The sequence below is a fragment of the Salvelinus alpinus genome, chromosome 10 (genome assembly GCF_045679555.1).
Source record: "Salvelinus alpinus chromosome 10, SLU_Salpinus.1, whole genome shotgun sequence".
Taxonomy (NCBI): Eukaryota; Metazoa; Chordata; class Actinopteri; order Salmoniformes; family Salmonidae; genus Salvelinus; species Salvelinus alpinus.
Genome location: NC_092095.1, coordinates 48,946,946 through 49,451,405, shown reverse-complemented (window position 1 = coordinate 49,451,405; position 504,460 = coordinate 48,946,946). Strand labels below are relative to the sequence as shown.

General features: G+C 42.7%; 3 protein-coding genes and 1 pseudogene across 8 annotated transcripts in view; 2 read left to right on the top strand and 2 right to left on the bottom strand.

Moving 5' to 3' along the window:
* Positions 1-19,980, bottom strand: part of LOC139532192 (von Willebrand factor D and EGF domain-containing protein) — a 48,295-nt gene extending 28,315 nt beyond the window's left edge. For all 3 annotated transcript variants that reach the window (XM_071329494.1, XM_071329496.1, XM_071329495.1), the window contains exons 1-17: positions 19,655-19,980; positions 13,134-13,318; positions 12,292-12,520; positions 12,031-12,096; positions 11,673-11,908; positions 9,754-9,843; positions 9,414-9,555; positions 8,683-8,912; positions 7,910-7,983; positions 6,911-7,058; positions 4,823-4,981; positions 4,037-4,239; positions 3,308-3,767; positions 2,902-3,180; positions 2,396-2,651; positions 1,139-1,275; positions 1-88 (exon numbers count right to left, since the gene is read on the bottom strand). The exon at positions 1-88 is cut by the window's left edge and continues 77 nt beyond it. In XM_071329494.1, coding sequence (XP_071185595.1) covers positions 1-88; positions 1,139-1,275; positions 2,396-2,651; positions 2,902-3,180; positions 3,308-3,767; positions 4,037-4,239; positions 4,823-4,981; positions 6,911-7,058; positions 7,910-7,983; positions 8,683-8,912; positions 9,414-9,555; positions 9,754-9,843; positions 11,673-11,908; positions 12,031-12,096; positions 12,292-12,520; positions 13,134-13,318; positions 19,655-19,754 — 3,082 coding nt within the window. In that variant the 5' untranslated portion in view covers positions 19,755-19,980. The remainder of the gene's footprint in view (positions 89-1,138; positions 1,276-2,395; positions 2,652-2,901; positions 3,181-3,307; positions 3,768-4,036; positions 4,240-4,822; positions 4,982-6,910; positions 7,059-7,909; positions 7,984-8,682; positions 8,913-9,413; positions 9,556-9,753; positions 9,844-11,672; positions 11,909-12,030; positions 12,097-12,291; positions 12,521-13,133; positions 13,319-19,654) is intronic.
* Positions 19,981-33,148: 13,168 nt separating this feature from the next.
* LOC139532141 (low-density lipoprotein receptor-related protein 1B-like) lies at positions 33,149-241,488 on the bottom strand. The gene is made up of 89 exons (XM_071329354.1): positions 241,226-241,488; positions 196,813-196,950; positions 167,556-167,675; positions 166,609-166,737; positions 165,047-165,307; positions 164,757-164,919; positions 163,040-163,262; positions 157,109-157,295; positions 156,764-156,907; positions 155,984-156,220; positions 155,040-155,220; positions 153,679-153,898; positions 153,297-153,486; positions 152,049-152,171; positions 151,634-151,786; positions 151,097-151,222; positions 150,056-150,172; positions 148,366-148,446; positions 147,682-147,846; positions 147,178-147,363; positions 144,273-144,473; positions 143,317-143,562; positions 142,387-142,584; positions 141,958-142,162; positions 141,541-141,705; positions 141,105-141,349; positions 138,849-138,980; positions 138,213-138,440; positions 137,774-137,948; positions 137,506-137,600; positions 137,139-137,288; positions 134,963-135,103; positions 133,986-134,111; positions 133,599-133,730; positions 133,292-133,426; positions 131,248-131,377; positions 126,358-126,484; positions 125,389-125,549; positions 124,863-124,990; positions 124,173-124,277; positions 123,675-123,944; positions 112,584-112,773; positions 111,510-111,714; positions 110,791-110,983; positions 109,905-110,030; positions 109,524-109,652; positions 109,161-109,280; positions 108,768-108,881; positions 108,306-108,455; positions 108,014-108,139; positions 106,527-106,646; positions 105,562-105,690; positions 104,111-104,233; positions 103,825-103,965; positions 96,935-97,122; positions 95,965-96,148; positions 95,195-95,280; positions 94,822-94,950; positions 91,192-91,373; positions 90,498-90,697; positions 80,899-81,087; positions 80,414-80,562; positions 79,615-79,708; positions 78,999-79,115; positions 78,672-78,791; positions 76,380-76,499; positions 73,733-73,849; positions 73,057-73,299; positions 69,889-69,998; positions 68,989-69,121; positions 63,683-63,928; positions 63,170-63,310; positions 62,110-62,247; positions 61,561-61,680; positions 61,084-61,325; positions 50,331-50,554; positions 49,983-50,089; positions 49,617-49,733; positions 48,072-48,245; positions 47,157-47,282; positions 45,163-45,327; positions 43,313-43,474; positions 42,718-42,892; positions 41,731-41,835; positions 37,554-37,630; positions 36,792-36,882; positions 34,986-35,136; positions 34,645-34,740; positions 33,149-33,884 (listed from the first exon to the last, which is right to left on the bottom strand). The coding sequence occupies exons 1-89, from the start codon at positions 241,308-241,310 to the stop codon at positions 33,741-33,743; spliced, it is 13,752 nt and encodes a 4,583-aa protein (XP_071185455.1). The 5' UTR covers positions 241,311-241,488; the 3' UTR covers positions 33,149-33,740.
* LOC139531404 (piggyBac transposable element-derived protein 4-like) lies at positions 176,809-193,403 on the top strand (annotated as a pseudogene).
* Positions 241,489-246,616: 5,128 nt separating the features above from the next.
* Positions 246,617-261,881, top strand: LOC139532140 (kynureninase-like). 4 transcript variants are annotated; one of them, XM_071329351.1, is made up of 14 exons: positions 246,617-246,650; positions 247,161-247,331; positions 252,068-252,188; positions 252,402-252,484; positions 253,089-253,150; positions 253,255-253,326; positions 253,657-253,731; positions 253,931-254,077; positions 257,939-258,037; positions 258,316-258,389; positions 258,477-258,529; positions 258,779-258,864; positions 259,178-259,408; positions 261,490-261,881. In XM_071329351.1, exons 1-14 carry the CDS (start codon positions 246,632-246,634, stop codon positions 261,616-261,618), a joined length of 1,422 nt encoding a protein of 473 aa, XP_071185452.1. In that variant the 5' UTR covers positions 246,617-246,631; the 3' UTR covers positions 261,619-261,881. The 4 variants fall into 4 exon arrangements, 3 of the variants coding, with proteins under 3 accessions (XP_071185452.1, XP_071185453.1, XP_071185454.1); XM_071329352.1 differs by lacking the exon at positions 246,617-246,650 and adding an exon at positions 246,664-246,924; XM_071329353.1 differs by lacking the exon at positions 246,617-246,650 and adding an exon at positions 246,996-247,019.
* Positions 261,882-504,460: the final 242,579 nt, after the last annotated feature.

Below are 504,460 nucleotides of genomic sequence, written 5' to 3'. Positions count from 1 at the left end.
AGGGGACGGAACAGTCTAAAGCCTTGGAGCTCAGGAAGGTAGCTCTGGTCCTCTGCTTCTCTCTCGGAACCCGGTCACCATTCAGGTACTAGAGGAGATAGATAGATAGATCACCATCAGAGCATGTGAATACTGTGTGTCTAATGTGTAATTACAATGTTGATCATGACTGACTCCCAGTCCTGTGGAGCAGTAGTTTGTTCGACCAACACACTATCACAGCTTATTGTGAAATAGACACAAATGACTTATTCGAAATTCGTGACAGGCACACGGAAAAGTTTTTACACACAAAAAAAAGAGTATTGCACAATTTTCATCACAACGCATTTTGTGTGTACTACATGATTGTCTTTCTTCATAACGCATTGGTGTACATTACACAAATTCCATTTTTTTGTGGCTAATGTTAGGTAGTCTAGCTAGGTGGCTAATGTTAGCTAGGCTAGGGGTTAAGGGTTAGGGGGTTTAGGGGTTAAGGTTAGTTAGCATGCTAGCTAAGTAGTTAACAGGTTACATTTAGGAGTTAGGATAAAGGGTTAAGGTTAGGGGAAGGGTTAGCTAACATGAAAAGTAGTTGCAAAGTAGCTAATTAGCGAAAATGGCAAAGTTATCTGTGATCAGATTTGAACACACAACCTTTGGGTTGGAAGACGTTCACGTTTTATGCCAACCCATCCTCCCTGACCAACCTCCCTCCTACCATTTCTGTCTTAAGTAACCTGCTGTCTTTATCTGTGATCGTAAACTGCATACCAAAAAAATATACAGTCCAATAAGCAATTTATGTCTATTTCACAATAATCTGTGATACTGGGTTGGTTAGACAGACCCATTCTCCCACCACCTTCTGCCTATTTACATAGCTGACATTGGAGTCCTGTTGTAAACTAGCAGTTTACCAGTCTGTCTGAGGGATGATTATACGGCCTACTGCAATGAGCCCCCCTCCTATGATAGGAAAATGGAATCTAGAGCACCATAGTTTTGCTGAACTCTTTCAATTAAAAAAATACTGATTTGGAGAGATTTCAGCACCCTGTCTTCTTTTTGTGTGTTCCCCACTCTGTTTACTACAGCAACACTTTGGGGTATGTCCTAGTATGACCGTGACGATCGTCTGAGTTCTTTCTCTCACCATCAGTCGTGTGAGGTGGCAGCCCAGGTTGGGAGAGTCGATGAAGCCGAGGCCGAAGACCCGGACGCTGCGACAGTCGAACGCTCTGATGTCACACAGGCCACTGTTCTCCAGGTCTGTCAGCTCCACGGGCTGACCTGGGGGTAGAGGAGAAAGGGATGAGAGGGGAGAGGAGAAGAGAGATAGATCGTCAGAGTTGAGGAACGACGGAGTGTAATAGGTTTAAGTGAGGAAGCTCCAAATAGAAAGACTCAATATGCAAGTCTAGTGCAATTACAAGCCCACTCGCTGACAAACCAAAATGGAAGATTCACCAATCCAAGGGCCCTCATGTATACATTACGTACGATGTGACAAAAATGGCACGTTGTCCTTGACTACAACACAGTTAGTAAAATCACAGAGACGGTCGCAATAAATATATCCCCAGCCAGACACAAAGTCATAGAATTGGGAGGTCATGTTCAAGTACATTGTCATGAAGCAGCACACTGTTTCATAATACCTGCCAGAATGAGTTTGACATTTGGAAAGAGTCACTTTGACTCTGTCTGCATAAAGTACAGTACTAGTGCGTCTGCCTCCTTTGATTCTAGTTTGATTCTACTTTCTACAGAAAACAATGTCATAAGTGATATTCAACTCTTGAAGTCGGTGGCATTTGCTTGGATAAGGTAAGATGCTATCCCCACAGCATAACAACAAACAATCAACGCAAAAGAGGAGACAATTCCCCTTCAATGTCCCCTCCTTGATCTGTGCTCTGGCCCAGGGGCAGACTTGATGCTCGCCTGTGATCAGTCGAGCTATTAGCTGGATTTATTGGCGCGCCCTGCCATATTCCCCTAGGACCCTGATCCCAGATCAGCTGCTATAAATCACACAACACACAGAGAGAGGTCACGGATGGATGCCCGGACCTCTACCTGGTGATAAACAGCATCCTACTATCTCCCATCTCTCAAGCAGGGTCTATGTTCCTACCAGAATAGGAGTACTGATCTAGGGTCAGTTTTGTCTTTTAGATTATAATTATATGGACCATAGGGACCTGATCCTAAATCAGCACTCCTTTGTGGATGTGGATTAGGATTACTCACTGTATCCAATATTAAAAATAACTTGAGAGTGCAGTAGTCTAATGTTGCAGACTTAACAACAACATGACCAATACGCTGATGAAATCCAATTTTAAGATAAGATGTTTTGACGCAAAATTATGCCCAATCTCTGAGCAGTTTGCAAGTGAATACTCACTGATAGCCAGACTGCAGTCGTAGAAGCTGTGGCCAGGATAGCATTGACAACCCCACTCAGTGCACTGGCCGTTCCCATTGCAGAAGTTGGGGCAGCGCAGTGCGGTGAGTACCGTCCCAATGATCCCCTCAACCCCCTCCATCCCAGCCCTGGACTCCCCCAGCTCCAGAACCCTCTGGGTCCGGTTCTCCAATAGCCTCCTCTCACACTCGTTCTCCAGGTAGTGCACCAGAGCCTCCTCCCAGGCCAGGTCATCCTACAACATCAAGTTCAGGAAGTTCAAGGTTAACTGCACTCACATTGCAGTCAATGGAAACTGAAATCCATGAGCATACTGTACAATTGGCTTAACAAAAGGGACCTAGCCAAGACCTATACTAACAAGTTACAAAATCAACAACGGTAGTGTCCGAAATGACACCATATTTCCTAGCCCTGTGGGCTCTGGTCAAAAGTAGTGAACTATATAAGGAATAGAGCGTCATTTCAGACACAAACAGAAATACCTTGAGCTGCAGGTCCAGGATGCACAGGTCCACTGCCTCATCCAGCCTCCGGCCAAGCAGCCCTCTACACACTGTCCCCACTGTGGAGTTCCCCAGGGCTAGCTGGCACACCTCCAGGGCCTTGACCGAGGTAAGCCCACTCGGGGTGGGCCACACAGGCTGGGCCACTGGTCGCTCTGCAGACAGGTGGTGGTCCTCAGGGAAGAAATAGGCTAAGCTCTCCAGGTCCGCTTGGCTCAGGGACTGAGAGGTGAAGATGGGCTGGAACTCATACAGCGCCTAATAATGACAATAGTAATAATAGCAATAATGACAATAATAACAATAAAGGGCCATTCAAATAAACTCAAGGACACTATACAACAAGAAAAACAGAAATAGAAGAAAAGATTCAAAGAATGAGCACCTGTCTCTTTGTCTTGGGCCTGTTGTCGTCTACGGGAACCAGGAAGTCTCTTCTGAGCTCCCTGTCAATATCTCTCTCACTCTTATCACCGTGGTCCCCAAAACCACCGTAGTCCACCATCTGGGAACTCGGCTGTTTGTGTATCTCCATAGGCAGAGCTGGCCCGTTCAGGATGGACACTCCCTGGTGGTCACTTTGTTCTGGCTCAGAGCTCCTAATGTACTCAGAGGTAGTGTCCACCCAGGGGAAGACAGAGGTGTAATCCACGTTGTCGTGAGACTGGCACTGGGCCTGGTGCTGGGGCGACGAGGGGTTAAAGTTATAGTGGCGATCGCCGGTGTGGCCCGTGGTGAAATGCAGAGACATGCTGTAGCCCTCCTGACACCGACAGAAAGGCCGTAGTTCCTCCACCTCCATTACAGGGGGCATGGTGTCAAATAAGCTCTCCCCCGCGGCTAGCCTGACACAAAGAAGAAACAGAGGGATACGGATCAGACAACGAGCTATCTCATCAGACTCTGAATTAGAGTAAGCCTTGGGGATAACACAGGATTTGAACAAGGCTTTATTTTCTCATGCCAGGTAAAATAGAAAAGGTAACCCAAGGTTGTTACGGAACAACAAAACAAACTAAATGACCAAAAGGAAAGGGGTGGGGGGGAATGTACACTGAACAGTTAGAAGCTCAGGGGACCCCTCTCAGATCTATATAGAATCATTAATAGTTACCTCCATTCCTCCACAAAGCGTTCTTGTTCAGTGCTCCCATAGGTGGTGCCATCAGGTCCATGGAAGTCGTTGTGACCGTTCCGGTCGAACGTCCCACAGAGTCCCGTGGTACTGCTGTAGTCCACACTGGGAGCTCTGATTGACAGGCTCATCCCCCAATCACTGATGTCCGCCCTCACAAAGGCCCCAGACGGAAAGATCAACTACAAAAAGGCATAAAAAGGGATAAACACGTCTGCTAAATGGCATATATTATTATATATTATAAAAGTAAGAGTTAACCTTTATTACACCCGATCTAACAGATCTTAATGCAAACTGCATATTATAGAAAGAGTTCAAGCATTGTTTTCTTGTGTGGATCAGTGTAGTACATAGCGGGACTCATCCAAACGACAACATCAAACTCCAAATCTTTCTATCTGGAGTCCTAATGTTGGACATTACATTACATCAATCGTAGAGTGTTGCAGATTGCCCCGAGCAGAAATGTGTTTTTCCATGACTTGTAAAAGTCGTTTCATTCAATATTGGGCTCAGTGGGCTCACAAACTCACACATCCCCAAACCTGTCTAGACAGTGAGGGAGGAAACAGCCCATAAAAGTGGCGTTAATGACTTTAGTAAATAGCTGACGCATACACAAAAATGCTTGTAGAGGTGCTGACTACCTGAGAAAAAACTGTACAAAAAGAAAGAAAGTCGCACAAGTGATATATGCTCCCAACAATTGAATGGGTAAACCTACTTGGTAAAAGTAATCACTTTAAATGAACCAATACCTACTGTAATTTTCTTTCCCTGGTGAGATTCATGGATCTTGATCCGATGCTGACTGGAGCCGCTGGTCCCTCTGGACCCACTGTTATATCCTCCCAGGTTCTTCAGAGAGAGCTGGGGCCTGGTCTCCTGAAGCTGACCGTTACACATGTCCAGCATGACCACCTTAAGGACCACAAAATAAAATAAGTAATTGACTGTATTGTGTTATCCTTATAGTTTTCTACTGTATTTACAAGCTGTATATATATATATATATATATATATATATATATATGCATTTCTTTAACCATAAAAGCGGCAACATATTTTTTGCTTAAAAGTGCCAATTGTAGTAATTTTTTTTACGCCAAATTGGTAATGATTGCAAAGAGACACTGTCTGCCAGAAAGTACCACAAGTAAACAGTTAAAATTCCCCAAAATAAGCATATATATAAAAAAAGTCATACATTTAGTCAAAATGTGATATTTCAAAATATACGTTTTGAATGTTTTTCATGTTTTAAGAGATATTTTGATACATTTTATCCATAGCCACTTGCTATGAACATTTGTCTGTTATTCATTCAAAGTGTTTCTGTGGTACAAATTGCCGATTGAGCCACCAAAATGGGTGATATAGGCGATATGGGCACCGGTGCCCATAAGACTTTTAGCTCTAACTCTGGAATGCTATGGGCTATCAACTCAGTTCAATTTGCATATCAAAGATGAGACTCTCAAATTGGTATCGAGATATTGAATGAAAGCTCATTTACGTTTTATTTATACTGGCTGCCACGCCCTCCCAGGGTACAAATCTGGGGTGGCTCCATAGCAAATCAAATCAAAAATGTATTATTAGTCACATGCGCCGAATACAACAGTGAAATGCCTACTTACGAGCCCCTAACGAACAGCGCAGTTTCAAAAAATACAGATAAGAATAAGAGATAAAAGTAAGACGTAATTAAAGAGCAGCAGTAAAAAATTACAATATATACAGGGGGCTGCCGGTACAGAGTCAATGTGCAGGGGCACAGGTTAGTTGAGGTAGTATGTACATGTACAGTAGGTAGAGTTAATTAAAGTGACTATGCATAGATGACAACAGAGATTGGCAGTGGTGTGGAGAGGGGAGGCGGGAGGGGCAATGCAAATATTCTGGGTAGCCATTTGACTAGATGTTCAGGATTCTTATGGCTTGGGGGTAGAAGCTGTTAAGAAGCCTTTTGGACCTAGACTTTGCGCTCCGGTACTGCTCGCCGTGTGGTAGCAGAGAGAACAGTCTATGACTAGGGTGGCCGGAGTCTTTGACAATTTTTAGGGCCTTCCTCTGACACCACCTAGTATAGAGGTCCTGGATGGCAGGAAGCTTGGCCCCAGTGATGCACTGGAACATTTGCTCTACCCTCTGTAGTGCCTTGCGGTCGGAGGCTGAGCAGTTGCCATACCGGGCAGTGATGCAACCAGTCAGGATGCTCTCGATGGTGCAGCTGTAGAACCTTTTGAGGATCTGAGGACCCATGCCAAATCTTTCTCCTGAGGGGGAATAGGTTTTGTCCTGCCCGCTTCACGGATGTCAAGGTGTGCTTAGACCATGTTAGTTTGTTGTTGATGTGGACACCAAGGAACTTGAAGCTCTCAACCTGCTCCACTGCAGCCCCTTTGATGAGAATGAGAATATCTATATATTTTCAGGGTACATGCATCTACCTCTGTGCCAAATTTGGTGCTTTTGTCACAAAGTTTACTATTGAGACATTTACAGCTTAGCCACGCACCACTAGTATACAAAAGAGTGATTATGTTTCATTCCTCCATTTGACCTCTGTTAGCACTTTTAGGGTTAATTTTCAAATAAATGAAATTAATCTATGAATCATTCATTCAATCAATAAGTGATTTCCTCAAAGCATCTTGCCTGATCAATGTGTAAATTGACGTGTTAAACTGTAGTGCTTTGTGTTTTATGTTGTAAATGTGTCTTTTTTATTAAACTTTTTGCACTGCTGTTTTGGACAGGTCTCTCTTGTAAAATAGATGTTTAATCTCAGTGAGACAAACTTGGTAAAATAAAGGTAAAATAAAAATAACAATTGAATCAATCAACCTCGTTTCCCTCCCTGGCCGCCACTCCACAGTTACAGGACACAGCGTAATGGCGGCTGCCACAGTCCCACTGACGAGCCTGGACCTCGAACGCTCGGTGGAGGCTCTTGTAGAGGATGAAGGTACCCGTCTGCTGGTTCTCATAGCGTCTGATGGGGAGAAACATGTCTTAAAACAGTGATGATAAATTGGACTGATATCACAGCTGTGATGTTCTTACTTAAAATACCAAAACAACATTTATGTATTGTGCATCTTGCTTGTGAAAATGTTTGTGACAATTTGTTAGAATTGAACATGCGCATCAAATAAGTTCAATTAAAGTTATTTTACTGGCAAGTTCAAATAAATGGTGAGACCAGACCTAGTTTCAAATAATTAGCGTATAAAAAACACTTTTCAATCTAATCAAGCAAAAAGGGTATTTCGATTATGGGATCTAGAGCTTGCATAAGTACGATGAAGGTGAAGCAATTATTTAAAAAATAATTAGAATTTAAAATGTTCTATCTATTTAGAAGGTTATGGACTGGTCCCCTTCGGACCTGTTCGGTCTGAAAAACATTTTTAACATATTTATCTCTGATTAGTGGGTGTTTTTTGCAATGTTTTCAAGTACCAGCTTTGACCAAACTCTCATGTAGTGACCTGTGAGAGGATAGTAAATAATAATAATTACAGTAAAGAACTTAATCAGTTAGCAGGAGGTGGAGTGGTGATTTAAATAGCTCTTCTTGATCATTAAAATCGGCCAAAAGAAGTGATGTGGGGGAAAATGCATAGTAAATGAGAACAATTTTTGAAACACACTGTATTTCAATGTACAAGAAGGTCTATTGTGGGGGACAAGAATGGGGATGTGAAATCGGAAGTCGGTACTCGTCTCCAAGTCTATATGTAACACACTAATATATAATAATAATATATGCCATTTAGCAGATGCTTTTATTCTGAGCAACAGAGGACACAGCATGCTAACCACCATGCCCCAGTTACCTACCTGCCATCCAATGTGATGATGTGTGGATCAGTCAGAGAGTAGCAGCTTGCAGTGGGAACATCTTGAACTGTGACCTGTAGAGGTATGAGGAACAAAGCTTAGCGTGACCCACTCTGGTCCTGCTGATTAAAGTGTCGGCAACAGCACAGGGCTTTCAAGTGTGTGTGTGTGTGTGTGTGTGTGTGTGTGTGTGTGTGTGTGTGTGTGTGTGTGTGTGTGTGTGTGTGTGTGTGTGTGTGTGTGTGTGTGTGTGTGTGTGTGTGTGTGTGTGTGTGTGTGTGTGTGTCTGAAAAACAGGCCGAAATGCTTTCATATCTCACTGGCTTAAACACAAAACACAGATGTGGCTAGCCTGTCTGCATGACTGGGTGATGACACAACAAAGGGGAAGTCGGGAGGTTTAGGAGGACACAACGGTTTTGCTACATGAGTAATGTTCAGACTTAGTTTAAAGGAAAGAGTGGAAGCCCACGTAGAAAAGCAGTGTGAGTGATTTGTCGTTGGTTCATAACAGTCTTCTCTTTAACCATGTAAACACTGTGGTGCTATGTCATGCAGACATTTACTGCAGTTCTGTTAGTGTTATAAGCAGCTGTTCTGAGGCTTACAGCTACATTATCTCTCGCTCTTTCGGACCTTGAGTGGGGTGGGGCTATAGCCCATCCGGACGCGGGGTTTGCGAAGAAAAGTGAATTAGAATATTCCAAAGTTCTAATTCCATTGTAGTGTTGTAATGTGCTCTAATTATATTTCTATGGGTCTCCCGGTCGGACCTTGAGGGGTGTGGGGCTGTATCCCCTCCAGAGGCGCGGTGCATCAGAGCGTGGCGTGGCGCTGAGTAGGCTGGGGCGGTTGCCGTCGCGGGTGAAGTCTGTGACGGCGGTGAGGGTGAGGCTGGCCCAGGCACACCCCTGGCTCCGGCTGCAGGCTGCAGTAGGCTGCAGCTCCACTTGGCAGGTAGACAGGGCCATGTTGGGGGCCTCCACGCTGGGATCCAGGCTGTCTGGGAGGGCAACAGGACACATAACAGTCTCTGGTTAGTAAATACCCCCACTGAGCTGCAAGACAGATAGCCTGAATATGAAATCAACCCCTAGCCACTAGATCTGAGAAAGGATTGGATGGGTGTAAACAAACAGGAAGTAATCACATGTTGAGTCTTTTGGTTTTAAACCTCTCTGGCACTAGTACAGTAAGCACTGGCTCACACAGTGGAGCTCCCGAGTGGTCTAAGGCACTGCATCTCAGTGCTAGAGGCGTCACTACAGACCCTGGTTTGATTCCAGGCTGTATAACAACCGGCCGTGATTGGGAGTCCCATAGGGCAGCGCACAATTGGCCCAGTGTCGTCCGGGTTAGGGTTTGGCCAGGTTAGGCCGTCATTGTAAATAAGAACTTGTTCTTAACTGACTTTCCTAGTTAAATAAAGGTTAAATAAAAGAAAGAAAGAAAAACAAACACAGAGATGTCATGTTTATGGAAATTAGGCTATTCTAATTCTCACCTGAGTCACGGACACTCAGAGTGAGAGTGACTCCACATGGTCGGCCGTGCTCTGTCCCGTAACAGGGGATAGGCAGTGTACTGTGGATGGTTACAGCATGCTCTTTACCATCCTCCGCAATGTGCAGCACATCTGGAACAAACTGCAGAGAGAGAGAGAGAGAGTACAGACACAGGTTCCTGGACAGACTGGGCTCAATGTTCATTTAATTTACAGCTCGCGGTGCAGTTCAGGAGGAGTTTAATGCTCAACAATGGATTATACACAATTTAGAGGTCAACCAACAACCATCCCAGCTTCAAACACATTCAGAGCGATTGCATCAGTCATGATGGTTTACCTTAATTCCAGCGTAGAAGCTCTCACTCTCTTTGGCCAGAGATTGTGTCCGGCTGGAGTTACCCAGGAACGTGGAAACACTGCAGGAGAACTGTAAAATAATCAGACGTTAATAATGACACAAGTAGCTACTATCAAGTGTTCACCTGGCAAGTCAGTGACAAAGCTATCTATAACACAAATGAAACAGCATTTTCAATATTTTCCCTTCAAAAAAGCACAAGGCATTAGGGTCATAAAAATGGTCGTTCTATTTTGTGTTGGCTTGTATGTGTAATTCATCCAAACATTTCACTGAGTCATATGGCGTGTAAACTACATGAGCAATGTGCTAGGGCTGGAGCCGTTGTGTGTTTAACTCAATCCCCAGTAAAGTAGTCACCCCTGATCTAGCCCAGCTGTGACATCAGCATGTGTGGAACAGAGCCTGATGAGTGAGGCCAGGCCTGCCTTGTACTGCACAGCTTGTCATGGATACACACAACTAGTATCGCACGCAGTATCCATCCACACATGGCTTCAAATGGCAGGGATATATGGTAATTTAGCAGACAAAGCGCTAACACAGTAATTGCTATCTGAAGTTTCAAGTTGTATTAGTCGTATACAGGATACACGTGGTATACACCGTCCAATGAAATGCTTACTTGCAGGTTCCTTCTCGACAATGCAACAACAATAAGAAATAAGAAAATATAAGAATACGAACATAAAGTAAATGGCTGAGTAGAATAGAATAAACATTTAAGCATAAGTATAATACAGGAAGGCACAATTTATAGTCCAATATTTACACGTGTATTGGGGAGGGGTGGATTTGGGGGCAACTGTTTAAACTGTGCAGTGTTAGCAATAGTATATAACAGTCTGGTAGCAGCAGTTGTGATGTGTGTGCAGGATAACAGCTGGAGGTCAGGAGTCTGAACCCTTTGGAGTTGGCACTAGTGTGAGGCAAAGGTGTGTGCTTGCGGTGGTCCTATTCATTGTCTTCCTCCTGTGTGTCACAACACTCCTGCACGGGCCAAATTTCTTAAGCCGCCTTGGGAAGTAGAGGCGTTGTTACACCCTCTTGACAACAGTGGTGATGTTGTTGCCAATCCTCACAGCCTGTGGTCTGCCGTTCAGGAAGTCCAGGATCCAGTTGCAGAGGGTAGTGTCCAGACCAAGGGCTCTGAGCTTGGTGACGAACTTGGAGGGAAGAATAGTGGTGAATGCTGAACTGTAGTCACGGAACAGCATTCTCACATACTTTAGGTGTTCCTCTAGTCCAGATGCCTTAGGGCCGTGTGAATAGCGATGGAAATGGCATCTTCCGTGGATCTGTTGGAGCGGTAGGATAATTGGAGTGGGTGCAGTGTGCCTGGCATGCTGGCCTTGACGTGGGCCATGACCAGCCTTTCGAAGCACTTTACGATTACAGGGGTGAGTGTGACAGGGCAATAGTCTTGGTTTTCTTGGGCACTGGGACTATGGTGGTCTCCTTGAAGCAAGTGGGGACTACAGCCCGTGACAGGGAGAGGTTGAAGATATCTAATATCTGTGTTAGAAGAAGAGCCTCAATGCCACATACCAGTTGCAAAGAAAGCATTTGATGGGAATCATGTGAAAGAGTCCTCGCAGCAATTAAAAGTAAGAAAGACCAACCCTAAACTGAGTCTGATGTATTCCTCTACCCTTCCTGACCTCCTTTCTCTTCCCTGACAATCTGACATACCTTCTTCTATTCTTTTTTTCTACATGTTGAACCCCAGTCAGAAAGGTCAAAAGGTCAACAGGATCCATCCATTGGTTAAGCCACCAAAGATGGTCAACACCCAATCCCCCATCACACAAACGCACGCACGTAAGCTCACTCACACACACACACACACGCACGTACACACACACATCCACATACACACGTCTGGTAGGCATTATTACCGTCTCCCCCAGTCTGAAGTGGACTCCGTCCATCTCCACCAATGAGAAGGTCTCCATGATAAAATCTTTCCTGATCTCCACCTTCATATTGGATGCCAGGTGTCGGGCCCAGACCACCAGATAACCCAAGGGGAGTCCCGAGGTCTTCACCCCACTGAAGGTGCATCGCAGGTGGACACTGCTGCCCACCAGCTCTGGGATGATCACAGGCTTGTAGGATAATGCAGGGAGACTTGCTGAGCAAGGGAAAGACGAGGGATGAACAAGAAGCTGATATCAAGGACCAACCAGACATGATTAAATAAAGAATCACAATAAATGTGAATAACATTTCTATGAGCTTGTTGTGGTTGTTTACCTTTGCATTGCCCATTGACTTCCACCTCACCCGTGGGGCATAATTTAGGTCCAAATTCTGATATGACTAAAAACAAAACAAATACAGTTGATTTTTTTTATTTCCTCAATTCCACTATGTACTTAAAGGCTTTAGACCAGAGTGAACAAATAGATCAACAGACATATCTTAAGGCTAATAACAAATTCCAAATTCCAGCGAAGCAGTCACCCATACATCCCATCACACCAAACCGACAGTGATTCTGTAATTCTAATTCACCTTTGGCACAATATCCCATACACCCCTGGGTGGGCTGCAGGTAGTACAGGAGAAACTCCCCACAGTTGCGTACTGAGATGGGGATGCGGAAGAGGCAGCAGTCCTTGGTGCTCCCGTGGAAGAACTGCCAGGTGGCACAGGCCGAGAGCTGGCGGACCTCCCCTGGGCGGGGCAACGAGCTATCAGTGAGAGACAGCCACACAGGCGCCTGGGTGCCACATCTGTTCATCTGGAGAGAAGACAATGACCCGTATTTACAAAGCATCTCAGAGTAAGTGCTGATCGAGGATCAGTTTTGCCTTTTAAATTGTAATGGATATGAGGGGGGACCTGATCCTAGATCAGCATTCCTACTTTGAGACGCTTTGTGAAAAAGCTTCCACCTGTTCTGTAGCTACTCATTATACAGTTTACACTCAACTTTTCACTGTCAACAAAAAGCAAACGCAAAAAGCAAAAAGCAAAAACCAAACACAGCTGTATTGAATGAGATCAGTTGTATGGGCTCATTTACATGGAAATGAACCATGTAATTCATGCCTTGCATTGGTAACTACAGTTTGGATGTTTATAAAGAATAATCCTTATAATTCTCATAATACACCACACTTTAAATATTGGATGCACAACATGTTCCATCATGAAAACCACTTGATTAAGTACAGTATCTCCTGTAGTGGACAACGTAATTCAAGAAAATCCCTTGCACTGTGAAGAGTTAATCATAGTTTTGCCTGTATCATTTATGCAAATGGTAAATAAAACAGGCCCTAAAATGGAGCCTTGTGGAACCGCTTTACACACTAGGGGCAAGACGGCATGGTTTAACAGCTGTAGCTTACTTCCACACAGCTGGTGGGCATCTCTGCAGGCTTGTTGTTAATGCTGAAGCGGTACCATCCTGGGGAGAGGGAGTGATCACAGATCAGGTCCTGTATGGCGGTGTTCTGCAGGTCACTGGAGTCAAAGTCCACGCTGCGATACGGGTTTCTCAACATGCGGTATCCTCCCGGGTAACACTCTGGAGCTGGGGGAGGCAGAAGGACAAAGTTAGTAAGAAAACACGTTACATTCACAGGATACATTTTAATTTTAAGATTAATATTTTTGTAATATAAGTCTTTCTGGGTAGTTACTGTGATGTCAACCTGGACTGTGGAGGGAGGAAGGGAGGGTTGGAGGGAGGGAGGGAGGGAGTGAGGAAGGGAGGGTTGGAGGAAGGGAGTGAGCAGGGCATGGTACCAAAAAAAGGTAGCAAAATATGTAATTCCAGTGGCTGTATAACTTCAGTCAGTTCCTTAAACTGTGGAACTAGAGTTAATTTACTGTAACGTTCAGAGGGAGAGATGAGGAGGGTATATTCAAACAGGTAAAAATAACACACATTCATTTACCTAATTCCCCTCCTTTCTAAACTCACCCCTGGAGGGTTAGACAATAAAGCCAGCGATCCATGACAGGGTCTGAACATAGCTCGCAGCTGAAGGCTAAAAATGGAGAGAAAATGACTTTAAAGTCAGACCTCTCACATCCCATGTCTATTCAAGTGTCAAAGAACCTGCACCAATATCACACTTCCCTGTCTGTAAATTGAAAATGGGTCAAAACGACTAGGACTTCAGGATATCAGTCAGAGCTATGACGGAGGAATAGGAAGGCCTTACTGCGTTTCTACCTAATGACGAGCATACTTTGGAAATCCTACCTTGGTGACTACATTATGAAATCTATGTTGAATGATCAATTACAAAACATGGCATGTAGCACATGTCTTACAGTATCCCCAAATGACGTGACATATTTCGCATCATTTGGATCCAGCAACAGTCTGCCCCCCTGGGCTAATGATGAAGGTTTGTCCTGGGGTGAGAGTTCTCTAGAGACTATTTATGAGGTTACCTCCCTACCGCGCTGTAAACTCTGTTAAAGGCCAATTTGACTAGGTTTACCCAACAGCAACAGCCTCTCCTTTCCTCTCCTCTGGAAAACATGGCTGTTTGGAAAACCTTTGACCTTAGTGCTTGGAGAGAATTAGTTCCCAGACACAGACACAGACACGGTGTAAAGCTTCCACACGAGGTGTGTGTATGCAGAGAGATAGAGGATTTGTAAATACAACACATTTGGACGGCAAGGAAATATAATACACATTTTCAGTGCGGCCCTCTGGACCTTGTTGAAGACTGAATGTGGCAAAATGAGTTAGACACCCCTACTATATGGAGTAACTTGGTTGGATGGAATTTGGTATTTGGTATTTTATTAGGATCCTCATTAGATATTGCAAAAGCAGCAGCTACTCTTCCTAGGGTACACACAAAACATGAAACATGACATAATACAGAACATCAATAGACAGCTCAAGGACAGAACTACATAAAAAATGTTTTAAAGCACATGTACTGTCACCTACATATCAATGCATACGCACAAACTATCTAGGTCAAATAGGGGAGAGGCGTTGTGCCGTGAGGTGTTGCTTTATCTGTTTTTTGAAACCAGGTTTGCTGTTTATTTTAGCAATATGAGATGGAAGGAAGTTCCATGCAATAAGGGCTCTATATAATACTGTACGCTTTCTTGATTTTGTTCTGGATTTGGGGGCTGTGAAAAGACCCCTAGTGGCATGTCTAGTAGGGTAAGTGTGTGTGTCAGAGCTGTGTGTAAGTTGACTATGCAAACAATTTGGGATTTCCAACACATTCATGTTTCTTATAAAAAGAAGTGATGCAGTCAGTCTCTCCTCAACTCTTAGCTAAGAGAGACTGGCATGCATAGTATTTATATCAGCCCTCTGACAATGAAGAGAAAAACGTGCCTCTCTCTTCTGTGCCAGTTGCAGCTTAACTAGGTCTTTCCTTGAAGCACTGGACCACATGACTGGACAATAATCAAGATTAGACAAAAATAGAGCCAGCAGAACTTGCTTTTTGGAGTGTGGTGTCAAAAAAGCAGAGCATCTCTTTATTACGGACAGACCTCCCCCCATCTTTCCAACCATTAAATCTATATGTTTTGACCATGAGACTTTACAATCTAAGATAATGCCAACTAATTTAGTCTCCTCAACTTGTTCAACAGCCACAATATTCATTACCAGATTAAGCTGAGGTCTAGAACTTAAGGAATGATTTGTACCAAATACAATGCTCATAGTTTTAGAGATGTTCAGGACCAGTTTATTACTGGCCACCCATTCCAAAACAGACTGCAACTCTTTGTTAAGGGTTTCAGTGACTTCATTAGCTGTGGTTGCTGATGCATATATGGTTGAATCATCATCATACATGGACACACATGCGTTGTTTAATACCAGTGGCAGGTCATTGGCCAAAATAGAATAGAGTAGAGGGCCTAGAGAGCTGCCCTGCGGTACACCACACTTTACATGTTTGACAATAGAGAAGCTTCCATAAAAGAAAACCCTTTGAGTTCTATTAGATACATAGCTCTGAATCTACGATATGGCAGAGGTTGAAAAGCCATAACACATAAGCTAAGACTTCATCCAAAATGGCACCCTTTTCCCTACATAGTGCAATACTTTTGACCAGAGCCCTACAGACACGTACATTATATAGAGAATAGGGTGCCATTTTAGACACAGAGTAGGTGACACACAACAACAGGCTCCCCATCATGATCTGACCTATGACCCCAACCATGGTGCTGCTAGTGAAAGAATGCTCTGTTGTCTCATGAGGAGATGGCCATCAGAGTCCATTCTCAGGGCAGTTGTTTAGTGGTTTAACTCTCTGGCTACACACACACACATGCACAAATGCACACACACATACAGGCGCACGCACACATGTACGCACTCACCAACACACACGCCGTGCTGTGGTGAACTGAAGGGTCAGGGCCCATTCTTTGATTGATTTGTTGTGACAACTCTGCTGAAGGAGCAAATTGGATGTGGGAGAGGAGAAACACCAAGGAACTAGTGCTTACTTCCCCTAATGGTATAACTACTAGTCCCCTGCACTGTATAACCCAATTACTCAAAACCTTTGAGTAAACCTGTTGCACTTAAAAGGATACTTCAGAATTTTGGCAATGTGGCCCTTTATTTACTTCCCCAGAGTCAGATTAACTCGTGGATACCATTTTCTTATGTCTCTGCGTACAGGCAGTTTGAAGGAAGTTGCTGACTTGCGGTAGTGCAATTGCTAACTAGCGTTAGCATACTTACTGGAAGTCTATGGTATCTGCTAGTTCATACTATTAGTTCATACGCCACTGTGATATACAATAAAGACATGACAACAAAAAGACAACAGTCAGTCAGTGGCGGAATAAGTTGAACTAAACATACAACACCGGAGAGCAACATCTGTCCGGTGAAGTCCACCAAGCAAATATTGCATGTAACAAACAGTTATATGAACTACAGAATGGTCAAGCAACTTCATGTTTTCGAAAGTTTACTGAACAGCTACTGATTTATAGCCGCGGAGTTTACCGCAAGTCAGCACAAAGACAACGGGAGCACTGCCTCTGCTATTCCAGCAACATTTCAACTTAAACACTTAAACATCATCAAATCAACAAGGCTATATATGCTTAGTTTAATACACTGAAAACAAACTTAAAGATACCAAAAATGACTTAGTCCAATCAATGTTGCTAAGTGTCATGTGGCTCTCCATGGTTCTCTTTCTCTCTCTCTGAGTGTGTGTGTGCAAGTAAAACACATTTTTGGGACTTACCCTACTTAGCTAATGCCGTCCTCTCTTTCATGTTGGCAAAACGGTCTATGGGCTCTGTATGCTTTTAGTTTTAGTTTTCAGAGGCTACCTAGCTGAAATGCTTGCTACCCTAACTACCTCGCATGGGCAACAATGAACCAGCTAAGTTAGTTAGCTAGTTAACGTGAGACTACTAGGCTACATCTATCCTATATATTGAACTTCAGTTGTGGCACAATATATGAATTTATGGTTAGATCAGAATTTCCGTCATAATAATTGGCCTGTACAGAGAATTAAGTCAAAACCACAAGTCCAAATTAGTGTGAAACCAAATCCAAACTGGCTCCCCTTGGGGGCAATTTGCTGCAGCAGGACAAACCACAGTTGAGGTCAGCTCAACGCTGATTGGCCAGTTATTATTTTTCATCAAGGGAGGATTCTCAAATGGGATCAATCAATCAAATGCTGTGGTGGCAACGTGTCATACTCTTTTGTTCCAGAAAGCATCAGATTCATGGGTAACACATACTGAGACTCAGGGGCGCAATTTCCCTCACTCTGATGATTTCTCTGATGAGATTCAGCCACATGCGAATTGATAGAAAATGATGAAAACACAGAGACTAAATATAAATATTTTTTATTTGTCAAATATTTTGGGAACCCTGGCTTCCCTTGGTAGCCATGAATACATGCCAGTGAAAACAGATAGAGTCACTGTGACCCTGTAGGGTGCCTCTTTGAGTTGTATCAGCTTGAACATTCTGAGTAATGCCCCCACAAAGCCACTTCTCAAATATAATTTCCCAGTGTGCCTTGCCTTTTTGAGTGAATTGTAGAGTTACCACCCATGACTGTATTTGTTAGTGACAGAGACATAGCTGCTGAATTCATTCATTTTCAGTCCTCTGGCCTTCACCGAGTGAGTTCCTAGGCGAATGTTATCATTATAATGAAACACTATTCAGTATAAATCTCATATGGCCTTATTTTTTATCACAATACAGTGCCCTGAAACTCATGGTTTAAAGGCCACATCAGGTCTGCAAGTAGGGTTGCAAAATTCCATACATTTTCCCAAAATTTCCAGATTTTCAAAAAATATGGATGAAGGATTTCCAGGAATCTCCCAACCGAAAGTTCTGGAAAACCTCTGAAATTTACCAGAGTTTTGCAACCCTACCTGCAGGTCACATTATGCTGGCTTGCAAAGTGACGTGTATTCACCCACAAACTGCATTCATAATGACTGCCAGGGTTAGGAACAGTGTGAGGGGACTACCTAAGCCATTTATATTGAAACAACCATTTCAGTAACGCGTGCAAAAAAATCGAACTAAATAGCATGTGTAGCATAAGTTATTTCATCAATCACTTAATGTACATGCAAAAACACAGATATTAAATACAATTCACAAAAATCTACCTGCAATAGCGCATGCTAGGAAAAAAAGTACATTTGTTGTCATAACTTAAAAATATAAGTACCACACAAACAACTTAAACAATAATGATTTTTTATTTACTTTGGGTTCAATTTACTAGAAGTTTTTGAGTAAAAAATGCCTTGGGGCTTACAGTGTTGGGGAGAAAACGTCCAACTCCGAGTCTACAATTGTCTAAGTTTAAAATGCCATTCATTACTTGATTCACAATCTAACAGCGGCATTCATGTATGTACTGTCTGTTCTGTACTGTCCCACATAGGCTATATTTATAATGCTGTATTGACATTGTTTTAATGTTGTATTACTGGTTACATAGTTACAATCCTGTAAAGCTGCCCCCGACAAAACTCCTTATGCATATCTACTTATCTACTTGTTGGCTGGTGGTGAGTGACAGGTATGCAAGGCTTTAGAACTAGACACCAAATGACACAGCCACACAACCTCTAATTGTGTCCTCCTCGGCAACTGGCTACAGTGCCAAGTTCTCCAGCAGCTTGCATTTCTAAAACACTTAGGCCTACAGTATTATGCATTATATACAACTTACATTATAGGCCTACTGTAAGAAAGAGACCTTAGCAACACAGTGCCAATTTCTCCAGCTGGTTTTATTTCTAGAACACTTATAATAATAGGGTCCAGTGCATTATTATGTAAGGTGTCAAAGCATAACAATAGCCATAGACCTATACAGAACTATACCATACTATACTATGATTGTTTAACAGTATTTAATTTAGAAGTAGAACAACAAAAGGCTGGTTTAGGTACCAAGGGAGACATTTGTTCCACCTCCCCCAAAAGCAATCCAGACTGTAACTGTATGGCTATAATGATTTTCAGCCCTGCTATATTGTCTGCGGATGTGTCCAATACACTGCTGCTTTCTTACCATATGGTCCATACCGCCATACCACACTGCCTTAAATCTGATGCAGCTGTCTGACAATGGAAAAGTTTGAGGAAATGTTCTGATCCTCTCAAGTCTTATCTATGAATTTTTGTTATGAAAAAGTATCTGGAGGAGTGAAAGAACACTGAAAATACACGTTGTATTATTCCCTCGATCATAATAAATAATCAAACTGCAAAGCTCTCATCAGTCAACAATTGTGCGCTAAACTAAATTGTGTTATCTTCCTTTTTTATTAAGGACAATAGTCGAGGCATTCACCTCTTACTGTACTTTTTTAAAACGTTATGATTTATTCGACTTACCTAACTGGGCAAGCGCTCTCAACTGCATCAAACAGAGAAACACAATGCGCAGATATCCCGGGACTGACGCATGTGAGAGGCTGCAAACTGCGCAATCCATAGTAGCGGTTCACAATTTCACCGAAGGAAAATATGCCACAAATCTTCACAGATGTTAGATCCCATTTGAGAATCCTCGAAAGTTTTCCAAATGTTCTTGAGTGACGGAATAGTTATCGTTTAGTTGTTTCAGAGCATCGGTTCAGAACCGTGGCTCCTCAGATTGTATTAAAGGTTGATCCGTGGGTAGTTCTAGAGCGTTCTTTTCTTTTCAACCAACTTTTCCAATCAAGACACAACAAGTTGCTCAGTCTTACTAGGAGGAGGGGGTACAGCACATCCCGCCTTCAAGTCCCCATACCCTTGGGGTGTAGGTGGACCCTCTTGAAGAATCCATACTGTAACAATAGTCTTTGGCAAATTCAACACCTCCTTGACCAACAGGGACAAAAGCCTCAAATATTTTTGTGGGATATCTACACTCTTTTTGTGAATAGAAAAGTTATTACGGTTATACTATAATATAGAAAATGATAATTTACCAATTTATGATATTAGCTCAATGATCATTCAAATAATGTAAATTGATTCCAGCTTGTTGGTTTGATCTCAAAACTGATTTAGCCCACTGAGCTAAAGTCTAGACATTCATTCTGGGAACTAACATGAGTCTTGGGAACTATTCCCACATGCTCATTTTTCCATCTGATTTAGAATGCTACAGCTATGTTGTTTATTCTCACTCTGACTGACCAGCCAATAACACTGTAATCCCCTAAATGTATGTGAGCAGAATAAGCCCTTTGCCGCCTGGAGAGAGAGATAGGTTCGTTGCACTGTCGATGCTGTGCCACAGAATGTGGCTCTGTCCCAATTTATAGTCATTGCTTTGTCCAGATGCCATCTATTAGACTTGGCTTGCCCTCATTCTAGCCTGCTCTGGAAGTAGAGCTGGGACTCTGCTGAATGGCATGGCCCTGCTACGACCCTGCAGTGGCTCTGGATTCTCCCAGCCTCCCCCAGACAGATGCCCTGGATTAATGGTTGGAGACAGTGGCCTGGGGTGGTCTAGCAGTCACTGTGCAGCCAACGAAGCACACATGTATGCCGGTGCCAGGATGGGTTCAGCTGTCCCACACGATCTCTGTCCAATAAACGTAGAACAAATACAGTATGGAGGGAAAGGGGTTGGAGACATACTGAAGGGCAGGTGCCTCCCTCTTCTTCCGTCTGCCTCAAATCCGATTCCACAGACAGACTACCATGAGTCTGAAGTTGTGTCCAGGCAGTCTCCCTTAGCCAGATGCTACATGCCCTGTCTTAAGGGTGACAAGCTGGAAGGCAGGTGCCAACTTCCCCTCCTGTCTGCCTCTGGATGACCCATCCTGGATGGAAACAGGACGAAAACATGCCTGGACTACCTGAATCAGAATTTCTTTTTTTGTTGCAAATTGGTTTGTTGGCACAGCGGTTTAAGGCGTTGTATTGCAGTGCTAGAGGCATCACTACAGACCCGGTTCGATCCCAGGCTGTCTCGCATCTGTCCGCGACCGGGAGACCCATGAGGCGGCGCACAGTTTTTGGCCGGCCAGGATGTCCTTGTCCCATCGCGCTTGAGCGACTCCTTGTGACTTTGGTCGCCAGCTGTACGGTGTTTCCTCCGACATATTGGTGTGGCATACAGGCTAAGCGAGCAGTGTGTCAAGAAGCAGTGCGGCTTGGCGGGGTCGTGTTTCGGAGGACGCATGGCTCTCGAGCTTCGCCTCTGCAGCGATGGGACAAGACTGTAACTACCAATTGGAAATTGAGGGGAAAAATGTTTGTTTGTTAAGAAATGTGACCCAGGAGCCACCCTCCTGTCTGCCTCACCCAGGCCTGGATTCAACAGCTCTACCATGAGTCAGACTATATACCTAACAGCCTATCTACCATGGGTCGTCCCAAATGGCACCCTATTCCCTACATAGTGCACAACTTTTGACCAGGGCACATAGGGCTCTGGTCAAAAGTAGTGCACTATATAGGAAATAAGAGGCCATTTGAGACACAAGCCTTGAGTCAGACGTTGTGTATTTCTTTATCCGTTATTTTACCAGGTAAGTTGACTGAGAACACGTTCTCATTTGCAGCAACGACCTGGGGAATAGTTACAGGGGAGAGGAGGGGGATGAATGAGCCAATTGTAAACTGGGGATTATTAGGTGCCCGTGATGGTTTGAGGGCCAGATTGGGAATTTAGCCAGGACACCGGGGTTAACACCCCTACTCTTACGATAAGTGCCATGGGATCTTTAATGACCTCAGAGAGTCAGGACACCCGTTTAACGTCCCACCCGAAAGACGGCACCCTACACAGGGCAGTGTCCCCAATCACTGCCCTGGGGCATTGGGATCTTTGTTTAGACCAGAGGAAAGAGTGCCTCCTACTGGCCCTCCAACACCACTTCCAGCAGCATCTGGTCTTCCATCCAGGGACTGACCAGGACCAACCCTGCTTAGCTTCAGAAGCAAGCCAGCAGTGGTATGCAGGGTGGTATGCTGCTGGCGATGTGACGCTGATGTGAGCAGGTCATTGGGTCAAAGACGAGATGAAGCCTAATAGAAAGTTGACTGTCCTGGAGCAGGCTTTACTGGGATTGCTGCTAATCTTTACTACTTTTGCTGAATGTGGACTTCACAAGTCTGGTAATACTCACTGCTGCTGTTGTGGACTTGAGTCAGCCAGTGAGGATGGAATAAATGGATGACAAACTGATGTTCTGAATAATGGGTTAATTGAAGCAGTGTTCAACATGGTCTGATACAGTGGTGGAAAAAGTACCCAATTGTCATACTTGAGTAACAGTAAAGATACCTTTAATAGAAAATGACTCAGGTGAAAGTGAAAATCAACCAGTAAAATACTACTTGAGTAAAAGTCTAAAAGTACTTGGTCTTAAATATACTTAAGTATCAAAAGTTTATATAATTGCGAAAATATAAGTATCAAAAGTAAAAGTATAAATCATTTCACTTGTATTAAGCAAACCAGATGGTACGATTTACTTGTTTTGTTTTATTTACGGATAGGCAGGGGCACACACCAACATTCATCATTTACAAACTAAGCATTTGTGTTTAGGGAGTCCGCCAGATAAGAGCTAGTAGGGATGACCAGGGATGGTCTCTTGATAAGTGTGTGAATTAGACCATTTTACTGTCTTGCTAAGCATTCGAAATGTAACAAGTATTTTTGGGTGTCAGGGAAAATGTATGGAGTAAAAAGTACATTATTTTCTTTCGGAATGTAGTGGAGTAAAAGTAAAAGTAGTCAAACATATTAATAGTAAAGTAAAGTACAGATACCCCCCAAAAACGACTTATTTTTACTTAAGCACTTTACACCACTGGTCTTATAGTAGGTTATATGGACTTATAGTAAAAGTAAATACTGTTCTTTCAATGACAAAGACTGATCAGTTGAATTCAAATAAAATACAATAAAGTGTATTTGTCACATACACGTGTTTAGCAGATGTTATTGTGGGTATAGCGAAATGCTGGTGTTTCTAGCCCCAACAGTGCAGTAATATCTAACAAGAAATATCTAACAATTTCACAACACAACACACAATACATACAACTCTAAAGTAAAGGAATGGAATTAAGAATATATAAACATTTGGGTGAGCAATGTCAGAGCAGCATAGTGTAAGATATAGTAGAATACCATAGAATACAGTATATACATATGAGATGAGTAATGCAAAATATGTAAACATTATTAAAAGTTACTAGTGTTCTATTATTTAAGTGGCCAGTGATTTCAAGTCTATGTGTATAGGGAAGCAGCCTCTAATGTGCAAGTGATGGCTATTTACCAGTCTGATGGCCTTGAGATATAAACTGTTTTACAGTCTCTTGGTCCCAGCGTTGATGCACCTGTACTGACCTCGCCTTCTGAATAATAGCGGGGTGAACAGGCAGTGGCTCGGTTAGTTGTTGTCCTTGATGATCTTTTTGACCTTCCTGTGACATCGTATGCTGTAGGTTGTCCTGGAGGGCAGGTAGTTGGGCAGACCGCACCACCCTCCGGAGAGCCCTGCGGTTGCGGGCGGTGCATTTGCCGTACCTGGCGGCCATACAGCCCATCAGGATGCTCTCAATTGTGCATCTGTAAAAGTTTGTGAGGGTTTTAGGTGCCAAGCCAAATTTCTTCAGCCGCCTGAGGTTGAAGAGGTGCTGTCGCGCCTTCTTCACCACACTGTCTGTGTGGGTGGACCATTTCAGAACTTGAAGCTTTCCACCTTCTCCAGAGCCCTCACCTCCTCCCTGTAGGCTGTCTTGTCATTGTTGGTAATCAGGCCTACTACTGTTGTGTTGTCTGCAAAGTTGATGATTGAGTTGGAGGCGTGTGTGGCCACGTAGTCATGGGGGAACCGGGAGTACAGGAGGGGGCTGAGCACGCATCCTTGTGGGTTACCCCAGTGTTGAGGATCAGCGAAGTGGAGGTGTTGTTACCTAATTTCACCAGCTGGGGGTGGCCCGTCAGGAAGTCCAGGACCCAGTTGAACAGGGCGGGGCACAGACCCAGGGCCTCGAGTTTAATGATGAGCTTGGAGGGATACTAGGGTGTTGAATGCTGAGCTATAGTCAATGAACAGCATTCTTACATAGGTATTCCTCTTGTCCAGATGGGGTAGGGCAGTGTGCAGTGCAATGGTAATTACATCATCTGTGGAACTAATGGGGAAGTAAGCAAATTGAAGTGGGTCTAGAGTGTCAGGTAAGATAGAGATGATATGATCCTTGACTAGTCTCAAAAGCACATGATGACAGAAGTGAGTGCTACGGGGCGATAGTCATTTAGTTCAGTTACCTTTGCTTCTTGGGTACAGGAACAATGATGTGGGGACAGCAGACTGGGATAGGGAGAAATTGAATATGTCCATTAACACTCCAGCCAGCTGGTCTGTGCGTGCTCTGAGGATGCGGCTAGGGATGCCATCTGGGTCGGCAGCCTTGCGAGAGTTAACCCGCTTAAATGTCTTATATCGGCCACAGAGGAGAGCCCACAGTCCTTGGTAGTGGGCCGCGTCGGTGGCTCTGTGTTATCCTCAAAGTGGGCGAAGAAGGTGTTTAACTTGTCCGGAAGCAAGACGTCATTGCTTCCGGACAACGTCGTTGCTGCCATCTATCCACATGGCTGGTTTTCCCTTTGTAGTCCGTGATTGTCTGTAGAGCCTGCCACATACGTCTCGTGTCTGAACTGTTGAATTGCGACTCCACTTTGTCTCTATACTGTCACTTTTGCCTGTTTGATTGCCTTATGGAGGGGATAACGACACTGTATTCGGCCATATTCTCAGTCACCTTGCCATTGTTAAATGTGATGGTTTGTGCTTTCAGTTTTGCGCGAATGCTGCCATCTATCCACGGTATCTGGTTAGCGTAGGTTTTAATAGTCACACTGGATACTACATCTCCTATACCCTTCCTGATAAACTCAGTCACCGTATCAGTGTATTCGTCAATGTTATTCTCAGAGGCTACTCAGAACATATCCCAGTCCGTGTGATCAAAACAATCTTGAAGCGTGGATTCCGATTCTGGTGAAAGCTATGATCCCTTATGGATATCACTTGTTAAATCCACTTCATTCTGTGTAGATGAAGGAGAGGAGACAGGTTAAATAAGGATTTTAAAGTCTTGAGATAATTAAAACATGGATGGTGTATGTGTGCCATTCAGAAGGTGAACGGGCAAGACAAAAGATTTAAGTACCTTTGAACGGGATATGGTAGTAGGTGCACACTGCTTTGCTCAACAGTTTCCCGTGTGTATCAAGAATGGTCTACCACCCAAAGGCAGTGGTGGGCCGTCAGGGCCTGCAAGGCCTTCTCTGCTGGCCTAAACATCATCAGAATATAATTTTTTTTTAAATATATTTTCCCACAAATATGTATTAAATTATTCCCCAGAGTAAGAGTTATACTCTTCATTTCATAGCTTTCCTCTTGGTTGCACTGCTTCCAGCCCCAGGTTGAGATTTGGAGGGCTGGTCTTTATGTTAGATCTTTTATCCAATCATATTCAGCCATCATGTGTTGCCAGGGGTCTAAAATCTGCTCTCAGGCCTTCAGAATCAACAGTGCGGGCGCTTGTAGCTTAAAGTGAATGGAAATTAAAATTTTGTGTCAACCAATCAGCTTTAGAGTTGGCTATTGTACGCCTGCTGGCTGGCTCCAGTGTTACACAGGAGCCAGCTAGCAGGCCTAGGGCGTCCACGTCTTTTGATTGGATTACCAATATTGAGAGGCAGGTCCTATGGGCAGGTCTATGCAGATCTAGGAAACTCTACTAAGCTGTTTTTTGAACCCACAATGGCGGAAGGAGGAGAAGATATCGATTTCGTCGAGGATATAATTATAACGCCATTCTCAAGACGAACTTTTCAAGAAAAGTTAGACATTTTAAGGAGAGGTCGCCCGACGCCACAAAGCCTGTCACAGGCGGGAAAGGGGTTCGTTCGCTCGCCACTTTCAAAGTTTCAACTACGAGCGCTGTCAATGGCTCAAAGGCTCCGAGAAGCACTGCAAACTGTACTGCTGGGAATGCCTATTATTTGCAAGTGATCGATTTGGTGTTTGGAGCCACACTGGCTTTGCAAACTTGAGTTGTCTGTTAAACACTGTTTACCCAAAAATTTCAATTTGTCAATTTCAAGGTGACGCAACGCCTGGTTATACTGCGTTTCTGTCTAAATGTATAGTGTCTAGACTCTAGAGCCATGGCATAATTGATGATAATAAGAGGTGGATTAATTCGGGTGGGACTGTGTAGTACCTCACTGAAGGCCTAGGCCCCAGGCCCACGGCACGCCACTGCCCAAAGGACATCCAGCCAACTTGACACAACTATGGAAAGCATTGGAATCAACATGGGCCAGCATCCCTGTAGAACGCTTTCGACACCTTGTAGAGTCCATGCCCTGCTCCTAATGTTTGGTACACTCATTGTACAGCAGTATTTAAGAAAAACATAATAATTTCTAACCTTGATAACATTGGGATACGATCACCCATGCATCTCTATTTATGCGTAGAAATACTTGGGAACAGATTTCCCGAATCAAAATCACTCTAAACTGATTTCCTGGTGATTTTACAGTCATTTATGTCCAACAACGAATCTATACGAAACTACAATGTAGAAAAAAGTAAACATGATTAAAAACCCTTGAATGAGTAGGTGTGTTCAAACTTTTGACTGGTACTGTATATTACAAAATATATATATATATATGCAGTATACAGTTGAAGTCGGAAGTTTACATACACTTAGGTTGGAGTAATTAAAACTACTTTTTCAACCACCCCACAAATCTCTTGTTGACAAACTATAGTTTTGGCAAGTCATTTAGGACATCTACTTTGTGCATGACACAAGTCATTTTTCCAACAATTGTTTACAGACAGATTATTTCACTTATAATTCACTGTATCACAATAACAGTGGGTCAGATGTTAACTACACTAAGTTGACTGTGCCTTTAAAAAGCTTGGACAATTCCAGAAAATTATGTCATGGCTTCTAAAGCTTCTGATAGGCTAATTGATATAATTTGAGTCAATTGGAGGTGTACCTGTGGATGTATTTCAAGGCCTACCTTCAAACTCAGTGCCTCTTTGCTTGACATCATGGGAAAATCAAAAGAAATCAGCCAAGACCTCAGAAAAAAGATTGTCGACTTCCACAAGTCTGGTTCATCCTTGGGAACAATTTCCAAATGCCTGAAGGTACCACGCTCATCTGTACAAACAATAGAACGCAAGTATAAACACCAGGGCACCACGCAGCCATCATACTGCTCAGGAAGGAGACGAGTTCTGTCTCCTAGAGATGAACGTACTCTGGTGCGAAAAGTGCAAATCAATCCTAGAACAACAGCAAAGGACCTTGTGAAAATGCTGGAGGAAACAGGTACAAAAGTATCGACAGTGGGGCAAAAAAGTATTTAGTCAGCCACCAATTGTGCAAGTTCTCCCACTTAAAAAGATGAGAGAGGCCTGTAATTTTCATCATAGGTACACTTCAACTATGACAGACAAAATGAGAAAAAAAAATCCAGAAAATCACATTGTAGGATTTGTAATGAATTTATTTGCAAATTATGGTGGAAAATAAGTATTTGGTCACCTACAAACAAGCAAGATTTCTGTCTCTCACAGACATGTAACTTCTTCTTTAAGAGGCTCCTCTGTCCTCCACTCGTTACCTGTATTAATGGCACCTGTTTGAACTTGTTATCAGTATAAAAGACACCTGTCCACAACCACAAACAGTCACACTCCAAACTCCACTATGGCCAAGACCAAAGAGCTGTCAAAGGACACCAGAAACAAAATTGTAGACCTGCACCAGGTTGGGAAGACTGAATCTGCAATAGGTAAGCAGCTTGGTTTGAAGAAATCAACTGTGGGAGCAATTATTAGGAAATGGAAGACATACAAGACCACTGATAATCTCCCTCGATCTGGGGCTCCACGCAAGATCTCACCCCGTGGGGTCAAAATGATCACAAGAACGGTGAGCAAAAATCCCAGAACCACACGGGGGGACCTAGTGAATGACCTGCAGAGAGCTGGGACCAAAGTAACAAAGCCTACCATCAGTAACACACTACGCCGCCAGGGACTCAAATCCTGCAGTGCCAGACGTGTCCCCCTGCTTAAGCCAGTACATGTCCAGGCCCGTCTGAAGTTTGCTAGAGAGCATTTGGATGATCCAGAAGAAGATTGGGAGAATGCCATATGGTCAGATGAAACCAAAATATAACTTTTTGGTAAAAACTCAACTCGTCGTGTTTGGAGGACAAAGAATGCTGAGTTGCATCCAAAGAACACCATACCTACTGTGAAGCATGGGGGTGGAAACATCATGCTTTGGGGCTGTTTTTCTGCAAAGGGACCAGGACGACTGATCCGTGTAAAGGAAAGAATGAATGGGGCCATGTATCATGAGATTTTGAGTGAAAACCTCCTTCCATCAGCAAGGGCATTGAAGATGAAACGTGGCTGGGTCTTTCAGCATGACAATGATCCCAAACACACAGCCCGGGCAACGAAGGAGTGGCTTCGTAAGAAGCATTTCAAGGTCCTGGAGTGGCCTAGCCAGTCTCCAGATCTCAACCCCATAGAAAATCTTTGGAGGGAGTTGAAAGTCCGTGTTGCCCAGCAACAGCCCCAAAACATTACTGCTCTAGAGGAGATCTGCATGGAGGAATGGGCCAAAATACCAGCAACAGTGTGTGAAAACCTTGTGAAGACTTACAGAAAACGTTTGACCTCTGTCATTGCCAACAAAGGGTATATAACAAAGTATTGAGATAAACTTTTGTTATTGACCAAATACTTATTTTCCACCATAATTTGCAAATATATTCATAAAAAATCCTACAATGTGATTTTCTGGATTTCTTTTTCTCATTTTGTCTGTCATAGTTGAAGTGTACCTATGATGAAAATTACAGGCCTCTCTCATCTGTTTAAGTGGGAGAACTTGCACAATTGGTGGCTGACTAAATACTTTTTTGCCCCACTGTATATCCATAGTAAAACGAGTCCTATAATCGACATAACCTGAAAGGCCGCTCAGCAAGGAAGAAGCCACTGCTCCAAAACCACCATAAAAAAGACAGACTACAGTTTGCAACTGCACATGGGGACAAAGATCGTACTTTTTGGAGAAATGTTCTCTGGTCTGATGAAACAAAAATAGAACTGTTTGGCCTTGATGACCATTATTATGTTTGGAGGAAAAAGGGGGAGGCTTGCAAGCCTAAGAACACCATCCCAACCATGAAGCACGGGGGTGGCAGCATCATGTTGTGGGGGTGCTTTGCTGCAGGAGGGTCTGGTGCACTTCACAAAATAGATGGCATCATGAGGCAGGAAAATGATGTGGATATATTGAAGCAACATCTCAAGACATCAGTCAGGAAGTTAAAGCTTGGTCGCAAATGAGTCTTCCAAATGGACAATGACCCCAAGCATACTTCCAAAGTTATGACAAAATAGCTTAATTACAACAAAGTCAAGGTATTGGAGTGGCCATCACAAAGCCCTGACCTCAATCCCATAGAACATTTGTGGGCAGAACTGAAAAAGCGTGTGCGAGCAAGGAGGCCGACAAACCTGACTCAGTTACACCAGCTCTGTCAGGAGGAATGGGCCAAAATTCACCCAACTTATTGTGGGAAGCTTGTGGAAGGCTACCCGAAATGTTTGACCCAAGTTAAACAATTTAAAGGCAATGCTACCAAATACTTATTGAGTGTATGTACACTTCTGACCCACTGGGAATGTGATGAAATAAATAAAAGCTGAAATAAATCATTCTCTCTACTATTATTCTGACATTTCACATTCTTAAAATAAAGTGGTGATCCTAACTGACCTAGGACAGGGAATTTTTACTAGGATTAAATGTCAGGAATTGTGATAAACTAAGTTTAAATGTATTTGGCTAAGGTGTATGTAAACTTCTGACTTCAACTGTATATTTTGCTTAGAACACTTCTGGGGCCAAATAATATCACCAGTAGGCTGCCTATTGGGGGAACCCTGATATACTGCCTAACCACGGATTCTACTGATGTCTAGCTAAAGTGAAATTAGACCCTTGTCTGTCGGAAATCCATACATCTCCGAAGATATTGCTTTGCATTTCCATGAGAAGAAATAGCAAAGAAGGTGTCTGATGTCCAGAAGATTTCCTCCTGTAGCCTACTGTGTGGGTCTTCCTACCTTATGGCGAAGCTACTTCTCACTAGAATGAGCAACAGAACAAGAAGGTTGTGGCAGGTTTTACACAGTGCCCACCCTGTGCCTACTTCCTTTCAAAGTGTCGGCTCCTGCAGTGCTCAAAGAAATGAACGTACCCTCCTCATTAGTTCACTTGTGAGGTCCGTTCTTGAGTGTTTGTTTAGACAGTTACCTTTCCTGTTACATAGCCTAAGTAGGGGAGACTGGGGAAGTTGTAACACTTTTGGGCTTTCTACAACTTGGTACTGTCTAATAGTGTATCTTCACTAACTGTAACCTATACAATATTTACAAGCCGTGTCAATTTACACTCCAAGTATTACATTATAACAGGGAACTCAAATATTATTGCAAAGAACATGGCGTACTGTAACTGTATTTTACTCACCGTCTGCATAATCTCCCGTGGACAGATTCTGCGCAGCTGACCAAATTGCACAAGATTTTACTTCTGGGTTAAGATTTTACAGTCTGCATACCAGCAGCCAATTAACACAGCAAGGGCGGATGTTTCCATAATACACTAGAGCACATTCCTGGAGACGGTCTTCTGAAACAGGATCGGAAAGCAGAGCAGCATATCCACCCCATATGATCTGAGGTGTTCGACGAAGGCAGATATCGGAGATCTTTTTTTTTTTTAAGTATTTATTTTTTGTGTGTTTCTTGTATTCCTAAGGTTATATTCAAGATAATCTTTGAAAGACTGCAACTTTAGTTTTAGCTGGCCAGGTTCTCTGTTCCCGAGAATATATTCCAGAGGAGGTTCTGGCTCTGTCTTTTTTAATCCACATTTGTGATCAAAATGAAGTTATAGACTGGAGAGACGAATTCTCAAAACAAGTATTATCACTTAACGGGAAAATAGTGATTGTAGGCTTCCTGCTTAGCTGAGGAGAATAGCACTAAGTACAAGGTGTGTTGTGGGTGGTTTAGAAAAGAGATGTCTTTAGTCTAAATATAGGGCCCATGACAAAACCCAGGTGTTTCTAGCCTTTTAATTCAAACTTTTAGCTCCATGTTTGTGTGATAGTAGCTTATTAATTTCAGACTGACTAAAAGTAGGTAGGTAAGGTTTTTCATTAAAGAGATACTTTATAAGAAAACGTTGAAATATAATTTACCATTTAATGGCAATCGTGTTCCTGTCTTCGAACAATACCTCTGTCTCTCCCTCAACCCTTCTCTCTGCCTCTCATCAGAAAGCAAAATCAATGTGTCCTTCAGTGCTGATATCTTTTGAAGCCGTACACTATTGTGGTCAAGCACTAGTAATACCATGTTTCATCGCATTGTTCAAATCCTTTTTGGTTGCACCTAAACATAGCTGCCTAAAGAAGGAGGAAAGGCTGTTAACAAGCTTAATTGGGGATAGACCCGGTCAATGAGAAGTCATGTATCATCATACTTAACTTCCCTCTCTGCGCCTTTGAAAACGTTGTTCCTCTCGACTGTGGCACTTAAAGTAGTAGCCTACTCATGGTAGTTAAAGCTAACTTTGCAGGGGAGAAGGCATTATCTAGAAGCCAATTGATGTCCTCTCGCTCCCTGAGAACAACATAGGAGCTCCCAGGCCTAACGTTAGACCTCGAACAATACCAGATGTCACACAGCTTTTTACTGTGAGAAAACATGGGACTGAAGAATGGAATGTCAATAACAGCATTTTGCAACATATTGGATGCCAATTGTGCATGTGTTGTTGTTTTGAGTGACTTACAAAGTGGCATGGGTGGATTGAGAGATGAATCCACGTTGATGGATTTCTTGTTAGTTAGAAAGGAAGGGACGAGCCTATCTATCTATGATTGAAAGTTTTCAAGTAGTGTTGACTACCGTGAGAGTCACCAACCAATGAAAAGACAATGAAGACATCATTCAAGAGTAGCATTCCATACAGCAATGCAGGGCTCCCAGCAAATAAGCTACTTTCAATATATATTATATAATAAGGTGTCTGCTAGCCATGAGTTTCTCTCACCTTTTCAATCTGGATACTCTGCGTGGCCCTTGGTTAGAGAGGTTGGGGAAAATCACAGGGAGGCTGACAACACAACCAACCCTCTGCAGTGTGTGCGGGCAGGTGTGCTTTCAGATAAGGAGCAGCTAGTGGAATTAAACTGTGCCTAGTAGAAGACAGAGGAGCTGTGAGACTCAATCCCCGAAGGAAAACACAATCAATGTGCATGTAGAGCCTGAAAATCATTCGGATCGCAAGGATACAGTACATTGAATATAGCAGTGCCCCACACACTCTCATGAGTGATCATATCGTTTAAGTCATTTACTTTTCTCCGTTGCTTTTGAAGATATCTGGTCATGGAAATATATCCCAAAATGTGATAATGTACAACAGGTCCCTGGTTTTGGTGCTGTGGCTTAACTGAGAAAGATAGGACATTAGCAAGAATTCAGTGATGCAAAACAACTTAGGGGACATATAGTGCCCCCTACTGACCCAACAATTACCACCCCCAAAGACAATCAACAGGTAAGGGAACAGTCCTGGGCCCAGATGCTATCGTTCTAATGATTAACTTAGCCTTAAGATGCTTTCGGGAAACTGGGCCCAGACATGTTTACTCAGTTGCAATGTTTTTAAGTCTGAGCAAAAGGCCCTGTTTGCAATCAAATTTGGGAACCAGAGGCATACAACAAAACATTTTTATATACAAAACAGCAACACAATATACATATGAGCAGCAGTATACTTGAAAGGTCAAGAGAACCCCCCATTTATTACATAGCGATGCACTGTACAGTTTTGTATAAAAGTACTACACGTAATATCTCGTCAGAAAATCCAAGCCAAACTGGACATATATAAATCATATATAAAATTATAAAACTTCTGTTACATCTTTTATCGTCATTTGAGAAGGTAAATACCGTATACATGAATGTAGGCTGTGACACCATAGTACACTTTTTTTTGTTGTCCTATCCTTGCGACACATTGATTAGCGATTGATTAGTGATCGGCTGGTAACAGTTGCGAGCTCAAAGCCTCATAGCAGGGACTACTTCAGTTGAAGGAAAGTGTTGAAAGGAAGGTCATTTTCAGGTGCTGTTTTTCAGTGCAATGCAAAAGATACACATCGCAGTGTTGCCTGATGCTGCCTCAGACATGACATGAAAACAGACAATTCTAGTGTGATATGGACATATAAAAATCCTCCTTTTCATTTTGTACATTTATACAGCTCATATAAAATATTATACCAATAGCGTACTGTAAAAGGCTATGTAACTGTCTCTCGTATAGTTGCCTCCAGTTTCTTTGGGAGTGGCTCTCTTCTCTCTTCAATGTTGATGACGGGCGTTCGACAGTTCTGTCCCTGATCAAGGTATAACTTAGCGTATACTGGGTTGGAGTAGTTCATGGCCTGGGAAAAAAAGCACAACAACACACGGAGAGTATTACTTTTACACTAAACATGGCCAGGATGAGCTAATAACCATTTCATAAGCCAACATGACTTAAATTAGATTCATTCGTTATTAAAGTATCTCGTATCTTTCAGATGCCCAGCCTATTTGGGTATAAACAACAATCGACCGTGTTAATTAATGTGATAAAGCATTTTGCAGCACGTCCAGAGCCTATTGTTGCTTAACAAGCAAGACAAGGACACTGTCGCTGACATCCCACCAGGTGACTGTAGACAAGCTCTAGCCATGTGGAACAACAGCAGATGGGTTCCTTTCAATTGTAAAACTGGGTGGTTCGAGCCCTGAATGCCGATTGGCTGACAGCAGTGGCATATCAGACCATATACATTTACATTTACATTAAAGTCATTTAGCAGACGCTCTTATCCAGAGCGACTTACAAGTTACCATGGGTATGACAAAACATGTATTTTTACTGCACTAATTACGTTGGTAATGAGTTTATAACAGCAATAAGGCACCTCGGGGGTTTGTGGTATACGGTCTACATACAGTACCACACCCCATCGGGCCATATTGCTTAATTATAACACATATTACACACATTCTGGAGGAAGCCTTTACCGTAGCTTTCATGAATACAACATGAGATCCTGGATTGGAGCCCAATGGCCTTGGCTTTGTATCAACATACAGCAGGCTTTTACACAGCATCTCTCCCAGAGAGGACAGTAAAATTCACAAGGAGTTTACCTGTCCAGGAAGGATCTCCTTCGGGAGATGACGAACTCCGTCAGGGTGAACTGACAGAGTGTGCAGGTGACTAGACCTCACACCAACACACCAACCCTACAACACATAATGACCACGTTAACATCACACACCAACCCAACAACACAACCGTTACAGTTTTACCTTCCAGAATAGAATAAAATACATCTTTGTCTATTGGCTACATGCCAATATCCACACTGGCATACCACTGAATCAATGTATCGGGCATGCGTTCTATGTAGTGCGCTAGTGTGGGTATTGCGTAGCCCTTGTTAGTAACTCAGGGAAAAGGGAGGATACAGGAGTAAGCGTTTCCAAACCTTGTGTGGGTCCAGGGTGAAGCTTGGCTGAAGGTGATTCCCAGCATCAGAGTGATTGTCGTGGTCCACCTCGTACATGTTGTACGAGGGGTTACCGATCTCTACGTTTAGCCCACCATTCACCATGGGCTGCCGCTGGACTATTTTCCCCCTGTGAATGATAATATTGACGAGGTTAGGAGAGCATTATAAACCTTCCTGACTGCTTACTATGATACGCATGACCAATAATCACACAACACACAAATGTACAGTGTCTTCGGGAAAGTATTCAGACCCCTTGACTTTTTCTACATTTTGTTACGTTAGTCTTATTCTACAATGGATTAAATAAATACAAATCTTCAGCAATCTACACACAATACCCCATAATGACAAAGCGAAAACAAGTTGGTAAAAAACAGAAATACCTTATTTACATAAGTATTCAGACCCTTTGCTATGAGACACGAGATTGAGGGCAGGTGCATCCTGTTTCCATTGATCATCCTTGAGATGTTTCTACAACTTGACTGGAGTCTACCTGTGGTAAATTCAATTGATTGGACATGATTTGGAAAGGCACACACCTGTCTATATAAGGTCCCACAGTTGACAGTGCATGTCAGAGCAATAACCAAGCCATGAGGTCGAAGGAATTGTCCGTAGAGCTCAAAGACAGGATTGTGTCGAGGCGCAGATCTGGGGAAGGGTAACAAATCATTTCTGCAGCATTGAAGGTCTCCAAGAACACAGTGACCACCATCATTCTTAAATGGAAGAAGTGGCCGCCCGACCAAACTGAGCAATTGGGGGTGAAGGGCCTTGGTCAGTGAGGTGACCAAGAACCCGATGGTCACTCTGACAGAGCTCTAGAGTTCCTCTGTGGAGATGGGAGAACCTTCCAGAATGTCAACCATCTCTGCAGCACTCCACCAATCAGGCCTTTATGGTAGAGTGGCCAGACGGGCACATGACAGCCTGCTTGGAGTTTGTCAAAAGGAACCTAAAGACTCTCAGACCATGAGAAACAAGATTCTCTGGTCTGATGAAACCAAGATTGAACTCTTTGGCCTGAATGACAAGTGTCACGTCTGGAGGAAACCTGGCACCATCCCTACGGTGAAACATGGTGGTGGCAGCATCATGCTGTGTGGATGTTTTTCAGCGGCAGGGACTGGGAGACTAGTCAGGATCGAGGCAAAGATGAACAGAGCAAAGTACAGAGAGATCCTTGATGAAAACCTGCTCCAGAGCGCTCAGGACCTCAGACTGGGGTGAAGGTTCACCTTCCATCAGGGCAACGACCCTAAGCACACAGCCAAGACAACACAGGAGTGGCTTTGGGACAAGTCTCTGAATGTCCTTGTGTGGCCCAGCCAGAGCCAGGACTATAACCTGATCGAACAACTCTGGAGAGACCTGAAAATAGCTGTGCAGCAACACTCCCAAAAATACAAATGTTCCAAGCTTGTAGCGTCATGCCCAAGAAGACTCGAGGTTGTAATCGCTGCCAAAGATGCTTCAACAAAGTACTGAGTAAAGGGTCTGAATACTTAAGTAAATGTGATATTTCAGTTTTACATTTTTTTAAAATTAATTAGCAAACACTTGTTTGCAAACACTAAAAAACTGTTTTTACTTCATCATTATGGGGTATTGTGTGTAGATTGATGAGGGGGAAAAAACGACTTAATCAATTTAAGGCTGTAACCTAACAAAACGTGGAAAAAGTCAAGGGGTCTGAATACTTTCCGAAGGCACTGTATGTAGTATGAAGTGACTGGGTATCTTTTGGAATCTGTCTACTTAGAAGTAAAGACATACCTTTGCTTCCTCTTGCATATGAAAACCCCCAAGGCCATGGTAGTGATGAGAATCACCAGCAGAACCAGTGGGACAATGATGGCCATGCTTCCTGTAACACACAGACCAAACTATTAGAGTTAAACATGTTCAATACGTAACATACTTCCCTCCTCTCTGTAGTGAAACAATACAATATGTTAACATCCAACATAAAAATAACTTTCCAACAAGGTTCTTCATATGGGGACTGCATTTCTATGGCTCTGCTAAAGTTAAAGTCAGTCTATGGAGGTAAAAGGCTCAGTCTGCACAGTTAAGCCCTGAGAGCAAGTCGACAGTGACATTTCAGACTGCAGACCAAGATCAAATACCAATCTCTGGGAGGGTAGGGTGGTTCAAAGAGCCTGAAAAGGTCTCCAAATCCAGACAATAGCACTTTTAGAACTGAAAATAGACTGTCTTTTTCTTGTAGGATTGTGTGTCTATGTTTGTGTGTGTGAATGTGTGTGTGTCTGTACAGATGCAGGATCTTAATTTGAGCCAGTTTGCTACAACAGGAAAATAATCCTGCAGCAACAGGAAATATGAATTATCACCTGGATTATAATTAATGGACATTTTTGTAGGGGTTGATACATTTTCCGTAATGGACATCAAACTTTAGAAGCCTTTTTAAACTCTAGTTTGCACATTCTAAGCAACAAAAGAGTGATCAAATTAAGATCTTACATCTGTATGTTTCTGTGTGTTTGTGAGAGAGAGCGAGCGATAACTACTCACCCCCGCTGATGTTGCCAGACAGGCTGTTCTTGGGGGCAGGTCTCTCACACTGTGTACCTGACCAATCAGCTGGACACCTAGAAAAGTCACAATGAGTATGAATGTCTCTTGGTCAAACCAAGTCTCTTTAACAAGAAGGCTATGGTGTACACACACTATAGCCATCTTAATTAGGGAGGACGGGCTCGTGGTAATGACTGTATCAAATACATCAACAAACACATGGTTTCCAGGTGCGCCGTTCCGGCCCTTATTATGAGCCATCCTCCCCTCAGCAGTCTCCTGTGACACGCACACACATCTCTTAATTTCATCTCCTCATTTGGTAAAGTCTCAGGGAACATGCATGCATAATTCATTCCCTCATCGAGTTAAAGAAAATAAGCATAATCTCACACGAAGTCTGCATCCCAAATGGGACCCCTTTTTCCTTTATTTTGCACTACTTTTGATCTGGTCAAAAGTGGTGCACTATGTAGGGAATAGGGTGCCATATGGGATTCATCAAGGTTTGGATGTAATCCAGAGACAGTGATCCATTACTACTTCTCTCTTTCCCCTCCCTTGCCCAGAGGATAGGAAGACATGCAATTACGCTATATGTAATCTGACAAGGGGGACCGCATGATGATGAAATGATATTAGCTAATATTAAATAGACTGTAAGCAGCATTTAATCAAACTTTCATTAGAGGGACTGTGGCTCGCTGCAGGTACCACATGAATCATAGTCCTGAAGGGAATGACAGCTTGTAGCTGACCTATATAAATCACACCATTTGTTGCTTGGGAATATGCTTAGCTGCAGAGAGTTGTTCTCGATCACTTAGCGACTGGGTTATTATCCTGTTTTCACGACATGTATTGAGAGGCTAGGGCAAAGAGAGAACCGTAAGGTGTGCTTGTGCTGCGAATGAGGGGACGAGGAACATGTGCTGTAAGGGGTTCTATCGTACAATATGTTAGACAACAGACAGAGACAGAGGTACTGGTGAGAGTCTGAGTTGGGGAGTGATGTACAGAGTGGATGCTGCTGGATAGTGAGACAGTGAGGGCTGGTCTCGGGAAATGGCAGGAGAGGAGGAGGGAAGGAGATGAGGAAGGAGGGTCAGAGAGGAGGGGTAAAAGTCAGACCTACTTGCACTGGGGTTTGTTTAAGGCAGTTAACGTGCAAATCCCTTTATTCTGACAGTAGTTATCACACGGATTGGCCCGCTGGTCACAGCGCTGGTTCAAGAACCCAGGCGTGCAGCTGCAGCACAGAGAAATTATCGCCACATGAACGAATCATATATTGAGGAACACAGAGACAAAGTCTGCGTCTGAAATGGCACCCTATTCTTTATATAATGCACTCCTTTTGACCAGGGTCCACATATGGAATAGGGTGCCATTTTGGACACATAGATAAAAGTAGATAGAGCACAATACATTCTCACAGTCCACCAGCTCGGACGTATTGGAGGATACGGAGTATGAAATCGAACAGATGGAGCTAGGCCCTATTCCATCGTAGTGTTTCCATAGGATGTGTGCGTGTTCAGGTGAGAAAGCAAAGCATTATGGCAAGCAATCCATCCAATGTCACGCCAAGTGGGAGCAAAATAAGTTCAACTGCAGGAATAGCCCACAGATTGTTGTTTGAGATCTATGGAATGACACATACACTACCGGTCAAACGTTTAAGAACACCTACTCATTCAAGGGTTTTTCCTTCTTTTTTTACTAATTTCTACATTGTAGAATACTAGTGAATACATCAAAACTATCAAATAACACATATGGAATCATGTAGTAACCAAATTATTTTTAAACAAATCAAAATATATTTTATATATAAATATATTTTACACTTCAAATAGCCACCATTTGCCTTGATGACAGCTTTGCACACTCTTGGCATTCTCTCAACCAGCTTAATGAGGTAGTCACCTGGAATGCATTTCACTTAACAGGTGTGCCTTGATAAAAGTTAATTTGTGGAATTTCTTTCCTTCTTAATGCGTTTGAGCCAATCAGTTGTGTTTTGACAAGGTAGGGGGGTATACAGAAGATAGCCCTATTTGGTAAAAGACCAAGTCCATATTATGGCAAGAACGGATCAAATAAGCAAAGAGAAATGACAGTCCATTACTTTAAGACATGAAGGTCAGTCAATACGGAACATTTCAAGAACTTTGAAAGTTTCTTCAAGTGTAGTCACAAAAACCATCAAGCGCTATGATGAAACTGGCTCTCTTGAGGACCACCGCAGGAAAGGAAGACCCAGAGTTACCTCTGCTGCAGAGGATACGTTCAATAGAGTTACCAGTCTCAGAAATTGCAGCCCAAATAAATGCTTCACAGAGTTCAAGTATCAGAAACATCTCAACATCAACTGTTCAGAGGAGACTGTGTGAATCAGGCTTTCATGGTCTAATTGCTGCAAAGAAACCACTACTAAATGACACCAATAAGAAGAAGACACTTTCTTGGGCCAAGAAACACGAGCAATCGACGTTAGACAGGTGGAAATTTGTCCTTTGGTCTGATGAGTCCAAATTTGACATTTTTGGTTCCAACAGCCATATCTTTGTGAGACGCGGTGTAGGTAAATGGATGATCTCCGCATGTGTATTTCCCACCGTAAAGCATGGAGGAGGAGGTGTGATGGTGTGGGGGTGCTTTGCTGGTGACACTGTCTGTGATTTATTTAGAATTCAAGGCACACTTAACCAGCATGGCTACCACAGCATTCTGCAGCGATTCGCCATCCCTTCTTGAAAGGCTTAGTGGGAATATCATTTGTTTTTCAACAGGACAATGACCCAACAGACCTCCAGTCTGTGTAAGGGCTATTTTACCAAGAAGAAGAGTGATGGAGTGACCTGGCCTCCACAATCACCCGCCCTCAACCCAATTGAAGTGGTTTGGTAAGAGTCGGACCGCAGAGTGAAGGAAAAGCAGCCAACACGTGCTCAGCATATATGGGAACTCCTTCAAGACTGTTGGAAAAATCATTCCTCATGAAGCTGGTTGAGAGAATATCAAGAATGTGCAAAGCTGTCATCAATGCAAAGGGTGGCTATTTGAAGAATCTCAAATATATTTTGATTAATTTAACACTTTTTTTGGTTACTACATGATTCCATATATGTTATTTCAGAGTTTTGATGTCTTCGCTATTATTCTACAATGTAGAAAATAGTCCAAATAAAGAAAAACCCTTGAATGAGTAGGTGTTCTCACATTTTTGACCGGTAGTGTAAAGCCCTCTAGGTACGTGTTGTCTTTCTCCACTACCAACCCAATACAACAAGCAATTGGATGACAAGGATAAAAGCAAAAAACGAACTAAACAAAAAAAAAACGCCTCTGTTTTGGTAATAGGCTGAGGGATGGGCCTGGAGAAATGTAACCACTCTCAAATTGATAGCCAGAGCTATGGATGCAAGGGCTGACCGTTCATGATTTCACAATTATAGTTTAACAATGTTTTAAGGATATACAGTGTTTGTTTACATTTACATTGTTTACAAACATTGGAGTAAAATAAGATTATATTTTGGGTTCTGATGGGGTAGGACAGTTGAACTATGCTCATGAGGCATTTATACGTTATATTATTCAAGAATCAATGGGTATATATTATTAATTTGGCTATACAGACTGTATAATACTGAATATGAGTAATTTCAAAAGAAAAAAAAAATGGATGATGCAACTAAGGATTGATCAACTTTGAAAAGCCTCTTGTGAGTGATGCAAGCCCCAGAAACAAACACAACCAAAAGCCTCTGTATACTTTAATATAGGAGATCATATAATTTGCAAGAGAGGAAGGAAACCTGAAACCCTTTTCTCTTGGAAAAACGTGGAAATAAGCCACCTCAGTGTGAGACCTCATTGTTTTCTACTACGTTCCCATTTTAGTATCCAGTCTCTACTACAGCACCTGCTCTGTCTCTCACAGCAAAACCACACAACCACTTTCAATACCACTAATTGTACTGTATCAGTGCTGTGTGTGTGTGATACAACTGAAAGCAGAATGAAGACAAACACAATGGCCGCGTTTACACCGGCAGCCCAATTCTGATCTTTTGCCACTAGTTGATGACGACAACTGACGATGACAACCTACTCAATTGAAAGAAATATAATCAATAGAGAAATACAAACAATTGTGCTGACTTACTGGCAGAACGGCAGGCTGGTCTCAGGGTCTTGGTGACAGGTTCCTCCGTTGTAACAGTATCCATCACACAGTTGACAGGTGGCTGCCACTCTGCCGTTACTGCAGCTGTAAGGACAGGAAAGGAACATGGCAACGACTTCATGAAGCATTACAAAGCACATTTATAAGGCATTTATAAAACCTTGTGCATTTGTCTGATGACGCAAGCCCTGAACCATGGAGACAGGAGAATGCTGACATGTGGCAGCATCCACAGAAATATAATTACTAGAACGGATATTCCTTTCAAGTGAATGTTCTGTGATGGGTATCAGTCAAATGTTCCATTCTAGTAATTCTATATCACTTTATTTAGATATCGCTAGAGTATCAGTAACATTTCAACTAACTATCAAACCCTAACCCTAAAACAACCCTTACTCTAACCCCTGTTCTAATCCTAAACTAACCCTTACCCTAACATCTGTTCTAACCCTAACCTTATCCTTACCCTAACACCTGTTCTAACCCTAACCTTATCCTTACCCTAACACCTGTTCTAACCCTAACCTTATCCTTACCCTAACACCTGTTCTAACCCTAACCTTATCCTTACCCTAACCCCTGTTCTAACCCTAACCTTATCCTTACCCTAACCCCTGTCTAACCCTAACCTTACCCTAACACCTGTTCTAACCCTAACCTTACCTTACCCTAACACCTGTTCTAACCCTAACCTTATCCTTACCCTAACACCTGTTCTAACCCTAACCTTATCCTTACCCTAACCCCTGTTCTAACCCTAACCTTATCCTTACCCTAACCCCTGTTCTAACCCTAACCTTATCCTTACCCTAACACCTGTTCTAACCCTAACCTTATCCTTACCCTAACACCTGTTCTAACCCTAACCTTAGCAAGCAGTTGCTTATCAACAGATAGTATGACCATCTGACTATTTGGACTATCCAAATCAAGTGTGACCTATTGTACTCAGACGATACTTACTTGCAGGACACGTTGTCTGTCTCCGAGTTGACAATACACTGTGCCCCTCGACACTGGAGACATCGGTCCACTTCACACTTCACTCCCTCATACCTGGTTGAGCACACACACTCCACGTGGCTCTTGCTTGACAGAGTACAAGCCTTCGAATTGGTACAGTAGTGATGGCAGATATCTGGAACCAAGGTGGAGAAAAATAAGCTTATGTATTTCATGTGTTACATTCCTGGTCTTCCACTGTGTCAGTCAGTGCAACATCCATTTGTTCAGCCCTTGATACTGAGCCGTTGCAAGCAAGCAGCTTTTGAAGGGATGTTCCTATCAAACTTATTTTAAACCGCCAGATATGAGGAGACTGACAAAATATTCCAACTCATTTTTAGTGTTGTGGTAAATGTGGAAACCACAAACCCCTCTCTTCTCATTGCGGAGACTGAATGCAACACGAAATATTGATCGATTGCTTTCAGGCCAATCTTAGTGTGTGTGTGTGTGTGTGTGTGTGTGTGTGTGTGTGTGTGTGTGTGTGTGTGTGTGTGTGTGTGTGTGTGTGTGTGTGTGTGTGTGTGTGTGTGTGTGTGTGTATCTGACTCACGGTAGAGACAGCGCTCCCCAGTGAACTCAGCCATACAGCGACACACTGGCTGGTTCCCCCTGCTGACGTCACAGGTTCCCCCATTCAGACAGTAGTTATCACACACCTTCCTCTCACAGACCGGCCCTGTGAACCCCACAGCACAACGACATGTAGGCCGCCCTGAGAGATATCGAGAGAGAGAGAGAGACATAGATGGATGGAGGCAGGGAGAGAAAGAGAGAGAGAGAGAGAGACATAGATGGATGGAGGCAGGGAGATAAAGAGAGAGGGAGGGAGAGAGAAATGGGAAGGAGGGAGGGAGAGGGAAATAAGAGAGGGGAGAGAGAGGGAAAGAGAGAGAATGGGGAGGAGGGAGGAAGAGAGAGAGAGAGAGAGAGAGATAGAGGGGGGTGTAGTTTGATTTATTTGACATTCTATTGAAATTGGCTCCAAATTGCTTAGCTGATATAAATATAATCACAAGCATGTCCACTGTCCAACGTCATAATGGGAAAGCAAGCAAACACAAGGCAGATGTGATTTCTCTCACATTTCATATTGGAGATTGAAAACCATTTCCCATCCAAGGGGATGTCCACAAAGAGACCCCCAAGGTCCAATGTTTTCTAAACAGCCATGTCTATTTGCACTGGAAGGATTTCAACTGGTTTCACACTGGTTTCACACTGGTCCTATGACCGCTTGGAGAGCTTACATCTGAAATACCACATCTGTTGCCCGCTCCTGACTGGGATGAATAGAAACGTACTGTGTGTGCTCTCTCTCCTGATGTTCCATCTGTCAGCCAAGAGGTAAGTTGTTACTGATGTCGCCATGCCAACACTAACATTTAACTGTTATTTCACGCGTTCATATTTGACCGCCTCATTTCCTCGCTTCAAACTCCTCCCCCCCAAAAAATGTCCTCGGAAGAGAAAGAAAAGAGAGAAGCTTGATCAACGCCGTTTATTTATATCTCCACTCTCAATTATTTATTCTGAAGAGAAAAGAAAAAAAAACCTGGAACGGAACCTGGACTTTGGGGACTTTAATGTGTTTTAACAACTGTTCAAAAATAGATAGCTATGCCACACATGAAGCGTGCCGTGCATAGTCATGGTGGTACTGACGTCTCCGCTAATGCAATACCAAAGTGGGGCCATACATGCTGTATTTTCAGATACATCTCTCAGGGGTAGTCAAACTAAGGGATGTTTAACTGCACTTTCCTATGGCTCCCTGACACCGGGAGACACTGGCACAAATGCTCACTAATGTCCAATCAACAACTACATAAAGCAGGAGATTCAAACTCATTCCATGGAGTGTCTGCTGGTTTGAGTTATTTCCATTAGATCGGTGTCCAATTAAGAGCTAGACAACCAGGTGTGGGGAGTTCCTAACTAATCAGTGACCTTAATTGATCCATCGAGTACGGCGGAGGAGTGAACCTGCAGACACTCTGCCCTCCATGGAATAAGTTTGACACGTGATGCAGAGCGATAGTTATTTAGAAGCAGATTATCAATCATGAAGCCAGAAGTTGTCACAGCAGAACTGGCATCTGTGGGAAGGATCTCATTGGCTGACAGGACAGGGGCCTTGGTCCCAACCAGGTCCCAACGCTCATTTCCCATAGTCATGGATGGATGAGCGCCCTCTCCTGTCCTGGAGGTCCCAGTGGAAGAGCAGGGAGCACACACACACACACACACACACACACACACACACACACACACACACACACACACACACACACACACACACACACACACACACACACACACACACACACACACACACACACACACACACACACACACACACACACACACACACACACCACACAAGTAGCAGAAGAGGCTTACCTATGGAAGAGCCTGAGCATGTGCCCCCGTTCTGACAGTAGTCTTTACAGTGGTCGACTTCACAGCGCTCCCCGGAGAAATTTGGCCAGCAGTAACATCGCAGCTCCCCCTTCTCGTTGGTGATGCATCGCCCTCCGTTCTCGCAGGCGGGGCGACACATTTTACCTGAAAGCAAATGATGTATGCCCACGTGTTAAGATTAAAACCATGGCAACCTTGACCTGCTCCCATTAATATCTAACGAGTAGATTAACCCACCTTTCTAAAAGGCTGGAACTCAAATGGGCCGTACTGACTGTTCTATGCAGGACTGCTTGCGTGGTACCTTCACTTTCACTCCAATTTACTCAGCATAGGAAAGATATATATGAAAGATCCAGACTCAGTTGGAGGTGGATCAAATGAAAGTATTGCAGGGTGACCAGGCCTACTGTACTGAGATGTTAGTGTCCCTGCAGCCTACTGTACTGAGATGTTAGTGTCCCTGCAGCCTACTGTACTGAGATGTTAGTGTCCCTGCAGCCTACTGTACTGAGATGTTAGTGTCCCTGCAGCCTACTGTACTGAGATGTTAGTGTCCCTGCAGCCTACTGTACTGAGATGTTAGTGTCCCTGCCGCCTACTGTACTGAGATGTTAGTGTACCTGCAGCCTACTGTACTGAGATGTTAGTGTCCCTGCAGCCTACTGTACTGAGATGTTAGTGTCCATGCAGCCTACTGTACTGAGATGTTAGTGTCCCTGCAGCCTACTGTACTGAGATGTTAGTGTCCCTGCAGCCTACTGTACTGAGATGTTAGTGTCCCTGCAGCCTACTGTACTGAGATGTTAGTGTCCCTGCAGCCTACTGTACTGAGATGTTAGTGTCCCTGCAGCCTACTGTACTGAGATGTTAGTGTCCCTGCCGCCTACTGTACTGAGATGTTAGTGTCCCTGCCGCCTACTGTACTGAGATGTTAGTGTCCCTGCCGCCTACTGTACTGAGATGTTAGTGTCCCTGCAGCCTACTGTACTGAGATGTTAGTGTCCCTGCAGCCTACTGTACTGAGATGTTAGTGTCCCTGCAGCCTACTGTACTGAGATGTTAGTGTCCCTGCAGCCTACTGTACTGAGATGTTAGTGTCCCTGCAGCCTACTGTACTGAGATGTTAGTGTCCCTGCAGTCTACTGTACTGAGATGTTAGTGTCCCTGCAGCCTACTGTACTGAGATGTTAGTGTCCCTGCAGCCTACTGTACTGAGATGTTAGTGTCCCTGCAGCCTACTGTACTGAGATGTTAGTGTCCCTGCCGCCTACTGTACTGAGATGTTAGTGTCCCTGCCGCCTACTGTACTGAGATGTTAGTGTCCCTGCAGCCTACTGTACTGAGATGTTAGTGTCCCTGCAGCCTACTGTACTGAGATGTTAGTGTCCCTGCAGCCTACTGTACTGAGATGTTAGTGTCCCTGCAGCCTACTGTACTGAGATGTTAGTGTCCCTGCAGCCTACTGTACTGAGATGTTAGTGTCCCTTAAGCCTACTGTACTGAGATGTTAGTGTCCCTGCCGCCTACTGTACTGAGATGTTAGTGTCCCTGCAGCCTACTGTACTGAGATGTTAGTGTCCCTGCAGCCTACTGTACTGCGATGTTAGTGTCCCTGCAGCCTACTGTACTGAGATGTTAGTGTCCCTGCAGCCTACTGTACTGAGATGTTAGTGTCCCTGCAGCCTACTGTACTGAGATGTTAGTGTCCCTGCCGCCTACTGTACTGAGATGTTAGTGTCCCTGCAGCCTACTGTACTGAGATGTTAGTGTCCCTGCCGCCTACTGTACTGAGATGTTAGTGTCCCTGCAGCCTACTGTACTGAGATGTTAGTGTCCCTGCAGCCTACTGTACTGAGATGTTAGTGTCCCTGCAGCCTACTGTATTGAGATGTTAGTGTCCCTTCTCATTGCATAGCTAGCTGGTTGACAGGTAGGCGTACTATACCGAACACATTGGTGTCTTAATGTACCTGATGTGTTGGTGTCCCTGCAAGTCCTGTTTATTAGCGTGGTCCCCTCAGGACAGAAACAGCTGGCTCCGGCAGGGTTGAGCAGACACAGGAAATCACAGTCCATCCTTGGGCACGGATTGGACACTGACACGTCCAATGGGATAAAGGTTAGAAAGGAGGATGTGTGAGTTTGTAGAGTGTAGTACATAGACGACTGTAATCTGTACCACTGTGTCGTTTGAGTGGACCTGGCTGGTTGCAGTTAGTGTAAAATGCACAGACAGCACCGAATGCACTATGTAACCCAGACAAAAATAATGAATATCAAGATGACACACACTAAGAGAAAGTCATATTCTGTCATATGAAAGGCTCAAACTTTTCAAAGTCAAACATGAGATCCTTTATTATTGTGTTTAACTGAGAGAGAGAACAACAGTGTGATCCGCTGGGCTGGAGCTAGGGATAATGATGCATCAGGGAGGGCTTCAACTGGCCCTTAGAAGTGGCATACAGAGGCATGCAGTACAGTTCCCACCAAACAGATGACCACATTGTCATTCAACTCTCACAGAACACCCACAGAACCAGACGACAGTAAACAAACAACTGCCAGCAGTCATTGGAGAGAGGGAATAGGAGAGGAAAGGGAGAGGGAGCCAGGGATATTGAGAGAGACAAAGAGAGAAACAAAGAGAGAGAGAGACAAAGATAGAGACAAAAAGAGAGAGAGAGAGAGAGAGAGAGAGAGAGAGAGAGAGAGAGAGAGAGAGAGAGAGAGAGAGAGAGAGAGAGAGAGAGAGAGAGAGAGAGAGAGAGAGAGAGAGAGAGAGAGAGAGAGAGCGAGAGACACAGACAGACAGACTTAGAGTGAGAGTGAGAGAGACAGAAAGAGAGAAAATAGGGAAAGAGAAAGTGATTGATAAAGCCTACCGTCTTGCTGTTTGAATCGATGGAGGACCAAGATAATGGAGGGTCTCTCTACTCCCAGATGGAGCCGTTCCATTGGCTGTTTTCCATACTTATGGACCCGGAAGACATCATTCCTCGTCCCGATCCCATAGATATAGTCCTCAAAGATATCAATCCTTACAGGCTGGGAAAGACCTTGGGACAGAACAAGTGGTAACAACTGTAACACTAGACTAGTAAGTGAGAAAATGGGTCCTTCAATAATTCATCTAAATTCCAAATAATATAAAATAATATTTAACAAAATGTTTTATTGCTCTACCCTCCACCCTTGAAGGGATGAGCCGAGCGCATTTGATAAGAATGACAACAACTTGAGGGAATGGACAATTAAAGAAGATGCAACCTGCAACGTAGGCCTTTCCTCTCGTACCTGTATAAGGGTTGAAAATGGCAGATTTGGACGCTGATAAGCGCCCACATTGGAAAGAAGTGGCTGTACAGTAACAGTAACATGCTATACAGGCTGTACAGTAACATGCTATGCAGTACATGACATCAGAGCTCTGTATGGGGGTTGACTGACAGCAACTCTGAACTTGAGCACCACACGCGATATTTCACCCCCATCCCTCCCGCTAACTTTAGCACATTCTTGGCTGTCTGAGCGAGGGAAAGGCCATACATTAAGATGACTCGATGTATTTTGAAAGACAAGATGTTGAGGATTATAAAAAAAAAAAAAAATACTGCTTTGATGCCAAACACCCGCGAGTCCAAAATGCGCGCTTCACATTTCCATATGATGACCTGCCTCTCTGAATTGCCTTGGAGAAAGCCTAACACTGTAAGATCGTATTTTATCATTTAGCTAGTCATGTTGGCAATAGAACAAGCTTTCAACCAGCCATGCCCACCTGACTCGGATTACAATTTATAAAATGGACCATTTTTGGATTGTGCAAACAACAACAGTACTTGTGTAAAGGTGGGGATGCAGGGCTGTGTTCCAAACAAAACAACTGCAAGTGTGCTTGCTCTAATTCCTCAACGGCACAGCTAGCACAGCTCAAAAACATGACCTTATAGTTGAAGACGTTATTTGACTTCATTGAAATGACTTAGGATCTGTGCAAACTTTGGAGAGGTGTGTGACCACTTGGAAACACCAGTAAGACCTCTCACTCAAACCCGTCATTTTTTTGTCTTATGTTGCACCTACCCCAAATTTCCCAAGAATATTCTTATCATGTTACTGAATGTATCCAATCTGAATGCATTTTCAGATTTAGTTATCAACAAAAAATGTAAAATGCACATCAATTCAACAGTGTAATGGATTCAGTCTTGTGTTAGGTGAACTGTTGTGTCATCATCTTTAGTCTAATCATTTTCCCATAATCCCCAAACGGTTCCCTTTTAATTGCTACCATGGTCATGCATATGCTTTCCATATTTCTTCTGTCGGAAACATTTACATTCAGCCCTGTCCACATAGGCCAATTTCAACGAGTGTAAAGGGTTAAGGACATGCATGTCTTCTGTGTTCGTCTGTGCTTTGCTCACCATGAGTGCTGCTCACCACCACCACAGAATCCGATCCATCGAACCGAACGCTCCCAATCACAGACAACTCTGTGTCAGCCCAGTACAAACGCTGGTTGAAATAATCAATGGCAAGTCCTGTGAAGATTTAAAACATACCGGTCGCTCTATATGAACTGTTGTAAAGTGCGGCAAACGTTCCTTCTGACAAGTGCTGCATTCCATCAAAATGTATCACTCTACGCTAAAAGGAACAGGATGTTGATCAGAACAGATATGATATGTAGAAAATGAACATACAAGTACACCGCTCCATACATCCTGCTTATGGGTGCTTCCTGGAGGTATTGTTATATGTCACATGACCAGAAGTTCGAGAGCACCTACCACTGGGTCTCCTGAGGTTCTTCTCCACTAAGATTCTCCTCATAGACCCATCCATGGCAGCCTCCTCGATGTGGGAGTGGTCTCCTACCACTGTCCAGTACATCATCCTATAGGAAGTACAGGAAGTAAGTAAAGGAAGAACAGGTTGTTATAGCAGGTAATAAGGACAGGGCAGAGGGCCAGGCATAATTTGTTGTGTATCTGCCCAAAGAGAAAATATAGTCCAAAAATTGGCAATCTGATATGTGGTTGTTTTACCTAGCAACTTTAGTTGATTGCACTAATTGGCAATTGCTAAGAACATCTGCTAAATGACTCAAATGTAATTAATGTAAGGATTAATCTTACCCTTGAGCTGGGTTAACAGTGATAGAGTAAGGCTCCCCGGCGATGTCTGTGATGAGACGAGAGCAGTTTGGCCCTCCCAGCTGGCCCACGTTGATGGAATATCTGAGCCTCCTCCAGTGGGCGTTGTAGTAGCTGAACCAATGCATCCTGGAGTGGTCTGTCCAGTAAATGTTGCCAGTCACCCAATCTGCAGATATATCCCTGGGCCTTCTGAAGTCAGGACACTGAAGAAGAAGAATGTGTTTACACATTTACTGACATGACTTTCATACTCCTTACCTGGAAATTGATTTACAAACTTAGAGCATGTAGGCACACACATTCTCTCTCCCTTTCTCTCTCTCGCTCTCTCTCTCCCTTTCTCTCCCTCTCTGTCAAAATACACTACATGATCAAAAGTATGTGGACATCTGCTTGTCAAACATCTCATTCTAAAATCATGGGCATTAATATAGAGTTGGCCCCCCCTTTGCTGCTATAACAGCCTCCACTCTTCTGGGAAGGCTTTCCACTAGATGTTGGAACATTGTTGCGGGGACTTGCTTCCATTCAGCCACAAGAGCATTAGTGAGGTTGGGCACTGATGTTGGACAATTAGGCTTGGCTCACAGCCAGCCTTTCAATTCATCCCAAAGGTGTTTGATGGGGTTGAGGTCAGGGCTCTGTGCAGGCTAGTCAAGTTCTTCCACACCGATCTCAACAAAACATGTATTTATGGACTGGACCTTGCTTTGTGCACAAGGGCATTGTCATGCTGAAACAGAAAAGGGCCTTCCCCATTCTGTTGCCGCAAAGTTGGAAGCACAGAATCGTCTGGTATGTATGCTGTAGCATTAAGATTTCCCTTCACTGGAACTAAGGGTCCTAGCCCGAACCATGAAAAACAGTCCCAGACCATTATTCCTCCTTCACCATACTTTACAGTTGGCACTGTGCATTTGGGCAGGTAGCATCCTCCTGGCGTCCGCCAAACCCAGATTCGTCTGTCGGACTGTCAGATGGTGAAGCGTGATTCATCACACCAGAGAATGCGTTTCCACTGCTCCAGAGTCCAAAGGAGGCAATCTTTACACCACTCCAGCTGACGCTTGGCATTGCGCATGGTGAGACAAACAGTTATTGTGCTGACGTTGGTTCCAGAGGCAGTTTGGAACTCGGTAGTGAGTGTTGCAAACGAGGACAGATGGTTTTTACCCACTACGCGCTTCAGCACTCGCCGGTCCCATTCTGTGAGCTGGTGTGGCCCACGACTTTGCGGCTAAGCCGTTGTTGCCCCTAGATGTTTCCACTTCACAATAACAGCATCTACAGTTGACTGGGGCAACTCTCGGAGGGAAGAAATCTGATGAACTGACTTGTTAGAAAGGTGGCATCCTATGACAGTGCCACGTTGAAGGTCACTGAGCTCTTCAGTAAGGCCATTCTACTGCCAATACTTGTCTATGGCGATTGCATGGCTGTGTGCTCAGTTTTATACACCGGTCAGCAATGGGTGTGGCTGAAATAGCCAAATCCACTCATGTTAAGGGGTGTCCACATACTTTTGTATATATAGTGTAATTTCAGTTCAAGTGTCAAATCAGTGCTACAGTGCTCTTTGAAGTCACACAGTGTGGTCTTTAGGGGCTTTCTGTCCCCTTCACTCCCTTTCCCAGGGCTCAAATCAAACCAATTAATGTCAGAGATATTGAGTGGCTGTTAGATCCTGTTCTGTTCTGGTCTGGTCTCATAGGCAGAGCAGTTAAGGAGTATAGAGACCCACTGAGTAAATCGTCTCGCTTTGCTACACTTATGGCTGTCGTATGACAGTGTGGAACTTGGAATTGCTACCATCAAAACGAATGTAATATATTCAAGGTTGTCAATGTGCGGGGGTACAGGTTAGTCGAGGTCATTTGTACATGTAGGTGGGAGTAAAGTGACTATGCATAGATAATAAACACAGAGTAGCAGCAGTGTAAAAACAAAGGTGGGTGGGGGGGGTCAATATAAATAGTCTGGGTGGCCATTTGATTAATTGTTCCGCAGTCTTGGCTTGGTGGTAGAAACTGTTAAGGAGCTGTTTGGTCCTAGACTTGGGCGCTCCGGTACCAATCACGGTGTGGTAGCAGGGAGAACAGTCTATGACTTGGGTGACTGGAATCTATGACAATATATTTAAGTTTGCCTGCATGAAAGTCCCCGGCCACTAAGATCGCCGCTTCTGGAGGATCATTTTCTTGTTTGCTTATGGCCTTATACAGCTCGACGAGTGCGGTCTTCGTGCCATCATCGGTTTGTGTTAGTAAATAGACGGCTACGAATAATATAGATGAGAACTCTCTTGGTAGATAGTGTGGTATACAACTTAACATGAGGTATTTTACCACAGGCGAGCAATACCTCGTGACTTCTTTAATATTTGACATTGCGCACCAGCAGTTATTGACAAATAGACACACACACCCGCCCCTTGTCTTACCAGACGTAGCTGCTCTGTCATGCCAATGTACGGAGAAGCTAGCCAGCTCTATATTATCCATATCGTTGTTCAGCCACGTCTCGGTGAAATATAAGATAGTACAGTTAATGTACCGTTGGCAGGATTGTCTTAATCGTAGATCGTCCAGTTTGTTTTCCAATGATTGCACGTTCGCCAATAATACATCTCTATGGGTCCGTGTAGCCTATGTGCGGTCTATAACCAGAAGTGGCGACTCGAGAGAAAGATTTTGAATGAAAAGATAGGAAATCTTCACAAATGTTTGGCTTAAAGTATATATGGATAATTAAGCAGCCCATATGATAGCGCAACACTTGTAGACTAGCACAGGGAAGGTTTGCATGGCGTCGACACATTGTGTCAGCATCCAAGGGACTGCCAACTCAGGTCTGCGGTCCGTCGCATTGTATGCATTCACAATTGTAGTCTGCACGATCAATTTGGGGTTTTATGTTATGTTTTTATTTTACGTGTCTCTCTAAACAGTATTACTATCTGTTTTCAAATCACAGGCTCTTGGATATATTTACATCTCAAGCTAACTCATGGATAGACTAAACTGTGCCCCTGCACATTGACTCTGTACCGGTACCCCCTGTATATAGCCTCGCTACTGTTATTTTGTTTGTTTTTTTACTCAACACTTATTTTTCTTAAAACTGCATTGTTGGATAAGGGCTTGTAAGTAAGCATTTCACTGTAAGGTTTACACCTGTTGTATTCGGAGCATTTGACAAATACATTTTGATTTGATTTGATTTGTCTTAACTTGTTTAGAGTACTTACAATGTAAAAATATTGATATCGGCTACCTACAGTAGAGCCATTTGAAAGCCACTGATATAAAATATGTTCTGAAGTCTATTGATAATATAATAGCCTACTCTTGTGCCCCAAACAAAACCGAAGGTGCTATGATTGTAATTAAGTGGAATCTTAATATGAAGGTGGGGGTCTGTGGGGGAGACACTGATAGACAGAATTGTTATACCTCTGTTACTATTAATGGCACTACATTATGTTTGTCCTCCCTTTACGCACCCAATGCTTTTGATAAATCCTTTTTTGAAGACCTGAAGCTTAAATTGTTAGACTTCCCAGACTCAGTGACCATCCTTGGGGGAGATTTGAACTAGACTCTAGATCCTACTATTAATACCACCAGTGATAATATCTTGGCACTCTGGGCACCATCAAATTATATTAAGACCTTTTTAGATGACATGAACACCGTGGATGCCTGGCCCCTAGGAAATCCTTGTACTAGAGATGATCTTATTTTCTCCCCATCATCAGTCTTTCTCACCAATTGATTATGTCTTCACCTCCCCTGTTTTTCTGAAATGTACATCCCATGCAGAGATTTTAACTATGCTGTTATCTGACCATTCTCCATTATTGATTTATTTTGAGATTTCTCCAGGATTCACAAGTTTTAAGAAATGGTGGTAGGGAATTCTTAAACTACATTTTGACTGCCATGAATGATTTCTTACATGTCAATGCACAACCAGGGGTAGGCCCACATACATTATGGGAAGTAACAAAGATGGGCAGCGATAACTCACCACATTTAAAACTGAGAAAAAGATGGTGACTAGTTCTAGGGCTGAATTTATTCATTTGAAAGCGAGACAGAATGACTATGAGAACGCGAATAGACTGAGTAGGCACTTGGCAATGAAACTGAAGCAAACTGAACATTTGTTATCTATTGATGTCATTAGGGACAATAAACAGTGAACTTTGTACCCTTCCCTCCCAAATTAATCAATCTTACTTTCACTACTTTTTATTCCAATATGTATACTTCTGAGTTTCCTAAAGACTGTAGGAAGATGTTGTCCTTTTAAATTCCTAGGAACTTCCTTCCCTTTCTCTTAAAAACCTCTTAAGGATCGGACCTTTTTTTTCTCAATTTTCGCCTAAAATGACATACCCAAATCTAACTGCCTGGAGCTCAGGACCTGAAGCAAAGATATGCATATTATTGATACCATTTGAAAGGAAACACTTTGTAGTTTAGTGGAAATGTGAAATTAATATAGGAGAATATAACACATTAGATCTGGTAAAAGATAATACAAAGAAAGAAACAAATGCGTTTTCTGTTTTTTGTTTTTGTTCCATCATCTTTGAAATGCAAGAGAAAAGCCATTATATCACTTCGGAGTCTAGGCGCAATTTAGATTTTGGACACTAGATGGCAGCAGTGTATTTCAAACATTTTAGACTGATCCAATGAACCATTGCATTACTGTTCGAAATGTTGTATCACGTCTGCCCAAATGTACCGAATTGGTCAATTGATACATTTTCAAGTACATAACTATAGAGAACATACAATAAAAAATGTCAGTTTACACACTCCCAGGAATGTCATAAATTATGGATAATTAGCTTCCCTACAGAAAAGACAGTAACCTTCACACATCTAGATGGGGGGGGGGGGACAGACACAGCAGGGGTTCAAACTGTAGAACCAAGTTCCTACATTTGAATTAAAAAATGTATTTTATCAAACAAAACTACGCAACATTTTATCTCTGAGACCCTCAGGATGACAAATCAGAGCAATATTACTGAATGTAAGTACATTATTTACCTTCAGATGTGAATGTATCAAACCAGTTGCCGTGATACGTTTTTTTGTTGTGCACTCTCAAACAATAGCATGGTATTTTTTCAATGTAATAGCTACTGTAAATTGGACAGTGCAGTTAGATTAACAAGAATTTAAGCTCATATAAGACATGTCTTTGTCCTGGGAAATGTTCTTGTTACTTACAATGTCATGCTAATCACATTAGCGCATGTTAGCTCAATCATCCCTCGGGGGGGGGGGGGCATCGATTCCATAGAGGTTAACTTCTTTGGGATAGGGGGTGGTATTTTGAAGTCCGGATGAAAAGCGTGCCCAAAGTAAACTGCCTGCTACTCAGGCCCAGAAGCTAGGGTATGTATATAATTGGTAGATCTGGATAGAAACCACTCTAAAGTTTCTAAAACTGTTAAAATAATGTCTGTGAGTATAACAGAACTGAAATGGCAGGCGAAACCCAGAGGACAAACCTTTTTTTATTTTTTTTCAGCATACCACTGATTTCAATGCCTGGCACTTTTATAATAGGGCGAAATCGTCCCCGATTGCAGTTCCTAGGGCTTCCACTAGATGTCAACAGTCTTTAGAAAGAGTTTCAGGCTGGTTTTTGGAAAAATTAGGGAGAAGTTGTAGTTTTTCTAAGTGGCTCCCATTTTGGCTGTAGTGTTTCCAAGCGCTTGGCCGAGAGAGCGCGTTCTTTTTGTTTATCTCCGGTAAAGACAATAACGATTCTCCGTCTTACATTTGATTGTATATTTGCGTATTATGGTACCTAAGGTTTGATTATAAATGTTGATTCACTTGTTTGGATAAGTTTATTGGTAACGTTTGTGATTAATTTTGTATGCATTTTGACGGAGGGAAACCGAGTGGATTATTGACTGAAGCGCGCCAGCTAAACTGAGTTTTTATGGATATAAAGAAGGAATTTATCGAACAAAAGGACCATTTGCAATGTAACTGGGACATTTTGGAGTGTCAACAGAATAAGATCTTCAAGGATAATGGATATATTATATCGCTATTTCTGACTTTCGTGTCGCAACTCCCTGGTTGAAAATGATTTGTTATGCATTTGTGTGCTGGACACTGTCCTCAGATAATCGCATGGTTTGCTTTCGCCGTAAAGCCTTTTTGAAATCTGACACCTTGGCTGGATTAACAACATGTTAAGTTTTATTTTGATGTATTGCACTTGTGATTTCATGAAAGTTTAATATTTATAGTAATTTAATTTGAATTTTGCGCTCTGCCATTTCACCGGATGTTGGCCCACGCTACCGTCCCACCTATCCATAATTAAGCCATTTTGCCACAACTTTGGAAATATGCTTTGGGTCATTGTCCATTTGGAAGGCCCATTTGCGACCAAGCTTTAACTTCCTGACTGTCTTGAGATGTTGCTTCAATATATCCACATAATTTTCCTGCCTCATGATGCCATCTATTTTGTGAAGAGCACCAGCCCCTCCTGTACCAAAACACCCCAACAACATGATGCTGCCAGCCTCGTGCTTCACATTTGGGATGGTGTTCTTCGACTTGCAAGCCTCCCCCTTTTTCCTCCAAACAAAACGATGGTCATAACGATGGCCAAACAGTTCTATTTTTGTTTCATCAGACCAGAGAATCTCCAAAAAGTACGATCTTTGTCCCTATGTGCAGTTGCAAACCATAGTCTGGCTTTTATGGTGGTTTTGGAGCAGTGGCCTCTTCCTTGCTGAGAGGCCTTTCAGGTTATGTCGATATAGGACTCGTTTTACTGTGGATATAGATACTTTTGTATCTGTTTCCTCCAGCATCTTCACAAGGTCGTTTGCTGTGGTTCTGGGATTGATTAGCACTTTTCGCACCAAAGTATGTTCATTTCTAGGAGACAGAACGTGTCTCTTTCCTGAGCGGTATGACGTCTGTGTGGTCCCACTGTGTTTTTACTTGCGTACGATTGTTTGTACAGATGAACGTGGTACCTTCAGGCATTTGGAAATTGTTCCCAAGGATGAACCAGACCTGTGAAGCTTTACACATTTTTTTCTGAGGTCTTGGCTGATATCTTTTGATTTTCCCATGATGTCAAACAAAGAGGCACCGAGTTTGAAGGTGGGCCTTGAAATACATCCACAGGTACACCTCCAACTTACTCAAATGATGTCAATTAGCCTATCAGAAGCTTCAAAAGGCATGACATCATTTTCTGGAATTGTCCAAGCTGTTTAAAGGCAAAGTCAACTTAGTGTATGTAAACTTCTGACCCATTGGAATTGTGATAATAGTGAATTATAAGTGAAATAATCTGTCTGTAAACAATTCTTGTAAAAATTACTTGTGTCATGCACAAAGTAGATGTCCAAACCGACTTGCCAAAACAATAGTTTGTTAACAAGACATTTGTGGAGTGGTTGAAAAACGAGATTTAATGACTCCAACCTAAGTGTATGTAAACTTCTGACTTCAACTGTATTAGGTCCCACAGTGGACAGTGCGTGTCAGAGCAAAAACCAAGCCATGAGGTCAAAGGAATTGTCTGTAGAGCTCCGAGACAAGATTGTTTCGAGTCACAGATCTGGTGAAGGTTACAAAAAAAGGTCCCCAAGAACACAGTGGCCTCCATCATTCTTAAATGGAAGAAGTTTGGCACCACCAAGACTCTTCCTAGAGCTGGCCGCCAGGCCAAACTGAGCAATCGGGGTAGAAGGGCCTTGGTCAGGGAGGTGACCAAGAACGCGATGGTCACTCTGATAGAGCTCCAGAGTTCCTCTGCTGTGATGGGAGAATCTTCTAGAATGACAACCATCTCTGCAGCACTTCACCAATCAGGCCTTTATGGTAGAGTAGCTAGATGGAAACCAATCCTCAGTAAAAGGCACATGACAGCCCGCTTGGAGTTTACCAAAAGGCACCTTAAGACTCCCAGACCATGATAAACAAGATTCTCTGGTCTGATGAAACCAAGATTGAACTCTTTGGCTTGAATGCCAAGTGTCACGTCTGGAGGAAACCTGGCACCATCCCTACGGTGAAGCATGGTGGTGGCAGCATGATGCTGTGGGGATGTTTTTCAGTGTCAAGCACTGAGGGACTAGTCAGGATTGAGGGAAAGATGAACGGAGAAAAGTACAGAGAGATCCTTGATGAAAACCTGCTCCAGAGCGCTCAGGACCTCAGACTTGGGCAAAGGTTCACCTTTCAACAGGACAACAACCCTAAGCACACAGCCAAGAAAACACAGGAGTGGCTTCGGGAAAGTCTCTGAATGTTCTTGAGGGGCCCAGCCAGAGCCCGACCGAACATCTCTGGAGAGACATGAAAATAGCTGACAGAACTTGAGAGGATCTGGAGAGAAGAACGGGAGAAACTGCCAAAATACAGATGTGCTAAGCTTGTAGTGTCATACCCAAGAAGACTTGATACTGTAATCACTGCCAAAAGTGCTTCAACAAAGTACTGAGTAAAGGGCCTGAATACTTATGTGTATGTGATATTTCAGTTTACATTATTTTATACAAAAATATATAAAAACCTGTTTTTGATTTGTCATTATGGAGTATTGTGTGTAGATTGATGAGGAATAAAAACTATTTAATACATTTTAGAATAATGCTGTTACGTAACAAAATGTGGAAAAAGTCAAGGGGTCTGAAATCTTTCTTAATGCACAGTATATCACCTGTACTTGACCTCTTTAAATAATTCAGCTCCTTCTCTGGCTATATGCCTCTAAAGACGACAGCCAAACAAGTCATATACCTATACCTCTGTACCTATCACTTTAGGGATTTACATAACTGGGCATTTCAATTCGATCCAATTTGAAAGTCATTGTTAATGAGAATTTTAGTGCAACATTAGAGAAAATAAAGCTCTAAGTAGATGGTGTCCATATCGTGTTACTCTTTATTTGAGGGTTTTGGTTATTTAAATGAATATACTCCCCAGTATTAATTAACTTCCTCCCCCAACTTCATTCTTTAAGGACATAGGAATACACTACTTGACCAAAAGTATGTGGACAGCTGCTCGTCGAATGCTAATTCCAAAATCATGGGCATTAATATTCTGGGATCCTTATTCTGGGATAAAGCAAAGCCTTTAACTTCCCTCCTTGGTCTAAGGAAGATAATCATGTTTTAAAGGATATCTTCAACCTGCAAGGGATTTGTTCAAGTAATATTCTCTCCCTGGTTCTTCCTATTTATTTAATATATTTTTGTTATTGTCTCAGACTCCCTACAGTGTTGAAAACCTACAGGACCATAAACCAGGCTACCACTCTTTATTTAAATCATTTATGTAATAAATGTACCCAATCTGAGGTGGGCAATTATATGCATATGTTTTGGAGCTGTGTACCAGTAAAGACTCTTTGGGTTCATGTTGTTAATATTATAAATGTTATTCAAGGCAGGAACATACAGTACCTGCAAGGCCCATCCCTCCTCTTGCTTGGTTGTAACCCTAGCATTTCGTTATCTTATCAAGAGATGCGGATTGTTATGGCTGCAATAACAGCAGGCAAAAAAAAACTATTCTAAGGAATTGGTTTGAACTGGGTATTGCCCTTTGCAGATTTTGGTTGCTTATGTACTTGGACATTGCACAGCTGGAAAGAGCCACTGTCAGACTGTGCGGGGCCAAGCCCGAAACTCTGGTCAATTGGTCACATGCTATGTCCCACTTGCAAGAGCTAATTTAACAACAATGTTTGGTCTTGCGGATGGGAGATAGCATTGTCCTGCTCTGTCTTTTTAAACAATCTGTTTTCCTATGTGGCTCTGGGTTGGTAGCCTTTGAGAATAACATTTGAATAGACTGACTGAATTTGTAAACACTGAGACATATGTCTTTAATCTGTTTTGTTCTTTTTTATTTGTACGTTTTATTATTATTATTTTTTATATCTTGTTTGTTTCTTTTCCCCCTGTACATATTGGTATGTACATATTAGTATGTATTGTATCTTGAAACTGTAATTGTCTAGGACTTGCAAGAAAAACAAAATAAATATTGTTCACAACAAAGAAGTAAAGCATCGCCATAGATGAAATGAGCAATTAGTGATCAAATCTGAGTTAGTAAGTAGCCTATCTTTGATAGAACGTGAATGGCTCGCCTTGCTCCCTCCGACTGTCAAACAAACTGCGAGAGTTAGAGATTTTTTTCATGAAAGTATCACAAAGTACTATAACGAGTAATATGATGCATTACTTTCCACAAAGTAATATATTACCTTTTCAAGTAACTAATCCCAACACTGTTAATATGTAACAGATGAATATGTTAATGCAAACCCAAAAATGTTTATAGAGGTGCTGACTGAGAGTAAACTGTATAAAATAATTAAGTCGCATACTAAATTATGCTCCCAACAATTTAACGGGTACAACTAAATTGTTGGGAGCATATTTAGAGTGTGAATTAACAGATACAAAAACAAAAACATTCAGATACAGTAATAACAATGATTACATTAAGTAATAACCCTCCACCTCCAGCCCACTCAAACCCTTTACTTACTATGATTCCGCTATTTGAATTGTTGGGAGCATATTTAGAGTGTATATGGTCTAATATACCACGGCTTTCAGCCAATCAGCATTCAAGGCTTGAACTACCTAGTTTATAATAAGTAATAACCCTCCACCTTCAGCCCACTCAAACCCTTTACTTACTATGATTCCGCTATTTGACTTAGTGAGACTTCTGTCTACGATGTCTTTGTAAAACATTCCACCAGGGTTAAACTGTGTGGCCCAGACAAACTTGTGTCGGTGAAAAAGAGCGTCCATCCCAATGATTTTAGCATTGTCCTCGATGCGAGGATGCAGTTTCTGTCCGTGGCTCTGCTTAAACGGATAGACAAAACTTCGGATTTCAGTGTCATTAGCAACGTAGAGCACCTGATCCTCTGGTCCTGCCCGTTGAGTTCATTAAGGTAGAAGAAAAAACACAAAGGAAATAATATAAATAAAGAGTGTACACAATTAGCATATTGTAATCAAAACAGATCGTAGCAATCAGAATAGTTGTGATGCATAATTGATCAAGCATAATTAAGTAGAATTTTGATGTGATGTGTGAATATCAAATTGTCATGCATCTGATTATGCACTGTATATGTAATCAAAATAGTGATGGCAAGCTCTTACCTTTGGTTATACATTCACCGTCGATTTCTTTAAAGTTACGGTCACATGTGCATTTGAAGGATCCTTTGGTATTGGTGCAGTAGTGAGAGCACATGCCAAACTGAAGGCATTCATTGATCTCTGAGAAAAAGATAAAGAATGAAGGCTATAATTCCCGTCAAGCCACAAATAATTAAGAGGTTTCGCCACAATTCTGTCTGAGCTCTGTCCTTCAATATACAGAGATAACCTCTTAGGAGTAGTACAAATTCTATCTTTGATAGTTCATATCTAAAACTTGCCCAACACATTTATCAAAAAGAAGGCAAAGGCAGAGTAGCTACGCTACGCATTGCCATTGTCCAGTGAACAGGAGCCATCAGAGCATTTCTGCAGTGATAAGCCCCGACTTGAAGCGATGGTGCATGGTACTGTAACGTGTGGCCTTCTTTGCTGTCTGATCTCTATTCGAAAGGCAACGTAACATTTCAAACTCTTAGCAGCAAGTGAATGCAAAAGAAAACCCTGAGACGGAGAAGATCAAAGGCGAAAATCTTCACTGTACTGTACCTTCACATTGCCTCGTCGTCTGGCTCCTCTGAAAGCCAGCCTTACACTGACAGAGTGAATCTGTTCCTGTATTATTGCAGAATGCGTCATCTCCACATAGACCCACTCTCTCTCCACATACTCCGTCCTTGGAAACCACTGTATAAAACACGGACATCACAATAACACATCATACATGGTGTAAGTTGGATGCTGTTTGTGCACTCTTAGAAAAAAGGGTCCCCGAAAAGAGCTCTTCGGCTGTCCCTATAGAAGAACCCTTATTGGTTCCAGGTATAACCGTTTTTGGTTTCTACATGGAACCCAAAAGGGTTCGACCTGGAGCCAATAAGGGTTCTCCTATGGGGACAGCCGAAGAACCCTTTCATATATTTTTCTCTAAGAGTGTGCATTGATTAATAAACTGAAAGTGTAACATGGTGATTTGAATAATAAAAACATCCATTAGCACAGCCCTTTTCTCTCTCATTCAGCTTTTGTAAATAGAGTACTCTACGTGCTGGGAATAAACATACCCTGAGTGCACAGATATTTTTTTATTTAACCAGGCAAGTTAGTTAAGAACAAATTCTTATTTACAACGACAGCCTACTGGGGAACAGTTAACTGCCTTGTTCAGAAGAACAGATTTTTGCCTTGTCAGCTCTGGGATTCGATCCAGCAACCTTTTGGTTACTGGCCCAATGCTCTAACAACTAGGCTACCTGCCGCCCCAAATGCTGACAGTGCCCAAAATCAGGGGCTAGAATGCATTATTTATGTTTTATTTCAGCTATGTTTTTATTTCAGAATGTTCGATCCAGGAGAGAGCATTTATTTGGAAGATTTTGTAGGACTTATCCTGCCTTCCTTCCTCTGTTCTTTCCTTATACAATCTTACAATCTTACAGACAGGCATAGAGAGAGAGAGAGATATACAGAGAGGGGGAGAGACAGAGACAGATACAGAGAGCGAGAGAGACAAAGACTGAGATCGAGATCGATATCGAGGGAGGGATATTTTGAAAGAAAGAGAGATAGAGAGACAAAGGAAGAGCGAGGAACTTTAGAGGCCACGTACCACCTTTGCAGTCCTGTTCATCCGAGCCCCCGTCTCCACAGTCATCGAACAGGTCACACTGCAGCTCCTGCGGGATGCAGCGATGGTTACTGCAGGTGAACTCCACCTTACCACAGGGCCTTGGGGTCCGCATCACATCTTCTGATCCAGGGTACAGGGCAAGCCAGAGGGAGAAGGAGAAGGTAACAGCCATGGGGCCAAAGACAGAACAGGCATGTTTTAACACCATAGCTAGGCTATTGCTATCTCTAGCTTTCATTTTTTACACCAACAATGATGGACGTGTGCGTGCGAATGGGATTGTTTCTCTTGAGTATGATTTGTAATCTTGTATGTTTGTATGATGTTATATTTGTAAATTGTGTATGTACAGGACTCCCTTGTAAAATAGATAATGGTCTTAATGGGACTCCCAGCTAAAATAAAGGTGAAATAAAACATCTGTGATTCTGGGTTATTTGTGATCATCTGAATGATTTAAGTTCAAAAGTTAACAGATACGATTGAACTCACCACAGTCCTCTTCATCGGAGATGTCCCCACAGTCGTTGACTCCGTTGCACACCTGCTCCGAGCGCAGACACACCCTGTCGTTCCTACAGCGGTAGGGTCTGCTCGGTGGACACGGCAGTTTAGCACACATGTCGGAGTCTTCATCAGAGTTATCTCCGCAGTCATCCTCTCCATCACACACCCAGATGTAAAGCTTACACAGTGTGTTGGTACAGATAAACTCATCCGCACGGCAAGTGTGGGCTGCTGCAAGAGAAACAATATAGTAGGAAACACATTTTTTTTCTCCCTAAATATGATTTTTCACCAAAATTTTGTTTTTCACCAAAAATAAGATTTGTCCCATACATATGATTGACATACCAAAAGACCAGTAGGCCTATTCTAGTAATTGTTGCTTGATGCACCATTGATGGTGTGCTTGCCAAATAAACAGTTAATATTCTCTATTATCAATTTTTTGGGGGGAGCTGCATATTTATTTATGGCAATCCTCTCCCCCTACAATTTGACACTGCGCTGCACCCGATCCTATAGCTGTACAGCAAATTAGCAATCTGTTCACTAGCTCATCCAACCTGTGTTGATTGACCGTTTGCTGGTCCAATCTGTGGACAGTGTGTGTGTTTCACTAGCCAATCGGTTCCAATTGGTTGATTTATTTTGAAAGTGCGATGCTGCGACTACTGTGTCTACCTGCGTGGAAAGTAATTCCACTAAGACTCTGTGACTCAAAATGATTGACAAACCTGGCCAGATAATTTAAAGTCATCAGTCTCTAGTCAGAGTTCCCGAATCTTGAGGCTCCAAGTCGAAGTCAAGTCTCAAGTTATTTTATTTTCTATCAAGTTGAGTCTCAAGTCATGAAATTTGTGACTAGAGTCAGACTCGAGTCAGAGTTATGTGACTTGAGTCCACACCTCTGCAATATGTTGAGCTTGAATGCTTTTCTGAGAAGATGAGGTAACAACGGTTTCTCATTATATTGATTAATACTGCAACCATCTTTCTACTTGCCTCACCCATCCAGTGGTGTAAAGTACTTACGTAAAAATACTTCAAAGTACTACTTAAGTCGTTTTTGGTGGTCTCTACTTTTTATATTTTTATAAAAAGTCTCTACTTTTTATATTTTAGATTTACATTTAAGTCATTTAGCAGACGCTCTTATCCAGAGCGACTTACAAGTTGGAAAGTTCATACATATTCATCCTGGTCCCCCCGTGGGGAATGAACCCACAACCCTGGCGTTGCACGCGCCATGCTCTACCAACTGAGCCACACGGGACTACAGGATCATCTTCACCATCATCCTCACTACCATCATCTTCACCACCATCATCATCTTTACCACCACCATCTTCACCACCATCATCTTCACCATCATCTTCACCATCATCCTCACCACCATCATCTTCACCATCATTTTCACCATCATCCTCACCACCATCATCTTCACCATCATCTTCACCACCATCTTCACCACCATCATCCTCACCACCATCATCCTCACCATCATCATCTTCACCACTATCATCTTCACCATCATTCTCAACACCATCATCCTCACCACCATCATCCTCACCACCATCATCCTCACCACCATCATCCTCACCACCATCATCCTCACCACCATCATCCTCACCACCATCATCCTCACCACCATCATTATGCAGCTGCACAATGATGACATCATCAGAACAAAGACACTGAAGAAGAACCAAAAGCCAAACGAAGGTCTTCATTTCAATGCTTCCACGACTGTGACCCCTTTAAATCGGACCAGTGACAAACACGGAACCGAGATAGATGTCTCACAGTGGAAGTTGAGTCTTTGAAGGCTGTGTAGTGTTCATCTGCACAGATGGGTTTTGTTCCTGATTATCTAATCTCTTCACATAAAAAATAAACAAAACATACAGTAGCTAGAATGTTAGTGGCCTTCAAGATTCACAGGTGGTATGGTTAGCCTACATTACAGTATATACAGTCTTCTCCAACAAATTGCTGGGCTGCTAGAAGGGAGGGCCTTGTACTGCAGTAGAATAAACAGACATGGTGCTGTTACAGCAGTTCTCCGGAATGACTGGAATCTGTGGGATATGGGGAGTGTTGGTGCAGTTAGAACCCGATAGAACTAGATAGAACTAGGGTTCAGAGCTTGATGAAAAACACTTGTAATCTATCCTGGAATCAGATCAGTAAAATCACTTGTAATCTATCCTGGAGTCAGATCAGTTTGTGCTGTATAACCATCTCCTGTGGTAGGTGTCATGCCCAACATATGCACGCGTTAAGCCAGGATGTTTGCATCACAACACTGAAGTGTAAGAGGTCTCCAAATGTTGGAATGGACTGGATCTTTATATATACCACTTGGGTCCTGTTTCAGTAATAACGATATCAGACCTTCTTGTTGCGTGTCTGATAATCTACCGTTTATTTAGGAGTGGTTAAAACATGCTAATAATGGTCCTGTGAGTATATCTAAAAAGGTTTTGTATACCTCCACTGGTATGCCATCCAGCCCTGGAGTTTGGTATACCTCCACTGGTATGTCATCCAGCCCTGGAGTTTGGTATACCTCTACTGGTATGCCATCCAGCCCTGGAGTTTGGTATACCTCCACTGGTATGCCATCCAGCCCTGGAGTTTGGTATACCTCCACTGGTATGTCATCCAACCTGGAGTTTGGTATACCTCCACTGGTATGCCATCCAGCCCTGGAGTTTGGTCTACCTCCACTGGTATGCCATCCAGCCCTGGAGTTTGGTATACCTCCACTGGTATGCCATCCAACCCTGGAGTTTGGTATACCTCCACTGGTATGTCATCCAACCTGGAGTTTGGTATACCTCCACTGGTATGCCATCCAGCCCTGGAGTTTGGTCTACCTCCACTGGTATGCCATCCAGCCCTGGAGTTTGGTATACCTCCACTGGTATGCCATCCAGCCCTGGAGTTTGGTATACCTCCACTGGTATGCCATCCAGCCCTGGAGTTTGGTTTACCTCCACTGGTATGCCACCCAGCCCTGGAGTTTGGTATACCTCCACTGGTATGCCATCCAGCCCTGGAGTTTGGAATACCTCCACTGGTATGCCATCCAGCCCTGGAGTTTGGTATACCTCCACTGGTATGCCATCCAGCCCTGGAGTTTGGTATACCTCCACTGGTATGCCATCTAGCCCTGGAGTTTGGTCTACCTCCACTGGTATGCCATCCAGCCCTGGAGTTTGGTATACCTCCACTGGTATGCCATCCAGCCCTGGAGTTTGGTATATCTCCACTGGTATGCCATCCAGCCCTGGAGTTTGGTATACCTCCACTGGTATGCCATCCAGCCCTGGAGTTTGGTCTACCTCCACTGGTATGCCATCCAGCCCTGGAGTTTGGTATACCTCCACTGGTATGCCATCCAGCCCTGGAGTTTGGTATACCTCCACTGGTATGTCATCCAGCCCTGGAGTTTGGTCTACCTCCACTGGTATGCCATCCAGCCCTGGAGTTTGGTATACCTCCACTGGTATGCCATCCAGCCCTGGAGTTTGGTATACCTCCACTGGTATGCCATCCAGCCCTGGAGTTTGGTTTACCTCCACTGGTATGCCACCCAGCCCTGGAGTTTGGTATACCTCCACTGGTATGCCATCCAGCCCTGGAGTTTGGTATACCTCCACTGGTATGCCACCCAGCCCTGGAGTTTGGTATGCCTCCACTGGTATGCCATCCAGCCCTGGAGTTTGGAATACCTCCACTGGTATGCCATCCAGCCCTGGAGTTTGGTATACCTCCACTGGTATGCCATCCAGCCCTGGAGTTTGGTATGCCTCCACTGGTATGCCATCCAGCCCTGGAGTTTGGTCTACCTCCACTGGTATGCCATCCAGCCCTGGAGTTTGGTATACCTCCACTGGTATGCCATCTAGCCCTGGAGTTTGGTATACCTCCACTGGTATACCATCTAGCCCTGGAGTTTGGTATACCTCCACTGGTATGCCACCCAGCCCTGGAGTTTGGTATACCTCCACTGGTATACCATCTAGCCCTGGAGTTTGGTATACCTCCACTGGTATGCCACCCAGCCCTGGAGTTTGGTATACCTCCACTGGTATGCCATCCAGCCCTGGAGTTTGGTATACCTCCACTGGTATACCATCTAGCCCTGGAGTTTGGTATACCTCCACTGGTATGCCACCCAGCCCTGGAGTTTGGTATACCTCCACTGGTATGCCATCTAGCCCTGGAGTTTGGTATACCTCCACTGGTATACCATCTAGCCCTGGAGTTTGGTATACCTCCACTGGTATGCCACCCAGCCCTGGAGTTTGGTATACCTCCACTGGTATGCCATCCAGCCCTGGAGTTTTCCCATCCTTAAAGGCCCCAATTGCATCAAGCAGTTCCTCCTCTGTAATTTGGCCTTCACATGAGTCTTTCTGTACAGATGGTAATTTTATATTATTATTAGGAAACAAATCCATACAATTAGCTTCGGTTAGTGGAGATGGAGGAGCCTGAAACGAAAACATATTCTTAAAGTACTTTACTTCCTCTTTCAAAATATAATTTGGTGAATCATGACTCCATCATTTGTAACAAGTTTTATAGATAACATGTACATTTACTTCGCTACATTCTTAAAGAAAATAATGTACTTTTTACTCCATATATTGTCTTTGACACCCCAAATTACTCATTTTGAATGCTTAGCAGAACAGGAAAATGGAAAGTTCATGCACTTATCAAGAGATAAGTGCATCTCTCCCTACTGCATCTGAACTGGCAGATTCACTAAACACATGTGCTCTGCTTGTAAATGTCTGAGTGTTGGAGTGTGCCCCTGGCTATCCATACATTTAAAAAAAGCAAGAAATCAGTACTGTCTGGTTTGCTTAATATAAAGTATTTGAAATTAATTATACTTTTGATATTTAAGTATATTTTAGCAATTATTTATTTTGATACTTAAGTATATTTAAAACCAAATTATTTTTGACTTTTACTCAATTAATATTTTACTGGGTGACTTTCACTTTAACTTGACTCATTTTCTATTAAGGTATCTTTACTTTCACTCAAGTACGACAATTGGGTACTTTTTACGCCACTGCACCCATCAACCTTTCCTCACAATTACAGAGAGCACTCTGACTGAAGGGAGACCGCAATGGACACACAGTTTTAACATAATACTGACTGAGTGAATAATACATCACACATGTTGTAAAGAACATTGTGTGTGTGTGTGTGTGTGTGTGTGTGGGATGAGCTTGTGCATGTATGCGTGTGTGTTCTAGGCTCACCCTGGACACAGTTATGCTCGTCACTGTGATCCACACAGTCAGGCAGGGCATCACAGTGCCAGCGGCTGGGGATGCAGTGAGCTCGGTTCAGGCACAGGAACTCATCCTCCCTGCACTCCCTCACACAGTCTACCTGTCGGCACAACACACACACACACCTCAAAAACAACAAACACATACACCCCTGTCTGCCACCAAGCCATTCCACTGCCAGATCTCGAAAAAGGCTTGTCCAAGCCTTAACATTACATTATGATGTATGCTTAGAAGAAGAAGACGAAGACGAAGAATGACCATCGTCATTTTCAGATCAAATGCGCATTTTATTTTGTACAAAACATGACAGAATGACGTGTTACAAACTGTGAGTTATAGGTTGAATTAATCAACATGTACTTGGCCTTTGGTGAAATTGCTTTTAATATATAATGCATGCGTCTAGGATGACGTCGCTCTCTCCAGGGGACTCTGTTGGCTGAGGAGAAAGACCTTATTAAAAGAGGTAGGCTGCCACGGCATGGACGTGAACTATTGACTCTGAACCAAGAGCATGGTTTTAATTACACTGAGATCCTAAAGGGACCCTGATGTTTGGAGGAAACAGGCAAAAATACCAAACTACCTGTATCCAGGTATTTGAGAGATAAGGATGTTGATTGCCAAAACGCAGACTTTACGTTTTACACAAAGATGAGTAGTCCTAGCAATCATTCAATACCATTTCAGGGGGATGAATCCCATGAAAATATGGTGCAAGATAATTAGGACACATTTTCCGATGTTGATGACCTTACGAACAAATGGCATACATTAAAGGCAAACAGACACGAAAGGTATCCTGCATTATCGCACAGATGAGGCTCAGCCACGACAATCAGGGCTTCATCAGAGAGCACTCACCTCATCAGATCCATCTGAGCAGTCTCTCTGGCCGTCACACCTCAGGCGGGCCGACACGCAGCCTCCCCCGACACACTCATACTCACTCAGGGCGCAGGACGGAAGGACCGCTGAAACAGATAACGTAGCACTTTCATTCGAAATGACTTTACAGTACAGTGAGTGCATACATTCGTATTATGTGTAGTTATTGAACCCACAGCCTTGATGATGCCAGCGCCACGCTCTTACCAACTGAACCACGCAGGACCACACTAGACAAAAGAATCTGACGACACAGACAATCCCCATTGATAAACCGGTGCTGAAAATACGTCTCAACTGGCCACGACACCACCAGGTATACAAGTGCAACACAATGGCTGCAGATACAGAAACAGAGCTTCTTCAGAGGGTCCATTCTGAGTGCTATTCCTAACGTGTTTTGGAGCACTTTGGACCAATCAAAGCCATTCAGTCTCACTCCCATCTGGACTCACTGGGAGAGAGGGGGGAAAGCTTTTTCATGCATGTCACGGTGTGGTCCTTCCATTACATTTACATTTTAGTCATTTAGCAGACGCCTTCCAATTGGAGGTATTTACAGTGCAAGTGCAGCCACGGCTGTCCACAGGTACTTTCCATATAAATATATAAAGAAAGTACTCAGCTGAAATATTAAAAAACAAGTTATTATGAGAGAAAGAGAGAGAGAGACACAGAGCAACAAACCTGCACATGCCTTCGTGTTATTTATTTTCTTAGTGATTTATATTTCTAATACAACCCCATCCACCACACCCTTGATTATTGTACTTAGTGATTTTCCTCTTTGTGACAATCTTGATGATTTTTGATGATGTCGTTAATGAATCATTCCATTTCCAAAGTATGCTTTGGCAATGTGTACATTGTTAAATCATGCCAATAAAGCACTTGAATTGACAGACAGACAGACAGACAGACAGACAGACAGACAGACAGACAGACAGACAGACAGACAGACAGACAGACAGACAGACAGACAGACAGACAGACAGACAGACAGACAGACAGAGAGAGAGAGAGAGCGCGAGAGAGGGAATAGACAGGGAGAGAAGACTCAGAGAGAGAAGAGTCAGAGAGAGACAGACCAATTCCCAGATCTCAGGGAATTACAGTAGACCAAAGTATATAGAGTACTGCACACACTACAATTACTTAGGTTTAAAAATAAGCTCAACTGGATACCTTCATGAGGCAGTGAATGAACTGAGAGAGAAAGCATGCAAGGCATTCCATGCCATTAAAAAACAAATTAAAATTGAAATACCTATTAAAATTAGGCTAAAACAAATTGAATGTGTCATTGAACCAATCACACTTTATGACAGCGAGGTGTGGTTTCCATTTGCAAAACAAGATTTCACCCAATGGGACAAAAACCCGATTGAAACCCTGCATGGAGAGTTCTGTAAGATTCTCCTCCAAAACTACAAACAAATCATGTAGGGCAGAATTAGGCCAATATTGACTAATAATAATGTTTTGAAAACATCTAAAATACAGTGACCCCCTCTCATATCATTACCAAGCCATGCAATATCAAGAGCTGAGAAAGTCCCCTCATCCAGCTGGTCCTGGGGCTGAGTTCACAAACCTGTTCTACTAATACACTGAAGCCTCAGGACCAGAACATCCAATCAATCAGAATAAACCAAATTACAACACGATCAAAACAAAACTACATTACTTACAGGGAAACACAAGCACAAAGCAAAATGCAGTGCTATCTGGCCCTAAATCGACACTACACCGTGGCAAACTATTTGACCATGGTTACTGATCAAAACCTTAGAAAAACCTTGACAAAGTACAGGCTCTTGGCATTGGGAAGGGTAGACACAGGAAAACCTGGCTCCCTGTAGGGGAAAGGCTGTGCAACCATTGCACCACAGCAGAACCCGAGACGGAGCTGCATTTCCTGACAAAATGTCAAAAATATCAAACATTTAGAGAGTCAGTTCCCCATATTTGAAATCCTTATTCAAGGTTTCAAAGACCTCTCTGATGAGAATAAGCTACCCGTCCTGTTGGGGGAGGACGCATAGAGCTATGGGTTGGCAGAACACTACATTGCTGCCTGCCATAGGGACAGTGTCTGACAGACCAACCAACCTGCACATGTCCTCTATGCTTATTGTTATTGTTCAATGTATGTTTATTTTGAACTTTGATTATTGTTGTTACTGTTATCCCGTTGACAAAATTGATTATTATTATTTAAATGATGTTAATATTGTAAATCTCCAAAGTAAGCTTTGGCAATATGTATAGTATATTGTTATGTCATGCCATTGAATTGACAGACAGACAGACAGACAGACAGACAGACAGACAGACAGACAGACAGACAGACAGACAGACAGACAGACAGACAGACAGACAGACAGACAGACAGACAGACAGACAGACAGACAGACAGACAGACAGACAGACAGACAGACAGACAGACAGACAGACAGACAGACAGACAGACAGACAGCGAGGCAGAGGCATCTCGGTGAGAGAGACAAAGCTCATTTTAATTTCACACCTTCGGTTAGCAGACAGGAGAGAAGACCAGCTTGCTGATATTGAACCATCTGCTCGAGATTTGAAGTGCCTCGAAGCTACTCTGGCCTTGCATCTATTTCTCCACAAGACTTCAAGTTTGGCATACATTCAATTCTTGCAATGAAGCACAAAGGGATTACAAATCTTAGAATAAACGTGAATGTCAGGATATACCACGGTGGAGTGAAATCTGTAACTGCTGTCAACGGAGAATTGGTCCACGTGTGGGAATACCTCAGTTTGTTTCTAAAGGTATTAAGGGTTATTTTCTAGCTGTCAATGCAAGACAGTAAGCCAACTGTATCTATGCTTACTGGTGACATCATAAAACGGCAACTGTTGCTGAACACAAACAAACACAAACGAACAAAGAGTCCCCCTATTACAAGATGTGTGACACACAAGCATGCTTTCCAACGGAGGGCAGTATTAACATGGTTGTTTTGAGTGAGACAGTGAAAGCAAGTCCCCACCTACAGCCGCAGCCAGCAACAGCTATCCAACATATATCCAACAGCTATACAGTAAGTAATCAAGTGTGAGTGTGCATGTGTGAGTGCGTGTGTCCGTGCGAGCGTGTCTGTGAGCTCATACCAGGTCCTTGACAGTTCCTCTCGTCCTCCCCCATCTTACAGTCCTCCTGGCCGTCACAGAGCCACTTGTTGGAGATGCAGAGGTGATTGAGACACTGGAACTGGTCCGCAGGGCACGAGCGCGTCTCACAGCCTTTTTCATCAGAGTTATCAGCACAGTCCCTGTCACCGTCACAATGGAAACGAGCAGAGATGCACTCTCCGTTGTCACACACAAAGTCCCTGGAGGGACAGGTGGCTGGCTCTGAGAGGTGTAAGGGAATAAGGAATGACAGTGATTTTAGGCGCATGACAGTGAGGCATGTTTCCCCAGGACATTCCCCGTCATACCAAGCAGAAGTATTTGTTGGTAGTTATATTAGGTCGCTGTATTTTGCGCAGTCATGTAACGTGACCCGGATTTTAACCTTTAAAGCGTTTTCATTTTGTGTCTTTTCTTTTTGTGTCAGATGATCCAGCGTCATACTCAGACAATCGCTTTCAATTTTGGTGCAATTATCATTTCTGGAGAAGGCTTCAAATACAGGATAGCATTGTGCTACGTCACATGATTGCGCAAAACACAATGCTCTAGTTATAGTAGTCAGGGAGTACGCAAGTTACATAGTGTTACACAAAAGTTCATTCCAAGTTCATTCCTTCCAGCGTAAACAACAGACCGAAGATGAGGGACTTACTGCAGTTCTGTTCGTCTGAGTTGTCTCCACAGTCACTCTGTCCATCACACCTCCAGTGTTCTGGGACACAGTTGTTGTTCTGGCACCGGAACTCATGAGGACCACATGTCTTCTCATCTAGGCACAGAAACAACAGTCCATAAAGGCGTAAAACAAGCAAAGTGTCTGAAACGGTATCCATGTTGATGTTTTGCATATTGCCAGGTGTGTGTGATGGTGAGCGTCAGTCCCTTGAGTTCTCTCTAAGGAAGACAAGACAATGATCAATAAAGACTAAGACATTACTTTACATACTGTATATAAAACGCCTGCTACTGTCAAGAAGAAAGACTAGAAGAACAGTAACTTTCCTGTTTCCTTTCTAAAATAACAATCTAATAATCCGTCTTTACATGGTGTCCCAACACTGTAAAATCTCCATGTCAGACTTTTAATCGAACTATGGGGAGAAAAGATAAATACATAACGCATTATTAATTGACAATCACACAGTACCATGTTTGAGAGCTAATTCCCAAACTTAGTATGGCATTAACAGAATTCAAACTTGACCTGAGCACACTGCGGCAGTTGAATACTAAATCCATTCCTTCCCATGCCTGAAAGATTTATATCACATTCTAAAAATACGACGCTGGGGATTCCATAACTCTATGTTGTTGCCTCTCGTCGATTAAGGTAAGTCAAAGCCAGTGGGTGTATACAATATGTTCTGTAAGTGTGTACGTCTCCTCTCATGCTTAATATCTGTCGGGTTATCATCGGTAAGAGAAGAAACCTTTTAAAATATGACCCATAGAGAAATTTAAAAAAATTGCACACTGACTGAAAACCAGAGAGAACGACTCAAATCATAGAGAGAACTTACTGTCATCCCCTCGATCCCCCGAAATGTCACCATTAAATGCACAGGCAGCAGTGGAAATGCCAAGGTCAAGCCCTAGCAGTCCAGTTGATGAGAGGAAGAGCCAGTAAGATGACTTAACCTCCTCCAGCTAATCTCTGGAGCTGGCCATATTAACAAGTGCTTTATGAGCATATCAAAGACCAGCCAGCATTAATGAGGTGGTCACCAATAAAAAATGTCAGTTGATGTCTGCATAACGTCGTCTATCACATTCAATTTAAGTCTACACATTTGCGTTTACCCGCTCAAAGCTTGCATATAGTACAATGAGACACAAAGTCAAGATACAAATGTCCCCGTAGAGTAGGCCATTCCATTGTGATCAAAAACCGCTACAAAAGACTAGACTAGACGACATTCTTAGAAAAAAAGTTGCTATCTAGAACCTAAAAAGGGTTCTGTCCCCATAGGAGAACCCTTTGAAGAAACCCTTTTGGTTCCAGGTAGAACCCTTTTGGGGATTCTACATGGAACCCAACAGGGTTCTTTCTACCTTGAACCAAAAAGGGTTCTCTTATGGGGACAACCGAATAACCCTTTCGGAACCCTTTTTTCTAAGACGGTAGACTAGAATATAATATAAGATAACATACATTGCCTTCAGAAAGTATTCATACCCCTTGACTTATTCCACATTTTGTTGTGTTGCGTTTTGTTAGAATCGCCATTGGCAGCGATTACAGCTGTGAGTCTTTCTGGGTAAGTCTCTAAGAGCATTGCACACATGGATTGTAAAATATTTGCACATTATTCTTTAAAAAAATCTTCAAGCTCTGTCAAGTTGCCATTTTTTCATGTCTTGCCATACTTTCTCATACCATTTTAAGTCAAAACTGTAACTAGGCCACTCAGGAACATTCAACGTCGTCTTGGTAAGCAATTCCAGTGTATTTCTGGCCTTGTGTTTTCGGTTATTGTCCTGCTGAAAGGTGATTTCCTCTCCCAGTGTCTGGTTTAAAGCAGAGTGAACCAGGTTTTCATCTTGGATTTTGCCTGTGCTTAGCTCAATTCTGTTTCTTTTTATCCTAAAAAAACTCCACAGTCCTTGCAGATGAGCATACCCATAACATGATGCAGTCACCACCATGATTGAATATATAAAGAGTGGTACTCAGTGATGTGTTGTGTTGGATTTGCCCAGAACATAACGCTTTGTATTCAGCACATGAAGTTAATTTATTTACCACATTTTATGCAGTATAACTTAACTGCCTTATTGCAAAAAGGATGAACGTTTTGGAATATTTTCCGTCTTTTCCCTCCGTCATTTAGATTAATGCTGTTAATCCAGCCTCAGTTTTCTCCTATCACAGCCATTAACATTCTGTAACTGTTTTAAAGTCACCATTGGCCTAACGGTGAAATCCCTGAGCGCCTTCATTCCTTTCCGGCAACTGAGTTAGGAAGGATGCCTATATCTATGTAGTGACTGGTGGTATTGATACATCCAAAGTGTAATCAATATAACTATATTGAATGTCTTCTTGTTTTATTTAGGCTTGCCATAGCAAAGGGGTTAAATACTTAATGACTCAAGCTGTTCATTTTTTAATTAATTTGTAAACATTTCAAAAAACATATTTCCACTTTGACATTATGGGGTATTGTGTGTAGGCCATTTACACAAAATCTCAATTTAAACCATTTTAAATTCAGGCTATAACAGAACAAAATGTGGAAAAGTCAAGGGGTGTGTGAATACTTTCTGAAGGTACAATAGCATAGAATAGTAGAACTCACCACAGTTGGCCTCGTCCGATCCATCGGCACAGTCCGGGTCCTCGTCACACACCCACAGGGCTGAGATACAGTGCATGGAGGTCTTACACTGGAACTGGTTGGCAGAACAGGTACTCTCAGCTGGGGATGGAGACCGATGGCACAGGAGATCAACAGGGAGGATAAAGACGAAAAGAGACGTCGTCACGAGCTATACAATAATGGCCAGTTATAAAATCGCAAAACTTGTCGGCTAATGCGACTGAAGGTACCAAAATGATAAAGACACTACCAAAACAATAGCAATACACATGTATTGTAGTTACATCAAATTCACCCAAATCATTTTATACGTGGCATACAAAACTAGGGTGTGGAGCAACAGAGAAAGTCAAATTCATTTTTCCTCTACACCCTCCTTATGCCACAGTACCTTGACACCCAGAGCACAGCTTAGTCTTTCCCAGCAAGAGGAGGATGGAGGTGGTTAGAGCTCCAGCTGCATCTCTAAACCCTCAGCCCTCCCAGCATGATTAGCCCTGTTTAAACCTCCCTGCGTCTCAGAAAGGCATCCCCTCAGACGCGGGCTAAACCACCTTCTGTCTGCCCTAATCTGCACCCAGGGTGAGACTCAGCTCCTGGAATACCCTCTCTGTATCTCTCTGCCGCTCACACGCGCGCACGCAAAAACACACGCGGTGCTCTATTTTCGGCTGGCGGGTAAGGAGGCGCAAGTGTCAAATGCACGCTAGTTGACATTATTTCGTCATGTTAAAAACTGGCATTTTCCTGCCCTAACGCCAGGTTTGTCCGTTTACCTGTCTAATGTCAGCTGGTTTGCGCTGAGGTGGGAGGGGTGGAAATATTTTAGGTGTGTCCTTAAGAACTTACGCCGGGTTCGGAATTCTAATGCCAATCATTGCAGAATCATATTTTTGCAGATAGAACCTTATAATCCCAAGCTCTTGATAACTTGAAGCAACCACATATTTAGCCATGGAGCATGTTCTGATTGGCCAGTAAGAGGTCAAGCCTTGATACACCTTCAACTTGTTTATTAATCGAAACCCAGCCCTTCTGCGCTACTGCCAGCTACTGCGCCCATAAATCTGGTTGCGAAAATAGCAACAAATATTTCTGACACACCCACCCAACCTACAGCTCTACCGCCAGCGCTTAGATTTACACTTGTGTTAGGTTTGTTAAAATAGACCCTACAGAGACACACTTTACCGGGTGCTGTACATTCCTCCAGACTCCCCATCCTTCCCCTCCCTCCCTCCAGCCTGCCAGCATGGCTCAACCCCCTGCTGGTGCAATTACCAGTGTCTTCCTCTCTGTTCCCACTCTGTTCCCAGTGGCCTCAGGGCAACACAGCTCAACCACTGAGCCAGGCTGGGGCTGGATGTGACTGCAGCCAGAGACAGGGGCTCAGGGGGTGCAGGGAGGGAGATTAGACTGCTTCAAGGGCTGGAGCTGTGAGATGAGTCGTTAACCCGCCACTGTGATCTAATAAGGTGTTCATGGATGGTGTGTATGTGTGTGTGTGTGTGTGTGTCTTGAGGCCTTGCTCCAGTGTATCTTAGAGCTGTCACTTTGATTTATGATGACAACCAGACAGGTGTGATTACAGGTATTTATGAAGACCCTCTTTCTGTCTCTCTCACACACGAGGAATTGTCTCAACCTTTACCTGGTACTGTACATTTCAGACAAGCGAAAGAAGCATCCAGAAGTTCAGAACTTTAAAATGTCAAGCTAGAGGGGTAACAAGCAGGGGATGAAACTCCAATCAAACTCCACAGCGAAGTCAAACTAGGTCAACTAAAAAGTATCACACATACTTTTCTTGTTATAACAAGGATATGTGGCTTTTATTAATAATGGACCTTCCTTGTGTCTTTGAGCAGAATTAACCAGGTATGGCAGTATGAACATAGAAGGCTGGGGGCTTTCTATAATCCAAAGAGAATTGTTAACAGGGTGAATCATTGACCAAGACTTAAAAATCAGAGGGGAAGTCACAGAGTCTGTCTGTTCAGGGTCTGAGTATCTCTTGACTGTTCCTTTCTTTTCTCTTTGTCACTCATCAAAAGGGTCGTCTCTCCCGCTAACGAAATGACCAGAGTGCTAACAACTAAAGCCTTTTCAATACTTCATTATCTATGTCTTGCGCAGGCTCATTTTTCATGGCCAAGTGAAATTGAAATCCCCCGACACAAAGTACGGAGCTGGCAAACTTTCATCACATAGTCAGCCTGTTCTTTAAGACCGCATCTATAGAGATCCATCTACAGACTATTTGATTCTTACGGCAGTCTGTCTCGTCCTCTCCGTCTCCACAGTCGTCCTGTCCGTTACAGCGCAGGTTCATTGGGATGCACTTCTGACGCTTCCTGCATTTGAACTGTCCAGATAGACAGATGTAGGATTCTGTAGATAGTATGAACAAAGGTGTTAGCCGTAGCCAAGGTAGTCTACAATGTAGTTTTTGTTAGTTGTGGGAAACGTTTGGGCGGATTCAGAATAGGATGGAGAGTGTCATATTTATTTCCTGTATTTTTCCAGGTAAGGAATGAGGATGCATTGTCTTTTACAATAATGACCAGAAATGTGAATGATATAATAAAAGGTCTTTACCACAGTTGGCTTCATCAGAGTTGTCCCCACAGTCGTTCTCCCCATCACAGATAAACGGAGGCAGAGCACAGAGACCAGTCCCACACTGGAACCTCCCTGGCTGGCATTTAAACTCAGCTGTGAGGAAGGAAACACACACACACACAGACATTGCACCGACTTTATAGAAACACAGCTAGTAAACAAGACGAGGAAAAAGGGTTGTAACATTTTCTTATTTAAAAAAAAAATATTTCTTTTTTAATTTTTATTATGAACACACACACAAAAAAAGAAATACAAACAAGAGTACATAAACCTAACAGACAGGGGTATTACATGTCAAGATAAATACTTTTATGGTGCGTATTGCTTTTTTGTTTTTACATTTACTGATCATTTCAAAAATAATATTGAAATTCGATCTTAAATAATGTGAAAAGGGGTTTGTTCTCTGCCCACTTCATTTTATGGATAAAGAACATTTTCTGTACTGTACTGTGCAGTTAGAGTCCTGCTCCACTAGGGGGCTGTGAATTGATTGAGTAATTGTGAATTGGTGTGTACAGAAAATGTTACAAGCCCTAAAGGGACCTTGTCAAGTGTCCTTGTCAAGTGTGTGTTGATGGTGACTCACGGCAGTCTGGAGGCTCGTCCGACCCGTCCCCACAGTCATCCACCGTGTCACACTTCCACCAGAAGGGGATGCACTCATCTGTCCCACAGCGGAACTATAGGACACAAAAACAGCAGAAAGCTTCAGATATCATCTCCATCATCTTCGTCATCATCATCATCATCATCATCGTCGTCATCATTGTCATCATCATCATCATTCAGGAAGATTTTGGGACACTAAAGTACCTTACTTGAAACTACAAATACTAATGTCAGAGCCCCTGCTGGTTCCTGCACGTCTTCCAAAAATATATTAAAAAGTACCTCTTAAAAATGTATGTTGAATTATCCCACAGCACCCCCCCACTCCCCTCCAACTAGCACGGACTTAGCTGGTAGCTGCTTTATTGGGTGGCAGATACAGTAGCCTTCGAGGTTAGAGCAAAGGGCCAGTAAACGAAAGGTCGTTGGTTTGAATTCCGAAGCCAACAAGGTGAAAAATCTGCCGCTGTGCCCTTAAGCAAGGCCCTTAACCCAATTAATCCAGGGGCGGTGGATAATGGTGACCCTGGCCCTGACCCGACTACCTATGGGTGTCTCAGGGGGAGTTGGATTAAGCAAGTGTGTAACAGGTCAAATATAAGCACTCCTCCAATTATTACTAAGCAAAGATTTACTTACTATGAATGTGAAATGTAGTTGTCCCACCTAGCTACCTTAAGATGAATTCACTAACTGTAAGTCACTCTGGATAACAGCGTCTGCTGAATGACTATGTCAAATGTTTTTGTAAGCAGTAGGAGAAAAGGGCCACTGACCTGGCTGGCTGTGCAGTTGGACAGGCAGGTCTTGTTGTCTGCAGCCAGGTAGAAGTGGGTGGGGCAGGCACACCTGTAACCTCCCCCGGGGGAGAGGAGGCACAGGTGGCTGCAGCCTCCGTTGGTCACCTGACACTGGTGTTTGGGCACTGCGGCGGAGAGAGGGAGAGGGAGGCTAAAACCAACATCCACAGCTAGAGCCCTTTCCCCTCTGCTGTCAGCATCATTAGTCTGAGGGCACATTTCCTCATTACAATTAAAAAGAAATCTCTCTCTCTCTCTCTCTCTCTCTCTCTCTCTCTCTCTCTCTCTCTCTCTCTCTCTCTCTCTCTCTCTCTCTCTCTCTCTCTCTCTCTCACACACACACACACACACACACACACACACACACACACACACACACACACACACACACACACACACACACACACACACACACACACACACACACACACACACACACACACACAGTCATAGATAATTACCGTCGGGCTGGCGGAGAGGGTGGTACACCTTGATGTTGTGGATGACTCTCCAGTATCTGAGCAGCTCTGTTCCCTGAGCCCCAGAGGTCTTGTGGGCCCGGTTCAGTGACTTGGACTTCTCATCGGTCCAATAGATGACATCCTCAAACAGAGTCAGCCCTGTCACCTCCCGGATGTCTTGACTAGGCACTGGAATGGAATAAACACTGATTAATCAGAGTCTGGAACACAGCCAGATCTCACACACACGCACACCTGAACGCACACACATGCAGGCGCGCACACAGCTCGTCCTGAGTAATTGCTGTGACAAGCTGCCAGGCTCTGGGGTGTTTTATTGCAGGTAAATGGGAGTAAAGCCGTGACTAAATGGACTGTCTGTCTGCCAGCATGGCTTAGTAGAGAAAGGAGTATACTATAATAAGTATGACAGCTAATCACAAACTGGCCGTTGAAGATGAAACACTGAAATTAAATTAACGATAAAAATACGTTGTGAATATTATGACTTCACTTCAAGCCTCGTTTACAGTTTTTTTTTCATGTCACAAATCTTTTCATGTCACACGATTTTTGAAACCTCTCACTCAAAGTGCAAAACTACACACCAAATATCCAAAACCATAAGCTATTTCTCAGCCTTTGACTCAGTTGTCAATTGCATAAAACACTTTTTTCAAAACACTACACACAATTCTCTACCTAAAACACAAAAATCTAACAGGAAGTGACTTGCTTTCCTTTTCCAAACACAACCAATCAAAATGCTACACTTATTCACCAGGTCACACACACACTCCTCACATGTGCAAACACTAATAGCTTAACTGATCACTAACCAATCACTGCTTTACTGTAGTATAGGCCTATAAATAGGTCAAAGGTCAGATTACCTGTTTTGAACAATGGACGCCAACAATGGACAGAGAGCAAGAGGAGTAGGAGGGAGAGGAAGAGGAAGAAGAGGACGAGGGCAAAGAAGAGAAGGAAGGAGAGCCATCTCTGATGAGATTAGGGCAACACTTGTTGATCATGTGATCTTGAGTCGATTTACAGTGGCGTCCATACTTCGAACCTTCAGAAATGAGAACAGGTATGCAACTATCTAATGACTATTTTAGCATTACGGTAATGTACTGTAAAATACGTATGACTGCATAGTATTGCATAAACATTTGTAACTCTAAGCCATCCATTTACTGCACTGCATTGAATGAATGAGGTTGGTTATCATGCTGTACTACCTTTTTTTGTACATTGTTTACAGTTCCTATGCGGAACACATACTGTGTTTGAATTCTGTACAGAGTGGAAAGGCAAAAACATCATGGAGGACGAGGACGCTTGTTTACAGATGTACAAGAGACTGCAATTATAAATATGGTTTTGGCCAACAATGCAATTAGGATTCGAGAGATAAGAGAGCATATCTTGAATAATGACACCATATTTAACAACATCAATGCTGTAAGCCTGTCGACCATACAACGCATCCTCCAACGGCACCGAGTGACGATGAAACAACTTTACAAGGTGCCATTTGAGAGAAACTTTGACAGAGTCAAGAATATGCGACATGACTTTGTAGAGGTATGTATGCAACACTACTTCCAGTACTTCAGACATACCATATTTACTCATCTGTATATCCTTTTGTCTGTTACAGAGAGTATTGGAGCTGGATGCCCATGTAATTCGCCATGAATTTATTCATGTGGATGAGGTTGGCTTCAACCTCACCAAAACCAGGCACCGCGGAAGAAATGTAATAGGACAGAGGGCAATTACCAATGTCCCTGGACAGCGTGGGGGTAAAATAACTATGTGTGCTGCCATCACTCAAAACGGGGTCCTCCATCACAATGCCACACCAGCCATATGCTCACTTTTCTGGATGCAATTTACACAATGCTTGTCCCTGATCCAGATCAGGAGCCTGCTAGATTTGTGGTTTTATGGGACAATGTTAGTTTTCACCGGGCTGTTCTGGTCCAAAACTGGTTTGCCACCCATCCACAATTTGTAGTTTTGTACCTACCCCCATATTCAACTTTTCTAAATCCCATAGAGGAATTCTTCTCAGCCTGGCGCTGGAAAGTGTATGATCGCCAACCCTATGCCCGCATGCCGCTTCTCCAGGCAATGGAGGACGCATGTGGGGACATAGAGGTTGCCTCTGTCCAAGGTTGGATACGCCATGCTAGGAGATACTTCCCTCGATGTATGGCAAGAGAAAACGTATCTTGTGATGTGGACGAAGTATTGTGGCCAGACCCAGGCCGGAGAAGAGATGAAGCGTAGCTTAGCACTGGTGACTGCCCCCCCCCCTACCAATTCCTGGACTGCCCCCCCGGGACCCCACACATACAATTGTGTTCTTTACTGTATTCTAAAGAATATACTTTTGGTTTACATATGTTTATGGTTTTGTTGTATGCTACTGTATACAACAGTAATGTTTGGCCTAATAAATATTTTCTGTTTCTACATTGCATTGGTGTTTACAGTGTACTTGTTACCCCTCTCAGCAGATTACTTTCACTGTAGAACATTGTATTAAAATGTAGATATAAGCCTATGAAAGACCAAAGAGCTTTAGATTTAGAACAACAGTGTTTACATGGTATATCCAAAAATGTACTATTATGAAAGCAGTGTTTGCCATTTGATGCAAATGCTTCATTCTGACATGTGTGTATGGCACTTTGAATGCAGTGTTACATTTTGAAGGAGATGTGAGGCATTTTGCATTTTGTGTGTGCAGTTTTGGGAATTGTGTGTAGAGTTTTGAAAAAAGGAGACAGTTTTGAAAAAGTGTGTAAGCAGTTGGAAAAAACTGTAATAACATAATGCTTTGTTTGTGAACCAAATAGTACTTGGGGTAAAATTGTGTTAAACCAAATGAATAAAAAAGGTGAGAAAAACATTTCTCTCATTTCTCAGAGGTTGAATGCCAGAGATGGACAGAGACTCACTTCAATAACACCTTGTTTTGAAGTGTATGGAACAGGCATAATAATGACTTGGCTCACACTCAGCTTCTATGGAGTTGAATCAATCACGAACAAACGTTTTCACAGTAAAGTCACGGCTTTTATCTAAAGTCTCAAAAGGTACAATCAATGACAAACGGACCTTAAATCTGCACCAACCATTATTTACAAAGCCAATTGAGCCATCACATTTTGAGAGTTGAGAGAGAGAGATAGATACAATGTAAAATGGTATAGAATCAGCTTGGACCTTCTTTTTTGATATTTTCCGTGGTATTGTTAAAAAACACGCCCCCATAAAGAAAATGAGAATTAAAATCAAGTTCAGCCCCTGGTTCGACCGTGGTCTTGAAGAGTTACTCCACCTCCACCTCAAGAATTGCATTTGGCGAAATGCTCGGCACACGCATACTCAGGCTGACTGCCTCTCGTTCAGGCAAATGAGAAATAAGTGCACTCAGGCTATCCCGGAAGGCCAAAGTTAGTTACTTTAAGGAGCAGTTCTCTCTCTGTGGGTCTAACCCCAAGAAGTTCGAAAACGGTTAAAGACCTGGAGAATAAACCCTCCTCCTCACAGCTGCCCATGTCCCTTAAAGTTGATGATGTGGTTGTTACTGACAAGAAGACTAAATTGAGAAGAGCGTGGGGCCTAGGATTGAGCCTTGGTGACAGGCTCAATCCTAGGCCCCACGCTCTTCTCAATGTACATCAACAACATAGCTCAGGCAGTAGGAAGCTCTCTCATCCATTTATACGCAGATGATACAGTCTTATACTCAGCTGGCCCCTCCGCGGATTTTGTTTTAAATGCTCTACAACAAAGCTTTCTTAGTGTCCAACAAGTTTTCTCTACCCTTAACCCTGTTCTGAACATCTCCAAAACAAAGGTCATGTGGTTTCGTAAGAAGAATGCCCCTCTCCCCACAGGTGTGATTACTACCTCTGAGGGTTTAGAGCTTGAGGTAGTCACTTCATACAAGTACTTGGGAGTATGTCTAGATGGTACACTGTCCTTCCCTCAGCACATATCAAAGCTGCAGGCTAAAGTTAAATCGAGTCTTGGTTTCCTCTATCGTAATCGCTCCTCTTTCACCCCAGCTGCCAAACTAACCCTGATTCAGATGATCCTTCCCATGCTCGATTATGGAGACATCATTTATAGATCATCAGGTAAGGGTGCTCTCGAGCGGCTAGGTGTTCTTTACCATTCGACCATCAGATTTGCCACCAATGCTCCTTATAGGACACATCGCTGCACTCTATACTCTGTAAACTGGTCATCTCTGTATACCTGTCGCAAGACCCACTGGTTGATGCTAATTTGTAAAACCCTCTAAGGCATCACTCCCCCCTATCTGAGATATCTACTGCAGCCCTCATCCTCCACCTGTTCTGCCAGTCACATTCTGTTAAAGGTCCCGAAAGCACACACGTCCCTGGGTTGCTTGTTTCATCAGTTCGCTGCAGCTAGCGACTGGAACGAGCTGCAACAAACACTCAAACTGGACAGTTTTATCTGAATCTCTTCATTCAAAGACTCAATCATGGACACTCTTACTGACAGTTGTGGCTGCTTTGCATGATGTATTGTTGTCTCTACCTTCTTGCCCTTTGTGCTGTTGTCTGTGCCCAATAATGTTTGTACCATGTTTTATGCTGCTACCATGTTGTGTTGGTACCATGATGTGCTGTCACACGATGGCGTAGCAGTGTAGACGTGTTTGTTCAGTCCTCTCGTGTACATTTGTATTTTTTTCGTATTTCTTGTATATATTTTTATTTTTTTTCTATCTCTTTTCGATTTTTAACTCGATTATACCTTCCGGTAACCTACCTCACCCAATGTGATACGGAATCGCTATTATTTTTTTAAACTTTGGAACACATTCAAGAACCCCCAGTAGCTAACCAGCTAATCAGCTACAAGCTACTTAGCCATTTTTAGCCGCTGCTAGCAGCTTTTACCTTCTGCACAGACACCAGCCCTGTTATTAGCCTGGATATTACTCACCAATTTACCAGCATCGGACTGTCTCTCGACAACAACGCCGGATTCCTGCCGTAATCCCTGAGCCACTACTTCTGATCCTCACAGCTAGCTTGCAGCTAGCGCCACTGCCACGAAGCTAGCATCAGTTAGCAAACACAATTCTACAATCACAACCTCTCTTTCGCCATCGCCATCCGGCTTGGATTCTCTGTCGACACGACCACGTCTGGTCTGCAGACGTATCCGCTGTGCTTTAAACACAGCGTGCTAGCTTAGTGGCGGCTCCCCTGCTCCATCTACGGCTGCCCCCTGGACACTATGATCACTTGGCTACATAGCTGATGCCTGCCGGACTGTCCATTAATTCACGGTACTCCATTCTGTTTATTTATGTTTTATCTGTCGGCTCTGTGTTTTAACTCAGGCTCTGTGTGTAGTCAATCCGACCCTCTCTGCCTAGTCGTCGCCATTTTTACCTGCTGTTGCTGTGTTAGCTGACTAGCTGCTGTTATCTCACCTGTTGTTTTAGCTAGCTCTCCCAATCAAGACCTGCAATCACTTTATGCCTTACTGTATGTCTCTCTCAAATATCAATATGCCTTGTATACTGTTGTTCAGGCTAGTTATCATTGTTTTGGTTTGCAATGGACCCCGTAGTTCCACTCTCCGTACCTCTGATACCTCCTTTGTCCCACCTCCCACACATGCGGTGACGTCACCCATTGAGACCAGCATGTCCAGAGATACAACCTCTCTTATCATCACCCAGTGCCTGGGCTTGCCTCCGCTGTACCCGTGCCCCACCATACCCCTGTCTGCACATTATGCCCAGAATCTATTCTACCACGGCCATAAATCTGCTCCTTTTATTCCTTGTCCCCAACGCTCTAGGCGACCAGTTTTGATAGCCTTTAGCCGCACCCTCATCCTACTACTCCTCTGTTCCTCGGGTGATGTGGAGGTAAACCCAGGCCCTGCATGTCCCCAGGCACCCTCTTTTGTTGACTTCTGTGATCGAAAAAGCCTTGGCCTCATGCATGTCAACATCAGAAGCCTCCTCCCTAAGTTTGTCTTACTCACCGCTTTAGCACACTCTGCCAACCCTGATGTCCTTGCCGTGTCTGAATCCTGGCTTAGGAAGGCCACCAAAAATTCTGAGATTTCCATACCCAACTATAACACTTTCCGTCAAGATAGAACTGCCAAAGGGGGAGGAGTTGCAATCTACTGCAGAGATAGCCTGCAAAGTTCTGTCATACTTTCCAGGTCTATGCCCAAACAGTTCGAACTTCTAATTTTAAAAATTAAGAAATAAGTCTCTCACTGTTGCCGCCTGCTACCGACCCCCCTCAGCTCCCAGCTGTGCCCTGGACACCATCTGTGAATTGATCGCTCCCCATCTAGCTTCAGAGTTTGTTCTGTTAGGTGACCTAAACTGGGATATGCTTAACACCCCGGCAGTCCTACAATCTAAGCTAGATGCCCTCAATCTCACACAAATCATCAAGGAACCGACCAGGTACAACCCTACATCCGTAAACATGGGCACCCTAATAGACATTATCCTGACCAACTTGCCCTCCAAATACACCTCTGCTGTCTTCAATCAAGATCTCAGCGATCACTGCCTCATTGCCTGTATCCGCTACGGGTCCGCGGTCAAACGACCACCCCTCATCACTGTTAAACGCTCCCTAAAACACTTCTGCGAGCAGGCCTTTCTAATCGACCTGGCCCGGGTACCCTGGAAGGATATTGACCTCATCCCGTCAGTTGAGGATGCCTGGTCATTCTTTAAAAGTTACTTCCTCACCATATTAGACAAGCATGCTCCGTTCAAAAAATGCAGAACTAAGAACAGATATAGCCCTTGGTTCACTCCAGACCTGACTGCCCTCGACCAGCACAAAAACATCCTGTGGCGAACTGCAATAGCATCGAAGAGCCCCCGCGATATGCAACTGTTCAGGGAAGTCAGGAACCAATACACGCAGTCAGTCAGGAAAGCAAAGGCCAGCTTTTTCAAGCAGAAATTTGCATCCTGTAGCTCTAACTCCAAAAAGTTCTGGGATACTGTAAAGTCCATGGAGAACAAGAGCACCTCCTCCCAGCTGCCCACTGCACTGAGGCTAGGTAACACGGTCACCACCGATAAATCCGTGATAATCGAAAACTTCAACAAGCATTTCTCAATGGCTGGCCATGCCTTCCTCCTGGCGACTCCAACCTTGGCCAACAGCCCCGCCCTCCCCGCTGCTACTCGCCCAAGCCTCCCCAGCTTCTCCTTTACCCAAATCCAGATAGCAGATGTTCTGAAAGAGCTGGAAAACCTGGACCCATACAAATCAGCTGGGCTTGACAATCTGGACCCCCTATTTCTGAAACTGTCCGCCGCCATTGTCGCACCCCCTATTACCAGCCTGTTCAACCTCTCCTTCGTATCATCTGAGATCCCCAAGGATTGGAAAGCTGCCGCGGTCATCCCCCTCTTCAAAGGGGGAGACACCCTGGACCCAAACTGTTACAGACCTATATCCATCCTGCCCTGCCTATCTAAGGTCTTCGAAAGCCAAGTCAACAAACAGATCACTGACCATCTCGAATCCCACCGTACCTTCTCCGCTGTGCAATCCGGTTTCCGAGCCGGTCACGGGTGCACCTCAGCCACGCTCAAGGTACTAAACGATATCATAACCGGCATCGATAAAAGACAGTACTGTGCAGCCGTCTTTATCGACCTGGCCAAGACTTTCGACTCTGTCAATCACCATATTCTTATCGGCAGACTCAGTAGCCTCGGTTTTTCTAATGACTGCCTTGCCTGGTTCACCAACTACTTTGCAGACAGAGTTCAGTGTGTCAAATCGGAGGGCATGTTGTCCGGTCCTCTGGCAGTCTCTATGGGGGTACCACAGGGTTCAATTCCCGGGTCGACTCTTTTCTCTGTATATATCAATGATGTTGCTCTTGCTGCGGACGATTCCCTGATCCACCTCTACGCAGACGACACCATTCTGTATACTTCTGGCCCTTCCTTGGACACTGTGCTATCTAACCTCCAAACGAGCTTCAATGCCATACAACACTCCTTCCGTGGCCTCCAACTGCTCTTAAACGCTAGTAAAACCAAATGCATGCTTTTCAACCGTTCGCTGCCTGCACCCGCACGCCCGACTAGCATCACCACCCTGGACGGTTCCGACCTAGAATATGTGGACATCTATAAGTACCTAGGTGTCTGGCTAGACTGCAAACTCTCCTTCCAGACTCATATCAAACATCTCCAATCCAAAATCAAATCTAGAGTCTGCTTTCTATTTCGCAACAAAGCCTCCTTCACTCACGCCGCCAAACTTACCCTAGTAAAACTGACTATCCTACCGATCCTCGACTTCGGCGATGTCATCTACAAAATAGCTTCCAATACTCTACTCAGCAAACTGGATGCAGTTTATCACAGTGCCATCCGTTTTGTTACTAAAGCACCTTATACGACCCACCACTGCGACCTGTATGCCCTAGTCGGCTGGCCCTCGCTACATGTTCGTCGTCAGACCCACTGGCTCCAGGTCATCTACAAGGCTATGCTAGGTAAAGTGCCGCCTTATCTCAGTTCACTGGTCACGATGGCTACACCCACCCGTAGCACGCGCTCCAGCAGGTGTATCTCACTGATCATCCCTAAAGCCAAAACCTCATTTGGACGCCTTTCCTTCCAGTTCTCTGCTGCCTGCGACTGGAACGAATTGCAAAAATCACTGAAGTTGGAGACTTTTATCTCCCTCAACAACTTTAAACATCTGCTATCCGAGCAGCTAACCGATCGCTGCAGCTGTACATAGTCCATCGGTATATAGCCCACCCAATTTACCTACCTCACCCCATACTGCTTTTATTTATTTACTTTTCTGCTCTTTTGCACACCAGTATCTCTACTTGCACATGATCATCTGATGATTTATCACTCCAGTGTTAATCTGCTAAATTGTAATTATTCGATTTATTGCCTACCTCCTCATGCCTTTTGCACACATTGTATATAGATTCTCTTTTTTTCTACCATGTTATTGACTTGTTTATTGTTTCCTTCATGTGTAACTCTGTGTTGTTGTCTGTTCACACTGCTATGCTTTATCTTGGCCAGGTCGCAGTTGCAAATGAGAACTTGTTCTCAACTAGCCTACCTGGTTAAATAAAGGTGAAATAAATAAAATAAAAATGTGTTGCTGCCTTGCTATGTTGTTGTCTTAGGGCTCTCTTTATGTAGTGTTGTGTTGTCTCTCTTGTCATGATGTGTGTTTGTCCTATATTTATATATATATTATTTTTTTTCTTATCCCAGCCCCCGTCCCCGCAGGAGGCCTTTTGCCTTTTGGTAGGCCGTCATTGTAAATAAGAATTTGTTCTTAACTGACTGGCCTAGTTAAATAAAGGTTAAATATAAAATGTAGACAGACAGACAGACAGACAGACAGACAGACAGACAGACAGACAGACAGACAGACAGACAGACAGACAGACAGACAGACAGACAGACAGACAGACAGACAGACAGACAGACAGACAGAGAGGAAGAGAGAGAGACCAATGGCAATCCTCAATTCACTGTCACTTACCTTTGCGTCTTTCTGAACCGTCCATGTTTGAGAAGAGAATATGACGCGAGTCAGCCCAGTAAAGTCTTTTTGCTGTGTAGTCGATGGTGAGAGCTGCAGGGCTGAATATGTCTGCATCGCTGATCACCGTCCGGCTACTGCCGTCCAAACCTATCCTCCCAATATGGGGATGCTCTCCACTGTCGATCCAGAACACATAACTACAGAGGAATGACACCGTTTTCAGCTAGATACCTTAAGCTCCACTTCTCCACTCCCTTGGTCAAATGGGTTATGTGAACTGTGAATTGTGGTTGTCTCACTTTGCTATCTTAAGTTTAATGCGCTAACTGTAAGTCGCTCTGGATAAGAGTGTCTGCTAAATGACAAAAATCATGTACATGTAACTGTGTTAACATTCCATTATGGAGTAGCTTATGTGAGATATCAAATTCAACATCAAAATGAGTACTAGACTTCAAAGCCTGAGCAGAAAGTTGGCTGCCTCAGAAACAAAATAGCATAGTTACACTTCCACAGTAACATACTGATTAGCTGGTATTTATTTTGACAGTCTGTGGTACTGTGAGTGGTCTCTCTCAACAGTCATAGCTAAATCTCGTTCTGGATTCATCCTCTCCAGATGATACTGTGGACAGATATAGAATCTAGCATGATGTAGAGACAGACGGAGAAGATGGAGTGTTGTACATGCCCAGTGTCTGCATCCAGAGCCAGGTCAGTAGGGTTGTCCAGACCAGTGCTGACCAATACCACAGGATAGAGGCCGTTAGCCTTGGACACCTCCAGACTCTTCTTCACTATGTCACACCAGTATAGGTTCTTTCCTATCCAGTCCACGGCTAGAGCACTGGGGGCAGACATCCTGTGGATTACCTGTGGGTCAGAGGAGAGGAAACAGGTAGGGGAATTTATATCTCAATGAAAAATAATTTCTGGGTAACAATTATGTACCTTACTGTGATTGTTTTCAATTAGATTTGTCAAAAAGGAAATTTAGCAAAGAGCAATTTCTCAAGCAAGAATTTTGCTAGGACTGTCTGGGAGCTGTCGAAGTGGGGAAGGGAAAACTGAGCTGTTATTGGCAGAAAGTTAGGAAATATATTTATTGGTCTATTAACCAATTTACTGCCTGGTGATGTCACCGGGCATGCCAAATCTTCATCCCACCAAAACAGACTGAAATGTCTGGCAGTCTTTTTAAACAGCTCTTACACTAAAAGGACATCATCGTTTTCACAATTTCACAGTGTGTAAGTATATATACAAATCAAATCAAACTTTGTCACATGCGCCGAATACAACATACCGTGAAATGCTTACTTACAAGCCTTTAAACAAAAAGCGCAGTTCAAGAAAGTCTTAAGAAAATATTTACCAAATAAACTAAAGTAAAAAATGATAAAAAGTAACAATAAAATAACAATAATGAGGCTATATACAGGGGGTACCGGTACCGAGTCAATGTGCGTGGGTACAGGTTAGTTGAGGTAATTTGTACATGTAGGTAGGGGGAAGTGACTACGCATAGATAATAAACAGCGAGTAGCAGCAGTGTAAAAAACAAATGGAGGAGGGGGACGGGAGGGGTGTCAATGTAAATAATCCAGTGGCCATTTGATTAATTGTTCAGCAGTATTATGGCTTGGGGGTAGAAGCTGTTAAGGAACCTTTTGGTCCTAGACTTGGCGCTCCGGTACCGCTTGCTGTGCGGTAGCAGAGTAAACAGTCTATGACTTGGGTTACTGGAGTCTGACAATTTTTGGGCTTTCCTCTGACACTGCCTAGTATATAGGTCCTGGATGGCAGGAAGCTTGGCCCAAGTGATGTACTGAGCCGTACGCACTACCCTCTGTAGCGCCTTACAGTCAGAGGCCGAGCAGTTACCATACCAGGCGGTGATGCAACCGGTCAAGATGCTCTTGTTGGTGCAGCTGTAGGATCTTTTGAGGATCTGCGGACCCATGCCAAATCTTTTCAGTCTCCTGAGGGGGGATAGGCATTGTTGTGCCCTCTTCACAACTGTCATGGTGCGTTTGGACTATTATAGTTCGTTGGTGATGTGGACACCAAGGAACTTTAAACTCTCGTCCCGCTCCACTACAGCCCCGTCGATGTTAATGGGGGCCTGTTCGGCCCACCTTTTCCTGAAATCCACGATTAGCTCCTTTGTCTTGCTCACATTGAGGGAGAGTTTGTTGTCTCTGACCTCCTCCCTATAGGCTGTCTCATCGTTGTCGGTGATCAGGCCTACTACTGTTGTGTTGTCAGCAAACTTAATGATGGTGTTGGAGTCGCGTTTGGCCACGCAGTCGTGGGTGAACAGGGAGTACAGGAGGAGACTAAGCACACACCCCTGAGGTGTCCCAGTGTTGAGTATCAGCGTAGCAGACGTGTTGTTGCCTACCCTTACCACCTGGGGGCGGCCCGTCAGGCAGTCCAGGATCCAGTTGCAGAGGGAGGTGTTTAGTCCCAGAGTCCTTAGCTTAGTCATAAGCATTGTGGGCACAATGGTGTTGAACACTGAGCTGTAGTTAATAAACAGCACTCTCACATAGGTGTTCCTTTTGTCCAGGTGGGAAAGGGCAGTGTGGAGTGCGATTGAGATTGCCTCATCTGTGGATCTGTTGGGGCAGTATGCGAATTGGAGTGGGTCTAGGGTATCCGGGAGGATGCTGTTAATGTGAGCCATGACCAGCCTTTCAAAGAACTTCATGGCTACCAACACAGGAAAATCAAGTTTGCGACTGCACTGGGCCTTTAAAGCAACTCAAGATGAATCAGAAAATCACTGTAACCGGTTATGTGGAGCCTTCGCATTCTACTCCAGACCGTTGGGTTCAGTTACCCCAGGGTTAACAATTGATCGTGTGAATGGAGGGTAAGCGAGCCCTGGTGTGATTTTAACCCCAAATTAAGAAGATACATTGTGAAAAGCCCTTACGATTCAGAACAGCCTTCTATGGGTCTGCACTGCAACAGTTCTAATATCGCCCTTTATAGTGATGACATTGGTCTAATAACTACAGAAGTGGTCTCTACTCTGAAGAGTTTTGGCAGCAGTGAGCTAAAGTACGAAACAGACGTGAGTGATCCTGGGTACAGTGAAGCTATAATGAGTCATTATCCCTGTATTAATGATAACGAGCCAAGGGGAGCACCCTTAGGTACTCAGGTTCTGTTGGCACTCTAACTTCACCCAGACTCTGGCTCTGGCCTTTGGAAAGCTAAATGGAGAGCCATGATAGGAGACCAGCCATGTTCAAGAAGCAAATACAAGCATATAAAACCACACTGCTACTGTATCCTGTGTCATCTTCCTCTGTGTGCCAATGTCACTGATTTTAGGAGTGGAAAATTGACCCAACCCCCCCAAAGAAAAAAGGAAGCCCATTCAGTACTGTACATTATCTATGGTGCATAACATGATCACAACAGGGTTCAGTAACACTTTATTTGAACTGTAGGACAAAAACAAAACATTTCATAAAATACAGCTGAACCTAAACCAACAGCCATTGTTCTGTGCCAAACACCATAAGCTAATACTCATGTAAGCCATCAACTACATAATGCTGTGCATTATTAGCAGGTGGTTTAGGTCCAAAACAATGAAGTGTTTCCAAGGTATAATGAAAACAAAGATTCACGAAGAAGCTGTGTGTCTAAGGAATTATCCACACACTCACATTCTACATTGTACATTTTATGACATAATGGAATGCATTAGGCACTACGTGGCCATAAACCCTCATATAGAATAAATGTCATTGTTTTATGTGCCTCGGCTCAACCTTCAGCCTGGGAAGACTGTCACCTTCAGTCACATTTAAACCGCTACAGTCATGGTGTTAAATTATAGATTTATAAAGCACCTATAAACCTCCTCAACATCTCATCTCTAGCAGTATAATCTTGCCAGGTGGGGGGGAGAGAAAAAAAAAAGAATAAAAAAAAGAAACAGTGAGAGAAAGAGTGAGAGAGCGAGAGTGCGCACGCGCGAGAGAGAAAATGTGTAAAGTGCATCCTTCCATCAGGGCCCATACATTAACCACTAACACCACTAGAACACTATCTCGCTACACACCTTCCTCAGGCTAATGTAGAACACGGTTGGGGTCAATTCAGGAAGTGATTCGAATAAATTACAAATGCAACAACTTTTGAAATAAACAGCTTTTCCTCGTCCGTTTTTTGAGAAGTCATTGAAAATAGATGCCCTTTTTTCAATTATTGAATTGGAACCTCTGTTCAGTTCCTGAATTGACTAACTTCAATTGGAATTTACCTCAACCCTGCTGTATAAGCTGCTGCTCTACTGTACCTTCAGGTCGCTCCCATTCAGTCGCATTCTGTTAATCCTCCGTTGGGTTAGAGCAGGAGAGCTCGAGTCTATCCAGTAAATCAACTCCTTCCTGTAGTCAAAGTCCACTGCTATAATGTTACTGAGGCCCTGTGGTACAAAATCATCAGGAACATGTTGTATTGTTGTTACAAAAAAAAAAACTCATAATATATTGAGAAATTGCTTTGCGTAATTGGTTGGGGAGAGACACACAGGCCATTTAAGGATGGACATTACAAAAAAAATATATATATATATTTTTTTTTAAATGATTCTGTGCATAAGAAACCTTCTCCATCCTTAAATATTGAGCTGGTTCAAAAAAAGGAACACTTCTCTTTGTGTGTCTTACCTGTTTTAGAGGAGTGTAATTGGATCCATCAGTGCTTATTTTCCTGATGTCATGATGGTCGGCCAGAATCAGGAAGGGCTCTTCAGCTGAAGAAAATACAAGAACAAAAAAAATACAGCAATTATAATACACATAGGCTACAATATAGTCAGAAAAAATTATCTGACAGTGATGGTCCTAAAGAGTCACATATGATTATGCAGGGGTGACTGTAGCAGTATGCTCTCAGATATAGCTCATCATTCCTCGTAAAGTCATTACTTTTAATGCATCGTCTCATTATCCTACTGCAGGTGCAGTAACGTTACAGTCAGAGGCTCTGGAGGTGTCAGTCTTATACAACCACTGATTTCCCCCCTAGCTCCAAGCCCTAGTATATATCACTGTCACAGGCTATTATTTGACTGGGCCCACTACAGGTACATTCCCATGGAGATAGAACAAGTAGTTCTACTTTAGACATATTCTAGTGTTCTCTTTTAACCAATCAGAACCCTCGTTCCGATTCAAGGTAATTCCCCTGTGATTTCCGGAAGTCCCTGATTTTTTTTTTTTAAATCAAGAGGAAGGTGGCTGACAGAGGAGTAGACACATGGGCAGATGGGTAAGAAGGAAGAGAGAGAAGGAAAGGACGAAAGAAGATGAGATGGAGAAAGGGGTACCTCAAGCAGCAGAGGCACAGATACAAGGACAGATGGGTAAGAAGAGAGAGCGAGAGAACAAGAAAAATAACAGAAGAGAAAATTATGGAGGTAGAGAAAGAGGTATACCTGAGAGAGACCTGCAGCTGTGCGAGTTCTTAGCTGGCGCCTCGTAGCCGTCTGCACACAGACACTTGTAAGATCCGTATGTGTTGATGCAGAGCTGGCTACAGGGGAAGTCGGATGAACATTCGTCAATGTCAACACACGTTTGGCCATCGTTCTTCAAGCGAAATCCCGGCCAACACTTGCACTGGATCGGACGTAAGGGAGAAATTGAGAGCCATTATTTTTCTGACAGAATCCATGTGTGGGCACTGAGGCACTGAATCAATCAATAGAAAAGTAATGGGGTACTGTCGCCATTGGGTTGGAGTGACTATGGACTATACAGGGATACAATGACACAAAGGGATTTAATAGGTTCTGAGTGCAAAATCTATGGTTTGTTTTGTTGGCGAACCACTCTTTGATGGTATGAACGTCTTACAGAGTATGGATTTAAATACATTTTTCTCTGACAACCTATGACTTACAGCAACCAGGCAGATCCCAACATACATACTGTACTGTATGTACCAGGGTCATGGTTATTAAGTATGAATAGCACAAACAAACACATATTGTAAGCCAGGAGCAAAATGTTCTGGAAAACAGAACCTTTTCCATTCTGAGAAATATCAAGTCCACATAGTATGTTGATTTAGGTTCTGTTTGTTTTATTGTTAAACATGATAATATATGGAATGTAATAACCCTGGTGCTATCACACAGAAATCCTATCATTATAGAGACATTTGCAAAACATCAATAAACAGTTAGCGGCTGAGCCTTAGTTTTATGTTGTAAGAGCTTAGTGGGCTTACCATACTTAGGGCTATACCGTGGATGTGTGTGTGTGTGTGTGTGTGTGATACTGAGAAAAATAACCTTGTACAGTTCATGACTTGTGATTATGTGTGTGTGTGTGTGTGTGTGTGCGCGCGTGTGTGTGTGCGCGCTTGCAATTCTGAGAAAGCAAGCAGGGGTACCTTCCTACCTTGTACCCTACAGGCAGGTCTTCACAGTCCTGTGTGCATCCACTGACTCGGCGGTTCAAACACTCGTTGATATGACAGTTCCTCTCGTCTGATGCGTCCCCACAGTCGTCCCTCCTGTTACACAGGCTGGCCAGCGAGACACAGCGGCCGTTGACACACATGAAGAAAGAGCCGTTGCACAAGCTTTCTACAGAACAAAGTGGCAAGTGTTAGATTTTCTGTGAAAGCCAGGAATGCAAGACTCCTGGATTCCCAGAACCAGATTAAGCCTAGTCCTAGATAAAAAAAATATCTATATATTTTGTTCTTGTCCAGTTCTAGGCTTAATCTGGGTCTGGGGAACCGGCCAACATAATTAAACAGTCAAATAAACATATTTCTATCAACCAGGAACGTGTACACATAGGGGTCTACCTGTGTCAGAGCACCTGCCCCATTGCCCTCCCTCTCAAAAACTGCCCTTTTGGGTGGTGGTATTTGTATATATTTTTGTACACAGTTTTTTGACATTGTTGTTCTGAACCCGCTGCTCGAAATTCGTTTTGATGTCATCAAATTCGCCACCCCCACCCCGTCAGTTGGTTGGTTGCGCCTGTTTGTCGGCACTGTATGGAGTTCGTACCCAGTATCCAAACATGTATGGTGTCATGATGTGGCCCTTTCTGGGTATAGATCATGGAATCCCTCTCTCTCTCTCTCTCTCTCTCTCTCTCTCTCTCTCTCTCTCTCTCTCTCTCTCTCTCTCTCTCCTACACTCAGGTTCTGTTATCTCAGGTCGTAAATTCCTGGAGGAGACGCTCTCCTCCTGGCCATGCAGTACAGAGAGAGAGAGTCCCACAGTAGAACAAAGGAACTTCTTCATCACAGAATTTGAGAACTGAACAATATGCATGTTTTGGAGGATGTGTAAATGGTCGGTGGAGAAGCCAGCTACGACCCGGTCCATTTTGTTTCATGTTTGTGACCTCATGAAAGACAATACAGCCACATTACCATAACTCTGTTTATACAGGTGCCTCCGTTATGAGGTTTGCGTCTAATTATTGTATAAAATGAATGAGTAACAATTAAACTATTTGTGAAATGATGTAAGGTGATGTTAAACCTTTAATGAAAGAGAATTGTATTCCCTTTAAAGTTTAACAAAGTCATTGGCCCACCCCCGTGAGCACAGACATGATCTGGCGTCATGGAACAGCCCTTTTCTACTGTTACAAATAAAAAACCCTCCTGAAGAAATCCTCTTTAGACCACGCATACCTCGGTCAGCTGAGGGGGCAAAGGATTGAGTAGAGACCACAAAAACCTCAGTTTAAGCTAAGGTTGTAATGGTTGTTGAATTCCTAACCGTACCACGTGGAGCATTGGCTACACGGCGGGTAATGGTTAAACTCTGAGACTATCGATCCTGAGAGAATAAGAGCAAATCTTAGATACTAATTACTAGTCTGCAGCTAGAAATTATGTCAATCTGGGATGCGAAGACCAACAACCGCCGAAACATCTATTCTATAAGAGCATTTCTGAATGGTACTCTGAAGTATCCATTCTAACCACAAAAGACTTCAGGGAAGCAGAGAGACGCTTGGATGAACTTTCCAACAGATGGACTGACGATTCCAACAAAGATCACGATGACACACTGGGTAAATACATATTGATTGCAATTATTCCCAAAATAAGTGAGCGTTCATGTGCAAAGGATTAGCATTTCAATTCATATAATTATCAACTGTGTAGTGACTCTTTTTGTCTTTCCCACTGTTCTCAGTCCACACCCACTTCCCTTTGTCCACCCAGCCGTCATATTGGCTTAGCCCACTAGGGAACCTCCCCTATTTCCTTGTAACCATATCTACTGTGTTGTTTGTTTATGCATTTCTGTGATTATTTAGTTAGTTAGTAAATAAATGATTAAGACAATTGATGTATGGATGATTCAAAGTAAAGGCTGGGTTCGTGCAGATAACTAACAATTTACGACGTTTGGAATGAGACTAACATGAGGTAAAGAATAATTCATTAAGTAGAATTGATCAGATATTAAAATATCTGAAGAGTTATATGAGGAAAATTATAACTTTGTAATCTGAAGATTTTCCTTGGTTCCCCGACTCCCTAGTTAATTACATTTACATGATTAGTTTAATCACATAATAATAATTACAGAGAATTTATTTTATAAAATAACAGTCTGTCACTTTCTTGAAAATGATCGGACCAAGGCGCAGCGTGAATTGAGTTCCACATCTTTAATTACAAAGTGAAACTAGAAACAAAATAACAAAACTTACAAAGACCGTGACGACGTAGTGCTCAAACACACTAACACAAACAATATCCCACAAATGCAGGTGGGGAAAAAGCCTACCTAAAAATGATCACCATTTACAGGCAATGATTACCAGCTGCCTCTAATTGGGAACCACACAAACCACCAACCTAGAAATCTATAAACTAGATAACCCCCCAAGTCACGCTCTGACCTAAACACCATAGAGAACCGAGGGCTCAGGGCGTGACAGTACCCCCCCCAAAGGTGCGGACTCCTGCCGCAAAACCTGAATCCAAATGGGGAGGGTAGGGGGGGTGACTAATGTCGGTGGCGGCTCCGGTGCGGGTCTTTGCCCTCGCCCAGACCACAGGTCCAGCCATGGAGCTGGGTAGAATACCGTGACTGGACTGGGCATCGGCGCAGAAGAGGACCCCGGCCATGAAGCTGGGTTGGACGCCGCACCCGGACTGGGCACCGGCGCCGAGGAAGGCTCCGGCCATGGAGCTGAGTTGGCCGCCGTGCCTGGACTGGGCATCGGCGCAGAGGAAGGCTCCGGCCTTGGAGCTAGACTGGACGCCGTGCCCGGACTGGGCCCCGACGCAGAGGAAGGCTCCGGCCTTGGAGCGGGACTGGACGTCGTGCTTGGATTGGGCACCGGCGCAGAGGAAGGCTCCTGCCATTGAGCGGGACTGGACGCCGTGCCTGGACTGGGTACCGGCGGGGAGAGGAAGGCTCCGGCCTTGGAGCGGGACTGGACGCCGTGCCTGGACATCGGCGCAGAGGAAGGCTCCTGCCATGGAGCGGGACTGGACGCCGTGCCTGGACTGGGCACTGGCGGAGAAGAAGGCTCCAGCCATGGAGCGGGACTGGACGTCGTGCTTGGACTGGGCACCGGCGCAGACGAAGGCTCCTGCCATGGAGCGGGACTGGACGCCGTGCCTGGACTGGGCACCGGCGGGGAGAGGAAGGCTACAGCCTTGGAGCGGGACTGGACGCCGTGCCTGGAATTGGTGCAGAGGAAGGCTCCTGCCATGGAGCGGGACTGGACGCCGTGCCTGGACTGGGCACCGGCGGAGAAGAAGGCTCCAGCCATGGAGCAGGACTGGACGCCGTGCCTGGACATCAGCGCAGAGGAAGACTCCCACCCTGGAACGGGACTGGACGCCTTGCCTGGAAGCTCCGGACCGTTGACCGTCGCTGGAGGTTCCGGACCGTTGACCGTCGCTGGAGGTTCCGGACCGTTGACCCTTGCTGGAGGTTCCGGACCGTTGCTGGAGGTTCCAGACCGTTGACCGTCGCTGGAGGTTCCGGACCGTGGACCGTCGCGGGAGGTTCCGGACCGTGGACCGTCACCGGGAGGTTCCGGACGTTGGACCGTCGCCGGGAGGTTCCGGACTGGGAAACGTCGCCGGGAGCGCTGGACTGTGAACCGTCGCCGGAAGCTCTGGACTGTGAACCGTCGCCGGAAGCTCTGGACTGTGAACCGTGGCCGGAAGCTCTGGACTGTGAACCGTCGCAGGAAGCTCTGGACTGTGAACCGTCGCAGGAAGCTCTGGACTGTGAACCGTTGCCGGAAGCTCTGGACTAGGGACCGTCGCCGGAAGCTCTGGACTGGGGACCGTCGCCGGAAGTTCTGGACTGGGGACCGTCACCGGAAGCTCTGGACTGGGGACCGTCGCCGGAAGCTCTGGACTGGGGAGGCGCACCGGAGGCCTGGTGCGTGGAGCCGGCACAGGTGGTACCGGACTGGTGACACGCACGTCAGGGCGAGTGCGAGGAGGAGGCACAGGACGTACCGGACTGGGGAGGCGCACTGGAGGCCTGATGCGTGGATCCGGAACAGGTGGCACCGGACTGGTGACACGCACTTCAGGGAGAGTGCGGGAAGCGGGCACAGGACGTACCGGACTGGGGAGGTGCACTGGAGGCCTGATGCATGGATCCGGCACAGGTGGCACCGGACTGGTGTCACGCTCTTCAGCACGCCTGTATGGCAGCATTCTCATCGCTACCACCTCTCTCCGGAATCTTTCATCAAATTCCTCATCCGACTCCCAAACAGGCTCTGGCACTCTCCACTGCTCGACCGCCAGCTCCATGTTCCCCCCCCCCAAACAATCTTGGGGTTTCTGTGGCCGTGGTCCCCGGTGTTGTCGCTGTCCTTCCATGCTCCTTGGCGGGAGAGGGTCTCGTGTCCTCTCATGTCCTCCCAAGTCCAAAACTTCCTTACCTAATTTTCACGCTGCTTGGTCCTTTGTTGGTGGGATATTCTGTCACGTTCTTGAAAATGATCGGACTAAGGCGCAGCGTGAATTGAGTTCCACATCTTTAATTACAAAGTGAAACTAGAAACAAAATAACAAAACTTACAAATACCATGACGACGTAGTGCTCAAATACACTAACACAAACAATATCCCACAAATGCAGGTGGGGAAAAAAGCCTACCTAAATATGATCCCCAATTAGAGGCAACGATTACCAGCTGCCTCTAATTGGTAACCACACAAACACCCAACCTAGAAATCTATAAACTAGATAACCCCCCCCCAGTCACGCTCTGACCTAAACACCATAGAGAACCGAGGGCTCTCTATGGTCAGGGCGTGACACAGTCTTCACTTTAATTTTGCAAAAGACACAACAACGGCTTGAGACGCAGTCACCGGTCGAGTGTGTGTAGCAAGCTACCAATTATTATTATTATTATTATAATTTTGTATACTTTTACCACTTTTTCTCCCTAATTTTGTGGTGTCCAATTGGTAGTTACAGTCTTGTCCCATCGCTGCAACTCCCGTATGGACTCGGGATAGATGAAGGTCGAGAGCCATGCGTCCTCCGATATACGACCCTGCCAAGCCAGCCACACCAATGTGTTGGAGGAAACACAATACAATTGGCGACCGAAGTCAGCTTGCAGGCACCCGGCCCGCCACAATGATTCGCTTGCGCGCAATGGGACAAGGGCATCCCGGCAGGTCAAACCCTCCCCTAACCCAGACGACGCTGGGCCAATTGTGCGCCGCCTCATGGGTCTCCCGGGCACAGCCAGTTGTGACACAGGCTGGGATCGAACCTGGGTCTGTAGTGACGCCTTAGACCGCTGCGCCACTTGGGAGGCTATGGTGGAGAAATTACAAGATTATGTTATAATGCTGTTATTGCATCAAATGGTTGTTTTTTGCAACAGAATAAGAGGTTGTTAGAACGCTTATCTGTGTATGTTCTACTGAGGATGGGCCTCTGGAAGATTTATGATGTCTTTGGGTGATACCGCATTCCAGAGCATGAGTTAATGTTTCTGTACTGGGGTACCAGGGGGAGATGGCTCCAGTATGGAGTTGGGGGGCCAGACCCTCATCTCTACACAATGAGGACAGTTTTTACAGCAGATACTGTCTGCTTTGAATTATACGTATCTTTCATACAAATCTTAACCTTGTGACCCATTCCATACATCTGTTGTTTGTCATGGAGACTGAAGGAGAATGGACTTTTCTAAAAAATGCCGTGGCTCAAACCAGCTTGTTGAGTTCTCAGTGATCACCCCCAGGGTTGATTACCGACCAGCTCCATTACTGCACTAATAAAATAATAAAGTTGGATTGTTTTGAAGAAATCTAAAAGTCTCTCCTTTTGATTACAATAATTCCACCACAAGGCGCAAGCTACAGTACCTAGTTTAAATATCAACAGTACTGCTACAGCAGCATAACATTTGATTAACACTTGATAACACTTGATTTACATCATCATCAATATTCGGCCTGGTTGGCTGTTAGCCTACGTGCAGCAGAGAGAGGCAGAAAGACAGAGAGGAGCGGCTGCATCTACGCCCCTCCGACCCAACTCCATCCCTTCTTCAGTCGGGAGTTGCACACGAGTGTCATGGCAGCAGCAACAGAGGTAGTCAAGACGTTCGTCCATGTTTCTCAGACGTCAAATTTCGAAGTTGTTCCAAACAACACATTTCGAAGAGTTTGATTACGTCTCCGTATCGTTCCAAGGTTAAGTTTAGGCATCAACTCCGAATTCGTAAAACAAAAATTTAAAAACAACATATCGGTGGATTTGAACATGCATCCTTTGGGCTCTTTGGAACCAGAGGAGGATGCTTACGCCCATCTGCCATCCGCGTCCAATATGCCTACTTGAAGGTAACAGCGCTCACTGTTGCCCCTAGTGACCAGTTTCCAAGGCAACTCCCGAAGTCCTCAGACATGGATGGACGTCGAATAATGACTTGTATCACAGGCGACCTGCCTGATATAACCACCATATACTAAAAATATCCACACAAGCTACTAGCCAGCCAGCCCATATATAATGAGTCAGAAGATTATGAATATTATATTGTAAAGAGCATTGAAGATAAATCACAATCAGTAAACCGGGAGCCGGTGGGTTCATTTTGAGCACCTGGCCCCTGAAAGGTCTGAGCACAGCCCTGCTAGCAACTCAATTTGTATCAGCCCTGTTCCCAGCAGGTCTATGAGCACAAAATGTGTTTGTAATAGGCTAAAACCAGCCGGGACATGGTGAGACTGGGACGGTCTGTACCTCGTCTGTTCTCTCACACACACACACATCTGTATCAGATGAAAGGCTTGCCTGCAGCCGAACACTTGGGGTTGTGTGGCAGCTCGTCTGATTGGTCGAGACAGTCGGGATGGCCGTCACACTCCCACTGGACTCTGGGTAAACAGCGGCCATCTGTGCAGCGGAACTCCCCCAGACTGCAGGACCCGTACTCTGTAGGACACAGGAGGCAAGAGGCGGGATGTGCAGCCAGAACACAACAAGAGGAAATACAAGACAGAGAGAGAGAGAGAGAGAGAGAGAGAGAGAAAGAGAGAGAGAGAGAGAGAGAGAGAGAGAGAGAGAGAGAGGTTCTTACCACACTCCAGGGTCTCATCGGAGCCGTCTCCACAGTCATCATCACGGTCACAAGCGAACCGCTGTGGGATGCAGATCTGATTACGACACTGGAACATTCCCTCCATGCACGTGTTGTTGGGGGCTGTGATAAGAAATATGTGGAGGGACAATTTGTTAAAGAAATACCTGAGATTTTTTCATATCATACACCTCTCTCAAGAAGGATCTGAACTTCTATAGGAATGTGGACATTATTAACAAGGTACACTATTTATACAAAAGTAGGTGGACACATTTTCAAATGAGCGGATTTGGCTGTTTCCTCCACACACGTTGCTGACAGGTGTATAAAAATCGAGCACACAGCCATGCAATCTCCATAGACAAACATTTGCAGAAGAATGGCCTTAATGATGAGCTCAGTGACTTTCAATGTGGCACCGTCATAGGATGCCACCTTTCCAACAAGTCAGTTCGTCAAATTTCTGACCTGCTAGAGCTGCCCCGGTCAACTGTAAGTGCTTTGGGATGAATTGGAATGCAGACTGCGAGTCAAGTCTAATCGCCCAACATCAGTGCCTGACCTCAATAATGCTCTTGTGGCTGAATGGAAGCAAGTCCCGGCAGCAATGTTTCAACATCTAGTGGAAAGCCTTCCCAGAAGAGTGGAGGCTGTAATAGCAGCAAAGGGGAACCAACTCCATATTAATGCCCATAATTTTGGAATGAGATGTTCGACGAGCAGGTGTCCACATACTTTTGGTAATGTAGAGTGTGTCAAGGTGAAATATGGTTTTACAGCACTGTAGAAGATGGAGTGCCGATTATTTTTCATTTTCTTTGTTATAACAGACACGTATTGAGTAATTTTTCCTTTACAATAGGGATTCTGAATACACAATGACAGAAATGTAATGAGACATTTTTGCTTTACAAATGGGACTGAGTCTGACTACGCTATGATTGTCTGCTGTTTGGTTTCTGTCTGGAGGCCTTCAGAAGGCAATACCCTTTGACGGACATGTATTGAGACATTTGTTCATTACAAAAGGGATTCCGAGTGACTAAAATATGACTGTGTGCTTTCGGTTCGGAAGCCTTCAGAGGACAATACACTATGACAAATATGTGTCGAGACATTTGAGCTTTAGAAAAAGGGTCTCCGAATACACTGTCAGACACATATTGAGATATTTGTGCTTTAAAAAAGGGACTGAGTGACTACACCATGACTGTGTACTTTCTGTCCAGAGGCCTTCAGAGGACAGTGTGTTTTCAGTTTGGATGCCTTCAGAGGACAATACACTATGACAAACGTGTATTGAGACATTTGTGTTTTACAAAAGGGACTTGGACTACACTGTTAGACACATGTCCTTATTATTATCATTATAATATGTGCTTTAGAAAAGGGAGTAACTACACTATGACTGTGATTTCTGTTGGAGAACTTCAGAACAATATTATTACCACAGCCAGCAGCAGAGAGCTCGTCACTCCCATCTGGACAGTCCCTCTCCCCATCACAAAGCCAGTGTTTGGGGACGCAGCCGTATGACTCTGGGCAACTAAACAACCCTGGGCCACAGGTAGCCGTACCTGGATATGTACAATAGGATTCGTGGTCAAAACATTATTTTACCGAACTGAAGAATCTTTAGCCTGAGTGGCAGTCTGTTTCAGCTCTCTTGCCAACTCCTTAAGGAATTGGCATGACAAACATGTTTGCTATGATAATGATTTGGCAAGACAGCAAAAACAGACTGGCAATCAGGCTACAGAATCTGCACAATTACAGTAATAGAAATACAGATATTTACAAGACTTTCTGAAGAGTCTGTGCAAATATTACTGAAAAACATGAAATCCACATCTCTGTCGCAAATTGCTCATCCATATATCTCCACCAAGGATGTATCTCGTAAAATTTCAAATATATTAAATGAATCTTTCCCTGTCCCTTTCTTTTTGTTGTACTTTTTACCCCTTTTTCTCCCCAATTTCATGATATCCAATTGGTAGTTACAGTCTTGTCCCATCGCTGCAACTCCCGTACGGACTCGTAGAGGCGAAGGTCGAGAGACATGTGTCCACCGAACCATGATCCCGCCAAGCCGCACTGCTTCTTGACACACTGCTCGCTTAACCCGGGAGCCAGCCGCACCAATGTGTCGGAGGAAACACTGTACAGCTGGTGACCGAAGTCAGCGTGCATGCGCCAGGCTGCCACAAGGAGTCTCTAGAGCGCAATGGAACAAGGATATCCCAGCTGGCCAAACCCTCCCCTAACCCGGACGATGCTGGGCCAAATGTGCGCCGCCTCATGGGTCTCCCGGGTGCAGCCAGCAGCGACACAGCCCGGGATCGAACCCGGATCTGTAGTTTGACACATTTGAGTCAACATAGTGTAAAGAAATTCAGGCGTGTTTTTTTACCACAGGTCTCTGCGCTCTCGTCCAGTCCATCCCCACAGTCGTCCTCTCCGTCACAAAGCCACTGCTTGGCTATGCACTTGTTCTTAGAGCAGGCAAACTGGTTCCACAGGCAGGACAAGTCTTGACAAAATAAAATATAACACATTATAATGGTATTTCATTGAGACAGGAAGCATGTAAATATCTTCACAATTAATCATGCAGAGAGCAGTGATAAATGAATGATTTAGTACGGTAGTGTGCAAAGTCCAAATGGGCCCAGGTTTCAACTGTTATAGAGTAATATGAAATTGCAGTCAAGTCACATACAATAAAGGTAGGTAGGTCTTTGTACAGAAAAGGTGAAGAAAATAATATCACATACGGAGGTGAAGGTAAACAATTTTGAAGGGAGTCTCTATTCTAATGCAGGTGGGAAATTATATCACTATATCAATGTCATCTGTGAAATTAGATACAAAAAAACATTCCCTCAGTCGTAAGCACTTTCAAAGTAATGCTTGTCTTACATTCAAACCATGTACAAAGGAGTGAAGGAGTGCCAAGTGAGGTAAAACTTATTCAGCCATAGCAAGCAGAGAGCGAGAGAGAGAGAGAGAGCGAGAAAGAGGGCAAGAGAGAGGAGGGAGGGAGATGAAAGAGGGAGAGATGAGAGATGAGAGAGGGAGAGACATAAAGAGAGAGAGAGAAAGAATTGTCCGTTTATTTGTTAGCATTTCACATCCATTTTATGATGACACTGTGGAGCTGCTTCCTTGGGCAGCCAGAGAACAACCATTAACAATAACTGTGTGTGGCTACATGGACAAGGTCAGTGTGAACTAGCCACACAAACAGCGGGCACCAACAACACGGTGTGTGCATCCAACCACTACTGGCTGGGACTCATTCAAATACACAGACGATGAGCAAATCCACAACAAATATAAATAGGATATTTGCTATTGCTATTCTGTTTGGGTTACAACAGTATAGTCTACTGCTCTGCCCTGAAGAACCAACAGCAGGAGTGAAGCATCTCCTCCCATCATTATTCCTCAGGAGAGGCTTTGAACAGTAATTGTGGGAGATTTCCACATAGGGATCAAATCAGGGATGGAAGCATTGGGCTCAGCAGGAGACACCCCTTCACTGCTTCCTTTAATGACCCACATGAACAAACCACCAACACTGGGTTATCTTATCTTCTTATCTGGCCGTATTGACCGAATGTATAGACCAGACACAACAGGGGATACAGGACAAGAGGAGAAATCGTTCAACCTAGAAATTCTCCATTATATTTGGCCACCTTGAGCTTTGTCAGCATTTCACGCAGGATGTACCCTACACCGTAATGATCCAACCGTTACTTTGAACAGAGTTATTTGAATAATTTAGACTCTCTCTCAAATCAGTGGCAGTGGCTACAAATCAGTGCAATGTGCTTGCTGAAATAAATGTAATGTAAATAAATATTAGATAAATAAATATGTCTGATATCATACCACACTGGAATTCATCTGCTCCGTCTTCACAGTCTTTCACTCCGTCACACAGCCAGACAGTGTGGATGCAGTTTCCATTGGGGCAAGCAAAATGGCCTTCCTCACATCTCTTTCTGAGGGAAGGAGCTGGGGAGAAACCAGAAGCCAAGATACATTCAGAACATCAACACATTTTCAAAATATCTTAAAATGCATTCCACTAGGCCTGGTGTCTGTCTGGTACACGGCCACATCAACAGTAGCCGACAGAACTAGTGTCACAGAAGAGAAAAAAAGCAAGGAAAAAACATACTTCGGCAGTTGGTTTCATCTGCATAATCCCCACAGTCGTTGGCTCCATCACATATCCAGGATGGGTGGACACAGAGGGAGGTAGAGTTGCAGCTGACGAACACTGTCTCCTTCACCCCCAGCATGTAGTAATCCAAGCAGCCTGTGTTGCCTAGAGAAAGTGGGCATTCGACCGGCATATCCAAAGCCTAAGGTTAGGGATTGATATTCCTGGCTATACATTGTTTTAACTATAATATTGTAGTGTCCTGATATAACAATGAAAAATAACTTCAAATCCAGAGGTGCGGACCTTCCTTCTTCTCTTTTATCTAACGTTAAAAACACACATGACCAGGCTAGGCTACAGACCAGCTATGTGGAAAAGCTACATGGGAAAGGCAATGTCGTAGCACCTTGGAAAGATACAGTGTGGCGCCTTAACACAGGTACGGTATGGCGCTTTAACAGAGGCTTATCTTACTGCAGTTCTTCTCATCTGAGGCGTCGGGACAGTCGATGATCTGATTGCAGCGGGCCGAGGCCGGAATACAAACCCCGTTCAGACAACGCCAGTCTGAGGGAGAGCATGTGGGATCTGGAGAGAAAATACAGGTCCGAAAAGAAAAAGATTTAAAAACGAGGGGTAGAAATATGTTGTATTTGAAATCCATCTCGTTGGTTCGTTGTCAGTTGAAGAGATAGATAAGAATAGATAATATTATCCTTGCTTGGAGAAATGCTCCTCTATGAAATCTAATAGGAGAGACAAGAGTTCACCCTAAAGCTATTTATTGGTTTATACAGTAATAATATAGTACAGATTATGTTGTCTGTCGGACTGGGCATGTAAATTCATCAGATTCTTATTACTCACTGTTACAATAAACCTCGTCGGAATCGTCTCCACAGTCGTTCACCCCGTCACAAACCCGCCTATTGACCACACAGCGCTGGTTATAGCAGCTCTTGAAGCCCCGTCTACAGTTTCTGTTATCTGTAAGAGAGGAAGAGGAGTAAAGAAAAAGGAAAGAGATACAAAGACACTTCAGGAAGAGATTCGACCAAAGGAATTACATGACATTCACTTGAATACTGTTTCTCTTCTCCTTCATGGATTTCAGGAAGTGAGCGAGTCTGAACTCATTCTACTGGACAAGAGCCCCGCGGGGGCTTGGTAGGGATTTTCATCTGAGGACTGGTGAACTAGTACAGTAACGCATATTGGGTGCGTACTTACCACAGTATTTCATTTTCTCATCAGACTTGTCTTTGCAGTGTGCTATTCCGTCACATGTCAGCTGATAGTCGATACACTCCCCGTTCCCACACTCAAACTCAGTGTGGATGTTGCAGGAGGAGTTTTCAGCTGTAAAAAGAAGAGAAAATTCATTTGGGGGATTCTTCGTCCAAACAGAAGGGTCTGCTTTCTGCTATATCCCTCCCAGACAGTCTCCAACCAACATACTTCTTCAATGCCCCACACATTGCTTCATCTGACAGTAACACTATCAGATGCCTATTGTCTATTTGTCTATTAGCAAGACATTCACATGGTCCTTCGAGCCGGATGCTGTTTACCAATGAATTAGAGGGAAAAAAGACAAGGTACTAGACTTACATACACATCTGTTATCTTCCAGTATTAGTCTCTCTCCTCTGCAGCTACAGTTGACTGTGCCGTGAGGGGTCAGAAGACAAAGGTCATGACATCCACCGTTCAGCATGGTGCAAGGGGACAGTTCACCTGGGAAAACAGATCATTATGGGAACTGTAGTACATCATCTTACGGAAAACACACATCAACCTCCAAATAAACAGGACAATATATTGTTCCGTTTTTATCATCCAAATGGCATGCTTTACTTCCTACTTGCAGTGCCTCCCATTAAGCGTTTCAACTTCCACATTTTTTAAAATCAAGCACTGAAAACATTTCAAGGGCAGTGTTGTGGTAGAAAGGTAGACTTCTCTGTTGGGGACCATCTTTGAACTCTGTTTGGCTTGGACAGTGGAATGGAGCAGTAAGCTATAAACCATGCCATCATGCTGCCCCCTTAGTACCCACACGTCTGCTCATTCCAGAGAGAGAGCGAGAGAGAGCAAGAGAGAGAGAGCGAGAGAGCGAGAGAGAATATATTTCTCTGCTCGAATGGTACAGATTCAGCTGAAGCACAGGACAGGCAACATGGGGTAGCCTGTGACACTGGAGGTTGGGATTTCTGGAGTTGTTTATTCAATAACAGATTTACATCGAGTGGTAATTAATCAGGGAGGGTAGCTGGGTCTATAGGAAGTATTGCATAATGTTCATGCCAAATGGTCAAACTCAGCTACACAGGGTTGTAACCACATGCAAACCATCACAGGCTGCAGTTACATTTTATCACACACAATTGCAAAATAGTCTACTCACAAAATACCACATTTTGTGTGTATATTTTAGACAATGTATAGAAGATTCCATGTGAGTTTTGCTTTGATGTACTGTATAGAATTCACTTACAATTGTTGGTATTGTTGGAAACTGCAACAATTCCCATTGGCTGGTGGGGGATGTCGGCTCTGAGGACCTTAATGTCGCCACCTGTGTACTTATTGGAGCGTACCACCGCCCTCCGTACCCAATCAGACCAGAACAGGAAGTTCCCATAGATAGCCAGGCCAAAGAAGGTTCCTGGACCTGACTTCATAATCACCTTCAGATTGAACGCAAGATGAAAATGGTGTTAAATTGGTTTTATGCTCATGTTTTAGTCATTCGTTTAGTCATATTAATTTAGGTTGAAATACATCAACAGAACCTTGGACGTCACGTACTCAAGCATGAGAAGAGGTATGAGACAGCTGGAATAATTTCAAAATCTGATGGTACACTTAGAAAAAAGGTTTCCAAAAGGGTTCTTCAGCTGTCCCCATAGGATAACCCTTTTTGGTTCCAGGTAGAACTGTCTGTACAAATGGTTATTCATGGCACCCAAAAGGGTTCTACCTGGAACAAAAAGGGTTCTACAAGCAACTGTAAAGGGTTCTTCAAGGGGGTTTCCTATTGGGACAGCCGAAGAACCCTTTTAGGTTCAAGATGGCACCTTTTTTTCTAAGAATGTACAAGATGTGACTTAATCATTCTATTCAGAATAACATATAGTATATATATATATATATATATATATATATATATATATATATATATATATATATATATATATATATATTTCTCCTTACATATCTGTGTGAGCCATCATATTCACATCGTTCAATCTTTCCCAGACTGCCATCGGAGAAGAAGAGTTTCTCAGCGGTGTGGTCGATGGTAAGTCCATTAGGTGTGAGGATGTCTGTGGTGATGACACTCTGGATATTGTTTCCTGACAGGGTGGATCTCATAATGCTGGGGTGCAGTTCATTCCAGTTAGTCCAGAACATCAGGCTGCATCAGCAGTGAAAACAAAAACACTATTGAGACTTTGTCATTACCACACACTATTTAGTTCAGTTCTTTGCACCCCATCACTGTGAGGTATTGTTTTGTGACACACGTCTTTCAGAGCTCTGGGTTTCCCTGTGATTTACTCCTCCCGTGTATGATAGTTTTTGCCTGCCTCACTAACAACACCTTTTGCCTATTCCCTGCCTGTACTTTAACCTATCGGATTTCCTGTTAGCTACCTATTGCCGGATCTCCCGGACTACCTTACTAGCCTTTTCCCTGCCTGTCCTTTTGCCCTTTTGGACCCCCTGTGACCTTCTGCCTGCCCCTGGACCCAGCTACCTGCCTCCTCCTGTGGTCCTTTGCAATAAACACCTGCTGCGCCCTGCACTTGAAACCAGCTCTGTCTCCCCTCGTGTTCATTACAAATGTATTGTATTGTAAACATCCATCAACGTCTACACTGAATGATTATTTCCATTCTCCAGGGAAACGCAAATCTACTTTTTCTATCTCTATTTTCTAAAGATATGAACATGTTTCCATCCTCACATTCTAAAGCAAAATAATTTTGTGACATTTTTAAGACTGCCTCATGTTCTTGTGAAGAAAAATAGGGGGTAAAAGGGAGAGAAAGAAAACATAAAAGAACCATCCACTGTAAGACATTAGGATCAGTAACGAATGATGATAGAACACTTCTGACACTCCCCCAGAGCAGTTATAAACCTCATTCCCCTGATAGCAGAAGTTTTCAATAGATTTGCTAACTGAGTACATAACACAACCCATATACCCAAGTGAGCATCTAATGTAGGCCACTAAGGTTCTGTGTAAGACATTAGGAGTATTGAAGGTTTAACACCTACTTCTGACACTCCTCCAGAGCCAGGTTATGTGGGTGGTCTTCCTCTGCCAGTGTGACCACAGCCTCTCTGGTGAAGGCCCCGGGGAGGCTCTGGTCCAGGCTGTGCCTGCTGACGGTGGCTGTGGTGGAGCTGGTCCAATAAAGCGAGTCCCAGGCTCCATGATACGCCAGGCCCTCTACTGACCCCACATCTACACGGCAACAATAACACTGATATAATTAAGCAATACGTCACGGGGGGTGTGATATATTGCCAATATATCATAGCTAAGAGCTGTTCTTACGCACGACGCAACACGGAGTAAGCCGTGGTTAGCCGTGATATATTGGCCATATACCAAAATCCCTCGAGGTGCCTTATTGCTATTATACACTGATTACCAACATAATTAAAACAGTTAAAAGTTATTTTTTTGTCATACCCGTAGTGTACGGTCTGATACACCACATCTTTCAGCCAATCAGAATTCAGGGCTCAAACCACCCAGTTTATAACACTGAAAATAACATTGACAAACACTGAATAACACTAATCTGACCTTTGCTTGAGTAAGAAGAGCTCAACAAACACACGTGATACAGTCAAACACAGTGAGCGGATTTGTCTTTTCTTTCATGGTAAAGTAAGAAAAAAATAATATACATATACTACCGTTCAAAAGTTTGGGGTCACTTACAAATGTCCTTGTTTTTGAAAGAAAAGCAACATTTTTGTCCATTAAAATACTATCAAATTGATAAGAAATACAGTGTAGACATTGTTAATGTTGCAAATGACTATTGTAGCTGGAAACTGCAGATTGCTTTATGGAATATCTACATAGGCGTAGAGGCCCATTATCAGCAACCATCACCCCTGTGTTCCAATGGCATGTTGTGTTAGCTAATCCAAGTTCAATCATTTTAAAAGGCTAATTTATCATTAGTAAACCATTTTGCAATTATGTTAGCATAGCTGAAAACTGTTGTCGTGATTAAAGAAGCAATAAAACTGTCCTTCTTTAGACTAGTTGAGTATCTGGAGCATCAGCATTTGTGGGTTCGATCACAGGCTCAAAATGGCCAGAAACAAAGATTGTCTTCTGAAACTCCTCAGTCTATTCTTGTTCTGAGAAATGAAGGCTATTCCATTCAAGAAATTGCCAAGAAACTGAAGATCTCATGCAACGCTGTGTACTACTCCCTTCTCAGAACAAACGTCAACAGTGAAGAGTTGACTCCGGGACGCTGGCCTAGGCAGAAAAAGCCATATTTCAGACTGGCCAATAAAAAGAAACGATTAAGGCCTCCTGGGTGGTGCAGTGGTCTAAGGCACTGCATTGCAGAACCTAGAGATTCTAGGTTCAAGACCAGGCTCTGTCGCAGCCGGCCGCGACCGGGAGGCCCATGGGGCGGCGCACAATTGGCCCAGCGTCGTCCGGGTTAGGGAGGGTTTGGCCGGCAGGGATATCCTTGTCTCATCGCGCACTAGTGACTCCTGTGGCGGGCTGGGCGCAGTGCACGCTGACACGGTCGCCAGGTGTATGGTGTTTCCTCCGACACATTGGTGCGGCTGGCTTCTGGGTTGGATGGGCATTTTGTCAAGAAGCAGTGCGGCTTGGTTGGGTTATGTTTCAGAGGACGCATGGCTCTCGACCTTTGCCTCTCCCGAGTCCGTACGAGAGTTGCAGCGATGAGACAAGACTGTAACTACTACCAATTGGATACCACGAAATTGATGAGAAAAAAGGGGTGAAAAAAATAACAAAAACAATAAACGATTAAGATGGGCAAAAGAACATAGACACTGGACAGAGGAAGATGGGAAAAAAGTGTTATGGACAGACCATTCTAGGTTTGAGGTTTTCCGATCACAAAGAAGAACATCCGTGAGACGCAGAAAAAATTAAAAGATGCTGGAGGAGTGCTTGATGCCATCTGTCAAGCATGGTGGAGGCAATGTGATGGTCTGGGGGTGCTTTGGTGATGGTAAAGTGGGAGATTTGTACAGGGTAAAAGGGATCTTGAAGAAGGAAGGCTATCAATCCTTTTTGCAACGCCATATCCTGTGGACGATGCTTAATTGGAGCCAATTTCCTCCTACAACAGGACAATGACCCAAAGCACAACTCCAAACTATGCAAGAACAATTTAGGGAAGAAGCAGTCAGCTGGTATTCTGTCTATAATGGAGTGGCCAGCCAGTCACCAGATCTCAACCCTATTGAGCTGTTGTGGGAGCAACTTGACCGTATGGTACGTAAGAAGTGCCCATCAAGCCATTCCAACTTGTGGGAGGTGCTTCAGGAAGCATGGGGTGAAATCACTTCAGATTACCTCAACAAATTGACAACTACTGTAGAATGCCAAAAGTCTGCAAGGCTGTAATTGCTTCAAATGGAGGATTATTTGATGAAGGCAGTTTGAAGGACAGAATTATTATTTCAATTAAAAAACATTGATATCCTTGTCAACGTCTTGACTATATTTCCTATTCATTTTACAACTAATTTCATGTACTATGTTTTCATGGAAAACAAGGACATTTCTAAGTGACCGCAAACTTTTGAATGGTAGTGTATATATAATGAGATATCATTGCACACCTTGTAAAAGTTGTCTCATGTGGTGGTGTCATGAAGGTTTCCACATAACGCATTTAGGCGTGAAAGAATCCAGTGGTCAGCTGTACTGGGTAGCGATCAACACTCTGAATACTTTGATTTCGAACTGGTTGGGTCTAATTGTGAATAACCTACATCGGGATACACCTAGATATCCCTGTGAATATATCCCATTATTTCATATTTTGCTGTACCGAACTGTAGAGTTTCTTCCTAAAAGATAAATCAATGCCAAACTCATTTGAATGGAACCTAACGAGCCTAGGCAGGTGTAAAAATGTCCCACTGTGCTAAGAGATTAACAATAGAAGACTGTGGTGCCGTGTTACAGCTGCTCACTGTTTCACATTCAGACGGGACAATAGCACAAACCAGGACATAAAAATCCACATTCACTACCAGTAAAAGTAAAGGAAAAGTAATACAAAGAATTGAGAATACAGCCAGTATACAAACAGGCAACACCACTATGAAATCTTTAAACAGAAAAATCATATTCTCTTCATCTGCCCAAATGTATTCAGAATCAATTCTGCAAATAGTGTAAAATCACACACTTGTTTGGACATGGGATAGGCCTATATGGATGACAAAAATAATATTTTAGGGTGATACTTAAATATCATATTCGTTAATCATTAAATAGCAATGGTGCTGGTGCTTTCTCCAGCCCCCTTTAAGCGCAACCATTATTCCCTTTCCTCTCCAACATCCAACCCCCTCAGTTATTTTGATGGATCTTCCTTCCCCGTTTCTGGTCAGTCAGATATATTTGAGCCAAGTCAGCATGGAGCCTAGCCTACCACAGAGAAGCTACAGGGGCTATGGGGTGATGGGGATCTGCTGTCTATGTGCATTAGGGAACTACAGACCTCTTTGTGTGTGTGTGTGTGTGTGTGTGTGTGTGTGTGTGTGTGTGTGTGTGTGTGTGTGTGTGTGTGTGTGTGTGTGTGTGTGTGTGTGTGTGTGTGTGTGTGTGTGTGTGTGTGTGTGTGTGTGTGTGTGTGTTCACCTGATTCCTCCTAAAACACTGTATCAGATGGACATACAGAAGAAATGTCATAGTCATCTATTGGCATTGATATTCACTGTATGTCTATCAGTGGAGGCTCCTCAGAGGAAATAGGGGAGGTCCATCCCTCCTCAGTGAATTTCATAAAATATTTTGGCAAAGGTTTACAGTTTGCAAAGGTTTACAGTAGCCTCAACAGCACCCTGTAGGATAACACTATGGTGTAGCCGGAGGACAGCTAGCTTTCGTCCTCCTCTGGGTACATTGACGTCAATACAAAACCTAGGAGGCTCATGGTTCTCACCCCCTTCCATAGACATAGAAATAAAGCCATGCTCATGAAAATAAAAATCGTCCTCCCTTATCTTAAAGGGCACTGACCGCCACTTATGTCTATATAGGATGAGAGTAAAGGCGTCCTCATGCTTCCCATCTGAAACAGTTCGTAACAGTTTGTGCATATATTATGATTACATTTTGTGACGATTTTGTTTGTTTTGGTCTTCGGCAAGTTTTTTTGGGGCTGTTCGTTCACATTTTTTCTCTCGAGGCAAGCTGAAGTCGGTAGCTGAAATCTACGCCCCTTCGTCGGTGATTGGTCAACAGTAGGGATTCTTCAATGAAGTGGTTGTTGTCATTCAACAACAAGTCATTCTTAACTTCCGGCGCCGAACAGGATGGCTGCCTCGCTTCGCGTTCCTTGGAAAATATGCAGTATTTTGTTTTTCTATGTGTTATTTCTTACATTGGTACCCCGGGTGATCTTAAGTTTCATTACATACAGCCGGGAGGAACTACTGAATATACGATTAACGTCAACTAACCACCCTTCCTACCAGGAATATGACTTTCCCGAAACGGATCCAGTGTCTTGCCTTCCACCCAATACAATGGACCTGATCCCAGCCGGCGAAGCTACACGACGCCGAAAAAGGGGCAAACGTAGCGGTCTCCTGGTCAGGCTTCGGAGACGAGCACATCGCGCTCCACTCCCTAGCATACTACTCGCCAATGTCCAGTCTCTTGAGAATAAGGTCGATGAAATCCGAGCACGGGTAACATTCGAGAGAGACATCAGGGATTGCAACGTGCTCTGCTTCACGGAAACATGGCTAACTGAAAAGACGCTAACGGAGTCGGTGCAGCCAGCTGGTTTCTTCACGCATCGCGCAGACAGAAACATACATCTTTCTGGTAAGAAGAGGGGCGGGGGGGTATGCCTCATGATTAACGAGACGTGGTGTGACCATCATAACAACACTCAGGAACTAAAGTCATTCTGTTCACCTGATCTAGAACTCCTCACAATCAAATGTAGACCGCATTATCTACCAAGGGAATTCACTTCGGTCATAATCACAGCCGTATATATTCCCCCCCAAGCAGACACATCGATGGCCCTGAACGAACTCTATCTGACTCTCTGTAAACTGGAAACCACACACCCTGAGGCTGCATTCATCGTAGCTGGGGATTTTAACAAGGCTAATCTAAAAACAAAACTCCCTAAATTCTATCAGCACATCGATTGTCCGACCAGGGCTGGCAGAACTCTGGACCATTGTTATACTAACTTCCGCGACGCATATAAGGCCCTCCCCCGCCCTCCTTTCGGAAAAGCTGACCACGACTCCATTTTGTTGATTCCAGCCTACAAACAGAAATTAAAACTACAAGCTCCCGCGCTCAGGTCTGTTCAACGCTGGTCCGACCAATCTGAATCCACGCTTCAAGACTGCTTTGATCACGCGGATTGGAATATGTTCCGCACGGCGTCCAACAACAACAATGATGAATATGCAGATTCGGTGAGCGAGTTCATTAGGAAGTGCATTGACGATGTCGTACCCAGAGCAACGATTAAAACATTCCCAAACCAGAAACCGTGGATTAACGGCAGCATTCGCGTGAAACTGAAAGCGCGAACCACTGCTTTTAACCAGGGCAAGGTGACCGGAAACATGACCGAATACACACAGTGTAGCTATTCTCTCCGCAAGGCTATCAAACAGGCTAAGTCCCAGTACAGAGACAAAATTGAATCGCAATTCAACAGCTCAGACACAAGGGGTATGTGGCAGGGTCTACAGTCTATCACGGATTACAAAAAGAAAAGCAGCCCCGTCGCGGATCAGGATGTCTTGCTCCCAGACAGGCTAAATACCTTTTTTGCCCGCTTTGAGGATAATACAGTGCCACTGACACGGCCCACTACCAAAACCTGCGGGCTCTCCTTCACTGCAGCCGAGGTGAGTAAAACATTTAAACGTGTTAACCCTCGCAAGGCTGCAGGCCCAGACGGCATTCCCAGCCGCGTCCTCAGAGCATGCGCAGACCAGCTGGCTGGTGTGTTTACGGACATATTCAATCAATCCTTAGCCCAGTCTGCTGTTCCCACATGCTTCAAGAGGGCCACCATTGTTCCTGTTCCCAAGAAAGCTAAGGTAACTGAGCTAAACGACTACCGCCCCGTAGCACTCACTTCCGTCATCATGAAGTGCTTTGAGAGACTAGTCAAGGACCATATCACCTCCACCCTACCGGACACCCTAGACCCACTCCAATTTGCTTACCGACCCAATAGGTCCACAGACGAGGCAATCGCAACCACACTGCACACTGCCCTAACCCATCTGGACAAGAGGAATACCTATGTGAGAATGCTGTTCATCGACTACAGCTCAGCATTCAACACCATAGTACCCTCCAAACTCGTCATCAAGCTCGAGACCCTGGGCCTCGACCCCGCCCTGTGCAACTGGGTCCTGGACTTCCTGACGGGCCGCCCCCAGGTGGTGAGGGTAGGTAACAACATCTCCACCCCGCTGATCCTCAACACTGGGGCCCCACAAGGGTGCGTTCTGAGCCCTCTCCTGTACTCCCTGTTCACCCACGACTGCGTGGCCATGCACGCCTCCAACTCAATCATCAAGTTTGCGGACGACACTACAGTGGTAGGCTTGATTACCAACAACGACGAGACGGCCTACAGGGAGGAGGTGAGGGCCCTCGGAGTGTGGTGTCAGGAAAATAACCTCACACTCAACGTCAACAAAACAAAGGAGATGATTGTGGACTTCAGGAAACAGCAGAGGGAGCTCCCCCCTATCCACATCGACGGGTCAGTAGTGGAGAAGGTGGAAAGTTTTAAGTTCCTCGGTGTACACATCACGGACAAACTGAATTGGTCCACCCACACAGACAGCGTTGTGAAGAAGGCGCAGCAGCGCCTCTTCAACCTCAGGAGGCTGAAGAAATTCGGCTTGTCACCAAAAGCACTCACAAACTTCTACAGATGCACAATCGAGAGCATCCTGTCGGGCTGTATCACCGCCTGGTACGGCAACTGCTCCGCACACAACCGTAAGGCTCTCCAGAGGGTAGTGAGGTCGGCAGAACGCATCACCCGGGGCAAACTACCTGCCCTCCAGGACACCTACACCACCCGATGTCACAGGAAGGCCATAAAGATCATCAAGGACAACAACCACCCAAGCCACTACCTGTTCACCCCGCTATCATCCAGAAGGCGAGGTCAGTACAGGTGCATCCAAGCAGGGACCGAGAGACTGAAAAACAGCTTCTATCTCAAGGCCATCAGACTGTTAAACAGCCACCACTAACATTTAGCGGCCGCTGCCAACAAACTGACTCAGCTCCAGCCACCTTAAAAATGGGAATTGATGGAAATTATGTAAAAATGTACCACCAGCCACTTTAAACAATGCCACCTAATATAATGTTTACATACCCTACATTACACATCTCTTATGTATATGTATATACTGTACTCTATATCATCTACTGCATCTTGCCATCTTATGTAATACATGGACCACTAGCCACTTTAAACTATGCCACTTTATGTTTACATACCCTACAGTACTCATCTCATAGGTATATACCGTACTCTATACCATCTACTGCACCTTGCCTATGTCGTCTGTACCATCACTCATTCATATATCTTTATGTACATATTCTTTATCCCTTTACACTTGCGTGTATAAGGTAGTAGTTGCGGAATTGTTAGGTTAGATTACTTGTTGTTATTACTGCATTGTCGGAACTAGAAGCACAAGCATTTCGCTACACTCGCATTAACATCTGCTAACCATGTGTATGTGACTAATAAATTTGATTTGATTTGATTTGACTTGTTTTCATGAAAACATTTTCATTGAGTAATACTGCAAAATTGCATGACTAACATCTCCTCTGAAAAAACGTCAAAATGAATGACATATTTTTTTTTGTTATCTTAGATTAATTCTGACTATGGCGTCTCAATATGGACAAACATTACAATTACTGTTTTTTTCTCGTTTTTCAAACGGAGGTCTTTTAACGGAGTATGCGAGCACACTCGTTCGGTTCGCCTATATGTAGGTGGTTTCACACTCCAAGTAACCGAAGCATACGGAAGTTTTAAGTCCCCACCATACGAGTCATGTTTTCAACGTAGCACAACATAGAATGCCACCTTTCCAACAAGTCAGTTCATCAAATTTCTGCCCGGCTACACCTGCACCCTGTTAACTGCAAGTGTTGTTATTGTAAAGTGGAAACGTCTAGGAGCAACAACGGCTCAGCCGCAAAGTGGTAGTCCACACAAGCTCACAGAACGGGACCGCCAAGTGCTGAAGCGCATACAGTATAAAAATGGTCTGTCCTCGGTTGCAACACTCACTACCGAGTTCCAAACTGCCTCTGGAAGCAACGTCAACACAATAACAATAACTGTTTGTCGGTAGATTCATGAAAGTGGTTTCCATGGCAGAGCAGCCGCATACAACGCTAACATCACCATGCACAATGCCAAGCGTCAGCTGGAGTGGTGTAAAGCTCGCCACAATTGGTCTCTGGAGCAGTGGAAACGCATTCTCTGGAGTGATAAATCACATGCCCCATCTGGCAGTCTGATGGATGATTCTGGTTTTAACGGATGCCAGGAGAACGCTACCTGCCCGAATGCCAACTGTAAGGTTTGGTGGAGGAGGAATAATGGTCTGGGGCTGTTTTTTCATGGTTCAGGCTAGGCCCCTTAGTTCTAATGAAGGGAAATCTTAATGCTACAGAATGCAATTACATTTAAAAATATTCTGTGCTTCCAACTTTGTGGTAACAGTTTGGGGAAGAGCCCTGACCTCAACTTCGAAAACCTTTGTGATGAATTGGAACACCGACTGCGAGCCAGCACTAATCGCCCAACATCAGTGCCTGACCTCTCTAATGCTCTTGTGGCTAAATGGAAGCAAGTCCCCGCATCAATGTTCCAATATCTAGCGGAAAGCCTTCCCAGAAGAGTTGAGGCTGTTATAGCAGAAAAGGGGGGGGACCAACTCCATATTAATGCTCATAATGTTTTAACGAGATTTTTCGACGAGTAGGTGTCCACATACTTATGGTCATGTAATGTATTTAATCACAGTATTTATCAGTCTGGGCTCAAAAATGTTATAGAATAATAAGACCATTTTCCTGTTGTTTTAGTTGCTGTCTATTAATATGCTATTCTCCTCTATTTGTGTTTATTTTTGTATGTAACCAGTGTGAAATGGCTAGCTAGTTAGCGGTGGTACGCGCTAATAGCGTTCCAATCGGTGACGTCACTAGCTCTGAGACCTTGAAGTAGTTGTTCCCCTTGCACTGCAAGGGCCGCGGCTTTGTGGCGCGATGGCTAATGATGCTTCGAGGGTGACTGTTGTCTGTGTGCAGAGGGTCCCTGGTTTGGGGCGAGGAGAGGAACGGAAGCTATACTGCTACATTGATGCTGTTGACCCGGATCACTGGTTTCTGCGGAAAAGGAGGAGGTCAAAAGGGGGGTGAGTGTAACCGATGTGAAATGGTGTGCGCTAATAGCGTTTCAATTGGTGACGTCACTCGCTCTGAGACCTTGAAGTAGTTGTTCCCCTTGCTCTGCAAGGGCCGGGGCTTTTGTGGAGCGATGGGTAACGAAGCTTCGAGGGCGGCTGTCGTCGATGTGTGCAGAGGGTCCCTGGTTCGAGCCCAGGTTGGGGCGAGGAGAGGGACGGAAGCGACACTGTTACATGTACATCAGAAAGAAACAGAAATGAAATACATATATTGTGAAGATTGTTGGACAGAATTTGAATTAGAAGGCCGAAAAAAAGTGAGAGGAAATGCCAGTAGTAGTCGGCTGTCCCTGACAGTGTGAAAAGACCAGGTAATATGTTACGGTGGAACTGATTTAACGTGTCTGTAGTGTTTGAAGTTTTTACGGAGTGATTTACAGTGGGGACAGAAGGGGTCATCACATCACTTCCTGTTTGCCATCCATCACCTATTACAGTTGGCTGCAAACGAAGATGGATTAGCCCCCCTGTATGAGCGAGGAAATGCCAATACCAGCTATCAACCACACTCCTCACCTGCTCTCAGCAAGTCTCAGGCCAACCCTTTTATACACCTACACCAAATTCTGGTCCTCTCTAGCACAGTTGGTAGAGCACGGCCCTTGCAACACCAGGATAGTGGGTTCAATTCCCCGGACTACTCGTACGTAAAATGTATGCATGTATGACTGTAAGTCTTTGGATAAAAGTGTCTGCTAAATGGCTTATACAATGTTAATACACCTACAGCTTCTCTATATAGCATTCCTTTCATCATATACAACTCCCGTAGAACTAGATAACATTTAATGTATCACTTCTAAAATCATTGCAACTGACATCTCATCTTGTTGTACAATGCAGTCTTTGATAGTTTTGGCACTTCTATCAGCAACAAAATGAAAGCAATAGAAATGGCAAAAGATCTGAGTTTCTGTCAGACGTACAAAAGAGGCTTGAGTCGGTCTCTAAATGTTGACATCAGTGGTACATGAAAGGCAGTCAGATTATGTGGGATCCCTCTGGTTTCACACTCCAAGTAACAGTTTGAGCTCTTGTCAATGGAGAGTTGAAGACCTTTGAAATTGGGGGGAAAGAAATGTTCACTACTTGAAACAGCAGCTTTACTTGCTCATCAGTCTTCTCTCTCATCTTTCTAAAGGCAGGGGGGAAGCTATGGCGCAGAAATAAAATAATGAACTCATTCAATGTGAAAGGAGGTGAGAAAAGAATGCAAGTACATTCTACAGGGATTTCCACTTCCCCGTTACTCTTTGCTACAGATGTAGGATCTTAATCACTCTTTTGTTGCTCAGAATTTTCCTGCACAGCAGTGTATTTGAGGTTTAAAAAGGCTTCTACAGTTTGTCATTTCCACTTTGAAATGTCAGACTTGATTTGCCCTCACAAAAAAATGGATATCAACCCCTACAAAAATGTCCATGAATTATAATCCACATAATTATTCACATTTCCTGCTGTTGCAGGATTATTTTTCTCCTGTAGCAAACTGGCTCATATTAAGATCCTTCATCTGTAGATTAACCAACTGTTTTCAGATTTTCAAACTGTTAGTAATTCATTTAGTAATGGATAAATTAGACAAACAAATACCACACTTACTCTCAACGATCACTCTCCGTCCAGTCCAGTCGTCATTGACAACCTGTATATTCCCAAAGTGAACGTCACTATAGAAAATCCGGTTGGTGCCTCCAGAGTTCTGTTGTCGGTGATGAAAGGCCAGTGCTATCACATTCTTGAAGTAGGCAGGGTTCTCATAGGGCCTGATGGGAGAGTTGAGGTCGCTGTCGTCTGATAGGTGGATGCTCCTCAGGATCGACCTCTCAGAGTAGAGAAGGTAGCCATCGTACTGGTGACAGCTGAGACCGTCTAATCAAATGACAATGATTATGTAATTGAACCCTTGAAACTGTGATTAATTGAAATAGTAAACATTTGATGTGAAAAAATACAAAAATAAGATCAAAATTGAAAGTGCATTTAAAATCTCTACACACTTAACAGTAAAACAAATATAATTTAAAGAATAAAAAGCAAACAAGAGGCTATAAAAGAGATGAATAAATGAACATAAAAACACAACAGATCACTGATTACCTTTAGCTAGGTAGCCGTGAGCACAGGAACACGTCCTCCTCCCACTGCCCTGGTGGAAACACAGCTGATGGCAACCTCCGTTGTTCTGGCCACACGGGTTGGTTCCTGTAAGGAAGTCAACAGCAGGGTCAAAAGTCAACACAGGGTCATAAGGAATAAGATTCCATTATGAATTTGCAGTGATATTGCAGTGTCAATGTTAGTCAAAATTCAGAAATTAGGTGTCTGTATTGCAAGAGCTTGCAAAACCTTCACATTAAAGGGGCAATCAGCAGTTGCTGCATCCATTTTTGGACTTATTAATTAATTATCTGTACCTTGATTCTTGAAAACTTCAAAATAAATACCTCATGAGCTTAGTTTAACAGAACCCCAAATATAAGCTTTTTTTTACTCCAATGTTTGTAAACAATATAAATGTAAACAAAACATGGTTAAACTCTAATTTTGATATCATGGATATCCTTGCATACGTAGCTCGGTTTATGAATTTGAAAGTGATGACATTTTCCCAGCCCCATTCCTCCGCTTTTTACTGAAACAGTGGTGGGAAGAACGTTGTTATTGTTTCAACTGCTGACTGGCCCTTTAATCTCAGGTCGATTCTAGAACACTTAACAACCGCAGGTACTGACAGCCTGGTAAGAACATTAAATAATACAGATGTGATAATGAAGTTGAAACCTCAACCTTTCTCCCGTCCTCGGTTAAAGACTTTGACATCGTTCAGGTTGACCCCCAGGCCACTCCTCAGAGTCATGGCTCCCTCCATTGCATAACTCTTGACACCTCGGCGAATGGAGCCATTGGCATGAGCCCTATACACACACACACACAACAGGAAGAGGAGGGAGTTTGACACCAGGTAACAGGAAGTTTGACACGGGGATAATGGCCCTTGACTAATTAAAACAGAAGAACTCATTAAAATACACTAGACAGAAGCTAAAATATGCTAGACAGCTGGTCTGACAGAAGGTGATGGGACCTAGCTACCCTTGTGGATGACATTGAAGTAGGTACGCACAATTTAAATAGAGAGAAGGTGTCTTTTCTAATTTTTCTGCCTTTTTCTCTGTCAATTAGATTGGTATTTCAAGTGACCTTGTGGTGCAGGTGGTTAATTCAACAAGGGTAGAGCAGCTGGCGAAGGCTTCTTTGGAGCCTGTTTGGAGAGACTGTAATATACTGTAACATTTACGGAATAATAAATTACCTGTCAGCCCAGTATATGTAAGGCCCATAGACGGCCATTGAAAACAGATCCGCTGCGTTGCTGGCTGAGGATGACAGTACTATCTCCCGGTCCTCTCCGCTCTCAAGGCTGATCCGCTCTATTTTGTCGGCGCGGGCGTCGCACCAATATAATTTATTTTCCTAGAATACAATGTTGAGAAAATAAACTTCAGGTATATGATGGTGGGAGAGTATCATTATAAAAAGATAACACAAAGCAGAGTGTAATGCCACTTCAGCCAAGAGGATCAGAGGGAGGCTAAAGTGCTGTGTGTACACTCTGGGGGACAAAAACACCTGGTCCTCCTGTTTTACTCAGTGGGTAAGAGTGTGGAGCCAGCAACATCAACATCATGGATTTGATTCCCGCTCGGATAACAAATACTACAATGTCTGCACCCACTGATTGCCAATAACTTTGACGGCAATTTTTTTGATTTTTTATTTACTTGTTCAACAAAATCTCTTTCTCTGAGCAATTGTATTACTTTGAAATAATATAATAATATTGTTTGCATATAATATAGCTCGGTATTTGTATTATTTATTTTCTACAGTCTTTTTTGCTCATCTTTATCAAGGGTGCCAATAACTTTGGAGATATACCGTATATAAGTTGTTTGGGATAAAAGCATCTGCTAAATGGCATTAATTAATCTATTATATAAACTGGGTGGTTCGAGCCTGAATGCTGATTGGCTGACAGGTATATCAGACCGTATACCACGGATATGACAAAAAAATACTGTTTACTGTTCTAATTACGTTGGTAGGCAGTTTATAATAGCAATACGGCACCTCGGGAGCTTGTGATACATGGCCAATATACAGTACCACGATTAAGGGCTGTATCCAGGTACTCTGCATTGTGTCGTGCTTAAGAACAGCCCTTAGCCATGGTTTATTGGCCATATACAACACCTCCTCAGGCCTTATTGCTTAAATATACCTCATAGTCTATGGAGATCCCATTGGGCCATGCTATTCCAGAGTTGACCAGAATTACTTGGTCTGATCCGTCCAGCCGGGCCCGACAGATGCAGGGGCTTTGGCCCCATTCTGTCCAGAACAGAAACCTGGCCAAGAGGACAACAGAAGGGTAAGAAGAGTCCACAGCCACCACCACCCTCAAACAATGTTCATACGTTACAGTCACCTCATACATTGACAGGAAATGATTTGGGTTGATCTAATGAGTATTGTTCATAATCGGTAGACCATTTTTTGTTGTTGTCTAGTTGCGATAAAGATCTCTTTTTCAAGATAGAACTGGACCAAGTCAGCAGCATCAACACATCAGTATTAGACAAACAGGCACCTGACGAAAAATTACATCAATACAATAAGCAGCACGTCAGTAACAAACATGTACACGGAACAAGCCAGAAAAACAGAGTGCAATACGTTAAGCATCAGAGCTTGCAAAAAATCGCAGGGCCATAACAGTATCAATTCATAATTCAAGGAGGCAGAACTCCATGCTGGTATGGATGGACAGTGGAGTAGACATTTTCAACTCCCTTTCAGAATACTAATATTGCAAATGTAACCGATGTGAAATGGCTAGCTAGGTAGCGGTGGTGCGCACTAGCAGCCTTTCAGTCGGGGGCGTCACTTGCTCTGAGACTTGAAGTAGTGGTTCCCCTTGCTCTGCAAGGGCCGCGGCCTTTGTGGAGCGATGGGTAACGACACTTCGTGGGTGTCAGTTGTTGATGTGTGCAGAGGGTCCCTGGTTCGCGCCCGTGTCGGGGCGAGGGGACGGTCTAAAGTTATACTGTTACACAAGCAGCTGATCAACGTTATGACTTACTAACTGTGAACGCACCAATTATAAATAATTAAAAATAACATGACAGTATGCACTGGTTGCAAATCCCCTCACACAAAATCTAATATCCATAGGGGGCCAGTTGTTGACACATTTCTATATTGGCTTTAATTTAAGCAATCAGCGTGATTGCCACATAAAGTTCTCTCTTTCTACATGAGACCTCAGGGTAATGCATGCATACAATGTTATGAATAATAGGGGTTAGAGGGAGACAACATTAATTAGCCCGGCGCAGGTGAGGCACAAGCTGTGACAGTAGACACACACAGTGCCAGTAGACTCATCTCTATTCTCCTCAGCTGCTTATCCTGGTTCATTAGCATCTCTCATCAGGGGAGGAATCAATAGGAAAGTGCCCTGCAGTCTAAGCTGATGTGGGAAAATGGACCCGTCCTTTCGTTTCCTGTTATTAATGATTGAGAAGCTGAACATGTGAGACAGTGTAATCAGTTATGAATGCAGAGTGGGGAAATACTACTGTATTTATACTTTATAGTTTGCTTTGGAGGAAGGGTGGAGAGTTTAGACTTTATTGGCTGGTAATTGCTTGATGTCGTATGTACATTTTGTCGTGTTACAGCCTGAATTTAAAATGGATCAAATGTATATTTTGTGTGACTGATCTACACAACAACAAAATATAAAACTGAAATATCAAGTCCACGAGTAAAAATGTGCTTAACAAATCACATAATAAGTTGCATGAACTGATTCTGTGCTCAATAATAGTGATTAACATGATTGTTTAATGACTACCCCATCACACGTACAATTAGCTGTAAGGTCCCTCAATTGAGCAGTGAATTTCAAGCACAGTTTCAACCACAAAGACCAGGGAGGTATTTCAATGCCTCGCAAAGAAGGGAATTTGTGGAATTCATTTTTATTTAACCTTTATTTAACTAGGAAAGTCAGATAAGGACAAATTCGTATTTACAATGACGGCCTACCGGGAAACAGTGGGATAACTGCCTTGTTCAGGGGCAGAATGACAGATTTTTACCTTGTCAGCTTGGGGATTCGACACAGCAACCTTTTGGTTACTGGCCAACGCTCTAACCAATAGCCTACCTGCTGCCGCAAGATGTGTAAAAATATAAAGAGGATACGCTGAATATCCATTTGAGCATGGTGAAGTTATTAATTAGGCTTTGGATGGTGTATCAATACAGTCACTACAAATATAGAGGCGTCCTTCCTAACACAGTTGCAGGAGAGGAAGGAAACTCCTCAGTGATTTCACCACAAGGCCAATGGTGATTTTCAAACAGTTACAGAGTTTGTGATATGAGACAACTGAGGATAGATCAACAGCATTGTACAGTTGAAATGCTTGGAATTATACTTCAGTATTCCATAGTAACATTTGACAAAAATATCTAAAGACACTGAAGCAGCAAACTTTGTAGAAATTAATATTTGTGTCATTCTCAAAACTTTTGGCCACGACTGTATATCAGTGTTTAATTATTCATGATTTTTATAAACGTTCAAATTAGTTTTTTCTTCCACTTTGACATGAGTATTTTGTGTAGATTGTTGACCAAAAATTACAATTAAATCAATTTATTCCCACTTTGTTAGATATCAAAAATGTAGTTTAAGAATTCCCTACCCTGCAAAAGACTGGAGAAATCTCAAAATAAATCAATAATGGAGAATGGTCAGATAACAGCATAGTTGAATCTTTGCATGGGATGTACTTTTCAGAAAAACAGGGGAGGTGAAGACAATCAATTGGTGAGAAAGACTGATGATGGGGAGAAAATAAGATCATCTCTAGTACAAGGATTTCTTAGGGGCCAGGCATCCACGGTGTTCATGTCATCTAAAAAGGTATAATATAATTTGAAGGTGCCCAGAGTGCCAAGATTTTATCACTGGTGGTATTAATAGTAGGATCTAGAGTCAAGTTAAAATCTCCCCCAAGGATGGTCACTGAGTCTGGGAAGTCTAACAGTTTAAGCTTCAGGTCTTCAAAAAAGGATTTATCAAAAGCTTTTGGTGAGTAAATGGAGGACAAACATAATGTAGTGCCATTAATAGTAACAGAGGTATAACAACTCTGTCTATCAGTGTCTCCCCCACAGACCCCCACCTTCATATTAAGATTCCTCTTAATTACAGTCATAGCACCTTCGGTTTTGTTTGGGGCACAAGAGTAGGCTATTATCTTATAAAATGTGTTCTGAAATCTATTGATATCAGTGGCTTTCAAATGGCTCTGCTGTAGGAAGGCGAAATCAATATGTTTACATTGTAAGTACTCTAAACATGTTAAAACTTCTTAAGACTAGGGGGCGCAGTTTTCGCTTTTGGCTAAAAAGGCGTACCCATTTGAAACGGCCTATTTCTCAGCCCCCGAAACTAGAATATGCATATAATAGTCAGATTAGGATAGAAAACACTCTGAAGTTTCCAAAACTGTAAATTTTTTGTCTGTGAGTTAAACAGAACTGATATTGCAGGCTAAAACCTGAGGAAAATCCAACCAGGAAGTGGCCCTGTTTTTGAGACCTCTCTGTTCCCATGCATACCTATTGCCCATTGAAAGGGATATCAACCAGACTTCTTTTTCTATGTCTTCCCTAAGATGTCAACAGCCTTTAGACATAGTTTCAGGCTTTTATTTTGAAGGATGAGCGTGAACGACCACATTGCGTAAGTGGAGAGGTGGGGGCTCTCCGAGTGATTTTTGCGCAAAAGTGAAAGGCAGCCATTGTTTCTCTCGGTCCTAGTGAACGATCCTGAAGATGGATTATAAACAACGTCTGACATGTTTCTGTGGACATTATGGACATAACTTGGAATTTTTCCCGGCGTTGTCGCGAACGCTCTTTCCGGTGGATTCCTGGGCATAACGCAGCAAACAAACGGAGGTATTTGGATATAAAAAATATCTTTATGGAACAAAAGGAACATTTGCTGTCTAACTGGGAGTCTCGTGAGTGAAACCATCCGAAGATCATCAAAGGTAAACGATTCATTTGATTGCTTTTCTGATTTTCGTGACCAAGTTACCTGACGCTAGGTGTTCTTATTGTTTTGTCGAGCGATCGATAAATTTACACAAATGCAAGTATTGCTTGCGCTGTAAAGCATAATTTCAAAATCTGAGACGACAGATGGATTAACAAAAGGCTAAGCTGTGTTTTGCAATATTGCACTTGTGATTTCATGAAATTATATTTTATTATATACCGTTCGCGCTAGGCTAGGCTATGCTAGTCAGCGTTTCTGATGACAATTATCCCGGATCCGGGATGGGTGGTTCAGAAAGGTTAAGAGGTTAAGACTATCCATGAGTCAGCTTGAGATGTAAATATATCCAAGAGCCAGAGATTTGAAAATACTTTGCACAGAGTTGAGATAGAAATACTGTTAAGACATACACATAAACCCCCAAATTGATCGTGCAGTCTACAATTGTGAATGCATATCAATTCTATAGCATTTAAACATGTAATTGAAATAACCAACAACAAAAATTCTTCATAGAAAAGGCCAGTATGCCAGGGGGAAAAAAGCGTTTATCCCCAAGAGTGCCACGGCCAGTAGACCTGAGTTGGCAGTCCCTTGGATGCTGACACAATGTGGGAAAAATCAAATCAAATCAAATGTATTTATATAGCCCTTCTTACATCAGCTGATATATCAAAGTGCTGTACAGAAACCCAGCTTAAAACCCCAAACAGCAAGCAATGCAGGTGTAGAAGCACGGGGTGTAGAATCACGGGGTGTAGAATCACGGGGTGTAGAAGCACGGGGTGTAGAAGCACGGGGTGTAGATACTTTCTAAAAGGCACTGTAATTATATAATCCTACTATATAATCATGCAAAGATCGTTTTATGATGTTCATTATTACTGGCAATCAACATTAATTAACACATTGGTTATTTGGTGGTCATTTCTAAGGAATACATTATGTAGCTACAGTAGGATGTGTTCATTACATACCAAGCAGGTGGACTTTAAAGTGTTGACTGAAATGAAAGACTGTACACACCCTTTCACCGGGTGCACAGCAATGGCTTTGGGCTGGTCAAGTCCTTCAGCTATCACCACGGCTCGGTACAAGCCACTGAGTCGAGCAACCTCGATGATGTTGAAGCCATGGTCCGTCCAATAGATATTACCTAGTAAACAACACAAACATGACTTTGTACAGTGTTCAACCATTGCATTACAAGTCAGTCAATTCATTACATTTTATGTATGTCTTACTTGAGAAGTATGTCCTATGGCTTTTCTCTCTCTGTATGTCCTACAGTTGCAGTCAAATATATTGGCACCCTTGCACTTTTACAATGGAGCAGAATGCTCTGTTGTCTTTTTTTATGGTTGAACTGCTATTTTTACTGTGTAGCCTCCCGCAACTTACCACAGGTAAGATGTTACACTGTAAACGAGAATCACCTGCCTCCAACCAAATTCATTTGAATTCTGAATCATTTAGTCCAGGCAAAGTGAAAAATATTATTTTGATATTTTTGTTGTAAATCAAACACATACGTGTGAACAATGTAAAAACTAAATAAACTTATTTTAGAAGAAATAGTGAATCGTGCAAGGGTGCCAATATACAGGGCCTTCGGAAAGTATTCAGATCCCTTGACTTTTTCCACATTATGTTATGTTACAGCTTTATTCTAAAATGAACAAAATAAAAATAATCCTGCGTAATCTACACACAATACCCTATAGTGACAAAGCGAAAACAGGTTTTTAGACATTTTTGCTAATTCAAAAAAATATATAATAATAACTTATTTACGTAAGTATTCAGACCCTTTGCTATGAGACTCAAAATTGAGCTCAGGTACATCCTGTTCCCATTGTTCATCCTTGAGATGCTTCTACAACTTGATTGGAGTCCACCTGTGGTAAATGCAATTGATTGGACATGATATGGAAAAGCACACATCTGTCTATATAAGGTCCCACAGTTGACAGTGCATGTCGGAGCAAAAACTAAGCCATGAGGTCGAAGGAATTGTCCGTAGAACGCCGAGACAGGATTGTGTCGAGGTACAGATCTGTGGAAGGGTACCAACACATCTCTGAAGCATTGAAGGTCTCCAAGAACAGTGGCCTCCATCATTCTTAAATGGAAGAAGTTTGGAACCCCCAAGACTCTTCCTAGAGCTGGCCGCTCTACCAAACTGAGCAATCGGGGGAGAAGTGCCTTGGTCAGGGAGGCCACTCCTCAGTAAAAGGCACATGACAGCCCACTTGGAGTTTGCCAACAGGCACCTAAAGACTCATAGAAACAAGATTATCTGGTCTGATGAAACCATGATTGAACTATTTGCCTTAATGCTAAGCGTCATGTCTGGAGGAAACCTGGCACCATCCCTACGGTGAATCATGGTGGTGGCAGCATCATGTGGGGATGTTTTTCAGCGGCAGGGACTGGGAGACTCGTCAGGATCGAGGCAAAGATGAACAGAGAAAAGCACACAGCCAAGCACACAGCCAAGACAACGCAGGAATGGCTTCAGGACAAGTCTCTGAATGTCCTTGAGTGGCCCAGCCAGAGCCCGGTCTTGAACCTGATCGAACATCTCTGGAGAGACCTGAAAATAGCTGTGCTGCAATGCTCCCCATCCAACCTGACAGAGCTTGAGAAGATATGCAGAGAATAATGGGAGAAACTACACAAATACAGGTGTGCCAAGCCTGTAGCGTCATACCGAAAACGCCAAGCTGTAATCGCTGCCAAAGGTGGTTCAACAAAGTACTGAGTAAAGGGTCTGAATACTTATGTACATGTGATATTTCAGTTGTTTATTTTTAATAAATTAGCCAAAATGTCTAAACCTGTTTTGGCTTTGTCATTATGGGGTATTGTGTGTAGATTGATGTGGGAAAAAAACAATTTAATCAATTTTAGAATAAAGCTATAAATTATCTAAAATGTGGAAAAAGTCAAGGTGTCTGAATACTTTCCGAAGGCACTGTTTTTGACCACAACTACTTCTATGTCCTACTTTGCACTTGACATTGTATTCCCTTAAGTAAAGGTTAACTTTGAGAGCTTGGCTACTTACCTCCAATCCAGTCCACTGCAATCCCCTCCACACGGCCGATACCACTAGTGACAATGTCCTCTCTCCACGTCTGATCTCGCTTGACTCTGGATATTCTGTTCAAGCCCATGTCTGTCCAATATAACGTGTCATTTCCTATTAGGGAGATCAATTAATTGAAAAGGATTAATGTTCTTCCCTTAATTAGTTTTTTTCAAACTATAATTAAAAATAACAATTAAAAAAGAAAAATGAGAATGATTCATTTGCAAACCGAAGCAGGAAGAATAGTCCAAATAATCACAAAAAACAACGCCAATACACTCACCAGCATGGAAGTCAATCCCCACAGCCATCATTGAGCCGGTCACCGGCATCAAGGCTTCACTGTTATCACTCGGATCCAGGGATATCCCCCTGATGCCCTCGTGAACTGAGTACATCAGGAAAGACCCTATGCCTTCAAGTTCAAACACAAAGCCAAACCAATCAACTATATGGCATCTACTGTACATGTAAAATGTCATTCTAACCCTTCATATCACATCAAAAAAGACCCTCGTCCTTCAAACACAAAAAAAGCAACACTCATAGACAACGCCATATTTCAATGCCACGATGGGATCTGCAGTACATGTCATATCAGATTGACATCATGGTTTTCATATGTTGTGTTCCCTGTTCAGTGTACTCCCATGAGAAGCCGGCACAGTACCTTCACATGACATGCGGTCGGAGTGGAGGTTGTAGCCCGCGGCACAGGAACAGCACCGTGTGCTCTCTGATGTTGGGAAGCAGAGCTGAGAGCAGCCACCATTGTTCTCCTGACAGAGATTCCTCCCTGCGCAGCAGTGGAACATGGCTAGGTTACATTGTACGCTACACTGTAAACAAACAGTGTACATTAGACATCACACTGTACAGTTAACACGTACGCATGGTCATTGCCCGTGTATTCATTCAGGAAGCAACACAGTAATGACACAGTGGGACAACATGCTTGTTATTTAACTGAGCGTTACGGTGGGAAAAAGCAGAGTTAGACGGAGTACATCTGCATTGCATTACGTTCCAATTATTTTCATGAGATTACAGTACTTCCAAGGCAGCATTAGCACTTCCAGTGTGTGAGAGTGAGTGGGTGAGAGAGAGAGAGAGAGAGAGAGGGAGGATGAGAGTGAGAGATAGAAAGAGAGAGAGAGAGCGAGGGAGGAGAAGGGGAGAGAGAGAAGACTAATGAGACATGACCATACTCCCATGTGGTCTGTGTCAAAAAGAGAAATGAAGTAGCTAATCGGTCAGAGGAAGCTTGAGGAGGAAGTTGAACGATTTACATTCAAGACACCTTAAATTGCCATTTTTAATACTGACGGAGATCGAGAGCAATCCTTCTATTGGACCTGTCAATAAAATGGATGATACTGCCAATGACTCACAAAACAGCAACACGGAATCCTTATTTCAATAAAGCTGTGTCTCAGTGAAGAACCATTCTTTTTGGCCAGTTGGATTAAAAAAGGACAATTTCTTCTGAAACATACATGAACCAATAAAAAGCAATGTTGGTGCATTCTCAATAGAGGATCAAAACACGTAGCAATTTCTAGTCAAAAGGCTACAACAAAGCTTTAAAAGGAGGTAGGACATGATCGGAGCAAAAGCATTGAGTAGCAGTCATACTCGTTACATTACCTGTCTGGCTGTCTTCGTCATACATCTTCATATGAACAATCCCTGTGGTCTTGTTGCGTAAAACCACCATGTCCAGCCCACCTCTCTTACTGACGGTCCCCAACTGGGCCAAGTTGTCATCGGCCCACCACAACTTGGCACCTGAAGACAGAAAAGCAATGATTGTTCATGACTAAATTGACAAGTGTATTGATAAAACAGAGCTATTCAAAAGACCATGAATACTGTACAGTAGCAATAGTGGTTCTATGCCGTATCTGCGAGTAACCCTTGAATAAAAAGATAACGGCCCATTTGCTCATGAATAGTAGGCTATACAGCATGTTCACAGAGCACTAAAAATATCACTGGACCCAAATAACACATTGAATGATTGCTTTCCTAGGAACTGTAACATACAATTGTAACTGAATCGAAGACATTATAGGAACTGTATAATACTATATTATCCATAAGGTATGTATAGCTCTCACTGTACAGTATTCCCTTGCTGATAAATACAGTAGGCCGGGGCTCACTCCCGGGATGCTTGTAAATGAAGGTACAAGGAGGGAGCTGTGTAAAGGAGGACTTTCAGGTTTCGTCCTCTGAGAATCGGGTGATACGAGACGGAGAGACAGGATCTTAAGTTCATTCCCCTACGCATAAATCTTAGGGGCACAGGTCCAGGGAGGAAATAGAGGAACTGGGCCATGTGACATATTTTTTTCTTATAATATGAGCCCATGTACTGTACTTGCACCCTTGACTGAAGAAAAAATGGGCATGAGGCCAGTTCCACCAAACAGGTAACGCTGAGGTACAGTCAGCCCGGCACAAAGGACATAGGACAGCGACTCAGCAGTCAGAAAACCTCTGAAGCTAGACCAATCCTGTGCCTGTAGACTGGGAACTTAACTTTCTCTTCTTTGTTTAACCTGTCTGCATACTTGAATGGGTTACAGTACAGTGGGTTTATGACATACCATTCTTGGCTTTTGGCCTGCTGGACTACAGCTATCAACAAAGGACATAATCTCCTCGAATGACGGGAGGATTGGAGAGCATACAAAAAGAGGCCGTGTTAAAACCACAGAGAAAAAAAACATGTCTTTCTATGGTTAAAACACGGTTAGGATTTATATTAACAACAGTCCCTCTACAGCTGAATTACATCAGAATCAAACAGTGTTCCCAACGGAATTACGGCAGACCATACTGTAGATAGGACTTTAATATCCCAGAGGCTATTACAATATCCCAAGCAGATAAGAGAGGTACTATAAACTAAGGAATCATAGCAAAACCAGAGCGAGAAGCCCATCAATAATGATGCATCTCCCCTGTCTCCCCTAACCCTACTCCCTGTAGGGATACTCATGGGGAATAACCACTAAAAGTAGGTTAATGCAGATCTGATATTAAACAAATTAACACAACCATCTCATCAATATGAAAAATAATTATTCCATCCTGTTAATAGTATCATGATCAACTTTCTTGTAGAGCGTGGAGAGACACTCAGTCTCAATGATCTGTACTACTGAAACATAATAGATGTACAGTATTAATACAATCACCATTATAGCTATAAGTAAACCTGGAACAGACAGTCAGTGAGCAGGACGGATCGAAAGCCCAGGTTGTCCATCACTGAGTCAGAAAGCCTGGTTACGGTTTTCTGTTTCTGTAGCGTGAGGCAGCTCTGTTGCCCATCACTGTAGAGGCTGAACAAGTCCTAGTGAAGCCAGAGAAAGTTCCCTAATGTATTCTGTCTGGATGAAGAATTTTATCAGATGGGATGCAATTTTAAACATGAATTGGAATAGTTTCAGAGACAGACATAAACAGAAATGTGGAAACGACAAATAATACAATGCAAGAAGACAGCAAAGGTTCATCACTGTCAAAACCCCTTTTACTCATGTACTCCAGATCAAAAACAACTCCAAATCAATGGACTAGTACTCAAAACAAAATACAATTTTAGGCCAGCAAATACTTTTATGAGCTGGAAGAGCACAACATATTTATATGAGGCACTTTCTAAGACAAAGAATATGCACAAAGAGTCTCACGGTGGTAGTGCTCATCCATAGAACCATGCTCTTAAAAGCGAAACGGAATCATAGTTCAGCACTCTGACTCTGAGACACTTTGTGAACACGGGCCCGTGCTCTGAGCTCTCGCCACTCACCCATAACAGCTAGGGCCGTGGCTTTAAGCAGCTCTTTCTTCATGGTCTCCAGCACTTCCAGACCACTACCGTCCAGACTACACCTGTTGATGGTGCCGTTGCCTCCACTGATCCAATACAGCTTGTCTGATGTGTAGTCTATCGACAGGCCTAGAGGAGACATCATCGATTAGAGTTATGATTGACATATTATGGGGTTGCTGTTCTACCAATCATCTCACTCAATATTGCAATATTGTTTGTTACCGGATAGTAGTACTACTGTTGTCATGCAACATACAATTGCAGAAGATAGCTGGTACTGGCCACTAAATATGGATGTTTTGTACGTAGAACAAATATTCAGAATTGTACATGTGACATTTACCAACTGGCTCTCTCTGGTTCTGGTGAATGATCTTGATATTGCTTCCATCCATGTTGGCCACGTTGATTGTGTTGCCATCTGTCCAATACATTTTCCTGGGAGGTAAAAACTCAATAGGAAAACAATATTTTCCATACAGAACACCAACACAAACGTGTATCATGTATCATATCACGTAACTAGCATTCACTTGACTATATCTTGTTATACCTAATCAATATCAGATATTGAACTGTATCGAAGTACATACAAAAAAATCGAACCTTACCCTTTAGACGGATGTACAGTGAGACACTTGGGCTTCTCAATCCCGTGGACCACAGAGGTTTTCAGGGACCCGTCTAGCCTCGCCACGTTGATCTGTGTCTCGTCGCTCTCCGAACTAATCCAATACAGGTTCCTGGAGAGCCAGTCCAGGGCCAGCCCTCTTACATTAACAATACCTGCAAAAGAAATCATATGCAGAAGACAACATCAATATGGCCATGTTCATCTCTTCAATGAAATAATGTCCTGAGCTTATCGCTTGAACTACCTGACAGGTGCACTATGAATATTAGAACGGGTACCTATGAAAAGGACATCAAAACGGACGCAAAACACTGTAACCGTCTGATAATACATTTACGACAAACATTTTGTTTCGTTAACATAAGTGTCAGAAAACCGATACATTTCAAGACACAGAGGTGAACATCTTTCTCTACCTCCGGATATTATCGTCTCTATTGCGGTTCCGTTGATGGAGGACCGTTTGATGGTTTGTGTTTTGACGTCAGCCCAGTAGATTCGTTCCTCTGATGCGTCGTAGTCCACTGCTGTGACATCGTCTATATCTGGGACCGTCAGGGCTGTGATGAGATTCAGGTAAGGGTTGTCAATGTCCACGCCACGGATCTCTGTTCGCCTCACATACAGAAGGAATCTCTTCAGTGCTGTTGAAGGACAAGAGAAAACTGGACATTGACATTGCTTTGTATAGCCTGCTTTCAAAGTTCAGAATCAAGCAGGTGTTATTGGTGGCCTTGCTATTCAACACTCAAACCACCTGGGGGGGATGTCTCTTTCAGGGTTTTGAGTTTAAAATTGCATGCTCTTTCAATGTCATTGTAGTGTGAACATAATCACAGTCTGTGTCAGATACCTTTTTCACCTTCTCAAAACAGTAGAAACCTGCCGTGTTTTGAAATGACTCACTTTTGATGGACATGCACTATAATGTATGAATGTGGAGGATTGTATGACTGAATGAATGGCTGGATAGATGGAGCGATGGATGGACGGAGAGACTGATGTAAGGACAGACCAACTGACAAACGGCTGAAGGGGTGAGGTTCACTCACTGAAGCAGGAAAAGTTGTCCGCAGATATCTTCATGAGGTGAGGGCAGGCACAGGACGCGGTGCGGTTGTAGTTGATAAGGCACAGATGGGAGCAGGGTCCACGACCGCCATTCGCCTCGCAGGGATTTGAGGCTATCGCCGAGAGAGGGAGAGAGGGGAAGTTGTTCAATAATCAATTAGTCTGGTTTATTTTAACCCTCCTGTTGTGTTTGTTTCACGTTAATTCATTCTGTGTTCCCGGACCACAATGACCGCCCCATTATAGATGATTATAAGTCCACAATAACACATATATTATCACCTAATGTTGTGTTAGATCTTTTATCAAACTTAGGTTCTTGTGAACATTACACGTTTTGAACTTGTATTTGCCATTTATGGCCTATAGGCCTCATTGACCTGAGCTCATACAACTCGCTTTTGAGTAAAGAAAACATAATGTATGCATTATTTTGACTGTAACAAATACTCAGATGAAACATATTGTGCTATGTATCACAGACTACTTTCTCCTCTAATGCATCTTCACTGTCCGTTTCCTGGCCTCTCTCCTCCTCACCAGTGTCATGATCAAAGATATGATCAAGAGCCTCACATACAGTATATCGTTTGGTCATTGTGCTGCCGCATAATGAATTGTGAGCAAGACCTCAGAAAAGCTTTATATACCAGAGCTGCGAGAAAAGCTCTATATATTATTGAAACAATGTTGCGATTGTTTGTGAGAATGCCAACAGGTGTGGTTCCCGTGAGGGAAAGATTCTATTGGGGAAAGGTTCCGGTGGGGGTTGCCATGGAAGCCAAGAAGGGGAGTGATGTGTGTGTGTGTGTGTGTGTGTGTGTGTGTGTGTGTGTGTGTGTGTGTGTGTGTGTGTGTGTGTGTGTGTGTGTGTGTGTGTGTGTGTGTGTGTGTGTGTGTTTGCTCAAACACACATGCATTTGGGGGTCTGGGAGAGGAAGTGTGTCCATCTGATGAATGGGCATGTGCCTGAACTCAATTTTATAAACTAATTGTAGTCTCACCCATTCATTTCTAATGACCGATCATTTTGGACCGGGAATACCACAGGTGTACAAAAGTGAAATAAAACACCCAAAATGTTATGAAAATATCAAAATGCATTGTGTGTATTCAGATGCCCTGTGTGGACAAAGCCATGGAACCTAATGTCAATCAGATTAAATTAACTACATTTTTCAGAGAACAAACGTGTAAACCGGAACACAGCAGGAGGGTTGATAAAAGATTCTGATACTCCTGGAAGGAAACATATTAGATTTAGAGTCCTGTAAGTGAACCCTACTGCCAAAAGTCCAGACAGAGAAAATGAAGCCAGATGAACCAATTCATGGGTTGCATGTTTCGTCACGATATTGTTTTGAACATTCATTTTTGGGCTGATGCCTGACTGAGCATTCTACTCAATGCATTGTCAATGAGCGCTGATGAAGAGTTCATCCAAAGTGCACGACAGTGGCTTGGAAATACAATGACATTCAAAAGGAGACACATAATCAGTAGGAAACCTGTTGTTATCATTTTGAAGTAGCCAGATTGACTTTAGACGCAGTATAATGTTAGCTAGCTAGCTAGCTAAGATTGAGGGGAGGCGAACAGATTTTAGCTAGCTAACATTAGCATTGCTAGCTATTTTTGACAAACGTTGCAAGCTAATGACAACATTGCCATCTTGTCTAAAGTAAATTTGACGACATGAAAAACGCTGGCAAAGTTGTTTCCTACTAAATATTTGACTACTTTAGCAACGTCATGGTATTTCCAGGCACTATAGTGTAATTTAGACTAAACAGTAGTCAGCCCCTGTCCAGAATGACTGGGCTTAACACCACCTTAGGGCAACACCGCCGATAGAGGGTTGCTTGAGAGCGTTCGTAACAGTGGCATGACGCAACCGAGTGATGGAGGTACAACCTACGAATAGTGACAGTTGTTATGATGTTCTGTTGCCAGCATTAAGACTTACAATGTCATTCCTTTTGACAAGCTAGAGCAGATTTCTAATCTCTCAGACAACTTTGGATACAGAAAGCGAAAAGTATTTTGTGAGACACAGATGTAACACATTTAAATGCAACCGTACAATAAATGATTCGTTATGATCTATCTAAACAAAACTCTTCGAACCTTTCCAGATGGACTGAGGGTCAAGACTGAGAAGGTTGTCTTTAGTTCAAAACACACCACTCTCTTTTCAACCTTGTGATCTTAATGTTTGAGACAGTGCGGTAGCCTACCTTGTGGTTGTCTGCTGGGGTGATATATCTGAAGGTCAAATGGCTGGGCGCTGGTTTTCTGGATGACTGTCACATTGGCCCCTGTCCACTTGTTAGCCCTGGCCAGAGTGTTGGTCCTCCAGTCAGTCCAGTAGACACTACCCCCGTAGAGACAGACAGCGAAGGGATGTGACAGGTACTCATGTCCCTTCAGAATCTCTATCATACCAGTCCCATCGTACAGAGCAGAGAATATGGCATCAGACCTGTTGAGATGAAAATAGATGTTTGTCTATTAGAATCATTTGATTCCACCAGCAGGTTTGGGGTGAATTCCAACTCAATTCAGCCAAATCAGGAAGTCAACTGAAATTCTCATCAAAATTGGAATTTCAGTTGACTTCCTGAATTGACGGGGAATTGACCCCATATAGACAGGTACAGGCATGTAACCCACCTGGCATCGGTCCACACGACCCTCTTCTCCATAAGGTCCAGAGTAAGACCATTAGGCCAGGCTCCTATCTCCATGTCTCTGAAGACAACATGGCGTCCTCCTCCGCTCATAGAGGCAGCCTCGATCCGAGGGAAGGTGGCATCCCAGTCTGTCCAGAAAATAATTCTAAACCACAAAATAATCAAATAAGAATGATCATCCATGTGTAATGGATTAAGGATGAATCAGAATCAAGTCAACCTCACCCTACAGTCATTCATAGCAAACCAAGATTATGTAAGAAATGCATATCCTTGTTAAAGGGTACACTCACTCACTCACTCACTCACTCACTCACTCACTCACTCACTCACTCACTCACTCACTCACTCACTCACTCACTCACTCACTCACTCACTCACTCACTCACTCACTCACCCCTGCTCAGGATCCAGAGCGATGGCTCGTGGGTGCTCCATCCCTCCGGCGATCAGTGTGGTCCGGAGCTCCCCGTTTAGTTTGGCCACCTCTATCTGATCTAAGTTGCTGTCGATCCAATACAGGTTCCCTGCTATCCAATCAACAGCCAAACCCTCCGGAGTAGCCAATCCATGTTGGACCACCACTTCAATCCCTGTCACACCTGTAAGGAACCAATGACAGTAAAAGATCAACACAATAACACATAAGAAGGCAAGAGGATGTGCTGAAACACAGGTAAAATAGGCTTTGGATTAGGAAGTCTTCAGTGGAGCCAGAAGGAGAACTAAATATAGCGAATACAACACTTTCCCCACCACCTCAATTAAACATCAACAACTCATCTTAACCAAAACACATTTCCAACCAAATTCTATGTGCTCCTACCAGCAGAGTCTAGCAGCTTCCCTCTGTATATCTTATCCTCAACCACATCGGTCCAGTAGAGTCGACTCTGATTGAAGTGGAAGTCTAACGCGATCGTGTTCCTCAAACCAGGAACTAGAAGGCTGTAGTCTCGTCTGTGCAGATCTATCCTCCTGATCTCATGGCGGATGGAGAATATGATGAATGCTTCAAAGGGATCTGAGGAAGGAAACAATAAATAAGTCAAGAAATACATTTTGGATCATAAATATTGCATACTAATACAGATTCTCACACACATACACAAAGAACTATCATGTTTGTTTGCTAGAATAGCAACTCATGTTTTGTCATAAAATGAGTACAGAAACCTTTGGAGGATTCATCTCCAATCGAAAGTGTAACATTTTAGATGGAAAAAAACTAGCTTATTCAATACAATTACCAGATGTTACATTAAATAACTGGGAGAAATTGATGAAGAGAAAAAAAGGCCTAAAAGCTACTGGCGTATAAATGGGCAATGTTCATTGGGTACTGCTTCCAAAGTGTTTAACTACTATATAAACGGAACGTCCAAAATAACTGCTAATAACAATTCGGAATATAACCAATTTATCACATTGCTTTTTATCTGTTGGATTCAAGGCACACAGGTAGGAGATGGCTGTCCCATAGAATATAATAATATATGTCATTTAGCAGACGCTTTTTATCCAAGGTGACTTACAGTCATGCGTGCATACATTTTACTTATGGTTGCTCCCAGCAGGTCAAATCCACGACCCTTGGCATTGCAAGCGCCATGCTCTACTGACTGAGACACACAGGAACACAGAAATAGAATCGGAATTCTCATTTCCATGGGCTGTCCTTGGGCAGTTCCACAGAGCGCAGGTATGTGTCAGAAAGACTTATCAGCCATGTCACACAGAGCTTAACACCAGCTACCTGTACTCTGGCAGCTGTCCCCATCTAGTTCCAGCCTCCAGCCTGGGTAGCAGGAACACTTGACGGTTGCTTTGTACTGCTCACACACTTGGCTGCACTTGAGGTGCCTGGAACAATAGTCCAGGGTCTGGCACGTCCTGCCGTCTGGGCCAAGACTGAGCCCCGGCGGGCAGGAGCACGCCACGCCCCTCCCAGGAGCCACTGCACACTGGTGGCTACAGCCGCCGTTACCCAAAATGCAATCGTCTGAGATGGTGAAAGAAGCAGACGAAGAAAGGAGATGAGAGGGAGAGCGGAGTGATTCAGAGAACACAGACAGATGTATGGAAGGAAAGTCAGAGAGTAGTGTTGAACGGAGAGCGATGTACTGCACATCCTCGTCGACTAATGGCATAGGGGCTCAAATTTGTCTATGGACAAAGTGTTGTGTGGTAATCCCTGGGCAGGTCATTCATCTGAACATAAGGCATTCATCTGGCCTAAACCCCAATCAACATTGCCTAAGCCTGACCCCACTGCTACGATCATCGAGCCCATGTGGTCCAAACAAAAGGGTTGTCTCTGTCATAAACCATAATAACCCCTTCACGATTAATACGTCTCCTCTGTCTCTTCCCTGCCGTCTTTGGAGTTTTTACAGAGAAAACGAAGGATCTTGGTCAGCAAGAGTTATATGCTCTTCAGTCTCAACAGCTTGTTCTCCCTGAGTTCAGTGGGGAATAAGAGGACAGATGGACGATGCCAAAGTAAGCACTGCTGCTGATTTACAACAGCTCAACACTGTCTGTCAACATACATGTTCTGGTCGGACTAGCGGAGAAAGTATAGAATTAAGTGGGGGGAAAAAATGGAACGATATTTAATAATTCATTGAAGTGGGGACCGAGAGAATTGACTCAAGTGAGAGAAATAGGACCAAGAGAATTGGTTAGAAGTGATTTGAACAAAGGTCATACCACAGAAGTGTCCCTCGTCAGAGTGGTCAGGGCAGTCGTATCTCCCGTTGCAGATGCTCTCAGGAGGCAGGCAGACGGAGGTGTCGTTGGCACAGGGGTACCTGGGGGGCTTACAGGGCGACACCTCACAGCCTTCCTCATCAGACAGATCCTCACAGTCATGGTCCCCGTCACACACCCAGCTCTTACTGATACACTTGCCTGTGTGGGGAGAAATGGAGAGAGATGGTGATGAGGCAAGGGACAAAATTGCAAAAAAGTATGAATTTTGTCCTTGTAAGAGATATTGTGAATGATTACAAAACCCACATTTCAACCGTAAGTACAAAAATAAGAATTGATTGTCCATTTTCTTGGAAAGAACGGACACTATCAGAAACAAACTGGTGAGAAAATGGTCATAGTGATACCTAAGCGTAAACTGTCAATACCATCGAATGAAGCAATTCTGCTGAGTCTAGGTAGTTGGTGAAATGCTTCTAAAGTGACTGGAAATAGACGCTTCTAGAAACAATTGCAGGAAACAGAAACCAATTATTGGAAGCAGCGAGATAAAAAGCACAGTCCCAGAGGAATCCTGAAAAGCGGAGGAATACAAGCCCTATAGGCATCAGAAGAAAGTAGTGTATGGAGTGAGAGGCAGCCCACCTCAGCTTTAATCTGTGTTATTGATGAGGAACCCTGGAATAAACCTGTGGTTTGCAATGAGGCCTAATGAAAGGCTATCTATCTGTCCCAAATGGCACCCTATTCCCTATATAGTGCACTAGTTGTGACCAGTATCCGTATGGCTCTGGTTAAAAGTAGTGCACTGTATAGGGAATAGGGTGTCACTTGGGAAGTCTCCTATATATTTTCAAAGGCTTTACTTTGTCAGCCTCAGCATAAGGCAGTCAGTCAGCTTAGTCTGGACAGACACAGTGAATACAGATCAGAGCTGAGTCTGTCAATTACTTCAATTCAAACAACAGTATGTTGATCTATTGTCGGAGGTATGTTCTTTCTGTTCGCTTTCATTTGGGAGTGTTTTGGAGTGTTTTACAACATTCTGCGATTCCAAGCTAGCATCCTAATGAAGCTGTTTCAGAATCCACGCTGAGGGGGGATCTATTTTAACAAACCTAACGCAATGGTGAATCTTAGCGCTGGCGGTAATCCGTTATGGCCTAGTTCGTTAAATAGCCTGCTCCATATTTGCTAAATATGTTGAACATTTTTTGCATTTCACACTGTACTATTTGCATTGCTTCAATATGGAAACACATTGTTAAACATTTTCTACAGCATTCACTCAGATATAGGGGCTATCCCCACTGAGCATTGTAGTCTGAACATGGACATGTCAAACGTAAGATAAAAAATTCACTAGGCTACTTAATAAGGCCTGAAAAGACTGTGTATAATTCTTATCAAATTCTAATAAAAATATAAACAACTTGTTTTAAATAGGCTATGTCTAAATACAGTTACAGACACAATGCTCCATGTCGGCATATAATACAGGCAATTTAGACTGTTTTACGCATATCCAAACTTTTCACAGTAGCTGGATAAAGATCCAATATAAAGAGAAAGGGGGGACGGGGATGTCCACTCACTGCTATACTGCTCGCAAATGTAAGGTTTTAAAAACATCATGGAACCATCTTACTTACAGATCACATTTGCACTTCTCCAGAAATTGCATTATATTCAGTCATGTACATTCTCACCATAAACGCATGGACGGTGAATCTTTGAAAATAGTTTTGTTTTAATCAAATTAAACAAAAAAGACAACAATATTTCTAAATTGGATCGGGTCACGATATCATAAATCGCTTCTCTCGTTCCACGGCACTGTGTGCACACTTAAGCCTAAATGTCTTTATGCATAACATTCACACGTCTATACAAAATACTAGGCTCCTGACAATTGTATCGTCGCTTATATGCGAAGAAGATTCTCCCCCCAAAATTGCAGTTGATATGGCATTATAGGAGGTTTGAATAGTTTGGAGGAGCGCGCGTCTTTGGTAATCGGACGCTGTGGGCTCTTTGAAAATGGTGATAGATAGCCTACTGAAAAAGTGAAATGAAGTATACAGGTATGTGAATTGTGAATAATGAAAAAACATGAGGGCAAAAACTTTTGTGGATCTTAAAACTCCTCATGACATTTTATTGAATTTTGCATGGTAAGTGAATTAAGCCTTTTAACACCGTGAGATCATGGAACTAAGCCAGAGGCTTTTCTCACGTGAATTCTCCACTTTAAGACCAATGATGTATAATGCAGTGCACCTTGCAGATGATTCATATCAATTCCACTGAACTATTGGCCCAATAATATTACCTTATATATACACACACCTCATTCAACTTACTTAGCTAAATCTGCAACTCCTAGGCCGATTTGATTTACCACAACCATGTGGAACTGTTTTAGGAGTCACATAAAATACCCCAAGTGTTCCCATTTTACTGTCATGCCTACATCATAAAGCATAGGAGAAGTCTACAAGATGCCCTGCAGGTATCATAAAAGACATGAAAGGCGCTCTGGCTTTTTCTCACCATTGTGTGTGAATGCTAACCCTATAGGCTTATATAAGCTTCCCAATGTGTGCCTGTACACCAAGGACACAAATGAAGACAATTTGATGGTAATAACCAGAGATAAATCAAATAACCGTATCTCTATGGTAATAACTGAGAGGTCGACATTAAAAACATGGCCGCCGAGATTTTACAGGTGAGCTTGGTGTGTAGGTCACAGTAGCTACAGTCCAGATGAAACCTTGATGAAAGCAGTGTAGCTTTCTACAGTTAAACATGGGCATTTAATTATACAGTATGCGCTGCATTAGAGCCACAGAGTGTGCAGCTTTTCGAAAGTGTTTTCACAGTAGCCTCAGTGCTGTACCTGAGGTTTGACAGGTGAACTTTGCGTGCGGGTCGCACATTCTGCTGGTGCCTTCACAGTCTGCCTCGTCACTCCCGTCCTCGCAGTCCTTATCCCCGTCACACCGCCAGCGCTCGGGGATACAGGTGCCACCATCGTCCCGGCAATGGAACTCATCTGCGCTGCAGTCCTCAGCTGATACCGAGGCTATAGGAGAGACAGAGGTCACAGAGATAAACATACATTTACAAATACAGAGTTCAGGTAGGGCTCCGCACTTCAGCAAATAAAGTACTTCATTCTTGGGTAAGGTCTATTTTTACAAAGACAGCTATTGTACATCTCAAACCCATATTCCTAACCTCATCCCCTGAAGTGTGATGAATAGCATCCCCATTTCAAACACTATATTGAGCATATTCCCCAAGTCCATTACACCTTCACAGATCTAAGACTTCAATCCAAAAGGTGTGTGTCCCATGAGGCAGATAGAAGAGTGAGAAGTTAGTGTGTTTTTCCTCTCACCTGTCCCAGAGCATGTGGTGTCCTCATCACTGTTGTCCCCACAGTCATCGTCCCCGTCACAGGCCCAGTGGTCAGGGATACACTTCCCACTGGCACACTGGAATTGGGCACTGGAACAGGCATGGACACAACCCACCTCGTCACTACCATCCCCACAGTCATCATCTGGGTGAGGTGGAAAGGGAGAGAGGGAAAGGATGGGAAGATGGGAAAAGGATGGAAGACAGGGGGAAAGAAAGGGGAGAGGGGGAAATTATGGGGAGAAGGGAAAAGGAGGGGGAGAAGGGAAACAGATAGAAGAGAGAGGGAAATGATGGGAGAGGGGGAAATGATGGAAGACGGGGAAATGATGGAAGAGAGGGGGAAATGATGGAAGAGAGGGGGAAATGATGGAAGACGGCGAAATGATGGAAGAGAGGGGGAAATGATGGAAGAGAGGGGGAACAGACGGAAGAGAGATTAAGAAACAGTGTAAGCTGCTTCCTGAGAGCTGCTTCCTGAGAGTGCAGTTCCATCCAATGGCATTTTCCCAGTAGGGAAAACTGGTTGAAATGATGATGTTACAGCCAGATTACAATACATTCTGGTTGTTGTAATGAGGCCATTTCAAATCAGGCGGTTTTTCACACTGAGATAGAAAATTGAACTGTAAAAAGAGAGTGTTCACAGAAAAATGCCACTCACCTGAGTCACAGTGCCATTTCACGCTGATGCACCTTCCATTGGAACAGCTGAACTGTGTGAGGGGCTCACATGTGGGGAAATCTGTCAAGAAAGAAAGAAGAAAAAAAGGTGTTATTGCTGTAATACAAGAGGTTTGGACTTCAATTTGGGATTTTTTTCTAACAAAGCACTTTTGATGACAGGAATTGATCAATTTTCAACTGTCCAGAATCACAGAGGCCAGTAATTTACATGAACTGAAAACCTCCGAAACAGTGTGGGTAAACATCTTTTATTATTACACATTGGATGCAGGAGACATTGGCACAGTTATGTGAGTTGGCATTGCCTTTGAATTCTGAAGTTACAAAAATGAGAGTGAGCGACGTGTTTTTCAGCGCAGGCTTGAATTAGATTTAAGGAAGCCAAGCAGAAACTGTAATTACTGTGAACACTATCTGTCTCTGCTTGTACTTGTGAATTGAAGCAGTTTATAAGTAGCACCAGAGGTAACAGAAAAGTATCATTCACAGCTCAGGTTCAAATTGTTCTTGCTGATTGTTTTTGCAGACTGTTCTACTGCCTGTTACATTTCCCTATTATCTCAAACATGTGAAGAAGGTGATATCAGATAATTACTTGACTTTGGCTTTAACAACTGTGGTGATGGTGATATACAGTACTGTTAGATGTATCCTCGCCAGAAGAGGGTGTATTTACACTGTGGGATACTTGACCGGAAAAGGTCATTCGGGGTTCATGTGCTTGTGTAGTGGCTGTCTTTGAACCTGTTTGAACTTGCATTTGTGTCTTCATTGACATTTTCAACCCCTCCCTGACCCAGTCTGTAATACCTACATGTTTCAAGCAGACCACCATAGCCCCTGTGCCCAAGAACGCCATGACAACCTGCCTAAATGACTACCGCCCAGTAGCACTCACATCTGTAGCCATGAAACGCTTTGAAAGGCTGGTCGTGGCCTTCATCAACACCATCATCCCAGAGACAAAATGTGCAGTTTTACAGCTAATTTCCTGCACATCTACACATTTTGCCATAGGATAGAGAAAATTGTTTCCGTTTTGAATATGATATCTGAGTGAGAGTGACTAACAAAATCCATGAGGGGCCCTCCGGTCGGCAATTTGACGCTAGACCAATTTACCAATATAAAAATGTCAACTGACATGGCTAATTGTGTGACGGTCAGTGACTGACATAACAAGAGAAAAACTGCTGATGCACAAATTGCATCTTGTGTACTAACTCTCAACAGTAAGGGGGGTGGGGGGGGGGGGGATTGAGCCAGTTGCCAATCGCAGATCTACATCTTTGAAAGCCCATGCATGCTATTGTTTCAGAGAAGGAAGATTATGACAGGGAGAGTCCCAGCTATTTCACATTTTAAATATTAAAAGCCTTTGTCTCCATCTCCGTGTTGAGTTGTCTGCTCCAGAGTATGTCAGATCACACCCGGAGGGTAGCCTACATGGTAAATTGAATTAACATGATGGGTAGGTAAAAGACCAGGCTTACAGTGGAATGATATAATGCAACGACAGAAAAAGTCTCAAAAACAGTGTGAATGATTTCTGAAAGGTTAGGCTAATGTTGATATCATCAGAAAATGCCCGTGCTAACATATCACTAAGAATTCCTTGTCCAATGGACTGCTTCACCAGCCAATTGGAAACTTGTCCAGAAGCTCACCACAAGAGGCGGTCTCATCAGAGTGGTCCCCACAGTCGTCATCCCTGTCACAGCGCCAGGACTCCGGGATGCATCTCCCGTTCTCACAGGAGAACTGGTCCGCTCGGCATGATCCCGCTGAAAACATTAATAGTAATAATAAAAAGGCATTTTATTGCACTGAACTTCGTTCGAAAAGTTACGTTTTTCTATGATGCAACATTTACATGAGTGCTTTTCATTACCAGTATGGTCTCAATAAGTACTTAAATAAAGTGCAGCGACTAGGCCTAGGCTATTTCAGTGAGTGAATATACATCATGATAGTATGTGACATTTTTAAGTAATGCCTAATATTTTGCATTTACTGTTCATGCTATGTGTTTAGGAACGTTTCATTCCACATAGACAGCCAACAGACCATGTGTGTTGGATATGTTTTCTTTAGCGCTAAAGCATCTGTATTTGGTTTCCCCGAGACTGGCCCTCCTAGAGAACTGGCTCGCTGTCTATTCACAGTAATCCATCTATTCACAGAGATCAAAAAGTGAACGTAAAAAACGTGAAACCAGAATATCGTTCATATGTAATCGCCATTTTCTTTCTTATGGAATCATCCTATCCGTGTCCAGGACCCGGCATTGTGTCAACATCTGGCAACTGAAACTCATTTATAAGGACGAAGTGAAACAAAAACATTTCTCATCTACATCCCCTAACAAATCCCCCTTATGTCCCCCAGAGGAGTTGTGCATATCCTGGTCAAGTCTTCTGGATGGAGAAGATGATGAATTATCCCAGTATATAGATACATTCATGATGTGCAGTAGCACAGAGGCCATTGGGAATCTATGACATACGCGTCCCCCCACCAACACGGGAAATCATGCAGTTGTCTTCTCCTCTCTGTGTATTCTCCAATGGCCTCTGGTCTGACAGAACCTCTCCCAAATGACTTGTTGGAGAAACTTGGAGATCACCCAAGTTTGTTCTACAACATGGAATCTGGCAGCCGCAACTATGAGTTCGATGGGCCTCTAAGTAGAGCAGACAGCAGCATACCAGAGCAGGTGAAGTTGGACTCGTCCTCGTTGTTCCCACAGTCGTTGGTCCCGTCACAGAGCCACCTCTTGGGGATGCAGCGGTTGTTCAGACACTTGAACTGATCCGCAGGGCAACTACGATTATCTGTAATGGGCAAAATTGCTTTGATATTTAGTCTTTGATGTAAACTGTCATGCATTCATATTAATGTTCATTATTTGTTACTTTTATTTCTTATTTTTCTTTAGGTATTTTTATTGAAACTGCATTGTTGGTTAAGGGCTTGTAAGTAAGCATTTCACTGTAAGGGCTACACCTGTTGTATTCAGCGCATGTGACAAATAAAAATGTATCTGATTTGATCATAGACATTGGATAGATAGCTAGAAAGCATGACACAAAAAGAAAGCCTAGCAATTTCAGTCCTGCATAGATGATGTATGTTGTTCATTTCAACTTAATTAATTTAAAAAAATGTCTCTGGGACATACATGTCCTATTCTCCATAAATGCAAAATGAGATATGTTTTCTAACATGCAGAATAAGACCCCTACAGCAGATGTACGGTTCCTCGTCACTTCCGTCCAAACAGTCATGGTCCCCATCACATTTCCAGGAGGCCTGGACACAACGCTGGTTCCTACACTGGAACTCTTCATTCCCACATCTCTGTGGCTCCCCATGGTCCCCTGAATCTCCCAATGTGGCTGCAAGCACACACACACACATCCACTTGCTGGCCCATCTTCACACTCTGCAGAACATATTCCTCAAAAGAGCCACAACTGAGGAAACATGTATTTTATGTTATATGCTGGCATTCAAAATCAATACTGGGATGTTGAGTTCTACATGACCTTATCTTATCTGCTGTCATTATTCCTATTGATTGCCTTGGTCATTGATGTGGAGCGTCAGGCTGAACAGGCCTTGTATGTTTGAGATAAGAGTGTATTTGACAGGGCTTACAGGAGCAGGTGAGGTTATTCTTGTCCAGGTACTGGTTATCAGCGCAGGCACACACTCTGCTACCGGGAATGGCCAGACACAGGCTACCGCAGCCACCATTATTAACCCCACACGCATTGTCACCTAAAGATCAATTAGATAAACCAAAGTAGGCTAAATCTGATCATTTTTTTGGGGCAGCTGTAGCCTTTATAATGCAACCTATTAGGAAGACAATAACATAACTCAAAACTGTAATACTAACAGATATATGATCCTAGTTGCAATGACGCTATTGTACCAAATAATCTATTCAAAGACTTTCCTAGATTAAAATGGCTATATGTCTATATTCCAGGCAGAGCGACTGTTTACATGACTCAGCCAAAGGCAGAATCATCCATACCCCGCTGCTACAAAAAGTCTGAGCGACAACATCAGATGACAACGGAACAATGTGTCTGACGGATCCTTTGACATCCCCCTTGAAGTCGATGAAACTGTATTTGGAGAGGGGGATTTGAAGGGTGGTAAAAAGAAGGGATGAAGGCTGAGGTAAAAGGAGGCATATGAAGACGTTGCAAAGGCTGAGGTGGGTGGCACCCAGCTGAGTTCAGCGTTCCCATTGGGGTAGTGAGAGACAGTACAGACAGGTGCTTCAATGTGCCAACCAATGACTGTTATCATGACAAGCCCAGTGCAGCTGAGTCTGACAACTTGGCCTGGGGTTACTATAAGTAGCTCTTAAAGGATTAAAGTCGGTGTACATTTGAGGACTGCCTCAGCTTCAATTCTCATTGAATCAATCATTGGTCTCTCTCTTTGTTCATGACTCGTCCTCCGTGGCTATGGGAGGTTTGGTTGATAGAGAGGGGTAGCACCAGATAGACTAAAATATGCCTGACCCCCTACTGTTGGGAGCCTGAGTTGTGGCATATAAAATATGCTAAAAGGGAAAAATTTAAAGAGAATCTTCTGATTTATTAACTGTCATGCATTTCAAACTCCCTGGCTGGAGCAAAGCCCAAGTTTAGTGCTTCAGCCATTTTCAGTGGTGTAATTTCTTCAAAGGTCATCTCAGTTCACCATCTCATCAGGTTTGATATACTGAAAAAACTTGTTTCAGAGGGTTGAGAGACACAGGGATGCTGTACAGTACATCATGATTACATCCCCTAGTCTCTTATATGTTTATATTACAAAAAGTGAGCCAGTCTTGTATTTAAATCGTTTTGCTGCTTGACAATGATAGTGTGATCGTGTATTTACCTTGCTGCCTTTGAGCATCGTACACAGATAGCCCAAAAAGAGGAGGTTTCTCGCTTCTCATCAGAGCAACCTGCCCTGACTGCAAGTCCAGTTGGAAAATAGAGGCGTTCATGTAATCTGTCCAGAAAACAGAATTCCGGTGCAGGGAAATTCCAAAAGGATGGTTTAATTCTTTGCCGTTATACACCACCTTTGGATAAAAGAAACAAAGAACACGTTAACCAATAATTCACAGTTAAAAGCGACTTTTTTTTTGATGAAGTCATGTATTTGCAACCATACAAATATTGAAAATAAATGTACATATTCAAAATGTTACTATGCATATTTGTTGATTGTATAGTCTTAATCAGTAGAAAAGAACACTCACTCATTTACTAACCGTTCTGTGGGTACCATCGAGGGAGATTTTCTCTATGTGGTCATAATAAGCGTCGCACCAGTACATGTTACTGGAGCCATGGTCTAGAGTGAGTCCGTTAGGCCACAGGATGTCAGAAGTGACAAAGTCCTGCCGGTGGGATCCATCCATCCAGGCTTTCTCTATCTTGCCAACACTATCGTTCACCTCATCCTCCTCCCAGTCTGTCCAGTACATCCAGCTGAAAAACAGAAAAAATTCATTATCAATATGATGGTTTAGCATAGAGAGATAGATAATTTAGCCCAAATAATACTGAGTATACAAAACATTAAGAACACCTGCTCTTTCCATGACATGACATGGACATGACATGGACAGACTGAATAGGTGAATCCAGGAGAAAGCTATGATCCCTTATTTATGTCACTTGTTAAATCTGCTTCAATAAGTGTAGACGGAGGGGAGGAAACAGGTTAAATACGGATTTTAAAGCCTTGAGACAATTGAAACATGGATTGTGTATGTGTGCCATTTATTGGGTGAATGGGCAAGACAAAGGATTTAAGTGCCTTTGAACGGGGTATGGTAGTAGGTGTCAGGCGTGCCGGCTTGTGTCAAGAACTGCAATGCTGCTGGATTTTTCATGCTCAATAGTTTCCCGTGTGTATCAAGAATCGTCAACCACCCAAAGGACATCCAGCCAACATGACACAACTGTGGGAAGCATTGGAGTCAACATGGGCCAGCATCCCTGTGGAACACTTACAACACCTTGTAGAGTCCATGCCCCGACGAATCGAGGCTGTTCTGAGGTCAGAAGGTGTTCCTTATGTTTGGTATACTCAGGGTATATATATTTTTTAAGACATGACACCAAATGTGTGAATATCAAACCACTCTAAAGTCCCTGAAAAGCAGCAGACGCCAGTCTGCTCTGAAACTGTTAAGCCTCTCATACCAGAGAGCAACACACTACTTACAATTTTTGCCAGAGAAGCAATTCACAGCATTTCAGTCCCCATCTCACCTTTAAGCTCATTCGTATAATTAACTGACCGAGAACTGTGTCCAAACTCAGCTCCTTTCCTCAGATGGAGATTTAGGCCGCGATTCAATCCAATCGCACTTTGTCAACATTTCAGCATTTGCCGAGACCGCATTCAGATAAACGGTGCATATGTCGTCTCAAGTGAAAATGACCTTTAAATGTCAAGCGCGCTATAACACAGATCTATCACGGATTGAATCGAGAGTCGATTTACTCAAAGCAGTACCAAAAATGTGGGTCCTAGCATCTTACGGACAAACCGATATCTATTGAAACGTCACTACATAAGGTGACCTTATCAGGGTGTCAACTGCAAAAAAGGCACACTCACCTGTGCAGAGGGTCCACCACGATCGTTCTGGGGTGAGACAGGTCTCCTTCTAACAGAGTTCTCCTTGTTTGTGCAGCCTTCTCCAATCTGGCAACGTTGATTGTTTTCCTGTAGCCGTCATTTGTCCAGTACAAGTTGTTCCCTATCCAGTCCACTGAGATCCCCTCCACGTTATCAAGGTCTAGGACAGGATGTGAGTAAAAAAAAAAAAAAGTCATGCATAGAGTATGCTGTTGTTATCCTCTACTTGATCATCCCCGCAGGAGCGTCATCTATCACTGTCTCCAGATCCTCGTTAATGGAATCGAAACCCCAAAAGCATTGTTCTAGAATCTACTGTAGCAGATATATTAATCACACACAACACAATAGCCGTGCAAAATAATGCTGCTTACACAGAAAGCTTTTGGGTATTAGAGATTGACCTAATTCGGGGACACAACTTTAAGACCTTTTAAAGTATGAATAACCTATGATTAATTTGTGTACAGAGGTGTACAGGTACGTGCTACAGTCGGGATGTAAAGAAGACGTAGGACTTCTATACTCACATAATCCCAGAACTAAAATCTTGCGTAATTGCGTCAGATGCTCGATTATGTGCTGGGGAAGTTGTATGAGAAAATATGCTAATGAGACTAGATAAGTTTACATCCCTTCTAAATGGAAACTCTCAACCAAAGCATGGGCCAAATTATATATATTTATTTATTTATTTAACTAGACAAGTCAGATAAGACCAAATTCTTATTTACAATGACGGCCTATCCCGGCCAAACACGGATGATGCTGGGCCAATTGTGCACCGCCATATGGGACTCCCAATCACAGACCGGATGTGATACAGCCTGGATTCGAACCAGGGACTGCAGTGACTGGAATATCTCATCTAAAGGTTACTTGAAGTTGTTACCTAACAAACAGAACGATCTGAATGCACTGACCATCTTTAAGGATCGTTTTTCGATTGGTCCCATCCAGTCTTTGTCGGCCAATCAGAAAGCTGGTTGTGTCGGCAAAGTATATGTGGCTGGTCTCTGCATGGAAGCCGATCGCCCGAGGGTTTACAAGATTGTCAATCTGTACCATGTGCTCAGCCTCCGACTTGCTATTCAGGTCCAGGCCTCGGATGACACCGGGTCTCCCTCGTCCGTAGAACAGGAATACCTCATTCATAGGCTCTGCAGAGGGAGGTTATAATGCATTATGAAGGAAGGAAGTGTTATGGAAGTGTTATGAAGTTTACATAAACAAACCACTAGCTACTAATCTTCTTAACCCTGATCACTGCCAGCGTATAATTAATGTACATTATTATCTTTTCTTCCAACCAACAGAGTAAATTAAACTATTTGAAAAAACATATCCTAAGACAAAGACTAATAAGCTAATTACAATGACCGAAATGAAAGCAAGAATTAGTTCTGCTGATTAAACCAAATCAATCAATCCCTTTCTCCAAAATGAGTCTTTGCCAAAGCAACGCTTGAGACAAAGTTAACGGTAAGCATTGAAGCTGCTGTCATTAGTAACAGGCAGAGAATGAGATGTTGTTTGGGTTGACTAAATGTGATGTTCAGGAGACCTGACAGAGGAACGCACTGGAGCAAAGTTGCAGGCGCTTTGTTCGCGTGGGCGCTGTCACTAATTATAGAAGTTACTTTGTCCCTGACTGACACTATGACCGTCAACATATGACATAATATGTCCTAATATGAACTTACTCTTGCAGGATTTTCTGTCACTTCCCAGTACAAAGCCTGTTCCACAGCGACAGGATCGGGATTTGTAACTTCCACTGAGCAGACACATGTGAGAGCATCCTCCTTTTCTTCCAGACGGATCGGGATCGCACGCATGAGTCCTGACTGCAGAGGGAGATAGGAGACGAGGGTAGATACCAGACACACGACACACACACACACACACACACACACACACACACACACACACACACACACACACACACACACACACACACACACACACACACACACACACACACACACACACACACACACACACAGCTATCTTCTAAACATGCAAGAAACACTATATTTGCTTTTTACCTGTTGGTTGGGCGAGTTTTTGGTAAACACGTATTCCCACGGAATTCTCCACGGTGGTTACAGTTTGAACGTCTGCTACGTTAAACCGATTTATCTGTAAAATGTCCACTTTTGTTCCTTTCGAGGGCTCGGTGCGAGCTGCAAACAAATAATCTTCAAAGAGTGATAATCCGTGGAGGTGCAGCAGCTGGAAGACAAAGAGAGCAGTATGACAAGAGGAAGGAGGAGCACAGTGCTATAGAGCAACGCTAGGCTATATTTATATGTTTCATTCATCTCAACTTAATCCCCAGGTAAACACCTTTGCACCCAGCTAGCAAATAACGTTCTGAGAATCCTATCCTTAGAGCTTGGTGAGAGCGTGGTTGTCCTATGGTTGATTTACATATAATATTCCATCCACAGGAGGTTGGTGGCACCTTAATTGGGGAGGACAGGCTTGTGGTAATGGCTGGAGCGGAATAGGTGGAATTCCATTCACTCCATTCCTGACATTATTATGAGCTGTCCTCCCCTCAGCAGCCTCCACTGATTCCAACAACATTCTTGGAATGGTGCAGGATACCCAGCTAGCACATAACATTCTGAGAACCATATGTTTCTTAGGTGGGAATTTCTGTACATCAGCATAACGTTTCCTCATGGTTCTATTTAAAGTAATGTTCTCAAATTGTTCAGAGAATGTGAAGAAGCAATTCTTTTCTGTGGGAATTTCAGTACTTCAGCATAATGTTTGCTACAGGTTTCCTCGTGGTTCTATTTAAAGTCATGTTCTCAGAACATTGAGAAAACTTTAAATCAAATCAAATCAAATCAAATTTTATTAGTCACATACACATGGTTAGCAGATGTTAATGCGAGTGTAGCGAAATGCTTGTGCTTCTAGTTCCGACAATGCAGTAATAACCAACAAGTAATCTAACCTAACAATTCCACAACTACTACCTTACACACACACACAAGTGTAAAGGGATAAAGAATATGTACATAAAGATATATGAATGAGTGGTGGTACAGAACGGCATGGCAGATGCAGTAGATGGTATAGAGTACGGTATATACATATGAGATGAGTACTGTAGGGTATGTAAACATAAAGTGGCATAGTTTAAAGTGGCTAGTGGTACATGTATTACATAAAGATGGCAAGATGCAGTAGATGATATAGAGTACAGTATATACATATGAGATGGGTAATGTAGGGTATGTAAACATTATATTAAGTGGCATTGTTTAAAGTGGCTAGTGGTACATTTTTACATAATTTCCATCAATTCCCATTTTTAAAGTGGCTGGAGTTGAGTCAGTATGTTGGCAGCGGCCGCTAAATGTTAGTGGTGGCTGTTTAACAGTCTGATGGCCTTGAGATAGAAGCTGTTTTTCAGTCTCTCGGTCCCTGCTTTGATGCACCTGTACTGACCTCGCCTTCTGGATGATAGCGGGGTGAACAGGCAGTGGCTTGGGTGGTTGTTGTCCTTGATGATCTTTATGGCCTTCCTGTGACATCGGGTGGTGTAGGTGTCCTGGAGGGCAGGTAGTTTGCCCCTGGTGATGCGTTCTGCAGACCTCACTACCCTCTGGAGAGCCTTACGGTTGTGGGCGGAGCAGTTGCCGTACCAGGCGGTGATACAGCCCGACAGGATGCTCTCGATTGTGCATCTGTAGAAGTTTGTGAGTGCTTTATGTGACAAGCCGAATTTCTTCAGCCTCCTGAGGTTGAAGAGGCGCTGCTGCGCCTTCTTCACAACGCTGTCTGTGTGGGTGGACCAATTCAGTTTGTCCGTGATGTGTACACCGAGGAACTTAAAACTTTCCACCTTCTCCACTACTGACCCGTCGATGTGGATAGGGGGGTGCTCCCTCTGCTGTTTCCTGAAGTCCACAATCATCTCCTTTGTTTTGTTGACGTTGAGTGTGAGGTTATTTTCCTGACACCACACTCCGAGGGCCCTCACCTCCTCCCTGTAGGCCGTCTCGTCGTTGTTGGTAATCAAGCCTACCACTGTAGTGTCATCCGCAAACTTGATGATTGAGTTGGAGGCGTGCATGGCCACGCAGTCGTGGGTGAACAGGGAGTACAGGAGAGGGCTCAGAACGCACCCTTGTGGGGCCCCAGTGTTGAGGATCAGCGGGGTGGAGATGTTGTTACCTACCCTCACCACCTGGGGGCGGCCCGTCAGGAAGTCCAGGACCCAGTTGCACAGGGCGGGGTCGAGACCCAGGGTCTCGAGCTTGATGACGAGTTTGGAGGGTACTATGGTGTTAAATGCTGAGCTGTAATCGATGAACAGCATTCTCACATGGGTATTCCTCTTGTCCAGATGGGTTAGGGCAGTGTGCAGTGTGGTTGCGATTGCGTCGTCTGTGGACCTATTGGGTCGGTAAGCAAATTGGAGTGGGTCTAGGGTGTCCGGTAGGGTGGAGGTGATATGGTCCTTGACTAGTCTCTCAAAGCACTTCATGATGACGGAAGTGAGTGCTACGGGGCGGTAGTCGTTTAGCTCAGTTACCTTAGCTTTCTTGGGAACAGGAACAATGGTGGCCCTCTTGAAGCATGTGGGAACAGCAGACTGGGATAAGGATTGATTGAATATGTCCGTAAACACACCAGCCAGCTGGTCTGCGCATGCTCTGAGGACGCGGCTGGGAATGCCGTCTGGGCCTGCAGCCTTGCGAGGGTTAACACGTTTAAATGTTTTACTCACCTCGGCTGCAGTGAAGGAGAGCCCGCAGGTTTTGGTAGGGGGCCGTGTCAGTGGCACTGTATTGTCCTCAAAGCGGGCAAAAAAGTTGTTTAGCCTGTCTGGGAGCAAGACATCCTGGTCCGCGACGGGGCTGGTTTTCTTTTTGTAATCCGTGATTGACTGTAGACCCTGCCACATACCTCTTGTGTCTGAGCTGTTGAATTGCGACTCGATTTTGTCTCTGTACTGGGACTTAGCCTGTTTGATTGCCTTGCGGAGAGAATAGCTACACTGTTTGTATTCGGTCATGCTTCCGGTCACCTTGCCCTGGTTAAAAGCAGTGGTTCGCGCTTTCAGTTTCACGCGAATGCTGCCGTCAATCCACGGTTTCTGGTTTGGGAATGTTTTAATCGTTGCTGTGGGTACGACATCGTCAATGCACTTCCTAATGAACTCGCTCACCGAATCAGCATATTCGTCAATATTGTTGTTGGACGCGATGCGGAACATATTCCAATCCGCGTGATCGACGCAGTCTTGAAGCGTGGATTCAGATTGGTCGGACCAGCGTTGAACAGACCTGAGCGCGGGAGCTTGTTGTTTGAGTTTCTGTTTGTAGGCTGGAATCAACAAAATGGAGTCGTGGTCAGCTTTTCCGAAAGGGGGGCGGGGGAGGGCCTTATATGCGTCGCGGAAATTAGTATAACAATGATCTAGGGTTTTCCCAGCCCTGGTAGCACAATCGATATGCTGATAGAATTTAGGGAGTTTTGTTTTTAGATTAGCCTTGTTAAAATCCCCAGCTACGATGAATGCAGCCTCAGGGTGTGTGGTTTCCAGTTTACAAAGAGTCAGATAAAGTTCGTTCAGGGCCATCGATGTGTCTGCTTGGGGGGGAATATATACGGCTGTGATTATGATTGAAGAGAATTCCCTTGGTAGATAATGCGGTCGACATTTGATTGTGAGGAGTTCTAGATCAGGTGAACAGAATGACTTGAGTTCCTGTGTGTTGTTATGATGATCACACCACTTCTCGTTAATCATAAGGCATACCCCCCCGCCCCTCTTCTTACCGGAAAGATGTTTGTTTCTGTCGGCGCGATGCATGAAGAAACCAGCTGGCTGCACCGACTCCGTTAGCGTCCCTTGAGTTAGCCATGTTTCCGTGAAGCAGAGCACGTTGCAATCCCTGATGTCTCTCTGGAATGCTACCCGTGCTCGGATTTCATCAACCTTATTGTCAAGAGACTGGACATTGGCAAGTAGTATGCTAGGGAGTGGAGCGCGATGTGCCCGTCTCCGAAGCCTGACCACGAGACCGCCTCGTTTGCCCCTTTTTCGGCGTCGCACAGGGTCGCCGGCTGGGATCAGATCCATTGTATTGGGTGGAAGGCAAAACACTGGATCCGTTTCGGGAAAGTCATATTCCTGGTAGGAACGATGATGAGTTGAAGTTAATCGTATATTCAGTAGTTCCTCCCGACTGTATGTAATGAAACCTAAGATTACCTGGGGTACCGATGTAAGAAATAACACATAAAAAAACAAAATACTGCATATTTTCCAAGGAACGCGAAGCGAGGCGGCCATCTCTTTTCGGCGCCGGAAGTTTGTTGTATTACATGAAAACCCCAAGAAGACATTAGTAATGTTCAAAGAACGTTCTGAGCATGTTATTCAACATATACAGTGGGGAGAACAAGTATTTGATACACTGCCGATTTTGCAGGTTTTCCTACTTACAAAGCATGTAGCGGTCTGTAATTGTTATCATAGGTACGCTTCAACTGTGAGAGACGGAATCTAAAACAAAAATCCAGAAAATCACATTGTATGATTTTTAAGTAATTAATTAGCATTTTATTGCATGACATAAGTATTTGATACATCAGAAAAGCAGAACTTAATATTTGGTACAGAAACCTTTGTTTGCAATTACAGAGATCATACGTTTCAAATGTAAATGTAAATGTTTCCTGGCATTGTATCGGCATTGTATCAAATACTTGTTCTCCCCACTGTAAATTCCGTTCTCAGCGTCAACAAAACTCTCTGTCCTCTATCTTGTTAAGTGTGTTCAGCTGTGTAATTGGCCACACCTGATCTTAATGAGTGCTTGTTTCCTTTGAAATGGGGTCTGTTTGAATAGAATAAAATGAACAGCTTTGTATGAGTTAAAAAAATCATGGCATGCTACAGTAGCTCCATCCTGGTTGCACAGTGGAATAATTCCATGGATAGAGATCAGAAGATCATAGGTTTGAATGTCACTGGTGCCGTGCCACAATAAAAAATACATGTGTTTGCATGTCCTATCTATGCTTCGAGTTCAGAACAGTTGACCCAAACTAAGCTAGCAGTGTTATTAATAGTCTTATCGAAACATGCTCTCAGAACATGACTTAATTACCTTCAAATTACCTATAATTTAGAAAACCATAGTAAAACATTCTCAGAACCTTCCTGCAACCTAAAAATGTGTGTCCCCAGAAGAGGCAACATCTTCATTTATGGCTTCGTTCCCAGAACCAATGGGAACCAAATGTGCTAGCTGGGCATGCTCTTCCACTCCATTCTAATCCATTGGAAAAGGATGTGGCTAGGGGATATAGCAGCAGCAGGAATGTACAGTAGCATTGGTTACGTCTCTCTCAACCCTATTCCCTCTGTAGACCACCACTTTTGACCAGAATAGGATGCCATTTGGGACGTAACCATTGTAAACTCTCTAGCACACACAGCTAGATGGCTTCTTCACTCCAACCCCCTGGCAGGTATCCAGGGTCAGGACTATGTAGCTTGTGGTGGCAGGTAGCCTAGTGGTTAGAGTGTTGGTCTTGTAACCCAAAGGTTGCAAGATCGAATCTCTGAGCTGACAAGTTAAAAATCTGTCGTTCTGCCCCTGAACAAGGCAGTTAGTCCACTGTTCCTAGGCTGTCAATGAAAATTATAATTTGTTCATAACTGACTTGCCTAGTTAAATAAAACATTTGTTTTGTTATTGTGAACATTCCCAAAAGGCAGGGTCAAAGAAAGTCCACTCTCATCAGAGTATTCACTCCACTACTTAACGAAAGCTTAGCTCATTTGGACTATCTTATTGAATCCTCACGAAGTATCACTAAAGTGAGATCAACTGGTATGCCCTTTGATAAAATAGTATATGGTTTCTCTGAAACAAAGAATGATTGAACATTGGAAATGGGAAGATCATAGGATAACAACTGTCACACGCTGTACTTACAGAGCTTTCATGGATAACAGTGTGCCGGTTGCTCCCATTGTAATCCACCACTTCGATATAGTCCAGGGCAGCATCTGCCCAGTAGACCAGCTTTCTAACCAGGTCTAGAGTAACAGCTGTGGGCTTCTCTATTCTGTTCTCCACTATCCTGGTTCTGTTGGTTCCGTCCATATTGCACTGTTCCAACTTGGCTGTACTCCCCAGATCCGTAAAGAACATTTTCCTGAAAAGCAAGTTGAATCCCAGGGTATAAAACTGATTTTAATAGAATCAAACCACAATTGAGAATCAATGTACAGTAGGCCTACAGTTTGGACTACGGATGGAAATTAGCTTTGTTGCTAACTCCGATACTAACATTATCATGTTGAACCTGAAACATTGAATAACGTGCACTGTCCCATAAACAGAAATCAACTGTGGAATCACAATAGAAACGGTCCCTCCTTGTGATTCCTATTTCACACGCCAGTCACATACAGAATTTGTCACATGCAATGTTGTGCCGCAAATTGATGGTTTTCATTCAACCATATTTGAAAGCTCATTCGAACAGTTAAGTAGTGTTTTGTAATTAAATAAATCAATGCCACCAATCACGAAGCTATTCTAAATGCAGCCAACCAAATGCACCACGCCAATTACTTATTTCAGCATCAAGTCTCTTTTCAACACTGAGCTTCAGAACAGAAATATGACTGCATGTAGAGTTTACCTTCACCCTTCACTTGTTTTTGATGAGACCCAGTATGATTAATCTATTAAAAATGTATCAACCCTCAAATTACTAATTTGAAAAATGTAATTGGTCTATGCAAAACAACTGTATCGGATCACATCAGGCTGAGACAATATCGCTACACGCTTTTCATTCATTTCTACAATCCAAATCCGTTTTAGCACTACACTATAACATTTTAAGTTAACTCGAGTGGAATCCATTGGAAATACAGGGAATCCGTAGAGAGTACCTGTCTACATTCCCTTTGTCATCTGACAGATATCATAGGAGTAGAAGGGAGTCATTTCCCCCTGAAGGAATATCGCATCTATAATTGAACACGTTGGTCCTGGAATATTAACCCCGCTCACTTTGATGATGTCAAAGCAACTCTGTTGCGTGTGAGTGGCACGGGAAGATAGCACATTCTCCTGACTGCAACTGATTGCTAAGGTGCAGGAGCCGCTTACATCCAAGTCAGGAATACCACAGGTTTGGAAGTCTAAGCCTTAACATAGACTGTCTCAAACAGCATGATATTCCCTATACAGCGCACTTTTTTGTTTTTTACTGAGGCCCATAGGGCTCTGGTCAAAAGTAGTGCACTATATAGAGAACAGAGTGCCATTTAGGACGCACTCATAGTTTCTTTTTCAGCTGCCGGTGGCACTCAGTATTGACAGCTGGTACAGCTCTGCGTCACATACAAATACAGGTCTGCTCAAATTGAGTTGTCAAATGTTGTGAGCTGAGTCAGTCTGATTTAAAGTTTAAAATGAATATATATGTAAAACATCTGTAGAAATTGAAAGTAAATATAGTGGTGTCTTTTGCTGCTTTTAGAAAATGAAAATATATAATATGGTTCCACTACAATGAACCTTAAATCAAACAGAAAAAGACGTGTTGGTACAAGTACAGCAGCTGATGACGAGCTGAGGCATATTTAGACTGAAAAAACTTGCACAAGATACATTTCTCAATTTCTCAACTTACCCCATCAATGAATCGAGAGCAATTCCACCAGGGTTTTGCAGATCCAGATCGACTATTGTGACACATGCGTCGTCTTGTTCATTGCAGACATATATTCTTTCACTTACTCTATCCACAAAGTAAATGTTTCTTGTGAGCCAGTCTATGGCAAAATGTTCCACATCTACAACCAAATGAAAGAAAGTACATAATAACAAAGACATTGTGACAAGAGCAATTTTTTTTGTTAGGGCAGCAACATCCAAACCCTTTATGATCAATATTTCTACCTCATTTGGACCGAAACTTACTCTCTAGATTCTCTCCTATCCTTACGCTTCGCATCTGTGAAAAGCCTTTTAACTTTGTCATGGTGGCACACCAAAGCTGACCGTTGGAGTTTGTAGAGGAGATCCAACATAATGATTCCTCCTTGTAATAGAAATCGAATGTGTGAATCGTCTGATTAGTATCCAATTGCTTTAGGTTGGGTATAGAAGACCCATTGAGGTGTGTGACTGTGATATGTTCTGTACTCGCAATCAGCAACACAGGTGGTCTGTCCCCAGGATCTGAGAGAGAGAGAAGAGAGAGAAGAGAGAGAAGAGAGAGAGACTGAAATTAGTATCCATCCATAAATTCTTAAAGGATACTTACAGGACACAATCCAACAGCAGCAACGTCAAAACAGAGCATCTGAATGAATTTGCTTCCACAAATCTCTGATTAATTCTCTATAACAAATTGATATAGACAAGCTTTTACAGGTGTCTATATAGCTTTGACCATTACAGTGCAAGCAGCATGTTAAAATGTTAGTAGTCCACTATTCAACTAGTTTGGGATTTTGAATTTACTGCCACTTTCACAATTGCTGCTAATGTCCAGTCACTGTTTAGGTTCCATTATTTATGGACTACTTCAAAGGGGAAAGCCAACTACTGTTGATATCTTTCTAAGGGGTAGCCCACTACTGTATATCCAGCAGGAAAGAAAACAAAGGATTGTCACCGGGTGTTTTACAACTGTTATTGACCTGGGAGACATATGGGTGCTGAAAGTATGGGAAATGTAAGGAGGTGTGTGTATGTGTGTGTGGGTGGGTGCGAGTGTGCATGGCCTGGACTTCTATTCACCCATGAAGAGTGTGATTTACCACTCTAAGGAAAGTTTAGCTCACACAGTACTTGAGTAATGGAAGTAATGCTAGTCATAAATCAGGGTTCCCTCTCTTGCTAAATCCTTTCCTTTAAAGGTTATGTCTTAAAGGTAACTTTAAAGGACACTTCAGGATTTTGACAATGAAACCCTTGATCTACTTCCCCAGAGTCAGATGAACTCATCGATACCATTTTTATGTCTGCATGCACTTTGAAATAAGTAACTAACTAACAATAACACAATTGCTAACTAGCGTTAGCGCAATGACTGGAAGTCTATTGTAAGTGCTAGCGTGCTATCCGCTAACGCTAGTTAGCGTTGGCGCACCTCTATAAAAATGGTATCCCCGAGTTCATCCGACTCTGGGGAAGAAGATAAAGGGCATCATTGCCAAAATCCTGAAGTGTCTCTTTAACATCCCTCTTGTACTATCTGCAACAATTGTAAAGTTACCTGATTGAATCATCAGATTATGTTTGCCCTAAGGGGCAAAGTAACACAGAACAGCAAAGACATGTAGACATTAAATAGCTCAAGTCGTGTTACAGGTCGGCTATAAATGTTCACCAGATGAGTCTTCAATATAAAGTTCAATTCATATTGATTAGATGGAAACCCTTGGTTTACTTCATGAAACAACACATTCTACAGGTAAAAGCTCTCCATCAAAGACATGCTGCACACTAAAGCCATGATACATAATTCATCTTACCGGTCTTGGCTTTACAGGACCTTCTGTTGGGTTGTAGGATGTATCCATCTGTACAGCTACATCTATATGATCCAAAGGTGTTCATACAGGTCTGGCTACATGTGTCATATACTGCGCAGTCGTCGTGATCTACAGTGAGGACAAAAAGTTGTTAGAAAACTAAGTTAGTTAAGTGCACTTAAGTGCACAGTGCACTGTGTTTAGGTAAAAAATGACCTAAACACAGTGCATTCGGAAAGTATTCAGACCCCTTGACTTTTTCCACATTTTGCTACTTTACAGCCTTATTCTAAAATTGATGACATTGTTTTTCCCTCATCAATCTACACACAATACCCCATAATGACAACGCAAAAACAGGATTTTAGAAATGGAGGAAGAGGAAGAGTCTTGGTGGTTCCAAACCTTTTCCATTTAAGAATGCCACTGTGTTCTTGGGGACCTTCAATGCTGTAGAAGTGTTTTTGTACCCTTCCCCAGATCTGTGCCTCGACACAATCCTGTCTCTGAGCTCTACGGACAATTCCGTTGACCTCATGGCTTGGTTTTTGCTGGGTCTAAATACTTTTGTAAATAAGTTATTTCGGTTTTTTAATTTCTAAAACCTGTTTTCGCTTTGTCATTATGCGGTATTGTGTGTAGATTGATGATATAATAAGGCTGTAACGTAACAAAATGTGGAAAAAGGGAAGGAGTCTGAATACTTTCCGGTTCATAAACCTGGTTTAATGCGGCCCCAAAAGGACACCTCAAAAGTGTCACCTTCACACATAAAGTATACAATATACGTGTGTCCATTTAGCAGCTATTCCAGAATGATCCAAATATGACTTACTGTATTGTCAAACTTAAAAGAGCTACCATTCTTTTTTTGTCATCAGTTTGTCAATATCCACCACCCATCCTTTTGATATAGATGAATAGCCTTTTTGGCTGTCGGTCCTTACCTCTGCAGGCTCGACCATCCTGTTCCACCTCGAAGCCATCAGCACAGAAGCAGAACGTCATGTTTCTCATTTTGACACAGGCGTACTGACACAACAACTCTTGGCACTTTGGTTGGAGTTCTGGAAGACAAAGTAAAAAACCCGTGAAAATATACCCTTTTGTTGTGTATAGGTGGTTGACATTGCCGTGGAAATGGCAATGACAGGTGTTATGTCATGTTAATACATCACTAATGTCTCTGGGGTTCAGACTTGAAGTTTCTAAGTTGAATTGTAATTTCCTTTCTTACTGCCAGCAGAAGGGAAAGAGGTGTGAAAGATTTGAACGCCCCAAAAGAGGACATAGAAACCCTTTTAAAATAAATGAGCTGTTTATCCTTTGGGGTGGATGATTTATTTCACAGCGATTTCACAAAGTTAATTGTTGTTTAAAAGCTGCTAATGTTGATACATTTCTCCGAATTAGACGCCACCTCAAGGTTGCTGTCAACAGGAAAACAGTTAGGTAGAAATGTAAGGTCCATTGTATGAAATTCATCACTTCCTCCAACAGCAATAACTGCTCTTAATCACATTCATCAGTCAGAGAGCTGTCCATGGCTACGTCCCAAATGGCCTGTACCCTATTCCCTATATAGAGAAATCAGAGCACTGGCCAGAGCACTGGTCAAAAGTAGTGCACTATATAGGGAATAGGGTGCCATTTGGCACACACTGGCTTCCTGCTGTTCTGTCAGCATCTCTCTACACCTATTTTGTATTTATTGATTGGTGGAAAAATTTGAGTGATTTATACTCTTGCACAACATGCGCGCCATTGCCACAAATTGCAATGACTTCAATAGCCAAAATATCATTCAAAAGCATTTATTTCCTCATTAACCTGTCAGCGGCTAACCTTGGGAGTGTGAAGCAGAGTTATATCTATTTATGTCAAGCAGGCTAGATCGCTAGAGCCATCACACACAGCATTAATGAATCAATTAGTCAGTGAACTTCACTTTAAAACTTACATGCATTCACTTTGATGCGAGTCTAGCTTTTAAACACACTCCTTTCTGTACTGAAACATTTCCAGGTCAGCTCTATCCCATCTCCCACTGATTACAAACAGCCTCTTCATTCTCCCATGATGCCTCACCAGGACCACTAGGGAGTTGACCAGAACTCATAACAACTTTTCCTTCTGTGAAAAGCAATAGGGCTGTTCTGGTGGTGTTTGAGTAATATGGCTGTCCCCCAATTCCCATCGTCTGTACTCCCCACAGAGATGGCGATGGTCCCCCACATGGATGGACATGGATGTGGGTAAGGGCTCCACTGCTGTGAGGAATTGTATGGGTGTTTGTGTAGACTGGGTTGATTGTGCTCAGTGTTGCTGTAAAGGTACAGTAGATCATAGTGACCCCCTCCTGGTGGTGAGATGGATCACCTCGGCGGGCCAGCGTCCCAGACCTCAGCCCCACAGCAGCCCCATCAACCCCAGGCAGACCCGACAGCTCTATATCTTGTTTACTGATTCACATAGCAAACACCTGTGTCGGGTCCTGTGTCTGGTCTCTGGTTAGTGGAGCACGACGGTGGCGGAATCACCTTGAGGATTCTCCTGTGTGAGTTATGTGGCTGTAAATTTACCACAGTGCCATGGCAGCGGAGCGCAGGGGAGGATCCCACACTGTCAGGTGTCTTGTTTAATGGCCTGTTTCACAGTCAAACGACATTATCAGGAGTAAGAAAGGCAAATAATGCCTAGCGTTCCTTGACTTTTCACTATATTTTCACTGAAACTTAACTTTTTCCAGAATATAATCTGTAAATCTAAACTAGTCCAGATTTGTGTATATATTGGATAGAACGCCCACACACCACAACTATGGCTTCTGGTTTAGCATGTGAATGGAGAAGAAGCTTGTGGATGTGGTTCCTAGGGATTAGTTCATTTTGCATTCCACTTTTTTACATATCATATTTGATTGGTGAGTTTGTAAATTACCTTTTTGCTTCAAATGTCACACGACCTGAGGAGCAGAAGACCTGTAACTGACGTTTCAACCGCGGTGGCAAACGTGAATGGCAATGGCGCCGACTTCAGTCCAACTGTTACAGAGGCTCATGTGGTCACACTCCCCACAGATCTTCAGAACCTCCGTACGATTCTGGTCTGGGAAATTACAGCTACCATTGCCACTCAGCAGAGCTTTCCTTTGTCTAGATACCTACTGAAGGACTTTTCATCACTTTATTACGCCCTATTGATCATTCGTAGATGTAAAGACACTTGGCCCCTTTTCGTTTTTGTAACAGGGACACTGTAGGACACATTGTACGTGTTGCACTGATTGAAGACTCCCTGAGTCAGGACAGTTCCGTTTCATTGTTATGGGGTCTTTGTTTTGGTTGATCTGTTGACCTACTTTACCGTTTTGTGAATGCCTTTTCAAATGTATTTCACTACTGGTGCTATGGAGCCTCTCCGCGTTAGAATAGGAAGGTTTTATGTTATATGCGCTGAAGCTGCGCAAACTTCTTCCTGCTGTCTCCATTCGCTGGGGAAGGAGACTTTGGGTTTGGGTGGGAGGGGACGGGACGGGGAGTGAACTTTTTTGGTCCTATTTTATTATTATTTTAATATTTGTTTTTCTTTTTTATCAGTTTTCTCTGTTATCTTTGCAAATGCTTGGTCTGTTTTCACACCTTTTTCATTTCAATATTTTAGATGGCTAACAACGCTAATAATAGTAATATGGGAATAGGTCGACCTAATCCGATAACCTTTTCATCTTGGAATACTCTTGTCAAGAGGTCTAGGGTCTTCTCCCATTTGAAAAAGCTAAAATCAGATGTGGTATTTTTACAAGAGACCCATTTACGCATTAAAGATCACTCAAGGCTACAAAACTCCAAGTTTAGTCAGGTTTTCCACTCAGACTTTAACTCTAAAGCCAGAGGGGTTGCAAGTAAAATAATACATTTCTCTACTACTAATGTTATGTCAGACAGTAATGGGAGATATTTAATCATAACTGGCACCATTTGGCACACACCTGTAGTACTGGTGAATGTATATGCTCCCAATTTTGATGATGTTGAATTTGATAAAGGATTGCTGGGGAAAATCCCTTCTCTGAACACCCGTCTTTTGATGTTTAGCGGGGATCTGAATTGTATTATTAGCCCGGCTTTAGACCGCTCCAACCCCAGAACTATGTCTCCTTCTGCTATGTCAAAGTCTTTCTCCGATTTTATGGTTTAGAATGGGTGTTTCAGATTTCAGAATCCCCAGGAAAAAGAGTATTCTTTCTTTTCACATGTACACCATTATTTTTCTCGTATTGACTATTTCTTTATTGATCATAAGTTATTTCCAAATGTCACCTCATTCTGAATATTTACCCATTGTAATTTCTGACCATGGACCTTTAGCCCTCGACATAGTCCTATCAGGATAAACTCGTACTCCTCTCTGTTGGAGATTCAATTCTCTTCTCCTGTCTGACGCAGACTTCCGTAACGTTATCTCCACTTCTATTGATAATTTTCTTTTTTCAAATCAGACAAGCTCAACATCTCATTCTCTCTTATGGGTATCACTTAAGGCCTATCTTAGAGGAGTATTATGTATTACTCTTCTCATTTAAACAAAACTCGGAAAGCTAAACTAGAAGAACTCTTAAGCCATCCTTGACTTAGACCATCAATATGCCCTGACGCCATCTCCAGAGCTATATAAGCAACGCTTGAATTTACAATCTGAATTCAATCTCTTGTCCACTACAGACGCGGAACGGTTACTATTGCATTTACGTGGTATGAACATGGCGATAGGGCAAGTCGTCTGCTCGCACACCAATTAAAACGCAGAGCTGCTACTCGTCTGATTCCCCAAATTAAAGATTCCTCTCATAGCTTGATTTCTGACCCTATGGGGATCAATGACACCTTCAAGTCTTTCTATTCCTCCCTGTATACATCTGAATTTCCATCAGATACTGCTAAAATGACTACATTTTAGGGTGAACTGGAGACTCCCACAGTTGAGGCTGAAACTGCAAATGACCTTGATTCCCCTCTCAGCCTTGAAGAAGTTATTCAATCTATCAAGTCAATGCAGAGCAGCAAAGGCTCTGGGGCCTGATGGGTTCTTTAAGAAATTCTATACCAAGTTAGCCCCTTTACCTTTATCTATATACACTGCTCAAAAAAATAAAGGGAACACTTAAACAACACAATGTAACTCCAAGTCAATCACACTTCTGTGAAATCAAACTGTCCACTTAGGAAGCAACACTGATTGACAATACATTGCTAATGCTGTTGTGCAAATGGAATAGACAAAAGGTGGAAATTATAGGCTATTAGCAAGACACCCCCAATAAAGGAGTGCTTCTGCAGGTGGTGACCACAGACCACTTCTCAGTTCCTATGCTTCCTGGCTGATGTTTTGGTCACTTTTGAATGCTGGCGGTGCTTTCACTCTAGTGGTAGCATGAGACGGAGTCTACAACCCACACAAGTGGCTCAGGTAATGCAGTTCATCCAGGATGGCACATCAATGCGAGCTGTGGCAAGAAGGTTTGCTGTGTCTGTCAGCGTAGTGTCCAGAGCATGGAGGCGCTACCAGGAGACAGGCCAGTACACCAGGAGACGTGGAGGAGGCCGTAGGAGGGCTACAACCCAGCAGCAGGACCGCTACCTCCACCTTTGTGCAAGGAAGAGCACTGCCAGAGCCCTGCAAAATGACCTCCAGCAGGCCACAAATGTGCATGTGTCAGCATATGGTCTCACAAGGGGTCTGAGGATCTCATCTCGGTACCTAATGGCAGTCAGGCTACCTCTGGCGAGCACATGGAGGGCTGTGCGGCCCCACAAAGAAATGCCACCCCACACCATGACTGACCCACCGCCAAACCGGTCATGCTGGAGGATGTTGCAGGCAGCAGAACGTTCTCCACGGCGTCTCCAGACTCTGTCACGTCTGTCACATGTGCTCATGTGCTCAGTGTGAACCTGCTTTCATCTGTGAAGAGCACAGGGCTCCAGTGGCGAATTTGCCAATCTTGGTGTTCTCTGGCAAATGCCAAACGTCCTGCACGGTGTTGGGCTGTAAGCACAACCCCCACCTGTGGACGTCGGGCCCTCATACCACCCTCATGGAGTCTGTTTCTGACCGTTTGAGCAGACACATGCACATTTGTGGCCTGCTGGAGGTCATTTTGCAGGGCTCTGGCAGTGCTCCTCCTTGCACAAAGGCGGAGGTAGCGGTCCTGCTGCTGGGTTGTTGCCCTCCTACGGCCTCCTCCACGTCTCCTGATGTACTGGCCTGTCTCCTGGTAGCGCCTCCATGCTCTGGACACTACGCTGACAGACACAGCAAACCTTCTTGCCACAGCTCGCATTGATGTGCCATCCTGGATGAACTGCACTACCTGAGCCACTTGTGTGGGTTGTAGACTCCGTCTCATGCTACCACTAGAGTGAAAGCACCACCAGCATTCAAAAGTGACCAATACATCAGCCAGGAAGCATAGGAACTGAGAAGTGGTCTGTGGTCACCACCTGCAGAACCATTCCTTTATTGGGGGTGTCTTGCTAATTGCCTATAATTTCCACCTTTTGTCTATTCCATTTGCACAACAGCATGTGAAATGTATTGTCAATCAGTGTTGCTTCCTAAGTGGACAGTTTGATTTCACAGAAGTGTGATTGACTTGGAGTTACATTGTGTTGTTTAAGTGTTCCCTTTATTTTTTTTGAGCAGTGTATAATGAATCACTTGAACGTGGCTCGTTGCCACCTACCCTAACAAAGGCTTCAATAGCGCTTCTCCTTAAGAAGGGGGAAGACCCCACTTCCTGTTCTTCATTTAGGCCCCTAAGCCTCCTTAATGTGGATGTAAAAGTGCTGGTGAAGGTGATAGCGAGGCGTCTGGAAGTAGTCTTACCAGGACTCATATCACAGGAACAAACCGGCTTTATAAAGGACAGATATTCATTTTTTTACATTTGGACGCTGTTTAACCTTATTTATTCTAAACAATTCTCCAACTCCCCTGAGGTGGTAATCTCCCTAGACGTAGAGAAGGCATTCGACAGAATTGAATGGGAGAACCTATTTGCTGATCTTAAAAAATGTGGATTTGGAGACAAATTTAGCTCATGGATCTGTCTCTTGTATACATATCCCCAGGCCAGTGTATGTACCAATGACACCTGTTCTGATTATTTTGCCCTGGAATGTGGGACACGCCAAGGCTGCCCACTGTCCCCTTTATTATTTGCCGTCGCCATTGAGCCCCTTTCAGTAGATTTACGGGCGTCCTCCTTTTTCCAAGGTGTAACACGGGAAGGAGTTGAACGTAGGTTATCATTATATGCAGACGATTTGTTACTCTATGTAAATAACCCTTTAACCTGTTTATCTTCTATCCTTTCTATTCTGGAGAACTTTACCTCCTTCTCCGGTTACAGGCTGAATCTCTAGAAAAGTGAGTGCTTCCCAGTCAATCCAGAAGCACTATAGCTCCAGCAGACAGACTTTCCCTTTCAGCTTAGCCGCTCTGGTTTCAAATACCTTGGAGTAAATGTAACTCGTTCATTACATGCTCTTTTTCTGCAAACTTTTCTCCCCTTCTTGCACAAATGAAAACACATTTTCAGAGATGGGGTAGCTTACCACTATCACTTATAGGAAGGATTAATGCTGTAAAAATGAACAGTTTACCCAAATTCCTTTATCAATTTCAATCTATCCCATTGATTTGACCAAAGTGTTTCTTTAAGTCAACCAATCAGGCTGTTACCACATTTATCTGGGGAGGAAAGGTACCCAGAGTCAGTAGATCTTTATTTCAGTGATGTTTAGTGGAGGGCTGGCACTACTCAACTTTATATACTATTACTATTATTATTATTTATATATTATTACTTCTAACCCCCCCCCCTTAAAAGAGTTAGATGCACTATTGTAAAGTGGTTGTTCCACTGGATATCATAAGGTGAATGCACCAATTTGTAAGTCGCTCTGGATAAGAGCGTCTGCTAAATGACTTAAATGTAAATGTAAATGTACTGGGCGACCATTTTCAGAAATTGCCATTCTGGTTACATGCTCCAGATACCCCATTGTGCCACCTAGAGGCACATTCTTGTATTTCTGCATCTCTACCTGCTTTACTCTGCTCTGCTCTTCTCTCCCAACATCCCCCTCTCGCTATACTCGCAATCCTGTAGTGCTTTCCACACTTAAGATTTGGTACCAGTTTCGACAGCATTTTTAATTGTCCTCTGCATCTACTATGGGTCCTATTGATTAGAATGACTTATTCCCCGCTTCCCTAATAGATCATGCTTTCTCTCACTGGACAAGGAAAGGTATTAAGTCCTTCCCTAATAGATAATGCTTTCTCTCAATGGACAAGGAAATGTATTAAGTCCTTTCCTAATAGATATTACTTTCTCTCAATGAACAAGGAAAGGTATTAAGTCCTTCCAAGACTTATATGTAAAATTAATATTTTCTAGTTTTCCCAACCTGGCCTCTAAATACTCTTTGCCTCCTTCTCACTTTTTCCGTTACCTTCAAATTAGGCATTGTGTCTCCTGACAATTTTCTGGCTTCCCTGCTCCACCCCCTTGCCAACCCTGGGATGGCATATTGACTCTATTATCTCGACAGAAAGCAGTAATTTGTCAGATCTATCTGTGTATTTTGTCATTGGACAAACACTCCACCAACAAAACTAAATCTGCTTGGGTGTTGAATTTACACAGGAGTGGTGGGATGAGGGGATTGATAGAGTATTGGTTGTTCCATACAATTTAAGGTTTTACATAGAGTGCATTTGTCCAAATCCAGATTGTCTGAAATATATCCAAATGTAAATGAAGAGTGCGATAGATGTCATGTCTCACCATGTGACCTTAGTCACATGTTCATTCAATGCTCTAAACTACAAAATTACTGGCATTCTATTTTTAAAACTGTATCTGAGGTGCTTGAAATTAACCTGCAGCCATGTCCCTTGAAAGCTGTTTTTGGTATTCCAGAAGTTCTCCTTGGATCCCAAACATGCCCATATTGTTACTTGTACATCCTTATTAGCTCGACGTAGAATTCTTCCCAGTGGAAGTCTCCTCAGCACCCCTCTACTTCTCAATGGCTCAACAATGTAATGTTCTTACTAATGCTTGAGAAAAATAAGTATTCCGATGGAGGTTCCGATGATACATTGGTTATAAAATGGCAACCATTTATATCATACTTTAATGGCTTGCAGAGGCTTCCCTCTGATGAGATGCTTTAAGGTTTCCCAGTAGGTGTTACCAGTAGTCATTACATAATAGGTACAGTCATCAATATAATGCTATCCAGTCCAAGCAAGTTTGTTTACTGATCATTTATTTCTTTCTGTTTTTGTATTTTGAATCTGTATTGAGTTGTTTGTATATTTTTTCCCCCTGTATCTTTGCTTGTTTATTTGTTGTGATATCTCTGTAGAATTTTTGTTTTCTAGGACCAAATTGAGGGAGGGTGTGGGGTGGGTTGGCTATATGGGGTGATCAGGGTGGGTGGCTAGGACGGGGTTGGGGGTGGGTGGTTGGGAGAGAATCGAGGTGGGTGGACTGAGGTAGGGCGGAGAGGTAGGGAACGGACTAGGGGGCTTGGGTTTATGTGTTGTGTGGAGGGAGGGAGGGATATGGTAAAATCTTTGTACTTACATTAATGTACATTTAGTAAAACTTGAACATTTTTATTTTATTTTTTAAAACACACCACAATTATCTAAACTAACATTAGGGTGATGAGATATTCCCAGTGCATTGTAATGTCTCGTTTCCTTGGAAACGTGCATTGCATCTCTCCTGCTTTGCCTCTCATTGAGAGTGCATGGCTGTACTCTTGAGTCTTAAAACCCTCTTGTTGTGTTCCGGTCGAATTGGACCGATTTACAAGTTTTCTCTCTGAAAAATGTAGTTCATTTAATCTGATTGTCATAAATTTCCATGACTTTGTCCACACAGTGCATCTGAACACTCTGAACAACACTGAACACTCTCACTCCCCTTCTTGGCTTCCATGGCAACCCCCACGGGAACCTTTCCCAAATAGAATCTTTCCCCCACGGGAAGCACACCTGTTGGCATTCTCACAAACAATCGAAACATTGTTTCAATAACATATAGAACTTTTCTCGCAGCTCTGGTATATAAAGCTTTTTTGAGTCCTTGCTCACAATTCATTCTGTGGCAGCACAATGATCAAACGATATACTGCATGTGAGGCTCTTGATCATATCTTTGATCATGACACTGGTGAGGAGGAGAGAGGCCAGGAAACTGACAGTGAAGATGCATTAGAGGAGGAAGTGTCAGAAGTTGAAGACAACACAGAATATGATCCAGACCAAGAGACAACCGATGTGGAACAATCCAGTGATAAGGAAGAGGGCCCTGTTGAGGTTGTTGTTACATTCCGGTCAAAGAATGGGAATATGTCCTGGTCTTCATCCCCACCTGAGAGGAGAGGTCGGCTGTCGGCTCAAAATGTTATCAGGATGATCCCAGGCCAACGAGATACACCATATCCCGGGTTGATGACATAAAATCCTGCTTCGAACTGTTCCTGACAGAGTCAATCAAAACTATAGTGATCAACATGACCACCTTGGAGGGGAGACGCGTTTACAAAGACAACTGGAAAGAGGTAGACCGGACAGACGTCCAAGCATACGTGGGCCTCTTGATTTTGGCTGGTGTATACAGATCCAGAAACAAATCTACCACCAGTTTATGGGATGCAGAGTCTGGTCGGGCAATTTTTCGTGCCACTATGTCACTCCAGACATTTCACGTGTTGTCACAGGTGATTCGCTTCAACAACCGTGATACAAGACCAGGCCGCCGTCAACAAGACAAGCTGGCAGCTATCAGAGAGGTTTGGCACAAGTGGGTGGAGTGCATGCCATTTATCTATAACCCAAGTCCAGACATCACAGTGGATGAGTGTCTGGTCGCTTTTAGGGGACGCCGCCCATTCAAACAGTACACGCCAAGCAAACTGTCTAAATATGGAATAAAGATATGGGCAGCATGTGATGCCAGAACAAGTTATACCTGGAACATGCAGGTTTACACGAGGAAACCTGCTGACGGTGTTCCCGAAAGGAACCAGGGGAACTGGAAATGACTGCAGGTCTCCAGGGGCACAACATAACATGTGACAATTTGACCATGGTGGGGACGGTCAGAAGGAACAAGCCTGAGTTGCCTCCTGCCTTACTCACTACCAAAGACAGGGATCGTTTTTCCTCTAGATTTGCCTTCACCGATACACACACTCTTGTGTCCTACTGCACGAAGAAAAATAAGAATGTGCTCCGGATGACAACTCTGCACAGGGGTGCCGCTATGAGTACCAGGGAGGACAAGAAGCTCAACGCTGTCCTGGATTACAACCGGAACAAAGGGGGAGTTGAAAACCTTGACAAGGTATGTTACTTTTTATCTTTGAAGTCTCAAGTACTTTTTTTCTATTACCAGATTGTTTTATCTGCACCACAAAAAATAAGACATGTTGTTGTTTGGTGAAATGCTCATTGAATTTGTGAACAATATGGAGTCAATTATATTCATTGGTGTAGAAAAGGCCCATGGAGTTGGTGGAAGAATCCTTTATTTCATGGCCACTTGCTCAGCTGGGCCAGGGGCGCTTTAATTAGGTCAGGTGGAAATGTCCGACAGATCTCAACTCCATAAAAGGAGGAAATCGCCATAGCCCAATCTCGCTGCTTTCTCTTCCTTAACTCCGTCTAATCCAGAAGTTCTGTGTGTCCATGAATCCAAGTAAGTCCACCGAATCTGTTACCTTTCATCTGAACTATCTGTTGCGATCGGCAGAGTGGGCCATCAGTTATTGCCGTGGAGCATGGCTTGGAGCGTACGCTTCAGACCTATTGTGTAATGTGAATGGTCAATGATCACGGCCCTACGGATCATCACAGGCCAATTATGCCATCGATATATGGTTAATATGTAATGAAATTACATGTATACATGAAGACACTTGAAAGGGTGAAATATGAAACGTCATTGTTTGCTGAACTGATCGATTCTGATATCAAACTAAAGGGGATTATAGATTGAATAACCGATCACTGTTTGTATTATTCTTCTCATGATTAAATGACTCAATGATGATTTCTATTGACGTCTTAATGAACTGGATTGCTGAATTCCCTAATTATGTTAATAATGAATGATTGTTATGATTTGATCTTTGTGATTATGAATTTGATTGGATACAGGCTGACGAACGATGTCACCTATTGGATGTTCAGGTCCGAAGAGATCTACAGGAACTGGAATTCATTGCCAAGAAGGGAATTGGAGGAGGCACGGATGGTCTTATCCTTCCTGGAGAAGAACGAACAAGGAGTTGACCTGACCACCCCTCCACATGGACCTGACCTGTCTGCCTTTCTTTCCCAATCTGCTCCTCTGGTACAGCATGGCACACAGTCCCCGGAGGCTCCGAGGTCAACAGCCAACACGGAGCACGGGGGACAGGCCACTCCGCCAATGCCCTCTATGCCAGTGACACAAGTTAGCATTCCTCCTTCATCTAGACAAAGTATCACTCCTTCGACCTTTCCGCCAATTACCAACCAAGGCAAATCGTTCCTCTTGTTAAGGGCCTGGGCCAGGCCAGTCATCAAACAGGTGGAAGGGCTCTCACTCAATTCCGGCTGCCACCAATGGAGGGTCTGGGACAGTAGGGGACAGGCCCAATGAGGCCACAGTGAGCTCATCAGCAGTCCCGGGATTATCCTTCATGCAACCAGAAGAGGGAGCCAACATTATGAAACTGCTAGTAACCTCAGCCTATGGAATTCCCAGACCTCAAACTGCCATACTTTGAGAGCGGAAAGGAGAGTGAATTTGTGTTTTTGGAAATGGCATTGGAGAGCCTACTGGATATTCACAGTCATCTGTCAGAATGCTACAAGTACCAAGTACTGATGGATCACTTGCGCTTTCCCAGTGCATACATGCTGGCCCAATCCTTTATGCACTCCGCAACACCACACCATACACTCTCCAGGCACTGAAAGTGAGATATGGTGAGCCACGCCAGCTAGTCCAGAATGAACAAAACAACATCCTGAACACGTCTCCAATTAAAATGGGAGACCATACTGCCTTCCAAAAGTTCTCCCTCGCTGTTCAATCGCTGACATAAATGCTCCAATCCGTTGAAGGAGAAGACAGGAACGAGCTGAAATGTGGCTCCCACATGAACAGGCTTCTTAGCAAGCTTCCAGACTACCTGAGAGACAGTTTCATTGAACATTGTTTGAAGAAGGCCATCCTGAAAGAGGGCTCGAGAAGCACCTATGCCCTCGGAGACCTGGCCGCATGGTTGCAGGTGGAGGCGAGGGCGAAGAGCATCGCTCACCAGGCCACAATCTCAACCATAGCCTCTGGGGGAAGGAAGGAGTTTGAACGCCAGGAGGGACAGAAAAGGACAAATTCCACTACCATGTACTTAAATAGTGAAACTGGGGAGGAACCCGTGAAGAAGACCTCTCTCAAGAGCAAGAACATCAAATTCCAGCCTTACTGCCCCTATTGCAAGAGTAAGGGGCACTTCCTTGGCTCATGCCCCAGGGTAAAGAAGCTTACTCAACCTCAATTGAAGGCCTGGATCACTTCAGGCGAGCGATGCTACAAGTGTGCCCGTAGCCATAAGGTGGAGACCTGCACATTGAGGAAACCCTGCAATTGCTGTAAGGAAATCCATCTCACAGTGTTGCATGATGTAATTCCCCAAGCACAGAAGGAGCAGAGTATGCTCATGGTAGGAGCTGCAAAGGAGCTCTACCTTGACCAGATGAATCGGTCTCCACGGGTCATGTTGAAGGTGGTCAAGGTTATTCTGCAAGGTGAAGGGAGAGGCATTGATACATTTGCCGTTCTAGATGATGGGTCTGAAAGAACAATCATTCTCCCAGCGGCCACCTGTCAGCTTAACCTGGAGGGGACCCCCGAGACCCTTCATCTCAGAATGGTGCGACATGATGTTATCCAAGTGAAGGGCTCTGCTGTGAAACAGGGACGTGGCCTATAACATCACCAATGCCTTCACAGCTGATGGCCTGAATCTCGCAGAGCACTCCTGCCCGGTAAGTGTTCTACAGAAACAATATCCTCATCTCCGAGGATTGCCTCTTCCTAACCTGGCCAGGGCTGCGCCACTCATCCTGATTGCGTCAGACCACCCACATCTCGTCACCCCGACTGAGCCTATACGAGCTGGACCAGAAGGAGGGCCCGTTGCTGTCCATACATCCTTGGGTTGGGCTGTGCAAGGTCCAGCCCATCTACTTCTCTCCACCCAAGCTGTACAGTCATAGCAAGTCCTCTTCACCAGAAGCAATCTAGCTCCATCCTCCTGTCCAGCCACTGACCTCCTTCGAAATGTGGAGATGCTCTGGATGATGGACACCTTCTCCAACCGGAAGCGACAGGAAGTCACACGCTCGAAACATGACTCCTATACATTAGACTTCATGGAAAAGCGCACCACCACCATTTGAAATGGATGGCGTTCAGAGGTACGCAACCCCACTGCTACGGGTCCCCAACCTTCCTCCTCTGGCAACCTCGACACGGGCTTTACTCCCACTACTGCGTGGAACGGAGCGATGCATGGTGAATAATCCTGAGCTTGCTGAAGTTCATAACCAAGAGATTCATAACCTTGTGAAGGCAGGCTATGTCACCAAAGTGACAGCTCATGAAGAGGGAAACCCACTCAGCGAATCCTGGTATATCCCTCGCCATGTTATCCAGCAACACGGTGGGAAGTACCGACTTGTCTTCAACTGTTCATTCCAAGCTGCAGCCTGAATGACTGTCTACTCCCCGGACCAACCTTAGGTCCTTCCTTGCACGTTGTCCTTCTCCGGTTCCGGCAGCACTCCACAGCCATCAGTGGAGACATCAAAGCCATGTTTCATCAGATTCGTCTGCTGCCTTCCGACACCACACTGCTCCGGTGCATAGGGCGAGATATGGAACGAGACGCAGAGCCCACAATCTATGAATGGCAAGTACTCCCATTTGGCACCACCTGTAGTCCTTGCTGTGCCATATACGCTCTGCAGAGACACGCACGGGAGCACCCAGACAGTGACCCAGAAGTATTGCATTCAGTGGAACATGCCTTCTATGTGGCTAACTGCTTACTGAGCGTCCCATCCACGGCTGAAGCGAAAGCACTCCTTGATAAAGTACGGAATCTCCTGTCCAACGGGGGATTTGAGGTCCGACAGTGGGCGAGTAACAGAGCGGAGGTTATCCAGCACCTCCCGCCACCAGCCAGGTCCAGTAGCAGTGAACTATGGCTATCGCAGTCTGGTGCTAACCCACAAGAACCCTCTCTAGGACTGAGATGGAGCTGCATACCGGATACCCTGGGGTACAAGCACCGCTCAGCCCTGAGTACCGAAACCCCCACTCTGCGTTCCATCTATCGGACCCTGGCCAACCAATACGATCCCCATGGGTATATCCTGCCATACACAACCCGGGCCAAAGTCTTAGTCCAGGACCTGTGGCAGACCAAAAGGGCCTGGGATGAACCGATCCACACAGTTGACCTAGTGGAACAATGGATCTGTTGGGAAACAGAGTTATTGGAGCTCTCTGAAGTCCAAATGCCAAGATGTTATGTACCACCCTGTGCTGACCAAGTGGGATCGTGTCTGGAACTGCATGTGTTCTGTGACGCTTCGGAGCAAGCTTATGGGGCGGTATCCTATCTAAGAGTGGAGGATAAGGCAGGCCACACCCATGTCTCCATTGTCATGGCCAGGTCCAGGGTCGCACCCAAGAAGCAGTTGTCAATGCCTAGGCTGGAACTCAGTGCTGCCCTTTCCGGAGCCCAGTTGGCCTTTACCTTGCGAGCCGAGCTCAACTTGCCAATCCAAAGGGTCATCTACTGGAGTGATTCGACCACAAGTCGGAGTCCTGCAGGTATAAGGTGTTCGTCGGAACTTGCATTGCGGAAATCCAAGACCTAACAGAAGTCCAGAACTGGAGGTATGTTGACAGTGTAAACAATCCTGCCGATGACGTTACTCGTGGTAAAACCCTTGAGGAACTGGCTCAACCCCATCGCTGGAGCTTGGGATCACCATTCTTGTCCCAACCAAAGACCGAGTGGCCGACAGCCCCCAGGCGTGTGGCCCCTCCGCAACCACCTGAAGCTCATGAGTTAAGGAAGTCCGCCCAATAACACAGCATCTCTACAGAACCAACAACAGCTCTCACTGACGTAGCAAAATCCCAAACACATGCCGGATCTGATCGCCGCCACAAACCAGATCTCAGATGGGGTGGCTTCCATACCCACCTCCCTCGCGGCAGAGACACTACTCCTCCAGCATACTCAAGCAGTTAGCTTCCCTGAGGAGCTAAAAGCTCTGAAAGCCGGTAGGGAAGTGGCTAAGGTCAGCCGTCTTCTCTCTCTTGCCCCAGAATATAACCAAATCCTCAGAGTGATCAGAGGCGGAGGGAGGCTGCGCCAAGCAGAAGTCTTGGATCCCGATGCTATCCACCCAATTATCCTTGACTCCAGACACGCTATTACCAGCCTCCTCAACAAGAGTTATGATGAGAGGCTTCTCCACCCAGGGCCAGAGAGAGTCTATGGGGAGATGAGGTGGAAGTACTGGATACTTGGAGAACGAGGAGCCATTCGTAAGCACCAATACACCTGCGTGGAATGTCAGCGATGGCGGGCCGGAGCCACTGTGCCCAAAATGGCAGATTTACCCGCTGCTCGCTTGCACCTCCTCAAACCATCCTTCTGGTCAACAGGAGTAGATTGCTTTGGCCCCTTGACGATCAAGCTAGGTTGTCGAGTGGAAAAGCGCTGGGGCATTCTATTCAAGTGTTTGACAACTAGATGTGTCCACCTGGACCTACTGGAGAGTTTGGATACTGAAGCCTTCCTCATGGCCCTACGGCGGTTTATCTCCCGACGGGGGAAACCCTACGAGATCCTGGCTGACAGGGGCACAAACTTCACGGCAGGAGAAGCCAGGTTGGAGGAAGCCTTCCAAGCCATGGAACCCAGCCTCCAGGATCATCTGATGGACCAACAAATCTCATTCAAAGTCAACCCTCCAGGAGCTCCTCATTTTGGAGGAACATGGGAGCAAGGATCAAATCTGTAAAGATGGCCTTACGAGTCGTCCTGGGGGACCAAACTGTCAGTGAAGCTGTCTTGCGGACCGTCCTGATAGAGGTGGAAAGGATACTGAACTCCAAACCCTTGGGATATCTCTCTGCAGACATCGCTGACCCCAATCCGGTTACACCGAATATGCTCTTGATGGGACGCCGAGATGCGTAACTTCCTCAAGCCATGTATGCTGATACCAACCTCGTTGGCAGTCGCCGGTGGCGACACAGCCAGATCTTGGCTGACCATTTCTGGGCCCGATTCATTCGGGATTACCTACCAAGCCTACAGCACAGAGGGAAATGGCGTAGAGAAATGGCCAGTCTGGAAACTGGCCAAGTAGTAATGACAGTGGACCCTCAGCTGCCTTGAGCCTCCTGGTCGGTGGGCCGTATCACTAAGACCATGCCTGGGACCGATGGTCGTGTTAGATCAGTGGAGATCCAGGTAAAGAACCGGACATATATCCGGCCAGTTGCCTGACTAATTCCTCTCCCTGAGATGACAGAGGACGGGGAGAAATTAGCATTTTTGAGGAGTGTGGAAATTAACACATTTCCGGGGTGGCTGTAGAAAAGGCCCATGGAGTTGGTGGAAGAATCCTTTATTTCATGGACACTTGCTCAGCTGGGCCAGGGGCGCTTTAATTAGGTCAGGTGGCAATGTCCGATAGATCTCAACTCCATAAAAGGAGGAAATCGCCATAGCCCTTAACTCCGTCTAATCCAGAAGTTCTGTGTGTCCATGAATTCAAGTAAGTCCACCGAATCTGTTACCTTTCATCTGAACTATCTGTTGCGATCGGCAGAGTGGGCCATCAGTTATTGCCGCGGAGCATGGCTTGGAGCGTACGCTTCAGACCTATTGTGTAATGTGAATGGTCAATGATCACGGCCCTACGGATCATCACAGGCCAATTATGCCATCGATATATGGTTAATATGTAATGAAATTACATGTACACATGAAGACACTTGAAATATGAAACGTCATTGTTTGCTGAACTGATCGATTCTGATATCAAACTAAAGGGGATTATAGATTGAATAATCGATCACCGTTTGTATTATTCTTCGCATGATTATGATAAATAGTTACGAGCCTAAATGACTCAAGGATGAATCCTATTGACTTCTTAATGAACTGGTTTGCTGAATTCCGTAATTATGTTAATAATGAATGATTGTTATGATTTGATCTTTGTGAATTTATGAATTTGATTGGATACATGTTATGACTTTGATTGGATACCTGTTATTCTGTTTCCTTTGTTATGCAGCACAGACTACCCAGTAAATATACCACTTTATGGTTAAAGGAATTCCTGCCTCAGTCTCATCCATTCCTCTGTCACCTGACCCGTGACCACCTGATCACCTTCACTGTCAGTCATCCTACCTGTCTAGCTACCCGCACAGATTGAAATAATCTTTCAATTTGAATATGTAAATATGTTTTAGATGTGATAAATTAAAACAACGCTTTTGATGCAAGTTTTCACTTTACTCTGCAAGACATGAAACATCACTTGTATGTACTCATTATTTTATTTACTGATTGTTGCACTTTTGTAGGTTACTGGCACATACTCTTCAACATCTTAGACGTGTCGGCCTACAACGCCTTTGTGGTGTAGATGGAGGTGAATCCAGGCTGGAAGCAGGGGAAATTCTTCAAGACGAGACTATTCCTAGAAGAGTTGGGGAAAGCCATGGTGGCACCCCTCATTCAAAGGTGCCAACACCTTCCTCGAACACCATCCTCGGCTGGATTGGTGAGAGATATGCAAGGGCCAGAAGCAAGATCATCGATCGCCAGAGACAGAAGAGACAAAAGGAAGCCGTGCAATCTGTGTGCACCAAGAGATGTCAAAACGAGCATTATGTGCCATAAATGCAGTGCATATATTTGTAAGGCACATGCAACAACCACCACGTATTGTCCAACATGTGCATGAGAACACACAAAATATAACCACCATTGATTGACAGATTGTAAAAAAAATTATGTTTTTGTTATTGTTAGTAATACTGTTATTGTTACTGTTGTTCTTTAATGTGTTCAGACATAAATGTTGTAATATGGTAACGTTTTCATGTGTAGTTTTGGGCCTATGTCCTTTCTTTACTAATAAAATCATACCAGTCAGTTTTGAGTAGGAACACAACAGATGTTATTTTGTGCCACTATTTAAAAATTTGAAATGGTTTCAAAACAAATGTCCTTGTTAAACTTTGACACAAAGTAGTCTGTGATAAATCGCACAATATGTTTCATCTGAGTATTTGTTATACTCAAAATAATCCTTACATTATGCTTTTTTTTTAACTCTCAAACCAATTGTATGAGCTCAGGTCAATGAGGCCTACAGGCCATAAATAGCAAATAGAAGTTCAAAATGTGTAATGTTCACAAGAAGTTAAGTTGATAAAAAGATCTAACACAACATTAGGTGATAAAATATGTGTATTATGGATTTATAATCAGCTATAATGAGGCGGTCATTTTGGACCGGGAACACAGAATTAATTAGCATGAAACGAACACAACAGGAGGGTTAACTCACTGATCTCTTATGATTAGTTGCTAATGTCCCATCTGCTAATGTCATCATCAGACCATAAATAAGCCACTCATGCCAACAGAGTGGAGCTAACACACTTTTGTATCCAATCACAGTGTTTGTACAGTATACTCTTTTAAGAGACTGTTTAGGGCCCATAGACTTAAGGAGTAACTTAAAGACAATGCATTCCCATCCCTTTACAGAAGTTACAATTTGGCTTATTTGACTATTATTCACATTATAGCAGATAATTGGTCCATCTGGATGTATTTGCTATAACGTCTTATGCTCTAACGATCTAACGATACAGCATAAAGCAGTAAACAAACTTTGACTTGTCATCTTTTTTCTATTTGTCATGCCTTAACAAAATAGATGTGCTTATTTTCCTTCGGCTCACTTCTCTACACGACAGGATCCATTAAGTGCTCTGTCTGTAGCCTCACTGACTCTTTAAATTGGCAGTTTATTCTGTGTCTTTTAATAAAATGGCAGTTTATTCTGTCTTTGTACGTTCCTATTCTTAACTCTATTCTGTGAATGCAGTATTTATTCAACTGCTTTGTATTCATCAGAGGAGAAACCGGGTGAGAAAACAGGGAAAAGTGGGCAGAGCGGAATACTGTAGTTGATTATTTCCACTGGGAGATGAAAGAGTTCACAGTGAGGCTTTTTATAAATCTCTTTTCTGCAACACCTGCAAAGTTTTTTTGTTGTGTTTTAAGTGTTTCACAGAACAAGTAAGACATATGGCAGCCTTCAAGGTTAAGTTGTAAAACGATGTATACTTTGTAGGCATTGTACAATAGCCATAGCTGTTTATGAAACATTTGTCATAGCTTCCTGCAATTATTGCATCATTCTGCTTAACAAAGTCAGAGTGAGATCTTGCTAAAGACGTTTCCTTGAAAGAAGTAGCCTAGTCCTAAAAATAGTCCTCAGTATCATGAATATGGTAATGTGATTGCAGTGTCATAGCACATGATGAATCATTCAAACGATCAAAGACGCCGTTCAGGTTTGTAGAACAGTCTTTTACACTAAGGTTGATTGAGGACTCTTTAGCCTTGTTCACACCGCAGGTCTTAACGCTCAAATCCGTTTTGTTTTTCAAATCAGTTTTGGAATACTGACTGTCCAAACAGCAATTTACAAGTGACCACATCGGATTTGTGTGTTTTCAGACAGCAGTCATTTGCTAACTTGACTACAAATCAGATTTTACCGTTCAGACAAGTCGCATGAATAGGAATCAGATTTGTATCTGATTTCAAACCACCTACGAAGATGGTTTGAAATATATCTTGAAATATCCAATTATATGTGCTTTTTGGCAGTTCAGACTGCAGGATTGGATTTGAATCACTTAAACTGCCAGTATGAACAAGGCTTTATTGTAACGAAGGAATTCAATTCATATTTTTTGCTGCTATATATAGAAATGTAAACATTATGATTGATATACAAAATATATAATCAAAAAATTATGTGGACAAAAGAAAAGTTGTTCTTTGTCCCTCTTGAGCCACCGTAGCAACAACATAATCAGAAACACTTCCTCAAAATAGTCAGAATTATTCTAAAATACACTACAGTGGCTTGCGAAAGTATTCACCCCCCTTGGCATTTTTCCTATTTTGTTGCATTACAACCTGGAATTAAAATAGATTTTTGGGGGGGTTGTATCATTTGATTTACACAACATGCCTACCACTTTGAAGATGCTAAATAATTTTTATTGCGAAACAAACAAGAAATAACAAAAAAACTGAAAACTGGAGCGTGCATAACTATTCACCCTCACAAAGTCAATACTTTGTAGAGCCACCTTTTGAAGCAATTACAGCTGCAAGTCTCTTGGGGTATGTCTCTATAAGCTTGGCACATCTAGTCACTGGGATTTTTGCCCATTCTTCAATGCAAAACTGCTCCAGCTTCTTCAAGTTGGATGTGTTCTACTGGTGTACAGCAATCTTTAAGTCATATGACAGATTCTCAATTGGATTGAGGTCTGGGCTTTGACTAGGCTATTCCAAGACATTTAAATGTTTCCCCTTAAACCACTCAAGTGTTGCTTTAGCAGTATAATTAGGGTCATTGTCCTGCTGGAAGGTGAATCTCCGTCCCAGTCTCAAATCTCTGGAAGACAGGAAACAGGTTTCCCTCAATAATTTCCCTGTATTTAGCGCCATCCATCATTCCTTCAATTCTGACCAGTTTCCCAGTCCCTGACGATTAAAAACATCCCCACAGCATGATGATGCCACCACCATGCTTCCCTGTGGCGATGATGTTCTCGGGGTGATGAGAGGTGTTGGGTTTGAGCCAGACATAGCGTTTTCCTTGATGGACAAAAAGCTACAAACAAGTAATTTTTTTAATTTCACTTCACCAATTTGGACTATTTTGTGTATGTCCATTACATGAAATCCCAATAAAAATATATTTAAATTACAGGTTGTAATGCAACAAAATAGGAAAAATGCCAAGGGGGATGAATACTTTTGGAAGGCACAGCGCATTCGGAAAGTATTCAGACCCCTTGACTTTTCCACATTTTGTTAAGTTACAGCTTTATTCTAAAATAGATTAAATCGTTTTTTTCCCCCTCATCAATCTACACACAATACCCCATTTTGACAAAGCAAAAACAGGTAAAAAAAATGTTTTTGCTAACTTAAATATCACATTTATATAAGTATTCAGACCCTTTACTCAGTACTTTGTTGAAGTCCCTTTGGCAGTGATCATAGCCTCGAGTCTTCTTGGGTACAAGCTTGGCACACCTGTATTTGGGGAGTTTCTCCCATTCTTCTCTGCAGATCCTCTTAAGTTCTGTCAGGTTTGATGGGGAGCGTCTCTGCACAGGTATTTTCAGGTCTCTCCAGAGGTGTTCGATCAGGTTCAAGATGTTCGATCGGCCACTTAAGGACATTCAGAGACTTGTCCCGAAGCCACTTCTGCTTTGTCTTGGCTGTGTTCTTAGGGTTGTTGTCCTGTTGGAAGGTGAACCTTTGCCCCAGTCTGAGGTCTTGAGCACTTTGGAGCAGGTTTTCCTCAAGGATCTCTCTGTACTTTACTCCATTCTTCTTTCCCTCTATCCTGACTAGTCTCCCTATCCCTGCCATTGAAAAACATCCCCACAGCATGATGCTGCCATTATCAAGCTTCACTGTAGGTATGGTGCCAGGTTTCCTCCAGACGTGATGCTTAGAATTCAGGACAAAGAGTACAATCTTGGTTTCATCAGACCAGAGAATCTTGTTTGTCATGGTCTGACAGTCCTTTAGGTGCCTTTTGGCAAACTTCAAGCGGGCTTCCACTTACTGATGAGTGGCATCCGTCATTTAAGTATGATGGAGGCCACTGTGTTCTTGGGGATCTTCAATGCTGCAGACATTTTTTGGTACCTTTCCCCAGATCTGTGCTTCGACATAATCCTGTCTTGGAGCTCTACGGACAATTCCTTCGACCTCATGGCTTGGTTTCTGCTCGGACATGCACTGTCAACTGTGGGACCTTATATAGACAGGTGTGTGCCTTTCCAAATCATGTGCAATAAATTGAATTTATCACATGCATTCTCCAATCAAGTCATAAAAACATCAAGGAAGATCAATGGAAACAGGATCCACCTGAGTTCAATTTCGAGTCTCACAGCAAAGGGTCTGAATACTTATGTAAATAAGGTATTTCTGTTTTTAATTTTGAATAAATGTGCACAAGTTTCAAAAAACCTGTTTTCGCTTTGTCTTCATGGGGTATTGATGTATACTGTGTACAAAAAATGTATACAATCAATTTTAGAATTAGCCTGCAACATAACAAAATGTGGAAAAAGTCAAGAGGTCTGAATACTTTCCAAATGCACTGTATACAAAAGTATGTGGACACCCCTTCATATTAGTGGATTTGGCTATTTCATGGATGCCTGTTTTCCAATAAGTCAATTCGTCAAATCTCTTCCCTCCTAGAGCTGCCCCGGTCAACTGTAAGTCCTGTTATTGTGGAAATGTCTAGGAGCAATAACGGCTCAGCCGCAAAGTGGTAAGCCACACAAGCTCACAGAACGAGACTGCTGAGTGCTGAAGCGCGTAGCGTGTAAAAATCGCCTGTCCTTGGTTGCAACACTCACTACCGAGTTCCAGACTACCTCTGGAAGCAACGTCAGCACAATAACTGTTAGTCGGAAGCTTCATGAAGTGGACATGAATGAGCAGCCACACACAAGCCTAAGATCATCATGCGCAATGCCAAGTGTCGGCTGAGGTAGTGTAAATCTCGCCGCCATTGGACTTTGGAGCAGTGGAAATGCATACTCTAGAGCAGTTATTCCCAAACTGGCTGCCAGTAAGTTACCGTAAAAAGAACCGGACGTTTCTGTACAGTGCAGGTTGCAAAGGGAGGAAATATAGCTTTCGTAACCTGACATAGTCGACAGTATTATGTGTTATTTTGCAAACCAAAGAGATATTGTTTTGTTTGCTATTATACTACAAGACTACATTCAGTGATTTCCACTATTATTGTGGTGGTAATGCAATGTCTTACACAAACAGCATCTTCAAATTTCATATATACATTTGGGTTGTGAAGCTGTTGTTTACAATGGGTTATTAAGTTTCTAGATTGAAATAGCAATGTAATAACACAATATATTCAAAACGATGTACAACCATAACATTAGTGTACTAAATGCTTATTCCTCCTGGACTGCAGCTATTGGGTTACAGTCTAAAGTAAGACGCCACAGACAGTTAAATACAACATGAAAGGGAATTCTGGCTCTCTAAAGGAGTGGTTCCTCTAGGACAGGTATTCTCCCCAGGGGTACGCGCAATGCCATCAGGGGTACGCCAAATAAAAATGTCATTCCCATAAAAAATATGTTTCACATTTTCAAACAGTCCATTTATATTTTCCAACGGGGCTATACATTTGGGTGAGTAGCCTCGTTTCACTGCCAAAAATAAAATTAAACCATATAGCGAAATAACAACACAATGTCCAATACAGGTAGCCAAGCCAAATAATTGACATCCAATCACATTAACCGCTACTCTCTTGCAGGAATTCAACTAACGGTCCATATGTAGCCAAATGTTTGCTCTGAAATAGATAAATGGTTAAAAAAAAAGTAAGGCCCGCGTCCATAGAGACACATACCAGCTCTACTGGTAGTACTGGTACTACCAGCAGTACTGCACCTACACCTGTCGATGACACAAGTTGTTCTGCTTCCACGAGCACATCCAACGCTAGCATCAGTAATTCTACATTTGTTGTTAGCCCAGCTAGCATGGACACTGACAGTTGTGAATCTGATGCAGCCGAAGAGCTACTGCCCCCTTACCCGGGAAAGAACCAAACAACAGACAGGGACGTTGGACCATCGAAGAGGAGCAAATAAGATGCGAGTAGTGCCTTTCCTCAGCCACGGTGTGTTACATGTGCAAAAGTACTATCTCACAACTCGATGAAACCTTCACTCTTGCGCAGACATTCAGAAACAAAACATGCCAATTCGAAAAATTAAGGCACGGGAGTTTTTTGAGCGAGGATTAAGATGACTTTCGAGTAGTAAGACATGTATAAAAGCAACAGATACCATCTTTAAGAAGGGGCACGAAGCGTCTTATATGGTGAGCTACCGAGTGGCTAGGACAGGCAAGCCCCATACTATTGTAGAGGACTTAATTCCTCCTGCTGCCGTGGATATAGCTGGGACAATGCTGGGGGAAAAGGCCAAAAAAAACTATACAGACAATTCCTTCATCAAACAACACCGTTTCACGACACATCAGTGACATGGCAGGGGATGTTTTGAAACAATTATTGCTTCGCATACAAGCCAGTGACAGCTGGATGTGTCAACAGACATGGCGTCAACAGACGTGGCGGGCCTGGCACAGCTCCTGGTATATGTCCATTACGTTTATGGGGGGTCAATTAAGGAATACATTCTCTTCTGCAAACCACTGGAAACCAGGACAACAGGAGAGGATTTCTTAAAATTACTGGACAGCTTTGTGACATTAAATGGACTTTGGTGGTCAAGATGTGTTGGTATCTGTACTGATGGCGCAAAAGCCATGACAGGGAGACATAGTGGAGTGGTAACGCACGTGCAAGCAGTTGCTCCCGACGCCACTTGGGTACACTGCAGCATCCACCGAGAGGCTCTTGCTGCCAAAGGAATGCCTGACAGCTTGAAAGACGTTTTGGACACCACAGTGAAAATGGTTAACTTTGTTAAAGCAAGGCCCCTTAACTGTTGTGTATTTTCTGCACTATGCACTATGCACTATGCACTATGCAATGGTTTCCCAGAAGAGGGGAGGCTGTTATAGCAGCAAAGTGGGGACCAACTCCATATAAATGCCCAGGATTTTGGAATGAGATGTTCGACAAGCAGGTATCCACATACTTCTGGTCGTGTAGAGTAGATCAAGAAATCTGTCGTTCATTTTGAAGTTTTTGCAGAGGAGTTGCGCAATTTTATAGCGAAGATGTTTGGTGCAGTATTTCTCAAGTGAAAAAATGTGCATGTTCCCACTGCTACTAGGAGTGGTACTATTGACCAATCACAGGCAAAGTTGCGTAGACTTCAGGTTAAGGAACTTCAAATTGCCTCAAGAAAAAAATGTGTGCACACGAACAGATGAAAAGTTATTTCCCCAATCATCACCTAATTAAATCACCAGTTAACTTTTTTAAAATTATTTAAATGTTTTTTTGAGCTTACAGCACCTGCTATTTCCAGGGGGTCTCCTGTCACAGTACTAACCAGGCCTGATCCTGAACAGCCATGTTCATGGTGGTATGGCCACAAGTGTATTTCTTTACCCCGTTTCCTCCCCAAATTAGATCCCGTGGCTCATTTCTGCAACTCCTCAATGGGCTCGGTAGAGGCGAATGACGAGTCACACATCCTGCGAAACATGACCCGCCTGGCCGCCTACTTGTTATCACACTGCTCGCTTAACCCAGATGTCAGCTGCACCAATGTGTCGGAGGAAACACCGTTTGACTGACGACCGGAGCAGCCCGCAGGCCACCGGCCTTGTCACAAGGAGACGCCAGAGCCTGATGAGCCAAGGAAATCCCCATCGGCCAAACCCTCCGCTACCGCGGATGGCCCTGGGCCAATTGTGTGCCGTCCTATGAGGATCGATCCCCAGACTGTAGTGGCGACTCAGCACTGTGGTCAAATCAAATCAAACTTTATTTGTCACATGCGCCGAATACAACAAGTGTAGACTTCACCATGAAATGCTTACTTTACAAGCCCTTAACCAACAGCGCAGTTCAAGAAGTGTTAAGAAAATACTTACCAAGTAGACTAAAATATAAAGTAATAATAAAAAGTAACACAATAAGAAAATCAATAACGAGGCTATATACAGGGGGCACTGGTACGGAGTCAGTGTCTGGGTGTGAAGTGACTATGCATAGATAATAAACAGCGAGTAGCAGCAGTGTACAAAAGGGATGGGGGGGTCAATGTAAATTGCCCCGTTGGCGATTTTATTAATTGTTCAGCAGTCTTATGGCTTGGGGGTAGAGGCTGTTGAGGAGCCTTTTGGTCCTAGACTTGGCACTCCGGTACTGCTTGCCGTGCGGTAGCAGAGAAAACAGTCTATAACTTGTGTGACTGGAGTCTCTGACAATTTTCTGGGCTTTTGACCACTGCACCAACCCAGTTTACTATTAGGCAACTAATTCATCCTCTGTTTGAATCAAGTAGTTGATGGGATAATTTTGTTGGCTAGTTTTCATACTAACGATAGTGAAACTTTATTCACAACTTATTATTGCTGTCATGAGACATTTATTTCGGAATCTGTATTTGTCACACATTGCGGAGTAGGATGCCATGTTAATGTGTGTACTTTCACTGTATTGCTATTTGGAATGCTTTCCAAGTCTTCACAAATAGTGGTGTGTCATCAACTGTGAAACGAACTCCGATGATGGGGCCTGACCTGTCCAGCTAAGTCACACACTTTCTGGTGGAGGTGATGGAGGACTCCACAATGGGACAGCTGACCATTCTAGGCAGGGTACTCCTGGAGACTGACGTTGCACCCTGGTGGGAGGATACCTTCTATGAGGAGAGCACCAAGTCTCTAACGACCATGGACAAGAAGTTCATGCAGGCCAGGCAGATGGTGACCATCTTGTTGAGAGTCTCTGCCATGTCCTGACAAGCCTTTGGGTGGTAACCATTACATGGACTCAATGCTGTTATTTGTTAAGGTCTAATCACCTCTCTCCACATATTTCTCTGCTTCCTCTGATTGTTTTCTACAATGCAGATTATCCACAGGGGGAACATTGTCATGGAAACATTTGAGATGGTGATGCTTGTGACTAGTGACTTGCAGGCGCTGAGGCCCAGCATGATGACTCCACAGGAGGCTGCTGAGAGGAAGACGGCTCATAATAATGGCTGAAATGGAGTAAATGGAATGGTATCAAACACATGGAAACCATGTTCGATACCATTACACATTTCGTTCCAGCCATTACTATGATCCCGTCCTCCCCAATTAAGGCGTCGATGATCGGGCTGTTGATTGAGGCCTGAGGAATGTTGTCCCACTCCTCTTCAAGGGCTGTGTGAAGTTGCTGGATATTGGCGGGAACTGGAACATGCTGTCATACACATTGATCCAAAGCATCCCAAACATGTCTGGTGAGTATGCAGGCCATGGAAGAACTGGGACATTTTCAGGTTTCCAGGAATTGTATACAGATCCTTGCGACATTGGGCTGGGCATTACCATGCTAAAACATGAGGTGATGGCGGCGGGTGAATGGCGTGTCAATGGGCCTCAGGATCTCGTCACGGGATCTCTGTGCATTCAAATTGCCATAGCTGACATGCAATTGTGTTCGTTGTCCGTAGACTTCCCATACCATAACCCCACCGCCACCATGGGACACTCTGTTCACAACGTTGACATCACATGACGCCATACACGGTGCAGTTGGAACCGGGATTCATCTGTGAAGTGCACACTTGCCCACCGAAGTCGGTTACGATGCCGAACTAGTCAGGTCAAGACCCTGGTAAGGACGACGAGCACGCAGATGAGCTTCCCTGAGACGGTTTCTGAAAGTTTGTGCAGAAATTCTTTGGTTGTGCAAACCCACAGTTTCATCAGCTGTCCAGTCTCAGATGATCCCGCAGGTGAAGAAGACGGATGTGGAGATCCTGGGCTGGCATGGTTACACATGGTCTGCGGTTGTCAGGCCAGTTGGACGTACTGCCAAATTCTCTGGAAACCGCTCTGGTGGATATTCCTGCAGTCGGCATGCTAATTGCATGCTCCCTCAAAATTTGAGACATCTGTGGCAATGTGTTGCGTGACAAAACTCCATATTTTAGAGTGGCCTTTTATTATCCCCAGCACAAGGTGCACCTGTGTAATGATCATGCTGTTTAATCAGCTTCTTGATATGCCCCACCTGTCAGGTGGATTATCTTGGAAAATGACAAATGCTCACTAACAGGGATGTAAACAAATTAGAGAAATAACATTTTAGAGAAATAAGCTTTTTGTGTGTATGGATTATTTCTGGGATCTTTTATTTCAGCTCATGAAACATGGGACCGAGACCTTACATGTTGCATTTATAGTTTTGTTCAGTATAAATTGTCATGTTTGGATTTATTGTTACAGGGACACTGTGTTATGCTGACGGCTGATAGTTAAAAGAGGAGTGACACGGGTGTGCACTTATAATTTTAATTTAGTTGGTTCGATTAGAATCTTGGTGTGTTTTCCTGCACATTGTTTTAACTAGCAAAGTGCAAAGAAATGTTAATTCAGGTTGGGCGTGAGTTTCTGCTTGAATTTTTTTTTTTAAGTTTGAGAACTTGTTAGTAAGCTCCTTTGTGTATCAAACATAGTATTTTCTCTTAGAGATTATTTTGAAATGAAGATATATGTAACCACGTTAAGTCTTATTTAGCTGAGAGTCATCTACTTTGTAATGTTTCATGTATTTCATGTACACTGGAATTGTTTTTGTTTAATTATTTTGTGACTAATAAATCCTATTAGTTGAATTGAGTAAATGCATTCCTCGTTTTCCAGAGTAATTAGTAGGTATATTGGTAAATATAACATACACTACACATATATACACTACACGTATATGCTTGGGTTCCACCGTGACATCCCTACTTGACACAATAAATGAATGCTAGAACATTGGTCGCCAGGATTAACTTTTCGTATCTAGTCTCTTAAAAATTGCATATCGGTGCAAAATAGACACATGTTCATTATAGTCATACTGAGAGGTGATGTAAGGCTAGATCCTCCATAGATGTACAGTGCCTGTTGCATTTATTCACATAATAATGGAGTCAGATTGATGAATGTAGTTAATTGTTATATTCACCATAGTTTCGTTCAACTACACACTCACCTCGACAGTGTACTCCTTCGTCATATCCGTCCTCACAATCTCTCGCTCCATCGCAAAGTTTATTAAAGTGGATGCACCTTTTGGAGCCAATGCACTGCATGTGATTCGGCGGACATCTCACCAACTCAGCTTTTGTACCTACAATGAGAAGAAAAAATGATGGGTTCAAAATAACAGTCTTGATTTGGTCACCAACATGAAGACAATGTAGGCTTATGAGAAGCAGTAAAGTTAAGCTATCTTTCCCATGACAAAACATACACCATGCATGTTTTCTTTAGAGTTGTTGCTTCATGGTTAACACCCAAGATTTCCCTCTATTGACTTTCCCTGTGGATCCATGCTCCACTTTTATCATCCCAGCAAGAGGAAAATATATCATTTTGAAAATGTGAAGAACAAAATACATACAGTACCAGTCAAATGTTTGGACAAACCTACTCATTTTTCTTTATTTTTACTATTTTATACATTGTAGAATAATAGTGAAGACATCAAAACTATGAAATATGACATATGTGTGTGTAATAGAGGTCGACCGATTCATCGGAATGGCCGATTAATTAGTGCGGATTTCAGGTTTTCAAAACAATTGGTAATCGGCATTTTTGGACACCGATTATGACCGATTACATTGCACTCCATGAGGAGACTGCGTGGCAGGCTGACTACCTGTTATGCGAGTGCAGCAAGGAGACGAGGTAAGGAGACGAGGTATCATTGAATCACAGCCTACTTCGCCAAACGGGTGATTTAACAAGCGCATTCGCGAAAAAAGCACTGTCGTTGCACCAATGTGTACCTAACCATAAACATCAACGCCTTTCTTAAAATCAATACACAAGTATATATTTTTAAACCTGCACATTTAGTTAATATTGCCTGCTAACATGAATTTCTTTTAACTTGGGCAATTATGTCACTTCTCTTGGGTTCTGTGGAACAGAGTCAGGGTATATGCAGCAGTTTGGGCCACCTGGCTCGTTGTGAACTGTGTGAAGACCATTTCTTCCTAACAAAGACAGCCAACTTCGCCAAACGGGGGATGATTTAACAAAAGCGCATTTGCGAAAAAGGCACAATCAACGCCTTTCTTAAAATCTATACACAGAAGTATATATTTTTAAACCTACATATTTAGTTAAAAGAAATTCATATTAGCAGGCAATATTAAACTAGTGAAATTGTGTCACTTCTCTTGCGTTCATTGCACGCAGAGTCAGGGTATGTCACGTTCTGAGCATAGTTATTTTGTGTTTTCGTTGTTTTAGTGTTGGTCAGGACGTGAGCTGAGTGGGCATTCTATGTTGTGTGTCTAGTTTTCCCGTTTCTGTGTTTGGCCTGATATGGTTCTCAATCAGAGGCAGGTGTTAGTCATTGTCTCTGATTGGGAACCATATTTAGGTAGCCTGTTTTGTGTTGGGTTTTGTGGGTGGTTGTCTTCAGTCTTTGTGTGTCTGCACCAGATAGAAGTGTTTCGGTTTTCACGTTTGTTTGTTTTGTATTTTGGAAGTGTTCAGTTTATTGTCTTTTATTAAACATAATGGACACTAATCACGCTGCGCTTTGGTCCTCTCCTTCTTCCATAGAAGAAAACCGTTACAGAATCACCCACCAAAAAAGGACCAAGCAGCGTGTTAAGCGGCAGCAGGAGCAGCGCGAGAAGAAGGAATGGACATGGGAGGACGAGTTGGACGGCAAAGGACCCTGGGCAGAGCCAGGGGAATATCGCCGTCCCAAAGCAGAGCTGGAGGCAGCAAAAGCAGAGAGGCGGCATTATGAGGAGCTAGCACGGCAGAGCGGCTGGAAGCCCGAGAGGCAGCCCCAAAAATGTATTGGGGGGGGCACACGGGGGGTGTTGCTGAGTCAGGAGTCAGACCTGAGCCAACTCCCCCTGCTTACCGTAAGGAGCCAAGGATGGAACCAGAGCCGGTCAGGACGGTATTGGAGGTGAGCGAAGCAGAGACAGTAAAGGAGTTAATGGGGAGATTGGAGGAGAGAGTTATGAGGGAGGTGCTGGTTTGGTGCATGAGGCACGACATCTAGCCCTGCACGTCCTGTGCCAGCTCAGCGCACCAGCTCTCCTGTGGCAGCCCCACGTACTAGCTCTCCTGTGGCAGCCCCACGCACCAGCCCTCCGGTGCCGGCGCCATGTACCAGGCCTCCAGTTCCAGCACCCCGCACTCGCCTTGAGGTGCGTGTCCTCAGCCCAGTACCACCAGTGCCAACACCACGCACCAGGCTTCCTGTGCGTCTCCAGAGCCCTGTACGCCCTGTTCCTGCTTCCCGCACTCCCCGCACCTGCTCCCCGCACTGCTCCCCGTGTCCCTCCCCCCAAGACATTTTTGGGGCTGCCTCTCGGGCTTCCAGCCGCTCTGCCGTGCTAGCTCCTCATAATGCTTCATTATTTATTTGAGACTAAATTGATTTTATTGATGTATTATATTAAGTTAAAATAAAATTGTTCATTGTTTATTCAGTATTGTTGTAATTGTCATTATTACAAATATATATATAAAAATTGACCGATTAATCGGTATCGGCTTTATTTGGTCCTCCAATAATCGGTATCGAAAAATCATAATCGGTCGACCTCTAGTGTGTAGCCTTTTTTTAACTAGGCAAGTCAATTAAGAACAAATTCATATTTACAATGACAGCCTACCGTGGAACAGTGTGTTAAAACTTCTTATGGCTGCAATCCCGTTAACGGGATCGATATGACAACAGTCAGTGAAATTGCAGGGCGCCAAATTCAAACAACAGAAATCTCATAATTAAAATTCCTCAAACATACAAGTATCTTATACCATTTTAAAGGTAATCTTGTTGTTAATCCCACCACAGTAACTGATTTCAAAAAGGCTTTACAGCGAAAGCACCACAAACGATTATGTTAGGTCACCGCCAAATCACAGAAAAACACAGCCATTTTTCCAGCCAAAGACTGGAGTCACAAAAAACAGAAATATAGATAAAATTAATCACTAACCATTGATGATCTTCATCAGATGACACTCATAGGACTTCATGTTACACAATACATGTATGTTTTGTTCGGTAAAGTTCATATTTATATAAAAAAATCTCAGTATACATTGGCGGAGTTATGTTCAGTAGTTCCAAAAACATCCGGTGATTTTGCAGAGATCCACATCAATTTCCAGAAATACTCATAATAAACGTTGATCAAAGATCAAGTGTTATACATGGAAGTTTAAATCCACTTCTCCTTAATGCACCCGCTGTGTCAGATTTCAAAAAAGCTTTTCGGAAAAAGCAAACCATGCAATAATCTGAGGTCGGCGCTCAGAGCCCAATCAAGACAAAAATATATCCGCCATATTGTGCAGTCAACAGAAGTCAGAAATAACATGATAAATATTCACTTACCTTTGATGATCTTCATCAGAATGCACTCCGAGGAATCCCAGTTCTACAATAAATGTTTGATATGTTTCGGTAATGTCCATCATTTTTGTCCAAATAGCTACTTTTGTTAGAGCGTTTGGTAAACAAATCCAAAGTCACGAAGCGCGTTCACTAAAAGCAGACGAAATATCAAAAAGTTTTGTTACAGTCAGTAAAAACATGTCAGACGATGTATTGAATCAATCTTTAGGATGTTTTTAACATAAATCTTCAATAATGTTCCAACCGAAGAATTCCTTTGTCTTCAGAAATGCGATGGAACAGAGCTCGCTCTCACATGAATGCACATGGTCAGCGCATGTTCAGGTCATGCGTTGACCTTACTCAATCCCCTCTCATTCGGCCCCACTTCACAGTAGAAGCATCAGCCAAGGTTCTAAAAACTGTTGACATCTAGTGGAAGCCTTAGGAAGTGCAAAATGACCCATATCCCACTGTGTATTCGACAGGCGATGAGTTGAAAAAATATTTCTCACTACCTGGTTGGATTTTTGTCTCAGGTTTTTGCCTGCCATATGAGTTCTGTTATACTCACAGACATCACTCAAACAGTTTTAGAAACTTCAGAGTGTTTTCTATCCAAATCTTCTAATAATATGCATATATTAGCAACTGAGACTGAGGAGCAGGCAGTTTACTCTGGGAACCTCTGAGCACCTTTTCATCCAAGCTACTCAATACTGCCCCTGCAGCCATAAGAAGTGAACTGCCTGGTTCAGGGGCAGAACGACAGATTTTTACCTTGTCAGTTTGGGGATTTGATCCAGCAACCTTTCAGTTACTGGCCCAATGCTCTAACCACTAGGCTACCTGCCGCCCCTATGGAATCATGTCGAGTAGGTGAATGGATGATCTCTGCATATTTGTTTCCCACCGTGAAGCATGGAGGAGGAGGTGTGATGATGTGGGGGTGCTTTGCTGGTGACACTGTCAGTGATTTATTTAGAATTCAAGGCACACTTAACCAGCATGGCTACCACATCATTCTGCAGCGATATGCCATCCCATCTGGTTTGCCCTTAGGACAATGACCCAACACACCTCCAGGCTGTGTAAGGGCTATTTGACCAAGAAGGAAAGAGATGGAGTGCTGCATCAGATAACCTGTCCTCCTCAATCACCCGACCTCAACCCAATTGAGATGGTTTGGGATGAATTGGACCACAGAGTGAAGGAAAAGCAACCAACGAGTGCTCAGCATATGTGGAAACTCCTTCAAGACTGTTGGAAAAGCATTCCAGGTGAAGCTGGATGACAAAATGCCTAGAGTGTGCAAAGCTGTCATCAAGGCTAATGGTGGCTACTTTGAAGAATCTCAAATATAAAATATATTTGAATTCGATTACCACTTTTTTGGTTACTACATGATTCCATATGTGTTATTTCATAGTTTTGATGTCTTCACCATTATTCTACAATGTAGAAAATTTTAAAAATAAAGAAAAACTAGTAGGTGTGCAAACTTTGACTGGTACTGTATAAAGAGTTGAAGTCGGAAGTTTACATACACCTTAGCCAAATACATGGAAGCTGTCACATCTGCTCCTGCTACGCCCTCTGGTGTTCATCAGGTGTCTTCTTGACCTGCAGTTATTCCCCCTGTACACTCCCTCTCTCTCCCCCTCTCCCTCTCTGTGTGATTGTGTGGTTGGAGACAGGTGTGCTGGAGTCAGAGCAGATCCCTACCAGCTGCAACTTGTCCCATAATCAAGACCTCTACAAATACTCAGTTCTGCCACTTCCACTTGCCAGATCGTAATCTCTGCTCAGTCAGTTCATGATTCTAACCTTTTATGATTATTCAAGATCCTGTTACTCTGCCTGACACCGCTTATCCTCTCATTGCAGTTTAACTCTCTGGCTCCTGTCTCCCGTTCCACATCACATCACCCAACTACCTAGCTTTGGATTACTCACCACCACTACCTTGGATTCCCCTCAGGACCTGTTTACCTTGTTCTACTCAGCTAACTCCAACCTCCGTCTCCACATCTGTTTTTTCTGCAACTCATTCAAGCTTCCCCGAATCTGCACTCCATATTTCCCTGTGTAACAATAAATATTTTGGTTCATTAATCCCTGTTTCCTCATCTGAGTCTGCTCTTGGGTTCCCCTGTGTCGCTCCGCTTAACAGTACGATCTGGCCAAGAGATGAACCCAGCAGACTCCACTGCTCTTCACCAAACTCTTGTTGGTCAAGGCACCCTTCTTGAGCAATATGACCAAGCCCTGAAACCCCTACTGGAGAACATCAAGGAGTTTTCAAGGAGCCTGTCTGACCTAGAGGCCCGAACCTCCGCCCGGAGTTCACAACCAGTCTCAAGTCCCTCTTCTCCGCCCCGGGAGCCTTTTGTTCCAACTCCTGAGCGCTATGATGGTAATCTTGGTGCTTGCAGAGCCTTTATTGTGCAATGGTAACTAGTATTTGAGCACCAGCCCTACTCTTATACTAGTGAACGAGCCAAGATTAATTTTTTGATTGGCTGCCTTTTTGGAGTAGCGCTTTCCTGAGCCGCTGCGGTGTGGGAGAGACAGTCACCTATTTGCTTCTCCTACGGTAGATTCACAGATGAGATGAAGGTCTTCGACCACCCGGTCTGTGGAAAGGATGCCGCTAAACGACTTCTGTCCCTTCGTCAAGGCTCCCAGAGTGTGGCTGAAATGGCTTGTGAGCTCCGCACCCTCGCCGCAGATAGCGGCTGGAATGACGAGGCCCTTCATGGAGCATTCCGGAACGCACTCACTGAGACCCTCAAAGACGAGTTGGTGTCCAGAGAGGAGCCTGATGGACTTGACGAACTCATTTCTCTCACTATCCGCATTGTCTGGCTCCTGTCTCCCGTTCCAAATCACCCAACTATCTGGCTCGGGATTATTCACCCCCACTACCTTGGCTTCCCCTCAGGACCTGTTTACCCTGTTCTACCCTAGCTAACTCCAACGTCAGTCTCCACATCTGTTTTGTCTGCAACTCAACCAAGCTTCCCCGGATCTGCACTCCATATCTCTCTGTGTAACAATAAATATTTTGGTTCATTCATCCCTATTTCTTCATCTGAGTCTGCTCTTGGGTTCCCCTGTTGCTCTGCCTAACAGAAGCTCAGTTCTTCACAATTCGTGACATTTAATCCTAGTAAAAATTCCCTGTCTTAGTTAGGATCACCACTCAGAATAATAGTAGAGAATGATTTATTTCAGCTTTTATTTCTTTCATCACATTCCCAGTGGGTCAGAATTTTACATGCACTCAATAAGTATTTGGTAGCATTCCCTTTAAATTGTTTAACTTGGGTCAAACGTTTCAGGTAGCCTTCCACAAGCTTCCCACAATATGTTGGGTGAATTTTGGCCCATTCCTCATGACAGAGCTGGTGTAACTGAGTCAGATTTGTAAGCCTCCTTGCTCGCACACTCTTTTTCAGTTCTGCCTACAAATTTTCTATAGGATTGACGTCAGGGCTTTGTGATGGCCACTCCAATACCTTGACTTTGTCCTTAAGCCATTTTGCCACAACTTTGGAAGTATGCTTGGGGTGATTGTCCATTTGGAAGACCCATTGCGACCAAGCTTTAACTTCCTGACTGTCTTGAGGTTGCTTCAATATATTCGCATAATTTTTTTTCCTCATGTTAGCATCTATTTGGTGAAGTCTATCAGTCCCTCCAACAGCAAAGCACCCCGACAACATGATGCTGCCACCCCTGTGCTTCACAGTTGGGATGGTGTTCTTTGGCTTGCAAGCCTTCCCATTTTTCCTCCAAACATAACGATGGTCATTATGGCCAAACAGTTCTATTTTTGTTTCATCAGACCAGAGGACATTTTTCCAAAAAGTACGATCTTTGTCCCCATGTGCAGTTGCAAACCATAGTCTGGCTTTTTTTATGGCGGTTTTGGAGCAGTGGCTTCTTACTTGCTGAGTGGCCTTTCAGGTTATGTCGATATAGGACTTTTACTGTGGATATAGATACTTTTGTACCTGTTTCCTCCAGCATCTTCACAAGGTCCTTTGCTGTTGTTCTGGAATTAATTTGCACTTTTTGCACCAAAGTACGTTCATCTCTAGGAGACAGAATGCGTCTCCTTCCTGAGCGGCATGACGGCTGCGTGGTTCCATAGTGTTTATACTTGCGTACTATTGTTTGTACAGATGAACGTGGTACCTTCAGGCGTTTGGAAATTGCTCCCAAGGATGAACCAGACTTGTGGAGGTCTACAATTTTTTTTCTGAGGTCTTGGCTGATTAATTTAGATTTTTCCATGTCAAGCAAAGAGCCACTGAGTGTGAAGGTTGGACTTGAAATACATCCACAGGTACACCTCCAATTGACTCAATTGTTGTCAATTAGCTTATCAGAAGCTTCTAAAGCCATGACATCATTTTCTGGAATTTTCCAAGCTGTTTAAAGGCACAGTCAACTTAGTGTATGTAAACTTCTGACCCACTGGAATTGTGATACATTGAATTATATGTGAAAAAATCTGTCTGTAAACAATTGTTGGAAAAATGACTTGTGTCATGCATGAAGTAGATTTCCTAACCGACTTGCCAAAACTATAGTTTGTTAACAAGAAATTTGTGGAGTGATTGAAAAACAAGTTTTAATGACTCCGACCTAAGTGTACTCCGACTTCAACTGTAAATATATATATCAGTACAAAGTATTTTTCATAAATACTTTTTTTAAAGAAGTCTAGAATCAGTCTGTAATTAAGTTACACAGAACGGGTTCACTTATTATATCCCAACAGGGCTACACAACATCTGTTATGTTCACTAAAGCAATACTTATGAATTGGTTTTGAACCTAAACCAATGCCTCAGCGAACCATTATTTTCTTATTGCGATGCAAAAATGTATCTAAATTGTATCTAACCTAATAGTCTTTAGCAATTATATCACAGAGCAACATTACCACAGAGCTATTCCACTATTATATAAATGTGGCATTTTTTATGATTATACAAATAACAGACGGAACACACACGGATCCCCTATCAAATCAACCCCCCCCCCCCCCCCATGCTCTAACAGAGCCCCACCCCAAAACCAGACATGATGTACAATGAGGGTTCCATTTTTTTTACCCCGTTTTCATGGTATCCAATTGGTAGTTACATACTTGTCTCATCACCTGCAACTCCTGTACGGACTCAGGAGAGGCAAAAGTCAAGTGCCGTGCATCCACAACCCAAACCAAGCCGCACTGCTTCTATACACAATGCCCACTTAACCCGGAAGCCACCAATGTGTCAGAGGAAACACCATGCACCTGGTGACAGTGTCAGCATGCACTGCACCCGGCACGCCGCAGGAGTCACTGGTGTGCGAATGGACAAGGACATCCCTGCCGGCCAAACCTTCCCCTAACCTGGCCGACGCTGGGCCAAATGTGCTCTGCCCCATGGGTCTCCCAGTCGCAGACAGCTGCGACAGAGCCTGGACTCGAACCCAGAATATCTAATGGCACAGCTAGCACTGTGATGCAGTGCCTTAGACCACTGTGCCACTCAGGAAGCCTGTTATGAGGGCTCTATTTTAACAAACCTACCAACAAACCTGTCAATCTAAGCGCTGAGCAGGTGTGTCAGAAATATGTTTGCTCTTTTCAAAAGCACAGTTATCGGCACAGTTGCTGGCAGTGGAGCGAAAGGGCTGGGTTTTGATGAATTAACAAGTTATGGGTGTGTTGAAGCTTGGCCCCTCACTGGCCAATCAGGACATGCTCCATGGCTAAATATGCTGTTGTTTCAAGTTGTGTATTTACGTCTTTTATGTCTTCCGATTCCAATGTTAGTCCATTATAATTTGTTAAACAGCTTACAGAAAAAAACAAAATAAATGTAGGCTTATCCCATCTTTGCTAAATATTTAACCTGTTTGCAGTCCACATTGTTCTAATGTAATACCCTTGTTAGAACCAAGTATTGAGTTTATTCTTGTTAGAACCAAGTATTGAGTTTATTTGTTATAATTAAATGGCATTATATTTTAAAGGTGATTTAATTGCTCCTGAATTGTAATGTTGTTAATGCATTTCTTTTGAAGAAATATTTCGTTAATGTATAAGTGAATAGGTTGGTTTACATTTAAGTTTAAGTTTTGACCAATAAGGTCGCTTGTTAAGCTGTGGCCAATGGGAGTTGACCTGGTTAACGGGAGGCCTGGGAAAAAAGAGAGGGAGAGAGAAGTTGAGAAAAGGATGGACATTACATTATGAACGTTGGTGAAGAAAAATTATAAAAGAAGACGATAAAAATAGAACAAAACCCATAACTACCTAGTTTTGAAGGGAAATATCGATTTTATTTTATAAGAGTTGTTATAATTTTGTTAAGAAAGACTTAGTAAATACTGAAGCTACCGTCTCATTGTGGAGGTATTGGACAGCCTTGAGGTTAGCCTAGCATCATGTGAAACCGAGAGAGAATTGCCTGGGAAAGATTAAGCAAGCTTGAAATAATTTTGACATGGGTTGTGCCCCACTCATTGGGGTTTATTTTTTATTTATTTTGATGTGGTGCTTTGAAAATGTAAAAATACACATTTTGACCTTATATATGTTGCCTTGGTGGAGTCATTTCTTGTTTCAATTTAATGGGAAAGTATATACTTATACAATAACAAAAATCTATAATCATTCCATTTGAAGTTAATAGCCTATTTGTCATCACCTTAGATAGTTTACAATAGGGATTCTTATTGGAGATGTCCTTCTCACCTAACATCCCATGCTGTTGAGATATTGTACATAAGTTAATATCGTGAAAGTCAAATTCGAGCCTGGTGAGAGGATTACACTAAGTAATTGCATTGCTTCATTGTTGAAATATATACAGTGCTTTTGGAAAGTATTCAGACCCCTTGACTTTTTCCATATTTTGTTACGTTACAGCCTTATTCTAAAATATATATTGTTTCAATTACATTTTCAATTTTTTTGCAAATGTATCAAAAATAAAAAACATAAATACCTTATTTACATTCAGTAAGTCTTCAGACCCTTTGCTATGAGACTCGAAATTGAGCTCAGGTGCATACTGTTTCCATTGATCATCCTTGAGATGTTTCTATAACTTGATTGGAGTCCACCTGTGGTTAATTCAACTGATTGGACATGATTTGGAAAGGCACACACCTGTCTATATAAGGTCCCACAGTTGACAGTAGAGCTCCAAGACAGGATTGTGTCGAGGCACAATCTGCAGCATTGAAGGTCGCAAAGAACACAGTGGCCTCCATCATTCTTAAATGGAAGTTTGGAACCCCCAAGACTCTTCCTAGAGCTGGCCGCCTGGCCAAACTGAGCAATCGGGGGAGAAGGGCCTTGGTCAGGGAGGTGACCAAGAACCCGATGGTCACTGACAGAGCTCTAGAGTTCCTCCGTGGAGATGGAAGAACCTTCCAGAAGGACATCTCTGCAGCACTCCACCAATCAGGCCTTTATGGTAGAATGGCCAGACGGAAGCCACTCCTCATTAAAAAGCACATGACAGCCCGCTTGGAGTTTGCCAAAAGGCACCTAAAGACTCTCAGACCATGAGAAACAAGATTCTCTGGTTTGATGAAACCAAGAATGAACTCTTTGGCCTAAATGTGAAGCGTCACGTCTGGAGGAAACCTGGCACCATCCCTACGGTGAAATATGCTGGTGACTGCATCATGCTATGGGGATGTTTTTCAGCGGCAGGGACTGGGAGACTAGTCAGGATCGGGGGAAAGATGAACAGAGCAAAGTACAGAGAGATCCTTGATGAAAACTAGAGCGCTCAGGACCTTCACCTTCTAACAGGACAAGACAATGCAGGACAAGACAGTCTCTGAATGTCCTTGAGTGTCCTTGAGTTGCCCAGCCAGAGCCCGGACCTGAACCCGATCGAACATCTCTGGAGAGACCTGAAAATAGCTGTGCAGCGACGCTCCCCATCCAACCTGCCAGAGCTTGAGAGGATCTGCAGAGAAGAATGGGAGAAACTCCCCAAATACAGGTGTGCCAAGCTTGTAGCGTCATACCCAATTAAACCTGAGGCTGTAGTCTCTGCTACAGGTGCTTCAACAAAGTACTCAGTAAAGGATCTGAATACTTTTGTAAATGTGATATTTTAGTAATTTATTATTTAATTGTTTTGCAAAAAAATTGAAAAACCTGTTTTTGCTTTGTCATTATGGCGTATTGTATGTAGATTGATGAGGGGGGGGAAACAATTTAATCAATTTTAGAATAAGGCTGTAACGTAACAAAATGTGGAATAAGTCAAGGGGTCTGAATACTTTCCAAATGCACTGTATAACACATAACAAAACAAAGGACTGGACTGCATTGTTGTAAGCTAAAGCAGGACTCCCTCAGTAGATCAGTGATCTCAGGCTCCTAAACTGAGTTAGATCATGGTTGAGGATGGTGATGCCAGATGATGGTAATGCCAGATGATTTCCATCAGGAAGTCTGGTTTCATTGATCAAAAAGCAGCCGGTGCTGAGGTGCATTTTTTAAAGCCAGCTAGCTAGCCAAACCAGACAAGTCAACCTGCCATCAGTCCTGCAAAGCCATGGGTAAAAACAACCAGATACTGCATATCCAATCAACAATGACAAATAATTTAAAAAAGTTACAACAACAAAAAATATATACACTACTGTTCAAAAGTTTGGGGTCACTTAGAAATGTCCTTGTGTTGAAAGAAAGCTCATTTTTTGTCCATTAAAATAACATCAAACTGATCAGAAATACAGTGTAGACATGGTTAATGTTGTAAATGACTATTGTAGCTGGAAACGGCAGATTTTTTATGGAATATGCATACAGAGGCGCATTATCAGCAACCATCACTCCTGTGTTCCAATGGCACGTTGTGTTAGCTAATCCAAGTTTATCATTTTAAAAAGCTAATTGATCATTAGATAACATAATTGCAAAAGGGTTAACACAGCTGAAAACTGGTGTTCTGATTAAAGAAGCAATAAAACTGGCCTTCTTTCGGCTAGTTGAGTATCTGGAGCATCAGCATTTGTGGGTTCGATTACAGGCTCATAATGGCCAGAAACAAAGAACTTTCTTCTAAAACTCGTCAGTCTATTCTTGTTTTGAAAACGTTTCTTGGCTGTCAGGCACTTAAACCTCTGACAGCATCTTTTCTGCTGCTCAGCTAAGCCTCCAGAGAAGCTGTTAGTGTATGTGTTTTAGACTTTGTTTCGTCTTCAATCCCTTTCTCTCCAAAAATAAATATACCTCGGTGTGACAGCCGCTTCTAAACTGACACTCCCTCAAAGGGCTTTGGCGCAACTTCAAAATGTGTGTATTTTCAGAATTTGATATTTTCGTTTTTGAATGACTTGATGCATTTATGTTGTCAATATTGAATTGATATTGTTTTGAGTGAAATCTGATACTCTGTTTTAGAATCTAATTATAATAATGTCAAGGGAAGGCAGCCTAAACAGAGAGCTCTGTACATTTTGTACATACACTACTGTTCAAAAGTTTGGGGTCACTTAGAAATGTCCTTGTTTTTGAAAGAAAAGCACATTTTCTAGTCCATTAAAATAACATCAAATTTATCAGAAATACAGTGTAGACATAGTTAATGTTGTAAATGACTATTGTAGCTGGAAACGGCATATTTTTTATGGAATATCTACATAGGCGTACAGAGGCCCATTATCAGCAACCATCACTCCTGTGTTCCAATGGCACGTTGTGTTAGCAAATCCAAGTTTATCATTTTAAAAGGCTAATTGATCATTAGTAAACTCTGGAACGAATTGCAAATATCACTGAAGCTGGAGACTCATATCTCCCTCACTAACTTTAAGCATCAGCTGTCAGAGCAGCTCACAGATCACTGCACCTGTACATAGCCCATCTGTAAATAGCCCGTCCAATTACCTCATCCCCATATTGTTATTTATTTTATTGTTTTGCTCCTTTGCACCCCAGTATCTCTACTTGCACATTCATCTTCTGCACATCTATCACTCCAGTGTTTAATTGCTAAATTGTAATTACTTAGCCACTATGTCCTATTTATTGCCTTACCTCCCTAATCTTACCTCATTTGCACACACTGTATATAGAATTCTTCCTATTGTGTTATTGACTGTACGTTTGTTTATTCCGTGTGTAACTCTGTGTTGTTATTTGTGTCGCACTGCTTTATCTTGGCCGGGTCGCAGTTGTAAATGAGGACTTGTTCTCAACTGGCCTACCTGGTTAGATAAAAGTGAAATACAAAATAAATAAATCCATTTGCAATTATGTTAGCACAGCTGAAAACTGTTGTCGTGATTAAAGAAGCAATAAAACTGGCCTTCTTTAGACTGGTTGAGTATCTGGAGCATCAGCATTTGTGGGTTCGATTACAGGCTCAAAATAACCAGAAACAAAGTACTTTCTTCTGAAACTCATCAGTCTATTCTTGTTCTGAGAAATGAAGGATATTCCATGCAAGAAATTGCCAGAAAACTGAAGATCTCATATAACGATGTGTACTACTCCCTTCACAGAACAGTGCAAACTGGCTCTAACCAGAATAGGAAGAGGAGAGGAATGACAACTGTGCACAACTGAGCAAGAGGACAAGTACATTAGAGTGTCTAGTTTGAGAAACAGATGCCTCACAAATCCTCAATTGGCAGCTTCATTAAATACTACCCGCAAAACACCAGTCTCAACATCAACAGTGAAGAGGCGACTCCGGGATGCTGGCCTTCTAGGCAGAAAAAGCCATATCTCAGACTGGCCAATAAAAATAAAACATTAAGATGGGCAAAAGAACATAGACACTGGACAGCGGAACTCTGCCTAGAAGGCCCGCATCCTGGAGTCGCCTCTTCACTGTTGATGTTGAGACTAGTGTTTTGCTGGTACTATTTAATGAAGCTGCCAGTTGAGGACTTCTGAGGCGTCTGTTTCTCAAACTAGACACTCTAATGTACTTGTCCCCCATTGGAGATCAACAATTTCGAACACCTGCACTTTACCCAAACACAGTATAACACTACAACAATACATGTCAGAATTGTACATTGACAATTACATTGGTAATCAAACATTTTACGTAACAGCCTACTCCTCAACTTGAGTATCAACTATATAAATAGACTATACTGTAAAAAATGTAATGTGTAAATAAACTATGTGGCTGAAATGTCTTTCCTACAATCAAACAAATTATGTCTGTGATATTATAATGATCATTTGTCAGAGTTGAACAAACATATTACTTTGGTTAGTTTCTGAAATAGATTTGCTAGAAATAACTGCATGGGCTCATACAAACAGACCCTACAGGCATGTTTAAGTCTTCTGCTCCTAAAAAGGAAGCTTTGCTGAGAACGTTGACAAGTTCACCACCTCCTTCTGCCTGTCAGACTCACAGTCTGTGATCACTAGGAGAAGTGATGTGCTTCGCTAAAGATTGCAGACCTTCACAATAACTAGAGCAAGGGCAAGCCAAGTTTTTATATTAGAACAAGCTGAAAGGGAATGTTAAATGGTTTGGTGAACAACAATTTAGAAACGTAATTAAATTCATGGTTAGGGTCATATAAAATCCGTTTGATTTTTTACCAAATGCAAAAAAAATGTTTTTTCCCACATTTCATTTTCTCATATACAGTATATATATATATATTTTAAGCAAAACCAAATTTGATGTTCTAAGTCCACAACAATGCTTAAACCACATCAGGAGTCTTTTTTGGAGGGTCTAACGAGTTTCCACTTTAATTAATGCAGAGACTTTTGTGTTTGGCTAGCAGTGTTTTGTAGGCTATTGCACATGTGATGGCAGAGTTTGCCCACTCTATTGATAAAAATCATCATGATATAATTTTGCCAGGTAGGCCTACTTTGCAGTAAACATTTAACTGGGACGGTTTTCGGGAAAGCCTTTGTGTTGTAGCTAACTGGCTACATCATAAACAGGCGCATTTCTATCATGCTCTTACTTCTTCAGAAAGTTGCAGGAAATACAAATCCCTGATGCATTATTTTCATTAATTATGATAAACTAGTGCAATTAATAACTACTTTTCTAATAAACTCAATTTAATACATTTCCTACTAAGTTAAAAAAAAATTGTATGTATTGTTCAAAATGTCTGGAATCCGTGATTCCGTCTGTATCACATATTTATAGTATACTACAGTTTATACTGAATGGAGGTGCCTCAGTCTAATGTATTACTGGATTCTCAATTACAGTACAGTACTTCACAGGGATCATTGTTCTGTCATGAAAGTGGCCTCTTATAATCTCACGTTTTTTCTCAAATTACACACCCTGCTTTTTTATTATCAATAATATCTACTGGTAAATATCAGAAAAAATAACAGAACAAAAACACAAGCAGTGTCACACAGTTTAAAAGCTCCAAATGACAGTCTGTCCACATGGGAGATGAATAAATATTTAGTGATGAAAAATTTGTCAGGCAGAATTAAACTATATTAAGCTGCAGCTATGCCCAAAGGGGGGAAGGGGTATGTTTGGTGTTTGGAATAGAACATCCTCTACTCTCTGAAAGTGCATTTCCCACTTTGGCCCAATTGAGTGCAATTTTCAAGAGGAGCTCAGCCCTTATGACTTTAGGGCAACATTCAGCACTGGGGCTTCCATTCAAAAGAATGGCTGTGGGTCTTCACAGAGTTAGCTATAACTTCATGCCTATCCACTTGATGTCGGACATTCCTGAAAGAAGCTAGCTAGCTAACAAGGAGTGTCTAGTTGGCAGAAGAGAAGAAGGGACAAAGAAGGGACAAAGTGGGACAAAATAAGGACAGAAGAAAAGGGAAAGGGGACATTAAGGTGAAGCAGTCCTCTAAAGACACAAAAGACAATAATACAAGAAACAACACTTCTATTGCCTCTCCCTCTACGATACGCACTTCCGGTTTGGTTTGGAGCGAGTAGTTGCATTCCGCTTTGCTCCACAGGTAGTATTACAGGTAGTATTACATTTCATTTCATTACAGTACAACAGTTTGATTTGTTTGATCTTAGCTGGCTACATAGCCGTCTTTGTATCCAAGATAATTGTGTAGTCTAGAGTAATTGTCGAGGTTACCTAGCCAGTTAGAGGTTACCTAGCCAGCTACACTTTCAAACAAAGTCAACAACGCAGCCACTGCTAGCTAGCCTATTTCACCAGCCAGCAGTACTATATCATTTTAGTCAATAAGATTTTTTGCAACGTAAGCTTAACTTTCTGAACATTCGAGACGTGTAGTCCACTTGTCATTCCAATCTCCTTTGCATTAGCGTAGCCTCTTCTGTAGCCTGTCAACTATGTGTCTGTCTATCCCTGTTCTCTCCTCTCTGCACAGACCATACAAACGCTTCACACCGCGTGGCCGCTGCTACTCTAACCTGGTGGTCCCAGCGCGCACGACCCACGTGGAGTTCCAGGTCTCAGGCAGCCTCTGGAACTGCCGATCTGCGGCCAACAAGGCAGAGTTCATCTCAGCCTATGCTTCCCTCCAGTCCCTCGACTTCTTGGCACTGACGGAAACATGGATTACCACTGATAACACTGCTACTCCTACTGCTCTCTCCTCGTCTGCCCACGTGTTCTCGCACACCCCGAGAGCTTCTGGTCAGCGGGGTGGTGGCACTGGGATCCTCATCTCTCCCAAGTGGACATTCTCTCTTTCTCCCCTGACCCATCTGTCTATCGCCTCCTTTGAATTCCATGCTGTCACAGTTACCAGCCCTTTCAAGCTTAACATCCTTATCATTTATCGCCCTCCAGGTTCCCTTGGAGAGTTCATCAATGAGCTTGACGCCCTGATAAGTTCCTTTCCTGAGGATGGCTCACCTCTCACAGTTCTGGGTGACTTTAACCTCCCCACGTCTACCTTTGACTCATTCCTCTCTGCCTCCTTCTTTCCACTCCTCTCCTCTTTTGACCTCACCCTCTCACCTTCCCCCCCTACTCACAAGGCAGGCAATACGCTTGACCTCATCTTTACTAGATGCTGTTCTTCCACTAATCTCATTGCAACTCCCCTCCAAGTCTCCGACCACTACCTTGTATCCTTTTCCCTCTCGCTCTCATCCAACACTTCCCACACTGCCCCTACTCGGATGGTATCGCGCCGTCCCAACCTTCGCTCTCTCTCCCCCGCTACTCTCTCCTCTTCCATCCTATCATCTCTTCCCTCTGCTCAAACCTTCTCCAACCTATCTCCTGATTCTGCCTCCTCAACCCTCCTCTCCTCCCTTTCTGCATCCTTTGACTCTCTATGTCCCCTATCCTCCAGGCCGGCTCGGTCCTCCCCTCCTGCTCCGTGGCTCGACGACTCATTGCGAGCTCACAGAACAGGGCTCCGGGCAGCCGAGCGGAAATGGAGGAAAACTCGCCTCCCTGCGGACCTGGCATCCTTTCACTCCCTCCTCTCTACATTCTCCTCTTCTGTCTCTGCTGCTAAAGCCAATTTCTACCACTCTAAATTCCAAGCATCTGCCTCTAACCCTAGGAAGCTCTTTGCCACCTTCTCCTCCCTCCTGAATCCTCCCCCCTCCTCCCCCCTCCTCCCTCTCTGCTGATGACTTTGTCAACCATTTTGAAAAGAAGGTTGACGACATCCGATCCTCGTTTGCTAAGTCAAACGACACCGCTGGTTCTGCTCACACTGCCCTACCCTGTGCTTTGACCTCTTTCTCCCCTCTCTCTCCAGATGAAATCTCGCGTCTTGTGACGGCCGGCCGCCCAACAACCTGCCCGCTTGACCCTATCCCCTCCTCTCTTCTCCAGACCATTTCCGGAGACCTTCTCCCTTACCTCACCTCGCTCATCAACTCATCCTTGACCGCTGGCTACGTCCCTTCCGTCTTCAAGAGAGCGAGAGTTGCACCCCTTCTGAAAAAACCTACACTCGATCCCTCCGATGTCAACAACTACAGACCAGTATCCCTTCTTTCTTTTCTCTCCAAAACTCTTGAACGTGCCGTCCTTGGCCAGCTCTCCTGCTATCTCTCTCAGAATGACCTTCTTGATCCAAATCAGTCAGGTTTCAAGACTAGTCATTCAACTGAGACTGCTCTTCTCTGTGTCACGGAGGCGCTCCGCACTGCTAAAGCTAACTCTCTCTCCTCTGCTCTCATCCTTCTAGACCTATCGGCTGCCTTTGATACTGTGAACCATCAGATCCTCCTCTCCACCCTCTCCGAGCTGGGCATCTCCGGCGCGGCCCATGCTTGGATTGCGTCCTACCTGACAGGTCGCTCCTACCAGGTGGCGTGGCGAGAATCTGTCTCCGCACCACGTGCTCTCACCACTGGTGTCCCCCAGGGCTCTGTTCTAGGCCCTCTCCTATTCTCGCTATACACCAAGTCACTTGGCTCTGTCATATCCTCACATGGTCTCTCCTATCATTGCTATGCAGACGACACACAATTAATCTTCTCCTTTCCCCCCTCTGATAACCAGGTGGTGAATCGCATCTCTGCATGTCTGGCAGACATATCAGTGTGGATGACGGATCACCACCTCAAGCTGAACCTCGGCAAGACGGAGCTGCTCTTCCTCCCGGGGAAGGACTGCCCGTTCCATGATCTCGCCATCACGGTTGACAACTCCATTGTGTCCTCCTCCCAGAGTGCTAAGAACCTTGGCGTGATCCTGGACAACACCCTGTCGTTCTCAACTAACATCAAGGCGGTGACCCGTTCCTGTAGGTTCATGCTCTACAACATTCGCAGAGTACGACCCTGCCTCACGCAGGAAGCGGCGCAGGTCCTAATCCAGGCACTTGTCATCTCCCGTCTGGATTACTGCAACTCGCTGTTGGCTGGGCTCCCTGCCTGTGCCATTAAACCCCTACAACTCATCCAGAACGCCGCAGCCCGTCTGGTGTTCAACTTTCCCAAGTTCTCTCACGTCACCCCGCTCCTCCGCTCTCTCCACTGGCTTCCAGTTGAAGCTCGCATCCGCTACAAGACCATGGTGCTTGCCTACGGAGCTGTGAGGGGAACGGCACCCCCGTACCTTCAGGCTCTGATCAGGCCCTACACCCAAACAAGGGCACTGCGTTCATCCACCTCTGGCCTGCTCGCCTCCCTACCTCTGAGGAAGTACAGTTCCCGCTCAGCCCAGTCAAAACTGTTCGCTGCTCTGGCACCCCAATGGTGGAACAAACTCCCTCACGACGCCAGGTCAGCGGAGTCAATCACCACCTTCCGGAGACACCTGAAACCCCACCTCTTTAAGGAATACCTAGGATAGGATAAAGTAATCCTTCTAAACCCCCCCCCCTTAAAAGAGTTAGATGCACTATTGTAAAGTGGTTGTTCCACTGGATATCATAAGGTGAATGCACCAATTTGTAAGTCGCTCTGGATAAGAGCGTCTGCTAAATGACTTAAATGTAAATGTAAATGTAATGTTGGCTATCCTAACAAACATAGAAACAAGACCATGAGAAGTGTTTTAATTTAACTAAGCAAGTCAGTTAAGAACAAATTCTTATTTACAATGACAGCCTACGGGGGAACCATGGGTTAACTGCCTTATTCAGGGGCAGAACTACAGATTTTTACCTTGACAGCTCGGGGTTTCAATGCTGGCCCAACACTCTAACCACTAGGCTACCTGCCGGCCCTGAGAACCTGAGTGCAAGTTAATATTGATAAAGGGCCACTATTGAACCAAAGATCTATTCCTTACATACTTTACTACTGTAGTTCACATCTCACTTTCCAAGAAAACAAGATGCATTGCATCAATTCTACATTTGAGGGTGAACCAGAGGAAAGCATATGACCATAACAGCAGGATATATTCTGTGGTACCTTCATGATTGTTTTATTAGGAGCTTCATTCCTTGCCCCCCGCAGAGATAGTGGGCAGGACACCTCGTCTCATAAAAGCATAAGTCACTATGCATTCATCTGCTTTCACAACAAATGAATTATTTGTGTATGAAAAAAACAAGAGAAGAGAGACTGCCTCAGCAGAAGCGGTTCAAACGGAGTTGCTCCACTTCGCTGTGTCTTACCATCCCAGAGTGAAACCGTTTCTTTGTAAAAACTCATCCTGCAACTTCTAAGTCAGATGTTGAATAGTGTTGTTGTTTGATAGAGACCCATTCTCAATAGCACAAACTGGATTAAAAGTATTGAGTCATCTGTCTTGGAACATTTGGCTCCTGGTTTCAAAAAGCATAGCCATTATAGTAACACTACAAATAATAGCCTAGAGAACAAAATGCCTTCTGACTTTCCCAGTACTTTCTCAGGTCATTTTCATAGTGTACACCTCTGTAGCTATTGGATGAATGACTCATATCATTGAGTATTAGGAACTCCAATAAATCCTTAATATTTCAATATTTTAGGATGCAAAGCACTGTAGGCTAACTTAACAGGAGACAAATCAATGTAAACGTTAAATGAACAAACCTTCATTAGGAGTGCAACCTTCCATTCTGTAAAAGGTCAGGTCTTTTCCCCTCCACAACAGCAGTCTATAAAGCATTTATCAACCCACAAACACACTCACACGCACAGTCAGTCAGAGTCATGATCCTCCGAAATAATTCCTCCACTAAGAACACATGAATAATTTATTGGGCTCATTTAAAAAAATTCAGAGTGGATTTCACAGTCATGCTACTTAATATTATTATTATATAATATTTCGGTCCCTTGGCAAGGACCGAAACACCTTTAAAACAGGAGTGCTGAGTGCCAGTGTGTGTTATAAGTTTTGTTTTTTGGCTGTGGGATGTTCAACGTTTCAGATAGATACCTTAATTGTTCCTCTTCCTCTTTATCTCTCTCTCTGCTACATGATCTTTGACAGCCTCCTAACCCTTGTCTCGTTCTCCAGCCGAATTGTGTGTAGGTAAAAGGTTGCTGTTTGTTTGTATGACAAAGTATCAATGACTGCCCTGCCAACAGCAGTCAGAGCAGAATTGATTTAACATATACCTGGACCCTTAGACTCTGCATTGATCCAATTCTCTTTGGTTCTCTGCAGACATCACATTTGACAAATACAATGGTTGTTGTTGTTGACCTTGGGGTGGCTTGTATTACTTTTAGCCAGTGATCATGTCCAGACCTTTATTAACCTTTGACCCTGTAAGGCACTAATCCAAGGGAAAACAAACACAGTGACATTCTAGGGTGTTGTTATCCATCATTGAGGTTAATTTGAGAGAACTTTTCAAAATAAAAACACCTACAGTAAATCAAATCAGTATATCAGTCAAAAGTTTGGACACATACTCATTCAAGGGTTTTTCTTTATTTTTACTATTTTCTACATTGTAGAATAATAGTGAAGACATCAAAACTATGAAATAACACATTCGGAATCATGTAATAACAAAAAAAGTGTTCAACAAATCAAAACATATTTTATATTTCAGATTCTTCAAAGTAGCCAACCTTTGCCTTGATGACAGCTTTGCACACTCTTGACACTCTCAACCAGCTTCACGAGGTAGTCACCTGGAATGCATTTCAATTAGCAGGTGTGCCTTGTTAAAAGGTAATTTGTGGAATTTCTTTCCTTCTTAATGCTTTTGAGCCAATCAGTTGTGTTCTCACAAGGTAAGGGTGGTATACAGATGACAGCCCTATTTGGTAAAAGACCAAGTCCATATTATGGCAAGAACAGCTCAAATAAGCAAAGAGAAACGACAGTCCATCATTACTTTAAAAAAAACATGATTTAGGATAACAAATACAAACGGAGATATCTGTTTTTGCAAAAGAACCCCTCAACTATGTTGTACAGTTTAATCGGGAATCATATTTAATTGGATCTGTAATTATTAAACAATACATGCATGTTATGAAATGTATTCTCATAAATAATAAGGTGAACAGTAAGACAAATTACTTTTAAACTGATACCGTTTTTGATGCCTCAATCGGGCAGATAAGAGTGCACAGTTTCATATATTGCTATCACATGTTGGTTGTGCAGAACTGTCAATGTGATAATGGCCCTATCATTTTCAATTTAGTCAGTTACAATCAGGGTAATTACCACACCTGAAGGTCTTATGCAATTGGGTAGCTTAGACAATCAAATGGGTGGGTGTAAAAAGGCATGCAATTACAATGCGTAATGACGCACAATGGCTGCTTTGGCACTGTTGGAAGACTTGGCGAATGGAAGAATTCAGAGAGAGTGAATTTTCAGAGACCAGCAAGGCCAATGATGATTGGCCAATGATGATGAGTGGCTTATTATTATTACCAAGAGCTGTTCTCTTGGATCTCTGTGCTGTAGTGGGCCCAGCTTTACAGAGAATCACCCGCAGAAACCAAGCCGTGCCTGTCCCACTTCAACTCCTTGGCAACCTCATTAAAAGCGTTGATGGTGTCTCTGCGTTTGCAGGACTGCATCTGTGAGGATGCGGCCGTGGAGGGTTTGTGATGCACGAGGTGCAGTGGAGACACCGGGGCTGGGCGCACTCAGCTCGTGCTCAGCTGCAGCACCACCAACCCCGCTGGAACACACAGCTACTAAAAACAATAGAAAATGTCACAATTGTTTGTGTAAATAACTGTTTAAACACAACTTGAATGCATTTGATTTATACTCTTTTCAAACGAGGAAATACTTATTACATACCTGGATCATCCGGTGCGTCTTGCATGTCTGTGTCCCCCTCCACCTCGGTCACTACTCCACTCAGGAGAGATTCCCCTATAATACTGGCAAGTCGCTCATCAAGGGGGTTGAGCTCCGGTGTCCCATTTCCCCCGCCAGTGGCACAAACACTTTGTCTGTGTAAGGCTATGCGCCTTTTGGCCTCCACTTTTATGTCAGATCACGTCTTTTTTTATTTCTGAGAGGGTCCGACCTTTTGAGCCAGCAGCATTCACAGCGTCCGCCACATGTTGCCACTCTAACGCCTTTTTGGCATTTCTAATGCCCACACTGTGTCCACCAAACAATATATTTTTTCTTGTTTCAACCTCCCCTACAAGAACTTCTATTTTACACTGGGTGAATTTTCTTTTTTAGCCTTTCTGTCGGGATTGCTGCCATTGTCGTCATGCAGTCAGTGTGGATGAATATTAATTAGGGGCGTTTCACTGACTATTTATGGGCAACTATGGGCGTTAAAAGGGTGGGACAAGACGCTCGCTCACATGTGGCAAATTTCGAGTTGATTGTGATTTATAAAGGGAGACTGGCGCGGGACGTGCGTGCGCACTGACCTCAACCCAAATGAGATGGTTTGGGATGAGTTGGACCGCAGAGTGAAGGAAAAGCAGGCAACAAGTGCTCAGCATATGTGGGAACTCCTTCAAGACTGTTGGAAAAGCATTCCAGGTGAAGCTGGTTGAGAGAATGCCAAGAGTGTGCAAAGCTGTCATCAAGGCAAAGGGTGGCTACTTTGAAAGAATCTCAAATATAAAATATATTGTGATTTGTTGAACACTTTTTTGGTTACTACATGATTCCCTATGTGTTATTTCATAGTTTTGATGTCTTCACTATTATTCTACAATGTAGAAAACTGTAAAAATAAAGAAAAACCCTTGAATGAGTAGGTGTGTCCAAACTTTTGACAGGTACTGTTTGTTATTGAGGTTATACTGCCTATGTAATTACTAGGTAGAGAAGTACAGTGCTGTGAAAACATATTTGCCCCTTTCTAATTTTCTCTACTTTTGCATATTTTTGATACTGCATGTTTTCAGATCTTCAACCAAAACCTAATTTTAGATAAAGGGAACCTGAGTGAACAAATAACACAACAATTACAAACTTATTTCATTTATTTCATAAACAAAGTTATGAAACACCCAATGCCCCTGTGTGAAAAAGCAATTTCCCCCTTACACTCAATAACTGGTTGTGCCAACTTTAGCTTCAATGACTCCAACCAAACGCTTCCCGTACTGTAGTTGTTGATCTGTCTCTCATGTTGATGTGGAGGAATTTTGGTCCATGCAGAACTGTTTTAAAGCATGAACTGCTCGTTTCAAGTCTTGCCAAATCAGAAATTGGACAAATACTTTTTCATGGCACTGGTTCCAGAGTCGCTTAAACACAAAACTATACTTTTGTATATGCAGTGGTTTTCTAAGGAATGATAAACACCAATGGGCAAAGTGTGACCGAAGGTTTAGAATCATCATTCGTAACCCTGGGAGTCATAGGATGTTTAATCCTTTAAAAGTGTAAACATTAGGCCTCCCAGGTGGCGCAGTGGTCTAAGGCACAGCCCAGGCTCTGTCGCAGCCGGCCGCGACCGGGAGGTCCATGGGGCGATACACAATTGGCCTAGCGTTGTCTGGGTTAGGGAGGGTTTGCCCGGTAGGGATAACCTTGTCTCATTGTGCACTAGTGACTCCTGTGGCGGGGCGGGCGCAGTGTGCGCTGACCAGGTCGCTAGGTGTATGGTGTTTCCTCCGACACATTGGTGCGGCTGGCTTCCGGGTTGGATGCGTGCTGTGTTAAGAAGCAGTGCGGCTTGGTTGGGTTGTGTTTCGGAGGACGCATGGCTCTCGACCTTCGTCTCTCCCGAGCCCGTACGGGAGTTGTAGTGACAAGACAATAACTACTAACAATTGGATACCATGAAATTGGGGAGAAAAAGGGGGGTTACATTTTTCTTCAGCCTGATCACACACACACTGCCCCCCCCTTAGTAATTGTATAAGTGTGCCCTTTGTTCACCATTGTCCTGTAGGATTATTGTTACAATGTTTGTTGGTCGTGTGAGTACCTGTACTGTGTTGTTTTGGCTTTCGTGCCACTTGTATTGTGCAAATGCTCATGGGTTTCGTCCCGTGTGGAATCATTGTATGCGTGTATGTTATGGGTCTCGCCTCGGTGTATTTGTTCGAGGTACTCCTCGCTCTTTTGTTTGGGTTTCAACCCTGTGTTTTGCATACGTGTTTGCTTGGTCTTCGTCACCGTGACTTTACATGGCACACTGTAATTTGGGTCAATAAAAACCCCTATTATGCATTCCTGCGCCTGTCTCCCGATCCCTTTATACCAACGTGACACCACCCATTTTTCACGTGTGTTTTTTCGCCAGAAATGATTGCTTGCTGGTACCTTCATGTGTGTGTATAATATAACTGTTCTCAGATTTTTTTATTCATAGATTTTTGGTGTATTCAAATCTATATCAATTGTTTAGCTGGAATAGAATGTTCACTGTATATTTGACTGTGATAATGAGGTTGTCTCAACTAGCATTCTATTATTTAACCCCCTTTTTCTCCCCAATTTTGATCTTGTCTTATCGCTGCAACTCCCCAACGGTCTCGGGAGAGGCGAAGGTCGGGTCATGCGTCCTCCGAAACATGACCAGCCAAACCGCACTTCTTCACAACCGGAAGCCAGCCGCACCAATGTGTCGGAGGAAACACAGTTCAACTGATGACCAAGGTCAGCCTGCAGGTGTCCGGCCCGCCACAAGGAGTCGCTAGAGTGCGATAACACTGACGACGCTGGGCCAATTGTGTGTTGCCCTATGGGACTCCCGATCACGGCCGGTTGTGACACAGCCTCTAGCACTGCGATGCTTCTCAACTAGCTATCTTAAGATGAATGCATTAACTGTAAGCCACTCTGGATAAGAGCATCTGCTAAACAACTAAAATGTCAAATGTAAATGTTTTTGGGGTTCCATGTAGAACATTGTAGACATTTCGTCGGGGCATGGACTACAAGGTGCCGAAAACGTTCTACAGGGATGCTAGCCCATGTTGATTTCAATGCCTCTCAAAGTTGTATCAAGTTAGCTGGATGGATACAATATATAGCATTTTGCATTGGAGAACGCTTTTGGGTTCCATGTAGAACCCTCTGTCAAAAGGGTTCTACATGGAACCCCAAAAAGTTCTACCTGGAATCAAGGGTTCTTCAAAGGGTCCTCCTATGGGGACAGCCAAAAAACCTGTGATGGAAATGTTTAAGTTTGTGCTTTTCTAATAACCATTTTCTGTGTTCTATTCATGTGCTTTTCTAATAACCGATTTCTGTGTTCATGCAAGTAACTGATTGAACGAATCCTCACTATCAGTATCTGCAATTTGGCAGTACGCTCAAAACCTTGTTTTGAGAAAGGGACATCTCAGTTTCAAGGTCTCAGCTTAGAGAAGAAGCCTTGTGAGGTATTGGTCTGTCACATGCATGACCCAGTATTGGTCGGTCACATGAAGGAAGCAAACTTTAATGATGAATTAATTATGAATGATGAATAAGCTAAATCATGCAAATATAACTTGTCTGTATATAAGAGAACTAACAGGACTGCCCCGGGCTCCTGATCGACATGTGTACGTGGTGCATCGAGTTGGTTGGTACCTCTCTAGCGCGCTGATAATAAACAATGATTCATTTAAGATTCACTTGTCCCTGTGTAGAATTTCCACGACAATTTCCAGACAAAGGTTCTAGATAGCACCTTTTTTCTAAGAGTGTAATATGAGATATGTATGTAAAACATTTACATTTGACATTTTAGGTATTTAGCAGATGCTCTTATCCAGAGAGACTTACAGTTAATGTGGCGCAGTGATCTAAGACATTGCATCTCAGTGCAAGAGGCATCACTGCAGTACCTGGATTGAATCCAGGCTGCATCACATCCGGCCGTTATTGGGAGTCCCATAGGGCAGCGCACAATTGGCCCAGCGTCTTCTGGGTTTGGTTGGGGTAGGCCGTCATTGTAAATAAGAATTTGTTCTTAACTGACTTGCCTAGTTAAATAAAGGTTAAAAATAAATAAATAATGCATTCATCTTAAGATAGCTAGGTGAGACAACCCCCTTACAGTCAAATTCAATATCCTCTAAACAGGAAGTCACTTTAAATGATTGCATAATATACAGTATTTTGAAAGCAACTTGTTTGTTGCTTGGCACCCGTCGCATTGGCTGGATCAATTATGCTATAAGGAGAAATGATTGCGTGATTAAAAAGTTAAAACTGCTAATTCATTTAATGGAGCATGAATACAGATATTGGTGCAACACTTAAAACTGGAATCCTTAATGCTGAAACTGCCACGTCCGTATGCGATATTACAACAACAAAGAAGTGACTGCAAACAGAAGAGCACAATATGTACTGCAAAACATGTTTAATCATGCTGCGCAACGCTCCTCAGCTCAGCTCAGCAACAAAAACAATAACAATAGTGGTGTCATTAGTATGGAAATTATACCTTTGACTGGTTTCCCAAACGCAGGAACAAGTAGCTGTAATGACAGTCTTTTAAGCTGGATTTTGGCCCCACACAATCTCCATACAAATTGACTTTCCTCAAAAAGAAATTCAAAAACTCCACTGTCTAAGACAGTCTTGAACAGAGAAATCTTGAGCAGAGTAATTGGATTAATGAGAGAATTAATCTAGAGACAATGGTTACAATGCATGTCCTCATCATTTCTATCGTTTAAAAGTATCACTAGCGAAGAGAAGGTATGTTTCCTGTCCTTCGATCCTTTCCCTATTCATCTGTTTCATCACTTGTCACATTGATCTTCTTCTCCCCTCATTCCTCGAGCCCTCCATCCAATGTCAAGAACGTAAATTAATCTATTACCAATAGTTTGCAGCCCATTGCGGCTCATTTAGCTGTTACACTTTGAGAGATCAATCTTCCCTTCCTGATGACACATTTGGCTAGTCACCGTGATCCTGTTCTGTTCAGCTAGCCCGCCCGGTGCCATTCAATTTCACATGCTGTCTCTGTACCCCAGGCAGGCTGTCTTTCTCTCTCTCTCCCTCTCTTTTTATCCTTCTCTCTCCTTCTCTCCCACCCTCTACCCCTCACTCCTCTCTCTCTACCTCCCCCCTCCACACTCTCTCCTTCTCTCTTTCTATCTCCATTTCTTCCCCCCCCCTCTGTACCTAATCTAGAGACTAATTACCACCAGAGGTGATGGAGGGACGCAGGTTTAAATTACACTGCATTAATCAAACCGTCCTGAAACAACACATTATTTTAACATACTCATTAGATTGAATTAGATGAAATTATCGAACCTTCCCTCTCTGCAGACAGGTCAGTTGATCTATAGTCTATCTAGAAAACAGCCTGTCCAGGAAATGTACAAATAGTGGATCCTAAAACATGTAACTAACGTTGTCTGACACTGCCATTAAGGGTAAATAAGAAGGCTAAATGATCATGCAGACTAAACAAAGTATGGTAAATAGTGTGTCAGAATGCAAATGCACTGAGTTGGCACCTGGCAGTCATGCCATGTATGCATGTATTGGTACTTAAGTTAACGTCGTCAGGGGGGATATGCATAATAATACAATAATCCTATTGTGATGAGATAGGTTTGTCTGCCCTATTCACTGCCAGTTTTAATGCATCACAGCTTGACAATCCAGGAAATTAGACATTTGTTGCAACCGGGGTAAAGCCCCTTTAGGAACCATGCTTAGATATGCACCACTGCAGACATCTGTGTCATGGGGCCACCCCTATTGCTCCTGCCTTCATCTTCTCCCTACATCTCCTCCCTAAACCTCTTTTCATCAACAAAGGATGAAGCTTGCTGATCAGTGCTCACATTTCCCCCGACTAAACAATGCCAATTCCTTGTGGTGTGCCCAACATGTAATCTATTGAATATGTAAATACTGTACAAATACACAGGTCTCTAACAGCCCTGTTCTGTTCTGACAGTCACATTTTGAGTTTAAGGCTAGCTAGGGTAAGTCAACAGTGAAATTGAATCAAAGGAAAGGTTTATCTTATATCTCTGAATAAAGTGTTGGCTGGCAGGTCTGCCAGACAAAATAGTTGTGATGTTTGATTAATAAACCAAATAGCTTTGTTACAAAAAACGTTCCCTAATAAGAACGTGTCATTTGTGGAAGTCCTTACAACCAAAACACAATGTTTCAAAACCAAACGGAAATAACTAAACCTCTCATTCAAAACTTCTCTATACACGCAAGCTTTTTGTCGAAAAAAAAAAACTTCTGGACACTGAACAGCCAAACTTCAAACATCATATGGTGACGTGGAGTGGAATTGAATGCTAAACAGAGCAAAAATTTCTTTGTTTCACACTGAGTGGTGATGTGATGTTTCCTCTGAAGGCTTGCTGGGAGCAGATGGCGATACAATATGAGGACAGGGCCATTAGTGAATTCTTCAGTACTTTGGACACTTTGGAGCTGTCTGTTCAATAGGAGGATTGGGGACCACACGTACACACAGACACACACACATACGCACACACACGCACACACACACACAGGCATGCAGGCACAAAGGCACACTCATACACACACACACACACACACACACACACACACACACACACACACACACACACACACACACACACACACACACACACACACACACACACACACACACACACACACACACACACGCACACACGCACACACGCACACACAGACTCTCACTGCCTGCAGGCATGAGCCAGCATCGTCAGATGGCTACCGACCAGCCTCAGTCTGTAAACTGACATGCCCACAAAGCTCACAGGTGGCCGAGAGGCAGAAACAGACAACCATTCCAGCATATTGGCGCCACATCTTTCCGCTTGTTTGTTTGCCATTGGCGTTGTCTGACTGTCTATACGAGCCATGTGCTGCCATCACAAACCACCTCAGGGCAAAATAGAACACACACAAACGTATGGTTTGGAAAATGCAATGAAACCATATAGCTGCATACATGGTCTCATTAGAATATGTGGAAATAGCAACATTTAATCACTGAAGTTAAGTGTCAACCAATCTGACATATTATGTCACTAGAGGTGACATTACGCAGCTAGGCGAAGATACAACTCTAATCTCCACGGAGTATTGAGTTGTGAAAGGAGGTTGTAATACAGTTGGATTACCACAGACAGTGCAAAGTCTTTGAACTAAATCATTGACTTTTGTGACTGTCATGCTTCATGAGGCCTGTGTCTATTTGTCGTGCAGCTCCCAACTGTGCACTAACTGTGTTTTAGTCACAAACAAACAGCCACACAGCTTCCATACAGAAAATGTGGTTCTCCACTTAATAAAACATGCGTACTACTGTTTGTTTTTGATAATATCAATTGGATGTATTGCTTGACCAGTTAACTGTGAAAGGTCAACTCAGTCATTTGAAAAACATGAAGAAATGCCATTGTATCGAAGTACTAAATTATTGATATAAAACAGAGAAGATACAGTAGATGGCTGGTACAGACAAAAGGATATTGATGTTGAGTTATGTTTAAACAATCAAACAGATTAGCCACTCAACCATTTTGCCATTTTGTAGTGGAGCGTGTCGAGAGCTTCAAGTTCCTCAGTGTCCACATCACTAAGGACCTATCATGGTCCAAACACACCAACACAGTCGTGAAGAGGGCATGACAATGCCTCTCCCCCCTCAGAAGGCTGAAAATATTTGGCATTGGCCCTCAGATCCTCGAAACGTTCTACAGCTGCACCATCGAGAGCATCTTGATTGGCTGCATCACCACTTGGTATGGCAGCTGCTCGGCAACCGACCACAAGGCGCTACAGAGGGTAGTGTGTATGGCCCAGTACATCACTGGGACCGAACTCCCTGCCATCCAGGACCTCTATACCAGACGCTTTCAGAGGAAGGCCCTAAAAAGGCCTTAGTCCAGGCCTTACTCCAGTCATAGATTGTCTATCTTCTACCGCACGGTAAGCAGTACTGGAGTGCCAAGTCTGGGACCAAAAGGCACCTGAACGGCTTCTACCCCCAAGCCGTAAGACTGCTAAACAGTTAATCAAATGGAACCCCGAGACAATTTATATGCATGGACACCCTTCATTATTTATTTATCTTAATTGTTTTGCACTGACTCCCTTGCACTGGCTCTATGCACACTCACTAGACTCTACCCATACACTCATACATACTATACTGGCACTCCAACACACACACACTACATACGCTCACACAAAACACACACACACACACATATTGATGTCACGCACACGCACACACACACACACACACACACTGTTTATTACCTATCCTGATGGCCTAGTCACTTTTACAACTACCCACATGTGCATACTGTATTACCTCAATCACCTCAACTTCCTCGTACCCCTGCACATTAACTCGGTACTGGTTCTCCTTGTATGTATATAGCCTTGTTTTTGTTTTTATTGTGTTACTCTTTCCTTTTTTATTTAGCAAATATTTGTCTTACTTTTTAACTCTGCATTGATGGGAATGGGCTCGTAAGTAAGCATTTCACTGTAAAGTCTACACCTGTTGTATTCGGCGCATGCGACCAATAAAATTTGATTTGAACTGACTTTACAGTACAAATGTATGTCACGCCCTGACCTTAGTTCCTTTTTTATGCCTCCAGTGGTGATCCATGGCACGAAGCCTCCAGTGATGATCCATGGCACGAAGCCTCCAGTGATGATCCATGGCACGAAGCCTCCAGTGATGATCCATGGCACAAAGCATCCAGTGATGATCCATGGCACGAAGCCTCCAGTGATGATCCATGGTAAGAAGCCTCCAGTGATGATCCATGGCACGAAGCCTCCAGTGATGATCCATGGCACGAAGCCTCCAGTGATGATCCATGGCACGAAACCTCCAGTGAGGAGTTATGGCACGAGGCCTCCAGCGACGCCCTCTAGTCCGGAGCCTCCAGCGACGCCCTCTAGTCCGGAGCCTCCAGCGACACTCTCTAGTCCAGAGCAGCCAGAGTCTCCCTCCTGTCCGGAGCTGCCAGAGTCTCCCTCCTGTCCGGAGCTGCCAGAGTCTCCCTCCTGTCCGGAGCTGCCAGAGTCTCCCTCCTGTCCGGAGCTGCCAGAGTCGCCCTCCTGTCCGGAGTCGCTGCCAGAAGCGGCCCGCTGCAAGGGTCCTCAGTCCAGGTTCGGCGGCGAGGGTTGCCGCTCCAGAGGCGCCACCTAAGTGGGCCAAGATTAAGGTGGAGTGGGGTCCACGTCCCAAGCCAGAGCCTCCACCGCGGATAGATGCCCACCCAGACCCTCCCCTATGGGTTTAGGTTTTGCGGCCGGAGTCCGCACCTTTGGAGGGGGGGTACTGTCACGCCCTGACCTTAGTTACTTTTTTTATGTCTCTATTTTGGTTTGGTCAGGGCGTGAGTTGGGGTGGGCATTCTAGGTGTTTTTTCTATGTTTTCTATTTCTATGTGTTTGGCCTGGTATGGTTCCCAATCAGAGGCAGCTGTCTATCGTTGTCTCTGATTGAGAACCATACTTAGGTAGCCTCATCCCACCTGTGTTTCGTGGGTTGTTGTTTCCTGTTGTGTGTCTGCACCAGCCAGAAATGTTTCGGTCGTTATTCTTTGTTATTTTTGTTATTTCAGTGTTCATTTAAATAATATGGACCCGTACCACGCTGCACCTTGGTCCTCTCCTTCCAACAGCCGTTACAATGTACCAATATACAGGACTGATCAAAGCAGATTACAGATCACAGATGAAAATGGCATCAATAGGACAAACATATGGTTTTTGATAAAATCGTGGATAAACAAACTTGGGAATAAGGCTGTAAAAGCGAAGTGCTCTTAAGCAAAAGATGTCTATGAATATGTTCGAAACACGTTTAAATGTCTCAACGAAACCTGAACTTGAACTAGAAATCTAGAAAATGGCATTAAAAGGCATTAAAGCACAACCTTTCTCTTTGCTTTTGATCTGATCAATATTAAATTCCAGTTTCAATCATTTGATATAATCTGCATGGACATCATTTGAGCAGTAAGTTCTCCCTGCTTAATTGGGTGGCGGTGCTCGGCACTCTGCACCTTGAAGCTGGTGCCATAAGGTCAAGTCGTGGAAAATGAATTGTATTTTATTAATGCAGCGAAGGAGAGAGAGAGAGGCACTAATGATAAAGACCACTTAGCAGCAAATTAAGAAGAATCCTGGTGATTGATGACATAAATGGAATACTGATCTGGGTGTTGTTGTGAATATCTAGATTTCAGAGTCCATTATCTCAACACATTTAAGTAGGCTAATTACCATTTCAAGGACAAGGAGGATACAGGATCAACTTCTCCTAGTGAGATGGTTGTCATCCATTTTCAAACAAAGGACAAATGAAATATGCTCTATATCCCCTTTTATAACTGTGGATTCAGGGATGGTGCATTGCAGAGCAAATGTGCATTATAGTGTTACAAAAGGCTAACAGCCTCTTTGAGACAGAAGTGGGCTTAATTCATTGCAACCTGATGCAACCCAAGCTTACTGCTCGCTCTCTCTCTCTCTTTCTCTCTCTCTCTCTCGCATTCTCTTTCTTTCTCTCTCTCGCATTCTCTTTCTCTCTCTCTCTTTCTCTCTCTCTCTCTCTCTCTCTCTCTCTCTCTCTCTCTCTCTCTCTCTCACATTGTCTTTCTCTCTCTCTCTCTTTCTTTCTCTCGCTCTCTCTCTCTCTCTCGCATTCTCTCTCTCTCTCTCTCTCTCTCTCTCTCTCTCTCTCTCTCTCTGTCTATATCCCTCTCTCTCACTCTCCCTCTCTTCTTTTTCCTTCTATTTCACCCTGGGCACTCAGGAGGATGTGTGCCCATGCAGAAGCAGAGTACAGACTTTTAAGGGGTCTGTCAGGAATGACTTTTCATATAAAGAAGTACAATTCCATGGAATTATATTTTGTGTTTCTTCAGTGTAGATAGCCCACATACATACATGAAATCCAGAACAACACACACCCACATGCACGCACGCACACACACACACACACACCACACAACACACACCACACCACACACACACCACACACACACACACACACACACACAGGATGTTGCTATTAAGCACGAGAATGTTATTGTGATGCAGTGATGATTTATTACAGTCTGACGGGGGAACAAAGCGACCCACTTGGAGGATAATTAGAAATGGGCTGAAACACGACATCATCAATGTTTACCCTCTTTTACACTTCTATAACTGTGATTACTTCTTCTTCTTTTTTGGTGCTAAATATTAACCAAAATCAGATCGACGACGACACCTGCTAGAGGAGTCTAGACAGTGTAAAGTCTGAAGTACTGTTTGAGAATAGGTCATAAGGTCATAAAGACATAAACATAGCACCATAAGGTCATAGCACCATAAGGTCATCGCACCACAAAGTCATAGCATCATAAGGGCATAAGGTCACACAATAACAGTATTGTACTGTCCTACAATTGCATCAAACAAGTATTTAACCCTCAAGCTACCGTCTAGGGTCTTTTTGACCCCAGAGGCATATTTGTGATCATAGCCCAAAGGTGGTTTATTCAATTGTTCCACATGTTCATGATTTTGTCATTCAACTTGTTGTAAACAAATCTAAATCATTGCTTAGTGTTTCCGTATCAATTTTATTTATTTTTTTAAATTCAAGTCCTTTAGGGTAATTTAGACCCCAGCCAAAACCACCCAATTCTGCCTATAGTAATTTTATAAGTAGGACCTTTATTTGAATGAGCCAATTGGAAGCTGGGGATGTTTAGGTGGCCATGATGGCGTGAGGGCCAGCTTGGGAATTTAGCCAGGACACCGGTGTTTTTATTTAATTAAATTTTTTAAATATTTATTCAACTAGGCAAGTAAGTAAAGAACAAATTCATATTTTCAATGACGGCCTTGGAATAGTGGGTTAACTGCCTTGTTCAGGGGCAGAACGACAGATTTTTACCTTGTCAGCTCAGGGATTCGATCTTGCAACCTTTCGGTTACTGGTCCAATGCTCTAACCACTAGGCCACCTGCCGTTAACAAGCCTACTCTTTCCATGAGAGCCATGAGATTTTTTGGTGACCACAGAAAGTCAGGACATCCGTTTAACGTCCCATCCAAAAGACGGATTATGTCATCAGAGGATGATTTTGACCAGATGGACAGATCACCTTCAGAGATGGAGAACCTTAATGTACTCACCTATGAATATAACTGTATAACTAAGTATGACCAGATCTCCAGAATGAGTGAAGCATCTATGAACGTTTGAACATCTTGAAGAACAAGCTGGCCTTAATGGCCATGTACTATCTCCACCCGGCACAACCAGAAGAGGACTGGCCACCCCTCAGAGCCTGGTTCCTCTCTAGGTTTCTTCCTAAGTTCCTGCCTTTCTAAGGAGTTTTTCCTAGCCACCATGCTTCTACATGTGCATTGCTTGCTGTTGGGGTTTTAGGCTGGGTTTCTGTGTAGCACTTTGTGACATCTGCTGATGTAAAAAGGGCTTCATAAATAAATTATATTTATTGATTGATTGATTGACCATGTACAAAATCTAAATGACCTTAGATATATGCTTAATTGCAGTCAATACAGCTCAAAAGGCTATGTCAGTGGCATGCTTACTTGGTAAAACTGTAATACAGAAACCAACTACCCATGAATATACACATAGGGGGTGCATTTTCACACAGGTTTTACGCCAGTGTTTTACCCAAAAGGCAAAAACATTTCTGTTTCCATTTATGCTGGCCAGCACCCGTGTCTCACTGCACTCTTAAAAAAACAAAGAAAAGGGTTCTATTGCTTTCTTCATATATGTCACCCCTAACCTTTTTGTAGGGTTCTTTGATCAGAACTCCAGGGGTTCTTCTTCACCGAACCAAAACTGGTTCCATATAGAACCGTTGGGTTCCATATAGGGTTCCATATATGGTTCTATATAGGGGTCTATATGGAACCAATTTCTGTTTTATATAGAACCGTAAGGGCTGCCATATATGAAGCAAACATAGAACCATTTTTGGTTCTATCCAGAACCTTTTTCTCTAGGAGTGTGGGCCATGGCTCCGGCAGACCTGCTCTTACCTGGGACCAAAGCCAGGCCACTGGTACTTTTCAGCCTGCATTTACATAACAATGGCTAACTGTAACCTTTAACACTTTCTCACAAAGCAACTGTTTTGATTATGCAGAGGTTGTTGATTCTGCTCTTCACAAGTCCTTACTGTCAGCCCTAGCTATGGAAACAACAATGTCCCTAGTATAACATAATGGTGTCACACTGGTGTTACAGTTGAAAAGCAGCATTTATGCTGTGTTGGTGTGTATTATCAGAAAAAAAAAGATTATACTGAAAATATTCTATAAACACCAGAATTCCTATAATATCCTCCAATATTCTATATGTGTAACTTACTATGTATGATAAGCTATACCATTCGGTTTGAAGTGAATTTGAGGATTTGGGTATGCTTTTTGAAACATCCTGTCATAGGCTGTACCACCATTGTTTCAATAACAGCAATGCTAATGCTGACTGTGGGGTAAATTACACTTAAAAAACGAAGCCATATTTTGGTCAATGTCTCCCAGGACCACTTTTTTAACTGAATTGAATCACTTTTTGTCAGTAGAATTATGATTATTTTAAATGTTGGTCAACTGCCACTTTAAATGGCAGTCGTTGATACCACATAAATACAACAAAATAAATATTTACTTCACAATTCTGAAAACGAAATGATAATTTAATCAAATGATGGTAAACATGTTTTTTTTTAGTACTATTGTGTATTGTACATTGGAAAACAGCTGCACATTTTCAAAAAAATATGCTAATTAAATGTAATTTTGCTAAAATAACAGTATGTTTTGGTCATTTTTTTTCTTCAGATAACATTAATTACATGTGTAACGATGTTTTGATAAGAAATAAGTTGATACTTTGTGATGATTGTTTCTTTTTCCAAAAGTTTGTTATTGGGGTCAAAATGACCCCAGTTGGTAATCGATGTATGCAAAATATGTTAGTAGCTTGAGGGTTAAACGTGTAGCAGTAATGGTATAATGTAAATGTATGTCACAACTTGTTTTTTAGAAGTAAGAGTATATTACTAATATACAAATTAGTATACAAATATACTAATATATACTAATATATATTAATATACTAATATATAATATACTATATATAGCTATCTTAGTTACTTTACACACTTTGCCAAATGTTCAATTGTCCTATACCACCTTACATTCAAATATTCAGGAACTGACCTCCAAGACAAACATTCATTCTGTGATTCGTTTTAAAGTGTCACCTCTCAGCATATCAGAAAAAGCCTTTTAATTTAACCATTTAACCTTTGTAGAGGAAAGATCCTTGAATTCCTCCTAGTTTAGACACACATAGGCCTATAGCCAGGCTTTGCTTCAACCCTCATCGGGGAGAGAGGCGGTACAGTAATATTTAATAGGCTAAAATCTCCACTGCTATTTCTCTGGAGGATACGGTGCCTCAATTCATATCTGAGTCCTTGGAAGAAAAGTTATTACTGTGCTTTCGTCCCAAATGGCACCCTATTCCATACATGGGCCCTGGTCAAAAGTAGTGCACTGTGTAGGGAATAGGGTCCCATTTACAAGATTCTGAGCTGTGACATTCCATTGGTTCAGCTACATTGGATTGGGCCAACTAGTCTGTCGGGATGATAAGCACAAAACGCTTCCGTCCACTTAACCATGAAGGAGATGCATAGATAGTGCTGCCAATGTGTGGCATGAGGTACTTGCTGTTACACACTTGAAAATGTGGAGGCTCAAAATGCACCGTAACTGTACAGTGAATTAGGTAATGTACCACAGCCACCAAGGCTGCCAGAAAACTTGTGGCGAGACAGCATTTGCCCCAGTTCTTTTCAATCTGGTTCTGCACCGCCAAACCACTTTTAAAGAGGCAGCACCAAACACGTTTACCAGACATATTCATTAGTTTATGTGATTGGGGGGAAAAATGCAATGGAAAAGAAAGCAGGCGTTTCTTATTGGACAAGTTGACATAGTATCTCCCCCAACTTTAGCCTGTTTGCCTTTGTTTTGTCTAGTGAATACAACCCTGTTACTGGGAATTCACACGGTAACCCCCACGCTCACTGCGACTGGTGGATTCACTTATCAGTCACAGTGGTTTCCTAGCTACAGCCCACAGAGCCTTATCAACCACGCCTCTCAACAACCAGTTTGGTTGCACCAGCACCTCGTTGTTTGACTCGGCACTCGGTTAGTGCTATCCGGGTTCCTTGGGACATCTCTACTCTAAACCCTAACCCTAACCATAACCCTTACCTTAACCATTTAAAATGTCAACTTCAATGGGGTAAAGTTAGTGTTGAGACATCCCAAGCATCCTGATAGCACTGACTCTCTGCACTCTGCACTGTTTAATTAATGTCATATGTACAGTATATACTGTATTCTAGTCAATGCCATCTTATTCAACTATTGCTGTATATATACATTATTCTATCCTTCAGATATACAAAATAATCTATCCACGTACTGTCCATGATGTCTATATTGTCTGTACATCCCATCACATACAGTACCAGTCAAAAGTGTGGACACACCTACTCATTTCAGGGTTTTTCTTTATTATTACTATTTTGTATATTGTAGAATAATAGTGACGACATGGAAACTTTGAAATAACACATATGGCATCATGTAGTAACCAAAAAAGTGTTAAACAGATCAAAATACATTTAATTTATTTGTGATTCCTCAAAGTAGCCAACCGTTGCCTTGATGACAGCTTTGCACTCTCAAGCAGCTTCATGAGGTAGTCACCTGGAATGCATTTCAATTAACAGGTGTGTCTTGTTAAAAGTACATTTGTGGAATTTCTTTCCTTCTTAATGCGTTTTTGCTAATCAGTTGTGCTGTGACAAGGTATTCAGAAGATAGCCCTATTTGGTAAAAGACTAAGTCCATATTATGGCAAGAACAGCTCAAATAAGCAAAGGGAAACGACAGTCCAGCATTACTTTAAGACATGAAGGTCAGTCAATATGGAAAATGTCAATAACTTTTAAAGTTTCTTTCAAATGCAATGGCAAAAACCATCAAGCGCTATGATGAAACTGGCTCTCATGAGGACCGCCACAGGAAAGGAAGAACCAGAGTTACATCTGCTGCAGAAGATAAATTCATTCGAGTTAACTGCACATCAGATTGCAGCCCAAAGAAATGCTTCACAGAGTTCAAGTAACAGACACATGTCAACATCAACTGTTCAGAGGAGACTGTGGGAATCAGGCCTTAATGGTCGAATTGCTGCTAAAGGACACCAATAAGAAGAAGAGACTTGCTTGGGCCAAGAAACACAAGCTTTGGACTTTAGACCGGTGGAAATCTGTTCTTTGGTCTGATGAGTCCAAATTTGAGATTTTTTTTGTTGTTGAGATTTTTCACCTACTCTTTCTGAGACACAGAGTAGGTGAACGGATGATCTCCGGAGGTATGATGGTGTGGGGGTGCTTTGCTGGTGACACTGTCAGTGATTTATTTAGAATTTAAGGCACACTTAACCAGCATGGCTACCACAGCATTCTGCAGCAATACGCCATCCCATCTGGTTTGCGCTTAGTGTGACTATCATTTGTTTTTTAACAGGACAATGACCCAAAACACACCTCCAGGCTGTGTAAGGGCTATTTGACCAAGAAGGAGAGTGATGGAGTGCTGCATCAGATGACCTGGCCTCCACAATCACCCGACCTCAACCCAATTGAGATGGTTTAGAATGAGTTGGACCACATACTGAAGGAAAAGCAGCCAACAAGTGCTTAGCATATGTGGGAACTCCTTCAAGACTGTTGGAAAAGCATTCCTCGTGAAGCTGGTTGAGAGAATGCCAAGATTGTTTAAAGCTGTCATCAAGGCAAAGGGTGGCTACCTTGAAGAATCTAAAATCTAAAATATATTTTGATTTGTTTAACACTTTTTTGGTTTCTACAATGTAGAAAATAGTACAAATAAAGAAAAACGCTTGAATGAGTAGGTGTGTCCAATCTTTTGACTGGTACTGTATACGTATATATTTATACTCCGGACTCCGACATTGCTCATCCTATTATTTATATATTTCTTAATTCCACTTTTAGATCTGTGTGTATTGTTGTGCATTATTAAATATTACTGCACTACTGGAGCTAGGAACACAAGCGTTTCTCTACACCTGCAATAACATCTGCTAAATATATGGATGTGACCAATAAAATTTGATTTGATTTGACTTGGTTTCTTTCTTTGTTCACGCTCCTCTCTGATCTGTGGAATCTGACTTTGTGAATGTGTTATCTAGTGGAAACTCTCCTCTCCTGTCTGCCTGGTTTCCTGCCGCATGATAGAGTGAACACACATTTTCATGAAAAACAAGGTATGTGTTAATAAAAGCAGTTTAAAAAAGCAGCTGAGTTGTCCTCTAAAACTATCTAGAATGATCCAATCTATAGCTAGCTAACAAAACTACTAACGTTTTTAGAGTAGGCTAGCTAAATAGCTAGGTAGCTAACATTAGCTAGCTAGTTTTATGCAATCATGCAGCCAGCAGCTAACCAGTATTGTTCGTTGGCATATTATTTGATTTCCACTGCTGGTAAATACAAACAAATGTTTTTGTTCAAAGTACAAAACCTACAAATTCTGCCACAGAGCAGTCTACACAGACAATATGAACACATTTGTCCAACCTCAACAGATGTATGGCAAATGCAGAAATATAGAATTGATGGTTTCTAGCACCACCATAACTTTCACAAATACAGAGACAAGCAGCCATCATGACATCGGTCTTTTCAACTAGCGAGTGCATAGTGACACCTACTGTTATGAACTGGTAATGCAGGTTTGGTTAGAATAGAGTGCTATAGAAATGGGGGATATTATTTTCAATGAAAATGTTGAAAGTAGCTGATTTAATGATTGAATATATGAATTCTAAAGGCAATCAGTTCCTACAGTGAGCACCAGGGAACCAATCTCTGGTGGGCCAGATAGAGACCAAGACAACAACACAAGCATATTTGTTTTATGACTTACACATAAAGAATTGTGTTCAATGTAACCCTCCCTGCCTTGTTACAAAGTGTACAGTCTTGGCCAAAAGTTTTGAGAATGACACAAATATACATTTTCCCAAAGTCTGCTGCCTCAGTTTGTATGATGGCAATTTGCAAATACTCCAGCATGTTATGAAGGGTGATCAGATGAATTGCAATTAATTGCAAAGTCCCTATTTGCCTTGCAAATGAACTGAATCCCCAAAAACATTTCCACTGCATTTCAGCCCTGCCACAAAAGGACCAGCTGACATCATGTCAGTGATTTTCTCGTTAACACATGCGTGAGTGTTGACGAAGACAAGGCTGGAGATCACTCTGTCATGCTGATTGAGTTCGAATAACAGACTGGAAGCTTCAAAGGAGGGTGGTGCCTGGAATCATTGTTCTACTCTGTCAACCATGGTTACCTGCAAGGAAACACATCCCGTCATCATTGCTTTGCACAAAAAGGGCTTCACAGGCAAGGATATTGCTGCCAGTAAGATTGCACCTAAATCAACCATTTATCGGATCATCAAGAACTTCAAGGAGAGCGGTTCAAATGTTGTGAAGAATGCTTCAGGGCCTCCAAGAAAGTCCATCAAGCGCCAGGACGGGATCCTACAGTTGATCGGGGCACCACCAGTACAGAGCTTGCTCAGGAATGGCAGCAGGCAGGTGTGAGTGCATCTGCACGCACAGTGAGGCGAAGACTTTTGGAGGATGGCCTGGTGTCAAGAAGGGCAGCAAAGAAGCCACTTCTCTCCAGGAAAAACATCAGGGACAGACTGATATTCTGCAAAAGGTACAGGGATTGGACTGCTGAGGACTGGGGTAAAGTCATTTTCTCTGATGAATCTCCTTTCTGATTGTTTGGGGCATCCGGAAAAAAAGCTTGTCCGGAGAAGACAAGGTGAGCGCTACCATCAGACCTGTGTCATGCCAAAAGTAAAGCATCCTGAGACCATTCATGTGTGGGGTTGCTTCTCAGCCAAGGGAGTGGGCTCACTCACAATTTTGCCTAAGAACACAGCCATGAATAAAGAATGGTACCAACACATCCTCCGAGAGCAACTTCTCCCAACCATCCAGGAACAGTTTGGTGACGAACAATGCCTTTTCCAGCATGATGGAGCACCTTGCCATAAGGTATAATTGATAACTAAGTGGCTCGGGGAACAAAATATCGATATTTTGTGTCCATGGCCAGGAAACTCCCCAGACCTTAATCCCATTGAGAACTTGTGGTCAATCCTCAAGAGGCGGGTGGACAAACAAAACCCCACAAATTCTGACAAACTCAAAGCATTGATTATGCAAGAATGGGCTGCCATCAGTCAGGATGTGGCCCAGAAGTTAATTGACAGCATGCCAGGGCGGATTGCAGAGGTCTTGAAAAAGAAGGGTCAACACTGCAAATATTGACTCTTTGCATCAACTTCATGAAATTGTCAATAAAAGCCTTTGACACTTATGAAATGCTTGTAATTATACTTCAGCATTCCATAGTAACATCTGCCAAAAATATCTAAAGACACAAATCAAAAGCAGCAAACTTTGTGGAAATTAATATTTGTTTCATTCTCAAACGTTTTGGCCACGACTGTATAGTGTTACATGTAACCATGCTTTACACAAAGCTTACATAATTAATAATTGCAGAAGAGCTTTGTAATCAGATGAACAAATAAAAGGTTTTATGACATAAAATGAATTTTTTATTTATTTCAAATATTTATTTTTCAAAGTCTACTGATTAACATTGTGTGTGTGTGTATAGAGTGAAATTAATATTTAAAGACATTGACAAATGTTTTGCATAACACAGCCCTGCTATAGTAAACTACAGAATGTAGTGCATTCAGAAAGTGTTCACACCTCTGGACTTTTTCCACATTTTGTTGTGAGATTTAGTGGCACTGGCCTTTGTTGTCCAATGTAATCGTTGTCTCTGGCTCGTGACAAGGCTTGTGGTCGTTCGAACGGGTTTGATCCACCTTAGGTCAGGAGTGTTTCCAATTCACATGACCCGACAAGAAAAAACCCAGCCCTATAGTCATAGCACAGATGATAAGGGACGCGATCTATAGCAATAACATTTTGTCATAGCCTACGAATAGTACACAGAGTTTTACCTGACCAGGTCATAAGACCAGGAAAAACTCCATGCCCCAGAAAAAACACAAATTCATTTTGCCATACCATTTTCTTTAACCTGTGGTGTCACCTCTGCAAGCCACTGAAAACATGTATGGAAGGAACAGATCTATTTCTGTCTGAGTATGTTTACTCCATATTCTCTATCATTAAGACACAATTCGTATTTGCTAAGGCAGCAACGGAGTTGTCAATATTGGATTACCTCTATAAAAAAAGTCGACTGTGGATAAACTGTAATGATGGTTGGTCGTTTATGGTCGATCTAGTGTTGGACGTAAGGTCTTCCTCCGGCAGTAGCCTAGCCCATATTTCAGAGGTTGATATTGGTCGGGCAGGCTAAACAGGTGAGCATGTAATGAACAAGCTGACCAGATGAGTTTCATTAACCAGTAGCCAGTATCTTAGTGGACATAGTGACGTTGAGCAGGTATACAGCCTACGATCGTATTTGAGTATTTGGTACCTTTGTATGGAGTTTCTTTGCGTGATTATTGTTTTTCATGGATACATGTTCAACTGCATATAGCCCTGAACATTAGCAAATAATGATTAATTAATTCCCATCTGTTATACATATATTTCAACAAGCCCGTATTGTTAAGCCTTTGCAACAAAATGGTTCATGTGGGTGGGTTATAAAGTTAAAACCACAAAAGGAAAGTGGTAGCCTACCTAATGCTCAGTTATACAATATCAAAGAATCATATGTTATTTGGGTTAAATCACTAGATGAATAGAGCAGACTTCTGTTCATCTTCTGCATCATGCATGTTATCTATAATAATAGCATACAAAAACTTCCATGAGAATTCGCATTATTAGTGACAGTGCACATCACACACGTAATGAAGAGATTTCAGAGATTTGTTACACGGCTTGCTAAAGAACACAACACATAGGCCTACATGACAAAAAAGCCAAGGACAAGGTCATAAAATGATTTTGGAAATCTATGATTGTGATGTGATGATGATGATGATGATAAGATACTAATAGATGGCTTTTCGACAGTAATAGCACAACATGAACTTGTTTTACCTTGATCTGCCCCCGCAGTTGTCAGCATTTTAGCAATTTGAAATAATCCCGATATGGTCAAAAAAGCTAAAATAAAGTCGGACATCGTTGCGGATCAAAACTGGCCGCAGCACTTCATCCACTCACGTCCTGGTCCGGTTATAAACGTTCAGAAATGTCAAATGAAGATAGCCACTTCGCTTGTCACGTAAACCTTTCCGTTTTACCTATACCTCTTCCCAGCTGTATGTGATCGAGTGGAGGACACTGTGAAAGCATGCGAGAGATAGAAAAGGTAGGAGGGGAGGAAGGCGGGAGGGAGTTAGGGCTACCGGCGCGTGGAGATAATGTTTCTAACACTTTTCAATACTGAGGGTCTACATTACATAGCCTGGCCTCTCATTTGTAAACGTGACGATATTTCTCGTGTGTGTGTGTGTGTGTGTGTGTGAGAGAGAGAGAGAGAGAGAGAGAGAGAGAGAGAGAGAGAGCGAGCGCGAGACAGACTATAATTTAATTGACAGTAGGGAATTACATACATGTTTCTCTTCACCTTCATCTACAGTAGTGTATTTTAAGAATTGTCGGTAATATTGAGGTACACAAATCTCAGCACTTTTAAAGGGATACTGTTTTCCAGAAGAAGTATTGGATTATTTAGTCCAGGGTTTCCTAAACTTAGTGGTGTAAAGTACTTAAGTAAAGATAATTTAAAGTACTACTTAAGTCTTTTTTGGGGGTATCTGTACTTTACTTTACTATTTATATTTTCGACAACTTTTACTTTTACTACATTCCTAAAATAATGTACTTTTACTCCATGCATTTTCCCTGACACCCAATAAGTACTTGTTACATTTTGACAGGAAATTTGTCCAATTCACACACTTATCAAGAAAACATTCCTGGTCATCCCTACTGCCTCTGATCTGGCGGACTCACTAAACACATTCTTTGTTTGTAAATGAATGTCAGAGTGTTGTAGTGTACCCCTGGCCATCCATAAATAAATAAAAAAACAAGAAAATTGTGATGTCTGGTTTGCGTAATATAAGGGATTTGAAATTACTCATATTTTTACTTTTATTTTAGATGCTTAAGTACATTTTAGCAATTCCATTTACTTTTGATACTTAAGTATATTTAAAACCAAATATTGTTAGACTTTTACTCAAGTTGTATTTTGCTAGGTCTTTCACTTTTGCTTTAGTCATTTTCTATTAAAGTATCTTTACTTTTACTCACGTATGACTTTTGAGTACTTTTTTCACCACTGCCTAAACTCGGCTTTGCCCCTCCCCCCAGAAAATGTGCACTGGGGACGATGATGATGACCTAGGACCAGGTTTTTGGGAAATCCTGATTTAGTCCAGCAATCTGAGTGACTAAGGGTTTCTTATCTGCAGGGCCCATTGTGTATATGAACCCCTTTTTAGTCTGTTAAAATCATTAGTCTCCTCTCCTTTCCTCTCCTCTCAGTCAAGTCCCACCACTGTGCCTGCCAGATCTTAAACTGTAATGATTCAGCCACTGTCTGATCTCTCTGGTTTGGTTTCCCCTGAGGAGATGCAGCAGGATGGTCCCTCCATTCTCTCTATTAGCCTGTGGCAGCCCCACTCTCCATGCCCTTTTTCAAATATGGAATATGCAGGCCAGGGGCAGCCTAAAGACACAGATAAAATACCCCAACTGATGTGGAGGTAATAATGTAGTGTAATTGCAAAACTATTCACTGTATGTCAATGCAGTGTGTATGTGTGTGTGTGTCAAAGGTCAAGGTCAAATAGGGGGTGCTTATATTTGTCCTGTTTCACTGCATGTACAAGTGGACAACCTGTACGAGTGTCAGGAAATGGAAATGTGTTTTTTGCATATCCCACTCCCTCTGAGACACCCTCAGAGTGGGATCACAGCCCATCTCATCACATCCCGTCTCATCCCATCTATCAGTTTTCAGAGATTATCATTCCTCACCCATATGCCCCTGATTGTTTACAGACTTGTGCTGGACCTGGGGTACTGGTACGGGGGCAGGCTCCTGAATTTCAATCGAGCACCACAAAGGAGGTCAGTGTCCTAGGAGGGAGTTAGCTAGCTGAGTGTTCCAGTCCCCCGGCGTAGTGGATGAACAGAAGCAGCTGCTGCCTGCCTTGCTAACTGTCTTATGCTACACTGGTGGAGCCCGAGCCACACCAGTGAAGCTTACAGTACAGCCTCAGTCAGAAGACAGACAGGTCCAGAGCGCAAGGGCCTTCTCCACCCCCTCCTGGGCAATCATAGAGATGAAGCACGGAAATTAGAAATGGCATCCAACATACACATCTAGAATCTCTTGTGGAAGGCTAATGTACCCAGCTTCTCTAGACCTGCAGCTTATCCTCACCCGTAGATGGAATTCCACTCCCTTGTCCTGGCTTGGCTTATGTGATATTTTAGGTTCCCTATTATCATGTTCCTCCAAATGAATAGTGTGCGGTACTTCGCTGCCCCCTACAGGGCTTTCATTTCATGTACACACAGAGAGAGAGAGCGAGAGAGAGAGCGAGAGAGAGAGAGAGAGCGATTTCACCCAGTAGTTCACTAGAATAAACACCATTGTAAATACAACCCATATTTATGTTTATTTATTTTCCCTTTTGTACTTTAACTTTTTGCACATCGCTACACTGTAAATAAACATAATATGACATTTGAAATGGCTTTATTCTTTTGTAACTTCTGTGAGTGTAATGTTTACTGTTCATTTGATTGTTTATTTCACTTTTGTTTATTATCTATTTCACTTGCTTTGGCAATGTTAACATATGTTTCCCATGCCAATAAAGCCCTTGAATTGAATTGAGAGAGAGAGAGAGAGAGAGAGAGAGAGAGAGAGAGAGAGAGAGAGAGAGAGAGAGAGAGAGAGAGAGAGAGAGAGAGAGAGAGAGAGAGAGAGAGAGAGAGAGAGAGAGAGAGAGAGAGAGATAGATAGATAGATAGAGAAAGAGACAGAGAGAGAGAAGATGAAAAAGATAGGACAAAATCCAATAAGAGAGACCAATTCCAGCATCACTGTCTAGAAGGCTAGCTGACAACCAGTCAATAGTGCTCAGTAAGGAGGCCATGTAGCCCATAAAGTTGCGTTATCCTCCATGTTTCTGAAGAAGAGGGCCCTGGAGACCTGTCCCAGCACAAAGCAGAGGCAGCAGAGAGCTCCTCTCTTCTTACAAATGAGCCACAGAAGAGTCCATTAAAACCATGGAGGTCAGCACTTGTCAGATCCCAACATACAGTAGAAGCTATCCAAGACCTTCAATACATAGCTGACATTGAAACAAAATAAAGTGATCTGTGTGAGTAGACTGCAATGGAGTGGGGGAGATAGAGGATAGTGGATACACTCTAAAAAAGTACACCATTTACTTTCAATTGTATTGTGAAGCGGTATAGATAAAGGATCTCTACACGTGTATGCTGCTTTCAGATATTGTTACAATGTGAGATGCTTGGGCTTGTTTGAAGAAGAGGAGTTCTGTTCGTGGTGAAAAAAAACAAAAGAAGCAAGGTTACCTCTGGGACAGCTCCATTGTATACAGTACTACAACAAACAACTATTCCCTATGTAGTGCACTACTTTTGACCAGGGCCCATATGGCTCTTGTCAAAAGTAGAGCACTATTTACAGGGGATAAGGTGGGTTTGAACCAACCTCTTCCTCAGCCTCTCCTTCTTCAGAATGGACTACTTCCTACATGAGACATTTTGATGTAATTGTCAGACAGATATCCCTCCTAAAGCAACCAAACATCCAAAATTAGCCATTTATAGCATGTAGAAGTGAAACAAATATGCAATGGCTTATTATGACGTTTTGAAGGGTTTGTATTTGACTACCCTTTATGACTGGTGCCTTAATGGAAGACTGGTTATTTGCTATGACACTGTTAAGCTAAGGATCACCTCCTGATGTCTGCAGCATTGAAGGGGATGATTTGTTCGAGGCAGTCTACCATTGGGATGCATGCAGTGAAGTAGCGCAAGGCCATGGGCAGAGAGAAACCTTTGCAGTTTCATAGCTAATCTCATGCTGTTCTACACATTTTGACATGGCACTGTGAGATCGCATAGGCAAAGAGCTCCTATACATTTTGAAAATATTTCATATTTTGTATTCGTTTTTTGTTTAAATGTTTTTATTAGTATTTTGCTTTTGAATAGCTAAATCACTATAGATTAAGTCTGGGTTACATCTATATGTTTCCTGCCCATGAATTTGAAAATCAGCTCTTTCAACATAGCTACTGTATGATACAAGTTTTCTCCTGTGGTACTGCATGTCAGTGGTAAACTTAAAGTTGGATAAGGGCTAGGGGAACGTGGTGAAGGAGGATTGGAGTTGAGATATTGTTCAATTGAGTAACTTTGTCTTGCTCTTCATGGCGCTGAATCTCCTCTCTCTAAATTGATCATGGAGCTTCCTGTAGGCTCAGTGCTGATTCCTTCTATTCGTTAACTATTAGGACTGGCAGAGGAAATGTCCACTATGAATGAAGATGAGAAATCGGTAACACTCAACTCCTATAGACTGACAGGTTAAATAGGCACCATCAGGAGACTTCCATCAGCTTGCCATGGAATACCATAGTACACTAATAAGTAGACATAATACGCATCGTGTTGTCTATTGTAAACTTGTAAGAAAGGTGGATCACGCTATTGACTTCATTCTCTATCTGTATGCAGGTGGGAAGACTGAGGAGCATAAAGACATTTACATTTCTCCAGCAGCATCAGGGGAAGGCAGTACAGCCTCCTAGAACCACTCAGAAAAGAACAGCCTATTAATACCTGACTTGCTCCCTCCTAGCTTTCACAGGGACAGAAATCATCTCTACATGACTGCTTTATCCATCACAAAAATGTACTCCTTCCTTCCCACAAAACCTACCTGTCTTCTCACCTGGCTACTGTAAAAAATATTGTCTATGTGAGCTTCACCTCAAACTACAATTTCAAAGTTTTTGATGTCCTCACATGTGGTGGACTGGGAATAGAAATTGTCTCTGGGATTTCTAACACACTGGCTCATTTCCCCCCCCCCTTGAAGACCCCACAACAACCATGTTTTTCTTCCTCGAGGCCTCCATTATTAGCCAGATAATGATCATTTTGCATTTTTCCCACTAGGCAAAAAAAGGACCGGCCCTTCTGGCCTTTGCCAGAAATGCCAGATGTGCAGTCCACCCCTGTGTCCTCTACTGCGAGTTATTCTGTGCCCTGTCCAAGAGAAAAGCTTGAGAACTTCTCGCGACATGCTGATTAGAGGTCTGTCAACCAATTAGATACATGCAACGGTGTTCCTCCTGACTCAATGACCTCTGCTCATCACGTACATCCGCCCAATCGAAGGAATGGACGGAAATAATAAACTGTGATGAAAAACAACATATGGCAGTCTATGAAGGAAGTAGGTCTACATAGTGCCTCTTCTTCGCCCATTTTGGATACAGGTGTTGTTTACAGTATCGATAATAAAGCTTGAAAATGACATGTAGTAGCCTAGGCTGGAATTAATGACGTTAACCTCGGCAGTGAGTTTATCTCTGAGGTCAATGATTAGCTAACTTCGGGTATTTACCGAGGGGTGAAAGAGCACTTGTGAATGTGTCCCGATTAACTCTCAAACTGGTGAAAGAGACTGGGATATATTCAACTGAAATTGGAAATACTGGTATTATCTGGTAATTACCTAATTATTTAATTGTTTCTCCACTTTGAATTGTCATAATTGAATATATTGAACTTTGGAATGCAGGCAGTTGTTTCGTGCATAAAGGTAATTTAGCCAACCTGTCAGAACATTTGAGGTGGGTATATAGCCTGTGTAGATAGTATACATACTGAAGGACTAGCTTTGTATGATAACTATTTGTAAATTGCATATTACTGTAAATCATTTTCCTTTTTTCAACTTCAGTAATGGACCCATTTGACGCAATGTCTCCGCGCAAGGTTCTGGAGCGCGTCTCTACTCTGCTGGGATGCAGCCAGACATCGAATGAAGTAGCCACATATCTGGACAATCACGACGAACTGAAGCATCTACGTGAACAGTTTCTATTACCCAAAGTTGCAGAACTCCCTCCTTGTAAGTAAAATGGCAAGCAGGCTTTTTATGCACTGGCTAGTTGCTTCTCCGTCTCCCCATAGCAGTCTGTGATGAAATTATTATCTTATGTGTAGAAAAACCTTTACTAACTTGTGGCCAGAGTTTTTCTGGCTACAATGAGCCTTGCTTGCCCCAAATTAGTCGAAAGAATGGGCTGCTGTATAGTCACTACGGGGAGCTCTTTCTAGAGCACCCGGTTAAATTGTGAATTAGAGCGTTAATTCTTTTTTTTTTTTTTTATGTTTAAACTAGTGAGAAATATACTGTACGCGATTATTGAAAGCATCTGTGAGTTTGCTTGGATTTACATCCGAAATTAAGACATTTAACTATTTTGCCAAATATAATTAATGTATATTACACTACTTTACACAAGCTGACTTTTTGACCACGTCGAATTGGATGGAATTCCACATGCTTTTTTACCTCAGATTGGTGATGTTCGTATAACAGTTTTATAGTCAACATGACACAAAATCAATTGCTTATAACATATCAATATCTTTAGTTTTGTACGGTTGATTTAGTCACACGCGCTGGGCGTTGCATGATTATAAAAGCAGCTATCATTTTCTCAAATTGCACGGATAATTCGGGGCGGTCTCTGTAAACGTCGCTGGCCACACAATGATTTGACAGTCAAAGTATCACGTAAATAGCAGCGAACCGTTGTCACTGTTGATACATCCTATGGTGTGTCGTGATTCGTTGAAGTTAACTAACAGAAAAAGTATTTTTGTTTGTTTGTTTCCTTTTCCATGCAACAAAATGTAGCTAGCTGTTTCTACAAATTGTCCTCTAACCAGTGATGTACACATTATTCCCATGTTCTGTGTGGTTTAGGCAAGTTGTTTAAGAACAAATTCTTATTTACAATTACGGCCTACCCCGGGCCAAACCTGGACGACGCTGGGCCAATTGCGCACCGCCCTATGGGACTCCCAATCATGGCCGGATGTTATACAGCCTGGATTCGAACCAGGGACTGTAGTGATGCCTCTTGCACTGAGATGCGCCACTCGGGAGCCCCAAAACAGTGTTTCTGTTTCTATTCCTGTATCAAAATTCAACATTCCAAAATGTAGCTGATGGTACTGCAGGTTGTCCTCTAAGCAGTGATGTTTTTTGAGTTGTGGTAGTTTCAACATGCAGAACTGCTTTGACTCAGCGACATTTGTGGGTTTTCAAGCATGAACTGCTCATTTCAAGTCCTGCCACAACATCTCAATTGGGATTAGGTCTGGACTTTGACTAGGCCGTTCCAAAACTTCAAATGTGTTGCTTTTAAGCCATTTTGATGCATACTTGATTGTTTGTTTTGGATCATTATCTTGCTGCATGACCCAGCTGCGTTTCAGCTTCAGCTCACAGACGGATGGCCTGACATTCTCCTGTAGAATTCTCTGATACAGAACAGAATTCATGGTTCTTCGATTTAAGGCACAGTCCACAGGTGAAGAACAAATTGTCATCTTGGCTGGTTTTGCTTGTAAATCATTTTTTTGTTTTATTACAAACATTTTAATATTTTTCATGTGAGGTCCTGAGACAGCAAAGCATCCCCAAACCGTCACACTACCACCACCATGCTTGACCGTTGGTATAAGGTTGGTATAGGGTTCTTACTGTGGAATGCAGTGTTAGGTTTTCACCAGGCATAATGGGACCCATGTCGTCCAAAAAGTTATACTTTTGACTCATCTGTCCATAGAACATTCTTCCAAGAGTCTTGATGATCATCCAGGTGCTTTTTGGAAAACTTGAGTCAACTTTTTGGATGAGATGATACCCATGGACAATTACAGAGTGAAATTGAGTATTGAGAAATATTTTATTGACAGTTATTAAAATGGACATTTATGTACCCTGATCAACTGCAAATGTTTTCAACCTGTCAGTACGAGTAGTTATTGAGTGTAAGGGAGCAATTACGTTTTCACACAAGGGAATTGGGTGTTGCATAACTTTGTTAATTTAATCAAATATGTATATTTTAATTTATTCGTAAACTCACGTTCATCTTCTATTAGGTTTTAGTTGAAGATCTGATAACATTCAGTATCAAAAATATGCAACAATAGAGAAAATCAAAAAGAGGCAAATACTTTATCACGGCATTATGTGTAGATAGTACATTATATGCATAGGTTTTCAATATATCCCACTGTTTCTGCATATTGGTTATTGATTTGGATAACTGTCTTGACATTGGGCTATTTATTAATGACTTGTCATCAAGAAGCAGCGACAGCATCGTTTTCAACTTAAGTTTTTAGGAATTTAAATGGAACTTTCAACATGAATTTCCAATGCTATTGTTCCAATGCTATCAGATAAAAACTGCGGAATGACTCCGAAAATATGCTGGGATTGATTTATTTTGTTGATACTGTATACCAGAAATCACCAAAATGGTTTTGCTCTGCCTACTGTATACAGTTGAAGTCGGAAGTTTACATACAATACATTTAAACTCAGTTTTTCACAATTCCTGACATTTAATCCTAGTAAAAATTCCCTGTCTTGGTGTCAGGTTTTGGCCAAGACTGTTCGGGTTTTTGGTCACTAGATGTCCCCATTGCACCTTTTTTGTACCTTTTGTTTTTCTTGCTCCAATTATTGTTTGCACCTGTAGGTCATTCCCTTGTTAGTATTTAATCCCTGTGTGTTCCTTAGTTCCTTGCTCTGTGTTTGTAAGTTAGCACCCAGCCCCAGCCCAAGCCTTGTTTTATTCAGTGTTTTCTCTTGTTGGATTTGTCAGGTTTTGGCCAAGACTGTTCGGGTTTTTGGTCACTAGATGTCCCCATTGCACCTTTTTTGTACCTTTTGTTTTTCTTGCTCCAATTATTGTTTGCACCTGTAGGTCATTCCCTTGTTAGTATTTAATCCCTGTGTGTTCCTTAGTTCCTTGCTCTGTGTTTGTAAGTTAGCACCCAGCCCCAGCCCAAGCCTTGTTTTATTCAGTGTTTTCTCTTGTTGGATTTTCCAGAGGTTCTCTGGTTTAGTTTTGTGTATTATTTGAGTAGTCTTTTGAGGTTTGTTTTTCCCTGCTGTTTTTTACCACTTTGTGGAGTTTCTTTAGTATTTTGGAGGATTTCCATTTTTTGTGCCTTTTGGCTTGATTTTTGGACATTGTGGTTTTAGTTTCTTTGCCTGGAGATTTTGTTCTTTATTAAACCACTATCGCTAGTACTGCTGTGTCTGCCTCATCTTCTGGGTTCTGACGATTATTAGTGACTGTTTCTCGCACCGGGTCCTGACACTTGGGTCATTTAGGGTCACTTCTTTATTTGAAGAATGTGAAATGTCAGAATAATAGTAGAGAGTGATTTATTTCAGCTTTTATTTCTTTCATCACATTCCCAGTGGGTCAGAAGTTTAAATACACTCAATTAGTATTTGGTAGCATTGCCTTTCAATTGTTTAACTTGGGTCAAATGTTTCGGGTAGCCTTCCACAAGCTTCCCAAAATAAGTTGGGTGAATTTTGGCCCATTCCTCCTGACAGAGCTGGTGTAACTGAGTCAGGTTTTAGGCCTCCTTGCTCGCACACACTTTTTCAGTTCTGCCCACAAATTTTCTATAGGATTGAGGTCAGGGCTTTGTGATGACCACTCCAATACCCTGACTTTGTTGTACTTTAGCCATTTTGCCACAACTTTGGAAGTATGCTTGGGGTCATTGTCCATTTGGAAGACCCATTTGCGACCAAGCTTTAACTTCCTGACTGATGTCTTGAGATGTTGCTTCAATATATCCACATCATTTTCTTTCCTCATGATGCCATCTATTTTGTGAAGTGCACCAGACCCTCCTGCAACAAAGCACCCCTACAACATGATGCTACCACCCCCGTGCTTCACGGTTGAGATGGTGTTCTTTCGCTTGCAACCCTTTTTCCTCCAAACATAACGATGGTCATTATGGCCAAACAGTTCTATTTTTGTTTCATCAGACCAGAGGGCATTTCTCCAAAAAGTATGATATTTTTCCCCATGTGCAGTTGCAAACCATAGTTTGGCTTTTTTTATGCCGGTTTTGGAGCAGTGGCTTCTTCCTTGCTGAGCGGCCTTTTGACTATTGTTTGTACAGACGAACGTGGTATCTTCAAGCGTTTGGAAATTGCTCTCAAGGATGAACAGTCAATACTTAGTGTATGTAAACTTCTGACCCACTGGAATTGTGATACATTGAATTATAAGTGAAATAATCTGTCTGTAAACAATTGTTGGAAAAATTACTTGTGTCATGCACAAAGTAGATGTCCTAACCGACTTGCCAAAACTATAGTTTGTTAACAAGACATTTGTGGAGTGGTTAAAAAAACAAGTTTTAATGACTCCAACCTAAGTGTATGTAAACTTCCGACTTCAACTGTACATGTAGGTCTACAAGATCCTACATACAGTGAGGAAACGGCCTCCCTGGTCAGGTATAATGTGGTCAAAAAATATTTGCTGCTGGGATATGTATTATAGCTGGAAGCGAGATACTCACAACATATGGGTTGAACTGAAAAAAGGAGATGACTAAGCACTTTCATTTAGCTAACTAAGTGTTTGAAAGTTGAATCATTTTAATGACATATTCTTCAACTGTAAAACAAAAGCATCTTTCTGAGGTCAAGAAGCATGCCGTGATTTGAACAATGCAGGGAAACCTCTTCGAATAAATGTGTGGATCGATTGTGCTAATGCACTGTTAATGTTACCTTAGCTGACCTTACGCTTGTGGATGGCACCAAGGAATGCATTTACTTTGTGGGGAACTCACTTGGCCTCCAGCCCAAAATGGCCAAGAAGTACATTGACGAGGAGTTGGATAAATGGGCTAAAACGTAAGTTTTTCCATCAACGTTTCCCCCAATGTCCTCTTTATGACACTGAATCAGCTGAAGTTTTTAGTCAACTATTTCAAGTACAGTAATGGTCATTTGATGATGACATGTCCCCCCTGAACCTTTCTCTTTTTAAAGCTATTGTCCTATCTGTGAAATGTGTATCCTATCCTTGTAGCTGTGAGCATTGTTTTAATGTGTTCTGTTTTACAGGGGGGTTCATGGCCATGTGCAAGGCTCTCGACCTTGGGCCTGGGCGGAGAACAATATAGAGGAACTCATGGCTAATGTGGTTGGTAAGTTCATACAATAACACATGTTCAATGCATTATCAAATACAATGCATTACCATTTAACTTTCTATGTTAGTTGTATGATCATAATAGATATCATGAGCTACGGCTGAGATGGGGCTATTTAACGATGCATGTTGGCACCTTTACAGGCGTTTTACACCGATATGCGAACAAAGGGTTTCAATATACAGTCATCACGGTTCTCTATATGGTCATTGTTCCCTTTTTCACACAGCACTGTTAAAAGCCTGTAATTTCCAGCTCTCATAACATCCGTGGTTAAATTGTCAGGTAATTCTGATAGGTTATTATCGTTCTGTCCGGGCTGTTGAAAATGAGTGACAGAGAGACCTCCTATCTGTGATTGGTTTTAAAAGGTAATTGCACCTTGGCATTGTGCTATCTTTTGCAGAGTGCAAAGTACAACCAAACCAAACAGCTGAAGGCCGTTATGCATGCAACTCAGATGCCTTTTTGTGTGGAAAATGTACTTTGGAAAATGTAGGTTGTGATAGCTTAAATGCTATTAGGTAAACATGTGTTCTAAAGTTATATCAGAGGAATGGGAATTAAATCACCTGTGTGTTTGCATATGCGCGAACAGGGGCTAAAGCTGAGGAGGTTGCCTTGATGAACGGGTTAACAGTTAATCTGCATATTCTGTTGGTAAGATAACGTCAGACTTTTATACAAATTGCCAACGTAAACATACACTATACATTATATACCGAGACTTTACATTAACAACATGTTATATATTTGCTTTACAGCTGTCTTTTTACAAACCTACAGCAAAACGTCACAAAATCCTTCTTGAGGACAAGGCTTTCCCCTCAGACCATGTGAGTAATTCCAATGACACAGCACTTGTTTTAAACCTACAGGATGTTGGTGTAATGACTGCAGGTCATTTTGTGTTCAAAGTCATTTGCATTCTTCAACCGCATTTCAAACATAATTCATGTTTTTGCCCGAAAAAGAACCCGTTTGACAGTTGTAATCTACTTGAAAGTGTGCAGAGACTACTCTTCATCATTTACCCTGTCGTAATAGAATAGTCACCTGTTGTTATTCCCATTAGATGTTATCTGTTGTCTCTGTGTTGGTGGAGGAGAGTGGGGTAAATTGACCCACTTTTGTTTTACCATGTTCATCATGTGTAATTTCTTCAGTATGCTGTAGAATCTCAGATCCAGTTGAGAGGATATGACTCTAAGCAGAGCATGCTGCTCATGAAGCCCAGACCGGTAAACTAGTCTTAATTTTTTTCTAAAATCACCTTTGGGGAATAGGACTTAAATAAGAACTTTTATTTGCACCTTTCAAGGTACCCAAGGACATTGAGAATAAAGAGTCAAATTGAGTGTTGAGAAAGTGTTTATTAACAGTTATTAAAAGTGACATTTTATATACCCTGATCAACTGCTGTGTTTTTTTACCTGTCAGGGCGAGGAGGTGCTGAGAACTGAGGACATTCTGAACACGATAGAAAAGGAGGGAGATTCCATTGCAGTGGTCCTGTTCAGTGGAGTGCAGTATTACACCGGACAGCTCTTTGATATGGCCGCCATCACCAAAGCAGGGCAGAAGAAGGTAAAAGGCCTACTTTAGAACCACTCATCTGTCTTTTTCTCGCCTGCAGTGAGACCCTAACATATTATTTTTTTTTTAAAGGGGTGGGTCTTTTTGGGAAATGTTATTTCAACTTTTGAATGAATTCTTAATTGTCTATAAACTACTTCTAAACCCTTTACAAATCCCCTTAGAGCAAGGTTCAGCCACACCTGTTGCTGATGTGTATAAAATCGAGCACTGAGCCATGCAATCTCCGTAGACACAAATTGGCAGCAGAATGGCTTTACTGAAGTGCTCAATGACTATCATCGTGGCACCGTCATATTTTTTGTACCTCTTTTTCTCCCCAAATTTGTGAGATCCAATTGGTAGTTAGTCTTGTCCCATTGCTGCACCTCCCGTATGGACCCGGGAGAGGGCGAAGGTCGAGAGCCGTGCGTCCTCCGAAACACAACCCCGCCAAGCCGCACTGCTTCTTGACACACTGCTCGCTTAACCCGGAAGCCAGCCACACCAATGTGTTGGAGGAAACACCATATACCTGGCGACCGTGTCAGCGTGCATGCGCCCGGCCCGACACAAGAGTCGCTAGAGTGCAATGGGACAAGGCCATCCCGGCCGGCCAAACCCTCCCCTTACCCGGGCGAAGCTGGGCCAATTGTGCGCCGCCTCACGGGTCTCCCGGGCTCGACACAGCCCGTTATCGAACCCGGATCTGTAGTGATGCACTGCCTTAACCCGCTGCTCCACTCGGGAGGCCTAGTTCGTAAAATTTCTGCCCTGCTAGAGCTGCCCCTTCAACTGTAAGTGCTTTTATTGTGAAGTGGAAACAACTAGGAGCAACAACGGCTCAGCCGCGAAGTGGTTGGTCACACAAGCTCACAGAACGCGACCTCCGAGTGCTGAAGCACGTAAAAATCGTCTGTCCTTAGTTGCAACACTCACTACCGAGTTCCAAACTGCCTCTGGAAGCAACGTCAGCACAAGAACTGTTTGTCGGGAGCTTCATGAAATGGGTTTCCATGGCCGAGCAGCCGCACCCATGCCTAAGATCACCATGCGCAATGTCAAGCATCGGCTGGAGTGGTACAAAGCTCGCTGCCATTGGACTCTGTAGCAGTGAAAACGTGTTCTCTGGAGTAATGAATCACGCTTGACTATCTGGCAGTCCGACTGACGAATCTGGGTTGGGTGGATGCCAGGAGAACACTACCTGCCCGTCTGCTTTAATGTTTTAATCAAATTTTATCTCTATTAGTAGTCTACAAATTATTTGTAATAATGTTCCGGCCTCTGACCCGCCGCTCAAGAAAAAAATCAGCCCACAGCTGAATCTATTATATGATCCCTCTCCTTATCTTGATGGAGTTTTATAAAGGTTCAATTTAGACAGTCAAGGGAGTAACACTGCCCTCTGGTGTTCAAACTCTGATACTGTCACAACATTGCGACAAAGAAGTGAAATGGATGAGTCTTTGTGTATAATCAGTGGTTAAATTGGGCTGGAGTCACACCCGCCTACTCTCCTTCTAGATTCTATTTTTTATAGTGAACCCTTATATCAAAGGGGGCACAAGCATGATCTATGCATTATTATACTCGCACAATCTGGATTCCCTGAACTCTCTTTAGAACCAATGGGAAGAGGATTTAGGTGAACAACTTTCAGACGAAACTTGGCAGAGTATGCTTCAGAGAATACATGCTTAATCTATATGTCGAATACATGCTGTAATTTAATTTAAAATAGTTAATAGGCTGCATTGGTCAAAGGCACAATTATCCAAGATTAGACCAGGAATAGATCCCACTTGTGATCGATGTAAGCAGGCTCCTGCTACTTTATTAAATGTTTTGGATATGCCCGGAATTGTAAGATTTCTGGATATCAATTTTTTTAGACGTTTTCTAGACTTATAGAACCTTCTGCCTTTTTTGCATTATTCGGAGTGGCACCACAGGGAGGCCCCTCTAAACAGTTCGATGGGCAACATGCTGGCATTTACTTCTCTTCTAGCTAGACATCTTTTTCAGTGGAAGGACCGGTTTCCTCCTGCTTTTAACCGTTGGATAAAGGAAGTTGTGCAACATCTCAAGCTAGAGAAAATACTCTACTCCGTTAGGGGATCTGCAATTACATTTTATAATATCTGGCAACCTTTCCTATCCTTTGTAGATAACCCAGCTAATTTCACCCAGCTAACTCCATAAACCAACCCAAATTAGAATTTGTATAATTATTTGCACTCTATTTTTTTATTACATTTAAAAAAAAAAATTGTCTTATCTTTGTATTTGTAAAAAACGATTTGATTATATTACTCATTGTATATCATGTCTGCTTTAAGTCTGGTTTTGTGGTGGGGCTCTGTTAGAGCATGGGGGTGGGTTTGATTTGGTGGGGGATCCGTGTGTGTTCGGCCCTCTACCTGTTCTGTCTGTTATCTATATAATCATAAATGCCAAATTAAAATAACTTGGTGTCTAGAACCGGGCTCCTGCACCTTGGGTCAAAAGGAGAAACAGACGGAGCCAAGCTCCAGCAATTTGAAGGTTTTGAAGAGAAAAATAGGATAAACCAAGGTTAGGATTGAACATATGGCTATAGTTGAGGTTAGATTTATGCAAAGTTGGGGTTAGGGTTGTGGTTGACCTGGGATGTGGACATGAAGCTAGGGTTAGTGTTAGGCTTGAACTGGGATGTGGACATGAAGCTAGGGTTAGTGTTAGGCTTGAACTGGGATGTGGACATGAAGCTAGGGTTAGTGTTAGGCTTGAACTGGGATGTGGACATGAAGCTAGGGTTAGTGTTAGGCTTGAACTGGGATGTGGACATGAAGCTAGGGTTAGTGTTAGGCTTGAACTGGGATGTGGACATGAAGCTAGGGTTAGAGTTGTGGTTGAAGTTAGGGTTAGAGTTGTGGTTGAAGTTAGGATTAAACTGGGATGTGGACATGAAGCTAGGGTTGTGGATGTGGTTAAGGCTAGGGTTAGGGTTCATCAGGGATGTGGATATGAAGTTTGAATTGTGGTTGAGGGTTAGAGTTGAACCAGGATATGAACATGAACCTAGGATTAGTGTTAGAGGGGCTCCACTGTATTCCTAATTCAACCCCTGTTTATAATGGATAATAGCCATTGTGTATAGTCAACATATTTGATCATGCTTCTATCTATTGTATAATGTTATTGTTAACATTGGCTTTTGAGTTAATGAAGCATGTTATTTAAAACAAAAAAGCATTTTGTCAGACAGAACAGCTGCTCCAACAGCGTCCTCTGTTGTCAGGGATGTGTAACAATTTGACGTGATTGGTTCGCCGGATTTGTCTGCGTTCACCTCATGCAAGTGTGTGATGCCCATTCCAATTCACTACATGCGGAGAATGACATTTGTCAAATAAATAGCAGTGTGTTGACAAGGAACTAAATGTTGACACTCAGGAGATGTCAAACCAAACGCACGCACGCATGCACACACACACACACACACACACACACACACACACACACACACACACACACACACACACACACACACACACACACACACACACACACACACACACACACACACACACACACACACGCCTCCCCTCTCTGTCACATTTAGCAGGGCAATCAAAACAACCAGACTTAGTCAGTCCTAATGATCCTCAGCATAATACCCCCACTAGGAATACATGAATAATTTATTAAGCTTGTCTTAAAAAGACACGCACGCACGCAAACGAACACACACACACACAGGCAAAACAAACAGACACAGACACACACACGCGCACGCTGATGAACTGCCTCTGATGCGTCCTGACTGCACAGCTTCGGCCTGCTGCCCTTAGCATCTGGCATGACGGTGCGTTTTTGCTCTTCCCACAGGGCTGCTACGTTGGTTTCGACTGTGCACACGCAGTGGGCAATGCAGAGCTGAAGCTGCACGACTGGGGAGTGGACTTTGCCTGCTGGTGCTCCTACAAGGTCAGCATTGGGGTTTGTGTGGCGAAATCAAGGCAAATGAACTGCTGGCAGTGGCTTCACGCTGTTTCCTGTCCAACACCTGCTGACACAGGAAGACAACAATATGTGGGGTAGAAATGTACTTGTCCGAGCTTAGTATTTCCAACAATGATTCTCTTGCAGTTGTCATCGATGCCCATTTCAAATATTGTAGATTATCATTGGTCTTCAATATTGTACAAAATAGGCAGATAAACTATGCAATGTGTTGGTAAGAGTTATTTTGTATTCATGTGTAGTATGTGAATTCTGGAGCTGGTGGACTGGCTGGAGCTTTTATCCATGAGAAGAATGCACATACAGTCAAGCCTGCGTGAGTATGACAGTGCAGTACAGCTCAGATTTGTGTTCATATTGCGTGTTGACATATGTTTTAACTACTTGTTACTTTTTCTCTCAGGCTCACGGGATGGTGGGGTCATAACTTGAAAACAAGGTTCCGCATGGATAATGGTATCAACATATTTGTGATCATGTTCTCATTTTAGTCCCGATACTGGGGACACATTGCAGAATGTTGCTTCAAGTTGGCATTGTCGGTCTCTAAGCAGGGATATCCATGAAGCTTGATTTACACTGACATCTTGTGGTCATTTTAGGGTATTACAGAAAATAGGTTATACTGTGTTCATTTCACCATTTCAGTCAAGCCAGAACCCAAATGAGTTCATCACGAACATCCAACATTTTTTCTTACCATAGAAATGGATCTACTACCTGGTATAAGTGGCTTTCGGCTATCAAACCAACCCATCCTGCTGGTGTGTCCACTGCAAGCCAGTTTAGAGGTGATTGGAACCATTTTGGTTTTTCATATCTATTTCATACAGCAGATATTAGAACTTGTTTGTACTCATCTCGCTAATCATGGAGTTTAAAAGTGACCTGTAAAAGGTTGTAACTGTTATAATAAGCAGGGTTGGTGTCAATTTCAGTCAATCTAGGAAGTACAGTGAATGTCAAATTCTCTTCAGTGTTTTTCAATTAGGAGAATTTGGAATTGGAATTTGGTTTACTTTCTGAAATGACTGGAATTGAAATGGAATTGAGCCCAGCCATGGCAATAACTGATTAGTTGTCAATCTTTGTCAATACGTCCAGGTCTTTGCTATGACCAGTATGGCAGCTCTGAGGAAGAAGTCCAGACTTCTGACAGGTTATTTGGAGTGTCTGATCCAGCACTACTACAACAAGGACGAGTCCCAGCCTCACAAGCCCTACGTCCATATCATCACTCCCTCCCACCCTGAGGAACGAGGCTGCCAACTCTCCCTCTCTTTTTCTGTCCCCATCGCAGCCATATTCCAGGAGCTGGAGAAGAGGGGCGTCGCTGTGAGTGGCTTCATATATAATAAACTCAGCAAAAAAAGAAACGTCCTCTCACTGTCAACTGCGTTTATTTTCAGCAAACTTAACATGTTTAAATATTTGTATGAACATAACAAGATTCAACAACTGAGACATAAACTGAACAAGTTCCACAGACATGTGACGAACAGAAATTGAATAATGTGTCCCTGAACAAAGGGGGGGTCAAAAGTAACAGTCAGTATCTGGTGTGGCCACCAGCTGCATTAAGTACTGCAGTACATCTCCTCCTCATGGACTGCACCAGATTTTCCAGTTCTTGCTGTGAGATGTTACCCCACTATTCCACGGCACCTGCAAGTTCCCGGACATTTCTGGGGGAAATGGCCCTAGCCCTCACCCTCCGATCCAACAGATCCCAGATGTGCTCAATGGGATTGAGATCCGGGCTCTTCGCTGGCCATGGCAGATCACTGACATTCCTGTCTTGCAGGAAATCACGCACAGAACGAGCAGTATAGATGGTGGCATTGTCATGCTGGAGGATCATTTCAGGATGAGCCTGCAGGAAGGGGACCATATGAGGGAAGAGGATGTCTTCCCTGTAACGCACAGTGTTGAGATTGCCTACAATGACAACAAGCTCAGTCCGATGATGCTGTGAGACACACCGCCCCAGACCATGACGGACCCTCCAACTCCAAATCAATCCCACTCCAGAGTACAGGCCTCGGTGTAACGCTCATTCTTTCGACAATAAACGCGAATCCGACCATCACCCCTAGTGAGACAAAACCGTGACTCGTCAGTGACGAGCACTTTTTGCCAGTTCTGTTCCAGCGACGGTGGGTTTGTGCCCATAAGCGATGTTGTTGCCGGTGATGTCTGGTGAGGACCTGCCTTACAACAGGCCTACAAGCCCTCAGTCCAGCCTCTCTCAGCCTATTACGGACAGTCTGAGCACTGATGGAGGGATTGTGTGTTCCTGGTGTAACTTGGGCAGTTGTTGTTGCCATCCTGTACCTGTCCCGCAGGTGTGATGTTCGGATGTACCGATCCTGTGCAGGTGTTACACATGGTCTGCCACTGCGAGGACATTGCAATTTCTTGCCCTGGCCACATCTGCAGTCCTCATGCCTCCTTGCAGTGTATTAACGACTGTTCCACAAGTGCCTGTTCATTCATTGTTTATGGTTCATTGAACAAGCATGGGAAACAGTGTTTAAACCCTTTACAATGATCTGTGAAGTTTTTGGGATTTTTACGAATTATCTTTGAAAGACAGGGTCCTGAAAAAGGGACGTTTCTTTTTTTGCTGAGTTTACAATCATAGTACATTATTGACGAGTTTCCCAGACCCATATTAAGCCTAGTCTGGACTGAAAAGTGCTCTCTAAAATAAAATACAAATTCACTTTTTTTTTTTTTTAATCCATTGACCATGCTTTTTAGTCCAGACGTGGGTTTACATGTAATTTGGGTACGGAACACACATTCTTAATATGTATGCTGAACAAAAATATAAATGCAACATGTAAAGTCTTGGTCCCGTGTTTCACTAGCTGAAATAAAAGATCCCAGAAATGTTCCATACGCACAAATGTTGTGCACACATTTTTTTACATCCTTGTTAGTGAGCATTTCTCCTTTGCCACGATAATCCATCCATCTGACAGGTGTGGCATATCAAGAAGCTGATTAAACAACCGCAGACCACGTGTAACCACCCCAGCCCAGGACCTCCATATGCAGCTTCTTTACCTGCAGGATCATCTGTCTGTAATAAAGCCCATTTGTGGGGGGGGGAATTAATTCTGATTGGCTGGGCCTGGCTCCCCAGTGTGTGGGCCTATGTCCTCCCAGGCCCACCCATGGCTGGGCCCCTGCCCAGTCATGTGATATCCATAGATTAGGGTATAATTAAATTTATTTCAATTGACTGATTTCCTTCTATGAACTGTAACTCAGTAAAATCTTTGAAATTGTTGTGTTTATATTTTTGGTCAGTATAAATGTTTTATGCATGATTATACAAACATAGATTTGAATCTATGTTTTGTAATTGACTATTGCTGTTTTGATCTATTCTCTCCATGCGATCTCAGTGTGACATGAGGGAACCCAACGTCCTACGCATCGCTCCGGTACCGCTGTACAACTCCTTTAGTGACGTACACCGCTTCATCACTGTTCTAGGATCAGCTTTGGCTGCCAGCAAAGAACTACAACAATGATAGAAACAGTCTTTTATTGTTACTCCACCTTTTTAATATTTTTGTCAGTGCGGTATAAAAACATCCGGTTTTTATCGACAATGTGCTGGAGTCACTGACATGTCTTCTGAACTACTGTCCCAAAGAATTGCAATATGTTTTGCCTAGGCTATTCAGTAAAACAAAATTGGTTGGAATTGTATTCCTACTCAAAATTTAGTGGGACAAGTTTGTTACTATACAATGTCAAATAAAAGCAAATAGTCAATTACTGTGAATCTCAATTCAAGATGAGCTTCTGCATTTATTAATTTTTTTTTTATTGAACCTTTATTTTGAAAGGGAGTCGATGCTGAGACCAAGGTCTCTTTTCCAGATGAGCTCTGTATAGATCAACAATACACATCAAAATACAATAAACACATGAAACTACAACTCACATGCAAATTAAAATGCCAGGACAGAGAAAAGCTTGGACTGGGCTGAGCCAGAGCTGCTGTTCCGTGATGGTGGGAGGGCCAATAGACCAGACGTGGCAGAACAGAATACTCTGGTCTGGGTGAAGGGTATGAGCAGAGCCTGTAGGTAGATAGGGACAGTTCCTCTTGCTGCTCCGTAGGCAATTACCATGGTCTTGTAGTGGATGCGAGCTTTGACTGGAAGCCAGTGGAGTGTGCAGAGGAGTGGGGTGACATTGTAGACCTTGGGGAGGTTGAAAATCAGGCGGGCTGCAGCGTTCTGGGTAAGTTGCAGGGGTTTGATGGCACAAACTGGGAGCCCAGCCAGCAGTGAGCCTGGATTCGGACCTGTGTGTAGGGTCGTACACTAGGGATGTTGTAGAGCATGAACCTGCAGGAGTGAGCCACTGCTTTGATGTTTGCAGAGAACGACAGGGTGTTGTCTAGGGCCACGCCAAAGTTCTTTGCACTCTGGGAGGGGGACACTGGGGTTGTTAACCATGATGGAGAGGGCAGGCCTTCCCCGGGAGGAAGAGCAGCTCTTTCTTGTTGAGCTTGGGGTGGTGGGCCGACATCCAAGCTGAGATATCTGCCAGGCACGCAGAGATGCTTGACGTGACCTGGGTGTCAGAAGGGGGGAAGGAGAAATGTAGTTGAGTGTCATCCACATAGCAATGATATGAGAGACCATGTGAGGATATGATGGAGCCGAGTGACTTGGTGTATAGAAAGAAGAGGAGAGCCCTGGGGGACACCAGTAGTGAGAGTACGTGGTGCAGACACAGATCCTCTCCACGTCACCTGATAGGAGCAGCCTCCAAGAGTGTGCGTAGCCTGAGATGCCCAGCCCTGAGAGGGTGGAGAGGAAGATCTGATGGCTCATGGTGTCGAAGGCAGTGGATAGATCTAGGAGAATGAGAACAGAGAGAAAGTCAGCTTTGGCAGTGTGGAGAGCCTCCGTGACACAGAGAAGAGCAGTCTTGGTTGAGTGACCCGTCTTGAAGTCAGACTGGATAGGGTCAAGAAGATTGTTCTGAGGGAGATAGCAAGAGAGTTGGTAAGAGACAGCACATTCAAGTGTTTTGGAAAGAAAATAAGTGATACCAGTCAGAGGGGTCAAATCAATCAATTAATCAAATGTATTTATAAAACCCTTTTTACATCAGCAAATGTCTCACAGTGCTATACTGAAGCACGGTGGCTAGGAAAAACTCCCTTGAAAGGTAGGAACCTAGGAAGAAAACCAGAGAGCAACCAGGCGCTGAGCTGCGGCCAGTCCTCTTCTGGCTGTGCTGGGTGGAGATTATAAGTACATGGCCATATAAGGCCAGATTGTTCTTCAAGTTGTTCAAATGTTCATAGATGACCAGCAGGGTCAAATAATAATCACTGGTTGTAGAGGATGCAACAGGTCTGTATCTCAGGAGTAAATGTTAGTTGGCATTTCATAGACAAATATTCAGAGGTCGAGAAAGCAGGTGCAGTAGAGAGAGAGAGTCGAAAACAGCAAGTCCGGGACAAGGTAACGTCCGGTGACCAGGTCAGGGTTCCCTAACCTCAGGCAGAACAGTTGAAACTGGAGCAGCAGCATGACCAGGTGGACTGAGGACAGCCAGGAGTTATCGGGCCAGGTAGTCCTGAGGCATGATACTAGGGCTCAGTTTCTCCGGGAGGGGAGGGAGAGAGGGAATGAGAGATGAGTCCTCAGTAATGACTTGAAGGTCGATACCAAGTCTCTCACATGGATAGGCAGACCATTCCATAAGAATAGAGCTCTATAGGAGAAAGCCCTGCCTCCAGCTGTTTGCTTAGAGGAGGCCTGCGTCTTGTGACCGTAGTGTCAAGTGTAGGTATGTACAGCAGTACCAAAACAGAGAGATAGGTAGGAGCAAGCTCATGTAATGCTTTGTAGGTTAGAAGTAAAACCTTGAAATCAGCACTTGCCTTAACAGGAAGCTGATGTGGAGAGGCTAGTACTGAAGTAATATGATTGGTTCTAGTCAGGATTCTAGCAGCCCTGTTTAGCACTAACTGAAGTTTATTTACTGCTTTATCCGGGTAGCCGGAGAGTACAGCATTGCAGTAGTCTAATCTAGAAGTGACAAAAGCATGGATTAGCCTTTCTGCATAATTTTTGGACAAAAAGTTTCAGATTTTTTGCAATGTTACGAAGATGGAAAAAAGCTGTCCTTGAAATATTCTTGATATGTTCGTCAAAAGAGAGATCAGGGTACAAAGTAACGCAGAGGTCCTTCACAGTTTTATTTGAGACTACTGTACAACCATCAAGATTGTCAGATCCAACAGTAGGTATCTTTGTTTCTTGGGACCTAGAACCAGCAGCTCTGTTTTGTCTGAGTTTAAAAGTAAAACAATTTACGCCATCCACCTCCTTATGTCTGAAACATATGCTTCCAAGGTAGGCAATTTTGGGCCTTCACCATGTTTTATCGAACTGTACAGCTGTGTTTCATCCACATAGCAGTGAAAGTGTACATTGTGTTTTCGAATGACATCACCAAGAGGTAGAATATAGAGTGAAAACAATAGTGGTCCTAAAATGGAACCTTGAGGAACGCCAAAACTTACAATTGATTTGTCAGAGGACAAACCATCCACAGAGACGAACTGATATATTTCCAACAGATAAGATCTAAACCAGGCAAGAACTTGTCCGTGTAGACCAGGGGTGGGCAACTCCAGTCCTCGTGATTGGTGTCACACTTTTTCTCCATCCCTAGCAAACACAGCTGATTAATCAAATTGTATTCTAAACTGAAGATCATGATTAGGTGATCATTGGAGTCAGCTGGGGCAAAACTGTGACACCAATCAGGCCCTCGAGGACTGGAATTGCCCACCCCTGCTGTAGACCAATTAGGGTTTCTTATCTGTCCAAAAGAATGTGGTGATCGATGGTGTCAAAAGCAGCACTAAGGTCTAGCAACACGAGGACAGATGCATAGCCTTGATCTGACACCATTAAAATGTAAATTACCACCTTCACGAGTGCAGTCTCAGTGCTATGATGGGGTCTAAAACCAGACTGAAGCATTTCATATACATTATTTGTCTTCAGGAAGGCAGTGAGTTGCTGTGCAACAGCTTTTTCAAAAACATTTGAGAGGAATGGGAGATTTGATATAGGCCGATAGTTTTGACATTTCCGGGTCAAGGTTTGGCTTTTTCAAGAGAGGCTTTGGTACTGCCACTTTTAGTGAGTTTGGTACACATCCGGTGAATAGGGAGCCATTTATTATGTTCTGTTCAACATAGGAAAGCCAACCACAGGAAGTATCTCTTTCAGTAGTTTAGTTGGAATAGGGTCCAGTATGCAGCATGACGGTTTAGGGACCATGACTATTTTCATGAATGTGTCGAGATACAAGTTTAAAAAACTTGAGTGTCTCCATTGATCCTAGGTCTTGGCAGTTCTGTGCAGACTCAGGATAACTGAGCTTTGGAGAAATATGCAGATTCAAAGAGGAGTCCATAGTTTGCTTTCTAATGATCATGATCTTTTCATCGAAGAAGTTCATAAATGTATCACTGCTGAAGTGAAAGCTATCCTCTCTTGTTGAATGCTGCTATTTAGTTAGCTTTGTGACAGTATCAAAACTAAATGTTGGAATGTTCTTATTCTCCTCAATTAGGTTGGAAAAATAGGATGATCGAGCAGCAGTGAGGGTTATTCGATATTGCACAGTACTGTCTTTCCAAGCTAGACGGAAGACTTCCAGTTTGGTGGAGCGCCATTTCCGTTCCAATTTTCTGGAAGCTTGCTTCAGGGCTCGGGTATTTTCCCGCGAGCAAACTTGTGACAAATGTTTGTTTTTAGGGGTGTGACTGCATCTAGGGTATTACGCAAGGTTACATTTAGATCCTTAGTTAGGTGGTTAATCGGTTTTTGTACTCCAACGTCCTTGGGTAGGTGGAGGGAGTCTGGAAGGGCATCTAGAAATCTTTGGGTTGTCCGAGAATTTATAGCACGTCTCTTGATGATTCTTTGTTGGGGTCTGAGCAGATTATTTGATGAGATTGCAAACGTAATAAAATGGTAGTCCGATAGTCCAGGATTATGAGGAAAAACATTTAGATCCACAATATTTATTCCACGCGACAAAACTAGATACAGGGTATTTCTGTGGCAATGAGTATGTCCGGAGACATGCTGGACAAAACCCTTTGAGTCGATGATGGCTCCGAAAGCCTTTTGGAGTAGGTCTGTTGACTTTTCCATGTGAATATTAAAATCACCAAAATTGTGAATATTATCTGACATGTCTACAAGATCCGAATGGAATTCAGGGATTTCAGTGAGGAATGCTGTATACGGCCCAGGAGGCCTGTAAACAGTATCTATAAAAAGTGATTGAGTAGGCTGCATAGATTTCATGACTAGAAGCTTAAAAGAGGAAAACGCAGTCATTTTTTTTGTCAATTGAAATTTGCTGTCATAAATGTTAGCAACACCTACGCCTTTGCGGGATGCGTGTAAATAAATGAGAGGCCTCATGTAAGAGGTTAACACAGTAAATTCATCAGGCTTGAGCCGTGTTTCAATCAGGCCAATCACATAAAGATAATGATCAGTGATTAGTTCATTGACTATGTTGGTTTCTTGAGGAGGGGAGCGACTCGGGACATTTTGAAGTCAGAGGGGACGCAGCCAGTGGTCAGGGATGAGTTGATGAGGGAAGTGAGGAATGGGAGAAGGTCTCCAGAGATGGTCTCCCTACCAGGGAGGAGGGGATGGGGTCGAGCGGGTAGGTTGGTGGGATGCCTGACTTCACTAGTTGCAGCATTTAATCTGGAGAGAGAGGGAAGAAAGAGATCAAGGTGTAGGTTAGTTCTGTTTGAGTGGGTCCAGTGGCTCAATAGGCTGAGTGAATGAAAAGTGGATGTCGTCGAGGGAGGGGTGGATGATTAAGGAGGAAGGAGTTTCCTTAGAAGAAGCCTATTTTAATTCTTAATTTTTTTACTAACTCATCAACATGCTTTTTGAAATATAGCTTTTCGTTAATATAGCTTTTCGTCAAAATAACATATACTTGGTTTTACTTGCATTATGTACCAATTTCAGTTCAACAAAGGCTTTCTGCAAGGCAATAAAGACAGATTAAAGTTCTGAAAGAGCCTGGTCAGCTGTGGGGCAATAGCATTCACCACAGTGTCATCTGCATACAGGTGAAAGTATTATTTTTTTTACAGGTAAACCAATATTGTTAATTTAAATAGTGAAAATAACCGGACCAAGAATCGATCCCTGTGGGACACCCTTTATTATGTCAAGAAACCCGGATTTAACACCGTTAGTAAAAACACACTGTTTTCTGTCCTTTAAATACATTTCAAACCAGCCTCTGAATAAGTAATGAATGAGCCACAGTGTCGAAGGCTTAAGACATGTCAATGAAAAAGGGCCACAAAATGTTTCTTTTTATCTGGTCTGAAACCTGACTGGTGTACATTTAGAATACATTTTGTAGTTAAAAAGTATCTAAGTTGAGTATTTACCGAGGCTTCTAGAACTTTTGCTAGTCAATGGCGGTCGGTGGCATTTATTTATATTTTTTGAGTATGGTCTTATTTCTATTACAACATATTGGATGACTGTCATTGTCATGTTTTGTCATTGATTATCATGTCTTGTCCCTGTGCTTCCCTTCTATTCGTTTCCCTCTGCTGGTCTTATTAGGTTCTTTCCCTTTTTCTATCCCTCTCTCTCCCCCTCCCTCTCTCCCTCTCTCGCTCTCTCTCTCTCTATCGTTCCGTTCCTGCTCCCAGCTGTTCCTCATTCTCCTAACTACCTCATTTACTCTTTCACACCTGTCCCCTATTTTGCCCTCTGATTAGAGTCCCTATTTCTCCCTCTGTTTTCCGCTTCTGTCCTTGTCGGATCCTTATTTGATGTTTGCTGTTCTGTGTCCTTGTTCCGCCCTGTCGTGTTTTTGCCTTCTTCAGATGCTGCGTGTGAGCAGGTGTCTATGTCAGCTACGGCCTGTGCCTTCCCGAAGCGACCTGCAGTCTGTGGTCGCGTCTCCAGTCGTTCCTCTCTACTGACGAGAGGATTTCAGTTTTCCTGTTTTGGATTTACCTAAGATAATATCCAGGAGTATCGTTTTTTTGTTTAAGACTGGAATAAAGACTCTGTTTCTATTAAGTCGCTTTTGGGTCCTTATTCACCAGCATAACAGAAGGATCCGACCAAGAATGGACCCAGCGACTACGGATTCTCGCAACACTGCCGTCGAGTTCCAGGGAGCAATGCTCGGCAGACACGAGCAGGAATTGTCTGCTGCTCGTCATGCCGTTGAGACCCTGGCCGCTCAGGTCTCCGACCTTTCAGGACAGTTTCAGAGTCTTCGTCTCGTGCCACCAGCTACTTCCTGGTCTTCCGAGTCTCCGGAACCTAGGGTTAATAACCCACCATGTTACTCTGGGCAGCCCACTGAGTGTCGCTCCTTTCTCACCCAGTGTGATATTGTGTTCTCTCTCCAGCCCAACACATACTCAAGAGAGAGAGCTCGGATCGCTTACGTCATATCACTCCTTACTGGTCGGGCTCGGGAGTGGGGCACAGCTATCTGGGAGGCAAGGGCTGAGTGTTCTAACGATTATCAGAACTTTAAAGAGGAGATGATACGGGTTTTTGATCGTTCAGTTTTTGGGAAGGAGGCTTCCAGGGCCCTGGCTTCCCTATGTCAAGGTGATCGATCCATAACGGATTACTCTATAGAGTTTCGCACTCTTGCTGCCTCCAGTGACTGGAACGAGCCGGCGTTGCTCGCTCGTTTTCTGGAGGGACTCCACGCTGAGGTTAAGGATGAGATTCTCTCCCGGGAGGTTCCTTCCAGCGTGGACTCTTTGATTGCACTCGCCATCCGCATAGAACGACGGGTAGATCTTCGTCACCGAGCTCGTGGAAGAGAGCTCGCGTTAACGGTGTTCCCCCTCTCCGCATCTCAACCATCTCCTCCCACCGGCTCAGAGACTGAGCCCATGCAGCTGGGAGGTATTCGCATCTCGACTAAGGAGAGGGAACGGAGAATCACCAACCGCCTTTGCCTCTATTGCGGTTCTGCTGGACATTTTGTCATGTCATGTCCAGTAAAAGCCAGAGCTCATCAGTAAGCGGAGGGCTACTGGTGAGCGCTACTACTCAGGTCTCTCCATCAAGATCCTGTACTACCTTGTCGGTCCATCTACGCTGGACCGGTTCGGCTGCTTCCTGCAGTGCCTTGATAGACTCTGGGGCTGAGGGTTGTTTTATGGACGAAGCATGGGCTCGGAAACATGACATTCCTCTCAGACAGTTAGGGAAGCCCACGCCCATGTTCGCCTTAGATGGTAGTCTTCTCCCCAGTATCAGATGTGAGACACTACCTTTAACCCTCACAGTATCTGGTAACCACAGTGAGACCATTTCCTTTTTGATTTTTCGTTCACCTTTTACACCTGTTGTTTTGGGTCATCCCTGGCTAGTATGTCATAATCCTTCTATTAATTGGTCTAGTAATTCTATCCTATCCTGGAACGTTTCTTGTCATGTGAAGTGTTTAATGTCTGCTATCCCTCCTGTTTCTTCTGTCCCCTCTTCTCAGGAGGAACCTGGTGATTTGACAGGAGTGCCGGAGGAATATCATGATCTGCGCACGGTCTTCAGTCGGTCCAGAGCCAACTCTCTTCCTCCTCACCGGTCGTATGATTGTTGTATTGATCTCCTTCCGGGGACCACTCCCCCTCGGGGTAGACTATACTCTCTGTCGGCTCCCGAACGTAAGGCTCTCGAGGATTATCTGTCTGTTTCTCTCGACGCCGGTACCGTGGTGCCTTCTTCCTCTCCCACCGGAGCGGGGGTTTTTTTTGTTAAGAAGAAGGACGGTACTCTGCGCCCCTGCGTGGATTATCGAGGGCTGAATGACATAACGGTTAAGAATCGTTATCCGCTTCCCCTTATGTCGTCAGCCTTCGAGATTCTGCAGGGAGCCAGGTTCTTTACTAAGTTGGACCTTCGTAACGCTTACCATCTCGTGCGCATCAGAGAGGGGGACGAGTGGAAGACGGCGTTTAACACTCCGTTAGGGCATTTTGAATACCGGGTTCTGCCGTTCGGTCTCGCTAATGCTCCAGCTGTCTTTCAGGCATTAGTTAATGATGTACTGAGAGACATGCTGAACATCTTTGTTTTCGTTTACCTTGACGATATCCTGATTTTTTCACCGTCACTCGAGATTCATGTTCAGCACGTTCGACGTGTACTCCAGAGCCTTTTAGAGAATTGTCTCTACGTGAAGGCTGAGAAGTGCGCCTTTCATGTCTCCTCTGTCACATTTCTCGGTTCTGTTATTTCCGCTGAAGGCATTCAGATGGATCCCGCTAAGGTCCAGGCTGTCAGCGATTGGCCCGTTCCTAAGTCACGTGTCGAGTTGCAGCGCTTTCTCGGTTTCGCTAATTTCTATCGGCGTTTCATTCGTAATTTCGGTCAAGTGGCTGCCCCTCTCACAGCTCTGACTTCTGTCAAGACGTGCTTTAAGTGGTCCGGTTCCGCCCAGGGAGCTTTTGATCTCCTCAAGAAGCGTTTTACATCCGCTCCTATCCTTGTTACTCCTGACGTCACTAAACAATTCATTGTCGAGGTTGACGCTTCAGAGGTGGGCGTGGGAGCCATTCTGTCCCAGCGCTTCCATTCTGACGATAAGGTCCATCCTTGCGCTTATTTTTCTCATCGCCTGTCGCCATCGGAACGCAACTATGATGTGGGTAACCGCGAACTGCTCGCCATCCGCTTAGCCATAGGCGAATGGCGACAGTGGTTGGAGGGGGCGACCGTCCCTTTTGTCGTTTGGACTGACCATAAGAACCTTGAGTACATCCGTTCTGCCAAACGACTTAATGCACGTCAAGCTCGTTGGGCGTTGTTTTTCGCTCGTTTCGAGTTCGTGATTTCTTATCGCCCGGGAAATAAGAACACCAAGCCTGATGCCTTATCCCGTCTCTTTAGTTCTTCTGTGGCTTCTACCGACCCCGAGGGGATTCTCCCTGAAGGGCGTGTTGTCGGGTTGACTGTCTGGGGAATTGAGAGACAGGTAAAGCAAGCACTCACTCACACTGCGTCGCCGCGCGCTTGTCCTAGTAACCTTCTGTTCGTTCCTGTCTCTACTCGTCTGGCTGTTCTTCAGTGGGCTCACTCTGCCAAGTTAGCTGGCCACCCCGGCGTTCGGGGTACGCTTGCTTCTATTCGCCAGCGGTTTTGGTGGCCTACTCAGGAGCGTGACACGCGCCGTTTCGTGGCTGCTTGTTCGGACTGCGCGCAGACTAAGTCAGGTAACTCTCCTCCTGCCGGTCGTCTCAGACCGCTTCCCATTCCTTCTCGACCATGGTCTCACATCGCCTTAGACTTTATTACCGGTCTGCCTTCGTCTGCGGGGAAGACTGTGATTCTTACGGTTGTCGATAGGTTCTCTAAGGCGGCACATTTCATTCCCCTCGCTAAGCTTCCTTCCGCTAAGGAGACGGCACAAATCATCATTGAGAATGTGTTCAGAATTCATGGCCTCCCGTTAGACGCCGTTTCAGACAGAGGCCCGCAATTCACGTCACAGTTTTGGAGGGAGTTCTGTCGTTTGATTGGTGCTTCCGTCAGTCTCTCTTCCGGGTTTCATCCCCAGTCTAACGGTCAAGCAGAAAGGGCCAATCAGTCGATTGGTCGCATATTACGCAGCCTTTCTTTTCGAAACCCTGCGTCTTGGGCAGAACAGCTCCCCTGGGCAGAATACGCTCACAACTCGCTTCCTTCGTCTGCTACCGGGCTATCTCCGTTTCAGAGTAGTCTTGGGTACCAGCCTCCTCTGTTCTCGTCCCAGCTCGCCGAGTCCAGCGTTCCCTCCGCTCAGGCTTTTGTCCAACGTTGTGAGCGCACCTGGAGGAGGGTCAGGTCTGCACTTTGCCGTTACAGGGCGCAGACTGTGAGAGCCGCCAATAAACGTAGGATTAAGAGTCCTAGGTATTGTCGCGGTCAGAGAGTGTGGCTTTCCACTCGTAACCTTCCCCTTACGACAGCTTCTCGCAAGTTGACTCCGCGGTTCATTGGTCCGTTCCGTGTCTCTCAGGTCGTCAATCCTGTCGCTGTGCGACTGCTTCTTCCGCGACATCTTCGTACATCCGTTCGCACCCTGTCTTCCATGTCTCCTGTGTCAAGCCTTTTCTTCGCGCCCCCGTTCGTCTTCCCTCCCCCCCCCCGTCCTTGTCGAGGGCGCACCTATTTACAAGGTACGGAAGATCATGGACATGCGTTCTCGGGGACGTGGTCACCAGTACTTAGTGGATTGGGAGGGTTACGGTCCTGAGGAGAGGAGTTGGGTTCCATCTCGGGACGTGCTGGACCGTTCGTTGATTGATGATTTCCTCCGTTGCCGCCAGGGTTCCTCCTCGAGTGCGCCAGGAGGCGCTTGGTGAGTGGGGGGGTACTGTCATGTTTTGTCATTGATTATCATGTCTTGTCCCTGTGCTTCCCTTCTATTCGTTTCCCTCTGCTGGTCTTATTAGGTTCTTTCCCTTTTTCTATCCCTCTCTCTCCCCCTCCCTCTCTCCCTCTCTCGCTCTCTCTCTCTCTATCGTTCCGTTCCTGCTCCCAGCTGTTCCTCATTCTCCTAGCTACCTCATTTACTCTTTCACACCTGTCCCCTATTTTGCCCTCTGATTAGAGTCCCTATTTCTCCCTCTGTTTTCCGCTTCTGTCCTTGTCGGATCCTTATTTGATGTTTGCTGTTCTGTGTCCTTGTTCCGCCCTGTCGTGTTTTTGCCTTCTTCAGATGCTGCGTGTGAGCAGGTGTCTATGTCAGCTACGGCCTGTGCCTTCCCGAAGCGACCTGCAGTCTGTGGTCGCGTCTCCAGTCGTTCCTCTCTACTGACGAGAGGATTTCAGTTTTCCTGTTTTGGATTTACCTAAGATAATATCCAGGAGTATCGTTTTTTGTTTAAGACTGGAATAAAGACTCTGTTTCTATTAAGTCGCTTTTGGGTCCTCATTCACCAGCATAACAGTCATTCATTCATCCAGCTCAATGTAACATGGATAGATTTAGGCTACTTACTACATGTATCACATTTTAAGGTATGACCCAGGTGCAGACAGTGTTGAAGAAACAAAATTGTATTCCTCAAACAGGCAGGCAAACAACAGGTCAAGGCAGGCAGGTGTCAATAATCCAGAGAGGGTGTAAATACAGGACAGCAGGCGGGCTCAGGGTCAGGTCAGGCAGAGGTCGGTAATCCAGAGTAGTGAGGCAAAGGTACAGGACGACAGGCATGCTCAGGGTCAGGGCAGGCAGAACAGTCAGAACCGGGAAACTAGAAAAAAGAAGCAAGGAACAGGCGGGAGCAGGGAAACAAAACGCTGGTAGGTTCTACGAACAAAACGAACTGGCAACAGACAAACAGAGAACGAAGATATAAATACACAAGGGATAATGGGGAACACTTGGGGGGGGGGTAGACAAACACAAAGACAGGTGAAACAGATCAGGGTGTGACAATGGCACCAGTAGCCCAGTCAAAAGAGGGATTGTATCGCTGGAGCCAAGAGAATCCCAATACCACGGGAACCTACGGAGACTCAACTAGCAGGAATTGGATCGTCTCGCTGTGGTTCCCTAACACTCGTAGGTTGATGTGGGTGGTATGGTGGGTGACCCGGCCTATAGAGCGCCCGTCCAGCGCTCTAACATCCATGGAAATGGAGAGGGGTTGAGTGGGGATTCCCAGCTCGGACACCAGGGTAAGGTCCATAAGACTCACATCGGCACCAAAGTCGATGAGTACCTGGAGAGACTTGGACTGGTCGCCCCACAGCAGGGTGGCATGGAGAGGAGGGCGAGTAAGGGGAGAAGAAAAATGATATTTAAGACTCACCGGAGTACTCACTCCAACGAATGAGCTAGGTCTCTTGAAGGGACAGGTAGACACATAATGACTGGCAGTACCACAGTACAGACAACTCTGGGTGTCAAGTCAGCGTACGCGTTCGGCTGGAGACAGCCGAGCCCTGCCGAGCTGCATCGGCTCGGGAAGAGGTGAATCGGCAGTCTAAGGCTCTTGGAGGAAAGCTCGGATCCTCTTGTGGACGTAGACACCGGGGACTTCCGGAGTTCATCAGATGCAAGGTGGGATCCTTGAGTGAACAATTGGGACAGCAATCAGACATCCCTCCTACGTTCCCGTAGCCGACCATCGATCCGGATAGTTAAAGCGATGAGTGAGTCGAGATCCGTCGATAGTTCCCGGGCTGCAATCTCGTCCTTTACTTCCTCCGATAATCCGTGCAGGAACGTGTTGAACAGTGCTTCCGGGTTCCAGGCACCCTCCGCTGCAAGCGTGCGGAAATCCACCGCATAGTCTGCCACACTGAGGGAGTCCTGCTGAAGCCGAAGATAAAAGTGGGGGGAAAAAATGAAAATACAAAAGTGAAAACAATCTCTCTCGCTTCTCCTTCATTTTTGAAGAAATGTATTTGTTCAAACGGTTTAACCATTGTCTATCTCTTTGAGTAAATACTACCACATTTTATGCACTGCAGTGCTAGCTAGCTGTAGCCTATGCTTTCAGTACTAGATTCATTCTCTGATCCTTTGATTGGGTGGACAACATGTCAGTTCATTTCATGCTGCAAGAGCTCTGATACGTTGGAGGACATCCTCCGGAAGTTGTTATATTTACTGTGTAAGTCTATGGAAGGGGGTGAGAACTACGAGCGTCCTAGGTTTTATATGGAAGTAAATGTACCTAGAGGAGGACGGAAACTACCTCTCCTCCGGCTACACCATGGTGCTACCCTACAGAGTGATGTTAAGGCTACTTTAGACCTTCATTGCATAACAGTGTGTCTTGTGAATATATTTAGTATAATAGTATATAGTATAATGTATTTAGTTTTATCTAAAATTGGCAACGTTTTTTGTTACACTTAAAAAAAAAAATGAAATTTACTGAGGAGAATGGTCTTCCCCTTCCTCCTCTGAGGAGCCTCCACTGTTGCTAGTGTAGAGTTTTGAAAATGGCTAGAATTATTTAGGTCACACTGGTCACCACCTTTGTGAAGGGGGAATATATGGGCCGCCTTCAAGACCTGCCTTCCAGACCCGCCTTCCAGACCTTGCCGAGATAAAATGCTGATAAAAAACATCACTTATTATATTTTTCTCAGTAGTGATGCCAGTCTGACACAACTTGCTTAGGTAAGGAAGGAGAGCAATTTCCACGCTTCATTGCATTAACTGTTTTCCAACATTTAGACGGATCACCAGCGGAGTCTGAGACAGAACTTAGAAAGTATCTAGATTTAGCTTTCTTGATTGAGGAAGTGCATCTATTTCTCAATTTCCTGAAAAACAGTCAGTTTTTCTAGCCTTGGCCCAAGCCTGATTTATCATCATAACAAGATCTGAAAGTTCTGTAGAGAACCAAGGATTTCTTGTATATTTTACTCTAAGGCATTTAACGGGAGCGTGTTTGTCTGCCAGGGAGATGAAATAGAAATAGCACTCACCCCATATTTTGGTTAGGCTTGCCTCTGCCCTCCCATGCCCTTCCCCCCTATGTTATGGTGAGGCCTGCCTCCCACCTCCCATGTACTCCCCCCATATTTTGTTGAGGCTTGCGTCTGCCCTCCCATGCACCCCCACCCCATATTTTGGTGAGGCCTGCCCCCCTCTTCCCATGCACCCCCCCCCCCCATATTTTGGTGAGGCCTGCCTTGCAGATATGCATCCCAGCCCGCCCCAGCATGGGGTGTGCAAATGGCATGATTTCATGATTTAAGAAACTCTGATGATCCATCCTTCTCCTTCCTGCATTACACACCTCAGTAGCCTGCAGTCCACTTCCTAGCAATTAGCGCTTACTTCATTACATGTTGGGTTGCTCCTAATGTAGCTCCTGTGTTTATGCACTATTACCTTGATGGATGTCTATCCCACAATTAGACATAATTGGCATATCAATATGCAGAAGCTAAATGGATTAACCTTCTCTAAAACTAATGAGCACTCCCATGACCAGCTGGGGAATGGACCAGAATTAGCATTTGTCATTTTTGGGGGGTTTGATGATGATATAGAAATAAATAATTTAATAAGGGGTTAGGGGGTATTTTCTTTGTCTTTGGTAACTTAACCCCAAGATTGTATGCATGTACAATATGTGTTAAATGTAGAGATACTCTACTAAGTAACAGTGATTGTTGATAATATTGGTTAATGCAGTAACATATTAAAACAGGCAACATGAAAAGGTATGCACAACAACGCTAAAATACTACTAACAACACTATACTACCAGTACACTGTACATCCTTATGCCATTGGAAATATATCTGATTCCCTGATTCCTTCTAGTCTAGTTGCTCGTTCGTGCACCGCTCCAGTGAGAAGCGTTAGCTAGTTACAGAGAATATTGACCGACCGACCTGACTGTGTTCAGTACCTTCTAACCCTGATTTCCGTGCATTCATTTTCAGAACTCTTTGTCATCTAATCACCGACAGCAGCCTTGGTGGTGCAGGGTTTGGTTGCTGGCAGGGACGATGATTTGTGGTTGTTCCTGTACATACCCTGGAAATCCAGGAGGACGCATTGATTCACATTCTCTGCCAGATTCCCGTATTGAGGGGAGGTGTGTGTGTGTGTGTGTGTGTGTGTGTGTGTGTGTGTGTGTGTGTGTGTGTGTGTGTGTGTGTGTGTGTGTGTGTGTGTGTGTGTGTGTGTGTGTGTGTGTGTGTGTGTGTGTGTGTGTGTGTGTGTGTGTGTGTGTGTGTGTGTGTCAGCTGAATCACTATCAGCAGAGAGTCTTGTTAAACATCTGGCCTCTGACACCAGGGAGACTCAGATACCGGCAGCTTTAGCGGAGCGATCCGCCTACCGTGCCAAACTCTGAAACACATCTGAAAGCCTGCTCAAGTAGCAGCATCTACCCGCAGCTTCTACTCACGATACTGCATGATTCATTCTGGAAGTATTCGAAGAAGAGATAGCGTTGCAGTGTTGCAGCATTCGAAACGGAATGATTGCCTTGTTGAAATCACGGTATATTTGATCACTTGCTGAAGTGGGTGAAATATCTTAGACAAAATACGAAGACGTATAAGACAATGGTTATTAACCGTACGGAATAAACATGATTTACTAATGCTGTACATTTTGGATCAAATCAGCCTTGACTGTTTAGCTCAGATTCAGAAACACCTCCTTCTTTTTGCACCTAACCTCTTCCAGGTTATGTCCATCTTCCGTCTCTTTAGATTAGGCCCGGGGTATTGTTGCAGGGCTCATTACATAGACGGTCTGTGATATGAGCTTGAAATTCACATCAAGTGACAGATGTAAAGCTTGACTAATTGACTCTGACACTTGGCATGAAGAAATGGCAGACGTCGTCTCTGACTGTTTTGTGTTCCTGTACTGTACAACTTACTCAAGTAAGTACATTTTGTGACATTTGGACCACCGCTGCTTCAGTGTGTATAGATGTGGTGGATTTGAAATAATTCCATTTTGTCACATCTCTCGCTCTCTCTCCCCCTCTCTCTCCCTCCCTCTCTCTCCCTCTCTCCTTTCCTCCCTCTCTCTACAAGGACATGTTAAACTTAGCTCCCCAGTCAGTGCTCAGGGCAGTGAGTAGCATAGCTGTGGTCCTGCCAGCGAGCTGCAGGTACAGTAATAGGGATTGAGAGCTGTATGCGTCAACCTTAATTACCTTAAATAGCTGCCCCTCCGGCTTCTTTCTACAGTCTGTGTGTCTCCGATTTGACAGCTTTAAAAGGTAGCCAGAGAGGCGAGGTATGAGACTGTTCAGCCTAATAATTAATTGTACGGGAACTAAACCGTGACAGCCAATCCTAGATAGGGAACTTTAGTGACCATTTCTCCATACAGGTCTGGTCACACTATTGTACAGTCGCTAGCTTCACTAAGGACTGATTCCTTGGACATATTCCTGAATGACATACAGTAATGGTGAGATACCGGTATTCGACTTTAGCTTAGGCATTCTGTCTCAAGCTAGTGACCTTATTCTGAGCATCACAGTGGTTTTGAAATCAAACAAGGATTTTACTATACAGTATATCTCACATCAAGCCCGATTTACCTGGTTTTACATGTTCCCGATTCAGTTTGAAGCATTGCACTTTCATCCCACTCATTTAGGTCCCTTTTCAGTCCGGCGGCAGCCATACCAACTCTGTGAGAAATGGACAATAAGTTTCAGCTTCGAGTTATCATAGAGATCCATCAAAGGGCTTTGCACTTATCAAGAAGTGGATAAAAGGCTTGCTTTCAGCCAGAAAAGTAGCTTGTTGGGGGGGGGGGAGAAACCGCTTCATGAATAAGACAAAAGGAGAAATAAGAAATATGAGACTAAATAGAAAGGAGTGCTTAAGAAAAGAAAGCTGGCTGGCGTTTCTTTTTTCATGTTCAAATGATTTCAATCCCAAATCACATCCTATAACCTTGTTAGCATCTGAGCTGATTTCCATATTAACAACCTCTTCAGAACCTTCAAAGTCTTGAATAATTGACAACAAATGAAATGTTTTGATTGTCGCCGGTCGGCACATAGCATGTTTAATGTTTTATACGTGGCTGGCTGCTTCCTCCTAGCTAATTATGCAGATGATGCATTTGTCGGCTAGCTAGACCCCCGTCCCTTCCTGTCCCTCCGATCTGTCGGTATTTGGTACAGCGTTTTCAGACTGGAGAGCACGCACGCATCCATACACACGCACGCACACACACACACACATCTGAGCTAGTAATTAACTAGTAGGGGAATGCTCAATGACCTGCACCAGTCAAACGTCTGCCAATTCAGCCATTGTTTAGCCACAGATGTATTGTGATAATTAAAATCTTAAATGAGCTCATAGATAAAAAGGGGTCTTATTTATAGTTATGGTTTTGTAATAGCTAGGTCAGCATAGGAGAGGACTGAGTTATTGATGACACACACACACACACACACACAGAGTTATTGATGACTGTCTGTCAAGCCATTTACTGCATTTAATCTTAATTTCATAGTATTATGTGATTGTTTATGTGGACAGTACACACAGAGAGGTGTAGAGTTACAGTTAATACAACATGGAATTATTGAGGATACATCTGCTGATACGGAATGACAGAGATCATGTACAAAGGAGACCGAGGGAGAGAGAGAGCTTGTGTGTGTTCTACAAGTGGATGCATGTGTGAGCTTATTTGTGTGTGTGTGTGTGTGTGTGTGTGTGTGTGTGTGTGTGTGTGTGCGTGCGTGCGTGCGTGCGTGCGTGCGTGCGTGCGTGCGTGCGTGCGTGCGTGCGTGCGTGCGTGCGTGCGTGCGTGCGTGCGCACATCCATTATGTGAGTGTCTCTGCATATAATACATGTGTTTGAAACAGATGACAGTCAGTGCCCAGTCAGGTCTGAGTATGTATCCTGAAGACACTGTCAGGCAGGGTTGGTTTCCACTTTCCCATTTTAAACAAGTGTTCCTGTAATACAGCTGACCCCCACATTGCGTTACCTTGTCATTCTGCGAAACAGATCAAAGAAAGAACGAGCTGGAAATAGCCGGACTGTGACCTTGAACTCAGAGCAGAACGGAGGAGCAACAGAGAAAGTGAGGAGTGACACACACACACACAAGCACGCTACCCCCCACCCCCAGCACACACCACACACACACCACACACACACACAGAGCAAAATAGGAAAATTCTGTTACAGATTATTTTGCCATGGGGACAGTAGAGGGCAGACAAACACTGTTAAAAATAAGAAAAAATGGCTGGTTTTTGGCTGACCACAAACACATTGGGTTTCTCTGAAACATAGTGTTGGTTTTAACATTCTAAGTCTCAACTGACCTGGCTGTATACAGATATAATTGTTAATTATCAAACATATTTGTTAAATGTAGAAATTATATCATGATTGATACATATAGTGAAGTACACTGGGTGTACAAAACATTATGACAACAAAACATTATGAATACCTGCTCTTTCAATGATTGCAACTACTGACCAGGTGAATCCAGGTGAAAGCTATGATTCCTTATTGACGTCACTAGTTAAATCCACTTCAACCAGTGTAGATGAAGGAGAGGAGACAGGTTAAAGAAGGATTTTTAAGCCTTAACATAATTGAGACATGGATTGTGTGTGCCATTCAGAGGGTGAATGGGCAAGACAAAATATTGTAGTTCCTTTGAATGATGGATGGTAGTAGTTGTGGTGGTTGGTGCTGTTTAAGATGAGGGAGGACCAATTTTATTTTATTTTTTATGAGCATGCCATGTTTATTTCTATTACAGCATATTGGATGACTGCCATTCATGTTCCATTCACCCAGCAGAATGTAACACCGACAGGTTTAGGCTACTACAGGTTTAGGCTACTAACATTTTCCCTATACCCATCATGAGGTTGCTACAACTTAGCCTACGAATGAAAGTTTACAACGTTTGTGCACAGGTCACGAGACATTTGAGTAGTCCAGGTGACATACATTGACACATTCAATACCGCCTTGCACCCTCTTGCCTGTATCTAGCTGATCTAGGTTGTAATCATGAGTCCAACAGTTGCAAACTAAAGTTTCTATTGGACAAATTCAAGTATGTTTTCCCGCTTTTGTTCCATTTGCTTCCGTTTTAAAATACGTTTTTCATCCGAATCGGCGGAATGAATACACCCAAACACAGAACTAGCAGTCTCATATAAACGGCAAGATTACTTTGCTCAATTAATTTATAATTCCTTCTCTCATCTACGCTCCCTTCTCCGCTCACCTTTGCCCTTTGCTTTTAGACTTCAGTTCACAATACAACAGCTGCCGGTGACCAGGCGAGAACCTTTCCAAGCCAAACTTTCATACCATAACCGCTACACACAGCCTACATTGTTTTCACCATATTAATGTCATTGTCAACATAGCTACTAGAACTAATGTGCTAGTAAACCCACTACAATCATGCAGTACAGAATACAGCAAGCAGTTTAGCAGTTACACTAGCAGTCCCCAGTGGCAATAAATTAATGAAACCCAAAGCTTACATTGACTAGGAGGAGATCCAGTGTTGGATAGCCATAGCCAGCTAGCTAACATAGCATCCCTCTCTGTTTGAACCGGGTGTTTGAGTCGTCTAAACTAGCTAGATGCATTTGCTAGCTAAGTCAGTGAAAGTGAAAGTAAAACAAAATATATACTATGAAATATAGCTAGCGCTCGCTCTCTCTCTCTCTCTAGCTTCTCCTTAATTTCTCCTTAATATTGTCTTTCTCTTTGAGTCAGCTACTCACCACATTTTATGCACTGCAGTGCTAGGTAGCTGTAGCTTATGCTTTCAGTACTATATTCATTCTCTGAACCTTTGATTGGGTGGATAACATATCAGTTAATTTCATGCTGCAAGAGTTCTGATAGGTTGGAGGACGTCCTCCGGAAGTTGTCATAATTAGTGTAACTCTATGGAAGGGGGTGAGAACCGTCTCCTAGGTTTTGTATTGAAGTCAATGTAACCAGAGAAGCTAGCTGTCCTCCAGCTACACCATGGTGCTACCCTACAGAGTTCTGTTGAGGCTACTGTAGATCTTCATGGCAAAACAGTGTGTTTTAATCAATTATTTGGTGATGTGAATATATTTAATATAGTTTTATAAAAAATTATAACTTTTTTAATGTTTCACTATTTAAAAAAAAAAAAGGTATTCACTGAGGAGGATGGTCCTCCCCTTCCTCCTCTGAGGAGCCTCCACTGGCAAGTAGGTGTCAGGCGCAACGGTTTGTGTCAAGAAGTGTAACGCTGCTGGGGTTTTGATGCTCAACAGTTTCCCTTGTGTATCAAGAATGGTCCACCACCCAATGTACATCCAGCCAACTTGACACAGCTGTGGGAAGCATTGGAGACAACATTGGCCAGCATCCCTGTGGAACGCATCGACACATTGTAGAGTCCATGCCCCTATGAATTGAGGCTGTTCTGTGGGTAAAAGTGGGCAGTGCAACTCAATATTAGAGGTGCTCTTAATGTTTCGTAAACTCAGTGTATATGATTTAAAGCAAACTGTAAAAACGGACTGTCAAATCTGAGCGAGAGAGAAAGAGAGAGAGAGAGAGAGAACAGGAGGGGAATGAGAGCGAGAATGGGAGAGTCCCAGCTGTGAGAGACGATTCTCTTTCTCTCTCTCTCTCTCTCTCTCTCTCTCTCTGAGATATTTGGTTCATTATAGTTCCCTGGGGAGGATGCCTCCTGTGGATGAGGCCCATTGCCAGGCCTTTGCTTGCACTGTGGTGGAGTGAGACGGAGTGAGAGACTATCTTTAGGACACTGTTTGGCAGTTCCACAAACACAGTTCCAAAAGACAACAGTAGGGCTGTGAGGGAGGCCGTGTTGGAGAGGACAAACATCTAGGTGTTTTAACTCCAACACTGGTGGATCTGTTGTATATCAGAAGCCTGTGGATGAGGTGCTGTTCATGGTGGGAATAGAACTCCAATCATGCTGTCATCTATATCATTGACCTACTATAATGGTGTTTTAATCGGGGCATGGTTCATACATTGGCCTACTGCATAGGGTGATATACGTTTCACTCTAACACATTTTGGTAAGGGAGGGTTTTTCGAATATTTTCCGAATATTTTCTAATATTTTTCGGAATATTTTCTAAATATTTAAAGTATATTCTTCTTTATTTCCACAGCTTTGAACACTCAGAGTTGACTGTGTCTCATTTAATTTAGCTCTAAGGTTTGTAGTAGTCTATTTCCTTCTCTCTCCTGCACAATTATCTGTCTCTAATATTTCCCATTGCTTAAGCTCGCTGCCGATTTTGGTTAGGAACTCATAAATAATTTACTGAAAGAGCGGCTGGAAATTCATGTGCAATTTGCAGCTGCTAAAATCCGGCTATTGTTTGCCGGGCTGTTCCACAGAACTACAGATATAATCTTAGAATGTTAGACAGTCACTTTGTACAACATGATCTAAAATTCTAACAGTCCCTCCTTGACAGGCCAGACAATCATTAGTGGGCAAACTGCAAGTCACTGTCCACTAAGGGCTACAAGCTGTCTCCAGCTATCATTTTATATACCAGAGATACCCACATTTTCCTAATATGTTTTGATACAGTTTGTTCACATTTATACTGTTTCACCGTGAAAGCTCGTTGAGTTAAACAATGCTATGTACTGAATAATTTAATATGAGCATTATGGCATATCCTATTTGTATCAACTGCAGTCACCCTACTACAAAATATTTTCACTCTAACATAAATAAATAATATTGACCATTTTGACTTTTACCACATCAACCTAAATCTTCATGAAAGTAGTTTTACTGATTTGATATGATTATTTTGAGAACTGATTTGCCCCTGAAATAATCCTGAATGTCTATGTAAAAGTGTGATATTGTGTACCGTGGTTCTCTTGGGGGAGAGGATGAGTCAGGGAGTTAGGGTTATAGCATGGGGGTGAATAGAGCCTGCCGGCAGCTCCAGGTGCAGCCTATCTCTCAGTGGCTCCTCGGTCCGGGTAAATACACCCTGACAGTCTGATCTCTCCTCCCTTGGACAGGTGGCCAGTCCTCTGGTTCAGAGGCTCCCCCCTTCCCTCTCCCACCACCATATCTCCCCTCATCCCTCTCCCCTCTGTCTCCCCTCATCCCTCTCCCCTCTTCTCCTCTGTCTCCTCACCCAGCACCCCTGAATCTGATACACTGTGGGGAACTCAGCCAAGCCTGGCAGTGGATAAATGACCCCACAATCCACCATCTTAACCGTTGTCGTACGCAGCAAACAGGAGACGGCTCTATAGTAGTGTGTGCATGTGTGTGTTTGACGGCTATCGGGAAATAAAACCCCATTTCCTCCCCAGCAGCTCCCAGCTCCCTTTCTATACCCTGACCTATTTTGAGGATGTATCTCTTAACAGAAAGATTAAGGCTGTTTAATGGTAGGTGACACAGCAGTGTCCTGCAGTGTTTTTCTTGCTTAATCCTTAGCATCTTCGGTAAAAGAGCTTTCAGAAGAAATATTGTGAGTTTTTGGCATGCACCCCTGAGGGAATGGGAAATTGTCAGAGTGCATTTTTCGATTCTCGGAAGCTATTCTTCAGGAGAGTCATGGAGGGCTTCTCCCCTCAGTGAGTTAGGTAAGAGAGTCAGGAATAGTTGCCAAAATAATTCCACCTAAAGCTCTGTTGGAAATTACAAAATGTTTCTTGTATATTAGTCTGTCACCTCGCCTCAAACGTCCCTGGAAACACTATAAAACGAAGACCACTGAAGTGAAGAATTTCCTTACGAGGGGCTCTTAAGAAGAGGAGACTGTGTCCTGGGGCTATTTGGTGCCATGCTCAGAGACTCACAGACGAGGCCAGGGGATGTTCAGCAGCTACTGGGCAGTGACCATGTTGTGAAGCTGTGTGTGCTGGAAGCAGAATCAGATGTCCACTCTGGCCCTTATCCTATCCTCCTCTCGGGAATAAACAAATACAACAAAATAGTATTTTCTTGCCAAAGCTTTCCAGCATTCATAAAGTAAAACAAATGTAAAATGTAAAGTTAAATGCCAAGATTTCTCAAAGTTCTTTTGTGGTTTGGTAGTCTTGATAAAGGGCAACACTAGTATTAACATTGTAATACATAGTCAGGTAAATTAATTACCGTGGCCTCCCGAGTGGCGCAGCTGTCTAATGCACTGCACTGCAGTGCTAGCTGTGTCACTACAGATCCTGGTTAGATTCCAGGCTGTGTCACAGCCGGCCGCGACCGGGAGACCCATTAGGTGGTACACAATTGGCACATAGTCGTCCGAGTTAGGGGAGGGTTTGGCCGGCCAGGATGTCCTTGCCCCATCGCGCTCTAGCGACTCCTGTGGCGAGCTGGGCACATGCATGCTGACGCGGTCGCCAGGTGTACGGTGTTTCCTTCGACACATTGGTGCTTCCGGGTTTAGCGGGCATTGTGTCAAGAAGCAGTGTGGCTTGGCGTGGTCGTGTTTTGGAGGACACATGGCTCTCGACCTCCGCCTTTCCCGAGTCCGTACGGGAGTTGCAGTGATGGGACAAGACTGTAACTACCAATTGGATACCACAAAACTGGGGGAAAAAAAAATGTATTACTAAATTATTCACATAAATAACATTTCAATATACTGTACACTATACTATATACTGTACTAGTTGATCACACAGTACCACTATAGAAAACATTTCAACCCACATGACATTAGAATACAGTATGTTGATGTTTATACTGAATTATGTAGTACAGCTGGAGAGCAGACTCAGAGGTATCCCAGCCAAAGAACAGCAGGCCAGGTTCAGAAAAAGAAATAGAGAGCAAATTGTCTATTCAGTTGCTACTCCTCTCTTTAAGATGTAAGGGGTTGACCTCTGTTATTCCATCTGTAAGGCCTGTTGGTCTCCATCTGTAAGGGCAATGTAATGTAATGGCTCCAGGATCTAGGAACTTCCCCCAATCAAATGTTCTATTAACCCAGTGCCATGTGGCCTAATTGAGACTGGATGTGGTTAGATACACCGATTGGTCATTTCTACTTGTGTTTGGTAATGTCCCAGCTAGCACATAATGTTCTGAGAACCATATGTTTCTTAGAGCTTGGTGAGACAGTGGTTGTCGTATGGTTATTTTGCACACAACCTTCCGACAATGTTCTGGGAATGGTACAGCGTAGTTGCTTGGCTTTGGAACATTCTCAGCACAATTAAGGAACTTGACAAAATATCTTTATTTTCATGCTATTTCATTGCTTTAACAGAACGTTTCCTAAAAGTTCAAACAGGGTTACATTTAATTACATTTTTGGTAATGTTCTAGGAATGTTCCCCAACTGGTTTGACATTGGGAATTTTCTCAAATAGTTCAGAGAACATTAAGAAACAATGTTCTTCTGTGGGAATTTCAATGCTTCAGCGTACTGTTTCCAACAAGTTTCCTCTTGGTTCTATTTAAAGTCATGTTCTCAGAAAACTTTCCATAAAACCACAAGAATAGCTTAGTAACGATCAAATATCATTCTAAGAAATGTTTTTAAAAACATATGCATTCCGCTCCCAGCATCAACAAAATTCTCTCTCCTCTAACTTGTTAATTGTGTTCAGGTGTGTTGGCTGCGCACACTGATCTTAATGAGTGCTTATTTGAATAGACTAAAATGAACAGCTTTGTACGAGTAAAAAAAAACATGGGATGTTTGCTCCATCCGCAGTGGACTAATTCCCTGGATAGAGAACAGAAGATCATAGTTTCGAATATCACTGATGCCGTGCCACAATAAATGATATATGTGTTTGTAAGATTAATGCTTAAGCAAATTAATTTCCATGTGTCCTGTATGTGCTTGGAGTTCAAAACGGTTAACCTAAGCTAGCAGTGTTATTAAAAGACTTAGTGAAACATGGAGTGAAAGTTTCAAGTTATTCATAAACCTCCAAATAACCTATAATTTCTGTTCTCAGAACGTTAACAAACATCCCAGGAAAACTTTCAGGGAACCATAGTAAAACCTTCTCAGAACCTCCCTGGAACCTTAAAATGTGCGTTTCCAGAACAGGTGACATTTTCTCTTCTGTTCTCAGAACAGAAGAGAAAACCGGTTTTACCGGTCAGGAAATGTCGTCCCCAGAACCAATGGGAATCGAAAAACGTATGTTCCCACAACTTCCAAGGAACCAAATGTGCTAGCTGGGGTGCTATAATGTGGTATTTACTACAAGCGTCATATCGGGACATATCTGACAGTTAGTGTAATTATTTAACAACTTCTGAGATTTTATATTTGATCATGTTTAGATTAGATTGTCTATTTTTCTGAGAATATAGACTTGTAAGTAATGCTTTGGATTTACAGATTTTTAAGCAAGTTGAGATACCCATATACAGTATATATAAAACGTCTGATATATCCATTTATGTGTTATGCAATAAATTATTTATTTATGTTAGAGATGAATGCTTTATTTAGTGTGAACATTTAAATAGCCATGTGAAGTGTCATAAAATTGACCATTTAACCTCAGACTCCCACACAAATTATAAATTATAAAGTTGATTTGAATTCATGTTTCGACTCCATTTCAACATAATTTTTGTTTCTTCAGTGAGGAAATATATCGTTAAATAGTTATGATGCTTATGCCCCTTCCTGATTGTGTGTGTGAGTGTCTTTTATCCTTGAGAGGAGTAAAATGTTATAATCTGGTCCCCAATAGATTTAAGCTCTATATCTCCAGTACGCTAACTGTTGTTCAGCATAATCCCAGAACCCAGCAACCGGCAAGTAGGTCATGTGGTCACGTTTGTCAAACCCAGCTGAAGTGAACATGACATTTTTCCTGGCTTAATTCAGAATAAAAAATGCATGCGATTTTGAATTTTAGATCTCTGGAGAGTGGCGTAAACAAGTATGAAATTAAGTGTCTTTTGAAATGCTGGGCCAGGGATGTGGATCGAATTGAGGCGCGCGCATTATTCACGTTTACTGAGAGAGAGAGAGAGAGAGAGAGAGAGAGAGAGAGAGAGAGAGAGAGAGAGAGAGAGAGAGAGAGAGAGAGAGAGAGAGAGAGAGAGAGAGAGAGAGAGAGAGAGAGAGAGAGAGAGAGAGAGAGAGAGAGAGAGAGAGAAGAAAGAGAGAGAGAGAAGAGAGAAAGAGAAAGAAAGAGAGAGAGAGAGAGAGAGAGAGAGAGAGAGAGAGAGAGACAGAGAGAGAGAGAGAGAGAGAGAGAGAGAGAGAGAGAGAGAGAGAGATCGATGGCTAGAATGTTGCAGAGGATACCTGGTACAATGAATGGGGATGCCCATTATAGTAATTATATAATATTTCTAGCATTATATTATCAATACTCTTTAGAACTGCTTATATTACAAATATTGTGGTCCTCTGTAGCTCAGTTGGTAGAGCATCACACTTGCAACGCCAGGATAGTGGATTCGATTCCCGGGACCACCCATGCGTAAAATGTATGCATACATGATTGTAAGTCGCTTTGGATAAAATGATCTGCTAAATGGCGTATATTATTATGGTATATTGCAATGTCATCACGCCTGCAGTCCTTGGTACTATCCCAGTATAGAACCGAGTTAACTTAGCTCTTCTCTCATTAGGAACAGCTAACTATGTTTGTTCCCATTTTAACAGTAGGTTACTCTGGGGTCATAATAATACTCCAAGAAACAGAAAACATCCTGATAGCCCCCAGGACACTTTACCATCAGCCAGTTAGTTGTAGAGCAAGTCTTAACATTTTAATAAGAGCGTAATAATAATTTCATCTTGCCTTATTTGCAATGCACATTCAAGCCTAATAATACAAGTCCATTATGTGTTTTTAAATGTGTTTGATATACAGTAACTGGATGACTGGTTGACTGGAGCACTGATTTTACAACAAGGATACCATAATGCTCAACCATCAGGCCACAGAGCATGGATAATGGTGCGCTCCTGGGTTCAAATAGTATTTGTTATCATTGAAATACTTTTAGAGTTTGATTGGGTCTGCCTGAAGAGCTACATCATAGAGGTTTGCATTTTTTGGGAATATTTAATTGGTTCCATTGTGCCAGGGAAGCTCAATCAAGCTCTGCAAACGTGATTGACATTTTTAAAAACAAATACTACTTGAACCCACGTTTGTTATGGTGGACTGGGCTGCTGCAGTCCGTTCTGGGACTACCTGACAGACAGTGTGACCAGACCAGACCAAAACAGAGTAGACCAGACCAGACCAGACCAGTGGGACCTCCAGCCAGCCTCCCGATGAGGGATGGAACAGAGCAGGAAACTACAGCCCTTATCAGTGGAAATGATCCCACAGCAGAGAGATACAGACAGGATTAGATGTTTATCCCATTGTAATTTCCTCTGTGTGATGAATGGGTCGAGATACAGACCTTATTGTCTGTAACCCTTTGAAGACCTCTCTGATTGTTACTTATCATCCATTTGCCATCAGGGCCTTTCTGACACATGTTAGCAATTGCTCTCTCTGACCGCTCCCACGACGGCGCACTTTCTGATAAAGCATTTTGGCCTCACAGACACACACAAACACTGAGTTACTCATACAATATATAATATATATTTTGTATCCCAATGGTTCTGTCAACTGTGTTGTAGGTACATCAGGCATAAGCTACAAACTGTGTGTGTGTACAGCAGCTTGATGTTATGTAGCCACTGTGAAAGCAGACCCTTTCTATGACAAAACCGCCTACAAAACCCCACAGCTGAGCTGCCACAGACAAACAGGGAAACAGGGAAACAGGGAAGCACCTATCCCTGTAAAAGCCATGCAGCTGTGTCAGGTAATTTCACAGCTACAAACCCATGGTGTGCAGTCATGTTCCCCTGCAGCCACCCCCCCGCCCCCCCAGCCATGAGCTAATTCATTACCTGTCTGAGACAGCCGTTGAGAGGACCGGGGACACGAGTGGTGGTGGGGGATGAAACACCGAAACACCTTCTGGAAACGCTAGCGTTAAACAAGCTATTTAGGGGGAGATATGTCTCCTAAACGCCACAGTAGAAACAGACAGTGATGTAAAGCTCCCAGTGAAATGGTTCATCCTGGTCCTGGGGGCTAGAGGAAAGAGAGAGAGAGAGAGACGAGGAGGAGGATGAGAGGGGGATGAGGAGAGTGGGATGGAGAGAAAAAAAGACCCATTGTGACAGACCTGGGTATCCTCAAATAGAAGCTAACCCGGGGAGGCAGGCCAACTCACCTTGTAGCAACAGCAGTCAGGAAAAAAAACAAAAACACACTGGCTCACCTCTGCTAGTCAGGCTGGGGTGAGGGGAGCGAGGCCGCGAGCTGTCTGCCGTGACATTGCAGCGTTGCAGGGCTGGGGGAAGGAAGCGGGGGGCCTGGGTGTCTGACAATGTGTCCCCCTCAACCTCCCTGCTGTGTGGGAGCTGTCAGGGTGTGTGTGGGGGGGGGGGGCTGGGCCGGACCTGCCAGCACGCATCTGGCTGACAGGCGACTGGGAAGGTGCACTGCAAGCGTACGTCACTATCAATAACCCCTGCCGTGGACGATGGGCGCATGAACATACCCCTGGTACATAACATACAGTCACCATGCACTCTCTGTTTGAATATGTCTGTCTGTCTGTCTGTCTGTCTGTCTGTCTGTCTGTCTGTCTGTCTGTCTGTCTGTCTGTCTGTCTGTCTGTCTGTCTGTCTGTCTGTCTGTCTGTCTGTCTGTCTGTCTGTCTGTCTGTCTGTCTGCCTGCCTGCCTGCCTGCCTGCCTGCCTGCCTGCCTGCCTGTCTGTCTGTCTGTCTGTCTGTCTGTCTGTCTGTCTGTCTGTCTGTCTGTCTGTCTGTCTGTCTGTCTGTCTGTCTGTCTGTCTGTCTGTCTGTCTGTCTGTCTGTCTGTCTGTCTGTGTGTGTGTGTGTGTGTGTGTGTGTGTGTGTGTGTGTGTGTGTGTGTGTGTGTGTGTGTGTGTGTGTGTGTGTGTGTGTGTGTAGTGGGGGGGGTTGTCACCTAACACAGTCATGTTTGCTAATACTGAGATTCGGGAAATCATTGGAAAAATACAGTGTATGAATAAATAGTGGTTTAGACTAACATGCAGGAGTACACACTACGAGATGAGGCAATATACTGACAAATAGGTGCCGGTGAGAGGGAGAGGTGGGACGTCATATGCTAAACTGTATCTTATTTGCCTGTTTGCTCACTCGGTCGATGGCAAACAGTCAGACAGAAGTACACACCAGTTTTGTTAGGTCAGTTTGAGAGAGAGAGAGTGGGAGAGGGGGTCGGGAGGGCGATCGAGGGGAAGATGAATGATGCATTATATGAGTGCTTACAGTCAACAGCCAGTCAGTCCACCACGCTGTCTAACATGTAGATCTGTTACATTAATTTCCAGAAAGTTAGGAAATCCACCTGGGTGTCTGTGAGACGTGTATTCCTGGCACATCCGGCCACACACACACACACACACACACACACACACACACACACACACACACACACACACACACACACACACACACACACACACACACACACACACACACACACACGGGCACACACACACACACACACACACACACACACACACACACACACACGGGCACACACACACACACACACATTCTCCCATACTGCCACAGTAAACAGATAGAACAAGTAAGCTCTGTAAAATAAGAGAATGTAAATGACGGCTGACACAGAAAACGCCAGACCTCTGATCGATACATGACATTACACTTGGCTCTCTGAAAAGGGTCTGCTTCAGTCTTTAAGTATTACAGTGCATCTTACTTTACAGTATAGTTGACACCTCCCTGGTTTTCTTTTTAATTCACCTTCCTTTAACAAGGCAAGTCAGTGAAGAACAAATTCTTATGATGGCCTGGCAAGTGACGAGGGGCAAGTGTGGCAATAAATACATTGGTACCCTACATATTTACTGAAGTAAAATGCTACTGAAGTTATCAGGAGTAACACTAGCAACACCCAAGCATTAGCCATACAAAAACGGTTCGGACTTTACATTTTTTTTCTTCCATCTCAGTCATGGAATATATATTAGATTTTTTATTAATATGCAATTTAAATGCAAGATTTGAAATAGAATATTACAAAACTGCTTCTGATTGATCTAAGCGATTAATTCCAAGCGTGTTAACTAGTAATGCACTTATTTGGGACGTAGACAGTGTTAGAAACAATATTTTCCTGAATGATGTGAGATGATTAACCACATCCAAACCCAACATAGTGTCACATCACATAGTGTTTAAGTTGACACCGCCATAGTGTCCTCTGCCAGGTTCCTCTCCTTTCTACTGCTGTCAGATTCCAAACTAGCAAATGAACAGGCTTTGATTCCGAGTTTCCGAGAAGCTCATCCCTTCAAAATCCAATCAGAATGTTTACCAGTGTGGTCGTCGGGTAGAGAAGTTTAAGTGTATAACTTTAATCCACAGTGTAGCCGGCGCTCTGATGTGGTCCTTTCGTGACAGCGACACACGCGCACACACACATAAGCACGGCACACAAACGCACGTTCGCACGCCCACACACACACCTCCTCGATGATGAGCTCGTCTCTGCACTTTTAATGAACCGCAGGGCAATTATCAAAGCCTCCCCGTATTGATCTCCCCTTAGTGAGAGGTCCAACAGCCACCAGCCTTACACACACGTTTTAAGTCACTTTCAGCCCTGTTCATTACAGAGACCAGGCACCATGAAACCAGTGTCAGGCTCAAGTCCTATTCCTCGGCCCACTGACAGCAACCATGGAGATCAGTCAGTGTAAAAAATGAGAGATTTCGCAAAGGCTGAGAAATCATGGGTATGTTCTCATGCTCTTGTCTTGCAAACACACACGCACGCACGCACACACGCACACAGAAGTGTTGCTGTCCAGTGTGTGTGTGTGTGTGTGTGTGTGTGTGTGTGTGTGTGTGTGTGTGTGTGTGTGTGTGTGTGTGTGTGTGTGTGTGTGTGTGTGTGTGTGTGTGTGTGTGTGTGTGTGTGTGTGTGTGCGTGCGTGCGTGCGTGCGTGTGTGCGTGCAAGACAAGAGCATGAGAACATACCCATGATTTCTCAGCCTTTGCGAAATCTCTCATTTTTTACACTGACTGACCTCCATGGTTGCTGTCAGTGCAGTAATGTTGAGGTATACAACATGTCTCTGTTGTTTAACTGAAAAATGAAAGCTCCAGTCATTTCTGGGTTCTAAAATCAGTTGATACTTTGCACAATCTTTGGGGATCTGCTTCCAAGCATCCATATATCCACGCTGTTTTAGATTAATATTTACCTTTCCCTATTCATTGTGTACATGGACTCTACCAATTTTTGCATTGCCACCTGTCACAAACTCTCATTTATAAAGTTACCAAGTTCTCTCTCTCCTCCAAACAATGCCAAAGCTGTGAGACTATGTGTTATATTTTCGCCGAACGAAATATAAATATTTTGAGCAAAAGTTTAATGGAGTTTTTGGTGTAAATTAAGCTGTTCAATCATATAATATACAACCTCAATTGTTACCTTTATGAAATCACGGATAGTATTTACGCTGGGGTCAGAGTGAGTGATAACGACATCAGTGCTATGTTTGTAATATTAGAGAGCTAAGACCTGAACTGCTCAGGCTGAGACCGCTGTGTATGTATACAGCGTTTATATGAAAAACCTGTTTATATTGCAAAAGAAGTGTATTTTTACAAGCTTTTTCCCTGTGTTTATTTAAATGTCAAATATTTCTCTTCCCCTTTGCCGCGCAGCAAAGCTGGTGTGTCCAAAGCAGTCATATAAATCACCTAATGCCGGGTCACAGCCATTTCAACGGCATATAACATTGTGTGGATTTATTAAGCATTGTATCAAATCTGTATTTATGGCTTATTTTGTGTAGCTCTTCTGGAATTCTACATAGATTAATGTCCATTGGTGTTGATATTGATTGGTGGGTTGTGGAATCATTCCAAACGCGGAACCGTGTAATTCCGACCATATGACCACGCTGAGACAGGTTTCTCATGTAACTCTTGTCTTAACTCTTAACGGGCCTCCTTTGAAAACGGTACATTTTCAATTATTACCACTGTGTCTGTCACTAGTCCATCTGTCAGCTGTGGTTGGTAGAGTAGCAGGATGGAGGATGCACATGGTTATGGAATGCATGGACCCCTCTGTAATCTCCGTAGACTGTAATCTCCCTAATCTCCTCAGAGCTAGACGTATCTTTATGACTTCCACGTGCATTCTGTAACTTCAGTAGCTCCAAAACGCATAGGGATAAAGACAATGTACCTTTGAAGATTGAAGCTGTATTCAAAATGGCAACCTTTCCCCTAAATAGCGTACTACTTTTGACCAGGGCCTTGGTCAAAAGTAGTGCACCATAAAGTGAATAGGGTGCGATTTGAGATACTGTCTGATTCTTTCATGCTCGTTATATTATTAATTTCTAACAGTTGTAGGAGAACACAGAAGACCAATCATGGGGCATTTAAAAGTTATTTTTCTATTTTATTTTCCAGTGCCTGTTATTTGGCCCTTTCTTCAAAGAGATGTTTTCTAGCCACAGGAAACAGAGAAAGTTTCAAATGACCATTTCAAATGGCATTTCCTACAATTGTTTCACATTAAAGAAGATGATTTCATAACAAAGTACAATCGTTTGACACATCTTTCATTCCAAAGAAATACCATCAGCTATTGGATTGCAATTCATTTGTGTGTGTGTGAAAAACTTCATACAAGATTAGTACGCAAGTGAAGAATTGTTTTTATTTATGAAATTATTTTTGCGTAGTTTTACAAAGGTTTCTCAGTCAAGTATCGCTCGTTGTTATTACACGCACAACAGAGTATTCTGCATACTGAGCCTCATCTTTTAGCCTTTTTTTCTCCTCCATTTTTCTAGGAGAGTTTGGTGTCTGTTTGGTAATTTTCTATTCATTATTTCTATCTATTTTCCTCTGTTTTCTAACAGAATTTGTGTATTTGAGAATGACATAGAAACCACCCAAATGTACTTATGTCTTTAGAATCTACAGTAGGATGAAAGACGGATGTCTCTCACGCACTATTTCTTTGCTCTTTGATAACGTGAACCCTACTGTTAAATACTCTGTTCTTAAACTTTTATTAAACTAAAGGCCAGATCGACCAAAAAAGGAGAGATTATAAAATGTTAAGGCCTTTTCAAATGGTACCTAAGTGGCGTATCATATAACCAATATGTCTTTTTATGGATTAGTAGTTTATTCATTTCTCTGGAACCTTTCCCAAAACCACATAGACTGGGCATTGTGAATTCTGGTTGGGAGCGCTGTATGCGTGGCTCGTCTCCAAGTGCCTGTGGTCTTCCTGTTTATTTGTCCTGCAGCGCAGGTTTAGAGTGAGGTAGGTCTGAGGACTCCAGCTGAACAAGGGTAAACACACTGTCCTGGGACCCGCGGCAAAAAGTGGATATTTCTACTCAAGAGGGATTTCAACTGGCCCATTGTTTTTAACAGAGAGACTGAGAGAGCCGACCTCTATAAAACATTGGACACTTTCTCATAGTCCCTTGTGCTGGGCTAAAAAGTCTTTTGTATATGTCTATTGACAAAAATATTCCTGTGTTATGGCATGTGTATACTAAGGCTTATGTAAACTAAAGAAAACTAGTACTTTGGCAAGTAACATCAACATCTTTAGACAGTGTTCCCTGCAAATCTCTCTGGATATTGGAAGCGCAGTTCAAACAGAAATACTGATATATAACCTATACTCTCACATATCCTCCCGGTGTTATCTCAGTGAAGATCCCTCTCTCTCTCACATGATTACACTTTGTCCGCAGAACATTTAGGTAATACGTCTACTAAACTGTGTAACCTACGTAAGTCAACTCCTGAAATAGGTCGCCAAACAAGAGACAAACATCAGACGTATTATCAACTAACTTTGTCCCAAGCGCACAACAACAGGTCCTTGTCACAATCCAATCAAACCCTCTCATACTCTTGCAGAGAAATTAATCATTGACTACAACAGACTGCCTGTCTGTTGCCTCCAAAATGGAGATTGTTCACCGCCACTGGATGGACGTCAGGGTTTCGAGACAAGCCCCAGCCGCACGGCTACTAGTCTAGTCTAGGTTCAAAAGGAGAAAAACAACATGTCACATCTGTATAAAGACAGCTAGGGTCCATGTTTGAGTTTGTCGTTATGTGAAAGCCACTCTAGGCAGCCAGTGCACTCTGACCGGTGGTTGTGGCCTACAGGCCAGGCCAGTCAGGCTGTAGGGGAGAAAGGGGATAGGGGGCCAACCCACTGTGGGGGTCTGGGACTAGGAACCCAGCCAGGGTCACGCGGGTGACTGTACATGTCCTAAAAGCAAACAGTAACCTACTTTTCCTCCGGGACAACAAGTCCTGAGTCAGAGAGAGTTCTGGTTGGCTCCAAGGTTCTCTCTCTATGTTGCAATGTCAACAGGAGAGAAACAGTGATGGTACACAAACAAATGTCTCTGAAAAGTCATTGGTTTTCTTTGGAAATATATTTTTTTATATCAGTGATAATGGTCACATGAATGTTATATTTGGGACTAAACTGCTGTGCAATTTAGGTCCAGTTTATTCCTTGTTTCGTTAACAGAAATTCTAAACATAACATGCAGTAATGTAAAAACACTTTGCTTTGAAATACTTATAGTTCCCAGGTCAAACTTATTAATTATAAACCACATTTGAGCTACATTGGATGGTCTGTTCAAAACACTTCAAAGCCCACAACCAACCTCTGTCACGTTGGTAACAATGATTCGGGAGACAGGCACACGAATGTGTAATAGGGCTTTTTATTATACCCCAAATTACAGCGTGCCGTGTAAGGGCACGGGGACGATGACCAAACAAACTCATAACAAAAACACTGGGTTGAAACCCAAACAAAAGAGCGAGGAGTACCTCGAATAAATACACACGCGCACAATGATTAACCCACAGGACGAGACCCGTAATCATCTGCGCAATCCACAATGGCACGAAAGCCAAAACACACAGCACATGTACTCACACGCACTAACGGCCATTGGAACAATAATCGACAGCACCATGGTGAACAAAGGGCACATATATACAAATACAATCAGTGGGAATAGGGGCCAGGTGTGCGCAATGAAAGTTCCAGAGGGATCCATGACAACCTCTCAAAGTGTACTATACTGGCTGTTGAGTTCTGCCTGCTGGTGTTATCAGTATGTATGAGTATGTAACAACACTATTAGCCTGTAGCGTTAAGACAATATATCCTCCACGTAAGAACTTCATCCATTTTCTGTATTGTTTCCAGGGTAAAGAAGGAGATGTTATACAATATGACGTTTCAGCTCCGACCACATACACCCAACCACCATCCAACCCTTTAATTAAGCTCCAAGCTCTTTCCTTTCTTTCCCCTTCGCATACACAGAAGTAGCTATTAGAGATTGGCTGAAGAAAAAAAACATTTCTGGAAGCCAAATGTGCACTTCTTTTGTAGCGAGAAATATGCAGATCAACAGAGCATCAGTAATCATGTTAGGGCCAGGCCAGGGTGATGTCAAACTCCCTCCAAACTAATCCTGCTCCTTCCTGCTCATTGATGTATATCACCGCCATCTGATAGACCCTCTGGCTAGTCCATGGATTCCCTTTCCTCTCACTCTCAAATTCACATTTTATTTGTTACATGCGCCGAGTACAACAGGTGTAGACTTTACCGTGAAATGCTTACTCAGTATACTCACTTAATTTAATTTGTTGAGTATTACATCAGTGACTTAAAGTACATCTCTTTGCATAGTGCATCCAATAATGTTTAAGGAAACAAATATAATATCTGCATGAGCATTCATGTCATAGAGTATATACAGTTGAAGTCGGAAGTTTACATACACTTAGGTTGGAGTCATTAAAACTCGTTTTTCAACCACTCCACAAATCTCTTGTTAACAAACTATAGTTTTGGCAAGTCGGTTAGGATATCTACTTTGTGCATGACACAAGTCATTTTTCCCAAAATTGTTTACAGACAGATTATTTCACTTATAATTCACTTTATCACAATTCCAGTGGGTCAGAAGTTTACATACACTAAGTTGACTGTACCTTTAAACAGCTTGGAAAATTCCAGAAAATTATGTCATGGCTTTAGAAGCTTCTGATAGGCTATTGACATCATTTGAGTCAATTGGAGGTGTACCTGTGGATGTATTTCAAGGCCAACCTTCAAACTCAGTGCCTCTTTGCTTGACATCATGGGTAAATCTAAAGAAATCAGCCAAGATATCAAAACAAAATGTGTAGACCTCCACAAGTCTGATTCATCCTTGTGAGCAATTTCCAAATGCCTGAAGGTACCACTTTCATCTGTACAAACAATAGTACGCAAGTATAAACACCATGGGACCACGCAGCCATCATACTGCTCAGGAAGGAGACGCGTTCTGTCTCCTAGAGATGAACGTACTTTGGTGCGAAAAGTTCAAATCAATCCCAGAACAACAGCAAAGGACCTTGTGAAGATGCTGGAGGAAACAGGTACAAAGTCTCTATATCCACAGTAGAACGAGTCCTATATCGACATAACCTGAAAGGCCACTCAGCAAGGAAGAAGCCACTGCTCCAAAACCGCCATATAAAAGCCAGACTACGGTTTGCAACTGCACATGAGGACAAAGATCGTACTTTTTGGAGAAATGTCCTCTGGTCTGATGAACCAAAAATAGAACTGTTTGGCCATAAGGACCATCGTTATGTTTGGGGGAAAAACGGGGAGGCTTGCAAGCCAAAGAACACCATCCCAACCGTGAAGCACAGGGGTGGCAGCATCATGTTTTGGGGGTGCTTTGCTGCAGGAGGGACTGGTGCACTTCACAAAATAGATGGCATCATGAGGGGTGAAAATTATGTTGAGATTTTGAAGCAACATCTCAAGACATCAGTCAGGAAGTTTAAGCTTGGTTGCAAATGGGTCTTTCAAATGTAAAATGACCCCAAGCATACTTCCAAAGTTATGGGGAAATGGCTTAAGGACAACAAAGTCAAGGTATTGGAGTGGCCATCACAAAGCCCTGACCTCAATCCCATAGAAAATGTGTGGGCAGAACTGAAAAAGCGTGTGCGAGCAAGGAGGCCTACAAACCTGACTCAGTTAGACCATCTCTGTCAGGAGGAATGGGCCAAAATTCACCCAACTTATTGTGGGAAGCTTGTGGAAGGCTACACGAAACGTTTGACCCAAGTTAAACAATTTAAAGGCAATGCTACCAAATACTAATTGAGTGTATGTAAACTTCTGACCCACTGGGAATGTGATGAAAGAAATAAAAGCTGAAATCAATCATTCTCTCTACTATTATCCTGACATTTCACATTCTTAAAATAAAGTGGTGATCCTTACTGACCTAAGACAGGGCATTTTTACTAGGATTAAATGTCAGGAATTGTGAAAAATTGAGTTTAAATGTATTTGGCTATGGTGTAACTTCCGACTTCATCTGTAGACGTTAACCAGAGACAGAATAAGGAATACGGCAAGCCTGACAGCCAAGCCAGACAATGGTTGTATTAGAGTTGGGAAATATTGGACAGAGTGTGGTCCAGAGACTGTAGCCTATTATCAATTTGTCTTTGAGGAGAAGAGCAGAGAGATGCAAAGCCTGGCTGGAGACACTCTTAGTCTCAGCAGGACATGCATGGGGCAGAGATATGGGTTATACAGACAGTACAGAAGGAGAATATCAGTGGTGCTGGAGGAATGATAAAACCTCAGAGGTTACGATCGAACAGAAACAGGGGGTGCTCCTCTGGCGTCAACACATTTTTCTCAGAAAGTTTTAAGGATCATTTTGTACTCTTTCATACCCAGTGTGTTTCATGAGTTTTCCCTCAGCGTGATATTCCTTCTTTCTTTGGTTTGTCTCTCTGTGATTTCTTCGAGTTTGGTAAATATGTGTGTTGTCATAGTGATTGGGGTGAGAGGGGTGTGTCCTTTTGAAATATCCCATTGTCACTGCTGTGAGCAAATGGAACTGTTGCTCATCGGTCTATTGACAATGTAGACTTTTCGCACAGAATAAATAAGAGAAAGGGAAATTAAGACAGCTTCCCCAATCACCTAACATGCTTAAGACTTCATTGCTGCTGAGTGGTACTTTACTGTTCCAGTATTTTGACTGAAATCTTAATGCAATGAGGATTAAACGGATTACAACATAATCTTGAATAATCCAAAGTGCTACGGACAGAGAAATGCTTGTAATAACTATAAAAACCCGTCGTGAGGTCTGGCAACATTGCCAGTCAATGCTAGGATTAAATATTTGTGGAAAAAGTTTAGACTAATGCCTTAGCATCACAGAAAGCACAGTCCAGAAAGAAATGTGTAATTTAAGAGACATACCTCTTAAATTAATAGCTGGCCATCTCCCGTAGGAGAAATGTTAACGGTAGATGAAGGGTAGATGGTCCTAAGAAGATTTATTTCTCTTAATGTTGGTTTTTGATCACCAATGTTGAACAGGTTCATTATACATGTAAAGCATCCTAGGTTTGTGAAATACTAAGAATCGATTTTCATTAAAGGGCTTTTCAATAATTCCATCAGCTTGTCCATTACTTAACCTATGAATGTATTTTTTAAAGAGTTAAAGAAATGTGATCGCTATTTCTCGTATATTTTAAGGATGATGGAGAAAGATTTATCTTTTGAACTAAATAAACCGGCATTCATCTGTGATATTGACATGATCTTTTGACATTTTCCAGCCCACAGTTTCTTTAAACCCCTTAATGACTAACCTTCACTCAATAAGATATGCTAAGTTATGTTATTAAGGCACATTACTGTGTTTTGCAGTAGACTTAGTTATGAATACAGATATATTGATGTTGTGAAGCATGGAATGGGTACAAGTTCAGGTTCATGAACATGCAACGATATAGCAATGGCCATAACCCCGTCAAAAGAACAGATAACCATTCCTCTAACAAATAACAAATGTAGTTGTCAGTTGTTTTCCCAAAATTAGATACCTAAAGTTATTAAAGTTTTGCATACTATGGCCAATATACCACGGCTAAGGGCTGTTCTTAAGCATGACACAACGCGGAGTTCCTGGATACAGCATTGGCCACATACCTTAAACCCCGATGTGCTTTATTGCAATTATAAACTGGTTGACCAAAGTAATTAGTCCAGTTAAAACAATTGTTTTGTCATAACTATGGTATACGGTCTGTTATACAACGGGTGGGTCTAATCCTGAATGCTGTTTGGTTAAAACCGCATTCCAGCCGGGTTCTATTCCACAAGTTACAACCGGCTAAATCTATGACATTACAATGCCTATTTACTCTGTTCCATCTGAGGCGCAATCCAGTGTCTCATAAACTTAGCCAGGCAATTTATAAACTATTAAAATAATCTAGACATTTCATTTTCAACAGCGGAGATTTGTATAAACCTTGCTGTCTGTCTCTCCGACATTAGAAACATTGTTTCTAAGGGCTGTTCTTGAGCACAACACAATGCGGAGTGCCTGGATACAGCCGTTAGCCGTGATATGTTGGCCATATACCACAACCGCCCGAGGTGCCTTATTGTGATAATAAACTGGTTTTCAACGTAATTACATGAGTAAAAAGAAAATTGTTGTTAAACCCGCAAATCAGCATTCAAGGCTCTGTAATTTAACACATTTGCTGCTAGAATTGTGTTCATTTGCAAGTAGACATGTGTTCAACATCCACTGAATTACAGTAGCTAGCAAGTTTACTAGATAGCTACAGTAGTTGCCTTAGTAACCCAACAGACTTGCTAGTTTTGTCACACCCTGATCTGTTTAACCTGTCTGTATGCTTGTCTCCACCCCCTCCAAGTGTCACCCATCTTCCCCATTATCCCCAGTGTATTTATACCTGTATTCTCTGTTTGTCTGTTGCCAGTTCGTTTTGTTCGTCAAGCATACCAGCGTTTTTCCCCTTGTTCCTGTCTGTTTCTAGTTCTAGTTTTCCTGGTTTTGACCGTTCTTCCTTTCCTGACCCTGAGCCTGCCTGCCGTTCTATACCTTGTCATGCCACACTGGATTACTGACCTCTGCCTACCCTTGACCTGTCGTTTTGCCTGCCCCCTGTTCTAGTAATAAACTTTTGTTACTTTGACACTGTCTGCATCTGGGTCTTCCCTAAAACGTGATAAGTTCAACTAAACAAACCATCAGTCCTAGCTTGCTATTATGACAATCGAATTCAAAAATGCCAATAATGTTTTCAATTCAACTTTTACTTTCAAAAGCAGCTCAAACATAGAACATGTAAGAATGAACTAAAGCCATTTTATAATTATTTTTATAATAATAAACATTTGAAAAAAGAGAGATGTGATTACATATTTACAGACTTATTAAATCCTCAAACATAGAACATGTATCAATGAACTTTTTATTAATTTTATAATTAAAATTATAAACTGGATAATTCAAGCCCTGAATGTTGATTGGCTGACAGCCGTGGTATATCAGACCGTATACCACTAGTATGACAAAACATACATTTTTACTGCTCTAATTATATTGGTAACAAGTTTATAATAGCAAAAAGGCACCTTGGGGGCTTGTGATATACAGTTGAAGTCGGAAGTTTACATACACCTTAAACTCAGTTTTTCACAATTCCTGACATTTAATCCTAGTAAAAATGCCCTGTCTTAGGTCAGTTAGGATCACCACTTTATTTCAAGAATGTGAAATGTCAGGATAATAGTAGAGAGAATTATTTTTTACAGCTTTTATTTCTTTCATCACATTCCCAGTGGGTCAGAAGTTTACATACACTCAATTAGTATTTGGTAGCATTGCCTTTAAATTGTTTAACTTGGGTCAAACATTTCGTGTAGCCTTCCACAAGCTTCCCACAATAAGTTGGGTGAATTTTGGCCCATTCCTCCTGACAGAGCTGGTGTAACTGAATCAGGTTTGTAGGCCTCCTTGCTCGCACACGCTTTTTCAGTTCTACCCACAAATTTTCTATAGGATTGAGATCAGGGCTTTCTGATGGCCACTCCAATACCTTGAATTTGTTGTCCTTAAGCCATTTTGTCACAACTTTGGAAGTATGCTTGGGGTCATTGTCCATTTGGAAGACCCATTTGCGACCAAGCTTTAACTTTCTGACTGATGTCTTGAGATGTTGCTTCAATAAATCTGCACAATTTTCCTTCCTTCCTCATCTATTTTGTGAAGTGCACCAGTCCCTCCTGCAGCAAAGTACCCCCACAACATGATGCTACCAACCCCGTGCTTCACGGTTGGGATGGTGTTCTTTGGCTTGCAAGCCTTCCCCTGTTTCCTCCAAACATAACGATGGTCCTTATGGCCAAACAGAGGACATTTCTCTGAAAAGTACGATCTTTGTCCCCATGTGCAGTTGCAAACCGTAGTCTGGCTTTTATATGGCGGTTTTGGAGCAGTGGCTTCTTCCTTGCTGAGCGGCCTTTCAGGTTATGTCGATAAAGGACTCGTTCTACTGTGGATATAGATACGTTTGTACCTGTTTCCTCCAGCATCTTCACAAGGTCCTTTGCTGTTGTTCTGGGATTGATATGCACTTTTCGCACCAAAGTACATTCATCTCCAGGAGACAGAACACGTCTCCTTCCTGAGCGGTATAACGGCTGCGTGGTCCCATGGTGTTTATACTTGCGTACTATTGTTTGTACAGATGAACGTGGTACCTTCAGGCATTTGGAAATTGCTCCCAAGGATGAACCAGACTTGTGGAGGTCTATAATTTTCTTCTGAGATCTTGGCTGATTTCTTTAGATTTTCCCAAGATGTCAAGCAAAGAGGCACTGAGTGTGATGGTAGACCTTGAAATACATCCACAGGTACACCTCCAATTAACTCAAATGTTGTCAATTAGCCTACCAGAAGCTTCTAAAGCCATGACATAATTTTCTGGAATTTTCCAAGCTGTTTAAAGGCACAGTCAACTTAGTGTATGTAAACTTCTGACCCACTGGAATTGTGATACATTGAATTATAAGTGAAATAATCTGTCTGTAAACAATTGTTGGAAAAATTACCTGTGTCATGCACAAAGTAGATGTCCTAACCGACTTGCCAAAACTATAGTTTGTTAACAAGAAATGTGTGGAGTGGTTGAAAAATACGTTTTAATGACTCCAACCCAAGTGTATGTAAACATCCGACTTCAACTGTATGGCCATTCTACAGTACCACGGCAAAGGACTGTGTCCAGGCACTCCACGTTGCGTCATGGTAAGAACAACCCTTAGCCGTGGTATATTCACCTTATACCACACCTCCTCTGGCCTTAACTATGCCATGGAATTGTTGTTTTGGCTTTAAGGGCATTCTAGAGTGTGCATTATTTAAGTGGTAATGCCCTCGAAGCCAGTGTTTGGAGAATATATTGGCACGGGTGTTGTTAAGTCCGAGACGAAGTCGAGTTGGCAAACCGTGCCGATATATTGTAATGAAACAGGCAGGGAGCAGGTCTCGAACCCTCGACCTTCTAGCCCGAGGTCCGGCGCGCTATCGACTGTGCCGCAAAAGCATGCTCGTGCGGCAGAGTCGATTTCTGCGCTCACCGGCCAAGCACACGCACTGTCGTGGATGCAAGGTCCGATCACTTCTGACACCAATGTAATGAAACAGCAGGGAGCAGGTCTCGAACCCTTGAACTTCTACCCCAAGGTCCGCCGCAACGATTTCCGCACTTATAAACTCAGGGTCGTTGCACTATCCTCCAAACACCAGCTTCGAGGGCATTATCACTTTTATACAGATTACCAACATATTCAAATAATGATTGACATATTTTCATTAAAAAAATTGATTTTGATGAATTTATTCATACTATTTTATCCTTCCACAAGATATAGTCCCGACACAAATCTAGGGATGCACCCAAGCCGGCTGGTTGTTCGTTCTATTGGTTCGGTTGTCAGAGACGCGACCCAGTCATTCAGTCTTTTTGTTGTGTACCCAGTTGTTCGTTCTAAATGTTCCATTGCCATACTGACTGGCAATGTTCTTATCCCTTGCTTGCTAGCTAGCCAACTACGGTTAACTGAGGCTACAGTCCCGTCAAAAAATGCTGCCAGAATAACAGCATAGTAGCTGCATTTGCATTTGTTTAAGCTGTTTTCTAGTGACATTTATTTGGATACATCCATAACAAACAGCTAATGAGGCGCTATTTCGCCTGGCATAGAAAATGTGCTCACTCGTCAGGATACTGTTGTTCAGAGGAGCTAGCCAACAACACAGCTAACACAATCCCTTCAAACTGAAGCTGGAAAGACTGCAAACTAGCTGCACTTCTTATGCCAGCTGATTCATGATTTCGACTGGCTGAGAAACACTGCCTGCCTGTCTGTCTTGTCCCGACTCCCGACTTGTTCATTACTATGGGACAGCAGGAGATCGAATTTGAATATTGAAACAATGTTGCAAATGTCAGAGAGACAGACAGCAAGGTTTATGCATATCTCCGCTGTTGAAAACTGAATGTTAGTGTAAAAGAAATGTGAGATGATGTGTAGATGCTTTTAATAGTGGATATCAAGTTTATAAATTACCTGGCAGGGCTGATGAGACAGTGGATTGCACAGTCAGATGGAACAGAGTAAATATGCATTTTAATGTCATAGATTTAGCCGGTGGTAACTTGTGGAATAGACACCGGCTGGAATGTGGTTTTAACCAATCAGCATTCTGGATTAGACCCACCCGTATATAATTTCCTATAATGGATGGCGAATCAGAATGGTAGAATTCAATGGTTTTGGTTAATTCTTACATGTTCTATGTTTGAGCTTCTTTTGATAGTAAAAGTCGAATTGAAAACATTACTGGAATTGTTGAATTTGATTTTCATAATAGCAAGCTAGGACTGATGGTTTGGTTAGCAAAACTACAGTAGCAAGTCTGTTTGGTTACTACGGCAACTAATGTTGCTATCTAGTAAACTTGATAGCTTCTTCAGTGGATGTTCAACACGTCTACCTGCAAATGAACACATTTGTAGCGGCAAATGTGTTAAATTATAGCCATGGTAGAAAAGGGATAATCAACTTGGGACTTTTTGAATATTGTAGCTCCGTGGAAGGTTAGTTCCACTTCGCTAGCGTGTTGTGGAACATAGCTTCCATGTTCGTTCATTATTTTCCATAGAACGTATAGCCCCTCGTTGATTATCCCTTACATATTTGTAAATTCCATATTTTTACTTTAGATTTTGTGTGTATTGTTTTTTTATTGTCAGATATTACTTCACTGTTGGAGCTAAAGTAAGAACATTAGCATGTTGCTACAGCCGCAATAACATGTGCTTAATGTGTGTATGCAACCAATAACATTTGATTTGATTAGAAATGAAACATATATACATTTTTTTATAAATAAGATGTTCACACAGTATTGCAAGGCGATTCTCTTCAGCTAGAATTGCATTTTTTATGCATTTTTACCTACATGTAAGCTTGTATTAGTGAAAAATAAATCCAATACATTCTATGTTGAGAAGGAAACACCTCAATATCAGAGGTCTGCATTCTGAGGTCATTTATTTTTATTAAACTGGCAACTTTTTGTTAGCAGTTGTTGCTATAGATCAAATCAGCAACCATATGATTCATATCTCTTTTCTATTCTTCTCTTTTCTTCTCTTCTCTTTTGTTAGTAAGATCCTGAAATGCTTTATCCTTTCCAGTTTTTTTTATCAACAACACATCATTCATTTGAATAATTTGTGACATTTTTAAACGTATTGAATTTCCTGACATAGCGAAATCTTGAAAACATGTTGATATTTTTAAAGACCGATTTAGGTATAATTCTATGTTTAAAAAAAAAAATCTGAATACTCTATTTGTTGGACTGTAAAAGCCACAGTTCACATGCACTTTACACAGAGGTTTGATGAAGTCACAGTGCTGCCACCCAGTGAAAATCTTCATAACAGCACTTTTACAACCCCCCCCAACCTACTCTGTCAACTCAGCCAAGATAATGAACCCCTTCACAAATGTATATAACTATTTATCCACTGTATCTTATGTTTGAGCAAAAAACATTATAAGTCATGAAAAAGTTGGCAGTTGGCACTTCCACCTACTGTAGCCTACTAATTCCTGATCTCTCAGTGTAGACATTAGCCTCAGAACCTAGACAATTTATTTTCCTGCCTATGAGCTGTAATGAGCTCGCCCCCCAGGGAACCACTGGAGGGGAATGTTATTACTGTCTCAGAAATGTGCAGCACCTTCTTTCAAAGTGGCATAAAAAGCAGGAAAACTACTGTCAAACAATTAAACTGAAGTGAATTCCCAAGATTGGAAAAAACAACTGGTGGCGATGGAAATGTGGGACAGAAAGGTTTACTTTAGGATGTGAGAAAGAGGAGGGGTGGAGGGGGTGGGGAATGGATGATCTGGCTTCTCACCGACTGCAAGTTATGTGAATGTTATCTGCTGCGGTAGTAAGAACAAAAAAGACCTGGGACCTTTTCCATGGCGAATGCATGGGAACCAAAATGACGACTTTGAATGATAAGGGGGGAAGGAGGGAGGGAGAGGGATGAAAATGTGTATGAATTACTCTTACTCTTCTTTCCTATGTGGGAAAAGAATAGCTCAGCTGCCTGGACAAAGGATGCAATAAGTCTGTAAATATGTCATCTCATCTCCTTTCAAATGTTTTTCCCTGAGCCCTTTTTCCTACCGATTGTTACAGTAAATGCCAGTGCTTCCTTAATAGTCATGTTTTAAGAAAGTTGAATAATGAACGCCTCTTCTGAGCTGACCTTTGTGCAATGTTTGCAGTTCTGGTGTTGAAGATGATTTTGACATATTTATGAACTCGCAGGAGGATTATCACAAAAAACGATCTTACTCCACAGGGCTGTTGTAAAATATAACATTTTATCAGATATTTTAGAGTTAACAAGTATCAGTCTTTCATTAAAAAATATTGTATGGCAGATAGTAGTCAGATGGTTGTACTTTTTACCCCTAGAATATATTTAAATTAACATGATACCTGCCCCCCCAAAAAGTCAGTTAAGGTTTCCATTTAATTTCTCCTTTTTTTCCAAATAGCACAGCAACCCCATCCATTGTTCCTTAGTTCCCGTCAGTCAGGACAGCATCCTCACCAGTCCGGATGGCTTTGTCATCATCAAACTACAGCGCCGAGGCAGGTCGGGACCCTGAAAGCGTTGCACTTCATTGTCAGCTCTCACCTTTGTGTGTGCCTGTCTTTATGTCTTTAGGTTTTGTCATGTAACGACGTGCCAAACATGCCCTTCATGAGCCTGTCTGGGAAATGATTTTCATCAAATGAGGTTCCCACAGGAAGTCAGGAGGTAGGGGGGAAAGAGCAGGAAGCAGCATATCAAACAGGCCCCTGGAAGGATTGTGATACAACTAGAGGAAATAATGAAAAGGATGTCTAGTCATTTTGACATTTCACATGAATAGGCAGATCCAGGTGCATTTGCACACAGTCAGGTATATTTAAATTTGTGAAATTACTGAGTTTGGCTTTCAAGGTAGAATCACACATACTGTATCCCAAGACATGAAGCGAACAAATAAAAAGTAAAGTTAACCATACCATTGTAATTAGTGTCTACACTTGGTGCAACATATCTTCCAATCTCTACTGGGGTCTCATGTCATACCCATCAACTCAGATCTGCTGAAGAACCCCTCATTAATTTACAATAGGCAACCACACAGAAGGGTAGCAGTTTGAACTAAAACATCATAAATCGTGGTCTTTTTTCCCTAAAGGTTCCATGTAGACTGCTTCTGTGTTAGTTACTGTACAGTACCGGCCTCTTATTGATGGTTTGTTGGGACTCTCTCTCTCTCTCTCTCTCTCTCTCTCTCTCTCTCTCTCTCTCTCTCTCTCTCTCTCTCTCTCATCTCTCTCTCCCCCCCCCCCCCTCTGTCTCTCTCTCTCTCTTTCAGAGCCGTGCATCCATGATGGCCTAACCACCACACCAGAGGCCTTTTGTGTTTCTGCACACTTTACAAAATAGCTATAAGCCTGTCATGGACCACATCAAGGTTCACTGGTCCGTCAACATTTACGGCGAGATAAAGACAGAGAGGGGAAAATTCCAGACTCCGGGGAGATTTCCTTAAAAAGAAGTAAGCGAGCAAGGAGTGTTTGCGAAAGAGTTCTTATGTGTGTTTTCTGCGGTGACAAGTCGAAGTTGAACAGAAAATACTTAGAGCATGCAAAGGGAAAACAGTGTGGAGTAGATTAGACCCCCGTGACATGATGAATCGGAGCCTTGACAAACACAATTGGATACTGCATCCCCCGGGTTCAAATAGAGCAGCATTTTGCGCTTTTTTTCCTTAGTTGGGGAGCAATATCACAAGCTCAGTTGGCTCAGATGTGTTGGAACAACACATGCTTTGGAGATTCAGTTGAAGAACTGGGATTTCTATCTGTTCTTCCATCTCCCATCACTGACAACACCCCGAACTAATAAACAACATGGGATTCAGTAACATGCAATTGCTTTCTTTGAAATCGTACTTTATGCGCGCAAGAAGAAAACTGCAGAGTGGAATTGTTATAGTCAAAAGACCCTAATGATCATCCACCTACACCACTCCTACTATGTGCTGTGAAATATGCAAATTTTGTCACAGATTACAAAGGGTGCTTCATTACGACGTGTTACGCTTCTGTGAAGTTTTGTCATGACTTTGACCTCCATCATTTTGACAGGGAAATTGCTCCTTATTTGTCGATAGTTACCTTTGAGCTGTACATTTTTTGCTAAGTACTACATTAGAAATAATATATTAATGAAGGATACCTATGTTTATCATTGGAATCCACATAGAAACAGTCACACATCATTAAACACAAGTGGATTCATATAATAATTATTCTGGCTGCGTTATCTATTTTAGTTGGCAAGTGAAGTACAGATCATATGATCTAAGCCATCTTCCCATCATATTCTGGCTTCCACATATGTGTCACCTGTCCTAGCAATTATAGCTGTCGTCTGACCAGAACATGTGACTTGACCGGGGAAGACGAAAAGGCATCTATCACTGTAGTGTCTGATGCCATTGTGTCATGGTCACTCTCGGGGTAATGGAAGTGACGTGAGTGGAGACCGGTTGGTCCATGTCTCTCAGGGAGAGATCATTAAGCAGATACAGAAGTGTATTCTGCTTGTACTCAGTTCACTTAGAAAGGTGCGTTTGAATACGTTTGAATATATTTAAGTATAACTCATATGCAATTGCAATTTGGAGATTATTGAGTTTGGTAATTCATTATCCACATTTTTAAAACGAGTTGAATATTTAAGTTACATTTTCACGTGTATGTATCGTACATTGAATGTGTTTTTGTTTCTTAAAGTCAAACGTTCAAATAACATGAGATGTATACGTGTTTAAGTGTGAAAGTGTTGATTTTATAACATAGTGCCCAGTTTTCTGATGATGTCGGTGACTGTACCCGAGCAGGGATAAAATGATTTACTGTGGGGAGAATGTGAACACTGTGTGAACAGCATATACGGTATAACCTATGAGGAATAGTTATGGAATGTGATGGAATACCTGGGTTGGGTTTCAGATGCAGCAAGTGTTTTCATTTTTTCACAATGTAGGGGGTTTGACCACCTGTTCTCTCCCTGCTAGTTATTCCGGTAGGTGGACTCATAGCTTTCCCCAGGCCAGGAAACAAGAGCAAATCTGCTCGAGGACGAGGAAAAGACGCTGTGTGTGTGTGTGTGTGTGGCATTTGTGCATGTGCTTGCATGCATGTGTGCGTGTCTCTCTGTGCTCTCCCTCTCTGTGTGCACTGTGGACATGGTTTTCCATGTTTTTGTCAGCCATACACTTGTCAATGTATTTGTTCAGGCAACTCAACTGCGCCATCCCAGTGAGCGCTGTGCACCACTGGCTTTGTCCCTTTTAAAAAGGATGCGGTGCTTGCTTGAATGGATGCTATGTCCAAGCCCAGTGCCTTAATCCTGCCCTGCTCGTCCTCTAAGCAGGGTGTTAACTTAATCCCCCTCATTTAGGCAGCTGCACTGCCGGGGAACTGAGAGAAAAAAAGTTATAATTCTGTGACAGACACTTTCAGCTGTTGTGACATCCCCTCTGATTCTGCTTTACATCGTCTTAAGATACAACTCGACCTCCGTTTACTACCCTGACCTCCTTGGGGACATTTAAAGCAAGGAGGAAAGTAGATATTTATACATAAAGTGCTGTACATATATACTTTAGGCCTACTGTTCATACGCATACACTATTCTTACAATCTAATGTATACGTAAACTCAGCAAAAAAAGAAACGTCCTCTCACTGTCAACTGTGTTTATTTTCAGCAAACTTAACGTGTAAATATTTGAATGAACATACCAAGATTCAACAACTGAGATATAAACTGAGCAAGTTCCACAGACATGTGACTAACAGAAATGGAATAATGTGTCCCTGAACAAAGGGGGGGGTCAAAATCAAAAGTAACAGTCAGTATCTCGTGTGGCCACCAGCTGCATTAAGTACTGCAGTGCATCTCCTCCTCACAGACTGCACCAGATTTGTCAGTTCTTGCTGTGAGATGTTACCCCACTCTTCCACCAATGCACCTGCAAGTTCCCGGACATTTCTGAGTGGCCCTAGCCCTCACTCTCCGATCCAACAGGTCCCAGATATGCTCAATGGGATTGATATCCGGGCTCTTCGCTGGCCATGGCAGAACACTGACATTCTTGTCTTGCAGGAAATCACGCACAGAACAAGCAGTATATATGGTGGCATTGTCATGCTGGAGGGTCATGTCAGGATGAGCCTGCAGGAAGGGTACCACATGAAGGAGGAGGATGTCTTCCCTGTAACGCACAGCGTTGAGATTGCCTGCAATGACAACAAGCTCAGTCCGATGATGCTGTGACACACCGCCCCAGACCATGACGGACCCTCCACCTCCAAATCGATCCCGCTCCAGAGTACAGGCCTCGGTGTAACGCTCATTCCTTCGACGATAAACCATCACCCCTGGTGAGACAGAACAGCGACTCGTCAGTGAAGAGCACTTTTTGCCAGTCCTGTCTGTTCCAACGATGATGGGTTTGTGCCCGTAGGCGACGTTGTTGCCGGTGCTGTCTGGTGAGGACCTGCCTTACAACAGGCCTACAAGCCCTCAGTTCAGCCTCTCTCAGCCTATTGCGGACAGTCTGAGCACTGATGGAGGGATTGTACGTTCCTGGTGTAACTCGGGCAGTTTTTGTTGGCATCCTGTACCTGTCCTGCAGGTGTGGACCGTCGCCGGAGGTTCCGGGCCGTGGACCGTCTCAGGAGGTTCCGGACTGTGGACCGTCTCAGGAGGTTCTGGACTGTGGACCATCTCAGGAGGTTCCGGACTGTGGACCGTCTCAGGAGGTTCCGGACTGTAGATCGTCGCTGGAGGTTCCGGACTGTGGACCGTCGTTGGAGGTTCCGGACTGTGAAACTTCGCCGGAAGCTCCGGGCTGGGATCTGTCGCCGAAAGCTCTGGACTGGGAACTGTTGCCGGAAGCTCTGGACTGGGAACTGTCGCCGGAAGCTCTGGACTGGGAACTGTCGCCGGAAGCTCTGGACTGGGAACTGTCGCCGGAAGCTCTGGACTGGGGATCGTCGCAAGAAGCCTGGTGCGTGGGGTGGGCACTGGTGGTACCGGACTGGTGGCACGCACCTCAGGGCGAGTGCGGGGAGGAGGCACAGGACGTAGTGGACTCGGGAGGCGCACTGGAGGCCTGATGCGTGGGGCAGGTACAGGTGGCACCGGACTGGTGACACGCACTTCAGGGTAAGTGCGGGGAGAAGGAACAGGACGTACTGGGCTGTGAAGGCCGGTGCGTATAGCCAGCATCAATGGTACCGGTTCGATGACACACCTCACACGGAAAGTGCGAGGAGCTAGCACAGGCCGCACTGGGCTGTGGAGGTGTACATCTGGGCGAGTGCGAGGAGCAGGCACAGGACGTACCGGACTGGGGAGGCGCACTGGAGGCCTGATGTGTGGGACCGGCACAGATTGCACCGGACTGGTAACACGCTCCTCCAAACGCCTGCGTTGCTGCATACTCCTTGCCAACTCCATTTTTCGGTATCCCTCCTCGCACTGTTCCATTGACTCCCAGGCGGGCTCTGGCACTCTCCCTGGGTCGACCGACCACCTCTCTACCTCCTCCCATGTTGTCACTGGTTCACACCTCGGCTCCGCCGACCACCCCGTGTGCCTCCCCCAAAGAATATTTGGGCTGTCTTTTGGGCTTTCCTTGTGGCCGCGAACCCCGGCGTCGTCGCTGTTCTTCCTTCTGTCCTTGCGTCTGCTATGACTCCTGCCAAGGAAGGATCTCCTGTCCTTCCATTATTTCCTCCCAGGTCCAACTTATTTTCTCCCTGATCTCCTCCAAAGACCAGGATGCCATTTCCTCAAGGGCACGCTGCTTGGTCCCGTTGTGGTGGGATATTCTGTCACGATCGTTTTTCGAGAAGGACCAAGGCGCAGCGTGATTACAGTTCCACATAATTTATTAAAGTGAAACTATAACAAAACAAGAAACAAACAACAAACCGTGACTACAGAGGTGCTACATACACTAACTCAAAATAATATCCCACAACCCACAGGTGGAAAAAAGGCTCTCTACATATGATCCCCAATTAGAGACAACGATTACCAGCTGCCTCTAATTGGGAATCATACAAAATCCCCAACATAGAAAAACAAAACTAGAACCCCACATAGAAATAATAAACGAGACTAACCCCCCAGTCACGCCCTGACCTACTCCACCATAGAAAATAAGGACTCTGTATGGTCAGGACGTGACAATCTTTCTTTTGGTGTTTTTCGGAGTCAGTAGAAAGGCCTCTTTAGTGTCCTACGTTTTCATAACTGTGACCTTAATTGCCTATCGTCTGTAAGCTGTTAGTGTCTTAATGACCGTTCCACAGTTGCATGTTCATTAATTGTTTATGGTTCATTGAACAAGCATGAGAAACAGTGTTTAAACCCTTTACAATGAAGATCTGTGAAATTATTTGGATTTTTACAAATTATCTTTCAACGACAGGGTTCTGAAAAAGGTACGTTACTTTTTTTGCTGAGTTTATGTGTATAATCCAAAAATAAATACAAATTGTCGAAAAAGAGAACGACCTTTGCATTTCTTGAAAATAAATCTTCTCCTCCCTTTGCCTAAATTTCTTAATTCCTTTCTTTTGATTTTGGGGATTTGTGTGTATTGTTTTGTATTGTTAGGTCTTACTGCACTGTTGGAGCTAGGAACATAAGCAATAACCAATATTATTTGATTTGATTTGATTAAATGATGCTGAAACATCGCAGAAACATCGTAATTTACAATCTCTATGAACATCTGAGCTGCTGTAGCTACTCACATGATTTCACATGTTTTTGGAACACTTCACGTGATCACGTTTTCACATGTGTAGTTTCATATTATCATATGTTACGTTACATGTTGTCTGTCACCTGTTATCACATTAACTTCACATAACATCACGTGATCACGTGTTTTTGGAACACTTCACATGTGTTCACATGTGAAATACATGTGGTTTTTCCATAAAGGCTTATCCGTGAAATTCTCAAACACAACAAATGTTTCGAGGGCATCACACATCAAAGCCAGTCCAGTGGTGGTAACCTAGCCTACTGTATCATCCCACCCAATCTGCCTTCTCTAGCTTATAAACATTGGTAATAGGTCTCAATTAGACCAAGAGGAAAGATAACATAATATGGCTGACACAGGCCTCTGGAATGTTGTCAAGAAGAGGGTCAAAATCGGAAGAAAAATAAAGGTAAATTACTCCCAGTGTGCCTCTTCACTGTCACCCTGCTTGTTACCTTGAGCACTAAAAGGTATTTATCTGATTCGCCCTCTGGGTTCTCTCTCTGAGCCGTTTAACTAGGACCCTGTAGCTAGCTTCTAGAGGCCCTAATTGCAGAGCGACTCTCTGGAGCTCACTTGGCAGAGTGCAGGTGCGGCATCCAAGAAAAATAATTGAACAAACAATTATAATGTGGATTCCCACACCATCCTGTACGCTACAGTCTCTGGCTCTCTAGTTGGAGACAGGATGGCTGGAGGCCTTTGCGGGTTGTCAGAGGGCTGCGTATTGACTATTTAGCTTCGCCAATACAAAGTATACCACGTCTTCCTACGCCTTCGCTGTAGGAGTGAGGGAAGCGTTGAAATTACAAAGATCTATGGCCGAGTGGTGTATACTCTGGCAGCCAGCGTACACAGAATACCATCTACACCCTGGGAAAGAATGAGTGTCCCTGCAACTATGTGAGACATTTATCCCTTTCCCTTTTTTTCTGCATTTGGAAAAACAATGAGAAGTTCCTGTCTAGTGCACCTAAAATGTAGCAATCAGTGTCCCTGCGATGTTGACACGGCAAACTCAGGAGAGGAAGAAGGGAAGGAGGACCACCTTAAACTCACAACGGGTGTCAACTTGCCAACTTTTACTCCTCAGGCCATTTGACAACATCAACATCTACTGGACCTCAGTGCCTGCCACGTCTGTGGAAAGATCCCTGTACCCAAACAGATGGAAGAAACCCGAATCGGCCTGTCAGAAAATCTGTCCATCCTCAGGTCATTGTTATTTATGTACTCAGAGCCAGAACTGCCCCATTGTTCAACTGGTTCAGATAAAATAGGAGAAGAAAAAACTGTAATGTTATATGGAACAAGTCAATCGTTTGTCCCCACTTTAATCATTCAATGTCCACAAAGCTCTGTGGTTGGTATGTGAGTAATACGGGAAGCTGATTGAAAATAATTATTTGGATAAACGCTATGTATTGTGTCATGAGGAAGAGTGCAAATCAAATCAAATGTTATTCGTCACGTGGTTCGTAAACAACAGGTGTAAACTATCAGTGAAATGCTTACTTACTTACTTCATAACAATTTAGAGAGAAAGAAAATAGAGAAATAATAGAAAAGTACTGTGGAATTTGTTTCGGCAGGCTTGTGATCCAATGAAAACTGCCAGCTTTGCCTGTTTCAATTTGTACATTTCCTATACTGCAGTATCGAGCCAACATAAGACATGAACAGACTTCAAATACTATGGGTATTGATAATAAAACATAAAGATACATATTGCCAGACATACAGTACTGAAAAACAACAGAGTGGGGTAGAGCATTACTCTAATAGTTTCTCTACCAGTGGAGGCTGCTGAGGGACGGCTCATAATAATGACTGGAATGGAGCGAATGGAATGGCATCAAACCATCTGTTTGATGTATTTGATACCATTCCACCGATCCCGCTCCAGCCATTATTATGAGCCGTCCTGCACAATTAAGGTGCCACCAACCTCCTGTGTTCTCAACCCTCTGTACCAAATCTTTCACACAGTTAATTTGATTTTTACACCGTCTATCTCCAAGGACTTGTTCTCTTCCCAAAGTTGTTGTTGGTTATCCCCCCTCCTCTTTCCCCTTCTTCTCTCTTTTCTTCCTGAACATGTAGACATTGGCATCGTTTCTGTAAAAACAGATGGAAGCTGAAATTAACACATCTTGTCTTCTTGTTATTCTCCAATCTTTTTATTTTCAATGCTGCCTGTGAGTGTGAGAGGCGGGAAGGCCAGGGAAGGTGTGTGTGTGTGTGTGTGTGTGTGTGTGTGTGTGTGTGTGTGTGTGTGTGTGTGTGTGTGTGTGTGTGTGTGTGTGTGTGTGTGTGTGTGTGTGTGTGTGTGTGTGTGTGTGTGTGTGTGTGTGTGTGTGTGTGTGTGTGTGTGTGTGTGTGTGTTCAGTAGCACCTGTCAGGAGTGGTAGTAGCAGTAATATTATGTGCCTAATTAGCTAGCACACAAGGAATTTGGTCACACGAACAAACTTACGAACGAAGGAACGCGGAGGATCTGTGGGAAAGGAAAGAGTGTAATTAGACATTGTTGGCATCTACTGTACACTCAGTGACAACGCCATATCTTGTTTCCGAGAGAGAGAGAGAGAGAGAGAGAGAGAGAGAGAGAGAGAGAGAGAGAGAGAGAGAGAGAGAGAGAGAGAGAGAGAGAGAGAGAGAGAGAGAGAGAGAGAATAGTCCCTCTCTTATACACTGTGTGGGACCTGTCAGATTTTCTCCTAGAAAAAAGAGGTGGCATGTTTTGACAAAAGCTGCATCATGTATGTTTCTTTTTTAAAAGATGTATACGTTGCATACTGTATATTGTATAGTGTACATTTGCAAGATTTACAGACTCCCAACTCCCTGAAACACAAACACACACATACTCCCACTCCCCCGCCCCCCCACACACACACACCACTGGGACAGCCCTGGCCCTGTGTTTTCACCCAGCCGTCGATATCCTTCCCTGCACAACATGGGAAGCCATTAAAGAGGAGCATCGGGATAATTGCAGAGACTACAGGCTACAGCCTAGAGCCCAATGTTTTCCGTCCCACCGCAGTCCACTGAGCAGCCTCCCCAACGCACTCCGAACGAGGCTGCCAGTCTGCCACACGCTCACGGCTCAGCTGGACGCCTTGCATAGGTTTGACTTAAAACCCCTGTTTAAAATGCCACTTTTCTCGTGTGGATCTGACCTTATCATTGCATTTCAGCACAACACAGATTTTCAGACAATTCTGAGATACGCTTTGTTCTAAAAAAGATGGCGAGAAAGATGCTGGGTTAGAATGGTGGGGTGTGGGCTCCAAATTCAGACTGCTGTAAATTGGGTGTTATACCTTTAACTGTCTCAGGGACTTAACATGTGCTAGTCTTGACTCTTCAGTGGAATTTGTTTAGGCATTGATTGCTCATTAAAATCACATCAAAGTGTTGCTATACGGAGAGTATTCAGAGAAGAAGACATGAAATTAAAATCATTTCAAAACGATTATGTCAAGGTTTACATCATGTCTATGTAACTCCTACTGATAATGTCCACTGTGTCTTTGTCATGGGAAAACTAATATAATTTATTAATCAAACCGGCTGCCACATCTTCACAGTTTGATAGGGGCAGGGGGAGTTGAAAAGAGTTGGACTTCTAAGACTGTCAAAGGGACGAAAATTGCATAAGAAAGATACATGACCGTACTGTAGACTATCCCGAATCAAAAAGATAATGATAGCACTTTTGCACACAACACTAAAAGGGAACAAATGTGTCTTTCATATTTTCCATGAATACAAAATTCCTGCCCCAAAAAAACATGAAAAACATCAAATGAATAAAACAAAAGAAGGGAAAATGATAAAGGGCCACTGTCATGCACTGTCTTTGTAACGCGTAAGTAGGAAATATGTGTGATGTCAAAAGCCTTTCCATTTTATCTGCCGGGTACAGCAGTGATTGTAGTGTTTCCACCAAGCCCCCACTTCAATAGTTGAAGAGAGTTTGGACATCACCTGCTGAGCGCCCAAATCACTACTCTACTTTGAACAAACTGCTGTGACATTACAGCATTAGGCATGGCAGCGCCGGGCATCTTAGAAATATAGATAGAGAAACAAGAGAAAGGAGATGGATCCATCTGAGCTGAGGAGAGAGAGAGAGAGAGAGAGAGAAAGAGGAGCGCCTCAGGCTGGAAAGTAATGAGCAGATTTCCATGGAGGGTTTAAGAGACCCACTTGTTAAAAAATGGTTTCTTGTCTTAATAAATCCTAAAAGTGTAATTTACTTCCAAAAGAGAAACAACAAAGGCACTCGTGACATTCCTGTCTGTGAAAAAAAGAAAACACTTGTAAGGGTTGATGTGCCTCGTGCTTTTTCAGACGGCGGAGGGCTTGACGGTTTCTTCTTCTCTCAGGTGGCCACGGAGCCCCTCAGATCTCCACCGATCGCTGATTCACACAGTCACAACGTCATTGAAAGTCTTCCGACGGTTTACTGAAATTAGAGAGCCTTCCAAATCAATTAGGACATCAATGGAGCTGAGGTTTCCCGTGTTGAATACATATAGCATGTACTGTATAAAAGGACGCTCATTTTGTGTGATAAACAGTGGTTTTTCAGAGTTGGAAACCTTGTCAGTTTGATACTAGAACATACAAACTACTGCTTTCAACTATACCCACGGTATTAGACAGGAAATGCAGTACATTCTATATGAAAAAGGTCTCTCTTTTTTTTTAATTATTCAGAAAGCATTAACACATCGGCAAAGGTTTAAGACATCTGAACATACACATTGTGCGAGTATAATTATATGTTCCAAGTAATTCCTTGTCTTCTGCAGAAGAAGGTACATTAACACAAAACAATCCTGCTAGGTCTCCTACTAAGTTGAATGTTATTGTACTGTTTATCTCAACTAGTGCCTAAGGGTTCTACAGCTCTGCCGTCTCTTTAGTTCCCCCATTAGGACATTTGTGAAGTGAAAATTAAGACTTGTTTTGCCTGCTGCCAGAATGTTTGCAATATCCAAAACAGCGTTAAATACAAGATAAAGAAAGCATTGTAATGGAGAAACAGCCCAAACACCAAAGATGGTTTGAAATATAATAAAGCTCTTTGAAATAAACCACATTCTCTAATGTATTGCTATATTGAGACAGCAGACCCCACTTTGCAGTACTCACACAATACTGATCTATGGCAGTTTTCCTCTAAGTTGTCTATGTTGTTAGATAGAATCATAATTCATTCAATTTTGATGCAAAGTTATTTAAGCATCATCGTGGATGTGGTGGTTCTAGTTTGTGTGCTATTCCTCTGCTTGCCAGATCCCCAGGCCGTGCTGTCTGTGTTTGTCTTTCCATACAGGGATTGTTGTTGCTCTTAGAGGTGAAGAGACAGAGGGGGGGGGACTAGCCAGGGAACCCTAGAGCCAGGACCCTTCCTGAACTAAACCCTGGGTCAGTCTACACCTTAGGTAAAGCAGTTCCACTCCTTTCTCCTCCAGGGTGAAGGCTGACTGGTGGAGCAGGAGGAGGCAGGAGGAGGAAGGAGGGGAGGCAGGAGAGGAGTCAGGATGAGAGGCTGGAGAGGAGGCAGGAGGGGAGGCAGGGGCGGCTACCCCCGTGTCTTGTGTAATCAACATTTAGAGAAGAGCTGGAGGCAGGACTTGTATTCCCCGCTGAGTGACAGGCAGCGCTCAGAGCGAAGATAAAGCTCTACTCTCCATCCCAGCATTCCAAGGGTCAATATAGCCTGCATGGGATTACAATTTTGCAAATGAAATAACTCATAACTCAGAGAGCCCAACAATTTGAAGGAATTTTATATCCTCTTTACATAAAAAAATGGAAATACAGTATATGATGACAAATTAAACAATTACAGGATTGTAATTGTTCCTTGTTTATGTGTCTTGCGCCTCTCAATCTCAGCAGAAACAATACTATTTGTTCAGTCAAGATATTGTTACGTGAGGTATGTTTTTCCTCAATATTTCTCATATATATTAAATGGATGTTCCATTGGAAATGCAACAAGCTTAAAAAAATAGGGTGATGATACACACAACAGTGTAAAATCCAATAGTGATCCACCTGACTAATTAACTGTTTTTGTGACCATAGCAAATAACTACAGGCAACCTGTGAGCCCTTTTAAACGGCTGTTCCACAGGAACAAGAGACCTTTTCATTGTTCACAGAGGAAATAATCCATAATTTCCATAATTTTGAGCATATAAACAGAATGAACCAGCAGAGGAAACAAAGCCGTGGCCTGGGCAGCGCCAGCTACAGCCTCGATCAGCACCACAGGCTCAGCCTCTGAGGCTGCTGCCTGCCCCTGAGAAACACAACACCACCCAGCCATCTAAAAACAGCCTCTGCAGCTGGTGGCACAAATGCATCTTTCAGGCAGCATTCAGAGGCCTCAGTCTGCCCAGTTTACCGTGCTAAATGTATGGAATCAGCCACTTGCTAAAAACTACAATTACAGGTGATATACAGATTGAAATCACAGGGCTGTTTTTTTTTTGTGGAAGAAAATTGTCCTAATGACCGGTTTGGCGGTTCAGCGATGGGAGGGGATAGGGAGGGAAGAGAGAGGGAGGGAGGACGGGATGGTTGCGTCTCTCTTTTTTTCCTTTGCCCATGATGGGAATAGCTGAAACAGCTGCACCTGCTGATACGCCGTGTGCTCTGCAACACTTAATGATATCGGATGATATCATTAGGCAAAGTGTTCACAAACAGATGTTGAGCCGCTGCCTAAATAGTGTCAGCTGAGCCCCGCGCATCCCGGAACAGTATTATTTATATAGAACATTTAAGTTTGTTATGTTAATAACCCTGCTATTAGCACACTGGTGTTGTGGTAGGAATATAAATGCCACCAATAGGGCCATGCCAGGAATCACAGAATGGCGAATGAAATACGTCTTAGGAGCTCTCGGGGTGGCGGATGACTAGAGTGAATAGCATGTAGGGCTATGTTTAGGTCTATTGTTTGCCTTCTCTTCCCAACACCTTACACCTTATTTGAGAAAACATCTGAGGAAGCAAAGGAAGGTTTGCGCGTGTGTTGCTCTGGCGGTGTGTGTTGCTCTGGCGGTGTGTGTTGCTCTGGCGGTGCGTGTTGCTCTGGCGGTGTGTGTTGCTCTGGCGGTGCGCGTTGCTCTGGCGGTGCGCATTGCTCTGGCGGTGCGCGTTGCTCTGGCGGTGCGCGTTGCTCTGGCGGTGCGCGTTGCTCTGGCGGTGCGTGTTGCTCTGGCGGTGCGCGTTGCTCTGGCGGTGTGCGTTGCTCTGGCGGTGTGCTCTGGAAGTAGTTTCACTAGCTCAGACACCTTGTACACTTACCGGCGTCAAGAAGAGAACTTGATGCGTTTGACCTGTGAGAGTCTGCAACGTGGTCTCAGAGCATTTCGTATTATTCTGTACGAAAATCCAGAATGCTCCACTTAGTATGATATGTTACGTTTGGTGTGGTATGTATTTAAACCATCATCCATTTCGCACGACACCAGTATGTTACTAATTACAATTCATATGATATGTTATGAATTTGGAAAACGTATGATATGTTACGAATTCCAATAAGTCAGCTAGGTGGTTAGGTGGCTAATGCTTATGTTAGCTAGCTCAATGAGTTAGGGTTATGGGTTAAGGTTAGGGTAAGGTTAGGAGTTAGTTTAAATGGTTACGGTTAGGATTAGAGGAAGGGTTAGCTAAAAGGTTTAAGGTTAGGGGAAGGATTAGGGGAAGGGTTAGCTAACATGCTAAGTAGTTGCAAAGTAGCTAAAAATAAGTAAGTAGTTGCAAAGTTGCTAATTAGCTAACATTCTAAAGTTGTCCGTGATGAGATTCAAACACGAAACCTTTGGGTTGCAAGACGTTTGCATTATAAACCCACCCACAACCAACAACCCACCCCCGACCCTGACCTCGACCATCCAACCTCCTTTTGTTTTTGCCTTAAGTAGCCTTTTATCTTATGTAACCATACCAGACGTAACATATCATACCAATTTGAATGTCCCGGATTTACATTTACTATGTTACGTCTCGAGTTGTTTGGCTGACTAAAAATCTAATCAAATCAAACTTTATTTGTCACATGCGCCGAATACAACAGGTGTAGACTTTACTGTGAAATGCTTACTTACAAGCCCTTAACCAACAGTGCAGTTCAAGAAGAGTTAAACAAATATTTACCAAGTAGACTAAAATAAAAAGTTATAATAAAAAGTAACACAATAAGAATAACAATAACAAGGTTATATACAGGGGGCACCGGTACCGAGTCAGTGTGCAGGGGTACAGGCTAGTTGAGGTAATTTGTACATGTAGGTGGGGGTGAAGTGACTATGTATAGATAATAAACAGCGAGTAGCAGCAGTGTGCAAAAGGGATGTGGGGGTCAATGTAAATTGTCTTGGTGGTAATTTTATTAATTGTTCAGCAGTTTGGTCCTAGACTTGGCGCTCCGGTACCACTTTGCCGTGCGGTAGCAGAGGGAACAGTCTATAACTTGGGTGACTGGAGTCTCTGACAATTTTATGGGCTTTCCTCTGACACCGCCTATTATATAGGTCCTGGATGGCAGGAGACTTGGCTCCAGTGATGTACTGGGCCGTTCGCACTACCCTCTGTAGCACCTTACGGTCAGATGCCGAGCAGTTGCCATACCAGGCGGTGATGCAACCGGTCAGAATGCTCTCGATGGTGTAGCTGTAGAACCTTTTGAGGATCTGGGGACCCATGCCAAATCTTTTCAGTCTCCTGAGGGGGAAAAGGTTTTATTGTGCCCTCTTCACAACTGTCTTGGTATGTTTGGACCATGTGGTCAGAGTGGTAAACATATAGAGCTCATCTCTCTGTATGTTACGTGGGATTAAACAATAAGAGGAATGGGAAGATAGAGACCGCCGACAGGCACTCTGGAGTTAACTCAACATGCTGTGACCTTTTGACGTTCAAATATACAGTACCTTGAAAAAGTATTCAGACCCCTTGGATTTCTTCACATTTTATTGTGTTACAAAGTGAGATTAATATTGATGTAATTGTGTTTTATTTTCAACAAGCTACACACCATACTCTGAAATGTCAAAATGGAAGAAGAATGCTATATATATTTTTAAGATGAATGCAACATTTATTACTAAAATACAATCATTGCGTCAGTATTCAGCCCCAGCCTAAATAATTTGAGGAGTAAAATTTGGCTTAACAAATAACATAATAAATGACATGGACTCACTCTGTGTGAAATAATCGAGGTTGACATGATTTTTGAATGGCTAATCCTTCCTCTGTCCCCTATACATACAACATCTTTAAGGTCCCTCAGTCAAGTATTGAATTTCAAGCACAGATTCAACTGCAAAGACCAGGGAGCGTTCATCCTTCTGAACTGAGCTGCAGGAGAGTAATGAAACTGCTCAGGGATGTTACCATGAGGCCGTTGGTGATTTTAAAACAGCTACAGACTTAAATGTCTGTGATGGTAGAAAACTGAGGATGGATCAACAAAATTGTAGTGACTCCACAATAATGACCTAAATGACAGAACGAAAAGAAGAATACAAATATACACAATATTTTCTTTCTCCAAAACATATATCTTGTACGCAAAAAGGCACTAAAGTAATACTGCAAAAGAATAGCAAGGAAATAGACTTTTTGGCCAAAATGTAAAGCCTTATGTTTGGGGCAAATCCAACCCAACACATCCCTGATTAAGTGCCTCCTAATTTCAAGTATGGTGGTAACTGCATAATGGTATGGGTATGCTTGACATCGGCAAATAATGTGGAGGCAAATTTGGAGAATTTTGGAAAGAATAATGGGCCAATATAGCACAATCCAGGTGTGCAAGGTCTTGGAGACTTACCCAAGAAGACTCACAGTTGCCTTTAATCGATGCCAAAGGTGTTTCAAACATGTATTGAATCAGGGAGCTGAATACTTTTGCAACAACTATATTTTAGTTATTTCATTTCTATTCATCTTTTTTTTTAAATGCATGTGTTATTACAGAGTATTTGGTGTAGATTGTTGACCAAATATACAATTATATATACAATTAAATACATTCCAATCCCACTTTGTAGCAAGATAAAATGTGAAAAAATCCAAGGGGTCTGAATACTTTTCAAAGCACTGTGTGATGTGGTGACGTGAGTAAATTGATGCTTGCTTCTTGCTGGACCTGCACCTACAAAAATCTACACAATGCATTGATAGTGAAAGAGAACAAATCCTAAAAAGCTTTTTAACATTAAACTAAATTACACTAGAGATTTGTGTGGCCTTTCCCCTTGCTGACAGCTGGAATGTATAAGCCTACATTCATGAGCATGAATCCTAATAGTGGTCAATGAAATAATAAAACCTCACATCAGCGGCCATATTGGAATGAGAGCAACATCTCCGACAAGCAGGGGCCGGGGTAAATAAGATAAAGCCCGATTGCCTGCATGTTAAAATACTCCTAATACACGTGTTAACAGATTTATGTAAAGGTTAGGAGCCATGCACCAGTCTCCTCATGCAGTTGCTATTCTATCCCCCTGAAAGGCACACAACACAGGCGCCCATTTCCACGCTAGCTATTATGCTCATTTGTCCTGTCAGGCCTGACAGCCTGTTTGACTCTTCCCCAGATACGGCCATTAGGTACCGCTCTGTCATCTGACAGGAGGCATTCTGCCGCTCCTAAAAACCTCTAATTATTTCCTTCGCCAGAGACAAGCGGGTGCTGAGAAGGTAATTTTTAACCTTTCACGTGCACCTGGGGAACGCTCCTCCTGGGAGCCAAGGTGCCTGTGTGGCATTCAGTCATCAAAACATGACCTTTAATGGCCGCGCGGAGAGCAGTTGGCACCGGGTGCCACGCGCGGGGTAATGCTAATGTTGATAGCTAATTTATGCGTCAGACGCCCTGACTCTTGCCGCCTGAGCCGGAGCCCGCCTGATGCATCCGTGGTCGGTAAGTTTAGGTGATGATCGTGGTGCTGCCTTGTTGTACGGCAGTTCGATTTAACAATGTGGGGAAAGGGGGATAGGGTAAGGGGGGAAAGGGGGGGGGGTCTAGGGATCTGCCCCAGAGCAGCAATCTAGAGGTTAAAGGCATTTTGGGGAGGGGGGTGATTTTTACTGGCACGAGCCCGGGAGCCGGTGGTGGGGGAATTGAGGGGGCTAATTATGTAGCAGGGAATACATTTGGCGTGACCACTGAGCCTTTTTAGAATTTGTGGAGCACACATCTGACTAACGCGCCTGACCTTTACTTGTTCAGCCCAAATTGCAGGAGCCTAGAGAGGATGCAAGATGGATGCAGATTCCATGACCTAATTGCCCTTTATTCTTAGCAGGGTGGATAGGATGGGATAGAGGCAATACCTTGTTGAATGTGCCAAAGTAGAAGTGGGATTTTCTTCTTATGTCAAAATATTTATGACAAACGATTGTCCTCCTCCCTCAAATTACATCCCATATTTTTCTTATTGGCTATAACACCTGACAATCTCTCTCTGTACTTTGCATAGATCCAACCGCCCTCTATAAGTTGATTAGATACAATGTCTCTACACTGTGTACACTTCATAGATACCGGACTCTAGGAAAGGCCTGTGTAATACGTCTGCTCTCCCCATTCCCAGCCAAAGCACAGCTCCATTCTGCAGCGTCTTGTGCCATATTTCACGTCATGGCCATTAGGCTCTTCAAAGAGCTCCCTGCCTGTCACTCATATCGCTAGGTTGGTTTCCTTGACAGCAACAATGCCCAGCGTATGTTATTACATGCAACCTCTATAACATATGCGACTTCGCCAGCTGGTGCGCACATGCAGACAGGAGAGGAGGCCAAAGAGGAGAGGACAAAGGTAGCAGAGTACAGTAACATGCACTGTATGTAGAAGTATAAGAATATAGGAAACATATTAGAAATAGCATGTATATAATCAAATCAAATCCAATTGTATTTGTCACATACGCCGAATACAACAGGTGTAGACCTTACCGTGAAATATTTACTTACAAGCCCTTAACCAACAATGCAGTTTAAAAAAAAAATAGAGTTAAGAAAATATTCACAAAATAATCTAAACTAAAAATCAATTTAAAAAAAGTAACACAATAAAATAACAATTATGAGGCTATATACAGGGGGTACCGGTACCAAGTCAATGTGCGGGGGTACAGGTTAGTCGAGATAATTTGTAGATACTACTAATGTAGAGTAGCATGATAAATAGTATGATAAATATCCAAAAGTGACCCTTATCTTGAGAACAACTACTTATGCGATGAATGCAACTAGTTTAGGCTCTGATTATCAGATGAAGATGGGAGATATTGTGAAGGCATATGGAGCACAATCAGGTTGTTTATCTATGATGGGGGTATGGGTCACAAACAAGGCGCTGCCTTGGGATTCAGTATGGATTGCAAGCTAACTGTCTTTAATCCTCCAAACTCTTAGTCGCATAATACAATGATGTATATATAATACTGTTTTATGAACATAAGGAAATCCTAATTTGTCATTTTTATAAAAGAGCTCCAATTGTAGAAATGTGGTAAAATGAGTTGAAGATGATTATTATCGTAAACATATATGCAAAACCATAAAAACATCAAATCACAATAACACGATCAGCCAATCAAATACAGCAAACGATGGCATTGTCTTGATCGAGAACGTACACATGAATGAGCATTGTCTTCAAATACTTACATAAATATGTCATTTCGTAATATGCTGCCAGACAAATCTGTTTTCAGTTCGTTTACACTTTCTGTCATATTGCTTGAAAGACACCGATGAGCTCTCTGTCAGACAATCTGTGATATTGTGCCATTTATTTTTCATGCAAAACAATGTTTTCCCTGTTCATATTTTCCCTGTTCATTTTGTCAAGTTTCAACTTCCCCAAGCACAGGAAAAGGTCAATGTAAAGTGTTTCCCGAACCCCTTCCGGCAAAAGAATGTAATAAATATAAGAAATGAGTCAACATAATGCAAGATAGATTAAGCATATAGCCTTAGATTTAGACAGGCATTAATGATTTAGTATCCTACTCCTAATCCCTTGTTCAATCCACCATCACCATTAAACATCAAAATTACACATTCTATCACTACCACCCTCCTCACCTGAGTATTGGATTACTGAAATAAAGAATGAATAATTAATGACGAGAAATAGGTTCCTGGCATCTGCAATGGCTGCAATTTAATAATGAGCATTAGGTTTCTTGTTTCCCCCCCCCCTCCCCTCCCCTCCCTCCCTCCTTCACTCTGTCCTCCCTTTTGGTCCACTGGTGTTTGAGCCTCTCATATGTCTAACAAGGGAGATGACCGCAGGAGCCACGAGGCAGGTATAATTTTCTTATATCCTGTAGCGAAGTCAGAGAGTGACAACTGAACACTCCTCCCAGACAGAAGCTGGAAGGACAGAGAGAGAGAGAGACCTGCCTGTTTCTTTCTTTCTTTCTTTCTCTCTCTCTCTCTTTTTTAATAAGCCTGTCGTTAAATAAATTAGAATATTCACCCAGGGGTGATAAGACGACCACAAACCCTCTGTCATCTGTTTTCCGAGCACTGCCAGACAAATAGAGCCAAGGCCTAGCTACAGCTCTCTTCTCTGTGGCCTAGCATAACCTCTCAGTCAGTCAGTCAGTCAGTCAGTCAGTCAGTCAGTCAGTCAGTCAGTCAGTCAGTCAGTCAGTCAGTCAGTCAGTCAGTCAGTCAGTCAGTCAGTCAGTCTCTCTCTCTCTCTCTCTCTCTCTCTCTCTCTCTCTCTCTCTCTCTCTCTCTCTCTCTCTCTCTCTCTCTCTCTCTCTCTCTCTCTCACTCTCTCTCACTCTCTCTCTCTCTCTCTCTCTCTCTCTCTCGCTGTGTATTCTCTCTGTCTCTCCTCTCTCTCTGGCCGAGCTCTCTGGCTGTGTATTCTCTTTGTCTCTCCTCTCTCTCTGGCCTAGCTCTCTGGCTGTGTATTCTCTCTGTCTCTCCTCTCTCTCTGGCCTAGCTCTCTGGCTGTGTATTCTCTCTGTCTCTCATCTCTCTCTGGCCTAGCTCTCTGGCTGTGTATTCTCTCTGTCTCTCCTCTCTCTCTGGCCTAGCTCTCTGGCTGTGTATTCTCTCTGTCTCCCCTCTCTCTCTGGCCTAGCTCTCTGGCTGTGTATTCTCTCTGTCTCTCATCTCTCTCTGGCCTAGCTCTCTGGCTGTGTATTCTCTCTGTCTCTCCTCTCTCTCTGGCCTAGCTCTCTGGCTGTGTATTCTCTCTGTCTCTCCTCTCTCTCTGGCCTAGCTCTCTGGCTGTGTATTCTCTCTGTCTCTCATCTCTCTCTGGCCTAGCTCTCTGGCTGTGTATTCTCTCTGTCTCTCCTCTCTCTCTGGCCTAGCTCTCTGGCTGTGTATTCTCTCTGTCTCTCCTCTCTCTCTGGCCTAGCTCTCTGGCTGTGTATTCTCTCTGTCTCTCATCTCTCTCTGGCCTAGCTCTCTGGCTGTGTATTCTCTCTGTCTCTCCTCTCTCTCTGGCCTAGCTCTCTGGCTGTGTATTCTCTCTGTCTCTCCTCTCTCTCTGGCTGTGTATTCTCTCTCTCTCTCTCCCTCTCTCTCTCTCTCTCTGTCTCTCCTCTCTCTCTGGCCTAGCTCTCTGGCTGTGTATTCTCTCTGTCTGAGGATAGAGAGACACTGATAATATGGTCCACCTCAGGTCTGTATCGTACTGTCCTCAACATGCAGTATACAGGCACACGATGCATAAAGATAGACTGTCCACATATTCATATTTAGCTAATGTGCTGAGAGAATAAATAAAGAAGAAGGATGAAGGCAGAGGGGAAAAAAACTAAACTTTGTTACATATGGACTGCTTCTTACAAGTAATCAGCAGAATGATGGTGATTGGCTGCAGGCGCCAGGCAGCCAGGTTGGACAGGGCTGGGAGTTAGCACTGTGCCCAGGTCTTTGCTGCAGGCAGGCTGGAGCTCGATCAGCAGCCCAGGTTGGCCCTGACTCTGCTTGGGAGCAGATGGCTAGCCAAAGCTTGTAGTCACACTTACCTTCCCCACTAAATCCCTAATCCCTCAGTGGACGCTCCTCCAAGGCAGGTTTTGGAGGCAGAAATAGGGGTTACAATCTGGACGAGGGTGCCGACTGCCAAAATACTCACAACACAGAAATGCAAATTAACTTATTTGTGTTGTCTGCCAGCCAAAGGCACTGGGCTTCTTTAGCAAGTAATTAAGATACCTTGAAAAATATTTGAAAAAGATCAATCATTTCTGAAATTGACAAATAACAATGATAAAGAATAGAACAGACAGGGTGTCCTGCTCCGCTCCTGTATTTAGCATCTGTGCTCCGCCCTGATTGTGTTTATCCACAGATGTGTATATTTGTGGCTAGTCCCTTGGGTTCAGGCCAGGGCCAGTTGATGTCATCCTCTCTGAAGCGGTTGATTACTTTAAATCACTCTCTGTCATCATGGCTGTTGAATGGGACTGGTCAACACAACACAGAGGTAGCCGTTGGATATTGTACACACCGTACATAACATGGATTTGGTACAGATATTGATCCTTTAAAGCAAACAGCTTGAAGCTGTATAGAGCGACCCAAATCAACAACTGCTCAGAGGAGGCCCAGGAACCTGGCTGACACTGCTCAGCTGCGCAAGTTGGCTGGAGCTAGCATCGAACAGACACTGTTATTAGCCCAGTGTTAGCATCTAAATGGTGTGCAGATGTTAATGTGCTGTTTTAGATACAACGTCTAGATAAAGAGGCTGAGATAAACCCCATTTCACATCATACAGCAAATGAATGAGAATTATGATTAGTGGTAAAAAAAAATGTTTGCATCGAAAAAATATATCACAAATGATACCAACGTCAATATTTAAATCAATTGTTCGTAAGTCCTTATGGGGAAAATGTGTGCAATGTGTTTATAAAATAGTTAAAACACAGTATTATAGACAATTGGGTCGGTCAGGCATTTCAAATATATGAGCATTGTAAGCAACATGATACATGTTGGTTACAAATGTATGTAAAGTGAAATTTATGAAGGTGAAAATGACGCATTGGAAAATATCAGGAACATTATTTGTGGGTTGGTCCTTTACATTTACCCCCTCATAAACAGAGTCGAGCGCTATCCGAATCATCCTTCCTTTTGCCTACTGTAGTAACGGTTGAGGGCCGCTGAAAGGCTTGGGGCCTAGTGAAGCAGAGACAACAACCACCCTGGTTCAGGAGCAGATGTCCTGCACGGCCAGTCTCAGATGGTCACAGTCAGAGTCTGGGGAAAGGTCAGCCTCATACAGTGGGTTAAACTGGGCCATCATTACTTTTGCTTCAGGTCTTTCGGGCTAATGGTTTTTCTCAGATCATCGACAGGATTCTATTTGAATGAAAGGTTAGGCTATGGTACGGTGTCGCCATTGACGCACGCAATGCTATACAACAACAGAAGTGCACGGTGGATCGCGTCTGACAATTGAACATGGGAAATCAACATTTATTTGTCGAAAACAAAATCAAGTTCTCAGCCCAGGAGAAATGGTCAAATCTGTGACGTTAATGATCAAAGTTATAGACCAAAATGTGTAAACCATGTTATGGCATTGACTAAGTATAACATGTGCACTGAAAGGACCCTTACGCAAGTCGTGCATCACATCACATGTATAGGACTTAAAAGACATTATACTGTCGGTTCTGAACCACAACACAACCTAAGTTAGTCAATGCATGGCGTGTTTCGGACATGAATAACATTAAGGGTCCGTACTTAGCACAGACTTAAAATGCATCGGGGTGATCTGACAATCAGATCTGGCATTTCACCTGTGGGTATTTGGATTGATTGAGATGCACCAGAGTGGCCGTCCGTGTGTGTGAGGCTGTGTGAGAGGCAAAGAGTTGGCTAATTGGCCCTAGAGTGCAGCTAATTCTTACTGAGCCTCTATGAGACCTACATTTGAAAGTAGCATCAATCCATTAATGGGACGTTAATGTGTTTCTCACTTTCATAGAGGGGTTGGGGTAGACCAATGTGGAAAATCAGATATCGCCACCTTTAACTCCGACAGCGAATAGTCCGAGTTACATGTCTAGAAGCATAGTACGTATATTTAGCTGTCCATCAATAAAATACGGGGCACTGACTAGCATGAGCTGCCTTAACCCAGCAGCTATAACTTTCTATTCCCTTTGAACAACCAGGTAACATGACAGATTCACTATATGTCAAGAGTGCACTGGTATCAGTAACAGCTTTGCTCATGTGTAGCTACTGGAATGTTCACACACACTCACACACACACACACACACACACACACACACACACACACACACACACACACACACACACACACACACACACACACACACACACACACACACACACACACACACACACACACACACACACACACACACACACACACACACACACACACACACACCACTTAAGGTAAAACAAGGTACAACCCCCTCTGTTTGTTTTCTTATATAGCCCTCTCTTAAAAGATGAATGAGCAGGCAGACTATACATCATGTTCGCTGACATGTTACATTAACATTTATAAAGAACTTCATCAAAAAGCACTTTCTCCTTTCCTGGTGCACGGTAGACAGATTTGTTCTGACATCGGCGCAGCTACATGGCTGGTTGCGGTCTCAGATTAATGCGGCAGGGACGGGGGGGACGGAGGACTCCGGCTCTCCGGCAGCAGTGATTCCATTTAGACTTTAGCTTATGAAATAATACCTGTCATTTGCCGTCGCTAAACCCAGAAAAGGGGGCAGGTTTCCGAGGTCATCCCTCCATCTGTCAGTGCAGCAGCAGCATGCTGTGTCCCTCCATCCCTCTCTCCTCCATCCCTCCACATTAGCACGTGATAGGCTGTAACAGGGCTCTCATGGAGGGCCTCGGACCCCCATCGTCCCCCCATCCGGCCCCATCTCCCAGTGGGACTAGACACAGCAGTAGTCAGGGGGACGGCCGACACAACCTGGGAGTCACTGATATGATTACTGGCTAAACGATGAAGACACAGGGCATAATCTCTACATTCATATGGGTTTTATGATTCCCCTGGTTATCAGATGACTTAGAGAGAGAAGAGAGAGAGATGGAGGCTTATGGTCGCTACCAGCATCACATGGCATTTGAAATAGCAGATTATTGTAGTTTGGATGAGAGAACGCACTGTTCCATAATGCCTTCTGTGTTGGGCTTATGCCAGGTGAACGGCAGGCACGGAGAGGTCAATTTGAACTAACATTGTGGCGAGAGTAACGAGGTACATTTGAAAACAAACACAATTTACAAGGATAAATGGCATTTTTCTAATCTCCATGAGGAGAACTCGGTCTGATTCCTGACTAAAACGTAGCTAATTAGACATCATTTACCTTGCCAATCTTGAGAGCCTCAAAGTGATATTGTTCCCTTTATGAAGCGGCGCAATCAATGTTTAATTCAACGGCAGAATGCAAATTCTTAGCCACAAATATGATTCATATTCGTGTGGCTACTTAAATATTAATGCTACATCCAGAAGAAGGTCTAGACATTTAACATGCAAAGTGATTCCTACGGCCTCTTCTCTTGATGGGAAGATTCTCCAGGTTAAGACAATCATCAGATAATGTGATAGATCATTATTTATCTTAATCTTTCCCGGCATACTTATTTAAATACTTTTTTTCAACATCATTTTCCACTCAACCATAATTCTTTATCATTTTTCATAGAATTCAGTAGTACAATTTTTTTTGTTTTAAATTTAAACTATAATTTATGTTTAGACTGAATCCAATGGGTTGTTACATTATTTTGTCTGTCTATTCTGGGGGTACAGTAAAGGATTTTGTTGAAGGCTTGAATAAGTAAAACGACAGGAAAAAAGTAGGTTGGGGTGATCGTCAGTGCCAGACACAAAGGAAGAAGGATAGCTGTAGTTCCTTACTGCTTCTTCTTCTTCTTCCTCCTCCTCCTCTTCCTTCTCCTCTTTCTCGTCTTCCTCCTCCTCCTCCTCCTCCTCCTCCTTACCAGTCTTTTGGATTAGATCTCCTTGCATTTGAACAGACAGGTTGGGGTATATTAAGTTAAGCTACAGTACAACTATATTACGTTAAGCTACAGCACATGGTGGGGGAGTGCATACCTGCCTTGGGGCCTGCAAATACATCAGAGAAATAAAATCATGAAATGACCTGGTTTATTACAGCACTATCTCAAATCCTCATACAACACATTCCATGCCCTAAATTGATAAATAGATAGAAAAAAAACACTGTGTATTCTTAATTTGAATATTAGTCAATGGCATGTTAGGAAGTTTTGAGGTGGCCCTTCAGTCTCTTACAGTGGTCAAATGTTTACTTAAGATGAGAAAAATATGTATCAATTCAATGTCTCTAAGAATTATTTGAAAAATATATATATATATATATTCCTGGACACCAGCGTAAGGAAATAGTATTGTCTGCTTTTTGACAGCCAGTGTAAATATAAGTAAGACAACACCAAACTTTAAGATTACAGTATAGCCTACTTAAAGTCATGGAATCATACCACAGAAAACAGATCAAGCAGTACCTTTGTGATCTGTATGATTCCGCTACACCAACGATGGTATAAGTCTTCCTAAGAATTTATCAAACGAGCTCATTCGCTACCCGCTGCCTTAAATTGTACTGGATATATTTTAAAGTAGTTTGTCTGACTTTGATCAAAGCTCACAGAGGATTCTAATCAGAAGTCAGACAAATAGATTTGAGCCTAAACCAAACGTCATAGCATAAATCGTGCATGTAATGTGAGGGAGAGGGTGGGGCACTCATTGAGTACATATTCCACTGTAATTTACCCCTATATGATTAAAACATTTATTTCCTGTCTGTGCTGGACTTGGACTGAAATTGGTTCCGGTACTCATTTTGGGTGCCTGTACTGTTCATATTTAGGTGCAGGAGTTGCAAAATACTATTGAGCAAATATTCTGTAAGAGGAACAGGAGCTCAAGCAGTAGAACATTTGAGGTCCCGGTACTCAGCTCTGGTGAGCTCCTGCCCAAGTCAAGCACTCTTACCTGGTTTCTAAAATCATTGAGGCAGGATGCTGGTTTATACTACAACATGTCACATGGTTTAAGGTACTGCTATATACTGTATAAAATATTACATAGTATGTTTTCTGTTTGTTTCTCACTGTAAAGCCTATTCTGTTGAGTACATGGAACCAAAATGTGCATATTTCCCAATCTCATTCTTCAAAATGTTATATGGTTTATTTGACTAGATCACTTTGTAACAAAAGGATATAACAATGCCATATTTTTTATGTTCTCTTGCCAAAAAACCCACTGCTATTTGTTGCTAAATAATGCAGTGTTAAGGCGACAGCATGCTTCAGTTCAGCTGGCGAACTCGGCTAAGAGAACTGAACAATTGTGATTGCATACTCCCTTGAAAAGCTCTTCGTTTGGAAAACGAAGAAAAAAGTGGTATTGTTTGTCTATTTTGAGACGACGTATGCAGGATACACTTCCTCAAAACAGTCAGAATTATTCTCAGATAACTCAAGAAATCTGTCAATAATTTTGACGTTTTTGCCGAGGAGATCTTAGTTGCGCAATTTTACATCTAACTAAGATGTTGGGTGCAGTATTTCTCAATGACAAAATGTGCTTGAAAATGAGTCGACTCTTGTTGAATGACAACAAAGACTTTATTGAAGAATCCCTACTGTTGACCAATCACAGAAGGGGCGTAGACTTTGCCTACCGACTTGGGCTTATTATGTCGTCATAATATATGCATGAACTCTTCCGCACTGTTTCGGCTGGGAAGTATGCAGACGCCTTTACTCTGTAGTGGCTGAGCCCACTCATCCCCCTCCAGTGTGCGCCCACTAGGACCTCCAGTGTAGAGCTGCTGTGACAGACAGCCGTGGTAAATAGCGGTGAGAAGGTAACATGTTGTAGTTTGTGTATTACATCTGACCTGGCTGGAGCCTGTGTGTGGCTTAACAGAAGCGCTGTGGCCTTTTGGAACAGAACAGAACAGAGAGGACAGGGCTGGAGCTGTACGTGTCTGGCTCCCATCCCCGCTCCCATTGACCAAACAGCTGAACAGGGACTGAGTGTGTGTGTGTGTGTGTTTTTGTGTGTGTGTGTGTGTCTCAAAGGCAGGCAGGCTGTGGGAGGGAGGCAGCAGGACCTAGGCTCATTGTCCTCCCCTACTCAGGCTGGTTAAACTCTGTTGGCAACGCCACGTCCCCGGGGATGATTTGGAATCCCAGTAACAGGAATTTTAGCACGACAGGTGTTAATATCGAAAAATCACACATACAGAAGCACATAGAAACGTTTGCACACACGCACACCGCACACACAAAAAGGTTCAAGATAAAAGCATAGTCTACTTTCAACATACACACACGCTGGTGGTGCGTGTCCTTTGTGTCGATCCGAATCAAAGGTCCTGCCTGGCCTGGCCCGACACATTAGCTACCCAGGTGCCGAGCAGATACAGTTGCACTATATAATGGCTAATTCAGGGGCCGGTTATGGGAACACCAGCTGGCCCTGTATTTGTCAGAAATGAAATTATTTTGGATTCACATGTCAACAGAAGGACCTGACATGCAAGACTGAAACAAACTCTTCTTTCCCACATCAATAAAATCTACCCATTGCTTTAGTGCAGTGTTTTCCAAACTCTGTCCTCAGGACCCCAAGGGGTGCACGTTTTGGGTTTTGCCCTAACACCACACAGCGGATTCAAATATTCAACTAATCATCAAGCTTTAATTATTTGAATGAGCTACAGTATGTACTGTAGTGCTAGGTCAAAAATCGAAGCACTGCTTTAGTGACATGGAGTAGGCTCATTCGTTTTCCAAAGGAATATGCATTAGAGCTTTATGAAAGAATAGAGGAATTGAACAATAGGACTAACACATCATATATCATTTTTCTTCATCAAGCTGTAGAGAGACCCATGATGACTTGTCAAAAATGAAGAGAACCTTCATATAACCCACTACAAACCTGATCTCATGGAAGCCATAGTAATGCTCTCAGAACTGTATGGATATCAGTGCATGTTATCACTGCACACTCTAACAGCCTGTAGATTTCTAAGGCAGATGTTCACTTTGAAGAGTTGACCTAGGCAATTAACCACCCTCAAAATCATTATACATGGAACTGACCTGTGAAAAATGCTACATTTTACATGGTTGTAATTTTATTTTATTTTAATCGATCACAACAGCTGATAGGTGGGTTACTATAAAGCATATCTGATGCACCATAGCTAAAAGGTACCCGTTTTTTTTTTACATCCACACAAAACATTAAGAACACCTGCTCTTTCTATGATCCTTTATTGATGTCACTTGTTAAATCCACTTCAATCAGTGTAGATGAAGGAGAGGAGACAGGTTAAATACGGATTTTTAAGCCTTGTGATGATTTAGACATGGATTGTGTATCAAATCAAATCAAAAATGTTATTTGTTACAGTGAAATGCTTACTTTCAAGCCCTAACCAACAATGTACGTTTACGAAAAAGAAGTGTTAAGAAAGTATTTACAAAAATAAACAGAAGTAAAAAAATATATATTTTTAATTAAAATGAACAAGAAGAAAATAGAAAAAGAACAAAGAGCAACAATAAAATAACAGTAGCGAGGCTATATAAACAGGGCACCGGTACAGAGTCAATGTGCGGGGACACAGGTTAGTCCAGATAATTGAGGTAATATGTACAGTGGTTGCTCAACAAAAATAATTGACATTATGCTGTGGGATTTAGAGGTAATTTGTGGCTTACTACGGTGCCCTGCGTCACTGCTCCAGACCAGCGCAAGGAGGAGTTACAATTCTTTAAGTGTCCTGTTTAAGTAGTATTTTAGTATTTTGATAAAACAGGGAGAGAAAACAAGTGTAGCAGGCTGTGAATTCTGCAAACAATGTTTCTAGGATGTGCTATTAGCAGGACAACAGACTTTTTCCTTTTATTCAGGTAACAACTGCTGACTTTTGGTTATTTGAAAAAAAAAATTCTCCAAAATGTAGTTATTTTTTAAACAAGGACTTGAAAATGAGATTGTGAACTCTGCAAACAACGTTTCCAGTCCGAAAATGAGAACGGTAAATGACTGTAATTAATACATTTGTTCAATACATTGGAATACAAAATAAGCCATGCATCCAACCATTATGAGCCGAAGCTGAGAGGATCACCAAAACTAAAGGTATTTTGGTGTCAGTGCATTTAAAAAAAAAATTATATAGCCTATCAATGTGTAGGCATACTGTGTAATAATATCGATAATTGTGTACAAAAAACGTGAATGTGTTTTTGCAGAACATACAACCATGCCAACAACCATCCGTGGAGAACAGTGGACAAAGGGCTGGACAACGGGCCGCACTAAAAAAACGCATGGTTCCACAGAATACAAACTGGGATGGATCCCGAGGCAAATGTGGCTTCTTCAACAACATTTATTTTCACTGAATCTCCGTTTGGGTATTGGTTAGCCTACAATTAGGGTGTGGTAACGGTCACGTTGTACAGCTCCATATTTTCTTAACAGAAACCCGAAAGGGTTTTGTTTTTTTGTTTTTCTTGGAATAAAAACACCATAATATGAATCAAATTAATTAAGCTAAATTTGAATTCTTTAGTAATGCCAACAATACAAAGAGTCAAATGCTTCTCAAAGATGCCCTCTCGTTATCAAACTAGCATTAACTAGCATTAATGGCAACAATGACTGACATTTAAATAACGTGACATAGAATTCTGCAGCAGCCCGCAAGGTGTCCTGCAGTGTGACACAACTTTTACAGGAAGAGCCACTGGACATGTAGGTAGAGGTAAATTAACTATGCATAGATAACAAACAGAGAGTAGCAGCAGCGTAAAAATGGGCGTGGGCGGGGGGTTTTGGCGACAATGCAAATAGTCCGGGTAAGCATTTGATTCGCTTTTCAAGAGTAATGGCTTGGGGGTAGAAGCTGTTAAGAAGGCTTTTGAACCTAGACTTGGTGCTCCGGTACCGCTTCTATGACTAGGGTGGCTGGAGTCTTTGGCAATTTTTAAGGCCTTCCTCTGACACTGCCTAGTATAGTGGTCCTGGATGGCAGAAAGCTTGGACCCAGTGATGTACTGGGCCGTACGCACTACCCTCTGTAGTGCCTTGCGGTCGGAGGCCGAGCAGTTGCCATACCAGGCGGTGATTCAACCAGTCAGGATGCTCTCATTGGTGCAGCTGTAGAACTTTTAGAGGATCTGAGGACCCATACCAAATCTTTTCAGTCTCCTGAGGGGGAATAGGTGTTGTCGTGCCCTCTTCACGATGGTGTGTTTGGAACATGGATGGTTCGTTGGTGACGTGGACACCAAGGAACTTGAAGCTCTCAACCTGCTCCACTACAGCCCCATCGATGAGAATGGGGCATGCTCAGTCCTCATTTTCCTGTAGTCCACAATCATCTCCTTTGTCTTGATCACATTGAGGGAGAGGTCGTTATCCTGGCATCACACTGCCAGGTCTTTGACCTCCTCCCTATAGGCTGTCTCATCTTTGTCGGTGATCAGGCCTACCACTGTTGTGTCATATGTGTGCCATTCAGAGGGTGAATGGGTAAGATAAAATATTTAAGGACCTTTTAAATGGGTTATGGAAGTATGTGCCAGGCGCACCGGTGTGTGTCAAGAACTGCAACGCTGCTGGGTTTTTCACGCTCAACAGTGTTCCGTGTTTATCAAGAATGGTCCACCACCGAAAGGACATCCAGCCAACCTGTGGGAGGCATTGGAGTCAACATGGGCCAGCCTCCATATGAAAAGTTTTCAGCACCTTGTAGAGTCCATATCCTGACGAATTGAGGCTGTTCTGAGGGCAAAAGGGGGGGGGTGCATGTCAATATTAGAAAGGTGTTCCTAGTGTTTGGTATTGTCAGTGTATATGGGCGCTTAGTTGTGCCAAAAGAACTACTGTTCCTGGTTAGTCCCCCTTTTCCGCTTCTAAACACAAGATGTTGAATATCGCCATCATTCAAAATGATCAATCTCTCATATAGTGTCTCTTTTAGTGAATCTTTTTTTGTAACAATTAAAGATGCATTTTGTGTCTATAAAAGCACATTGCACGTTTGGACTTCCATCAATAGGAACGAGGCAATTCTCCATTTGTGTGAAATGGTGTTGGCAATCTGAGCCATTTGCATTCGTTTCCTATAAAGTGCTTTTCCAAGTGACTCAGACACAATAGTCTCACTGAGTAATGACGATTAGCACGGAAAACAAGTGCATTGCATTCATACAATGCCAAGAAGTTCTAAGGGAGTCTGCGTATCTGATGGATGCTGATTTGTTTGGGGGTCTTCACTTCACTTCTGTCTCACGCCCAATCAGATTACGCCACAGAAAGACAAAGCCTGCTACAGTATATGCCATTATGGATTTCAAACCGTTTCACTTCAGGCACTAAGAGATAAATCAAGTGCCATCATCTCACTTTCTTTCTAGTCTTGCAAAAGTAGATTTTGTTTGCACTTATTTCAGTGGGTAAAATTATTCTTATATGCAGTAGCTCATTTTGAAGAATACTGCAGCTTTCACAATGCACACTGACATTTACAATGATTAAAGGCCAATCATTAAGTTAATCTGACAACATGTATGACTTTAAATGATATGTAATTGACACAATATTACTAATACATTGATATCAAACAGTAGTCTACAGTCATTAACCTCCATATCAACGTCAACTTTAAATCATAAACCGCCCAACTAATTAGCAAATGTTTGCACATCCGCATGTCTAGGCTACACTCTGCTTTGCCAAGTTTCTTTTCCATTCTACAGTATATGTCAGTCTGACATCATATAGGACTAGTATACACATGTACATGCACACACGCGCACACACGCACGCACGCACGCACGCACGCACGCACGCACGCACGCACGCACGCACGCACGCACGCACGCACGCACACACACACACACACACACACACACACACACACACACACACACACACACACACACACACACACACATCACAGATTGATTTGGACCGAGCCAAAAAGCAGAGTGCTACGGTTCTCACAGAGCACCTTCAAATCAACTGTCAACAGCCCAATCTGTGCCTAACTGCTCTCAGCTGACATTTGAACAAATAGTATAACTGAACTCATACAGTATTCACAAATGTAATCTATATCTATAAAACATTTTTCATTAAAAAAATGTTATCCTTGTATACTGCATGAGCTCCTTAGTTTGTTCAGTATCAAACGTTTATGATATTACCATTATTGACTATCTTACAGTAATACTAGTAATGGTGGTCCTTGTGAAATGTTTCTCCATGTATAAACCCCATTTATCCTCTGAAGTAAATAAATCCTGAGAAGACTGCACACAGAGCCATGAAAAGGCACCTCTGCACCCTCTCCTGTGAGCGTCTACACAAAAATGTATATTTGCCAGTTCAAACAAAGCTAACTCTCCAGTGACTCCAGCAACACATGACTTCCCCAAACCTATTAGCATTGCTTCCAAGGGCACCCTCAGGAAAGACATGATCCCCCAACAAAACCAGCTCGCTGTACATTTTACACACAGAAATATAGAAAGTGCTGCAAATGCACTGTGACATGGAGAGTGCCTGGAACGATGTATCCTGTTGTGGTATGGCAGAGGGAACACACAGTAACATTATAGATTGTGACATCTAGAAATCAAACATGTAAGGTCAGTTTTTTTATACGAGGAAAAAATCTATAGCTACATGTACTGTATTGGCTTCTGGGTAAAAGTCTCAGTTTACATTTACAGAGACACTATTCACGTACTGTTGAGTTGATTGTCAAAAGTGAGGTGACTTTGCAGTCATCTAAACTGTTTTCTAAGGTTTTGATCTCAAGCTTGCACAGTACTTATTCAACAGTGGTTCTGGCGACTGATCAGAAACGTGATCCAGGAAAGTAGTTCAGAAAAGTAAGTAAAGTTCCGCTTAGGCCAAGTTCCACGGGATGTTAAACTACAAAGAAATACACCAGTGAAAGAGTATAAAACAGATCAATTATTCCATAAAGATCATTAGCTCCAAAAGTTATTAAGATTATGGTCAGAACATTTTTCAGGAGGAACATTTAGTAGCTCCAATTCATGATAATTAATGCTCTTTCCCAGAGGTATTTACATTTTGATGGTCTGAAGTACAATTACGGTTTTGAAACACTGTCCAACACTACGCTGTATTTCCCATGCAGGCAGGAAGTATATGAACATTGGGAAATATCCACTTCTTCAAGTGGGATTTACAAGCCAAATCCTTTGGATGTGTTCAAGCTGTCACTGATTGGAGCAGAGTGACTGGCTTTCTTTGGCTGAATCCACGGAGGGAGGGAGGGAGGGAGGGAGGGAGGGAGGGAGGGAGGGAGGGAGGGAGGGAGGGAGAAAGTACCGATGTTGGATCTTACCCTGTTGAAGGATAAATGTAAAACCTGTAGTGTTTTTCGGCTTAGAAAGGCTTCTGAAGTTTGCAATTTCCACTTTGAAATTTCAGACTTGATTTTCCCTCACGAAAAAGGTATCAACCCCTACAACAATTTTCATTTATTATAATCCACATAATAGTTCACATTTCCTGTTGCTGCAGGATTATTTTCATGGTGTAGCAAACTGGCTCAAATTAAGATCCTACATCTGTAAGCAGTATGTAGGCGATTGGGAGAGAGGGAAATGGGAGGAGAGAGAGTGTAAAGGAGAGACATTTTTAAACTGTAGGGAGCAGCAGCAGCCTTTCAAATAAGGCAAGTGCAGTTACTACGCTACAGGACAGCAGCGAGAAATGTGAGATATGTAGACAAGAGCCTCGGCCCTGCTTACAGCTATGAAATAAGTACCACAGAAATGCAAATAATAGGGGAGGGACTCATTTATATTAGCAGATTACATACCAACACACTGTCATAATTGATATTACTTAATATCATTTTGTGATGTACATATTCAAGTCATGCGCTTTAGAACTGATTACACCAACACTGTGTGTGTGTGTGTGTGTGTGTGTGTGTGTGTGTGTGTGTGTGTGTGTGTGTGTGTGTGTGTGTGTGTGTGTGTGTGTGTGTGTGTGTGTGTGTGTGTGTGTGTGTGTGTGTGTGTGCGTGCATGTGTGAAGAATGAAACTATACAATTCCATCTTGCTCTATATCTGTCAGCTTTGAAAAATAGTCTTAAAAACATATGGTAGTATGTAAATGTTAAATATGACATTACAGGAGTTACGTTGATTATGCCATAATAGCCACTTCTTGAACTGATCTCAACAACATCAAACACAGACAGATGGTCAGGAGAGAAGCATTCTTTTATGTGCTTTTTATCTCTTCAAAAAGGCTTTTCCAGGCATTTAAAAAACTGGACATCTAGACACAGCAGAAGGACAGGCCCTGGCATCCTCTCACACCTCATCCTATGATTGGTGGCTTCAACGGTTTGATACTTCCTGGATTCTGGACCATGGGGTCCCCAGGGTCCACTCTTGTCGGCTAGGGAGACAGGGGAGAGGCACGAATACTCATTTATTCACAAGACTAAAATGAGGGAAAATTCACATTTTTAAAGAGGCTAAGGAACTGTGGTCAGGGGAGAGTAAGTAGTTCTACCTGGGCAGCAACATCGTCTCAGTGACTTCCCTCCACTGGTATGGTGTCCATATTAGGACAGTCACACAGGTACAGGGTTCATATTAGGGTGGGAAATGAGTTGATGATCTTCCTCCTTTTGGTACTTTTCTCTATTTACCAACAAAGTAGAAAGCTGATATGATATCTCACCATCTAAATTCAACATAACCTCACATTTCTAAAGAAGTGTACTAAATATGTTTCTGTCTGTTTATGTTGTTTGTTATAAATGGATATTTGATGTCTGATAAATGTAGAGCCTGGTTCAAAGTTCAAGTGGGTTTTAAAATATTGATTTTGGGATGTTTATATAAAATATAAATTGAGTGTCCTCAGGCAGAAACGAGTTACTTGCTTGATCTGTTACTTGTTTGCAAGATGTTTTTAAATGGTAACATGTCAAGTCGAGCTAAGTACTGACAAGCTAAATCCCAGCTCATCTGTTAGTAATTGCCATCAATGTCATTACATCATTCATCAGTTCATCTGGTAAACACTCAGGTGAAATAAACATAATCAATACATTTAGATTTGGGTTCAAATATGAACATGCATAATACAGGTGATGTGATATTATAGTCATGTATTCTGACTGTAAATAGCCGTCATGTACTGTAGCCAAATAGCCTTGATTTACACACACTTTTCTGAGTCAGATTTGCTCTTTTATACTCCTGCATGTTTATTCTAAGTTTCCACCCTGCTGGTTTGTTGTGACCTCTGCACAGGTTAGACCATGTCAGCCCTGCAGCGCTAGCCGCGAATGAATCACCGCTACACATGACACTGGCAAGGCACTGGTATGAGTCAATGCTGGTTACTTGTTGCCTAGAATGTAAATGTAGCTGATCATAGGGGTTCTCTCACCTTGCAACCGTTTCACTAACTAAGGCATGCAAACCCTTAGGCGGGAATGCCATCTAGTAAGAACCCAGTCATGTTTTTTTATAACGCTTTCACTGTCAAGATGAGTTCATCCTGGCAGGCATGCCATAAAACATGTTTGATTATAATACTTTATATATTTTCAATTACAGCTGACACGTCTGCAAATCAAGTGGGCACGTAGGTTTTTCTTCCAGTTTCGCTTTTGTGCAAGTAAGCACAAACGTGGGCTAGCGTGGATGTCCATAGCGCTGCTGACAGTGACGAGACACATTAGTAAATAACTATGCTAGCTAACAGTCAAAATATACCATCAAGTCTGCTTCATAATAGTTTTTGGCCACCGTCGAATGACATTTATGTATAGCTTTTAGAGGCGAGCCAATGAAACGCCGGCTTTAAAATAAAGTCGGCTATGATTCATGTCATCCAGCTGTCAGTCCTACATGAATATTATGACCATATCCGTCATGTTGCACATCTATAATCAACTCCAGCTGTAAAATAGAATTTGGCACGACATCACAGAGGATATTTCCTTGGTGGCAGGCTGTTGCCTGCAAATAAGAGGTACACCAGGTGAAAACAACTACAACACAAAACAATGGGTATAACAGGACCGAAATGACAATTGTAAGGGGGAAGAAATGTGTTTTACATGCTTACTGGTTAGCTAGGAACTAGGACAGAGAGTCGTATTCATCTAGAATATAATATGTTGAGGTGTAGGTTTCTGTGATTTTAGCGACTCTTCTATCAAAGAGCTCTCATTGTGTTGAGTTCACTCCAGCACACAAAATACATTATCAACCTGGCCTTTTTCTAAAGTTAGGAAAAGAGAAGATTGTACCATAACGTTTACATTACTGTACTTTCCTAAGCAGTCATCTGGGCACATACGATAACTACACGGTTGTATTCCAAAATGCTAATTATTGATAAATGCATCCTCAGTGTTTCCTTATCAGTCAAGGAGGGGGTGTCTATTTATTCTGAATATTTCTTTGATTTCCTCCTCACCAGATTCCTTTGAAAATTGCAGAACTTGTTTTGTATGCAAAGGTACCTAGTTTACAGTAATTTATTTTATTTGTATGCCTCTTTCTCCTCTAATGTGACAAATAAGAAATGGCAATCTCTGCCCCAGGAAATGTGTCAGGCACCAGAGCAGCACTGTCAGTCATATTAAAGTATAAGCTGCTCCTTTAAAAAGCATGTTGATTCTCCATACTCCAATATTGACTAACTGTCTCTGTTTGATGTATGCATTACTAGCCCCATGCAAACTCAATGTTTGGGCTTAGGTTGTTAGTTCTGCCACTGTAACCGATGCAGAGTAACTACTGATGCCCCCAGATATAACAATTGACTGTCCCCATGGACTGAGAGAGAGAATTTGCTTGTGACTGAAATTACTGCCCAGCTAGCACATTTAATTCCTTGGAAGTTGTGGGAATGTTTGTTTTTGGTTTCACATTGGTCGTTGGAACGAAGACAGAATTTTCCTGACCAGTTAAACTAAAGATTTTTTTTAAATTGCCTGTTCTGGGAACATTTATTTTTAGGTTGCAGGGTGGTTCTGAGAACTTTTTACTCTGGTTCCTTGACAGATTTCCTGGGAGGTTTAATTAACTCTATTATAAATGAAATTATAGGTTATTTTGAGGTTTAATAACTTCTTTAAATCATTCTCTGAATGTTTCAATAAGACTTTTAATAACAATGCTAGTTTATTTTGGGTAAACTTTTTGGAACTCCAAGCACAGATGGGATACATGGTAATTAATTTCCCTAGGCATTAATCATGCAAACACATTTCTTTTTTATTGTGACACAGCATCAGTGAGATTCAAATCCATGATTTTCTGTTCTCTATCCATGGAATTAGTCCACTTCGCCACCAGGATGGAGCTACTGTAGCATACCATGTTTTCTTCATGCATACAATGCTGTTTTATTCTATTCAAACAGACCCCATTTCAAAGGAAACAAGCACTCTTTAAGATCAGGTGTGGCCAATTAGTAGGCGCACCTGAACAGACTTAACAAGATAGAGGATATAATTAGTTTTGCTGACGCAGAGAATAGAATGTATATGTTTTTAAATAACATTATTAGAAATTTCTTGGAAATGTACTAACGTTTTCTTGTGGTTTTTATGGAACGTTTTCTTAATCTTCTGAGGATAGAGCTTATTGTGTTCAATTCAATTTTTTTTAACATTTCCAGAATATTGCCAAGAATTAACATCACAGAAAACCATACATTCTCTGAACGTTCTGAGAACATCGCTTATGTTAGACCATTTTTGAGAACAGTCCCAGAACGTAGTAAAAATATGATGTTAATTAAGAGCTTGTGTGGAATGTTCTGTGGAAGAACTGAAATTCCCACAGAAGAACATTCTTTCTTAATGTTCTCTAAACTATTTGAGAACATGTGCAATGTTAAACCATTTGGAGAATGTTCCTAGAAAATTTCCAAAATTGAAATAAAATGTAACCATGTTAGAATTTTAAGGAAATGTCCTGTTAAAGAAAATAAAATTATATTTTTTGGTAAAGTTCCTTTTTTGTAATGAGAATGTTCCAAAGCCAAGCAACTATCCTGCACCAAGACTGTATGAAAAATAACCATGGGACAACCACGCACTCACCAACCTCTAAGAAACATGTTGTTCTCAGAACGTTATGTGCTAGCTAGGTGAAATCTGGCGAAACCCAATAATGCAATGTCATACACTGAGTGTACAAAACATTAACAACGCCTTCCTAATATGGAGTTGAACAGAACAGCCTCAATTCGTTGGGACATGGATGGGACAAGATGTCGTTGGGACAAGATGTCGAAAGCGTTCCACAGGGAAGCTGGTCCGTGTTGAGTCCAATGCTTCCCACAGTTGGGTCAAGTTGGCTGGATGTTCTTTTGGTGGTGGACCATTCTTGATACACATGAGAAACTGTTGAGCGTGAAAAACCCAGCAGTGTTGCAGTTCTTCACACAAATCGGTGCACCTGGCACCTACTAACATTCCCAGTTCAAAGGCATATAAATCTTTTGTCTTTCCCATTTACATATACACAATCTATGTCCCAAATGTCTAATGGCTTAAAAATCATTTTTTAACCTCTCTCCTCCCCTTCATCTACACTGATTGAAGTGGACTTAAAAAGTGACATCAATAAGGGATCATAGCTTTCACCTGGATTCACCTGGTCAGTCTATGTCATGGAGAGAGCAGGTGTTCATAATGTTTTGTACACTCAGTGTATAGTTTCGTATTCAGGTTTGTGTGAAAGTGCTATGAGAAATAAGATATTTATCAATAAATGTTATCGTTAGTAGATAAACAATTTGACTTGGTATTTGTAATAATATTTTTTTAAAGGCATGCGTCAGAGATGCCAAATTTCAAGTATCATGGTCGTTGAACTAGTCCGCAGGTGTAGAATGTGTCTGTCTTTTCCTTTGATTTACCGTTTGTTTATGGAAACACTTCAGAAGTTACAAAAGGTCAGACGAGGAACAAATGTTGAGCCGGCCTGCTTTCAGCTTCATCATAGATGATGTTGTCTGATGTGCAGTTCACTAGTGCAGGGTTGTGGCTGTGGGGCTTGTAGCCAGAATGGAGCAGCTGACCAAAATCAAAGAAAAAAAAACTGAACACAAGTTACATTGTGGGGTCAGTGCTGACCTTGTCACAGATGAAGTTTTACCATCATTCAAACCTTGCTCATCTCTGCTGGACCTAAATGATTTTAGTGCTTGAATGAATTGGTCAATGACCAATACTAATCTATGACATTGATATCCTCTCAGTTTTTTTCACCCGTTGATGGTTAATTGAATAAAATTGTTAATCAATGACAAATGGAATTGGAAATGTATATACGTATATATTAGTCATAAATTCAAGCCTGGATTTCTTTCTATATTCTTTTACAGGACCTACCCCCTCGTTGAGGCAACGAAGGGTTGCTCTTCTGGAGTCTGTCCACTTTTAATGAAGCCTTATCTTTCTCACTTTAATCGTTCACCAGATGTGTTTCTTCCCGTTTTCACGGTTGACATTTTTTGGTTTGACATAGTACAGATTCAGGTTCAGAAGTCTGTTTATATAAAGAGAGTTGAGGTTGTTGGCTTTTGAAACGACGTGTTCCTCAACATGTGTGATCAGCACTTTCCCAGGGTTATTTCCACATTGTTCGCCAGAGACAAGCAGAGGGACACACACACACACACACACACACACACACACACACACACACACACACACACACACACACACACACACACACACACACACACACACACACACACACACACACACACACACACACACACACACACACACACACACACACACACACACACACACACACACACAACGACCGACTGACGGACTGGCCTTTCTTTGAAGAAGACACTTTTTATTACAAAATATTCACTTTGATTCCTGTCCCAATGGGTGTCCATGCCGAACTGTTTACAACCCATTAAAAGAGTATGAATTATATGTTTGTGCAATAGATTCCATTGTGGTTTTAATGTACGTTGTTTGTGTTGCACAATTAGCTATGTTAGGCTAAAATGTTAAAGGACTTTGACCTGAAAAGAAAACTCTGCTTGCATGCAGTACCTTACCTCAAAATCTTTCCCCAAGTGTGGCATGTGTTTGTGTGTGTGCATGTTAGTGCCTGCATGCATGAGTGTGTGTGTCCCCCACACATTCCATATTTACTGACTTGAGTAACTTAAGCGCTGAACACTGTAGCCCACATGAACCTAAGTTCTCATCCAAGCAGCTGTACCTACATATGTCCTTAATTTTCCCTCTGACCTCCTCTGATATGCAGTAAGCATATGGAGGGATTTCACAACATAAATAAACCAGGCCAAAGACAGTATGATGTAAGAACCCACAGCACTTCAATGTTGTCCCTTTAAAGTACGTGTTATTATTGAACAAGCAACAACAGAGCTGATGTGATCTGTATCTTCAGTTTTAACCTCTAGTCTCGTTTCATGGAGTAGGAAAATATACTTGTTTATTAAAATTGTGAAAGATGAGAATACATCTAATTACATTGAAGTAGGTCAGAAATCAGCTACTGAGTAGACAAGTAACCAAACTGAATATTTAATTGGGAATACTTCCCCTCTATTTTCTTCAAAAAAGAGTCTGCCTCTCTCTTTCTGCCTCTGCCTCTCTGTCTCTATCCCTCCCTCCCTCCCTCTCCCCCTCCCTCTTTCTTCTCAACCTGCACTCCTTTCGGAGACTTCCTGTAATTTATTTAATCAAAATCACCTGAACATTGTTGGATTGTTATCAAATGGCTTTTGGAGTAATATAAAAGGAAGAAGAAGGAAGAATACTTTTCTATAAATAGACCAGAGACCAGAGGCCTCATGGTGCCCAGATGACAGGAAGCAACTGAGGCCGATCATGTGGAATGCCTTTTTCTCCCAGAAAGGAAATTAATTTATTGTGATTTTAGAAAACGTTCACAAGTGTTTTGTTTAAAGGCTGGAGTCTGGGTTCTCTTTCTTCATTGATGTTGTGATGAGAGATGCATTTCTCCCAAGATATCCTTCCTATTGTAACCCAAATACTGCTCTTTCTCAAAGCATTGGCCAAGATATCACAGTTTCGAAATCCCTCCGTCCATGGTGGACCGACCAGGCTTTAGTGTTGTGCTTCCTCCCTGCATTCAAACGTCTTCATTAAATTCTGGAATGTATTGTGTTATCATTTGATGTTGGAAGCTTGGAAAGCACTTCTGTCACTTCTTTCTGTCTGCTTTGAACATGTCCCTGTATGTGACATGCTTGGAGTACGCCCGGTATGGTGGCTGATGGGATATCGTTTTATCATCTCAACTCTCTGGAGATAATCTACTAACAAAGACCATATTGGAAAACTTTTCATATGATCACGAATTAAAGGTTTTCGTCAGACGTTTAACCAACAGTGCCATAGGCCTTTTATAAATATGTAGGCCACAATGCCTGCTGTGAAACCCAGAGCAGTTATACAGGGTCAGAATAGGACATTGCTGTTTATCTTTTCTAATTGTTAAGGGATCTAAATGTATACACGTTTCTTTGGCATGGAACCTAGAGCTCTGTGTTGACAAGTAATGGACGTCTTCAATGGATAATGGTCTCTTCAACAAAGAACACACAGATCCATAAATTACATTTCAGTCTCTGACTTTAAAATGTTGCCCGTATTAACTGATTCTGTCTTCCTTAGAAGGCATTTAGAGTGTAAATCATTGCTCCATAATATGTAATTGTTCTGTGATGTTGTGAGAACCTCCCTTTGCGTTTGGAGGGAATGTGCGTGTCTGTGTGTATGTGTGTATGTGTGTGTCAGTGTGTGTTTAGTTTTGTGAAATTACACAGACAGAGTTGATTTCCATGATAATAAAATGCTTCCAATCGAAAAGGGACCATGTGGTCAATGAAAGGATGGCCAATTCCGCCAACTCTTATTGGTTTAGTCTGGTTTGGCTACGATGTCCCATGTTCTTGGAACTAAAATCCAATGGGCACGTGAACACTATAATCTTCAACTTCCGTCACATAGAAATACATCCAGATGGAATCCTGGTCCAACCACCAACTTAGGCCTTATTTCAAATGTTGATTCCAAAACAGTTAATGACCTGGATCAAAGCGACTTAAAAAATATATTTTCGCCTCACATACATCTCTCTCACTCTCCTTTGAATATAGAAAAAACATGCACATCAGATGGAGCAGCAATGTAATGTATGTACAGTACCAGTCAAAAGTTTGGACACAGCTACTCGTTCAAGGGTTTTTCTTTCTTTATGCTATTTTCTACATTGTAGAATAGTAGTGAAGACATCAACACTATAAAATAACACATGTGGAATCATGTAGTATCCAAAAAAGTGTTAAACAAATCAAATTCTGTTTTATATTTAAGATTCTTCAAAGTAGCCACTCTTTGAGTTGATGACAGCTTTGCACACTCTTGGCATTCTCTCAACCAGCTTCACGAGGAAGGCTTTTCCAACAGTCTTGAAGGAGTTCCCACATATGCTGAGCACTTGTTGGCTGCTTTTCCTTCACTCTGTGGTCCAACTCATCCCAAACCATCTCAATTGGCTTGAGGTCGGGTGATTGTGGAGGCCAGGTCATCTGATGCAGCACTCCATCACTCTACTTCTTGGTCAAATAGCCCTTACACAGCCTGGAAGTGTATTTTGGGTCATTGTCCTGTTGAAAAGCAAATGATAGTCCTACTAAGTGCAAACCAGATAGGATGGCGTATCGCTGCAGAATGCTGTGGTAGCCATGCTGGTTAAGTGTGCCTTTAATTCTAAATAAATCACAGACAGTATCACCAGCAAAGCACCCCCACACTATCACACCTCCTCCTCCATGCTTCACGGTGGGAACCACACATGCAGAGATCATCCGTTCACCTACTCTGTGTCTCACAAAGACACGGAGGTTGGAACCAAAAATCTCAAATTTGGACTCATCAGACCAAAGGACAGATTTCCACCGGTCTAAAGTCCATTGGTCATGTTTCTTTGCACAAGCTGCAATCTGAGTGCAGTTAACTCTAATGAATTTATCCTCTGCAGCAGAGGTAACTCTGGGGTCTTCCTTTCCTGTGGTGGTCCTCATGAGAGCCAGTTTCATCATAGCGCTAGATGGTTTTTGCGACTGCACTTGAAGAAACCTTCAAAGTTCTTGAAATGTTCCGCATTGACTGACCTTCATGTCTTAAAATAATGATGGACTGTCGATTCTCTTTACATTTTTCTTTTATTTAACTAGGCAAGTCAGATAAGAACAAATTCTTATTTACAATGACGGTCTACCCCGGCCAAACCTGGAAAACGCTGGGCCAATTGTGCACCGCCCTATGGGACTCCCAATCACGTCTGGATGAATTATAGCCTGGATTCAAACCAGGGACTGTAGTGACTCCTCTTGCACTCGGGAGCCCCATTCCAGGTAACTACCTCATGAAGCTGGTTGAGAGAAAGCTTGTCATCAAGGCAAAGGGTGGCTACTTTGAAGAATCTGAAATATAAAATATATTTTGATTTGCTTAACACTTGTTTGGTTACTACAGGAGTCCATATGTGCTATTTCATAGTTTTGATGTCTTCACTATTATTCTACAATGTAGAAAATTGTAAAAATAAAGAAAAACCCTTGTATGAGTAGGTGTGTCCATACTTTTGACTGGTACTGTAGGTAGCTCAAATGTGGTGCTATTCTATAATATGTACAGTGATGTGACTATCATGATGCTATTAAGCTTTTTCATTCGTGATTTTCAGTTATTAACAATTAATAACGCTAGCAAACATAACACCCCATACACGTTGAACATGACGCCAACTAAACTATTACAATAAACTACTTGGACAGTAGTAAGACACTTGATCAAATCTAAGGTGAGCATACAGTAGCATGCCTGTCTGCTGCATGTATGACTTTGGTTCTTCAGCTTCTTCTTCTCTCCGGTAGTAAGATTCTCTGCATGTGATGTGGACCGAGAATACTTTTGACACATCTCCTGAAACCGACTTCTAATTTGTCCCTGGGGCAGTAGTTTTGACTTGAGTGACACGGAGGTCTGACAACATGACTTTTCTCTCTTCAGGCCAAGTCTCCAATTCTAGACTCCAGTCTACAAAACCAGGGTGTCTTACGATTTGGTATTTTTTTTATTTTTTCTCATTTGGGCCATCGGTTCGAATTAGCGCAGGGGCTATCTGTCATTCCTGACTCTCAGGGGCTCATCGATGACAGGCCGAGCCACGGATACAACACCAGGTGTTTTATCCTCGTTGAGGTGGCTATGATATGACACCTACCTGTTTTTTTAGCTCAACCTGTCAAGGGAGCCAGATTTAATTAATGTAATGATCAAAGAAGGAATAGCAAGTTTAGCCCTGAGGTACGGATCCCAGTGAGCCTTGCATGCTGCTAATTATTTAGCATTAAGGTAGACAGGCTTACGCGTCGATGACTACTTCAAGGATTTGATTGGGGTTTAGTTTGTTACAACAGTACAGAGCCCGGAGGTGTCTGTGGTGACATCAAAACATCAGGGTGGATAAATCTGCTCGTGTTAACTGTCTCTAGGCAGCCACAGGTAAGCAGAAGCCTTTATCCATTCTGACAGGGGATGTGAAAAACAAATGTGTAGGCTAGAGCATAGAGGATCTGCGCTGGCTGATGGAACATCTGTGTCAACTTTTAATGTCAAAGTGTAACTTTTATTTCATAAGATGTTGGTAATCTTGTCAATGTACAGTAACTGATACTACAGTATGTGGGTGGTAAGATGGCTCTGGAGAGGCTGTAGAATACACAGAGTTGTTTAGTCTGGTTTGTAACCATATACAATATTTCTCCCGGCTTGTGCTATAACAGGGTTGTGTGTTATTCACAACTCATACTGCTCAGTCATAACATTTCATAAGAGAGAATAAAATGCAAAATATGCACCAGCAACACAAATATATGCATTTTTTTTTATGCTGCTCGCAATCCTACTGAATCAAACCTGGAACCTTATTCAGAGAACAAATATCTAGTTTCCATAATTCTCTATGCTGGCTGACAGTCGTTGGCACATTTGGTACAATAGGGACATTTCTTCATGAAGAACATCAGCATGTATATAATAATTTGTCAACAGAGCAACAATGTAAGTAAATCATTCTGAACTTGCCCAGATTTACACTACAGCCTGCCAACAGCTAATTACGGTACGTCCCGTCTGTTTTACGATAGCTGTTTTTTTTTCACGAGTTCTGGCCAAGGGGTTGTCACCAGGGTCCTGATGAGACACTAGGTTTCCAACAAGGCATTCTCCTGGCCATCTGAAGAGTGAATACCATGACAACGGACTTCTGGGAGAATGAAATACATGTTGAAATGAAATGCGTTCTTGAAAAAAAGGGGTTGAAGTGAAGTTTGAGTTTTATTGACATGCTTTGCAAAAAATGTGGACGTTTTGGCGGTGTGGATGAATGTATTAAAGGCAGCCTGATGAATGTCTTACATGGACAATGTTGCAGTGGTGGACATATTTTGGACAAAGAGAGGAAAAATACAGACAGGTGGAGGATAGTAGGAAGGAACCAGAGTGGATATTGCACTTCCAAAAAGGAAACTCACATTGAGGCCTTCACATTCCATTGTGAACAAAATGCCCTGAGAAATGCCAAAACTTTGACCAACAATATTCTTCAAATTCAAGTGCAGCAAGCCAGAAATGCAATTATTCTCCACAGTACACAGAAGCAGAGACTGTAAAGTCCCCATGATGTTCCTTGAGCACGTAAAGTCTGCCTATATGTTTGTATCAACCACCCATCATGGTTGATCAGAGCTACTTAACTGGTCTCATATAAATAACAATTGTGCCAATTCGATTGTTCACAGCCTCGCATATCTCCATCATTGTTAAGCACGTCACCATTTTTCAAAGCTGTAATCGAGGTTGCTATAATGGCACATTAAAGAGAGAAAAATGTGATCAGATTGCCATAACCATCTGATAAAATGAGCTCTATCGTTTTATATTATACAATTACGTATGTTTGGTTTAAAGGGAGCTCCTTCACTGTGAGTACTTAGGTGTCTTTTATTCTGTGAAATGTGCCTGAGGAGAGGAGTCTGTGTTACCATGTGGAGATCTCTGCTCGAATAATTTGAAAGCCCCTCTGTACCGCCGAGGCATTCAATCGTCTGCCTTGCTTTCTGTTGCGCTTGGAAATGACTACCCTGTCTGACTGTCTGTTACTGTGTGTTGGCTTTTGAAGGGTTGGCCACCAGTAATCTGGAATACCACAAAATGAAACAGTTGTCTACTGAGCCTTGAACTGAATGCCGTAATGTGTGTTATAGTAAGGTATTGAGGTTTAAGATCGTTATACAGGACCTACAAATAATCATAATAACACAATTGGTTGACATTTTCACCACAGAGGTATTTTTTGGGGACAGTGCTGTTATGTTTCTTTTTCAAGCTGAATGTGTTCCGTTCGTTGACACTGACCCGAACCCTGAATCTCAATAAAATGTCTGTTCTATCCAGTATAACTTTATACACAGTACAACGAGGCAGTATTGTGCTGTCTGTAGTAGAAGTTAAACGTTTATGAAGGTGCTCATTATCATGTTGTTGTTGACAAGTGGGGACATTCGCCTGCTTGGGATGCTTCAGAGGCCCAGTGCTAACCCCTCAGCCTCTATAGCTACAGTATTGTTCTATAAATAAAACAGCAGTGGGTTCTCCATCCCTGAATTAGTTATTTACTGCTTGCTTATGACAGTCAAACAGGCGTCTATACTTAACTATTCCTCCGGTTGTGCCTGTGGGGCTGAAATGAATAGACAGACAGAAAGGAATTGGCCTCGGACTGACATGACAGACACACAGGGCTTTCTTTGAGTCATGTGAACGGACGGGGGGGATTTTTTTGTAGCTACCCCCCTTCCGGATCCCCCATCGCAACGACTAGACGTTGAGACAACAAAACGTCTACTGTCTAACTCTACACAACGTTGGTGTGTGCAGAGTTACCTCGAAGGGCTGCCAAAAAATGAACTCCTTCTTTTTCAGACCTGAGTATTGCCGTGGTGTGGCGGCCATTGTTGTCATTGTTCCTGGGAGGCAACTCTCCTTAGCGTATTTGTCACCACAAAGACAGGCCCGGTAACCTGTTCGCCTGCAGCTGGTGCCCACCTGCAGAGCAAGTCAAATTAGGGAAGGAGCCCCACTGTTCTGGCTCTAGTGTCTGTGGGTTTTGTGTTGTGTGTGATATTAGCTTTGGTCCCACTCAGTGTGGAGGTTGGCGATGGGATGGTCAGTTTTTGAAGCTCTTTGTTTTGGTCCCTCACATCAACATTTCTTAACCCAAGCTGTAACCGTGCCAGTTAGGCACAGCTTTTTCTACAGTTGGGTATTCTGCCTTCACCCCCACCCTCCTCCCCGCCCCCCAGAATAGCATACTCCATTCTACCAACTGTTTCAGATTCTGTACGGTGCTATTAATAAGTCTGTTGCTTAGACTTGTCATAAAACTGTTTCTAAATGACAGTGCAACTGGTAGGCCAACTGCCAAATGCATAGAAAACAAATATGGTGTTCTTTAAACGTGTATTTGTAGTATTGAATATTTATACTGTGCATTTTCCTTATGTTATTGTAACAATATAGTGAGAGACTATTCAACATTTAGAGGAGGAAAACGTTATGCTTATAAAACAGGCTGCTTCGAGTCAAATGTTACAGAAATGTATCGCTATTCACTGTTTATTAAATCCTGCTACGTTCTCTGTTGGTCTTATATCATACAACTGCGAACAGATAAAACATTCATGTTACTGAGTGGAACTTTGGCAAAATAAAAAATAAAAACACTAAATCCTGCAAAAACAATTCTTAATAGAATTTCTCTGAGAAATAACACACATCCTTGTTCCATTAGAATCTAATCTCAAAGTCCTTTAGAACAAAAAAAAACTGGATCTGTGTCCATTTTTTTAAGCAATCTAATTTGGCCTTTTTTGAGGGATTGGAAGCTCTGGGAAGCCTTAGGGTTCTTTTCATGATAACAAGAGATGCTCTTGTTAGCTAGCTACTGCAACTCCTCGACAAGGAGATAGAAAACAGATATTAATCATGATTTGGACACACCAAAAATTCACATATGGGGTCACGACTAAGTGATTCAGTTGGCTGAGACAAGGTGGTTCATTGTTATCATGGCTTCCAGTCCCAAGAATGTTGCATGTCTTGTGACTTTCAGGGGTCAGGGGAAAAAAAATGACATCACCAACTTTTTGTTCACACATTAGGGGGATTCGGGGACTGTGACACAGTGGCACCTTGTGTTCTTATTATCCTCCCTTTCTCTCTTTCTCTTTTAAGAGCCTGGATTGTGTTCTCCCCTTCTTCTGTCCTTTCAAATAATACCTTTTTTCTCCCCCTCTCTCGTCTTTCGGCAGCTGCGGCCACATGAAGTGGAGAAAATGACACTCCATCTAATGATGAATGATACTTGACCTCCAGACCTGTTCCTCAGAGCCTCAGCGAACACGGAACATTAGCATGAAACATGGTTCACGAGATCCCTGGGATACGCTGTTTAGTTTAGCGTAACAAAAACACACACGCAAGAGGTTTGGACCTTTTCCTCACTTACTAAGGTGTTCCCAAATGAAGATTAAATACAGTGGGGAGAACAAGTATTTGATACACTGACGATTTTGCAGGTTTTCCTACTTACAAAGCATGTAGAGGTCTGTAATTTTTATCATAGGTACACTTCAACTGTGAGAGAAGGAATCTAAAACAAAAATCCAGAAAATCACATTGTATGATTTTTAAGTAATTAATTGGCATTTTATTGCATGACATAAGTATTTGATACATCAGAAAAGCAGAACTTAATATTTGGTACAGAAACCTTAGTTTGCAATTACAGAGATCATACGTTTCCTGTAGTTCTTGACCAGGTTTGCACACACTGCAGCAGGGATTTTGGCCCACTCCTCCATACAGACCTTCTCCAGATCCTTCAGGTTTCGGGGCTGTCGCTGGGCAATACGGACTTTCGGCTCCCTCCAAAGATTTTCTATTGGGTTCAGGTCTGGAGACTGGCTAGGCCACTCCAGGACCTTGAGATGCTTCTTACGGAGCCACTCCTTAGTTGCCCTGGCTGTGTGTTTCGGGTCGTTGTCATGCTGGAAGACCCAGCCACGACCCATCTTCAATGCTCTTACTGAGGGAAGGAGGTTGTTGGTCAAGATCTCGCGATACATGGCCCCATCCATCCTCTCCTCAATACGGTGCAGTTGTCCTGTCCCCTTTGCAGAAAAGCTACCCCAAAGAATGATGTTTCCACCTCCATGCTTCACGGTTGGGATGGTGTTCTTGGGGTTGTACTCATCCTTCTTCTTCCTCCAAACACGGCGAGTGGAGTTTAGACCAAAAAGCTCTATTTTTGTCTCATCAGACCACATGACCTTCTCCCATTCCTCCTCTGGATCATCCAGATGGTCATTGGCAAACTTCAGACGGGCCTGGACATGCGCTGGCTTGAGCAGGGGGACCTTGCGTGCGCTGCAGGATTTTAATCCATGACGGCGTAGTGTGTTACTAATGGTTTTCTTTGAGACTGTGGTCCCAGCTCTCTTCAGGTCATTGACCAGGTCCTGCCGTGTAGTTCTGGGCTGATCCCTCACATTCCTCATGATCATTGATGCCCCACGAGGTGAGATCTTGCATGGAGCCCCAGACCGAGGGTGATTGACCGTCATCTTGAACTTCTTCCATTTTCTAATAATTGTGCCAACAGTTGTTGCCTTCTCACCAAGCTGCTTGCCTATTGTCCTGTAGCCCATCCCAGCCTTGTACAGGTCTACAATTTATCCCTGATGTCCTTACACAGCTCTCTGGTCTTGGCCATTGTGGAGAGGTTGGAGTCTGTTTGATTGAGTGTGTGGACAGGTGTCTTTTATACAGGTAACGAGTTCAAACAGGTGCAGTTAATACAGGTAATGAGTGGAGAACAGGAGGGCTTCTTAAAGAAAAACTAACAGGTCTGTGAGAGCCGGAATTCTTACTGGTTGGTAGGTGATCAAATACTTATGTCATGCAATAAAATGCAAATTAATTACTTAAAAATCATACAATGTGATTTTCTGGATTTTTGTTTTAGATTCCGTCTCTCACAGTTGAAGTGTACCTATGATAAAAATTACAGACCTCTACATGCTTTGTAAGTAGGAAAACCTGCAAAATCGGCAGAGTATCAAATACTTGTTCTCCCCACTGTACATGTCCATATAGATTATATATTGGAAACGTTCATCAATATAAGGTCGCCCCACACAATTTCGAGTGGTGGATCATGGGCGGCATGACTGTGACATACATTCCACAGCAGTAGGGTTGCCCAAGTAGAGGCCGGCTTTTGTTATATGATTAATTACTGGAAGCAACAGTTATGGCGGGATTAACAATTAGTTGGACCTGTCAAGTAGTCAGTCTAAGATGGCAAACTAATTGAACGGCTGGTTGCCCATTGTGTCCCAGAGCAAGGCCATGGAAGTGAGACGGATCCCCTCCCTTTCATCTCTTTTACATGGCTAATACCATGCTGGAGAAAGGCCTGCCATCAGCCAGGGTAATTTTCTATAAATATTCATATCCATAGTTTCCAACTATGAACTTTGAAACTAAGAAAGTTACCTTCGTGGTACTGTATATTTGATTAGAGCGAGAGTATGTTTCTGTTCTCCATTAGAGAAAGAGAGCGACATTTTGTTCCTCACATCAGCAAGTTGCCTCTGGTTTGTATTGCTACTATCATAACCTGCAGACGTGAACAAGTAGATTGAACATTTCTCATGTTATAGAAACTGATGAAACAATATGGGAAATTCTAAATGGCTCAATTTTAACAAACCTAAAGCAATGGTAAATCTAAGAGCAGGCGGTAGCGCTATAGGTTCAGGGGTGTGTCAGAAATATTTGAGCTATTTTCACTATCACAATTATCAGAGAACTTGCTGGTGTTAGCACGAAAGGGCTGGGTTTTGATGAATTAACAAGTTGTGGGTGTGTCGAGGCTTGGCCACTCACTGGCCAATCAGAACGTGCTCCATGGCGAAATATGTAGTTGCTTCAAGTTATGTTTCTGCAGTCTTTTATGTATTGCCTCGGAATCAACTCCAATTCCAATGTTATAGTTTGTTAAACGTCTTACAGAATCAAAATAACAAAATGTCGACCTATCTTTGCTAAATACGTTAACTTGAACCCATTTGCAGTGCACATTGTTCTAAGTAATTGCATGGCTTCAGTAGCATTCACGCTGATATAGGGGCTAGGCCTACTGTACATTGTGTTATGGCTGAGCAGGGACCTGCCAAACATTGTCAATAAGCAAGATTAAATTCATTATTGATAAGTCCCGAAAATGTAAACTTGTTTTAAATATGTCGCACCATAATTTCTTCCCGTGGGCATATAATATTAAAACAACACAATGGAGGGTTTTACGCACATCCAAAAAGTTTCACAGGAGCTGGACGAAGATCCAATATAAATAGAAAGAGAGAATGTACACCCACCATTAAACTGCTCCCAAGTAGGCCTCTGTTTTATGAACATAATTGGAACCAGCTTACAGATTAGATCCCATTCACACATCTCGAGAAGTTGCACTGCAAGCGCGCCACGGACGTTGTCACCATAAAACCAGGATGGTGAATCATTCAAATACATTTGGTTGTAATGCAATTTGATGAAGAACAAGCAATCAGTTTAAACAACACCAACAACAACCATAAATAAGTAAAATGATATCATAAAACCTACAAACATTGCTGTTGAACCAGCCTTCGTTATAGTAGGCCTAAGAGAGGAGTTGGGTTTTGAACACATGCCATTTTTACAGGTTACAGATAACTTCTAAATGATGTTAAACTTCCTTATGACGGGCATGGACACGTAGCCTACATCATGGAGGGGGTTTTACGCACGTCCAAAACGAGACCTGCATGGCTAAAATATGGGCCTGCCTACAATGCGTAGATAAAAAAGGGAATGTCAGCTCACTGTTTTACAGTGCACTTGATATTTTAATAAAGCTTTGGGGATTAAGATTTATTTCCAAGTGGTCTCAGCAGCCAAACCCTTTATCGACAGTCTTGACTACTTCGCGATTGCATTGGGAAGACACAAAAAAAAGCCTTCATTGAGAGGAAGGAAGGTTTTTAGTCAAATGAAACGAAATGAGAAAAAACTGTCGTTTTTTATGTTTCTAAATACATAGTATACAGGCACCAACAGCACATTAGGCTACTCTTTTTCCATGTGTATATGGGCAGTGTGCATCACGGCTGGATAGGCTGCGTTTCCGCTGTTAAAATTCCTGCCATAACCAACTGCGTTACTGCTAAAACCAGCTTTTAGTTGGTCTTAAATATCCCTATCAGCACTGCATGAAATTAGCACTTTGGATCATGTTTTTAAGGACACACCTCAAATATTTCTACCCCGCCCATCTGAGCGCAAGCGAGCTGATATAAGACAGGTAAATTGCTGAACCTGGCGTTTGGGCTGGACAATGCCAGTGCGCCGGTTTTTACATGACGAATTTGCAAACTAGCGTGCGTTCGACACTAGCGCCGCCTTAACGGCAGCCGAAAATAGAGCCCGTGAAGTAAAAAAAAAACTCAAAGCATTCACAAAGTTGGCCCTCAAAACTGCAGTCTTGCTAAATGCGGAAAAATATGACTTGGCTCAGTGTGCCAAGTTAACCAGTTGAATAGAAACCTGTGCGGCCACACAACACAACTGAAGTAGCTTCCCGTCAATGAACTCGCCAGCCAGGGTGAAGCATGGGAATTAACCCAGCTGTACGGACCGCATCGCTAGGCCATGGCTTCCCATGAAAGGTTTCAAGAAAGAAAAAGTCAATTGTTCACTTGGAAAGGGACAGAACAAGCAGGGAGAGGCACAGGAGGAGTAGCACCCATGGTGTGTGGGACGTATCAAAAAATTTGACAGGACTTCAGTATTATGAAAACCCCCCTTTTCTTTCTGTGGGGACAGTTATGGGGGCCACCAAGGCCCCTGGCGGGGTTATGTCATTGTCTGGCCGCTGAGAGTTCAAAGCCGGCCTTCTATCCTTTAGGATGAAGTCAGTCTGCATTAATAGCATGTAATGAAATTAAGGCTTGTTGCTAAACTGGTTTCAATCAAACTGACTGCTTTTTCGTTGTGGGAGGGGTGAGAGTTCCCAGAATGTGTTGAAAGCCAGGGCTTGCCCAATAGAAAGGATAGATGGCAAGCAACTAAAAATAAGGGGGAAAAAAATAATTTGATGGATTTTTCTGTTTTTTCAATGTTTTTTGTCCCAACTAGAAATGTAAAGGTTTAGAGGGGTAACTTTTGTTCCGTACAAACCTGTGTAGGAACAATGATACACAACGTTCTTGAGTACCACATGTATGATCTCAGTCCTACGGCATTCCACAACTGAATTACATCAAGATGTGTTGAATTGTTTTGACATGTCACTGCTCGTAAATAGCTTCACTGTTCTCTATCAAACAGCTTTGGAATACCCTGGAATGTATTGTCCAAGTATCATTTTTTAAAACGGCTTTTTTTTGTTGTGGAATTGGTAACTTGGGAGATCTGCAGTTGCGCATGCATCTTCAATTTCCCTCATCCAGTTATCATGCGTTTGAAAAAGACCGTTTCCCATCACCTACAGTATGTGCAGGTTGTTGGGTTGTGTGTGAGTGTGTAAGTGTGTGTGGTGCCCCTGTGTGTGCCCGTGCGTGCAGGCCTGTATGTGTGTGTTTTAGCCTCAAGGCTTGTCTCCTGAGCCTACTGTCTCTTGCACCTCCACAGACCCCCCCCCCCCCCCCCCCCTTGTATCAAAAACTAATAGCTTTGAATCACTCTCTACCCTGCTGCTAATTTATTTGCTGGGGCATTAAGGGAATAAATGTACCTGACATTCTATGTCAATGGCAGGAGTCTCTTTGTGTCCCTTCCTTTTCCTATTTAGTTGGACATATTCCTACAGATGCCGTCCTATTCAAACGCTCCTCTCTCCCCTTCCTGGAGAACGAAGCAGGAGAGAGAAGAAAATAAACACCCGGCGCTAAACCTCTAGGTGCAGAAGGCAGTTAACGGTTGCTGATGATAGTAGGCAAACATTAACATAATAATTAGTGTCTTGTAATTGTTTCATTAAAACCAGTTGTTCCATTTCTCCTCGTGTTTTCCCTGAAGACGAGCTGAATTTGGACGACAGCCAGTGGGAGGAGGACATCCACGTTGTCACCGGAGCACTCAAGATGTTTTCCCTTTCTCTCGCGCGCGCGCGCGTGTGTGTGTGTGTGTGTGTGTGTGTGTGTGTGTGTGTGTGTGTGTGTGTGCATGTGCGTGCGTGGGCGTGGGCGTGTGTATGTTTGTGCGCGTGCGTGTGCATGTGCGTGTGTGTGTGTGTGTGTGTGTGTGTGTGTGTGTGTGTGTGTGTGTGTGTGTGTGTGTGTGTGTGTGTGTGTGTGTGTGTGTGTGTGTGTGTGTGTGTGTGTGTGTGTGTGTGTGTGTGAGTGAGAGAGAGAGAGAGAGAGAGAGAGAGAGAGAGAGAGAGAGAAAAAGGGAGTGTGTGTGTTTTAACCAGGAGCTGCCAGTACCACTGTTCCCATACATACAGCTTCTTTGGAGCCATGTGTAGCAACACCATAAGACAATATGGAAGTTAGTATACTAGGCCACTTCTCTGTTTTTCATTGTAGGAAACATCACCTCATTCAGGCGTCTGTTGGAATTTGGTGAGCAGGGAAAACATCCAGCAATTAAAGCCATTTGTTATTAGATTGGGGGTTAGTCATGAGAGGTAATTCCATGGATGACATCCAAACCAATAAAGAACTAGTAAATATGTACATACTGTTAGGATGAAGGTGTATGTTGACTTTAACACTGCAATACTGAATTAATTATTTTTATTTATTATTTTCTTGTTTTGATGAAGTGATACCTGTTCCATACACCTGCCGCGCTTCTACAAACATACAAGTGTTCAGTGTGAATAAACATTCAATACAATTAAACCTGCCGTTCTTCACCTTCTATAAAAGTGCAAGGGTCCACAGTGCTCATTTAAAGAGGAGCACATAGCAGTGTCCATCTTGCTGCTTCTGCCCCCGACTCCATCAGGAGGCATACCACTCATAGGGTTGGATCAGACCACCATGCCAATTACTGCAGGGAGAAGGATGTCAGACAGGCATACAGACACACTTTAAGAGTTTAAATAACATGGGCGGTAATTTGAAGATGGTGTATTTTCTTCTAAGAACTTGTGAGAAACATCTCCCATGTAGAGATTTTTTTTGTTGATGAGAGAATCTGATCTAATCAAGAAGAGCCATTTCCAATACGCCGCATGTCATTTATAGGGGACCTCTCTTTATGAACCAATCGCGTTGGGGGGAGGAGAACACATACATCACTGGAGTATTTTAACGCATACATGTTCATTTTCAAAAAGGCAGATTTGTCTGCTGCCTGCACTTCAAATAAAGCGACAGACTCGTGCTGACAATGTTTCCGTCAACTTATTGAATCTTTGAAAAGAAGGCAATTTTCGAACAACAGAGCAATCTCCGGGTCTGAAAACATTGATAAACAAATAAATGTGAGCAATATGAACGTGTTTGTTTGTTTGCTTATTTTGGGTTTGTGAAACAAACAATATAGTTTATTTGCTGCAGCGAATCTTAGAACATATCCTCAAAGACTGATTGGAGTCTTTGCACTGCAATTAACTCTCTGCCTCTGTTCTCTATCTATAAATCACATCCTGACTTCTCCGTGTAGATGACGCTTGTTCCATTTACAAATTAACACTATCAGCCATCTGTATGGGGGATTTCCAATAACAGTCCCAGATATCGGATATTCAGAGACGGCAGCGGAAAAACAGCGTTTAGAAAATTATTTCCATTCTTCACACAGTAGAAACGCAGCATAGGAAGTGCTAACAGATAAGTTCATTTTCTCGACATTTCGACGAACGAAAAGAGGGTGCGTTTGAAAAGGATTGCACGTTCGTCGCCGTATCAGTCAAGCCAATACTCACATTCCCACCCTTTCCCTCTCCGTAGTGTTTGCGTTACGAACCCGACTCTCCCACTCCACCACTGAGCATCATCTGAGTCAATTACCGCACAGTTTGTTTCATTAGTTAATAACTAGAGATGTTAAACATCCCCTACCTGCATGACCGAGAACAATACTGTTTTCTGTAGCTGTATTACCCTATAAACCCAGACCTCCATCAAAAGAAGGTCTTATTTCTTTACATATTCATGTATTTAAGTATGTATTTCTGTCTCAGAAATGTGTGTGTTTGTGTGTGTGTGTGTGTGTGTGTGTGTGTCTGCCCTCTCGTGTGTCTACTGATAACACTAATCCTGTTTATGTGAGTTCTTTTTTTTTCTTGCAATATTGCAAATATACCTCGTTTATCCATTTCCTGACTTGAAGGCGTGTAGAAATGCCACAGCAAAGCCTGGACCCTGCCCTGACAATCCGCCATGGAAGAGAAGACAGAAAAAGATCACATATTCAATTCGCCTCTGAATATGTAATGTGCACCACAGTAGCCCCAACACTTCTTCCAGAGGAGAGCGCCACTCACAAAATTACCAGAACTATCTGGGCAATTGACAGCCTCCCCTGTGGTCAAATAGGCCGGGGCTGTGCTGTGTTGAGAATGCAGCTCCCTCCCTCCCTACCCCCGGCTGGAGCTGCAGCTCTGTGGCTGTACACAGATTAATGTGGGGAGGCACACATCCATGCATCCAAAGCACCAGTGGCCTGTTTAGGGATGACACTGATGCAGACACCACAGAGGCTGTCACTTTGTTATTTGTCAACGATCGTTACCTTACTTACACTGCGGTTATGATACGTCTGACCACCTCTATTCGCAAGGGGATAAACGATGTCCTCTCAGTTGATCTCCCTAGCCCTGTACACAATACGGATGGCGTATTTAGTATATTGTGGGCGCATCTCACTTTCTCTCCCACTCTCCATTTTCTCACTCTCTCCTTCTCTCTCACTCTCTTCTTTTTCTCCCATTCCAATGAATGAGTTGGCAGTAGTCTAGCGTTGTCCTGCCTAGTCGGACCACTGTGAACAAAGCAGCACCTCCACAGCGAACTGCTTGTTATCTCTGTAGTCTCTCACTACAAACCAAGAGTGTTTCTCTCTCTCCTCTCTCTGTCTCTATCTCCCCTGTACGTAGACTGCATCCTTCTTATGTCAGAGACACGGAGGGAAAGGGAAAAGTCTTTGTTGATGGTCAAAGCAGGATAAAGACAAATTGATGTGCAACACAAAGGAGAATCTGGTTTTGATTTATCATCTGAAGAAGCATCTAAGGAAACCGAAACATAGTATATCTGAAATTGAAACCTTCAGTTCCAGACAGTTATATCGTTTCAGGACTCTCACAATTTCTCAAACTCTCACAATAGAATTGCATCCTGTGCTCCTTCTTTCTCCCCCAAATGTTCTCTCTGGCACAGGGATAACATGTAGCTCAGGAGACTAGGTTGGGGGGAATCCTGGAGCCAGCGAAGGCCATGGCTCACCCTCAAACCCAGGGCAGATGCTCTCACCAGGGCCGTGGCCAGCACTCCTCACTCCTCCCGGTGACATGCCTTAGTCTCCATCCGATCCAACTCTGCCCGAACCAGGGGCTGGACATGACAGTTAGCCATCATCGCCCTCACCCCCACCCCTCCTCCCCCCCCCCCATCCCCAACCTTGTCTACGAATAAATTATGCCATTAAAGATGGCAAGTTTTTTTCAGTAGCAACTGATGAACCCTGGAATGGTGCTTGTGCCATCTGCGTGTGTGTGAGGGGAGCAGCAGTCCACGGTCCACTGGGAGTGACGGCTGCCCCACTTTCCCCTCTCATGTCAGTGTGGACCATCTGATGGGCTAAAGACCAGTGTCACATGTCTAAATTTGGGTGCATGTACCAATGCCAGGGACAGAGTGTTTTCCAAAATACACAGGGCAATGGATGATAATGAGGAAGGCCATTTTAATTAGGATTGTCCACAACCTGTGACAACATACTGGACAGAGTTCTGGTTCTGGTCATTTTACCCCATTAAAATATGTTTTTAATGTCAATAATATTTTGTTAATAATGTATGGAACATGCCAAATTGATGTAAAACTATGCAGCAACTAATGAGCTTTGCTAAACTATTTAGTATACATCCACATTTGCTAACAGCTCTTAACCTAATCTCCAGCTTCTTTAACTCCATTTTTTTGCTGAAGAAAACTCAAAAGAGAGTCAGACCTGGAAAAAGCCAATGGCTAGTTGCATAGCTTGCTAATCATGTAAAAGAAACATCACAAAGAATAGGTAATTTGAAATTCAAAAAGAATAAGTAATTTGGAAAGCACATACATACCCAAGTGGCCAAATGATTTATGCCTAATGAATTGGGGATGTGTATTCATTTGCAATTAACAGCATTTCTCTGCTGTGTTAGGCCTACCTACCTGTCATTGAAAATGCTGGGCTCCGTAGCACAGTTGCTACAGACCCAGAGGATCTCTCCCTTATGAGCCACATTCTGTAAGTATGCGATCCCTAAGAGCAGTAGACATGTTGGAGGGACCTTGTCTGGCTTCTGCTTCTTTAAATATAGTAGGTTCTCCTGGGAATGTGTTTTACATATATAATTAACACAATAAGATGTTCCGAGGTTGCTTCGTCTTTGTGTCTTGGTGCCTAGTAGGGAGATAAAGGAGGAGGAGAGAGAGAGGGGAGAGGGAGGGAGGGAGAGAGATGGAGTGAGAGAGAGCGAGAAAGAGAAAGAGAGAGAGAGAGAGAGAGAAAGAGAAAGAGAGAAAGAGAGAGAGAGTGAGAGAGAGAGAAAGAGAGAAAGAGAGAGAGAGAGAGAGAGGTCTAGTCTACTGAGAACACTGAGGTCTAATGGATACAGTTGATAGTAGCTTGCGTTGCCTTTCGGTCACTAAACTTGAAATAACACATAGCTGTGGGAATACACTGTGGCGTGGGTCATCCTGAAGAGGATATACAACAACGCCCGATGGCTAAGAGGCTAAACTCCCTCCTTCCAATGCTTACACCAATCCAATACTTTCATGTACATGACAAGAGGTGTGCTAATACATACTTCTGGAGAAGTATGCACCAACGCCTCCCACCAATGCCTACCCCACCATTGCCTTGCCTCTCCCAGAAGTAGATGTCACTCCAATACATAGCCAAAGTTGGGAGCACACGCCTGAGGGCTCGACAGGAAATGAGCATTAATTGTATTAATTAGGATGTTTGCACAAGCTTTTTTTCTCTCTCTCCCTCTCTTCCCCTCTCTTCCTCCCTTTCACCAACTGTATGAATGAACATTACATCTCCCAAAAAGTCTGGGGTTTAAGTGAAGCATATTTAGAAAATCTGGCTAGGGGTGAAGGTCTGGTTAGGGCCCTTGTTGAGGCCCCGGCCCCCGATCGCTGTGGCCCATAACATCCATCAACAGTAATAAAGCTCTTTGACACAGTGGTCCGAGCTCATCCATCATTCCTCATTTAAGACACGTTTGGCTTTCCACTGACAGACGTGAGGGATTGTTGTCATTAGAGGCAGATCTTTTGTTTTGATGGCCCTTTTAATGGGGTTGCATTAGGGAAAGTCCTAGGGGCCAGTTTTGGGGTGATTAAGCAAGCAACACATTTACAAGAGTCTAATTGAGACTACAATGCCAGGAACCTACAGAGTGCTCCACCCTATAATGAAGTTCTGCAATTCCGCAGTTCCATGAAAATCCTGAAGTATTGCCATTGCGGGGGATAGCTAGCCAGAACGATGGACTGAGTACTAATGCAGTGCACTTTAGGGTGTTGTAACAGAGGTGTTTAAAAAGTCATAAGACACATTTAGAGGATAGGGATAGGACATGTGGTAACTTAGGATCATTACAGTAGTAAAAGTAAACTTGTTTTATCACACATGCAGCTTTATTATTGGATTAGTAGCTTGGACTAGCCTGTTCGGCATCCAGATTGTAATTCGATAAATATACAAATAAAACGGATTTTCTCTTTGCAATTAATTAAATCAGGAAATGTGGGAATACATTTGTCTGCCCTCGATGATAAATACATGGGCATATTACAAGTTGTTTGAAGACTAACCCATGGCCGAATTGTAGGATGTTAACAGACAAGACAGGGCACAGACATGCGGGAAAATGAAGCAATAATCACCTGCGATGGAGGACACTTTAGATCACATTAGATTTTATATTTATACTTCTGTTACTGGTGAAATATTTTAAAGTGGGTCATCGAGACCCCGATTTCTCGAAACGAACTTTGAAATATCCATGTTTTCTTTTCTCCTGTTTAAACATACTTTTGTATCCGATTCCCCAGTGCCTATTACTCATTAAAAATGTTTAACAACATTTTAATTGAATAATTAATTACCTTTTGCTGGGAACCCCCCCCTCTAAACTTCAGCAGGGGAGTCATCAAAAGCGGAGAGAAGGCAGCCATCACGGGTAGGAAGTAACAGAAATGAGTTGTTTTGGCGCGGAAAGATGACATCAGCAACAGAGAATGTAGTGCAGCAGGGTTCATTTTTTTTATCGGTCTGAATAATTATCTGAATGTAAGCATAGACCATGTGCCATTCAGAAATATTTGCCAAAGATCTGCCACAAAGCCAAATATAAAACCGAACACTATGTTCTCAATGTAATTACATTTGCAATATTAAAAGCTGACACATACCAGTTCTTAATGAATGAGACTACAAATTGTTTGTCCACTTGCATTAGCAAAATCAAAAGGTGATCAAGCTAAGCTAGTGTATCCGAAAAAGATTGCATCTACTATATTGTTGATAGGGATGACTACCCGTGTTGGGCTCCATAATGATCCTCAGACAAAGTGAAATTGTTTTTTGGCGGGGTTTAATTTCACAATAATCTATCAATTGACACCCATTGAGATCCATTATGCCTTTCTGTGTGCTCCAATGCTCTTTTGACTACTCTACAGTCCACGACTCCATTGCAGCCTACCAACCCAACACCTCTCCCTCTCTCTCTCTTCCTCTCCTTTGTCTGTCTCTTCTTTCACTCTCCTCTCCTTGTCGCCTATTTAGCCTGTGCATTTGATTAGTTAATCGTCTCTAGTCCTCAGGTGGGGCAAGCACTCTGCTTCTCGACGAGCTCGCCAAGCTGTTCTGTTGGAAGGGAAAGCAAGCAGCTGTGTTTACAGCCTGCTTGGGTCTTGGCGTACATTTACCAGAATCTATTATTCAGATCTCTCAGTATCAGAGCGAGATCTCCAGCCACCTGTCTTGCTGACAAGCTCACCCTTTTGTGAGCTTTCTGTTCGCAGCAAATTATGCTCATGTTGATGAATTGAGTTTTTACGAGTATTGCTAACCAACATTCCCTCCCGCGCCGAGCCAGGGGCACGCGGCCCTGTTGTGTGAGAGAGGAGTCTGTAGTCAATGAGCTAATGTTTGGAAGAATTTAGGCTCATCCAGTAACAATCCCGAACCGTTTTCTCTCTCTCTTTCCCCTCACTATATAAAGATGCCGGCACTTGTCAGGTGGATGATTTTGTGAACCGAGTTGATGTTGTGTTATGTTGTGTCTGTTGTGTGTTGTGTGCGTGCGTCTGTGTGTGCACGTGCCCTCGCGTGTGTTTGCTTGTGTGTGTGCCCAACAGTCTCTGATTGCTTTCGCATTTGATCCTTTTCTTATTGCTATTAACCCCTCTACTTTAATCATCTAAGGAGAAAGTGTGATGTTCTGATATGCGGTGCTAAAGAACAAAGGGGGCTTTGAGAATTGCTTTTTCTTTGAGATGCAGATACCTGATGGGTTCGAGGCGAACTATCTCCTTCCCTTGGACTCCATGTCTGCATTTTTAATTAACGGAAGGTACATTAACTCATCACAAGTGACGATAAGCACCCAGATAAGTTATAACATGATTCATAATTTATAAAGATTTTTGCTTTCATCTTCACTTCTAGTTTGCATAAAACTAATTACACTGTAAATGGTAGTCATTTCAATATTCTTGCCACAGCAACGTAAATCATTCTAGCTATGGAATTAAATGCTGCATACAGGGAGGGTGTTTTGCAGAATGTGAAAGATAAAGGAAACGCAAAGTTACATCGTATATGTGGAATACAAAGTCATAGCCATGCTGTAGAGAAAACGTTCAATGAGAATTAGATAATGAGCGATTCAGATTGAATATGCACTACATGTGCATAGCAATGGCTTGGATTTGACATACCAGTACACACTTTGGCTACTCTTGTGAAGGGCAATTTCACCAGAAGCATTCCTACTAAAAGTTTCTATTAAAAAAAAGGACTTGGGACTGAAACAAGCTGGATGTAGGAAGGCACTTGCAAGACACCAATGTGTTTTCAATGTTTATTTATACACATTGTTGCCTCGCAAGTCTGCTAGGCCATGTCCAATCCTCTTTCGATTAAACTGTCCCTGCAGGAGCCTGTACGAGGTTGAGTTTAGGGTGAGGTGATGGCGGCGGTAGAAAACGTAAATCAAAGCAGGTCCAAAGAATAGTAATCCTCGCCGAACATTCTGGACTGATTGATATAAATAACATTGAACCCGCCATCTGTCCAAACCCAGGAACCTTTGCAGTTAGTGTTGAGCTGCAACGGCAGAATAATTAATGAATGGTGTCCTTTGTTCGGGTAATAAAGACAAGACAAATTATGTTATAATCCAACTGCTGCTCGTTTGTCACGGCCAAATAAAATGTCAAATAAAAGTGAGGGGGCCACGGTGCTTGTTTAATGGAGTGAAGGGAGGCGGGCGATTCTACCTGTTCCAATGGTTGACAGGGGGGAGAGGAACGAAGGGAAAGGCTTTAAAGCTGAGTAAGATGCTAAACCCAGTGAAATCGAGCGAATCACGTTAATCACTCCTCCTCAATTTCATATTCCACATTTGTGTAGGTGTCTGTCTTCTGTGGGCAAAACGGCAAATGTGGTTTCCCCGTGCATCCCTGTTCAATTTAGAGTCAAGGATATGAAGAATAATTACACATGTATTTATGAGGAAGTAAAGGATATTACCATACACAAATCAGTTTGTGGAATCAGGAGAGAGGATCGGGAGTTATAACAGGTTGAAATGGTGAGCATCAGTATGCAACACGTGAAACAGCGTTTTCAGGTATTCATGAACCGAGATCTAGGTTGGATCTCTAATATTGATCTATAGAAACACCTCAATTGAATTTATATCCCCCATCTTACACCTCTCTAAGTAAACGGTGTGGTTATCTTTTGAGCTGAAAACTAAACTCCATTTAACTAAGGAGTCTAAGGAGCCATGTTCGAAAGCGAAGTTTGAGTCAACTGATTTATATTCATCACTTTGAGAGTAAACTTTGATGCACCAAACAACCAACTATCCAGGTATAGGAAGTCACTTGGTCATCTTCTGATTGACGGACACATCTACATACACATAAAGTATATGAGGTAAGTAGAATATTAGCTACAAATACAGCAGTACACTCTTAGAAAAAAAAGGCGCTATCTAAAACTTTAACGGGTTCTACGGCTGTCCCTATAGGAGAACCCTTTGAATAACCGTTTTTAGTTCCAGGTAGAACCACTTTGGTTCCAGGTAGAACACGTTTGAGTTCCATGTAGAACCTTTTACACAGAGGGTTCTACATGGAACCCAAAATAGTTATACCTGGAAGTACAAAATGGGTTCTTCTTTCTATGAGGAGAGCCGAAGAACCCTTTTGGAACCCTTTTTTCTAGGAGTGTAGGAATGGGCGTGATCTAAGAACGGATTGGAGAGCAATCTGCATGTTCCATTGAGTCAAGACAAGGACGAGGGTGGGTATTATACCTACTGAGACGGGCTGAGGGAGACATGAGGGAGTCCCCTGCCTATACCGCTACTGCCTAACCCAGACACCTATCTATTATTCACTATCTTGATGAATGGACTGGCCACATTTAATACAACATACTAATACTTTACAGTAAACACAGAGCTCATATCATTATTGATGTTGATAGGACAATCTAGATCCATAGATACATACTGTATATGCTTATTCCATCCACGTCAAGCTCCCAGAAGACGAGCATTATATCCGTACTAACAAAAGGGAGAGCCACATTGTGCAATCAGCGTTGCTCCGTACATATTAAGTAGCACAACATCTCAACCGGAGTTCATTTTAATTAGAGGGGAATTTGATCAGGCCCGTCTCCCACAGGCGTCTGTCTTTTGATGTTAATGAAACAAGCCGTACCTTGGATAAGCAGTAGACTCTTTCTCTCCGAAGGGTGATGAGAGAAAGTTCTCAGCGAGCAGGAGCCACAGCTCAAAACTATAGGGAGGTGTCCAAGGAAACACTGTGATCTTCAAGCTGTGTTGGGACCCAATGAATGAACTCCTGGAAGCCAGTAAGGTGCTCTGAGGGATTATTAATGCATCGTCTCTGTCTTCGTTATGCCGGTATGTATGGTGGTACATAATGAATGATTAGTATTTTTTTTTATATATACATATTATTATTTGAATGAATTCTTTTGGGTATCAGATGTTGATTGCCAAGGACTGTTCGGAATATGCAGGTTGACATAAAGAGAGCCGTGATATTCTGAGATGTACTAGATGGCATGTACTTAAGGTCCTCTGCTCTATTGTATTTTATTGTCTTTTATTGTCTTTTATTTTCCCCATGAAAATAGAAATGTCGGTCGCTAATAAATGTCTCTGTCTGTAAACCTTGATGCAACGTGACGCTGATCCTTATATGACCAAACAAGTCATTTCAATGAAAGAGTAAATAAGGACACAAATAGATGAATGGAGCAATTAGTTCAAGTTCTAGGCCTGGTATGATGGGAACTACCTATGGCCAAAGGGTAGCTCCGCGCTCTCTCTCTCTTTCTCTCGCTCTTATCCCTCTCTCCCTCTCCGCCCTCTCGCTCTCTCTCTCTAATTCCATGTCCACTGTGTCCGTCTGTACAACGTTCGCAACCCTGGCACCCGTACAGGCATTTGCCGCCTGGCATCGATGCCAGCTCTGCCAGTTCACCGCATACATACAAACATCTGCTTCCCAGCACAAAGGGGACACACAGCTACTTGACAGGTTAGCCCTGGCTCAGTCTGGCCTCGCTGCCCCAGTCCTCTATACAAACAGCTGAATGTTTCCTGTCAAGCCATTAGCAGTGATAGGATCAGTACAGGCCCCATTAAGCCATCAGTGTCCACCTGTGATAAAGACAGCCATTTGTTTTCTTAAAGCCCACTTAATGTCAGTTTAACTCAATTTGTCAGGAAATGCACAACAATCTCCTTCTCGTTCTGCCCTAGAAAAATGGATGGTAGGGATTCAAATTTCAAAAACTGAAGGAGGGAGCAGTCGGGAGGTCAGGATACATATTCAAATGAGGGTATTAAATCGCTCTCCTCTGGTATTTGAAGTATCATGTTGTGCGGGGGTAGGAGCGAGAGGTGGTTTGTTTTTTTCCCCCACTCCCCTCTCAAAGCTGATTTCTGGACAGCGGCTTAGGAGGTACAGTAGTTGTTCCATCCATTAGCCTCGGTCCATGGCCCTTGCCTTTCACTGAGAGCCTAGATACACTGTCCAGTGTGAAGTATTATGGATACATTTGATGTAGCAGGGAAAGATAAAGACATGATCAGCCTCACTAAAATCACAGTATGAAATTAGATTCCTAAATGACCACCCCGCCGATACACAAGCGCGCACCTCGCCTTCGCGCGCACATGTACACACGCACCACCTCCCAAGTGTAGCAACTTAACAGCCCGCAGACATCGTTTAAGGTTTTGTCGGAACATTTATCTGAGAAATTGGAAAAGGGGCACCTGACCTTTTGATCCGTGCTGATCCCAAGTGCTCCGAGAACTAAATTGAATATTTACGAGGCTACTCCAAACCCCTGCTCCTGTTCCCGCTGCTCCCCTGGTTGCGTCCGCCCGGGCCGGTGAGGCAGGAACCAGAGAGGCCCCCACCCGGTAGCGGTGGAGTGGTATTGTCGACATCTGTCGTGGTTGGAGAGCTCAGTGCACAGGAAATGGGGTGTCACTGGGAGTGCTAGTTGGCCATTATCCTGGCATCCTAATGGAGTGTGGGCAGTTCGCAGGGGAGGGCGAGGGGAGAGAGGGGGAGGGGGGTCTCTGGATGGGCATGTTTACGCACAGTTGGTCAGAGACAGCTACCGCTCTTCCTCCCCCCCTCACCCTCCACCTCCTACACCCACCTCCCCCTCTGTGCCTGCTTCCCTGCTTCCCATCTGCCCGCACCCAACTGCCCCCGACGGGATGGGGATGAGGCTGGAGCAGGGAGCATGCGCCAGACAGGGCCCTAGCTCCTACAGGAGGCAGAGAGGCATTAGGCCATTAGGCAACTCAACACGCCAGCATTTGATTGGAAACACACAGCGAAGTGTCCTTTCTGTGTGGAGGCTAACCTCATGCTATGAAATCTATGTGCTGTGGCAATATACAGTACCATTAATATAATGTAGTCTACCTGCCTTGAATGGTCTGGACACTGCAGTTTACTAAGTGGTTAGGGGAATCAGAAAATACTTTTAATGGTCTCAGGTGGATATACCTTGATAAATTAACAAAAAAACAAATTAAATTGCATTATTTCTGTAACAGTTGATGGTGAGATGCCCACAAATCCCCTCCATCATATATAATACATGTAGATCAACCAGCGTATGGATATGCGACCTGTGGTTTTGATTTAATCCAGTGGCTGAGGTGGTTGCACTGAGACCTTCATTGGTCTTCACAGGCAGGCCATTAGTACCGCGGTAAAGTCACTACCTATTTACTCTCCCTGGACAGTAATGGACTAATGTGTTGGTGAGTAAATAGCTACATCCCTAATGGTACTCTACACCCTATATAGTAATCTACTTTTGACCAGAGCCCTGGTAAAAAAGTAGTGCACTATAGAGGGAATAGGACGCCATTCGGTATGCAGCTAATGTATTAAGTGTGCCTCTACAGCCTCTGTTGCTTCATCAATACAGCAGTCCTGATGCAGGCAGAGCAAGGATTATCACAAGTGTCAGATGCTAAGCCACAGAAACTTAAAAGAATCCGTTCATTTGGCACTCTGCCTGTCCATGGCAATTATACACAGTAACACTAGTGTCATGGGAAAAAATGATGTGTTCCGAATTTACATTGAATAAGTTCAATTGATATAGAAATATACAGTACCACTCAAAAGTTTTGACACACCTACTCATTATTTTACTATATTCTACATCGTAGAATAATAGTGAAGACATAAAAACTATGAAATAACACATATGGAATCATGCAGTAATCAAATAAATGTATTTTAAAATTGAGATATTTCAAAGTAGCCACCCTTTGCCTTGACAGCTTTGCACACTCTTGGCATCCACCTGGAATGCTTTTCCAGCGGTCTTGAAGGAGTTCCCACATATGTTGAGCACTTGTTGGCTGCTTTTCCTTCACTCTGCAGTCCAACTCATCCCAAACCATCTCAATTGGGTTGAGGTCGGGTGATTGTGGAGGCCAGGTGATCTGATGCAGCACTCCCTCACTCTCCTTCTTGGTAAAATAGCCCTTACACAGCCTGTTATTTTTATTTTAGGCTGCAATTTCTGAGGTTGGAAACTCTTATGAGGATATCCTCTGCAGCAGAGGTAACTCTGGGTCTTCCTTTCCTGTGGCGGTCCTCATGGGAGCCAGTTTCATCGTAGCCCTCGATGGTTTTTGAGACTGCACTTGAAGAAACTTTCAAAGTTCTTGAAATTTTCCAGATTGACTGACCTTCATGTCTTAAAGTAATGATGGGCTGTTGTTTCTCTTTGCTTATTTGAGCTGGTATTTTACCAAATAGGTCTATCTTCTGTATACCACCCTTACCTAATCACAACACAACTGAAAGAAATTCCATAAATGAACTTTTAACAAGGCACACCTGTTAATTGAAATTCATTCCAGGTGACTACCTCATGAAGCTGGTTGAGAGAATGCCAAGAGTGTGGAAAGCTGTCATTAAGGCAAAGGGTAGCTTCTTTGAAAAATCTCAAATATAAAATATGTTTTGATTTGTTTAACACTTTTTTGGTTACTACATGATTCCATATGTGTTGTTTCATAGTTTTGATATCTTCACTATTATTGTACAATGTATAAAATAGTACAAATAAAGAAAAACCCTTGAATGAGTAGGTGTGTCCAAACTTTTGACTGGTTCTGTATATTTTAACTGTAGTGTCAATAAAAAGGTGATCCTTACTCATATGGGTGTTCCTTACTTCCATCAGTTTAAGGAATGTATGGATAGATACGTTGATTAATAGTATAGAAACAAACTGGTTGGCCACAGTAAAACATGTATGACATAATTGTCCAACCCATTTTTTACACTGTGTGTGAAAGTATGATAGTGTCCAATGTGGAATATGGCTTTCACATCAATAAGACTTGTGATCGACTGCTCTCATTTATCACTCCTGCAGACCTACGGACTACATAAAGATCCCATCTCTTTGTCAAACGTTGTTCAAAGACAAATTGTCCCCCCACCCCTCTCATACACACACTCTCTCACACACACACTCTCTCTCACACACACACACACACACACACACACACACACACACACACACACACACACACACACACACACACACACACACACACACACACACACACACACACACACACACACACACACACACACCATTACCAAGCACGTCATGATGGATGCCTCAGTTTCTCCCAGGGTCAAAGGTCGTCTTCCACTCCCCCAAGGAAGATAGATGAGTCTCAGTTTATTAGTCAGACACCTCTCTCACTCAGCCTTGTTTTCTTTACCATAAGTAAGGATTAACCAACACCAACCAGCCTGTGTGTGTGTGTGTCTGTGTGTGTGTGTGTGTGTGTGTGTGTGTGTGTGTGTGTGTGTGTGTGTGTGTGTGTGTGTGTGTGTGTGTGTGTGTGTGTGTGTGTGTGTGTGTGTGTGTGTGTGTGTGTGTGTGTGTGTGTGTGTGTGTGCGTGCGTGCGTGCGTGTGTGTGTGTGCGTGTGTGTGTGTGTGTGTGTCTCTGAGGAGGGGCTACTATGGTAAATGATTAGGGCTGGGTGTTGGTTGCAATACAAGCTGATGGTGTTCCTGTAATTGGAATCATTGTCCATTATGTGGCAGAAGTAGCTCTAATTCTTCTCAGAAACAGCAATTAGAAAACGAACAACATTCACTTAAATTCCCTCCTGTGCATTGTGCAAGTTCTTGCTAACAGACACACATACACACAACCAGTCTGATTGCACCACTAATATACACTGAGTGTGTAAAACATTATGAACACCAGCTCTTTCCATGACAGACTGACCAAGTGAATCCAGGTGAAGGCTTTGATTCGTTGTTGATGTCACTTGTTAAATCCACTTCAATCAGTGAATATGAAAGGGAGGAGACAGGTTACAGAAGGATTTTCAAGCCTTTGAAACAATTGAGACATGGATTGTGTATGTGTGCCATTCAGAGGGTGAATGGGTAAGACAAAAGATTGAAAAACGCCTTTGAACAGGGTATGGCAGTTGGTGCCAAGCCCACCGGTTTGCGTCAAGAACTGCAATGCTGCTGGGTTTTTCATGTTCAGCAGTTTCCTGTGTGTATCAAGAATGGTCCACCACCCAAAGGACATCCAGCCAACTTGACACAACTGTGTAGCGTCAACTTTCTGTCTCACTCTTTGTAAAGGGATCATTGGAACAAATGCACAACAAATCCAGGATGGTTTGAAGGACGTTTCTTCCCCGGCTGTTGTCTTGTACAGGCCTTCACCCTCTCCAGTTGAAAATGAGACACGCTGCATCACACATGCTCCCCTTGCATTACACTGAGCCAGAATGTGCCGTGTGATTCTTCTTCTTTTGTATTTTTTGGATGGAGCGAACGTACTACCAAAGATCACAGTAAATAATGACGTCGGGCAGAGAGAGGCTGAATGACACACAGAGGAAGAGCTGAATCAGCAATAGACATATTACATGTGTGTTGTGTTGCAGGGTAAGTGGACAACAGTCCCTTGACACCCTGTTACCTTTGAGCCTTTGTTTCCAATCCATCACATAGCGGTGAATTCAAGTGATTTCTAGAGAGGGGGGACTCGCTGCAATAACGCCAAGTGTAAAAAAAGAGAGACCTGTTACTGAACAACAAGGAAATATGAACAGCATACTGTGTCACTCTAATACCCTTTTTGCTCTATATAAAGGGATCATCAGCGAGGGGCTATGGAAAATAGAACGCCACGACGTGGAAGGTGTTGCGTTGGTTTCCACAGAACGCATAGAGGCCCGAGATTGATTCTCGCGTAGAGCCCTGAGTATTCAACAATGCCAAAAAAATGTTTTCAATTCAACTTTTGCTTTCAGAAGCAGCTCAAACGTTAAAACACGTAAGAATGAACTATAGCCATTGAATTCGACCTTGCTGATTTTACCGTGCATTACAGGGAAATAATACACGCTCTCTTCAAGCCAATTAGAAACAAGTATTCAGGAATGCCATTGGTGTAAACTCTAATATTGTGTTTCTAACCACAAAAAGATATTAGGATTCAAGACAGAATATTTTATCATTTTTATCCAAAATAGTTTACTGACATATTATATCTACAGTGACGTTAAAGGAGGAACAAGTATGCATACAGTGTTGCACAAGTTGAAAGTTGAGCGTCATACTATACATTTGTAGAGAGATTTTAATCTCTGCATAATCTAGCTCAGCAGTCACCTGCAGCAAGGTGTGCTCTCCTGCTGAGACCCAGTCGACTGTGAGCTGGGATCTGATGGGTTAGTGCCAAGCTATTAATATTAAAATCCCTAATAGGAATAGCAGCGAGTGGTGATCAGAATATGTTATAACCTAAAGACGATGGAAGACACTCCAGGCGCGGTGAGATGAAACACCAAGGTAGCATCACATAACTGACTGGCGGGCGGCATCTATTTGAACTTGATGGAAGGAAGCCAGGTTTCTCTTGGTGTTAATTACACTCATCTCTCTCTCTCTCTCTCTCTCTCTCTCTCTCTCTCTCTCTCTCTCTCTCTCTCTCTCTCTCTCTCTCTCTCTCTCTCAATTCAATTCAATTCAATTCAAGGGGCTTTATTGGCATGGGAAACATGTGTTAACATTGCCAAAGCAAGTGAGGTAGATAATATACAAAAGTCAAATAAACAATAAAAATGAACAGTAAACATTACACATACAGAAGTTTCAAAACAATAAAGACATTACAAATGTCATATTATATATATGCAGTGTTGTAACAATGTACAAATGGTTAAAGCACACAAGTTAAAATAAATAAGCATAAATATGGGTTGTATTTACAATGGTGTTTGTTCTTCACTGGTTGCCCTTTTCTTGTGGCAACAGGTCACAAATCTTGCTGCTGTGATGGCACACTGTGGAATTTCACCCAGTAGATATGGGAGTTTATCAAAATTGGATTTGTTTTCGAATTCTTTGTGGATCTGTGTAATCTGAGGGAAATATGTCTCTCTAATATGGTCATACATTGGGCAGGAGGTTAGGAAGTGCAGCTCAGTTTCCACCTAATTTTGTGGGCAGTGAGCACATAGCCTGTCTTCTCTTGAGAGCCATGTCTGCCTACGGCGGCCTTTCTCAATAGCAAGGCTATGCTCACTGAGTCTGTACATAGTCAAAGCTTTCCTTAAGTTTGGGTCAGTCACAGTGGTTAGGTATTCTGCCACTGTATACTCTCTGTTTAGGGCCAAATAGCATTCTAGTTTGCTCTGTTTTTTTGTTAATTCTTTCCAATGTGTCAAGTAATTATCTTTTTGTTTTCTCATGATTTGGTTGGGTCTAATTGTGCTGTTGTCCTGGGGCTCTGTGGGGTGTGTTTGTGTTTGTGAACAGAGCCCTAGGACCAGCTTGCTTAGGGGACTCTTCTCCAGGTTCATCTCTCTGTAGGTGATGGCTTTGTTATGGAAGGTTTGGGAATCGCTTCCTTTTAGGTGGTTGTAGAATTTAACGGCTCTTTTCTGGATTTTGATAATTAGTGGGTATCGGCCTAATTCTGCTCTGCATGCATTATTTGGTGTTCTACGTTGTACACGGAGGATATTTTTGCAGAATTCTGCATGCAGAGTCTCAATTTGGTGTTTGTCCCATTTTGTGAAATCTTGGTTGGTGAGCGGACCCCAGACCTCACAACCATAAAGGGCAATGGGCTCTATGACTGATTCAAGTATTTTTAGCCAGATCCTAATTGGTATGTTGAAATTTATGTTCCTTTTGATGGCATAGAATGCCCTTCTTGCCTTGTCTCTCAGATCGTTCACAGCTCTGTGGAAGCTACCTGTGGTGCTGATGTTTAGGCCGAGGTATGTATAGTTTTTTGTGTGCTCTAGGGCAACGGTGTCTAGATGGAATTTGTGGTCCTGGCGACTGGACCTTTTTTGGAACACCATTATTTTGGTCTTACTGAGATTTACTGTCAGGGCCCAGGTCTGACAGAATCTGTGCAGAAGATCTAGGTGCTGCTGTAGGCCCTCCTTGGTTGGTGACAGAAGCACCAGATCATCAGCAAACAGTAGACATTTGACTTCGGATTCTAGTAGGGTGAGACCGGGTGCTGCAGACTGTTCTAGTGCCCGCGCCAATTCGTTGATATATATGTTGAAGAGGGTGGGGCTTAAGCTGCATCCCTGTCTCGCCCCACGACCCTGTGTGAAGAAATGTGTGTGTTTTTTGCCAATTTTAACCGCACACTTGTTGTTTGTGTACATGGATTTTATGATGTCGTATGTTTTACCCCCAACACCACTTTCCATCAATTTGTATAGCAGACCCTCATGCCAAATTGAGTCGAAGGCTTTTTTGAAATCAACAAAGCATGAAAAGACTTTGCCTTTGTTTTGGTTTGTTTGGTTGTCAATTAGGGTGTGTAGGGTGAATACATGGTCTGTTGTACGGTAATTTGGTAAAAAGCCAATTTGACATTTGCTCAGTACATTGTTTTCATTGAGGAAATGTACGAGTCTGCTGTTAATGATAATGCAGAGTATTTTCCCAAGGTTACTGTTGACGCATATTCCACGGTAGTTATTGGGGTCAAATTTGTCTCCACTTTTGTGGATTGGGGTGATCAGTCCTTGGTTCCAAATATTGGGGAAGATGCCAGAGCTAAGGACGATGTTAAAGAGTTTTAATATAGCCAATTGGAATTTGTTGTCTGTATATTTGATCATTTCATTAAGGATACCATCAACACCACAGGCCTTTTTGGGTTGGAGGGTTTTTATTTTGTCCTGTAACTCATTCAAGGTAATTGGAGAATCCAGTGGGTTCTGGTAGTCTTTAATAGTTGATTCTAGGATTTGTATTTGATCATGTATATGTTTTTGCTCTTTATTCTTTGTTATAGAGCCAAAAAGATTGGAGAAGTGGTTTACCCATACATCTCCATTTTGGATAGATAATTCTTCGTGTTGTTGTTTGTTTAGTGTTTTCCAATTTTCCCAGAATTGGTTAGAGTCTATGGATTCTTCAATTACATTGAGCTGATTTCTGACGTGCTGTTCCTTCTTTTTCCGTAGTGTATTTCTGTATTGTTTTAGTGATTCACCATAGTGAAGGCGTAGACTCAGGTTTTCCGGGTCTCTATGTTTTTGGTTGGACAGGTTTCTCAATTTATTTCTTAGATTTTTGCATTCTTTATCAAACCATTTGTCATTGTTGTTCATTTTCTTCGGTTTTCTATTTGAGATTTTTAGATTTGATAGGGAAGCTGAGAGGTCAAATATACTGTTAAGATTTTCTACTGCCAAGTTTACACCTTCACTATTGCAGTGGAACGTTTTACCCAGGAAGTTGTCTAAAAGGGATTGAATTTGCTGTTGTCTAATTGTTTTTTGGTAGATTTCCAAACTGCATTCCTTCCATCTATAGCATTTCTTAATGTTACTCAGTTCCTTTGGCTTTGATGCCTCGTGATTGAGTATTGCTCTGTTCAAGTAGACTGTGATTTTGCTGTGGTCTGATAGGGGTGTCAGTGGGCTGACTGTGAACGCTCTGAGAGACTCTGGGTTGAGGTCAGTGATAAAGTAGTCTACAGTGCTACTGCCAAGAGATGAGCTATAGGTGAACCTACCATAGGACTCCCCTCGAAGCCTACCATTGACTATGTACATACCCAGCGTGCGACAGAGCTGCAGGAGTTGTGACCCGTTTTTGTTGGTTATGTTGTCATAGTTGTGCCTAGGGGGGCATATGGGGGAGGGAATGCTGTCACCTCCAGGTAGGTGTTTGTCCCCCTGTGTGCTGAGGGTGTCAGGTTCTTGTCCAGTTCTGGCATTTAGGTCGCCACAGACTAATACATGTCCCTGGGCCTGGAAATGATTGATTTCCTCATTCAGGATGGAGAAGCTGTCTTCATTAAAGTATGGGGATTCTAGTGGGGGGATATAGGTAGCACACAGGAGGACATTTTTCTCTGTTAAGATAATTTCCTTTTGAATTTCTAGCCAAATGTAAAATGTTCCTGTTTTGATTAGTTTAATGGAGTGAGTTAGGTCTGCTCTATACCAAATTAGCATTCCCCCTGAGTCCCTTCCCTGTTTCACACCTGGTAGTTTGGTGGATGGGACTACCAGTTCTCTGTAACCTAGAGGGCAACCAGTGGGTCCGTCTCCTCTGTACCAGGTTTCTTGCAGGATGACAATGTCTGCATTACCGATTTCTTTGGTGAAGTCCGGGTTCCTGCTCTTTAGGCCAAAGGCAGATGACCTCAGGCCTTGGATATTCCAGGATGATATAGTGAAGGCTTTTTGTTCCATAAAGTGTCCAATGTTGTTGGCCGTGTGGTTTGGCCTCAGGCCAGTAAGTGTGAGCAGAGCCTGCTGAGCATCTGGTACATGCCGTTGGCTTGGGCGAGTGTAAGAGTGGGGGTTGGGCCTGTTTGCCCGCTCACTACCTGGGCGTATGTGTGACTTCCATGTTGATGCCCTCTTTGCGGGGGTGGGGTGCATGGGGTGGGCAGGAGTGGCATAGGTCTGATCTGAGGGGGCCTAAATTGGGTGTGGGCATGGTTGATGTGGGGGGGGTGTGTAGGTCCAGGGGGGGGTCTTGGAGGGTGTCTCGCTGGTCTTGGTGGGGTGTCTATTGATCTGTTGCTCCTGTGTGAAGTGTTGGGGCTGCGTTTGAGAGCGATGTCCTTTAGAGTCCGGGCAAAGGTGGGCACTGCTGCCTTGTAGAGGTGGACCTGGTCATAGAGGCTGTTCAAGTCCAGGGTGGAGTGGTGGGCCAGAAAAACATTTGGTTTTGAGGCACAGTCACGGGAGATGCTTGCGTTTACCCGCTGTATTGTAGCAGGGTGGAAGTCTTTTCGTGGTAGCAGGGTGGAGATAACCACTTGTGCGTTGGGGAAAGTAGAAGAAGCTTTTTCGATCACTCCCTTCAGTGCTGTGGCCACCCTTTCCTGCTGTGCTCTCAGGTCGTTTGTGCCTGTGTGTATTATTATGTGGCTAGGTGAGCCTAGTTTGTCCTCAGACAGAAGGTCTAGGGCGCGCTGGGTGTTTGGACACCAGAGTTTAGACACACTGTGTTTGGGAAAAAGTTTTTTTTCTTCTATATATTTCCCATTTGAGTCCATAAGAAGGACAATCTGTGTCTTGTGTTTGTCCTCAGTGGGTGTGGGGGGGTTGTCAGGAGGGCTATCAGGGTGGCTGACAGGGGGGGTGCTCAGAGGGGGTGAGAGCTGCTGGGCTTGGGGTTTTTCTTTTGTCTGTTCTGTTGTGATGTCGTTTCTATGGTCAGGGTCTGGTGTGGACTGTTCTGCTGTGGTGTCGAGACTTTTGTCGGGTGCTGAGGTGGGCTGTTCTGCTGGCGTCTCTGTGGGGATGGCCACCTCCCTAGTGGGTTGTTCTCTGTCACATGCCATCCCCCTCAACCTCTCCTCCTGTAGTCTGATCCTCTCCTCCATCCCCTTCTCCCTCTCCTCCTGTAGTCTGATCCTCTCCTCCATCCCCCTCTCCCTCTCCTCCTGTAGTCTGATCCTCTCCTCTAGTGCTCTGTTCTTCTCCTGCTCCTGCTCTTTCTCCTGTTGATGTTGTCTCACCACTGTCCATAGTGCAGATATGTCTTTCTCCACCTCCGGCTCTCCAGGTCTGGTTAAGGGGGTGTTGTTGTGCTGGACTGTTGTCTGGGTCTGTGCTGACTGGAGTGTGATCACCTGCTGTTCCAGCTCCACCTGCCTTACCTCCAGCTGGGTGAATTTATCCTTCATTTCAATGAGGGAGAAGTACTCTGTACTGGGAGGTTGACTGTCTGCTGAGGGTTGCTCGTCTGTGTGGTTATATGATGAAGACGTCTGGTCTGACCCGCTTGGGGTGGGGGTATCTTTATCAAGGGAGAGCTTCCCCTGCTGGGCTAATTCTTTGATTTGGTGAAAGTCCAGCTGAAACTGTTTGTGGTTGCCCTGTACCATTACTGTTCCAGACTTATAGAGATTTATATTAGCTGACTCAGAGTCCTCGTTGTCAAGTATCCTGAGTTTCCACCCCTCGTTAACCCCCCCTCTCTTAACAAAGGGGTAGTGTGCTAATATAGCACTGTGCCATGCCACTGGATGGTTTGTGTAGAAGATAAGGTTGCTGATGTTCCCATTTTTGTAATAGTCAGCAAAAAGTGTCTCTTGATTTTCCATAAGGAGCTTCATTTTGTGATCTTTTCTTGCCTTATCATTCTTTACAATGACAGGGTACTGTATTTTAATTACCTCTGAACAGCGGGAGGCAGCTTCTCTCTCTCTCTCTCTCTCTCTCTCCCTCTCTCTGTATCTGCCTCCATCGTTTCTTTCTCCCTTTCTCGTTGCCCCTCTCTCTCTCTTTCTCTCCTCCAGTCCGTACCACTCTCCACCCCTCCATAAGACTGGTATGACCCTGGCAGTGACAGTAGGAGATGGGAATGCTGTTCTAGAGGCTTAGGACAGTGAACTCCATTCTGGTCTAATGATTGTCTCTATTACCCCAGTGGTGGTGACTGCTGGTAAGGTCTCAACAGACATAGAAGGAGGGACACTCTCTTCACAGACACTGAGCGAGTTCCCTGTCTTATCTCCCAACCAACACACAGAGGATTACTTTACAATAAGAGATCTCACTCAGGATAGAGTTGTATGGGTTCACCTCTCATTCTCCCAAAGCTTTAAGATAGCAAGAAACAATGTTAACGTTGATCAGATAGGCTCTGAAAAATCTTTGGACAACCTCTTTGTCTCGTTGTTTCTCTATCACCTTTTGATGTACGTTACAAAGCTTCCTGACTGAGAGATAGAGCATCGCATGTTACATCGGATTATGGATTGCTGTATTATTTGGACACACATCAATAGTATAGTAACTCATTTCTTAACAAATATATTCCACAGTGGATTAAATAGCACACCGCCAAATATGATATGATTTTCTCAGCCTGTTTAATAAATCGCTATCTGTAGCAAGGAAATTCAACAAACAAAACGGTACGCTGCAGCCCCCCTAACCTACTGGAACCTTTTGTCATGACACAACAGAAGAGAAAGGAAATGGGTAAACAATGTGTGAGAAAAGCAGTTACTGCTACGCTCAGCATCTCTGAGAGTATGAGTGGTGAAAAGTGACTGTTTGATTTATCACAGGGAGAGCTAGCAAGAAAGTACAATTTTCTACCTTAGCCGCAAACAATAATTCATAATGATGAGGATGCCTGATAGGGGACCTTTCTCTGGCGCAGGTCTAACCCACTAAAACGATCCTAATAAATGTCAGCGGTTTCCCAGGTAACTACTTTCAAATCCATTAAGAACCAGTTGTGATAAAAGTAACTATGGCCCCTCATATGTTGTGATAACAAACTGAGTAAAGATAAATACCAGAACAATGGATTTATTTATTGTAAGGTTCAGCTGGTTCAAGGTATATTATAGATAAGTATATTATAGATACGTTTAAATGTCAATTAAAATAGTTATTCAGAGTTGTTAGACTGTTCGCTGTCTATGTTCCTTATGGTACACATCACAAAGGTGAAGATTGTGTGTGTGTGTGTGTGTGTGTCCCCGCGCTCCCCCGGAATCTATACCAAAGCAAAATGTAAATAGATAGTTTCTGTGGGAGTGGATATCTGTGGGAGTCGATATCGAATTCTGGCAAACGTTTGATTTACACCACGGCGGGTTTGAGTTCTCAAAATCATCCCATCTGTTTTCTATTTAACCTTTATTTAACTAGGCAACTCAGTTACAATTTACAATGACAGCCTAGGAACAGTGGGTTAACTGCCTTGTTCAGGGGCAGAACAACAGGTTTTTTACCTGGTCAGCTCGAGGATTCGATCTAGCAACCTTCCGTTTACTAGTCCAACGTTCTAACCACTAGGCTACCTGCCGCCCCATCTGTATGTGTACCATGGACACACCAACGTTGATGAACTACACATGGGAAAAAGTACACCACATGTTTTTGTAGTGCCGTCATGTTTTCTTCTGTTGACCTTTCAACTAGAAATACTGAGAACGAGTACTTCTAGCAACATCATGCATCACTGTTTAATGGTGTGTCACAAAGCCTGCCTCGCTACTACGGTATATTTGTACACATGTTTTATCGCCACATCGGCAGATTATGAGAAAGCTAATTAACTCAAACTCTTTGAACAGGCGCTTCAGAAATCCACAGCGTCTTTAGTTTGAAACTCCTATTTCCAGCCCTCTGAAAGTCAGGAATATCACTTCTAAAATAACGACGCAGTAGCTTTAAACATAAACACGGAATCGAGCACAGAAACCGATGCGTATACCGTCGAAACGATAGGGAATCGCATAGCAGTTGCATACGGGGCATGTACTCATATTCTTGCCGTTGACGTTCGGGGGGGGAAAAAAAGAGAGAATGTTTATCGAATTCCACTGTGTTCAATGTCATCGATTACAACTTATTCTCAGAGGTGCTCATAAAAGAAGAAGTAGAACTGCTTCAATAGGTTCCAGTGGGAGAGCGGGTGAATATCAGTTTCATTTGATGATGCTCAAGTCAAAGGGATCTAGAATCTAGATAGAGCGGTAAAGGCTGGGTGCGCTGGATTGTCTGTCGTGTATCGTATGTGCAGAACGCTGTTGCCAGTGGGGGCAAAGAGAAGGGAAGTGAAGGGAACAGACAGACACGGCTTGGAGGAATCTCAGTCCCCTACTACAGAACTTCCCCTAAGGACTGTTGTCTCTCTCTTTCCCTCTGTCTGTCTCCCTGGACCCCCCAGGGGCTCCACGGTCCTGTAAGTGTGTACTGTGGGGCCTGCAGTCGTGCCTTCCCCTGGGTGTGAGTGTGTAGACCCAGAGCCATTGTGGCTCTGCTCGGATCGGTGAAAAGCAAGCCCAGGGAGGGTGAGTACGGTGGGGGGTGGTAGCCCCTCTGTGGGAGCCAGCCAGGCCTACGGTGGGCAAGGAGGACGGTGGGCGATGGGGGTGGTTGGTTTGTGGGGGTGGGGGATTCATCTGGCTCCCCGCTCCAGGTCTGTTTCTGGGTGATGTGAGCCTGTGTGTGCGTGTGTGCCTGGCAACCAAGGCTGCTGAGCCTGAGCCCCCACGTTTCCCACCGGCCTCAACGGAACAGGAAGTGCCAGACTCTAGATTATAACGTTAGCGATGCTACAATAGCTTAGCGTGTGTGTAGCATCACGTGCTGGACACCTAGATAAAGTAGGATCTCTATTTGTAAGCATTAAGGGAAAGCTACAGAAAGCCAAGTAGCTTCCTGTATAGACAGGTTCTCTAACCTCTGTATGTTCTGCCAAATAAAAAACACAAGTTGTACGGTTCTAACATCCCTTACATGTACACATTATTCTTCTCTAGCAGCGCAATGCTTTTTGTTTCTTCATGTTACTCAAATGCTCCAATATTTATGAAGTTACAATATTTCATAGCACTCTTGATATTGATAATTGCACAGTTTTTTTTTTCTTCTCTGTTTCAGAGGCATTTTAACAATTTTCCTATCCTCCATTGGAACGGTAAATGATACATTCTGTTTATAATAACAAAGACATGGGCCAGTGTCACTTCAATGAATATGTAATTCACCAAAAAAGAGTTTTGTTTTAAATGCTGCCAAATTCTTATGCGGTGAAGCATCTTTTCTGCAATGAGAACAAACTGTATTTTCCTGTGAAATCCGTGTACATGGCATTACTACGCAATGTTGCAATTTTGCAGAGGGCATTTTATTATATTTCATTTGATCTGGTTGCAATAATCTCTAATCTACAGTATGTTAGGTGTTTAGAGGGATATTGTATGGGAGTGATGTATTTTACTCTGTATTGAAGAGGATGTCCTTTATCCTATTATCTTGTTATCGAATTATGAAATTATCAATTCAAAAAAGACACTGCTTACAGTGTGGGGTTTCATGGGGTTTCATGTAGATGAGCACTAGTAATGGTTGACGCAGCTAATTAAAGGTTCACACATACAGTACCTGGCTCACGCAGTGAAGCTCGGGGTGTCAAAACAATGAAGGAGAGAGATTGTGACAGGTCATTACGTGGCACAGGTGTGAGAGATCCTTATTTTGCCCTCATTATAATCAATAGGGTTTTATACTGACTCTACCCCAAACCAAACTGCCCAATACGTCCTCACATTCTGACACAATGACATCAAGTTAGGTTCATTAAAAAGTGGGGAGAATCTTAAATGTCTAACTTCTTGACTTGGACGAGGGAATTCGTGACATTAGTCTCAGGCTTTGTAGCAGTGAAAAATGTGTAACAGGCGTTATTAAATTAAACTATACACCAGCATTATAGCATATTTCTCAGAAAGCACAAGTCAATCATTTAAATATACATTTACACTTCCAACCAAAACTGTGCGGAGACAGTATAGGTGACAGCACACAATGGGAATTTCAACTGAAAGGATTCCTGTTGAAGAATAACAACAGTGGGAAAGTAACCACTGTTAGGACAGTTCCATGGCCTACAAAATCCCAATTTAGCCCTACTTATAACTTCAAAAACACAATGATTGCATTTCGTTTTAACAGTACTCCAGCATGTGTTTCCAATATCGAGTGGGATAATGTTATTACAGACATGCAGAAAATACAACTTCTTGAAGAAGAAGAGGGCTTGTCTTGTTACACTCCTGGATCAAATAAAAGCCAACAGTAAAGTCAATACCGACCAGCATGATATCAAATCTGTCCCTCGCCATGCCAGAAGCAGAGACAATCGAGAGAGAAAGAGGGAGATGGTTGACAGATAAAAAAAGAGAGAGAGAGAGAGAGAGAGAGAGAGAGAGAGAGAGAGAGAGAGAGAGAAAGAGAGAGAGAAATAGAGGGGCATATGAATCCCGATAGCTCTTTAAGGCCCAGCGGCATACCCCAATCCATGCTGCGAACGCTACAGCCACCCTGGCACATTTCATTGGCCATGTGGCCAAGCAGCCCCCTTGGGATATTTTTCGATCCCACCGTGTTCCAGTTACCTTCAGCACAGGTGGCCGAGCTGCCCCCTAAAACCTCCCTAATATTACAGCTAAGTCCACGGGCCTGGTGGCTGTGGCACAACAACCTTGCCTGGCATGAGGGAAGCTGTCTGTTTAGTGTTTAAAGCCACATGCCAGTTGGTGCATTAGTCTGATTGCGAACTAATCAAAATGGTGGATGTTTCTCACTTCCTGTAATATTCCCTGTGATAGGCCTGTGATGTTAACATAACACAACACACCTCACATGGAGATCCATTATCCATCCCATAATCCTCCTGGAGAAGCTGCACTGATAAAGAACAGGAGGCTTATGGGTAAATATTGCCGACTGGCACAGGCCCAGATCCTAATAAGTGCAGAATGTAGCTAGTTGGCAACTGGGTGGAAACAGACAGCCAAATCAGAGCACAATCATTACCTATTTTGGTGTGTGTGTGTGTGTGTGTGTGTGTGTGTGTGTGTGTGTGTGTGTGTGTGCGTGCGTGCGTGCGTGCGTGTGCGTGTATGGGCCATAGAGACCGACTGCATCTTCTCCAACCCAATCCCAGTCAGCGTCACAGAGTCTGTTCACCCTGGAAATATATTCTTTTTTTGCCCGGTCTCTCTCTTTCAGTGAAAACAATCAGAAATAAAGCAGCATGTACTCTATGAGGGTACAGTACTGGTGTACAGTATATACATAGGAAATACTGTAACTATGTAGGCACCACACCTACTGATGTGGTCAAAGTTTTCTTTATTCCCCCCCCTTCAGAGGCACCTAATTAAGAACCCCGGACTCATTTACATGGACATGTTTGATCTAAATTACACTCCAAACCACACCAAATGAGGATCATCTGTGAATGTGAAATGTTTTTTTCCCCCCCTCCCCATGTCTGGCAGGGGGAGCCGAGCTAGGCAGGGCCCAGGCAGCTCTGGAGGGCACATGTTCAGATGATGAGAGGGATTACGGTTTAACATTCTCCTGAGACCCGGTCCTATATCCCCCTCTATCTCACTACTGTAAACTAACTGGGCAGGACAGAGTCACCCACAATTACAGTATCACAGGATTTGACTGAAACTATACTCAGATCTGTACTTTGTCGAAATGAGACTGGAAGATGCAGTAGATGCAGGGACTGTCGGGGAATATGGCATTGTAAACATACATTTCCCATGCCAATAAAGCCCCTTGAATTGAATTGAAATGAGAGAGAGAGAGAGAGAGAGAGAGAGAGAGAGAGAGAGAGAGAGAGAGAGATGTACATTTATTTATTTTCCTTTTTGTACTTTAACTATTTGCACTGCATATACAGTAGACATAATATGACATTTTAAATGTCTTTATTCTTTTGCAACTTTGGGTGTGTAATGTTTGCTGTTCATTTTTATTCTTTATTTCACTTCTGTTTATTATCTACTTCACTTGCTTTGGCAATGAAAACATATGTTTCCCATGCCAATAAAGCCCCTTAAATTTAAATTGAGAGAGAGAGAATATGGGAGAGAGAAAGAGAGCGATAAACTATTCCTGCTCTTGCTTATCTAGCTGTACCGTTAAGCACAACTCTGTGAAGTTTGTTTTTAATTCACTTTGTTGTGGGTTAACTGTGCTTTTTGGTTAACTGTACCTTTTAGGGCTGCTGTGCCTTCCCCCCTATGATCCCCACAGTCTGGGTTCAATAAACAACTGTATATATATATATACAGTACCAGTCAAAAGTTTGGACACACCTACTCATTCAAGGGTTTTTTGATGAAATAACACATATGGAATCATGTACTAAGCAAAAAAGTGTTAAACAAATCAAAATATATCACAGCTTTGCACAATCTTAGCATTGTTTCAACCAGTTTCACCTGGAATGCTTTTCCAACAGTCTTGAAGGAGTTCCCACATATGCTGAGCACGTGTTGACTGTTTTTCCTTCACTCTGCACCCAACTCATCCCAAACCATCTCAATTGGGATGAGGTTGGGTGATTGTGGAGGCCAGGTCATCTGATGCAGCACTCCATCACTCCTTCTTGGTCAAATAGAGGTGTGTGTCTTTGTCCTGTTGAGAAACAAATGATAGTCCCACTAAGTGCAAACAAGATGGGACGGCGTATCGCTGCAGAATGCTGTGGTAGCCATGCTTGTTAAGTGTGCCTTGAATTCTAAATAGATCACAGACAGTCTCACCAGAAAATCATCCCCACACCATCACACCTCCTCCTCCATGCTTCACGGTGGGAACCACACATGCTGAGCTCATCAATTTACCTACTCTGCGTCTCACAAAGACACAGTGGTTGGAACAAAAAATCTCAAATTTGGACCAAAGGACAGATTTCCACCGGTCTAATGTCCATTGCTCGTGTTTCTTGGCCCAAGCAATTCTCTTCTTCTTACTGGTGTCGTTTAGTAGTGGTTCTTTCTTTCTTTCATAATATGGACTTGGTACTTTACCAAACAGGGTTATCTTCTGTATACCACCCCTTTGTCACAACACAACTGATTGTCTCAAATGCATTAAGAAAATAATTCTACAAATTAACTTTTAACAAGGCACACCTGTTAATTGAAATGCATTCCATAAATTATTTTTTAATCTTATTAACACTTTGTTCTAGATAGCTATTTGTGTAGGTAGCTATCAAGTAAACACAATGATATAGTAACTTGTTGACTTATGTCACGTTTCTGACCTTATTTCCTTTGTTTAGTCTTTATTTAGTTGGTCAGGATGTGAGCTGGGTGGGTATTGTCTATGTTGTCTGTTTCTATGTGGGGTTTCTTGTTTGGCCTGATATGGTTCTCAATCAGAGGCAGGTGTTAGTCATTGTCTCTGATTGGGAACCATATTTAGGTAGCCTGTTTTGTAGTGTGTTTTGTGGGTGATAGTTCCTGTTCGTGTGTTCATCTGGTCTGTGTTCACTAGTTCGGGACTGTAGCGTCTTTGGTTCTTTGTCAGTTTGTTGTTTTTGTTCGTTGTTTAAGTAGCCTATTAAAATATGGATTATCATCACGCTGCAGTTTGATCCTCCTCTCTTTCACCCGAAGACAGCCGTTACAACTTAACTCTAGAATGCCTACTTCAAGTGTTTTAGTACTAGTCTGTAATCCCAGGACTTAACCTTAACCATGAAACTGGTTGAGAGAATACCAAGAGTGTTGAAAGCTGTCATCAAGGCAAAGGGTAGCTACTTTGAAGAATCTCAAATATAATATATATTTAGATTTGTTTAACACTCTTATGGTTACTATATGATTCCATATGTGTTATTTCATAGTTGTGTTGTCTTCACTATTATTCTACAATGTAGAAAACTGTAAAAATAAAGAAAAACCCTTGAATGAGTAGGTGTGTCCAAACTACAGTATCACATATTGTGATGTGGTCCAGGTTGCTTAAAGTATACCTTCACACACCCATGTTCTATTGATTCTACTGCTGTGGGAATTATGGGAATTATTTTTTGTTTGTCTAAACGCAACACAGCGGTTTAGTTGACCCCATGTGTTACGATTTTGTTAATACAACATCCCTTTTATACTCAAAGAAATAAGGTTAAAGACCATGCGACAACTGTAAATGCTATCTGAAAGTGATTGCCGTTGCTTCCCTGGTCCTCCTGATTTCCCTATGATTGCCATAGTATCCATAATTGCGAGACCTGGAACCCAACGAAAGCATTGGACTTTGATAAAGTATGAGACCATTCTGACAGAGGATTACAGTTGTTTGGTCTACATAGCCTACATCTGTCAGGTAAGTGAGTGCAGGAGGCCTGGCTATCCTACAGTATGTGGTTGTTGTTAGTCCTCCGTTGGTATAGGGGAAACCCTGTAATTAGATATAATGCATGAGATCTGGTACTTGTCGTTCTGCTTTTTGTGCAACACATTAGCACTGCGTGAATCAACCTGAATCACGTGGGGTTACTCTATTACCATGGCACTAGTATTCATATATCTTCAGGGTGTGTCACTGCATAATTTCTAATTGAGCGCTTTCCAATTTGGTCATTAGTTAATAGCTACGTAACGTAACTCGGGGAAATGGGCAAATATTGAAGTGGCGGAGTTGATTGTGTCGCATTTTATATTCTGTTGCATTTTAAAAAAGGGGTTATGGTGTGTAAAATACGCGTTTGATTTTTCTAATAGAAGCGTCAAAAGTCTAAGTTATCACGTATGAATATTCGAATGAGAAATAATGGTCCCTGTAACATTTCCTGTAGCAACGTTACCACGACGACTGGCCTAGGAAGCTTATATAGAGCATTGGCCATAGCCAGCGGCAGTGGGAACAGTGACAGAGATGTACCATGAACATTTCTGTGTCAATGTGCCCCCCTCAATTTATTAACTGGCCCTCAGCTCAGAATCCGAAATCGTGACCCTAATAAAAGAAGCCTTGGGGGGAAATGGAATGGAGCACCAACCTTCCTATATCCTGTTGTTCTCTGGTCAAAACTAGATGCTAATTAATTACCATTGGCATCTTTAGCAATGCATGTCAGCTCCTATTTGGGATATCCATCAGATATCTGATCCAACCGAATGTTCAGGGGACACCACAGGGTATTCTGGCCACTGTTTGGTAGTCTGTGTGTTCTATGGAGCGCGGCTGGTCGTTGCTAGTCGCCACACCATACAGACTGGTTGTGTTTTTACCATACATGATTTTCATTCCCTTGGGTTTGAATCATGAAATTGCCTTTGCCATTTGTGTTGACTTTTTTTGCCACAACCAATGCGGTATTGTTGCTATCAAAATAAATAGCACTGAAAAAACGAGACCAAAGTGGCGGTTAAATCAAATAATAAAAACACGAGGACATACATGTATTGTAAATGTTCTGGGTAAGTAGGCCTACCAATGATGCATAAACAAAATATGAAATAATATGCTGTATGTCTACAGTTGGTGCATCTACAAAAAATACATGCAGTCTAACATTTTACATCCTGTTTATAACCAAGGCTGTTCCACCTCTGAATTACTTCATCAGGAGGGTAATGGCAGAGTGTTCACTGTCATTAGACAGAGATAATAAGTACAAGGTCAGGAGATTTCAGAATTATCCAGTCTTTTCCCTGCAGTTCTGTCAGATTCATAAAGTTGTGTTCCAGTGCTGGTTCACATTAATCAGCATTTTAATTGCCACTTACCTCATATTGTGTGGGGAATAAGGCCAATTTCCTTGAGTCTTCTCTTTAAGTAAAATTAACCAGGTCTTACAAAGAGAGAGCGAGTGATAGAGAGCGAGAGAGAGTGAGAAAGTGAGTGAGAGAGAGAGAGAGAGAGTTACTTTGTCAATATAAGTTGTGTACATCTATTATTATTATAAGAAGAATTTACATTATTAATAATGTAGTAGTAGTAGTAGTTGTAACAGTAGTAGTAGTAGTAGTAACAGTAGTAGTAGTAGCAGCAGCAATAGCAGTAGCAGTAGTCATTGTCATCGTAGTAGTAGTTGTAGCCTAATAGTAGTAGTAGTAGTAGTAGTAGTTGCAGTTGCAGTTGCAGTAGCAGCAGTATTACATTTTATATTCTTATTTTACTTTCTCATCTAACATACAGTTAGTTACATTATGTTTAGAATGATTTTGTTTGAGTTTCCAATACTGGAATATAAGGATGTACATAACTTACCCGTCTGAATTCTGAAGACTGTAATTGCTCTTATTCAAGGTGATTAATGGACATTACTTAATACATTTCCTGTAATTAAGTGTCCACCTGCAACTAGATTGGAATCAATTACCATTTGTTGATATCATTTCCTAGGTATTAGTGAGGTATTAGCAGTGGAGTTTCACTCTGGAGTTGTCATGTTAGCCACATTGAGGTGCTTACCTTGCTGTTTCCCCTCCCCTCAGAGAATGTTTTAGCTAAACAGTTCAAGATCAATGAATAATCAGTTAGTACAGCACTGTTAATAAGCAAGACGTATTGGGCTAGAACTGAGTACGTCACATCATTTACAATATTTCCCCTTTCAAGACTTGATGGCCACCAACACAAATCCCAAGGTTTGCCCATATCCACTTTATTCCCGCTACGTCCGTGTTACAACTGTGGAGTATGACTTAAAACACTGTGTTCAGGTAGTCATCTTGAATCTTGAATCATGTCTTTCTTTGATGGACAGTTTCATCAATTACAATTAAAAAACGTTGTGTCTCAACGCCCAGTTGTTCAGCTGCTTAAACAAACATGCATTCTCCTGAAAGCAGATGACTCATTAGAAACAGCAGGAGATGACCTTTTCGTAAAGATGGTGACATGAGTGGAAGGTCAGTGTCACCACTAAATGGCATACCCCTAAGTGAATGTCAATCTCGTGTATTATTATTGTGCCGCTTCACTGTCATCGTCAATTAAATATTACGCAAGAATGAATTCGGTCATTAAATCAAATCTGTTAGTCGTCTGCATCCAGAAGATAGGTTAGGACAATGTTTTCACACTGAAGCTGCATGCATACCTTCTTATTTAACCATTTTGATAAAAAAATAATAATAATTACAATCGCTAACATCCTTTTGTCCAATCTGCTGTCACATTTTCAAAACTCTAAACACAATTAGCACAACATCCGTCTGTTGTGGACCATACCGTGAACACAATTCGTGTTGTTTTCACAGAATATGAAGTCAATCAACACGTTTCTAAAATGCTTACATTTTCTTTACATACAAGCTTACCCAACACCAAAATGATTGATCTTTCTTCTCTTATTTACAAATGCTTGCACAACGCATGCCAGAAATGAAGACCTAATGTTCAAAACCTTAAATATAGTATAAAGCCTCTACTTTTGCAACACCAGCAGCTCAAAAGCTATATTGAAACAGCTGATAAGCATTTTTGAACAGATCATTGAACAGATCATTGAAACATTTAGAAATAGCTGATTTACTGTAAGCTGTGTAAAATAGACGAACCACAGCTGATTCCAATCTCAACCGGAGACATAGCCAGGTGTTGAAGTTCTTTCAATTACATGGACATACACAGTAAAAAGGGGACCAGTGAAATATACCTGCTGGAGCGTGTGTTGTGGGTGTTGCTATGGTGACCAGTGAGCTGAGATAAGGCGGGGCTATACCTAGCAAAAACTTGTAGATGACCTGGAGCCAGTGGGTTTGGTGACGAATATGTAGTGAGGGCCAGCCAACGAGAGCATATAGGTCGTAGTGGTGGGTAGTTTATGGGGCTTTGGTGATAAAACGGATGGCACTGTTTGCTGAGTAGAATGTTGGAGGCTATTTTGTAAATGACATCGCCGAAGTGGAGGATCGGTAGGATAGTCAGTTTTACGAGGGTATGTTTGGCAGCATGAGTGAAGGTGGCTTTGCGAAATAGGAAGACGATTCTAGATTTCATTCTCGATTGGAGATCCTTAATCTTAGTCTGGAAGGAGAGTTTACAGTCTAACCAGACACCTAGGTATTTGTAGTTGTCTACATATTCTAAGTCAGAACCGTCCAGAGTAGTGATGCTAGTCGGGCGGGAGGATGAGGGCAGCAATCTGTTGAAGAGCATGCACTTAGTTTTACTAGCATTTAAGAGCAGCTGGAGGCCACGGAAGGAGTGTTGTATGGCGTTGAAGCTCGTTTGGAGGTTTGTTAGCACAGTGTCCAAAGAAGGACCAGATGTATACAGATTGGTGTCGTCTGCATAAAGGTGGATCAGAGAATCACCAGCAGCAAGAGCGACATCATTGATATATAGAGAGAAAAGAGTCGGCCCGAGAATTTAACCCTGTGGCACCCCCATAGAGACTGCCAAAGGTCCGGACAACAGGCCCTCCGATTTGACACACTGAACTTTATCAGAGAAGTAGTTGGTGAACCAGGCGAGGTAGTCATTTGAGAAGCCAAGGCTATTGAGTCTGCCGATATGAATGCGGTGATTCACAGAGTCGAAAGCCTTGGCCAGGTCGATGAAGACGGCTGCACAGTACTATCTTTTATTGATGGGGGTTAAAATATTGTTTAGGACCCATAAGCTCGGAAACCAGATTGCATAGTGGAGAAGGTACGGTGGGATTCGAAATGGTCGGTGATCTGTTTGTTAACTTGGCTTTCGAAGATTTTAGAAAGGCAGGGCAGGATGGATACAGGTCTATAACAGTTTGGGTCTAGGGTGTCTCCCCCTTTAAAGAGGGGGATGACGTCGGCTGCTTTCCAATCTATGGGGATCTCAGACGATACGAAAGAGAGGTTGAATAGGCTAGTAAATAGGGATTGCAACAATTTCGGCTGAGAATTTAAGAAAGAGAGGGTCCAGATTGTCTAGCCCAGCTGATTTGTAGGGATCCAGATTTTGCAGCTCTTTCAGAACATCAGCTGTCTGGATCTGGGTGAAGAGAAGCGGGGGGGGGGGGGGGGGGGGGTGCTGCAAGTTGCTGCAGGGGGTGCTGAGATGTTGGCCGGGGTAGGGGTAGCCAGGTGGAAAGCATAGAAAAACTTAGAAAAACGCTTACTGAAATGATTGATTATCGTAGATTTATCGGTGGTGACAGTGTTTCCTATCCTCAGTGCAGTGGGCAGCTGGGAGAAGGTGCTTTTATTCTCCATGGACTTTACAGTGTCCCAAAACTGTTTGGAATTAGTGCTACATGATGGACATTTCTGTTTGAAAAAGCTAGCCTTAGCTTTCCTAACTGACTCAGTATATTGGTTCCTGACTTCCCTGAAAAGTTACATTTCGCAGGGGCTATTCGATGCTAATGCAGAACGCCACAGGATGTTCTTGTGCTGGTCAAGGGCAGTCAAGTCTGGGGTGAACCAAGGACTATATCTGTTCTTAGTTTTACATTTTGTGAACGGGGCATGCTTATTTAAGAAGGTGAGGAAAGCACTTTTGAAGAACAACCTCTACTGACGGGATGAGGTCAATATCCTTCCAGGATACCCGGGCCAGGTCAATTAGAAAGGCCTGTTTGCTGAAGGGGTGGTCGTTTGACCGTGGACCCATTACGCACGCAGGCAATGAGGCAGTGATCGCTGAGATCCTGGTTGAAGACAGCGGAGGTATATTTAGAAGGTTGGTCAGGATGATATCTAAGATGGTGCCCATGGTTCCGGATTTAGGGTTGTACCTGGTAGGTTCCTTGATCATTTGTGTGAGATTGAGGGTATCTAACTTAGACTGTAGGACGGCCAGGGTGTTAAGCATGTCCCAGTTTAGGTCACCTAACAGTACGAACACTGAAGGTAGATGGGGGGCAATCAATTCACATATGGTGTCCAGGGCACAGCTGGGGGCTGAAGGGGGTCTATAACAAGTGGCAATATTGAGATACTTGTTTCTGAAAAGGTGGATTTTTAAAAGTAGAAATTTGAATTGTTTGGGCACAGACCTGGATAGTATGACAGAACTTTGCAGGCTATCTCTGCAGTAGATTGAAACTCCGCCCCCTTTGACAGTTCTATCTTGTCAGAAAATTTTATAGTTAGGGATGGAAATTTAGGTTAGGGATGGATTCAGACACGGCTAGGACATCCGGGTTTGCGGAGTGTGCTAAAGCAGTGAATAAAACAAACTTATGCAGAAGGCTCCTAATGTGAACATGCATAAAACCAATACTTTTACGGTTACAGAAGTCAACAAATGAGCGCGCCTGGGGAATGGGAGTGATGCTGGGGGTGGCAGGGCCTGGGTTAAGCTCTACATCACCAGAGGAACAGAGGAGGAGTAGGATAAGGGTACGGCTAAAGGCTATAAGAACTGGTCATCTAGTGTATTCGGAACAGAGAGTAAAAGGAGCAGATTTCTGGGCGCGGAAGAATATGTCTTGTTCTATAATGAGTTTTACACTATGCTACTCTACATGTAAACATTGGTTACAGTACATACAGTAGGACCTACTGAAAAGCATTTACACATACTGTGTTTGATTTCTTTCAGAGAGTCATGGAGTTGGAGGCTAATCAGACCCCACATGAAATAATTTATGTAGACGAGGCAGGGTTTAACCTGGCAACAACACGTTGGCGGGGAAGAAATGTCTTCGGGAAAAGGGCCACCGTTGATGTGCCGGGTCAGAGAGGAGCAAATATCACAATGTGTGCTGAAATCTTGAGTGCTGGTTTGGTTCTGCAGAAATGCCTGATTACACTGTGCACCTTCTTTTGTTTTTCGATGACCTCCACCAACAACTGGTGCCAGAAGCAGAAAGGGAACAGGTGGGAGGAAACATGAGGACATTGTGATTCCAAGGGACAATGTAGCATTCCACCATTCACATGCAATCACAAACTGGTTTGTAGCCCATCCAAGAATGGTTTCCCTTTTCCTCCCCCCCTACTCGCCTTTCCTCAACCCCATTGAGTCATTTTTTTCTGCCTGGAGGTGGAAGTGTATGATCATTGGCCACATGACCAAATGTCCCTCCTGGATGCAATGGATGCCGACTGCAGAGACATCTCAGCTGAAGACTGCCATGGGTGCATAAGGCGTGCCAAGCGTTTCTATCCAAGGTGCATAGCGATAGACGACATAAGATGTGATGTGGACGAGAACATGTGGCCAAATACTGAAGATCGTGTAGATTAGAACAGGACTGTGCATTTTTGTGTTTTTTTACTGTAATTGTGTTTTCGTTTTACACATTTGGAACCAAAGGCCATGTATGTTGGATTTTTTGTTGATCACTGGCAGCAATTTCATGTTGCTAATAAAGCTTTAACTGCAGCAATTCTGTCACTTACTATTTTTTTCTACTGTACATTCTATAAAGTAAAGATGACTCATTCACTTTTAGATATTAATATATGTTACCAAAAATGCACACATTCGACACAAAATATAGAGTGGTTTACAGTAAAAGGAAACTGAATTATAAAAACTGATGGATTTCATGTTGTCTATTGTATGCAGGTAGGACTCATGAAACATGAAAAGTAATGCCGTTTTTGTAATGCCATCAACTGTTCATATTTTGAAAGTCGCTGTGATTGATTATATGTTCCTCTTGGATAGAAAACATGTGCTAGTGTTTTGACAGAATGATTAGATATTGAGTCGGGTTTGCCGTGTTTTGATAGAATTAGTTTATGTAGAGAAAGTTTTTGGGCATTTTGAAATGTGGAGTTGGTATTTAATGAACAAAATATGGTTTTGAGCAGAAAATGAACTATTTGGCTAATTGTGTGATGTAGGTGTGTTGCTGTGTTAAGAGTTTAGAAAAAGTATCTTAAGTACAGGTAAACGCTTGTTAGCAATTGTAAAAAACTGTAATTAATAGGATTCATATACAGATTATATTCGCTGCTGTCTTTGAGAATACTCAGAATAAATAGTATGCATTACGTTTTTCCACTGTGCACCACAACAAAGGCAAAAGGGGCTCTAGTTCCAAAAAGTTGATGTCAGTATGTACAGAGAGGGCTGACTGGTCTAAGTTTAAGAAAGACTTGATCCTGCTTTAATCAAGATCGTTTGTTCCGGTCTTGACAGCTTGGACCAGAGCCTCCCACCTCAGGAGCCTCCCACCACAGGGGGCATCCCAAATGGCACCCTCAAAAGTAGTGCACTATAAAAGGGAATAGGGCACAATTTGGGAAGGGGCCACAGTCTTTCGGTTTTGTTTCAACGCTGGTTCTACAGTTCTAATGGTTCCAGCGGCAACATGCTGGCAGCCCTGACAGGAGAGCCACCCATTATTGACAGTCATTGTCTTCCAGCCAAACCTCAGCTAACACTGGAAGCAGAACTATTTCAAAGCTTTTTTTGAGGGTTGGAAGAGTCTCTTACTAAACTACTGCAAGGCCAGGCATTTGATGTATAATAATAATCTATAGAGTATGTTACCTTGAGGTCCTGAAAGCTATAGTGCCATACCATCAAGAAAGCTTCAGTGCCACACTCTTTTGGCCGACCAAAAAACCCCAGAGAGATTTCACCTTTCGACGCATCGCATGCGGACTACAGACCAGTTAACCATTTGAATATGTTCACCAATAAGACCATTTGCGTTTTACACACAATGTATGCTGTGCTTACCACCTTACACTCTCTACATGTGGTCAATACACTACGAGTCACCCTAAACTTTTCGAGTCATCAATAGTGATGCCATTAGAAGTAGAACTGGGAATAGAAGGAGACGTGCCTCAACAAGTAGAGGCAGAGATCCATTTGTACAGCACACCTCCTTGCTCCCACATAGATTGCCTACTCACTTGTTTATGGGGCACTGTGTCTGAAATCACCTGCAAAGATAGCAGTTAAAGTGCTAAACAATTTAAGCAATTTCCTAGGGCCTTTCGAGGTTGCATATCCCAGATCCAGGATTAATTCACCAATGGCGGTTCGGCTGTTTCAGCACTCATCAGAAAGCAGTGATGGTGTGAGATTTAGAATTGTGTTTCCCCTATTTTACTGTTAGAGGCTTTACATGCCCTGGCAAGAACAGACTTCCATGAAATTCTTAGAAATCTGGAGGAGAAATCAGCTCAACGATGACTGGAATAAATATGGCCCAGACAAAAACAAAATGGACGTCGATGTGAATTTCAGCATCCAATCACTTGAACTCAAGCACTTGAACACCGCAAGTGGGGAGTAGCCAAATAACGACATTTTTTGGGGGAGAGATAAAGGCTTTTATTAGGCAATCTTTCACGTCTCAATGTGAAGAGTCAGTAGGTGTCTGTGCAGTCTGTTCAGAACAAATCACTTTTGTAGTTTAGTTTTCCAAATTCAGAAAAAAATATTTAACAGGCAAGTCAGTTAAGAACAAATTCTTATTTACAATGGCGGCCTACCAGGGAACAGTGGGTTATCTGCCTTGTTCAGGGGCAGCTCGGAAATTCGATCCAGCAACCTTTCAGTTACTGGCCCAACACTTTAACCACTAGGCTACCTGCCGCCCCAAAATATGTTTCGAGAAATAAAGCAGCTGCTAACTATTTGAACTGAGTGGTTTGAAATGAATCAGCATATATAGACTAACAGGTAATATGTGTGTATTACACCTTGCTAAATCGATATTGGCCTGTAATGAATATGATAATTCTACACTGCCTCTATTCACCGCCATTTAATTGGGTGAAATGTAAGAACTGCAAACAAGACTGAGTCAGCACACTTTACCAAGATGTAATTTAGTTTGTTCTGGGTCAACAGCTTCCAGCCTTCTAACATAGCGGTACTCAACACTGCGGCATGGCTTGTGTTTTGATCAACACTGTCAAAGAACTGATAGCATGAGGGGGAATAGGGACTGTATGAGTAATACGTAAGTAAATATTGGACATATAAGTAAACATACTGTATCATATAACATAAGTGAACATAATCCCATCCCTAATAACACATGCGGTAGTGTTTTCTATCGGACTCAGTGTGGTTATATTAGGGACACGTGATCATGTTATCATTCAGTTATCAGAGAATTCATTTCTGACAATTAAACCATTAGGATGTTAATTTGTGATTACGGATTAATGAGTTGATTAGCTGAAGGAGTTAAATGTTTACAGAGAGGTTGGAATATGTGTTCAGTAAATATTGTTCAAAGACAGGACATCATATCATATCACTGGATTGTTCACTTTAATTAATCCTGAAACCTCTCAAAATTCCCCCTGGGATTCATTATCCCAACCAAAATCTGCATTCTTAATTATTGAATTTAAGATAATGTTTGTGGAAATTGCAAATTGTGAGAAAAAAAATTCTGAGCAATTATTTATTTGTTAAAATGTAAATTAAAACATAAAAGAAAGACAAGAAAGTGTTTTTCCCTAACACATGAAAGGTAGAGAGAGGTACTATACTTAAAATGAAAGCAATTTGCCACATAATAAATGCTTTATAACTGATTGCCTTGACTAAAACCTCAATGAGATCTTCAGCATGTTAAAGACATTCTCATCCAGCATATCAAATGGCAGAGGAGGGGTACTACCCCTTTCCTTTTTTATATAACAAACAAGCCCCCATCAAAGACATAATTAATGGTACTATGCCAAAACTAAAACAGTCCATCATGGTAGAGATGATTGGGAGAGAAAGAAGTGTGGTCTTTGTAGTCTAATCATGATCACAAAACCTGTTTGGAATCTCTGTATTTCCATGGGACTTTGTTGTAGAACTACCGAGGCATCCAGGGTCACATGCAATTAAAACTGGGCCAAGCACTTGGTCTTTTTAAAAGCCAACATTATTAGACCTAAACATAGACCACCTACATTTAAGAGTTTAAATATACCACGATAGACCTTTACATAGACCACCTACATTTAAGAGTTTAAATATACCACGATAGACCTTTACATAGACCACCTACATTTAAGAGTTTAAATATACCACAATAGACCTTTACATAGACCACCTACATTTAAGAGTTGAAATATACCAAGTTGGATCATTTGCTACAGAGAAAAACATGTCTGAATCTCTTCGATGGCTATTTGCATGGCCTAAGAAAACCAATTGCTTTCAGTGCAATATTTGCCAGCATTTTCTGTAGGAATGTGCTTTATTCACTCATATTATTCTTACTGGTGTGATGATACCCAGAACACAATGATCCTCTTATGGAAAACAAATTAACCTGATAATCACTACAAACTAACTGGCAGAGACGGAGAAATGTATTGGCAGCCTTGTGCAGGGTGGACAGGATAAGGGGCAGTGGGGCAGGTGAGAGGGTGGGTTTGTAGGGGTGGCATGACAGAGGCAGAGGGGCTGGAGGGAGCTTGAGTTCAGTTCAGGAGCCTTTTCCAAGTGCCCTAATCAGACAGAGGGGATGAAAAGGCTGATTTTCAGGGAATTAGCATGATAAGCGAGAACACAAAATCAATCCCCATCCTTGTGAGGCCTCCTCTGATTGCTTTGAACTGTCAAAAAATGGCAGAATCAAATCGAAAGTGCTTGAGGTTACGGGAGTGATTTGTTCAAGAAGAGATCGCTAGAGCAATTGACACAGCTCTTGAGACAATAATTAGGTTATCAAAGAGGAAACAGTTCAAGTACCACAAGGGTGAAAGCCTATTTGCATTGGATTTTCATACAGACAGAGACACACCTCTGTTTTAAAGTCTCCATTTTTTTATATAGTCGAGGATTAAGTCTGGGATTGCCTCATTATCATCTGAAAGTTTGTTGTCTCTGTGTGCAACACTTGATTATTTAACTAGCGGCGGGGAGATCGAGGGTCAATTTCCTTCTCATATACTGATTTATAACTCAAAATGTGCTCTTTAAAGTTACAATGTGATGGACAGGAAATATACTGCATTAATTCACTAAATTCATATCTGTCCATGGGGATTATGTATTATTGTACGCAAAAATGTAAGCATAAAATGCCAGTCATTTGTTTCATTTAGGTATTAAATTAATGCTCCATGATTGTTGTTGTTGCTGTTGTTGCTGTCGTTGTTGTTGTTTTCATGGCAATGAGCATTAGTGGAATTGCCATTTGCTCCACAGCCTACCTCCGTTTCTACCAGCTACCAGTCACTCTCAGGGGCTATGCTGGTGCCTGGTGCTGGCCTAGTTTAGCTATCATATCATCATGTGAACTGGGATTAGGGATTAGTATGGTCTGTGTGTGCATCCCAAATGGCATCCCATCCCCTATATAGTGCACTACTTTTGACCAGAGCCCCATGTAGCAAATACGGTGCCATTTGGGATGCACCCTATGAGCCTCCTGCAGGTCAATGAGTACTGAGGAGAGGCCTCAGAAAAAGTGCTGACAACAAGCTGCAGCCCGGTGTCATGGCATCAGCCTAACAGATAACTGAGGAGAATTACGATCGGGCCACAACACCTCGTTTGATCTCTCCGGTAGACATTGATATGCAGCGTGGAGAGTACCATTGTTTACACCGGGTGTAGATTCCAGACCTCACTTCGAAAGGTGCTATTTGAGGGATATTTTCTGTTCTTGTTCGTTAGGTCGCTACATGTGAATCATAAACCCATCGCAAACAAGAGGGAGCATGCGTGTGTGTTGTGTTCACTCAAATCAACTTTGGTGGATCGGACCAAGAAAATGGTCTCGCACATCGAATTTTTAAAAAGCAGGTGTGATCAGCGATCTCATCAGTATCTGAGAGCCATTTAAGACAAAAGCAGAGAGGTTATGTGCTCCTACCAATTTACATGATGTGTTTCTGCGTCACATGACCATCCGAGCCATGGAAAAACCCTTACTTCAGCAGACAAAAGTGCTAACAGTAGATGAATGAAAGGTTACGACGGTATATGATGAATGTCACACCAAAACAAATTACCACAGGAAAAAGACTAATGAAGACTTTTGCTGGGAGCCAGAGGCCAGTCAATAATTAGAGGTGCAGTAGTCACACTGTCTTGATGTTTTCTGTTTCTGTGGGCATGGCCATTTCTACTCTTTAATTGCTCAGGTTGGTTTACTGTTTGAGATATATGTCACTATTACACGACTGTGTTTGTTCAATGTCACTTCTTACGCTGCTGTGGTTTGTTATACTGTAAATGTCACTTTTCACACTCTACAGAACCAAAACGAGTGCATCAAAAAACGGCTATATATTTTAAATGAGTGCCATCAGTAAGCCTCGGTTCATTGATTCGATAAGACACATTCTAACAAGTTTTAAGTTGACTTTTCGCTTTCATTTTATATTTAACATATTATGTTGACTTGGAGTTATGCATAAGGGAGTTTTCTTTGATCCCTCAAAAAAGTCCCAACCGTGCGATAAAGTGCTACGAGTGGTTGACAGTCGGTGCTTATTGGTTGTTTGCGAGAAGGGAGAAATAATCACACAAATAAGACATCAAAGATAGATTGAGAATTAAAATATGCAGCTGAAAATTATTCAGATTGCTTTGGGATGGAAGAGAGAAAGATATTCCCTAGAAGTGTCCAACTGGATAAGATCAAAACTCAGAACACCGATAGCTACAAGCAGGCATGAACTGAGAGGGGGGGGGGGGGGGAAACAAGAGAGAGAGGGAAACACAGCACTTGTATAAAATATCTAAGCTTTTGTTTTGGGGCCTTGGCATGCCAATACTACTCCCTTTGACTTGAGGGAAGCCCTGTTTTTTGTCACTGACATGTGCCTTGCCAATATGTCCCCTCACGATACAGACTCCTATCATGGCACGAGAAGCTCATCCCCAGTACATGGCTGTCCCTCCCTGCATGACAAAATGACCCGTCCAACAAAAACATGCCCCGTGCGTCATACATTTGCACCTTTCCAACCTTTCTGCAGGTACGCTGCGTGATCGCTTGCCATCATCGCTCCGGGACGCATCGATCCCTTGCGTCACGGGACATGTATCCAGCATGGCGCTGGAACGTAGACAATACCAAACCTGACATTCTACTGACTAGAGACAGACCATAGACTTTTGGAATTACTCCACTTTCAAGTATGAAGTATGGCTGGCGAGGAAAGACGTTTATCCAAAAGTCATGCCTTTAGTAGTAATATGTTGAGGGATTTCTCCTCAGAAACATTTGAGCATAGCTTTGTGTGTTAAAAAAAACAAAAAAAACAAGTAGTAACGAAGAGGGGGGAAGAAAGGTTCTTTTTTTGTCTAATGCTCTTGTTAAGTGCCACAGTGAGGCACGATTCAAAGTGTGGCCCGTCTTGCCTAATTAACACTTTGAAAGATAAAAGCAGTTTATTAAATCAATCAGGATGACGGTTGTTTGTGAATCCCACCAGATAAGGCTATTTGCATATTATCGTTGCAGTTCTAACCTACATTTGAGGATCTTCTGAGATTGTGGCCAGCTTCAATGTAAATATTTTCCCTGACTACTGTACATGTTTTAAAGTTTCATTGCTTGGTGGATCCTCTGGTGGATTTTTACTCATTAAAAAATTAATAGACAGATAAATAAGCAAACGGATAAATAGATAAACAAACACACGAATAAATACCAAACGGAGGATACTGGGGAAGTCGTGCTTCAAATTTGAGGCAAAAATAAAGCAAAAATAATCTAGTTCTTAATTGATTATTAGATATTCCCAACACAAAACGTGGTCTCAAATTAATATGAAAGGGGACAAACACGACTGAGTGAACAAAATAAGTGCCCTTGAGTTGGCGGCCACATTGTTAAGTGAGTGTTTAAAATTGCCCTGCCAACATTCAGTTGAGCTCCCACCAGTGAGCAGGAAGAATGGTGCACGGCGAGGAGGGCGATATTGGAGGATAAACGCTGGGTTATGAGGGGTTGTGTTATAATTAGTTGCCAATGAATTATAGAGGGTTCTCATGGATAAGACTGAGGGTGCGTCCTCACACACTATTCCCTACACTGTAGAGTGCACTGCTTTTGACTAGAGGCCCTGGTCAAAGGTAGTGCACTATGTAGGGGACAAGGTGTCATTTGGGACACAACCTGAGGATGGGGGTGGCTCTACAGGGTGGCTCTGACACATTAGGGCAAGAGGTAGGCAACAATAGGGGACAAAGTTCTGAACGCAAGTGGCAGTGAACGTAGAGCTAACGAATGGCTTCTCTACATTACGAACCGTAGCTTGTGGATCACTGTTTTTTTAATTTGGATGTATCACGTTCTGGATCAACATAGGCAGCAATATATTGAGAGGATGCAAATGGGTCCATAACGTAGCGTTGTCTATTTTATTCCGAACGACCCACAACATCAGTGCTGTGTTGAGAGACGTGTGCCCTAAAGGCACGACATTCCACCACAACACCATATACTTTACGGTTAGACAATTTGACATAGATCATGGTTTGCATGAGAAAGGTCCATTTCTGTAAGATGAGTTTTGCAATAACAGTGAGCATTGATTTAATCAAATGAACCATCATTGTCCATAATGTATTTTAATTTTCAATATGGCTATTTGTATGGTTTTGACAGCAAGGTGTTGACTGATATCGTTCTTCATTTCTGTACATATAAATTGATACTCTGCAAGTGCTGAACTTTAAAATTGAAACGTAGCCTGGCAATGTAGCCTAAACAATGAATTTTTAGGGGTTGAGGCGTCCCTTAAATGTATATTATATTTAATCATTCAGTTCTTTCGATTGTTCATATTTTTTCGTTATTTACACTGCACCATATTGCAAGGTCACAGTGAATTATGAACTGGTTAGTTCATTATGAAATTACTAAACCACACAGGACAGAAGAAAATTGTCTCGAAAGATTCTTAGACAATAACTATAGTCTTTCGATAAAGTCTTTGGACATATTTTACAGAGACTAGATGGGAGATAGTGTACATGCATAACACACGGACACAGAGAGCCCATATTACACCAACCAGAAGCAGGATATTGCTGGATTTAACTGTCAGTTTCTACAATTTTTTTGTTGGATGTGAACGGTGTTTGCATTCCTCGCCACGTGTCACACCCTTTAATATCGGTGTTGTTCATTGGTTGGCTTGTGGAGGGTGAAACCACATGTTTTTTTCACAGCCTTAATCTGAAGGGGAAACAGTGTGCAAATGCTTTTACATTTCTTACCACATTTCTAACCAGGGCTTGAATAAACATTAGATATTGGGGATGCCCTAAAAAGGCTTGGCCAATGTTGTATCTAATGGCATTAGATAATGCTTCCAGGTGGTACCTTCATTTGTTATGAAGGGCCCACTGGCCTTACATTGAGAGAGAAATAGAAGGCCTAAACTAAACCATTAAGATGTATGGCTAGAACTAGATGTTGGCCTTGCTCGAAAGCATTAAAACCGTGATCCATCATGGGTAAATTGTGACAGATGAATCAAGTTAGGTTGAGAGGACTGGCCTTTTTCACAGATTTCCTTGTGCAAGTTATGGACGACAACATTGTGCTTATTTTTTATTTAACCATTATTTAACTAGGCAAGTCCGTTAAGAACAAATAATTATTTTACAATGACGGCCTACCACGGCCAAACCCTCCCCTAACCCGGACGACTCTGGGCCAATTATGCGCCACCCTATGGGACTCCCGATCACAACCGGTTGTGATACAGCCTGGAATCAAACCAGGGTCTGTAGTTACACCTCCAGCGCTGAGATGCAGTGCCTTAGACCGCTGCGCCACTCGAGAGCCCAAAAGTTTTTGTGGATAACACATAAGTAAGTGAATATTATTGATGTGTTTAGTCATGCTAGTGCTTTGGATATCAAGCTTGCAAATTAGCTAGAGCTACTGTACCAAGCTCACCCTGGATAGTCAATGGCGTCAGCTAGCTAGCTGCTGGTAGCTTCGACATTACCCAGGCAAAAAAAGATTAGCTACAAAACTCCAGCAAACAGAGACGTCTATAAAACCATGACAAGTACACGTGTGTCTATGATGTCCGGGAACATTTGATTTTGCAGCAAGGAAAAAGGCAACTTCATCGACCAGAGAGAGGTGAGTGCTAGGAGGCAATGCATCACTACAGCTTACCGGCTAGATAGCCAGACTTGGTTTATGTTTTCATTTAGAGAAAATAATATGACATTATTTCCTGACTAATCGATTTGGTATCAATATTGCCAATTAATATAGTTAGGTTTTGGTGTTTTTATTAGCTGGATATTTCAGAATTTGATTGTTTTTCACCCACGAAGCCTCCTAATTTGTAAAGACAATTTGGTCTGAATATAAAGACACATTGTGAGGGGAGTCTCATATCAAAATAAAGTACAGCCTCTCCTCTTTAAAAAATGTAACTTATGATTTACATTTTTGTGATTCACTTCTGTTGTAGACAGAGAAATAATCTTATTTGAGGCAAAAACTCAGTAGGCCAAATCGGAAAGCTTGTTCTATAATTTCTTTTGGGTAAATGGTTAACTGGCTGCCTCAGAGTAAAATAGTAAATTGGACACTTTGTTATCACAAATTGAAAACTCTTGTTAGATTACTGTAGGCCTATATCCCCCACTAGCACACAGGCACTTTCCAGATGGAACATGGGTTCAAGTACTTTTCTATCAAATCAGAAATTTTACCGTAATACACTGCATGGCCAAAAGTATATGGACACACCTTCAAATTAGTGGATTTGGCTATTTCAGCCACACCCGTTGCTGACAGGTGTATAAAATCGAGCACACAGCCATAGAAAAACATTGGCAGTAGAATGGCCCATACTGAAGAGCTCAGTGACTTTCGAAGTGGCACAGTCATAGGATGCCACCTTTCCAACGAGTCAGTTTGTCAGATTTCTGCCCTGCTAGAGCACCATTCAACTGTAAGTGCTGTTATTGTGAAGCGGAAACGTCTAGGAGCAACAATGGCTCAGCCGCAAAGTGGCAGGCCACACAAGCTCACAGGACGGGTCCGCCGAGTGCTGAATGTGTAGTGCGTAAAAATTGTCTGTCCTCGGTTGCAACACTCACTACCGAATTCCAAACTGCCTCTGGAAGCAACGTCAGCACAAGAAACTGTTCGTCAGGAGCTTCATGAAATGGGTTTCCATGACCGCGCAGCCACACACAAGCCTAAAATCAGCATGTGCAATGCCAAGAGTCGGCTGGAGGGGTGTAAAGCTCACCACCATTGGACTCTGGAGCAGTGGAAATGCGTTCTCTGGAGTGATGAATCACGCTTCACCATCTGGCAGTCTGACAGATGAATCTGGTTTTAGCGGATGCCAGGAAAACACTACCTGCCCGAATGCATAGTGCCAACTGTAAAGTTTGATAGGGGAGGAATAATGGTCTGGGGCAGTTTTTCATGGTTCGAGATAGGCCCCTTAGTTCCAGTGAAGGGAAATCTTAACGCTGCAGCATACAATTAAATTCTAGATGATTCTGTGCTTCCAACATTGTGGCAACAGTTTTGGGAAGGCCCTTTCCTGTTTCAGCATGACAATGCCCCCATGCACAAATCAAGGTCCACACAGAAATGGTTTGTCGAGATTGGTGTTGAAGAACTTGACTGGCTTGCACAGAGCCCTGACCTCAACACAATCAAACACATTTGGGATGCATTGGAACGCAGACTGCAAGCCAAGCCTAATCGCCCAACATCAGTGCCCAGCCTCACTAATGCTCTTGTGGCTGAATGGAAGCAAGTCCCTGCAGCAATGTTCCAACATCTATTGGAAAGCCTTCCCAGAAGAGTGGAGGCTGTCATTGCAGCAAAGAGGGGACCAACTTCATATTAATGCCCATGATTTTGGAATGAGATGTTCGACGAGCAGCTGTCCACATATTTTGGGCCATGTTGTGTATCTGCAATACATGTAGAAGAGCAGATGTGTTTGTATAGGAGTGGATCCACAATAGCACACTGTAGCCTAGGTCATTCCCACCCAATCTGCAGAACTTCTCCCTGCCTGGTCCATGGGACATTCCTTGCTAAGAAAGTAGCTTACAAGTGTAACATAGCTAGTCAATAAAGATAAAAACTAGAAATATCTCCATGAGCTAGTTTGTGTTGTGGATAATAGCCTGTTTCCGAACTCCCCCAGGACACATATCTCTCTTAGGGTTGTGGCTAGCATGTTAGCTTTGGGATCAGGTGACCTGTGTTCGCTACTCACTCCTACTGTTCACTAAAGTACTGTTTATATACTGAACAAAAATATGAATGCAACATGTAGTGTTGGTCCCATGTTTTATGAGCTGAATTTTTTTAAATCCATATGCACAAAAAGCATATTTATCTCAAATTGTGTGCACAAATGTGTTTATATCCCTTTTAGTGAGTTGAAGAGGGTGCTGAGGAGTATTTCTGTCTGTAATAAAGCCCATTTGTGGGGGAGAACTCAATACTGATTGGCTGGGCCTGGCACCCATGCCCAGTCATGCAAAATCCATGGATTAGGGCCTAATGAATTTATTGAAATGTTCTGATTTCCTTATATGAACTGTAACTCAGTAAACTCTTAGACGTTGTTGCATGTTGCTTTTATATTGTTGTTCAGTATACATTCCAGAACTAAAACTCCATAATAATCCATGCCTGATTTTCCCAGGCAGGGCCTACAAACCTTTCACGATTTACATTCCTTGTGTGATTGTTTGTGTATAATTCCATATTTTTTCTCTTCACGAGCAAAGTATTATAGTTCCTAATTATTTCAACTGTAAAACACTGATCTTGATAGATCCCATGGTTTTGTTCTGTTCAATTGCTCCTCTTGGAAAGACTTCACAATAAATATTTCCATCGCTTTATAACACAACTATCACTTCAAAAGAGGACTGATTACACTGCGGCCTTGTTAAATGAACTGTACTTTCTTACCCATGTGGCTATTAATACCTATGTCGGCACATTGATAACATTGATAACACAAGACAGTGTAACTCGAGAACATTTTGACATTTTCCTCCACTGGAACACCAGCACAAAGAAATCAAAGCCTCAAAGATATTGACTGGCTGCCATGTGGACATAGTAAAAAAAAGAATGTTGGATCAATACTCCGTGTTGCTAATCCTGGTGCCTATCATAGGGTTTCAATGGAGGAAACTAGGCCAACATTTCATGGGAAGTCACTAGTAGAAGACACACAAAGGATGTGCTCCCACCTCTTTCCCCTCAGATAAATAAAGGAGGTATGTAGGCCCTAAAGTGTGTGTTTCTATGACACATACTGAGCAAAGGTAGTACTCAATTGGCCCTCTAACACAAGATGTGTGGCCCGAATGGCACCCTATTCACTATATAGTACAGTACTTTTGACCAGAGCCCTGTGAACCCTGATCACATGTAGTGCACTATGTAGGGAATAGGGTGCCATTTGGGACATAACCAACGTGAAATAGTGCACTCTGATCAGATAGAATGCTGTCAATGACCCCCTTTTACCGACTCCACCAAGCGGTTGTCAGTCCAATCCATGTCCATATCGATCACACTTACCGAAGAGATATCTGGACCAGAGGCAAATCTGAAAATGGTGTCAAACACATAACATATACAAGCCTAATCATATTGTGGAATAAATAATAAATGAAAAGACAAAGTAGCAATATGAATTGGTAAGAGAAGACCGTTTCCATTTCCAAACTGAAATAACCCCTGATCCTGTAGTTTTAATTGCAAATGTGAAGGCTTAAATATCAGGTCAACTTTTCACGCTTGGGAAAACCGTGTCACCCTAGCAGCACACAACCTAACACTTGTTCCATCTCGCCATTGCTTTAACCCACTTCACAGTAAAGAGAATGCCAATTAAAGTGTGGGAGGATTAAAAACACACAAAAAAGCATTTCCATTTTCCCACTTTTGTTGAGAACGGAGAATGAGGCAAGTGAAAAAAAGAAAAGAAGAAAAGCTCAGCACCGTTATGATCGTAAAATAAAAAAAGAACGTCCAGGGTTCTTGCCTGCGATTCGTCACGTGAAAAGAGCAAATAAAAATGTCCCTGGATGGGTTTGAAGCGAGCTGGGCTGAGGAGGAATCCACACTTGTTCTCCCTCCGCTGTTCCCTCTCTCTGTCGAGACTCATAAACACACAGTCATCTTCGATCAGCAGGCCTACAGCCGTCTGCTCACCTATCAGAGAGGAGAACATCGTTCCTTCTCATCCCTCTCCAATAAAATGATCACCAATCTCTCCTATTGGCCTGCTTTAGATACCCTCCTCTCTGGAGATGTCTGGGTGGAGCTATTAATTAGGGTATTTCTTTTGTGAGGGAGGTTTTCACCATAAGCAGGGATGAACATAACAGGTCTATGATAAAGGGACTGAACGTTTCTGAAAGCTGGGTTTCCTGCGAATGGGGAGTGTGACAAGAAATCAATGCGCTGTTTGTTTATTGACCTTAAAACCTTTCAAGCTCTAGATCTGCCCCCCCACACACACACACCTCAGTTTAATTTCTGTATATACACAACAATACACACACAACTGCACACACATCTTCATTATCACAATGTTCCCTGAGGTCCTCTCTCATACCGGTGACCATTTACACACTCACACACACACCCACAGTAAAACTGAAGATTGTAATATCTGACGAGCTGAGTTTGACTCTTATGAAAAGCAAATAAGGGCTCATTTTAAATGGAATTTTATTGAAATAAATTTAAAAAATAATAATTTAAATCAGATGTATATTTTTACTTCTCACTCTGTTCAAGGCCGAACAGAAAATCCCCACGGTGCTCTGTCACTTTGTTCATTTATTAATGATTTGTGCCTTTCCAGAGAGTGGCCATCTTTTAATAAATCATTATCTTCAAGAAATGATTATGACTGATCAAATAAAGTGGAAAAGACTCGCCTCTTGCCCATTGTGAATTATCGTTAGCATGAAATATGTTATTGCATTTCAGGAGATCAACATCAAGTTAGTGTACATTTCCCACATTCCACTTAGACTTGTTTGAACTCCTGTTTGTCGTGACTGTACCTGTGCGTTTACTAGAAGGTGTATACTCGTAAACATGAACACACTCAGCAATAGTCAATATGATCTGGTACCATACTACTGCCTCAAAACAGCCTGATTGTCCATCTCCAAAGCCCGTGGCTATCGCTCAACTGCTACTATCTCAGTACATATTAGCTCAATGTATTGGAAAGGAAGATCACTGTTAGCCTACCCTTTCATTCCACTATACATCTATTTGGAAAGCGTATGGATGCTGGTACCCTAGCCGTGCCTCGGCAAACACACCTATTGATCATATTACCAACTGCAGTCTAGTGAAGGTCGAGTTATGATCAATATGAATCGAGCATCTACAGAAAACAATTGAGCAACTTGACATTCATGAGGGGGGAGTACCTTTAACATTTAAGGTGGAATGACCATCCATCAGATCATATAGTTTCATCATTATAAATGATTTTTATAATTCTGTCCTCACGCATGTAATACATTTTAATTATATAGATAGTTGCATTGTATTTATTATTTTTTTTTTTTTTTAATGTCAACATTGTGTCTGTAGCCCAAGTAGTGACATTAGGCAGAAACATGGTGTGTAGCACTAACGTACTCAGCATCTGCACCACGGCGTGTGTCTCCTTGCACCATGTCTGTCGCTTGGTTGCCTGTACAGGCCCCAAGCACTACCTGGGCTCCGATTCTGCTAACAGCTGCAGGGAGGAGGAAGATTTGAGTGATTTCATTTATCCCCGGGCTGGCCACTACAAATGAGTACAGACAGCTTTTTCATAGCCATTGGACACATTTGCATTTGTGAGGGGAAACCATATTGTAGACATATTCTGTTTTGTTATAGTACACAGTACTACAGTAGGCTACTTGATTTCATTAGTAGATTAATCTAGCTGAGATTTGTGCACATATTCTAACCTTGATTTCCATATGAAATATGCATTTCGGAATCAAATAGTTATAAATGATGAGTGTAGTGAAATGGTATGCCTTGGATCATACAATGCATAAGGCTATTGTAATGTTCAATATTTCAGGACAATGCCTTGGTTGTGATTCTGTTTCAGAAAGATAGCTAGATCTATATCCACCTTAAATCCAAATCCAGTGTGCAGTGGACAGCAAGCAAAGGTGGTCAATGCAATTCAATTGTAGACCTGAGTGTATTGAACTTTGTGCAATTATACATGGGTCATCTCTGGACAATATGCTGGCTATCTGGCAGCATCTGTGCTTTCTCCCACTAATAGAGTCCCTGCCATGGCTCTAGGGCATGACAGGGAGCACTAAACAGGTCACATGTTGTGTCTTTCAGCCATATTTAGGTCAGGCCTTTCTTTTTGGACAAGGGAATGCTTAATGCACAAAGGCAATCGAAACAGAACTGAAACACGAGCCTCCAACCTCCAACTAACCACTCATTGGATGTGTAATGCTACTCCAAAGCAACGTTACACCTGCACGTCTGATTTTATTCCCATCCCTCGGGGGAACTGAGGAGGCGGGGGTGATACACGTATCGCTTTTCAGTAGCTGCCAGTCCAAAGGATTCACGTTGGCCAGGATTCCTGCAACACTGAATTTAGTATGCAGATAGGATGATATGGGGGGGTGAATGCTATATTTGCACCTCTGCCTAAATGTGATAATGACAATATTGACTGACGGCTAAACAGGAAATGATGTATAGCACAGTCATAGAAGTAAATACACATTTTTGTTTGCCTCAGGAAATGTATCTTTTAACAAATGTCATCTCTTTTCTTGTGTTACAGATTTACTACAATTCACCTGAACATTCTACAAAATGTAGGTTTTGTACGTTTTCTCACAACGTTAGATACTGTAACTCCTGTCTCAATTGTTTTTGCCACAAGTGCCTCTGGTGTAAGGGAGACAGTGAACTTGTTTTAGCTTTGAGGCCAAAGGCACGTGACTAATATTTTAGAAAATATATGCAGCAAAATTGTAGCGTAAAATTGCCGTCCTGCCAGTGCTTTCATTAAGATTAAAAAGAGCCACAAACACAGGGTTGTGGCTGTGAGCAAAATGAGTTAACCTAATATGAAAAAATATCTAATGGCTATACAGAAATATATTTACAAGGAATTAATTTAACATTTCCAGGGTATCATGTCTATTTGATATTGTGTGGTGCTGTGGGGGTATAAGATGCAGACGTTGAGTATCAGTATATATAGCCAGTGCAATAACATTTCAGATATGATATTCATAATTAGGTAATTCTCACATTTTGAGTGGACATTTGACAGTTAATGAGATGAATTGTCACATATGCCAACGCAGTAGACCCCGTTTGCAGCTCCTCATCAATTCCAATTGACTTTTATTCCTTTAGACATGCTTGTAATGGGGATGCTTAGATTCGGTCCAAACGGGTCAATTGGTTAATCAATTTGATGACCTAATTGATAGAGGATGTTAATTGACAAAAAGGCAAGTGCATTAGAGATGTAGCAGCAGGCAACTATCAAAATAGCAGCTAGTGGGTTCGAGCAACGCACTAGAAGGGGTCATAAGAGGTCAAAGATAAAGTTAACCCTATCAACAAAGAAGGTTGACCGCAATGCTGAACTGTGTCAAGTATATTAGCTGCGGTCCAGTTTCATCAAGTATGGTTTGGTCACGCATGTGTCAAGCAACGGATGCTTATATTTCAGTGTATCAGAGATCCAGAGTTAGTGCCTCACTGTGGCTGTTATGTAGAGTTAATTGTGTGAACACACACACACACGCACGCACACACGCACACACACACACACACACACACACACAAATACATAGAGGGAAATGTGAGGGAGTGTGACCGAAAGAGTGAGAGAGAATGAGAAAGAGGCACAGAGAGACAGAGAGAGAGAGAGAGAGAGAGACAGAGAGAGAGAGAGAGAGAGAGAGTGTGCGTGTGCGTGTGTGCGTGTGTGTGCGCGCGCGTGCGTGTGTGTGTGTGTGTGTGTGGAAGCCAGTGAGAGAGTAAAGGAAAGCATAAAGGCCTGCATATCATTAAAAAGTATTACTTCTTACAAACTTCAAAAACCTGAAACTTTTTTTTTCTTCTTAACCACATTCAAATGTGCAGGTTTGTTTTGGGGATAAAGCCCCTGTCTTTGATCACCACTAATTAGACACTCTCTGGTTTCCTTCTGTACCTATAGCTCATTAGGTTGTATAGGTCATCTCTCCATAATCTCTGGCTGCTACCCAGACGAGGGTGCTCTGGTCCTGGGTAGTAACTCCTCCAAGCGAGGGAAGGTGAGGACTGAACGATGAAGCCTTTCCGTTCAGTGCAGATCAATACCCAGCACTCCTTTGCCTATGGGGGATCAAGCGTTCAAATCACAAAGGGAGGTTTTGCATAAAGATCCAAACAATGGTTCACAAGATGTTTTATCTTCTGCTGCCTTATACAAACCCATCCCATCTCTCTTTCTTTTGCTGTCTCTGTTTCTTCCTTTTTCTTCTTCGTCTCCTTCAAGTTGATCTTTTAGAAGGGAGTGTACGGCTTAATGAAGCAGGCTATTCTCAAAGTTTCCATCAAATTCCTCGTACATTTTTGAAGACAGAATCAATCAGATGTGTATATAACTCTGATCTGTGTAGCCTAATAACTGTGTTAGTAAACTGTACAGTGACGTCTTCATACTCACACAGACTCGGTCACGTTCTAATGTGCGGAGGACAAATGCTTGTAAAGGCAAATCAACATAAACGGCATAAAAAGAAGGAACTATTCATTAGTACATTCATTGTTGACGTATTCACTCCAAATAAACGATCATGAATACAATTTATCATGGCCTTACAGTAGTCAAGACAATCTAGCGAAACACAAAACTACACTGCTTAAGTAGCATCTTGCACACGTCGTTGATGACATGGAGTTAGATTTTCAGCTTGTGACAGTGTTCAATGCTCTGTTCTCTGTCTGTTTATTCTCCATATAAAAAGCTAATGCTGTTTACGACGAGGAAATACTGTACATCATTCGTACAGCTGCCAGATGAAGTCCATTAAGTCCCATTAAAGTCGTTAGAGCCTCACAAAGAAGTGATTCTAAATAAGTTGAATTAAGTTTAATTCAATGAATATGATTCCCTTTGAAAAAACAACACTCCCCTTTCCATCGGACTGGACTGTCAATGCGGCCGAACAGTTTCTCCACCTTCTGGGAACGTAAGAGGACTTCCAATGAGCAAAGAGGCAGCACTGCGTCTCAGAGATAAAAGGAGAAAAGAGGGACATTTTCAGTTAGTCTTTAGCATATAGCTCTGGCTCTAAGAATGCCCATGATATTAGAATTCCAGAACTGTGTGGAAGTTGTGCGAAAGTTCTCAAGAGGCTTGATTTGTGTGTCAAGACATCTGATTACCAGAATTCCACTCTGCTTCCCATACTAGACATTCTAATGCAGACTGGTCTCATTCAGTGATCACAGTCAGGCAGAGAGTTTGAGCCAGACAGAAAGCACTGTAAATCCGTTATTCTAACGAAAGTCTCTGACAATGCATGGATTTGGCTTTCTTATTCTAGAGTAGCTTCTCCCCTCACACAGTGTCAGACATGAGAGGAGAACAGAATGGGGAGAATGACACGGTGGAATCTTACGCCGACACACATGTGCGCACGCAGAGAGACCCGCACTCGAACACACACATACGCATACACTCACTATGAAATAGTCACTTCACTCGTGCCGTCACACTTTTTGCCATGATTATGTGACCCTTATTGCAAGTAATTTCCCTTGGATTAGAAAAACAATCCATCCAATCAAGACGAGGAGAGGGAAAAAAACGGTTGGAGAGAGGAAATCTCTCAAGAAGTTGGAGAAGGGTGTTGAGGGAGAAGGGGAAAGAGAGAGCAATCTAGAGGGCTGGATATATTTCTGTCTCAAGTAATTCATTTATGTCTTCAAAACTGTTTCAGAGAACAGAGTTAATGTGCCTTTGTTGTGCTTAAAACGCTTATCCATTTTGTATGAAGAAAGGCAATAAGACTACTTTAGAAAAAGGGGACTACAAAAGAGACCGAACTAGGAAAAAAAAGGGAATGGCACCACTGATAAAGTTGGGCAAATGAAGTCATTGACCTGCAGTAGAGATTAATAGCAAACAAGGTGCCCCATCTTCAGAAGTGATGAATATTCTTCAAACGTCCAGGGAACGCTGATGGGGCCGCTTGATGTGGATGACATTGAAAGTTTGGGAGAACAGAAAAATTATGTCATTTTTCATTTGTATGCAAATTCGACTGTTACACAAATTAACCTTCGAACCCCGTGTCACTCCTCATCTGGCGGAATGCGTTCCCCCCCTCGCTAGCCCCATGTGGTGCAGCCTTGTTGCTCTCCTCAGGTCAACCCGGGCTCTACCACCGTTTAAGAGGAAGGGCCTAAAGTCACAATGCCACTCTTTGTTTACCCGTGATTACTGGGAGCAAGGGGTGCCAGCCCAATAGCCAGAATGAAACTCAAACTGCCGCCACCACCGCCGTTGTGAAATATAAAAGGCACATATTCTACTGCGGTCCCTCCACGTGCAATGCTGGCTCGATTAAAATGCAAAAAGGCAACTGTGCCCACCTCGAATGGCTCCGGAGCAGCTACTGCTAATCCCTTCCAGCAGCTTTAAGGTGAACCAACCTCCAAACCTCCAGGACAATGTACAAATCCTGTTACTTACTTGTCCTTTCAGCCAAGAAGTCCCCCTACTCTTTTTCTCCAAACGTCTCTTCATGTGGGGAACCACCTGAAACAAATGGCACAAATGCCACCATCTGCATGTGAAGGCGACACAGGGAGTAGTGATTGAGGCCTCTAACTGATGTGGGTTTAACTATGATAATAGGCTTCAGTTTATCTATTAGTTTCAGTCTTTTCAGCCTTTTTTCCTGTTGGAGTTGGCATAATGGCACCCGTTGGTTGCAGGTGTCCGTGAAGATGTTTGTTCCCTTCCTCCATTAAATTGTGAACCCAAAAATGACAAAGTAACTTCACTTGCCTATAATGGCACCAGTACTAAATTTCTGCAGATCGCCATTTGCGTAAAAGGTATGCAATGTTGGTGAATAGTGAACTACATGTAGATCAACTAGTAATGTAACTTCATTTGGCAGTAGCTTAGTGGTAGTTGAACTTGATAGTGTGTAACTACTTGAAATACACACATTTTTTTGCAAAAGGAAAATATAGGCGAAGTAAGGCAAGAATTTTCTTTCTTTTTCGGCATTAGACTGCCTAATACTCACTTCAAACCTGTAACCATATGATCCCAGAGTGATCTGTCATTGGAATTTGTAGTCCATGACATTTCAGATGAAGATAGTATAATTTTTCAAGAAGTAGTTTGGATGTAGTGGACTACTTTTTCAAAGTAACTATATTGTTCTTAACGGTAGCTTTAGAGCAGCCTAACTTCTACTCGTGTGAAATAATTGGTAGCTTGATAAACTATATTTTCAGTGTAGCATCCCTAACACTGCTTAAAGTATGCCGTTGAGGAACCATTTTTCCAGGGATGGAAATGAATTGGGTAAATAAAGCAGAAAATGCATAGCGGAAATCTCACGGCGTTTGGTAGAAACCCCAGACCCCAACAGCATGGTGGTGAGTGTGGTGAGCAAAATGGGTTTAGACAAACAAACAAAAACACACAGAGAGTCACACAAACACGCTCTCGATGGCCACAAGCAGCTCTGCAGTACTTTTCCTTCAAAGGTTTCCCTCAGGATACACTGTATGCGAATATAATCCAAGCAGTCTTTGAAGTGCACACTTGAAATGTCTTTTGGCTCAACTACTGGAAGTGCCATCTCTCTCCCTGCTTTGGGTTATTGGAGGAGAAAAACAGCTTCTGTTAAGTGAGGTGGAGAGCCTGCACCTGGTGGTCCCTTTTCTCTCGATTTTCCCTCCAAAATGTTCAAAACGTTTGGTTTTCTCCATCACTTTCTGCTCGGTTTTTGGGTGAACCCCCAATGTAGTTCACGGTACATTTGCAATTGTAGACTAACTTCTGTAGAGTAAAGTAACATTTAAAAAAATAATAATAATGTTCGAAAACATGTAGAGACATGTTTGGGTTTTGGAAGAATGACATCTTTCCTCGTCATGACAACGATTTCAGAACCCCGGCCCTGGCAAGCATCTGTTAATAGAAGCGGGATTCTAATGAGTTCTGGTACACACAGACAGCCCACAGACCCACCCTCTAGTCAAGGGGTCAAATTTTAATCACCGGCTCTCAAGATGTGCATTTCCAACTGCATTTAGAGTGTTGCCCATCTCAAGCCACATGAGTGGCTGATAATCAACCCTGAAGTTGTTGAGGCAATTGAAAATGTGATTAGATACTGTGTGTTGCATGACTGAGTCAAGAGCTGCAGCCACACGACCATATGTCAGGCTTTTGAACTCCCTTGGGCAAGGCAAGATTTCAGTACCTCAGGTTCATCTGTCTATAGGCACCTCCAGTTAGGTGGGGGGGGGGGGGAACTGTCTCCAGCAACAGAAAGAGATTAGGGTAGAGCTACTGCCAAAGAAACAAGACAATGCTCCTGAGACTGGGGCATCTATTATTGTTTTATGGATGTTCATATGACATTTATAAGAGAGGTGGCATTTGAGATGAAGAGTAGTGGGGACGTTGTGCAAGTATCATTGAGTAATTAGTTTGTGGCCTAGATCTGGTGAAGTGATCGAGTTGATGAGCTTGGACAGTAGCCACTGGAGGTGGGGATATTTGTTGGGAGATTCCTTGGAAATGAAAGTTCCACGGGAAACCTATAGTGGAGGGCCATGAGACGGGACGAATGCTACAGGCTAAATAGTATACAGTAGGTGGTCAGTCCCATTACATGATATGGCTATTCACACCCGACCGTGTGGCGGGGCGATTGGGAAGTGCAGTGGGAAAACGCTGGGGGCAAGACATGATAAAAAGTAGGGAAAAAACACATGCTGGTATGAAGCCAATCAATGAAGAAGCAACCAATATAAAGACAGATATAAATATTCAAGAGTGACAAAAAATTTAAAAAACAAATACAATTATATCAATATCATATATTACATACAGTAGATATTTCAAGGAGATACCACATACCATATATATGATATGCATAACTGACAATACCCAAACTTGAATTCATCAAATCAATCAATTGAATCAATTGCCTAAAATCCCCAAATGCTTCATGGAGAGTCTTGAATCTGACTCATTCACTATTGTGGGCGAAGCTCCAGTGGACATTCTGACAGTGTTGTGAATGATCCTAACAGCAGACTGTCCAATCTGTTCATGGGGGCCCTGAATACAGAAGGCATAGTGACACCAACTGCTGTGACAGAGAGGTGGGAGAGCAGACAGGAAGTTTAGTAGCAGGCGTAGCGCCGCTCGCTGATCATCATGCCATGGACACGTGTGTAGTTTACTCGCCGGTCTGAATCCCGCCATCTGGTTTCCCACCTCCCCGCGCAGGATGGCGAGGGGCGCCTGAGAGAGAAATCTGACATCAGATGTCACAGCGTGCTGCCATGTCTCTCGGTCCCACAGGACTGGGAGATATACGGTGGCCCGTTTGGAACAGCAGAGGGCTGCAGGAGTACCTGCGACGCTGACCGTTTGGGAGCGATCTTTTTAGACTCACCCGCTTGCTCTCTCACACATACAGTACAGCTCAGGGAGTAGGTGAAGTGTTATACACGATATTAAGGGGTGGTAAATGCAGTTGGCAGGTGCTGGATTAAGTTTAATACACCGCCTGTGTGTCCATGTACTATTTTTGTTGTAATATTCAGACTGACACAGATGCTTGAAAGGATAACAATGAATTCAGCAAGGGCAGACACTGTATGTTCTCGCGAGTGGCGCAGCGGTCTAAGGCACTGCATCTCAGTGTAAGAGGAGTCACCACAGTCCCTGGTTCAAATACAGGCTGCATCACATCCGGCCGTGATTGGGAATCCCGTAGGGCAGCGCACAATTGGCCCAGCGTTGTCCGGGTTTGGCCTGGGTAGGCTGTCATTGTAAAGAAGAATATGTTCTTAACTGACTTAATAAATAAATAAAATAAGACTGTAAGTACAAGGTAAGAAAAGTGGTTGTATTCATAATTTGATAATGAACCACAGCTAAGCTGTTAGTCCTCAAGTATCTCTCTGTGCACGTTTCATATCTCACGCGACACGCTTGCTGCTTTGGATGGAACTTGTTTTCGAACGGCTGATTTTCAGTCTAATATTGTGCTAATGTTTTTCATTTAATGTTTCCAGTCACTGTAATTGGTATCATATTGCTGTAAAGTACATTGTGGGGGAAACTTTAACATTAAGCAAAACCAAATTGAAATTTCGAAGCAAATGTTGAAAATGACGGTAGGGGAAAGGGAAACCCTATTAGAGCTAATTTGTTCTGCACTGCTGTGGGGGTAATGGATATATATTGAAGTTCTCTTTATTAGGTCTGAAAGGTAGATAGTGAGGTAGCATTGCACAGCGTTTAAGGTTTCCCTCCCGCAATTGCTTCTTTCTGTCGTGTTAGCGAGGGCTAGGCAGGAAACATGGTGTAAATGTGCTATCCACTGTTATTGCAGTACCATTTTCTTTTTGTATCCAGTGCAGAAAGTGAACCTTGGGAAACCTCTGGGGACCTTCCAGAACACACAGCGCAGAGGACCCCCATGTGAAAGCGCTTGAGTGTGCCACATTGAGGAATGACTTGGCAGAGCCTATAGTCCTTCAGGTGATGGGGTTCAGGAGATAGGGATGGGAGGAGGAGTCCCTCTGGAAGATTGGAGATCAAGTATATGCCCAAAATGGCACCCAACACCCTAGGAAGTGCACTATTTTTGGCAAGAGCCCTATGGGCCTAGGTCAAAAGTAGTGCACTGTAAAGGGAATAGGGTGCCATTTGGGACTCAGCCCCATATGTAGCTGCTACTGTACATAAAACTCCATTGGGAGATTTTAATAAAATAAACTTTGTAATGTGACGTTTGGGAAGTTAATACAAAAGCCCTTTAGTTAGATGCCCGTAACAAATAGAACAAAGGTATTACTTTAACTGATTTCATTCAACTACCATGACATAAAAAGACATCAGTTCCTGCGTCAAGGAGGAAAGAACTCTTTGTCATTAAAGGACACGCTGTAGAGTAAATATCAGGAGACATCAGTGGTTTGGGACTTGAATTGTGTTTAGGATTGATACCCTTTCAAAAATAATATACAGAGGATAATGCATATTATTGTAGATTGGTTAACAATCAACACGTAACAGAGATACCTATTTTGCAACTGCCATAAAAAAAAATTATGGGAATGTATTCTTATTTTATATCGCGCTTTTCATTACAAGTAGAATCTTAGTCGCTATAAAAACAAAATAAACAAATAAATGTTCAACAAAACGAATGTAGGGATCTGGCCGTACTTGGGCCGTGGTCTTCCACAGCTTTAGATGATAGGCAGTTCAGAAAAGTAGTATCTTGAGAGGAGAGAGTGTAGATAGAACAGCAGGGAGGTACCGTAGAGACAGGCCGTGGAGCTCCTCAACGGGCGCCTAGTCCACTTTCTTAACCCATATCTCACAAATGTACTAATATTGCCAATAAATGCATACCTTATACCTTTAAACTACCCAACAATAAAAACATGTAATTATAACACAAGACACCCTCCTAGCAGAGGAATTGGAACTCATATATCGCATTACCATTAATCCAGAAAAAATCAAAACTCCTGTTAGTTTAAGGCCTCCTGGTAGAGTCTGAGTAGTAGGGGGTCAGAGAGGATGCGGGGCCAAGGCCCATCAGACAGCATGGCCCACAGGCTCACTCTGTCTGCTCTGCAGCTAAGCTAAGCAGTCTTGGAGCTAGGTGTGCCGGCGCTCTGCTTTGCTCACAGGGAAACAGATGGGAACACGGGGAAATGCCGGGGAGGCCGAATTCCGGTCAAAAGAAGGTGATATCGGAGCGTGACTGCCAGCATGTCCGGAAACACCTCTCTCGGAAAACACACAAGGGAACCGGGCCGGCAGTTGTTGGGGGGTTAGAGATTTGTGTTTTTTTTTTTTGGCAACTCAGCATCTCCGTGTCAGCTATAGCCCCAGCCTAACACTCTGATTCAGGAGCTGTATGAGATGAGATAGCTCGATGCCTCTGCCAAGCCTGTTATTTAGAAGTTGGTGATGAGTGACTAGGGAGCAAAAAATTCACTGTAGGGTCCATTCAGCTGCAGGGATACTTTCAATATTTGTACAAGTATCTATTTTATTTCGTTTACAGGTCGGGAAAAAGTATATAATAAATATTATAAATATTTTTTCCCTTTTATGGATTGTTGCGAGTATAAAGGCCTAATGAAGTTGGCAGAGATCTCAGCTCCCAGAAGTCCGAATTTGTCAAGAATTTTATTTTCCTCTATGAGCATTATGGCAGCTTTTCACAAAGAACACCACAGTACTGTACGTCCAGATCATAGCAGAAAAAAGTTGAACAACAGGCTATTATGGGTATACTGTATGTTTTGCTCATGGTGTGGCCTCCTCACCTCACAAGTTGTGAGAAGTAAATTATTACAAATAGACCAAATAAACGTCAATAATTTAGGTCGTTTCAGAGGCCATCAGTGAAATAATCTTACCCACCAGTTTACATTATAATACAAACTCTGGAGAGCAATTGAACAGTTCAAAATTTGCCGGGACTACTCAACATTCAAATATCCCACAGTACACGTAAAACCATTATTATTCCAGTTTAGCCATTTAACGTCCATGATCCCGTAGTAATATTTGTCAACCATGGACCAGCCACAATGCAGAGGCCACGTACACAGAATCCTTAATTACAGATTAGAGAGCCACAAAACCCTTCACTACAGTCGCCATGTGTCAACTGACGTAGGGTACAAAGGGAACAAAGGGAGCAAAGTCCTTCTCTTTCTCCCCCCTCTCCTCTCTTTTTCATCTGTGAAAATGTAAAATGCATTAGATAGTGACTGTGGGTAGGTGTGCCTCGGGCTAGATCACAGCTGCACGCTCGATTGTGTAGGAGGACAGTTCTACCACGTACCCAAGGGCCCACGTAACCTCAGCAAAGTCTATTAATACCATAGTTAAATGCAACACACACACACACACATTTACACACACATGCTCAGATATATTTACACACAGACACACACACACACACACCCACACACACACACACACACACACACACACACACACACACACACACACACACACACACACACACACACACACACACACACACACACACACACACACACACACACACACACACACACACACACACACACACACACACACACACACACAGAGAGAGTGTATTATCAAAATGTCATGACGGTTAAACAAAAGTTTCAAATGACTGGAGTCGATACATTGCATTGTGTCTTATCAATCGACTTGTCCCTATTTCCCTCCTCCCCCTAACCATTTCTCTTTATACTTATTTTTTTATTGCTTTTTTTTTCTTGGCCCGGTGGCATACCGCCAGCGCTCCGAAGTACAAAAAACAGAAAACAACTAGTGGATGTGAAAGCCAGAGAACATAACGACGAAGAAAGGAGACACATTTTGAGGACAGGTTCTGTGAGCTGCTCAGACGAAAGCCATGGTGGCTCTCTAATGACTCTGGCCGACTAGCTGCCTCTTCCCTCTGTCGGCACCACAGTGGGCAAAACGTTAAGAAAAGAGGAGCAACACCGTTACTTTGCCACGTTCAGAAGGCTGGAGGCATGTGTTAATTACTGAATGAAGCACGAGCTTTAAAGGTGTAACAGCCCAGATATTGGAAGCCGTAGTTGGTAGCCACAACAACCAACACAGTCTCACATTCAATTCGCGCATATATGTACAAAATGTATTTCAGCAGATTTCGTGCGTTTTTGTGCATTTTTGGGGTGTTTTGGGGTGGTTCAATTCGTTTGAAAATACACGAATTTCTGTGCTACTTAATTCGTGCGAAAATACACTAATTTCTGTGCTATTTAATTCGTGCGAAAAGACACGAATTTAACCAGTAGGCGACACAAGCCGTTGCAACAACCATGTAGACGCGATAATTTGTCTTTCATTTTTGTTCTTCTTAATGGCTAATTCAACGTCATGAATATACAGAAATGTTGTCTTTGTTTAACCATGTTTTAAAATGTGTCGTTGTATGCCTATATGTACTGTTTTAGACTTGCTGAACAGAATTTTTGAGAAAAGACGCACATTTAAGTGCGACTTAATTCGTGGGAAATATTGTTTTATTAATGCCAATGCTGTTTTCTGTGCTTGATTTCGCTTAATACTTTGGATACTGGTGCACTTGTAATCAGAACGCCTTTTTGTCATGTAGGCAACCATACACGATTTTCTTCATAACCCATTTCATATTTCGTGGAGCCTAAATTACACCATTTTCTTCATAATGCATGTATTACATGTGAATGTAAAATAATGAATTATGTTGGCTTACACTTATGGCCTTTCCAAGGCCTTTCCATACCTTAAGGGAACATTTTAGCACTCGCCATATGGTTAGTGAGAAACGCCACTTGCAAATGTAAGGTCCCTTACTAGACGTCCTGCAACGTTTCTAAAATTCGTGGATGCGTCGGGCCGTGCGCGGGGGAGAGATCTTTCAGGAAGTCATCAAACTAAATCTCTCGGACGTTCGGTTTCCGTTTTATAAAAATAACACATTTTGGTCATTTTTCCGCAGTCTCGGAAATTCCCACCAGAGGGAAAATAAATAATATTGCAAATGCACAAGCACATTGCAAATGCATGTGGCATTTTCTCCTAAACGGAAAATATTTCGAAGACGTAATGGACAGTTGGCCCCGAACAAGATGGCGTCGAGGCCTCAACGCTTTTTGAGTTATGGCCATTTTTCTGGGATTAAAGGTCAAAAACGCAAAGTAGGGTGCTAATTTGACCGCTTCACGTCAAAGTACATAAGTATACGGTGTCAGGAAAAAAAGAACCAGCCATTTATCTATCGTAATTTAAGAGAAATCGTACATTGACAAATTGGTCATGTTCACAAAAATGAGTTAAAAAAAAAAAAAAGTTACAGATCCAGTTGCAGTGTGTTCAGACGAACATTTTTTAAGTGGGTCTCGAAGCTCTGCCAGAATTCTGTGATTTTATGTGATTTTATGAAATAACACACACTCATTTAACCCTCTGTAAATAAGTCAGTTCTTAACATAAAGACTTAAACCTCAACATTATATAAGAGCCTACCCCAAGGAGGATATGTGTTCACTTTCAGCTTCCTATGTCAACCGGAAGTACCTTCAAATGGTGCCATAGGGTCAGTTTCGAAGGGTTAAAAAGGTCAGATCTGCCTCCCGGGTGGCGCAGTGGTCTAGGGCACTGCATCGCAGTGCTAGCTGCGCCACCAGAGTCTCTGGGTTTGCGCCCAGGCTCTGCCGCAGCCGGCCGCGACCGGGAGGTCCGTTGGCCTAGCGTCGTCCGGGTTAGGGAGGGTTTGGCCGGTAGGGATATCCTTGTCTCATCGCGCTCCAGCGACTTTTGTGGCGGGCCGGGGGCAGTGCGCGCTAGCCAAGGGGGCCATGTGCACGGTGTTTCCTCCGACACATTGGTGCGGCTGGCTTCCGGGTTGGAGGCGCGCTGTGTTAAGAAGCAGTGCGGCTTGGTTGGGTTGTGCTTCGGAGGACGCGTGGCTTTCGACCTTCGTCTCTCCTGAGCCCATACGGGAGTTGTAGCGATGAGACAAGACAGTAATTACTAGCGATTGGATACCACGAAGAAAAGGGGATAAAAGGATGGAGTGAAAAAGTACGGTGCTTAAAGACACACAAAGCCTGCAATGGCATTGCCATTATCTCCAGGCCGTGCCGAGTTCAACGAGATGCCCCGCTTGACCGTAGCTAGCTCGGTCTGAGTGCAGCGACAGGGACAAGAAGAAGGACCCAAATGACCCTTTGACCTCAATTTCATATTCTTTTGCTTTTGGGAGACAGAGAGAGAACCGTTAAGGTTAGAAGCACAATTTGACCTCAGGAACGTTCCTAAGGTCCTCCCGATCTGTGCAAGCCTAACATTGACCGTGTGGCATTAACCCTTAATAGTTAAAAGAAGGTGTTTACATCAAACAGTTTACAATGACATGTCTCCCCATAGGAGACATGCCTGCTCCCCTAAATTCAACCTGAAGCCTATGTGGGTTAATAATGCCTTATGAACCTGTCTTCGATGACAATCCATCAGGCCACTATGAGGTCTACCTGTGTCGATTCTAAGCTTCCTGGAGCAACCGGAAGTGGTTAAATCACCCTAAAAGTGTTTGCCATACCCAACCTGCAGTTTGAGAGAAATAGTGCATTCAACCCTATGTAAATCAGTGAGTTCTTAACGTATAGACTTAAAACTCAGGATTCTGTAAAAGCCCACTCCAATGAGGATATGTGTTTACTTTCAGCTTCCTGTGCTAACCGGAAGTGCCATAATTGGTGTCAAAAGGGCTGTTTCGAAGGGTTAAAAAAGTCAAATCTTTCCAAAACTTAATATATGTGAATAGGAAACCCTCATGAACTGTAAATCAGTCATTCATCCCATCAGATTTCAAGGAAAAATTTACACACCCACACAGAAAGGATGGAGTGACACACTGAGGGGCTTAGAGGCAGACAGTGCCTGCAATAGTTACTTTTGTTTGAACTTTTAAAGAACCGTCAGACCTAGAGTTCTGAAACTTTACAAACCTGTTCTAGAGCTCAGGTCGATTAAGCACGGTGAGTTATGTGGCTCTAGAAGGTTCTCGGACCGATAAAAAGCCTCGGTGCATTTGCATTGACTTCAATTCATTTTGAGCATTACAAAATGGTGACATTTAGAAAAGTCCCAGAGTTGCACGACTAGGTGCATTGAAACGTCTAGTAAGGGAAACCGGACCCCGACATTTCTGTCCGATAGCTCATTCAAGGACCCCGTAGCAAGGCATGGAAAAAAGTGGAATTTCAGCACCAATTAAGGTTTTGCTCGGGCACCGAATGACCTATCGAGCCGAAACTTGGGATTCGAGGTCGCCTCACATAGGGCTAAAAATAATGTGAAAACTGGACCCGCAGCTAGAACATAACTAACTATTATTTGTTTTATTATGGTTTAAATGGAAGGCGCTGTGAATTTTGGGCCTGCTCTGAAATATGTGATAGTTGGCTTCTAAACGAGTTGGAAAAAGTGAGTTTGGAGTCAGATGGTATCAGTTTGGTGTCTGAAAATATCTAATTGGCTGATGGACACTGACTTGCTAGTTGACTTTTGTGCATTTGCAATATGTTTCAACAGTGAAAAACCACCAAAATAGCATTCTGAAATCACCACTAAAAATGACATCACCATAGCCGTGCCGAGTTCAACGAGATGCCCCGCTTGACCATAGCTTGCTCGGTCTGAGCGCAGCGACAGTGACAAGAAGATGACCCTTGACCTACATTTCAAGTCTTTTGCTTTTGGGAGACAGAGAGAGAACTGTTAAGGTTTAGAAGCACAATTTGACCTCAGGAACGTTCCTAAGGTCTCTGTGCAAGCCTAACCTTGACCGTGAGGCATTAACCCTTAACAGTTAAAAGAAGGTGTTTACATCAAACAGTTTACAATGACATCTCACCCCATAGGAACACATTGCCTGCACCCCTAAATTCAACCTGAAGCCTATGTGGGTTATGAATGTCTTATGAACCTGTCTTCAATGACAATCCATCAAGCCACTATGAGGTCTACCTGTGTTGATTCTAAGCTTCCTGGAGCAACCGGAAGTGATAAAATCACCCTAAAAGTGTTTTGCCATACCCAACCAGCAGTTTGTGATATATAGTGCATTCAACCCTGTGTAAATCAGTCAGTTCTTAACGTATAGACTTAAAACTCAGGATTCTGTAAAAGCATACCCCGATCAGGATATGTATTTACTTATAGCTTCCTGTGCCAACCGGAAGTGCCTTAAAATGGGGTCATAGGTGCTGTTTCGAAGGTTTAAAAAGGTCAGATCTTTCCAAAACTTTAAATGTGTGAATCGGTCAACCCTCATGAACTGTAAATCAGTAATTTCGCTAAACAGATGTCAAAGAAAAGCTCTCTCTCACACACACACACACACACACACACACACACACACACACACACACACACACACACACACACACACACACACACACACACACACACACACACACACACACACACACACACACACACACACACACACACACAGCAAGGACGGAGTGAAAAAGTATGGTGCTTAAAGACACACAGAGCCTTAAATGCTTTTACGGGGGATCCAGACTTCCATACCCGCTCTGGGAGCGCTATACTACCGCCCCAAATCAATGGGTGCTGGCCTGAGTGATTTATGGAGGTTTTCAAAAAATATTCTGTTTTTTCTTCTCGAGTCAATGGCCTGAGTGATTTATGGAGGTTTTCAAAAAATATTCTAAGTCCAAACTTTTCGTGCACCTGGTATTTTTTTGGGGTTACCAGGCGTCATTTTTCAAAACGGTTGAAATTGCTTTTAGGGGGCATCCAGAGTGTCACATGACCGGATGAGGTAACTATTCTTGTTCTTCTTGTAACTTTCCGGTAGGCTAGAAGCTTTCCGGTGTTTTGCTGCTCGACACAGGTCGACGCAGGTATTGCACTTGATTTATCGTTATCGTAACCGTAGGTGTAGCCAAGTGGAAATACGAAAGCTTTCTAGCTATTTCGCACTGACGGTAATTTGAACACAAGAACGTTTCTAGTGAAAAGGTGCTTACACTCAGAGCCATGTATTTACACTCAGCCACCCTAGCCTTATTACGGGTTAACGTTTTGGTAATTTTGGTTGGCCAACAAAATGTAAGACTACAATGACTGCATACGTTTCCCCAAATGTTATACGAAAAAAAAATGTTTTGTTATTGATGGACAATGGCAAGGCTGCCATTGTATTTTCAGTTACATTCTGGTCAATAAAAATGGTTTACACGTTTATTTTTTAAGAAATACATGGAACTACAACCGAATAAAACACCATTAACCATCATGCATTGCTTACATTCATTCTATACTGAAAAGTCTGTTCAGAAAAATCGAAAACAGTACATATAGGCATAAAACCACAATGTTTTAATAGGGATTAAATAAAGACAATATATATATAACCTCTTATGGTTATATGGTTAAAAAAAAGACAAAATATCTATATATTCATAACGTAAAATAAATAAATACAGGCGATCGCGTCTATGGTTGTTGCAACGGCTTATGTCGCCTACTGGTTAAATTCGTGTCTTTTCGCACGAATTAAGTAGCACAGAAATTCGTGTATTTTCGCACAAATTAAGTAGCACAGAAATTCGTGTATTTTCAAACGAATTGAACCACCCCAAAACACCCCAAAAATGCACAAAAAGGCACGAAATCTGCTGAAATACATTTTGTACATATATGCGCGAATTGAATGTGAGGCTGGGCTGCAACAACACACCTTTGTTCACCAGTTAGATCTGCCACCTCATGTTTCATGTCTGTTACTATACTGTTACTATACTGCTAGCAGCTTAATCACAGTGGATTATTAGGTCCCCAACAGGATGGGATAATCACAGATAGGAGGAATCAATTATAAAAAATTTAAAAATTTAAATATTGGGCGGTATCACTATGTTATATCAAAAAGATCTAGTCTATTTAGGAATGCAATAGACAGTGGTAGCAGTATGTGCTTTACTTTCTGTAAATAATAATAAATAAATAATGTATTGCTCATTTGCATAGTAGCTGACTTGCCGATCGAACGGGGGTCAGAAAGAGAAAGAGGATGTTACTTAGAGAGAACAGGAGCGAGAGAGAGAGAGAGAGGAGGGAGGGGGGTGTGTATCACGTGAAATAAAACAAACATATTGGCTCTGATTTCATCAGATAGGTGGCAGCAGGGTCCCAGTGTTGGATTACAGCTGTTTATCTTCCAGCTTTCTTCAAGATTAATTATATGCAAATGTAACACTGTGAATCATGGGAATACCTGCCAGAACCCTTACTAATACCTTCACTTAAAAACCCGGAATCATTCATTTGCTAAAGCAAGGCAGCAAGGCAGCGAGACCCTTCATTCTCCCCCTCTCCTCTCCTACTTGCCTGAAAAACAATGCATGGATGGATGCCCAATTAGTCCAGAAGCACTCTTATCCTCCCTTCAGCCCCTGTGGCCCTCAGAGGACACCACGATAACCTGGCAACCTAGGTGGAGGCGCAGCCAAGTAGAGAGCGTTTGAAGGCTGCGGCTTGGCCGCCATCACGTCGAAGGAAGAAAGAATTCCGGCACCATGTCATCCAGTACAAAGGATAAAAACAGATTCAACCGGAAATTCAATGTGGCACCACATATGGGATACATGAGGGTGCTCTTACGTTCCTCTCCCTTTTTCCTGAAAATACAAAAGGAAAAGTTGTCCTGCATGTGAAGCTGGTGTCATGTGTAGCCATCATAAGGTCTGTATAGATCTGTGTTTAATTTGGGGGCAGGGTGGTGGCAGGGAGGGGAGATCTGAAGCCGCCACAGGTTTGTGGCAGATGGCTCGGTGTCAGCTATGACAGGCAGCCAGTTCTCTGGCTTCCCCTGCAGATTTTCGCCTCCCTCACCCCTGCCTCCGCCCTCTTCCATCCCCCTCCGCCCCCTCTTTCCATCTTCTTGGTCCCCTCTCCCACCACTTCTTCTCTCTGATCAGGTAAATATGGGCAGACTTTGGAAAGTTCTGCGGATGGATTCCGCCCCCGGGGCGGCAAGTTTGTGACTTCGCCCCATCTGTCACAGATCTTCAACTGGCTCCGGCTGCCAGGAGGGACCTGGATTCTGTCCGTGCTCTCAGAGTTCAAAACTGCTCAAAGAATGCAGCCATGACAGAGAAAAAGAGAGAGAGAGAGAGAGAGAGAGAGAGAGAGAGAGAGAGAGAGAGAGAGAGAGAGAGAGAGAGAGAGAGAGAGAGAGAGAGAGAGAGAGAGAGAGAGAGAGAGAGAGAGAGAGAGAGAGAGAGAGAGAGAGAGAGAGAGAGAGAGAGAGAAGGGGGAGGTGAAGGAGAGCGAGATGGAGACAGCGGAGGGAGAGAGAGAGGAGGGAGAAAGATGAGAGGAGAGAGAGAGAGAGGGAGGTAGACAACACATTTGTGGTGTAAATGACTCAGTGAAGGATTAGTGTGTCAAAGTGCTTCCTCCATCACCTGCTCCTCCCACTGATCTAATGAACTTTTACATGTCACATCTCCTCAGCAAAATCCTTCCATAAAGCAAACAATCGACAACAGAACCCCACAACTTTCGTTTTATATTAGACACATTTGAAACCGACAGATCGTTTAGCTTTGATGTGGAGGCCAAATCCAGAGCCCTCTATTCAACTAAGGCTTTTGACATATACATACTGTTTGCCACAAAACGTGTCACCTAAATGAGTGATCATCTGAAAGATTGAAAGTTTGGGAAAATCTGAAAGATTGAAAGTGAACCATATTGAGAGTAAAAGATTAGAGTGGGAGAAAGAGAACACTTCTGAGTAGCCTTCATAAAATATGTGACGCACGTTCGCCGTATGATGGATGCTTACCACGTTTGTTGGCACGTACTTTAGCTGAATTAATGAAAGTCGGGATAGTGGTCTTTAAGTGGTGGCATTGCATATGGAACTGCTTTATTTTTGTCACCTTTAATGGAAATCACAACGCATCAGTTGAAGTTCAAGAACTTCCATAACCACTTTCTTATCCCCTCATTTAGCATTGTCCCAGTACAGGGATGCAGATGCAGAACATCCCTGATTTCAAGCGCAGCCAAGATGTGACTGACCGACAATCATTCTCACAATTTCACCAAACAATCTATCACATTAGGGTTATCTGAATTATACTGAGACACTATTGAGAAACTGCTGAAGTAAATTTCACAGGAACCTTGATGTTTTCTTTTTTGGGAGGAAGATTGCTACAATCAATACCAAAGTAGTCTGGAAAAGAATGTCAACCATATTGAAAATGCATAGGATGTAGATAGGTATGATGGCTGACATGCTATATGCTCCAGGCTGTTATGAATTAGATAAAGATGTCTTAAACGCCACCAGCATCTCTCGACGGGATGGAAACTATGTGATGCAAAACTCTTGTTCGACATTTCCCATGGACCTTTTTGGTTGAAAGAGAGAGTGGGAGGACTGGTGGTGAGGTACATAATTGATTAATGACTTATTTTTCACTTTAAGGCCTCTACTTTTCTATTTTCTTTCAGGATGCGGAGAGCCTCGTTCATTTAACTTTCATTTGTGAGGGACTGTAGCTAGGTGGGACTGTGTCTCGGTGTTCAGCATATCACTAAGGAGAGGATGTTGTATCAGGAGACCGTTGAAGAAAAAATTGGAAGTGTGTGAAGTTTTTGTTCAGGACTTCCGACTGTGTTGGTGGCAAAATGCATAAATAATGTAGATATAAAGTGGAAGGATTCTTGATCACTCGACTATGGCTAAAAGAGTATTGAAAACTAGATGTAAATCAGACCAGTTTTTATATATATATATATATATATATATATATATATATATATATATATATATATAAAATACTGTATGAGTACCCTTTCAGAGCTGCGCTTTTTAGGTGGTCTGCTGTGGTCTCTGACTTCAAAGGAAGATTTTTTTTCAGCAAGTGAGAAAATGTATGATCATCTATATGATTATACTTAAGTCATGTCATGCCAAGTCGGCATGCCGCTGTGAAGTCTTTAGTATTAGGGATTTCCTGCCTTCTACTGCCTGGTAATGAGCTAGGACCATATAACTGATAGTAAGCATTTTTAAACATTATGATCCTGACTCTGATCCATTACCCATTTAATAGACAGTGGAAGGTAATGACTTTGAAACACTTTGAGTGTTAAATTGAGTTTTTCTTCTCCGGGTCAAATAATCTCTCCTTACATGTTAACCTTGTCATATTTTACCTATTTATTTTGTAAGAACATGCCATAATAATATGAATGTATAACATTACAATGGCATACTGTAGCTTTCAGACTCTGGATTCAACAACTTTTCAGAAGTAGGAAATCAGGATAATGTCGGAGGTAGTTAATGGTAAATGGAATGTACAGTATGAGAGAATTATTCATCTTCCTTAGGGCAGACACTTGAAAAAGGACCCAGTACTGAATTGATGTGTGTTAATCGGTCAAATATTGCAGATCAAAATGGTGTAACAGCTATTTTACGTATCGAAGGTTTAACAGTCATATACTGTACTAAAGTTTTTGCAAAATAATCCTGAGCACGGTCAGTAAATTAGTTTACTATAAATCCCTTTTATCCTGGAGGCTCATTCAAAGTGATACCCTTGTGAGTATTTTGTTGCTTGCTTGCTATTCCCATGGACTGTTTTAATTAGAAAAGCCACTTAATCAGTATTCTCAGTTTACCTTTCACTCCAAGACATGTAGAATTTTCTTTTCACTGGCACATATTTTTACACGAACACAGTATTCCTATTCTAAGCTGACAATAAACAGGAATGTCCTACATAATAGTAGCTCACCTTTTAAAGAACAAAAGAAAAGCAGAAAGTGTTTTTTGACCTGAAAGGATCCTGTTTTTTCCCTCCTTGACAAACTATCTCGCTGCTTTTACCACAATTTGAGTTCATGTTCATCTAATTTCACTTGCTATCTTAACATGGTGTCCTCTGGCAAATGTCTGGCCTCCTGCAAAACCCCGTAGCCTTTTAAAGAGCGGCTCAGGTATAGACATTCAGCTGCAGGAAAAATAGATACATATTTTATGAAACAAAAACCTCAAAGCAGAACCTAGATATTAGTCACTTTAGTAATTAAAAATGTATATTGCTTTGTGCAGTTTCATGTTGTGCATTATTAAAACCTGATTTTTCGAAGTTACATCGGCTCAAAAGGATTTTTAATGCAAAACAGTCCCTCGGAGTGACTATGTGCACTTCCCACGTCTCCTGTGGGCGAATTAACAAGTCCTGTACAGAATGAAAAACAAGTACAAATGTATACCGCCAAGAATCTACCCATCAGGTATGAAAGTGACGCAGAAATAAATCCAAATCCGAGATGCACAAAACGTACAATTGTAACCCAGATAGCAAAAACATACCTATATTAAATGTTCTACCAAAAACACCGGCACTTGTTTAGATTTTCAATTAAATATTAACAAGATTATGGTTAACATTAGAGAAAAAAAATCGAACAGTAATTATTGTCTACATGGGATACTGTATATTTACATGGGTGTTCATAGTAGTTCCCAATAACAGCCAACTCAGAAACACACGTAGAGGCCACATTACGTATTAAAATGATTACCTTGGTGGAGTAGCAGAGTAAATTCCTTTAATTCAGACTTGGTTAAAGTTAGCCAGTAGTGTGACAATCCCCTTTTTGCTCCATATGAGGAGAAAGCATTGGTATGCTTAAAATAGGCATCAGTGTTTACACCAAGGGAAAGCCTCGAAATCTGCTCCCCATTAACAGCTGTTGCAACAGAAACATGGCTCATGCCACTAAAATTATTTTTAAATAGCACAGACAGTTATCCACTGGAAAATGGAAAATTACCTAAAGGGGCAATCTGCAGGGGCCACATCCATTTTTGGACACAATTTACTGATGTGTACCTATTGATTCTTGAAGAATATAATGCATAAATGCCTCATGAGCTTAGCTCAACTGTTGTACCCCATCAGAACCCAAAATATAAGCTTGAGTTTACTCCAATGTTTGTAAACAAAGTAAGTGTCAACAAACACTATGATTAAAAAAAGCATGGTTAAAACTATAGTTGTGATATCATGGATGGTCAGTCCTTATATCCTAGCTCTGTCTATCATTTTGAGAGTGGTTACATTTCTCCAGCCCCATCCCTCAGCTTTTTACCGAAACGGGCGGGTACACTTTATTATTGTTTCAACTGCTAACTGCCGCTTTAAGATGTAACGTTCTCCCAAAAATAATAACGAAATGTCCCATATTAGCTGTTTAAATGTTCACGTTTGGTATTTGTATTCGGTGAACACAATCTGGGGGGGAAAGTATAGGTAGTAGCTTCGATATAAACATGATGATGTTTCAAAATATCTGGATTCAAAACAACTGCCTGACAAAAGGTTGTTTCACAGAAAACACGGTAATCATTTGAAAACTCAAGAAGCTGGCCTACTAGATATTGTTACAGCTAGCAGTACCAATACAGCTAGCTAGCACGGCATCTATCTGTACTTTAGCACTTAGTTGTACTGCTACAGCGAGCTGTACAGCTACAACTAGTTGTAACGAGTCGTAACGACAAGTTATTTTCACTTACACATTAAAACTGAAAAGTAAACATAAACATAAAACGTAAAAGTACACACACGTGAAAACGTAATTAAATATGCTCAACGCCGTACTGTGAATATTCAAATTACAGTATGGAATTACAAGCTGGTAATTCCTTCAAAAGAGTTCCAATTATTTATTAAATGCACAATGAAGCACATAAAAACTATTGCCATTGTAACCACTCACTCAATCAAAAGGGCATGATAACAAAAACAATAAAGGATTTGAGCGACATCAGTTATGCATTCTGTGTGTGGTTTATTTTCGTAGGAGGGAAGCCTTTATGTTGTCTCTTTATACACGATACAGCTCACATATAAATTGAACCCTACATCATCTATTACAGTCTAAATGTAATTTGAATTGAATCGGCATCAAAAAAGCAAACAATGATGGCTCTGTGGCAATTAATAAATTGTCTGCGAAATCTATGAGGCTTAATGTGAATTTCTATTCAATTCAAGTCCATTAACTGTAAGTGCACATAGTTATTATTCGGATTTTGATTCTGCAATTCTTCCCTGATAATTTTGTTTATTAAAATTACTTATTTCCCTGAGGGGCTTAAAGGGACTCTGGCTGAATCCCTGTTCCCTACATAGAGCGCACTTCTTTTGACCAGAGCACTATGGCCTGGTCAAAGGTAGTACCCTATATAGGGAGTAGGGTACAATTTGGGGGCCCAGACTATGCCACCAGCCACTCATAAATGAATGAATCAAATAGTTTAGACTTGGCTCTAATGAAGATGACACAACCCTGACACGTTTGTCGAGCAATAAGAGTAAACGGTGTCTTCATAAAGTATATAATTTTTTACTGAGATAGGAAGGGTGGGAAACACCTCATTACGAAAGAAATGAAAAGGGAAGGAAAGTCAAAAAAAGACTACGACTGCTACTGGTTGGAAAGTAAATACAATGAGGTGATTAAAATAGGTCTGCTTTAAGCATGCTGCTAATTAAATGGATATGCTAATGCTGTCATACTTAGCCGATGGAATTACAATGACTTACTGTAGTGCACATGTTATGGTATTCTTAACATGACACGGGACCCCATGTGGGAATCATACTTTACCATCAAATGTTGTTCCACAAGCAACCCGCCCATCCCTCAACACCCAGGCATCCCACCACCCACCCACCCTTGTTCAATGACATGGAGAAAACAAGAAGCGAGAGAGGATGAAAAATTCGAACCACCGTGAACTTCAGTGCCAGAGTTATGCCAAGGGGCAGAGTCAGTGAGGATATCAGACCATTGCCAGAATGTTTTAAGTTATATCGTTATTTTGTCCTTTTTTCAAACTTAAGATTCCTGACCACTGCTAGAGTCTTACAGGACACCATAGTTGGTATAAAGACAGTGGGTGGCCACTATCACTGCTCTCCATTAGTTTTATTGTAATGACTGTAAAACTGTAGTGTTTCAAGTAAACTATGTGGAACAACAAATGACCATTCCCTCAAAGTGTGATGACCCAGTTAAGCTCTGCCTCTATCTTTCCTTGATATGGGGCAGACTCCATCAGTGTCAAAACGCCTGTCTACTTCCTTTCTTTCTTCTGGTCCAGACACTGTTGCCTGTAGCAAATGCATATGGGTGAAAGGAAAGGCAGACAAGTTGGGTGGTGTTAGATCAAAATACTGAGCCATTCCCCTCCAGCTCTCTGTTCAGACTGCAAGAGCTGGGTGATTGAAGTCGAGTAGGCCGCAGCACGATGTCTGTCTGTCTGAATCGGTGGGGGGTCCACATATTGTAGACTACATTGATGAAAGGAATTCACAGGTAATATACATTTTGGTAAGGTTAGGTAGGTCTGAATATAAAACAAACATATCTGAAAGGTAATGAAGGTAATTTTCACAAAGGAAAATTGATTTAATTTAAGCAACCACAGGACAAGATGATAACAAACAGGAGGGGTTGTTAATGTCATACATATGTCACATTTAAAACAAAAAGTTTACTAGGAGACGTGAATCTAAATGTATTTAATATGAGGTTTAATGTTCCTTTAAGCTGTCATTAAAACGTATATCTGCTATCACTTCTGCTCTTAGCATGACCGGGATACTGATCGTCTAATGAGAGCCATACAGTTGATGAACTGAGTACCATTCAACCGTTGCCTTTTCTATTTCTGTCAAACCTAATGACATTAGGTCTGTAATTGCCAGATTATTCACGGTTTCTTTCCTGGCAACTTTTGAGGTATGAGACCATTATTATTATTTTTCATTCCTTTACATGCATTTACTCGGGATATGCGTAGATTACTGTTATTGCTTGTTGCATACAGTGTCTTCAGAAAATCTTCATACCCCTTGACTTATTCCACATTTTGTTGTGTTACAGCCTGATTTCAAAATGGATTAAATCGATAATTTTTTGCACTCGTCTACACATAATACCACAAAATGACAAAGTGGAAACATATTTTAGAAAATTGTTGCTAATTTATTGAAAATTACTCAACACGTCATAATTACCTTTGGCAGCAATTACAGCTGTGAGGCTTTCTGGATACATCTCTAACAACTATGCACACTTGGATTGTACAATATTTGTACATTATTATGTTTAACATTCCTCAAGCTCTGTCAAGTTGGTTGTTGATCATTGTGTGACAGCCATTTTCATGCCTTGCCATAGATTTTCAAGCCGATTTAGGTCAAAACTGTAACTCGGCCACTCAGGGACATTCAATGTCATCTTGCTAAGCTACTCCAGTGTATATTTGGCCTCGTGATTTCGGGTATTTTCCTGCTGAAAGGGGAATTTGTCTCCCAGTGTCTGTTGGAAAGCAGACTGAACGAGGTCTTCCTTTAGGATTCCGTTTATTTTTATCCTAAAAAACTCCTCAGTCCTTGCAGATGACAAGCATACCCATAACATGATGCAGCCACCACCATGCTTGCAAATATGAAGAGTGGTACTCAGTGATGTGTTGTGTTGGATTTGCCGCAAACATAGCTCTTCGTATTCAGGACATAAAGTTAATATCTTTGCCAAATGTTTTGCAGTTTTACTTTAGTGCCATGTTTTTGAATATGTTTATTCTGTACAGGCTTCCTTCTTTTCACTCTGTCATTTAGGTTAGTATTGTGGAGTAATTAAAATGTTGTTGATCCATCCTCAGTTTTCTCTTAAACCAGCCATTAAACTCTGTAACTGTTTTAAAATTGCCTCATGGTGAAATCCCTGAGCCGTTTCCTTCCTCGTAGGCAACTGAGTTAGGAAGGACGCATGTAGTGACATGTTGACACACCATCCGAAGTCTAATTAATAACGTCACCATGCTCAAACAGATATTCAATATCTGTTTTAGTTCTACCAATGGGTGCACTTCTTTGTGAGCCATTGGAAAAACTCCCTGGTCTTTGTGGTTGGATCTACACTACAGGTCAACAGTTTCAGAACACCTACTCATTCAAGGGTTTTTCTAAATTTTTGCTATTTTCTACATTGTAGAATAATACTGAAGACATCAAAACTATGAAATAACACATATGGAATCATGTAGTAACCAAAAAAGTGTTAAATAAATCAAAATATGTTTTATATTTGAAATTATTCAAATAGCCACCCTTTGCCTTGATGACAGCTTTGCACACTCTTGGCAATCTCTCAAGCAGCTTCTCCTGGAATGCTTTTACAACAGTCTTGAAAGAGTTCCCACATTTTCCAATCCAAGATGGCATAGCAGATGGAAGTGTGTTTGTCTTGTCCCGTCTTGTCCAGTGTAAATAGTCGTTTTCCTCGTTTAATTTTTTATTTATTTTAGTCTCACTTTCCATCTACGGACTGAATATACTTTCCTGCAATCCGCCTCACCCAATGTGGTACGGATCTGCTATTTTTATACTTTAGAACCGGAACTCCCATCAGAAGCTAGCCAGCTAACTAGCTACTAGCTAGTAGTCAGTTAGACACTGCTAGCGGTCTTCACCGTTACCTCGGACACCAGGCAGCTTCAGCTCGGTCAATACCTGCCAGTCTGCACAGCGCGATATCAACCCAGAGCATATCATACTGCTTTTTCTCTACCACATCACAGGATTCCTTTCGCAAGCTCTGGATCATTACACCGGATCATCGCAGCTAGCTAGCTGCAGTTGAGTGGCTACTGCTAGCTAACGCCACTGTGCCGAAGCAAGCACCAGTTAGCCTTGAGCTAGCCTCGAGCTACGCCCATCTCCCGGCTAGCCGAAGAGGTCTACCAGCTAATTCTTGGCCTACAATACCTCTTTTGCCAATTGGCCTGGACCCTTTATTGCCAACACGGAGCCCCGCCGATCCATCACGACTGGTCTGCCGACGTAATCGTCCGAGGTGGTTTCAACAGGCTTTTCCGTTGCGACATCGCCGAAGAACCATCTGCTAGCCCCGGCCCGCTAGCTTTCTGAATCGCCGTTTCTCCACCTCGCCTAGCATAGTAGTGACTACCGAATGGCTCCTGACTCACCTATTGCTGCTCATTGGACCCTATGATCACTCGGCTACATATGCCTCTCCCTAGTGTCAATATGCCTTGTCTCTTCTTGTTTAGGTTAGTTAAAATTGTTTAATTTCACTGTAGAGTCCCCAGCCCCGCCCAACATGCCTTAGATAGCTCTTGTGTCAAACTCCCCACACATGCAGAGACCTCACCTGGCTTAACTGGTGCCTACAGAGACACAACCGCTCTCATCGTCACTCAATGCCTAGGTTTACCTCCACTGTACTCACATCATACCATACCCTTGTCTGTACATTATGCCCTGAATCTTTTCTACCACGCCCATAAATCTGTTCCTTTCATTTTCTGTTCCCAATGCACTAGATGGCCAGTTCTTATAGTCTTTAGCCGTACCCTCATCCTACTCCTCGTCTGTTCCTCTGGTGATGTAGAAGTTATCCCAGGCCCTGTAGCCCCCAGCACCACGCCTATTCCACAGGCGCTCTCATTTGTTGACTTCTGTTACCGTAAATGCCTTGGTTTTATGCATATTAACATCAGAAGCCTCCTCCCTAAGAGTGTTTTATTCACTGCTTTAGCACACTCCACCAACCCTGATGTCCTAGCCGTGTCTGAATCCTGGCTTAGGAAGGCCACCAAAAATTCTGAAATTTCCATCCCCAACTTCAACATTTTCCAACAAGATAGAACTGCCAAAGGGGTTGGAGTTGCATTCTACTGCAGAGATAGCCTGCAGAGTTCTGTCGTACTATCCAGGTCTGAACCCAAACAATTCGAGCTTCTACTTTTAAAAAATCCACCTTTCCAGAAATAAGTCTCTCACCGTTGCCGCTTGTTATAGACACCCCTCAACCCCCAGCTGTGCCCTGGACACCATATGTGAATTGATTGCCCCCCATCTATCTTCAGTGTTCGTACTGTTAGGTGACCTAAACTGGGATATGCTGAACACCCCAGCCGCCCTACAATCTAAGCTAGATGCCCTCAATCTCACACAAATTATCAAGGAACCTACCATGTACACCCCTAAATCCGTAACCGTGGGCACCTTCATAGATATCATCCTGACCAACTTGCCCTCTAAATATACCTCTGCTGTCTTCAACCAGGATCTCAGTGATCACTGCCTCATTGACTTCGTGCGTAATGGGTCCGCGGTCAAACGACCTCCCCTCACCACTGTCAAACGCTCGCTAAAACACTTCTGCGAGCAGGCCTTTCTAATCGACCTGGCCCGGGTATCCTGGAAGGATACTGACCGTATCCAGTCAGTAGAGGATGCCTGGTTGCTCTTTAAAAGTGTTTTCCTCACCATCTTAAATAAGCATGCCATTTTCAAAAAATGTAGAACTAATAACAGATATAGCCCTTGGTTCACCCCAGACATGACTGCCCTTGACCAGCACAAAAACATCCTGTGGCGTACTGCATTAGCATCGAATAGCCCAAGCAATATGCAACTTTTCAGGGAAGTCAGGAACCAATATACACAGTCAGTTAGGAAAGCTAAGGGTAGCTTTATCAAACAGAAATTTGCATCCTGTAGCACTAATTTCAAAAGGTTTTGGGACACTGTAAAGTCCATGGATAATAAGAGCACCTCCTCCCAGCTGCCCACTGCACTGAGGCTAACAAACACTGTCACCACCGATAAATCTACGATAATCGATAATTTCAATAAGCATTTTTCTACGGCTGGCCATGCTTTCCACCTGGCTACCCCAACCCCGGCCAACAGCTCTGCACCCCCCGCAGAAACCTGCCCAAGCCCCCTCCCTGCTTCTCCTTCACCCGAATCCAGACAGCGGATGTTCTGAAAGAGCTGCAACATCTGGAGCCCTACAAATCAGCTGGGCTAGACAATCTGGACCCTCTCTTTCTAAAATTATCCACTGAAATTGTTGCAACCCTTATTACTAGCCTGTTCAACCTCTCTTTCATATCGCCTGAGATCCCCAAAGATTGGAATGCTGCCGCGGTCATCCCCCTCTTCAAAGGGGGAGACACTCTAGACCCAAACTGTTATAGACCTATATCCATCCTGCCCTGCCTTCCTAAAATCTTCGAAAGCCAAGTGAACAAACAGATCACCGACCTTTTCAAATACCACTGTACCTTCTCCACTATGCAATCTGGTTTCCGAGCTGGTCATGGGTGCACCTCAGCCATGCTCAAGATCCTAAACGATATCATAACCACCATCGATAAAAGACAGTACTGTGCAGCGGTCTTCATCGACCTGGCCAAGGCTTCCGACTCCGTCAATCACTGCATTCTTTTTGGCAGACTCAATAGCCTTGGTTGCTCAAATGACTGCCTTGCCTGGTTCACCAACTACTTCTCAGATAGAGTTGTGTGTCACAATGTGTCAAATAGGTGTGTCAAATCAGAGGGCCTGTTGTCCGTACCTCAGGCAGTCTCTATGGAGGTGCCACAAGGTTCAATTCTTGGGCCGACTCTTTTCTCCATAAATATCAATGATGTCGCTCTTGCTGCTGGTGATTCTCTGATCCACCTCTATGCAGATGACACCATTTTGTATACATCTGGCCCTTCTTTGGACACTGTGTTAACAAACTTCGAAACGAGCTTCAATGCCATACAACACTCCTTCCCTGGCCTCCAACTGCTCTTAAATGCTAGTAAAACTAAGTGCATGCTCTTCAACAGATTGCTGCCCGCACCCGCCCGTCCGACTATCATCACTACTCTGGACGGTTCTGACTTAGAATATGTGGACAACTACAAATACCTAGGTGTCTGGTTAGACTGTAAACTCTCCTTCCAGACTCACATTAAGCATCTCCAATTCAAAATAAAATCTAGAATCAGCGTCCTATTTCGCAACAAAGCCTCCCTCACTCGTGCTGCCAAACATACCCTCGTAAAACTGACTATCCTACCGATCCTTGACTTCGGAGATGTCATTAATGAAATAGCCTCCAACACTCTACTCAGCAAATTGGATGTAGTCTATCACAGTGCCATCCGTTTTGTCACCAAAGTCCCATATACTACCCACCACTGCGACCTGTATGCTCTGGTTGGCTGGCCCTCGTTACATATTCGTCGCCAAACCCACTGGCTCTAGGTCATCTATAAGTCTTTGCTAGGTAAAGTCCTGCCTTATCTCAGCTCACTGGTCACCATAGCAGCATCCACCTGTAGCACGTGTTCCAGAAGGTATATTCACTGGTCATCCCCAAAGCCAACACCTACTTCGGCCGCCTTTCCTTCCGGTTCTCTGCTGCCAATGACTGGAACGAATTCCTTAAATAACTGAAGCTGGAGACTTATATCTTCCTCTCTAACTTTAAGCATCAGCTGAGCAGCTTACCGATTGCTGTACCTGTACACAGCCCATCTGTAAATAGCACACTCAACTACCTCATCCCCATATTGTTATTTATTTATTTGCTCTTTTGCTCCGCAGTATCTCTACTTGCACATCATCATCTGCATATCTATCACTCCAGTGTTAATGCTACATTGTAATTATTTCACCTCCATGGCCTATTTATTGCCTTACCTCCCTAATCTTACTACATTTGCACACACTGTACATAGATTTTTCTATTGTGTTATTGACTGTATTTTTGTTTATCCCATGTGTAACACTGTGTTGTTGTTTTTGTCGCACTGCTTTGCTTTATCTTGGCCAGGTCGCGGCTGTGAATGAGAACTTGTTCTCAACTGGCATACCTGGTTAAATAAAGGAGAAATACATTTAAAAAAATATATGCTGAGCACTTATTGGCTGCTTTTCCTTCACTGTGCGGTCAGACTCATCTCAAACCATGTAAATTTGGTTGAGGTTGGGGGATTGTGGAGGCCAGGTCATCTGTTTCAGGACTCTATCACTCTCCTTAATGGTAAAATAGCCCTTACACAGCCTGGAGGTGTGTTGGGTCATTGTCCTGTTGAAAAACAAATGATAGTCACACTAAGCCCGAACCAGATGGGATGGCATAACCCTGCAGAATGCTGTGCTAGCAGTACTGGTTAAGTGTGCCTTGAATTCTATATAAATCACAAACAGTGTCACCAACAAAGCACCCCCACACCATAACACCTCCTCCATGTTTTACGGTGGGAAATACACATGCGGAGATCATCCGTTCACCCACACCGGGTCTCACAAAGACACGGCGGTTGGAACCAAAAATCTCCAATTTGGACTCCAGACCAAAGGACACGTTTCCAGTGGTCTAATGTCCATTGCTCATGTTTCTTGGCCCAAGCAAGTCTCTTCTTTTTATTAGTTTCCTTTAGTAATGGCTTCTTTGCAGCAATTCGACCACTAAGGCCTGATTCATGCAGCCTCCTCTGAACAGTTGATGTTGAGATGTGTCTGTTACTTGAATTCTGTTCCTTGAACTTTGTGGGCTGCAATTTCTGAGGCTGGTAACTCTATTAAACTTATCCTCTGCAGCAGAGGTAACTCTGGGTCTTCCTTTCCTGTGGTGGTCCTCATGAGAGCCAGTTTCATTGTAGTGCTTGATGGTTTTTGCGACTGCGATAAAGAAACTTTAAAAGTTCTTGACATTTTCTGGATTGACTGACCTTCATGTTCTAAAGTAATGATGGACTGTCGTTTCTCTTTGCTTATTTGATCTGTTCTTGCCATAATAGGGACTTGGTATTTTACCAAATAGGGTTATCTTCTGTATACCACCCCTACCATGTCACAACACAAGTGATTGGCTCAAATGCATTAAGATGGAAAGAAATTCCACAAATTAACTTTTAAAACTTATTAGGTATAGTTCCCTTTTTTTTGGCCTAAATGACATACCGAAATCTAACTGCCTGTAGCTCAGGCCCTGTAGCAAGGATATTGGTATTCTTGGTACCATTTGAAAGGAAACACTTTGAAGTTTGTGGAAATGTGAATTGAATGTAGGAGAATATAACACATTAGATCTGGTAGAAGAAAATACAAAGAAAAAACCAACCAGTCTTTTTCTACCACCATCTTTGAAATGCAAGAGAAAGGTCATAGTTATAGACATCACTCTAGTTGTAATTCCGATAGTGTCCACAAGATGGCATCAGTGTATGTGCAAAGTTTCAGATGGATAACTTGAAAAATGAGTGAACAACAATACTTTTAGTGTGAAGTCCCCAGGAACATTTGGGCAAATCGTGAAGAAGACATTCACATTCATATTCCATTTAACTGCAAGAATATTGTCAAATCTGAAAACTTGGACTTTGATTTAGCTTCGCAAGTATTAGTATCCATATTATATGTTCAACATTTGCAAAACAACCAGTTTTCATAACTTCATAACTGAATATCCTTATAATTTTTGTCCAAAATGAAAAAATATATGGACCTTTTCATGATATGAAAAAGGATTTTATCTAACAAAACGACAGTTTTCTGGGACCCTTTGGATGATAAATCAGAGCAAGATTTCCGAATGTAAGTACACATTTCACCTTCAGAGGTGAATTTATCAAACCTATTGCGTTGATAAAAGTGTTTTGTTGTTAGGAGCTCTCCTCAAACAATAGCATGGCATTTTTCGCAGTAATAGCTACTGTAAATTGGAAAGTGCAGTTATATTAACAAGAATTTAAGCTTTCAGCCGATATAAGTGTCACACCCTGGCCTTTGTTATATATATTTTCTTGATTAGTTTAGTTAGGTCAGGGTGTGACATGGGGGATGTTTGTGTGTTTTGTCTAGTTTAGTGTGTGTGTATTGTTTAGGGGGTTTTGTAGTATGTATGGGGTTGTGTTCAGTGTAGGTGTTTAGAAAAGTCTATGGTTGCCTGATTTGGTTCTCAATCAGAGACAGCTGGTTATTGTTGTCTCTGATTGGGAGCCATATTTAAGGCAGCCATAGGCTTTAGGTGTTTGTGGGTAATTGTCTATGTGTAGTGTTTGTGTCAGCACTATTTTTCTATATAGCTTCACGGTCGTCTGTTTGTTATTTTGTTAGTTTGTGTATAGTGTTCGTTTTCGTGTTTTTCTCTCTTCTAATAAAAGAGGATGTATTTTTCACACGCTGCGCCTTGGTCCAATCTCTCACCGCAAGACGATCGTGACAATAAGACACTTCTATGTACCGACATTTGTTGTTACTCTAAAATCTGTGATCTTGATATAACACGCTGCATGATTTACAACTGTCCCGTTGACCGAACGCCGATCCTCTAAGAAGGCACACCTGTTAATTGAAATGTATTCCAGGTGAAGCTGTTTGAGAGAATGCCAAGAGTGTATAAAGCTGTCATCAAGGCAAAGGGTGGCTATTTGAAGAAATATAAAATATTTTTAGATTTTCTTTGGTTACTACATGATTCAAAATGTGTTATGTCATAGTTTTGATGTCTTCACTATTATTCTACAATGTAGAAAATAGTAAAAATAAAGAAAAACCCTTGAATGAGTAGGTGTTTTGACCTGTTGTGTATGTTTGAAGTTCACTTTACAGATACTGTAATTGTATGTGTAGGTTACAGAGGTGAGCTAGTCATTCCCCCCCAAAAATGTAACACTATTATTGCACAAAGAGTGTGTTCATGCAAAAGTAATCCATTTTAAATTCAGAAGGTAACACAACAAGATGTGAAAAAAGTCAAGGCGGGGATACTTTCTGAATTCACTGTATAAGTGTGGACATGTACGCTGTAATTTGTGGAGCATTGAACAGCACATTTGATTTTGTGGAATCTTTATGCGGTAATCATAAGAATATTGTATATATCCAAGAGCTAAAAAGGATGGAAGTAAAGGATGGAATTGTGATACTGTGAGGTCTATTGCACCTTTTGAAATGTCATGCCTTTGGGTAAAAACAGTTGTAATTCTCCCAAAGCCCATTGTGTAAAGACCACTAATTGTGTCACACAGTGAGTGTGGTAGGGTTTGGACCATAGCTAACAGGGGACCTGCCTGATACCATTGAACCATGGAATTCGGGTTCCACGTCTGGATTCCACTCTGACTTGACCTGTATTTCAACAACTGGCGTCTGTGGGTGAGAAGAACTTCAAGGGTAGAGCGGCTTAAGACTTTCATGTTCCTTGCTTCCAAAAACCAGGACACAACCAGGACCTTGATGAGACGGATCAGAACACTAACCCCCTACCCACCATAACAGACCCCACTGCCCCCTCCCCCCAGCCCCAATCCCCCAACCCGCCACCACCCATTGCCACATGCGGGGAAGCATCTAGGGAGAGAGACTTTTGAGCTGCCACAGTAATTAAGTACTAAGAGGAGGCACAGAGAGGGAATGCAGGGGAACTCACAGGGGAACGGCATGCTGCCTGCTACATAGAGAGAGAAATCTGCGTGTGGTGCCTCAGCTTAGCTTCCCTCAGGCTCGTTCTGGATCGGCAGCCATTGGGCTAGTTCTTGGCGCTAGACAGCCCAGCCCACCAAAACACTCAGCGCAGTCGTTTAACCATGTACGTTTCAATAAAGATATGTTGATTGAATCCAAAGACGTACTAATTGGTTTGACGTTTTATCCCTCATATTTTCGATTATTTCCACTGGACAGTGTGAAATGGAATTTGTTCAAGATACAATAATAAAGAGATGGATATTCAAACATATAACTCCTGGAACAGTCCCCAAGGATCTCAATAGAAAACTTATCTCATCCGTCTACTGATACAAAGTAATTAAGCAAATTACATGAACAAAGGGCTTGAAGGGCTTTCACTAATAGTGTATCTCACAACCTCTGGGTAAACAGTTTTAGATATAATTAAGGGGCACTCCATGGTCTAGAACAGTATTATACTATCACAGGGCCTGTGTTGTGCATTTGGGACTTCCAATCTGTCTGCTTTATAGGACACCCCTGAACAAATGTCAAACATCTCTGAGAGTCAATAATACACCTAAAAGGGTCTAATTGGATCTGAGTTTGTATAGACGCTTGCAGTGCATGCTATCGTGAACTCACAGCAATGCAAGAGAGACAGAAAGACAGAAGGGGAGAAAGAAAAGAGGAGAGAAAGGGGATATGTGGAAGTGGATAACAGGAAATCTTTTAACAATTCAATACGCTCCAAACTGATCTGGGATGACAGTGCTGGTTTGTCTGAAGTTCAGGTTAATTAGCTGCTGCTTATTTTTAATGAACTTCATGCAGTTGTTTGCTTGTATAATCAAGGCAAAGAAGCAGAACCGCAAGCAAGCTGAGGTGCCAAAAATAAGCTGACAAAAGCACCGGGCCCTCCTCGCCTTCCCACCCTCCAAATGGAAGAGCCAACCGCTTGCTTCATAAAACTCGCTTAGCAGACACTCAAACAAAATGGACTGTAAAGTTCGTTAGATGAAAATATTAAAAAAGAATTAAGCTAATGGAGATAAAATTAAAAGAAATGAGGCAACAAACACATCACACCAAAAATGGCATTGCTGTGACAGCTAAGATTTCTAATGACAGACTACATTTGGAAAAATTAAATGGCATTCCGTGCTTAAATTTCTTTGAAAAGTAATGATCCATGAATGATGCTCACTCCAGGCACTTACAGGAAGGGGAGGGAGGAGTACGAGCGCTGTGGTGGAATAACAAAGGAGGATGTCCTGCAGAAAGGTTTAGCTAGGTGGCACAGAGAGAGAGAGAGAGGCCTGTAGGGGTGGAAACAGAACAGGAGGAAAGAGCAGAACATGGGGGGAATTATGAGAATATAGATGCAAAGGAGAATAAAATGGCTAAAGAAATGAATATGGTGTACTTATTAAGGAAATGAGAGATTAGTGCAATCCAGGCCATGCCAGCTTCACAACCACTCCCAGAAGGGATGGTATAAAACCCAGCTTGAAGCTTTTCAATAGGGTGTTGTGTTCAGTTTGTGTATGCAGGTGTGTGAACCAGGGAGTCCATTCTGTACATCACTATACATGTTTTGATGATGATAATATTCACTTGGAGTGTCTCATGGTCTCTCTTCCACTCTTCTCAAACGGGCAAAATGTATTACCATGGTTTTGTTACAGGCTTTACTGTAGAGGGTTAGGGACAGTCCCTGCTTTAGGATCAAATTGCAATAATTAGGTAAAACATGGGAGCCAAATCCATATTACACTTTGGATCTTCACACACTACAGTACCCTTCTTCTGCGGAATCATCTCAAAAAGAAGAAAAAATATTCCATTTCATAGCAGATTCTGTAAATGAACAAAGTCCTGGGATATTGCTGAGGTCTATTCAGTGTTGGCAGTTAATCTCCTCAAGGAGAAATACAGGATGACAATGGCAAAGCACCTCCAATAATTGGGTCCAACAGGCTTACCGTATTAAAACCTGAAATGAGTTCTTCCCCTTTTAAGTATGATCCATTATTTCAATCCTGGGGAAAATTTGTGTCTTTGAGAATATTAATAAATCCCAAACAGTGCAGATGAAAAACACCCCGCCCTTATGTAAAGTTAAAAGCTGTGTACCTGGCACCAAGGAAAAGGTCTCGCCAAGGACCGACACATGAAAGTCTTGGTCCCTTTCCTCTCTCAGCTTCAGAACCATCTTGAAGAAGACCTTGAGGCCTTTGTCGTGGTCCCTTGAAACAAACAAATAGAATTCAGGTCTTTTGATCGGCCTACTTCTCCACGTCCCCTTCCATTGGAAGCCAGAACTTAAGACTTCAGAGATACTCAGCTTTTTCTGTTCCTGCATTGAACTATAAAACCAGACAGGTCTTAAGAAAATGTAACTTAACTTTTTTCAACACCCAACATTATTACAAAATAAATAAACTTTAAAAAGTAATGCTGTTTCCCCTTTACTACACTGTCTGCGACATGCAGTCACTGCATTTACCTGTCAAGTATTCACATGAAGAATATGTCCTTTCCAGATACAGATGTAGGATATTAATTTGAGTCAGTTTGCTACAGCAGGAAAATAATTCTGCAGCAACAGGAAATGTGAATGATTATTATAATGAATGATGAAATGAATGAATTAAATGATTTTTTTTAAGGGTTGATACATTATTCACAAGGGAAAATCAAGTCTGAAATGTCATAGTGGAACACAAGAAGCTTTTTTAAACCTCAAATACACTACAAGTTGAGTGCGTCCGCACTCAACGAGCTGTATAAGCCCATAATCTAACAAGAAAATGCTCATCCAGAGGTGATGCTCCTAGTGGCCGGGGACTTTAATGCAGGGAAATTTAAAATCTATTTTACCTAGGTACATGTGCAACCAGAGGGGAAAAAAACCTTTACCACCTTTACTCCACACACAGAGACACATACACAGCTCTCCCTTGTCCTCCATTTGGCAAATCTGACCATAACTTTATCCTCCTGATTCCGGCTTAAAAGCAAAAACTAAAGCAGGAGTTACCAGTGACTCGCGCAATATGGAAGTGGTCAGATGAGGCAGATGCTAAGCTACGGGACTGTTTTACTAGCACAGACTGGAATATGTTCCGGAATTCTTCCGATGAATTGAGGAGTGCACCACAGCAGTCACTGGCTTCATCAATAAGTGCATCGATGACGTCGTCCACACAGTGAACGTACATACCCCAACCAGAAGCCATGGATTACAGGCAACATCCGCACTGAGCTAAAGGCTAGAGCTGCCACTTTCAAGGAGCGGGACTCTAACCAGGACGCTTATAAGAAATCTTGCTATGTCCTCAGACGAACCACCAAACAGGCAAAGCGTCAATACAGGACTAAGATTGAATCCTACTACACCGGCTCCGACGCTCGTCGCATGTGTCAGGGCTTGCAAACTATTATGGACTACAAAGGGAAGCACTTCACAGTTGTGAAGAGGGCACGACAATGCCTTTCCCCTCAGGAGACTGAAAAGATTTGGAATAGGTCCTCAAATCCTCAAAAAGTTTTACAGCTGCACCATAAAGAGCATCCTGACTGGTTGTATCACCGCCTGGTATGGTAACTGCTCGGCCTCCGACCGCAAGGCACTACAGAAGGAGGTGCATACGGCCCATTACATCACTGGGGCCAAGCTTACTGCCATCCAGAACCTCTATACCAGGCAGTGTCAGAGGAAGGCCCTAGAAATTGCCACAGACTCCAGCCACCCTATTCATAGACTGTTCTCTCTGCTACCGCACGGCAAGCGGTACCGGTTCTTAAATAATCTTCTTATTTATTTATTTAACCTGTATTTAATTACCAGGTAGGCTAGTTGAGAACAAGTTCTCATTTACAACTGCGACCTGGCCAAGATAAAGCAAAGCAGTGCAACACAAACAACAATACAGAGTTACACATGGAATAAACAAACATACAGTCAATAATACAATAGAAAAAGTATTTATACAGTGTGTGCAAATGAGGTAGGATAAGGGAGGTAAGACAATAAATAGGCCATAGTGGCAAAATAATTACAATATAGCAATTAAACACTGGAGTGATAGATGTGCAGAAGATGAGTGTGCAGGTAGAGATACTGGGGTGCAAAGGAGCAAAATAAATTAAATAAATAACAGTATGGGGATGAGGTAGTTGGATGGGCTATTTACAGATGGAGCTATGTACAGGTGCAGTGATCTGTGAGCTGCTCTAACAGCTCGTGCTTAAAGTTAGAGAGGGAGATATGAGTCTTCAGCTTCAGTGATTTTTGCAGTTTGTTCCAGTCATTGGCAGCAGAGAACTGGAAGGAAATGCGGCCAAAGGATAAATTGGCTTTGGGGGTGACCAGTGAAATATACCTGCTGGAGCGCGTGCTACAGGTGGGTGCTGCTATGGTGACCAGTGAGCTGAGATAAGGCGGGGCTTTACCTAGCAAAGACTTATAGATGACCTAGAGCCAGTGGGTTTGGCGACGAATATGAAGTGAGTGCCAGCCAACGAGAGCATACAGGTCGCAGTAGTGGGTAGAATATGGGGCTTTGGTGACAAAACGGATGGCACTGTGATAGACTGCATCCAATTTGCTGAGTAGAGTGTTGGAGGCTATTTTGTAAATGACATCGCCAAAGTCAAGGATCGGTAGGATAGTCAGTTTTACGAGGGTATGTTTGGCAGCATGAGTGAAGGATGCTTTATTGCGAAATAGGAAGCAGATTCTAGATTTAATTTTGGATTGGAGATGCTTAATGTGAGTCTGGAAGGAGAGTTAACAGTCTAACCAGACACCTAGCTTCTACCCCCAAGCCATAAGACTCCTGAACAGCTAATGAAATGGCTACCCGGGCTAACCTCTATATAGCGTTACTGTTACTTTATTGTTGCATTTTAATTGTTATTATTATTTTTATTTGTTTGAATTTTTACTTCAGTTTATTGATTAAATACTTTCTTAACACACGTTTTTCTTCAAACTGCATTGTTGGTTAAGGCTTGTAAGTTAGAATTTCACTGTAAGGTTTACACCTGTTGTATTCGGCGCATGTGAAAAATACAATTTGATTTGATTTGACGTTTTATAGGATCCAATTAAGATCCTACATCTGTATATGTGGGTGTATAAACAAATTCACCTATATGGATGTCAACGGGTCATTTAAAATAAAACTTAGATTTTATGTTCATTTTTGCAAAAGAACACATTCATATTCTATAACAGGATGTTGCTTGGGAGTTTAAGTGTTATCCAGCAGTTAAAATGGGCGCCTGTTCACCACATATCATTATACCACTGACTAAAATTGTGTACTCTGAACACAAGTGCATATTAACACCAGGAGAGCAATTATATCTGATGTGATTTCTATTGTATGGCATGTTAGCTTTTCCCTGCCAGCTTTGCTTGCACCAGGTAGGTTAGGATATGTTATAGACTGTATTTTATCATTGTGCACTCTAGAGGGTAATCAGCCATGGTGTCTATGGTGCGGTGGAAGTGGAGAGCCTCCAGTATGCACAGGTGCTGTACTCAGCTGTGCCATATTGGTTAATTGAGCAAATCTCTTATTTCTTAGCCTCCTATAGCTTCAATTAACTCTTGGCAAAACCCCACTCCTCTGGATATACCCAACATGGGAAATATAACAACTAACTGCAATACTTGGCTCTTGTGATTTCCCTTACTGTTTCTTATGTGGAAAGGACAAATAGTGTATTGCCCTTGGACTGTGGGCCAAATATGTTTGATTAGGTTTTTTAAAATTTGATTTGACCTTTATGTAACTAGGCAAGTCAATTAAGAACAAGTTATTATTTACGATGATGGCCTAACAAGAGGCAAAAGGTCTCCTGCGGGGACGGGCCTGGGAATAAAAATAAAAATGTAAGTCAAAATACACAACACTACATAAAGAGAGACTAAGACAACAACACAGCATGGCAGCAACACATGACAACACAACATGGCACCCGCACAACATGGTAGCAGCACAAACATGGTACAAACATTTCTAGGCACAAACAGCACGAAGGGTAAATAGGTAGAGATGAGGTAGATATACCGTACAAACATTTTATGATTATCCCAATCAGGATGTGGTCCTTTCAAATTGACTTGATATGTGCGTTGAGAATGATTGCTAGGAATGTACCACCAAGATAACCAAAGCCAAAATAAACAATAGTCAAGGAGCTGAGTATAGCCTTCCTCTTAGCCTTAAAAGCCTCTGCTCAGTTACACACTGTACAGTATCTTCCATTTTCCAACATATTGGCTCAATAGCTGAGCTATCACATTAGAACATCATGAAGGAAAGATAATATGTTATATTAAATATGTATGGGGGAATTAGGCTATCTCAAGTATTATATCATTTAAATTCAAATCGCTCCATCAGACGACACTGTCTCATTAAAGTGCTGGGGAAATTAGTAGATAAAAAACACTATCATATTTGCAGATAATACGGATCATTTAGCCCCTTGAATTTTCAAAGTCCTCAACCACTCGATTTTTTTTTGATAAAAAAAAAATGCAATAGTATCTCCAGTGCCCGGCCCCTAGATTAGGTCGTGGATATATGAAATAGCAAGGCAGGCCATGTCACTCTAGTGCTATAATGACTGGAGAATATCATGGTCTGTCTTTGTGAAAAACCAGAAGGTTGTCAGGCTTTGCGCTCAATCACCTAAGCTTTGTGATCTCACCTATTTACTTAATTACCTCAACGTTTATGCATTTTAATAAACCTAATGAATGGTACTCTTTCAGTCAACTTAATTGGTGGCCAGTTACCCTTACGTACTGTGACCATAAACAGAAACTGGAGCATTTTCTTTCCTTACTCTATTGTCTAATGTCAATTATACACAGTATTCACTTTTATGGTTGAAAATGTACTGAATTACAACCGAGGAACAAATGATCTCTGTCTCTATAAAGCTCAACTAGAAAATAAGAATAGGAACAACGTGTTACCGTAACGTTAACCTTGTACAAAGAAAATACCAGGAAGAAATGAGTAACGTTTGGAAAAGCTGTCTTCGAGGTGATTCCTCTGTCATGTTTCGCGTGGAGCATGGGTTTTTAAAACCAAAACCCATCTGAATACCTTGTTATCCAGGGAAAGTATTTTTACTTACCTATTACCAATGGAGGCAGACATCTCCATAAGGAGCTTTACAGAAAAGAGTATGAAGTATTGTAGTAATGGACTCCAAATCACTGTTTAATCATCCAAAACTGTACCTCAATTGGGACCAGCTGTGGGACCAGGTTTCATGTCACAGCAGCTCCTGTTGGTCAAGTGACATGACACACTCGCCTTGTTCTTACTGCAAAGAACATGGATTTGTTTCCACAAAGGGCTTTCTGCTGAAGGTCAAAGCCCTGTATATCAGCTTAATAGTGCTGGTATAGAAGTATCTTCTAAATACCCCTGATTCAACTGGGTACAGAGAGAGACTCCTAAGGTGAGGTATTAGCAAAGCTTATTTATTTTCATTTCCGTGGCTTTTATTTGCTCGTTTCCCCTGTGGTAAAGCTGATTCCTGCCCATGATTCCCTTCTTAATTTTAATACCCTTTTTGCTCATCGTACAGACATTAGAATTGTTTGTCTTTTTTCTTCTTGCTCCCTCCTTCCCTGAAATAATAGAACTCCCGCGCAGGAAGACAAGGCGACCACTGGGATGACGGTAAACTAGCTTCTTTTTCTTGCAATTAATTGGTGTACAGCCATGTGCATATATGATAACACATTTTTCTTCAACAAGGAAAAGGGAGGTTAATTAATGTAAGAGCTGTGTTCATGGAGATGCAGAATTTACTATGCCAACCCCCCTCGCCCCCTTCCCTTCCCAACACCCCAGTACACCCCCTAACACCCCCCCTCCCCTCCCCATGCCGCCTTAAGAGCCTTGATTCCACACTAATGACCTAGTTCTTTTAATGAGGAGCATTAACCCCTGGCTACAGTCACCCAGGTCTTAATTGTCAACCCAGGCTGAAACAGGAGAGTCTCCCTATCATCAGGTATACTATGTGGTACATTAACACATCTCATCCCGGGCCTCTAATAAATCAATTGGTTGCCCAAGGAAACCAGTGGCCATCAACACCACCACCACCACCGCTGATTTTTTTTCTCTTCTCAATCCTCCTTTCGTCCCCCCTGCCACTCCATCCCCAAGAAGCTGTCTGTCGTGCTGTGACCAGAGAAGGAGATGTACAGACATAGCTAAATAAAACAATAATTAGAAAATGCATCTGCTTAGGAACCTGCCCATTCAAAAACTCATTAGAATGCGTTCCGAAGCTAAAACGCAGGATCCTTTCATTTACAGAAAATGTGATCAAAAATTCTCCTTTATGTTGCACCCAAGAGGTGTGTTTTAAAATTCAAACACTATTTACTATAAAGTACAATATAACATCAATTCAATAACGAGATACAGAAATATAGACACCTAATTAGAGGGACACTTAAAAGCTAGCTAGTGAAATCACCATCGGCCTTAATGAAGAAGGTCCAAAATAAGCAGGGGATTGTGTGCTGCTTTGTTCAAAGGAAAATACTGGAGGTGTCAGCGACTAGATGATATTGTATGTTCCATCCATACATACCTCATTGTTCTAAGATATCACCTTAATAGCCACTATTACAATACATTCTACTCAGACACCATCATTGGACCATAAACTGGTTGCATCCTGTATTATTCGTTTTCCTTTTCATAATATAAAAATGATCAATACGCTCCAATGACCACTAGCTACCTTCTGTGTACACAGTGTGATAACCCCAATGAAATGGTCAATACCTGATTAATCCTATAACAATTGCATATACAGTATAATAATTACATTCTGCCAATGTCAAAATACTCCTGTTCCGCTGTTAACGATACAGCTAGGAGCATTAGCAGTGACAAACCTTGCTGTCACTCTCTGGGGGAGGGTGTGGGCCAGGGGTATGTGTCACGTGGGAGGGAGGGGGCCAGGGGTACCGTGTGAGATGTGGAGGCCGAGCCTGCGGTCTTTGACAGGGGTCTGGGCTGGGTTTGACATGACAGCCCGTCGGTCAGACCTTGAGAAGGAGACCTTGACCTGAGCTGTCCAAACAGGAAAAGGCATCGGCAGCAGTGGGCCACAATGACAAGGTCAGTGGTAAGGGCGGCTGGACTGTGTGAAGTGGCATACACATTTATTCACACACCGTGTGTGCACTAACTGGCCAGTCCCAGACACTACACCTAGGTAAAGTAAATCTTTCAAAACACATCTTTCTGAGAAGGTATATCGTTCAGAGACTGACTATAAATAGTTTCAATAATACGATTGAATAAAACATGTAAATGAACAAACCACAGTGTTTATCTGCTTTTCTCTCTGTGACGCATCGGCTGTAAGATTCTTGGGTGCCAAATTTATATACCAACCAAGAGCATAATCCTGGCAAAGGTTGTCTCCACTGTTCTACGTTATTGTCCCTAGGCTCAGGTCTCTAAAAGCAGTGGCACTGTATTTTGAGACATGAGAGGTTTGTCTTCTAAAAGCAATAAATGGTAGGTTTAAAGAGAATATCCTGCTTGAATAGGAATTCTAAGAGCCTTCACGGTCAATTTAAAAAGGAGATCTGCGGATGCCCCAGGAGCTACCAAATGCCTTCCTTAAGCCGTTGGCATCCAAGAAAATAATTTTTTCAGTTGGTTGTGTTGATGGATCTGTTAAAAATAATACAATACAAAAATACTTATCATTATCATCACCACCGCCATCGTCATCATCATCAACAACGTCATCAACATCATCGCTGTCTTCTCAGAAAGACCCTTGGAGCGTTCCTATAATATTGCCTGTCATTTATCTGTTGTCAGCACAGGTTACAAACTGTAATCCTTGACTGCTTCAGAATTAGAATGTCTTTGATGTCCCCACATTAGTTTTTTCCGCCTTTTTATTTTGTTTCCTCTCTTTTTGCCCTGAGGCTTCACCGATACTCTGGAGCTCACTGTTTATTCCTCGTAATCTTCCCCTCATCTCCAGGCTAGCAGTGACAGATGGTTATAGGCACACAATAGTATTACGAGTTAGATTTTTACCTCCTTTTTATGCTGCCTGCCTCTTTGGTACAACAAATAGCTTTCAGACGGGGGGTGGGCAGAGAGAGCTCCTGTATACAGCTACCATAGGTAACAGCACCACATAGCACACAGACATCTCTCTACTGTCGGCTCTTCTGTCATCATAACCCCGCCACTACATTCCCAGGCGCTAGCTCCACTCACTGACTGCCAGCTCTCCAAGGTAAACTACATTAACCTTGCTGACTGTTATTAAAAAAAGATGTATTTCCCCAGGTTTGACGCTCTCTCTATCTCATGCCAGCTCCCAGACGCTCACATACCCAACAAACACTGGGTGTCATCATCAATTCTGAACGGTGAGGCAACGTTGGGTCTAATTTCCAATCCCACTGTCTGTGTGTCAGTTGAGTGCTGATGGATGATGCATAGGCGTAAATAAGGCAGACAGAATTAGCCCTCCTGTCAGACTCTACCTTTTACCCCAAGGCATCCTGCTAGCTAGTGGAAATTGACTGCACGCTCAATTTTCAAAATTAGGCCTTAATGTTGGCTTGACAAACGGAGCGTCCGTAATGCTCTTCTTTGTCACCCACAAAGGATTAATTACCAACCGCCATTCTCAAAAAATAAAAAATCGGATTTATTTTTTATTCAGCTCACATTTCTTAGAATTTGAACCTGCCGATTTTTTAAAGGAATATAGCTGTTTTAATTTGTTGTTTGAGTCATTTCTTGTTGCTCCACAATTATTTTCCTGCTGTAGCAAATTGGATTAAATTAAGATCCTACATCTGTAGACAGTCATTCCCCAGAATTAAGCTTGGGCTAGGAAATGAAACGTTAAATCAAAGAGTTAAATCAAGGCCAGGGCTTCCATCTGCCCTGCACAACACCACACCTCTAACCTCTCTAACCTGGGCCACTGCCTCATTCTGATGTGGCCATCACCATCACCAGTGGAGGCTAAAGGGGGTAGAACAGGGCCACAGAGGCAGGCAGGCAGATGGATGGATGGATGCTGGCCTTCCTGGCTACTCTGGACCAGCCCAGCATAGGATTAACACAAGCGCTGTGCTCAGGGTGGGTGGCATTTGCCATCTCCCACTGTGAGTGGAAAGGAGAGACTCGCCAGACTGAGTCCACATCTCCTCCTCCCTTGGGATTTAAAGCTTGGAGTGCTTTAGTTGTTTACTGTGCATTAAATATCCCTCATTCGCCGCTCATGCACCCACCCTCTCTTAACTTCACAGCTTTGAGAGAAAAATGTCTCAACTCGCCTTGTAGCTGACTGTGTGAACTCTGACTCTGAGATAGGGCTGAGAGGAGTCATCCGTAGTTGTTCCGTGTAAATCTATATGAAGAACTTTAGAACTCAATACAGGCTTCCGTGCACCATGGCTTCTGTGTCATGACACCGGCATTTATTGAAGAATGAATTCTTGCAGGTGTAGACCTACTTCTACCCTTTACTTAACTTCCTAAACAGGTCTATAACATTCCATATTAAATGTTAAATGTTAAATTGATAAAACTATTTATGATTACATTGTTTAAGTTGTGAAATGTGCTTTGCTTGAGTTCCGGCCTTCATGTAGTAATAGCTGAAAAAGGTGTTGGGAAATCCGTAGGGAGCTTGGCAAAATAAGAACCCATTCAGCATGCCATGTAAAAATGCTCTCTCATAGTGTTTCATATTTCATGGAGAGAAAGAGCAGTTAGCAGTATGGGCATGTGATGAATTACACTGAAGCATATACCTTATGGGAAATCTGGATGGGGGACAGCCCGAGCACCGTGCTCCAGCGACAAATTGCCTTCCCTGCCAGTTAGTTCATTTTCCCTTCTTTGTCGTGTGTTGGTGTTTTTTTGTTTGTCTGTTTAGTAGGAGTTATTCCTTTTGGTCAGACATTTTTAATCAAATATGAAAATCCCTTTAGGTTCCAGCTGATCCATGTCAGATGTCATGGGCCCTTCAGTTATAATGTACATGGAGTACAAATCCACCCACAAAGGCGATTTGGACTGTTGGTGTGCCATACTTCCGTCTACACCTGTTAACAGTTGGCCTCAAGAGAGAAACATTGACCCATTGAGCCATTGATCCTTCCTGCCAGCCCACTATTGCAATAAGTAAGGGCTATAATCTGAGGATGAAGTCCACTACTAATCAGGACACATGTCGATTAACAAACTGCTAGGAATTATCATCATAAAAAGGAGGGAGGAAAAGGAGGAGAGGAATAACAGAGAACGACAGGGCTTTCATGCAGCGATAGACAGAGAGAGAGAGAGAGAGAGAGAGAGAGAGAGAGAGAGAGAGAGAGAGAGAGAGAGAGAGAGAGAGAGAGAGAGAGAGAGAGAGAGAGAGAGAGAGAGAGAGAGAGAGAGAGAGAGAGAGAGAGAGAGAGAGAGAGAGAGAGAGAGAGAGAGAGAGAGAGAGAGAGAGAGAGAGAGAGAGAGAGAGAGAGAGAGAGAGAGAGAGAGAGAGCGAGAGAGAGAGAGAGAGAGATTAACTAGCGGTGAAGCCCTACCTCTTTCAATCCTAATTTACCTTAGAATTAATCCCAAATTTATGAGAATGTTAGCAGCAATAATCCAGCTATGCTTTGCTCAGTTTAGAGGAGATTACAAGATGGAGGACTTCTGTTAATGATATTAGAGTAGGTGGCCAACAAAGCCAACACAGCAACAGACAGAAAAAATATGGACGTGCTGATTCCAGCGCGGCAGATACTCGAGCCAACACAGCGATGCAACATAGGTGGTCTCCGCTGTTGTCTTGTCAGATTTATCGATATCCCTTGGCGGGAAGCTTTGTCTTTCTGTAGAATGTCGAGTATGTAGTAATAGAAAACACAAATATTTCTGCTGATAGTGCAAATTCACTGTCAACCCATTCTGGCAGATGAGGGAATGATAATGCTGGTGCCAAGAAAATTCTTCTTCCTGCTGCAGCTCCAGCAGATAGATTGTGAATTCCTGCTATAAAGCCACACACACAAACAGCTCCAGGCCTTGTGCATGCAATGTGCATGAATTTTATAATGGCCCCTCCCCCACTTTATTTAGATTTTGTAAACTAAACTAATTCCCACCAGTCATGCTCAATCATTACGATACGAAATGCTTTGTCATGGCTAATATAGGTAATAGCATGCATTTCACTGCTGGGTATGATTATACAGGTAAGACTAATTAGTAAACTGGAGAGCTGATACCATTGTGGTGGATAAAATACCGTTTAGGATAACAAGGGCCTTGCCCCTGGGAAGGATTGCTTCAATTTCTTAGATTTCATAAATATTCCACCTCTAAACAGACACCATTATTCAGAATAGGTGTAGGTCTATAGCCTGGACATTGAATATGTATATGGGAAATGGATCTTCAGTACAGGGCAATACACTGCTGATGTTTCGTTACCATCGGTACTTGTGTGCGGGTAGTTTACTTAATCATTTTTGTTGCTATTTATTGGATGTTTATTCAGAAAATGTCTAGGTTTTAATGAAATCCAATGATTCAATTAAACCCTGTCTTAATAGAACGCATTTAGTAGGATAATGTGTTGCATGACTCCTATTGTGTTGTTTGTTGTTTGTTTGAGTTTCGTAGCCCTTTTTCGGTAGCATATTAAATCAGGATTGGATATGCTGACATATGAATATCCACGCTATTCAACAGCCTCCATAGATGCAAGAAAGAACCTGCCACATAATTAGCAAAATATGGTTCTAATACTCTTCTCCTTGAGAGTTTGACCCTATTTGTTTGCGCAGAGGTAATTTCATTATCCACTGCGATTCCCAGGAGTTCCCCTGAGTTAATGCTAAATGTTCACAAGAGAGGGGATAAGTATTTGGCAAAGCATCAGCGAAGAGAGAGAAAAGAGAGAGAGAGAGAGAGGAGAAGAGCACAATATAATGCTTATTCTTTCCTGTTGACAAATTCCATTAGTGAGCAAATGCTTGTGTTTACGCCCTACTTTATATATGATAATGCTCAGACATAAAGGAATGAAACATCCATCACTTACCACGTATGTGGCTTAGACAATGTTCGCTGGCCATCTGTGATTTGCACCTTTCTCCTCCATCGTTTTCCCCCTCTGCAAAGGTGGGTGGTCTCACCTCTGATAACACGACACAGAATGTTAACCGGTCATGTTTACAGAGCTCCAGAACACAGGACACAAGCAAACAGAAAACCAAAAGGGCACAGGACAGAGATGTAATTCATAGTCAAGTTTAACAGTGCTACTGACATCTTCAGTTTTTTTGTCAATTGGACAAAGGGAGACATAAAGTGTGTGTGGGGTGAGGGATTGAGGGAGGAGAATGTAAGAACAGAGAGAGTGAAGATGGAAAGATGCTGATGTCAATGTTGAAGAAATAGAAGCCACATTTGAAGCCCTGGCACTGAGGCGTGTGTTCAGGGCCAGATTAATTTATGACAGGATTGCATGTTACCAAGCGAGCATCATGGATAGTGTTTATCCTCCGCACAAAAATAGGCAAACGAAGATGTATGTTCCATTTCAAAAAGCGATCCCTTGAACAGTCAGCACAGGTTGTACCTATTAGGACAGCTTAGTAATTCAAGAAGTGGCAATTTAAAAAAGCGAGGGAGGAAAAACTGAAACCAGCATAGTGAGTTTAAGGGTTCCCAAAAGTCAGCGGAAAGTGGAATAGACGACAGAGGAGCTCGTCATCAGAGAGGTGGTTAAGGATTTGTTAATGAGCGGCCAATTCCACGCCAGGCATTATCTAGCAGATTGCAGCCAGGGAAGAAGAGCCTTCTTTGTCTCCTAATCCACAGTTGAAGTGGTAACCAAGTGCAATGACGGCATCAAGAGTCACACTTGCTATGAAAAGCAATGCAAAAATATGCACTACTGTGTAACGGGGTGTTCAGAAACACAGGCTCCGTTTTTTCCCAACAGCTTTCATAGAATTTGCTTGTGTAATGGATACACCGGTGGAAGAGTAAGTATCGACAAAACATCAGCATTTCCAATATATCTTGCCTTCCAATCCGAGACTATAAAGATACAACACAGTAAAACGTATAGTAGTAAAAGGTCAAAATTGTATCTTTCAAATGATGTCTATTGCCAACTAACTCTTTTCCCGATACTTTGAGACAAAAGAGGAACAAAAACCAAGAAACAGTATCCTGTCACTTAAATAGTTAAGTATTTTATGAGGAAAATGCTTCCAAATGTTTTTCAAAAACTTTCCAGACCACACCAAAGAAATATTTCCATAATATTATGTTTCCCTCAAAGTCTACAGAATACTACCCTGACTTCACTATAATTGCATCAAACAATTGTGTTTGAGAATGTCTTTGACATGTCAAGCTATCAGACTTTGCCAAAGCTGTATTCATTATAGTCTGTGAGTAAAAAACAAAGTTTATTCTGTACCCCAGCTGCAGGTTAGTCAGTAGGAAGACTACAATGATTCCGGAACCCTGCAATGATTCAGAACCTTCACATCAAATTGCCAAAAATGATGAACTCAACTAAGAGCAAGGATGAACCTTAGTGATGATACATATAACCAAGGGCCAGTAGCGGTGTGTGGGTAAAATCACTGAGGAAGCCAAGCCAGTAAAAGAGCCATATTACAACCTATGTTGTGATAATTGCGTTGTTTTCTCTTTAACCCATTCGTTCATACGCCACCGTGATATACAATAAGGCCAGTGACAACAAAAAAACTAACGTCACACAGTGGTGGAATAAATTCAACTACACATATATTTGTTCCATCACAAAATTGGAGAGCAACATCAGTCCAGGGAAAGTCCACAAAGCAAATATTCATGTAACAAATAGTTATATGACCCGCAGCATTGTCAAGTAAGTTAATGTTTTCGACTTAAGTGATAATGCCCGAGAAGCTGGTGTTTGGAGGATATTTTGGCATGGGTGTTGTTAGGCCCGAGCCAAAGTCTCCAAACACCAGCTTCGAGGGAATTATCACTTTTATACAATGGGATACCAACATATTAAAATAATGATTGACATATTTTAATTAAAAACTTTATTTTGATGAATTTATTCATACTATTTCATCCTTCCACGAGATATAGTCCAGAAAGAAATCTAGGGTTGCTACCCAATCCGGCTGGTCGTTCGTTCGTTCTATCGGTTCTGTTGCTAGAGACGGGACCCAGTAGTTCAGTCTTTTGGTTCTGTATCTATGGACGCGACCCAGTCATTCATTCTAAATGTTCCATTACAATACTGGCTGGCAACATTCTTATCCCTTGCTTGCTAGCTAGCCAACTAAGGATAATTTACAGTCACGCCAAAAAGTGCAGCCAGAACAACAGCAAAGTTGCATTTATTTAAGCTGTTTCCTAGTGACATTCATTTGGATACATCCATAACAATGAGCTAATGAGGCACGATTTCGCATGGCATAAAAAAGAATGTGCTCACTCGTCAGGACACTGTTGTTCAGAGGAGATAGCCAACAACACAGCGAACACAATCACTTCAAACGGAAGCTGGAAAGATTAAAAACTAGATGCACTTCGTTTCGTAAAAAATACAAATAAATGTACATTTCTTTGTATACTGTATATCCATAAAAATGATGTCAGCTGATTCATGATTTCGACTGGCTGACAAACGCTGCAGGCCTGTCTGTCTAGTCCCAACTCCCGACATAATCATTACTATGGGACAGCTGGAGGTCGGATTTTAATGTTGAAGTAATGTTTCAAATGTCGGAGAGACAGACAGCAAGGTTTATACAAATCTCCGCTGTTGAAAACGAAATGTTGGTCAAAATTAAATGTGAGATAATGTCTCGATGCTTTTTATAGCGGAGATCACGTTTATAAAGTGCCTGGCTGGGCTGATGAGTCAGATGGAACAGAGTAAATATGCATTTCGCCGGTGGTAACTTCTGGAATAGACACCGGCTGGAATGCGGTTTTAACCAATCAGTATTCAGGATTAGACTCACCTGTTGTATAAAGTTGACTAAACAACTACTGATTTAGACTCTGTTAACCACGGAGTTTACCGCAAGTCAGCACAAAGACAACAGGAGCACTGCTTCCGCTATTCCAGCACCATTTCAACTTAAACACTTAAACATCATCAAATCAAATAAAGATACCAAAAACTATTTAGTCCAATCAATGTTGCTAAATATCATGTGGCTATCCATAGTATTGATTTCCTTGTGTATGTGTGCGTGCAAGTTGACTCACCCTACTTGTAGACTAGTTGAAAGGCCAATTCTATCCTCCTCACTTTCATGTTGGCAAAACGGTCTATGGATATGTCATACAGTACGCTTTAAGTTTTTGTTTTCATCAGCTACCTAGCTAAAATGCTCACTACCCTAACTTCCTCGCATGGGCAACAATGAACCAGCTAAGTTAACAAGCTAGTTAACCGGAGACTACTAGGCTACATATTGAACTTCAATCGTCTCAGGCCAGTGGCACAATATATTAATTTATGGTTACATCAGAATCGCCATTATAATCATTGGCCTGTACAGAGAATTAAGTCAAAATCCACATCTCCATCCATGGATTAGGAAAGTGTCAATTTAGCACGCTAGCTACTGGAGGACATCAACACAAGCAGACCAGAAACAGACAAGTTTTTCTGAAAATTATGACAGTGATGACGTTTTGCTTAGGATGTGATTTGATTGGTGGGAAGCCAAATCCAACTGGCCTCCCATGGGGGACATACTGCGTTTTCAGGACAACCCACAGTTGAGCTCAGCTCAATGCTGATTGGCTAATTATTTTATAATTTTTTTATCAAGGGAGGCCAAATGCTTGCTGGCATCAATCAACCAAATGCTACGGTGGCAACGTGTCATACTCTTTTGTTCCAGACAGCATCAAATACATGGGATACACATACTGAGAGAGGTTTGTTTCTCTCACTCGGATGATTTCTCAGGTTTGCCATTTGTGAATTGACTGAAAATTATGAAAACACAGAGAGAAGAAAGATTAATTATTTTATATTTTATATTTTTATTTGCCACTGCCAAGGGTGTGCCTCAATCTCAAGGGAATGTATTGAATGATGTGTACCTGGAACCTATCAATAATACAAAGTCAAATACATACTGTAGAGATAATAAGCAGTATACATATTCTATCATTCTCCCCATTTATAAGTAATTCTACGTTCATTTGCATAATCTGCTTGCTTATAAAGTGAATCAATTTGATTCTCTGCATTTATGGCTGAACTAAATTCCCCAATCAGGAAAGACATTGCACAAGAACTCATCAAGCATTTGAAATCAACAACATGGAAAATATGAATCTTGAAAAATGAGAATGATTCTGATACCCCCCCCCCTCCCTCCTCCACCCTCCATCCCCCACAGTCTACTTGGCTGTGTAATCTACTAAAGATTAAAAATTACTATCATAAAACAGACATTCCCTGAAAGTAATCCCCCCCTTCCTAAAAAGGGGAGGGAAAAATCTGCACCAAAGCCTTTGCTTCTAGTTATGTCAGACTGTATTTTAAACAGTTCTAATCATATACCTTTGTGGACACTTAATTAAAATTACAAAACCAATTTTAATCTGCAGTCCAATTAATATGCAAATATATGCAAATGTGGTAAAACAAGGTGGTGATTAAGTTAAGGACACTCTTTTTCATGTCTCCTTTAAGTGTGAAAACAAACCATCCTTTTCCCCGAGACTATTTCTGATGGATTGTGATGTTTACTGGCTGCATGCTGGGCTGAGTAAAATAACCTTTCCAAGTATCATTTCAAAAAGGGAAAACAGCGAGCCAAAGTGGCACAGTTATTCAGTGCCTGTGTCCCTCCCTAATCCACACATCAAGTCATTTTACACACGTCATGGTAATTCTCTTAAGGTCAGTACAAAGTTGCACGTCTACATCGGCCATTTCGCAGAGGGCTATTTGAAATTCAATACTTTTCCCAGGCTTGAGGTGAGAGAGAGCTGACAATTCTAAAGAGGATATGTTCATTCTAATTAGATCTCACAGATAGTCTTTCAAAGTCATATCTGGAGGGAGGAATGTCCATAACAGGTAATGAATGGGAGTGGGTATTAAATAACTTTCTGTTGGAAAAAACACATTAGCCAGATCTAGATGAGGGTAGGTCATGCAACTTTTAAGATTGTTACTCTAGTTTAATTTCCTACTTTTGGTAGGACATTAGCTACATATTATGATTTTTCTTCATGAAGGCAGCTTTAGCACACAATGTAAATCAGTGAATAAAAAGTGCATCTGTAATATATTCCTATAAGATAGGAATAATTAGACCCATTGCTGATAAAACTGCCAAAACAGTCCAAACACTCTTGAAAATTAAACATTGAGTCGTGCTAAGATATTCACTTTTTCAGCAAGTATTGTCCGTCTTCAGTAACATAATTGCCTGTTGTGTGGAGGATTCATTCCAATTAACTTTGTTAAGGTTCCTTTTTCTCAAACACTTCAAACTTCTCCCCTTAATATAAGAAAAAAAAAACTCTAAAGCAAGTTTCAAATTGTAATGTGAAAGCAGTGTTTATCCAGCTCGCTAATGGAATCAAATCAAATCAAATGTTATTTGTCACATGCGCCGAATGCAACAAGTGTAGAGAGGTTGTTGTCCTGGCACCACACAACCACTTCTCTGACCTCCTCCCTATAGGCTGTCTTGTCATTGTCGGTGATCAGGCCAACAACTGTTATGTCATCGGCAAACTTAATGATGGTGTTGGAGTCATGCCTAGCCGTGCAGTCATGAGCAAACAGGGAGTACAGGAGGGATCTGAGCACGTACCTTTGGCTCAAATGAAATCACATTTTCAAATCAAATTTTATTAGTCACATGTGTCGAATACAACGACCTTACAGTGAAATGCTTAGTTTCGAGCCCCTAACCAATAATACAGTTTAAATAAAATACAAATAAGAATAAGAAATACAAGTAACAAGTAATTAAGAGCAGCAGTAAAATAACAATAGCGAGACTATATACAGGGGGGGTACCGGTACAGAGTCAATGTGTGGGGGAACATGTTAGTTGAGGTAATAGGTACATGTAGGTAGAGTTAAAGTGACTATGCATAGATGATAACAACAGAAAGTAGCAGCGGTGTAAAAGAGGGAGGGGCAATGCAAATAGTCTGGGTGGCCATTTGATTAGATGTTCAGGAGTATTAAGGCTTGGCGGTAGAAGCTGTTTAGAAGCCTCTTGGACCTAGACTTGGTGCTCCGGTATCGCTTCTGTGCAGTAGCCAAGAGAACAGTCTATGACTAGGGCGGCTGGAGTGTTTGACAATTTTTAGGGTCTTCCTCTGACACTGCCTGGTATAGAGGTCCTGGTTGGCAGGAAGCTTGGCCCCAAGGATGTACTGGGCTGTACGCACTACCCTCTGTAGTGCCTTGCGGTCAGAGGCCGAGCAGTTGCCATACCAGGCAGTGATGCAACCAGTCAGGATGCTCTCGAGGGTGCAGCTGTAGAACCTTTTGACGATCTGAGGACCCATTCCAAATCTTTTCAGTACCCTGAGGGGAATACGTTTTATCGTGCTTTCTTCACGACTGTCTTGGTGTTTGGACCATGTTAGTTTGTTGGTGATGTGGACACCAAGGAACTTGAAGCTCTCAACCTGCTCCACTACAGCCCCGTTGATGAGAATGGCGGCGTGCTCGGTCCTCTTTTTCCTGTAGTCCACAATCATCTTCTTTGTTTTGATCACGTTGAGGGAGAGGTTGTTGTCCTGGCATCACACGGCCAGGTCTCTGACCTCCTCCCTATAGCCTGTCTCGTCGTTGTCAATCAGGCCTACCACTGTTGTGCCATCGGCAAACTTAATGATGGTGTTGGAGTCGTGCCTGGCCATGCAGTCATGAGTGAACAGGGACTACAGGAGAGGACTGAGCATGCACCCCTGAGGGGCCCCTGTGTTGAGGATCAGAATGTGTCGTTACCTACCCTTACCACCTGGGGGCGGCCCGTCAGGAAGTCCAGGATCCAGTTGCAGAGGGAGGTGTTTAGTCCCAGGGTCCTCTTAGTGACGATCTTTGATGGCACTATGGTGTTGAATGCTGACTTGTAGTTAATGAATAACATTCTCACATAGGTGTTCCTTTTGTCCAGGTGGGGAAGGGCAGTGTGGAGTGCAATAGAGATTGCATCACCTGTGTATCTGTTAGGGAGGTATGCAAATTGGAGTGGTTCTAGAGTTTCTGGGATAATGGTGTTGATGTGAGCCATGACTAGCCTTTCAAATCCCTTCATGGCTACATATGTGAGTGCTACAGGTCAGTAGCCTTTTAAGCAGGTTACCTTAGTGTTCTTGGGCACAGGGACTGTGGTGGTCTGCTTAAAACATGTTGGTATTACAGACTCAGACAGGGAGAGGTTGAAAATGTCAGTGAAGACACTTGCCAGTTGGTCAGCGCATGTTTTGGAGTACACGTTCTGGTAATCCATCTAGCCCTGCGGCTTTGTGATTGTTGACCTGTTTAAAGGTCTTACTCACATCGGCTGTGGAGAGAGTGATCACACAGTCATTCGGAACAGCTGATGCTCTCATGCATGTTTCAGTGTTACTTGCCTCGAAGCGAGCATAGAAGTAATTTAGCTCATCTGGTAGGCTCGTGTCACTGGGCAGCTCTCGACTGTGCTTCCCTTTGTAGTCTGTAATGGTTTGCAAGCCCTGCCACATCCGACCTGCGTCGGAGCTGGTGTAGTATGATTCGATCTTTGTCCTATATTGATGCTTAACTTGTTTGATGGTTCGTCGGAGGGCATAGCGGAATTTCTTATTAGCTTCTGGGTTGGAGTCCTTGAAAGCGGCAGCTCTACCCTTTAGCTCATTGCGGATGTGGCCTATAATGCATGGCTTCTGGTTGGAGTATGTACGCACAGTCGCTGTGGAGACGACATCATCGATGCACTTATTGATGAAGCCAGTGACTGAGGTGGTGTACTCCTCAATGCCATTGGAAGAATCCCGGAACATATTCGAGTCTGTGCTAACAAAACAGTCCTGTAGCTTAGCATTTGCTTCGTCTGACCACTTTATTATTTACAGAGTCACTGGTGCTTCCTCCTTTAATTGTTGCTTGTAAGCAGGAATCGGGAGAATAGAATTTTGGTCACATTTTCCAAATGGTGGGTGAGGGAGAGCTTTGTACGTGTCTCTGTGTGTGGCGTAAAGGTGGTCTAGTTTTTTTCCCTCTGGTTGCGCATTTAACATGCAGGGGGAAATTTGGTCAAACGAACGAAAGTTTCCCTGATTTAAAGTCCCCGGCCACTAGAAGCACCGCCTCTGGATGAGCGTTTTCCTGTTTGCTTATGGCGGTATACAGTTCATTGAGTGTGGTCTTAGTGCCAGCAACGGTCTATGGTGGTATTTAGACAGCTATGAGAAATACAGATGAAAACTATCTTGGTAGATAGTGTAGTCTACAGCTTATCATGAGATACTCTACCTCAGGCGAGCAAAACCTTGAGACTTCCTTAGATATCATTCACCAGCTGTTGTTAACAAATATACATAGACCGTCACCCCTTGTCTTACCAGAGGCTGCTGATCTATCCTGCCGAAACAGTGTAAAACCCGCCAGCTGTATGTTGTTCATGTCGTCGTTCAGCCACGACTCGGTGAAACATAAGATATTACATTTTTTAATATCGCTTGGTAGTTTAATCTTACTCGTAGCTCAACGATTTTATTTGCCAATGCTTGCATGTTTGCCAATAGAACGGATGGCAGTGGGGGTTTACTCGCTCGCCTACGAATTCCCAGAAGGCAGCCCGACCTCCGCCCCCGTTTTCTCCATCTTCTCTTCACGCAAATGACGGGGATTTGGGCCTGTTCCCGGGAGAGCAGTATATCCTTCACGTCGGACTCGTCAGACTCGTTAATGGAAAAAGCTTCTACCAGTTTGTGGTGAGTAATCGCTGTTCTGATGTCCAGAAGTTATTTTCGGTCATAAGAGACGGTAGCAGCAACATTGTGTACAAAATAAGTTAAAAAATAACTTACAAACAACACAAAAAAAACGAAGAAAATATCACAGTTGGTTAGGAGCACGTAAAATGTCAGCCATCTTTTTCAGCGCCATTCTACATCATACATTCTACATTCTAATGGCATTGGATCCATGCCTCCCAATGATGCTGTGATGTTCAACGTACTTTTGCTCTGACAAAAAGTTTGTCCGATAAAAGCTATCATAGCTAATATAAAATATTGTCGGTTAAAGCTGACTGGAATGCGTTGGATTGACCTGAACGGTGTGTATGTGTATGATCGTGTGTGCACGTGTACGCACGCACGTGTGTCTCTCGTGTCTAAAATCCTTCGTGTGCAAGGTAGTAGGTGAATTGGATTGGAAGCAGCTTGTACAGTATAGTGTCATAGTGTTGCTCCAGACCTGTAAACCTGTAATCCTGTGCTGAGCCGAGCGGGTAGATCTCCCCACAGCAGGAATCCTCCTGAGGCCACCACTCTGCTCTCCGCTGATACCTCTCAGACGTGCACGTTACCAGGTGATTTACACCTACAAGCACCAGGGGGTTCAAAAACAGCTGGGAATAGGAAGACCCGGCCAACTCACTCACAGAGCGCCAAGTGTATAGTGACAGAAAGCGGTCTCACTTCTGACACCAAATGAGTGGTAGAATACACAGACAATGGGGGATTTCTACTTGGTGCTCTCGCTTCTGACACCAACTGAGTGGTAGAATACACAGACAATGGATGATTTCTACTTGTTGCTCTCACTTCTGACACCAACTGAGTGGTAGAATACACAGACAATGGATGATTTCTACTTGGTGCTCTCGCTTCTGACACCAACTGAGTGGTAGAATACACAGACAATGGATGATTTCTACTTGGTGCTCTCACTTCTGACACCAACTGAGTGGTAGAATACACAGACAATGGATGATTTCTACTTAGTGCTCTCACTTCTGACACCAACTGAGTGGTAGAATACACAGACAATGGATGGTTTATACTTGGTGCTCTCACTTCTGACACCAACTGAGTGGTAGAATACACAGACAATGGATGATTTCTACTTGGTGCTCTCACTTCTGACACCAACTGAGTGGTAGAATACACAGACAATGGGGGAGTTCTACTTGGTGCTCTCACTTCTGACACCAACTGAGTGGTAGAATACACAGACAATGGATGATATCTACTTGGTGCTCTCACTTCTGACACCAACTGAGTGGTAGAATACACAGACAATGGACGATTTCTACTTGGTGCTCTCACTTCTGACACCAACTGAGTGGTAGAATACACAGACAATGGATGATTTCTACTTGGTGCTCTCACTTCTGACACCAACTGAGTGGTAGAATACACAGACAATGGGGGAGTTCTACTTGGTGCTCTCACTTCTGACACCAACTGAGTGGTAGAATACACAGACAATGGATGATTTCTACTTGGTGCTCTCACTTCTGACACCAACTGAGTGGTAGAATACACAGACAATGGGGGAGTTCTACTTGGTGCTCTCACTTCTGACACCAACTGAGTGGTAGAATACACAGAGAACCAGGGATGTCTACTTAGTGCTCCAGTCCGGCCTGAGACTTTCCATGGGCTTGAAACCTGGTTTTTGACTGAGGCAGAGAGCAGTCTCATACTGTAGACAGGCAAATGGGAGATCTCATTTGCCTCTCTACAATCAATATCTGAAGGTGTTTCATTCACTATTACAGTCAAGGATATTATTCAGGGGCAAATTAACATGTGCCAAAAATGGATCCCATGGTGAAAAGGATGCTGTCACAGGAATCACAGCTAACAGACTTAGCACTGTTCTCAAACGACAAGTGTTTGTAGTGCTCTGCTATATCTGTCAAAAAGCAATAAAAAAAAGGTAGGGTATTCGTGAAATGGGTTTTAACATAGGAATATTAATTATATGTTCTGTGTTGCCGCCCAGGTAACTTGATTCTTAGACTATCAACGCCATCAGCTGATGTCACAAAGTGCTGTACAGAAACCCAGCCTAAAACCCCAAACAGCAAGCAACGCAGGTGCAGAAGCACGGTGACTGGGAAAAACTCCATAGAAAGGCCAGAACCTAGGAAAACCTAGAGAGGAACCAGGCTCTGAGGGGTGGCCTGTCCTCTTCTGGCTGTGCCGGGTGGAGATTATAACAGAACATGGCCAAGATGTTCAAATGTTCATAGATGACCAGCAGGGTCAGATAACAATACTCACAGTGGTTGTAGAGGGTGCAACAAGTCAGCTCCTCAGGAGTAAATGTCAGTTGGCTTTTCATAGCCGATCATTGAGAGTATCTCTACCGCACCTGCTGTCTCTAGAGAGTTGAAAACAGCAGGTCTGGGACAAGGTAGCACGTCCAGTGAACAGGTCAGGGTTCCATAGCCACAGGCAGAACAGTTGAAACTGGAGCAGCAGCACGACCAGGTGGACTGGGGACAGCAAGGAGCCATCAGGCCAGGGAGTCCTGAGGCATGGTCCTAGGGCTCAGGTCCTCGGAAGAGAGAGAGAGAGAGAGAGAGAGAGAGAGAGAGAGAGAGAGAGAGAGAGAGAGAGAGAGAGAGAGAGAGAGAGAGAGAGAGAGAGAGAGAGAGAGAGAGAGAGAGAGAGAGAGAGAGAGAGAGAGAGAGAGAGAGAGAGAGAGAGAGAGAGAGAGAGAGAGAGAGAGAGAGAGAGAGAGAGAGAGAGAGAGAGAGAGAGAGAGAGAGAGAGAATTAGAGAGAGCATACTTAAATTCATACTTAAATTCATTCAGGACACCAGATAAGACAGGAGAAATACTCAAGTGGTGTGAATGCACATGTTTATGTAATATGGGCTGAATCTTAACTTGAAATATGTGCATTTAACTTGCGTGCTCCTGTAAATCTTGCATTGATATTGATGTCAATAGGGATTCTGCCTGGAATTTAAGTCAGACGTGGAATTCAAGTTAGGAGACTCCTTCCTTATTACAAGAACTGTTCCCGAGTGGCTCAGTGGTCTAAGGCACTGTATCTCAGTGCATGAGGGGACACTACAGTCCCTGGTTTAAATCCAGGCTGTATCACATCTGGTTGTGATTGGAAGCCCCATAGGGAGGCGCACAATTGGCCCAGTATCGTCCAGGTTTGGCTGGGGTAGGCCGTCATTGTAAATAAGACTTTGTTCTCAACTAACTTGCCTAGGTAAATAAAGGTTTAAAAAAAATTGCCAACAAAGTTATGAAGTCGATTGCCACCCACTTCAAACATTTGTTATTTCTCAAAACTACAAGAAATGCACTGTAATAGACTGCAGCTGACAAACACATTACCTAGACCCCGGTTTCACAAAGACACTGTGTGGTAGTCCGAAGAATGTGAAGTATTAACGCTCGTGTCACTGTCCTCCTACTCTCTACTCCAAATGAACACAAAGCAGCTGGAAAGATGAGATGTGCCCAGCCCAGCCTTCTGAGAGAAACCAACACAAGCAATCATTTTGTCGAGCAAATATAAAGGGAAACAAGGATGCTTGTTTTTGAGACAGACTCTACTGCACACACACACATCTCAAATGAACTTACACAAACAAGCAAGGACACAAATATACAACGCAAAACAAAGGTGCACGTACAGTAGGACAGTAATGTGTATCCATATTGTGTTATTGTATGATTTGGAAATTCCCCTTTCACCGTGAGTTATTTATCTTAACGAAAGACACTATTGTTTGTTTGTGTTTGTGAAACGAAGGTGTTATTGCCACTGCCTTACATCCGTATTATACATATCTGCCATTATTGCCAGAAGCCACACCAGACAAATGAAAAGGCCTGGAAGAGAGATTCGTGGTGATGAATTGGAGCTCAAAGTAAAGGATAGAGTTCTGACTGCTCAAATCCTCTCTCGTCTAAAGTAGACAAGGAAGTACTTGTAGAAAGTTATTACGGATAGTAGTGTCTGGCATGTCCGGAGAGAATTCCACTCAATAGGCCATTTTTAAATTGAATGAGGTGGTTTGACTAAGCAATAAAACTGTGCTCTCTGTGCCAGTGAGAGCTACTTAGGAGGAATGCCACCCACCAATTATCTTATTTATAAATCAACTGCAATTTCACTGATGGCTTTATCTCAAATTTGATTAAACACAAATTTCAAAGTCTAAAAATCATTTGATCCAATTCCCTTTATTGGTAATAATCACAAGTCTTCCCCATGGCATTCACTAATCAAAAAATGCCATTGATTTACACTGGACTGAACTGGCGAGAGTTGGGCTTTGAGTGAAGGAGAAGAGAGAAGATGCCAGGCAAGAACACAGACAGAGACAGGGCTCAACATTCACATCTAGTGCTCTAACTGACCATGGAGCCTGCCTGGTTGCACTTTGAGCACCTAAAATGCATGTAACCTAGATGCCAAATGCTGCGGACCACTCTCAGTGATCATGACTCATCATTGTAATAACGCTCTGCTTTCAGTCAACTGCGCCACATTATGCACCCCAATGTAATGAAGCTACACAGCCTGCCTGAGCAGAGTAAACAAAGTTATTTAATTAACGATCAGGTTAGAAGGGGAGATACCGAAACTGTCATTACACCAGAGGTGTCACTTCGCCACATCAACGCTGTCATCATCCTCATTACCGCTGTCGTGTTACAGGTGAAGGCGCCTTGCTCAAGTGCAGCCGATCCTCTGCCTGCCAGCCAGCCAGCCAAACAGAAAACATCAAGACTCTTGTTGCATGTAAAAGCATATCATTACAACACATTAAAATCCACATTACAGCCATTACATTACAGCCAAACCCCCAGCAGTCAAATAGTATCAGTGGCTCATCGTAACACAGTTCACTCTCTCCGCTGTGTCCCAATGGCATCTCGTAAAGGACTTTCTTCCTACTGATTCCTCTGGCATCATAATCAGAAAACTGTCTCGGTGTCTGTGGGCAAACTCTGATCAGTCTGACAAAAGTTAAGCGATTCATATCCTTATTAAAGGGTCCAAATATGCTGGGTGAATTGCAGTTTGCCTTCAGTTCCCCTGTGAGATGGGAGAGAAAGAGAAAAGAAGAAAACAGAAACGGAAGAAAAAGCAACTCCCATAATGAACACTGCTTTTGTTCTGTCTAGTCTCTGGAGAAAACCATGGTAGAATAATGAAATATGCATATTATGTACAAATTTTTACATTATACATAGTTTTGGTAACAGAGAGACATGCTATGGCAGTCTGGCTGCTACTGCATGTGTGGGAGGTAAGCAAACTATGACCTTTGGACAAAGGGCAAAAGGTGAATCTACAGTATGTATAGAATCCCCAGATAACACAGTAAACATGTACATATGGCTTTTTATGGTATGTTTCTTTGCACATTTGCATACGTAACACTGAACACTGTATGACATTATCAAGGCACAAGGCGAGACCCAAATGGGGACACAGGTTAGAGTCTTACAATGTTAATTAATCCAAAGGGGTAGGCAAGAGAATGGTCGTGGTCAGGCAAAAAGGTCAAAACCAGATCAGAGTCCAGGAGGTACAGAGTGGCAGACAGGTTCGTGGTCAAGGCAGGCAGAATGGTCAGGCAGGCGGGTACAAAGTCCAGACACAGGCAAGAGTCATAACCGGGAGGACTAGAAAAAGGAGAATGCAAAAAGCAGGAGAATGGGAAAACCCCTGGTTGACTTGGAAACATACAAGACAAACTGGCACAGAGAGACAGGAAACAGGGGGAAACAAGCGACACCTGGAGGGGGTGGAGACAATAACGAGGACAGGTGAAACTGACCACGGTGTGACAGACATAAAAGGATCATATTTTCGAAATTGAGCGTATACAGTATAGTGTACAGCAATCACCCACTGGAAATGAAATTGTCATAAAGCTGTAATACTTTCTTTTATCTATCTTTAACTGAGTGGCAGGATATATGACAATACAGGGAGAGCAGACGATAGAAGAGGAGTGATATGCTAATATATGCGGAAGGCTACAGTAAGGGTAATGTCTACACAGGATCACCTAGAGCTATGCCTGAGGCAATTTAGTCTCCTGGATATAAATGGAGAAAGAGTAGAGGGGTTAGCAGCTTGAAGCGAGCACGTTCATAAGTGTACTTTTCATCTTATATAGGAAGCTAAAAGTCATCTAAGGAGTTGTCCAGTCAAATTAAACTGTTACAATTGCTTTGTTTTAGAAGACAAGAAATGTCAAAAATAATCCTTCTACCTTCTGCCATCTACCGTGATGTTGTCCCTTATTCAGAAATGTCAACAGACGATGCAGAACAATGGATCATAAAGGCACATTCGAGAGTGCATTCGGAAAGTATTCAGACCCCTTCGCTTTTCAACATTTTGTTTAGTTACAGACTTATTCAAAAATGTATTAAATAGATTTTTTCCCTCATCAATCAACACAATGACAATGCGAAAACAGGTTTGTAGATTTTTTTTGCAAATGTATAAAAAAAAAAAAAACATAAATACCTTATTTACATAAGTATTCAGACCCTTTGCTATGAGACTCAAAATGGACTTTCCATTGATTATCCTTGAAATGTTTCTACACCTTGATTGGAGTCCACTTGTGGTAATTCAGTTGATTGGACATAATTTGTAAAGGCACACACCTGTCTACATAAGGTCCCACAGTTAACAGTGCATGTCAGAGCAAAAACCAAGCCATGAGGTCGATGGAATTGTCTGTATTACTCCGAGACAGGATTGTGTCGAGGCACAGATCTGGGGAAGGGTACCAAAGCCTTTTGGCAGCATTGAAGGTCCACAAGAACACAGTGGCCTCCATCATTCTTAAATGGAAGAAGTTTGGAACCACCAGTCTCTTCCTAAAGCTGGCCGCATGGCCAAACGGAGCAATCGGGGGAGATGGGCCTTTGTCAGGGAGGTGACCAAGAACCCGATCTTCACTCTGAAAGAGCTCCAGAGTTATTCTGTGGAGATGGGAGAACCTTTCAGAAGGACAGTCATTTCTGCAGCAATCCACCAATCAGGCCTTTATGGCCAGATGGAAGCCACTCCTCAGTAAAACGCACAGGCACCCAAAGAAATCTCAGACTATGAGAAACAAGATTCTCTGGTCTGATGAAACCAAGATTGAACTCTTTGGCCTGAATGTAAAGCATCACGTCTGGAGAAAACCTGGCACTATCCCTCCGGTGAAGCATGGTGGTGGCAGCATCATGTTGTGGGAATGTTTTTCAGCGGCAGGGACTGGGAGACTAGTCAGGATCGAGTGAAAGATGAATGGAGCAAAGTACAGAGAGATCCTTGATGAAAACTTGCTCCAGAGCTCTCAGGACCTCAGACTGGGGCGAAGGTTCCCGGTCTTAAACCCGACCGAACATCTCTGGAGAGACCTGAAAATAGCTGTGCAGCAACGCTCCCCATCCCATCTGACAGAGCTTCAGAGGATTTGCAGAGAAGAATGGGAGAAACTCCCCAAATACAGGTGTGCCAAGCTTGTAGCGTCATACCCAAGAATACTCGAGGCTGTAATCGCTGCCAAAGGTGCTTCAACAAAGTACTGAACAAAGTACTGAGTAAAGGGTCTGTATACTTATGTAAAATGTGATATTTCTGTTTTTTATTTTTAATACATTTGCAAAAAAATAAAAATAAACTGTTTTTGCTTTGTCATTATGGGGTATTGTGTGTAAATGTAGACAAGGGAAAAAAACGATTTAATCCACTTTAGAATAAGGCTGTAACGTAACACAATGTGGAAAAGTCAAGTGGTCTGAATACTTTCAGAATGCACTGTATAGCCACAATCTAGACTGTAATAACCTACTGTAATACTCCTTGGGCTTGTCTTCCATTTTACCATTCTACTTTCATGCCAGCTCACTACTTCGTCTCGTTATCAGCAACCTACTCTGCCTTAAGACATGAATAAAAACCCAGAGGTGCAGGCGCTTCTTGATTTGATAAATTATTCTAAAAAAATATCATATCAAATTCTTAAAGTACCTTGGTATACCTTTGTGCTTCACATGCATGGGGAAATGGTTCAAACAGGATATCCTGCCTTCTGCCATGGTTACAGACACTATCCTGAGTTCCAATTCAGACATTCCTGAACCCCAACATTCCAAATAACTAAATGAATTAGTTGGAATCCCACATGAGAAAATGTGGTCTTACCTTTTCTCTCTAACAATGTCTAATAATCCAAGTTAACCTGTAAACATGAATAATCCTGCAGTATATCCACTCTAACATCGTGGCACAGGTCAACCCCAGCCCTTAACTCCCAACAGTGAAAACCAAGAAATGAGCTCTATGCCAGCATGCTTCCACAGTGATAAATGAGTTTGTATTGTCTGCCAGCCCGGCTTCCTGCTAGCCCAGGTCAGTCCTTATTAAATTACGACTTGTCAATGTCTGATTGATGAATGAGCATGCCAAACGAAGGACTCAAACAGTTTTGTGTTCCTCTATTTCAGATCCTTTCAGATTGATATTGACATCGAATTGAACTAAGGTGTAAAACTTCCTCTGATAGAAAGCAAGTTTTTTATTTTTGAAATCGTGGTCCTGTGAAATAACAATGACAAAATAGTTATAAGAATAACAACAAATTTTCATCACAAATTGTAACGCTGGCATTTATGTAAGTAAGCATTTCACAGTAAGGTCTACACCTGTTGTATATGGCGCATGTGACAAATACGATTTGATTTTATGTGTATTTTTTGTAATGGAAGGGGACAAATTAAAGAATACTTCAAAGAAAGGAGCATTTAAAGTCATCTCACATTTTTGCCTTTGGTCTCTCTCTCCAAGCATGTTTTTTTCAAAGACTGGACCAACTAGAGCAGTTTGAAAAAGACCGGAGGCATGTTGAATGATTGTCAGCCATGCAAATAATCACTTACTTACACTCTGTGAGTTTGCTTTGGATAAGGCAAATTACCATTTGAAAATGAGCTGAAAAACACTCTAGGCAACAAGCTTGCATCATGAATTTCAGCTATTTCACCACAGCTACATAAATAACCATACACAAATGCTTACAAACATACACAAACACACTTCCATCTACAACATATCTCAGAAGTCTGTTACAGAGATATTACTGTACATGTGAAGATGACCTGCCACAGCATTGCCTTGCATTTAAGGTCAGTGATGATCAGTTTCTGACTGAAGAGTGAAGCACTGGCACTCTATATCGTGAAAAAGTCTCCCTCAACATTTCTTTTATGATGCTTATTATCTTTGTCTGACAATATGGTAAGTTATTTTCAAAATCCCCAAAAAGTCAGTTTAGGTTCTTAATTGTTGATACTACAATGCAAATAGTTATTCATGACACAGCTACGGAGTTCAACTCATCCTACTCTTCAGTTTCAGCCTCAGTCATTCCTCCTCAGGGAGGGTGCTTCAACAATGTACTGCTGGTTGTTGCTTAGAACAATGTTCAGATATGTATACTGTTTACATAATGCTTTAAGTTTTCCTCTGTGGCCAAAGTCTGGACTATATAGAACACTTACTATTAAAAAACAGAAAAACAGGAAGTTGCTGAGCTAGGACGAATGTAGCTACAATGCTGTTATTTCTAACAGTTATGTCTGTCCAGACCTGACCTAAAAGGCATCATTTGCATTACAGTTGGATAAATAAGCTGACTAACCTCATCTTATTAAAAAATGATGACACTTATTAATATCATTGTATGAATGTTGGTGAACTGTCATGGCTGTCCTCGTGTTCTTCCGGGGCTTTGTCTTGGCTTGACTTGGCGGATTAGAAACAACTATGCTGCTTTTTAATCAAAGTGTGGTTATCCCTGGAGGGAAAATGACTGTCGTCCGGATTAAACAACCCAACCAAACAACGTTCTGACATCGGGAAATTTGATTGTAAAGCACTGCTTGACACTGCATGTCTGTATGAGCCATAGAGTTAGTTAGAGGACTCATCATATAACAGGTTTGGGTCCTCTAACTAACTCTATGATATGAGCCATTCCAACTCTGTAGGCCTGTGGTCTAAGTCTGGAATGAGCACTGCGATGGTGGTGGGTGGAGGGACTCATTCGGTGTCGACTCCAAGTTAGAACCGCACACCTGCCACAAAGTTGGAGTGAAAAAGGAGAAATGAACAATAGACCTGATCAGAAAACATTGTCCATGCAACATTACATGTTTTAGGAAACAGAATCAGTCTTTCCAATGCATAGTAAAAGTGTGAGATTAGAAAAGGAAGACTACTAAAACAGCACAACACTGCATTGTTATTGATTAACTTGTAATTAATTAAACTGCAGAAATATGTATTGTGGAACATTATGTTAACAGTGAGGCCATTTCTTGTTTTTTTTTATAGCAGAGTCTAAAAGAGGTTTTCCTCCTCCCTCATCTTCTTTGTTAGTCCAGTCTTCTAGACAGGTGTGATGGCCTATGAGCCTGAATTGGATTGCACTGTATCCGTGTGAATAGCAAGGTGGTAGAAAAAAAGAGTATTCCTCCAAGCCCATTTCCCATCTGTCCTGATGATCCGTTTACTTGCTGAGTCTCTGGGATGAATTCAGATCTCCTGAGCACAAAATGAAGAGTTTCCCAGCTTCCAGATTCAGAGGTAAGCAAAGTTTAAGCTACACTACCAAACTAATGCCAGTTTGATTAAATGGTTGAGGACACAAACAGCAGGGTGAGTTTCTGATCCCTGCAACAGTGCAACAATAGTTCTCTGGTTTACACTGGGATCTGTCATTATACTCCCATGACAGCATGTGGAGCCTCTTTGAGAGAAACACCCAACACTGTCTGCAATAAGTTATTAAGACTGTAAATACTATACTTTCATAACAAACAAATATTTTAATTACAGTAGGGTAATTATAGTGTGTGTAGACTTTTTTTTGGCTATGGTTAAGCATAACTTCATGTCTTCATCACAGATCCAGTCCACAGTTTGTTTTCTGAAATGTAACACAGACTGTAAATAACTTTTGTTTACCACTACTAAATTAAAGCTTATTTGTTTGAGATTATAAACACAAATCATTGCGATGGCAATTGAAGTCCAATAAGGCCTATCTTAATCCCCCATTGACTTAAACAGTTCACTTAAAGAGTCCAAAAGTGCTGTCATACAGTATTTAACAGGGTTAAAGAAACAAACAAGGATAGATTGACTGCATAATTTAGGAGAATAACAGTTCTATTCAATGGAAAAATAACAATATTTCTTGCCACATTCGTCTTCTTATCAGTGCGATGAATAATCCTGCTCTTTCCGAAGAAGTGAGACAGACAGCCCCACTTTGAGCTGTCATAATTAACTGTCTTCACTCAACAATGGGCTTGTATCTCTCAAAGAGGAAGCTTATTAACACATAGACATTATGTGAGATTGAAGTGCATGGATCTCTTAGGGACCACAGAAGCAACTGTAAAGTGTTTTACCCTATTGTTTATGTTTTGCATTGTTGTATGGTACCGTGGTGCCAGGCAACCAACCTATAGGCCGTTTAATTTCTGCTGGGCTAAGCACAGAGATAAGACAAGGCCTGTGCCCCCTGGTCTAAATCTGTCTGGCATGGCATGGCTCTCCCTCCCTCCCGTTCGTTACCCATGGGGCATATACACACCTCATTAACAACAGAGTGACCCTTGGCTATGCATGTGCGAGATTCACCGCCCTAGTACATAACAAGCACATTGCTGTGATGTTAGGATGAGGCCCACCTCATGGTTAGGGTCTTTTCTCCTAACATTCCAATAACAATGTAAAACTGTGACTAGGTTCATGCCCCTGGGGATTTTCTTTTTTAAATCACACAAAAAAGGGGTCCAAATGGAACAGGCAATGGAGATAAAGTAATACTAGCTGTATATTGTCTCATTATACGCTAATAGGAGAAACGTACATGGAAATGGTTATATGATGAATACATATGAAGTAACCAATGCTTAATCCTGAGTTTTAACTGAATAGGCTGATCCACGGTGTGTACATCAAGGTTGATTACACACCTACGTCGAAAACGAGATGTAGGGTGACATCGACCTAGTTTTGTTTGCATTGAATAACCCATATCCTTGCTCTTTTTCCCCAAAAAAATTTTGCTTTCCCTTTTCTCTCTCTCTGCCACGCAGGGCTAGGTCAGGTCAGAGGCGATGTGGTTCAGGCAGGTTGAGGCCGACAGGCCTGGCGAGAAACAACCTGGAACAAAAGACAAAGTGTTCAGGTTCTGTCACTTGCTCCAAACATTCACCTTCACCCCTCAAGGCCTCGGCTCCCTCTGCAACACAAAACAATATCCCCCGTGGGGACGCTTCAACGGAGGCCTCTGAACGACGAACCACCGAGGTCTCGCCTGTGAAAAGTTTTGATCTCGTCAAGGGAAATCCCAGTGGGACCTCGCTGGTGAGCTCGAATGCAGGGAGTAAACGGTGGAAAAGGGTGGAACGCACCTGTTTTCATATGACAAAGTCTGAAGGGGCAAAGAGTCTCAAAGGAACGATAACCTTCACGATGGGTTTCAAAGGTTCCATGGTGACCAAACATTCTGACTCTGTGGAAAGAGTTCCTTCTGTGACATCGGCACACGGGAGATTTAGGAATAGCGATACATATGCATGATTAGATTCATTGGGCTAAATATTCTCAGTACTGAGAAGCTGAAGGGTATTTACAGTTTCAAAAATGTTCAATCAAGTAATACATATGCTAATCAAAACAATATATGCTATGAAATTAGATGAAAGAGTATTATTTTCATAGAGCCTCTCATATACTGATGAGAGAAGGCAATCCTATGTATTGAGTTTTGCAGATAAGACTTTGAGAAACATTGGCATAGGCCTTCTACTCATGTCAATTCATTTAGAAAGCGACACGGGAGACCAGGGGTTTAGTCTTGAGAAGAAGAAGAAGTAAAAGAGTTTGTTGTTTCACCGCCTTTGACTAAGGTCATACCAAATTAACAGTCTTTCTACTGCATAAAAATAGCACACCATTAATTTTTTTCTCATAAATCTTAAAGGTTGACCTGATTTTTAATGTTAAACTACGTGAAGAAATTAAAGAGGAGAGGGGGGAAAAAAGAAAAAAAAACATTCCGATAAGCACCCTGCCTGTCTGAACTAATTTTAGCAGTGTCGTCTGCACAGGTTTTCATGTGGGATCTACAAACCCTGAGATACTTTGGGTTCTGGCATGGAAACAATTAACAAAAATCAAAGGACCAAAAAAATGACTAGAGTATTTCTCAGTTGTTTGAATGAAAATGTTAAAAAATAGCATTTTTTTTCATTATTTTTGCAGAGATTTGGCAACTTTGTGGTCAACCAATACTGCAATCCCTAGAATTGTAATCAATTTTCAGGTGATAAAGCAATAGCTAACAGTAGGGGGGATAAATTGTTTAATTACCACCACATTTGTTTGCTAACAGGCTTAGCTCTGTCTCAGCACTATGGTCAGTATTCAGTATTTAAATAGATACTAATTATTTCCAGTTGAAGGTCTTAAGATTTGTCAACTCTTGTGCAACACAATGATAAAGCACGGCTTCTTTCATAACCTAATCATTACAAGTACATTAGATGAGCATAACAGGCTAAGAGGTTACGACTTTATTAACATGTGTACCCACTAGTAAAGAGGTCTGGCATTAGCCAAAGACAGATTATGTCTTCAAATCAAGCCAGAACTGATGACCGAGTCTCCCTAAACACAGTCAATTATAGAATTTTCATTAGGGTTCTTTTGTGCTGTGTATTTGTTATTGTTAGCTTGATAACATGGAACACTGACTTTGGATTGACAAGGATTTACAGTGGTGGATTGTATACAGAGTACAAGCCCATCCCATTCCAAAGACCATGAATACCAATTGGAAAGAGTCTACTGAAAATAATTACTGCAGTTAAATCGTGATTTTTTTTTCTAAAACAAGGGAGAAAAGCGAGATATGTTTAGTGTACAGCAAGAGAATGAACAACATGCTAATCAGCCTCTGAAGTACTGATGAACTTTTCAATCACAAAGGATAAAAATGATGACTTGAAAGCTGCAATATTATTGTGATAATTGAGTGTTTTCACGTTTCAGTAATACTTATTTAAAGAAGAAAAAAGTTGAGAATTACGTAAGTAATTAGAATTGCCTGTCTAATATTGTTGACATTATGGAACACATGGTATCTAGGCTAATGTAGGCCTTCTACATGTGATTCTAAGGTCACTACATCTGGAGGAAAATATCTGCAAGGTTATTTTGCATAGGCTACTGTACTTACACTGGAAAGGAAAAGGTGGAGCGAAGGAATAGACTGGCTATGCTCTCTTCCTTTAGCTAGAGGAGTAGGATTATGCAGATGAAGTCCTGAGGTATTTGGAATGAAAGGCAAAGGGAAGTCCACCACATTATGCTAAAACCAGACCCAACAATGTCGGCTTTACTTTTAGCAATACGAACAAGTAAAACAACTGCCCAAAAGTAATATCATACACAATGAAATCAAAAGAAAACATGCATTTTTGAATCTCTGCAGTACTATTCTTTCGCACATGAACAACTATAATCCGACAAGATGCCTGTCCCGAACTCTGTTTCCCTGATAGCCGATCAAAGTATCATTTATTGCTCTTCAGCTTTAACATAGTATCTCGCTTTTCCTCCATCGACCAGCCAACATATCATGGCAATTAAAGAACAAAGGAAAGGGTTACCTCCTAAAAAAACTCAACAGTATGATGAACGCTATTAATAAAATGCACATCTAGTCCCTTCCAATGTGAAAGGCGAACCTATGAGTCTTTGAAGCTCCTCTGTCTCCCTAACTTAACCCAGTCCCTGCTCGTCTGTAGCTCTGCAAGGCCTTTAATGTGGTGAGCCCACGAGCCATTCCTACTGCCACACAATCACGTCACTGTACATCTTCAGAATGGGGGTTATTTGCATTTCCTGGTCCATTTGCGCTTCAATCAAAAAGCCCAGGACCCGCGTACAAAAGGAAAACCACCCCCAAGTAAAGTAGTCCGTAGACTCGAACCAGATGAAGCTTCTCTATTTTTACCTTTCCCTGCCAAGAATAGTCTGAGACATCCTGTATGGTTAAGGTTTAGACCCAGTGACTTTAAGAACTCAATTGACTGAGGTTTGCTGAAGGAACAAAGGCTTTTTGGTGAAGGAACGAATATCCTGTCCAAGTGTTTTTGTACTCCCATCTAATGTATTTTAATCTTGATCTTTGACCTTGCTAAAAAATAATCCGAGAAGTTGCACGTTGATGTGGCTGTTCTTCATCTTATCAAGCCTCCTGAAGATATTTTATTATGATATAGAACAGCAGGTGCAAGAGGAAAACCTTTATCACATACCCTCATCTGAGATGTAAAGCTTTTCAGAATGTTTTGTTGACAGGTGTGAAATAACTTAATTAGGTACCGGGTATTTCACAGTTCTCTTCTCCGCTGAACGCTGCAAATTCCATAGTGATTTGTTGCTCATTAAGGAGTGTCCCCCTCTGGCAACAATTCTACACCTGTGACCATTCAAAAGAGGCTTGCACAAACTATGTACAATCAGTAACTACCGTACTCCAAATAGGAAACAGATCAAAAATATAACTAGAGATACCTATCAGCTTCTATGGTTATAATCAGATTAAGACATAAAGAGGTTGAACAAAATGACATTTATGCTGAGATAAGAGAATCCAAAATAGTTTCTTACTGCAAAATGTAAAGCACTTGCTTTGTCTTTGTACTATGGGTTTCTATGGGAGTACAATTAAAATAAAATAAAATAATCTGTTTCCTAACTACTCTCAGATCCATATGCATTCAGAACCGGAAATTGAGATTAATTAATTGTATTTAATTCTAACCTTTTTTATAAGTCAAGAGCTCTAGTGGGTTATTTCTAATTTAAAACTGGAGCTATACCAGCCATTAACGCCCCCCGATCCTTATTAAAGACATTTCAGGGCATGCCATAGCCACAAGGCATGGTTTAAATATATATCATTTAGTGTCATTTCGAAAGGAAGCTTTTAGAGAGAACAATTGTTACTCTAATTCCGTCCTTGCTTCTATGTGTTTTAGAAACAAAGATGTCATTTTAACTCGATCCGTTTACAAAGACAATGTATTTGAATGTGATCCTTTTGGAGGATGCATTGATATTACACAATTAACGGAAATTCTGAAATTGTATCAAATTGGTACGGCTTCTAATGATTGCCAGTCGACGTTCTGTGTAACGCTCCATACGGTAAAGGAGCAGTATAAATGTTTTGTTGTGTGTTGTGTGTTTAGAACTGTGCTTATTTGAGGCCAAAGGATGTGACAGTAGCCTGGGAATGTAAGCCAGCTGGAGAACCAACCATCCAGCCATCCAACCATCCAACCATCCAGCTATCCAACCATCCAACCAACCAACCAACCATCCAGCCATCCAGCGATCCAGCCATCCAACCATCCAACCATCCAGCCATCCAGCCATCCAACCATCCAGCCTTACTGTTTCCTTAGCTAGCCAGACAACATGTGGTTACCAAAAAGAATCGCATCAAAACACACCACAAATCAAACCAAGCCAAAGACTAACAAAACAACTCATTTGCACACAAAGGAAAACTGAATTAAATATGGCCTTCCTCTGAAAATGACTCTTGTAAACAAGGAGCTGTGCTAAGATGATACAGCTGGATATCCACTCTATAAGCAACGGTAATCATCACTCACTGTTTTCCCCAGCAGCCAGCCAGTATTCCTCTCTCCCTCTACCAAACAGTCTTAGGATTCCAAAACAGACCAAACAAGGACGGAACACAAGTTCAGTTGGTAGGCTAAATTAAGTTGGCTTAGCTTAATAAAATCTCATTTATCAGTCTATTTCACCGTACAGTACATAGCATCAAATAAAATTGATAATGGGACACTAGGACATCTATTAGTTACTGTGGAAATGACTGTTTCGTAGGTCGCGGTTCTGTTTCTGGGGTTAATCTCTGGTTATTCCAATGTGCCAGGTGTTCACTGGGGGGGAAAATGCATGAGTTTACTGGCCATTCTTGAATTCATGATGTCCCAATAAAGAAGGCTGTTCCCTCCCAGTCAAGTTAGGAGGTCATACCTCCATGCACTGTGTTGCCACCATTGGGAATTACGACTTGAAGTGATCAACAACAGGAGACGCTGCTCAAACTTTGCTTTTCAAAAGATTGTGCTCTAACTCCAAACTTGGAATAGAAACCGGAATAGTAACCCACAAAACAGTTGTTATGCCCCGAAAGTGAGACAAAAATTAGAGTTGATCTCCTTTCACTATGTTCAAAGTCTTCTAAATGTCTTGCTTGAATGAATGGATAAATATCCCCAAACACTGGAAACCATTGAAAATCGAATAATATTCCTTTTCCAAGAAAAAAGGAGAAAAAAAGATTATCGTATGCGAAGTGTTCTAAGTTCTTTATATTCATGTTATAGAATTTAAACTACTTCATCTTCTCCTCAGTTCCCCGGGGAACGTTCTCACCAAGTTTTCAGTCGCACATTTTTTTGGTGACTTTAATTCAACTTGGCACATATTTCTTAGAATACAGTGAGGCTCAGGGGAAAACATAAATGTGGTCTCACTTGTTAGTGGAGGTTTTGTGCTAAAAAAAAGATCAGACAATGGCTAAGGGAAAGGCCCGCCGTACGTCTTGCGAGGTATTGACACAGGAGCTATTGCTGAACAAAGTAGATCCGTGAGAAAGGAGAGAGAGAGAGAGAGAGAGAGAGAGAGAGAGAGAGAGAGAGAGAGAGAGAGAGAGAGAGAGAGAGAGAGAGAGAGAGAGAGAGAGAGAGAGAGAGAGAGAGAGAGAGAGAGAGAGAGAGCGAGAGAGCGAGAGAGCGAGAGAGAGAGAGAGCGAGAGAGCGAGAGAGAGAGAGAGAGAGAGAGAGAGAGAGAGAGAGAGAGAGAGAGAGAGAGAGAGAGAGAGAGAGAGAGATAAAAGATTATCTTAATTATCATTCAGGAGCCGCTTAGAGCAGCACCTGTGCATGAATAATATCATTTATAGGCACATTGAGATGTGCATAAATCCCCTTAAATCATACACATTAACAGTATAACAAGGGATGAACAAGTCTGGTTCTCTCGCAGGCTCAACTCGGAGAGAGGGGTAGTCATTGTCAGCCCCTCGTCCACCTCAATAAGAATGTAGTTCTTTATTCAAAGGTTCTGGCTTTCTTTTCATTCCAACATTTGACTACTCAGTGTAGTCCGGTAGAGAGGTCATATTAGGCTACATATGCCCAATTTTCATGTCTGGTTTTGGAGTTTCCGTTTTTCGGCACATGAAATATCTATTCCTTCACCCGGCATTAACTTAAAGAGGTGCCAGTGAGTTCCACACACGCCATTGTCTAGATGTGAGAACCATTTGATAAACAGTATGAGCGAATGACTGAGATATTCCCATGTCACAAATAATCTGTTTCATTTATGTCAAACTTCCCCAAACCATACAGGATCAATTGGTGAATTACAATAAGCTTATGAAAACAAACCTTTAGGTGAACAAAGAGAATACACATGCTGCGCAAGAGCTTGATAAATGCTAAATAAAGCATGGAACAAGAAGATCCGAGTAACCTTTCCTACAAACTGTACAGCATGTCTGTCTCCACGAACAATGCATACGAAATTCTGTGACGCCAGAAGACCTTGGAACAGCATTTATCGTTAGAGAGTTAGAGAGTTTAATATTCACATGTACAGGGTTGCAGATATGATTATAGGACACAGGGAAATTGTTGTGCGCCGAGCTCCAACAATGCAGGACAAAGTGAAATAAAACAATAAAAAGAGATAACAATAACAATTGAAATAATAGTATATACAGTTGAAGTCGGAAGTTTACATACACTTAGGTTGCAGTCATTAAAACTCGTTTTTCAACCACTCCACAAATGTCTTGTTAACAAACTATTGTTTTGGCAATAGTTTGGCAATAATCTACTTCGTGCATGACACAAGTCATTTTTCAACAATTGTTTACAGACAGATTATTTCACTTATAATTCACTGTATCACTATTCCAGTGGGTCAGAAGTTTACATACACTAAGTTGACTGTGCCTTTAAACAGCTTGGAAAATTCAAAAAATTATGTCATGGCTTTAGAAGCTTCTGATAGGCTAATTGACATAATTTGAGTCAATTGGAGGTGTACCTGGGGATGTATTTCAAGGCCTACCTTCAATCTCAGTGCCTCTCTGCTTGATAAAAATATGTGTAGACCTCCACAAGTCTGAATCATCCTTGGGAGCAATTTCCAAACGCCTGAAGGTACCTCGTTCATCTGTACAAACAATAGTATGCAAGTATAAACACCATGGGACCACGCAGCCGTCATACCGCTCAGGAAGGAGACGCATTCTGTCTCCTAGAGATGAATGTACTTTGGTGCGAAAAGTGCTAATCAATCCCAGAACAACAGCAAAATTTCTTGTAAAGATGCTGGAGGAAACAGGTACAAAAGTATCTATATCCACAGTAGAACGAGAACTATATCGACATAACCTGAAAAGGTCAGTGCTCCAAAACCGCCATAAAAAAAGCCAGACTACGGTTTGTAACTGCACATGGGGACAAAGATCGTACTTTTTGGAGAAATGTCCTCTGATGAATGATGAAACAAAAACTAAACTGTTTGGCCACAATGACCATCATTATGTTTGAAGTAAAAAGGGGAGGCTTGCAAGCCGAAGATCATGTTCCCACCCGTGAAGAACGGGGGTGGCAGCATCATGTTGTTTTTTACATTTTTTTCTTTTTTTCACCTTTATTTAACCAGGTAGGCTAGTTGAGAACAAGTTCTAATTTACAACTGCGACCTGGCCAAGATAAAGCAAAGCAGTTTGACACATTCAACAACACATGGAATAAACAAACATACAGTCAATAATTCAGTAGAAAACGTCTATATACATGGTGTGCAAATAAGGTAAGATAACCTGTTATGGCTGCAGGGGGCGTATTGGAAAAACTGGAAAATATGTGCCAATTTTCAAACGGCCTCTTAATCAATTTTTGCTCTTACAATATGCATATTAATATTAATATTGGATAGAAAACAATCTCTAGTTTCTAAAACCGTTCTAATTTTTTCTCTGAGTGGTACAGAAGTCATTTGGCAGCACTTTCCCTGACCAAGAAGTAGAATGTCAGAAATCTATGCTCGCTTCAACGTTATGCCTATACATGGTCATTATACGTAAGACCCTACGTACACTCCATACGCCTTGCTCTGGGTGTCAAGAGGGTATGAGAGAAGAAATTTTGTGATCATCTTGTTCAGAGGTTGAATAAGAGCTATTTCTTTGACGTGACCGACCATTTCCGGAAGTCTGAAGTGCGCGACTTGGGAGTGATATTGCGTTCTGTTTTGCTGCTGTTTTGGACGGGAACAATCTCCGGCTGGGTTTTTATTTGATAAATGAGACCATATCATCGTAATGTATGTTTTTTCAATATAGTTTAATCAGATTATTTGAATTTTTTTCGGGAGTTTTGCCGTGTTCCGTTCTCTGACTTTTTTTACGTTGGACAAATCCGTGCCAGTCGACCAGTGCCAATGCTAAGTGAGAAGGGAAAGTTGCCATCCTGACTCCAAACAACGACTCATCTGGACAAAGGACACCCTGATCAACATTCTGATGAAAGATCAGCCAAAGTAAGACCCAATTTATAATGTTATTTCATATATCTGTCGTGCATGTCAACTGGTCGCGGGCGCCCAAGTGTGTCTGGCTATTGTGGCTATGCTAACATAGCGCTACATTTTGTTTTCGCTGTAAAACATTTAATAAATCGGAAATATTGTCTGGAATCACAAGAATCCTGTCTTTCAATTGCTGCACAGTATGTATTTCTCAGATATGTTTTATGATGAGTAGTTAGTTATTTGACGTTGGTGTCTGTAAATGTTATGGCTGCTTTCGGTGCAATTTCTGATTGTAGCTGAAATGTAATTTATGATTTATACCATAAATATGCACATTTTTCAAAAAAAACATATGCTATACAATAAATATGTTATCAGACTGTCATCTTATGGTTAGTGGCTATATATATCTTTATTTGGTCGAATTAGTGATAGCTAGTGACGGAGTAAAAAACTGATGCAGTTAGAAAAGTGCTGTCTTTTGCTGACGTGGTTAGCTAATAGATTTACATATTTTGTCTTCCCTGTAAAACATTTTAAAAATCGGACATGTTGGCTTGATTCACAAGATGTCTACCTTTCATATGCTGTATTGGACTTGTTAATGTGTGAAAGTTAAATATTTTAACAAACTAGATTTTGAATTTCGCGCCCTGCACTTGAGCTGGATGTTGTCATAAGTGTACCTGTGTCGGGATTGCAGCCCAAACAAGATAAGGAAGGTAAGGAAATAAATAAGCCATGGTGGCGAAGTAATTACAATATAGCAATTAAACACTGGAGTGGTAGATGTACAGAAGATGAATGTGCAAGTAAGAGATTGGAGATGCTTAATGTGAGTCTGGAAGGAGAGTTTACAGTCTAACCAGACACCTAGGTATTTGTAGTTGTCCACATATTCTAAGTCAGAACCGTTCAGAGTAGTGATAATGGACAGGCGTGCAGTTGCGGGCAGCGATCGGTTGAAGAGCATGCATTTAGTTTTACTTGCATTTAAGAGCAGTTGGAGGCCACGGAAGGAGAGTTGTATGGCATTGAAGCTCATCTGGAGGTTAGTTAAAACCTCTCTGGGATAGGCGTCCCGGTAGCGGAACACTAGTTGACAACATCCGGTGAAATTGGAGAGTGCGAAATTCAAATAAAAAATCGTAATATTAAACATGCATGACAATACAAATGTCATACATCATTTAAAAGCGTAACTTCTTGTTAATCCAACAGTGTTGTCAGATTTCAAAAAGGCTTTATGGCGAAAGCATACCATGCAATTATCTGAGGACAGCGCCCCACACCAAAATACTTTTTCAACCAGCACAGGTGTCACAAAATCACAAATAGCAATTAAATAAATCACTTACCTTTGAAGATCTTCCTCTGTTTGCAATCCCAAGAGTCCCAGCTACACAATGAATGGTCATTTTGTTCAATAAAGTCCTTCTTTATATACAAAACAGTATGTTTAGTTGGCGCCAATGATCTCAGTAATCCACTCTTTCAACATGCATACAATGTTTCCAATTAATCCTCAGGTACTCTAATATCTAAATAAATGATAATATTTAAGATGGAGAATAGTATGTTGAATAGGGAAGATAAATAACGAAGTGCACGCACCTCATTCACGCGCCAACAAGACCACTTTTCTAATGAGAGACTCCTTGGAGTTCTTCAAACTACTTGTTTATTTTTCAAAAAACAAGCCTAAAACCCTTTCTAAAGGCTGTTTACATCTAGTGGAAGCCATGGGAACTGTGGAAGCCATCTGGTGGAAGCCATCTGGGTCCTATCTATGTGTATATCTATGTGTATATCCCATAGGCAACCATTGAAATAACCTGTGACCTCAAAAAAAAGTATTTCCGGATGGATTTTCCTCTGGTTTTTGCCTGCCATATTAGTTCTGTTATACTCACAGACATTATTTTAACAATTGTAGGAACTTCAGAGTGTTTTCTATCCAATGCTACAAAGTACATGCATATCCTAGCTTCTGGGCCTGAGTAATATGAAGTTTACTTTGGGCATGTCAGTCATCCGAAATTCCAAACAAAAACCAGTCTCCAAAACAGGTTATAACACAGTGTTCAAAGAAGGGCCAGAAGTGTACAGAATGGTCTTGTCTGCGTAGAGGTAGATCAGAGAATCATCAGCAGCAAGAGCGACATCATTGATGTATACAGAGGAGAGAGTCGGCCCGAGAATTGAACCCTGTTGCACCCCCATAGAGACTGCCAGAGGCCCGGACAATAGGCCCTCCGATTTGACACACTGAACTCTATCAGAGAAGTAGTTGGTGAACCAGGCGAGGCAGTCATTTGAGAAACTAAGGCTGTTGAGTCTGCCGATAAGAATGAGGTGATTGACAGAGTCGAAAGCCTTGGCCAGGTCGATGAATACGGCTTCACAGTATTGTCTCTTATCGACAGCAGTTATGATATCGTTTAGGAACTTGAACGTGGCTGAGGTGCACCCATGACCAGCTCTGAAACCAGATTGCATAGCGGAGAAGGTACGGTGGGATTCGAAATGATTGGTAATCTGTTTGTTAACTTGGCTTTCGAAGACCTTAGAAAGGCAGGGTAGGATAGATATAGGTCTGTAGCAGATTTTCTCTTGAGTGTCTCCCCTTTGAAGAGGGGGATGACCGTGGCAGATTTCCAATCTTTGGGAATCTCAGACGATATGAAAGAGAGGTTGAACAGGCTAGTAACAGGGGGTGCAACAATTTTGACAGATAACTTTAGAAAGAGAGATTTTGCAGCTCTTTCAGAACATCAGCTAAATGGATTTGGGTGAAGGAGAAATGGGGAGGCTTGGGCGAGTATCTGTGGGGGGTGCATGGCTGTTGACTGGGGTTGGGGTAGCCAGGTGGAAAGCATGGCCAGCCGTAGAAAAATGCTTATTGAAATTCTCATTTATAGTTGATTTATCGGTGGTGACAGTGTTTCCTAGCCTCAGTGCAGTGGGCAGCTAGGAGGAGGTGCTCTTATTCTCCATGGATAGTAAGACAGAACTCTGCAGGCTATCTCTGCAGTAGATTGCAACTCCGCCCCCTTTGGCAGTTCTAACTTGTCGGAAAATGTTTTAGTTAGGGATGGAAATTTCAGGGTTTTTGGTGGTCTTCTTAAGCCAGGACTCAGACACGGCTAGGACATACTGGTTGGCAGATGTCCTAAAGCAGTGAATATCCGAATATTCGACATTGTGGGGGTGCTTTGCTGCAGGAGGGACTGGTGCACTTCACAAAATTGATGGCATCATGAGGGAGGAAAATGATGTGGATATATTGAAGCAACATCTCAAGACATCAGTCAGGAAGTTAAAGCTTGGTCGCAAATGGGTCTTCCAAATGGATAATGACCCCAAGCATACTTCCAAAGTTGTGGGAAAATGGCTTAAAGACAACAAAGTCAAGGTATTGGAGTGGCCATCAGAATGCCCTGACCTCAATCCTATAGAACATTTGTGGGCAGAACTGAAAAAGCGTGTGCAAGCAAGGAGGCCTACAAACCTGACTCAGTTACACCAGCTCTGTCAGGAGGAATGGGCCAAAGTTCACCCAACTTATTGTGGGAAGCTTGTGGAAGGCTACCCGAAACATTTGACCCAAGTTAAACTATTTAAAGGCAATGCTACCAAATACTAATTGAGTGTATGTAAACTTCTGACTCACTGGGAATGTGATGAAAGAAATAAAAGCTGAAATAAATCATTCTCTCAACTATTATTCTGACATTTCACATTCTTAAAATAAAGTGGTGATCCTAACTGGCTAAGGTGTTTACAAACTTCCAACTTCAACTGTACATACAGTACAGCAACAAATGAAGGTAGAGTAGATCAGCACACAGAAATGTCAAGTATTCACCCACTGCAGACCACAACCCGCGCTGTCAAAAGTTCAGTGTAATAAGGGAAGCCTTTGTGTGGTACTAAAATTCAACAGGCCTCCGTCTGGGTGGAATACTTCAGGCCGAACAATGCCAACAGAGATATGGCATTTGCCTCCATACATCATTAGCCTGCCGACCGTCCACTACAGTGGGATCTGTGTGTGTGTGTGTGTGTGTGTGTGTGTGTGTGTGTGTGTGTGTGTGTGTGTGTGTGTGTGTGTGTGTGTGTGTGTGTGTGTGTGTGTGTGTGTGTGTGTGTGTGTGTGTGTGTGTGTGTGTGTGTGTGTGTGTGTGTGTGTGTGTGTGTGTGTGTGTGTGTTTGTGCAAACCCTACATGTTAACGATGCTATTAATGTCATTTATGGGAAGTGAGGAGATCAAGTTTTTAACAAATAATGAATCTCACAGTTGAACTGTAGCAACCCTCTACCCCTCTCTAAATAACTATGGGTTCTTATGACTGCTTATAGCAAGCGGTATAATTAAGGGAGCTACATGTATAATTTTTCATTGTAATTTCCGAAAATGTCCATAATATATAAAAGCCTGACAGGCTTCTGTTGTCAAGACTGCACCCTCCCTATCTAACATCGTCATCTCCTCCTCAAGCACAACGAACAATGACAGACTTGGGAAAACGGTAATGTAGAAATTGCTCTGTCATTTCCTGGTTACTAAAATTCTACATCCTTCCTTCTAGTTTGAGTTTGTGGGAGAAATCAAGCACTGAGTAGTATAGGGAATCACTGCACCATCTAAATTGCTATGAAAAAAACGTTATGTTTTTAAGACTGTTTGAAGTTGGTGGACAAAAGTAAAATAGTCTCCACCATGGTCCGTGCCATCTGGGATCCTTGGGACATAACCAGCATGGTCCATGCTATCCTTGGATGCCGGATAGCACTAACCTCTCCACCGTGTTGTGGGAAATTGGATGTGTGGGAGGGGGAGAGTTGTTTATAGTGTTGTTTCAATTCTCCTAGCTTACATGTGGGCGAAACATTCTACATGTAGTACCATTAAGCAATAACGCCAAAGGGGGTGTAGTATATGGCCAATATAACATAGCTAAGGACTGTTCCTATGAATGACACAATGCAGAGTGCCTGGATACAGCCGTTAGCCGTAATTAGAACAGTAAACAAATCATTTGGCGTCATACCTGTGGTATATCGGCGTTCAGCGAATCAGCATAAAGGATCCAAACTACCTGGTTTTTAATGCACTATACTCATGTGCAATTAATGCATTACAAATAAATCCTGAGTGCCTCATATAAACTGTTGCCAAAATCATGAATACACTCCTAATATCTCAGATTTGTCTGCCAGTGTGATTTTGTAATTGTAGTGCGTTGACCTCAGGACAAGTGTAAGGTTAAAGGTTAAAGAATCAGAATAATCCAGAGGAAATCAGTTTGTATGAATACTCTAATATTATGACGTCCTGGTTTATAATAAAATATTTGAACTCTGCTTTATTTTTCTCCCCACTGTTTGATTTCTATAACATATTGCCTCACAATAAATGATTCATGTCAATTAGCTCTTCATCTTCTAAGATACAAACTCATGTGATCCTTTCAACAACTATTCATTTCATAGCGACACAGAGCTCTCCCTAGAAGCATACTACTATTGCCTGAGGACATATCTCTTAAATAAAAGCATCAGATCTTTGCATACCTACGATTTACATATTAAAGGAATGGGAGATGAATGTTAGAAGAATTGGGCATAGCAGTCTAATCATTGCCTACCTCTGACTGGAATTCTAAATTCTTCTGGGTCTCCCTTCTGAGACATAACAGAAAGAAAATTAAGAGGATCTTTTCAAGTTCATTATTCTCGAGACTATTCGAGTGCTCAGCACACTTTTACTTGGAGCGATCAGACTCAGTTGGTTGTAATGGTGCTCTGATTCTAGTTCTGACAACTCAATTCCCAGAGTTAATGGATAGCCTGTATTCTATCAACATGGAGTGAGTGTCGTTGTCTTGGTTCTAATGAACCTGAAGATGCTCTTGACGTTTACCAGATTCACTTTTTGTACTGTATATACACTGAACGTACAAAACATTAGGAACTCTGCTCTTTCCATGACAGACTGACCAGGTGAATCCAGGTGAAAGCTATGATCCACTTCAATCAGTGTAGATGAAGGGAGATAAAGAAGGCTTTTTTAACCTTGAGGCAATTGAGACATGGATTGTGTACCATTCAGAGGGTGAACGGGCAAGACAAAATATTTAAGTGTCTTTGAACGGGGTGTGGTGGTAGATGCCAGGCGCACCGGTTTTAGTGTGTCAAGAACTGCAACGCTGCTGGGTTTTTCACGCTCAACAGTATCCCATGTGTATCAAGAATGGTCTACCACCCAAAGGACATCCAGCCACCTTGACACAACTGTGGGAAGCATTGGAGTCAACATGGGCCAGCATCCCTGTGGAACTCTTTCGACAACTTGTAGAGTGCATGCCCTGACGAATTGAAGCTGTTCTGAGGGCAAAAGGGGGTGCAACTCAATAGTAGGACGGTGTTCCTAATGTTTTGTACACTCGGTGTACGTAGATAAACCTTTTGGATATATCCAGATAAACTTTTGGGATATTAGCCTGGCTTGGTATCCATTATTTTTGGAAGAATAACTTTTGGAGGAATAATACTTTTATCACCATGAGGGTAATACCTTTGACAAGATGGAAAAAAATAACCATTTATGAAGTACTATGATACCACCTATGCACAGAGTTACAGCATAGAATATAAATCTCATCCACTAATCATTGTGAGGTCATTATAATAGAAATTGCCCTTGCAATTACAATCTATGCAGATAGAAGGCCCAGCGAGATGGCATGAACGAAATGTATCGCCCTTATCAAGCTGGCACACCATTGATTCATGTGCCCTATGGGTATGCATGCCCTGTATATGGGTAGACAGGAAATTAGGTTGCCCGCCCACTAAAGATGCCTGACCATGGCTCTAATGGGTCAACGCCGTCATGGGTTTCACGGGCATCACTGCCATGCCATGTATCGTCACTTTGACCGGTCCTGAGTCTGACCCACTTGTCCGCCCGATCCACCCATCCACACGGGGCAGTGCGGCCTTCCACTACGTCATCCACAATTGGGCCTGACACTACAGAGGTCAACAGTAATGCAATCTCACCACAGGGCTAATTAGGATATGCCTTCATAGGATATCAGAGGAAGTAGATGAAGTATCCCCCCATTAAAGTCCCTCTCCGGGGAGACAGCAGATTGAAGCTCCACTGATCACTTAAATGAAGGACGGAGGAGACACTCATCTCAACAAACTTCATTCCTGTCCACTCACTGGCTAACTTCCGTTTGAAAGATGTCAGCAATACAAGCAGTACCCCGGAGAGATAGTGTGTACGTGATTGGATTCAACAGTTACATGTCAACATTGTCAGCATGCCCGAAATTATACATCTAATCAAGCAACATTACTCATTGAAAATATAGATGCCATGTTATTAGAAATCCACATAATGTGGATAGTTCACTAGCAAATATCCAAAAGCAGCATTGTCTATCTATTCAACTTTAGTCCCTCTCGTGGAAGTTATCATGTTTCAATCTAATGTGCATGTCTCAAAGACAGCAGAAATAGAAGTGCGCAATGTTGTCTTAACTGTGTAAATGTATTCGTTTGAAGGCATCGGTACACATAGAGGGCTGTGGAGCATCACCCGTCTATGGATGGATCCCATTAAAAGTGTTTCCTGGAAGGTCATGTCTCATATTACACACGGGACAGACATGGAGAGTTACAGTCAGACTGGCTCTGTTACACACAGAACAATCTCAGCTACCACAGCGGTGCAGCCTGGTCCCCGCAGATAGCTAGCGGCTGCCAAGGTGGGCCAAGCCACCCACTTCGCTCTGGTATCCCCATCGGCACAGCACAAACACAGCACAAACACAGCACAAACACAGAATAGAGACACTTCCCAACGTTCTTCTCATTCAATTCAACTCCAGTCTTAACAGAAACAATCAACTTATTTTTCAAATGGTTCAGTGCTGAATCAAGTCTCTGGCGTGAGAAGAGCGTGAGAGGTCTCTGGTATTCACAAACCCTGTTTTTAATGAAGTAAAGACGACACCCACACAACCATCGCTAGCTTTTCCTGTGCAAATTTGGAGATGATTACAAGTGAGAAAAGCAGAGGGGGGCCTGGCTTTCTATCAAATAAATCATGTTTTTTTTCTCCTTCGTTCCTCTTCTTCTTGTCAACACATGTTTCTAGGTGATTAGTAATGATGTACGCTCACAACCACAACTAGGTCTCATTTACTGTAGATACGAGATAGATCAAATATATACTTACACCCTTAAATCAGAACCTGCTTGATATTGACAACCGGTCAAGCTTCCCAGTACATGAAGGAAACATACAGTATATTTTAGAAGAAAGATATACTGTAGATATTGCAGGGTAGTGATACAGGTGTCCACCCTACGAACCGTCCATGAATTAATAATCTAGTACTAGTAGCCTACTCAAAGGCATTCTGTATGTCCTGGCAGACAAAATATAGAATTAATTCCTTTACATAAATAGAGTTTAACCACATGAAATGACATGCAAATTAAGTATGCATAATATTATACCCAGTGAAAAAGTTGGTACTACAGCCTCAAAAACCTTCTTTTTAGAGTGAAAAGACACTTTTACAATACCGTTTTTGTGGTTTTACGTAACAGCCTATGATTGAATAATACTTTCTCGGGAGTCTTTGATCTCATAAAGGGGAGGCAACTTTAAATGTTGTACAGATTAACGTTTCAAAGCAAAAGAATGACTGAGAACCCTTTTTTTTGCAGCAGCAGCATGAGTCAAGTATCATTACACTTCAAAAGTGCAGGCCTCACACTGAAGCTAATCATTAAGTAATTCTCTGATAGGAAATATACCTAATTATAGGGAGTCAAATGCATATTATGAATCTCTCTTGCTCACAGAGCTGAGCGCTAGCAAATACATATTAGCCGTTGGGGATTATTACTACGTTCACCAGCCTCACTACTTTCTGCATTATCCGCCAGGTTTGTTCCACTGACGTCCATAGAAGATGACTGAAATGAATCCCATTGAGTACAATAATTATATATGCTTACATGCAGATGTCACTGTCCCTATCTCAAAAAGAAAGAGAGACACAGACACTGCCTTTACGAGATGGGCAGTTCAGTTAATAAAGTTACTTTTCGGGTCCGTCTCTATCAAAAAGTACATCAATCTCTTCAGTTAGAACAACGTTAGTCCATAATT

What these genes read in the sequence shown, in the direction of transcription:
- LOC139532140 (XM_071329351.1), top strand. An exon ending in TTGGATAAATGGGCTAAAAC is followed by an intron (nt 252,189 to 252,401) that starts GTAAGTTTTTCC and finishes TCTGTTTTACAG; the next exon opens with GGGGGTTCATGGCCATGTGC. An exon ending in TGGAGAAGAGGGGCGTCGCT is followed by an intron (nt 259,409 to 261,489) that starts GTGAGTGGCTTC and finishes ATGCGATCTCAG; the next exon opens with TGTGACATGAGGGAACCCAA.
- LOC139532141 (XM_071329354.1), bottom strand. Translation starts at nt 241,310, where the DNA reads ATGTCCGACTTTATTTTAGCTTTTTTGACCATATCGGGATTATTTCAA. An exon ending in CACGGCCCTAGCTGTTATGG is followed by an intron (nt 135,104 to 137,138) that starts GTGAGTGGCGAG and finishes TTCTGTCTTCAG; the next exon opens with GTGCCAAGTTGTGGTGGGCC. An exon ending in CTCAGATGAGAAGAACTGCA is followed by an intron (nt 108,456 to 108,767) that starts GTAAGATAAGCC and finishes CACTTTCTCTAG; the next exon opens with GCAACACAGGCTGCTTGGAT.